Source organism: Bombina bombina, chromosome 12 (genome assembly GCF_027579735.1).
Source record: "Bombina bombina isolate aBomBom1 chromosome 12, aBomBom1.pri, whole genome shotgun sequence".
In the NCBI taxonomy this organism is placed as follows: Eukaryota; Metazoa; Chordata; class Amphibia; order Anura; family Bombinatoridae; genus Bombina; species Bombina bombina.
In genome coordinates this window covers 39184274-39760989 of record NC_069510.1, presented here as the reverse complement: position 1 = coordinate 39760989, position 576716 = coordinate 39184274, and the positions used below count along the sequence as shown (strand labels likewise).

Here is a 576716-nt window from a genome sequence, read left to right as displayed (position 1 = left end):
ATTTAGGCTCTGTCTTCCTTGCTTCATTCTGCTTGACACGGATCGTCTCCAGACAGCTTAAGGGACTTCAAAAGTCCTTTTGAGGGAGGTAATCAGTCACAGCAGACCTGTGACAGTGGTTTTGACTGTATTTAATAAACGTTTTTTTTGCATATAAAAACCGTTTGGATTGTAGGGGGTTAATCATCCATTTGCAAGTGGGTGCAATGCTCTGCTAACTTAATACATTTACTGTAAAAATGTAATTGCCATAACTGATTTGGTTCATTGTTATTTCAACTGTGACAGTTTTCTGTGCTTCTTAAAGGCACAGTGTCGTTTTTTCTTTATTACTTGTAAAATTATTTACAGTATTTTCCAACTCTGCTAGTCTTATTGCTAGTCTGTTTAAACATGTCTGACACAGATGAACCTGTTTGTTCACTATGTTTAAAGGCCAATGTGGAGCCCCACAGAAATTTGTGTACCAAATGTATTGATTTCACTTTAAATAATAAAGGTCAGTCTTTATTTATAAAGGAGTTATCACCAGACAACGAGGGGGAAGTTATGCCGACTAACTCTCCTCACGTGTCAGTACCTTCGCCTCCCGCTCAGGAGGCGCGTGATATTGTGGCGCCAAGTGCATCAGGGACGGCCATACAAATCACATTACAAGACATGGCTAATATTATGAATAATACCCTGACAGAAGTATTATCTAAATTGCCAGAATTAAGAGGCAAGCGCGACCGCTCTGGGGTAAGAGTAGAGCGCGCTGGTGTTTCGAGAGCCATGTCCGATACTGCGTCACAGTTTGCAGAACATGAGGACGGAGAGCTTAATTCTGTAGGTGACGGATCTGATCCAGGGAAACCGGATTCAGAGATCTCTAATTTTAAATTTAAGCTTGAGAACCTCCGTGTATTGCTAGGAGAGGTTTTAGCGGCTCTGAATGACTGTAACACAGTTGCGATTCCAGAGAAATTATGTAGGCTGGATAGATACTATGCAGTACCGGTGTGTACCAACGTTTTTCCTATTCCTAAAAGGCTTACAGAAATTATTAGCAAGGAGTGGGATAGACCTGGTGTGCCCTTTTCCCCTCCTCCTATATTTAGAAAAATGTTTCCAATAGACGCCACTACACGGGACTTATGGCAGACGGTCCCTAAGGTGGAGGGAGCAGTTTCTACTTTAGCTAAGCGTACCACTATCCCGGTGGAAGATAGTTGTGCTTTTTCGGATCCAATGGATAAAAAATTGGAGGGTTACCTTAAGAAAATGTTTGTTCAACAAGGTTTTATCTTACAGCCCCTTGCATGCATTGCGCCTGTCACTGCTGCTGCGGCTTTTTGGTTTGAGTCTCTAGAAGAGGCCATTCACTCAGCCCCATTGGATGAAATTATGGACAAGCTTAAAGCACTTAAGCTAGCAAATGCATTTGTTTCTGATGCTATTGTACATCTAACTAAACTAACGGCTAAGAATTCCGGTTTTGCCATTCAAGCGCACAGAGCGTTATGGCTTAAATCCTGGTCAGCTGATGTGACTTCTAAATCTAAATTACTTAACATTCCTTTCAAGGGGCAAACCTTATTCGGGCCTGGCTTGAAAGAAATTATCGCTGACATTACGGGAGGTAAGGGTCATACCCTTCCTCAGGACAAGGCCAAATCGAAGGCCAAACAGTCTAATTTTCGTGCCTTTCGAAACTTCAAGGCAGGAGCAACGTCAACTTCCTCCGCCCCAAAACAGGAAGGAACCGTTGCTCGCTACAGACAAGCCTGGAAAACTAACCAGGCCTGGAACAAGGGCAAGCAGGCCAGAAAACCTGCTACTGCCCCTAAGACAGCATGAAGGGAGGGCCCCCTATCCGGAAACGGATCTAGTGGGGGGCAGACTTTCTCTCTTCGCCCAGGCGTGGGCAAGAGATGTCCAGGATCCCTGGGCGTTGGAGATCATATCTCAGGGATATCTTCTGGACTTCAAGGCTTCTCCTCCTCTAGGGAGATTTCATCTTTCAAGGTTATCAGAAAACCAAATAAAGAAAGAGGCATTCCTATTTTGCGTACAAGACCTCCTAGTAATGGGAGTGATCCACCCAGTTCCGCGGACGGAACAAGGACAGGGATTTTACTCAAATCTATTCGTGGTTCCCAAGAAAGAGGGTACCTTCAGGCCAATATTGGACCTAAAGATTTTAAACAAATTCCTAAGAGTTCCATCATTCAAAATGGAAACTATTCGGACTATTCTTCCCATGATCCAAGAGGGTCAGTACATGACCACGGTGGATTTAAAGGATGCCTATCTTCACATACCGATTCACAAAGATCATCATCGGTTCCTAAGATTTGCCTTCCTAGACAGGCATTACCAGTTTGTAGCTCTTCCCTTCGGGTTGGCTACGGCCCCGAGAATCTTTACAAAGGTGCTGGGCTCTCTTTTGGCGGTTTTAAGACCGCGAGGCATAGCGGTGGCTCCGTATCTGGAAGACATCCTGATACAGGCGCCAAGCTTACAAATTGCCAAGTCTCATACAGAGATAGTTCTGGCATTTCTAAGGTCGCATGGGTGGAAGGTGAACGTGGAAAAGAGTTCTCTATCACCACTCACAAGAGTCTCCTTCCTAGGGACTCTGATAGATTCTGTAAAAATGAAAATTTACCTGACGGAGGCCAGGTTATCAAAACTCTTAAATGCTTGCCGGGTCCTTCATTCCATTCCACGCCCGTCAGTGGCTTAATGCATGGAAGTAATCGGCTTAATGGTAGCGGCAATGGACATAGTGCCATTTGCGCGCCTGCATCTCAGACCGCTGCAATTGTGCATGCTAAGTCAGTGGAATGGGGATTACTCAGATTTGTCCCCTCTACTAAATCTGGATCAAGAGACCAGAGATTCTCTTCTCTGGTGGTTATCTCGGGTCAACCTGTCAAGGGGCATGACCTTTCGCAGGCCAGATTGGACAATTGTAACAACAGATGCCAGTCTCCTAGGCTGGGGCGCAGTCTGGAATTCCCTGAAGGCTCAGGGATCCTGGACTCAGGAGGAGAAACTCCTCCCAATAAATATCCTGGAGCTAAGGGCAATATTCAATGCTCTTCTAGCTTGGCCTCAGCTAGCAACACTGAGGTTCATCAGATTTTAGTCGGACAACATCACGACTGTGGCTTACATCAACCATCAAGGGGGAACCAGGAGCTCCCTAGCGATGTTGGAAGTCTCAAAGATAATTCGCTGGGCAGAGTCTCACTCTTGCCACTTGTCAGCGATCCACATCCCAGGAGTGGAGAACTGGGAGGCGGACTTTCTAAGTCGTCAGACTTTTCATCCGGGGGAGTGGGAACTCCATCCGGAGGTATTTGCTCAACTGGTTCATCGTTGGGGCAAACCAGATCTGGATCTCATGGCGTCTCGCCAGAATGCCAAACTTCCTCTTTACGGTTCGAGGTCCAGGGACCCGGGAGCGAAGCTGATAGATGCTCTAGCAGCTCCTTGGTTTTTCAACATGGCTTATGTGTTTCCACCGTTTCCTCTGCTCCCTCGATTGATTGCCAAGATCAAACAGGAGAGAGCATCGGTGATTCTGATAGCGCCTGCGTGGCCACGCAGGACCTGGTATGCAGACCTAGTGGTCATGTCGTCCTGTCCTCCATGGACTCTACCTTTGAGGAAGGACCTTCTAATACAAGGTCCTTTCAATCATCCAAATCTAATTTCTCTGAGACTGACTGCGTGGAGATTGAACGCTTGATCCTATCAAAGCGTGGCTTCTCCGAGTCGGTTATTGATACTTTGATACAGGCACGAAAGCCTGTTACCAGAAAAATCTACCATAAGATATGGCGTAAATACCTGTATTGGTGCGAATCCAAGAGTTACTCATGGAGTAAGGTTAGGATTCCAAGGATATTGTCTTTTCTCCAAGAGGGCTTGGAAAAAGGCTTGTCAGCTAGTTCTTTAAGGGACAGATTTCTGCTCTGTCTATTCTTTTGCACAAGCGTCTGGCAGAAGTTCCAGACGTCCAGGCCTTTTGTCAAGCTTTAACAAGGATTAAGCCTATATTTAAAGCTGTTGCTCCTCCGTGGAGCTTAAACTTGGTTCTTAAAGTTCTTCAAGGAGTTCCGTTTGAACCGCTTCATTCCGTTGATATTAAACTTTTATCTTGGAAAGTTCTATTTTTGATGGCTATTTCCTCGGCTCGAAGAGTCTCGGAATTGTCTGCCTTACACTGTGATTCTCCTTATCTGATTTTCCATTCAGACAAGGTAGTTCTGCGTACTAAACCTGGGTTTTTACCTAAGGTAGTCTCTAACAGGAATATCAATCAGGAGATTGTTGTCCCGTCATTATGTCCTAATCCTTCTTCAAGGAAGGAACGACTTTTGCATAATCTGGATGTAGTCCGTGCCCTGAAATTCTATTTACAGGCATCTAAAGATTTTCGTCAAACTTCTTCCCTGTTTGTCGTTTACTCTGGACAGAGGAGAGGTCAAAAGGCTTCGGCAACCTCTCTCTCCTTTTGGCTTCGTAGCATAATACGTTTAGCCTATGAGACTGCTGGACAGCAGCCCCCTGAAAGAATTACAGCTCATTCCACTAGAGCTGTGGCTTCCACCTGGGCCTTTAAGAATGAGGCCTCTGTTGAACAGATTTGCAAGGCTGCGACTTGGTCTTCGCTTCACACTTTTTTGAAATATTACAAATTTGACACTTTTGCTTCTTCGGAGGCTGTTTTTGGGAGAAAGGTTCTACAGGTAGTGGTTCCTTCCGTTTAAGTGCCTGCCTTGTCCCTCCCATCATCCGTGTACTTGGCTTTGGTATTGGTATCCCATAAGTAATGGATGATCCGTGGACTGAACACACTTAACAAGAGAAAACATAATTTATGCTTACCTGATAAATTTATTTCTCTTGTAGTGTGTTCAGTCCACGGCCCGCCCTGTCTTTTTAAGGCAGATCTAAATTTTAATTAAAACTTCAGTCACCACTGCACCCTATGGTTCCTCCTTTCTCGTCTTGTTTTGGTCGAATGACTGAATATGACATGTGAGGGGAGGAGCTATGTAGCAGCTCTGCTGGGTGATCCTCTTGCAATTTCCTGTTAGGGAGAGAATATATTCCATAAGTAATGGATGATCCGTGGACTGAACACACTACAAGAGAAATAAATTTATCAGGTAAGCATAAATTATGTTTTTAAATGGCACCGGAGTGTGCTGTTTGTTCTCAGGCAGTATTTGGAAGAAGAATCTGCCTGCGTTTTCTATGATCTTAGCAGAAGTAACTAAGATCCACTGGCTGTTCTCGCACATTCTGAGGAGTGGGGTAACTTTCAGAAAGGGAATAGCGTGCGGGGTACCCTGCAAACAAGGTATGTGCAGTAAATTATTTTTCTAAGGAATGGAATTGACTAAGAAAATACTGCTGATACCGATGTAATGTAAGTAAAGCCTTTAATACAGTGAGAGCGACTGTTAGCAGGCTGATTTAATTATATACAGTAAAAGTAATTTTCTAAGGAATGGAATCTGACTGAGAAAATGCTATTAATACTGAAGTGATGTTATAAGCCTTAAATGCAGTAGGAAGTCTGGTATCAGGCTTATCAATAAAGATACATATTCCTTAAAAAAAGGATGTTTAAAACGATTTTGCTGGCATGTTTAATCGTTTTGTGAGGTACATTGGTGATAAAACTTATTGGGGCATACATTTTTTCCACATGGCTGACCGGTATTTCTGCATAGAAACAGTTAACTGAAACTCCCAATGTTGTAATATTGAGTAGGAGGGGCCTATTTTAGCGCTTTTTTGACGCAGTAAAAATTCAGGCTCTGTCTTCCTGCTTCTTCCTGCATGACCCAGGTCGTCTCCAGAGAGCTTAAGGGACTTCAAAAGTCATTTTGAGGGAGGTAATCAGTCACAGCAGACCTGTGACAGTGGTTTTGACTGTATTAAAAAACGTTTTTTTCTTTACTGCTTATAAAAAAACGTTTTGGGTATTAAGGGGTTAATCATCCATTTGCAAGTGGGTGCAATGCTCTGCTAACTTATTACATACACTATGAAAATGTGGTTGCTATAACTGATTTGGTTCATTGTTATTTCAACTGTGACAGTTTGTTGTGCTTCTTAAAGGCACAGTAGCGTTTTTCTATATTGCTTGTAAAATTATTTACAGTGTTTTCCAAGTCTGCTAGTCTGTTTAAACATGTCTGACACAGATGAATCTGTTTGTTCACTATGGCCTAGATTTAGAGTTTGGCGGTAGCCGTGAAAACCAGCGTTAGAGGCTCCTAACGCTGGTTTTAGGCTACCGCCGGTATTTGGAGTAACTCAAAAAAGGGTCTAACGCTCACTTTCCAGCCGCGACTTTTCCATACCGCAGATCCCCTTACGTCAATTGCGTATCCTATCTTTTCAATGGGATCTTTCTAACGCCGGTATTTAGAGTCGTTGCTGGAGTGAGATTTAGAGCTCTTACGACAAAACTCCAGCCGCAGAAAAAAACCAGGAGTTAAGAGCTTTTTGGGCTAACGTCGGTTCATAAAGCTCTTAACTACTGTGCCCTAAAGTACACTAACACCCATAAACTACCTATGTACCCCTAAACCGAGGTCCCCCCACATCGCCGCCACTCGATTAATTTTTTTTAACCCCTAATCTGCCGACCGCCACCTACGTTATACTTATGTACCCCTAATCTGCTGCCCCTAACACCGCCGACCCCTATATTATATTTATTAACCCCTAACCTGCCCCCCACAACGTCGCCGCCAGATACCTACAATAATTAACCCCTAATCTGCCGACCGCAAAGCGCCGCCACCTACATTATAGCTATGTACCCCTAATCTGCTGCCCCTAACACCGCCGACCCCTATATTATATTTATTAACCCCTAATCTGCCCCCCACAACGTCGCCTCCACCTGCCTACACTTATTAACCCCTAATCTGCCGAGCGGACCGCACCGCTACTATAATAAAGTTATTAACCCCTAATCCGCCTCACTAACCCTATAATAAATAGTATTAACCCCTAATCTGCCCTTCCTAACATCGCCGACACCTAACTTCAATTATTAACCCCTAATCTGCCGACCGGAGCTCACCGCTATTCTAATAAATGTATTAACCCCTAAAGCTAAGTCTAACCCTAACACTAACACCCCCCTAAGTTAAATATAATTTAAATCTAACGAAATTAATTAACTCTTATTAAATAAATTATTCCTATTTAAAGCTAAATACTTACCTGTAAAATAAATCCTAATATAGCTACAATATAAATTATAATTACATTGTAGCTATTTTAGGATTAATATTTATTTTACAGGCAACTTTGTAATTATTTTAACCAGGTACAATAGCTATTAAATAGTTACCTAGTTAAAATACTTACAAAATTACCTGTAAAATAAATCCTAACCTAAGTTACAATTAAACCTAACACTATACTATCATTAAATTAATTAAATAAAATACCTACAATTACCTACAATTAAACCTAACACTACACTATCAATACATTAATTAAATACAATATCTACAAATAACTACAATGAAATAAACTAACTAAAGTACAAAAAATAAAAAAGAACTAAGTTACAAAAAATAAAAAAATATTTACAAACATAAGAAAAATATTACAACAATTTTAAACTAATTACACCTACTCTAAGCCCCCTAATAAAATAACAAAGACCCCCAAAATAAAAAATGCCCTACCCTATTCTAAATTACTAAAGTTAAAAGCTCTTTCTCCTGTTAAGTGTAGTCAGTCCACGGGTCATCCATTACTTATGGAATATTTCCCTTCCTAACAGGAAACTGCAAGAGAATTACCCAGCAGAGCTTGCTATATAGCTCCTCCCCTCACCTATCATACTCAGTCATTCTCTTGCAGCCTAACTAGGAAGCTGTGAGAGATCTGTGGTGGTTTTTTTTTTTAACTTAGTTTATTTCTACAATCAAAAGTTTGTTATTTTTAAATGGCACCGGAGTGTGCTGTTTATTCTCAGGCAGCATTAGAAGAAGAATCTGCCTGGGTTTCTTTCTATGGTCTTAGCAGACGTAACTAAGATCCACTGGCTGTTTCTCATCTGAGGCGTGAGGTAACTTCAGAGAAGGGGAATAGCATGCAGGGCTCCCCTGCAACAAATGAGGTATGCGCAGTAATTTATTTTCTGAGGAATGGAATTGACTGAGAAAATACTGCTGATACCATTGTAAAGTAAGTTCAGCCTTAAATGCAGCGATAGCGACTGGTATCAGGCTGATGTGTGTGTGTGTGCACTGAATGTATTTTCTAAGGAATGGAATTGACTCTGAAAATACTGTAAATACTGAAATAATGTATGAGCCTTAACTGCAGTAAAAGCAACTGGTAGCAGGCTTGTAAATAATAATACATAACTTTTAAATGTATGTTTAAAACGTTTTACTGGCTTGTTAATCGTTTTTGTGAGGTACTTGGTGATAAAACTTATTAGGGCATGATTTTTACCACATGGCCATTTTTGTTTTCTGCATAGAAACAGTTTCTGAGCTTCCCCACTGTTGTAATATGAGTGGGAGGGGCCTATTTTAGCGCTTTTTTACACAGTAAAAATTCAGTCACAATCTGTCTACTTCATCCTCCATGATCCAGATCGTCTCTAGAGAGCTCAGGGGTCTTCAAAATCCATTTTGAGGGAGGTAATCAGTCACAGTAGTCCTGTGACAGTGTATTTGACTGTGAGAAAAACGTTAATTATATAATTGTTATCCGTTTTTGGGTACTAAGGGGTTAATCATCCATTTGCTGGTGGGTGCAATCCTTTGCTAACTTAATACATTTACTGTGAAAATTTGGTTGCTATAACTATTTTTGATCATTGTTATTTCAACTGTGTTAGTTTTTCTGTGCTTCTTAAAGGCACAGTAACGTTTTTTTTATATTGCTTGTAAATTAATTTTTAAAAGTATTTCCAAGTTTGCTAGTCTCATTGCTAGTTTGTTTAAACATGTCTGACTCAGATGAAAATTTACCTGACAGAGGCCAGGTTATTAAAACTTCTAAATGCTTGCTGTGTCCTTCACTCCATTCCACACCCGTCAGTAGCTCAGTGCATGGAAGTAATCGGCTTAATGGTAGCGGCAATGGACATAGTACCATTTGCGCGCCTGCATCTCAGACCTCTGCAATTGTGCATGCTAAGTCAGTGGAACGGGGATTACTCAGATTTGTTCCCCCTACTAAATCTGGATCAAAAGACCAGAGATTCTCTTCTATGGTGGCTCTCTCGGCCACATCTGTCCAAGGGGATGACCTTTCGCAGGCCAGATTGGACGATTGTAACAACAGACGCCAGCCTTCTAGGCTGGGGAGCAGTCTGGAATTCCCTGAAAGCTCAGGGATTATGGACTCAGGAGGAGAAACTCCTCCCAATAAATATTCTGGAGTTAAGAGCAATATTCAATGCTCTCCTAGCTTGGCCTCAGTTAGCAACTCTGAGGTTCATCAGATTTCAGTCGGACAACATCACGACTGTGGCTTACATCAACCATCAAGGGGGAACCAGAAGTTCCCTAGCGATGTTGGAAGTCTCAAAGATGATTCGCTGGGCAGAGTCTCACTCTTGCCACCTGTCAGCGATCTACATCCCAGGCGTGGAGAACTGGGAGGCGGATTTCCTAAGTCGCCAGACTTTTCATCCGGGAGAGTGGGAGCTCCATCCGGAGGTCTTTGCTCAACTGATTCGTCGTTGGGGCAAACCAGATCTGGATCTCATGGCGTCTCGTCAGAACGCCAAGCTTCCTTGTTACGGATCCAGGTCCAGGGACCCGGGAGCGGTGCTGATAGATGCTCTGACAGCCCCTTGGGTCTTCAACATGGCTTATGTGTTTCCACCATTCCCAATGCTTCCTCGTTTGATTGCCAAGATCAAACAGGAGAGAGCTTCGGTGATTCTGATAGCGCCTGCGTGGCCACGCAGGACCTGGTATGCAGACCTAGTGGACATGTCGTCCTGTCCACCGTGGTCTCTGCCTCTGAGACAGGACCTTCTAATTCAGGGTCCTTTCAAACATCCAAATCTAATTTCTCTGAGGCTGACTGCATGGAGATTGAACGCTTAATTCTATCAAAGCGTGGTTTCTCGGAGTCGGTTATTGATACCTTAATACAGGCTAGGAAGCCTGTTACCAGAAAAATTTACCATAAAATATGGCGTAAATATTTACGTTGGTGCGAATCCAAGAGTTACTCATGGAGTAAGGTTAGGATTCCTAGGATATTGTCCTTTCTACAAGAGGGTTTAGAAAAGGGCTTATCTACTAGTTCGTTAAAGGGACAGATTTCTGCTCTGTCTATTCTTCTACACAAACGTCTGGCTGAAGTTCCAGACGTTCAGGCTTTCTGTCAGGCTTTGACTAGGATTAAGCCTGTGTTTAAGTCTGTTGCTCCGCCGTGGAGCTTAAACTTAGTTCTTAATGTTCTTCAAGGCGTTCCATTTGAACCCCTTCATTCCATTGATATCAAGTTGTTATCTTGGAAAGTTCTGTTTTTGATGGCTATTTCCTCGGCTCGAAGATTCTCTGAGTTATCTGCCTTACATTGTGATTCTCCTTATCTGATTTTTCATTCAGACAAGGTAGTCCTGCGTACTAAACCTGGGTTCTTACCTAAGGTAGTTACTAACAGGAATATCAATCAAGAGATTGTTGTTCCATCTCTGTGTCCTAACCCTTCTTCAAAGAAGGAACGACTTTTGCATAATCTGGACGTAGTCCGTGCCCTGAAATTCTATTTGCAGGCAACTAAGGATTTTCGTCAAACTTCTTCCCTGTTTGTCGTTTACTCTGGACAGAGGAGAGGTCAAAAGGCTTCGGCTACCTCTCTCTCTTTTTGGCTTCGTAGCATAATACGCTTAGCCTATGAGACTGCTGGACAGCAGCCTCCTGAAAGGATTACAGCTCATTCTACTAGAGCTGTGGCTTCCACCTGGGCCTTTAAAAATGAGGCCTCTGTTGAACAGATTTGCAAGGCTGCGACTTGGTCTTCGCTTCACACTTTTTCAAAATTTTACAAATTTGACACTTTTGCTTCGTCGGAGGCTATTTTTGGGAGAAAGGTACTTCAGGCAGTGGTTCCTTCTGTTTAATGTTCCTGCCTTGTCCCTCCCTTCATCCGTGTACTTTAGCTTTGGTATTGGTATTCCATAAGTAATGGATGACCCGTGGACTGACTACACTTAACAGGAGAAAACATAATTTATGCTTACCTGATAAATTCCTTTCTCCTGTAGTGTAGTCAGTCCACGGCCCGCCCTGTTTTTACGGCAGGTCTGAATTTTAATTAAACTCCAGTCACCACTGTACCCTATGGTTCCTCCTTTCTCGTCTGCTTTGGTCGAATGACTGAGTATGATAGGTGAGGGGAGGAGCTATATAGCAAGCTCTGCTGGGTAATTCTCTTGCAGTTTCCTGTTAGGAAGGGAAATATTCCATAAGTAATGGATGACCCGTGGACTGACTACACTACAGGAGAAAGGAATTTATCAGGTAAGCATAAATTATGTTTTTACCTTACCAGCCCTGAACAGGGCCCTTTGCGGGGCATGCCCCAAGAATTTCAGCTCTTTTGCCTGTAAAAAAAAACATACAATACCCCCCCCCAACATTACAACCCACCACCCACATACCCCTAATCTAACCCAAACCCCCCTTAAATAAACCTAACACTAAGCCCCTGAAGATCTTCCTACCTTGTCTTCACCTCACCAGGTATCACCGATCCGTCCTGGCTCCAAAATCTTCATCCAACCCAAGCGGGGGCTGGCGATCCATCATCCGGTGGCTGAAGAGGTCCAGAAGAGGCTCCAAAGTCTTCATCCTATCCGGGAAGAAGAGGCGATCCGGACCGGCAACCATCTTGATCCAAGCGGCATCTTCTATCTTCATCCGATGACGACCGGCTCCATCCTGAAGACCTCCACCGCGGACCCATCTTCCTCCGGCGACGTCCAACTTAAGAATGACGGTTCCTTTAAGGGACGTCATCCAAGATGGCGTCCCTCGAATTCCGATTGGCTGATAGGATTCTATCAGCCAATCGGAATTAAGGTAGGAATATTCTGATTGGCTGATGGAATCAGCCAATCAGAATCAAGTTCAATCCGATTGGCTGATTCGATCAGCCAATCAGATTGAGCTTGCATTCTAATGGCTGTTCCGATCAGCCAATAGAATGCGAGCTCAATCTGATTGGCTGATTGGCCAGTATCCAGTTTAGTAAAAAAAGTTTTTTTTTTTTTATTTAATTGCCCTTTTCTGTAGTGTAGCTTCCCCCCCCCCCCCAGATCAACCCCCCACCCCTTCCAGATCCCTTAGATTGTTTATTTATTTATTTATTTAAATGTGTTTTTATTTTTATTTTATTACCATTAATTTTTCTGCAGTGTAGCGGTTCCCTCCCACTCCGTGCATGCGCGCGCTCCCGCGCGCTCCCGCCGATCCCGCCCCCCTCCACTTCATCCGGCACACCAATGGCCGCCAACCCGCCTCCCAGACTTGCTCCCACCCACCAACGATACCGGCCACCGATGTCCGGTGCAGAGAGGACCACAGAGTGGCTCTCTCTGCATCGGATGGCCAAGGGGGGTTATTGCAGGATGCCTCGATATCGAGGCATCCTGCAATAACCGGAAAGCAGCTGGAAGCGAGTAGGATCGCTTCCAGCTGCTTTACAGACCAAGGACGTACGCCACACGTCCTCGGTCATTAACTGTATTTTTTTTGAGGACGTGTGGCGTACGTCCTTGGTCCTTAAGGGGTTAATAAACATTTTATCTTGGAGGTGTTTCCTAGTCTGTGTATACCCAGTGCTGGAAATAATGAAGTATACACCATTAATTTTTTTGTTCTACAATATGATTAACAGCTTCTCTTTAGGCTACATATTACCAACATGTCATTATAAATCTCCTTGTAGCTATAAGTCTCTTAAATGAGACTTCTTCATATTAAATTACACAATGTTAACCCTTTATTTTAGTTAGAAGATAAAAACACTGAAGTGATGCTCTGCACAAATATACACTATATTTCTATATGTTATTGTTTCACATGCCCCTGTATTGTAATCACATAGGCAGCTCTACCCTATGTGTACAGGACACTGCCTTGTCAAGTGAGACAAGGACACCTCTGCTGAGCTGTTGTGCTAAAACATATTTATTTTAATTTCCGCAGCTCAGCCTCAGCAACACTGGTACATTGTGTGAACTAGATAATTACTGCCAAACCACAAGCGAAGCCCACTCTCACGCACCACAGCCTCAGTCAGTCAAAGCAGCACCTCCTCCCACCCGGTCACCCTTAGTGCACCAAGTTCAACTTGCTCAGAGTCAGTACTGACACTCACACACTTCCTGATTGCCAGCAGTGCCTTCTGCCTCAGATACAATGATAAACAGAACAGTTCATGACCACTAGGACCCTGTGTTATTCGTGAGCCACCGGCCAGAGCACCTTGACCGGCACTGCCTGAGCTTCCTTCCTCTGAGTCCCTACTTGCTGCCTTCCCTTACATAACAACATAAACAAGACATCACCCGGCCGTCGCAGCCTTTTTTATGGATGGCTGCTGGAGGCCGCCACCCCCCCCATACACTAGATCAGCTTCAGATCACATAGTCACTTACTGACTGACTCCACTGAGAGATGAACAAAGGATTCCATTTCCTCCCGCGTCCTCACTCACACTCTGTCAGAGTTGGAAAATTGACCTATTTCAGGTTTGCTTGGAGGACAAAAGGGGTTGATTTTATGTTTGACATCCAAAATTTTAAAAATTATTAGCCGAATAATTGCTGCTGAAGTGTACACTTTAAAGGGACACTGAACCCAAAATTTTTCTTTCGTGATTCAGATAGGGCATGCAATTTTAAGCAACTTTCTAATTTACTCCTATTATCAATGTTTCTTCGTTCTCTTGCTATCTTAATATAAAAAGAAGGCATCTAAGCTTTTTTCTTGATTCAGCACTCTGGACAGCAGTTTATGATTGGTGGATGAATTTATCCACCAATCAGCAAGGACAACCTAGGTTGTTCACCAAAATTAACACATTTAAAGGGATACTGTACCCAAATTTTTTCTTTCGTGATTCAGATTGAGCATGCAATTTTAAGCAACTTTCTAATTTACTCCTATTATCAATGTTTCTTCGTTCTCTTGCTATCTTAATATAAAAAGAAGGCATCTAAGCTTTTTTCTTGATTCAGCACTCTGGACAGCAGTTTATGATTGGTGGATGAATTTATCCACCAATCAGCAAGGACAACCTAGGTTGTTCACCAAAATTAACACATTTAAAGGGATACTGTACCCAAATTTTTTATTTCGTGATTCAGATTGAGCATGCAATTTTAAGCAACTTTCTAATTTACTCCTATTATCAATGTTTCTTCGTTCTCTTGCTATCTTAATATAAAAAGAAGGCATCTAAGCTTTTTTCTTGATTCAGCATTCTGGACAGCAGTTTATGATTGGTGGATGAATTTATCCACCAATCAGCAAGGACAACCTAGGTTGTTCACCAAAAATGGGCCGTTATCTAAACTTACATTCTTGCATTTCAAATAAAGATACCAAGAGAATAAGGAACATTTGATAATAGGAGTAAATTACAAAGTTGCTTAAAATTTCAAGCTCTATCTGAATCACAAAAGAAAACATTTGGGTTCAGTGTCCCTTTAATGTCTATTGTTTATGGGCACAAAAACAATACACCATTTCAGATAAATGCCCTTATTAGTATCCTGTGGCAGCCCTGTTCAAAGTGATTACAACCCAAAACTAACACATTTAAAGGGATACCGTACCCACATTTTTTCTTTCGTGATTCAGATTGAGCATGAAATTTTAAGCAACTTTCTAATTTACTCCTATGATCACATTTTCTTCATTCTCTTGGTATCTTTATTTGAAATGCACGAATGTAAGTTTAGATGCCGGCCCATTTTTGGTGAACAACCTGGGTTGTCCTTGCTGATTGGTGGATAAATCCATCCACCAATAAAAAAGTGCTGTCCAGAGTACTGAAACCAAAAAAGGCTTAGATGCCTTCTTTTTCAAATAAAGATAGCAAGAGAATGAAGAAAAATTGATAATAGGAGCAAATTAGAAAGTTGCTTAAAATTGCATGCTCTTTCTGAATTACAAAAGAAAAAATTTGGTTTCAGTGTCCCTTTAAGGGCTGAAAACAGCTAAAAGTAGTTGATAAAATCCCAAACTGGTCATTTTGGCTTTTTTTTTTTATTGTATTTTTTTATTATTGTATTGAGTATCCCAATACATTTTTTAATGGACCATTGGTTTTGAGGATATTTAGTTGTGCCTACCATCTAATGCATAGCATAATGATATTACTAAAGGGAAATGGAAGTCAAAATGACCAAAATGATTTGGGGTAACTTAGGGGGTGTTAGGTTAAGGGGTTAAGATTTTAGTGGGTTACTTCTGTGCGTGTAAGCAATTGTCTGTGTGTGAGAGAGTGTATATGTGTTTGTGTAGGAGACTGTGGGGCATATTTATCAAGCTCCATATGGAAGGCTCACTGGAAACAGAAGTTATGAAGAAGTTATGAAGCAGTGGTCTAAAGACCGCTGCTCCATAACTTGACGGTCTGCTCTGAGGTGGCGGACAAAAATCTACCCGATCGAATACAATCGGGTTGATTGACACCCCCTTCTAACGGCCGATTAGCTGCAAATCTGCAGGGGGCAGCATTGCACTGCTGGTGCAATGATAAATGCTGACAGCGTATGCTGTCGGCATTTATCGATTTGCCGCGATGTGCAGCGGACATGATACGCTACTTTGTATCATGTCCGCTCGCATATTGGTAAATATACCCCGTGCCTGTGTGTGTATCAAAATCTTTTTATTTTGGGGGGGGGGGGCTTCATAGATTCTTGCACCGGCACCCTGAGGTTTCTAGTTACGCCTCTGATTGTAGCCTTAGATGCTATTCCGTTAGCTAGCTTCCATATGAGCCCTCTTCCGTTTTGTATCTGTTACAAGATAGAAACCTTCAAATATATGAAGGGACATATTAAAGTGGCAGCTGAAAGCATTTTCCATAAAAAAAAGAAATGCCAAAACAAGAGGTCACAATCTTATGTTAGAGGGTAGCAGATTTAGGAGAAATGTGAGGAAGCATTTTTTTTTTTACAGAAAGGGTAGTGTATTCATGAAATAAACTTCCAATACAGGTGCTAAGCACAAAGGGGTAGATTTATTAAAGGTCAAACAGACAATGCTGCACCCTGCTCACTGGCGGTCAATCGTCCACTAGCAGGGGGTGTCAATCATCCCGATTGGATCGGAATGATTTCAGTCTGCCACCTAAAAGGTGGCGGAGAAGTTAAGGAGCAGCGGTCTTTCGATGTTGGCATTTATCATTGCACAATGCTTGTGCAATGCTGCCCTCACTGGCGGCCAATTGGATGAGCCTGAAATGATGGGCGTAGAAAGCAGCAACCGCTACTTAATAAATCTACCCCATAGACTGTAAAAGAATAAAAAAATTGCCTGGGACATGCATAAGGCTATCCTAAGAAAAAAGGATCATGTAATATGGGTAGACTTGATGCCTTGGTGCCTTTTTGGTTCTTTTTTGTCGTCAAATTCTATGTTTCTTTGTATCTTTTTGCCAATGATGCAGGGATTATACTGAGTTGTTTCTGAGGACTGTTTCTGTCTTGGGGTTAGATTTATCAAGCAGCGGATGTTCCAATCTACTCCCGTAGTTTCAGGTTCCCCTGAGACATAAGTTAAGAAGCAGCAGTCTTAAGATTGGATACAATCCGGATGATTGACACCCCCTGCTAGCGGCTGCTAGCGAATGTGCAGGGGGAAATATTGCACAAGCATTTCACACAAAATGCTTGTGCAATGATAAATGCTGACAGCGTATGCCCGACACATGATAAATCGGCCGCTTTGTGTCTGACTATTAGCTCTGAATGCAGGGGGCTTCTTTTGTTCATACTTCTTGGCCTGTAATCTTTATAGATGCAAGTTTTTTCAGGATTGGGGGCTATCTGAGGGTCTCAGAAGGAATAAGGAGTTTGGTCTCCTCAGGAGGCAAAAAGTACCTATTAATGTTTTAGAACCCTGTGCAATATTCAGGACGCTTCAAGGTTGGAGGCTATTGACAATGTAGCTTATGTCTTTCATCAGGGGAAAACTTACAAGTTCCCTAGTTATGAAGATAGTATACATTAGTACATAAGGTTTGCTGAATTTAATTATTTTCACTAATAATCCCATCACTTGTATGGTATATTGATTTATAAAACAAAACAAAACGTATATACTTGTTTAACATTAGGCTTGTTTTGGACTATATTATAAATAGAGTTTGCATAAATATTTCCAATGTAAAAAAATGTCTTAGGTGTAAAGATTATGTAAGATGTACTGTTTAATAACATATCAGCCAAGTCTAAACATTTTAAAAACAAATTAACATTCGGCTAGATTACAAGTGTTGCGGTATGGCTACTACCGCTGAAAAATTGGCCATTGCACTGCAATGGGCGGGAACGCATATTCCAAGTCGCAGCGGTATAGCTATACCGTAAGCATTTTAGCCTGTAACGAAACGTCCATTCTGCACTCAAGAAATGAAGTTTGAGTGCGGAGTTTTCCATCGTGCCATATTACAGGTTGTGCGGTCCGGCTAAAATGCTTGCGTTACAGCCTATACTGACGAGCCATTCCGCCATCTGAGACCGGTAGTTATGGATTTTGCACAAAACTCATAATTAAAATGTTACAAACTACAATAACACCCATAAACTACATATTAACCCCTAAAACGCCACACTCCTGCATCGCAAACACTATATTAAACGTATTAACCTCTAATCTGCTGACCACCCACATTGCGACTATTAAATAAACCTATTAACCCCTAATCCGCCACCACCGACATCGCTGACACTAAATAAACCTATGAACCCCCTAAACCACCGGCCCCCCACATCGCCAACACTATAATAAAGTATTAAGCCCTAAACCTCCAGCCCCCCACATTGTAACTAATAAACTACCAATTAAAAAAACCTAAATTAAAATAAAAAAAAATAAAAAAATAATGAAAAAATTGAAAACCTAAATTTCAAAAATTTTAAAAATCTAAGATTACAAAAATTAATAAACACTAAAATTACGAAAAATAAAAAACTCTAAGATTGCAAAAAATAATAAACACTAAAATTACGAAAAATAAAAAACTCTAAGATTACAAAAAATAATAAACTAAATTATCAAAAATAAAAACAAAAATAAAACAATTATACCTAATCTGATAGCCCTATAAAAATAAAAAAGCCCCCCCACCGAAAATAAAGGTCATTTTGTAGGGCATTGCCCTAAGTTAAACAGCTCTTTTACCTAGAAAAAAATCGAAAGTCCCCCCAGCAGTAAAACCCACCACCCAACCAACCCACCAAAATAAAAAACCTAAGTCTAAAAAAAACTAAGCTACCTATTGCCCCTAAAGGGGCATTTGTATTGGCATTGCCCTTAAAAGGGCATTCAGCTCTTTTACTGCCCTTAAAAGAGCATTCAGCTCTTTTACTGTCCTTGTAAGGGCATTCAGGTTTTTTTTTATTTGTAATTTACGTTTTTTTAATTGGTATTTTATTTTATTAGAATAGTAATGTTAGGTTAATTTATAGTTTCATTTTATTTATTTTTTTATTTCACAGGTTAGTTTTTATTTATTAAAAGATAGTTATATTGTAATTTTAATTTAAAGTTAGGGAGTGTTAGGTTTAGGGGTTAATAGTTTAATTTAGTGTTTTGCGATGTGGGGGGGGGCAGCGGTTTAGGGGTTAATATGTTTCGTTTATTAGTTACAATGTCGGGGGGCTGTCAGTTTAGGGGTTAATAGGTTTATTTAGTGTCAGCAATGTCGGGGAGTGGCGGATTAGGGGTTAATATGTTTATTTAGCATTGGCAATGTCAGGAAACGACGGATAAGGGGTTAATAATTGTATTTATTGTCGGCGATGTCGGGGAACGGCGGATTAGGGGTTAATATGTTTATTTAGCGTCTGCGATGTCGGGGTGGAGGATTAGGGGTGTTTAGACTTGGGGTTTATATTAGGGTGTTAGATTTTAATGTAACTTTTTTTTCCCCATAGACATCAATGAGGTTGCTTTACAGCGATCTCCATTCCGCGATCGTAGGTGTTAGTTTTTTCTAAGACTTTCTCCCCATTGGTGTCTATGGGGGGAAAACGTGCACGAGCACATAAACTCAGCCCTTGGCTTTTGTGCGGTATGGAGCTTATCGCACCATATTGCACAGCACAAGGAGGTTTTTGTGTAACTTGTAATGGCAGCGCTATGGAGAGTGCAATAACGCAAAATTTTTGCCGTTATTTTTGCACCATGTTTAGCGCAAAACTCGTAATCTAGGTGATTGCTTGCTGCAATTGTTTTTCTATAGCCAAACTCCACCCACCACTTGGCTTAATTGGAGAAGCCACTTTGGGTTTGAGTTTGCAGGAAACAAGGCATTGTTTTGTTGTTATCTGCTAAAGCCCATTAGGGACAGATATGTAGCAAGGTTAACTTTGAGGAATCTGCAGTGTGTATTTTTTGCAGTTCTGAGAATAAAAAAACAGAATTTATGCTTACCTGATAAATTTCTTTCTCTTACAGGTGTATTCAGTACACGGCTTCATCCTTACTTGTGAGATATATTCTCAATCCCTACAGGAAGTGGCAAAGAGAGCACACAGCAAAGCTGTCCATATAGCTCCCCTCAGGCTCCGCCCCCCCAGTCATTCGACCGACGGTTAGGAGAAAAAGGAGAACCATAGGGTGCAGTGGTGACTGTAGTTATTGTAAATTAAATTTGAACCTGACTTAAATATCAGGGCGGACCGTGGACTGAATACACCTGTAAGAGAAAGAAATTTATCAGGTAAGCATAAATTCTGTTTTCTCTTACTTGGTGTATTCAGTCCACGGCTTCATCCTTACTTGTGGGATACCAATACCAAAGCAATAGGACACGGATGAAGGGAGGGAACAAGTCAGGTAACCTAAACGGAAGGCACCACTGCTTGCAAAACCTTTCTCCCAAAAATAGCCTCCGAAGAAGCAAAAGTATCGAATTTGTAAAATTTGGCGAATGTATGCAGTGAAGACCAAGTCGCTGCCTTGCAAATCTGTTCAACAGAAGCCTCATTCTTGAAAGCCCATGTGGAAGCCACAGCTCTGGTAGAATGAGCTGTAATTCGTTCAGGAGGCTGCTTACCAGCAGTCTCATAAGCCAATCGGATGATGCTTTTCAGCCAGAATGAAAGAGAGGTAGCAGTCGCTTTCTGACCTCTCCTCTTACCAGAATACACAACAAACAAGGATGATGTTTGTCTGAAATCTTTAGTTGCTTTTAAATAGAACTTTAAAGCACGAACCACATCAAGATTGTGCAACAGTCGTTCCGTCTTAGAAACTGGATTAGGGCACAGAGAAGGAACAATGATTTCCTGGTTAATATTCTTATTAGAAACCACCTTCGGAAGGAAACCAGGTTTAGTACACAAAACAACCTTATCTGCATGGAACACCAGATAGGGTGAATCACACTGTAAAGCAGATAATTCTGAAACTCTTCGAGCAGAAGAAATAGCTACTAAAAACAAAACTTTCCAAGATAATAACTTAATATCTATGGAATGCAAAGGTTCAAACGGAACCCCTTGAAGAACTGAAAGAACTAAATTTAGACTCCATGGAGGAGCCACAGGTCTGTAGACAGGCTTGATTCTAACTAAGGCCTGTGCAAATGCTTGAACGTCTGGTACAGCTGCCAGACGCTTGTGTAACAGAATAGACAGAGCAGATATCTGTCCCTTTAAGGAACTAGCTGACAGACCTTTCTCCAAACCTTCTTGGAGAAAAGACAATATCCTTGGAATCCGAACTTTACTCCATGAGTAACCCTTGGATTCACACCAACTAAGATATTTCCGCCATATCTTATGGTAAATTTTCCTGGTGACAGGCTTTCTGGCCTGTATCAGAGTATCTATAACTGATTCAGAGAACCCCTGCTTAGCTAGGATTAAGCGTTCAATCTCCAAGCAGTCAGTTGCAGAGAAACTAGATTTGGATGCTTGAAAGGACCTTGAATTAGAAGATCCTGCCTCAATGGCAGTTTCCATGGTGGGACCGATGACATGTCCACTAGGTCTGCATACCAAGTCCTGCGTGGCCACGCAGGCACTATCAGAATTACCGAAGCCTTCTCCTGTTTGATTCTGGCTATTAGCCGAGGGAGAAGAGGAAATGGTGGAAAGACATAAGCTAGACTGAATGACCAAGGCGCTATTAATGCATCTATCAATGCCGCCTTGGGATCCCTGGATCTGGATCCGTAAAGGGGAAGTTTGGTGTTCTGACGGGACGCCATCAGATCCAACTGTGGAATGCCCCAAAGCTGGGTCAGCTGAGCAAAAACCTCCGGGTGGAGTTCCCACTCCCCCGGATGGAAAGTCTGACGACTTAGAAAATCCGCCTCCCAGTTGTCTACCCCTGGGATGTGAATTGCAGAAAGATGGCAGGAGTGATCCTCCGCCCATTTGATAATCTTGGATACTTCCTTCATCGCTAGGGAACTCTTTGTTCCCCCCTGATGATTGATGTACGCTACAGTCGTGATGTTGTCCGACTGAAATCTGATGAATTTGGCCTCTGCTAGTTGAGGCCACGCCTGGAGCGTGTTGAAAATCGCTCTCAGCTCCAAAATGTTTATCGGGAGAAGAGATTCTTCCCGAGACCATAGTCCCTGAGCCTTCAGGGAGTTCCAGACCGCACCCCAGCCTACCAGACTGGCATCGGTCATGACAATGGTCCACTCCGGTCTGCGGAAACTCATTCCCTGAGACAGGTGAACTTGAGACAACCACCAGAGAAGAGAGTCTCTGGTTTTTTGGTCCATTTGAATTTGAGGAGATAAATCTGCGTAATCTCCATTCCACTGTTTGAGCATGCACAGTTGCAGTCGTCTGAGATGGATTCGGGCGAAAGGGACTACGTCCATCGCTGCAACCATTAAACCAATTACTTCTATGCACTGAGCCACGGAAGGCCGAGGAATGGAATGAAGAACTCGGCAGATATTCAACAGTTTTAACTTTCTGACCTCTGTCAGAAAGATTTTCATTTCTACCGAGTCTATTAATGTTCCCAGAAAGGGAACCCTTGTGAGCGGGGACAGAGAACTCTTTTCTACGTTCACCTTCCACCCGTGAGACCTTAGAAAGGCCAGAACGATGTCCGTATGAGCCTTGGCTCTGTGAAAAGACGACGCCTGTATTAATATGTCGTCTAGGTAAGGTGCTACTGCAATGCCCCGCGGTCTTAGTACTGCCAGAAGGGACCCTAGCACCTTTGTGAAAATTCTGGGAGCGGTGGCCAACCCGAAAGGAAGGGCCACGAACTGGTAATGTTTGTCCAGAAAGGCGAACCTTAGGAACTGATGGTGATCTTTGTGGATAGGTATATGTAGGTACGCATCCTTGAGATCCACAGTAGTCATATATTGACCTTCCTGGATCATCGGCAAGATTGTCCGAATGGTTTCCATCTTGAAAGACGGAACTCTGAGGATTTATTTAGAATTTTTAGATCCAGGATTGGCCTGAAAGTTCCTTCCTTCTTGGGAACTACGAACAGGTTTGAGTAAAAGCCCAGTCCCTGTTCTGCAATTGGAACTGGGTGTATCACTCCCATTTTTAGTAGATCTTCTACACAGCGTAAGAACGCCTGTTTCTTTGTTTGGTCTGAAGACAAACGAGAAATGTGGAACCTTCCCCTTCGGGGAGAGTCCTTGAATTCTAGAAGATACCCCTGAACAACTATTTCTAATGCCCAGGGATCCGGAACATCTCTTGCCCAAGCCTGAGCAAAGAAAGAAAAACTGCCCCCTACCAGATCCTATCCCGGATCGGGGGCTACCTCTTCATGCTGTCTTGGTAGTAGGAGCAGGCTTCTTGGCCTGTTTACCCTTATTCCAGCCCTGCAAGGGTCTCCAGGTTGCCTTGGGCTGGGAAGCGTTATCTTGCTTTGCGGCAGCAGAGGTTGCGGCAGGTCCGCTCCTGAAGTTGCGAAAGGAGCGAAAATTAGCCTTGTTTTTGGCCTTAAACGGCCTATCTTGTGGAAGGGCATGGCCCTTGCCTCCAGTGATAGCTGAAATAATTTCTTTCAGCTCTGGGCCGAAAAGGGTTTTCCCCTTGAAGGGAATATTTAACAGTTTTGTTTTGGACGACACATCCGCCGACCACGATTTGAGCCAAAGCGCTCGTCGCGCCACGATGGCAAAAACATAATTTATGCTTACCTGATAAATTTATTTCTCTTGTAGTGTATTCAGTCCACGGGTCATCCATTACTTATGGGATATATTCTCTTCCCAACAGGAAGTTGCAAGAGGATCACCCAAGCAGAGCTGCTATATAGCTCCTCCCCTCACATGTCATATCCAGTCATTCGACCGAAACAAGACGAGAAAGGAGAAACCATAGGGTGCAGTGGTGACTGGAGTTTTAATTAAAATTTAGATCTGCCTTAAAAAAGACAGGGCGGGCCATGGACTGAATACACTACAAGAGAAATAAATTTATCAGGTAAGCATAAATTATGTTTTCTCTTGTTAAGTGTATTCAGTCCACGGGTCATCCATTACTTATGGGATACCAATACCAAAGCTAAAGTACACGGATGATGGGAGGGACAAGGCAGGAACTTAAACGGAAGGAACCACTGCCTGTAGAACCTTTCTCCCAAAAACAGCCTCCGAAGAAGCAAAAGTGTCAAATTTGTAAAATTTTGAAAAGGTGTGAAGCGAAGACCAAGTCGCAGCCTTGCAAATCTGTTCAATAGAGGCCTCATTCTTAAAGGCCCAGGTGGAAGCCACAGCTCTAGTGGAATGAGCTGTAATTCTTTCAGGGGGCTGCTGTCCAGCAGTCTCATAGGCTAAACGTATTATGCTACGAAGCCAAAAGGAGAGAGAGGTTGCCGAAGCTTTCTGACCTCTCCTCTGTCCAGAGTAAACGACAAACAGGGAAGAAGTTTGACGAAAATCTTTAGTTGCCTGTAAATAGAATTTTAGGACACGGACTACGTCCAGATTATGCAAAAGTCGTTCCTTCTTTGAAGAAGGATTAGGACATAATGATGGAGCAAGAATCTCCTGATTGATATTCCTGTTAGAGACTACCTTAGGTAAAAACCCAGGTTTAGTACGCAGAACTACCTTGTCTGAATGGAAAATCAGATAAGGAGAATCACAATGTAAGGCGGATAACTCCGAGACTCTTCGAGCCGAGGAGATAGCCATCAAAAACAGAACTTTCCAAGATAAAAGTTTAATATCAATGGAATGAAGGGGTTCAAACGGAACTCCTTGAAGAACTTTCAGAACCAAGTTTAAGCTCCACGGAGGAGCAACAGTTTTAAACACAGGCTTAATCCTAACCAAAGCCTGACAAAAAGCCTGGACGTCTGGAACTTCTGCCAGACGCTTGTGCAAAAGGATAGACAGAGCAGAGATCTGTCCCTTTAAAGAACTAGCTGATAAGCCTTTTTCCAAACCCTCTTGGAGAAAGGACAATATCCTAGGAATCCTAACCTTACTCCATGAGTAACTCTTGGATTCGCACCAATACATGTATTTACGCCATATCTTATGGTAGATTTTCCTGGTAACAGGCTTTCGTGCCTGTATTAAGGTATCAATAACTGACTCGGAGAAACCACGCTTTGATAGAATCAAGCGTTCAATCTCCATGCAGTCAGTCTCAGAGAAATTAGATTTGGATGATTGAAAGGACCTTGTATTAGAAGGTCTTGCCTCAAAGGTAGAGTCCATGGTGGACAGGACGACATGTCCACTAGGTCTGCATACCAGGTCCTGCGTGGCCACGCAGGCGCTATCAGAATCAATGATGCTCTCTCCTGTTTGATCTTGGCAATCAGTCGAGGGAGCAGAGGAAACGGTGGAAACACATAAGCCAGGTTGAAGAACCAAGGAGCTGCTAGAGCATCTATCAGCGTCGCTCCCGGGTCCCTGGACCTGGATCCGTAACGAGGAAGCTTGGCGTTCTGGCGAGACGCCATGAGATCCAGTTCTGGTTTGCCCCAACGATGGACCAGTTGAGCAAACACCTCCGGATGGAGTTCCCACTCCCCCGGATGAAAAGTCTGACGACTTAGAAAATCCGCCTCCCAGTTCTCCACGCCTGGGATGTGGATCGCTGACAAGTGGCAAGAGTGAGACTCTGCCCAGCGAATTATCTTTGAGACTTCTAACATCGCTAGGGAACTCCTGGTTCCCCCTTGATGGTTGATGTAAGCCACAGTCGTGATGTTGTCCGACTGAAATCTGATGAACCTCAGTGTTGCTAACTGAGGCCAAGCTAGAAGAGCATTGAATATTGCTCTTAACTCCAGAATATTTATTGGGAGGAGTTTCTCCTCCTGAGTCCACGATCCCTGAGCCTTCAGGGAGTTCCAGACTGCGCCCCAGCCTAGAAGGCTGGCATCTGTTGTTACAATCGTCCAATCTGGCCTGCGAAAGGTCATACCCTTTGACAGATGGACCCGAGATAGCCACCAGAGAAGAGAATCCCTGGTCTCTTGATCCAGATTTAGTAGGGGGGACAAATCTGAGAAATCCCCATTCCACTGACCCAGCATGCACAATTGCACCGGTCTGAGATGCAGGCGCGCAAATGGCACTATGTCCATTGCCGCTACCATTAAGCCGATTACTTCCATGCACTGAGCCACTGACGGGCGTGGAATGGAATGAAGGACACGGCAAGTATTTAGAAGTTTTGATAACCTGGCCTCCGTCAGGTAAATTTTCATCTCTACAGAATCTATCAGAGTCCCTAGGAAGGAGACTCTTGTGAGTGGTGATAGAGAACTCTTTTCCTCGTTCACCTTCCACCCATGCGACCTTAGAAAGGTCAGGACTATCTCTGTATGAGACGTGGCAATTTGAAAGCTTGACGCCTGTATCAGGATGTCGTCTAGATACGGAGCCACCGCTATGCCTCACGGTCTTAGAACCGCCAGAAGAGAGCCCAGAACCTTTGTAAAGATTCTCGGGGCCGTAGCCAATCCGAAGGGAAAAGCTACAAATTGGTAATGCCTGTCTAGAAAGGCAAATCTTAGGAACCGATCATGATCTTTGTGAATCGGTATGTGAAGGTAGGCATCCTTTAAGTCCACTGTGGTCATGTACTGACCCTCTTGGATCATGGGTAGGATGGTCCGAATAGTTTCCACTTTGAAAGATGGAACTCTGAGGAATTTGTTTAAGATCTTTAGATCCAAGATTGGTCTGAAGGTTCCCTATTTCTTGGGAACCACGAACAGATTTGAATAAAATCCCTGTCCTTGTTCCGTCCGCGGAACTGGATGGATCGCTCCCATTACTAGGAGGTCTTGTACGCAGCGTAGGAATGCCTCTTTCTTTATCTGGTTTTCTGATAACCTTGAAAGATGAAATCTCCCTTGAGGAGGAGAAGCCTTGAAGTCCAGAAGATATCCCTGAGATATGATCTCCAACGCCCAGGAATCCTGGACATCTCTTGCCCACGCCTGGGCGAAGAGAGAAAGTCTGCCCCCCACTAGATCCGTTTCCGGATAGGGGGCCATCCCTTCATGCTGTCTTAGGGGCAGTAGCAGGTTTTCTGGCCTGCTTGCCCTTGTTCCAGGACTGGTTAGTTTTCCAGGCCTGTCTGTAACGAGCAACAGTTCCTTCCTGTTTTGGAGCGGAGGAAGTTGACGTTGCTCCTGCCTTGAAGTTTCGAAAGGCACGAAAATTAGACTGTTTGGCCTTTGATTTGGCCCTGTCCTGAGGAAGAGTATGACCCTTACCTCCAGTAATGTCAGCGATAATTTCTTTCAAGCCGGGCCCGAATAAGGTTTGCCCCTTGAAAGGAATATTCAGCAATTTAGATTTAGAAGTCACGTCAGCTGACCAGGATTTAAGCCATAGCGCTCTGCGCGCCTGGATGGCGAATCCGGAGTTCTTAGCCGTTAGTTTGGTTAAATGTACAATGGCATCAGAAACAAATGCATTAGCTAGCTTAAGTGCTTTAAGCTTGCCCATAATTTCATCCAATGGAGCTGAGTGAATGGCCTCTTCTAGAGACTCAAACCAGAATGCCGCAGCAGCAGTGACAGGCGCAATGCATGCAAGGGGCTGTAAGATAAAACCTTGTTGAACAAACATTTTCTTAAGGTAACCTTCTAATTTTTTATCCATTGGATCCGAAAAAGCACAACTATCCTCCACCGGGATAGTGGTACGCTTAGTTAAAGTAGAAACTGCTCCCTCCACCTTAGGGACCGTCTGCCATAAGTCCCGTGTAGTGGCGTCTATTGGAAACATTTTCCTAAATATAGGAGGTGGGGAAAAGGGCACACCGGGTCTATCCCACTCCTTGCTAATAATTTCTGTAAGCCTTTTAGGTATAGGAAAAACGTCAGTACACACCGGTACTGCATAGTATCTATCCAGCCTACATAATTTCTCTGGAATTGCAACTGTGTTACAGTCATTCAGAGCCGCTAAAACCTCCCCTAGCATTACACGGAGGTTCTCAAGCTTAAATTTAAAATTAGAGATTTCTGAATCCGGTTTCCCTGGATCAGATCCGTCACCCACAGAATGAAGCTCTCCGTCCTCATGTTCTGCAAACTGTGACGCAGTATCGGACATGGCTCTCATAGCACCAGCGCGCTCTGTTCTTATCCCCGAGCAATCGCGCTTGCCTCTTAATTCTGGCAATTTAGATAATACTTCTGTCAGGGTATTATTCATAATAGTAGCCATGTCTTGTAAAGTGATTTGTATGGGCCTCTCTGATGCACTTGGCGCCACAATATCACGCGCCTCCTGAGCGGGAGGCGAAGGTACTGACACGTGAGGAGAGTTAGTCGGCATAACTTCCCCCTCGTTGTCTGGTGATAATTCCTTTAAAGATAAAGACTGACCTTTATTATTTAAAGTGAAATCAATACATTTAGTACACATATTTCTATGGGGCTCCACATTGGCCTTCAAACATAGTGAACAAACAGATTCATCTGTGTCAGACATGTTTAAACAGACTAGCAATAAGACTAGCAGACTTGGAAAACACTGTAAATAATTTTACAAGCAATATAGAAAAACGCTACTGTGCCTTTAAGAAGCACAACAAACTGTCACAGTTGAAATAACAATGAACCAAATCAGTTATAGCAACCAAATTTTCACAGTGTATGTAATAAGTTAGCAGAGCATTGCACCCACTTGCAAATGGATGATTAACCCCTTAAGACCCAAAACGGTTCTTTATAAGCAGTAAAGAAAAAAACGTTTTTTAATACAGTCAAAACCACTGTCACAGGTCTGCTGTGACTGATTACCTCCCTCAAAATGACTTTTGAAGTCCCTTAAGCTCTCTGGAGACGACCTGGGTCATGCAGGAAGAAGCAGGAAGACTGAGCCTGAATTTTTACTGCGTCAAAAAAGCGCTAAAATAGGCCCCTCCTACTCAATATTACAACATTGGGAGTTTCAGTTAACTGTTTCTATGCAGAAATACCGGTCAGCCATGTGGAAAAAATTTATGCCCCAATAAGTTTTATCACCAATGTACCTCACAAAACGATTAAACATGCCAGCAAAATCGTTTTAAACATCCTTTTTTTAAGGAATATGTATCTTTATTGATAAGCCTGATACCAGACTTCCTACTGCATTTAAGGCTTATAACATCACTTCAGTATTAATAGCATTTTCTCAGTCAGATTCCATTCCTTAGAAAATTACTTTTACTGTATATAATTAAATCAGCCTGCTAACAGTCGCTCTCACTGTATTAAAGGCTTTACTTACATTACATCGGTATCAGCAGTATTTTCTTAGTCAATTCCATTCCTTAGAAAAATAATTTACTGCACATACCTTGTTTGTAGGGTACCCCGCACGCTATTCCCTTTCTGAAAGTTACCCCACTCCTCAGAATGTGCGAGAACAGCCAGTGGATCTTAGTTACTTCTGCTAAGATCATAGAAAACGCAGGCAGATTCTTCTTCCAAATACTGCCTGAGAACAAACAGCACACTCCGGTGCCATTTAAAATAACAAACTTTTGATTGAAGAAATAAACTAAGTATAAAAACACCACAGACCTCTCACAACCTCATATCTAGTTGAGTTGCAAGAGAATGACTGGATATGACATGTGAGGGGAGGAGCTATATAGCAGCTCTCTGCTTGGGTGATCCTCTTGCAACTTCCTGTTGGGAAGGGAATATATCCCATAAGTAATGGATGACCCGTGGACTGAATACACTTAACAAGAGAAACCTGAGTTTTTCGCCGCTAGCTTAGCCAATTGGAAAGCGGCATCAGTGATAAAAGAATTAGCCAGCTTTAAAGCGTGAATTCTATCTATGACCTCATTGTATGAAGTCTCCCTCTGGAGCGACTCCTCCAGGGCCTCGAACCAAAAAGCCGCTGCAGTAGTTACTGGGATAATGCAGGCAATTGGTTGAAGCAGAAAACCTTGCTGAACAAAAATTTTCTTCAGCAATCCTTCCAATTTTTTATCCATAGGATCTTTGAAAGCACAACTGTCCTCTATTGGTATAGTTGTACGCTTAGCCAGTGTTGAAACAGCCCCCTCTACCTTAGGGACCGTCTGCCACTCGTCCCACCTAGGGTCGTTTATGGGGAACATTTTCTTAAAGATAGGTGGGGGAGCAAAGGGTACACAGGGTCTCTCCCACTCCCTAGTCACAATATCCGCCACCCTCTTTGGGATCGGAAATGCCTCAGTGTATACAGGGACCTCTAAATATCTGTCCATTTTACACAATTTTTCAGGGACCACCATGGGGTCACAATCATCCAGCGTAGCTAAAACCTCCTTAAGCAGGACGCGGAGGTGTTCCAGCCTAAATTTAAACGCTAAGGAATCTGAATCTGCCTGCTGAGAAACTTTTCCTGTGTCAGAAATTTCTCCCTCAGACAGCCCTTCCCTCACTGCTACCTCTGAGTTTTGTGAGGGTACTACAGATAAATTATCCAAAGCTTCAGATTGCTCATCCTCTGTATTTAAAACTGAGCTATCGTGCTTTCTTGGAAAAACTGGCAGTTTGGATAAAAATGCTGCAAGTGAATTATCCATTACTGCTGCTAATTGCTGTAAAGTAATAGGGGCCAATGCGCTAGAGGTACTAGGCATCGCTTGCGCCGGCGTAACTGGTGTAGACACATGGGGGGAGGAAGGAGGACTATCCTCATTACCCTCCGTTAAGGAATAATCTTGGGCAGCATTTTTAATTGTCACTGGATGATCCTTAAAATGCTTAGATGTTTTTGCACACTTTAAACATAAATGCAATGGGGGTACTGCCATGGCTTTTGAACCTAAAGAACAAGGTCTATCTGAAGGCTCAGACATGTTTGACAGACTCAGACAACAGTAAAATATTGAAAAAAATACTTTTTGAAAAAACGTTACTGTCTCTTTAAATATTAAAAAGGCACACACTTTTTTACCAAATCATCAAAAAACATCCGATCTTAATGAAATTTTCACCACATGATCCTAATGCCTTGAAATGATTGCACACAAGTTTTCAAATCGTTTAACCCCTTAATGCCCAAACCGGAGCAAAATGAAGTTAATACCCGGTTTAACCCACTACAGTACTATGCCACAGTCTTTGCTGTGGCTTTACCTTCCTTTAGGGTTAATTGCAGGTGTAAATTAAGCCTCCCTGAAGTCCTCCTGTACTCTAAAGCAGGACACTGCTCTAAAGGCTCTGCACATGAAGCTGCGTGTAGCTGTGTTTAGGGTTGCCACCTCAGCCATGTTTTCCTGTACATTTATGAGTTACACATGCTGCAGGGTGTGCAGGTAAGAACATGTATTGTGTTTCTGGACAGCACTATTCATATTCCTACCTGCACACCCTGCAGCATGTGTAACTCATAAGTGTTCTGTATTTTAAGGGACGGGTGGCAACCCTAGCTGTGTTGCAAATCAACTGCGCAATTGAGGCGCGAAAGTGAGGCCCCCTCCTTCCTTCTCCAGAGTTATGGGGCCTTCCTGAGTCAGATTAGCTGTCTTATAATATGCCAGGTGTAAAAAAGTCCCCAAAAAGTGTTTTCAATCGTTTAAAAACGCTTAAAAAATAACAGAATTGATATCTTACCTGATAAATTCCTTTCTCCTACGGTGTGTCCGGTCCACGGCTTCATCCTTACTTGTGGGAATATTCTCTTCCCTAACAGGAAATGGTAAAGAGGCACACAGCAAAAGCTGTCCATATAGCCCCTCCTCTGGCCCCGCCCCCCAGTCATTCGACCGACGGTTAGGAGAAAAAGGAGAAACTATAGGGTGCCGTGGTGACTATAGTGTATAGAGATAAAAATTTATTAAGCCTGACAAAAAAATCAGGGCGGGCCGTGGACCGGACACACCGTAGGAGAAAGGAATTTATCAGGTAAGATATAAATTCTGTTTTCTCCTACATAGGTGTGTCCGGTCCACGGCTTCATCCTTACTTGTGGGAACCAATACCAAAGCTTTAGGACACGGATGAAGGGAGGGAACAAGTCAGGCAACCTAAACGGAAGGCACCACGGCTTGCAAAACCTTTCTCCCAAAAACAGCCTCCGAAGAAGCAAAAGTATCGAATTTGTAAAATTTTGTAAAGGTGTGCAGTGAAGACCAAGTCGCTGCCTTACAGATCTGATCAACAGAAGCCTCGTTCTTGAAGGCCCACGTGGAAGCCACAGCCCTAGTAGAGTGAGCTGTAATTCGTTCAGGAGGCTGCCGTCCGGCAGTCTCATAAGCCAATCGGATGATGCTTTTCAGCCAAAAGGAAAGAGAGGTAGCAGTAGCTTTCTGCCCTCTCCTCTTACCAGAATAGACGACAAACAAGGATGAAGTCTGTCTGAAATCCTTAGTTGCATCCAAGTAGAATTTTAGAGCACAAACCACATCTAGGTTGTGTAACAAACGTTCCTTCTTTGAAACTGGATTCGGGCACAGGGAAGGAACAACTATCTCCTGGTTAATATTCCTGTTGGAAACCACTTTTGGAAGAAAACCAGGTTTGGTACGTAAAACTACCTTATCTGTATGGAACACCAGATAGGGAGAAGAACACTGCAAAGCAGACAATTCAGAAACTCTTCTAGCAGAAGAAATAGCAACCAAAAACAAAACTTTCCAAGATAGTAACTTAATATCTATGGAATGTAAGGGTTCAAACGGAACCCCTTGAAGAACTGAAAGAACTAAGTTTAGACTCCATGGAGGAGTCATAGGTCTGTAGACAGGCTTGATTCTAACTAACGCCTGTACAAACGCCTGTACATCTGGCACGGCTGCCAGACGTTTGTGCAACAAGACAGACAGAGCAGATATCTGTCCTTTTAGAGAACTAGCTGACAAGCCTTTATCCAAACCTTCTTGGAGAAAGGAGAGTATCCTAGGAATCCTAATTTTACTCCATGAATAATCTTTGGTTTCGCACCAACAGATATATTTTTTCCATATTTTATGGTAAATTTTCCTAGTCACCGGTTTTCTGGCCTGAACCAGAGTATCTATAACAGATTTCGAAAACCCACGCTTAGATAGAATCAAGCGTTCAATTTCCAAGCAGTCAGTTGCAGAGAAACTAGATTTGGATGTTTAAATGGACCTTGTACTAGAAGGTCCTGCCTCAAAGGTAGCTTCCATGGTGGAGCCGATGACATATTCACCAGGTCTGCATACCAAGTCCTGCGTGGCCATGCAGGAGCTATTAGAATCACCGAAGCCTTCTCCTGTTTGATCCTGGCTACTAGCCTGGGAAGGAGAGGGAATGGTGGAAACACATAAGCTAGATTGAACGACCAAGGCGCCACCAATGCATCCACTAGTGTCGCCTTGGGATCCCTGGATCTGGACCCGTACCGAGGAACCTTGGAGTTCTGACGGGACGCCATCAGATCCACATCTGGAATGCCCCACAGTTGAGTTAACTGGGCAAAGACCTCCGGGTGAAGTTCCCACTCCCCCGGATGGAAGGTCTGACGACTCAGAAAATCCGCCTCCCAGTTGTCTACTCCTGGGATGTGAATTGCAGATAGATGGCAGGAGTGATCCTCCGCCCATTTGATGATCTTGGATACCTCTCTCATCGCCAAGGAACTCTTTGTTCCCCCCTGATGATTGATGTACGCTACAGTCATCATGTTGTCCGACTGAAATCTTATGAACCTGGCCTTCGCTAGTTGAGGCCAAGCTAGGAGCGCATTGAATATCGCTCTCAGTTCTAAAATGTTTATCGGGAGAAGTGACTCTTCCCGAGACCATAGACCCTGAGCTTTCAGAGAGTCCCAGACCGCGCCCCAGCCCAAGAGGCTGGCATCGGTCGTGACAATGACCCACTCCGGTCTGCGGAAACTCATTCCTTGAGACAGGTGATCTTGAGTCAACCACCAGAGAAGTGAGTCTCTGGTTACCTGGTCTACTTGAATTTGGGGAGACAAGTCTGCATAATCCCCATTCCACTGTTTGAGCATGCACAGCTGCAATAGTCTTAAATGAATTCGAGCAAAAGGAACCACGTCCATTGCTGCAACCATTAGTCCTATAACTTCCATGCACTGAGCTATGGAAGGCTGAGGAATAGAATGAAGAACTCGACAAGCTTTTAGAAGTTTTAACTTTCTGACCTCTGTCAGAAAAAACATAATTTATGCTTACCTGATAAATTTATTTCTCTTGTAGTGTAGTCAGTCCACGGGTCATCCATTACTTATGGGATTATATCTCTTCCCCAACAGGAAGTTGCAAGAGGATCACCCAAGCAGAGCTGCTATATAGCTCCTCCCCTCACATGTCATATCCAGTCATTCGACCGAAACAAGACGAGAAAGGAGAAACCATAGGGTGCAGTGGTGACTGGAGTTTAATTAAAATTTAGATCTGCCGTAAAAGACAGGGCGGGCCGTGGACTGACTACACTACAAGAGAAATACATTTATCAGGTAAGCATAAATTATGTTTTCTCTTGTTAAGTGTAGTCAGTCCACGGGTCATCCATTACTTATGGGATACCAATACCAAAGCTAAAAGTACACGGATGATGGGAGGGACAAGGCAGGAACTTTAAACGGAAGGAACCACTGCCTGTAGAACCTTTCTCCCAAAAACAGCCTCCGAAGAAGCAAAAGTGTCAAATTTGTAAAATTTTGAAAAAGTGTGAAGTGAAGACCAAGTTGCAGCCTTGCAAATCTGTTCAACAGAGGCCTCATTTTTAAAGGCCCAGGTGGAAGCCACAGCTCTAGTAGAATGAGCTGTAATCCTTTCAGGAGGCTGCTGTCCAGCAGTCTCATAGGCTAAACGTATTATGCTACGAAGCCAAAAAGAGAGAGAGGTAGCCGAAGCCTTTTGACCTCTCCTCTGTCCAGAGTAAACGACAAACAGGGAAGAAGTTTGACGAAAATCTTTAGTTGCCTGCAAATAGAACTTCAGGGCACGGACAACGTCCAGATTATGCAAAAGTCGTTCCTTCTTTGAAGAAGGGTTAGGACACAATGATGGAACAACAATTTCTTGATTGATATTCCTGTTAGAAACTACCTTAGGTAAGAACCCAGGTTTAGTACGCAGAACTACCTTGTCTGAATGAAAAATCAGATAAGGAGAATCCCAATGTAAGGCAGATAACTCAGAGACTCTTCGAGCCGAGGAAATAGCCATCAAAAACAGAACTTTCCAAGATAACGGCTTGATATCAATGGAATGAAGGGGTTCAAACGGAACGCCTTGCAGAACGTTAAGAACTAAGTTTAAGCTCCACGGCGGAGCAACAGTCTTAAACACAGGCTTAATCCTAGCCAAAGCCTGACAAAAAGGCTGAACGTCTGGAACTTCTGCCAGACGTTTGTGCAGAAGAATAGACAGAGCCGAAATCTGTCCCTTTAACGAACTAGCAGATAAACCCTTTTCTAAACCCTCTTGTAGAAAAGACAATATCCTAGGAATCCTAACCTTACTCCATGAGTAACTCTTGGATTCGCACCAATATAAATATTTACGCCATATCTTATGGTAAATTCTTCTGGTAACAGGTTTCCTAGCCTGTATTAAGGTATCAATAACCGACTCCGAGAAGCCACGCTTTGATAGAATCAAGCGTTCAATCTCCATGCAGTCAGCCTCAGAGAAATTAGATTTGGATGGTTGAAAGGACCCTGAATTAGAAGGTCCTGCCTCAGAGGCAGAGACCATGGTGGACAGGACGACATGTCCACTAGGTCTGCATACCAGGTCCTGCGTGGCCACGCAGGCGCTATCAGAATCACCGATGCTCTCTCCTGTTTGATCTTGGCAATCAATCGAGGAAGCATCGGAAATGGTGGAAACACATAAGCCATGTTGAAGACCCAATGTGCTGTCAGAGCATCTATCAGCACCGCTCCCGGGTCCCTGGACCTGGATCCGTAACAAGGAAGCTTGGCGTTCTGGCGAGACGCCATGAGATCCAGATCTGGTTTGCCCCAACGATGAATCAGTTGAGCAAAGACCTCTGGATGAAGTTCCCACTCCCCCGGATGAAAAGTCTGGCGACTTAGAAAATCCGCCTCCCAGTTCTCCACGCCTGGGATGTAGATCGCTGACAGGTGGCAAGAGTGAGACTCTGCCCAGCGAATTATCTTTGAAACTTCCAACATCGCTAGGGAACTCCTGGTTCCCCCTTGATGGTTGATGTAAGCCACAGTCGTGATGTTGTCCGACTGAAATCTGATGAACCTCAGAGTTGCTAACTGAGGCCAAGCTAGAAGAGCATTGAATATTGCTCTTAACTCCAGAATATTTATTGGGAGGAGTTTCTCCTCCTGAGTCCATGATCCCTGAGCCTTCAGGGAATTCCAGACTGCGCCCCAACCTAGAAGGCTGGCGTCTGTTGTTACAATCGTCCAATTTGGCCTGCGAAAGGACATCCCCTTGGACAGATGTGGCCGAGAAAGCCACCATAGAAGAGAATCTCTGGTCTCTTGATCCAGATTTAGCAGAGGGGACAAATCTGAGTAATCCCCATTCCACTGACTTAGCATGCACAATTGCAGCGGTCTGAGATGCAGGCGCGCAAATGGTACTATGTCCATTGCCGCTACCATTAAGCCGATTACCTCCATACACTGAGCTACTGACGGGTGTGGAATGGAATGAAGGGCACGGCAAGCATTTAGACGTTTCGATAACCTGGCCTCCGTCAGGTAAATTCTCATCTCTACAGAATCTATAAGAGTTCCTAGGAAGGGAACCCTTGTAAGTGGCAATAGAGAACTCTTTTCCACGTTCACCTTCCACCCATGCGACCTCAGAAATGCCAGAACTATCTCTGTATGAGACTTGGCAGTTTGAAAACTTGACGCTTGTATCAGAATGTCGTCTAGGTACGGAGCCACCGCTATGCCTCGCGGTCTTAGTACCGCCAGAAGTGAGCCCAGAACCTTTGTAAAGATTCTTGGAGCCGTAGCCAATCCGAAGGGAAGAGCTACAAACTGGTAATGCCTGTCTAGGAAGGCAAATCTTAGATACCGGTAATGATCCTTGTGAATCGGTATGTGAAGGTAGGCATCCTTTAAGTCCACTGTGGTCATGTACTGACCCTCTTGGATCATGGGTAGGATGGTTCGAATAGTTTCCATTTTGAATGATGGAACTCTTAGGAATTTGTTTAGGATCTTTAAGTCCAAGATTGGTCTGAAGGTTCCCTCTTTTTTGGGAACCACAAATAGATTTGAATAGAATCCTTGCCCGTGTTCCGTCCTCGGAACTGGGTGGATCACCCCCATTAGTAAGAGGTCTTGTACACAGCGTAGAAACGGCTCTTTCTTTATTTGGTTTGCTGATAACCTTGAAAGATGAAATCTCCCTTGTGGAGGAGAAGCTTTGAAGTCCAGAAGATATCCCTGAGATATGATCTCCAACGCCCAGGGATCCTGGACATCTCTTGCCCAAGCCTGGGCAAAGAGAGAAAGTCTGCCCCCCACTAGATCCATTTCCGGATAGGGGGCCCTCACTTTATGCTGTCTTAGGGGCAGCAGCAGGTTTTCTGGCCTGCTTGACCTTGTTCCAGGACTGGTTAGCTTTCCAGCCCTGTCTGTAGCGAGCAACAGCTCCTTCCTGTTTTGGAGCGGAGGAAGTTGATGCTGCTCCTGCCTTGAGGTTACGAAAGGCACGAAAATTAGACTGTTTAGCCTTTGATTTGGCCCTGTCCTGAGGCAGAGCATGGCCCTTACCTCCCGTAATGTCAGCGATAATTTCTTTCAAGCCGGGCCCGAATAAGGTCTGCCCTTTGAAAGGAATATTAAGCAATTTAGATTTAGAAGTCACATCAGCTGACCAGGATTTAAGCCACAGGGCTCTGCGCGCTTGGATGGCGAATCCGGAGTTCTTAGCCGTAAGTTTGGTTAAATGCACGACGGCATCAGAAACAAATGCGTTAGCTAGCTTAAGTGCTTTAAGCTTGTTCATAATTTCATCCAATGGAGCTGTGCGAATGGCCTCCTCCAGAGACTCAAACCAGAATTCCGCCGCAGCAGTGACAGGTGCAATGCATGCAAGGGGCTGTAAGATAAAACCTTGTTGAACAAACATTTTCTTAAGGTAACCTTCTAATTTTTTATCCATTGGATCTGAAAAGGCACAACTATCCTCTACCGGGATAGTGGTACGCTTAGCCAAAGTAGAAACCGCTCCCTCCACCTTAGGGACCGTCTGCCATAAGTCCCGTGTGGTGGCGTCTATTGGAAACATTTTCCTAAATATAGGAGGGGGGGAAAAGGGCACACCGGGCCTATCCCACTCCTTGCTAATAATCTCTGTAAGCCTCTTAGGTATAGGAAAAACGTCAGTACACACCGGTACCGCATAGTATTTATCCAGCCTACATAATTTCTCTGGAATTGCAACCGTGTTACAATCATTCAGAGCCGCTAATACCTCCCCTAGCAATATGCGGAGGTTCTCAAGCTTAAATTTAAAATTAGAAATCTCTGAATCCAGTCTGCCTGGATCAGATCCGTCACCCACAGAATGAAGCTCTCCGTCCTCATGTTCTGCAAATTGTGACGCAGTATCGGACATGGCTCTCCCATTATCAGCGCGCTCTGTCCTTAACCCAGAGCAATCGCGCTTGCCTCTTAATTCTGGCAATTTAGATAATACCTCTGTCATAACAGTAGCCATGTCTTGCAAAGTGATTTGTATGGGCCTCTCTGATGTACTTGGCGCCACAATATCACGCACCTCCTGAGCGGGAGGCGAAGGTACTGACACGTGAGGAGAGTTAGTCGGCATAACTTCCCCCTCGTTGTCTGGTGATAATTTCTTTACATGTAAAGATTGACTTTTATTTAAAGTGACATCAATGCATTGAGTACACAAATTTCTATTGGGCTCCACATAGGCCTTTAAACATAGTGAACAAAAAGATTCATCTGTGTCAGACATGTTTAAACAAACTAGCAATGTGACTAGCAAGCTTGGAAAATACTTTCAAATAAATTTACAAGCAATATAAAAAACGCTACTGCGCCTTTAAGAGGCACAAAAAGCTGTCACAGTTGAAATAACAATGAACCAAATTAGTTATAGCAACCACATTTTCACATTAAGTGTATTAAGCTAGCAAAGGATTGCACCCACCAGCAAAAGGATGATTAACCCCTTAATACCCAAAAAACGGATAACAATTATATAATTAACGTTTTTATCACAGTCAAACACACTGTCACAGGTCTGCTGTGACTGATTACCTCCCTCAAAACGAATTTTGAAGACCCCTGAGCTCTGTAGAGACGTCCTGGATCATGGAGGATGAAATAGGAAGATTGTGACTGAATTTTTACTGCGCAGAAAAGCGCTAAAATAGGCCCCTCCCACCCATATTACAACAGTGGGGAAGCTCAGTAAACTGTTTCTATGCAGAAAACAAAGATAGCCATGTGGTAAAAATCATGCCCAATAAGTTTTATCACCAAGTACCTCACAAAAAACGATTAACATGCTAGTAAACGTTTTGTTTTAAAAACTATGAAGTGTTATTAGAAGCCTGCTACCAGTCGCTTTTACTGCAGTGAAGGCTCATACATTACTTCAGTATTAACAGTATTTTCTGAGTAAAATTCCATTCCCTAGAAAAATACTTCAGTGTACACACACTCATCAGCCTAATACCAGTCGCTACCACTGCATTTAAGGCTGAACTTACATTACATTGGTATTAGCAGTATTTTCTCAGTCAATTCCATTCCTTAGAAAAATAATTTACTGCACATACCTCCTTTGCAGGGGGGCCCTGCATGCTATTCCCCTGTTCTGAAGTTACCTCACTCCTCAGATTGTATGAGAACAGCCAGTGGATCTTAGTTACGTCTGCTAAGATCATAGAAAACGCAGGCAGATTCTTCTTCTAATGCTGCCTGAGAACAAACAGCACACTCCGGTGCCATTTAAAATAACAAACTTTTGATTGAAGAAATAAACTAAGTTTAAAAACACCACAGACCTCTCACAACGACCTATCTTTAGTTAGGTTGCAAGAGAATGACTGGGTATGACATGTGAGGGGAGGAGCTATATAGCAGCTCTGCTTGGGTGATCCTCTTGCAACTTCCTGTTGGGGAAGAGATATAATCCCATAAGTAATGGATGACCCGTGGACTGACTACACTTAACAAGAGAAATCTTCATTTCCACAGAATCTAATATTGTTCCCAGAAAGGGAACCCTTGTGGACGGGGACAGTGAACTCTTTCCTATGTTCACCTTCCACCCGTGAGATCTTAGAAAGGCTAACACAATGTCTGTATGAGCCCTTGCTTTGGAAAGGGACGACGCTTGGATTAGAATGTCGTCTAGGTAAGGTGCTACAGCAATGCCCCTCGGTCTTAGAACCGCTAGAAGGGACCCAAGTACCTTTGTGAAAATTCTGGGAGCAGTGGCTAAACCGAATGGAAGAGCCACGAACTGGTAATGTTTGTCCAAAAAGGTGAACCTTAGGAACTGATGGTGATCTTTGTGGAAAGGAATATGCAGGTACGCATCCTTTAAGTCCACGGTAGTCATATATTGACCCTCCTGGATTGTTGGTAAGATCGTCCGAATGGTTTCCATCTTGAACGATGGAACTCTGAGGAATTAGTTTAGTATTTTTAAATCCAGAATTGGCCTGAAAGTTCCCTCTTTTTTGGGAACTACAAACAGGTTTGAGTAAAAACCCAGACCTTGTTCCGCTGTTGGAACTGGGTATATCACTCCCATCTTTAATAGGTCTCCTACACAATGTACGAATGCCTTTCTCTTTATCTGGTCTAAAGATAAGCGAGACACGTGGAACCTTCCCCTTGGAGGAAGTTCCTTGAACTCTAGAAGATATCCTTGGGAGACTATTTCTAGTGCCCAGGGATCCGGAACATCTCTTGCCCAAGCCTGAGCAAAGAGAGATAATCTGCCCCCTACTAGATCCGGTCCCGGATCGGGGGCTACCCCTTCATGCTGTCTTGGTAGCAGCAGCAGGCTTCTTGTTCTGTTTACCCTTGTTCCAGACTTGCACGGGTTTCCACGCAGGTTTGGGCTGGGCAGCATTGCCCTCTTGTCTAGGGACTGCAGAGTTAGAAGCTGGTCCGTTCCTGAAATTGCGAAAGGAACGAAAATTAGACTTATTCTTAGCCTTGAAAGGTCTATCTTGTGGGAGGGCATGGCCCTTTCCCCCAGTGATGTCTGAAATAATCTCCAATTCCGGCCCAAAAAGGGTCTTACCTTTGAAGGGAATATTAAGTAATTTAGTCTTGGACGACACATCTGCCGACCATGATTTTAGCCAAAGCGCCCTGCGCGCCACTATAGCAAAACCTGAGTTTTTCGCCGCTAATTTCGTTATTTGAAAAGCGGCATCCAATATAAAGGAATTAGCTAACTTAAGTGCGTGAACCCTGTCCATGACTTCATCATATGAAGTCTCCTTCTGGAGCGAGCTTTCTAATTCCTCGAACCAAAAAGACGCCGCTGAGGTGACAGTAATAATGCACGCAATTGGTTGAAGAAGGAAACCTTGCTGAACAAAAATCTTTTTAAGCAATCCTTCCAATTTTTTATCCATAGGATCTTTGAAAGCGCAACTGTCCTCTATAGGAATAGTTGTGCGCTTAGCTAACGTTGAAACCGCCCCCTCTACCTTAGGGACCGTCTGCCAGGCGTCCCTTCTGGGGTCTACAATGGGGAACATTTTCTTAAATATAGGAGGTGGGGCAAACGGTATACCCGGCTTCTCCCACTCCTTATTCACTATGTCCGCTACCCTCTTGGGTATCGGAAAGGCATCGGCGTGCACAGGGACCTCTAAGAATTTGTCCAATTTGCACAACTTCTCTGGAATTACCGAAGAATCACAATCATCCAGAGTAGCCAGTACCTCCTTAAGCAGGGCGCGGAGATGTTCTAGCCTAAATTTAAATGCTACAATATCATGATCTGCCTGTTGAGAAATTTTTCCTGAGTCAGAAATTTCTCCCTCAGACAGCCCCTCCCTCACAGGCCAATTCCGATTGATGTGAGGGTAAAATAGATAAGGTATCGTCAGCGTCTACTTGTTCATCCTTTTCTGTATTTAAAACTGAACAATCACGCTTTCTCTGAAATGCTGGCAATTTGGATAAAAGATTTGCTATAGAATTATCCACTACTGCTGTTAATTGCTGCATAGTAACAAGCATTGGCGTGCTAGATGTACTAGGTATCGCCTGCGCGGGCATAACTGGTGTAGACACAGAAGGAGAGGATGTAGAACTATCCCCACTACCTTCATTAGAAGAATCATCTTGGGCAATTTTATTAAATGTGACAGAATTGTCCTTAATTTGTTTGGACGCAATGGCACAATTATCACATACACTTAAAGGGGGGACCACCTTGGTCTCTATACACACAGAACATAAGCTATCTGATGGCACAGACATGTTAGGCAGATTTAGGCAGGCTATTAATACAATAAAACGATTTTAAACAAAAACCGTTACTGTCTCTTTAAATAATAAAATGACACACTTTATTTCTGAATGTTCAAAAAACTATGAAGGCAATATCCGATCTTTATGAAATTTTCACCCCAGTGTCTTAATGCTTTGAAAGTAAAGCAATCCTTCCAATTTTTTATCCATAGGATCTTTGAAAGCGCAACTGTCCTCTATAGGAATAGTTGTGCGCTTAGCTAACGTTGAAACCGCCCCCTCTACCTTAGGGACCGTCTGCCAGGCGTCCCTTCTGGGGTCTACAATGGGGAATATTTTCTTAAATATAGGAGGTGGGGCAAACGGTATACCCGGCTTCTCCCACTCCTTATTCACTATGTCCGCTACCCTCTTGGGTATCGGAAAGGCATCGGCGTGCACAGGGACCTCTAAGAATTTGTCCAATTTGCACAACTTCTCTGGAATTACCGAAGAATCACAATCATCCAGAGTAGCCAGTACCTCCTTAAGCAGGGCGCGGAGATGTTCTAGCCTAAATTTAAATGCTACAATATCATGATCTGCCTGTTGAGAAATTTTTCCTGAGTCAGAAATTTCTCCCTCAGACAGCCCCTCCCTCACGGCCAATTCCGATTGATGTGAGGGTAAAATAGATAAGGTATCGTCAGCGTCTACTTGTTCATCCTTTTCTGTATTTAAAACTGAACAATCACGCTTTCTCTGAAATGCTGGCAATTTGGATAAAAGATTTGCTATAGAATTATCCACTACTGCTGTTAATTGCTGCATAGTAACAAGCATTGGCGTGCTAGATGTACTAGGTATCGCCTGCGCGGGCATAACTGGTGTAGACACAGAAGGAGAGGATGTAGAACTATCCCCACTACCTTCATTAGAAGAATCATCTTGGGCAATTTTATTAAATGTGACAGAATTGTCCTTAATTTGTTTGGACGCAATGGCACAATTATCACATACACTTAAAGGGGGGACCACCTTGGTCTCTATACACACAGAACATAAGCTATCTGATGGCACAGACATGTTAGGCAGATTTAGGCAGGCTATTAATACAATAAAACGATTTTAAACAAAAACCGTTACTGTCTCTTTAAATAATAAAATGACACACTTTATTTCTGAATGTTCAAAAAACTATGAAGGCAATATCCGATCTTTATGAAATTTTCACCCCAGTGTCTTAATGCTTTGAAAGTATTGCACACAAAAAATGCAGTCTCTAGACCCTTAAATGAGCAAACCGGAGCTAATTGTTCTATTTAACCGGTTTTACACACTACAGCCCCTGCTACAGCCTTTGCTGTAGCTTTTACCTTCCTTAGGGGTTATTCTCCTCAGAAATAAGCCTTCCGGAGTCTGTCTGTTATCCACAGGACCCTCTCACATGAAGCTGCATGCACTGCCTTAGATATTAACTGCGCAACTGAGGCGCGAAAATGGGGCCTCCTCCCTCTGCATACTAGAGTGAAGGGGCCTTCCTGAATAGATTAGGCGTCTAAACCATGCCAGGCATAATTAAAACGTTCCCCAAAGTGTATATATGTTCACAAAACATTTGAAAAGCCATAAAAATGTGATATAAGTGAATCGATTTGGCCCACAACAGTGTCTACCAGTACAAAAGCCCAACAAAATAAGCCTTGTAATCTGTTACTCAGTCTAAGAAAATGGCTTACCGGTCCCCTGAGGGAAAAAACTGACAGTCTTCTAGCATTATCAGGTGTTGTTAGAAAAGAGACTGGTCATACCTGGAGCAGATGAGTCTGCAAACTGTTACCCCCAACTGAAGTTCTCTGGCTCAACAGTCCTGTGTGGTAACAGCAATGGATTCTAGTTACTTGTGCTAAAATCATAATCCTCTTTAACAGAAATCTTCATCACTTTCTGTTGTAGAGTAAATAGTACAAACCGGCACTATTTTAAAATAACAAACTCTTGATAGAAGAATAAAAAACTACAACTAAACACCACAAACTCTCCACCATCCCTGTGGAGATGCTACTTGTTCAGAGCGGCAAAGAGAATGACTGGGGGGGCGGGGCCAGAGGAGGGGCTATATGGACAGCTTTTGCTGTGTGCCTCTTTGCCATTTCCTGTTAGGGAAGAGAATATTCCCACAAGTAAGGATGAAGCCGTGGACCGGACACACCTATGTAGGAGAAATAAGATTACCTTAATAAAGTAATCGATTTAGCCCATCACAGTGTCTGCCAGTATTAAAGCCCTTAACTAAAGCCATCATTCTATACTGTGTCTCAGAAAATGGCTTACCTTCCCTCATTGGATATCTGTCAGTCTTCTAGCACTACCAGGTCTTGTTAGAAAAAATGACTGAACATACCTTAAGCAGTATAAGCCTGCAAACTGTTCCCCCCAACTGAAGTTCTCCTGTACTCAACAGTCCTGTGTGGGAACAGCCATGGATTTTAGTTACAACATGCTAAAATCTTTTTCCTCTCAGCAGAAATCTTCATCACTTTCTGCCTCAGAGTAACTAGTACAAACCGGCACTATTTTAAAATAACAAACTTTTGATTGAAGAAATAAAAACTACAAATCTAACACCACATACTCTTTACCCTCTCGTGGAGATGCTACTTGTTAGAGCGGCAAAGAGAATGACTGGGGGGGGCGGAGCCTGAGGGGAGCTATATGGACAGCTTTGCTGTGTGCTCTCTTTGCCACTTCCTGTAGGGATTGAGAATATCCCACAAGTAAGGATGAAGCCGTGGACTGAATACACCAAGTAAGAGAAAGTCACAATTTCCAGAGCTTAACTACACGAAATTGGGGCAAAATAAATAACAAAGTGTTCAGCAAAGTTGTTTATGTAAACATTTATATTAAAATCACAAGGTGTCTACTGTCCCTTTAAGCTATATTTGGTAATGTGCCCCTAATGCCCTTGTGCCTTCATCACCTGTTGTATTTGATCTTGTATCCTCTTGCTCTGTTACTCAAATACACTTTTTCTACCACAGGTGACTCGTTATTTAAGTGGCACAATAACATGGCATTTACCACTAAAGACAAGGACAATGACGAATCTTCAAACTACAATTGTGCAGTGGGATTTAAAGGTGGTTGGTGGTACAGTTCATGTCATGGTTCCAACCTGAATGGGCTGTATCTGAAAGGCGAGAACAACCGAAAGGGAGAGGGCATCAACTGGGCATCTCTCAAACCAACCAATTACTCATTGAAGGTGTCTGAAATGAAGTTCCGACCACAAACCTAGTAATACAGAGTGAATTCCCATCATGAGGAGACGTTTCAGTACATAACCTTACTGCTGAAATAACTTTATGCAAAACAATGTAACTAAACTCTCTGTATCCTGCTATATTACACTCTTTTACTATTTTACTATTTAAATCCTTAACTAAAAGCCCTTAAAAAGACATTAAAGTGACGTGAAACCCAAAATATTTCTTTCATGATTCAGGAGGAGCGTGTATTTCTAAGCAACTTTTCAATGCACTTCTTTTATCAATTTAGTTTCATTCTCTTGGTATCCTTTATTAAAGGAGTGGTATAGGTATGATCTAGGGAGCGCCTCAAAATGGGCAGGGATATTAGAATAACACTAAACTAATATGGATAGTATAATACAAATTTAATAAAAAATGTTAAAACAAAATTTTTTTTTTTTTACTGTGTTAAAATTACTCAACACAACAATATATCAATTCTCATAAATTAAAAATCACAAAAATGTTCATGGATCCATGATTTACAGTACAGAATTAAAATACAAATACAATAGAATAAAACCGTCATTTAGCAGACTATTTTAACCATTTAGGACTGCACGTTTTGCTACTATGGTTATACGGTTTTATTCTATTGTATTTGTATTTTAATTCTGTACTGTAAATCATGGATCCATGAACATTTTTGTGTATTTTTGTGATTTTTAATTTATGAGAATTGATATATTGTTGTGTTGAGTAATTTTAACACAGTAAAAAAAAATTTTTTTAACATTTTTTATTAAATTTGTATTATACCATCCATATTAGTTTAGTGTTATTCTAATATCCCTGCCCATTTTGAGGCGCTCCCTAGATCATACCTATACCATTTCTGAGAATCTGAAGACAAACTAGGTGTCTTGTTTTTTCTGGGGAGCCAGTAGGATATAGGAGAGGCGCTGTGAGAAACCTATCAATTTCAAGTTCTTTATTAAAGGAGCAGCAATGTACTACTGGGAGATGGCTGAACACAATAATTAAGTCAATGAGAACAGACATATATTTAAAGCCACCAATCAGCAGCTAGCCCCCAGCTCTTGAGACTAAGGCTAACACAAAACTCGTAATCTTGCCATTAGTTTTCTGTCCTTAAAGCCAGCATTCCACCCAGTTTTCAATTTTTGAATCTAGACCAAGGAGATACAGTTTGTGAATTAGTTTATTGTGTGGGACGGTGTCAAATGCTTTGCTGAAATCTAGATATGCGACATCAACTGCTCCACCCTTGTCTAATACTTTTGTTACATAATCAAAGAAGTCAATTAGATTAGTCTGACATGATCTCCCTGAAGTAAAACCATGCTTTCTTAATAAAAAAATAGGTCAACTATTTTGAAAGTTGCTATTCCAAGGTTGACATAAACAGAGTACATTTTAACACCAGGGGATATTTCAGCATTTGTATAAGAAAAAAAAACATGTGATCTTACAGCAGTATACAATTCTATAATATAATGATGTTTCTCGTTAAAGAGATATGAAACACAATTTTTTTTATTTCAAGATTCAGATAGATCAGTGATTTGCAACCTTTTTTTTTGCCGTGGCACACTATTTTACATTAAAAAATCCTGTGGCACACCACCATCCCAAAATTTTACAAAATCACACATTGTAGCCTAATACAGGATATATATATACACACACACTGTACTGTGCATGCCTCCTACAAACTATACGTGACTTATTGACATTCATTCACAAACAATCATAATGATTGTCCTGTGAATGAATGTCATGGTTGTAAATAATGCCTGATGAGCCTGTCACATACCTCCCAATATTTCAAAATTTGAAAGAGGGACACCCCCTCACTGTTGTCAGTCTGCCGTGGCACACCTGAGGATCTCTCACGGCACACTAGTGTGCCACGGCACACTGGTTGAAAAACACTGAGATAGATCATGCAATTTTAAGCAACTTTCTAATTTACTCCTATTATCAATTAGCCACCAATTAGCACGTGCTACCCAGGTGCTGAACCAAAAATGGTCTGGCTCCTAAGCTTACTTTCCTGCTTTTTTTCAAATAAAATTAGAAAGTTGCTTAAAATTGCAGGCTATGGAGACGATTTATGAAAGTGCGATCTGACATGTCCGCCGCACATCGATAAATGCCGACAACATACGCTGTCGGCATTTATCATTGCACAAGCATTTCACCAAAAATGTTTGTGCAATGCTGCCCCCTGCAGATTTGCGGCCAATCGGTCGCTAGCAGGGGGTGTCAATCAACCCGATTGCATGCGATCGGGCGGATTACTGTCCGCCACCTCAGAGGTGGCAGACGGGTTAAGGAGCAGCAATCTTAAGACCGCTGCTTATTAACTCCTGTTTTCAGGCGGAAACAGATGCATCAAGCTCCATACGGCCCCCCTATCTGAATCATGAAAGAAAAAAATTGGGTTTCATATCCCTTTTAATCTGTATTGTCTCAAAATTATTTGAAAATTATTAATGTTATATATGTGCATTGTGCATCTCATTTAAAGATCTTCTAATATTTTTAGGTTAAGTTTGTTTAGTAACCAGACTCACCGTTCTCCCCTTTTTTGCCACGAGATTCTGTTCTTTCACCATATTCTTTAACAGTCCCCAACTGCTTTGAGTCACCAAATACTTCAACCTTAACACCTATTGTTAGAGAATGCCAAAAACAGTGGAATTAAAAACAAAACAAATAACAAACAAATGAATAGCAGGTTAAATTAACTTATCTGGGAAATAGCATTTATGTTACATTTACATAAATTTCATTGAGACCTTTGTGTATGTTTTGCTTTGGTGAATGGTCTCTGTTCTCTCCAACTGACAATGTGTAGATTATGTAATGAGGAAATCCAGTAACTGGTTGGTTAGTGTAGATAATGCTCTATATGGATATTTAATAAAAGTTTTAGTCTTTCTATCTGTGCTATATTCAAACACTTGTAAGGGAAATAGATATGACTGTACAGGCTGTTCATGGTTCCAGCAGTGTGGATAGAGTTGATTCAGAGGGGGATACTCAGGGAAGTAGGTGGGTCATAGTTAGAAGGGGAGGTAGACGTAAAGGGAAGAGGCAGGCCAGTTCTGAGCTGGTACACCCCATTAGATTTGTCAGATTGAGTGCAGATGTTGGGTATATTGATTCATCTGTGTTGGTGTCAGAGAGAGCCGCTCTGCCCAACAATCCAGTGAGCAGTCCTCAAGTAACAGAAGAGGGTAAACAAGTCTGGGCTCAGGGACAGATGTTGGTCATAGGAGACTCTATTATAAGAAAGGTAGATAGGGAAAGTTTGTCATCCAGATCCCTTAAAATAAACAGTTTGGCTGTCTTCCAGGCACCTGACTTAATTGTTAAAGGGATCTTGGCCTAATCCAGCAGTTATGGTTCATATTGGCCCTAATGACAGAGTTAGAAGGAGATGACCTAAAATGACTTCAGGGAGTTAGGAAACAAGCTTAAAGCAAGGACATCCAGGGTAGTATTTGCTGAGATATTTCCAGTGCCATGTCCTAACCCAGTAAGGCAGAAAGAGCTAAGTGCAGTTAATTCCTGGTTAAAAAGTGTGGTGTAAAAAATAAGGGTTTTGACTTTTTAGAGCACTGGCTTGATTTTTCACTTAGGTACAATCTGTTCAACAAACGATACCAAAAGAAAGACTCAAATTAATTTTAAGTAAATAATAATGTTGCTTAAAATTGCATGCTTTATCTGAATCATGACAGTTTAATTTTGAAAGTACTACCCTTTAAGAGAAAGAGGGAAATTTGAAAACAGTATTAAATTGTTTTGTTTGGAAGGCAATAATCTGTTTGAATTTTTAAAGATTCATTTGGACTTCCTTGTCCCTTTAAGGGTTATGTATTGGCTCAAACATGTTTTGTTTGTTTTTCCCTTTGAGATTTCAGACACTTAAAATAAAACATTTGAACGCTAACAAAACAAATTAGGTTCTCTTGACTGCCTTCAAGCTTCAGAATTCTAAGCTCTCATTTTTCCCTAATTCAATGGAAAAGTAATTAAAATCTATACTGTGCTTCTCTGCATATTAGTCACCTACTTCAGCATGTTTCCTATTATGCGCTACATATAAGTCACTTACCTTGCCATGGTTTCTGTGCATTCACCAGTGTGGTCAGTAGCCAGAGCACTATAAGCACTGATGTGCACATGGTGGTGTAGTTTATTCTGACTCTATTCTCTGACTTTTTTGCTGTTTGAGTCATGATGTGTTTGAGCTTTTATAATTAACATCAGTAACTCCTTCCTGTCTATGGACCTCCCAGTAATTATCTTATATGGGATCTCTATTATATATCTTATGTATTCAGCTGTGGCCACTGAGAGAAATACATACACAACTAAACCAATATAAACAAAGCATAAAAATATATGCTCAAATATAACAGTAAGTAGTTCTATTAAAAGGCACATACACACTCAGTTTATAAACTTGTTCCTTGTTATAATGAAAACTCACATATTGTAAAGCCCTAGAGCTATATATGTGACAGCAATGCCTATATTAAATCAATAACACACAGAGCAGAGAGCCAACACCAAACTGCAAGCAACATTAAATCACACAGCAAAAAACATCCCTCCGTGTTCTTTGCTCCATACGTCTGCTTGCTGGATATTCAATGTGCACACTGCACAGACAGCTTCATTCGTAAAGGGGTATATCACGGCTACTAGCTGTGGTTAACTGTTTTGCAAGTCAAAAAAGTTTTACATAACACATTAAAAATACAATGTACAGTACAGTAACAATAAGAAAATAGAGAGATGCACTCAGCTGAGACAGAACAAAAGCTAGATTAACTTCCATGCCTGTTCATTTTCAGTGCCACTCAGGGTGCATACTCTATTAGCACACTATGGGGTAGATTTATTAAAAGTTGAGTGGACATGATTCGCTTGAGGTGAGCCTGAAACGATGGGGCTCCGAAGCAGCATCCCCGGCTTAATAAATGAAGCCCTATACCTTTTCACAGAGAAAAAATATCCTGTAGCATATCAGTCTGACCCTGCCCAATGGCAGTCCAGCGCTGAAATACCAGGCAATTCTTCTCTGAACAAGAGAAACAACAAACCCCAGACATACATTTATCTGTTAAAGGCATAGTGTGCTATAAGAGACTGCACCCTGAGTGGCACTAGCTTGTGAACAAGCACGGAAGTTTTTCTTGCTTTTGTTCTGTCTCAGTTGAGTGCGTCTCTATTTTCTTCTTTACAGTACAGTAACACTCATATCAACACTGTCTGATAATTATTATTTTTTTAAAAATATTGCACGAATAAGTTATAAGTACTCAAAGTTATTACATCTATGTAAGGTGGTAGAAAAAAAGGGGCTGCAAAGTACTTTTACATAGAGATCAATTGACCACCATTTATTAAATTTTTTAATAAATATATGTATCTTAATATATGACCCTAGTGTCACGACGCGCCGCTCTAGCCGTTGCTAGTGGCACGGCGTCCCCTTCCTGCTCGTTGCCAAGGGCAGTGTCGGCTCAGGCGTCTCCTTCCTGCTCGTTGCCAGGGGCAGTGTCGGCTCAGGATGCGTGCAGTGCTGACGTCCTCGGCCGCACGCTCCTGATGCCGGTGGGAGCTCACTGGCACGACCCTATGCACCTATTTAAATCCTGCACTAATGATCTGTCACTGCACAAGTATAGTGTTACTTTACCTGCCTTAACCCTTAAACTGCTGGACTGATCTTTGTTGCTGAACCTGCCCGTTTTCTGACTACTTTACCTGCCTTAACCCTTAAACTGCTGGACTGATCACTGTTGCTGAACCTGCCTGTCTGCTGACTACTCTACCTGTCTTAACCCTTGATCTGCTGGATTATTTACTGCTGCCAATCCCTGCCTGCCTGACCATTCTAGTGCTGTATCCCTGGACCATTCTGCTGTTGCTGCTGGGAACTGTCCTACCTGTGGTAAGTGCTATCTTCCTCATCTCATTGACTTTCTCTGCTCTGGATATTCCCTATCATTCCGCTTGACGCCGGGATAACAAGACTACTGGCCGAGTTTGGTCTGATAGAGGAGTATCCCACGAGCATTACACCTAGTCCACTGTTACCGAAGAAAAACAATGGCTAAAAATGGCAAAAACAGGCTGCTTCAGATGCACAGGATATACTACGTGCAGTGGAATGATCCCCTGTAAAACCTTCAGACATCCGCACACCACCCTGAAATTCACGATCAAACATTCTATTACATGCACAACAAGCCATGTAATATATCTACTAAGCTGTTGCTGTGGCCAATTCTGTGTTGGCAAAACCACTGATAATGCCCGACTACGGATGGCAAACCACAGATTGGCAATACGGACTGCACTTGACAAAGGCACATCTGATAAACCGGTTGCAACTCAAGACATTTTTTTAACAGCCAAACATAGGACAACGGATCTAAGGTTTGTCTTTATTAACCATGTCCCTCCCCTCAAACAAGGGGGTGATAGGGACAAAGCTCTTCTGAAACTTGAATCACGTTGGATCTACAAGCTTGGTACCCTCATGACCTGAATATGTCTAACGACTGGCATTGCATCTCTGATACCTGATACAACCCCACACATATAGGGAGTGCCACTAACTAGTTTAGATGCTACGAAGCCTTATGCTCGCTCAATGCCATAATGGGGCTTGCTTTGGTTTGGACATTGATATCAATGTGAGTAGACTAACTGACTGCTGATACTCGGACTGCCTATATGGGACATGTTATGACCCTTGTGGCCAAAAGTAAGTGGTGGAGGATTGTCCTTATACTGAGCTTAACCAGGATCACAATAATGAATATCGATTATGTTTAGAGCTGTGCTTTGTAATTTTACATTACCTTGATTGCCATTTTTCTAATACTTGACCAATGAATTTTCTAATGAGGTCTGGTATTTGGTCCCTGGCACAAGGTACCCTATATATGCTATATGTATCTCTTGTATTTTTATGTTCTTTAGACAAGAGCTATGCTTTGAAATAATACACCACCTTGATTGCCACTTGTCCAATACTTGACCAATGAATTTACTAATGAGGTCAGATATTGGGTCCCTAGTGTTTTAATAGAATCACTGTATCTTTTCTATCACTGTTATACCCTTGGGGCGCGATCCGATAAAGATCGTAGTTTGCGGCGCAAGCGAGGAACCCCCCGCCGCCCGCAGTTTCAGCTCGCAACTCGAGCTATCCTATATACGGCGCCGTCAGAGGCTAAAGTGCCGTAAGTCTCACAAACCAGCGATGTCCAGAAATCTGCGTAAGCACAAATTTCTGGAGTCGCCAGTGACTTACGGCACTTTAGAAACTGCCGGCGCCTACAAAACCTGACTAAAGTTATAAAATCACCCGTACTGTCTAACACGCCTCCCTAACATAGCCCGACACGTCTAACCCTCTATCCGCTATCCCCCCTCACTATCCTAACAATAAAATATGTATTAACCCCTAAATCGCCGCTCACGGACCCCGCCGCCACCTAATAAAGTTATTAACCCCTAAACCGCAGCTCCCGGACCCCGCCGCCAGTTATATTAAATCTATAACCTCCTAATGTGAGCCCCTACCCCGCCGCCATCTATCTTACCTACCCCCTAAACTGAGCCCCTTACACCGCCGCCATCTATTTTAAAAATATTAACCCCTAATTTAATCTCCCTACACCGCCGCCAGCTATATTAACTATATTAACCCTAATTATATTAGGGTTAATATAGTTAATATAGTTATTATATTATATATATTAACTATATCAACCCTAATTAATATTAGGGTTAATATAGTTAATATCGTTATTATAATATATATATATTAAGTATAATAACCCTATCTAACTCTAACATCCCTAACTAAATTCTTATTAAAATAGATCTAATTAATATTATATTATTAATTAAAAATATTCCTATTTAAATCTAAATTCTTACCTATAAAATAAACCCTAAGATAGCTACAATGTAATTAATAATTACATTGTAGCTATTTTAGGGTTTATATTTATTTTACAGGTAACTTGGTATTTATTTTAACTAGGTACAATAGCTATTAAATAGTTAATAACTATTTAATAGCTACCTAATTAAAATAATTACCAATTTACCTGTAAAATAAATCCTAACCTAAGTTACAAATACACCTACACTATCAATAAATTAAATAAACTACAAATATCTAAACTAAAATACAATAAAAATAATCTAAACAAATTACAAAAAAAAAAAAAAAAACTAAATTACAAAAAATAAAAAAAATATTACAAGATTTTTAAGCTAATTACACCTATTCTAAGCCCCCTAATAAAATAATAAAGCCCCCCAAATAAAAAAAATTCCCTGCCCTATTCTAAATTAAAAAAGTTCAAAGCTCTTTTACCTTACTAGCCTTAAAAGGGCCTTTTGCGGGGCATGCCCCAAAGAAAACAGCTCTTTTGCCTGTAAAGAAAAAACACAATACCACCCCCCAACAGTACAACCCACCACCCACATACCCCTATTCTAAACCCACCCAAACCCCCCTTAAAAAATCCTAACACTACCCCTTAAGATCTCCCTACCTTGTCTTCACCCAGCCGGGCCGAACTCTTCATCCGATCCGGGCGATGTCCAATCAAGTGGCAGTGAAGTCTTCTTCATCCGGGCGATGTCTTCAATCAAGCGGCAGTGAAGTCTTCTTCCATCCCGCAATGTCTTCAATCAAGCGGCAGTGAAGTCTTCTTCCATCCGGCGATGTCCTTCTTCGCATCCGGCAAATGTCTTCAAGCAAAGCGGCATCTTCAATCTTCTTTCTTCGCTCCTCCGCCGCGGAGCATCCATCCGGGCACGACGACTTCCCGACGAATGAGGTACCTTTAAATGACGTCATCCAAGATGGCGTCCGTCGAATTCCGATTGGCTGATAGGATTCTATCAGCCAATCGGAATTAAGGTAGAAAAATCTGATTGGCTGAATTGAATCAGCCAATCAGATTCAAGTTCAATCCGATTGGCTCAACCAATCAGCCAATCGATTTTAGGTTCCTTCAAGATTTATCCACAGTACTACACCCTATCACAGAGTTGCTAAAGAAAGATGTTGCCTTGGTCTGGGGACCTTCACAAGAGAATCTTTTATGCAGGCCAAGTCCCTGCTGGGGTCTGCCCCAGTGCTGGGGTTCTACGACCCTTCCAAAAAGACTGTGGTTAGTGCTCATGCGAGCAGTTATGGGTTAGGGGCCGCCCTCCTGCAGTTAAATGAAAATAAACTACAGCCCATCGCCTACTGTTCCCACACACTGACGGCTGCTGAGTACAAAATACGCTCAAATGAGAGAGTGCCTGGCTGCAGTTTGGGCCTGTGAGCGCTTTCAGCATTACCTAGTGGGTTTAGAGAAATTTAGTCTGGAGACTGACCATAAACCTCTAGTCCCTCTAATCAACTCCTACGATATCGACAAAACACCCTTAAGATGCCAGAGACTTCTAATGAGGCTGCTCAGGTTCAATGTTCAGGCAGTGCATGTGCCGGGAAACAACTGGTTGTGGCAGATACACTATCCAGGCTCCTGCTGGCTACTGCTGAAGCCGTCTTCAACTGAATCGGATGTGAAAGTGTATGTTGATTCAGTTCTGGCCTCAAAGTCCATTTCCTCAAGGAAACTGGAAGAAATAAAGAAAGAGACATATTTAGATACAGACCTTCAAGAAGTTATAAAGTACATAAAAGAAGGTTGGCCAGAGAGTCGGGCAGCCTGGATGTCTTTAAGTTCTTACCTGTCAGAGAGGTCGCAGCTCACAGAGCTGGAGGGGTTGGTGCTGTTCCAGGACCGCATCGTTATTCCTGTCAGTATGAGGCAGGAGATGTTAAACAGGATTCACGATGGCCACAGGCATTAAAAAGTGCAGAGAAAGGGCAGCTACGGCTTTATGGTGGCCTGGGATCAGCTCCGACATTGCAAGTCATGTGTCTAAATGTGCCTTTTGCCAGGTACGCAGGTCTACTCAGAGAAGGGAGCCCTTGATTTCTACTCCGCTGCCTGCAGGCCCGTGGCAGAAAATAGCTGCTGATTTGTGCGAGCTGCACGGGAAAAAGTTCCTAGTTGTGATCGACTACTATTCCAGGTATTTGGAAATTGCACCTTTGAATGAAATCACAAGTCAAGCCGTTATCATTCGTCTTAAGAGCTTGTTCGCCCGGTGGGGCATTCCAATGGAGCTGGTGAGTGATAATGGAATGCAGTTCGCTTCTACAGAGTTCTGTGCTTTCAGCAGGGAATATGATTTTATACATTCCACGTCAAGTCCACATTACCCGCAGACCAACGGAATGGCTGAAAGGGCTGTTCAAACAACAAAATTAATTTTAAAGCAATCTGAGCCGTACCTAGCCCTCTTGTCCTATAGGGCAACACCCATTCAAGCCACGGGGTTTAGCCCGGCACAGCTTGTTGCTAGGACGCCAGATTCGCACCACCTTACCCTCCGTGGGTGTCTTCCAGCCGACTGGCTCTATTCCTCGGGACGAAGTCCTTAGGAGGGATGAAGAGGCAAAAAGGGGCTATCGTTTCTTCTACGACAGCAGACATTCTGTGAGGCCCTTGCAGGAGCTGAATGCGGGGCAAAGTTTCAAAATTAAATTGGATGATGAGAAGAATGGAAGACGCCTGCTACGGTAATTGGACGCTCTCCAGAACCAAGGTCTTATGTAGTCCTTACTGATGGAGGGACGGTTACACGCCGTAACCAAAAACATCTTCAGCCTGTACCTGAGAGTTTGGAACTGGATGCCTCAGTACCACCGCCCGTGGGATCCCCTGTTTTAAAATGGGGTGCCTTCCCCTCAGCAAGATCACAGTGGGGATATGTCTTTGCCTCCAGCGGACTCTCAATCACCTTCTTCTGTATCAGAGGACAGTTCATGTAGAGTTACATCAAGCAGAAGAGTGGTGAAATTTCTGGCCCGATATCGGGATTAACTTTAGTTAGAACAGTGATCAGAAGAGTGGGCAGAATAATCCGATGGTCACTGTGGACTAGAGTAGTCTACCCCAATGTTCAAGTAAGGATGTAATTCATGTTTGTAACTTGTTTGTTATATACTTTACAAAATTGTTGTTGTATACTCTGTATACCTTGTTATTTGTTATTTTCAAATGTATGCTTTGTCCTTTTAAAAAAGGGGAAGATGTGATGAGAGCAGGAAGTGATGTCACTAGATTGGGGGCGGGGCTTAGGTCCGGTTGTCTGTGTCGCAGTTAGTTAGTGAGATCAACCATACCAGATGTATAATTCCATGCTCTGTAATAAAATAGAGTTGTACCATTCTTGCTGTGTCCCTGCATATGTCCTGCATCTCATGACAATTTAGCATTTCCAATCGACACGCTCACGCTGCAATAGATGCTAATTAGCTATGTGTCTAAACACTCAGAGAGGCGTGTCATAACGGCACACATGCTGAGCTAGCCACGCATCAGTGATTCAACGGCAAACCTATCCCACAGACAAGAGATCCGTTGCTTAGCATTTGACACTACCGTAATGGACACAGGCTGCTATGGCAGACAGGTTACTTGGTCTGATACGTTAATACCCACATGGGGTAAGTACACTATGTCAACTACTCTGACATTAGCCAAATGTGTTCTGATACAATTAGGAATACATCTACTTAGGATGTTTTATAGTCGGTTATTATCCTGACTCTTGATTTAGCCATAGGTGTTTATACACTATACAATGTACATGCCCAATCAGATTAATACAAAACCTTTTTTTTTTTACTCTAATACGGATATAATAATTAAAGCTTGTTGACATTTTGGTTTATACTCTGAACGCACACTAATACTATATTACCGTGATCTGACTTTGCTACAGACACAATTATGAAATCGTTTTGACGTTTAAACCCCTAACACATACAAATGATCTATGATGACCGCAATGGTTAAAACAACTGGGGAGTTTTACTCTGTGGTTTTAAACATTTACACTGTTAAAAGATGGGACACGCTGGTGATCTTAACCAATATACATCACAGACACTTGTGATATGATAAATCCTGATACCTATTTGTTGAAATTAATTTTAATATTGAGCACTACATGTTTAGGAATACAGTACTCAATCTTGTTTTGCTATGTACACTGGTTACCAGGCAACTACTGTTAGGTTGCCATGGTGATATGTTTTGGCACAATTTTAGAATTGATTGGGGGTGGGGCCTAGCATATTTAAACAACACTGTTTTCACTATTTCACTGTCTGGTCTGAGGAAGGGGTCTGCATACCCCGAAACGTCACCATACAATAAATAATACCTTTTTTTTAATCTAAATCCAGCGAGTGCAGTCCCTACTTGAACTCATATATGTATGAGTACTAGCTACTTGATGACTGTTGCGCTCTGCTTGTTTGGCAATAACAGCGGGTGATCCAACGAGACAGCTGTTGTTTGTTTTGCCAGCTGATCAACGCAATGACGCAATTGGCGCCGCCCCTGTGACACACGCTGGTTGTGGTTTTCGACGGGAACGCAGCAGTCAAGCTTCAAGGTGCTAAATAGACTTATTTCAGTATTTTATCTTCACTTATAAGACGTAGTATATACTTGAATGTCGATCATATGATTAGCCCTCCTGTTTGTGAGTGTGAATGTGCGGATCGTAATGGTAACACTACAGTGTCTACACATTTGTACATAGTAATGTGTGGGATGTGGCGTATTTGCTTCATTTCAGTGAATCTGTATCCATGTTGTTAAAAGCATGATTGTTCTGTCAAGGTACTGCTAAAACATAGTAACGTTTTCCTTGCTAATTTGCAGTTTGTAAAATCTGTTTACATTTGATTTTATGAGAACTGTTGTGGTCCTGATGTCACGTGTTATGTCTTGCCTGCCTATTGGGTGAGCTGTGTGTGTGTGTAGTTTGTTTAGAGAGGTTGCTATGACAACCTTTGGCGTTTTTTTCACCTAGGGGGTGGGGATTTATGTTTCATTGGTTGGTTGTTTGATATAAAGGAATGCATTTCACTTGTATTCTCTGTCTGAGGAAGGGGATACGGTCCCCGAAACGTCACAAATAAAAGTAGATATGTAAAAGGACCAGTGAGTGCTAGCCATCTGTTTATTTGATATTCATTTTCTGCATGCACCCTGGCAAGTTGACCTAAGAAATGCGAGTGCTCTCCAGTTGTCTAAATTTGAATTGTTTTTGTTGAAGCACCCACCACAAAGAAACACCTCTTCCCTGGAAACCGATTACTCTGAATATTTCACTCATTTTCACATTCACGGTGTATATCTAGTTCTCACTGTGTCACTTTTCTGGACTACAACTGCTCTAATCCCTCTACAATGGATACTGATATTGAGGATACTGAAGTGTTAACCTTCACAGAGGTGGATGCTGCTAGGATTTTATTCTCTGCAGAAGAGGATACCACAGGTGCAGAAACAGCCAGCTCTATCTTTCTGGCCCTTCTGAAACTAAAGAAAAAAGAGATTAATTTAAAGCTACACGGGCTTTATTTATCTGACTATCACAGGAGAAAACGTATCCCGAGAGGGTTCCGTATTAGAAATTTACCTACCATTGGACGGACAAACATTGAATTTTGCAGAAAATGGTGCGCCATTCTAAATAAATGTAGTCTGGATTTAATCCTTCTTGTCACTGAAGAAGTGAGAACACTCTTGGATAAAATCAAGGGTGAGGTCAAGGACCTTGAAGATAAAATTCTTGAGGTGATGACAACTGATAACACTGAACCCTGGCTGGACAAACTGACCACGCAGCTAAAATAGTACAAGGATGAACTAATCCAGTTTAAGAATCGGAAGCTCACAATGGTATGTGATGACCACAAAAAAAAGAGGGTTTACCGTTGGCTCACTGGTGGTGACAATAGGGGAAACTACGGACCAAGGAGACAGAGACGTCAACGTCAATACACCAAGAGATCACTGCAGACTGTAGAAAGCAGTTCTGGATCTGATTCTGACACTCCACAAGCTACCGAAGGTGCCATTGGACATTTGGCAGGGGACCAACATTTTTTTCATGGGGTAACCACTCACTCAGGACAACTAATACGAGGAAGAGGCCACATCCACGGAGGGGCGGCTGGCACAGCAAAACCACCAATGCCACCAAGGTGATAACAACTGGAGTTGAGAATACAGGACTGGTTTTGAACACCAGTAACAGTGCTCTATCTGAACCGGAGCTCAAACTTCTCAACAAAGGCTTGAATTTTGTCCCTACACGTAGGTCTGACCCCTTTGATAATCTATATTGACTGTCAAAAATTCCAGAGACTGTTACGCTTAAAACATCACTTTAGAGATCAAGAGGCTTCTAATATGCCAAATTTGTTCAAAAAACAGAGCACCTTTGACCCTACCAGTTCTAACCCTAGTATCAAAACATATATGCGGTTGGTAACCCAAGAATTGAATGATTGCTCCTTGGCCAGGTTCCGCCATAATCTGTCTCAGGATGAAAGAGAGGCGATTATATCCCTTGCTAATGACCCTATGATCATCATTAGGACAGCGGACAAAGGCAGGGCCGTGTTGGTCCAAAATTATAGTGATTACAAACACGAGATTATGACACAGCTACAGGACACTAACACTTATACTCAGCTTACTGGTGATCCAACTTTGAGATTTCAGACCTTGATCTTCACCTCAATCGACCGAGGACACACCAATGGATGGATAGACACTGACACTGTTGCCTTTTTGAAGGTGTTACATCCGGTCTGCCCCATTCTGTATACATTACCGAAAATACACAAAGACATTGACCACCCTCCAAGATGACCGATAGTTTCCGCCAGGGGCTCCTGTATGTCCAAACTGGCCATCTACGTTGATTACTATCTCCAACCATGTTTGAGGCAAATGCCATCCTTTTTGAGGGATTCATCCCAACTACTGGACCTATTACAACCAATTGAGATTGAAGAACACTGGTTGCTTGTCATGGCAGATGTTACAAGCCTCTACACAATCATTCCACATGAGGATGGTAAGAAATGTGTCCGCAACATTCTACTGCAATATCCGTATGTTGGCCCACCAGTCGACTATTTAATGGAGTTACTAGATCTGAGCCTTACCTTGAATTACTTCCGCTTTGAGAAATCCTTTTACCAACAAGTCACTGGCACGGCCATGGGCTCTAATGTGGCCCCGTCCTTAGCCAACCTTTATATGGAACATTTTGAACGCACAATAATGAATGTATATCAGAAGATGGAGGTAGCATTCGATAAAAGGTACATAGACGACCTGTACATCATTTGGACAGGTTCTGAGCAGGACCTTAATGAATTGTTTACAACTTTGAACCAATTGGATACTCCTGTAAAGCTTAAGATCACATACAACACCCAATCGGTGGATTTTTTGGATCTACGGATCTATAAAGCAGGTAACAAACTTGGCAACATGCTATACCAAAAACCAACTGACAGAAATGCCCTGCTTCACGCCACCAGCTGTCATCCCACGGCACTATTACAAGCTATACCTTAAGCCCAAATGACAAGAGTCATTAGGAACAACAGCGAAGATTTCAATCAATCTCTACAACTTGAGGCAATGAGTAACAAATTCCTTGATAGGGGTTACCATCCGAGATGCATCAAACAAGCAAAAGAAAAATGCATAGTGGCCAGCTTGGTGCATCTGAAGAAGGATGAGGCTATCAGTCCACGGATGACTTTTGTCACCAAATATACACCCGACTTAAGATCTACTGGATGAGTCTTTGACAACATTGGCATATTGTGCAAGGTGAACCTAACCTACCACTGTCCAATTGGGCACCACCAAGGGTCGGCTATAAAAGGAACACTAGCTTGAGGGATCTTCTCATGAAGACAGATCCCAGCCACTGCTATCAACAACATACCTGGCTCCAACCAAAAAAGTTGGGATGCTATCGGTGCATAGGTGCACTACTTGTAATTCTATGCTCCCAGGGGCAACATTCAGTCACCCCCATAAGAAGAAAAAGTTTACGATAAGACATCGATTAACATGTACAACGAAGTTTGTCATTTACCTATTGAGCTGTAGTTGTGCCATGTTCTATGTAGGAAAAACATCAGATGATGCCCGTACAAGGATGGCGAATCATCGATCGGCCATCAGAGCGGCGATTAAGAACCAAAAGAGTGACCAACCGGTCGCAAGACATTTCCTAGAGGCTGGACATAACCCCACGGACCTTCGCTTTGTCCTCATTGACCATGTCCCACCTCTGAAAAGGGGTGGTGATAGGAATAGAATTCTCCTTCAAATTGAAGCTAGATGGACATATCGATTAAACACTATACAACCACATGGACTAAATTCAATGCTCGATTGGCATTGTTTCCTTTAATGAGTTTGTCCAGGGATCCTGTTTTCTGAGAGTCCATGAGCCATTTAGTTCTGTGTGTTCATAATTTTAATACGCAGATTGTGTATAAGAATAATGTTTTTCTAATCTTTTGATTATGGTGTACAGCAACTTGTCATCTGTTGGCTATGAATATTTATGGTGTATGTTTACCCATGAGCCATTGGGTACTAATTTTCCATGTACCCCACTATAATTTAGTTTGCTGGTTAAATCCAGGCTACCACCTCTGGTCTGTGGGTGTCTCATTCTTTAATTTCTGTCTTTCTCCCTGTGGGTGACACATGCATCATCTCTGATCCTCTACCCACATATACATTTTTGATATACTTTTTCTGACATATTTCTATATTCATTGTTATTTTTATATTTCTCTATATTTTTCATATTGTTTCATATTTTTTCATATTTTTAGATGCTCCACATTTTACATATTTTTTCATATTTTTTCATACGTTCTATAGTCTTTATATATGCCATAATCCCCAGATTGTGCACATCGTGTATATTTTTTATGTAGTTGTGTACATTGAAGTGGTTTAGCTAACAGGGGTGCACACTCTATCTCTGCTTATTTTCGTACCTATGTATATACCGGGTATATCATGCAGAATTTATGCCCCTGTGGAATTATTATTTTATCATGTGCTGCAAGTATTTCTAGCTGACTAGTTGGAGATTTAAAATATGTGTGTATATTTCTGTCCTTTCATGGTACTAGCTACATGATGACTGCTGCGCTCTGCTTGTATGGCAATAACAGCGGGTGATCTAATGAGACAGCTGCTGTTTGTTTTGCCAGCTGATCAACGCAATGACGCAATTGGCGCCGCCCCTGTGACACACGCTGGCATTGCGGTTTTCGACGGGAACGCAGCAGTCAAGCTTCAAGGTGCTAAATAGACTTATTTCAGTATTTTATCTTCACTTATAAGACGTAGTATATACTTGAATGTCGATCATATGATTAGCCCTCCTGTTTGTGAGTGTGAATGCGCGGATCGTAATGGTGACACTACATAGTACATAGTAATGTGTGGGATGTGGCGTATTTGCTTCATTTCAGTGAATCTGTATCCATGTTGTTAAAAGCATGATTGTTCTGTTAAGGTACTGCTAAAACATAGTAACGTTTTCCTTGCTAATTTGCAGTTTGTAAATTTGCAGTTTGGATCAGCCAATCGGATTGAACTTCAATCTGATTGGCTGATTCAATCAGCCAATCAGATTTTTCCTACCTTAATTCCGATTTGCTGATAGAATCCTATCAGCCAATCGGAATTGAAGGGACGCCATCTTGGATGACGTCCCTTAAAGGAGCCTTCATTCGTCGGTAGTCCGTCGGGAAAGAAGGATGTTCCGCGTCGGCGGGATGAAGATCGATCCTGAAGAAAGAAGATTGAAGACCCCGCTTGGAAGATGACATCGCCCGGATTAGAAGACTTCTTCAGCGCCGCTTGGAAGATGACATCGCCTGGATGGAAGACTTCTTCAGCGCCGCCTGGAGGATCACTTTCATCGGATGGAAGATTTCTTCAGCGCCCCTTGGAGGATCACTTCTGCCGCTCCGGATCTCCTCTTCAGTTCCATCGGTGGCTCGGCTGAGTGAAGACAACTCAAGGTAGGATGATCTTCAGGGGATTAGTGTTATGTTTTTGTAAGGGGGGTTTGGGTTAAATTAGGGGTATGTGGGTGGTGGGGTTTTAATGTTGGGGGGGGTTGTATTTTTCTTTTACAGGCAAAAGAGCAGTTTTCTTTGGGGCATGCCCCACAAAAGGCCCTTTTAGGGCTGGTAAGGTAAAAGAGCTTTGAACTTTTTTTAATGTAGAATAGGGTAGGGAATTTTTTTATTTTGGGGGGCTTTGTTATTTTATTAGGGGGCTTAGATTAGGTTTAATTAGCTTAACATTGTTGTAATATTTGTTAAATGTTTGTAACTTATTTTTTTATTTTTTGTAACTTAGCTTTTTTTATTTTTTTGTACTTTAGTTAGTTTATGTAATTGTATTTAATTGTAGTTATTTGTAGTTAATTTATTTAATTAATGTAATGATAGTGTAGTGTTAGGTTTAATTGTAACTTAGGTTAGGATTTATTTTACAGGTAATTTTGTATTTCTTTTAGCTAGGTAGTTATTAAATAGTTAATAACTATTTAATAACTATTCTAACTAGCTAAAATAAATACAAAGTTACCTGTAAAATAAATATAAATCCTAAAATAGCTACAATGTAATTATTAATTACATTGTAGCTATCTTAGGGTTTATTTTACAGGTAAGTATTTAGTTTAAATAGAAATAATTTATTAAAAGTATAGTGTAGTGTTAGGTGTAATTGTAACTTAGGTTAGGATTTATTTTACAGGTAAATTTCAGTTTATTTTAGCTAGTTAGCTATTAAATAGTTAATAACTATTTAATAGCTATTGTACCTAGTTTAAAATAAAATTGAAAGGTACCTGTAAAATAAAAATAAATCCTAAGATAGCTACAATATAATTATTATTTATATTGTAGCTATATTAGGGTTTATTTTAAAGGTAAGTATTTATTTTAAATAGGATTAATTTAGTTAATAATAGAAATATTATTTAGATTTATTTAATTAATATTTAAGTTAGGGGGTGTTAGGGGTTAGTGTTAGACTTAGGTTTAGGGGTTAATAAATTTATTACAGTGGCGGCGGTGTAGTGGGGGGCAGGATAGGAGTTAATACATTTATTATAGGTGGTGACGGTGTAGGGGGCAGATTAGGGGTTAATAAATTTAATATAGGTTGCTGCAGGGTCCGGGAGCGGCGGTTTAGGGGTTAAACTATTTAGTTGCGGCGAGGTGCGGGATCGGCAGGATAGGGGTTAATAACTTTATTATAGGTGGCGACGGTATAGGGGGGGCAGGATAGGGGTTACTAGGTATAATGTAGGTTGCGGCGGTGTCCGGGAGCGGCGGTTTAGGGGTTAATACATTTATAAGAGTTGCGGCGGGGTCTAGGAGCGGCGGTTTAGGGGTTAGTAACTTTATTGAGTTGCGGGGGGCTCCGGGGGCGCCGGTATAGGGGGTAGAACAGTGTAGTTTAGTGTGGGTGCTTAGTGACAGGCTAGCAATAAAGCTGTGAAAAAGCCGAAGAGCAGCGAGATCGGATGAGTGATAACTCTCACAGTCCGCTGCTCATCGCCCCGTACTTGGTGCGCAGCTTTTTGACAGATTTATTGATAACTTAGGTGAATTTTTTCAGGTCTGCGGCGGCGAAGGTAGGCGAGCTTAGGCGGGCGTATTGGGCCGGCGAAGGCAGGAAAGTTGACACGTTGATAACTACCCCCCTTTATATTACACGCGAATTAAAGATACATTGGAATTAAAAGGACATTATTTCTTTTACAACATATGCCGAGTCCACGAGTTTCATCCATTACTTGTGGGATATTATCCTCCTGCTAACAGGAAGAGGCAAAGAGCACCACAGCAGAGCTGTTATATAGCTCCTCCCTTAACTCCTCCCCCCCAGTCATTCTCTTTGCCTATGCTAGTAATAGGAAGGGTAAAGTAATAGTGGTGACAAAATGATAGTTTTAAATTTCTCCAATCAAAGTAGTTTTTTATTTTAAATGGTACCGGTGAGTACTATTTTGATCAGGGAGGATATGGAAGAAGATTTCTCCCTGAAATTGATGATCTTAGCAGCAGTTACTAAGGTCAATTATGGTTCCCACTAATCTGAAGGTAATATGATGGAAACTCTTCAGTGTGAGGACGGGTCTCATGCAGTAAATAGCATTTGAGGTATGTGTCAGCCTATTTTTCTCTGAGGAAACTTGGTATATCAGAATTGGCTGTATTTGGTTCCTTACAAGGGGAACACGGTAAGCAGCAGTCCTAAACCAAGAGGGGAGTTACTGTCATACTGGTGTTTTATTCTTACATCATTGCAGCACATTTCATAAGCAGCATATTAATTGACACTGGGACTTTTATTTTCACAAGTTTTATTATAAAAGACATCAGTAAAAGAGGTTTTATTTGATAAATAGTCGTTTGGGGACCACATGGACTGTTTTTAACCGCTTCCCATGCGGTAGTTGAATTTCTTAGTGCGACGTCCAATGGGGCGGGGCCTATTTTTGCGCCTCAGATGCGCAGTTTACTCTGAAGGAGACAGCAGAACATTAGCTCCGGTTGGGCCCTATCTGTGTTTTACACTATCCGGATTGGGTGTCGATTCGTTTGACAGTTTATCTAGGTGCAGGGGTCATTATTTAGGAAATTGTATTATTTTTTGAAAGTAATGTTCCTGTAAAGAGTAAATTCAATCCTTGCATGTAGATGCAATAAATTTTGCCAAATTTATATGTCTATATCTACTTTTTAAACGTTTCATAGACGTTTTTTAAGCGTGCTTGAGAAAAAATTGGTGTGTTTTTTTTCTTAAAGGCACAGTACTCGTTCTCTTTTTTTGCAAAATTGTTTTTGTCAATAAATAAAGTATTTACCAACTGTTGTGGTTATTACTACTTTCTTTTAACATGTCTGACATTGAGGAATCTCATTGCTCTATGTGTTTAGAAGCCATTGTGGAACCCCCTCTTACATTGTGTACCTTTTGTACTGATATAGCCTTACACTGTAAAGAGCATATTTTAGGAAATGAACATATGTCTAAGGATGTTTCTCAGTCTGAAGAGAATCAGGATATGCCATCTAATTCTCCTCAAGTGTCCCAACCTTTAACACCCACACAAGTGACACCTTGTACATCTAGTGCGTCTAATTTACTCTGCAAGATATGGCGACAGTTATGTCGACTAACCTCACTGCGGGTATTATCTAAACTGCCAGGTTTGCCAGGGTAAACGCAGTAGGCCAGGTATTAACGTAAATACTGAGACCCTCTGATGCTTTAGTAGCCATTTCTGATGTTACCCTCACAATGCTCTGAATTGGGGGGTCAGGGAATTATTGTCTGAGGGGGAACTTCAGATTCAGGGAATGTGTTACCTCAGACAGATACGACTTAGCGTCCTTTAAATTTAAACTTGAACACCTTGGCCTGTTACTCAGGGAGGTCCTAGCGACTCTGGATGATTGTGAACCTATTACAATTCCTCCAGAAAAAATTGTGTAAGATGGATAAATATCTAGAAGTTCCTACTTACACTGATGTTTTTCTGGTTCCCAAAAGAATTTCGGAAATTGTTAGAAAGAATGGGATAGGACCAGGCATAACCGTTCTCATCCCCCTCCTAATTTTAAGAAAATGTTTCCCATATCAGACACCATTAAGGACTCTTGGCAACGGTCCCTAAGGTGGAGGGAGCAATATCTACTCTAGCTAAGCGTACAACGTATACCTATTGAGGACAGTTTGTGCTTTCAAAGACCCGATGGATAAAAAATTAGAGGGTCTTCTAAAGAAATTATTTATTCACCAGGGTTTCTTGTTACAACCCTGCTGCCTGCATTGTTCCAGTAACTACGGCGGCGGGCTTTCTGGTTGAACCGCCCTTGAGGAGTCTCTGAAAGTAGAGACGCCCTAGACGACATTTTGGACAGAATTAAAGCTCTCAAACTAGCTAATTCTTTTATCACAGATGCTGTTTTTCAGATTACTAATTAGCAGCAAAAAATGCAGGCTTTGCCATATTGGTGCGCAGAGTGCTATGGTTAAAATCGTGGTCTGCTGAGTATCATCAAAGTCTAAACTGTTAACTATTCCCTTTCAAGGGGTAAGACCCTGTTCGGCCCTGGATTGAAGGAAATCATTGCTGACCATTACTGGAGGTAAAAGGCCACGCCCTACCTCAAGACAGAACCTCTTAGGATGAGGGGTAAACAAAATAATTTGCGTTCCTTTTCGAAATTTCAGTGGAGAACCTTCTGCTTCCCCCTTCCGCCAATAAGGCAGGAAGGAAATTTTGCTCAATCCAAGTCTGTCTGGAGACCTAATCAGACCTGGAATAAGGGTAAACAAGCCAAAAAGCCCACTGCTGCTACCAAGACAGCATGAAGGGGCAGCCCCCGATCTGGACGCGGATCTAGTAGGGGGCATGACTTTCTCTCTTTGCTCAGGCCTGGGCAAGGGATGTTAAGGATCCCTGGGCAGGCACTAGAAATTGTGACTCCAGGGGTATCAACTGGAATTAAAACATTTTCCTCCAAAAGGGAGATTTCATCTTTCAAGGTCTGTCTGTAGACCAGACAAAAAGAGAGGCGGTTCTTACACTGTGTAAAAAGACCTCTATTCCATGGGAGTAATTTGTCCTGTTCCAAAACGTGGAACAGGGACAGGGGTTTTACTCAAACCTTTTCGTGGTTCCCAAAAAAGAGGGAACTTTCAGACCTATTTTAGATTTAAAATTTTTAAACAAATTTCTCAGGATCCCATCATTCAAGATGGAGACTATACGAACAATCTTACCTATGATCCAGGAGGGTCAATACATGACCACCGTGGACCTAAAGGAGGCATACCTTCACATTCCTATCCACAAGGATTCATCTCAGTTTCTAAGGTTCGCCTTTCTGGACAAGCATTATCATTTCGTGGCCCTTCCCTTCGGGTTGGCCACAACTCCCAGAATTTTCACAAAAGTGCTAGGGTCCCTTCTAGCGGTTTCTCAGACCGGCGGGGCATAGCAAGGGATGCCCTATCTGGACAGTATCTTGATACAGGCGTCTAACTTATCATCTGACCAAATCTCACACGGACATTGGTTGACCTTTCTAAGAACTCACGGTTGGAAAGTGAATATAGAGTCATTCTTGGGAACTCTGATAGAGTCGGTAGAGATGAGAATATTTCTGACGGAGGTCAGAAAATCAAAACTTCTAAATACTTGCCGAGCAATTCACTCCATTCTTCGGCCATCAGTGCGCAGTATATAGAGGTCATTGGATTAATGGTAGCAGCGATGGACATCGTCCCGTTTGCTCGCTTTCATCTCAGGCCACTGCAGCTATACATGCTCAGACAGTGAAATGGGGATTATGCAAATTTATCTCCTCAGATAATCTGGATCAAGAGACCAGAGACTCTCTTCTTTGGTGGTTGTCACAGGATCATCTGTCCCAGGGAATGTGCTTCCGCAGACCATCTTGGGTTATAGTGACGGACGCCAGCCTCTTGGGCTGGGGTGCAATCTGGAATTCCCTGAAGGCTCAGGGAACTTGGACTCCGACGGAGTCTCAATTGCCAATCAATATTATGGAACTGAGAGCAATATTCAATGCGCTTCAGGCATGCCTCAGTTGGCACTGACCAAATTCCATAAGATTCCAATTGGACAATGTCACGACTGTAGCATATACCAATCATCAGGGGGGAACAAGAAGTTCTCTTGCGATGATTGAGTTATCAAATATAATCCGATGGGCAAGATTCACTCTTGCCATCTATCAGCAATCTATATCCCAGGAGTAGAGAACTGGGAAGCAGATTTTCTAAGTCGCAGACTTTTCATCCAGGGGAGTGGGAACTCCATCCGGAGGTGTTTGCATCTTTGACTCAACAATGGGGCTCACAGGAATTGGATCTAACGGCATCTTGACAGAATGCCAAACTTCCACGTTACGGGGTCCAGGTCAAAGGATCCCCAGGCTGTACTGATAGATGCTCTAGCAGTACCTTGGTCGTTCAACCTGGCCTATGTGTTTCCACCTTTTCCTCTCCTGCCTCGTGTGATTGCAAGAATCAAACAGGAGAGAGCTTCGGTAATTCTAATAGCGCCTGCATGGCCTCGCAGGACTTGGTATGCGGATCTAGGTGGACATGTCGTCTCTACCTCTGTGGAAATACCATTGAGACAAGGACCTTCTCATTCAAGGTCCGTTCCAACATCCAAATCTAACTTCTCTGCAGCTGACTGCCTGGAGATTGAACGCTTGATTTTATCAAAGCGGGGATTCTCCCGAGTCGGTCATTGATACTCTGATTCAGGCTTGCAAGCCTGTCACTAGAAAGATTTTACCATAAGATATGGCGTAAATATCTTTATTGGTGTGAATCCAAGGGTTACTCATGGAGTAAGATTAGGATTTCTAGGATCTTGTCCTTTCTCCAAGAAGGATTGGAGAAGGGATTATCTGCTAGTTCCTTAAAAGGACAAATTTCTGCTTTGTCAATTTTATTACACAAGAGTCTGGCGGATGTCCCAGACGTTCAGGTCTTTTTAATCAGGCCTTAATGCAGAATCAAGCCTGTTTTTAAACCTGTTGCTCCACCATGGGAGTCTGAAATTTATTCTTAATGTTCTTCAAGGGGGTTCTGTTTTGAACCCATGGGGCATTCCATAGATATTAAGCTATTATCTTGGAAGGTTTTGTTTTTAGTTGCTATCTCTTCTGCTAGAAGGAATTTCTGTAGCTTTCTGCTTTACAATGTGATTCGCCTTATCTTATATTCCATTCTTGATAAGGTGGTTTTGCGTACTAAACCTGGATCCTTCCTGACGGGTTGTTTTAAATAAGAATATTAATCAGGAAATTGTTGTTCCTTCCTTATGTCCTAATCCTTCTTCTAAGAAGGAACGTCTGATTACATAACTTGGATGTGGTCCGTGACTTTGAAGATTTACTTACAAGTGACCAAGGATTTCAGACAAACATCCTCTCTCTTTGTTTTTATTCTAGAAAGCGTAGGGAGTCAAAAAGCTACGGCTACCTCTCTCTCTTTTGGCTGAAAAGCATCATCCGCCTGGCATACGAGACTGCTGGACAGCAGCCTCCTGAAAAAATTACGGCTCATTCCACTAGAGCTGTGGCTTCCACATGGGCTTTTAAAAATGATGCTTCTGTTGAAACAGATTTGTAAGGCTGCGACTTGGTCCTCCCTTCATACTTTTTCCAAATTTTACTAATTTGATACTTTTGCTTCTTCTGAGGCTATTTTTGGGAGAAAGGTCTTCAAGCAGTGGTGCCTTCCGTTTAGGGTTCCTCTCTTGGTCCCTCCCCTTTCATCCGTGTACTAAAGCTTTGGTATTGGTATCCCACAAGTAATGGATGAAACCTGTGGATTCAGCATATCTTGTAAAAGAAAAGGAAATTTATGCTTAACTGATAAATTGATTTATTTTACGATATGCCGAGTCCACGGCCCGCCCTGTCTTTTAAGACAGGATTTATTTTATTTTTCAAACTTCAGTCACCTCTGCACCTTTTAGCTTTTCCTTTCTCTTCCTATACCTTCGGTCGAATGACTGGGGGGGAGGAGTTAAGGGAGGAGCTATATAACAGCTCTGCTGTTGGTGCTCTTTGCCACTTCATGTTAGCAGGAGGATAATATCCCACAAGTAAATGGATGAAACCCGTGGACTTGGCATATCGTAAAAGAAATCAATTTATCAGGTAAGCATAAATTTCATTTTTGATAACATTGGAAGTTGTCACTCGTGGTTTTTTATGTTTTAAGTTCATTTATATTATACATGCTTAGTATAGCTAGTTAGAAATGAGGTTTTACATCCATAGTATACATACCAGAGCTTTAAGAATAATAATTATTTTCTAATTCATGTCAATGTTGAGAGGTGTCCTGGAACTTAACTCATTAAATTCTCACTGACGTACATGTATATAGATAGTAGTATAGGGGAGTGTTTGGTTAAGTTATTTACTATACACCCTGAATGCACAATAGCAAGAGATAACACATAATACTTATATAATGTACGTCTCACTGACGTAATTATATAAGTAGATAGTATAGGGAGGTGGTTTGGTTAAGTTATTTACTATACACCCTGAATGCACAATAGCGAGAGATAACACATAATACTTGTTTTTTATAAGTGCTTAACACTTTGAGTCTCTTAGGATATTCCCTATTGTCCTATCAGCGCCGGGATTTAATACCCTTAGGATGACATGGAAGTGTCCGGAACTTTTGCAGTGTCCTGCTCCCTCCTTGTTTGAGATCTGGAGAAACCAACTGGAGCCAGGAGCCAGTCAGTCAGTCAGCCCTTGGAGTCACGTAATCGCAGTGACGATCACGCAACTTCCTTTTTCCCCTGCTGTTTATGTTCGGAACTTGGATCCAAACTTGCACAATACCACCATCCTGAAGGGGTTAATGCAAAATTCATACTTTGGATTGCATACAAGCACAATCACTTGTCAATGACTTGTAATATGAGCGCAATGAGTGCAATTTAAAAAGCAGTACAAAATAAACACTTAAATAAATTTAACAATTCAAAAACAAAGCTGATAAGAGGTCAGCACATATAAAGCAGAGAGAGAAGGTTCCCCATTATAAAGAATAGCAAAATATTCATTTCTGTGTCTTTTAATAAAATCTAAAGAATTATATCACATAGTTGGCTAATCCAAACCATTCTACATTTAATAAAAAAGAATATTAAATTCAAAGTGATAAGTTAATTATTGGCAAATATTAGAGTAAGAAAGGTAAAAGAGAATACTCAAGATTCAGTTGAATAAAGAGAGGAAGTGTACATAAGAAAAACAGAATTGTTATTCTACACAGTCTTGTTCCTGGGAAAGATTATGAGTTAATATAACAAATATGATAACATACTGCTAAAAAAATGAAAATATATTATTAGTGGTCTTACAGGTGAGATAATGATTTTTAATTGTTAATACAAAATACAACATATGAGTATATACTAATAAACAAAGTAACAATTAGCGCTCTACTTGTAATCTGACCCTTTATAAGAGTTATTAAAAAAATACAAGAGGATAAAATAATTAAGAAGCTAAACTGAGCTGTTGTGAACCACTTTTACATGCTACTACCCAAAATGCTTAGGCTACCTTGGACTACTGTATGATAAGAATAAGTACTGTTGTAGGGTTAGATAGCAATATTGTAAGATCAACTGTTCACATCTCTTAAGTGAACATTTATAAGTGAGGCACAACAAATTATACAAGAATTGAACAAGAATTGGACAAGGGATAAGGCAAGTTCTGTTTTTATACTGAGTTTTATACACTGTCTATTTTGTAAAAAATGCACAATATCTTAATATCCCTTTTTGCCACATTTTATCTGTTCAACAAACTTTTTTACTCAATTACTCCTTACCCCTCAACACCTGATTACTCATTAGCCCATCTCTCTTAACCTCACCTTACTTTTGTATTCATGAACTTCACACATTCCTAAAGACTCTCTCCCCCCTTGCAACTCATCACCAAAACAGTCTCACTTCTGCAAATCCGCATCTCATCTCATGTCACTCTCCCTCTTGCTCCTACTAGCTGCTGGCGACATCTCCCTTAATCCTGGTCCCCCACAACTTCCCTGCCCTGCACACCCATGTGTGCCCTTCAATAGACTTCAAAAACAAAACTGTGGTAACCTTAATCTTATTCCTCTTGCATCTAAAGCTATCACCCCCTTCACTTGTGCACTATGGAACTCTCGCTCTGTTTGCAACAAACTCACTTCTATCCATGACCTCTTTATCTCCCACTCTCTCAGATCTTCTGGCTCTCACAGAAACCTGGCTCTCTCCTTCAGACACTGCTTCCTCTGCTGCACTGTCACACGGGGGTCTCCACTTCAGCCACACTCCTAGGTCTGACAATAGACAAGGAGGTGGTGTTGGTATTTTACTTTCCTCTCATTGCACCTTTCAACAAATACAGCTCTTCTCTTCCCTCACATTTTCTTCATTCGAAACATACATGATTCGCTTATTCTCTCCCCTCTCCATACGCGTTGCAGTCATATACCGACCCCCTGGCTCTGCAACTCTATTTCTAGATCACTTTGCCGCCTGGCTACCTTACTTCCTTTCCTCAGATACCCCCTGCCCTCATTCTCGGTGACTTCAACCTCCCTGTTGATAATCCCTCTGCCTCCTCTGCAAAACAACTTCTGCAACTCACTTTCTCTCTCGGCCTGTCACAATGGGACTGACTCTCCCACTCACAAAGATGGTCACTCCCTCGATCTGATTTACAGTTATCGATGCACTATCTCAAACTTCACAAACTCACCTTTTCCTCTTTCTGACCACCACCTCCTCACTTGTACCATCACCTCCCTCCCTACAACTCTCCCTCCTTCTACGCCTCATACTAAGCTTCACAGAAGAATCAAGTCATCAGCAACAGCTCGCTAGCTCTCTTGAACCTCTTCCATCCCCTCCTTTTCTTGTCCTGATGAATCCATCTGCCACTATAACTCCACCCTTACATCGGTCCTTGATAGCCTGCCCACCTACCATAGCTTGGAAAACATACACTCATCCTCAGCCCTGGCATACTCCTCTGACACTGTACCTACGCAGATGATTCCGTACTGCTGAGCAACACTGGAGGAAATCTTGGAGTTCTGCTGACTTTCTTCACTATAAGTTCATCTTAAACTCCTACTATTCTGCCCTTATCTATATAAGCAATATTACTTCTCTACTCATCTCTACTCTTTCTTCAAACCCAAAACATCTGTTCTCCACTTTCAATCCTCTTCTCCGCCCACCCCCACCTCTAAATTTCAAAAGAGTTTCAAAATTATTTTTGTTTCTGCTCTCCCTGTATCATGTGACAGCCATCAGCCAATCACAAAAAAAGTATATACTGTGAACTCTTGCACTTGCTCAGTAGCAGCTGGTTCCTCAGAAAGTGGGCTTATTAAAAAACTGAGCTCATTTTCATAATGGAAGTAAATTGGAAAGTTGTTTAAAATCTGCATGCTTTATCTGAACCATGAAAGTGTAATTTTAAAATTAACATCATATATATATATATATATATATATATATATATATATACTATACACAGAGAAGTGCACTCACAGGAACGAACAACTGGCTCAATACAATTGTTAGCCTTTCTATGGCGATTTACCACCTGGGTGCAGCTTTTTAGCCCAGTAATGCTTTTCACAGAGAAGAACTTTCCTGTAGTATATTAGTCTGATCCCGCCTATTACGGTCAGTCCAGCGCCAAAATACCAGGCAATTTCTCTCTGAACAAGGAACACAGCAACCCCAGACGATCGTTTCGGCCTATATATTATTTTTATGACATGACAATACAAGTAACCTTAATTTAGTGTTTTTTTTCACAGCAAATCACAATAACAACCACTGCAGCACTGACTGGGGGTTGCCAGTAGTTCTCCACAAAAATACTGGACAATCTGTCAGTAACTGTGCACAATGATAGGTGTGGGGGTTACACAATGCCCTTCCTGAAAGCTCTACTTTCGCCTCCACTCTTGATCCCACAATATGGCATCTATCTATCAAGCTGTCAACTTACCTGCATTCAACGGCACCAATACGCTCGCCTAACATCGCTGCCGCAGACCTGAATACGTTCTCCAAAATTACCAAAAATCTGTCAAAAAGCCGCGCACCAAGTACGGGGCGATGAGCAGCGAACTGTTGTTAACTAACAGTCATCGATCTCGCTGCTCTTCGGCTTTTTCCCCAGCTTTATTGGTATACTGTCATTAAACACCCACACTATACTACACTGTTTTTACCCCCTAAACCGCCGCATCCGGAGCCCACCGCAACTAAATAAAGTGTTTAACCCCTAAACCGCCGCTCCTGGAGCCCCACCCCGCCACCTACATTATATTTATTAACCCCTAATCTGCCCCCCGTACACCGACCCCACTATATTAAACTTATTAACCCCTAATCTGCCCCCCCTACACTGACCCCACTATATTAAATTTATTAACCCCTAAACCTAAGTCTAACCCTAACACCCCCTAACTTAAATATAATTTAAATAAATATAAATAAATATTCCTAGCATTAAATAAATTATTCCTATTTAAAACTAAATACTTACCTATAAAATAAACCCTAAGCTAGCTACAATGTAACTATTAGTTATATTGTAGCTAGCTTAGGGTTTATTTTTATTTTACAGGCAAGTTTGCATTTATTTTAACTAGGTAGAATAGTTATTAAATAGTTATTAACTATTTAATAACTACTTAGTTAAAATAAATACAAAAGTACCTGTAAAATAAAACCTTACCTAAATTACAATTACACCTAACACTACACTATAAATAAATAAATTACCTAAATGAACTACAATTAAATAAAATGAGTTGGTCATTGATACTCTGATTCAGGCTCGCAAGCCTGTCACTAGAAAGATTTACCATAAGATATGGCGTAATATCTTTATTGGTGTGAATCCAAGGGTTACTCATGGAGTAAGATTAGGATTCCTAGGATCTTGTCCTTTCTCCAAGAAGGATTGGAGAAGGATTATCTGCTATTTCCTTAAAAGGACATATAAGGCAGAGAGAGAAGGTTCCCCATTATAAAGAATAGCAAAATATTCATTTATGTGTCTTTAATAAAATCTAAAGAATTATATCACATAGTTGGCTAATCCAAACCATTCTACATTTAATTAAAAAAGTATTAAATTCAAAGTGATAAGTTAATTATTGGCAAATATTAGTGTAAGAAAGGTAAAAGAGAATACACAAGATTCAGTTGAATAAAGGGAGGAAGTGTACATAAGAAAAACAGAATTGTTATTCTACACAGTCTTGTTCCTGGGAAAAGATTATGAGTTAATATAACAAATATGATAACATACTGCTAAAAAATTAAAATATATTATTAGTGGTCTTACAGGTGAGATAAAGATTTTTAATTGTTAATACAAAATACAACATATGAGTATATACTAATAAACAAAGTAACAATTAGTGCTCCACTTGTAATCTGACCCTTTTAAGAGTTATTAAAAAAATACAAGAGGATAAAAAAATTAAGAAGCTAAACTGAGCTGTTGTGAACCACTTTTACATGCTACTACCCAAAATGCTTAGCTACCTTGGACTACTGTATGATAAGAATAAGTACTGTTGTAGGTTAGATAGCAATATTGTAAGATCAACTGTTCACATCTCTTAAGTGAACATTTATAAGTGAGGCACAACAAATTATACAAGAATTGAACAAGGATTGGACAAGGGATAAGGCAAGTTCTGTTTTTATACTGAGTTTTATACACTGTCTATTTTGTAAGAAAAGCACAATATCTTAATATCCCTTTTTGCCACCTTTCGTCTGTTCAACAAACTTTTTTACTCAATTGCTCCTTACCCCTCACCACCTGCATTGCTCATTAGTCCATCTCTCTTAACCTCACCTTACTTTTGTATTCATGAACTTCACACATTCCTAAAGACTCTCTCCCCCCCTTGCAACTCATCACCAAAACAGTCTCACTTCTGCAAATCTGCATCTCATCTCATGTCACTCTCCCTCTTGCTCCTACTAGCTGCTGGCGACATCTCCCTTAATCCTGGTCCCCCACAACTTCCCTGCCCTGCACACCCATGTGTGCCCTTCAATAGACTTCAAAAACAAAACTCTGGTAACCTTAATCTTATTCCTCTTGCATCTAAAGCTATCACCCCCTTCACTTGTGCACTATGGAACTCTCGCTCTGTTTGCAACAAACTCACTTCTATCCATGACCTCTTTATCTCCCACTCTCTCAATCTTCTGGCTCTCACAGAAACCTGGCTCTCTCCTTCAGACACTGCTTCCTCTGCTGCACTGTCACACGGGGGTCTCCACTTCAGCCACACTCCTAGGTCTGACAATAGACAAGGAGGTGGTGTTGGTATTTTACTTTCCTCTCATTGCACCTTTCAACAAATACAGCTCTTCTCTTCCCTCACATTTTCTTCATTCGAAACATACATGATTTGCTTATTCTCTCCCCTCTCCATACGCGTTGCAGTCATATACCGACCCCCTGGCTCTGCAACTCTATTTCTAGATCACTTTGCCGCCTGGCTACCTTACTTCCTTTCCTCAGATACCCCTGCCCTCATTCTCGGTGACTTCAACCTCCCTGTTGATAATCCCTCTGCCTCCTCTGCAAAACAACTTCTGCAACTCACTTTCTCTCTCGGCCTGTCACAATGGACTGACTCTCCCACTCACAAAGATGGTCACTCCCTTGATCTGATTTACAGTTATCGATGCACTATCTCAAACTCACCTTTTCCTCTTTCTGACCACCACCTCCTCACTTGTACCATCACCTCCCTCCCTACAACTCTCCCTCCTTCTACCCCTCATACTAAGCTTCACAGAAGAATCAAGTCATCAGCAACAGCTCGCTAGCTCTCTTGAACCTCTTCCATCCCCTCCTTTTCCTGTCCTGATGAATCCATCTGCCACTATAACTCCACCCTTACATCGGTCCTTGATAGCCTGGCCCACCTACCATAGCTTGGAAAACATACACTCATCCTCAGCCCTGGCATACTCCTCTGACACTGTACCTACGCAGATGTTCCCGTACTGCTGAGCAACACTGGAGGAAATCTCGGAGTTCTGCTGACTTTCTTCACTATAAGTTCATCTTAAACTCCTACTATTCTGCCCTTAATCTATATAAGCAATATTACTTCTCTACTCATCTCTACTCTTTCTTCAAACCCAAAACATCTGTTCTCCACTTTCAATCCTCTTCTCCGCCCACCCCCACCTCTAAATTTCAAAAGAGTTTCAAAATTATTTTTGTTTCTGCTCTCCCTGTATCATGTGACAGCCATCAGCCAATCACAAAAAAGTATATACTGTGAACTCTTGCACTTGCTCAGTAGCAGCTGGTGCCTCAGAAAGTTGGCATATTAAAAAACTGAGCTCATTTTCATAATGGAAGTAAATTGGAAAGTGGTTTAAATCTGCATGCTTTATCTGAACCATGAATATATATATTATTTTTATGACATGACAAAACAAGTAACCTTAATTTAGTGGTGTTTTTTTTTTTTTACAGCAAATCACAATAACAACCACTGCAGCACTGACTGGGGTTGCCAGTAGTTCTCCACAAAAATACTGGACAATCTGTCAGTAACTGTGCACAATGATAGGTGGGGGTTACACAATGCCCTTCCTGAAAGCTCTACCTTCGCCTCCACTCTTGATCCCACACTATGGCATCTATCTATCAAGCTGTCAACTTACCTGCATTCAACGGCACCAATACGCTCGCCTAAGTTCGCCTAACATCGCTGCCGCAGACCTGAATACGTTCTCCAAAATTACCAAAAAAGCTGTCAAAAAGCCACGCACCAAGTACAGAGCGATGAGCAGTCATCGATCTCGCTGCTCTTCGGCTTTTTCCCAGCTTCATTGGTATACTGTCACTAAACACCCACACTTTACTACACTGTTTTACCCCCTAAACCGCTGCTCCCGGAGCCCACCGCAACTAAATAAAGTGTTTAACCCCTAAACCGCCGCACCCGGAGCCCACCGCCACCTACATTATATTTATTATTCCCTAATCTGCCCCCCCTACACCGCTGTCACCTACATTATATTTATTAACCCCTAATCTGCCCCCTACACTGACCCCACTATATTAAACTTATTAACCCCTAATCTGCCCCCCCTACACTGACCCCACTATATTAAATGTATTAACCCCTAAACCTAAGTCTAACCCTAACACCCCCTAACTTAAATATAATTTAAATAAATATAAATAAATATTCCTAGCATTAAATAAATTATTCCTATTTAAAACTAAATACTTACCTATAAAATAAACCCTAAGCTAGCTACAATATAACTAATACTTACATTGTATCTAGCTTAGGGTTTATTTTTATCTTACAGGCAAGTTTGTATTTATTTTAACTAGGTAGAATAGTTATTAAATAGTTATTAACTATTTAATAACTACCTAGTTAAAATAAATACAAAAGTACCTGTAAAATAAAACCTAACCTAAGTTACAATTACACCTAACACTACACTATAATTAAATAAATTACCTAAATTAACTACAATTTAATAAAATTAAATAAAATTATCTAAAGTACAAAAAAAAACAAACACTAAATTTACAGAAAATAATAAAAAAATACAAGCTTTTTAAACTAATTACACCTAATCTAGTCCCCCTAACAAAATAAAAAAGCCCCCCCAAAATAAAAAAGCCCTACCCTAAACTAAATTACAAATAGCCCTTAAAGGGCCTTTTGCGGGGCATTGGCCCCAAAGTAATCAGCTCTTTTACCTGTAAAAAAAATTTACAAACCCCCCAACATTAAAATCCACCACCCACACAACCAACCCTACTCTAAAACCCACCCAATCCCCCCTTAAAAAAACCTAACACTAACCCCTTGAAGATCACCCTACCGTGAGAAGTCTTTACCCAACCTGGCCGAAGTCCTCAACGAAGCCGGCAGAAGTGGTCCTCCAGACGGGCAGAAGTGGTCCTCCAGACGGGCAGAAGTCTTCATCCAGACGGCATCTTCTATCTCCATCCATCCGGCGCGGAGCAGGTCCATCTTCAAGACATCCGATGCGGAGCATCCTTCTAGGCCGACGACTACCCGACGAATGAAGGTTCCTTTAAATGACGTCATCCAAGATGGCGTCCCTTCAATTCCGATTGGCTGATAGAATTCTATCAGCCAAATGGAATTAAGGTAGGAAAAATCCTATTGGCTGATGCAATCAGCCAATAGGATTTAAGTTCAATCCTATTGGCTGATCCAATCAGCCAATAGGATTGAGCTTGCATTCTATTGGCTGTTCCAATCGGAATTGAAGGGACACCATCTTGGATAACGTCATTTAAAGGAACCTTCATTCGTCGGGTAGTCGTCGGCCAAGAAGGATGCTCCGCGTCGGATGTCTTGAAGATGGACCCGCTCTGCGCCGGATGGATGAAGATAGAAGATGCCGTCTGGATGAAGACTTCTGCCTGTCTGGAGGGCCACTTTTGCCCGATTGGATGAAGACTTCTGGTGGCTTCGATGGGTACTTCGGCCCGGTTGGGTGAAGACTTCTCACAGTAGGGTGATTTTCAAGGGGTTAGTGTTAGTTTTTTTTAAGGGGAGATTGGGTGGGTTTTAGAGTAGGGTTGGTTGTGTGGGTGGTGGATTTTAATGTTGGGGGGGTTTGTAATTTTTTTTACAGGTAAAAGAGCTGATTACTTTGGGGCAATGCCCTGCAAAAGGCCCTTTAAGGGCTATTTGTAATTTAGTGTAGGGTAGGGCTTTTTTTATTTTGGGGGGCTTTTTTATTTTGTTAGGGGTATTAGATTAGGTGTAATTAGTTTCAAAAACTTGTAATTGTTTAATTATTTTCTGTAATTTAGTGGGTTTTTTTGTACTTTAGATAATTTTATTTAATTTAGCTAATTGTATGTAATTTAGTTAATGTATTTAATTATAGTGTAGTGTTAGGTGTAATTGTAACTTAGGTTAGGTTTTATTTTACAGATACTTTTGTATTTATTTTAGCTAGGTAGTTATTAAATAGTTAAAAACTATTTAATAACTATTCTACCTAGTTAAAATAAATACAAACTTGCCTGTAAAATAAAAATAACCCCTAAACTAGCTACAATGTAAGTATTAGTTAAATTGTAGCTAGCTTAGGGTTTATTTTATAGGTAAGTATTTAGTTTTAAATAGGAATAATTTGGTTAATTATAGGAATATTTATTTATATTTATTTAAATTATATTTAAGTTAGGGGGTGTTAGGGTTAGACTTAGGTTTAGGGGATAATACATTTAATATAGTGGCGGCAGTGTGGGGGGGGGCAGATTAGGGGTTAATAAATATAACGTAGGTGGCGGTGGGCTCTGGGAGCGGCGGATTAGGGGTTAAACACTTTAGTTTTAGCGGGGTCCGTGAGCGGCGGTTTAGAGGTTATTAAGTATAATGTAGGTGGTGGTGGTGTAGGAGGGGGCAGATTAGGGGTGTTTAGACTCGGGGTACATGTTAGGGTGTTTTGTGTAAACATTACCATAGGAATCAATGGGGTATCGGGCAGCAGCGAACATAAGCTTTCGCTGCTTTCAGACTCCCATTGATTCTTATGGCATCCGCCGCCTCCAGGGTGGCGGATTGAAAACCAGGTACGCTGGGCCGGAATAGTGCCGAGCGTACCTGACAGTTATTTGATAACTAGCAAAAGTAGTCAGATTGTGCCGAACTTGCAATCGGAACATCTGTAATGACGTAAGCATCGATCTGTGTCGGACTGAGTCTGGCGGATCGTATGTTACGTCACTAAATTCTACTTTTTCCGGTCTGTAGGGTTTGATAACTAAGGGGAATCAGGCTCGCCACAAATACGCTGCGGAATTCCAGCGTATTTGCGTTTGACGGCTTGATAAGTAGATGCCAATATATTTTCCACAACTGTGCAGTACTTTTACCACTTGGCTGCCACTATCATGTGTAAACAGAAGTAATTTGATCCTTTTGACTGCCCCTAACTACTCTCTGCTCCATATTTGTAAACCATTAAGGCATAATATGCCTTTTATATCTAGCTAACCTTCAGGGTCTTTAAATAACTGGACATTTATGTGTCCAGTATTTTGGTGAAGATTTTACTGGACAGCTTGATAAAATACTGGACTGTCCGGTTGAATTCTGGACACCTGGCAACCCTACTGACAGCAGACACAAAAAAGTGGAAAATAACAAAATTACACATTACAATTTATGTGTATTCTTTTTTTTAGCAGCAATACATAATTAAGAGACTTTGGGGGGTAGTTATCAACGCGTCTACTTTACCTGCCTTCGCCGGCCCAATACGCCCGCCTAAGCTCGCCTCACATCGCCGCCGCAGACCTGCAAAATTTCGCCTAAGTTATCAAAACAAGCTGTCAAAAAGCCGCGCACCAAGTACGGGGCGATGAGCAGCGGATTGTGAGAGTTATCACTCATCCGATCTCGCTGCTCTTCGGCTTTTTCACAGCTTTCTTGCTAGCCTGTCACTAAGCACCCACACTAACTACACTGTTCTACCCCCTATACCGGCGCCCCCCACAACTAAATAAAGTTATTAACTCCTAAACCGCCACTCCTAGACCCCGCCGCAACTCTTATAAATGTATTAACCCCTAAACTGCCGCTCCCGGACACCGCCGCCACCTACATTTTACCTATTAACCCTTATCCTGCCCCCCCTATACCGTCGCCCTCTATAATAAAGTTATTAACCCCTATCCTGCCGATCCCGGACCTCGCCGCAACTAAATAAATAATTTAACCCCTAAACCGCCGCTCCCGGACCCCGCCGCAACCTATATTAAACTTATTAACCCCTATCCTGCCCCCCCCTACACCGTCTCCACCTATAATAAATTTATTAACCCCTATCCTGCCCCCCCTACACCGCCGCCACTGTAATAAAATTATTAACCCCTAAACCTAAGTCTAACACTAACCCTAACACCCCCCTAACTTAAATATTAATTAAATAAATCTAAATAATATTTCTATTATTAACTAAATTAATCCTATTTAAAACTAAATACTTACCGTTAAAATAAACCCTAATGGGGGTTTCCGGTGAGAAGGCGGAGCGCTAAGACAGGTGCTCCTGCTCGGCGTCTTGGCCGATGGTAGCTATCACTGCCTTCACTATTTGCCCATTGTACCTACCAGGACTCGGGCGCACTGCTTGACACCACATCGCAAGCAGAAGGGAAACCTCAGACGCTGTCTATGCTGCGGTAAACCCGCATCTACGTAGAAAAAAAATAAATATATATCTGGAAAGGATTATTGGATCCCCCCAAGGAGTATGAACTAACCTGCCTACCTCTTTCTGTGGTGAAGTGAACCGCCGGACCAGCGGCTCCCCTTTGGGTCCTGTGGAGCTGGAGGTGAGAGAAGGCGGAGTGGGGCTCCTGAGTGACAGGTGTATCGGCCCTGTCTAGCATCAGTCCCGGCGGGGTATCCCTGAAGGGTTCGTCCCGACTCAGAGGAAGTTGTGCTGGGCGTGGAGGCGGGCTCTCTGCCAGTCGCGGCTGCACTGCTCGGGGGCGAGCGGAGGTCCCAGGAGTTTGTCCCGTCACAGGGCAGTTGAATTGGGGACGCAGCTAGTGGCGGTTTTGCACCCGCTGCTATTATTTGGACGTCAGAGACAAGGCACCGGGGTTCTCCAAATCAAGCTTCCTGCTTCTCATTTTGCAGTGCTCCTCCGGGTAGGAGCGCCCCCGGCCAGATGCCAGCTTTTTCAGGATCAGCTCAGCCCCTATTCCACCCCACAGGTAACGAAGGGTTCAGACTCTTTCATGGTATCTAGTCTCGGGCTCTGTGATGTAAGGAGTACAGAGGTGACTGTGTAAAGATCTTGCATTCTCGCTATTTGCCTTCTCAAAACCTGTCCAGATTTGAAGCTATAAGTCTAGCTGTGAAGGGTCTAAGGCCTTGAATTTCAGAAGGCTCTCAGAACTTTTGAGGATCCAGCTTGGGGCTCAATTTATATGGGGACTTCTGCCCAGAGATTTGTTTCATATTAACATTACACACTTTCTCTTTTTCTGGAAGGTTTTGCAGGACAATAATGCTATATATATTTGTTTACTTAGCCATTTACATAAAAATATAACTGGTTGTCTAGGATTTTGTCCCCAAAATTTCTATCTTGTGTTGGTTGTTTAAGTTATAAAACTGCAGGCATTTGTCACAGGGCTCTAACCCTTGTCACTTCACATATACAGAATATTTAATCACTGTACTTTGTATTAGGCTCAATATTGCATAGCTTATTTCTTATGCTTTTTTTGGTTTGATTTTTTGTATCACATTAGCTCACGCACACTGATCTAAGTGTTCACTTAAGGGAAGAAAGGAGGGAGGAAAGGAAAAGAAACACATAAGACATAATTATTTTCTGTTTGCTTGGTTTTGACTTCACTGATTTTGATTTCACTGTTTGTTTTCTTCTGTTAAGTGTGATCAGTCCACGGGTCATCATTACTTCTGGGATATTAACTCCTCCCCAACAGGAAGTGCAAGAGGATTCACCCAGCAGAGCTGCATATAGCTCCTCCCCTCTACGTCACTCCCAGTCATTCTCTTGCACCCAACGACTAGATAGGAGGTGTGAGAGGGCTATGGTGATTATACTTAGTTTTATATCTTCAATCAAAAGTTTGTTATTTTAAAATAGCACCGGAGTGTGTTATTACCTCTCTGGCAGAGTTTGACGAAGAATCTACCAGAGTTTTTGCTATGATTTTAGCCGGAGTAGTTAAGATCATATTGCTGTTTCTCGGCCATCTGAGGAGAGGTAAACTTCAGATCAGGGGACAGCGGGCAGATGAATCTGCATAGAGGTATGTAGCAGCTTTTATTTTCTGACAATGGAATTGATGAGAAAATCCTGCCATACCGATATAATGTCATGTATGTATACTTTACACTTCAGTATTCTGGGGAATGGTACTTCACTAGAATTACACTGTAAGAAGTACATTAAGCTGTTTAATAACTAGAAATTATGTTTAACGTTTTTGCTGGAATGTAAAATCGTTTTCATTTGCTGAGGTACTGAGTGAATAAATGTTTGGGCACCATTTTCCCACTTGGCAGTTGCTTAATCTTTTTCTGACAGTTTCTGTTCTCTCTCACTGCTGTGTGTGAGGGGGAAGGGCCGTTTTTTGGCGCCTTTTCTATGCATCAGTTATTTCAGTCAGCAGCTCATTGTATTTCCTGCATGATCCGGTTCATCTCTACAGAACTCAGGGGTCTTCAAACTTATTTTGAGGGAGGTAATTTCTCTCAGCAGAGCTGTGAGAATTATAGTTGACTGTGATAAAAAACGTTTATTCTGTAATTGTTTCCTGCTTTCAGAATTTGTTATCTTTGCTATTGGGATTAAACCTTTGCTAAAGTTGTGTTGTTTACAAGGATTGAGGCTATAACTGTTTCAATTTATTAATTTTCAACTGTCATAGATTTTCTGTGCTTCTTAAAGGCACAGTACGTTTTTAATATTATTCTAATTGAATTGTATTCTAAGTTGCAAGTTTATTTGCTAGTGTGTTAAACATGTCTGATTCAGAGGAAGATACCTGTGTCATTTGTTGCAATGCCAAAGTGGAGCCCAATAGAAATTTATGTACTAACTGTATTGATGCTACTTTAAATAAAAGTCAATCTGTACAAATTGAACAAATTTCACCAAACAACGAGGGGAGAGTTATGCCGACTAACTCGCCTCACGTGCCAGTACCTGCATCTCCCGCTCGGGAGGTGCGTGATATTGTAGCGCCGAGTACATCTGGCCGGCCATTACAAATCACATTACAGGATATGGCTTCTGTTATGACTGAAGTTTTGGCTAAATTACCAGAACTAAGAGGTAAGCGTGATCACTCTGGGGTGAGAACAGAGTGCGCTGATAATATTAGGGCCATGTCAGATACTGCGTCACAGGTTGCAGAACATGAGGACGGAGAACTTCATTCTGTGGGTGACGGTTCTGATCCAAACAGACTGGATTCAGATATTTCAAATTTTAAATTTAAACTGGAAAACCTCCGTGTATTACTAGGGGAGGTGTTAGCGGCTCTGAATGATTGTAACACAGTTGCAATACCAGAGAAAATGTGTAGGTTGGATAAATATTTTGCGGTACCGACGAGTACTGAGGTTTTTCCTATACCTAAGAGAATTACTGAAATTGTTTCTAAGGAGTGGGATAGACCCGGTGTGCCGTTCTCACCCCCTCCGATATTTAGAAAAATGTTTCCAATAGACGCCACCACATGGGACTTATGGCAAGCGGTCCCTAAGGTAGAGGGAGCAGTTTCTACTTTAGCTAAGCGTACCACTATCCCGGTGGAGGATAGCTGTGCTTTTTCAGATCCAATGGATAAAAAATTAGAGGGTTACCTTAAGAAAATGTTTGTTCAACAAGGTTTTATATTGCAACCCCTTGCATGCATTGCGCCGATCACGGCTGCAGCGGCGTTCTGGATTGAGTCTCTGGAAGAGAACATTAGTTCAGCTACTCTGGACGACATTACGGACAGGCTTAGAGTCCTTAAACTAGCTAATTCATTCATTTCGGAGGCCGTAGTACATCTAACTAAACTTACGGCGAAGAATTCAGGATTCGCCATTCAGGCACGCAGGGCGCTGTGGCTAAAATCCTGGTCAGCTGATGTTACTTCTAAGTCTAAATTGCTTAATATACCTTTCAAAGGGCAGACCTTATTCGGGCCCGGGTTGAAAGAGATTATCGCTGACATTACAGGAGGTAAAGGCCATGCCCTGCCTCAGGACAAAGCCAAAACTAAGACTAGACAGTCTAATTTTCGTTCCTTTCGTAATTTCAAAGCAGGAGCAGCATCAACTTCCTCTGCACCAAAACAGGAAGGAGCTGTTGCTCGCTACAGACAAGGCTGGAAACCTAACCAGTCCTGGAACAAGGGCAAGCAGACCAGGAAACCTACTGCTGCCCCTAAAACGGCATGAATTGAGGGCCCCCGATCCGGGATCGGATCTAGTGGGGGGCAGGCTTTCTCTCTTCGCCCAGGCTTGGGCAAGAGATGTCCAGGATCCCTGGGCGCTAGAAATAATATCTCAGGGATACCTTCTGGACTTCAAATACTCTCCTCCAAGAGAGAGATTTCATCTGTCAAGGTTGTCAACAATCCAGACAAAGAAAGAGGCGTTTCTACGCTGCGTACAAGAGCTCTTGTTAATGGGAGTAATCCACCCAGTTCCACGATCGGAACAGGGACAGGGGTTTTACTCAAATCTGTTTGTGGTTCCCAAAAAAGAGGGAACTTTCAGACCAATCCTGGACTTAAAGATCCTAAACAAGTTCCTAAGAGTTCCATCGTTCAAGATGGAGACTATTCGGACAATTTTACCTATGATCCAAGAGGGTCAGTACATACCGGTACCTAAGGTTTGCCTTCCTAGACAGGCATTACCAGTTTGTAGCTCTTCCATTCGGATTGGCTACAGCTCCAAGAATCTTCACAAAGGTTCTGGGTGCTCTTCTGGCGTTACTAAGACCGCGGGGAATCTCGGTAGCTCCATACCTAGACGACATTCTGATTCAAGCTTCAAGCTTTCAAACTGCCAAGTCTCATACAGAGTTAGTACTGGCATTTCTAAGGTCACATGGATGGAAGGTGAACGAAAAGAAAAGTTCACTCGTTCCACTCACAAGAGTTCCCTTCCTGGGGACTCTTATAGATTCTGTAAAAATGAAGATTTACCTGACAGAGGACAGGTTAACAAGACTTCAAAGTGCTTGCCGCACCCTTCATTCCATTCAACACCCGTCAGTGGCTCAATGCATGGAGGTAATCGGCTTAATGGTAGCGGCAATGGACATAGTACCCTTTGCACGCCTACACCTCAGACCACTGCAACTGTGCATGCTAAGTCAGTGGAATGGGGATTACTCAGACTTATCCCCTTCTCTGAATCTGGATCAAGAGACCAGAAATTCTCTTCTTTGGTGGCTTTCTCGGCCACATCTGTCCAGGGGGATGCCATTCAGCAGACCAGACTGGACAATTGTAACAACAGACGCCAGCCTTCTAGGTTGGGGTGCCGTCTGGAATTCTCTGAAGGCTCAGGGACAATGGAGTCAGGAGGAGAGTCTCCTGCCAATAAACATTCTGGAATTGAGAGCAGTTCTCAATGCCCTCCTGGCTTGGCCCCAGTTGACAACGCGGAGTTTCATCAGGTTTCAGTCGGACAACATCACGACTGTAGCTTACATCAACCATCAGGGAGGGACACGAAGCTCCCTAGCTATGATGGAAGTATCAAAGATAATTCGCTGGGCAGAGTCTCACTCTTGCCACCTGTCAGCAATCCACATCCCGGGAGTGGAGAACTGGGAGGCGGATTTCTTAAGTCGTCAGACTTTTCATCCGGGGGAGTGGGAACCTCATCCGGAGGTCTTTGCCCAAATACTTCGACGTTGGGGCAAACCAGAGATAGATCTCATGGCGTCTCGACAGAACGCCAAGCTTCCTCGTTATGGGTCCAGATCCAGGGATCCAGAAGCAGTCCTGATAGATGCCCTGACAGCACCTTAGGATTTCAGGATGGCTTACGTGTTTCCACCCTTCCCGATGCTTCCTCGATTGATTGCCAGAATCAAACAAGAGAGAGCATCAGTGATTCTAATAGCACCTGCGTGGCCACGCAGGACTTGGTATGCAGATCTGGTGGACATGTCATCCTGTCCACCTTGGTCTCTACCCCTGAAACAGGACCTTCTGATACAGGGTCCCTTCAAACATCAAAGTCTAACTTCTCTGAAGCTGACTGCTTGGAAATTGAACGCTTGATTTTATCAAGACGTGGGTTTTCTGAGTCAGTTATTGATACCTTAATACAGGCTAGGAAACCTGTTACCAGAAAGATTTACCATAAGATATGGCGTAAATACCTATATTGGTGTGAATCCAAAGGTTACTCTTGGAGTAAGGTTAGGATTCCTAGGATATTGTCTTTTCTACAAGAAGGTTTAGAAAAGGGTTTATCCGCTAGTTCATTAAAGGGACAGATCTCAGCTCTGTCCATTCTGTTACACAAACGTCTGTCAGAAGTTCCTGACGTCCAGGCTTTTTGTCAGGCTTTGGCCAGGATTAAGCCTGTGTTTAAAACGGTTGCTCCACCATGGAGTTTAAACCTTGTTCTTAATGTTTTACATGGCGTTCCGTTTGAACCCCTTCATTCCATTGATATAAAGTTGTTATCTTGGAAAGTTCTATTTTTAATGGCTATTTCCTCGGCTCGAAGAGTCTCTGAGTTATCAGCCTTACATTGTGATTCTCCTTATTTGATTTTTCATTCGGATAAGGTAGTTCTGCGTACTAAACCTGGGTTCTTACCTAAGGTAGTTACTAACAGGAATATCAATCAAGAGATTGTTGTTCCTTCTTTATGCCCAAATCCTTCTTCGAAGAAGGAACGTCTACTGCACAACCTGGATGTAGTCCGTGCTCTAAAATTTTACTTACAGGCAACTAAGGAATTTCGACAAACGTCTTCTCTGTTTGTCGTTTACTCTGGGCAGAGGAGAGGTCAAAAAGCTTCTGCTACCTCTCTTTCTTTTTGGCTTCGTAGCATAATTCGTTTAGCTTATGAGACTGCTGGACAGCAGCCTCCTGAAAGGATTACAGCTCATTCCACTAGAGCTGTGGCTTCTACTTGGGCCTTTAAGAATGAGGCCTCTGTTGAACAGATTTGCAAGGCTGCAACTTGGTCTTCGCTTCATACTTTTTCCAAATTTTACAAATTTGACACTTTTGCTTCATCGGAGGCTATTTTTGGGAGAAAGGTTCTTCAGGCAGTGGTTCCTTCTGTATAAAGAGCCTGCCTATCCCTCCCGTCATCAGTGTACTTTTGCTTTGGTATTGGTATCCCAGAAGTAATGATGACCCGTGGACTGATCACACTTAACAGAAGAAAACATAATTTATGCTTACCTGATAAATTCCTTTCTTCTGTAGTGTGATCAGTCCACGGCCCGCCCTGTTTTAAGGCAGGTAAATATTTTTTAATTTATACTCCAGTCACCACTTCACCCTTGGCTTTTCCTTTCTCGTTGGTCCTTGGTCGAATGACTGGGAGTGACGTAGAGGGGAGGAGCTATATGCAGCTCTGCTGGGTGAATCCTCTTGCACTTCCTGTTGGGGAGGAGTTAATATCCCAGAAGTAATGATGACCCGTGGACTGATCACACTACAGAAGAAAGGAATTTATCAGGTAAGCATAAATTATGTTTTTTTCCAGCCCCACACAGGGGACTGGTATTTTGTGTATCGCACACAGTGCTTGTTTTTGTTTTCTTGTTGCTATTCTCTGCTTGTCACTATTGATGGAAAAATTTATAACTCACGGTAACAACATTTCACCCAAAATGCCTGCTAAACCCAGGGATAAAAAAAATACCAAATGTGCCGACACAAGTACTGATATATCTTCTGAAAGTGTATCTACAGTAATAGATACCCAGGTCCTGATCGCTCAAATTACAGCTATCTTTGCTCCCCAGTTGGAGGGTATTAAAAAAGATCTGGGAGGTATCTCTTCTGAGTTAGCCACACTTTCAGCAGAAGTTAAGCAGTTTTCTCAGAGAATTGGGGAAGCGGAAAATAGAATTTCTGCTGCCGAAGACAGGTTGACATCCCAAGAGGCTGTCATTCAGGCCCAAGAAGTTAAACTTAACAGTATGCAGTTGCGCCTGGAGGATCTTGAAGATCGCTCCAGGCGCAACAACATCAGGATTATAGGCCTACCTGAATCTTTGGAATTTGAGGATCTTGTTAAGTTTACCTCCTCTACTCTTCCCCTAGCTATTGGTTTTACACCTCAGTCCCTTCCTCTAGCAATCGAGAGGGCCCACAGAGTGGGTCCCAGAAGGGAGTCAGCTAGTGGTACGGGCAAACCTAGGATGTGTATTTTCAAGCTCTTAAAGTTTCAGGACAAGCTTGAGATCTTGAAGCTAGCGAAGAAAGCTGGTACATTAGAATTCGGGAACAGCAAGATTTTGCTGTTCCAGGACTTCTCGGCGGAAACTTCCGCTCGTAGAAGACTTATGGCTCCGTTTTGTTCACAGTTGATCTCCAGGGGTATTAAAGCTAGTTTATTTTATCCTGCTAAAATTGTAGTGGAAAATAAGGGAGCCAAATTTATTTTCAACTAAGTTTCTGAGGTTAAAGATTTTCTGAAAACCCTAGAGTCCTAGGCTCAGGTTCTCTATTGAGTTAGGTTTTTTTGGGATTCTTAGTCAGGTTTACAGAATCTCCTTGGAAAGTTTGATTTTTTCTTGTCTTGGTTTATTTCTTGATTTTTAGTAGTCGTTTTAATTTGTTCGTAATGCATATTGTTGGTATCCTGTTACTGTGTGAGAATTATGTATCTGCTAAGCTTGTTTACTTTTGTGTGGGTTTTTTTTTTTTTTTTTCCCATCCTGCCCTTGTCCCCCCCCGCCCCGGTTGCTATCGCCAGTTGAGACAGAATGGAAAATAGTGATGGGCTGTAAAATTCTCTCGTGGAATGTGGGGGGTATATCTTCCCCCGCTAAGCGCAAACTGGTCATTAAAACATTGGCCGTTGAAAAACCTGATGTGGTTTGTTTACAGGAGACCCACTTAGATGCAATAGAAGCGGCAAAGCTTAAAATGAAATGGGTTGGCGAGGTGATCGCTTCATCTTCTCCTGCTAAAAAGCGTGGAGTTGCGGTCCTATTCCATAAAGAATTGGACTATCAAATTATTAAAGTTGACTATGATCCTTCTGCCCGCTATATGTTATTACAAGTGTTGATAAAATCTGTCAAATATATATTCTGTAATATTTATGCCCCCAACAAATTTTCATTAATTTTTTGGGACCGGATTCAAAATATAATTTTCCCCTTTTAACGGGAGAATTTAATTATTTGTGGGGATTTTAATATCACTATGTGTCCAGAGTTAGATCGGCTCTCAAGTAAGAATTACGCTAAATATAAATATCACGCCAAATAATTTAAAAAATGTTGTAGTAAATTGACTTTGACTGATATTTGGCGCATGCAAAATCCTTTAACTAGAGCTTTCACGTGCGAGTCCAAGTCGCATAGGACTTTCTCGAGGATTGACTTCTTTTTAATTTCTGAATCATTGACAGTTCTTCATTCTAAAACGGGAATTGGGGAGTTTCTGGTATCGGATCATGCTATAATATCTCTATCTATTCTTAATACGCACGAGGCACGACCACTAACACAGGTCTTTGGCGTCCCTCGTTTCTTATATACCAACCCGTCCTTTCTATCTTGGATTAAGAGTATCTGGTGTGAGTACGTATCATTTAATTCGAATTACAGTCATAAGACGGAGATTTATTGGGAGGCTGCCAAAGCAGTGATTCGGGGTAAAATTATAGCCTATTTGAGTTTTCGCTCGAAAAAAAATCAAAGAACAGGGGAGCTCCCTTGTTGCTAGAACCAGAGCGGCTTACAGGGATATCCTGGCAGATCACTCTTCAACGAATTGGGCAGTATATCTTGAGGCCAGAAAGGAAAGAGAGATTTTTTTAAAGCAGAAATCTATGGAGGAAGAAGCAAGACTGAATCTTAAATATAGGAGCTTCCACGGGTGCTCGGCGAAACACCTGTCTCGCCTTGTCAAGAATAGAAAGAAGAGAAATTACATTGCAGTGATAAAGAAGGGCGAGGACAGGTTTTTTAAGTCAGCCGAGATTTCCCAGGAATTTTTAAAGTATTATCAGGCATTATATTCGTCTGTTTGTTCCGATCATGATAGCCAAGAGTCTTTTTGGTCCGCTATAAATATCCCAAAGATAGAAGCAGAAGAGTTGGCTTTGTTAAATCAGCCGATAACGCAAGAGGAGATTGGTATTGCTATTGATAATCTCAAGCTCAATAAGGCGGCTGGCCCCAAAGGGCTCCCGCCCGAATTTTACAAATTATTAAAGGAAGAACTGTTGTCACCTTTAGAGGCCATTTTCAATAATTATTATCTCTCTGAAAATGGGATTTCAGAATACTTCGCAGCGGCTAATATTTCTCTTATTGCAAAAAAAAAAAAAAAACCCCAGAGGATATGGCCTCATATAGGCCAATATCAGTACTCAATACTGATTATAAGCTACTGGCTGGTATCATTGCCACCAGATTGAACCGTTGTCTGCAGAATTTGATTCATCAGGACCAGACTGGTTTTATGACCTCTAGGAACTCGTCGAGGAATATACGCAAGGTTATTACGTTCTTGGATTATATGTGGAATTTGGAACCAGAGCCATGTAATGACACAATCTATGACTCAGCAATATTAACCTTGGACGCAATTAAGGCCTTTGACTCCATTGTCTGGGAGCATCTATTTCGCTCACTACAGAATTTCGGTTTCACTGGGAATTTCAATCGCTTTATCCATAAGATTTATTGTAAACCCATTTCCTTTCTTCTGGTTAATGGGATCCGTTCAGAGGAGATTGTCTTACATCATGGCACTAGGCAGGGGTGTCCATTATCTCCTCTCTTGTTCAATGTGGCACTAGAACCTTTAGCGGTAAGATTCCGCGATGTCTTGACAGGAATCTCTCTGGGCTCTTACCGCTTAAAAACTCTTCTTTATGCAGATGATTTGTTGATGTTTGTAGATAAGCCCTCTCAGTCGATCCCTGTTATTCTCCAACTTCTTGCCCAGTTTAGTTCCTTTTCCGGTTATTTGGTGAATCTGGAAAAGAGTGAACTCATGTATATGGGTAATAGTTCGCCCTGCCTGGAAAAATTTCCGTTTAAAGTGGTTAATGCAATTAATTATTTGGGGCTTAAGCTACATAAAAATCCGAAACTATGGTACGCTGCGAATTTTGTCCCACTGTTTAAGAAAATTAAAATTGATCTTCAGCTGTGGGCTTCATATCCGTTGTCAATGTCGGTGAAAGTAAACTTATTAAAAACGATTCTGTTCCCTCGTCTCCTGTATGTGTTACAGAACCTTCCTTTCTTTATTTCCAGCTCAGACATATATATATATATAGTTATTTCTCCAAATTCATTTGGAAAGATAAGAGGCCTAGGATTGCATTGGCCAAGCTAATGCAGAAATCAGACCGTGTCGGTCTGGCGTTGCCCGATATCAGGTTATATAATACGGCGGCCCTGGTGAAATTTGCTATGGATTGGGTGGCGGAAACCAACCGGTTAGCGGTTAGTCAAGAAGAAGCTTTTTATACTCGGCCATTCGCGCTCAGAGCTCTTTTACATTGTAACACTAGACAGCTTCCTTCTAACATCAGTAGAATGTTATCTTTTAAAAACGTTGTTATTGCGTGGCAGAGGTTCGGTATCTGTCTAGGCTTAGACCCCTCTGTTTCAGAATACCTTCCTATTCAGGGGAATCCCAATTTCATCCCCGGTATATATCACAAGGTATTTAAATCATGGGGAAATAAGGGGCTGATGTTTGTCAAGCAATTGTTGGGGGTTGACAATTTGATCCAGACAGCAGATTTTCTTTTTCAAACTTATGATCTTCCCAGGTCTGATTTATTTGCCTATTTCCAGATCCGCCACTTTATGCGCAAGCAAAATTGGGAGAATAGCTTATCGTCAGAATGGTCTGTTATCAGAACTTTAGTCAGGAAATTTAGTATTGGAAGATCCTCCATTTCCTTAATGTATGATATTATGCTTTCTAAACAAAGTGATAAGTATCTGCATAGTATAAGTAATTGGTTGCTTCCGGTTATTCCTGACATTTCCGAGGAGATGATAATACAGAGCTGCAATATGATACATAAGTGTAGGGTCTCTATGTCTTGGAAGGAATCGCACGTGAAGCTCTTGAATAATTTTTATTTGCATCCGCTTAAACTACAAAAGTTCTGTCACTGGACCAAATAATTGCCCTAGGTGTTCGAACCCTAGGGCTGATCTATTTCATATGTTTTGGTTCTGTCCCAAAATCAAGCAGTTGTGGCATAAATTGTGTTATTGGTTTAATACATTATATGGTGTAAACTTTGTTTTATCACTTCAGGATGTGATTTTATTAAGGACTGAAGTACATAGAAACTCTGCGCCAATGGTTTGTATTTTGAATACGATTATATTAGCAGTGCGTCACCTTGTCCTGTTAAATTGGAAAGCAAAGGCAGCACCGAGCCTTGAGAGGACTTTTAAAGAAATCCAAGGTCAAATTATATTCGAGTCATATCATCTCTTGGATGCCTCTGAGAAGAGAACCAATGAGTTTATGCAGGGTTGGCTACCTATTATTTTGTCATATCCGCCTCGGCTACAAAGGCAGATCCTTGCCCCGGTTCGATCTTCGGCTAGCTTTGCTGAATCAGTTTTGCTAGGGAAATTCCCTGCATCCTGGATAAACTCGGTGTTATAATAGGGCGAGATTTGAACCAGGGTGTTGGACGGGGAGTTGATACTAAGTAGATGTAGGGGCGGAGGGGTGCGTGGGGGGGGGGGGAATTCAGGGTTCCCTTATTTGTTTTTTTTTTTTTGTTTTTTTTTCCCCCACTACTTTATTCTATATTAAGTGTTTAAATCAAGATATAGACTTATTGAAGATTTGTGTTTGTACATAAGAAGGTTTCTCAAAGAAGGTAGAGAAAAGAAGGAACAGAATTTAAGACCATCTGTCAACCGCTATCCTGATCTAACCCTACTAGGCAAATTAGGATTGTTTTATTAGAAAAAGATCAGGTAGGGATGCTGTTACATTGGTTTCTTGGCATTATTAGGTTGACAGGTATATATAGATGATTTAAAATAAGATTGTATTAGGACTATAGAATGTAGTCCGGCTCAAGAACTACTGTATAATCAATTCAGGGGTATTTTATTTTATTTTTCTTCCTTCTTTTCTGTTTTTTTTTTAATTATATTATTTGAAAATTTCAGCAATGTGACGTTAAGAGTATAACGAAACGCCTGTTTAGTGTCATTGGCAAATCTGAAGGCATGTACATAGAAATTGTATTATTTATTTATTTTTTACTTTTTTGTTTATGATTCTATTGTCATTTTGTTTGGTAAGGCGTTGATTTTGTATGACTCATTGCTGTTCCTAAAATAAAGATTTAAAAAAATAAAAAATAAACCCTAATATAGCTACAATATAAATTATAATTATATTGTAGCTATCTTAGGATTTATTTTTATTTTACAGGTAACTTTCAATTTATTTTAACTAGGTACAATAGCTATTAAATATTTATTAACTATTTAATAGCTACCTAGCTAAAATAAAGAGAAATTTACCTGTAAAATAAATCCTAACCTAAGTTACAATTACACCTAACACTACACTATCATTAAATAAATTATTCCTATTTAAAACTAAATACTTACCTGTAAAATAAACCCTAAGATAGCTACAATGTAATTAATAATTACATTGTAGCTATTTTATGATTTATATTTATTTTACAGGTAACTTTGTATTTATTTTAGCTAGTTAGAATAGTTATTAAATAGTTATTAACTATTTAATAACTACCTAGCTAAAAGAAATACAAAATTACCTGTAAAATAAATCCTAACCTAAGTTACATTTAAACCTAACACTACACTAGCATTAAATTAATTAAATAAATTAACTACAAATAACTACAATTAAATACAATTACATAAACTAACTAAAGTACAAAAAATAAAAAAAGCTAAGTTACAAAAAATAAAAAAAATAAGTTACAAACATTTAAAAAATATTACAACAATTTTAAGCTAATTACACCTAATCTAAGCCCCCTAATAAAATAACAAAGCCCCCTAAAATAAAAAAAATGCCCTACCTTATTCTAAATTAAAAAAGTTCAAAGTTCTTTTACCTTACCAGCCCTTAAAAGGGCCTTTTGCGGGGCATGCCCCAAAAGAAAACTGCATTAGAATGTGAGCTCAATCTGATTGGCTGATTCAATCAGCCAATCAGATTTTTCCTACCTTAATTCCGATTGGCTGATAGAATCCTATCAGCCAATCAGAATTGAAGGGACGCCATCTTGGATGACGTCCCTTAAAGGAGCCTTCATTCGTCGTTAGTCCGTCGGGGAAGAAGGATGTTCCGCGTCGGCGGGATGAAGATGGATCCTGAAGAAAGAAGATTGAAGACCCCGCTTGGAAGATGACATCGCCCGGATGGAAGACTTCTTCAGCGCCGCTTGGAAGATGACATCACCCGGATGGAAGACTTCTTCAAGGCCGCCTGGATGATGACTTCATCGGATGGAAGACTTCTCCTCTTCGGTTCCATCGGTGGGTCGGCTGGCTGAAGACAACTCAAGGTAGGATGATCTTCAGGGGGGTAGTGTTAGGTTTATTTAAGGGGGGTTTGGGTTAGATTAGGGGTATGTGGGTGGTGGGTTTTAATGTTGGGGGGGTTGTATTTTTCTTTTACAGGCAAAAGAGCAGTTTTCTTTGGGGCATGCCCCGCAAAAGGCCCTTTTAAGGGCTGGTAAGGTAAAAGAGCTTTGAACTTTTTTAATTTAGAATAGGGTAGGGCATTTTTTTTATTTTGGGGGGCTTTGTTATTTTATTAGGGGGCTTAGATTTGGTGTAATTAGCTTAAAATTGTTGTAATATTTTTTAAATGGTTGTAACTTATTTTTTTTATTTTTTGTAACAGCTTTTTTATTTTTTGTACTTTAGTTAGTTTATGTAATTGTATTTAATTGTAGTTATTTGTATTTAATTTATTTAATTAATTTAATGATAGTGTAGTGTTAGGTTTAATTGTAACTTAGGTTAGGATTTATTTTACAGGTAATTTTGTATTTCTTTTAGCTAGGTAGTTATTAAATAGTTAATACCTATTTAATAACTATTCTACCTAGCTAAAATAAATACAAAGATGCCTGTAAAATAAATATAAATCCTAAAATAGCTACACTGTATTTATTAATTACATTGTAGCTATCTTAGGGTTTATTTTACAGGTAAGTATTTAGTTTTAAATAGGAATAATTTATTTAATGATAGTGTAGTGTTAGGTGTAATTGTAACTTAGGTTAGTTTTTATTTTACAGGTAAAGTTCTCTTTATTTTAGCTAGGTAGCTATTAAATAGTTAATAACTATTTAATAGCTATTGTACCTAGGTAAAATAAATTGAAAGTTACCTGTAAAATAAATATCAATCCTAAGATAGCTACAATATAATTATAATTTATATTGTAGCTATATTAGGGTTTATTTTAAAGGTAAGTATTTATTTTTAAATAGGATTAATTTAGTTAATAATAGAAATATTATTTAGATGTATTTAATTAATATTTAAGTTAGGGGGTGTTAGGGTTAGTGTTAGACTTAGGTTTAGGGGTTAATAATTTTATTACGGTGGCGGCGGTGTAGGGGGGGGCAGGATAGGGGTTAATAAATGTATTATAGGTGGCGACGGTGTAGGGGGGGCAGATTAGGGGTTAATAAATTTAATATAGGTTGCGGCGGGGTCCGGGAGCGGTGGTTTAGGGGTTAAATTATTTATTTAGTTGCGGCGAGGTCCGGGATCGGAAGGATAGGGGTTAATAACTTTTTATAGAGGGCGGCAGTATAGGGGGGGCAGGATAGGGGTTAATAGGTATCATGTAGGTGGCGGCGGGGTCTGGGAGTGGCGGTTTAGGGGTTAATACATATATTATAGTTGCGGCGGGGTCAGGGAGCGGCGGTTTAGGGGTTAACTTGTTTATTATAGTGGCGGTGGGCTCCGGGAGCAGCGGTTTAGAGGGTAATAAATGTATTTAGTTGCGGCAGTGTAGGGGGGACAGATTAGGGGTGTTTAGACTTGGGGTACATGTTAGGGTGTTAGGTGTAGACAGCTCCCATAGGAATCAATGGGATGTCTGACAGCAGCGAACATGAACTTTCGCTATGGTCAGACTCCCATTGATTCCTATGGGATCCGCCACCTCCAGGGCGGCGGTTTGAAAACCAGGTACGCTGGGACGGAAAAGTGCCGAGCGTACCTGCTAGTTTTTTGATAACTAGCAAAAGTAGTCAGATTGTGCCGCACTTGTGTGCGGAACATCTGGAGTGACGTAAGAATCGATCTGTGTCGGACTGAGTCCGGCGGATCGAAGCTTACGTCACAAAATTCTAGAAAAGAAGTTTAAAAAACATAAGCGCTTCCTAAATGACTGGCTCACTTACTTAAATATGTAAATTCAGAAAAATATGCCAGAATAGTTTAATAAGTATAGATATACACACATATAAAAAGTGCAATGCAATATGCAGTAAGCAAAAAAGCAAACAATGTTAGTATTAGTATAACTCAGAGCATGGTAATTCGATTAGTTTCAATGTTCAGCTGAGATGTGGAGTCCACAGTGATCCGTGCACTGTGTAACAAAGCACAAAGACAACTTGCTCCCAATGTATGATAGTACCTGACCTTTGTATGTTTGAAAAGGTCCCAAGTAGAAGCGTTTTTTTCAAAAGATGATAGAAACAGAGCTGATGTGCCCGTTAGACGCTGTACCCGCAATCTCAGCGGGATAGACTGAAGAGCCTTCGCTGCTGCGGTGTATTGATAGAAGTGCTGCTCCGTGTGAAAAAGGGTCTCCGGTGACACCTTTATGTAGGAAAACTGTGAAATACAAAAGGAACAAGAGCGCACAGCCCAATCTAAGAGTAAAAGTCTATACTAAAAGATAAAAGCGCATAGATAATAATAAACGTACAGGATAAAAAACAATTAGATGCAGTGTGTGATTATATCACCGTAAAGAGACTCCCCCACAGTTAAGGTATATGCAGAGCTGCCGGAAACACTGGGATCTTTAGTCAGTCAGTCCGCTATTCCTCAAGCCAAATGCATAAAATCCATTCGTGTTGCAGCCGGTCAGCTGTTCTGAAAGTCTTAACGGGGGTGAGTACAGATGCCTCAACGCGTTTCCTCTGGTCTCCACCAGACTTTTTCAAGAGGTTAGTTTTTGCCGGTATCTAGGGCTTGATAACTAAGGGGAATCAGCCTCGCCACAAATACGCTGCAGAATTCTAGCGTATTTGAGGTTGACGGCTTGATAACTACCCCCCTTTATATAACACGCAAATTAAAGATACATTGGAATTAAAAGGACATTATTTTGATAACATTTGGAAGCTGTCACTCGTGTTTTTTATGTTTTAAGTTAATTTATATTATACATGCTTATGTAGCTAGTAGAAATAAGGTTTTACATCCATAGTATACATACCAGCGTTTTAAGAATAATAATTATTTTCTAATTCATGTCAATTTTGAGAGGTGTCTGGAACATAACTCTTTAAATTCTCACTGACGTACATTATATAAGTAGTAGTATAGGGGAGTGTTTGGTTAAGTTATTTACTATACACCCTGAATGCACAATAGCAAGAGATAACACATAATACTTGTTTTTTAAACGTGCTTAACACTTTGACTCTCTTAGGATGTTCCCTACTGTCCTATCAGCGCCGGGATTTAATACCCTTAGGATGACATGGAATGTCCTAACTTTTGCAGTGTCCTGCTCCCCTCCTTGTTCGAGATCTGGAAGAACCAACTGGAGCCAGGAGCCAGTCAGTGCTCTTGGAGTCACGTAATTGCAGTCACGATCACGCAACTTCCTTTTTTCCCTGCTGTTTATATTCGGAACTTGGATCCAAACTTGCACAGATACCACCATCCTGAAGGGGTTAATGCAAAAGTCATACTTTGGATTGCACACAAGCACATTACTTTGTCAATGACTTGTAATATGAGCGGAATGGGTGCAATTTAAAAAGCAGTACAAAATAAACACTTAAATAAATTTAACAATTCAAAACAAAGCTGATAAGAGGTCAGCACATATAAGGCAGAGAAAATTACATCACATAGTTGGCTAATCCAAACCATTCTACGTTTAATTAAAAAAGAATATTAAATTCAAAGTGATAAGTTAATTATTGGCAAATATTAGAGTAAGAAAGGTAAAAGAGAATACTCAAGATTCAGTTGAATAAAGAGAGGAAGTGTACATAAGAAAAACAGAATTGTTATTCTACACAGTCTTGTTCCTGGGAAAGGATTATGAGTTAATATAACAAATATGATAACATACTGCTAAAAAATGAAAATATATTATTAGTGGTCTTACAGGTGAGATAAAGATTTTTAATTGTTAATACAAAATACAACATATGAGTATATACTAATAAACAAAGTAACAATTAGCGCTCCACTTGTAATCTGACCCTTTATAAGAGTTATTAAAGAAATACAAGAGGATAAAATGATTAAGAAGCTAAACTGAGCTGTTGTGAACCACTTTTACATGCTACTACCCAAAATGCTTAGCTACCTTGGACTACTGTATGATAAGAATAAGTACTGCTGTAGGTTAGATAGCAATATTGTAAGATCAACTGTTCATATCTCTTAAGTGAACATTTATAAGTGAGGCACAACAAATTATACAAGAATTGAACAAGGATTGGACAAGGGATAAGGCAAGTTCTGTTTTTATACTGAGTTTTATACACTGTCTATTTTGTAAAAAAATGCACAATATTTTAATATCCCTTTTTGCCACCTTTGGTCTGTTCAACAAACTTTTTACTCACTTACTCCTTACCCCTCAACACCTGCATTGCTCATTAGCCCATCTCTCTTAACCTCACCTTACTTTTGTATTCATGAACTTCACACATTCCTAAAGACTCTCTACCCCCCTTGCAACTCATCACCAAAACAGTCTCACTACTGCAAATCCGCATCTCATCTCATGTCACTCTCCCTCTTGCTCATACTAGCTGCTGGCGACATCTCCCCTAATCCTCGTCCCCCACAACTTGCCTGCCTGCACACCCATGTGTGCCCTTTCAATAGACTTCAAAAACAAAAATCTGGTAACCTTAATCTTATTCCTCTTGCATCTAAAGCCACCACCCCCTTCACTAGTGCACTATGGAACTCTCACTTTGTTTGCAACAAACTCACTTTTATCCATGACCTCTTTATCTCCCACTCTCTCAATCTTCTGGCTCTCACAGAAACCTGGCTCTCTCCTTCAGACACTGCTTCCTCTGCTGCACTGTCACACGGGGGTCTCCACTTCAGCCACACTCCTAGGTCTGACAATAGACCAGGAGGTGGTGTTGGTATTTTACATTTCTCTCGTTGCACCTTTCAACAAATACAGCCCTTCTCTTCCTTCACATTTTCTTCATTCGAAACACACATGATAAGCTTATTCTCTGCCCTCTCTATATGCGTTGCAGTTATATACTGCCCCCTGGCTCCGCAACTCTATTTCTAGATCACTTTGCCGCTTGGCTACCTTACTTCCTTTCCAAGGATACCCCTGCCTTCATTCTCTGTGACTTTAACCTCCCTGTTGATAATCCCTCTGCCTCCTCTGCAAAACAACTTCTGCAACTCACTTTCTCTCTCGGCCTGTCACAATGGACTGACTCTCCCACTCACAAAGATGGTCACTCCCTTGATCTGATTTACAGTTATCGATGCACTATCTCAAATTTCACAAACTCACCTTTTCCTCTTTCTGACCACCACCTCGAATAGTTCCCGGCGAACATAGCATGTTCGCGTTCGCAGCGGCGGGCAAACATATGCGATGTTTGATCCGCCCCCTATTCGTCATCATTGAGTAAACTTTGACCCTGTATCTCACAGTCTGCAGACACATTAAAGCCAATCAGCAGCAGACACTCCCTCCCAGACCCTCCCAGCTCCTGGACAGCAGCCATTTTAGAATCATTCGGAAGCTGCATTGTTAGTGAGAGAGGAGGGACAGTGTAGCTGCTGCTGATTTCATAGGGAAATTGATAGCTAGGCTAGTGTATTCAGTGTCCACTACAGTCCTGAAGGACACATCTGATCTCTGCTGTAAGGACAGTACCCCAAAAAGCCCTTTTTAGGGCTAGAACATCAGTTTTTTTTTTGCCTGTGTAATTTTGACTGTGAAACATCAGTCTGCTAGTGTAATCTAATTGCAGTTGCCTGCCTGCAGTGCCACCACTCATATCTGTTGTAACAGTAGTGTAAATATTTTAAAAAAAAACTTTTTTGACTGTGAAACATCAGTCTGCTAGTGTAATCTAATTGCAGTTGCCTGCCTGCCAGCGTGTGTGCCAAGCCCACTTGCCAACTAGTGCCACCACTCATATCTGTTGTAACAGTAGTGTACATTTTTTTAAAAAAAATACTTTTTGACTGTGAAACATCAGTCTGCTAGTGTAATCTAATTACAGTTGCCTGCCTGCCAGCGTGTGTGCCAGGCCCACTTGCCAACTAGTGCCACCACTCATATCTGTTGTAACAGTAGTGTAAATTTAAAAAAAAAAAACTTTTTTGACTGTGAAACATCAGACTACTAGTGTAATCTAATTGCAGTTGCCTGCCTGCCAGCGTGTGTGCCAGGCCCACTTGCCATCTAGTGCCACCACTCATATCTGTTGTAACAGTAGTGTAAATTTTTTTTAAAAAAAAACTTTTTTGACTGTGAAACATCAGTCTGCTAGTGTTATCTAATTGCAGTTGCCTGCCTGCCAGCGTGTGTGCCAGGCCCACTTGCCAACTAGTGCCACCACTCATATCTGTTGTAACAGTAGTGTAAATTTAAAAGAAAAAACTTTTTTGACTGTGAAACATCATTCTGCTTGTGTAATCTAATTGCAGTTGCCTGCCTGCCAACGTGTGTGCCAGGCCCACTTGCCAACTAGTGCCACCACTCATATCTGTTGTAACAGTAGTGTAAATTTTTTTAAAAAAAAACTTTTTTGACTGTGAAACATCAGTCTGCTAGTGTAATCTAATTGCAGTTGCCTGCCTGCCAGCGTGTGTGCCAGGCCCACTTGCCAACTAGTGCCACCACTCATATCTGTTGTAACAGTAGTGTAAATTTTTTTTTAAAAAAACTTTTTTGACTGTGAATCATCAGTCTGCTAGTGTAATCTAATTGCAGTTGCCTGCCTGCCTGCCTGCCTGCCAGCGTGTGTGCCAGGCCCACTTGCTAACTAGTGCCACCACTCATATCTGTTGTAACAGTAGTGTAAATTTAAAAAAATAATAATTTTTTGACTGTGAAACATCAGTCTTCTAGTGTAATCTAATTGCAGTTGCCTGTCTGCCAGCGTGTGTGCCAGGCCCACTTGCCAACTAGTGCCACCACTCATATCTGTTGCAACAGTAGTGTAAATTTAAAAAAAAAAATCTTTTTTGACTGTGAAACATCAGTCTGCTAGTGTAATCTAATTGCAGTTGCCTGCCTGCCAGTGTGTGTGCCAAGCCCACTTGCCAACTAGTGCCACCACTCATATCTGTTGTAACAGTAGTGTAAATTTAAAAAAAAAATCTTTTTTGACTGTGAAACATCAGTCTGCTAGTGTAATCTAATTGCAGTTGCCTGCCTGCCTGCCAGCGTGTGTGCCAGGCCCACTTGCCAACTAGTGCCACCACTTATATCTGTTGTAACAGTAGTGTAAATTTAAAAAAAAAAAAATTTGACTGTGAAACATCAGACTGCTAGTGTAATCTAATTGCAGTTGCCTGCCTGCCAGCGTGTGTGCCAGGCCCACTTGCCAACTAGTGCCACCACTCATATCTGTTGTAACAGTAGTGTAAATTTTTTTTTAAAAAAACTTTTTTGACTGTGAAACATCAGTCTTCTAGTGTAATCTAATTGCAGTTGCCTGCCTGCCAGCCAGCATGTGTGTCAGGCCCACTTGCCAACTAGTGCCACCACTCATATCTGTTGTAACAGTAGTGTAAATTTTAAAAAACAAAACTTTTTTGACTGTGAAACATCAGTCTGCTTGTGTAATCTAATTGCAGTTGCCTGCCTGCCAGCGTGTGTGCCAGGCCCACTTGCCAACTAGTGCCACCACTCATATCTGTTGTAACAGTAGTGTAAATATTTAAAAAAAAAACTTTTTTGACTGTGAAACATCAGTCTGCTAGTGTAATCTAATTGCAGATGCCTGCCTGCCTGCCAGCGTGTGTGCCAAGCCCACTTGCCAACTAGTGCCACTACTCATATCTGTTGTAACAGTAGTGTAAATTTTTTTTAAAAAAACTTTTTTGACTGTGAAACATCAGTCTGCTAGTGTAATCTAATTGCAGTTGCCTGCCTGCCTGCCAGCGTGTGTGCCAGGCCCACTTGCCAACTAGTGCCACCACTCATCTGTTGTAACAGTAGTGTAAATTTAAAAAAATAATAATTTTTTGACTGTGAAACATTAGTCTTCTAGTGTAATCTAATTGCAGTTGCCTGCCTGCCAGCGTGTGTGCCAGGCCCACTTGCCAACTAGTGCCACCACTCATATCTGTTGTAACAGTAGTGTAAATTTAAAAGAAAAAAACTTTTTTGACTGTGAAACATCATTCTGCTTGTGTAATCTAATTGCAGTTGCCTGCCTGCCAACGTGTGTGCCCGGCCCAGTTGCCAACTAGTGCCACCACTCATATCTGTTGTAACAGTAGTGTAAATTTTTTTTAAAAAAAACTTTTTTGACTGTGAAACATCAGTCTGCTAGTGTAATCTAATTGCAGTTGCCTGCCTGCCAGCGTGTGTGCCAGGCCCACTTGCCAACTAGTGCCACCACTCATATCTGTTGTAACAGTAGTGTAAATTTTTTTTAAAAAAAACTTTTTTGACTGTGAATCATCAGTCTGCTAGTGTAATCTAATTGCAGTTGCCTGCCTGCCTGCCTGCCAGCGTGTGTGCCAGGCCCACTTGCTAACTAGTGCCACCACTCATATCTGTTGTAACAGTAGTGTAAATTTAAAAAATTAATAATTTTTTGACTGTGAAACATCAGTCTTCTAGTGTAATCTAATTGCAGTTGCCTGCCTGCCAGCCAGCATGTGTGTCAGGCCCACTTGACAACTAGTGCCACCACTCATATCTGTTGTAACAGTAGTGTAAATTTAAAAAAAAAACTTTTTTGACTGTGAAACATCAGTCTGCTTGTGTAATCTAATTGCAGTTGCCTGCCTGCCAGCGTGTGTGCCAGGCCCACTTGCCAACTAGTGCCACCACTCATCTGTTGTAACAGTAGTGTAAATATTTAAAAAAAAAACTTTTTTGACTGTGAAACATCAGTCTGCTAGTGTAATCTAATTGCAGTTGCCTGCCTGCCTGCCAGCGTGTGTGCCAAGCCCACTTGCCAACTAGTGCCACCACTCATATCTGTTGTAACAGTAGTGTAAATTTTTTTTAAAAAAACTTTTTTGACTGTGAAACATCAGTCTGCTAGTGTAATCTAATTGCAGTTGCCTGCCTGCCTGCCAGCGTGTGTGCCAGGCCCACTTGCCAACTAGTGCCACCACTCATCTGTTGTAACAGTAGTGTAAATTTAAAAAAATAATAATTTTTTGACTGTGAAACATTAGTCTTCTAGTGTAATCTAATTGCAGTTGCCTGCCTGCCAGCGTGTGTGCCAGGCCCACTTGCCAACTAGTGCCACCACTCATATCTGTTGTAACAGTAGTGTAAATTTAAAAGAAAAAAACTTTTTTGACTGTGAAACATCATTCTGCTTGTGTAATCTAATTGCAGTTGCCTGCCTGCCAACGTGTGTGCCCGGCCCAGTTGCCAACTAGTGCCACCACTCATATCTGTTGTAACAGTAGTGTAAATTTTAAAAAAAAAACTTTTTTGACTGTGAAACATCAGACTGCTAGTGTAATCTAATTGCAGTTGCCTGCCTGCCAGCGTGTGTGCCAGGCCCACTTGCCAACTAGTGCCACCACTCATATCTGTTGTAACAGTAGTGTAATTTTTATAAAAAAAAACTTTTTTGACTGTGAAACATCAGTCTTCTAGTGTAATCTAATTGCAGTTGCCTGCCTGCCAGCATGTGTGTCAGGCCCACTTGCCAACTAGTGCCACCACTCATATCTGTTGTAACAGTAGTGTAAATTTAAAAAAAAAATTTTTTTGACTGTGAAACATCAGTCTGCTTGTGTAATCTAATTGCAGTTGCCTGCCTGCCAGCGTGTGTGCCAGGCCCACTTGCCAACTAGTGCCACCACTCATATCTGTTGTAACAGTAGTGTAAATATTTAAAAAAAAAACTTTTTTGACTGTGAAACATCAGTCTTCTAGTGTAATCTAATTGTGTTGCCTGCCTGACAGCGTGTGTGCCAGGCCCACTTGCCAACTAGTGCCACCACTCATATCTGTTGTAACAGTAGTGTAAATTTAAAAGAAAAAAACTTTTTTGACTGTGAAACATCAGTCTTCTAGTGTAATCTAATTGTGTTGCCTGCCTGCCAGCGTGTGTGCCAGGCCCACTTGCCAACTAGTGCCACCACTCATATCTGTTGTAACAGTAGTGTAAATTTAAAAGAAAAAAACTTTTTTGACTGTGAAACATCATTCTGCTTGTGTAATCTAATTGCAGTTGCCTGCCTGCCAACGTGTGTGCCAGGCCCACTTGCCAACTAGTGCCACCACTCATATCTGTTGTAACAGTAGTGTAAATTTTTTTTAAAAAAAACTTTTTTGACTGTGAAACATCAGTCTGCTAGTGTAATCTAATTGCAGTTGCCTGCCTGCCTGCCAGCGTGTGTGCCAGGCCCACTTGCTAACTAGTGCCACCACTCATATCTGTTGTAACAGTAGTGTAAAAAAATTTTTAAAAAAACTTTTTTGACTGTGAAACATCAGTCTGCTAGTGTAATCTAATTGCAGTTGCCTGCCTGCCTGCCAGCGTGTGTGCCAGGCCCACTTGCTAACTAGTGCCACCACTCATATCTGTTGTAACAGTAGTGTAAATTTAAAAAAATAATAATTTTTTGACTGTGAAACATCAGTCTTCTAGTGTAATCTAATTGCAGTTGCCTGCCTGCCTGCCAGCGTGTGTGCCAAGCCCACTTGCCAACTAGTGCCACCACTCATATCTGTTGTAACAGTAGTGTAAATTTAAAAGAAAAAAACATTTTTGACTGTGAAACATCATTCTGCTTGTGTAATCTAATTGCAGTTGCCTGCCTGCCAACGTGTGTGCCAGGCCCACTTGCCAACTAGTGCCACCACTCATATCTGTTGTAACAGTAGTGTAAATTTAAAAAAAAAACTTTTTTGACTGTGAAACATCAGTCTGCTAGTGTAATCTAATTGCAGTTGCCTGCCTGCCAGCGTGTGTACCAGGCCCACTTGCTAACTAGTGCCACCACTCTTATCTGTTGTAACAGTAGTGTAAATTTTTTTTTAAAAAAACTTTTTTGACTGTGAAACATCAGTGGGCCAGGCACTTGCCAACTAGTGCCACCACTCATATCTGTTGTAACAGTAGTGTAAATTTAAAAAAAAAACTTTTTTGACTGTGAAACATCAGTCTGCTAGTGTAATCTAATTGCAGTTGCCTGCCTGCCAGCGTGTGTACCAGGCCCACTTGCTAACTAGTGCCACCACTCTTATCTGTTGTAACAGTAGTGTAAATTTTTTTTTAAAAAAACTTTTTTGACTGTGAAACATCAGTCTGCTAGTGTAATCTAATTGCAGTTGCCTGCCTGCCTGCCAGCGTGTGTGCCAGGCCCACTTGCTAACTAGTGCCACCACTCATATCTGTTGTAACAGTAGTGTAAATTTAAAAAAATAATAATTTTTTGACTGTGAAACATCAGTCTTCTAGTGTAATCTAATTGCAGTTGCCTGCCTGCCAGCGTGTGTGCCAGGCCCACTTGCCAACTAGTGCCACCACTCATATCTGTTGTAACAGTAGTGTAAATTTAAAAGAAAAAAACTTTTTTGACTGTGAAACATCATTCTGCTTGTGTAATCTAATTGCAGTTGCCTGCCTGCCAACGTGTGTGCCAGGCCCACTTGCCAACTAGTGCCACCACTCATATCTGTTGTAACAGTAGTGTAAATTTAAAAAAAAAAACTTTTTTGACTGTGAAACATCAGACTGCTAGTGTAATCTAATTGCAGTTGCCTGCCTGCCAGCGTGTGTGCCAGGCCCACTTGCCAACTAGTGCCACCACTTATATCTGTTGTAACAGTAGTGTAAATTTTAAAAAAAACTTTTTTGACTGTGAAACATCAGTCTTCTAGTGTAATCTAATTGCAGTTGCCTGCCTGCCAGCATGTGTGTCAGGCCCACTTGCCAACTAGTGCCACCACTCATATCTGTTGTAACAGTAGTGTAAATTTAAAAAAAAAACTTTTTTGACTGTGAAACATCAGTCTGCTTGTGTAATCTAATTGCAGTTGCCTGCCTGCCAGCCTGTGTGCCAGGCCCACTTGCCAACTAGTGCCACCACTCATATCTGTTGTAACAGTAGTGTAAATTTAAAAAAAAAAAAATTTTGGCTGTGAAAAATCATTCTGCTTGTGTAATCTAATTGCAGTTGCCTGCCTGCCAACGTGTGTGCCAGGCCCACTTGCCAACTAGTGCCACCATTCATATCTGTTGTAACAGTAGTGTAAATTTTTTTAAAAAAAACTTTTTTGACTGTGAAACATCATTCTGCTAGTGTAATCTAATTGCAGTTGCCTGCCTGCCAGCGTGTGTGCCAGGCCCACTTGCCAACTAGTGCCACCACTCATAACTGTTGTAACAGTAGTGTAAATTTAAAAAAAAAACTTTTTTGATTGTGAAACATAAGTCTGCTAGTGTAATCTAATTGCAGTTGCCTGCCTGCCAGCGTGTGTGCCAGGCCCACTTGCTAACTAGTGCCACCACTCATATCTGTTGTAACAGTAGTGTAAATTTAAAAAAATAATAATTTTTTGACTGTGAAACATCAGTCTTCTAGTGTAATCTAATTGCAGTTGCCTGCCTGCCAGTGTGTGTGCCAGGCCCACTTGCCAACTAGTGCCACCATTCATATCTGTTGTAACAGTAGTGTAAATTTTTTAAAAAAAAACTTTTTTGACTGTGAAACATCAGTCTTCTAGTGTAATCTAATTGTGTTGCCTGCCTGCCAGCGTGTGTGCCAGGCCCACTTGCCAACTAGTGCCACCACTCATATCTGTTGTAACAGTAGTGTAAATTTAAAAAAATAATAATTTTTTGACTGTGAAACATCAGTCTTCTAGTGTAATCTAATTGCAGTTGCCTGCCTGCCTGCCAGCGTGTGTGCCAAGCCCACTTGCCAACTAGTGCCACCACTCATATCTGTTGTAACAGTAGTGTAAATTTAAAAGAAAAAAACTTTTTTGACTGTGAAACATCATTCTGCTTGTGTAATCTAATTGCAGTTGCCTGCCTGCCAACGTGTGTGCCAGGCCCACTTGCCAACTAGTGCCACCACTCATATCTGTTGTAACAGTAGTGTAAATTTAAAAAAAAAAACTTTTTTGACTGTGAAACATCAGACTGCTAGTGTAATCTAATTGCAGTTGCCTGCCTGCCAGCGTGTGTGCCAGGCCCACTTGCCAACTAGTGCCACCACTTATATCTGTTGTAACAGTAGTGTAAATTTTAAAAAAAACTTTTTTGACTGTGAAACATCAGTCTTCTAGTGTAATCTAATTGCAGTTGCCTGCCTGCCAGCATGTGTGTTAGGCCCACTTGCCAACTAGTGCCACCACTCAGATCTGTTGTAACAGTAGTGTAAATTTTAAAAAAAAACTTTTTTGACTGTGAAACATCAGTCTGCTTGTGTAATCTAATTGCAGTTGCCTGCCTGCCAGCCTGTGTGCCAGGCCCACTTGCCAACTAGTGCCACCACTCATATCTGTTGTAACAGTAGTGTAAATTTAAAAAAAAAAAAATTTTGACTGTGAAAAATCATTCTGCTTGTGTAATCTAATTGCAGTTGCCTGCCTGCCAACGTGTGTGCCAGGCCCACTTGCCAACTAGTGCCACCATTCATATCTGTTGTAACAGTAGTGTAAATTTTTTAAAAAAAAACTTTTTTGACTGTGAAACATCATTCTGCTAGTGTAATCTAATTGCAGTTGCCTGCCTGCCAGCGTGTGTGCCAGGCCCACTTGCCAACTAGTGCCACCACTCATAACTGTTGTAACAGTAGTGTAAATTTAAAAAAAAAAAAAAAAATTTGACTGTGAAACATCATTCTGCTTGTGTAATCTAATTGCAGTTGCCTGCCTGCCAACGTGTGTGCCAGGCCCACTTGCCAACTAGTGCCACCATTCATATCTGTTGTAACAGTAGTGTAAATTTTTTTAAAAAAAACTTTTTTGACTGTGAAACATCATTCTGCTAGTGTAATCTAATTGCAGTTGCCTGCCTGCCAGCGTGTGTGCCAGGCCCACTTGCTAACTAGTGCCACCACTCATATCTGTTGTAACAGTAGTGTAAATTTAAAAAAATAATAATTTTTTGACTGTGAAACATCAGTCTTCTAGTGTAATCTAATTGCAGTTGCCTGCCTGCCAGTGTGTGTGCCAGGCCCACTTGCCAACTAGTGCCACCATTCATATCTGTTGTAACAGTAGTGTACATTTTTTTTTAAAAAAACTTTTTGACTGTGAAACATCAGTCTTCTAGTGTAATAAGTCCCAGGCCCACTTGCCAACTAGTGCCACCACTCATATCTGTTGTAACAGTAGTGTAAATTTAAAAGAAAAAAACTTTTTTGACTGTGAAACATCAGTCTGCTTGTGTAATCTAATTGCAGTTGCCTGCCTGCCAACGTGTGTGCCAGGCCCACTTCCCAACTAGTGCCACCACTTATATCTGTTGTAACAGTAGTGTAAATTAAAAAAAACAAACATTTTTGACTGTGAAACATCAGTCTGCTAGTGTAATCTAATTGCAGTTGCCTGCCTGCCAGAGTGTGTGCCAGGCCCACTTGCCAACTAGTGCCACCACTCATATCTGTTGTAACAGTAGTGTAAATTTAAAAAAAAAACTTTTTTGACTGTGAAACATCAGACTGCTAGTGTAATCTAATTGCAGTTGCCTGCCTGCCAGCGTGTGTGCCAGACCCATTTGCCAACTAGTGCCACCACTCATATCTGTTGTTACAGTAGTGTAAATTTTAAAAAAAAACTTTTTTGACTGTGAATCATCAGTATGCTAGTTTAATCTAATTGCAGTTGCCTGCCTGCCAGCGTGTGTGCCAGGCCCACTTGCCAACTAGTGCCACCACTCATATCTGTTGCAACAGTAGTGTAAATTTAAAAAAAAAAACCTTTTTTGACTGTGAAACATCAGACTGCTAGTGTAATCTAATTGCAGTTGCCTGCCTGCCAGCGTGTGTGCCAGGCCCACTTGCCAACTAGTGCCACCACTCATATCTGTTGCAACAGTAGTGTAAATTAAAAAAAAAAACTTTTTTGACTGTGAAACATCAGTCTGCTAGTGTAATCTAATTGCAGTTGCCTGCCTGCCAGTGTGTGTGCCAGGCCCACTTGCCAACTAGTGCCACCACTCATATCTGTTGTAACAGTAGTGTAAATTTAAAAAAAAAAAAATTTTGACTGTGAAACATCAGTCTGCTTGTGTAATCTAATTGCAGTTGCCTGCCTGCCAGCCTGTGTGCCAGGCCCACTTGCCAACTAGTGCCACCACTCATATCTGTTGTAACAGTAGTGTAAATTTAAAAAAAAAAAAATTTTGACTGTGAAAAATCATTCTGCTTGTGTAATCTAATTGCAGTTGCCTGCCTGCCAACGTGTGTGCCAGGCCCACTTGCCAACTAGTGCCACCATTCATATCTGTTGTAACAGTAGTGTAAATTTTTAAAAAAAAAACTTTTTTGACTGTGAAACATCATTCTGCTAGTGTAATCTAATTGCAGTTGCCTGCCTGCCAGCGTGTGTGCCAGGCCCACTTGCCAACTAGTGCCACCACTCATAACTGTTGTAACAGTAGTGTAAATTTAAAAAAAAAACTTTTTTGATTGTGAAACATAAGTCTGCTAGTGTAATCTAATTGCAGTTGCCTGCCTGCCAGCGTGTGTGCCAGGCCCACTTGCTAACTAGTGCCACCACTCATATCTGTTGTAACAGTAGTGTAAATTTAAAAAAATAATAATTTTTTGACTGTGAAACATCAGTCTTCTAGTGTAATCTAATTGCAGTTGCCTGCCTGCCAGTGTGTGTGCCAGGCCCACTTGCCAACTAGTGCCACCATTCATATCTGTTGTAACAGTAGTGTAAATTTTTTAAAAAAAAACTTTTTTGACTGTGAAACATCATTCTGCTAGTGTAATCTAATTGCAGTTGCCTGCCTGCCAACGTGTGTGCCAGGCCCACTTGCCAACTAGTGCCACCATTCATATCTGTTGTAACAGTAGTGTAAATTTAAAAAAAAAAAAAAAAATTTGACTGTGAAACATCATTCTGCTTGTGTAATCTAATTGCAGTTGCCTGCCTGCCAACGTGTGTGCCAGGCCCACTTGCCAACTAGTGCCACCATTCATATCTGTTGTAACAGTAGTGTAAATTTTTTTAAAAAAAACTTTTTTGACTGTGAAACATCATTCTGCTAGTGTAATCTAATTGCAGTTGCCTGCCTGCCAGCGTGTGTGCCAGGCCCACTTGCTAACTAGTGCCACCACTCATATCTGTTGTAACAGTAGTGTAAATTTAAAAAAATAATAATTTTTTGACTGTGAAACATCAGTCTTCTAGTGTAATCTAATTGCAGTTGCCTGCCTGCCAGTGTGTGTGCCAGGCCCACTTGCCAACTAGTGCCACCATTCATATCTGTTGTAACAGTAGTGTAATTTTTTTTAAAAAAACTTTTTTGACTGTGAAACATCAGTCTGCTAGTGTAATCTAATTGCAGTTGCCTGCCTGCCAGCGTGTGTGCCAAGCCCACTTGCCAACTAGTGCCACCACTCATATCTGTTGTAACAGTAGTGTACATTTTTTTTAAAAAAAACTTTTTGACTGTGAAACATCAGTCTTCTAGTGTAATAAGTCCCAGGCCCACTTGCCAACTAGTGCCACCACTCATATCTGTTGTAACAGTAGTGTAAATTTAAAAGAAAAAAACTTTTTTGACTGTGAAACATCAGTCTGCTTGTGTAATCTAATTGCAGTTGCCTGCCTGCCAACGTGTGTGCCAGGCCCACTTCCCAACTAGTGCCACCACTTATATCTGTTGTAACAGTAGTGTAAATTAAAAAAAACAAACATTTTTGACTGTGAAACATCAGTCTGCTAGTGTAATCTAATTGCAGTTGCCTGCCTGCCAGAGTGTGTGCCAGGCCCACTTGCCAACTAGTGCCACCACTCATATCTGTTGTAACAGTAGTGTAAATTTAAAAAAAAAAACTTTTTTGACTGTGAAACATCAGACTGCTAGTGTAATCTAATTGCAGTTGCCTGCCTGCCAGCGTGTGTGCCAGACCCATTTGCCAACTAGTGCTACCACTCATATCTGTTGTAACAGTAGTGTAAATTTTAAAAAAAAACTTTTTTGACTGTGAATCATCAGTATGCTAGTTTAATCTAATTGCAGTTGCCTGCCTGCCAGCGTGTGTGCCAGGCCCACTTGCCAACTAGTTCCACCACTCATATCTGTTGCAACAGTAGTGTAAATTTTAAAAAAAAAACTTTTTTGACTGTGAAACATCAGACTGCTAGTGTAATCTAATTGCAGTTGCCTGCCTGCCAGCGTGTGTGCCAGGCCCACTTGCCAACTAGTGCCACCACTCATATCTGTTGCAACAGTAGTGTAAATTAAAAAAAAAAATCTTTTTTGACTGTGAAACATCAGTCTGCTAGTGTAATCTAATTGCAGTTACCTGCCTGCCAGTGTGTGTGCCAGGCCCACTTGCCAACTAGTGCCACCACTCATATCTGTTGTAACAGTAGTGTAAATTTAAAAAAAAAAAAAACTTTTTTGACTGTGAAACATCAGTCTGCTAGTGTAATCTAATTGCAGTTGCCTGCCTGCCTGCCAGCGTGTGTGCCAGACCCACTTGCCAACTAGTGCCACCATTCATATCTGTTGTAACAGTAGTGTAAATTAAAAAAAAAAAACTTTTTTGACTGTGAAACATCAGTCTGCTAGTGTAATCTAATTGCAGTTGCCTGCCTGCCAGCGTGTGTGCCAGGCCCACTTGCTAACTAGTGCCACCACTCATATCTGTTGTAACAGTAGTGTAAATTTAAAAAAAAAGAAAATTTGACTGTGAAACATCAGTCTTCTAGTGTAATCTAATTGCATTGCCTGCCTGCCAGCGTGTGTGCCAGGCCCACTTGCCAACTAGTGCCACCACTCATATCTGTTGTAACAGTAGTGTAAATTTAAAAGAAAAAAACTTTTTTGACTGTGAAACATCATTCTGCTTGTGTAATCTAATTGCAGTTGCCTGCCTGCCAACGTGTGTGCCAGGCCCACTTGCCAACTAGTGCCACCACTCATATCTGTTGTAACAGTAGTGTAAATTTTTTTAAAAAAAACTTTTTTGACTGTGAAACATCATTCTGCTAGTGTAATCTAATTGCAGTTGCCTGCCTGCCAGCGTGTGTGCCAGGCCCACTTGCCAACTAGTGCCACCACTCATATCTGTTGTAACAGTAGTGTAAATTTAAAAAAAAAAAACTTTTTTGACTGTGAAACATCAGTCTTCTAATGTAATCTAATTGCAGTTGCCTGCCTGCCAGCGTGTGTGCCAGGCCCACTTGCCAACTAGTGCCACCACTCATATCTGTTGTAACAGTAGTGTAAATTTAAAAGAAAAAAACTTTTTTGACTGTGAAACATCATTCTGCTAGTGTAATCTAATTGCAGTTGCCTGCCTGCCAACATGTGTGCCAGGCCCACTTGCCAACTAGTGCCACCACTCATATCTGTTGTAACAGTAGTGTAAATATTTAAAAAAAAAACTTTTTTGACTGTGAAACATCAGTCTGCTAGTGTAATCTAATTGCAGTTGGCTGCCTGCCAGCATGTGTGTCAGGCCCACTTGCCAACTAGTGCCACCACTCATATCTGTTGTAACAGTAGTGTAAATTTAAAAGAAAAAAACTTTTTTGACTGTGAAACATCATTCTGCTAGTGTAATCTAATTGCAGTTGCCTGCCTGCCAACATGTGTGCCAGGCCCACTTGCCAACTAGTGCCACCACTCATATCTGTTGTAACAGTAGTGTAAATTTTTCTAAAAAAAATATTTTTTGACTGAAACATCAGTCTGCTAGTGTAATCTAATTGCAGTTGCCTGCCTGCCAGCGTGTGTGCCAGGCCCACTTGCCAACTAGTGCCACCACTCATATCTGTTGTAACAGTAGTGTAAATATTTAAAAAAAAAAACTTTTTTGACTGTGAAACATCAGTCTTCTAGTGTAATCTAATTGCAGTTGCCTGCCTGCCAGCATGTGTGCCAGGCCCACTTGCCAACTAGTGCCACCACTCATATCTGTTATAACAGTAGTGTAAATTTTTTTAAAAAAAAACTTTTTTGACTGTGAAACATCAGTCTGCTAGTGTAATCTAATTGCAGTTGCCTGCCTGCCTGCCAGCGTGTGTGCCAGGCCCACTTGCCAACTAGTGCCACCACTCATATCTGTTGTAACAGTAGTGTAAATATTTAAAAAAAAAACTTTTTTGACTGTGAAACATCAGTCTGCTAGTGTAATCTAATTGCAGTTGCCTGCCTGCCAGCATGTGTGCCAGGCCCACTTGCCAACTAGTGCCACCACTCATATCTGTTGTAACAGTAGTGTAATTTTTTTTAAAAAAAAACTTTTTTGACTGTGAAACATCAGTCTGCTAGTGTAATCTAATTGCAGTTGCCTGCCTGCCAGCGTGTGTGCCAGGCCCACTTGCCAACTAGTGCCACCACTCATATCTGTTGTAACAGTAGTGTAAATATTTTAAAAAAAAACTTTTTTGACTGTGAAACATCAGTCTGCTAGTGTAATCTAATTGCAGTTGCCTGCCTGCCAGCGTGTGTGCCAGGCCCACTTGCTAACTAGTGCCACCACTCATATCTGTTGTAACAGTAGTGTAAATTTAAAAAAAAAGAAAATTTGACTGTGAAACATCAGTCTTCTAGTGTAATCTAATTGCATTGCCTGCCTGCCAGCGTGTGTGCCAGGCCCACTTGCCAACTAGTGCCACCACTCATATCTGTTGTAACAGTAGTGTAAATTTAAAAGAAAAAAACTTTTTTGACTGTGAAACATCATTCTGCTTGTGTAATCTAATTGCAGTTGCCTGCCTGCCAACGTGTGTGCCAGGCCCACTTGCCAACTAGTGCCACCACTCATATCTGTTGTAACAGTAGTGTAAATTTTTAAAAAAAAAACTTTTTTGACTGTGAAACATCATTCTGCTAGTGTAATCTAATTGCAGTTGCCTGCCTGCCAGCGTGTGTGCCAGGCCCACTTGCCAACTAGTGCCACCACTCATATCTGTTGTAACAGTAGTGTAAATTTTTTAAAAAAAAACTTTTTTGACTGTGAAACATCAGTCTTCTAATGTAATCTAATTGCAGTTGCCTGCCTGCCAGCGTGTGTGCCAGGCCCACTTGCCAACTAGTGCCACCACTCATATCTGTTGTAACAGTAGTGTAAATTTAAAAGAAAAAAACTTTTTTGACTGTGAAACATCATTCTGCTAGTGTAATCTAATTGCAGTTGCCTGCCTGCCAACATGTGTGCCAGGCCCACTTGCCAACTAGTGCCACCACTCATATCTGTTGTAACAGTAGTGTAAATATTTAAAAAAAAAACTTTTTTGACTGTGAAACATCAGTCTGCTAGTGTAATCTAATTGCAGTTGGCTGCCTGCCAGCATGTGTGTCAGGCCCACTTGCCAACTAGTGCCACCACTCATATCTGTTGTAACAGTAGTGTAAATTTAAAAGAAAAAAACTTTTTTGACTGTGAAACATCATTCTGCTAGTGTAATCTAATTGCAGTTGCCTGCCTGCCAACATGTGTGCCAGGCCCACTTGCCAACTAGTGCCACCACTCATATCTGTTGTAACAGTAGTGTAAATTTTTCTAAAAAAAATATTTTTTGACTGTGAAACATCAGTCTGCTAGTGTAATCTAATTGCAGTTGCCTGCCTGCCAGCGTGTGTGCCAGGCCCACTTGCCAACTAGTGCCACCACTCATATCTGTTGTAACAGTAGTGTAAATATTTAAAAAAAAAACTTTTTTGACTGTGAAACATCAGTCTGCTAGTGTAATCTAATTGCAGTTGCCTGTCTGCCAGCGTGTGTGCCAGGCCCACTTGCCAACTAGTGCCACCACTCATATCTGTTATAACAGTAGTGTAAATTTTTTTAAAAAAAAACTTTTTTGACTGTGAAACATCAGTCTGCTAGTGTAATCTAATTGCAGTTGCCTGCCTGCCAGCGTGTGTGCCAGGCCCACTTGCCAACTAGTGCCACCACTCATATCTGTTGTAACAGTAGTGTAAATATTTAAAAAAAAAACTTTTTTGACTGTGAAACATCAGTCTGCTAGTGTAATCTAATTGCAGTTGCCTGCCTGCCAGCATGTGTGCCAGGCCCACTTGCCAACTAGTGCCACCACTCATATCTGTTGTAACAGTAGTGTAAATATTTAAAAAAAAAACTTTTTTGACTGTGAAACATCAGTCTGCTAGTGTAATCTAATTGCAGTTGCCTGCCTGCCAGCATGTGTGCCAGGCCCACTTGCCAACTAGTGCCACCACTCATATCTGTTGTAACAGTAGTGTAAATTTAAAAAAAAAAAACTTTTTTGACTGTGAAACATCAGTCTGCTAGTGTAATCTAATTGCAGTTGCCTGCCTGCCAGCGTGTGTGCCAGGCCCACTTGCCAACTAGTGCCACCACTCATATCTGTTGTAACAGTAGTGTAAATTTAAAAAAAAAAAAAACTTTTTAGACTGTGAAACATCAGTCTTCTAGTGTAATCTAATTGCAGTTGCCTGCCTGCCAGCGTGTGTGCCAGGCCCACTTGCCAACTAGTGCCACCACTCATATCTGTTGCAACAGTAGTGTAAATTTAAAAAAAAAAAACTTTTTTGACTGTGAAACATCAGTCTGCTAGTGTAATCTAATTGCAGTTGCCTGCCTGCCAGCATGTGTGTCAGGCCCACTTGCCAACTAGTGCCACCACTTATATCTGTTGTAACAGTAGTGTAAATTTAAAAAAAAAAAAAAAAATTTGACTGTGAAACATCAGTCTGCTAGTGTAATCTAATTGCAGTTGGCTGCCTGCCAGCATGTGTGTCAGGCCCACTTGCCAACTAGTGCTACCACTCATATCTGTTGTAACAGTAGTGTAAATTTAAAAAAAAAAAAAAAATTTGACTGTGAAACATCAGTCTTCTAGTGTAATCTAATTGCAGTTGCCTGCCTGCCAGCGTGTGTGCCAGGCCCACTTGCCAACTAGTGCCACCACTCATATCTGTTGTAACAGTAGTGTAAATTTAAAAAAAAAACTTTTTTGACTGTGAAACATCAGTCTGCTAGTGTAATCTAATTGCAGTTGCCTGCCTGCCAGCGTGTGTGCCAGGCCCACTTGCCAACTAGTGCCACCACTCATATCTGTTGTAACAGTAGTGTAAATTTAAAAGAAAAAAACTTTTTTGACTGTGAAACATCAGTCTGCTAGTGTAATCTAATTGCAGTTGCCTGCCTGCCAGCATGTGTGTCAGGCCCACTTGCCAACTAGTGCCACCACTTATATCTGTTGTAACAGTAGTGTAAATTTAAAAAATAAATAAAAAATTTGACTGTGAAACATCAGTCTGCTAGTGTAATCTAATTGCAGTTGCCTGCCTGCCAGCGTGTGTGCCAGGCCCACTTGCTAACTAGTGCCACCACTCATATCTGTTGTAACAGTAGTGTAAATTTAAAAAAAAAAAAAAATTTTGACTGTGAAACATCAGTCTTCTAGTGTAATCTAATTGCAGTTGCCTGCCTGCCAGCGTGTGTGCCAGGCCCACTTGCCAACTAGTGCCACCACTCATATCTGTTATAACAGAAGTGTAAATTTTTTAAAAAAAAACTTTTTTGACTGTGAAACATCAGTCTGCTAGTGTAATCTAATTGCAGTTGCCTGCCTGCCAGCGTGTGTGCCAGGCCCACTTGCCAACTAGTGCCACCACTCATATCTGTTGTAACAGTAGTGTAATTTTTAAAAAAAAAAACTTTGACTGTGAAACATCAGTCTGCTAGTGTAATCTAATTGCAGTTGCCTGCCTGCCAGCGTGTGTGCCAGGCCCACTTGCCAACTAGTGCCACCACTCATATCTGTTATAACAGTAGTGTAAATTTTTTTTAAAAAAACTTTTTTGACTGTGAAACATCAGTCTGCTAGTGTAATCTAATTGCAGTTGCCTGCCTGCCAGCGTGTGTGCCAGGCCCACTTGCCAACTAGTGCCACCACTCATATCTGTTGTAACAGTAGTGTAAATTTAAAAGAAAAAAACTTTTTTGACTGTGAATCATCATTCTGCTAGTGTAATCTAATTGCAGTTGCCTGCCTGCCAACATGTGTGCCAGGCCCACTTGCCAACTAGTGCCACCACTCATATCTGTTGTAACAGTAGTGTAAATTTTTCTAAAAAAAATCTTTTTTGACTGTGAAACATCAGTCTGCTAGTGTAATCTAATTGCAGTTGCCTGCCTGCCTGCCAGCGTGTGTGCCAGGCCCACTTGCCAACTAGTGCCACCACTCATATCTGTTGTAACAGTAGTGTAAATATTTAAAAAAAAACCTTTTTCTTCTGTTAAGTGTGATCAGTCCACGGGTCATCATTACTTGTGGGATATTAACTGCTCCCCTACAGGAAGTGCAAGAGGATTCACCCAGCAGAGTTGCTATATAGCTCCTCCCCTCTACGTCACCCCCAGTCATTCTCTTGCACCCAACGACTAGATAGGATGTGTGAGAGGACTATGGTGATATATTTAGTTTTTATATCTTCAATCAAAAGTTTGTTATTTTATAATAGCACCGGAGTGTGTTATTCCTTCTCTGGTAGAATTTGAAGAAGAATCTACCTGAGTTTTTCTATGATTTTAGCCGGAGTAGTTAAGATCATATTGCTGTTTCTCGGCCATCTGAGGAGAGGTAAACTTCAGATCAGGGGACAGCAGGCAGATTAATCTGCAAAGAGGTATGTAGCAGTTTATTATTTTCTGACATGGAATTGATGAGAAAATCCTGCCATACCGTTATAATGTAAACTCAGCCTTGAATGCAGTAGATGTAGCTGATATCAGGCTGTCATGTATGTATATTTTACACTTCATTTTTCTGGGAAATGGTACTTCTCTGGTTTTTAAACTGTATACATAGACTTAACCTATTTTGCAGGGACTTGCAATAGGTTTTAAATGACAATTAATTATTGAGGTAAAACGTTTTTTTGCTGGCATGTAAAAACGTTTTTTTCTCTGAGGTACTGGGTGAAAAAATGTTTTGGGCACTATTTTTCCACTTGGCAATAGTTTTGATTTAAATTAGAGCAGTTCACTGATCCCTCTCACTGTTATGTGTGTGGGGGAGGGGCCATTTTTGGCGCTTTTACTATGCATCAGAAAAACTCAGTCAGAGGTTCATTTTCTTCCTGCATGATCCGGTTCATCTCTACAGAGTTCAGGGATCTCCAAAGCCTTTTTTGAGGGAAGTAATCATTACAGCAGAGCTGTGCTGATTGTATTGACTGTGATATAAAAAACGTTTATTTGTGTATTTTTTTCTGCTGCCTGGGTTAGTTATCATTTGCTGAGGGGAACAATCCTTTGCTAAAACTGTATATTCTGACAAAGATTGATGCTATAACTTAATTATTTTAACTGTTATAATATTTTTCTGTGCTTCTTAAAGGCAAAGTTCGTTTTCATATTATTTGTAAATTACTTTGAAAAGTATTTCCAAGTTGCTGTTTATTTGCTAGTGTGTTAAACATGTCTGATTCAGAGGAATATCTCTGTGCTATATGTGTTAATGCCAAAGTGGAGCCCAATAGAAATTTATGTACTAAATGTATTGATGCTACTTTAAAAAACAGTCAATCTGTACAAATTGATCATATTTCACCAAACAACGAGGGGAGAGTTATGCCGACTAACTCGCCTCACGTGTCAGTACCTGCATCTCCCGCTCAGGAGGTGCGTGATATTGTAGCGCCGAGTGCATCTGGGCGGCCATTACAAATCACATTACAAGATATGGCTACTGTTATGACTGAAGTTTTGGCTAAACTACCAGAACTAAGAGGTAAACGTGATCACTCTGGGATGAGAACAGAGTGCGCTGATAATGCAAGGGCCATGTCTGATACTGCGTCACAGTTTGCAGAACGTGAAGACGGAGAGCTTCATTCTGTGGGTGACGGTTCTGATCCAAATAAACTGGACTCAGACATTTCAAATTTTAAATTTAAGCTTGAGAACCTCCGTGTGTTACTAGGGGAGGTATTAGCGGCTCTGAATGATTGTAACACAGTTGCAATCCCAGAAAAAATGTGTAGGTTGGATAAATATTTTGCGGTACCGACGAGTACTGACGTTTTTCCTATACCTAAGAGACTTACTGACATTGTTACTAAGGAGTGGGATAGACCCGGTGTGCCTTTCTCACCCCCTCCTATATTCAGAAAAATGTTTCCAATAGACGCCGCCACACGGGACTTATGGCAAATGGTCCCTAAGGTGGAGGGAGCAGTTTCTACTTTAGCTAAGCGTACCACTATCCCGGTGGAGGATAGCTGTGCTTTTTCAGATCCAATGGATAAAAAATTAGAGGGTTACCTTAAGAAAATGTTTGTTCAACAAGGGTTTATATTGCAACCTCTTGCATGTATTGCGCCTGTCACGGCTGCAGCAGCATTTTGGTTTGAGTCTCTGGAAGAGACACTTCAATCATCCACACTAGATGACATCACACACAAACTTAAATTCCTTAAGTTAGCTAATTCATTTAGTTCAGATGCCGTAGTACATTTAACTAAACTTGCGGCTAAAAATTCAGGATTCGCCATTCAGGCACGCAGAGCTCTGTGGCTGAAATCCTGGTCAGCTGATGTTACGTCTAAATCTAAATTGCTTAATATTCCTTTCAAAGGGCAGACCTTATTCGGGCCCGGCTTGAAAGAGATTATTGCTGACATTACAGGAGGTAAAGGTCATGCCCTGCCTCAGGACAAGGCCAAAGCCAAGGCTAGACAGTCCAATTTTCGTTCCTTTCGTAATTTCAAAGCAGGAGCAGCATCAACTTCCTCTGCACCAAAACAGGAAGGAGCTGTTGCTCGCTACAGACAAGGCTGGAAACCTAACCAGTCCTGGAACAGGGGCAAACAGGCCAGAAAACCTGCTGCTGCCCCTAAGACAGCATGAATTGAGGGCCCCCGATCCGGGACCGGATCTAGTGGGGGGCAGACTTTCCCTCTTCGCCCAGGCTTGGGCAAGAGATGTTCAGGATCCCTGGGCGTTAGAGATCATATCTCAGGGATACCTTCTGGACTTCAAATCCTCTCCCCCAAGAGGGAGATTTCATCTGTCAAGGTTGTCAACAAACCTAACAAAGAAGGAAGCGTTTCTACGCTGCGTACAAGATCTTTTATTAATGGGAGTGATCCATCCAGTTCCGCGGTTGGAACAAGGACAAGGGTTTTACTCAAATCTGTTTGTAGTTCCCAAAAAAGAGGGAACCTTCAGGCCAATCTTGGATTTAAAGATCCTAAACAAATTCCTAAGAGTTCCATCGTTCAAGATGGAAACTATTCGAACAATTTTGCCCATGATCCAAGAGGGTCAGTACATGACCACAGTGGATTTAAAGGATGCTTACCTTCACATACCGATTCACAGAAGTCATTACCGGTATCTAAGGTTTGCCTTTTTAGACAGGCATTACCAGTTTGTAGCTCTTCCATTCGGACTGGCTACGGCTCCAAGAATCTTCACAAAGGTTCTGGGCACTCTTCTGGCGGTACTAAGACCGCGAGGAATTTCAGTAGCTCCGTACTTAGACGACATACTGATACAAGCTTCAAGCTTTCAAACTGCCAAATCTCATACAGAGATAGTACGGGCATTTCTAAGGTCGCATGGATGGAAAGTGAACGAAGAGAAAAGTTCTCTCTTTCCACTCACAAGAGTTCCCTTCCTGGGGACTCTGATAGATTCTGTAGAAATGAAGATTTACCTGACAGAGGACAGGTTAACAAAACTTCAAAATGCATGCCGTGTCCTTCATTCCATTCAACACCCGTCAGTAGCTCAATGCATGGAGGTAATCGGACTAATGGTAGCAGCAATGGACATAGTTCCTTTTGCACGCCTACATCTCAGACCACTGCAACTGTGCATGCTAAGTCAGTGGAATGGGGATTACTCAGATTTGTCCCCCACTCTAAATCTGAATCAAGAGACCAGAAATTCTCTTCTATGGTGGCTTTATCGGCCACATCTGTCCAGGGGAATGCCATTCAGCAGGCCAGACTGGTCAATTGTAACAACAGACGCCAGCCTACTAGGTTGGGGCGCTGTCTGGAATTCTCTGAAGGCTCAGGGACTATGGAATCAGGAGGAGAGTCTTCTTCCAATAAACATTCTGGAATTGAGAGCAGTCCTCAATGCTCTTCTGGCTTGGCCCCAGTTAACAACTCGGGGGTTCATCAGGTTCCAGTCGGACAACATCACGACTGTAGCTTATATCAACCATCAGGGAGGGACAAGAAGCTCCCTAGCAATGATGGAAGTATCGAAGATAATTCGCTGGGCAGAGTCTCACTCTTGCCACCTGTCTGCAATCCACATCCCGGGAGTGGAGAACTGGGAGGCGGATTTCTTAAGTCGTCAGACTTTTCATCCGGGGGAGTGGGAACTTCATCCAGAGGTCTTTGCCCAAATACTCCGACGTTGGGGCAAACCAGAGATAGATCTCATGGCGTCTCGACAGAACGCCAAGCTTCCGCGCTACGGGTCCAGATCCAGGGATCCGGGAGCGGTCCTGATAGATGCCTTGACAGCATCATGGACCTTCAGGATGGCTTATGTGTTTCCACCTTTCCCGATGCTTCCTCGATTGATTGCCAGAATCAAACAGGAGAAAGCATCAGTGATTCTAATAGCGCCTGCATGGCCACGCAGGACTTGGTATGCAGATCTGGTGGACATGTTATTCTGTCCACCTTGGTCGTTACCTCTGAAACAGGACCTTCTGATTCAGGGTCCTTTCAAACATTAAAATCTAACTTCTCTGAAGCTGACTGCTTGGAAATTGAACGCTTGATCTTATCAAAGCGTGGTTTTTCTGAGTCAGTTATTGATACCTTAATACAGGCTAGGAAGCCTGTTACCAGAAAGATTTACCATAAAATATGGCGTAAATACCTATATTGGTGCGAATCCAAAGGTTACTCTTGGAGTAAGGTTAGGATTCCTAGGATATTGTCTTTTCTACAAGAAGGTTTAGAAAAGGGGTTATCCGCTAGTTCCTTAAAGGGACAGATCTCAGCTCTGTCCATTCTGTTACACAAGCGTCTGTCAGAAGTTCCAGACGTTCAGGCTTTTTGTCAGGCTTTGGCCAGGATTAAACCTGTGTTTAAAGCTGTGGCTCCACCATGGAGTTTAAACCTTGTTCTTAACGTTTTACAGGGTGTTCCGTTTGAACCCCTTCATTCCATTGATATAAAGTTGTTATCTTGGAAAGTTCTATTTTTAATGGCTATTTCCTCGGCTCGAAGAGTCTCTGAGTTATCAGCCTTACATTGTGATTCTCCTTATTTGATTTTTCACTCGGATAAGGTAGTTCTGCGTACTAAACCTGGGTTTTTACCTAAGGTAGTCACTAACAGGAATATCAATCAGGAGATTGTTGTTCCATCCTTGTGCCCAAATCCTTCTTCGAGGAAGGAACGTCTTTTGCACAATCTGGATGTAGTTCGTGCCCTTAAATTTTATTTACAGGCAACTAAAGATTTTCGACAAACGTCTTCCCTGTTTGTCGTTTACTCTGGTCAGAGGAGAGGTCAAAAAGCTTCTGCTACCTCTCTCTCTTTTTGGCTTCGTAGCATAATTCGTTTAGCTTATGAGACTGCTGGACAGCAGCCTCCTGAAAGAATTACAGCTCATTCCACTAGAGCTGTGGCTTCCACTTGGGCCTTTAAGAATGAGGCCTCTGTTGAACAGATTTGCAAGGCTGCAACTTGGTCTTCGCTTCATACTTTTTCCAAATTTTACAAATTTGACACTTTTGCTTCCTCGGAGGCTATTTTTGGGAGAAAGGTTCTTCAGGCAGTGGTTCCTTCTGTATAAAGAGCCTGCCTATCCCTCCCGTCATCCGTGTACTTTTGCTTTGGTATTGGTATCCCACAAGTAATGATGACCCGTGGACTGATCACACTTAACAGAAGAAAACATAATTTATGCTTACCTGATAAATTCCTTTCTTCTGTAGTGTGATCAGTCCACGGCCCGCCCTGTTTTTTAAGGCAGGTAAATATTTTTTAAATTATACTCCAGTCACCACTACACCCTTGGCTTCTCCTTTCTCGTTGGTCCTTGGTCGAATGACTGGAGGTGACGTAGAGGGGAGGAGCTATATAGCAACTCTGCTGGGTGAATCCTCTTGCACTTCCTGTAGGGGAGCAGTTAATATCCCACAAGTAATGATGACCCGTGGACTGATCACACTACAGAAGAAAGGAATTTATCAGGTAAGCATAAATTATGTTTTTGACTGTGAAACATCAGTCTGCTAGTGTAATCTAATTGCAGTTGGCTGCCTGCCAGCATGTGTGTCAGGCCCACTTGCCAACTAGTGCCACCACTCATATCTGTTGTAACAGTAGTGTAAATTTAAAAAAAAACTTTTTTGACTGTGAAACATCAGTCTGCTAGTGTAATCTAATTGCAGTTGCCTGCCTGCCAGCGTGTGTGCCAGGCCCACTTGCTAACTAGTGCCACCACTCATATCTGTTGTAACAGTAGTGTAAATTTAAAAAAAAAAAAAATTTTGACTGTGAAACATCAGTTTGCAAGTGTAATCTAATTGCAGTTGCCTGCCAGCGTATATTTACCTAGATTAAAATCCAACACTGCAGTGCCTGCCACAAATCAAGACTGCAGAAAATGAAACTCCTGGCTTTTTATGTGTAGCTCAATTAAACTATCTTGGAACACACCTGAGCAGGGTGGTGTGCTTAAACCAATAGAGAGATTTGGTCAGTCTCTCAAGAAATTTATGAGTAAAAAAGGGGGATTGGTTTAGCACACCTAACAAAAATCATTTTATATAATGGTACACATACTGTGGAAGTGCTGCCAAAAGACCAAAAATAAATTTATGTATGTATAAGTTTAAAATATGAAGCAGGCAATAAAACTTTTTAAAAAGTTTGCAGCAATTATAAATATGTTTGAAATACGTGAATTTATTAAATATATGTGGTCTTGTATGTTTAGAAGTGAGCCAATACTTGTTTTTATTTATTTACTTTTTTGGTCTTTTGGCAGCACTTCCACAGTATGTGTACCATTATATAAAATGATTTTTGTTAGGTGTGCTAAACCAAACCCCCTTTTTTACTTTTAAAAAAAAACTTTTTTGACTGTGAAACATCAGTCTGCTAGTGTAATCTAATTGCAGTTGCCTGCCTGCCAGCGTGTGTGCCAGGCCCACTTGCCAACTAGTGCCACCACTCATATCTGTTATAACAGTAGTGTAAATTTTTTTTAAAAAAACTTTTTTGACTGTGAAACATCAGTCTGCTAGTGTAATCTAATTGCAGTTGCCTGCCTGCCAGCGTGTGTGCCAGGCCCACTTGCCAACTAGTGCCACCACTCATATCTGTTGTAACAGTAGTGTAAATATTTAAAAAAAAAAACTTTTTTGACTGTGAAACATCAGTCTGCTAGTGTAATCTAATTGCAGTTGCCTGCCTGCCAGCGTGTGTGCCAGGCCCACTTGCCAACTAGTGCCACCACTCATATCTGTTGTAACAGTAGTGTATTTTTTTTTTAAAAAAACTTTTTTGACTGTGAAACATCAGTCTGCTAGTGTAATCTAATTGCAGTTGCCTGCCTGCCAGCGTGTGTGCCAGGCCCACTTGCCAACTAGTGCCACCACTCATATCTGTTGTAACAGTAGTGTAAATTTAAAAAAAAATACTTTTTTGACTGTGAAACATCAGTTTGCAAGTGTAATCTAATTGCAGTTGCCTGCCTGCCAGCGTGTGTGCCAGGCCCACTTGCCAACTAGTGCCACCACTCATATCTGTTGTAACAGTAGTGTAAATATTTAAAAAAAAAACTTTTTTGACTGTGAAACATCAGTCTGCTAGTGTAATCTAATTGCAGTTGCCTGCCTGCCAGCGTGTGTGCCAGGCCCACTTGCTAACTAGTGCCACCACTCATATCTGTTGTAACAGTAGTGTAAATTAAAAAAAAAAAAAACTTTTTTGACTGTGAAACATCAGTCTGCTAGTGTAATCTAATTGCAGTTGCCTGCCTGCCAGCGTGTGCCAGGCCCACTTGCCAACTAGTGCCACCACTCATATCTGTTGTAACAGTAGTGTAAATATTTTAAAAAAAAACTTTTTTGACTGTGAAACATCAGTCTGCTAGTGTAATCTAATTGCAGTTGCCTGCCTGCCAGCGTGTGTGCCAGGCCCACTTGCTAACTAGTGCCACCACTCATATCTGTTGTAACAGTAGTGTAAATTTAAAAAAAAATACTTTTTTGACTGTGAAACATCAGTTTGCAAGTGTAATCTAATTGCAGTTGCCTGCCTGCCAGCGTGTGTGCCAGGCCCACTTGCCAACTAGTGCCACCACTCATATCTGTTGTAACAGTAGTGTAAATTTAAAAAAAAAATACTTTTTTGACTGCGAAACATCATTCTGCTAGTGTAATCTAATTGCAGTTGCCTGCCTGCCAACATGTGTGCCAGGCCCACTTGCCAACTAGTGCCACCACTCATATCTGTTGTAACAATAGTGTAAATTTTTTAAAAAAAAACTTTTTTGACTGTGAAACATCAGTCTGCTAGTGTAATCTAATTGCAGTTGCCTGCCTGCCAGCGTGTGCCAGGCCCACTTGCCAACTAGTGCCACCACTCATATCTGTTGTAACAGTAGTGTATTTTTTTTTAAAAAAAACTTTTTTGACTGTGAAACATCAGTCTGCTAGTGTAATCTAATTGCAGTTGCCTGCCTGCCAGCGTGTGTGCCAGGCCCACTTGCCAACTAGTGCCACCACTCATATCTGTTGTAACAGTAGTGTAAATTTAAAAAAAAATACTTTTTTGACTGTGAAACATCAGTTTGCAAGTGTAATCTAATTGCAGTTGCCTGCCTGCCAGCGTGTGTGCCAGGCCCACTTGCCAACTAGTGCCACCACTCATATCTGTTGTAACAGTAGTGTAAATTTAAAAAAAAAATACTTTTTTGACTGCGAAACATCATTCTGCTAGTGTAATCTAATTGCAGTTGCCTGCCTGCCAACATGTGTGCCAGGCCCACTTGCCAACTAGTGCCACCACTCATATCTGTTGTAACAATAGTGTAAATTTTTTTTAAAAAAACTTTTTTGACTGTGAAACATCAGTCTGCTAGTGTAATCTAATTGCAGTTGCCTGCCTGCCAGCGTGTGCCAGGCCCACTTGCCAACTAGTGCCACCACTCATATCTGTTGTAACAGTAGTGTAAATATTTTAAAAAAAACTTTTTTGACTGTGAAACATCAGTCTGCTAGTGTAATCTAATTGCAGTTGCCTGCCTGCCAGCGTGTGTGCCAGGCCCACTTGCTAACTAGTGCCACCACTCATATCTGTTGTAACAGTAGTGTAAATTAAAAAAAAAAAAAACTTTTTTGACTGTGAAACATCAGTCTTCTAGTGTAATCTAATTGCAGTTGCCTGCCAGCGTATATTTACCTAGATTAAAATCCAACACTGCAGTGCCTGCCACAAATCAAGACTGCAGAAAATGAAACTCCTGGCTTTTTATGTGTAGCTCAATTAAACTATCTTGGAACACACCTGAGCAGGGTGGTGTGCTTAAACCAATAGAGAGATTTGGTCAGTCTCTCAAGAAATTTATGAGTAAAAAAGGGGGATTGGTTTAGCACACCTAACAAAAATCATTTTATATAATGGTACACATACTGTGGAAGTGCTGCCAAAAGACCAAAAATAAATTTAAGAATGTATAAGTTTAAAATATGAAGCAGGCAATAAAACTTTTTAAAAAGTTTGCAGCAATTATAAATATGTTTAAAATACGTGAATTTATTAAATATATGTGGTCTTGTATGTTTAGAAGTGAGCCAATACTTGTTTTTATTTATTTACTTTTTTGGTCTTTTGGCAGCACTTCCACAGTATGTATACCATTATATAAAATGATTTTTGTTAGGTGTGCTAAACCAAACCCCCTTTTTTACTCATAAATTTCTTGAGAGACTGACCAAATCTCTCTATTGGTTTAAGCACACCACCCTGCTCAGGTGTGTTCCAAGATAGTTTAATTGAGCTACAGATAAAAAGCCAGGAGTTTCATTTTCTGCAGTCTTGATTTGTGGCAGGCACTGCAGTGTTGGATTTTAATCTAGGTAAATATATGTTTAATGATTCAATCCAGTAAGGCATAGTTTTATAGTGTTAGGACCAGTCTGATTTTGGGACACCTTGAAAGTGGTGACTGGCTGAGCAGAATATGGCCATATTGTGTGACTAAGATCCCAATCTTATTTATGAATTTATAAGTTTAAAATATGAAGCAGGCAATAAAACTTTTTAAAAAGTTTGCAGCAATTATAAATATGTTTAAAATGTGTGAATTTATTAAATATATGTGGTCTTGTGTGTTTAGAAGTGATCCAATACTTGTTTTTATTTATTTACTTTTTTGGTCTTTTGGCAGCACTTCCACAGTATGTGTACCATTATATAAAATGATTTTTGTTAGGTGTGCTAAACCAAACCCCCTTTTTTACTCATACTTTGTTATTACTTTTTGTTATTTAGTGTTTGTTTTTTTGTAATATAGTTTAGTTTATTTAATTGTATTTTATGTTAGATAATTGTAGTTAATTTATTTAATTAATTTATTGATAGTGTAGTTTTAGGTGTATTTGTAACTTAGGTTAGGATTTATTTTACAGATAATTTTGTAATTATTTTAACTAGGTAGCTAATAAATAGTTATTAACTATTTAATAGCTATTGTACCTAGTTAAAATAAATACAAAGTTGCCTGTAAAATAAAAATAAACCCTAAGATGGCTATAATGTAACTATTAGTTATATTGTAGCTATATTAGGGTTTATTTTACAGGTAAGTATTTAGTTTTAAATAGGATTAATTTATTTAATTATAGTAATTTTATTTAGATTTATTTAAGTTATATTTAACTTGGGGGTGTTAGGGTTAGACTTAGGTTTAGGGGTTAATAACTTTATTATAGTAGCGGCGACATTGGGGGCGGGAGATTAGGGGTTAATAATTGTAGGTAGGTGGCTGCGATGTTAGGGACGGCAGATTAGGGGTTAATACAATTTATTATAGTGTTTGCGAGGTGGGAGTGCGGCGGTTTAGGGGTTAATACATTTATTATAGTGGTGGCGATGTCCGGTCGGCAGATTAGGGGTTAATAAGTGTAGGTAGGTGGCGGCGACATTGGGGGGCAGATTAGGGGTTAATAAATATAATGTAGGTGTCGGCGATGTTAGGGGCAGCAGATTAGGGGTTCATAGGTATAATGTAAGTGGCGGCAATGTCCGGTCGGCAGATTAGGGGTTAAATCATTTTATTATAGTGTTTGCGTTGTGGGGGGCCTCGGTTTAGGGGTTAATAGGTAGTTTATGGGTGTTAGTGTACTTTATAGCACTGTAGTTAAGAGATTTATGTTCCGGCGTTAGCCCATAAAACTCTTAAATACTGACTTTTATATGCGGTAGGAGTCTTGGAGGTAGAGGCTGTACTGCTCACTTCTTCCAAGACTTGTAATACCAGCGTTAGCCAAATCCCATTAAAAAGATAGGATACGCAATTGACGTAAGGGGATTTGCGGTATGGTAAAGTTGCTGAGAAAAAGTGAGCGGTACACCTGTACCTGCCATACTCGTAATACCAGCGGGCATTAAAAGCAGCATTAGGACCCCTTAACGCTGCTTTTTAAAGCTAACGCAGAACTTGTAATCTAGGTGAGTGTTTTTTATTTTTTGTAATTTTAGATTTAAGTGTAAGGCAGCTTAGGTTTTATTTCACAGGTAATCTTGTATTTATTTTAACTAGGTAGTTAATAAATAGTTAATAACTATTTAATAACTAGTCTACCTAGTTAAAATAAATACAAACTTACCTGTGAAATAAAAATAAAACCTAAGCTAGCTACAATATAACTATTTCATAATTAAAAATGGGTAAAAACCAAAATAAAAACAGTGAACACTAGGGGGGGTAGTTATCAAGCCGTCTACTTTTCTGCCTTCGCCGGCCCAATACGCCCGTCTAAGCTCGCCTACCTTTGCCGCCGCGGACCTTGAATACGTTCGCCTAAGTTATCAAATAAAGCTGTCAAAAAACCGCGGGGCGATGAGCAGCGGACTGTGAGAGTTATCACTCATCCGATCTCGCTGCTCTTCGGCTTTTTCCCAGCTTTATTGCTAGCCTGTCACTAAGCACTCACACTAAACTACACTGTTCTATCCCTATACCGGCACCCCCAGGAGCCTCCCGCAACTCAATAAAGTTACTAACCCCTAAACCGCCGCTCCTAGACCCTGCCGCAACTCTGATAAATGTATTAACCCCTAAACCGCCGCTCCCGGACACCGCTGCCACCTACAGTATACCTAGTAACCCCTATCCTGCCCCCCCTATACCGTCGCCCTCTATAATAAAACTATTAACCCCTATCCTGCTGATCCCGCAACTAAATAAATAGTTTAACCCCTAAACCGCCGCTCCCTGAACCCGCCGCAACCTATATTAAACCTATTAACCCCTATCCTGCCCCCCCTACACCGTCGTCACCTATAATAAATAAATATAATAATTGTGAGGGCATATCAGATACGGCTACTAAAGCGTCAGACTGCTCAGCATTTTTCCTTAACCCAGAGCTGTCCCGCTTTCCTTAAAAACCAGGTAGTCAGGATAAAACCTCTGAGGATTGTATTCATAACTGTGGCCATGTCTTGTAAAATAAATGAATTTGACGCACTAGAGGTACTTGGCGTCACTTGTGCGGGCATTACTGGTTGTGACACTTGGGGAGAGCTAGATGCTAAACCCTCATTTACTTCTGAGAATCATCTATTGCTCTATTTTTAAGTGCTAATATATGTTCTTTATAGTTTATAGACATATTAGTACAATTGGGACACATTCTAAGAGGGGGTAGCACAATGGCTTCCAAACATATTGAACAAGGATTTTCCTTGGTGTCAGACATGTTAAACAGGCTAGTAATGTAACAAGCAAGCTTGGAAAACACTGTAATCAAAATAAATAACACTTAGAAATAAAACGGTACTGTGCCTTTAAGAGAAAAAAAGCTGCACAAATTCTGCAAAACAGTGTAAAAAAGCAGTAAACATAACAACATTTTTACAGTAGCATCATATAGCCTTAGTAACTTTGCACAGCTATGCAAATAAATAATTAACCCCTTAATGGCAAAACCGGATTGAAAAAAACATCAAAACCAGTAAAAAAGACTTTCAGCACTTTGCCACAGTTCTGCTGTGGCTCCTACCTGCCCTTCAGAACAATTTGTGGGGGGAAAAAAACTTTTACAGCCCTCAAACAAGGCAGGAACCTCTGGAGAAGCAGTTAGAAGTCTCAGAGGAAAAGAAACTGCACAACTGAGGCACGAAAATAGGCCCCTCCCACCTCACTCAATGTTTTGAGGCCTAACAGACAAACACTAGAGTGTCTCTAAATTAACCATGTGGGTTAGAAAACTCAAAAAAAAGCCACAATGACCTTTAGTCCCTTCAAAAAACATTATTATTGCATCATTCACTGAATAAACAAAAACGTTTTTACCAAACAGTGTCACCAGTAACTAATGAGCCCTTCATGCAAGCTGAAATTCCTATCCAAGTGTCTGAATACAGCTTACCCTTCCCTCATGGGGATATTGCCAGCCTTTTCTAGAAATAACAGTCTGTCTAGAAAAAAATAGACTGAACATACCTTAATGCAGTTTAGCCTGCAAACTGTTCCCCCAATTGAAGTTTTCCTGTACTCTTCAGCCCTTGTGAGAACATCAGTGGATCTTAGTTACAAAATGCTAAGCTCATCCTCCTTGCAGAAATCTTCATCCCTTTTCTGCCAGAAAGTAAATAGTACACCCCGGTACCATTTAAAAATAAACTTGCTTGAGAAAATAAAAACCTAACATTTTTGTCACCACACTCCTCTTTGCCCTTCCTAGCAGTTAAGCAGGCAGAGAGAATGACAGGGGGTGGAGCTAAGGGGGGAGCTATATAGGCAGCTCTGCTGTGGGTGCTCTCTGCCACTTTCTATAGGGGAGAATATCCCACAAGTAAGGATGAATCCGTGGACTCTATACATCTTACAAGAGAAATATAACAAATAGACTTGAAGTCTTCCTGAAATCTTAGTTTCAATATAATATTTCAAAGCTCTCACCACATCCAAAGAATGTAAGGATCTTTCCAAATAATTTAGGATTAGGACACAAAGAAGGGACAACAATATCTCTATTAATGTTAGAATTCACAACCTTAGGAAAAAAATTTAGAAGTCTGCAAAACCACCTTCTCCTGATGAAATATCAGAAAAGGAGATTCATAAGAAAGCGCATATAACTCAGAAACTCTTCTAGTAGAAGAGATGGCCAAAAGGAACAACACTATCCAAGAAAGTAGTTTAATGTCCTGCATAGGCTCAAACGGAAGAGCCTGAAAAGCCTTCAAAACCAAATTAAAACTCAGGAGAGATTGATTTAATGACAGGCTTGATATGAACCAAAACCTGTACAAAACAATGAATATCAGGAAGCTTAGCAATCTTTCTGTGAAATAAAACAGAAAGAGCAGAGATTTGTCCCTTCAAGGAACTTGCAGACACAATCTTATCCAAACCATCCTGAAGAAACTGTAAAATTCTAGGAATTCTAAAAGAATGCCAAGAAAATTTATGAGAAGAGCACCATGAAATGTAAGTCTTCCAAACTTGATAACAAATCTTTCTAGAGACAGATTTACAAGCTTGTAACAAAGTAATCACTGAGTCAGAGAAACCTCTATGACTTAGCACTAGGCGTTCAATTTCCACACCTTCAAATTTAAAGATTTGAGATCCTGATGGAAAAACAGACCTTGAGACAGTAAGTCCGGCCTTAATGGAAGTGGCCAAGGTTGGCAACTGGACATCCGAACAAGATCTGCATACCAAAACCTGTGAGGCCATGCAGGAGCCACCAGCAACACAAACGATTGTTCCATGATGATTTTGGAGATCACTCTTGGGAGAACTAGAAGCGGGAAAATATAAGCAGGTTGATAACACCAAGGAAGTGTCAATGCATCCACCTGAAAATCCCTGGACAGGTATCTGGGAAGTCTCTTGTTTAGATGAGAGGCCATCAGATCTATCTCTGGAAGACCCCACATCTGGACAAGCTGAGACAACACATCTGGATGGAAAGACCACTCCCCCGGATGTAAAGTGAGGGCTGAGATAATCCGCCTCACAATTGTCTACACCTGGGATATGAACTGCAGAAATTAGACAGGAGCTGGATTCCACCCAAGCAAGTATCCGAGATACTTCTTTCATAGCTTGGGGACTGAGAGTCCCACCCTGATGATTGACATATGCCACAGTTGTGATATTGTCTGTCTGAAAACAAATGAACAGTTCTTTCTTCAACAGAGGCCAGAACTGAAGAACTCTGAAACTGCACGGAGTTCTAAAATATTATTGATTGATAATCGCCTCTTGTGCTGTCAGAGATCCCCAAACAGCTCCCCAACCTGAAGACTTGCATCTGTTGTGATCACAGTCCAGGTTGGACAAACAAAAGAAGCCCCTTGAACTAAACGCTGGTGATTTAACCACCAAGTCAGAGTATCAAACATTGGGATTTAAGGATATTAATTGTGATATATTTGCATAATCCCTGCACCATTGTTTCAGCATACAAAGCTGGGGAGGTCTCATGTGAAAACGAGCAAAGGAAATCGCGTCCAATGCTGCAGTCATGAGACCTAAAACTTCCATGCACATAACCACTGAATGGAATGACTAAGACTGAAGGTTCTGACAGGCTGCAACCTGATTTTGTAGTGTCCACATGTACACCATTGAGTGTTTCCGATTCTTTCATTTTCGGTAGGGGTTCCAATTTCAGATGATGTCTCTGTATCTTGAGTAGAATTATCTTCTGTTGATGGCCTAATTGGATCCCAACTATGTGACATATTACCCATAAAAGTAGCATGCCTGTTTCGCCTCCTTTCATTCATCTCTTCTCTCTTTCACAAAAATATAGTTTTAAATAAACTTTATTAAAAGGACTATTATAATATCAAATAAGAAAAAATATATTAAGATGTACATCCAAATTAATTTTAGTAGATAGGAAAAGAAGGTAATAGAAAATACATTAACAAGTAATAGATTGGAAAATTTAATCTATACGCATTTATGAATGTTTTGCGGACATGAAAATCATTATTGTATTACTACTGATCTTAAAAATACAAAGAAAAAAAAAATAATTTATATAATTAAAATTGGTAAATGTAAATGACATTTCTAAAATTAAAACATGAATGATGTCTGTTAAAATTATTGACAATATATATACTTTTTAGGACTCTTTTACAAATATTAAAAAAAAAAAAAAATTAGATAGAATTAAATGGGTATAAGAAATATAGTAATTTTTACTTACCATCCTTTCTACTTCTTGGATATCTAAGTCATACAACATACGCCGTTGATTAGATTCCTGGCTAGCCATTGTACTTGATAGATTAAAGTTAAAAAAATAAAAATTATATTACATTGAAAAATTTTATATTAAAATTTAATTTTTAAATATTTGAAAAGAACAAGAACTTTATAGTGAATGTGTAATAAACGTATTCTCAATTTTCTTAAAGGGACAGTCTAGGCCCAAAAAATTGATCTCTGATGATTATGATAGAGCATGTAATTTAAGAAAATTATATATTTTATTTTTAGCAACAATTTTGCTTTGTTCTCTTGTTATTCTTTTTTTAAAATCTTAACCTAGGTGCTTCATATGCTAATTTATTAAACCTTGAAGGCCACCTCTTTTCAGGATGAATTTTAAAAAGTTTTTCCCCACTAGCGGGTGTTATTTCATGTGTTTCATATAGATAAGAGAGAATGGGAGATAAAGAGGCCATGGATAGAAGTGAGCTTGTTTCAAACAGAGCGAGAGTTCCAAAGTGCGCAAATGAAGGGGGGTGGTGGCTTTAGATGCAAGAGGAATGAGATTAGGGTTACCAGAGTTTTGTTTTTGAAGTCTATTGAAGGGTACACATGGGTGTGCAGGAAAAGGAAAATCTGGGGGACCAGGAGTAGGGGAGATGTCGCAAGCAGCTAGTATGAGCCATAGAGAGAATGACATTAGATGAGATGTGGATTTGCAGTAGTGAGACTGTTTTTGTGATGAGTTGCAAGGGGGAGAGAGAGTCTTTAGGAATGTGTGAAGTTCATGAATACAAAAGTAAGGCGAGGTTAAAGGGACAGTCTAGTCCGAAACAAACTTTCATGATTCAGATAGGGAATGTAGTTTTAAACATTTTTCAAATTTACTTTTATCACCAATTTTGCTTTGTTCTCTTGATATTCTTATTTGAAAGCTTAACCTAGGAGGTTCATATGTCAGTTTTTCAACACTAGAGGGTGTTAGTTTGTGTGTTTCATATAGATAAAACTGTGCTTGTGCACGTGAATTTATGTTGGAACAGGCACTGATTGGCTACAATGAAATTATGTCAAATGCACTGCAATACAGGTGCAGTTTGCAGAGGCTAATGATAAAATATAATCAGAGAGGTTAAAGGGACACTATAGTCCAAAATAATCTTTAAAGATTCAGATAGGGAATGTCATTGTAAAAAATTTTGAAATATACTTTTATTAGCAATTTTGCTTTGTTCTCTTGGTATTCTTATTTGAAAGCTGAACCTAGGAAGTTCATATGCTAATTTCTTAGCCCTTGAAGGCTGTCTCTTATCTGAATGCAATTTTTTTTTCAATTCACCACTAGAAGACATTAGTTCATGTGTGACATATAGATAACATTGTGCTCATGTCGGTAGAGTTGCACATAAGTCAGCACTGATTGGCTACAATGCAATTCTGTCAAAAGAACTGAAATAAACTGGCATTTTTCAGAGGCTCAGATACAAGATAATCACAGAGGTTAAAAGTATTTTCATTTAAATGTGTTATTTATGTAAAATTGGGGAATGGGTAATAAAGGGATTACCTATCTTTTAAAACACTAAGGCCTAGATTTGGAGTTTTGTCGGTAACGACCCGAAAAACTAACGCCGGCTTTTTTCTGGCCGCACCATAAAAATAACTCTGGTATCGAGAGTCCACATAAAGGCTGCGTTAGGCTCCAAAAAAGGAGCGTAGAGCATTTTTAACGCAGCTTCAACTCTCGATACCAGAGTTGCTTACGGACGCGGCCAGCCTCAAAAACGTGCTCATGCACGATTCCCCCATAGGAAACAATGGGGCTGTTTGAGCTGAAAAAAAACAAACACCTGCAAAAAAGCCGCGTTCAGCTCCTAACGCAGCCCCATTGTTTGCTATGCGGTAACCCTTCCTACGTCTGCACTTAACACTCTAACATGTACCCCGAGTCTAAACACCCCTAACCTTACACTTATTAACCCCTGATCTGCCGCCCCCGCTATCGCTGACCCCTGCATATTATTATTAACCCCTAATCTGCCGCTCCGTAAACCGCCGCTACTTACATTATCCCTATGTACCCCTAATCTGCTGCCCCTAACACCGCCGACCCCTATATTATATTTATTAACCCCTAATCTGCCCCCCACAACGTCGCCTCCACCTGCCTACACTTATTAACCCCTAATCTGCCGACCGGACCTGAGCGCTACTATAATAAAGTTATTAACCCCTAATCCGCCTCACTAACCCTATCATAAATAGTATTAACCCCTAATCTGCCCTCCCTAACATCGCCGACACCTAACTTCAATTATTAACCCCTAATCTGCCGACCAAATCTCGCCGCTATTCTAATAAATGTATTAACCCCTAAAGCTAAGTCTAACCCTAATACTAACACCCCCTAAATTAAATATAATTTAAATCTAACGAAATTAATTAACTCTTATTAAATAAATTATTCCAATTTAAAGCTAAATACTTACCTGTAAAATAAATCCTAATATAGCTACAATATAAATTATAACTATATTATAGCTATTTTAGGATTTATATTTATTTTACAGGTAACTTTGTATTTATTTTAACCAGGTACAATAGCTATTAAATAGTTAAGAACTATTTAATAGCTAAAATAGTTAAAATAATTACAAATTTACCTGTAAAAGAAATCCTAACCTAAGTTACAAATAAACCTAACACTAGACTATCAATAAATTAATTAAATAAACTACCTACAATTACCTACAATTAACCTAACACTACACTATCAATAAATTAATTAAATACAATTGCTACAAATAAATACAATTAAATAAACTAGCTAAAGTACAAAAAATAAAAAAGAACTAAGTTACAAAAAATAAAAAAATATTTACAAACATAAGAAAAATATTACAACAATTTTAAACTAATTACACCTACTCTAAGCCCCCTAATAAAATAACAAAGACCCCCAAAATAAAAAAATGCCCTACCCTATTCTAAATTACTAAAGTTCAAAGCTCTTTTACCTTACCAGCCCTGAACAGGGCCCTTTGCGGGGCATGCCTCAAGAAATTCAGCGCTTTTGCCTGTAAAAAAAAAACATACAATACCCCCCCCCCAACATTACAACCCACCACCCACATACCCCTAATCTAACCCAAACCCCCCTTAAATAAACCTAACACTAAGCCCCTGAAGATCATCCTACCTTGTCTTCACCATACCAGGTTCACCGATCGGTCCAGAAGAGCTCCTCCGATGTCCTGATCCAAGCCCAAGCGGGGGGCTGAAGAGGTCCATGATCCGGCTGAAGTCTTCATCCAAGCGGGCCAGAAGAGGTCTTCCATCCGATTGAAGTCTTCATCCAAGCGGCATCCATCCGGAGCGAAGCGGCAGCATCCTGAAGACCTCCACCGCGGAACATCCATCCTGGCCGACGACTGAACGACGAATGACGGTTCCTTTAAATGACGTCATCCAAGATGGCGTCCCTCGAATTCCGATTGGCTAATAGGATTCTATCAGCCAATCGTAATTAAGGTAGGAATATTCTGATTGGCTGATGGAATCAGCCAATCAGAATCAAGTTCAATACGATTGGCTGATCCAATCAGCCAATCAGATTGAGCTTGCATTCTATTGGCTGATCGGAACAGTCCCTTTAAAAAATATAATTTCAGATGTGGAATGCACATTTAAAGGGACATTCAACAACAAAATTGTAATGGTTTAAATCGATAGATATTAGATTTAGTACCTATTTAATAGTTTTGCATTACCAACACAGTTATATCAATACACATTTTACATTTGTGTTTAACTTGTATATAAGACTATGCAAACTGAGCAGTTATTTCATTTCTTTTAACAAACATATATTTTAAATTACCATAGCTTGATACCTTGATCTACACGTGCGTGAGCAAACTGTTATCTATATGACACACATGAAATAACACTGTCTAGTGGTGAAAAAGTGTCAAAATGCACTGATAGAATAGGCGCACTTCAAGGGCTTAGATATTCTGATATGAACCTCATAGGTTTAGCTTTCACATAAGCATACAAAGAGAACAAAGCAACATTTTTTATAAGAGAGATTTGGAAAATAGTTTAAAATTATATTACATTTCAGAATCATAAAAGTTTTTTTGGGGGTAGAGTATAACTTTAAGTGGTATCAAAGCTTGTGCAAACTACACCCTTATTTCATTTATTTTAACTGACATACCTGTTAGAACATCATAACTGGCACACCAGAAATACACGTTCATTAGCTTTGTGTTATCTATGATTGTCCAAAGGTAACAATAATATTAACAATATGACCCTACAAAACATATATAAATAAATTAAAATGAGTTTAAACAGAGACACACATTGAGATGTTATAAGAGCAATATTTTAAAACTTTTGGATTATAAATAGCATACTAATCATCTAACAATAAATTATTAGATAGATATGACATCTTGATATTAGATTGATAGCGATATGCCTTTAATGACAATTGTGAGCGATGCTTATTAGTGCAAAAAACATAAGTTGCGCTGATATCAATTTTGAAATAAATAATAAAGACCCATTGCCAAAAAAAACTATTTTTATTTTTGAAATAGTGAATAGAAGATAGAAATAACAAGAGAAAGTGTAAGTAAACTCTATACTTACAATAGATATAGCTTGTACTGTAAAAATACATATAAATGTGCAAATTTACATGAAATTTTGGTTCCGTTTTTTTAGTTCCGAAATGGGTGCGCATGCGCGAATCGATGAAAGCGCGATAATGTTTTTCCATCTGGGATCTATTTTGTATTGGATGGTTTCAATAGAGAGGCTGGATGATGTAATAGTAGGAGGAGCATGGCGGCCATTTCCAACGAAGATAAAGTGAGTTTGGTATATGAATAACTCCGTTGGTGAATCGCTATTGTAACTGAAGTGGGGTGAGTTAGAACTATCAGCACTAGATAGAAAGTATAAGCGACGGTTATTACGGGTGTAGACTGTCCCTTTAAGGGCAATGCCCATACAAATGCCCTTTTCAGGGCAATGGGTAGCTTAGGTGTTTTAGATAGTTTTTTTTATTTTGTGGGTTTGGGGGGGGTGGGGGTTTGTAATGTTAGTGGGTCTTTGTATTTTTTTTATTTATTTTTTCTGAAAAAGAGCTGATATCTTTAGGGCAATGCCCTACAAAAGGCTCTTTTAAGGGCCATTGGTAGTTTATTCTAGATTAGGTTTTTTATTTTGGGGTGTTTTTTTTAAAATGGTATTAGAATAGGAATATTTTTTATTATTTTTGATAATTTGTTTGTTATGGCAGGAAAAAGAGCTAAATGCCCTTTTAAGGGCAATGCCCATACAAATGCCTTTTCAGGGCAATGGGTAGATTAGGTTTTACTTTATTTTTATTTTGTGGGTTTGGGGGATGGGGGTTTGTATACTGTTAGGGGGTGTTTGTTTGTTTTTGTAGCAAAAGAGCTGTTAACTTTAGGGCAATGCCCTACAAAATGCCCTCTCTCTTGTAAGGTGTATCCAGTCCACGGATTCATCCATTACTTGTGGGATATTCTCCTTCCCAACAGGAAGCTGCAAGAGGATCACCCGCAGCAGAGCTGTCTATATAGCTCCTCCCCTAACTGCCACCCACCTCCAGTGATTCTCTTGCAGCTCTCGACAAGGGAAGTAGCTAGAGAGATGTGGTGAATTAGTGTAGTTTATCTTCAATCAAAAGTTTGTTATTTTTAAACGGTGCTGGCGTTGTACTGTTTTTTTTTTACCTCAGGCAGAAATTAGAAGGGAACTCCATCCGGAGGTGTTTGCACAGTTGATTCAACTTTGGGCCAAACCAGAACTGGATCTCATGGCGTCTCGTCAGAACGGCAAGCTCCCTTGTTACGGATCCAGGTCCAGGGATCCCAAGGCAGCGCTGATAGATGCTCTAGCAGCGCCTTGGTCTTTCAACCTGGCTTATGTGTTTCCACCGTTTCCTCTGCTCCCTCGTCTGATTGCCAAGATCAAGCAGGAGAGAGCTTTGGTGATTTTCTCAGAGTCGGTCATTGATACCTTAATTCAGGCTCGAAATCCTGTCACCAGGAAAATCTATCATAAGATATGGTGTAAATATCTTCATTGGTTTGACTCCAAGGGTTACTCATGGAGTAAAGTCAGGATTCCCAGGATATTATTTTTTCTCCAAGATGGATTGGAGAAGGCATTGTCAGCTAGTTCCTTAAAGGGACAGATTTCTGCTCTGTCTATTCTTTTGTACAAGCATCTGGCGGATGTTCCAGACGTTCAGGTGTTTTGTCAGGCTTTAGTTAGAATCAAGCCTGTGTTTAAACCTGTTGCTCCGCCTTGGAGTTTAAATTTAGTTCTTAAAGTTCTTCAAGGGGTTCCGTTTGAACCTCTGCATTCCATAGATATCAAGCTTTTATCTTGGAAAGTTCTGTTTCTGGTAGCTATCTCTTCGGCTCGAAGAGTTTCAGAGTTATCTGCCTTGTAGTGTGATTCCCCTTATCTGATCTTCCATGCAGATAAGGTAGTTTTGCGTACCAAACCTGGGTTTCTTCCTAAGGTGGTATCTAATAAGAATATCAATCAGGAGATTGTTGTTCCGTCACTGTGTCCTAATCCTTCTTCAAAGAAAGAACGTCTTTTACACAATCTTGACGTGGTTCGTGCTTTAAAGTTTTATTTACAAGCTACTAAAGATTTTCGTCAAACATCTGCATTGTTTGTTGTCTACTCTGGACAGAGGAAAGGCCAAAAGGCTTCAGCAACTTTTAGTTTCTTTTTTTTCTTTTTGGTTAAGAAGTATAATCCGCTTAGCTTATGAGACTGCTGGCCTGAAAGAATTACAGCTCATTCCACTAGAGCGGTGACTTCCACATGGGCTTTTAAAAATGAGGCTTCTGTTGAACAGATTTGTAAGGCGGCGACTTGGTCTTCGCTTCATACTTTTTCTAAATTCTACAAATTTGGTACTTTTGCTTCTTTGGAGGCTATTTTTGGGAGAAAGGTCTTACAGGCAGTGGTGCCTTCCGTTTAAGCGCCTGCCTTGTCCCTCCCTTCATCCGTGTCCTATAGCTTTGGTATGGTATCCCACAAGTAATGGATGAATCTGTGGACTGGATACACCTTACAAGAGAAAACTAAATTTATGCTTACCTGATAAATTTATTTCTCTTGTGGTGTATCCAGTCCATTGCCCGCCCTGTCATTTTAAGGCAGGTGTTTTTTATTTTTAAACTACAGTCACCACTGCACCCTATAGTTTCTCCTTTCTCTTGCTTGTCTTCGGTCGAATGACTGGAGGTGGAAGTTAGGGGAGGAGCTATATAGACAGCTCTGCTGTGGGTGATCCTCTTGCAGCTTCCTGTTGGGAAGGAGAATATCCCACAAGTAATGGATGAATCCGTGGACTGGATACACCACAAGAGAAATAAATTTATCAGGTAAGCATAAATTTTGTTTTAAGGGCCCCTGGTAGTTTGGGGGTGGGGGGTTGTATACTGTTAGGGGGTGTTTGTTTTTTGTAGCAAAAGAGCTGTTAACTTTAGGGCAATGCCCTACAAAAGACCCTTTTAAGGGCCCCCAAAAGGCCATTTTAAGGGCCCTTCGTAGTTTATTCTAGATTAGGCATTTTTATTTTGGGGTGTTTTTTTTTTTTTTTAAAGGGTTTTAGAATAGGAATAATTTATATTTTTTGTAATGGTAGTTATTTTATTTTTTGTAATTTTAGTCGGCTAGATTACAAGTTTTGTCGATAAAAACTTGCGGAGCTAACGCTCCTTTTTTTTCCAGCGCTCACTTTAAAGTGATGGTAAACTCTCCTCTTTATAAAATCAGATCTGGAATGTAAGCGCTATTTTAGATGAAGTTTAATTCATTAGCTGTAATCAAGATGCAGTATAACTTAGTTATTAATATAGATATGAAATTCAAATACTGCATGCTCCTCCACCCACTTCAAAAGAAAACTTTTCTGTGATTGAATTGTTGTCCAATCAGCGCTCTCCCCATATGGCACTTTTGTTGTAGCTAGAGCATTGATTGGAGTGTAATTCAATCATTTAGCTTACAGGAAAATTGACTTTTGAAGTGGGTGGTGTAACGTGGGGTATTTGAATTTCATATCTATATTAATAACTAAGTTATAGCGCATCTTCATTGCACATGATGAATAAAACCCCATCTAAAATAGTGCTTACATTCCAGATCTGATTTTATAAAGAGGAGAGTTTACCATCACTTTAAACAACGCTGGTATTACAAGTTTTCTGAATGGCTGCGTTAGCCTCAGAAAAGTGAGAGTTGAGCAAAATTTAGCTCCACTTCTACCTGTAATACCAGCGTTGTTTACGGTAGCGGTAAGCTGGAAAAACGTGCTCGTGCACGATTTCCCCATAGGATACAATGGGGCTGAGCTGGCTGAAAAAAAACTAACACCTGCAAAAAAGCAGCGATCAGCTCTTAATACAGCCCCATTGTTTCCTATGGGGAAACACTTTCTAAGTCTACACCTAACACCCTAACATGAACCCAGAGTCTAAACACCCCTAACCTTACACTTATTAACCTCTAATCTGCCGCTCCCAACATCGTCGCCACCTGCATTATACTATTAACCCCTAATCTGCCGCTCCGGACACCGCCTTCACCTACATTATCCCTATGAACCCCTAATCTGCTGCCCCTAACATCGCTGACACCTATATTATATTAATTAACCCCTAATCTGCCACCCCCAACGTCGCCGCCACCTACCTACAATTATTAACCCTTAATCTGCCGACCGGACATTGTCGCCGCTATAATAAATGTATTAACCCCTAAACCGCCGCACTCCCATGTCGCAAACACTATAATACATTTTATTAACCCCTAATCTGCCCTCCCTAACATCGCTGCCACCTACCTACAAATATTAACCCCTAATCTGCCGCCCCCAACGTCGCCGCTACTATAATAAAGTTATTAACCCCTAAACCTAAGTCTAACCCCCCTAAATTAAATATAATTTAAATAAATATAAATAAAATTACTGTAATTAAATAAATTAATCCTATTTAAAACTAAATACTTACCTATAAAATAAACCCTAATATAGCTACAATATAACTAATAGTTACATTGTAGCTATTTTAGGATTTATATTTATTTTACAGGCAACTTTGTATTTATTTTAACTAGGTACAATAGCTATTAAATAGTTAATAACTATTTAATAGCTACCTAGTTAAAATAATTACAAATTTACCTGTAAAATAAATCCTAACCTAAGTTACAAATACACCTAACACTACACTATCAATAAATTAATTAAATAAATTAACTACAATTATCTAACATAAAATACAATTAAGTAAACTAAACTATATTACAAAAAAAACAAAAACTAAATTACAACAAATAAAAAAATATTACAAGAATTTTAATCTAATTACACCTAATCTAAGCCCCCTAATAAAATAAAAAAGCCCCCCAAAATAATAAAATTCCCTATCCTAAACTAAATTACAAAGTAATCAGCTCTTTTACCAGCCCTTAAAAGGGCTTTTTGCGGGGCATTGCCCCAAAGTAATCAGCTCTTTTACCTGTAAAAAAAACAAATACAATACCCCCCCAACATTACAACCCACCACCCACACACCCCTACTCTAAAACCCACCCTATCCCCCCTTAAAAAAAAAAACCTTACACTACCCCATTGAAGATCACCCTACCTTGAGCCATCTTCAGCCAGCCGGGCACCAATGGGGCAAAAGAGGACATCCGGGCCGGCACAAGTCTTCATCTGATCCGGCCAGAAGTCTTCATCCGATCGGGGCAGAAGAGGTCCTCCATCCAGCAGAAGTCTTCATCCAAGCGGCATCTTCTATCTTCAATCAATCGGAGCGGGTCCATCTTCTATCCAGCCGACGTGGAGCCATGCTCTTCTTCCGATGTCCTAACGAAGAATGACGGTTCCTTTAAATGACGTCATCCAAGATGGCGTCCCTCGAATTCCGATTGGCTGATAGGATTCTATCAGCCAATCGGAATAAAGGTAGGAAAATTCCGATTGGTTGATTTAATCAGCCAATCGGATTGAAGTTCAATCCGATTGGCTGATTGGATCAGCCAATAGAATTGACCTTGCATTCTATTGGCTGATCCAATCAGCCAATTGGATTTAAGGTAGGAAAATTCCAATTGGTTGATTTAATCAGCCAATCGGATTGAAGGTCAATCCGATTGGCTGATTGGATCAGCCAATAAAATTGACCTCGCATTCTATTGGCTGATCCAATCGGATTGAACTTCAATCCGATTGGCTGATTAAATCAACCAATCAGAATTTTCCTACCTTAATTCTGATTGGCTGATAGAATCCTATCAACCAATCAGAATTCGAGGGACGCCATCTTGGATGATGTCATTTAAAGGAACCGTCATTCTTCGTTAGGACATCGGAAGAAGAGGATGGCTCCACGTCGGCTGGATAGAAGATGGACCCGCTCCGCTCCGATTGATTGAAGATAGAAGATGCCGCTTGGATGAAGACTTCTGCTGGATGGAGGACCTCTTCTGCTCCGATCAGATGAAGACTTCTGGCCGGATCGGATGAAGACTTGTGCCGGTCCGGATGTCCTCTTCTGCCCCATCGGTGCCCGGCTGGCTGAAGACGGCTCAAGGTAGGGTGATCTTCAATGGGGTAGTGTTAGGTTTTTTTAAAGGGGGGATCGGGTGGGTTTTAGAGTAGGGGCGTGTGGGTGGTGGGTTGTAATGTTGGGGGGGTATTGTATTTGTTTTTTTACAGGTAAAAGAGCTGATTACTTTGTTATTACTTTTTGTTATTTAGTATTTGTTTTTTTTGTAATATAGTTTAGTTTATTTAATTGTATTTTATGTTAGATAATTGTAGTTAATTTATTTAATTTATTTATTGATAGTGTAGTGTTTGGTGTATTTGTAACTTAGGTTAGGATTTATTTTACAGGTAATTTTGTAATTATTTAACTAGGTAGCTAATAAATAGTTATTAACTGTTTAATAGTTATTGTACCTAGTTAAAATAAATACAAAGTTGCCTGTAAAATAAAAATAAACCCTAAGATGGCTATAATGTAACTATTAGTTATATTGTAGCTATATTAGGGTTTATTTTACAGGTAAGTATTTAGTTTTAAATAGGATTAATTTATTTAATTATAGTAATTTTATTTAGATTTATTTAAGTTATATTTAACTTGGGGGTGTTAGGGTTAGGGTTAGACTTAGGTTTAGGGGTAAGTAACTTTATTATAGTAGCGGCGAAAATTGGGGGTGGGAGATTAGGGGTTAATAATTGTAGGTAGGTGGCTGCGATGTTAGGGACGGGAGATTAGGGGTTAATACAATTTATTATAGTGTTTGCGAGGTGGGAGTGCGGCGGTTTAGGGGTTAATACATTTATTATAGTGGTGGCGATGTCCGGTCGGCAGATTAGGGGTTAATAAGTGTAGGTAGGTAGCGGCGACGTTGGGGGGCAGATTAGGGGTTAATAAATATAATGTAGGTGTCGGCGATGTTAGGGGCAGCAGATTAGGGGTTCATAGGTATAATGTAAGTGGCGGCGATGTCCGGTCGGCAGATTAGGGGTTAAATCATTTTATTATAGTGTTTGCGATGTGGGGGGCCTTGGTTTAGGGGTTTATAGGTAGTTTATGGGTGTTAGTGTACTTTTGTAGCACTGTAGTTAAGAGCTTTATTCCGGCGTTAGCCCATAAAACTCTTAAATACTGACTTTTATATGCGGTAGGAGTCTTGGAGGTAGAGGATGTACCGTTCACTTCTTCCAAGACTTGTAATACCAGCGTTAGCCAAATCCCATTAAAAAGATAGGATACGCAATTGACGTAAGGGGATTTGCGGTATGGAAAAGTCGCGGAGAAAAAGTGAGCGGTACACCTGTACCTGCCATACTCGTAATTCCAGCGGGCATTAAAAAGCAGCATTAGGACCCCTTAACGCTGCTTTTTAAAGCTAACGCAGAACTCGTAATCTAGGTGAGTGTTTTTCATTTTTTGTAATTTTAGATTTAAGTGTAAGGCAGCTTAGGTTTTATTTCACAGGTAATCTTGTATTTATTTTAACTAGGTAGTTAATAAATAGTTAATAACTATTTAATAACTAGTCTACCTAGTTAAAATAAATACAAACTTACTTAATTTTGAAATACTTATAATGGCTGCGCTGTAGGGGGTTAAATAACGCAACTTTTTTGCGTTCGTTAATTTCCCTATAGCGCGCATAACTCGTAATCTAGCTATTAGTGAATAAATACATAAATAATCAAGCACATAAAAAAATTTGATGGTAGTTTTTTTATTTTTTTATTGTTTACTAGTACTAAAGCCTGTGTACACGGGTCATTTTTTGCAGTACAGCAGTCCCACCCCTTGCTCTCTTCCCCCCCCCTTTTTGGGCTATCTCCCCTCCCCCACCCCCTTTTGGGCTATCTTCCCCCCCCTTTTTGGGCTATCTCCCCCCCCCCTTTTTGGGCTATCTCCCCCCCCCCTTTTTGGGCTATCTCCCCCCCCCCTTTTTGGGCTATCTCTTCCCCCCCCTTTTTGGGCTATCTCTTCCCCCCCCTTTTTGGGCTATCTCTTCCCCCCCTTTTTGGGCTATCTCTTCCCCCCCCTTTTTGGGCTATCTCTTCCCCCCCTTTTTGGGCTATCTCTTCCCCCCCCTTTTTGGGCTATCCCCCCCTTTTTGGGCTATCTCCCTTCCCCCTTTAAGGGCTATCTCCCTTCCCCCTTTAAGGGCTATCTCCCTTCCCCCTTTAAGGGCTATCTCCCTTCCCCCTTTAAGGGCTATCTCCCTTCCCCCTTTAAGGGCTATCTCCCTTCCCCCTTTAAGGGCTATCTCCCTTCCCCCTTTAAGGGCTATCTCCCTTCCCCCTTTAAGGGCTATCTCCCTTCCCCCTTTTTGGGCTATCTCCCTTCCCCCTTTTTGGGCTATCTCCCTTCCCCCTTTTTGGGCTATCTCCCTTCCCCCTTTTTGGGCTATCTCCCTTCCCCCTTTTTGGGCTATCTCCCTTCCCCCTTTTTGGGCTATCTCCCTTCCCCCTTTTTGGGCTATCTCCCTTCCCCCTTTTTGGGCTATCTCCCTTCCCCCTTTTTGGGCTATCTCCCTTCCCCCTTTTTGGGCTATCTCCCTTCCCCCTTTTTGGGCTATCTCCCTTCCCCCTTTTTGGGCTCTCTCCCCTCCCCCTTTTTGGGCTATCTCCCCTCCCCCTTTTTGGGCTATCTCCCTTCCCCCTTTTTGGGCTATCTCCCTTCCCCCTTTTTGGGCTATCTCCCTTCCCCCTTTTTGGGCTATCTCCCTTCCCCCTTTTTGGGCTATCTCCCTTCCCCCTTTTTGGGCTATCTCCCCTCCCCCTTTTTGGGCTCTCTCCCCTCCCCCTTTTTGGGCTCTCTCCCCTCCCCCTTTTTGGGCTCTCTCCCCTCCCCCTTTTTGGGCTCTCTCCCCTCCCCCTTTTTGGGCTCTCTCCCCTCCCCCTTTTTGGGCTCTCTCCCCTCCCCCTTTTTGGGCTCTCTCCCCTCCCCCTTTTTGGGCTATCTCCCCTCCCCCTTTTTGGGCTATCTCCCCTCCCCCTTTTTGGGCTATCTCCCCTCCCCCTTTTTGGGCTATCTCCCCTCCCCCTTTTTGGGCTATCTCCCCTCCCCCTTTTTGGGCTATCTCCCCTCCCCCTTTTTGGGCTATCTCCCCTCCCCCTTTTTGGGCTCTCTCCCCTCCCCCTTTTTGGGCTCTCTCCCCTCCCCCTTTTTGGGCTCTCTCCCCTCCCCCTTTTTGGGCTCTCTCCCCTCCCCCTTTTTGGGCTCTCTCCCCTCCCCCTTTTTGGGCTCTCTCCCCTGTCCCCCCTCCTTTGGCTCTGTCCCCCCCCCCTTTGGCTCTGTCCCCCCCCCCCTTTGGCTCTGTCCCCCCCCCCTTTGGCTCTGTCCCCCCCCCCCTTTGGCTCTGTCCCCCCCCCCCTTTGGCTCTGTCCCCCCCCCTTTGGCTCTGTCCCCCCCCCCCCTTTGGCTCTGTCCCCCCCCCCCCTTTGGCTATCTCCCCCCCCCCCTTTGGCTATCTCCCCCCCCCCCTTTGGCTATCTTCCCTCCCCCCCTTTGGCTATCTCCCCCCCCCCTTTGGCTATCTCCCCCCCCCCCTTTGGCTATCTCCCCCCCCCCCCTTTGGCTATCTCCCCCCCCCTTTGGCTATCTCCCCCCCCCTTTGGCTATCTTTAAAGCTTTGGTGTGTTCTTATAGCTTTAGTTTTTCTTAAAGCCAAGGATGTTTAAATGCTTCATTCGGGGTCATGCGAAGAGTAGGATCCCACGTTAAGCATTTTTTCAGAAAGTCCAAAAACAGGGCATCTTCGCAGCCTTTTAAAGCCTGCACCCAATCTTTGCTTCCAGGGGAGCCTCTGAATTGTCCTCGTCTGGTATAACCACCCTGGAATTGCATAGAACCATCTTGCAAGGTTGTAACTTTGCAATACAGAGGATACCCCTTGATGTCAAAATAATTATTGGTTCGTTTTGAAGAATTCAGAAGGTTTTGGGATGGCATTCCCAATAGCTCAATCATGCATGCGAGTAGATCATAATTATTATCATCGCTGCAAAAGAGTATCTCTCCAGTTAGGAGCTCGGCTAAGATACATCCGAAGCTCCACATATCTACTGGAGTTCCACAGTTGCCTCCAAGAAGGACCTCTGGTGCTCGGTAGTATACAGTCTGTAAAGGGTATTGATGCTGGTGTTCATATTGGCTGCAGCCAAAGTCAATAACCCTAATGTCAAGTCCGGTATTTTGTTGTCTCAATAAAATATTTTCAGGCTTTAGGTCACAGTGCATAATGCCATGTCTTTTCAAAGCATATAAGCACTGTAGGATTTCTAGAGCAAACATCTTTACCAATGTCAGACTAAAGCCCTTAAATTCCTTTCTCTTCATTAGTTCATAAAGTTCCATGTCCAGCAGTTCAAATGACATACACACATGATTACGGAAGGTGAATGTATCCATCATGTGCACTACATTAAATGTGTTGTCTTTGTCCAGTTTCCGTAACTGTTGTGATATGTTTATTTCCTCTTCAGCTTGGAGGCGAAAAGCTTCTTCATTTCTGATCATTTTTAAAGCCACATGTTGTTTCAGTTTGTGGTCAAAGGCCTTGATGACTTCTCCATAGCCTCCTTTACCAAGTACCTTTTCAATTTGATATCTGTAGGCAATGTGGTCATTTGGTGTCTGCTTGTAGAAGCCCAGTTGGTTATCATATCCATTGTTTCTGCCTCCAATTACACCATGAAGTTTATCTGCATTCTGGCCCCAATAATATATTTCCGTGTAACTGACAATTTCTTGGTGTTCCATGGTTGTCAGCTCACTCCTGTGGAGCCTCATTACCTGTCCTGGAGTTAAGTTTGAAGCAATGAGAGCATCATCTTTTAATGATTGTATGGAAGTGCCCTCTTTGCAGTCGTTAAGATCAGAGACTGAATCTACTACATTTGCTTCATCAGCGTTCTTCTGTGTATCATCTTCAGTCAGATTGACGATGTTTCCAGCTTGCTCCTGTTGATCTCTCACATTCTTTTTACGATGGTAATGTTTGTAGATCCACCAACACCCAGCAAGGGCAAGGACTCCAGGTACAGCAAATTTGATCAATTTTTTTAAGGGTGGTGTCATTTTACAAGTTTTTTTTATGGAGCACTGGGTCAGAAATGACTGAATAGGGTGAATCTTGCTCTCTGACTCCTGAGTGATTGCAAATGGAATTATGACATCACAGATATTCACTTTGAAAAATATTTCTTTAGCAATATGTATTTGCATATTGTGATGTCACAGAGTGCTGTCAAAGAAAAAATCACCAGTTTTGACTGGTTATAGGAAGTTGAGAAAGGATTTACTCAAGTTAAAGGGACAGTCTACTCCAGAAATGTTGTTGTTTAAAAAGATAGATAATCCCTTTATTACCCAATCCCCAGTTGTGCATAACCAGCACAGTTATATTAAAGGCACACTAAACCCAAATGTTTTCTTTCGTGATTCAGATAGAGCATGCAATTTTAAGCAAATTTCTAATTTAATCCTATTATCAATTTTTCTTCGTTCTCTTGCTATCTTTATTTGAAAATTATAAATGCAGCCAGCCCATTTTAGGTTCATCACATTCCTGTTGCTTAAAATTGCATGCTCTATCTGAATCATAAAATAAAACATTTGGGTTTAGTATCCCTTTAAGTTGTTAAGTAATTATTTTACATTATTAATAAAATAAACTTTCCAACAGCCTGCATTTAAAGGGGCATGAAGATTAATAGTAAAATGAGCTTCCTGGTTTTAGTTGGGTTTTTTTACCAATTTTTACACCCAAGGGATTCCTCTGTGTGTCTATCAATCAGATCTATATTTGGGCATAGGTTTCATGAATGAGTATTACCTTTACTCAAGGGCCTGAGAGTATCAGTATATATATTTATAGATTTGTGTGCATGCTAGTTCATGTAAATCTATCTGTGTACATATATAAAACATATGACTCTTAAGTGGAAGCCATGTAATCTACTGTCCTAAACTTCTTGACAGAAACTAATATGAATCTTTTTTAAATCTTATAGAAAAAAGAAACATACAGTAGGTTATAAGATTGCGTTAAAAATAGCACACCTGAATAGATAAGCATAATGATCAAATAATATGAATGGAAGTCTGTATAGTTCCTCTGTTGATACAGGCTTTTATAAAGCCTTAGGCCAAGTTTACAGTGGTGTAATCATTTTGGTTGGCCAATAACTATTAATGTAACCACCCTAAAAGCACTTTATCTTCCTATGCGAGCTAAAAATAAGTCTATGGGGTCAATAATTTATGATAGTGCGGAAGGAAATGTCCGCCACGCATCGATAAATGCTCACAGCATACGCTGTTGGCATTTATCATTGCACCAGCAGTTCTTGTGAACTGCTGGTGCAATGCCGCCCCCTGCAGATTTGCGGCCATTCGGCCGCTAGCATGGGGTGTCAATCAAACCAATTGAATTTGATTGGGTTAATTTCTATCCGCTGCCAAAGTACACTTACACTCATACAAACACTCGACAATATTTAGTTTTTATATTCAAATTTTTCATGTCAAAATATAACGGATCAAAGTTACGAGATCTCGGGTGTCTGAAAAAAAATGCACACAAACCCATTTTACATTGACTTACATAGACATACGGGAACATACACTCATATAGCTACATCTAACAACAAATATTATCACATACATACAGAATTAGATACATACAAACAATATACAGCACATTACCTACACAAAACATATTTTTATTATGAAATTAACACGATTTAGCTACTTTTTCACAGAAGAACATGACGTCACTCACTTTACGCTCAACACAAGTGTTGGTTTTTATTTCTCTTAAAAATTTTCTCCTCCATTGACTTCTATGGGGAATACGTGCTCGTGTACGCGACCGACAAATTTACCTAACGCACGAAAAAAAAATTGACTTTAAAACTCGTAATACCAGCGTTAGAATTGTGGCACTAATTCATTAATTCTTGTGTTACTATTTCCCTATGGAGTTATGGCTTTTACTTGTGTGAACATCACTACAACATCACATTCTTAAAGGAAATTACATTACATCAACTAGAAATCACCATTAATTCTATCATTAACAATATGAAACCGTTTTAAAAAAATTAAATCATATTTAAACGGACAGAAAATAATTTTTTACATTTCATTATTCACATTGTAAACACGTCTCATTTACGTCTATTATAGCATTTCATTTATTAAAATCATATGCTTGTATGAACAGCATATCTAGATAGGCTCACCAGATGACGATTGATGGATGCACATACATGCCTTTTGCCATTGACTCATACATGTGCATTGATATTCTGGCAAAAAAACCCACATAAAACAATGAATACATCATACAACTACATTGGAAGGTTGGGTAACATTGGATTCTCTCTCAGAATCATGAAAGATCAATTATGGATTTAGTGTCCCTTTAACATCACAATTTACTCATAATATACCATTAGGAATTACGTTTAATAATAACATATCATTCAAAAATATTTGAGTTGTCGCTTTTTTGGAAGGAACAACAAAGCTATACTGCTTTATATAAATCAGCATATGTGGGAGAGAATCACAATTCATACGTATATGTACATAACACATCACACAACAGCAAAACACACATTTATCTTTTTAATAAGCACACAATAAGAATGTTGCAAAATACAACACAACGGAGATTTGCAAACTAGACAGGCATGTTGCTAATATGATGACATCATTCTAAGCTTCAACCATACAGATTACAGCATTCGGACTGTACCGCCCCTTTCAGCAGTTTCTAACTCAATACTACAATATTACATATACGTAAACGAGAGTTTGGAAGATATTCTTTATTATTGCGATATCAATGGGACACGTAAAATATTGACATCTCGCAAATCACTTATATATAGAATATTACAGATGTCAGCCGGAAGATCTTCATTATTATTGCGATATCAATGGGACACGTAAAATATTGACATCTCGCCAATCACTTATATATAGAATATTATAGATGTCACCCGTTACTTTCTCGTTTCTCAACAATATTGCAGCAACATTGATCGATCAGATTCTATGCCGTGTCTATGCACACATTATACACAAGTATGCACTTTCATTCATGTTAGCGTGGACGTGTGCTTTTTACTATAACATTGCGTTTAATAAGTATTTGTTACGCATATGAACAAACATCATGAATATGCACTGTATATGTTACATTTTACACTTTCACATTACAATTCATTGGGGGGAAATAAATTTAATCAAACACAAGAAAATCTGCCCACTTTGAAAGCATTCGCGCCGCTCAGATACAATAAAGTGTATACAATCAGGAATCATTACGAACACACTACCATTGGACATATTGCACTATAAATCCCCAAACAACATGGCCAAAGCGTGAGCGTCCCTTGTGGTTGACATTGTATCAAATTGCTTCTGTGTGTTTGCATACCTTTATACTCCTTGTGTGTTTGCTCTGCTGTTTAGGTTTGTGCTGTTTGGCTTTGCAAATATGGATGAGCCGTAGTTAGTTGGTGCTGGTGCTGTTGCACGAGTTGTGTACAACAGAATCAGGCGTGCTCGGCATCTCCAAGAGAGACGTAGGGCTCGCCTGATTAAAGGTTCTCGTGTTTAAAGGGTGAGGCCCACCTTGGATAACATAAGCGACTTTGAGGTTTATGACAAGTATAGGCTCAATCGCGAACAGCTCATTAGCCTTTACGAAGTACTTAAACCTCATATGGAGCCACGTAAACGTATGCGGACTGCAATCCCTGGCATGACCAGGATGCTAAGTTGCATACACGTCCTGGCCTCCGGAAGTTTTCAATCTGGAGAGGGGTACATGCATGGGCTGTCTCAGGGTACCTTCTCTGTGGTTTTTTTTTTTTTTTTTAAATAATTTTTATTGAGGTTTAAATACAGTACAACCAACAAATGATAGTCATTAAAAACAAAATAAAAGAGTTACAATAATCGCCACATCTTCATATAAAGTACAGTTTGCTGCAAATCGAAAATAGTAAATACAGATGAAAAAGATACCTCAAATTTTCTATTTTTTGTTACTAATTAACTTGAACATTATCAAATATTATTATGAGTGAAAATAATTGGAATGATATGAACTCATAGAATACGGTGCATAGTTAACATCAATATTGCTTCTGAAACAAATGTGTATATTGTGCGATTCGCCTACAGTCATATCATACTGCACACCTCACATATCTCTCATAATAAATTCTCCGTTTAACATTTGAGTGAAGACTAGTGGAATAGACATATGAACTTGTAACGAGTATTATACAAGCCAAGGTTAACCACAATGCATATTTTGTAGTCTGTTTTGTGTTAAAACTTAAGAGTATAAAGTAAATTGCTAATAAATGCGGTCATTTTCAAGGGAAACCGCGAAGACTTATAAACTAGTAAAGAGTATTGTGCAAACCAAGATTGATCACAGTGCATAGTCTGCATTCTGATTTGTATTAAAATTTAAGAATATAGTATGTTATTAATAAATGCGGTTATTTTCGAGGGAAACCGCGAAATAAGTGTCTGGTCTAAATCATAACGACCAGAGCACTATATAGAGATAGGGGGGGGAAACCAACCACTATATACAACATAACCACTCTAGTAGATTCATGAACAAAAAGGGAACTGGCGAGATTATAATAGTATATCTTGCTAGACACTAGTACACACAAAACAATGGTTAAACAGGAGGTGATCTCTGAGATTAGTATACAGCTAAGATGGCTTCCAAATCTAGGGTGATTATCATTAAATATACCATCTCAAGGTAAAAGTTTAAGTGTAAATCCTGCCCTCCGAGTGCGGGCCCTACACTAAGCGACAGGAAGACGTTGTATAAGTGTAATCTTATAGATGGCATCTACCCAGAGATTCAAATGTATAATAACCATATGCATCCCAACATTCTAGGAAATAGGTGGCTTAGTTATAGTTTTTCCCTTTTCATTTTAACTGAGACAGAAGTCAGGGGCCTAAGAATCGCTATGTGTCATATTATACAGATAGAGGCCCAAGTAAACATTTTAATAAGGGGGGGGGGTGGTGGTAGTATGAAGATGGTAAGCAAGATATATGAAGAGAGCACTAGGTCTATGTGAAGAGTTTCTAGGGCGCATGAGTTGTTAGGAGATTGCTAGAAACAGGTTAATTGTATGGTGGGTCAATGTTATGCTCCACACAAGGAAGCTTAGGTGTCTTTATGAGATTAGGTTTTATATAGAGATTATCCGTGAGGCTAAGCTTTGAGACTGCAACTGCAACCAGGCTGTATAATTTAATAACAATCTCTTATCCCTTATCTGGGGACCCTGGGAACCTAAACTTACTAAACAGCACATGAACCAACGTTGGTTACCCCAAAGCACTTAACTATCTACAAGAGGTTCTATATTAAGATGACAATTTTAAAGCTAATAATAACAAGGAGACATAAACTGTTATTGTCTATTAAGGACCCATTAGTCTATATTGTGAGGGACTGAATGCATTTACAGAAGGGAAAGCTAGCTTTAGGGAGAGTAAATTAACTAATACTAGGGCTAAATTAAAATCATTCTAACCTTTACAGGAGTTGGGTAAGTGTGTGACAACTAAGGAAACTGAGAGACCCATTGTGTTCTTGTTAAATAGGAACTATGCAGATATATCAGTGTATAGGAGAGTAGTGCGACGCTGGAGAGGGTGTTGCCAAAATAAAACCAGTTATTATACAGCTATACATTGAAATATACAATTATACTATAAGATAACTAGTTAATCCCCCCGATAGTAGGCAATAGAGCAGGTAATCATGCCTTCGCCGTCTCGGCCGCAGACAGCTCAGCATTGGTGGTGTGAAGCATAGGGGTGGGAAATACATATAAAGCATTAATGCAAGACCAGGAGGTCTAATAACATGAAGTATGCTGACTGGTCTCTATTTTTCTCAGGCGGGAAATCCCGCAGTAAAAAAGGGGGCATTAGAGCATCATATGGTTGTCTGGCGTCTACACTACATATAAAAATCAATTAGTACACAAGCTGCAAGCATGAAAAAGGCAAAGTTATACACATGGTCCTCAGATTAGAATCAAATACAAACAGTAGCGCCCAATCACATATCGTCTCCCAAATCTCAGGCTCAGTGCTGCCATAAGGGTTCTGTGTGTTTAGGCTGGAGCATGTATAGCAAGCACAACTACAGAATAAAGTTCCCCCAATCGGGATAGCAGTAAGAGAAAATCCGCTGCCATGGTTGTCCGTATGTGACTCGAGATATATTAGTGCAAAGCTGCTTTCTCACTGTCACCAATATCTCTGTCACTTGTATGGTAGCTACGTTAGTCCTCAGCCAATTTCCAGTCTAACATACATATCCCCAATAATCCGCTCTTTACAGGGAAGTAGTGTTTCTGGCAAATTATCCAATTCCACGCTTTTGAAGCAAATTGGAAGCCGTATGCCCGGGTATCATTGCGCTAGGACAGGTGAAGTTTGCTTTACTAGGCAAAAGCAATATGTCAGCTTGTGATGGAGTCAGTGGTTGTTGTTCTGAGGCGTGGAGGGAAGTGTATGGAGCAATACGGGCTATGTCTAGAATTGCGCTGCTTAGTTTCTGGGACCCGCTATTATGTCCATGAGCCAGGCCTGAATTGGGAGCTGCAGGAGGGGTTGTACTGGTGTGAGGGAAGACGTCCGCAGCTGCGGTATTGCTTACTGCCCCATTGGCCGCCGGAATAACAGGATGATCTGTCTCTTTTTCCTTCATTGTTGTGCTGCAGTCAGGGGGAAAGCTCCGGGCCCCCGCAGCGTCACCCCCATCTCGCACACTAAAGGTAGGCTCAGCAAGGTTATGCTGCCGAGATCGACAGCCGCCATCTTTTTGAGGAGCAGCGTGCAGTTTGTCAACTAGACTAGCGTGGTGGTTTTCAAGCAGGTATCTCAACTCCTCCACAAAGTAGTACAAAGTCATCATAGTGCAGGATATGTCGGCACCCTTGATAGATAGGAGGTGTACAGCAGCCTGTGAGTAGAGTAGAGTAGAGAGCTAGGGGTCAGCAAGATGGCGGTTCCCTCTCCCAGCTCTATAGTGAATAGCTGTGGTGACAGGCCGGTGCAGTCTCTCCGGACCCCTAAAAGTTCCCAGGAATACGTTGTCAGTTCTTAGGTCTATTCATATAAGTTCTGGAGTTATGAAGATCACTTTAAAATGTGGAAAGACCTCTAAATTAAGATCTTGGGCCCGGGAGCTGCACTAGAACACGTCTTATCAGCACTGCAGTTGGCTCCGCCCTTCTCTGTGGTTTTTGACAATTTTCTCGACACCATGGTACGAGTTTGTAAGCTTTATATAGGATTTCCTCAAAATGATGGTGATTGGAGGAGCCTAAAGAGGGAATTCTATGCAATAGCTGAAATGCCCAATGTCTTGGGAGCAATAGATTGCACCCACATTGCGCTGCATGCTCCAGCAGATGAACAGCCCTTCCGAAATCGCAAAGACTTTCATAGTCTCAATGTGCAGTTCATTTGCGACGCACGGATGCGGATTATGAATGTGTGCGAATTTCGGCGGGGCTTGTCATGATGCCTGTATCCTCAGGCAGTCGTCCCTGTGGCGGCAGTTTGAGGGCAGACAGTTTCCCCATGGGTAGCTCGTTGGTGAGTACTTGTGCACAACATCGTTAATTAGTTAGACAATTGCCACTGTAATCTTCAAAAACAGTTGTGTTTGTGTAATGTGCAAAATGTGCAGCTATAGGATGCGCTTTAACCATTTAATTGTCTCTTTCAGCAAATGTCTAGTTTTAGCTCCAAAAAGATATGTAGCATGTCCTAGCTTAAATGTGCAGCTATAGGATGCTATTTAACCATTTATTTCTCTTTTAGCAAATGTCTGGTTTTAGCTCCAAACGCATATGTAGCATGTCCTAGTCTAAATGTGCATCTATAGGATGCAATTTAACCATTTATTTCTTTTAGCAAATGTCTAGTTTATGCGAAAAACACATATGTAGCATGTCCTACCTTAAATGTGCAGCTATAGGATGCGATTTAACCATTTTGTTGTCTTTCTGCAAATGTCTAGTTTTAGCTACAAACAGATATGTAGCATTTCCTAGCTTAAATGTGCAGCTCTAGGATGCGCTTTAACCATTTAATTGTCTCTTTCAGCAAAAGTCTAGTTTTAGCTCCAAATCAGGAGGCAAAGTCATTACAGGAGCCAATGCCAGAATCATCTGATGTATAAATTACCTATGATAATAAAAAGATAAAATTAGATTTTGATCTAATCATTTGTTGAACAATCCTAACATGTTTGCACAATTCTCTACTTCTCATTTCCCTAAACTTCACACATATTCGCAATGCTCCTAACTTCTAGTATTTACCGTCTGAAGTGGCGGTTGATGATGTTTGCTCTGACATTGAGCCCCTCGTCCCGGAATGGCCCCTCTAGAACAGGGTCGTCTTCCTCAACTTGGAGGAGGTCTCGGGGCACCTGGACGGCCTGCAGCATCCCAGCCCGCTGAGCTATGTTATGCAGGACGCTGCAGACTATAACGATCTTTGCCACCTTACTAGGGCTGTATTGGAGAGCTCCTCCAGACCTGTCCAAACATCTTAAGCGCATTTTGAGGAGCCCAAACATCCTCTCCACTACAGCCCTAGTCCGCATGTGCGACCGATTGTAGCTGTTTAAAAATCTTAGATAAAAAAACCTCCTGGCATCTGGAAATTATAGCGATACGGAATTTGGCGGCGCTATACAAATAAATGATAATAAATGGGCAGTAAACTGAAACAATAAAACAAACAAACCATATTTGCCGAAAGGGCACCTACCATTTGTGTAATGAGGAAGAAACATTTCTGCATGGTTTTTAAATATAAAATTTCTACAGCATTGTAAAATAATCATAAATACACTACTGCATATTGCTAAATAAATGTTTTTATTGAACCCTGGCCACCATACTACTACCATACTGTTCATATATGAAATTGCACAAAGAAATAAAAAACATTTACTAAGTCCTACCTCCTCTGCAAAAGAAAGTGATCTGCCGTCTGACTCAGGCACACACTGTACTGAAGTGCCAAGCCTGTCTCACTATGCATAGTGGTTTAGTGCACACTTAGAAATCCTCTCAAATGTTAATGCTTTACTCCTTGTAATGACATTTCCCACACTCAATAGCACTCTGATGTAGCGCCCTCTGGTGGCTGCCAAAATGTAAAGAAAATAGTTGAGCTTGCATCAACTGGGCCCCTGACAGGAGTCACCCCTTTCACCCCCTGATTAAAGGACTGGGAATAGCTGAAATGTTTAGCTCATGGATAAATAACTTGATAAAAGAGGGGGAGCAACGAGTAGTAGTGAATGGATCATACTCAGATTGGACAAATGTAATTAGTGGAGCCCCCCAGGTATCAGTACTGGGCCCTGTTATTTTTAATATTTTTATTAATGGCTTGGAGCAAGGATTAAATAGCAACATCTCTATTTTTGCAGATACTAAGTTGTGTAAGGTCATTAGATCAGAGAGCAGGATGAACATTGGTTACAAGGGGATCTGCAAAAATTAGAAGTATGGGCAGGTAAATGAAAAAAGATTTAATACAGGAACATGAAAGGTTCTACATTTTGGAAGTAAACATAAACAGGCACTGTATTTAAATGGGACAAGAGAGGAAAGGGATTTGGGAATAGTAATAGATAAGCTAAAGATGGGTGCACAATACAGGGCAGCAGCTTGTAAGGCTAATAAGATTAGGGCTCAAGTCCTACAAAAAAGTTTGGGAACTCACCAAGACTTTCACAGCCCCTCACAATTAATATTGTTTTTTTACACACACTATATATGTATATAATCTATACACTTCTGTAAATTAGATTACCTTCTTTGCTGTGGCCAATTAGGAACAGGTATAAATAGGTCACTAGAGTGTGCAGCCAATGATTGTGTTGAATATAACAGTGTTAAGCACTTCCATTTCTAACAGGAAATGAAAAGCTCACAATTACAGAATGGAATTACAGGAAAATGGGACAAAATAATGAAAGTATATTGCAGATTTCTTCTGTTATGTGTGATCAGTCCACGGGTCATCATTACCTCTGGGATATAACTCCTCCCCAACAGGAAATGCAAGAGGATTCACCCAGCAGAGCTGCATATAGCTCCTCCCCTCTACGTCACTCCCAGTCATTCTCTTGCACCCAACGACTAGATAGGATGTGTGAGAGGACTATGGTGATTATACTTAGTTTTTATAACTTCAATCAAAAGTTTGTTATTTTACAATAGCACCGGAGCGTGTTATTGCCTCTCTGGCAGAGTTTGAGGAAGAATCTACCAGAGTTTTTACTATGATTTTAACCGGAGTAGTTAAGATCATATTGCTGTTTCTCGGCCATCTGAGGGAGGTAAAAGCTTCAGATCAGGGGACAGCGGGCAGATGAATCTGCATTGAGGTATGTAGCAGTTTTTATTTTCTGAATGGAATTGATGAGAAAATCCTGCCATACCGTTATAATGACATGTATGTATACTCTACACTTCAGTATTCTGGGGATGGTATTTCACTGGAATTACTCTGTTAAAAGTACATTAAACCTTTTAATAGGTATTTATTATGTTAAACGTTTTTGCTGGAATGTAGAATCGTTTGCATTTTCTGAGGTACTGAGTGAATAAATGTTTGGGCATTATTTTTCCACTTGGCAGTTGCTTGTTTTAATTGTGACAGTTTCGTTTCTCTCTCACTGCTGTGTGTGAGGGGGAGGGGCCGTTTTTGGCGCTCTTTGCTACGCATCAAAAATTTCCAGTCAGTTACTCTTGTATTTCCTGCATGATCCGGTTCATCTCTAACAGAACTCAGGGGTCTTCAAACTTCTTTGGAGGGAGGTAGATTCTCTCAGCAGAGCTGTGAGACTTATATATTGACTGTGATTAAAATCGTTGCTCTGTAATTTTTATGTTTCAAATTTAATTATTGTTACTTTACTAATGGGAACAAACCTTTGCTAAAAGTTGTGTTGTTTTTAAGAATTGATGCTATAACTGTTTTTCAGTTCATTATTTCAACTGTCATTTAATCGTTTAGTGCTTCTTTGAGGCACAGTACGTTTTTGTTAAATAAGATTGTAACCAAGTTGCAAGTTTATTGCTAGTGTGTTAAACATGTCTGATTCAGAGGAAGATACCTGTGTCATTTGTTCCAATGCCAAGGTGGAGCCCAATAGAAATTTATGTACTAACTGTATTGATGCTACTTTAAATAAAAGCCAATCTGTACAAATTGAACAAATTTCACCAAACAGCGAGGGGAGAGTTATGCCGACTAACTCGCCTCACGTGTCAGTACCTGCATCTCCCGCCCGGGAGGTGCGTGATATTGTGGCGCCTAGTACATCTGGGCGGCCATTACAGATAACATTACAAGATATGGCTACTGTTATGACTGAAGTTTTGGCTAAATTACCAGAACTAAGAGGCAAGCGTGATCACTCTGGGGTGAGAACAGAGTGCGCTGATAATACTAGGGCCATGTCTGATACTGCGTCACAGCTTGCAGAGCATGAGGACGGAGAGCTTCATTCTGTGGGTGACGGTTCTGATCCAAACAGATTGGATTCAGATATTTCAAATTTTAAATTTAAATTGGAGAACCTCCGTGTATTACTAGGGGAGGTTTTAGCGGCTCTTAATGATTGTAACACTGTTGCAATACCAGAGAAATTGTGTAGGTTGGATAAATACTTTGCGGTACCGGCGAGTACTGACGTTTTTCCTATACCTAAGAGACTAACTGAAATTGTTACTAAGGAGTGGGATAGACCCGGTGTGCCGTTCTCACCCCCTCCAATATTTAGAAAGATGTTTCCAATAGACGCCACCACACGGGACTTATGGCAAACGGTCCCTAAGGTGGAGGGAGCAGTTTCTACTTTAGCTAAGCGTACCACTATCCCGGTGGAGGATAGCTGTGCTTTTTCAGATCCAATGGATAAAAAATTAGAGGGTTACCTTAAGAAAATGTTTGTTCAACAAGGTTTTATATTGCAACCCCTTGCATGCATCGCGCCGATTACGGCTGCGGCAGCATTTTGGATTGAGTCTCTGGAAGAGAACCTTAGTTCAGCTACGCTGGACGACATTACGGACAGGCTTAGAGTCCTTAAACTAGCTAATTCATTCATTTCGGAGGCCGTAGTACATTTAACCAAACTTACGGCTAAGAACTCAGGATTCGCCATTCAGGCACGTAGGGCGCTGTGGCTAAAATCCTGGTCAGCTGATGTAACTTCTAAGTCCAAATTACTTAATATACCTTTCAAGGGGCAAACTTTATTTGGGCCCGGTTTGAAAGAAATTATCGCTGACATTACAGGAGGTAAGGGCCACGCCCTGCCTCAAGACAAAGCCAAAGCTAAGGCTAGACAGTCTAATTTTCGTCCCTTTCGGAATTTCAAAGCAGGAGCAGCACCAACTTCCACTGCACCAAAACAGGAAGGAGCTGTTGCTCGTTACAGACAAGGCTGGAAACCTAACCAGTCCTGGAACAAGGGCAAGCAGGCCAGGAAACCTGCTGCTGCCCCAAAGACAGCATGAACCGAGGGCCCCCGATCCGGGACCGGATCTAGTGGGGGGCAGACTCTCTCTCTTCGCCCAGGCTTGGGCAAGAGATGTTCAGGATCCCTGGGCGCTAGAGATCATATCTCAGGGATACCTTCTAGACTTCAAATTCTCTCCCCCAAGAGGGAGATTTCATCTGTCAAGGTTGTCAACAAACCAGATAAAGAAAGAAGCGTTTCTACGCTGTGTACAAGATCTGTTATTAATGGGAGTGATCCATCCGGTTCCGCGGTCGGAACAAGGACAAGGGTTTTACTCAAACCTGTTTGTGGTTCCCAAAAAAGAGGGAACTTTCAGGCCAATCTTGGATTTAAAGATCCTAAACAAATTCCTAAGAGTTCCATCGTTCAAAATGGAAACTATTCGGACAATCTTACCCATGATCCAAAAGGGTCAGTACATGACCACAGTGGATTTAAAGGATGCTTACCTTCACATACCGATTCACAAAGATCATTACCGGTATCTAAGGTTTGCCTTCTTAGACAGGCATTACCAGTTTGTAGCTCTTCCATTCGGATTGGCTACGGCTCCAAGAATCTTCACAAAGGTTCTGGGTGCCCTTCTGGCGGTACTAAGACCGCGAGGAATTTCGGTAGCTCCGTACCTAGACGACATTCTGATACAAGCTTCAAGCTTTCAAACTGCCAAGTCTCATACAGAGTTAGTTCTGGCATTTCTAAGGTCGCATGGATGGAAAGTGAACGAAAAGAAGAGTTCTCTCTTTCCTCTCACAAGAGTTCCATTCTTGGGGACTCTTATAGATTCTGTAGAAATGAAGATTTATCTGACAGAAGACAGATTAACAAAGCTTCTAAATGCATGCCGTGTCCTTCATTCCATTCAACTCCCGTCAGTAGCTCAATGCATGGAGGTGATCGGCTTAATGGTAGCAGCAATGGACATAGTACCCTTTGCACGTCTACATCTCAGACCGCTGCAATTGTGCATGCTGAGTCAGTGGAATGGGGATTACTCAGACTTGTCCCCTACTCTGAATCTGGATCAAGAGACCAGAAACTCTCTTCTATGGTGGCTTTCTCGGCCACATCTGTCCAGGGGGATGCCATTCAGCAGGCCGGACTGGACAATTGTAACAACAGACGCCAGCCTACTAGGTTGGGGCGCTGTCTGGAATTCTCTGAAGGCTCAGGGACAATGGAATCAGGAGGAAAGTCTCCTGCCAATAAACATTCTGGAATTGAGAGCAGTTCTCAATGCCCTTCTGGCTTGGCCCCAGTTAAAAACTCGGGGGTTCATCAGGTTTCAGTCGGACAACATCACGACTGTAGCTTACATCAACCATCAAGGAGGGACAAGAAGCTCCCTAGCAATGATGGAAGTATCAAAGATAATTCGCTGGGCAGAGTCTCACTCTTGCCACCTGTCAGCAATCCACATCCCGGGAGTGGAGAACTGGGAGGCGGATTTCTTGAGTCGCCAGACTTTTCATCCGGGGGAGTGGGAACTTCATCCGGAGGTCTTTGCCCAAATACTTCGACGTTGGGGCAAACCAGAGATAGATCTCATGGTGTCTCGCCAGAACGCCAAACTTCCTCGCTACGGGTCCAGATCCAGGGATCCGGGAGCGGTTCTGATAGATGCTTTGACAGCACCTTGGAACTTCGGGATGGCTTATGTGTTTCCATCCTTCCCGCTGCTTCCTCGATTGATTGCCAAAATCAAACAGGAGAGAGCATCAGTGATTCTAATAGCGCCTGCATGGCCACGCAGGACTTGGTATGCAGATCTAGTGGACATGTCATCCTGTCCGCCTTGGTCTCTACCTCTAAGACAGGACCTTCTGATACAGGGTCCATTCAAACATCAAAATCTAACTTCTCTGAAGCTGACTGCTTGGAAATTGAACGCTTGATTTTATCAAAACGTGGTTTTTCTGAGTCGGTTATTGATACCCTGATACAGGCTAGGAAGCCTGTTACCAGAAGGATTTACCATAAGATATGGCGTAAATACCTATACTGGTGCGAATCCAAAGGTTACTCCTGGAGTAAGATTAGGATTCCTAGGATATTGTCCTTTCTACAAGAAGGTTTAGAAAAGGGTTTATCGGCTAGCTCATTAAAGGGACAGATCTCAGCTCTGTCCATCTGGTTACACAGGCGTCTGTCAGAAAATCCAGACGTCCAGGCCTTTTGTCAGGCTTTAGCTAGGATCAAGCCTGTGTTTAAAACTGTTGCTCCGCCATGGAGTTTAAACCTTGTTCTTAACGTTCTACAGGGAGTTCCGTTTGAACCCCTTCATTCCATTGATATAAAGTGGTTATCTTGGAAGGTGTTATTTTTAATGGCTATTTCTTCGTCTCGGAGAGTCTCTGAGTTATCAGCTTTACATTGTGATTCTCCTTATTTGATTTTTCATTCAGATAAGGTAGTTCTGCGTACAAAACCTGGGTTCTTACCTAAGGTAGTCACTAACAGGAACATCAATCAAGAGATCGTGGTGCCTTCCCTGTGCCCGAATCCTTCTTCAAAGAAGGAACGTCTTCTACACAATCTGGATGTAGTTCGTGCCCTCAAGTTCTACTTGCAGGCAACTAAGGATTTTCGACAAACGTCTTCCCTGTTTGTCGTGTACTCTGGTCAGAGGAGAGGTCATAAGGCTTCGGCTACCTCTCTCTCCTTCTGGCTTCGTAGCATAATTCGTTTAGCCTATGAGACTGCTGGACAGCAGCCTCCTGAAAGAATTACAGCTCATTCTACTAGAGCTGTGGCTTCCACTTGGGCCTTTAAGAATGAGGCCTCTGTTGAACAGATTTGCAAGGCTGCAACTTGGTCTTCGCTTCATACTTTTTCCAAATTTTACAAATTTGACACTTTTGCTTCTTCGGAGGCTATTTTTGGGAGAAAGGTTCTTCAGGCAGTGGTTCCTTCTGTATAATGAGCCTGCCTATCCCTCCCGTCATCCGTGTACTTTTGCTTTGGTATTGGTATCCCAGAGGTAATGATGACCCGTGGACTGATCACACATAACAGAAGAAAACATAATTTATGCTTACCTGATAAATTCCTTTCTTCTGTTGTGTGATCAGTCCACGGCTCGCCCTGTTTTTTAAGGCAGGTAAATATCTTTTAAATTATACTCCAGTCACCACTTCACCCTTGGTTTCTCCTTTCTCGTTGATTCTTGGTCGAATGACTGGGAGTGACGTAGAGGGGAGGAGCTATATGCAGCTCTGCTGGGTGAATCCTCTTGCATTTCCTGTTGGGGAGGAGTTATATCCCAGAGGTAATGATGACCCGTGGACTGATCACACAACAGAAGAAAGGAATTTATCAGGTAAGCTTAAATTATGTTTTTTTTTATATATACGATCATTTTATATCACCATCTTAAAGTGTATAATGTCCTTATGATCAGCAGCCATCTTCTTTATGTTAGTTTTCTCAGTTAGTTCAGTTAGTGTTGCTTACATCTGAGCTGAATAAAGACTCTGTACCTACTATCAAGTAGTGCTTATTCCTACTGCTAAATACCCACAAGAAACATGACATGGTGTCAGAAGTGCTGAAAAAGTCACTTGTCTGAGTAAAGAGATTGTAACAAGGACTTTATTCAGTTTCTCTAGCATCAGCATGGAGATGTTCAAAGCACCAGACCCTCTGCAATTCACAGGAAATGTAAGTGAAAACCGGAGAAGATGGGAGCAAACATTTTTAATTTATGCTGAGGCAGTTGAACTTTATAAAAAAGAGCAAAAAACTCAGATTGCCATAGCCCTGCATGTTTTGGGTGGGGAAGGCCAAGAGATTTACAACACATTGGAAACAGCCCCGCCTGCTGAAAGAACCTTAGACTCAGTGATGACTGTTCAGGGAGCATTGTACTCCAAAGAAAAATGTGTTTGAGCGACATCAGTTTTGGTCACATTCATATTATGAGTGGCAGGGCATTGAAAGGTATATGACAGAACTCAGACTAAAAGCCAGAGATTGTGAGTTTGGTGCAATACTTGAGGACATGTTAAGAGACAAATTAGTATTCAGTGTTACAGATACCAGACTTAAAGAACGTTTTCTCAGAGAGGCTGACCTTACACTACAAAAGGCAGTGGAGATATGTCAGACTGCTGAAGCTACTAAATCCCAGGTTCAGGTTATGGCTGCAAACACACCAGCAAGTTCCTACCAGACTATTCCTACCAGTACAAACCCACACTCACTAGCCAAGCAGAGTCTACTAGAGGCAGCAAGAACAAACCTCTCTAGTGCAAGGTCTGAGCAAAAAAGGAATGTGTGCCCTAGGTGTGATGGGTTACATCCACCTCAGATGCCCTGCATTTGGGTGTGTTTGTTACACTTGTCACAAAAGGAATCATTTTGCAAAATGCTGTAAATCACAGGGCCAGGAGTGTGACAGAGTAAAAACAGTTGAGACTTTATTTATAGGAGCAATATTGAAAGATGTAAAACAAGAACTAAAACATTCTGCATGGTTCTCTGAAGTGCAAATCATTGGTGCACCCATTAACTTTAATCTGGATACTGGTGCTGAGGCAAATGTGCTTCCTATCACTCTCTTAAAAAAGATCCCTGCAGAGTTCTGCATCAGAAATACTAACACTATGTTAATTGCTTATGGGGGTTCCAAAATCAGTCCAGAAGTTATGGTGCATCTCACTGCAGCCACCCCCACACATACAGTAGAGCTGGAATTCAATTCTTTATTATGTGATGCTCCTCACTTCCATTATTAGGAAAAGCAGCATGCCAGGAACTGGATTTACTTCGCAAAGTTAACACAATATCTACACAAAAACTCTATACAAAAGATGATCTGGTAACTTACCACATCTATTTGGACCCAAGTGTTGCTCCAGTCATACATGGCTGCAGGAAAATCCCATTCACAATACTGGGCAAGCTTAAAGATACTCTAATGCAGTTAGAAAAGGATCAGATCATTGCTAAAGTACACACTCCCACTGATTGGGTGAATAGCCTTGTTGTAACAGAAAAGAAAAATAGTACTCTGAGGGTATGTTTGGACCCCCGTGATCTTAACAAGGCTATAAAGCGTCATCACTTCAATATCCCTACTGCAGAGGATGTACAGAGTCAACTGGCTGGGAAAACCATATTCACCATCCTTAATGAAAAGGATGGTTACTGGCAAGTTAAATTAGACAAAGAGTCCTCAGAACTATGCACTTTCAACTCCCCATGGGGGCGCTTTAGATTTTGCAGGATGCCATTTGGGATAAAGTCAGCCAGAGAAGTATTTCAACAGAAAAATATGGAGATTTTTGGGGACATCCCAGGTGTGCATATCATAGCTGATATGATTATTATTGCTGCATCATCAGATCCTGAGCCAGGTGATGAACAGGGCATTAGAAAATTAAGTTCAATTCAGATAAAATCCAATTCAAAGTATCAGAAGTCCGGTATATGGGACATGTCATCACCCCTGCAGGAGTTCAACCTGATGTAGAGAAAGTCCAAGCAATTAGCAAAGTGCCTGACCCAGAGGACAAAAAAGGGCTGCAAAGATTTTTGGGCATGGTCCGGTATCTGTCACAATATATACCAGGGGAGGCAGAGATTACTGCTCCTTTGAGGAAGTTACTTTGTAAGGATATTGTTTGGCAGTGGGGTCCAGAGCATACTAAAGCAGTACATTCTTTAAAGCAGGCACTGATTGAGGCTCAGGTATTAAGATTTTTTGACCCAGCAAAAACAGTGCTGATTTAGGCAGATGCATCTAAATCAGGCCTTGGAGCTTGCTTACTTCAAGACAATTGCCCTATAGAATATACAGGGAGTGCAGAATTATTAGGCAAATGAGTATTTTGACCACATCATCCTCTTTATGCATGTTGTCTTACTCCAAGCTGTATAGGCTCGAAAGCCTACTACCAATTAAGCATATTAGGTGATGTGCATCTCTGTAATGAGAAGGGATGTGGTCTAATGACATCAACACCCTATATCAGGTGTGCATAATTATTAGGCAACTTCCTTTCCTTTGGCAAAATGGGTCAAAAGAAGGACTTGACAGGCTCAGAAAAGTCAAAAATAGTGAGATATCTTGCAGAGGGATTCAGCACTCTTAAAATTGCAAAACTTCTGAAGCGTGATCATCGAACAATCAAGCGTTTCATTCAAAATAGTCAACAGGGTCGCAAGAAGCGTGTGGAAAAACCAAGGCGCAAAATAACTGCCCATGAACTGAGAAAAGTCAAGCGTGCAGCTGCCAAGATGCTACTTGCCACTAGTTTGGCCATTTTTCAGAGCTGCAACATCACTGGAGTGCCCAAAAGCACAAGGTGTGCAATACTCAGAGACATGGCCAAGGTAAGAAAGGCTGAAAGACGACCACCACTGAACAAGACACACAAGCTGAAACGTCAAGACTGGGCCAAGAAATATCTCAAGACTGATTTTTCTAAGGTTTTATGGACTGATGAAATGAGAGTGAGTCTTGATGGGCCAGATGGATGGGCCCGTGGCTGGATTGGTAAAGGGCAGAGAGCTCCAGTCCGACTCAGACGCCAGCAAGGTGGAGGTGGAGTACTGGTTTGGGCTGGTATCATCAAAGATGAGCTTGTGGGGCCTTTTCGGGTTGAGGATGGAGTCAAGCTCAACCCCCAGTCCTACTGCCAGTTTCTGGAAGACACCTTCTTCAAGCAGTGGTACAGGAAGAAGTCTGCATCCTTCAAGAAAAACATGATTTTCATGCAGGACAATGCTCCATCACACGCGTCCAAGTACTCCACAGCGTGGCTGGCAAGAAAGGGTATAAAAGAAGAAAATCTATTTACATGGCATCCTTGTTCACCTGATCTGAACCCCATTGAGAACCTGTGGTCCATCATCAAATGTGAGATTTACAAGGAGGGAAAACAGTACACCTCTCTGAACAGTGTCTGGGAGGCTGTGGTTGCTGCTGCACGCAATGTTGATGGTGAACAGATCAAAACACTGACAGAATCCATGGATGGCAGGCTTTTGAGTGTCCTTGCAAAGAAAGGTGGCTATATTGGTCACTGATTTGTTTTTGTTTTGTTTTTGAATGTCAGAAATGTATATTTGTGAATGTTGAGATGTTATATTGGTTTCACTGGTAAAAATAAATAATTGAAATGGGTATATATTTGTTTTTTGTTAAGTTGCCTAATAATTATGCACAGTAATAGTCACCTGCACACACAGATATCCCCCTAAAATAGCTATAACTAAAAACAAACTAAAAACTACTTCCAAAACTATTCAGCTTTGATATTAATGAGTTTTTTTGGGTTCATTGAGAACATGGTTGTTGTTCAATAATAAAATGAATCCTCAAAAATACAACTTGCCTAATAATTCTGCACTCCCTGTACATTGAGAGCAATGACTGCCACAGAGCAAAATTATGCCCAGATATAGAAAGAACTATTGGCTATTGTATATGCTACAAAAAAGTTTCACCAGTTTATATTCGGCAGAGCAGTTAGTGCATTCGGACCACAAGCCTCTTGAATCAATACTCACTAAGCCATTAAGCAAAGCACCAGCAAGACTCCAAAGAACACTTACAATTGCAACAATACAACCTAAACATCATTTATACTCCTGGGCATGATATGTTTATTTCTGATACTCTTTCCAGGGCCCCTGTTGATCCACCAAGTCCAGAAGAGGACAGTTTATCAGAAGAAAGGGTCATCTATACACTCATCAGAATCTATTGGGACTGAGATGTTATCTTATTTACAAATTTCCACAGCAGAAAATGCAGACTTAAACTTCTGTCTGAAGGTTGGCCACAAAGAAAAAGGCAACTCCATCCAAGTCATTTTGCAATTTAAGCACTTGCTGCACATGGAATATGGTCTCTTATTGCTGGATGAAAAGATTGTAGTTCCTCGGAATGCTCGCAGGAAAATTCTAGAATGTCTGCATGAGTGCCATCAAGGTATACAGAGAACCAATATGCGGGCTCAGATGATCTTGTTCTGGCCCAGCATGTCCAAGGACATACAACAGATGGTAGAGACCTGCAAGATTTGTGCTAGTCACCTACCAGCAAAACAAAAGGAACCATTACTCTCACAAAATTCCTCACCTGCCTTGACAAAAACTGGCAGTGGACATTGAGTGGAAGGGATCGTCATTTCTTGTAATAGACTATTTTTCCAAGTTTCCTGAAGTACTAAAGTTGTTTGATAAAACTGCAACAGTAATTGCAAAGCTGAGAGCAACATTTAGTAGACATGGCATCCTAATAGAAGTTATCAGTGACCATGTACCATTTGACAGTGCTGAGATGAAGGCATTTGCTGCACAATGGGGTATTAGGTTTACTCATTCTAGTCCTGGTTACCCCCAATCAAATGGACTGGCAGAAAACTAAAAACAATTAAACTCATGCTCCAAAAAACATGAGAATCGGGGGTAGATCCTCATATTGCGCAATACTCCAATTTCTGGAATGGCCTATTCCCCAGCACAACTTTTAATGGGTCGGACACTGAGAACCAAGTTACCGGTTGCAGCTCATGCATTAAAGCCCCAGATCCCTAAGAATGCACACCAAAAATTGAGGGAGCTACAGCATAGGCAGAAATTATATTATGATCATGGTGCTAAGTCACTACAAGCCTTCCAAAAAGGGGACGCAGTGCATATGGAGACATCAGCGGGTTGGCAGCCTGCACAGATATCATCTGTTGGTCCTGAGCCAAGATCATATGTAATTAAAACACCTGATGGCAGACAGTACAGGAGAAACTGGCGTCTTCTCCGGCTGGATTACACATATGAACAAGATCATTCAGAGCCACAGGTACTCGTACCTGATAAAGGAGGAGAGTCATCAATTACTCACAATACTGACTCAGACTGAAGTGCCAGGTTCAGATGCAAACCAAGGAGAATTTGTCCCTATACAGTCTGCAGAAGCTGGACACAACATCACGAGCTGGAAGGGCAATACACCCTCCGGAGAGACTAAAAGATTATGATGTAAGATAAAGTTTATTGAGCTATTGGAGCACATTTGTATTGTTTTTGTTAAGATGTGTTAAATGTTAAGAGGGGATTTGGAAGTAGTTGGGGAGATGTGGTATACTGTTTAAGAAAAGACTGGAACTGGGAAGGAACTATGATTAGCAGCCATCTTCTTTGTTAGTTTTCTTAGTTCAGTTAGTGTTGTTGCTTCCATCTGAGCTGAATAAAGACTGTGTGCCTACTATCAAGTAGTGCTTATTCATACTGCTAAATACCCACACAAGAAACATGACAAGAGGTACTATCTACCAGGGAAAAAGTAAGACATTAAAGGGACAGTCTACCATAGAATTGTTATTGTTTTAAAAGATAGATAATCCCTTTATAACCCATTCCCCAGTTTTGCACAACCAACAGTTATATTAATACACTTTTTACCTCATTACCTTGCATCTAGGAACCTTCTTCCAGCCCCCTGATCACATGACTGACTGTTTATTATCTATTGCCTTAAATTTAGCATTGTTTTGTGCTAAATCTTAAATAACCCCTTGTGCCTGAACAGTGTTATCTATATGGCCCACATGTATTTCTGTCTGTGTTGAAGAGATTTAAAAAGCACGTGTAAGAGGCAACCCTCAAAGGCTTAGAAATTAGCATATGAGCCTACCTATGTTTAGTTTAAACTAATACCAAGAGAAAAAAAGAAATGGCCCCATTAACCCTTTCCAGTAATATGTCGGAATGTATCCGACAAAGGGTTTTACCGCTTGCGGTACAATGTCAGATACATTCCGACATAACTCTCCCAACACGGCAGCCACTGCGTATAGGCACAGAAAAAGGTGGAACCTCCAATCATCAGACATCAGAGACACGCCCACACTTACGCCACACTAGTCCGCCTTAACCCCATTGACACTAACTCCTCCCACAGAAACCACAGCGATGCAATCTCCCCACTTACACCACACTCGCACCCATGTCATCCCACACAACCCCCCCCCCCTCCTCACAGTGATGCGAAATCTCCTCACACCATCTATAGCGATGCTATATATGTATGTGTGCGCAGTGGGGGATCACATCTGTAAAGGGTGATGTGTGTGCAGAAGGGGATAACATTTATATATGGTGCCGAGTACAAGGGGAGATACGTTAAATAATTAAAGACCTGCTGGCGCACTATGTCAAAATTAATAGGACCAGAAAGGGTTACATTAAGGGATAAATAGTCCTAAGAATACAAAGACAGGTAAGGTGATGAAAAAAATTTGCAGAAGGATAAAGCATTACCTGACAGACCATTCCCTGGAAACTTAGTGAAATGGAATTAAACCTCAGGGGAATAAACCACAAATTAGTAAATAAAAGCTAAGCATAAAGAAAAAACCCTGAACCTTAAAGGAAATCAGCTTCTAAAGAAACATCAGAAGTAAAAAGTAAATTCTTAACTGATCTTTTATGTTAACATTAAATCTGCAGAGCTGCCAGCGAATTTCATAAAAATTTGAGCACCAACTACAAAATGTGCCAAAATGAGTGCATAGGCACATAGAAGCCAACAAATACATTTGCATTTGAAGGGGCAACAAATAGAGATAAAAGCATGCCCCCCTATAAGATATGAGAAAACACTTCAAGAAAGCTTTTCAAAATAAAAAGTAATATCTGCTCCAAAGCATAAACATATTCCCAAATATAAGGCTACTAGAATGTGGAAAAAATAAACCACTTACCAACAACTCTTGCTAGAATAGAAACACCAACAGGGAACAAGCCCAGTACGGAAAACCTCAGCAAAGGACATGAGTAATCTGTAGACCACCCAGCAGAAAGAGGCAAAAGTCCCTGTGACATTCGTGAGAGGTCAGTGACTAAAACTCATGTAAAAGAAAAGAGCCAATCACTGTACTCTGAGGGGAAGTTGTTTAAAATCAATCTAAGACCCCTCAAATTCATCTGCACATTTTCACTTCACCTTCCTCCACCCTATATAGAGCACTTGGGGGGGGGTTATATAGAACACTTGGGGATTGGGAAGCTTTGCCTCCTAGTGGCAGGAGAGTATATTCCCAGGAGTAATGGATTGTGGACTCTTACCACCTTTACGTATATTAGCAGCAAAAATACTGCTCACCAGATTGTAAACAATTCCACACCGTCTTGAAGACTAGCGCCACTCCTCAAGCATAAAAAAGTTATAATGCTGTTTTTACATTTACAGCATTAAGTGGTTACATATATTTGTCTCACTTTATTGGCTCACCCTTGTGCACTGCTGCTGCCTCAACAAAGGATACCAAGAGAATGAAGCCATATAAATCAAAGTAAATCGGAAAGTTTATAATTGTATTTTCTATGTGAATCATTAAAAAAAAAATATGGGTTTTAAGTCCCTTTCAAATGACAGAAATTGATAATCAGAAGGCAAAAAATCTAAGACAGACATAAGTATATTAAAATGCGGGGAGGGTAGCATGATTAACAGTGACAGGGAGAAGGATGAGATACTAAACCCGTTTCATTATACACGAGGGGAACCATTGGATGAGACTTTGGAACAAAATAGAACATGACAGCCCATACCATTAACTGGGTTATGTATAGAGGATAAATTGGATAATATTAAGGTAAATAAAACTCCAGGCCCAGATGGAATACACCCAAGGGTGTTAAGGGAATTTAGCACTGTTATAGACAAACTTCTACTCTTAATTTTTCAAGACTCATTATCCTCAGGCATGGTACCCAAGGATTGGCATAAAGCTGATGTGGTGCCACTCTTCAAAAAGGGAAGTAGGGATGATCCAGGAAGCTATAGACCAGTTAGTCTGACATCAATAGTGGGGAAGATATTTGAAGGGATTATAAGGGATTATATTGATGAGCATATTCGTGTAAACAAGATTATGAGTTCTAATCAGCATGGTTTTATGAGAAATAGATAATGTCAAACTAATCTAATTAGATTCTATGAGGAAGTAAAAATATAGATAAAGGGGAATCAGTTGATGTGATATACTTAGATTTTGCACAGGCATTTGATACAGTGCCACATGAGATTAATGCACAAAATTAAGGGACTGGGAATAGCTGAAAATGTTATTTTATGGATAAATAACTGGATAAAAGATAGGGAGCAATGAGTAGTAGTAAATGGATCATACTCAGATTGGACAAAAATAATCAATGGAGTTCCCCGGGGATCAGTTCTGGGCCCTATTCTTTTTAATGTTTTTATAATTGACTTGGAGCTAGGATTAAATAGTGACATCTCTATTTTTGCAGATGATACTAAGTTAAGTAAGGTCCTTAAGTCAGCACAGGATGAACTTTCGTTACAAAGGGACCTGCAAAAATTAGAAGTATGGGCAGGTAAATGGAAAATGAGAATAGGGGAAAATTCAAGGTTCTACATTTAGCAAGCTAAAGATGGGTGCACAATGCAGGGCAGCAGCTTCAAAGGCTGATAAGATACTAGCATGTATTAAGAGGCATTGACTCAAGGGAGGAAAGCATAATTCTGTCACTATATAAAGCCCTGGTAAGACCTCATCTTGAGTATGGAGTGCAGTTCTGGGGACCAATCGCAAAAAAAGATATTGCAGAACTAGAAAAAGTTCAGAGAAGGGCCACAAAGCTAATAAGGGGATTGGAGAATTTAACCTATGAGGAGAGGCTAGCCAAACGGTCTGTTTTCTTAAAAAAAAAGTGCTTAAGAGGTGACATGATTACTTTATATAAATATGTTCAAGGCCCATATACAGAGATGGCAGAAGCTCTGTTTATTCCAAGAAAATTGTTTGTGACCAGAGGTCACAATTTAAGGTTGGAGGAAAGGAGATTTAATCTCCTGCAACGGAAACGTTTTTCACTGTAAGAGCAATAAAATTGTGTAACTCATTACCAAAGGAGGTAATGAATGCCAATACCCTAGATACACTTAAAAATTATTTGGATACATTTCTGTCTATAAACAAAATTCATGGATATGATTGCTAGTATTAAATGGGTCACCTTTTAGTTGGATTTTTTAAGCTTAACTGGAGCTTTTTGTATATATTTTAGATTTGTATAGGTTGAACTCGATGTACTTCAGTCTTTTTTCAACCTCATCTACTATGTTACTATACCATTCAGTCAGGTTCAAAAATGATAAAATCTCTTTTGGGTGTCCCCTGGACACTTCGTATACGGCAACAAACAAACTCCCTGTGGGGGTTGGAGTTATTGCATTTTTTTATTTGCAATTTGAAATAGCATTCTTGCAATATACTAGCCTGAAAATATATGCTTGTAATAAGTTATTACTGGTTTTCTGCTGCATATGTAGGGATCAAGTCAAGTGAGAACACAGGAATGTAGTTTTCACTATTTTTACAACAGGAACTAATTTCCCTCTGGACAGAACAGAAATACTTCAGTAAACACTGCTGCTGGTGGGAGGAGCTGGTGCACAGTTTGGTTAGAGGGATAGTAAGATCCTCTAGTAATGGGCAGTAACACTACTTTTTCCTGGATGTTTTTCAGTCATCTAAGGATATTGAGACTTTTCTATGTTATTTGAAAACTTTCTACAATACACTAAATGCAAGCTTGTCAGTGGTCCTGCAGTATTTTCACCCCACGTTATAAGGGGTTATTTAGCTCCCCTCAGCAGAATTAGGACTATTGCACTTTAAGTGGGTGAGACTGACAGAATTCTCACACCCAAAGGCAGCTATTCAACCCTTCATTGGATTTTATTTGCTTTCATTAACCAAAGAGTATAGATAATATACATTTACCCATTTGATCCCTATACATTTTCCTTATATACCATCTATGTTTATAGCGCTGCAGAATCTGCTGGCACTCTACAGATAAAAGTAAATTACAGTGTATATAAAAAAATAATTGTGAGGGGAAGTCTTGGTGAGATCCCATACTTTTGTAGGACTTGACCCCTGAGCATATGCACATATGTTGTAAGGGCCTGTGCACCAGCATTCAGACAGTACACCTCAGTCAGGAATAGTTTGTATGCCACAAATTATGTCTTCAGAAGCAATACCTACCACAGCCATCTCCCTGATCATGCATAGTGTGAATATTAATGCGTGGGCCCTCACATGATACAGTAAAACCTTTTACGGGATAAGACGAGGCCTTTGAATTAAGAGAGATATGATTAGGTCTGATCTCCATACAAGTTCAGTCCATTCAAACAGACAAACTTGAGAATAGATTGAAACTTGAATGCCCAAAAATATCCATTTCATATGGATAAAGAATAAAGGAGCATTTTCCTGTAAATGTATTCATCTCCAGCTAGTATAACAAGTCACTAGGAACACTAACCGGTTTTACAGTACAACACAGGATAATCTAGATGGTTTTGAAAATACTTGTGCCTATAAGCTATGCATAACCATGAACCTCCCTTTAAATATACACGTGAGCAGGAGCTAACTAGAGCTTGCATAAACTTAATATTGAGTAAAAAAGATGCATGGGGCATTTGCCATCCTACATTAGACATTCCTTAATGATAAACAATATCAGTATGCAACTAACTTGTGTCACCATCCTGCATGCTAAAGAGGTTTATGTAACATTTATTTAGCCACTAATAGAGACATTTGTCGGCTGATACCACAGAGCACTGCAAGGTACAAAAGTGAAGCTCAGGTGTAAAGGCAGAGAGTAAATTGTACTTACTAAACCCCACCTCTATTAAATGCAGATAGACCAGGCTTCACAATCACCAACCAAGAAATACACTGGGATAAGTAATCTCATGTAATCTTACAAAACCTGGAATGATGTTTACAAAAACAGCTTATTTCAAATATATTTTTTTCACTTGAAACTTCTAATAATTCTGACATCCATAAAACCATTAACAGATATTATATGACCTTAATGCATATAACTATGTATGGCTAATACATAGCCATAATGTAACACTACATTGCAAAATATCTATACAAAAAGCATTTTAACCATATTTAAAGAAATAAGCCCAAAATGTATTCTCATGAATAAGGAGCATTTTAAAAAAACTCATTTATTTCTCAGTTTCTTTGTTCTGTTGGTTTCTTTTGTTAAAAGCAGACAAGCTTAAGAGCCGGCCCATTTTTGAGCACTGTAAAGGCAATAGTTTTGCACTAATGTTTTCCAATTGCAAAAGCACTGCGGGTGGCCTGCCTCTGCCTGTCATTTTTTTTTAAATGGACACTAACAATACTATTACAACAATTGAGTGGTGGCACTGTGAAAGTGGGCACAGTATACGCTGTGAGACTGACAACAACAAAAAAGACAGATGTTTTCAAAATCATAAATTGTTAATTTTTTAAAATATTACAAGTACTGTGACAACAAATATGATTGTTTGGCACTAGTTGGCAAATGGGCCTGTCTGGCACACACGCTGGGAGAAAGGAAACTGCAATTCAATGGCACTAGGAGACTGAAGAATCACAGTCAAAACAGTTATGATTAACAAAAATTCAAATCCTGTTACAATAAATATGATTGGTGGCACTAATTGGCTAGTTGGGACTGGCACACAGGCAGGCAGGCAGGAGGAAAATGCAATTCAAGGGCACTAGTAGACTGCAGATTGACAGTCAAAACAGTGATGATTGACACATTTTGCAATACTGTTAAAATAAATATGATTGCTGGCACTAATTGGATAGTTGGGCCTGGCACACAGGCTGGCAGGCAGTAGAAAAGTGCAATTCAATGGCACGAGCAAACTGAGGACTAAGATCAACAATCAAATTTTTTTTAATTTTAATTAGTAACTATACTGTGACAACAATTAGGATTGGTGTAAATAGTTGGCAACACGGCCTGGCACAAAAGGCTGGCAGGCAGGAGGTAAATGCAATTCAAGGACACTAGGAGACTGAATACTGACAGTCAAAACAGTGATGATTGACAATTTTTTAAATACTGTTAAAAGAAATATGATTTCTAGCAATAATTGGCTAGGTGGGCCTGGCACAGAGCAGGCTGCAAGGCAGGAGGAAAGTGCAATTCACTGGCACCAGCAAACTGAGGATTCGCCACAAATATTACCCAAAATTTTAATTTTTAATTACTAAGAATACTGTGACAACAAATATGATTGGTGTAAATATTTTTCAAGTAGGCCTGGCACACAGGCTTGGAAGGCAGTAGAAAAGTGCAATTCTAGGGCACGAGCAAACTGAGGATTAAGATCAACAATCAAGAATTTTTAAATTTTAATTAGTAACTATACGGTAACAACAATTAGGATTGGTGTAATTAGTTGGCAAGACGGCCTGGCACAAAAGGCTGGCAGGCAAGAGGTAAATGCAATTCAAGGACACTAGGAGACTGCAGATTCACAGTCAAAACAGTGATGATTGACAATTTTTTCAATACTGTTAAAAGAAATAGGATTGCTGGCAATAATTGGCTAGGTGGGCCTGGCACACAGCAGGCTGCAAGGCAGGAGGAAAGTGCAATTCACTGGCACCAGCAAACTGAGGATTCGCCACAAATATTACCAAAAATTTTAATTTTTAATTACTAACAATACTGTGACAACAAATATGATTGGTGTAAATATTTTTCAAGTAGGCCTGGCACACAGGCTTGGAAGGCAGTAGAAAAGTGCAATTCTAGGGCACGAGCAAACTGAGGATTAAGATCAACAATCAATAATTTTTTAATTATAATTAGTAACTATACTGTGACAACAATTAGGATTGGTTTAAATAGTTGGCAAGACGGCCTGGCACAAAAGGCTGGCAGGCAAGAGGTAGATGCAATTTGAATCAAGGACACTAGGAGACTGATTACTGACAGTCAAAACAGTGATGATTGACAATTTTTGCAATACTGTTAAAAAAAATAGGATTGCTGGCAATAATTGGCTAGGTGGGACTGGCACACAGCAGGCTGCAAGGCAGGAGGAAAGTGCAATTCACTGGCACCAGCAAACTGAGGATTCACAACAAATATTACCAAAAATTTTAATTACTAAGAATACTGTGACAACAAATATGATTGGTGTAAATATTTTTCAAGTAGGCCTGGCACACAGGCTTGGAAGCCAGTAGAAAAGTGCAATTCTAGGGCACGAGCAAACTGAGGATTAAGATCAACAATCAAATATTTTTTAATTTTAATTAGTAACTATACTGTCTGTGACAACAATTATGATTGGTGTAAATAGTTGGCTAGACGGCCTGGCACAAAAGGCTGGCAAGCAGGAGGTAAATGCAATTCAATGGCACTAGGAGACTGAATATTTGCAGTCCAAAAAATTATGATTTTTATTTTTTTATATACTGTTACAAGAATTATGATTGGTGCCACTAATTGGCTAGTTGGGCCTGGCACACAGGCTGGCAGATATGAGTCGTGGATGGTAGGTAGGGCAGCAATTTAACACAGTATGCTGTGTAAGTGACAAAAACACAGGCCTGATAGAAAATTAAGTTAGATTACACTAGCAAAATATTTTAACATTTTAGATTTTAATATTAAAATTATGTTAAGAAGTGCAATGCACATATGAGTGGTCGCACTGGCTGGCTGCTACGTAGGGCAGCAATTAACAGCAGTATGCTGTGTAAGTCAGATAGACAGTTAGACACAGGCCTGATAGAAAATAAAATTAGATTACACTAGCATAATGATTTAAAGACTTTTTGGGGGGAATTTAAAGAAAAAGGTTAAGCACATAAATATGAGTCGTGGCTGTCTAGCCTTGGAAGGGCAGCTATTAAAAACAGTAGGCTCTGTAAGTCAGATACACACACGCCTGATAGAAAATACTATTAGATTACACTAGAAAAATGATTAAAATTATTTTTTTGGAGGGGGAATTAAAAAAAGGTTAAACACATATGAGTCGTGGCTCATAGACTAGGGAGAGCAGCAAGTAAACACAGTAGGCTCTGTATGTCAGCAAAACACACAGGCCTGATAGAAAATTATATTAGATTACACTATCAAACAAATTTAAACATTTATTTTTTTATATTTAAATTAAGGTGAAGAAGATATGAGTGCTGGGTGGATGCCTGGCACAGACCAATTAACCAAAAGACTGAAAAAAAATGAGGTATATTAATGCTGAGTGAGCCTGACAGACACAGGCCTGATAGTAAATGTAATTAGAGCAAAATATTTTTTTTTTTTAATTTAAAATAATGTTATAAACGGATATTAACACTGGTGGCTGGCACAGAGCAATGAACCAGAGTATATGCTGTGTGACACAGGCCTGATAGAAAATGAAAAAAAATTACACTAGCAAAATAATTAAATTTTTTGGTTAGTTACATTTAAACTAATGTTGTTAGGGAGATATCAGTGGTGGCAGTAATCACAGCAGCATATGCTGTGAGCCTTAAACACACAGCCTGAAAGCCAGGCAAATGCTAATAAAAGGGCTTTTTGGGGTGCTGTGCTTGCAGCAGAGATGAGTGGAGTCCTTCTGGACTGTAAATACACTAGCCTAGCTATGTTTTTCCTATTAATGTCAGGAGCAAAAACACAACACGTCCTCTCATTAAGAAAGCAAGGTCGTTATGAGTCTAAAATGGCGGATTCCGAGTAGCTGGGAGGGTCTGTGAGGGAGTGTCTGATGTTGATTGGCTCTAATGTGTCAGACGGCTGTGACATAAAGGGTCAAAGTTTCCTCAATGATGACACATAGGGGCGGATCGAACATCGCCATGTGTTCGCCCACAAACGCGGGCGAACAGTTCGGGACATCACTATATAGGAGCGACGGATCTACCTGGATTCCTCCAAGGCCTCTTTAAGGAACTTTTGGACACCCTACAGGATCAGGATCCTCTTCGGCCCAGAAACTCAACTTCTGATCTTCCTAGGGATGTAATAATCAAATTGTACTGTTATACATTCAAAGAAAAGCTCCTAAGAGCATCCTTCCAGATCTATCCTCATACACTCTGGCCAAGAAACGCTCCTTTATGCCAATAACCCAATGTTTACTTAAGCACAATGTGAAATACCATTGGGGATTCCCAGTCAAACTATTTTTCCAGCATGAAAATCAGACTTATATTGTTTTTGCACTAGATCAAGGACTAAAGCTAATGGACTCTCTACACCTACGCCATCACCCCGATCCTCCCAATGAATCTACCACCGATTCCAGAGGCTTAAGAGCGCAAGCTCCGGAGTGGCAGCCTCTTCCCAGGAGATCAGACGTCTAAGAGGAAAGATCCACCTATCCCGAAAGATGGTTCCTGAACTGTTCTTACATACTGTAAATGAATATATCTATTGTTTAGATATTATCCTGTAGTTTATGGTTACTAATCCGCTATTAGAACGTAAGCCCAACAGGCTGTATACTTAGGAGGATAAATAATACCACTTTGTACACATGTCAGTACTATAGTACTAGACATTTTAAATCTGGTTCGATATAGCCATGTGCCTTATTATATAGCCCTAGGAGACTTATAGCACACTGAACCCCTAACTGATTCTTATGGTTACATCTTTAGCTTAAAACTATATCACTCACCAGGCCCACAAGAAGGTTCATATTTTTGTTATCATGCAATGTGTTTAGGTTATTTCCATGTTAGGTTATTATCCTGTTTGCTTGCTATGTTTTAATTGTTGTTGATAGATTTCCCGAGAAGACCTAGCCTTCCTAGAATAGATGATTAGCAGTATACCTTATCTACCCCAAGACCTCTGTTAGTAGCTTCACTGTTTGGTTTAAGGGGCCCAGATAGATCCCCATGCCCATCCCCCACTTTTTTCTCTCACTATTCTTAGTACCTGACTTATTGAATGACTTCCTCAACCATAATGGACATTATATCCCTCCTCTGTTTATATAGCCTGGTCTTTTATATCACTCCCCTTCCAGCACACTCAATAAAACTTGTGGGAGGGGCCTCCACTTCCCCCATCTCCCCTTATCCACTTAAATTTTCCATTCTTTAGTAAGTCCTCTCTCCCCAGTACAGCCTCCTCACTGCTCCGAGAATTGTTCTGAGTTTCTAAATAGTACAGTATATATACCCAATCCCCAATTACCTTTCTGGCTCCTCATCCCATGGACTCATACTCTAGTTTACACTCACATTTACTAAATCTATGAGATATTTAACTCCCCCCCCCACAGCCAAATCTTAGTTTAATCTACAAATTTACTCATAGGGGGCTGATTTTTCAAGCTCTGTATGGAGCTTGAAGCCCCTGTTTCTGTGCGAGCCTTCAGGCTCGCCGAAAACAGCAGTTATGAAGCAGCGGTCTGGAGACCGCTGCTCCATAACTGGTCCGCCTGCTTTGAGGCTGATCCTATATGATCAGGCTGAGTGACATCCCTGCTAGCGGCCGATTGGCCGTGAATCTGCAGGGGCGTCATGTGTTATGTTATTTTTGATCTAATATCTCAATAAAAGATTATTTAAAAAAAAAAGTTAAACATGAGACATTGTCAACCTCTTTTACATGTTACTACCCAGAATACTTAGCTACCCTAGAAGCACTGAGTACTTAGAAAACATACTGTACAATAGATATCTTAAAAATTCTGTGTAAATCATGACCAAAACCCCACCATTTTTCTTTCATGGTTCACATGGAGCATACAAAAACAGAAATATATATATATTTATAAGATGCTGCCTGTGTTTGCCCGTGTATAGGACTGTATTCCTGGGTGTGCTACTTCCATTCCTGCTTCTGCTGTTCTCTGTGTATAACCCCTGCCTGTTTCTGATTTTGTTCTGTTGTTGCCCGCAAGAGTCTGACCTTTTGCCTGGAAATTGTTTACCCCTTTGGATCCCAATTTGGCACTGTATTTAGGTTCCACAGTATTGACATTGGGCCTGAACTTACCTTGATTTTGTCTTGTCATCTGGATTTGTCATATCCTGGGTCTAACCCTCCATGCTGGGGCAGCGTGTCTCATTGTCACTGTGTCATTGTGCCTCCCTAACAGGTCAAGTTTTCAGGATTACTTTGGATGAGAGCAGGTTAATAACCATTGTCATGAATACCTCATAATTTAGATGCTAAGGGGTTAATATTCTTTAGCCTGTGTGCTAAAAACATTTATTTTTTAAGAAGAAATGTGTTACTGTGTTTATGTGCTGTGTGTGTGTTTTTCCTTTGATAAACCAGACCCCCCTAATAAATAGTTTCTAAGGTCCCCTTCACCAAATGTTATTGTGTATGCATTGTTCCATAAAGCAAGCAAGCTTGTCAGCTATAGAGCCACAAAGCAGTGCCTCTCCCCAGAGCAGATAAGGTCAATAAGAGGACAATAGTACAATTTAACCCCTTAATGACCGAGGACGTGCAGGGTACGTCCTCAAAAAAAAGGCAGTTAACGCCTGAGGACGTACCCTGCACGTCCTCGGTGTGGAAAGCAGCTGGAAGCGATCCTGCTCGCTTCCAGCTGCTTTCCGGTTATTGCAGTGATGCCTCGATATGGAGGCATCCTGCAATAACCATACATGGCCATCCGATGCAGAGAGAGCCACTCTGTGGCCCTCTCTGCACCGGACATCGATGGCCGGTATCGTTGGTGGGTGGGAGCCGAATTGGGAGGCGGGTGGGCGGCCATCGGTGTTGCGCGTGACGTCACGGGGATCGGGATCGGGACCGTCGGGGGCGCGCACGGGCGCGCGCACGGGCGCGCGCGCGTGCACGGGGGGTGGCGGGCGGGCGCGTGCACGGGGCGGGAGCGGGTGGGAACCGCTACACTACAGAAAAGTAGAAAAGGAAAAGTAAAAAAAAAATGAAATAAACTTTTTTCAAAACCATCTAAGGGATCTGGAAGGGGTGGGGGGTTGGTCTTGGGGGGGGGGGAAAGCTACACTACAGAAAAGGGACATATTTTATAAAAAAAAAAGCATTTTTTTTCACTAAACTGGGTACTGGCAGACAGCTGCCAGTACCCAAGATGGCGCACATTAAGTCAGAGGGGGAGGGTTAGAGAGCTGTTTAGTGGGGGATCAGTGAGGTTGGGGGCTAAGGGGGATCCCTACACAGAAGCATATGTAAATATGCTAACAAAAAATGCACAAAAAAGCCCAAATATACCTTTTATTTTAGTACTGGCAGAGTTTCTGCCAGTACTTAAGATGGCGGGGACATTTGTGGGGTAGGGGAGGGAAGAGAGATGTTTGGGAGGGATCAGGGGGTCTGATGTTTCAGGTGGGAGGCTGATCTTTACACTAAAGCTAAAATTAACCCTGCAAGCTCCCTACAAGCTACCTAATTAACCCCTTCACTGCTAGCCATAATACACGTGTGATGCGCAGCGCCATTTAGCAGCATTCTAATTACCAAAAAGCAACTCCAAAGTCATATATGTCTGCTATTTCTGAACAAAGGGGATCCCAGAGAAGCATTTACAACCATTTGTGCCATAATTGCACAAGCTGTTTGTAAATTATTTCAGTGAGAAACCTAAAATTGTGAAAAATGTTACATTTTTTTTAATTTGATCGCATTTGGCGGTGAAATGGTGGCATGAAATATACCAAAATGGGCCTAGATCAATACTTGGGGTTGTCTACTACACTACACTAAAGCTAAAATTACCCCAAAAAGCTCCTTACATGCTCCCTAATTAACCCCTTCACTGCTGGGCATAATACACGTGTGGTGCGCAGTGGCATTTAGCGGCCTTCTAATTACCAAAAAGCAATGCCAAAGCCATATATGTCTGCTATTTCTGAACAAAGGGGATCCCAGAGAAGAATTTACAACCATTTATGCCATAATTGCACAAGCAGTATGTAAATAATTTCAGTGAGAAACTGAAAGTTTGTGAAAAAATTTGTGAAAAAGTGAACAATTTTTTGTATTTGATCGCATTTGGCGGTGAAATGGTGGCATGAAATATACCAAAATGGGCCTAGATCAATAATTTGGGATGTCTTCTAAAAAAAAATATATACATGTCAATGGATATTCAGGGATTCCTGAAAGATATTAGTGTTCTAATGTAACTAGTGTTAATTTTGAAAAAAAATGGTTTGAAAATAGCAAAGTGCTACTTGTATTTATGGCCCTATAAGTTACAAAAAAAGCAAAGAAGATGTAAACATTGGGTATTTCTAAACTCAGGACAAAATTTAGAAACAATTTAGCATGGGTGTTTTTTGGTGGTTGTAGATATGTAACAGATTTTGGGGTTCAAAGTTAGAAAAAGTGTGTTTTTTTCCATTTTTCCTCATATTTTATAATTTTTTTTATAGTAAATGATAAGATATGATGAAAATAATGGTATTTTTAGAAAGTCCATTTAATGGCGAGAAAAACGGTATATAATATGTGTGGGTACAGTAAATGAGTAAGAGGAAAATTTCAGCTAAACACAAACACCGCAGAAATGTAAAAATAGCCTTGGTCCCAAACGGACAGAAAATGGAAAAGTGCTCTGGTCACTAAGGGGTTAAGATACACTTTTAAACCTGTTATGACACTAGATGATGGGGATATGACAACCATGTCATATTTGGTACCAAACTAATTCTCATCATGTCCCTGGGAAGTTGCTTATATAGGTGAATGTGCTGAATTTGCCTATCAGAAGTTGTAATGTGTTCTATGATTTCAGCCAAAGGTGCTGAGCTTTATGACCGTTCGTAAAAGAGAGGGGTGGATATTTCCCTAGCCCCCCTGCAAGAAGGTTGGCTCAAGCAATCTGATATCATGGAAAGAGGTATACATTTTTGTGTTTTAACATTTAAAAATGTTCATTCTTACATGGGAGGCTGTATACCAACAGTGAGAGACAATCTTTTCCTGCCACTCTCCCTGGCACAGATACCAAGACTAGTAAAGTATAAGGGTTTCTGTAATTTCTCTTTTTTATTTTAAAACTGTTTGCTTGTGTAATTCTATTTGTTAACATCTTTTTATTAATAATGCATTGTGCTAATTTTTCGCATAATAAATAATTCAGTTATTAAGTTTTTGCCTTTGTCTAATATTTGAACCACGTTACTGAAAGAGACTGGTAGTATTAAGACTGTGTATTTAAGATTATATTTCTCCTAAATTGTACTCTGTTAAATTGTAAGTCTGGGTTTTCTTAGGATTTCCCATATAATATTAATTCTAAGTGGTGGCAGCAGCTTAGAGCTAGTTGTAGTTTAATGTGGGTGGCATTAAAGGGGAGTTTGGGGCATTTCTTTTATGTCTAGTACAGACTAGAGAGTGTTGTTAACACTTGCACCCACTGAACTAAGTCACAGACTTGCCTGGAGTGGCTAGACGGTGAGAGATTAGTGACAGTAGAAGGGGTCTAATAACCCTATCTGTGCCAAACAAGTGACTGGCGCAGGGTTGGTTAACTCTGGTCGTCACAAATTGGTGGGCAGAGGTGTAGATCATTTTTTTATTAGATTTTAGTGCTTTGTGGACTTGCTAGTGTGAAAATCCCAGTGTTAAAAGAAATTGTGACTCTCACAATTTCCAAAGGCTAAAACTCAGTGCATTATATAGTTACACATTGCAAACAGTCCCCTTCCCTATTATCTGTTTTTCTTTTCTATTTTATTTTTTACTATGGAGGTATACCAGCAGCAGACCAAGGAAATGATGGCACTGGTATGCCAGAAGAGAAAGATTTTCTCCTGTGGAAAGACCAAAGATGGATTAGTACAAGTTCTTACAGAATATGATAGCAGCCAGGCTGCACAAGCTGAAGCCTCAGGAGAGGTGCCTGCAGCTGTGGGCAGTGATTCATCAAGAGCTGGAGATCCATTGGACTGTTATTTGCAGACTGTTCTGAAACATATGGGCTCAGTGGATGCAAGTTTGTGCATGGAGCTGATTGCAAAGTGTCATGAGAGACAGGCTGCTAGGGAAGCAGCTGAGAGGGAGGCTGCAGAGAGACAGGCTGCTAGGGAAGCAGCTGAGAGGGAGGCCACAGAGAGACAGGCAAAGAGACAGGGTGCTGAGGCCAAGCTTTGAGAGAGAGAGAGAGAGAGAGAGAGAGGCTGCTAAACGACAGGCTGAGAGAGAGCATCAATTACAGCTTGCATGTTTGGAGAGAGAGACTGTCTCACCTGTTGTTAGTGAACCAAGAGACTTCTCTGTTCCCAGAGTGCATGCAGAGAATTTTCCTACTCTGGAGAAAAATGGCGATGTGGATGTATTCCTGTGTAGCTTTAAAAAAGTTTGCAGACAGTTCCAGCTGCCAAGGGAGCAGTGGGCCAAGTACCTTACCCCTGGTCTGAAAGGTCCTGCACTGGAAGCTTTGCTGAACTTGCCCCAGAGTTTGATCAGGACTATGATGCAATTAAAGCTGCACTGCAGAGGAGGTATAATCTCACTCCTGAGGTATGCAGAAATAAATTCCGTACTCTGCAGAGGAGTATATCAGAGAGCTATACTGCAGTTGTTGGAAACCTGATGACAGCCTTTAAACAGTGGATCAGAGAGCAAAAGATTGCCACTATGGAGGAGCTGGAAGATTTAATGGTGAAGGAGCAATTCATGGCCCCATCTTCCAAAACTCTTTTGGTTTATCTCCTGACTGCAATGAAGCTAGTCATAGCAAGAGAATGGAAGAGGGTTTCACCCTGGCTCCATACCAAATACAGCCTTTTATGAAATACATTAAAAATATGAAAATTTATCCCTACCAAATACGAGATAAGCTTGACCTGTATCATGAGATATGGGCCCCTTCTTATCAAGCCGTCAACTTTCTTGCATTCGCCGGCACCAATACGCTCGCCTAAGATCGCCTAACATCGCCGCCACGGACCTGAATACGTTCGCCAAAATTATCAACAAAGCTGTCAAAAAGCCGCGCACCAAGTACGGTGCGATGAGCAGCGGACTGTTGTTAACTAACAGTCATCGATCTCGCTGTTCTTCGGCTTTTTAACAGCTTTCTTGCTACCCTGTCACTAAGCACCCACACTATACTATACAGTTTTACCCCCTATATCGCCGCTCCCAGAGCCCCCCGCACCTAAATAAAGATATTAACCCCTAAACCGCCGCTCCCAGAGCCCACCGCAACTCTAATAAATGTATTAACCCCTAAACCACCACTCCCGGACCCCGGCGCAACTCTAATAAATGTATTAACCCCTAAACCGCCACTCCCGGACCCCGTCGCTACCTACATTATACCTATTAACCCCTAATCTGCTGCCCTCTATACCGCCGCCACCTACATAAAGTTATTAACCCCTATCCTGCTGATCCCGGACCCCGCTGCAACTAAATAAATTGTTTAACCCCTAAACCGCCGCTCCCGGAGCCCACCACCACCTACATTATATTTATTAACTCCGAATCTGCCCCCCCTACACCGCCGCCACTATAATAAACATATTAAACCCTAAACCTAAGTCTAACCCTAACACCCCCTAACTTAAATATAATTTAAATAACTAAATAAAATTACTATAATTAACTAAATTATTCCTATTTAAAACTAAATAATTACCTATAAAATAAACCCTAAGCTAGCTACAATTTAACTAATAGTTACATTGTATCTAGCTTAGGGTTTATATTTATTTTACAGGCAAGTTTGTATTTATTTTAACTAGGTACAATAGTTATTAAATAGTTATTAACTATTTAATAACTTCCTAGTTAAAATAAATACAAATATACCTGTAAAATAAATCCTAACCTAAGTTACAATTACACCTAACACTACACTATAATTAAAATAATTAAATAAATTAACTACATTACCTACAATTAAATACAATTAAATTAAATAAACTAAAGTACAAAAAAAAAACCACACTAAATTACAGAAAATAAAAAAATAATTACAAGAATGTTATACTAATTACACCTAATCTAATTCCCCTAATAAAATAAAAAAGCCCCCAAAATAATAAAATTCCCTACCCTATACTAAATTACAAATAGCCCTTAAAAGGGCCTTTTGCGGGGCATTGCCCCAAAGTAATCAGCTCTTTTACCTGTAAAAAAAGAAATACAACCCCCCCAACATTAAAACCACACACCCACACACCCAACCCTACTCTAAAACCCACCCAAACCCCCCTTAAAAAAACCTAACACTACCCCCTTGAAGATCACCCTACCTTGAGCCGTCTTCACCCAGCCGGGCACAAGTGGTCCTCCAGAGGGGCAGAAGTCTTCATCTGATCCGGGCAGAAGAGGACCTCCAGACGGGCAGAAGACTTCATCCAGACGGCATCTTCTATCTTCATTCATCTGGAGCGGGTCCATCTTCAAGACATCCGACGCAGAGCATCCATCTCGGCCGATGACTAATGACGAATGAATGTTCCTTTAAATGACGTCATCCAAGATGGCTTCCCTTCAATTCCGATTGGCTGAAGGCGTTAGTGTTAGGTTTTTTTAAGGGGGGTTTGGGTGGGTTTTAGAGTAGGGTTGGGTGTGTGGGTGGTGGGTTTTAATGTTGGGGGGGTTGTATTTCTCTTTTTACAGGTAATAGAGCTGATTACTTTGGGGCAATGCCCCGCAAAAGGCCCTTTTAAGGGCTATTTGTAATTTAGTATAGGGTAGGGAATTTTATTATTTCGGGAGGCTTTTTTATTTTATTAGGGGGATTAGATTAGGTGTAATTAGTTTAAAAAACTTGTAATTATTTTATTAATTTCTGTAATTTAGTGTTTTTTATTTTTTTGTACTTTAGATAATTTTATTTAATTTTATTTAATTGTAGGTAATTGTAGTTAATTAATTTAATTTATTTAATTATAGTGTAGTGTTAGGTGTTAGTGTAACTTAGGTTAGGTTTTATTTTACAGGTAATTTTGTAAGTATTTTAGCTAGGTAGTTATTAAATAGTTGATAACTATTTAATAACTCTTCTACCTAGTTAAAATAAATACAAAGTTGCCTGTAAAATAAAAATAAATCCTAAGATAGCTACAATGTAACTATTAATTATATTGTAGCTATCTTAGGGTTTATTTTATAGGTAAGTATTTAGTTTTAAATAATTTAGTTAATTATAGGAATATTTATTTAGATTTATTTAAATTATATTTAAGTTAGGGGGTGTTAGGGTTAGACTTAGGTTTAGGAGTTAATATATTTATTATAGTGGCGGCGGTGTAGGGGGGGCAGATTAGGGGTTAATAAATATAATGTAGGTGGTGGTGGGGTCCGGGAGCGGCGGTTCAGGGGTTAAACATTTTATTTTGTTGCGGGGGGGGGTCCGTGAGCGGCGGTTTAGGGGTTAATAAGTTTATTTAGTTGTGGCGGGGTCCGGGAGCAGTAGTTTAGGGGTTAATAAGTTTATTTAGTTGCGGCGGGGTTCGGGAGTGGCGGTTTAGGGGTTAATAAATTTATTAGAGTTGCGGCGGGGTCCGGGAGAGGCGGTTTAGGGGTTAATAAATTTATTAGAGTTGCGGCGGGGTCCGGGAGCGGCAGTTTAGGGGTTAATATGTATAATGTAGTTGGCAGAGGTGTAGGGGGGCAGATTAGGGGTGTTTAGACTCGGGGTACATGTTAGGGTGTTAGGTGTAGACGTTCCCATAGGAACCAATGGGATATCGGGCAGCAGCGAACATGAGCTTTCGCTGCTGTCAGACTCCCATTGATTCCTATGGCATCCGCCGCCTCCAGGGCGGCGGATTGAAAACCAGGTATGCTGGGCCGGAATAGTGGTGAGCGTACCTGGTAGACTTTTGATAACTTCCAAAAGTAGTCAGATTGTGCCGAACTTGCGTTCGGAACATCTGGTGTGACGTAACCATCGATCTGTGTCGGACTGAGTCCGCCGGATCGTTTGTTACGTCACTATATTCTACTTTTGCCGGTCTGTAGTGTTTGATAACTACAGCGAATCAGGCTCGCCACAAATACGCTTCGGAATTCTAGTGTATTTGCGGTTGACAGCTTGATAAATAGAGGCCATGGACACCATAAATGGCGATTCATCCTAACTGAGCTTCGCCGATGAGGTCCAACTGTCCAGAGATCGAGAAATGTATTAATTTACATATTCTATTTGAATTATCATTATTTATTTTATTTAATTTTTTCTTATTTTCCCTCTGCCTCTCCCCTCTTTACCCTCCCCCCCCCACAATCTGTTCTCTTATACCGTTGACACTAGAAAAAAATGGTTACCCTAATCGCATTGTTATTTCCTCTCACACCATTTCGGTTACTGGACTTACCATGCTCAACAATATTAACCCATGCACCTTAAAGGGCATGTAAATTCAAGCAACTTGCTCATTCGCATAGTGTATAATTCCCCCCCAAAAAGTGACTAAGTCATCATTTTTTCTCAATCGCATCTGAAAAAAATATATATATATTTATTTAACTCCGATTGTTATAGTCGATTCTTCCGCCCGCCATTATGTCCCTCATTTCTGCTGTGATTAACAGTTCTTAACAAATCTGGTTTTCCCCCCCGGGGTGTTTAGCCCCTTTTTTGAAATGTCACACAACGTTAATGTGCATGCGTGAAGTACTGGATGATGTAGCAGACTTAATGCGCGTCCACAAACCGCGCATGCTTGCAACGAAGGAGCAATCATTTTGGAAACAATTGGAGCGAGTTGCAAGTAAGTATCGCTGCTCCACAAATCAAAGCTATTTCATTTTTAATGAAAAACGAATGAATATTAAGAATATAAAAATTATATATATAAATTTACATAAGATTGGAACTTTGAAAATTTTACATATTATTTAAAATATTGAGCTCTACTATAGTATTGTACACAGCGAATCATTATCAACAAAGACAGACGAAATTCTATACTTTATTTTAATTGCAATTTATATATTTTTATTTGCATTATCTCAGTCGGATTGTGGAGACTGTCCCCGGACAAATAATGTCCCCGGAAATGTCCCCGGGATGCAGGGCCGCCATCAGGGGGTGAAATGGGTGATTCCTTTCAGGGGCCCACTGGGAGAGAGCCTGGCCCCTGACTGGGTGTTGGCAAGTAGTTTGGGACCTTTACAAGGCCCCCCGTCTGACCGCCACTCCAGAAATTTAGTCAGGTGCTTTTGGGCCTAGTCTCTGAACTGAAGGGCCGGAACTACATGTTCCAGAAAGCATTGGAGCAAGGACCAGCAAATCAGAGTGTGAGGGAGGGGCTCCCGCCCTCCCGCCCGAGTGGAGGGTTCAGTCAGTGCAGAGCAGCAGTCTTCTAATGCTGGGGAGGAAAGGACTAACAGAGCTGGCTATAAAAGAGGTAGGCACTGGCAGTACAGTGTATTTAGTGCCTGCATTTAGGAGACCTGCATGCACATATTGTGTCAGTCAGATAATCTGACTGCTCCTGAGAAAACTGAAGTTTCTATGTGTGGTTTATTATAGCCAAATGTTGGGATTGTGTACACTATACATTGTATACTGGGTGTGATTGACTGTATGCATGTCTGGGTGTGTGTGAGAGATTGACTGTATGCATGTCTGTGTGTGTGTGATTGACTGTGTATGCATATCTGGGTGTGTGTGTGTGTGATTGACTGTGTATGCATGTCTGGGTGTGATTGAATGTGTGTGCATGTCTGTGTGTGTGTGTGATTGACTGTGTATGCATGTCTGGGTATGTGTTTGTGTGATTGACTGTGTATGCATGTCTGGGTGTGATTGACTGTATGCATGTCTGGGTGTGTGTGTGTGATTGACTGTGTATGCATGTCTGGGTGTGATTGACTGTATGCATGTCTGGGTGTGTGTGTGTGTGATTGACTGTGTATGCATGTCTGTGTGGGTGTGATTGACCGTGTATGCATGTCTATGTGTGGGTGTGATTGACTGTGTATGCATGTCTATGTGTGTGTGTTTGACTGTGTATGCATGTCTGGGTGCATGTCTGTGCATGTCTGTGTGTGTGTGATTGACTGTGTATGCATGGTGGGGGTGGGGAGCGCTCAAAGAAGAGCTGTGAGTTGGACTGTGATTCTTAACTATTCCTTAAAATCCTTCAAATCTTCTCACAAAAAATCCTAAATTAAAGTGTTAATAAATTAATCACTATACTATGTGGTAGTAGACGTTTCTACAAAGAGTGTACTTTGTGTTAAAACTTATTTCCCCTAATCGGCAATTTTGTAACAATATATATTGTTTGAAACTTAGTTTAAAGTGCAGTGCGGTATTTATCCTATTTCTTAATACTTCTATCCGTAGTGTGTAAGCACAATGTTGTGAATACAATATACTTATACTTATAAGTGAATGAAATTTTTTTTTACAGTGGTTTAGAAAAAAAATATTTACTTAAAACATGTTAAAATACAAATACAAATACAAATACTGTTGCTGAAGACAATTCATATGATGTTCCGTATCTTTATAATTAAAGCATATATTAGAGCATATCCATATCCTATGAAAAAATGTAATTGTTTAAAAATAATGTTTTTCGGTGAGTTCAGATATTGTGATTCTTTAGTAATGTATCTGATAAGGTATTCTTAAGTTATTCTTAAGTTGTGGCCACAACTAGTCCATAGATTAAAAAGTCCCAAAGGTAAAAACAAATTGGCTCAACTCCCCCTAACCGGACCTCCGATATCCCTTACCTCCGTGATATTAATCGTGGTGCCGTGGGTTCTGGGAAGAGTGCTTCTGTGTACAAGCCGAGTTTGTTGTGTCTCCCGTCGGCGTGCCGCCGTTTGGGTCGCTTCCGCAACTACTTCCTACCCAGGTGTGTTTGATGTCCGTCTGACGTGGTGCACGGAGGACCTATCGGGTAGCCGGATCGTGGGGGGAGTGTTTCCTGTGATCCTTCTGCTGGAGCTAATAGTATCCACACTCGATGTCGTTTTCTACGCGTTTCAGCGCTGTACCTTGCGCCTTTATCAAGACTGTATACTCTAGTGTGTTCCTTAAGCTCCTTTATAGTCTTTAGAAATTCGGATACTCCCCCTAATCAATTAGAGGTTGTGCTCTTAATATGCTGACGGTTTATTGGATGTTGTTATTTTGTCTTATATATATATTATTCTAATAACAATATTAGCAAAAATAGGTTAACAAAAAGAGATTAACAAAATGAGATGAAATACAATCACTAAATAGAAATAAACAGTATATGGCGATTTATGCTAAGTGGGGAGATATATAATAGCTGTATAGAGTATGTGTTCCTCGAATTACAAAGTCTAAAGATATTCTGATATACATTATGTATTACATAGGTAAAGTGGCTGATTCCATATATATTGCCTGTATATTTGGCATAGGATACATATAGGAGAAGTGTTTACAAATTCAAACATTCCTTTAGTTGTTTATATAACCAATATTTTATATATAATACCTATAGGATTGGAGTGTGTTGGTATTCTAATGTAAGTTTCCTTTATTATATAAATGGATTTAGGTTGAGTTCTGCATTCAGGCCATTAGGAGTAAGTGTATTAAACTTAAATATTAATTCAGCTTCCTTTAATAACAACATTTTTTCCATGTTACCTCCTCTGTCATTATGTACTTTTTTTATGCCCCAATATATAAATCCTACCGGTTTTTTATGGTGTTGTTCTTTAAAGTGTTTGGAAAGTAAATGTTTACAGTTGCCTCTTTTAATATTGGAAAGGTGTTCTCTGATCCTATCCAGGCAACTGTAAACATTTACTTTCCAAACACTTTAAAGAACAACACCATAAAAAACCGGTAGGATTTATATATTGGGGCATAAAAAAAGTACATAATGACAGAGGAGGTAACATGGAAAAAATGTTGTTATTAAAGGAAGCTGAATTAATATTTAAGTTTAATACACTTACTCCTAATGGCCTGAATGCAGAACTCAACCTAAATCCATTTATATAATAAAGGAAACTTACATTAGAATACCAACACACTCCAATCCTATAGGTATTATATATAAAATATTGTTTATATAAACAACTAAAGGAATGTTTGAATTTGTAAACACTTCTCCTATATGTATCCTATGCCAAATATACAGGCAATATATATGGAATCAGCCACTTTACCTATGTAATACATAATGTATATCAGAATATCTTTAGACTTTGTAATTCGAGGAACACATACTCTATACAGCTATTATATATCTCCCCACTTAGCATAAATCGCCATATACTGTTTATTTCTATTTAGTGATTGTATTTCATCTCATTTTGTTAATCTCTTTTTGTTAACCTATTTTTGCTAATATTGTTATTAGAATAATATATATATAAGACAAAATAACAACATCCAATAAACCGTCAGCATATTAAGAGCACAACCTCTAATTGATTAGGGGGAGTATCCGAATTTCTAAAGACTATAAAGGAGCTTAAGGAACACACTAGAGTATACAGTCTTGATAAAGGCGCAAGGTACAGCGCTGAAACGCGTAGAAAACGACATCGAGTGTGGATACTATTAGCTCCAGCAGAAGGATCACAGGAAACACTCCCCCCACGATCCGGCTACCCGATAGGTCCTCCGTGCACCACGTCAGACGGACATCAAACACACCTGGGTAGGAAGTAGTTGCGGAAGCGACCCAAACGGCGGCACGCCGACGGGAGACACAACAAACTCGGCTTGTACACAGAAGCACTCTTCCCAGAACCCACGGCACCACGATTAATATCACGGAGGTAAGGGATATCGGAGGTCCGGTTAGGGGGAGTTGAGCCAATTTGTTTTTACCTTTGGGACTTTTTAATCTATGGACTAGTTGTGGCCACAACTTAAGAATAACTTAAGAATACTTTATCAGATACATTACTAAAGAATCACAATATCTGAACTCACCGAAAAACATTATTTTTAAACAATTACATTTTTTCATAGGATATGGATATGCTCTAATATATGCTTTAATTATAAAGATACGGAACATCATATGAATTGTCTTCAGCAACAGTATTTGTATTTGTATTTGTATTTTAACATGTTTTAAGTAAATATTTTTTTTCTAAACCACTGTAAAAAAAAATTTCATTCACTTATAAGTATAAGTATATTGTATTCACAACATTGTGCTTACACACTACGGATAGAAGTATTAAGAAATAGGATAAATACCGCACTGCACTTTAAACTAAGTTTCAAACAATATATATTGTTACAAAATTGCCGATTAGGGGAAATAAGTTTTAACACAAAGTACACTCTTTGTAGAAACGTCTACTACCACATAGTATAGTGATTAATTTATTAACACTTTAATTTAGGATTTTTTGTGAGAAGATTTGAAGGATTTTAAGGAATAGTTAAGAATCACAGTCCAACTCACAGCTCTTCTTTGAGCGCTCCCCACCCCCACCTTGCACACTTTCACACATCTGATATTGGGAGCATATCAGACTTGGGGAAGCAAGCTGAGTCTGATCTAATCTTCACTCCTCACCCCCTCTGACTGTGTATGCATGTCTTGGTGTGTGTGATTGACTGTGTATGCATGTCTGGGTGTGATTGACTGTGTATGCATGTCTGTGTGTGTGTGTGATTGACTGTGTATGCATGTCTGGGTATGTGTGTGTGTGTGATTGACTGTGTATGCATGTCTGGGTGTGATTGACTGTATGCATGTCTGGTTGTGTGTGTGTGTGTGTGTGTGTGATTGACTGTGTATGCATGTCTGTGTGGGTGTGATTGACTGTGTATGCATGTCTATGTGTTTGTGATTGACTGTGTATGCATGTCTGTGTGTTTGTGTTTGACTGTGTATGCATGTCTGGGTGTGATTGACTGTGTATGCATGTCTGGGTGTGTGTGTGTGATTGACTGTGTATGCATGTCTGTGTGTGTGTGTGTGTGTGTGTTCCAGAAAGCATTGGAGCAAGGACCAGCAAATCAGAGTGTGAGGGAGGGGCTCCCGCCCGAGTGGAGGGTTCAGTCAGTGCAGAGCAGCAGTCTTCTAATGCTGGGGAGGAAAGGACTAACAGAGCTGGCTATAAAAGAGGTAGGCACTGGCAGTACAGTGTATTTAGTGCCTGTATTTAGGAGACCTGCATGCACATATTGTGTCAGTCAGATAATCTGACTGCTCCTGAGAAAACTGAAGTTTCTATGTGTGGTTTATTATAGCCAAATGTTGGGATTGTGTACACTATACATTGTATACTGGGTGTGATTGACTGTATGCATGTCTGGGTGTGTGTGAGAGATTGACTGTATGCATGTCTCTGTGTGTGTGATTGACTGTGTATGCATGTCTGGGTGTGTGTGAGAGATTGACTGTATGCATGTCTGTGTGTGTGTGATTGACTGTGTATGCATATCTGGGTGTGTGTGTGTGTGATTGACTGTGTATGCATGTCTGGGTGTGATTGAATGTGTGTGCATGTCTGTGTGTGTGTGTGTGTGTGTGTGTGTGATTGACTGTGTATGCATGTCTGGGTATGTGTTTGTGTGATTGACTGTGTATGCATGTCTGGGTGTGATTGACTGTATGCATGTCTGGGTGTGTGTGTGTGATTGACTGTGTATGCATGTCTGCGTGGGTGTGATTGACCGTGTATGCATGTCTATGTGTGGGTGTGATTGACTGTGTATGCATGTCTGTGTGTGTGTGTTTGACTGTGTATGCATGTCTGGGTGCATGTCTGTGCATGTCTGTGTGTGTGTGATTGACTGTGTATGCATGTCTTGGTGTGTGTGATTGACTGTGTATGCATGTCTGGGTGTGATTGACTGTGTATGCATGTCTGTGTGTGTATGTGATTGACTGTGTATGCATGTCTGGGTATGTGTGTGTGTGTGATTGACTGTGTATGCATGTCTGGGTGTGATTGACTGTATGCATGTCTGGTTGTGTGTGTGTGTGTGTGATTGACTGTGTATGCATGTCTGTGTGGGTGTGATTGACTGTGTATGCATGTCTATGTGTTTGTGATTGACTGTGTATGCATGTCTGTGTGTGTGTGTTTGTGTTTGTGTATGCATGTCTGGGTGTGATAGACTGTGTATGCATGTCTGGGTGTGTGTGTGTGATTGACTGTGTATGCATGTCTGTGTGTGTGTGTGTGTGTGATTGACTGTGTATGCATGTCTGGGTGTGTGTGTGTGATTGACTGTGTATGCATGTCTGGGTGTGATTGACTATGTATGCATGTCTGGGTGTGTGAGAGAGATTGACTGTATGCATGTCTGTATGTGTGTGTGTAATTGACTGTGTATGCATGTCTGTGAGTGTGGGGGTGTGTGCATGGTTTTGTGTGTTCTGTGGTAAGAAAAAAATACAGAATATGCATTGAAACATTTTTTTCTCTATCTTATCTTCTTAACATTTGGTAGTCATGACCCAAAAAATTCTAAGAAGTATTTTTTTTTTTTAATCTCATGGACAAAATGTGAGAAATAACGTATATATCATACAATCACTGCATAAACACATACCAAATACACTGCAAATATAATTTGAGGAAAATATGCTAATAAAATACGGCTAGATTACAAGTTGTGCGTTAGGGTTAAAAAGCAGCGTTCAGAGGTCCCAAAGCTGCTTTTTAACGCCCGCTGGTATTACGAGTCTTGAAATGACAGGCTCACCGCTCACTTAGCGTATTTTTAGACTCGAAAATACTGCAAATCCACTTACGTCAATTGCATATCCTATATTTTCAATGGGACTTGCATAACGCCGGTATTACGAGTCTTCCAAAAAGTGAGCAGTACAGCCTCTCCTGTCAAGACTGATACCGCATTTAAAAGTCAGTAGTTAAGAGTTTTATGGGCTAACGCCGTAGCATAAAACTCTTAACTAAAGTGCTAAAAAGTACACTAACACCCATAAACTACCTATTAACCCCTAAACCGAGGCCCCCCCCCCCCACATCGCAAAAACTAAATACAATTTTTTTAACCCCTAATCTGCCGAACCGGACATCGCCGCCACTATAAAAAATATATCAACCCCTAAACCGCCGCCCTCCCGCATCGCAAACACTAGTTAAAATTTATTAACCCCTAATCTGCCGTCCCTAACATCGTCGACACCTACCTACATTTATTAACCCTAATCTGCCGCCCCCAACGTCGCCGCAACTATATTAAATGTATTAACCCCTAACTCTAAGTCTAACCCTAACCCTAACACCCCCTAACTTAAATATAATTGAAATAAATCTAAATAAAATTACTACAATTCACTAAATTATTCCTATTTCAAACTAAATACTTACCTATAAAATAAACCATAAGCTAGCTACAATATAACTAATAGTTACATTGTATCTAGCTTAGGGTTTATTTTTATTTTACAGGCAACTTTGTATTTATTTTAACTAGGTACAATAGTTATTAAATAGTTATTAACTATTTAATAGCTACCTAGTTAAAATAAATTCAAATTTACCTGTAAAATAAATCCTAACCTAAGTTACAATTACACCTAACACTACACTATAATTAAATTAATTACCTAAACTAAATACAATTAATTACAATTTAAAAAAATTATCTAAAGTACGGAAAAAAAAAACTAAATTACAGAAAATAATAAAATAATTACATGTTTTTTAAACTAATTACACCTAATCTAATCCCCCTAATAAAATAAAAAAGCCCCCAAAATAATAATAATAAAAAGCCCTACCCTATACTAAATTACAACTAGCTCTTAAAAGGGCCTTTTGCGGGGCATTGCCCCAAAGTAATCAGCTCTTTTACCTGTAAAAAAAAGTACAATACCCTCCCAACATTAAAACCCACCACCCACACACCCAACCCTACTCTAAAACCCACCCAATACCCCCTTAATAAAACCTAACACTAACCCCTTGAAGATCACCCTACCTTGAGAAGTCTTCACCCAACCGGGCCGAAGTCCTCAACGAAGCCGGCAGAAGTGGTCTTCCAGACGGGCAGTTGTCCTCATCCAAGCCGGGAAGAAGAGGTCCTCCAGATGGGCAGAAGTCTTCATCCAGGCGGCATCTTCTATCTTCATCCATCCGGCGTGGAGCGGCTCCATCTTCAAGACATCCAACGTGGAGCATCCTCTTCAAACGAAGTCCAACTGAAGAATGAAGGTTCCTTTAAATTACGTCATCCAAGATGCAATCAGCCAATAGGATTAAGCTCGCATTCTATTGGCTGATTGGATCAGTCAATAGAATGCAAGCTCAATCCTATTGGCTGATTGCATCAGAATTCTATCAGCTAATCGGAATTCAAGGGACGCCATTTTGGATGACGTCATTTAAAGGAACCTTCATTCTTCAGTTGGACTTCGTTTGCAGAGAATGCTCCGCGTCGGATGTCTTGAAGATGGAGCCGCTCCGCACCGGATGGATGAAGATAGAAGATGCCGCCTGGATGAAGACTTCTGCCCGTCTGGAGGACCTCTTCTTCCCGGCTTGGATGAAGACTTCTGCCCGTCTGGAGGACCACTACCTACTAACCCCTAAACTACCTATTAACCCCACATCGCAAACACTGTAATAAAAATTGTTAACCCCTAATCTGCCGACCAGACATCGCCGCCACCTACATTATACCTATGAACCCCTAATCTGCTGCCCCTAACATCGCCGACACCTACATTATATTTATTAACCCCTAATCTGCCGCCCCTAACGTTGCCGCCACCTACCTACATTTATTAACCCCTAATCTGCCGACCGGACATCGCCGCCACTTTAATAAATGTATTAACCCCTAAACCGCCGCACTCCCACCTGGCAAACACTAGTTACATTTTATTAACCCCTAATCTGCCTTCCCTAACATCGCCGACACCTACTTACATTTATTAACCCCTAATCTGCCACCCCCAACGTCGCCGCTACTATATTAAAGTTATTAACCCCTAAACCTAAGTCTAAACCTAACCCTAACCCCCCTAATTTAAATATAATTTAAATTAAACGAAATACATTTAACATAATTAAATACATAGAAACATAGATATTGACGGCAGATAAGAGCCATAGGCCCAGCAAGTCTGCCCGACCTTACCTAACAGTATAAACTTATCTAGTTCGTAGGATAGCCCTATGCTTGTCCCATGCATTTTTAAAGTCCCCCACAGTGTTTGTTGCTACTACCTCTTGAGGAAGTTTATTCCATAAATCAATCACTCTTTCTGTAAAGAAGTGCTTCCTCAAATTACTCCTGAATCTACTATCCTTTAGCTTGAGCTCATGACCCCTTGTTCTTGAATTTTCCATTTTATGTAAAATACCCACAGCCTCAGTTTTACTAAACCCTTTAATGTACTTGAAAGTTGCTATCATATCACCTCTTTCCCTTCTCTCCTCTAAGCTATACATATTTAGGTCATTGAGCCTATCCTGGTAAGTTTTATTTTTTAGACCATGTACCATTTTGTTAGCCCTCCTTTGCACAGATTCAAGTTTGTTAATATCCTTCTGAAGATATGGCCTCCAGAACTGCACACAATACTCAAGATGAGGCCTAACTAATGATCTATAAAGTGGCATAAGAACCTTACTATTTCTGCTGCAAATACCTCTACCAATACATCCAAGCATTCTGCTAGCCTTACTTACTGCATTACTACATTGTTTACTAAGTTTTAAATCATCTGAAATAATTATTCCTATTTAAAACTAAATACTTACCTATAAAATAAACCCTAAGCTAGCTACAATATAACTAATAGTTACATTGTAGCTAGCTTAGGATTTATATTTATTTTACAGGCAACTTTGTATTTATTTTAACTAGGTACAATAGTTATTAACTATTTAATAACTACCTAGCTAAAATAAGTACAAAATTACCTGTAAAATAAATCCTAACCTAAGTTACAATTACGCCTAACACTACACTATCATTAAATAAATTACCTAAACTACCTACAATTAATTACAATTAAATTCAATAAACTAAATTAAGACAAAACAAACACTAAATTACAGAAAATAAAAAAAGAATTACAAGAATTTTAAACTAATTACACCTAATCTAATCCCCCTAATAAAATAAAAAAGCCCCCCAAAATAATAAAATTTTCCTACCCTATACTAAATTACAAATAGCCCTTAAAAGGGCCTTTTACGGGGCATTGCCCCAAAGTAATCAGCTCTTTTACCTGTAAAAGAAAAATACAATACCCCCCCAACATTAAAACCCACCACCCACACACCCCTACTCTAAAACCCACCCAATCCCCCCTTAAAAAAACCTAACTCTAACCCCCTGAAGATCTCCCTACCTTGAGCTGTCTTCACCCAGCTGGGCAGAAGTGGTCCTCCATACGGCAGAAGTCTTCATCCGATCGGGGCAGAAGAGGTCCTCCAGACGGCAGAAGGCTTCATCCAGACGGCATCTTCTATCTTCATCCTTCCGGAGCGGAGCGGAGCCATCTTCTATCCAGCCGATGTGGAGCCATCCTCTTCAAACAATGTCCTAACGAAGAATGAAGGTTCCTTTAAATGACATCATCCAAGATGGTGTCCCTTGAATTCCGATTGGCTGATAGGATTCTATCAGCCAATCGGAATTAAGGTAGGAAAAATCCTATTGGATGCAATCAGCCAATAGGATTGAGGTCGCATTCTATTGGCTGATTGGAACAGCCAATAGATTGCGAGCTCAATCCTATTGGCTGATTGGATCAGCCAATAGGATTGAACTTCAATCCTATTGGCTGATTGCATCAGCCAATAGGATCTTTCCTACCTTTATTCCGATTGGCTGTTAGAATTCCATCAGCCAATCAGAATTCAAGGGATGCCATCTTGGATGATGTCATTTAAAGGAATATTCATTCGTCGGGTAGTCGTCAGTCTGGATGGATGCTCCGTGTCGGATGTCTTCAAGATGGAGCCACTCCTCGCCGGATGGATGAAGATCAAAGAGGCCGCCTGGATGAAGACTTCTGCCCGTCTGGAGGTCCTCTTCTGCCTGAATCGGATGAAGACTTCTGCCCCTCTGGAGGACCACTTGTGCCCGGCTGGGTGAAGAAATCTCAAGGGTGATCTTCAAGGGGGTAGTGTTAGGTTTTATTAAGGGGGTATTGGGTGGGTTTTAGAGTAGGGTTGGGTGTGTGGCTGGTGGGTTGTAATGTTGGGGGGGTATTGTATTTTTTTTTTACAGGTAATAGAGCTGATTACTTTGGGGCAATGCCCCGCAAAAGGCCCTTTTAAGGGCTATTTGTAATTTAGTATAGGGTAGGGATTTTTTTTTTTTTTTTTTTTTTATTAGGGGGATTAGATTAGGTGTAATTAGTTTAAAATTCTTGTAATTATTTTATTATTTTCTGTAATTTAGTTTTTTTTTTGTACTTTAGTTAATTTTATTTAATTGTAATTAATTTAATTTATTTTAATTTAGGTAATTAATTTAATGATAGTGTAGTGTTAGGTGTAATTGTAACTTAGGTTAGGGTTTATTTTACAGGTAAATTTGTCTTTATTTTAGCTAGGTAGTTATTAAATAGTTAATAACTATTTAATAACTATTGTACCTAGTTAAAATAAATACAAAGTTGCCTGTAAAATTAAAATAAACCCTAAGCTAGATACAATGTAACTATTAGTTATATTGTAGCTATCTTAGGGTTTATTTTATAGGTAAGTATTTAGTTTTAAATAGGAATAATTTATTTCATGATAGGAATATTTATTTAGATTAATTTAAATTATCTTTAAGTTAGGGGGTGTTAGGGTTAGGGTTAGACTTAGGTTTAGGGGTTACTAAATTTAATATAGTGGCAGCGACGTTGGGGGCGGGAGATTAGGGGTTAATACATTTAATGTAGGTGGCGCAGTGTAGGGGGGTCAGATTAGGGGTTAATAAATTTAATGTAGGTGGCGGCGGGGTCCGTGAGCGGCGGTTTAGGGGTAAACATTTTATTTCATTGCGGAGGGGTCCGGGAGCGGCGGTTTAGGGGTTAATACATATAATGTAGGTGGCGGTGGGCTCCGGGAGCGGCAGTTTAGGGGTTAATACATATAATGTAGGTGGCGGTGGGCTCCGGGAGCGGCGGTTTAGGGGTTAATACATATAATGTAGGTGGCGGTGGGCTCCGGGAGCGGCGGTTTAGGGGTTAAACACTTTATTAGAGTTGTGGTGGGCTCCGGGAGCGGCAGTTTAGGGGTTAAACACTTTATTAGAGTTGCGGTGGGCTCCAGGAGCGTCGGTTTAGGGGTTAAACACTTTATTTAGGTGTGGTGGGCTCCAGGAGCGGCGTTATAGGGGGTAAAACAGTTTAGTATAGTGTGGGTGCTTAGTGACAGGGTAGCAAGAAAGCTGCGAATAAGCCGATGAGCAGCGAGATCGATGACTGTTAGTTAACAACAGTCCGCTGCTCATCGCACCATACTTGGTGCGCGGCTTTTTGACAGCTTTCTTGATAATTTTGCCGAACGTATTTAGGTCTGCGGCAACAATGTTAGGCGATCTTAGGCGAGCGTATTGGTGCCGTCGAATGCAAGAAAGTTGACGGCTTGATAACTAGAGGCCAAAGTGTAAATGTAATAAAACTCATATCATGCAGCGCTATATTGTACTGGGCTTGTCTCTCCTTCACATACAGAAATGCTGAGAACACCCTTTAGACAAGTGTAGCACAATGTGCATGTATGGAAGCTTGTGAAAGATTTCGCAGTGCTGGAGGGTTCCACCCTTTTTCTTTTAGAATTCAGTGAGTTTAGACCCTGTAAAGTCTGCACTACAATTTCTCTCCAAGCAGGAGAATCTTTTATCATCAGGGCTTTAGTCAGGGATATGTTTGATCATAGTTGTCCAATATCAGGTACAGAGCTATGCCACATAAGAGGGAGGGGTGTTCAGAGAGTGAATAGACGTCTTTTAGCTGCTATATACTTCCAATTTTACTAGGATGTCAATTTAAGACAATAGGGCCGATTTATCAAAGAGTCAATTGGCCCCAATGCATCTGTTTCCGCATGAGCCTTCAGGCTTGCCAGAAACAGGAGTTAAGAGGCAGCGGTCTTAAGACCGCTGCTACTTGACTCATACACCTCCTCTGAGGCTGCGGACATCAATCCGCCCGATCGTGTGCGATTGGGTTGATTGACATCCCCTGCTAGCAGCCAGAACTGCTTGTGCAATGTTAAATTCAGCTATCTTTGGCGGACATGATCCACTAGAGCGGATGATGTCCGCCAGACATTGATAAATCAGCCCCAATGTCTGAAAGATTTACAAGTGCATTCATTTTTTTAAGGCCTAGAGCTGAGTTTTTATTAAGGTATTCTTTATGTCCCTTAAGTAGGGATGGGCGAATGTTTCGCAACATTCGAAAAATGAAACAAATTTTAACACATTCGTTGGTTCGAATCGAATTTCGAATGTTTACATAACATTCTAACATTCGATTTTCGAATGTTCGGTTTCAAATTTTATGATTACATTCGAAAATATTAGTTTCGAAAAATTTGAATTTATATATTTGTAATAATATTTCTAATGCTTTCTTTCAAAGTAATATTCAAATTATGCAATATTCGATTGAAATAGAAACATTCGAATTGATAATATTTTTTATCTATTATGTATCAATTTACTAAATTCCCTACCACATGAACTATTGAACTTCTGAATAGTATTTGTTAAATAGAATGTTAAATTAGAAATTTCGAATGTGGACATTTGATCTAATTATAAACATTCAAATTCGAAAGTGACATTCGAAAACTGTAAATAGCATTCGATTATAGAATTTTTAAGAATATTTGTTCATATCAACATTCAGATTTGTAATTCGAATTTTGGTAATAACATTCAAATTCAGAAATTTACACATTCGCCCATCCCTACACTTAAGGTATCTTTTGTCTCTTAAAGGGACAATCTACACTAGACTTGTTATTGTTTTAAAAGATAGATAAGCCCTTTATTACCCAGTTTTGCATAACCAACACAGTTATATTAATACTCTTTTTACCTCTGTGATTATCTTGTATCTAAGCCTCTGCAAACTGACCCTTTATTTCAGTTCTTTTGACAGACTTGCAGTTTAGCCAATCAGTGCTAGCTCCCAGATAACTTCACGTGCATGAGTACAGAGTTATCTATATGAAAAACATGAACTAACATCCTCTATTGGTGAAAAACTGTTAAAATGCATTCTGAAAAGAGGTGGCCTTCAAGGTCTAAGAAATTAGCATATGAACCTCCTAGGTTAAACTTTCAACTAAGAATACCAAGAGAACAAAGCAAAATTGGTGATAAAAGTAAATTGGAAAATTGTTTAAAATTACATTCTCGTTCTGAATCATGAAAGTTTATTTTGGACTAGACTGTCCCTTTAAGATATCCTTTAAGTAAATTTCCCGTTATTGTTCAAAAGCCATTTTTCATGCATAATATAAAAACAAGTTTTAGGCCATCAGATACACAACTGATAAAAGGAACTGGTCAAAACAGGTGGAAGAGGTAGCACATTGGGTGGCCTAGGGCTGCATAAAATCTACAAATGTATCTCATAAGATCTATAGTTTTTCTTTGTTCAGGAGAACCTCTTCCTGCTGTGTTTAACGTAAATAATAACCTGAACTCAAGTCAATAAATAAACAGCTGGGTTATGTAATGATTTTATTAACACAGAAACAGATAGTGCTACAAGAAGAGGTCCATGATGGAATCAAGCATGGTAGATATTTCACTTGTAATTTACGTTTATTTTCAGATGCACATCAATGTTTCTCCTGTTAAGTGTAGTCAGTCCACGGGTCATCATTACTTCTGGGATATTAACTGCTCCCCAACAGGAAGTGCAAGAGGATCACCCAAGCAGAGCTGCTATATAGCTCCTCCCTTCTACGTCACACCCAGTCATTCTCTTGCACCCAACTAATAGAAACCAAATAAAGAAAGAGGCGTTTCTACGCTGTGTACAAGATCTTTTACTAATGGGAGTGATCCACCCGGTTCCGCGGTCGGAACACGGACAAGGGTTTTACTCAAATCTGTTTGTGGTTCCCAAGAAAGAAGGAACCTTCAGACCAATCTTGGATTTAAAGATCCTAAACAAATTCCTAAGAATTCCATCGTTCAAAATGGAAACTATTCGGACAATCTTACCCATGATCCAAAAGGGTCAGTATATGACCACAGTGGATTTAAAGGATGCTTACCTTCACATACCGATTCACAAAGATCATTACCGGTATCTAAGGTTTGCCTTCCTAGACAGGCATTACCAGTTTGTAGCTCTTCCATTCGGATTGGCTACGGCTCCAAGAATCTTCACAAAGGTTCTGGGATCTCTTCTGGCGGTACTAAGACCGCGAGGAATTTCGGTGGCTCCGTACCTAGACGACATTCTGATACAAGCGTCAAGCTTTCAAACTGCCAAGTCTCATACAGAGTTAGTACTGGCATTTCTAAGGTCGCATGGGTGGAAGGTGAACGAAGAGAAGAGTTCTCTCTTTCCACTCACAAGAGTTCCCTTCTTGGGGACTCTTATAGATTCTGTAGAAATGAAGATTTACCTGACAGAAGACAGGTTAACAAAGCTTCAAAATGCTTGCCGTGTCCTTCATTCCATTCAACACCCGTCAGTGGCTCAATGCATGGAGGTAATCGGCTTAATGGTAGCGGCAATGGACATAGTACCCTTTGCACGCCTACATCTCAGTGGAATGGGGATTACTCAGATTTGTCCCCTACTCTGAATCTGGATCAAGAGACCAGAAATTCTCTTCTATGGTGGCTTTCTCGGCCACATCTGTCCAGGGGGATGCCCTTCAGCAGGCCAGATTGGACAATTGTAACAACAGACGCCAGCCTACTAGGTTGGGGCGCTGTCTGGAATTCCCTGAAGGCTCAGGGATCATGGACTCAGGAGGAGAGTCTCCTTCCAATAAACATTCTGGAATTGAGAGCAGTTCTCAATGCCCTTCTGGCTTGGCCTAGGTTAACAACTCGGAGGTTCATCAGGTTTAAGTCGGACAACATCACGACTGTAGCTTACATCAACCATCAAGGAGGGACAAGAAGCTCCCTAGCGATGATGGAAGTATCAAAGATAATTCGCTGGGCAGAGTCTCACTCTTGCCACCTGTCAGCGATCCACATTCCGGGAGTGGAGAACTGGGAGGCGGATTTCCTAAGTCGTCAGACTTTTCATCCGGGGGAGTGGGAACTTCATCCGGAGGTCTTTGCCCAAATACTTCGACGATGGGGCAAACCAGAGATAGATCTCATGGCGTCTCGCCAGAACGCCAAGCTTCCTTGTTACGGGTCCAGGTCCAAGGACCCGGGAGCGGTCCTGGTAGATGCTTTGACAGCACCTTGGACCTTCGGGATGGCTTATGTGTTTCCACCCTTCCCGATGCTTCCTCGATTGATTGCCAGGATCAAACAGGAGAGAGCATCGGTGATTCTAATAGCGCCTGCGTGGCCACGCAGGACCTGGTATGCAGATCTAGTGGACATGTCATCCTGTCCACCTTGGTCTCTGCCTCTGGGACAGGACCTTCTGATTCAGGGTCCTTTCAAACATCAAAATCTAATTTCTCTGAAGCTGACTGCTTGGAAATTGAACGCTTGATTTTATCAAAGCGTGGATTTTCGGAGTCAGTAATTGATACCTTAATACAGGCTAGGAAACCTGTTACCAGAAAGATTTACCATAAAATATGGCGTAAATACTTATATTGGTGCGAATCCAAGAGTTACTCATGGAGTAAGGTTAGGATTCCTAGGATATTGTCTTTTCTACAAGAAGGTTTAGAAAAGGGTTTATCTGCTAGTTCCTTAAAGGGACAGATCTCAGCTCTGTCCATTCTTTTACACAAACGTCTGTCAGAAGTTCCAGACGTTCAGGCTTTTTGTCAGGCTTTGGCCAGAATTAAGCCTGTGTTTAAAACTGTTGCTCCACCATGGAGCTTAAATTTAGTTCTTAACGTTTTACAGGGTGTTCCGTTTGAACCCCTTCATTCCATTGATATAAAATTGTTATCTTGGAAAGTTCTGTTTTTAATGGCTATTTCCTCGGCTCGAAGAGTCTCTGAGTTATCGGCCTTACATTGTGATTCTCCTTATCTGATTTTTCATTCAGACAAGGTAGTTCTGCGTACTAAACCTGGGTTCTTACCTAAGGTAGTCACTAATAGGAATATCAATCAAGAGATTGTTGTTCCATCATTGTGTCCTAACCCTTCTTTAAAGAAGGAACGACTTCTACACAATCTGGATGTAGTCCGTGCCCTGAAATTTTATTTACAGGCAACTAAAGATTTTCGCCAAACTTCTTCCCTGTTTGTCGTTTATTCTGGACAGAGGAGAGGTCCAAAAGCTTCTGCTACCTCTCTCTCCTTTTGGCTTCGTAGCATAATACGTTTAGCCTATGAGACTGCTGGACAGCAGCCTCCTGAAAGAATTACAGCTCATTCTACTAGAGCTGTGGCTTCCACTTGGGCCTTTAAGAATGAGGCCTCTGTTGAACAGATTTGCAAGGCTGCAACTTGGTCTTCTCTTCATACTTTTTCCAAATTTTACAAATTTGACACTTTTGCTTCTTCGGAGGCTGTTTTTGGGAGAAAGGTTCTTCAGGCAGTGGTTCCTTCCATATAAAGATCCTGCCTGTCCCTCCCGTCATCCGTGTACTTTAGCTTTGGTATTGGTATCCCAGAAGTAATGATGACCCGTGGACTGACTACACTTAACAGGAGAAAACATAATTTATGCTTACCTGATAAATTCCTTTCTCCTGTAGTGTAGTCAGTCCACGGCCCGCCCTGTTTTTTATGGCAGGTCTAAATTTTTAAATTATACTCCAGTCACCACTGCACCCTATAGTTTCTCCTTTCTCGTTTGGTTCTCGGTCGAATGACTGGGTGTGACGTAGAAGGGAGGAGCTATATAGCAGCTCTGCTTGGGTGATCCTCTTGCACTTCCTGTTGGGGAGGAGTTAATATCCCAGAAGTAATGATGACCCGTGGACTGACTACACTACAGGAGAAAGGAATTTATCAGGTAAGCATAAATTATGTTTTTCTACACGGGTCTAATTAGCATTAAAGCACGTTTGTAGGAATAACTATGTCCTTTCCCAGAGTTCCAATTGATGCCAGTTGAGGGGTTGTTGTGCTTCCCCTGCAGATACAATGAATTCAGGTTTGATAAGCTGCACGCCCCATACCACCAGGCTCCATGGCGATCCTTGGCGCAATTGGTTGTACTTTTATCGTTGTCCTGGTCCAATGTGCTGAACTGTGTGTTGTTGTTATATGACATGGAATCCCCTGTGAAAGTATACAAGGAATACAGTATGGAAAATGTGAGAACATTAAGGGCCAGATTACAAGGGGAGCAGTATTTAACACTTCCGCTTGAGTGTTAACTGCCCTAGAAGTAAGTTTTTGCGTGCATCGGGTTGTGCTTGTGTTACAAGTTGAAAGTAAACTGTTTTTGCTTGCCCGTTAATCTGATGTGTGCCGAACTTAGAATGTCGCGCTCACAATATAACGTATTTCCCCATAGAAGCACCCCATTGCACACCCTACTCGTGTGCAAACATGATCGCATATTCTCAAGTGCGCTAACCCAACGTGAAAATATTAATATTTCACATTCCAATGTTATTCACATAGCAAAATCTGTTTTATTTATTCATAAATACATATCTCTATATATATATCTGATGTTTTTTTAGTACAATATATATTTATACCTATATATATATATATATATATATATATGTGTGTGCTTAGAGGAATATGGCTACACCTCACTGACGAGGCCCAATGAAGGCCGAAACGATCGTCTGGGGTTGCTGTGTTCCTTGTTCAGAGAGGAATTGCCTGGTATTTCGGCGCTGAACTGACTGTAATAGGCAGGATCAGACTGATATACTACAGGAAATTTCTTCTCTGTGAAAAGCATTACTGGGCTAAAAAGTTGCACCCAGGTGGTAAATCGCCATAGAACAGGCTAACAATGGTATTGAGCCAGCTGTTCGTTCCTGTGAGTGCACTTCTCTCTGTATGTATTTAGTCTCCCTATGGGAAAAAGGGGCAACCAGACGTGGACTCCTTGCTCAGTGTGCTTAGAGGAATATAGCTACACCTCACTGACGAGGCCAATGAAGGCCGAAACGATCGTTTGGGGTTGCTGTGTTCCTTGTTCAGAGAGGAATTGCCTGGTATTTCCGCGCTGAACTGACTGTAATAGGCAGGATCAGACTGATATACTACAGGAAATTTCTTCTCTGTGAAAAGCATTACTGGGCTAAAACGTTGCACCCAGGTGGTAAATCGCCATAGAACAGGCTAACAATGGTATTGAGCCAGTTGTTCGTTCCTGTGAGTGCACTTCTCTCTGTATATATATACAACAATTATATATAGGTATATATATATATATATATATATATATATATATATATATATATATATATATATATATATATATATATATATAGTAAGAACATATGATGCTATGTGCAGAACATTGGAATGTGACATAGTTACAGTAAATACACAGTATAACACTCCATTAAGTATAAATATTGCATAAATATGTTTTTACATGTTTTCATCTACTTAACTGCAAAGGTCTCCAATGCACTTATATATAGGTCTATATATGTGCACATATGTATTTATGTATTTATATCTGTATATATGTCTGTAAATACATATATACACATATAAATACATAAATACATGTACACACATATAAACACACACAAATATATATATATATGTATATATGAAATATATATATATATATATATATATATATATATATACAAAACCATACATATCCATCTTTATGTATGTCTATGTTAAAGCCCTTTTCCTGACTTATTTTTTTCTAATACCTGAGACCTCATATGTTTGAGCCTTATAACTTTTTTGTAAAATTTTTTTTAGTTAATAATTTATTATTTATTTATCATTTATTATGAGTGTAACGTGTACATTGTAATGTATTTTTGAAGTTATGTGAGACTTTTTTTGTTTCAAGAAACAGTTAAACAGAGCTCTGAGATTGCCCTAAGCGGAAGCATATTAACTTAAATTGTGTTCAAGTATTCGCGTTTACTTTCAACTTGTAATACGAGCAAAAAAACCAGGCGCGCACAAACAGCCGCAATAAACCCCTTATCGCTTGTGCGTAACTATTAGTGCTCCACTAGTAATCTAGTTTAATATCATAATCTATACAAGTTATCCAAAAATACATTTACAAAAGAAACCTATACATGTTTGGTTATTTTATGGAACCCATTCATTAAAAAATATATATATTTTTCAAGTAATAAGGAATGTGCTCCTCAGAACATCCCAGGAATCCCAGAGGGTCTGTCTGTAAGTCTAGGTCAAAGATATTGATACAAAATATCTGAAGTACAATCATTATACTGTAATTCACATGAGAACCTAAAGACTTGGGGGTAGATTTAACAAATGCTGGGCGGACATGTTTGCCTGTAGCAAAAAGAAGGTAAAAACATACGCTGTCGGCATTTAGCATTGCACAAACATTTCTTGTGAAATGCTTGTGCAATGCCGCCCCTGTACATTCGCGGCCAATCAGCATGATTGCTGTCCATCACCTAAAATGTGGCGGAGAAGTTAAGGAGCAGCTTCTTAACTTAAGTTTCAAGCGGATCTAAAACTTCAGGCATAGAAAGAAGCATCCGCTGCTTGTTAAATCTATCCCTTAAGGATGAGATGAATATAGAACGTTTATTATAAATGTGTGGTTCTTCATTCTGAAACAAAGAATATGTGCTATAATGTTTATATAACTGTTCCTAGCTTACCACCACAAAGGCAAAGCTATGCTACAGAGGGCACAAGCATGACACCTCCAGAGCAGGACACAGATAGGCAATACATGCAACTGCCGAGGCTACTTTGTTAAAAGGCAGTTTTCTGCTCTAGAGCTGCAATGCTTCTGGTTCCTGAGTGAAACCTTCATAGGTATTTAATCATATTGCAGGGTTAAATACATAGGGTCCATTTAGCAAGAGTTGGACAGAGAGGGGCAAACATCTCCGCCACTGTCTACCCAGTACTGCAGCTAGTGGGCAGCAATGCTCTGTACTCATTTACAATTGCACAATCCATAGCCAATTGTGCACATGCAGGGGTTCAGGAGTGGAGTTACAGGGGGTGCAGATTTCGCAGCTGCAACCGGGCCCCCAAGGGGGACGAGCTTAAAAAAGAAAATATATATTTTTTCAATAAAAAACGTTGATCTGCCACTGCCTGCTCTGATATCATGTGAGTGTGACGTGATGCTTCACTAGTGTCTCTGTCTGACTACAGGGATTCTGTTTTACCCATTGGTGTTTATAAGTGTATGTATGTGACTGTGTGTGTATTTACGCATGTATGTGTGTGTGTGTGTTTGTGGAACCAGCAAATTACAGACCTTGTTACTACAGCATGGGTGGTGGGGGGTAAACAGTGTTACTATACAGTACCACTATATACAGTACAGGGGGGCTGGACCATGTCACAGACTACTGTAGTCACTTTATAAAGTACTGCGGCAGGTATCAGGACAGCCATCTCATCGGCAGATTAGACTGTCACTGACTCACTATATACAGTACTGGTGGGTTAAACAGTGTCACTATATACAGTAATAGGGGGTCAGACAATCTCACAGACTTTGGGCACAGGGTACCTCCTTTTGCAGACCTAATCTGATTAACATTTTTTTTCTGTGTTAAATGTTAAAAAAAAAAAAAATGATATGTATCAAATTCACCTTTTTTTGGGTGGCGGGTGGGTGGGGGCCCTTCTTAGATTCTTGCACCTGGGCCCTGTGGTTTTTAGTTACACCTCTGCAGGGGTTGTCAATCTCCTAGGTAGGAGAAGTCCAGGGAGCTTGAGAAACACCACTTTACAGTTGGTGTAGCTGGTTAAGAAGTCTTAAATGGAGCCCATAGTTAGTTAGGCTCAGTGATGAAAAAAATTACTTGATTCTGTATATTATGAATCTATTAAGACTTGTAATGCTTTCACAGCCTCTTGGGTAATGTCTGTTTTAGCCGAGATGTCTTACTTTACACGTAACATATATATTGATATTTATATATATATATATTTAAAAAAATCTCCAACTCCAACCTGAAAGTAAATATAGATAACCTTGCGTGGTGGGAATTGTATTGATAGACTTGGCTTATTCATCTCATTTGCAGTGTTTCCTGTATTTAGATCCCATCTCTTACCTGCATTACCATCGTTATAGGCCCCCAGCAGTAATCGGTACTTCTCATCCTCTCCTAGAATTCTGAAGGACGCGTATTTAGCAAAGTGATTTGTGTTTTGATAGTCAAACAAGTCAACATGCAGTTCCCATGTACCTGTAAGGGAAAATATAATCTTCCTTTCAGTCAGGCTGATACAAAATCCAACAATGACTAAATCAATTGGCAACTCATTTCATTGAGCAGTCATTTTGTCAAACTAGGAACAGGGCATTTGTATTTAATTTCACATACATGTGCCTGAATTGGCTATAATATTTATAAAAACTAATTCCCATAAGAGGCAAACACATTACAAAAGTAATGTACCACCAGTCACTGAGTCACAAGGGCCCATTTATAAAGCTCCGAACGGAGCTTGTGGGCCCGTGTTTCTGGCGAGTCTTCAGACTCGCCAGAAACACTAGTTATGAAGCAGCGGTCTAAAGATAACCCTGTCCGCTTGCTCTGATGAGGCGGACAGGAATCGCCGGAAATCAACCCGATCGAGTACGATCGGGTTGATTGACACCTCCCTTCTGGCGGCCGCGAGTCAGCAGGGGGCGGCGTTGTACCAGCAGCTCTTGTCAGCTGCTGGTGCAATGTTAAATGCGGAGAGCGTATTGCTCTCCGCATTCAGTGAGGTCTTACGGACCTGATCCACACTGTCGGATTAGGTCCGCAAGACCTTTAATAAATAGGCCCCACAGTGTTAAGCTATAGTAATGTAGGTTCATCTGGTGTTCTTAGTATTGCCAAATCTGCATTATATCCACGGATCTCCTTTATTTGCCCAAACTGATTTTAAGGCCTCAATTTATCAAAGCGTCAATCTTGGTGCATTCGCTGGAATCAATACGTTCGCCAGACATCGCTGACGCGGATCTGAATACGATAACCTTATTTATCAAAAAGGCCGTCAAAAACACGAGCGTCAAGTACGGTGCAAAGAGCATCGGACTGTTAACTAGCAGTCATCGATGTCACGGATATTCGGGTTTTAAACAACTTTATACCATTTCATTACTGTCCATGAACAAGCACATTTCTCTAAAGCTAATCTTTTATTTTTCAACTGTTAATGTCCAAGAAATAGCTACATTTATACCTCAACAAACAATATCACATAGAAAGTTATTTTTATATTTATTTGTTATACAACAAAATTTGTTATATGACACTTTCACATAAATTAATGTGTATTTGTATTCCTAGAAGTCATGAGATGCTTTTAGCTCATATTGTGTGATGTCAGAAATCTTTTGCAAACATATTTACATATCCCTGAGTTCCTTTTTTTGTTCTAAACAATGTTGTCTTTCATATCTCTGTGTTTATTCATACCACTATATGTATATAGTGTAAATTTATTATTTTTCTGATCAGGAATAATTACAAATATAACATGTAATCAGGGTATCGTATGTATTTATTTGCAATCAATGGATATTTTAAGAGCTTGGCCAGTTTTCTCTCTGTACCTGTGTAACCCCTCCTGATTGCAATCTAGTTTTAAAAACCACCCCTTCACAGGTGTTATAAAATGGGCTGGCATATAAGATTACATTTCTTACTGAAGAGAAGGAATAAATAAACTGAAAATAGCTTGACAGTAAAGAGGTGATTTTAATTTCTGCTGTATCTGATTCATGACAGTTTAATGTTAGGTGGGCAATCCCTTTGAGCTGTCAGCTTAAAGGGATATGAAACCCAAATTATTTCTCTTGTAAGGTGTATCCAGTCCACGGATCATCCATTACTTGTGGGATATTCTCATTCCCAACAGGAAGTTGCAAGAGGACACCCACATCAGAGCTGTCTATATAGCTCCTCCCCTCACTACCATATCAAGTCATTCTCTTGCAACTCTCAACAAGCATGGAGGTAGTAAGAGATAAGTGGTGAAATGTAGCTGTTATTTTGCTTCAATCAAGAGTTTATTATTTTTAAATAGTACCGGAGTTGTGCTATTTTGTTCCAGGCAGGAAAAAAGAAGAATCTGCCTGGGATTTCTATGATTTTAGCAGGTTGTAACTAAGATCCATTGCTGTTCTCACACATGTCTGAAGAGAGAGATAACTTCAGCGGGGAAATGGCGTGCAGGTTATCCTGCTATGAGGTATGTGCAGTTAATATTTTTCTAGAAGATGAAATGAAGGCTAGAAAATGCTGCTGATACCAAATTTATGTAAGGTAAGCCTGAATACAGTGATTTAATAGCGACTGGTATCATGCTTACTTTCTGAGGTAAAACTCTTTTATATTTACAATATAAAAAGTTTGCTGGCATGTTTAAACGTTTTTATATATACTTTGGTGATAAAACTTTATTGGGGCCTAGTTTTTTTCCACATGGCTGGCTTAAATTTGCCTAGAAACAGTTCCCTGAGGCTTTCCACTGTGTTACTATGAGTGGGAGGGGCCTAGTTTAGTGCTTTTTTTGTGCATTAACTATTACAGACTGAGACATCCAGGAGTTCCCTGAATGCTACAGGACATCTCTAAAGGGCTTTTAGGCTTCCAAAATCGTTTGTTGGGGAAGGTAAGCCCACAGCAAGGCTGTGGCAGTTTGGTGTGACTGTTAAAAAACGTCTATATCGTTTTTTTGATCCGGTTTTTGAACTAAGGGGTTAATCATCCATTTGCAAGTGGGTGCAATGCTCTGTTAGCTTATTATACACACTGTAAAAATTTCGTTTGATTTACTGCCTTTTTTCACTGTTTTTCAAATTCTGACAAAATTTGTTTCTCTTAAAGGCACAGTACCATTTTTTATATTTGCTTGTTAACTTGATTTAAAGTGTTTTCCAAGCTTGCTAGTCTCATTGCTAGTCTGTATAAGCATGTCTGACATAGAGGAAACTCCTTGTTCATTATGTTTAAAAGCCATGGTGGAACCCCCTCTTAGAATGTGTACCAAATGTACTGATTTCACTTTAAGCAATAAAGATCATATTCTGTCTTTAAAAAATTTATCACCAGAGGAATCTGTCGAGGGGGAAGTTATGCCGACTAACTCTCCCCACGTGTCAGATCCTTTGACTCCCGCTCAAGGGACTCACACTCAAATGGCGCCAAGTACATCCAGGGCGCCCATAGCGTTTACTTTACAAGACATGGCGGCAGTCATGGATAATACACTGTCAGCGGTATTAGCCAGACTACCTGTATTTAGAGGAAAGCGAGATAGCTCTGGAGTTAGACGAAATACAGAGCATACTGACGCTTTAAGAACTATGTCTGATACTGCCTCACAATATGCAGAAGCTGAAGAAGGAGAGCTTCTTTCTGTGGGTGATATTTCTGACTCAGGGAAGATGATGCAACCTGATTCTGATATTTCTACATTTAAATTTAAGCTTGAACACCTCCGCGTGTTACTCAGGGAGGTTTTAGCTGCTCTGAATGACTGTGATACAATTGCAGTGCCAGAGAAATTGTGTAGACTGGATAAATACTATGCAGTGCCGGTGTGTACTGATGTTTTTCCAATACCTAAAAGGTTTACAGAAATTATTACTAAGGAATGGGATAGACCAGGTGTGCCGTTCTCTCCTACTCCTGTTTTTAGAAAAATGTTTCCAATAGACGCCACTACATGGGACTTATGGCAGACAGTTCCTAAGGTGGAGGGAACAGTTTCTACTCTAGCAAAGCGTACTACTATCCCTGTCGAGGACAGTTGTGCTTTCTTAGATCCAATGGTTAAAAAGTTAGAGGGTTACCTTAAGAAAATGTTTATTCAACAAGGTTTTATCCTACAGCCCCTTGCATGCATTGCGCCTGTTACTGCTGCTGCAGCGTTCTGGTTTGAGTCTCTGGAAGAGGCTTTACAGGTAGCGACTCCATTGGATGAAATACTTGACAAGCTTAGAGCACTTAAGCTAGCCAATTCTTTTGTTTCTGATGTCATTGTTCATTTGACTAAACTAACGGCTAAGAATTCTGGTTTTGCTAAGCTGCTTAACATTCCCTTCAAGGGGCAGACCCTATTCGGGCCTGGTTTGAAGGAGATTATTGCTGATATCACTGGAGGAAAGGGTCATGCCCTTCCTCAGGATAGGTCCAAACCAAGTGCCAAACAGTCTAATTTTCGTTCCTTTCGAAACTTCAAGGCAAGTGCGGCATCAACTTCCTCTAATGCAAAACAAGAGGGAACTTTTGCTCAGTCCAAGACGGTCTGGAGACCTAACCAGACCTGGAACAAGGGTAAGCAGGCCAAAAAACCTGCTGCTGCCTCTAAGACAGCATGAAGGAACGGCCCCCTATCCGGTAACTGATCTAGTAGGGGGCAGACTTCCGCTCTTCGCCCAGGCGTGGGCAAGAGATGTCCAGGATCCCTGGGCGTTGGAAATTATATCCCAGGGATATCTTCTGGACTTCAAGGCTTCCCCCCCAAAAGGGAGATTTCACCTTTCACAATTATCTGCAAACCAGATAAAGAGAGAGGCATTCTTACACTGTGTACAAGACCTCCTAGTTATGGGAGTGATCCATCCAGTCCCAAAGGAGGAACAGGGACAGGGATTTTACTCAAATCTGTTTGTGGTTCCCAAAAAAGAGGGAACCTTCAGACCAATTTTGGATCTAAAGATCTTAAATAAATTCCTCAGAGTTCCATCATTCAAGATGGAGACTATTCGTACCATCCTACCTATGATCCAGGAGGGTCAATACATGGCGGTCCTAAGGCCACGGGGCATAGCAGTGGCCCCTTATTTAGACGACATCCTGATTCAGGCGTCAAACTTCCAAATTGCCAAGTCTCAAATGGACATAGTGTTGGCATTTCTGAGGTCGCATGAGTGGAAGGTGAACGAGAAAAAGAGTTCTCTATCCCCCCTCACAAGAGTTTCCTTCCTAGGGACTCTGATAGATTCTGTAGAAATGAAAATTTACCTGACGGAGTCCAGGTTATCAAAACTTCTAAATTCCTGCCGTGTTCTTTATTCCATTCCTCGCCCTTCGGTGGCTCTGTGCATGGAAGTAATAGGCTTAATGGTAGCGGCAATGGACATAGTGCCGTTTGCACGCCTACATCTCAAACCGCTGCAACTATGCATGCTCAGTCAGTGGAATGGGGATTACACAGATTTGTCCCCTTTACTGAATCTGGGCCAAGAGACCAGGGATTCTCTTCTCTGGTGGCTATCTCGGGTCCATCTGTCCAAAGGTATGACCTTTCGCAGGCCAGATTGGACAATTGTAACGACAGATGCCAGCCTTCTAGGTTGGGGTGCAGTCTGGAACTCCCTGAAGGCTCAGGGATTGTGGACTCAGGAGGAGTCACTCCTTCCAATAAACATTCTGGAACTAAGAGCGATATTCAATGCTCTTCAGGCTTGGCCTCATCTAGCGACGATGAGGTTCATCAGATTTCAGTCGGACAACATCACGACTGTGGCTTACATCAACCATCAAGGGGGAACAAGGAGTTCCCTAGCGATGTTAGAAGTCTCAAAGATAATTCGCTGGGCAGAGATTCACTCTTGCCACCTATCAGCTATCCATATCCCAGGTGTAGAGAACTGGGAGGCGGATTTTCTAAGTCGTCAGACTTTTCATCCGGGGGAGTGGGAACTCCATCCGGAGGTGTTTGCACAATTGGTTCTTCGTTGGGGCGAACCAGAACTGGATCTCATGGCGTCTCGCCAGAACGCCAAGCTTCCTTGTTACGGATCCAGGCCAGGGACCCCAAGGCAACGCTAATAGATGCTCTAACAGCACCTTGGTCCTTCAACCTGGCTTATGTGTTTCCACCGTTTCCTCTGCTCCCTCGTGTGATTGCCAAAGTCAAGCAGGAGAGAGCATCAGTGATCTTGATAGCGCCTGCGTGGCCACGCAGGACTTGGTATGCAGATCTGGTGGACATGTCATCCTTTCCACTATGGACTCTACCACTGAGACAGGACCTTCTACTTCAAGGTCCTTTCAACCATCCAAATCTAATTTCTCTGAGGCTGACTGCCTGGAGGTTGAACGCTTGATTTTATCAAAGCGTGGTTTCTCCGAGTCAGTCATTGATACCTTGATTCAGGCATGGAAGCCTGTCACCAGGAAAATCTATCATAAAACATGGCGTAAATATCTTTATTGGTGTGAATCTAAGGGCTACTCGTGGAGTAAGGTCAGGATTCCCAGGATATTATCTTTTCTCCAAGAAGGATTGGAGAAAGGATTGTCAGCTAGTTCCTTAAAGGGACAGATTTCTGCGCTATCTATTCTTTTGCACAAGCGTCTGGCGGATGCCCCAGATGTTCAGGCATTTTGTCAGGCTTTAGTTAGAATCAAGCCTGTGTTTAAACCTGTTGCTCCAACTTGGAGCTTAAATTTGGTTCTTAAAGTTCTTCAGGGGGTTCCGTTTGAACCTTTTCATTCCATAGATATCAAACTTTTATCTTGGAAAGTTCTTTTTTGGTAGCTATTTCCTCGGCTCGTAGAGTTTCTGAGTTATCTGCCTTACAATGTGATTCTCCTTATCTGATCTTCCATGCAGATAAGGTAGTTCTGCGTACCAAACCTGGGTTTTTTACCTAAGGTGGTATCTAATAAGAATAACAATCAAGAGATTTTTGTTCCGTCTTTGTGTCCTAATCCTTCTTCAAAGAAGGAGCGTCTATTACACAATCTGGACGGGGTTCGTGCTTTAAAGTTTTACTTACAAGCTACTAAAGATTTTCGTCAAACATCTGCTTTGTTTGTTGTCTACTTTGGACAGAGGAGAGGTCAAAAGGCTTCGGCAACCTCTCTTTCTTTTGGCTAAGAAGCATAATCCGCTTAGCCTATGAGACTGCTGGCCAGCAGCCTCCAGAAAGGATTACAGCTCATTCTACTAGAGCTGTGGCTTCCACATGGGCCTTTAAAAATGAGGCTTCTGTTGAACAGATTTGCAAGGCGGCGACTTGGTCTTCGCTTCATACTTTTTCAAAATTCTACAAATTTGATACTTTTGCTTCTTCGGAGGCTATTTTTGGGAGAAAGGTTTTACAGGCAGTGGTACCTTCCGTTTAAGTACCTGCCTTGTCCCTCCCTTCATCCATGTACTTTAGCTTTGGTATTGGTATCCCACAAGTAATGGATGATCCGTGGACTGGATACACCTTACAAGAAAAAACATAATTTATGCTTACCTGATAAATTTATTTCTCTTGTGGTGTATCCAGTCCACGGCCCGCCCTGTCATTTTAAGGCAGGTATTTTTTAATTTTAAACTACAGTCACCACTGCACCCTATGGTTTCTCCTTTGCTTGTTTTCGGTCGAATGAATGGATATGGTAGTGAGGGGAGGAGCTATATAGACAGCTCTGCTGTGGGTGTCCTCTTGCAACTTCCTGTTGGGAATGAGAATATCCCACAAGTAATGGATGATCCGTGGACTGGATACACCACAAGAGAAATAAATGTATCAGGTAAGCATAAATTATGTTTTTTTTCATGATTCAGATAGAACATGCAATTTTAAGCAATTTACTAATTTACTCCTGTTATCAATTTTTTTTGGTTCTCTTGGTATGCTTTGTTGAATGAGCAGCAACACACTACTGATTGCTGACTGAACACATGGATGAGCCAATGATAATCAGTATATATATATATATGCAGCAACCAATCAGCAGCTAGAACCTAGGTTCTTTGCTGCTCCTGAGCTTTCCTAGATAAACCTTTTAGCAAAGGATAGCAAGAGAAGGAAGCAAATTAAATAATTGAAGTAAATTGGAAAGTTGTTTAAAATTGTATTCTCTATCTGAATCATGAAAGAGAATTTTTGGGTTTCATGTCCCTTTAAGATTATATTGAAACAAACATCAATTTGAATTTTAAAATCCTTGTCTAAAATATTACACTGTTTGTCCTAATGTCAGACTCAATGTTTATCTTTAATTCTAAATTCACAATGTAACAAATGGCATTTACAAGTTCTGATGAGTGATCAATAACCCAAGTATCAACCATTTTGACTTGTTAGTGATAGTTTAAAATGTTAATTTGAATCAGCTTGGCTGATGTCATAAATCATGGGATTATGCATACTCCAGTCAAAAGTGGTTGAATAATTCACTAGTGTGTGGGTTGGTTAGGAGTTTGCGACATAATTGGTGCGAAAAGTGTTGCTTCAAAATTGGTGCGAAAGTGGAGAGTGGGACTTGTATTAAATGGCTTAAACATGGTGCACATAGATTTTTCACAAAAAAATAAAAAGGAAGTTAGCTATCTTATGTTGTATATTTATTTAATTTTTATCTCTATATCTATTAGTGCAACAAGTTTGGGACAAAACTTTTCAAAAAATTTGCAGAAATAATATTGTCTCCTTGCTTTGTAATGAGAGACAGATTTGTAGCATAATCCATAAGTAGTAATGTATTTTTCATTTTTATTCCTATATCTATTCGTGCACCAAATGTGTAGCAATACTATTGTTTGATTTAGAAAGGGAATACAAATTTAATAGAGTTTCTAATTTACTTTTATTATGTAATATATGGCATTCTCTTGTAGCATCGAACATAAGCTTTCTGTGTTTTCAGACTCCCATTGAGTCCTATGGCATCCTCGACCTCAAGGGTGGTGGATTGAAAACTAGGTACGCTGCGTCGGAATAGATGCAAGCGTACCTGTTGAATGTTTGATAAATTGGGAAAAGTGTCAAATAGAATCGAATCTGAATTTGAAACATCTGTAATGTCGCAAGCATTGATCTGCGTCGGATTGAGATCACGGGATCATATTTTTCATCACAAATTTCAACATTTGACAATCTTGACGCTTTGTTAACTACGGCAAATTAATCTTGTGTCAAATTCAATGCGGGATTCAAGCGTATTATCAGTTGACGCTTTGATAAATCAAGGCCCAAGTCTTCTAGGCTCCCAAAACACTTTTTGCCTTATTTTTTTAGAACATGTAAAATATTAATTTCAAACATATAACATTGTACTATTGTACTCTTATTTAGTTAATAATTTTTATGTATTTGACCATTTAATGTCTTTATTCCACCTGTGCCTTAAATGAAAAATAGAAGTCACGGATTTGCAGAAAGTTGATGAATATGTATGAAGAATATTGATGTAACAAACTGTGTTTTTTTTCAGTAACTACTGTACAATTTGTCAATTTCCTACGTGAAATCTGTCGATTATTTAGTTTCCCTTATTTCCTTCAAAAGAAGATGGTAACCCCAGGTGATCTGCGCAGAAAGAATCAGAGCCATGATACCACCAATCTGTACATTAAGTAACTGTTACATTACCCGTGTGTTTACATGTGTGAATGTCATGTTCACTAGTTCCACTAATGCCTGACTAGTAGGAAATATATTAGATGAGTAATCAAGAGGTTGGTAACAATCTTGCACTTGTCTTCAGGAGATGATGGTTTCTGAACTTCAAGACAGTATTTTTAGTGATCGCAATCTCAAAATGCTCCTGAAGTTAATGCCCTTTAATTTAGCTAGTCAGAGGGTTTTTGTGCACATCGGGTAGCATGCGCATTACATGTTGAAAGTAAAATGTTTTGGCACATTAAACCAGCCCTCACAAAAAGCAGAAGTTCGAATAACATGAAAACGGTAACGTAGGTATTCCCCCATAGACTTCAATGGAGCACAAAAATGGGTGGGGACTAACACCCTTACTCACGTGCAAACTGTGTTTTTTCAAGTGTGCTAACCCGACATATAATATTAATATTTCACATTCCTATATAATAATATATGATTATCTATAGGTGTATGTGTGTATATATATATATATATATATATATATATATATATATATATATATGTATATATATATATATATATATGAATATCTATCTATAAATCCTTAGAACATATTCCCATATGTGAAGACATCTTTAGACATGTATATGTATGCATCTCTATGGAGCTTGATGCCCCTGTTTCCGTGCGAGCCTTCAGGCTTGCCGGAAACAGCAGTTATGAAGCAGCGGTCTAAAGACCGCTACATTGTATCATGTCCGTCCACACTTTAATATATTGTCCACTTTGTCTGTCTTTTTTTTCTAACACCTGAGACCTCATATCTTTGAGCCCTTATAGCTTTTTTATGGAATATTGTTTTACATTTTTTATCAGTGTTATTTTGAGTTTAACTGTACTGTTAAATGTATTATTGATATGTTTTTTTCCACTAGTCAAGCGTAAAAGTTAATCAGAGCTCTGAAGTTGTGCTACCCTGACACATTTTAAATTCAATTTTGTTCAAGTGAACACATTTACTTTCATCTTGTACAATGTATCCTACTACTGACAAAGGGCCACAATTAACTACTTTTGGCTTGGGGGCAACAGTTAGCGCAGCCACTCAACCACTTTGTTGTTAATCTCATGGTTTTTGTTATTAAAAAACAAATGCACACAATTAACCTTAAAAAAGTGACCATTATGCAGGTACGATTGAATACGATCGGGTTGATTGACACCCCCTGCTAGCTGCAGGGGACGGCATTGCACCAGCAGTTCACAAGAACTGCTGGTGCAATGATAAATGCAGACAGCGTATGCTGTGTGTATATCTTTATTTGGTCGGGGGCATTATTAGTATAGTGGGCATGTGTTTTTGCTAGGTTATTATTTTTAAACTTTAATTAATCAACCAAGAAGGGTTTGTATCTGGTAATGTTAATTCCTTATGTTATCCAATATGGCGGCAGATAATTTCAGTTTATTTGACCATATGCAAAACCAATATCACATTTGAAAATTTGGGTACTCAGTAACAAGTTTTCAAGTACTTTTAGCTATCAAATTTTATAAGTAAAAATGGCCTCATAATTGTGTTAAGTATTGAGAATTTCTATTATTTTTAGAAAAACAGGAATATGTTAAGTGTAGGGCAATTATTCTCAGGAAATAAAATTAAAATAAGGTGCTGCAGATAAAAAAAATAGGAATTTCTGATTTTGATCATGATCAACACTAAAAACACTAAACACTAAAAAAATGATAAATTGAAATTAACCCCATATTTAGTTTTTTTTTCTCTGTATTTAACACTATGTGCCCGATGATCTAAAGGTCTCTGGGCTGGCGAGATTATTACAGAATACTAGCCAAGATTTTTATTTCCCTGGTAGAATTATCTAAAGCCACATTTTACCCTTAAAACAGGGTGTCTCGCTAAGGGGCGTATACTGCATTTTGGTATGGGAAGGAGAAGTACAAAAGTGCACAATAAAAATTATGCGAAACTATTAATTGATCCATTCACACAAAAATGCAGAAGAAAAAAAATGTATTGTTAAAGTGCATCAAAAATCACAACAAACTTGTTCGCCAAAAATTGTATTTTATCAAAAATGTAGAATTTGGGCGTAAATTACACAGGAATAGATTGTATTAAATATGTACAGTGTAAATCGTAATTTAAGTACACTGGATGCACACAAAAATTTGTACTTATAAATAAAAAGTACAATGCATAATTGTTGGTTTTTCGTAAAATGGGCTGAGCATGGGCTTTCCATGGATGTGTGTGAAATTGTCTCTCAAGCGTAATTCTGTAAACAATTGTTTTAATAAAAAAAACTGTTAAAATGAATCTTTAAGATATCGATGTGACTTAAAATTACTCCTTATTGATAAAAGGCAAGAAAATGCAATAATATTCAATACATTTGATACATAAATTTATATATATATATATATATATATATATATATATAATGTGGAAATGGACTGCACTCAAACTGGACTGGGTACACATCCTATGACACTGCAAAAAACTCTCAGACTTGGGTACTCACAGACAGATGTACAGCTTTCAGTGACTCAGGCAGTTAACCCCAGGCAAGCTTGAATGCAAAGCCCATTGGGAAAATGTCAAAACAAATGAATCAACACAACACACAGAAAGTCTGGCACTCTCTTGCAAGCACACAGCTAGATAAAAAGCAAAAATGGAAGAGTTAGTTATAGAATTTGTCCAAATGTTTTAACCCCAGGACCACGTCAAGGTCTCTTCCTCCCTGGGTCCCTAACCTACAGCCCACAAAGCTGAGATACAAACAAGGGTGCAAGGCTTTATGTAATTTCCTTAGGCACATATAAAACTGGCCTGGGTACTATATATAATAGTAGTTTTTTTTATATATATTTTTCTCCAATACCTTCTCTTAGTGTCAATATATTGTATCATCTTAGTTGTGGAGCATGAAAGAAAACCATAACAACACCATACTTATACCCCTTCCATAATATTTTGGCCACTCTTGCTTGTTGTCCCCCAAAAAATGTACGGTCTAGAATCACTGCCCTATACTGAATTTCTTAAGGGCAGCTGTACAATTTATGAGCAAAAAGGAGATTGATAAGATGCAAAATGCTATTAAATGTAAAAGAGTGCAAGTTGTGAGACTATGCAGACTGACTTCCTTATGCATTAGTGCAATGGTTTTGATTGAAAATGACTAACTATTTAGCTGTATACAGTAATTTTCTGTTTAAATAAAAACTGATAGAATTGCCGTTTTGGGTGATGTGAGGCTAACAAGTATATTGACTTTTTGCAAGTTTTTTATTTTTATTTATGTTTTCATAACTTGGCCTCTCGTTTGCGCATGAGCAATAACGTGTTTTTTCGCAGGTGTTTGCGCTCATCGGGCTTAACTCTCATATTACGAATTGAAAGTAAATGCAATCGCTTGAGCACAATCATGATTTATGCTAGAAAGATTACTGCTTCCTCAGAGCTCTGGTTAACTGTTACTGTTGCCTTTCTATCATCTCGAACAAGTCTGCCCCTTCTCCTCTGACCTCTGAAATGAGCAAGGCATTGTCATCTACACAACTGCCGCTCACTGGATATTTTCTCTTTCGGACCATTCTCTGTAAACCCTAGAGATGGTTGTGCGTGAAAATCCCAGTAGATCAGCAGTTTTTTAAATGCTCAGATCAGCCCGTCTGGCACCAACAACCATGCCACGTTCAAAGTCATTTAAATCCCCTTTTTTTCCCCATTCTAATGCTCGGTTTAAACTTCAGCAAGTCACCTTCACCACGTCTAGATGCCTAAATACATTGAGTTGCTGCCATGTGATTGGCTGATTAGAAATTTGTGTTACCAAGCATTTGAACAGATGTACCCAATAAAGTGGCCGGTGAGTGTGTGTGTGTATATATATATATATATATATATATATATATATATATATACAGTATATATATGTATCTATTGATATGTGTAAATATAAATAAACACATTAATACATATGTACATATATATATACTGTATATACACAGATATATAAGTGATTCTTGTAGATTTTTATTCTAGCCAATTGGTTAAGCTGCAGATAAAAGCAGAAAAGGCCCCAAAAACATTAAGAATTAAAATGAAGAAACAAATCTAAAGAAAACTTTACCATTAGATGTTAAAATATGAATGTTATCATTTCCTAGCCAGAATTCATTCAGCTGGTTGCCAAATCCCTTTCTGTATGAGTCCCAGTCCCGATTGAAATCAACAGATCCATCCCACCGTCTCTGGATAACCTACAATATAGAGAACAAACATTCTTATACAGTAAAGTCATAGGGGCCTATTCTATAAAATTTACCAGTATAAAGATGGTTTTCCATGCTGACACTCACAGTGGTAGCTATCATGGAATATTATATAAAAATGGGGCTGTTCCTGCAAGTGGTGAGATGCCTCCCATATAAATAATGAGAGCTCTCTGTTACATAAAAATTCGTAATGGAGGGCGAAGTAAAGAGGAAGACCCCGACATATGTTTAGACTTTAACCTTTTCCCAACATTAGGACGGCATGAAACATCCTAACCGTTTTGCTGTACCAATGGCGCTTCCAGAATGGAATCTGGACCTGGTGGGCATGCCTAGCATTGTAAGCTCGCCCCCCTGACATGATCCCATCATTGAAATCTCGCGATCGCATACACAATCGTAAAATTTAAATTTGTTTACATCGGAACTTTTTTCCGATGTAGACAAATCAAATCTGTCATGAAAGAGTTAAAGGGACACTGTACCCAAATTTTTTCTTTTGTAATTCAGAAAGAGCATGCAATTTTAAGCAACTTTCTAATTTACTCCTATTATCAATTTTTCTTCATTCTCTTGCTATCATTATTTGAAAAAGAAGGCATCTAAGCATTTTTTTGGTTTCAGTACTCTGGACAGCACTTTTTTATTGGTGGATGAATTTATCTACCAAGCAGCAAGGACAACACAGGTTGTTCACCAAAAATGGGCCGGCATCTAAACTTACATTCTTGCATTTCAAATAAAGATACCAAGAGAATGAAGAACATTTGATAATAGGAGTAAATTAGAAAGTTGCTTAAAATTTCATGCTCAATCTGAACCACAAAAGAAAAATTTTGGGTACAGTGTCCCTTTAATATTATGCCTAATATAAATCAAATTAAGCTGTTTTCAGGGTATTGTACCTTAAATTTGCTTTTATTTTTATATACACAAGTTTTTCTTTCAGAGTAATTAGTGTTTAGAGTATTTTGGTAAAAGCTTGCCACCTTTTAAGTTGTGAGAAAAAACTGTGAGATCTGTAGGGTGAAAAAGTTTACAGAAATACGCTGGGATTTGGGAAACAAATTCATACACGCACATAGAACGCCCATGTTCAGCCCAAATACACTTTGTAGTTTGCACTTTTAAGTATGAATTTATTTTTTGCACATCCAGTGTACTTAAATTACGATTTACGCTGTGCATAGTTAATACAATTTATTCCTGTGTGACCTACCTACAAATTTAACGTTTTTTGATAAAATACGATTTTTGGTGAACAATTTTGTTACGATTTTTGATGCACCTTAGCAATACAATTTTTCCTAAGTATTTGTGTGTGATTGGTTTTGTATGATTTTTAAATTATGATTTTCATTGTGCACTGTTGTAATGTATATATCTCCTCCAATATGAAAATGCAGTGTACTCCCCTTAGCATAACACCCTGTTTTTAGTGTAAAAAGTGGATTTATGGAATTCCACATGGAAAATAGAAGGACTGGCGAGCATTCTTGTAGAATCTCACCAGGGAAATAGTAGTACTGGCAGCATTCTTATAGAATCACACCAGGGAAATAGTAGTACTGGCAGCATTCTTATAGAATCTCACCAGGGAAATAGTAGTACTGGCAACATTCTTATAGAATCTCACCAGGGAAATAGTAGTACTAGCAGCATTCTTAAAGAATCTCACCAGGGAAATAGTAGTACTGGCAGCATTCTTATAGAATCTCACCAGGGAAATAGTAGTACTGGCAGCATTCTTATAGAATCTCACCAGGCAAATAGTAGTACTGGTAGCATTCTTATATAATCTCACCAGGGAAATAGTAGTACTGGCAGCATTCTTATAGAATCTCACCAGGGAAATAGTAGTACTGGTAGCATTCTTATAGAATCTCACCAGGGAAATAGTAGTACTGGCAGCATTCTTATAGAATCTCACCAGGGAAATAGTAGTACTTGCAGCATTCTTATAGAATCTCACCAGGGAAATAGTAGTACTAGCAGCATTCTTATAGAATCTCACCAGGGAAATAGTAGTACTAGCAGCATTCTTATAGAATCTCACCAGGGAAATAGTAGTACTGGTAGCATTCTTATATAATCTCACCAGGGAAATAGAAGGGCTGGCAGCCTTCTTATAGAATCTCACCAGGGAAATAGTAGTACTGGTAGCATTCTTATATAATCTCACCAGGGAAATAGAAGTACTGGCAGCATTCTTATAGAATCTCACCAGGGAAATAGTAGTACTAGCAGCATTCTTATAGAATCACACCATGGAAATAGTAGTACTGGCAGCATTCTTATAGAATCTCACCAGAGAAATAGTAGTACTAGCAGCATTTTTATAGAATCTCACCAGGGAAATAGTAGTACTGGCAGCATTCTTATAGAATCTCACGAAGGAAATAGTAGTACTGGCAGCATTTGTATAGAATCTCACCAGGGAAATAGAAGTACTGGCAGCATTCTTATAGAATCTCACCAGGGATGTAGTAGTACTGGCAGCATTCTCATATAATCTCACCAAGGAAATAGTAGTACTGACAGCATTTGTATAGAATCTCACCAGGGAAATAGAAGTACTGGCAGCATTCTTATAGAATCTCACCAAGGAAATAGTAGTACTGGCAGCATTTGTATAGAATCTCACCAGGGAAATAGTAGTACTGGCAGCATTCTTATAGAATCTCACCAGGGATGTAGTAGTACTGGCAGCATTCTTATATAATCTCACCAAGGAAATAGTAGTACTGACAGCATTTGTATAGAATCTCACCAGGGAAATAGAAGTTCTGGCAGCATTCTTATAGAATCTCACCAGGGAAATAGTAGTACTAGCAGCATTCTTATAGAATCTCACCAGGGAAATAGTAGTACTGGCAGCATTCTTATAGAATCTCACCAGGGAAATAGTAGTACTGGCAGCATTCTTATAGAATCTCACCAGGCAAATAGTAGTACTGGTAGCATTCTTATATAATCTCACCAGGGAAATAGTAGTACTGGCAGCATTCTTATAGAATCTCACCAGGGAAATAGTAGTACTGGTAGCATTCTTATAGAATCTCACCAGGGAAATAGTAGTACTGGCAGCATTCTTATAGAATCTCACCAGGGAAATAGTAGTACTTGCAGCATTCTTATAGAATCTCACCAGGGAAATAGTAGTACTAGCAGCATTCTTATAGAATCTCACCAGGGAAATAGTAGTACTAGCAGCATTCTTATAGAATCTCACCAGGGAAATAGTAGTACTGGTAGCATTCTTATATAATCTCACCAGGGAAATAGAAGGGCTGGCAGCCTTCTTATAGAATCTCACCAGGGAAATAGTAGTACTGGTAGCATTCTTATATAATCTCACCAGGGAAATAGAAGTACTGGCAGCATTCTTATAGAATCTCACCAGGGAAATAGTAGTACTAGCAGCATTCTTATAGAATCACACCATGGAAATAGTAGTACTGGCAGCATTCTTATAGAATCTCACCAGAGAAATAGTAGTACTAGCAGCATTTTTATAGAATCTCACCAGGGAAATAGTAGTACTGGCAGCATTCTTATAGAATCTCACGAAGGAAATAGTAGTACTGGCAGCATTTGTATAGAATCTCACCAGGGAAATAGAAGTACTGGCAGCATTCTTATAGAATCTCACCAGGGATGTAGTAGTACTGGCAGCATTCTCATATAATCTCACCAAGGAAATAGTAGTACTGACAGCATTTGTATAGAATCTCACCAGGGAAATAGAAGTACTGGCAGCATTCTTATAGAATCTCACCAAGGAAATAGTAGTACTGGCAGCATTTGTATAGAATCTCACCAGGGAAATAGTAGTACTGGCAGCATTCTTATAGAATCTCACCAGGGATGTAGTAGTACTGGCAGCATTCTTATATAATCTCACCAAGGAAATAGTAGTACTGACAGCATTTGTATAGAATCTCACCAGGGAAATAGAAGTTCTGGCAGCATTCTTATAGAATCTCACCAGGGAAATAGTAGTACTAGCAGCATTCTTATAGAATCTCACCAGGGAAATAGTAGTACTGGCAGCATTCTTATAGAATCTCACCTGAGAAATAGTAGTACTAGTAGCATTTTCTTCTGTTAAGTGTGATCAGTCCACGGGTCATCATTACTTCTGGGATATTACTCCTCCCCAACAGGAAGTGCAAGAGGATTCACCCAGCAGAGCTGCATATAGCTCCTCCCCTCTACGTCACTCCCAGTCATTCTCTTGCACCCAACGACTAGATAGGATGTGTGAGAGGACTATGGTGATTATACTTAGTTTTATACCTTCAATCAAAAGTTTGTTATTTTATAATAGCACCGGAGTGTGTTATTCCTTCTCTGGTAGAGTTTGAAGAAGAATCTACCAGAGTTTTTACTATGATTTTAGCCGGAGTAGTTAAGATCATATTGCTGTTTCTCGGCCATCTGAGGAGAGGTAAACTTCAGATCAGGGGACAGCGGGCAGATTAATCTGCAAAGAGGTATGTAGCAGCTTTTATTTTCTGACAATGGAATTGATGAGAAAATCCTGCCATACCGATATAATGTCATGTATGTATATTTTACACTTCAGTATTCTGGGGAATGGTACTTCACTGGAATTACACTGTGTACATAAGACTTTAGCCTATTTTGCAGGGACTAGCAACAGGCTTTTTAATAACTCTTAATTTATGTTAAACGTTTTTGCTGGAATGTAAAATCGTTTTCATTTTCTGAGGTACTGGGTGAATAAAATGTTTGGGCACTATTTTTCCACTTGGCAGTTGCTTGATCTAGTTTCTGACAGTTTCTGATCTCTCTCACTGTTGTGTGTGAGGGGGAGGGGCCATTTTTTGGCGCTTTTGCTACGCATCAAAAAATTCAGTCAGCAGCTCATTGTATTTCCTGCATGATCCGGTTCATCTCTACAGAACTCCGGGGTCTTCAAAACTTGTTTTGAGGGAGGTAATCATTCACAGCAGAGCTGTGAGATTGTAGTTGACTGTGATAAAAAACGTTTATTCTGTAATTTTTTTTCTGCTATCAGGGTTAGTTGTCTTTTGCTAATGGGAACAAACCTTTGCTAAAGTTGTGTTGTTTACAAAGATTGATGCTATAACTTTTTCAGTTTATTAATTTTCAACTGTCATAAATCTTCTGTGCTTCTTATAGGCACAGTACGTTTTCATAGTATTTTACTTGAATAGTATTCCAAGTTGCAAGTTTATTTGCTAGTGTGTTAAACATGTCTGATTCAGAGGAAGATACCTGTGCTATTTGTGCTAATGCCAAAGTGGAGCCCAATAGAAATTTATGTACTAACTGTATTGATGCTACTTTAAATAAAAGTCAATCTGTACAAATTGAACAAATTTCACCAAACAGCGAGGGGAGAGTTATGCCGACTAACTCGCCTCACGTGTCAGTACCTGCATCTCCCGCTCGGGAGGTGCGCGATATTGTGGCGCCCAGTACATCTGGGCGGCCATTACAAATAACATTACAAGATGTGGCTACTGTTATGACTGAAGTTTTGGCTAAATTACCAGAATTAAGAGGCAAGCGTGATCACTCTGGGGTGAGAACAGAGTGCGCTGATAATACTAGGGCCATGTCAGATACTGCGTCACAGCTTGCAGAACATGAGGACGGAGAGCTTCTGTCTGCGGCTGACGGTTCTGATCCAAACAGATTGGATTCAGATATTTCAAATTTTAAATTTAAGCTGGAGAACCTCCGTGTATTACTAGGGGAGGTGTTAGCGGCTCTGAATGATTGTAACACAGTTGCAATACCAGAGAAAATGTGTAGGTTGGATAAATATTTTGCGGTACCAACGAGTACCGACGTTTTTCCTATACCTAAGAGACTTACTGAAATTATTACTAAGGAGTGGGATAGACCCGGTGTGCCGTTCTCACCCCCTCCGATATTTAGAAAGATGTTTCCAATAGACACCACCACACGGGACTTATGGCAAACGGTCCCTAAGGTGGAGGGAGCAGTTTCTACTTTAGCTAAGCGTACCACTATCCCGGTGGAGGATAGCTGTGCCTTTTCAGATCCAATGGATAAAAAGTTAGAGGGTTACCTTAAGAAAATGTTTGTTCAACAAGGTTTTATATTGCAACCCCTTGCATGCATTGCGCCGGTCACGGCTGCGGCGGCATTCTGGTTTGAGTCGCTGGAAGAGACCATTAGTTCAGCTACTCTGGATGACATTACGGACAAGCTTAGAGTCCTTAAGCTAGCTAATTCATTAATTTCGGAGGCCGTAGTACATTTAACTAAACTTACGGCTAAGAATTCAGGATTCGCCATTCAGGCACGCAGAGCACTGTTGCTAAAATCCTGGTCAGCTGATGTTACTTCTAAGTCTAAATTACTTAATATACCTTTCAAAGGGCAGACCTTATTTGGGCCTGGTTTGAAAGAAATTATCGCTGACATTACAGGAGGTAAAGGCCACGCCCTGCCTCAAGACAGGGCCAAACCTAAGGCCAGACAGTCTAATTTTCGTTCCTTTCGGAATTTCAAAGCAGGAACAGCATCAACTTCCTCTGCTCCAAAACAAGAAGGATCTGTTGCTCGCTACAGACAAGGCTGGAGACCTAACCAGTCTTGGAACAAGGGCAAGCAGGCCAGGAAACCTGCTGCTGCCCCTAAAACAGCATGAATTGAGGGCCCCCGATCCGGGATCGGATCTAGTGGGGGGCAGACTTTCTCTCTTCGCCCAGGCTTGGGCAAGAGATGTCCAGGATCCCTGGGCGCTAGAGATAATATCTCAGGGATACCTTCTGGACTTCAAATACTCTCCTCCAAGAGAGAGATTTCATCTGTCAAGGTTGTCAACAAACCAAACAAAGAAAGAGGCGTTTCTACGCTGCGTACAAGAGCTTTTGTTAATGGGAGTAATCCATCCAGTTCCACGGTCGGAACAGGGACAAGGGTTTTACTCAAATCTGTTTGTGGTTCCCAAAAAAGAGGGAACTTTCAGACCAATCCTGGACTTAAAAATCCTAAACAAATTCCTAAGAGTTCCATCGTTCAAGATGGAGACTATTCGGACAATTTTACCCATGATCCAAAAGGGTCAGTACATGACCACAGTGGATTTAAAGGATGCTTACCTTCACATACCGATTCACAAAGATCATTACCGGTACCTAAGGTTTGCCTTCCTAGACAGGCATTACCAGTTTGTAGCTCTTCCATTCGGATTGGCTATAGCTCCAAGAATCTTCACAAAGGTTCTGGGTGCTCTTCTGGTGGTACTAAGACCGCGGGGAATCTCGGTAGCTCCGTACCTAGACGACATTCTGATACAAGCTTCAAGCTTTCAAACTGCCAAGTCTCATATAGAGTTAGTACTGGCATTTCTAAGGTCACATGGATGGAAGGTGAACGAAAAGAAAAGTTCACTCGTTCCACTCACAAGAGTTCCCTTCCTGGGGACTCTTATAGATTCTGTAGAAATGAAGATTTACCTGACAGAAGACAGGTTAACAAGACTTCAAAGTGCTTGCCACACCCTTCATTCCATTCAACGCCCGTCAGTGGCTCAATGCATGGAGGTAATCGGCTTAATGGTAGCGGCAATGGACATAGTACCCTTTGCATGCTTACACCTCAGACCACTGCAACTGTGCATGCTAAGTCAGTGGAATGGGGATTACTCAGACTTGTCCCCTTCTCTGAATCTGGATCAAGAGACCAGAAATTCTCTTCTATGGTGGCTTTCTCGGCCACATCTGTCCAGGGGGATGCCATTCAGCAGGCCAGACTGGACAATTGTAACAACAGACGCCAGCCTTCTAGGTTGGGGTGCCGTCTGGAATTCTCTGAAGGCTCAGGGACAATGGAGTCAGGAGGAGAGTCTCCTACCAATAAACATTCTGGAATTGAGAGCAGTTCTCAATGCCCTCCTGGCTTGGCCCCAGTTGACAACTCGGGGGTTCATCAGGTTTCAGTCGGACAACATCACGACTGTAGCTTACATCAACCATCAGGGAGGGACAAGAAGCTCCCTAGCAATGATGGAAGTATCAAAGATAATTCGCTGGGCAGAGTCTCACTCTTGCCACCTGTCAGCAATCCACATCCCGGGAGTGGAGAACTGGGAGGCGGATTTCTTAAGTCGTCAGACTTTTCATCCGGGGGAGTGGGAACTTCATCCGGAGGTCTTTGCTCAAATACTTCGTCATTGGGGCAAACCAGAGATAGATCTCATGGCGTCTCGACAGAACGCCAAGCTTCCTCGTTACGGGTCCAGATCCAGGGATCCAGGAGCAGTCCTGATAGATGCCCTAACAGCACCTTGGGACTTCAGGATGGCTTACGTGTTTCCACCCTTCCCGATGCTTCCTCGATTGATTGCCAGAATCAAACAGGAGAGAGCATCAGTTATTCTAATAGCACCTGCATGGCCACGCAGGACTTGGTATGCAGACCTGGTGGACATGTCATCCTGTCCACCTTGGTCTCTACCTCTGAAACAGGACCTTCTGATACAGGGTCCTTTCAAACATCAAAATCTAACTTCTCTGAAGCTGACTGCTTGGAAATTGAACGCTTGATTTTATCAAAACGTGGGTTTTCTGAGTCAGTTATTGATACCTTAATACAGGCTAGGAAGCCTGTTACCAGAAGGATTTACCATAAGATATGGCGTAAATACATATATTGGTGCGAATCCAAAGGTTACTCTTGGAGTAAGGTTAGGATTCCTAGGATATTGTCTTTTCTACAAGAAGGTTTAGAAAAGGGTTTATCTGCTAGTTCATTAAAGGGACAGATCTCAGCTCTGTCCATTCTGTTGCACAAACGTCTGTCAGAAGTTCCAGACGTTCAGGCTTTTTGTCAGGCTTTGGCCAGGATTAAGCCTGTGTTTAAAACTGTTGCTCCGCCATGGAGTTTAAACCTTGTTCTTAACGTTTTACAGGGCGTTCCGTTTGAACCCCTTCATTCCATTGATATAAAGTTGTTATCTTGGAAAGTTCTATTTTTAATGGCTATTTCCTCGGCTCGAAGAGTCTCTGAGTTATCAGCCTTACATTGTGATTCTCCTTATTTGATTTTTCATTCGGATAAGGTAGTTCTGCGTACTAAACCTGGGTTCTTACCTAAGGTAGTCACTAACAGGAATATCAATCAAGAGATTGTTGTTCCTTCTTTGTGTCCAAATCCTTCTTCGAAGAAGGAACGTCTTCTGCACAATCTGGATGTAGTTCGTGCCCTAAAATTTTACTTACAGGCAACTAAGGAATTTCGACAAACGTCTTCCCTGTTTGTCGTTTACTCTGGTCAGAGGAGAGGTCAAAAGGCTTCTGCTACCTCTCTTTCTTTTTGGCTTCGTAGCATAATTCGTTTAGCTTATGAGACTGCTGGACAGCAGCCTCCTGAAAGAATTACAGCTCATTCTACTAGAGCTGTGGCTTCCACTTGGGCCTTTAAGAATGAGGCCTCTGTTGAACAGATTTGCAAGGCTGCAACTTGGTCTTCGCTTCATACTTTTTCCAAATTTTACAAATTTGACACTTTTGCTTCCTCAGAGGCTATTTTTGGGAGAAAGGTTCTTCAGGCAGTGGTTCCTTCTGTATAAAGAGCCTGCCTATCCCTCCCGTCATCCGTGTACTTTTGCTTTGGTATTGGTATCCCAGAAGTAATGATGACCCGTGGACTGATCACACTTAACAGAAGAAAACATAATTTATGCTTACCTGATAAATTCCTTTCTTCTGTAGTGTGATCAGTCCACGGCCCGCCCTGTTTTTTAAGGCAGGTAAATATTTTTTAAATTATACTCCAGTCACCACTACACCCTTGGCTTCTCCTTTCTCGTTGGTCCTTGGTCGAATGACTGGGAGTGACGTAGAGGGGAGGAGCTATATGCAGCTCTGCTGGGTGAATCCTCTTGCACTTCCTGTTGGGGAGGAGTAATATCCCAGAAGTAATGATGACCCGTGGACTGATCACACTACAGAAGAAAGGAATTTATCAGGTAAGCATAAATTATGTTTTTATAGAATCTCGCCAGGGAAATAGTAGTACTGGCAGCATTCTTATAGAATGTAACGTTCTGTTCTGCCCCTTTAAGGAATACCTTTGGAAGTCTATATAAGGCCCCTCCTTATCCTGTTTCACTGCTAAGTATTTTGACTCCATAGGTTAATATACCCTAATCAGAAGTACTCTGCTTAGCCCATTATTGTGAATGTTATTTGGGGAATCTCTTTATCTCTCTTACAAGTTAAACCCCACTCTGCTACATTGATCATAATACGCCCAAGCAACATAGTTGCAAATCTATCCTGACTCTCATTATCAACTCCGCAGCTCACGCTGCCTTCTCGCTGTCAAGGCGTCTCACTGCTGGAAAAAACCTCCCCTCTGACTGATTGGACAACGCTGTACACGGAACACAGTCTCTCACCCTGCAGCTCTTCAGAATTCAACCACGCTGTATGCTCACACGCTGCGTCTGCAGCACGCCTTACTGAAAGACAGTGTCACCGCTTAACAACGCCAGTGTTTGTCAGCTCACTTGGGAACAGCCAAATCTGATTGCAGCCAAACGCAAGTAACTATTTACGTTCTCAGCCACATTAAGAACATTACCCAGTTATCTAAGTTCATATTAACAGTGTAAAAGAACGCTCTTACAACAAGGGAGTGGTTTACATGAGAAGCTTGAACTGTTTACTCCAAATCACGCTTGGATTTAGACACTCTAATTACAACTGCCTAAAAGATAAATATCAGGTCTCTAGTGAACTCAGCTAGAGCAACTTAGGTGTTCTACTTATCTCTTCTGCAAAGTAAAAGCATAACTGTTACTTATATAATCTCTGACACCTCTTACCATATAGATATTAACTATTTACCTACCTATTGCTATTTCTTTGTTTATTTATCACTGGGAGCCTCACCTCTACAATATTGCTCATTACTTTATACATAGCATATTCACATATTCTGACTACTCTTAGTCCCCTCACGTCTATGAGCAAGAACTAGACTCTATATTTTCATAGAGTCTAAGGTTTGGTGTGAGACTGAGCGGGTCACATAGGTTGCATTCATTACTACTCATCAGCAAACCTTACATAATACTTAGCCTTTAAAAAAGAATTGCATACCAGCCTATTGTGTACTATAATGGATCTAAGTGAGCTAACATCCAGGGTGGGCACCCTGTCTCAGAATATGGATCTCATGCTTCAAGAATTGCGTGAGATCAAGTCTGAAAATGAACAACTCCGCAAATTTATCAATGAACAAATGTTATCAAAGGGAGCAACAAACGAACTGCCTGAACCACAAATATGTCCCCCTGAAAAATTCTCTGGGGATAGGTCACGCTTCAGGGATTTCCAGAATTCCTGTAACTTGTATTTCCAACTAAAACCCAAAACGTACCCAAATGATAGTATAAGTGTACTCACTGTTATTTCCTATCTCTCTGGTGAGGCAAGAACCTGGGCAAACATGTTCTATGAGTCCAATGACCCTATCCTCAACTCATTAGACTCGTTTTTCTCTGCAATGTCTCTCCTATACCAGGATCATGATAAACAATGCACAGCTGAAACAGCTATACGAGGTCTACGACAAGGTAGGCGCCCAGTCAAGGACTATATTGCTGAATACAAAGGATGGGCCCCAGATACCCTTTGGAATGAGCATGCGCTCAAAAATCAGTTCAGATTGGGTCTCAGTGAGACTATCAAGGACGAGCTGACACGTATCACCATGCCCACTAGTCTCGAGTGTCTGATATCTCTATGCATCTCAATAGACAGACGTCTTCAGGAAAGGAAATCCGAAAGAGTCACCACTGAATACCATACCAGGAAGTATGTATCAACAGTTGCACCGTCTAGGGCAACAGAAGAACCCATGGATATTGCTTTCGTTAAGGGTCCCCTTAAGGCTGAAGAGAAAGCTCAACGTAAACAGTTTAACCTCTGCATGTACTGTGCCAGTACAGAACACACAGTAAAGGATTGCCCTAACCTCTCCAGACAAAGGAAGGGTAAGTCCCATACTGACTCAGTGTGTCATGTTACTAATAACAAGTCAACTTCTCCCCTATGCTTCTCTGTTTCCCTACAGTGGGCGCAACAACAAGTACTTACGCAAGCCGTGATTGACTCCGGAGCAACAGGAGACTTCATAGATTATGATTATGTCCGCTCACATAAAATACCACTAATAAAAAAACTTAACTCACTACCGATTAGACTTGTCGATGGTTCTTCTATTAAGTCAGGTCCCATTACCCACCAGACGGTTACCCTAAAAGTAACATTTACTTCGGGGCACTCCGAATACATAGTTTTTGAAGTAATACTAACTCCTTTGTTCCCAATAATTCTAGGTCTTAACTGGCTGAAACTTCCTAACCCCACTATTCATTGGGGTACCGGGGATCTACAGTTTCTCTCTCAGACATGCAGGGAGAACTGTGTTATCCAGGGCCCACATATCCTTTTGCAGATCTCTGATGTCAAGGTACCACATTGTTATAAAGAATTTGCGGATGTCTTCGATAAAAAAGAGGCTCAAGCTTTACCACCTCACAAGCCATATGACTGCCCGATAGAATTGTTGCCCAATGTAACAGTTCCGTACGGTCGAGTCTTTCCATTATCAGAACCTGAACTCAAACACCTTAAGGAGTACCTTGACGAAAACCTACGGAAGGGATTCATTAGACCCTCCACATCCTCGGCAGGCGCCGTAATTTTCTTCATCAGAAACAAGGATAAAAGTCTTTGACCAATAATAGACTATAGAGAACTAAATGCACGAACAAAGAAGAACAGGTACCCCTTACCACTTATACCGGAATTGATTGAACGTTTACAGGGGGCTAAGGTGTACACAAAATTAGATCTACGCGGTGCCTACAACTTGGTCCGGATCAGGAAGGGCGATGAATGGCTGACCGCTTTTCGAACAAGGTATGGCCTGTTCGAGTACACGGTCATGCCATTCGGCCTGTGTAATGCCCCCGCTACCTTCCAGCACTTTATGAATGATCTATTCCGGGATCTATTAGATATAATCATGGTTATCTACCTTGACGATATTTTGATCTACTCTGATACTCTAACAAATCATATCTCTCATGTCAAGACAGTTTTAACTCATTTGAGGGCACATTCACTCTACGTTAAGGTAGAGAAATGCATCTTCAACTCCACTTCTATATCCTTCCTTGGCTATCAAATATCACCCTCAGGTATCAAGATGGAAGATAACAAAGTTGAGGCTATCACCAATTGGCCAACCCCTTCATCCAAAAAAGAAGTACAGAAATTCCTGGGCTTCTCAAACTTCTACCGAAAGTTTATTCAAGGATTCTCAGGTATAATTAAATCCTTAACCACTCTAACTAAGAAGGTTCACCGATTCCAATGGAACGAACAAGCCGATGCCGCTTTTCGACTCCTTAAACAGAAGTTCATTACAGCACCCATTCTCCAATTCCCTGATCTATCACTTCCTTACACTCTAGAAGTTGACACTTCGGACCATGCAATCGGAGCAGTTCTATCACAAAGACGTTCACCAACACAACTATTGCATCCAGTATCCTACTACTCTAGGCTCATGAACAACGCAGAGCTCAACTATGCTATAGGAGAAAAGGAACTTCTAGCAATAAAGGCCAGCTTAGAATTCTGGAGGCATTTACTTGAAGGTACCTCCATACCTATTGTTATCTATACAGACCATAGAAACCTACAGTTCCTGAAGACCAATAAAACCCTTAGTGCCCGCCAGGTTCGCTGGAGTCATTTCTTCAGCAGATTCAATTTTGTGATAACCTACAGACCAGGAACAAAAAACAGAAAAGCGGACGCCTTATCCAGAAGAGACCCAAGACCTATATCCTACACCGAGTCAGACACCATCATTCCTCAAGACCGAATAATCGGTCTCACCACTACCAACAACTCAGATCTGATCAAACATCAAAGTCAGGATACCTCGACAAGTGCTCTCCCTCTTCATAAGGCTGCTAATGGACTGCTGTACATGGGAAAACAAATGTATGTTCCCATCTCCTTGAGGTAAACAGTTCTCAGATCCGCCCATGACTCAACTAGCTGGTCATCCAGGACTACACAAGATGCTCCATTTAATACGAAGAGTATATTGGTGGCCACAGATGGCTGATACTGTGAAAGAGTATATTAAAACTTGCACTACTTGTTCACAGAACAAACACCTGAGACAACATCCCTATGGTTGTCTTCTCTCCCTACCCATACCAGAAAGACCCTGGAAGTCGATCGCCATGGATTTTATAGTGGACCTTACTGCATCAGGAAACCATAACACTATACTTGTTGTCGTTGATCGTTTCTCAAAGATGACACACTTTCTTCCGGCGATTGGCTTACCAACAGCTAAAAAGACCGCTCAACTGTTTCTCAATCACATCGTCCGTTTATATGGACTACCTGACTCTATAACCAGATAGGGGAACCCAGTTCCCCTCCCGGTTTTGGTCACATCTCTGCGAAACATTCAAGATTGAAAAGCGGATGTCTACCGCCTTTCATCCCCAAACCAATGGCCTATGCGAGCGAACAAATCAAACACTGGAGCAGTTTTTACGATGTTACTGTTCTTCTCAACAGGATAACTGGCTAAGTCTCCTACCTTCAGCTGAGTTTGCCTTCAACAACACTATCAACAGTTTCACAAAGAACACACCGTTTTACATCAACTACGGATTCCATCCCACCTATCATCTGAACAACCGATCTGAAACTGAATCTCCTGTCGTTAATGAACTTGTCAATTCCATTGCTCAGGGCTTTGATTCCCTAAAACTCATCATGCAGGATGCACAACAAATGCAAAAACGCTATTATGACTTAAGGAGATCTGCTGCACCCCCCTACAAACCAGGGGAGGAAGTCTGGCTTTCTACTAGGCATCTAAAGTTGCCAGTTCCAGCAAGAAAACTAGCACCTCTCTTCATAGGTCCTTTCCCTATAGAGAATGTATTGAACCAGAATTCAGTCAGACTGATCCTACCTCCCAGTTACCGAATCCACCCGGTATTTCACGTCGCTCTCCTCAAGCCTTATCACCCAGTCAGACCTGACTCCGGTCTCCGTCCTCCTCCTTCTCAGATTGACGCAGGGGATGAATATGAAGTGCAAACCATCCTGGACTCACGTTATCGTCGTAGGTGTCTGCAGTATCTCATCAGGTGGAGAAGTTTTGGTCCAGATGAGGATTCTTGGGAGCCTTCATCTAATGTTTCTGCTCCTCGTCTCGCAACCACCCAGACAGGCCTGGTCCCTGATCCGCGGAGCGGCTCCTTGGATGGGGTGTTGTGTAACGTTGTGTTCTGCCCCTTTAAGGAATACCTTTGGAAGTCTATATAAGGCCCCTCCTTATCCTGTTTCACTGCTAAGTATTTTGACTCCATAGGTTAATATACCCTAATCAGAAGTACTCTGCTTAGCCCATTATTGTGAATGTTATTTGGGGAATCTCTTTATCTCTCTTACAAGTTAAACCCCACTCTGCTACATTGATCATAATACGCTCAAGCAACATAGTTGCAAATCTATCCTGACTCTCATTATCAACTCCGCAGCTCACGCTGCCTTCTCGCTGTCAAGGCGTTTCACTGCTGGAACAAACCTCCCCTCTGACTGATTGGACAACGCTGTACACGGAACACAGTCTCTCACCCTGCAGCTCTTCAGAATTCAACCACGCTGTATGCTCACACACTGCGTCTGCAGCACGCCTCACTGAAAGACAGTGTCACCGCTTAACAACGCCAGTGTTTTTCAGCTCACTTGGGAACAGCCAACTCTGATTGCAGCCAAACGCAAGTATCCATTTACGTTCTCAGCCACATTAAGAACATTACCCAGTTATCTAAGTTCATATTAACAGTATAAAAGAACGCTCTTACAACAAGGGAGTGGTTTACCTGAGAAGCTTGAACTGTTTACTCCAAATCACGCTTGGATTTAGACACTCTAATTACAACTGCCTAAAAGATAAATATCAGGTCTCTAGTGAACTCAGCTAGAACAACTTAGTTGCTCTACTTATCTCTTCTGCAAAGTAAAAGCATAACTGTTACTTATATAATCTCTGACACCTCTTACCATATAGATATTAACTACTTACCTACCTATTGCTATTTCTTTGTTTATTTATCACTGGGAGCCTCACCTCTACAATATTGCTCATTACTTTATACATAGCATATTCACATATTCTGACTACTCTTAGTCCCCTCACGTCTATGAGCAAGAACTAGACTCTATATTTGCATAGAGTCTAAGGTTTGGTGTGAGACTGAGCGGGTCACATAGGTTGCATGCATTACTACTCATCAGCAAACCTTACATAGAATCTCACCAGGGATGTAGTAGTACTGGCAGCATTCTTATATAATCTCACCAAGGAAATAGTAGTACTGGCAGCATTTGTATAGAATCTCACCAGGGAAATAGAAGGGTTGGCGAGCATTCTTATAGACTCTTACCAGGGAAATAGTAGTACTGGCAGCATTCTTATAGAATCACACCAGGGAAATAGAAGGGCTGGCGAGCATTCTTATAGAATCACACCAGGGAAATAGAAGGGCTGGCAGCATTCTTATAGAATCACACCAGGGAAATAGAAGTACTGGCGAGCATTCTTATAGAATCTCACCAGGGAAATAGTAGTACTGGCAGCATTCTTATAGAATGTCACCAGGGAAATAGTAGTACTGGCAGCATTCTTATAGAATGTCACCAGGGAAATAGTAGTACTGGCAGCATTCTTATAGAATGTCACCAGGGAAATAGTAGTACTGGCAGCATTCTTATAGAATGTCACCAGGGAAATAGAAGGGCTGGCGACCATTCTTATAGAATCACACCAGGGAAATAGAAGTACTGGCGAGCATTCTTATAGAATCTCACCAGGGAAATAGTAGTACTGGCAGCATTCTTATAGAATGTCACCAGGGAAATAGTAGTACTGGCAGCATTCTTATAGAATCACACCAGGGAAATAGAAGTACTGGCGAGCATTCTTATAGAATCTCACCAGGGAAATAGAAGTACTGGCAGCATTCTTATAGAATCACACCAGGGAAATAGAAGTACTGGCAGCATTCTTATAGACTCTCACCAGGGAAATAGAAGTACTGGCAGCATTCTTATAGACTCTCACCAGGGAAATAGAAGTACTGGCGAGCATTCTTATAGATTCTCACCAGGGAAATAGAAGCGCTGGTGAGCATTCTTATAGAATCTCACCAGTGAAATAGAAGGGCTGGCGAGCATTCTTATAGTATATCACCAGGGAAATAGAAGTACTGGCAGCATTCTTATAGAATCTCACCAGGAAAATAGAAGCGCTGGCGAGCATTCTTATAGAATTTCACCAGGAAAATAGAAGCGCTGGCGAGCATTCTTATAGACTCTCACCAGGGAAATAGAAGCGCTGGCAAGCATTCTTATAGAATCTCACCAGGGAAATAGAAGGGCTGGCGACCATTCTTATAGAATCTCACCAGGGAAATAGAAGGGCTGGCGACCATTCTTATAGAATCACACCAGGGAAATAGAAGTACTGGCGAGCATTCTTATAGAATCTCACCAGGGAAATAGTAGTACTGGCAGCATTCTTATAGAATGTCACCAGGGAAATAGTAGTACTGGCAGCATTCTTATAGAATCACACCAGGGAAATAGAAGTACTGGCGAGCATTCTTATAGAATCTCACCAGGAAAATAGTAGTACTGGCAGCATTCTTATAGAATCACACCAGGGAAATAGACGTACTGGCAGCATTCTTATAGAATCTCACCAGGGAAATAGAAGGGCTGGTGAGCATTCTTATATAATCTCACCAGGGAAAAAGAAGGGCTGGTAAGCATTCTTATAGAATCTCACTAGGGAAATAGAAGTACTGGCAGCATTCTTATAGACTCTCACCAGGGAAATAGAAGGGCTGGCAAGCATTCTTATAGATTCTCACCAGGGAAATAGTAGTACTATCAGCATTCTTATAGAATCTCACCAGGGAAATAGAAGGGCCAGCAGCATTCTTATAGACTCTCACCAGGGAAATAGAATTACTGGCAGCATTCTTATAGACTCTCACCAGGGATATAGAAGGGCTGGCGAGCATTCTTATAGATTCTCACCAGGGAAATAGAAGCGCTGGCGAGCATTCTTATAGAATCTCACCAGGGAAATAGAAGGGCTGGCGAGCATTCTTATAGTATATCACCAGGGAAATAGAAGTACTGGCAGCATTCTTATAGAATCTCACCAGGGAAATAGTAGTACTGGCAGCATTCTTATAGAATCTCACCAGGGAAATAGAAGCGCTGGCGATCATTCTTATAGAATCTCACCAGGGAAATAGAAGCGCTGGCAAGCATTCTTATAGAATCTCACCAGGGAAATAGAAGGGCTGGGGAGCATTCTTATAGAATCTCACCAGGGAAATAGAAGGGCTGGCGAGCATTCTTATAGAATCTCACCAGGGAAATATAAGGGCTGGCGAGCATTCTTATAGAATCTCACCAGTGAAATAGAAGGGCTGGTGAGCATTCTTATAGAATCTCGCCAGGGAAATAGAAGGGCTGGCGAGCATTCTTATAGACTCTCACCAGTGAAATAGAAGGGCTGGCGAGCATTCTTATAGATTCTCACCAGGGAAATAGATGGGCTGGCGAATATTTTTATAGATTCTCACCAGTGAAATAGAAGGGCTGGCAAGCATTCTTATAGACTCTCACCAGGGAAATAGATGGGCTGGCGAGTATTTTTATAGATTCTCACCAGGGTAATAGAAGGGCTGGCAAGCATTCTTATAGATTCTCACCAGGGAAATAGAAGGGCTGGCGAGCATTCTTATAGAATCTCACCAGGGAAATAGAAGGGCTGGCAGCATTTGTATAGAATGTCACCAGGGACATAGAAGGGCTGGCGAGCATTCTTATAGAATCTCACCAGGGAAATAGAAAGGCTGCCGAGCATTCTTATAGAATCTCACCAGGGAAATAGAAGGGCTGGCGAGCATTCTTATAGACTCTAACCAGGGAAATAGAAGGGCTGGCGAGCATTCTTTTAGAATCTCACCAGGGAAATAGAAGGGCTGGCGAGCATTCTTATAGACTCTCACCAGGGAAATAGAAGGGCTGGCAAGCATTCTTATAGACTCTAACCAGGGAAATAGAAGGGCTGGCGAGCATTCTTATAGAATCTCACCAGGGAAATAGAAGGGCTGGTGAGCATTCTTATAGAAACTCACAATGGAAATAGAAGCGCTGGCGAGCATTCTTATAGAATCTCACCAGGGAAATAGAAGGGCTGGCGAGCATTCTTATAGAATCTCACAAGGGAAATAGAAGCGCTGGCGAGCATTCTTATAGAATCTCACAAGGGAAATAGAAGCGCTGGCGAGCATTCTTATAGAATCTCACCAGGGAAATAGAAGCGCTGGCGAGCATTCTTATAGAATCTCACCAGGGAAATAGAAGGGCTGGCGAGCATTCTTATAGAATATCACCAGCCCAGAGACCTTTTTAGAATTGGGCCCATAGTGAGGGAAGGAATTACGCGAAAACAGTTGATTTTCCTAAAAAAAAAAAAAAAAAAAACGTTGCAAATGATCAGGCAAACAACTTTAAAGAAAGAATGTTATATATATAAAACAGATGCAATTCACTTACTATCCATCCTCCTCCGTCGGTGTGAAAATCACACAGCACCAACATGGGATCAATGCCATCTGGGTAGACAATATACCAGCCACCTAGAACAGATCCCTGATCCTGCAGTTCCTTACAGTTCCTCACAACTAAGAAATACAAATAAGAAGCATGAAAACTACAGATGAATGATTATCAAATGACTCAGTAATTAAAGTTTACGATTTGTCATATGATACTTTAGTAAAAGGACCATTAATAACTGGAAAATGACATATGTGTATGTATATGTATATATATATATATATATATATATATATATCATATGTAGTCAGCATTTACTGGTATTTTAAGTAGAATGCAATATTATTTATTTAATATTTAGATTTTAAGCTAACAGTTTTTCTTTAGATAAATAAATCAATGTCGCAATATTCATACACGCCAAACACCAAAAAAAGTGCACAAAATATACAGTATATATATATATAAGTGTACTAGAAACTTACTGCGGCCTCGACCATTCATGCATACAAAGAAATCAAACAACTAGATACACAGACTTCACAGGTTACAAACTGTGGTAACACTATTTATAGCAATGAGTAAGGAAACATTGCAGTAAAAATATATAGAAACATAAAGGAAAGAAAATAGTATGAAAGATGTACAATAGAACAAAACACATTATTATACATCTTATTAAAGTTAATAGCAGCAGTAGCCTTGGCATACATAATAGCTCTAATGAGTTAAAATCCTTATCAAGAGTTAAACCTCAATTGTAGGTGATCATATTAAAATGTGTGGTGGCCAATTATAGGTGCAAACCCAGCCTATCTCTTTAAGAAAATTTATGAGACATTTTGGTGAAAGGCAACTTTATATCTAGTTACCAGAGAACAATATGGCTAACTAACAGAAGACTGGCTGACCTGAAACGGAATTTAAGAATCAGTGGTCGTAAGACCGCTGCTCCTTAACTTCTCCGCCACCTTTTAGGTGGCAGAATGAACTCATTCCGATCTGATAGGGATGGTTGATGATCCCTTTTAGCGCCCGATTGGTCACCAGTGAGCAGGGGGCGGATTTGCATAAGCATATAAATGCCCCTCGACCTTTGTTAAATCTACTCCTAAAAAAAAAAATCAGGATTTTCACAGAGTTTATTGTGCTTCACTTTCACAAGATAAAATTTGGCTCCAAAAAGATTAGAAAATCACAAAAGTCCACCTACTTCCTCATTCGCATTGAACAAAACTACAGAATGCTTAAGTCTAGTACTGGCTGTACCATATAGGAAAAAATGATATATATATACACATATTTGTTCGCTGGAACTATATCAATTTAATAAATAACATTATGATACATATATTTTTATTGGATTTATCTAAAATTGTGTTTTGTAGCCCAATATTTGTAAAATTGTAGGGAGTTGGCACCATTACATACAAGTGACACTCAGTTTCACTGTTTCCCATATGTGCTCCAGCAGCTCTATATCAACAAACTGGGTGTATTATCCCCATTTGGGTATTGTGTTAAGGGGTTATTGGGCTACAGTTTCAACTGATATTACAACTTAAAATAAGGAGTTTACTAGCTCATTAGACCTATTCTTTTTTTGCCAAGAAAGACCAAGCTTTAATGCTACTATAACTTTTAATTAGATGTAAAATAATGTGTTGTGTTTGTACTATTGCACATCTATGATATTTTTATTATTTTATGTCACCTTACTTTCTTGACACTGTAGTTCCATATGTTTAAATAAATAGCATTTGCATGAAATGAGAATTCATTTTTATATCAATGCATTTTTATCTCACATTATAAGTTTTAGGATTATTATCTGGTCTGTAATATCAAGGTATATCACTCACCATTCATTGGCTGAAAGTCGCAATATTCTATCTTCTCTCCTATTACCCAAGAACAAATTGGTTAGTGAGTTCTAGCGAGTTACGCAGATCACAGTGTAAATTATGTCTTTAGATTATTCCATCATAGACTTCATAGCACTGACAAATGTCATTTTAGATCATCTAAGGAGGATAGGTGAGAATTGGCGCTTATATCAACCCTAATGCCAAGTATAGAAGGGTCTCTCTCTAAGAACCCTGAGGAGGATAGTAGAATAATTTAAGCGGAAATACTGGCGCTGAAAGCAGGGTAGTACACAAATACAATATACGGGTAACCTAAAAGGGTCTACCTTAGCTTGGCTATTACCATTTATTAACTTTTATAACGATTATATTTCTGCTAAGGTAGACCCTTTTAGGTTACCCGTATATTGTATTTGTGTACTACCCTGCTCTCAGCGCCAGTATTTCCGCTTAAATTATTTTAGATCATCTAGCCTGAGCGCCATTGTGAGAAAGAGCTGTTACAAATCTTTAAAAGAACATGATACCAACATATTGAAGCACTTGAAAGTGATGCAGCATAGATCTAAAAAGCTGACTAGACAATATCACTTGAGCATCTCTATGTAAAAAAGGAATATGTTTTACCTCAAAATTTCCTAAGTATTCATACCTCACCGTAAAGAAACTTTAAGCAGCCAATCAGGGTACTAGTCCCAGGACTTGCAAGGGAGTGTGCATCTGGTACGTGTAAGCACAGTCATGTTACTTTCATATTCAGTTTAAGGAAGTTTACTATGAAATCTCTCAATATTTCAGTGAAATCTCATGGGATCCCAGTAAGCACAACATGACCTCAGCACTGCTAAAGCTCATTGGCTATTAATTATTCTTGGTTTTGTTTTTCCAACTTGCAGCTAGACAGCAGCTTAAGTATAACTGTTTACACAGTACTTACTCTGGTGAGCTGAAAAAATTGTGAGGTAAAATATCTTCCTTTTATAGATCATCTGCATACAAAGTATAGGGAGTGTTATTGAGGCACAAATACTCATAGAACACCAAGAGTAGGTTATGGCAGGGTCCACTAATGGATAGAAAAGGTTATGATTTTGCAAACCCTGCCAGGCATTTCACAAAGGGATTATGACTAATTGGAAAAGAGCTATTGGGCTAGGGCCGGGGATGGGGATGTATGGAATGGTGAGATAAATATCTAAAGCAAGTGCTCAGTAAAATAAGTATTTTAAAAGTGTATTTAATGTACGCTGTAAAAAAACAGATTTCTTCTGTTAAGTGTGATCAGTCCACGGGTCATCATTACTTCTGGGATATTTCTCCTCCCCAACAGGAAGTGCAAGAGGATTCACCCAGCAGAGCTGCATATAGCTCCTCCCCTCTACGTCACCCCCAGTCATTCTCTTGCACCCAACGACTAGATAGGATGTGTGAGAGGACTATGGTGATTTTATTTAGTTTTATTTCTTCAATCAAAAGTTTGTTATTTTTTAATAGCACCGGAGTGTGTTATTCCTTCTCTGGTAGAGTTTGAAGAAGAATCTACCAGAGTTTTTACTATGATTTTAGCCGGAGTTGTTAAGATCATATTGCTGTTTCTCGGCCATATGAGGAGAGGTAAACTTCAGATCAGGGGACAGCGGGCAGTTTAATCTGCAAAGAGGTATGTAGCAGTTTTTATTTTCTGACAATGGAATTGATGAGAAAATCCTGCCATACCGACATAATATCATGTATGTATATTTTACATTTGAGTATTCTGGGGAATGGTACTTCACTGGAATTACACTGTGTATATAAGACTTTAGCCTAATTGCAAAGCAACAGGCTTTTTAATAACTCTTAATTTATGTTAAACGTTTTTGCTGGAATGTAAAATCGTTTTCATTTTCTGAGGTACTGGGTGAATAAAATGTTTGGGCACTATTTTTCCACTTGGCAGTTGCTTGGTCTAATTATGACAGTTTTCTGATCTCTCTCACTGTTGTGTGTGAGGGGGAGGGACCTTTTTTTGGCGCTTTTGCTACGCATCAAAAATTTCAGTCAGAAGCTCATTCTTTTTTCCTGCATGTTCCGGTTTATCTCTACAGAACTCAGGGGTCTTCAAAGCTTGTTTGAGGGAAGTAATCTAACAGAGCTGTGAGATTGTAGTTGACTGTGATTAAAAACGTTTATTCTTTAACTTTTTTATGCCATCAGGGTTAGTTATTCTTTGCTAATGGGAACAAGCCTTTGCTAAATTGTGTTTTGTTTTACAAAGTTTATTGATTTCAACTGTTATATATCTTTCAGTGCTTCTTAAGCACAGTACGTTTTTTCATTGTATTTTACTTGAATAATATTTCCAAGTTGCAAGTTTATTTGCTAGTGTGTTAAACATGTCTGATTCAGAGGATGAGACCTGTACTATTTGTGCTAACGCCAAAGTGGAGCCCAATAGAAATTTATGTACTAACTGTATTGATGCTACTTTAAATAAAAGTCAATCTGTACAAATTGAACAAATTTCACCAAACAACGAGGGGAGAGTTATGCCGACTAACTCGCCTCACGTGACAGTACCTGCATCTCCCGCTCGGGAGGTGCGCGATATGGTGGCGCCCAGTACATCTGGGCGGCCATTACAAATAACATTACAAGATATGGCTACTGTTATGACTGAGGTTTTGGCTACATTACCAGAACTAAGAGGCAAGCGTGATCACTCTGGGGTGAGAACAGAGTGCGCTGATAATGCTAGGGCCATGTCAGATACTGCATCACAACTTGCAGAACATGAGGACGGAGAGCTTCATTCTGCGGCTGACGGTTCTGATCCAAACAGATTGGATTCAGATATTTCAAATTTTAAATTTAAGCTGGAAAACCTCCGTGTATTACTAGGGGAGGTGTTAGCGGCCCTGAATGATTGTAACACAGTTGCAATACCACAGAAAATGTGTAGGTTGGATAAATATTTTGCTGTACCAACAAGTACTGACGTTTTTCCTATACCTAAGAGACTAACTGAAATTATTACTAAGGAGTGGGATAGACCCGGTGTGCCGTTCTCACCCCCTCCGATATTTAGAAAGATGTTTCCAATAGACACCACCACACGGGACTTATGGCAAACGGTCCCTAAGGTGGAGGGAGCAGTTTCTACTTTAGCTAAGCGTACCACTATCCCGGTAGAGGATAGCTGTGCCTTTTCAAATCCAATGGATAAAAAGTTAGAGGGTTACCTTAAGAAAATGTTTGTTCAACAAGGTTTTATATTGCAACCCCTTGCATGCATTGCGCCGGTCACGGCTGCAGCGGCATTCTGGATTGAGTCTCTAGAAGAGAACCTTAGTTCAGCTACGCTGGACGACATTTCGGACAGGCTTAGAATTCTTAAGCTAGCTAATTCATTCATTTCGGAAGCCGTAGTACATTTAACTAAACTTATGGCTAAGAATTCCGGATTCGCCATTCAGGCGCGCAGAGCACTGTGGCTAAAATCCTGGTCAGCTGATGTAACTTCTAAGTCCAAATTACTTAATATACCTTTCAAGGGGCAGTCCTTATTTGGGCCCGGTTTGAAAGAAATTATCGCTGACATTACAGGAGGTAAGGGCCACGCCCTGCCTCAAGACAAAGCCAAACCTAAAGCTAGACAGTCTAATTTTCGTTCCTTTCGGAATTTCAAAGCAGGAGCAGCATCAACTTCCACTGCTCCAAAACAAGAAGGATCTGGTGCTCGCTACAGACAAGGCTGGAGACCTAACCAGTCCTGGAACAAGGGCAAGCAGGCCAGGAAACCTGCTGCTGCCACTAAAACAGCATGAATTGAGGGCCCCCGATCCGGGATCGGATCTAGTGGGGGGCAGACTTTCTCTCTTCGCCCAGGCTTGGGCAAGAGATGTCCAGGATCCCTGGGCGCTAGAGATAATATCTCAGGGATACCTTCTGGACTTCAAATACTCTCCTCCAAGAGAGAGATTTCATCTGTCAAGGTTGTCAACAAACCAAACGAAGAAAGAAGCGTTTCTACGCTGCATACAAGAACTTTTGTTAATGGGAGTAATCCATCCAGTTCCACGGTCGGAACAGGGACAAGGGTTTTACTCAAATCTGTTTGTGGTTCCCAAAAAAGAGGGAACTTTCAGACCAATCCTGGATTTAAAGATCCTAAACAAATTCCTAAGAGTTCCATCATTCAAAATGGAGACTATTCGGACAATTTTACCCATGATCCAAGAAGGTCAGTACATGACCACAGTGGATTTAAAGGATGCTTACCTTCACATACCGATTCACAAAGATCATTACCGGTATCTAAGGTTTGCTTTTCTAGACAGGCATTACCAGTTTGTAGCTCTTCCATTCGGATTGGCTACAGCTCCAAGAATCTTCACAAAGGTTCTAGGTGCTCTTCTGGCGGTACTAAGACCGCGGGGAATTTCGGTAGCTCCGTACCTAGACGACATTCTGATACAAGCTTCAAGCTTTCAAACTGCCAAGTCTCATACAGAGTTAGTACTGGCTTTTCTAAGGTTACATGGATGGAAGGTGAACGAAAAGAAAAGTTCACTCGTTCCACTCACAAGAGTTCCCTTCCTGGGGACTCTTATAGATTCTGTAGAAATGAAGATTTACCTGACAGAGGACAGGTTAACAAGACTTCAAAGTGCTTGCTGCACCCTTCATTCCATTCAACACCCGTCAGTGGCTCAATGCATGGAGGTAATCGGCTTAATGGTAGCGGCAATGGACATAGTGCCATTTGCTCGCTTACACCTCAGACCACTGCAACTATGCATGCTAAGTCAGTGGAATGGGGATTACTCAGACTTGTCCCCTTCTCTGAATCTGGATCAAGAGACCAGAAATTCTCTTCTATGGTGGCTTTCTCGGCCACATCTGTCCAGGGGGATGCCATTCAGCAGACCAGACTGGACAATTGTAACAACAGACGCCAGCCTTCTAGGTTGGGGTGCCGTCTGGAATTCTCTGAAGGCTCAGGGACAATGGAGTCAGGAGGAGAGTCTCCTGCCAATAAACATTCTGGAATTGAGAGCAGTTCTCAATGCCCTCCTGGCTTGGCCCCAGTTGTCAACTCGGGGGTTCATCAGGTTTCAGTCGGACAACATCACGACTGTAGCTTACATCAACCATCAGGGAGGGACAAGAAGCTCCCTAGCAATGATGGAAGTATCAAAGATAATTCGCTGGGCAGAGTCTCACTCTTGCCACCTGTCAGCAATCCACATCCCGGGAGTGGAGAACTGGGAGGCGGATTTCTTAAGTCGTCAGACTTTTCATCCGGGGGAGTGGGAACTTCATCCGGAGGTCTTTGCCCAAATACTTCGACATTGGGGCAAACCAGAGATAGATCTCATGGCGTCTCGACAGAACGCCAAGCTTCCTCGTTACGGGTCCAGATCCAGGGATCCAGGAGCAGTCATAATAGATGCCCTGACAGCACCTTGGGACTTCAGGATGGCTTATGTGTTTCCACCCTTCCCGATGCTTCCTCGATTGATTGCCAGAATCAAACAGGAGAGAGCATCAGTGATTCTAATAGCACCTGCATGGCCACGCATGACTTGGTATGCAGACCTGGTGGACATGTCATCCTGTCCACCTTGGTCTCTACCTCTGAAACAGGACCTCCTGATACAGGGTCCTTTCAAACGTCAAAATCTAACTTCTCTGAAGCTGACTGCTTGGAAATTGAACGTTTGATTTTATTAAGACGTGGGTTTTCTGAGTCAGTTATTGACACCTTAATACAGGCTAGGAAGCCTGTTACCAGAAAGATTTACCATAAGATATGGCGTAAATACCTATATTGGTGTGAATCCAAAGGTTACTCTTGGAGTAAGGTTAGGATTCCTAGGATATTGTCTTTTCTACAAGAAGGCTTAGAAAAGGGTTTATCTGCTAGTTCATTAAAGGGACAGATCTCAGCTCTGTCTATTCTGTTACACAAACGTCTGTCAGAAGTGCCAGACGTTCAGGCTTTTTGTCAGGCTTTGGCCAGGATTAAGCCTGTGTTTAAAACTGTTGCTCCGCCATGGAGTTTAAACCTTGTTCTTAACGTTTTACAGGGCGTTCCGTTTGAACCCCTCCATTCCATTGATATAAAGTTGTTATCTTGGAAAGTTCTATTTTTAATGGCTATTTCCTCGGCTCGAAGAGTCTCTGAGTTATCAGCCTTACATTGTGATTCTCCTTATTTGATTTTTCATTCGGATAAGGTAGTTCTGCGTACTAAACCTGGGTTCTTACCTAAGGTAGTCACTAGCAGGAATATCAATCAAGAGATTGTTGTTCCTTCTTTGTGTCCAAATCCTTCTTCAAAGAAGGAACGTCTACTACACAATCTGGACGTAGTTCGTGCCCTAAAATTTTACTTACAGGCAACTAAGGAATTTCGACAAACGTCTTCTCTGTTTGTCATGTACTCTGGTCAGAGGAGAGGTCAAAAGGATTCTGCTACCTCTCTTTCCTTTTGGCTTCGTAGTATAATACGTTTAGCTTATGAGACTGCTGGACAGCAGCCTCCTGAAAGAATTACAGCTCATTCTACTAGAGCTGTGGCTTCCACTTGGGCCTTCAAGAATGAGGCCTCTGTTGAACAGATTTGCAAGGCTGCAACTTGGTCTTCGCTTCATACTTTTTCCAAATTTTCCAAATTTGACACTTTTGCTTCCTCGGAGGCTATTTTTGGGAGAAAGGTTCTTCAGGCAGTGGTTCCTTCTGTATAAAGAGCCTGCCTATCCCTCCCGTCATCCGTGTACTTTTGCTTTGGTATTGGTATCCCAGAAATAATGATGACCCGTGGACTGATCACACTTAACAGAAGAAAACATAATTTATGCTTACCTGATAAATTCCTTTCTTCTGTAGTGTGATCAGTCCACGGCCCGCCCTGTTTTTAAGGCAGGTAATTATTTTTTTGAATTATACTCCAGTCACCACTACACCCTTGGTTTCTCCTTTCTCGTTGGTCCTTGGTCGAATGACTGGGGGTGACGTAGAGGGGAGGAGCTATATGCAGCTCTGCTGGGTGAATCCTCTTGCACTTCCTGTTGGGGAGGAGAAATATCCCAGAAGTAATGATGACCCGTGGACTGATCACACTACAGAAGAAAGGAATTTATCAGGTAAGCATAAATTATGTTTTATATTATGCATAAAAAATTGTATAAATAATAGACATCCAATGTTAAAAATCTGCTGAAAATGGCAAATTTACACTAATCTATATAAAGTTTTTAAATTATGCAGAAAAACAACATTCCTGGTTCATCCCCTTGTCTTAGATCATTCCATAAGGTCTGCATATGAGGGTCGGTGTGATATTTCCCCCTATACTTATGATGACTTTTAGATCATGGTGCCCAATGACTTCAGCTTCATTATAATCAACAGAGCTGCATTTTTCTGTCAAATGTTAAAGAGACAGTAAACCCCTTGTAATTGCAAAACATTTCTGTTGTATTGCTTAAGAATAATGTATCACTCTAGTCCACTGGTTTTCAAACCTGTCCTCAGACCTCCATAACAGGCCAGATTTTCAGGATTACCTTGGATGAGAGCAGGTAAAATAACAATATTTAATAATCAGCTGATTACTTCCTCTAGTTCTGATATCCTTGAAATCTGGCCTGTTAGGGAGGTCTGGGGACAGGTTTGAAAACCAGTGCCCTAGTCTTAGAGGTTTTAAAACAAATTAGCATCCTTTTTACTGGTTAGTTTTCTATAGCCAAACTCCAACCACCATTTGCCTTATTTGGAGGAGCCAATCTGGGCTTTAGTCTGCAGACAACAAGGCTAGACACAGTCATAAAGTTACATAAAGTGAATTACTTTGTAGTTGTTATCTGATAAAGACAACTAGGGACAGATACAGTATGTAGCAGGGTTATAGCCTTGAGAAATCAGCAGGTGCATTTCATGTTCTGAGAATTAGAAATTGTTCAATTTTCAGAGCCAAATTACATGAAAAGGGGCAAAATAAATAATGAAAATATATTGCAAATGTGTTTCATTGTACATAACTAAACATTTTAAATAAAAAATATCAAGGTGTTTACTGTCCCTTTAATCTTTCAATGCATAGGACAAGTTTCACTGTGAAGGACAATTTTCAGTTATGTCTATTTCCACTCCCCCTGTACCATGTGACAACCATCAGCCAATCACAAATGCATATACTTATATTCTGTGAATTCCTGCACATGCTCAGTAGGAAATGGTGACTCAAAAAGTGTAAATATAAAAAGACTGAGCATATTTTGTTAATGGAAATAATTAAAAAGTTGTTTAAAAATGCTGCTCTATCTGAATCATGAAAGTTTAATTTTCACATGAGTGTCCCTTTACCGTTTTTTGCACAATACAATGGGGGATATTTATCAAAGGTCTGTCGGACCTGATCCAACAGTGCGGATCAGGTCCGCCAGACCTTGCTGAATGCGGAGAGCAATACGCTCTCCGTATTCAGCATTGCACCAGCAGCTCTTGTGAGCTGCTGGTGCAACGCCGCCCCCTGCAGATTCGCGGCCAATCGGCCACCAGCAGGGGAGTGTCAATCAACCCGATCGTACTCGATCGGGTTGAATTTTGTCGATTTCTGTCCGCCTGCTCAGAGCAGGAGGACAGGTTATGGAGCAGCGGTCTTTAGACCGCTGCTCCATAACTTGCGTTTCTGGTGAGTCTGAAGACTTGCCAGAAACACGGGCTGTCAAGCTCCATTCTGAGCCTGATAGATATGCCCCCATGTGCAGGAGTTCATCTGACTAAAGTAACTGGTGCCGTCCAACTGACCAACTAATCACAGACCACCTAATCAATAATGAGATTCGTTGACAACTATTTCTATGATTAATCTTACCAATTAGTTGTTGCAACCCTAAAAAATACCTGGAGATCACTGCTCAATATGCGTGGTAGCTTTTTACAAGATGTTTAATTTTATATTCTGGGCACCAAAATGTTCCTTAGCAACAATGAATCTAAAATGTAATTTATGGAGTGCAACCTGAAAATATCAACCCAATGATGAATAGATAAACAAAGCTTCACCAACTCCACATACATCTACAACCAACACTTGAATTCTTTTTTTTATTTTGTGACTATTTAGATGATAACTCACCTGTTTCATTATGCGTTACGATGGTACAGCGTTGACCTTTGAAAATAAAAACAACAGATTAAATACAGTCCGGTTAAGCATGAATTTTCTTTCTAACCTTAGTTTTCTTCAAAGAAATGTTTGGGTTTTCATTGCATATATCCCAAAACCATTAAAGAAGTTGACAATTTAAATGTTCCATATTATATGAACCTCAGGATCAAACTAATATACTTGGAATTTCTGGATCACTATTAATAGAGGATCTAAATCATGTTATATATTAATGACAAGGCCACTGGCACAAACTTTACCCCTTGTTTCATGTATTGCTCTCTTTGGTTGTAGTCACCAGAGTCAGGCTTAGGTTCCTGTGAAGGTAGCGTGCTTTCTACGAGTGTGATGGAGGTAGATATATCCTGTATGCATGCATGAGTTGCCCCAGGGCTATAGATGCATTAAAACCATCTTGGCATTGGCGCGTTTATTAGAAAAGACACAAATCTTCTTGTCAGATGAATAATAAGAACTTACTCGTTAATTGACTGACTGTTACATGTCAGGAGACTCCAGTTAGTTATTCTCCCAGATCTATTTATTTATCTATCAACTTTGCTACTGTTGTAAACATCTGTTTGGTAACTTGAACCATCCTTGGTTTATTTCTTGGACTCCACTTGGCTGTTTTTCCCCTTTGGTTGTAAAGATTTTTCTGTCTATCTGATACCGACCTTAATCTGAAGCCTGAGGGGTATATTTATAATGCAGTTGTTTCTGTGCAAACCTTAAAGGGACATGAAACCCATTTTTTTTTCTTTCTTGATTCAAACAGAGAATGCAATTTTAAACAACTTTCTAATTTACTTCTATTATCTAATTTGTTTCATCCTCTTGGTATCATTTGTTGAAGGAGCAGCAATGCACTAATAGTTTCTAACTGAACACATGGGTGAGCCAATGACAATCGGTATATATATATATGCAGCAACCAATCAACAGCTAGAACCTAGGTTCTCTGCTGCTCTTGAGCTTGCCTAGATAAACCATTCAGCGAAGGATAACAAGAGAAGGAAGAAAATTAAATAATAGAAGTTGTTTAAAATTGCAAAATCTATCTTAACCATGTAAGAAAAATTTTGGGTTTCATATCCCTTTAACAAAAGTTAAGAAGCAGTGGTCATAAGGCCGCTGATCCTTAACTCATCCACCACATCTGAGGTGGCGGACTGCAATCATCCCGATCGGATACGATCGGGATGATTGACACCCCCTGCTAGCGGCTGATTGGCCGCTAATATGCAGGGGGTGGCATTGCACAAGCATTTCACCATAAATGCTTGTGCAATGTTAAATGCCAACAGCGGATTATGTCCATCTGATATATAATAAATCTACCCCTGACTCTCTGTTTGTCCATCCATTACTTATTGCTTACAATTTAATACCACCAGTTCAAGTCAGTTAAATATAAACCCACATAATGGGGCCTATGTATCAAAGGTCTTGCAGACCTGATCCGACAGTGCGGATCAGGTCCGCAAGACCTCGCTGAATGCAGAGAGCAATACGCTCTCCGTATTCAGCATTACACCAGCAGCTCATAAGAGCTGCTGGTGCAATGCTGCCCCCTGCAGACTCGCCAGCAGGGAGGTGTCAATCAACCCGATCTTACTCGATCGGGTTGAATTGTGGCGATTCCTGTCGGCCTGCTCAGAGCAGGCAGACAGGGTTATGGAGCAACAGTCTTTAGACCGCTGCTTCATAACTGCTGTTTCTGGCGAGTCTGAAGACTCGCCAGAAACACGGGCCCACAAGCCCCATACGAAGCTTGATAAATGGGCCTCAATGTGTGTGCGATATATGCAGTGAATTTCGTCACTAACCTGTTTGCCCTAGTGACCCAGCTCGGCTTCCATTTTGCACCGACCCAAAATTCACTAAAAAGGGTACACAAAAACAATCGACACTTTAGTAATGCTTAGCTTCATAAAAATGTTATGTTTCTACTCAGCCTCGTTATATTCATTTATTTAGGGCGAGGTTCACTTTCAGTCCAGTAAAAGTTTTCATCAGGCCAAGAGTTGTTAAAATGGATTCCAAAGATTATAACGTTTTACTGTTTAGAAAAAAATGTTTGATTATCTCTTTGTGGTAACTTTATTTACGTTTTCTGAGAATCACTTTTGGCATTAACTGAAGTCAATGGAAGCTGGTAAATGTTAAAGGATAGGAACGTCAAAATTAAACTTGCACTATTCAAATAGAGCCTTAAGGCACTTTTATATTCACTTTTATTTTCATATGTGCTTTGTTCTCTTGGTATCCCTTGTTAAAAAAAAAAGAATATGCACATATCCTACACTAGTGGGAGTTAGCTGCTGATTGGTGCCTGCAAACATTTGTCTCGTGATGGGCTAACTAGGTGTATTCATCTAGCTCTCAGTAGTGCAATGTTGTTCCTTCAGTAAAGGATAAAAAGAGAATGAAGCACATTTGATAAAATAAGTAAATTGAAAAGTTTTTTTTTTTTTAAATTGTATGTTCTATCCAAATATTGAAAGACAATTTTTGGGTTTCTTGTCCCTTTAAGTTTCTTACAGTTCACACTGCAGTCATTAACAACTTTAGTCTTGCTAAATGCCAATATTACAAGGGCAGTAAAGTCAAAATGAAATCTTCATGATTCAAAGAGAGCATGCAATTTTAAACAGTTTTACAATTTAATTGTATTATCAAATTTGCTTTGTTCTTTTGGGATCCTTTTTGAAGAGTTTACCTGGGAAGGGACAGGAGCAGAACTACAGTGCTGGGAGCGAGCTGGTGATCATTGGTTGCACATATATGCCTCTTCTAGCATTCAGCTAGTTCCCAACAGTACTTTCTTGCACTACTCCTCAACAGTGGATACCAAGAGAACAAAGCAAATGTAATAATAAATGTAAATTGGAAAATTGTTTAAAATTGTATGCTTAGTTTGAATCATGAAAATTTAATTTTGACTTTTCTTTCCCTTTAATCTATGTACATGCACCTCTACTAGGTGCAAAGGAGTGAATGTCCTTTACAACTAGTATTAAAACATGAGAAATACTTTTAAAACATATAAAACACATGCATATTCCAAAAACATAATATGAATATTTAAGTATAATTTTCAATATAAAATTGATATAACTATAAAACATTTTAAATAACAAATGAAGAAGCCATACTTATATATAACACACTGTATAATATAATGAAGAAAAAAAATATCAACTAAACATAGGAGTCTGATATAAATATCAATTAAATAGTTTTAAATTGTTTCACAGGTAAAGGTTGTATGCCCAAAACAAGTCTTTTATACCATCAAGCGCGAGTTGCTAAGCGACAGATTCTGAGCTGCTAATATTCTAATAAAAAAATACCACGTTGTTGAATATTAAATGAAAACGCTGCCTCGCTTAAAGGGACAGTCTACACGCATTTGCAAGCACCTTGTTTGGGATTGTTGTGCTGCGGGCACCCCACTCTGTCCTGTGCCAACTCATGCACTAGGGCAGACATATTGCACATGCGCAAAACTACAACGCGCGTCATGAATTTTACAAGTGAGAGCCTGATTATTAGATGCTGCTTCACAATAGACACGCCCACGGATTCTCTGGGAAGAGTTTGCTGCCATCCTATAACGGCCAAATTTGGAAAGTATTTTTTAAAATACTTTTTTTCTTTTGCCCTGCATGAGGTGGCACAGGACGGAGTGGGGTGCCCGCAGCACAACGATCCCAAACAAGGTGCTTGCAAACGCATGTAGACTGTCCCTTTAAAGTCTTTACAAAATGTTTATATACTTTTAAAATGGATTGAGGAAGTGAGAAAACTGAAATAGTTACAACTGTAGATTGTTGTAAATAAGAATACACATTATAGCTATAAGAGTGCTATAATGTGTATTCTTATTTACAACAATCTCCAGTTGTAATTATTTCAGTTTCTGTTCATACACAGTAGACATGTGCAGCCGCAAAAAATTTGGTTCGGTTCGATTCGGACCGATTCGAATTTCGGTTCGGATCGATTCGAATTCGGAAGAAATCGAATTAATTCGTTTCGGATTCATTCGGATTCTTTCGGATTCGATAAAATTTGGTTTGCATTTGTTTCGGTTCGGTTCGATTCAAATCGATTCGGATTTTCGGAAATTCAGTCACTTTAAAGTGGGATGTGCTGTGTATTACACTAGTATACTAGTGTAATACACAGCCATCCGAATCCATCCGAATCTACCGAATAAATTCGAATCGATTCGGATTTATTTGGTAGATTCGGAACTACTGCAATTCAGAAATTCGAATCGATCCGAATCTCCGAATTCGAACAAATTCATCCGAATTTCGATTCGGGCCGAACCGAATCGCACATGTCTAATACACAGCACCTATGGGCTTTCTTTAAACTGTAAGGCCAATCGAATATTATTACAAGCCCTTCCCCATTACTCATTTTCAGTAGTGCCATCTCTTTTTTGTATTTTAGTAGAAGTGAGAAAACCAGCAGTAATAAAGAGACCATAGATACTTTACGCCAGCTGATTTCAAAAACTTCTATAAGCTCCATTTTAACATTCAGTATGTAAATTCACCCTTAGGGGTAGATTTACTAAATGTCAGGCGGACGTGATTCGATATTATGAATCATGTCCGCTCAACATCAGCCCCCTGCTCACTGGCCACTAGCAGGGGTTGTCAACCATCCTGATCGTATTGGATTGGGATGATTTCAATCCACCGGACATGTTAAGGAGCAGCGATTTGATGACCGCTGCTTCCTAACTTCCGTTTCAGACGAGCCTGAAAAATGTGACTCCAAAGCAGCATACGCTGCTTCTTAAATGGAGCCCTTAGTGTCTAATTGATTGATTTTTCACTCAGATTTCCCAGAATGCATCTCTGTAGACTGTAGATTGAAATATAAACCACATGTGTATTTCCATGGAGAATTAAATGATTCTACAGGTCTAGACTAAGTTAAATACTCACCTGCTCTTCCAGGTTGTCCTTTCTCATTGTTTGTTGCTTGAATCCAAGGCCATCCATTGAGGACAGTCACCTTGTCTGAATCAGTAGCTCCTACAACCTTCACTTCTGCAAGCAGAAAGGGAAGAGTCTTTAAAATAGGAGTTGTGGTCGTAAACGGTGATAATAGACACTAGTGTCAATAGTACACCATATTTACAGATCTAACCAAAGCATTGTCAGCTGTCTACAGTTTATTAACCTCCTTAAGATTCTAAATCATTAACCTCCTAAAGACTGTTACAGGGACAGTTCACCCAAAAAATGTCTCCCCTTTAAATTATTCCCAGTGATCTATTTTACCTGCTAGAGTGTATTAAATTGTTTACAAGTAGCTCCTTTACTCCTATTCTAGCATTTGAAATAGCTGATTTAGCCTGTTGTATAGCCACCTATACTGAAAGTTTCTATACTGGAGTATATGCGATTGAATAGCCTACGTAAGCACAGCCAGCAGAAGAAGTTACACTCTCAGTGGGCTGCAGGATAATTAAGTAATAAAATGATCATTTTCCAATGTTCTCTCTATGGGGGGTAGTTATCAAGCCGTCAACCTCAAATACGCTGCGTATTCCGCAGCGTATTTGTGGCGAGGCTGATACGCCTTAGTTATCAAAGGCTCGAGACCGGCAAAAGTAGAATTTTGTGACGTAAGCTTCGATCCGCCGGACTCAGTCCGACACAAATCGATTCTTACGTCACTCCAGATGTTCCGCACACAAGTGCGGCACATTCTCACTACTTTTGCTAGCTATCAAAAAACTAGCAGGTACGCTCGGCACTTTTACGGCCCAGCGTACCTGGTTTTCAAAGCGCCAGCCTGGAGGCGGCGGATCCCATAGGAATCAATGGGAGTCTGACCATAGCGAAAGTACAAGTTCGCTGCTGACAGACATCCCATTGATTCCTATGGGAGCTGTCTACACCTAACACCCTAACATGTACCCCGAGTCTAAACACCCCTAATCTGACCCCCCCTACACCGCCGCAACTACATAAAGTTATTACCCCCTAAACCGCCGCTCCCGGAGCCCACCGCAAACTACTCTATACATATTAACCCCTAAACCGCCGCTCCCGGAGCCCACCGCAACTATAATAAATGTATTAACCCCTAAACCGCCGCTCCCTGAACCCGCCGCAACCTATATTAAATGTATTAACCCCTATCCTGCCCCCCACTACGCCGCCGCCACTGTAATAAAATTATTAACCCCTAAACCTAACCCTAACCCTAACGCCCCCTAACTTAAATATTAATTAAATAAATCTAAATAAATTAACTCTTATTAACTAAATGAATCCTATTTAAAACTAAATACTTACCTTTAAAATAAACCCTAATATAGCTACAATATAAATAATAATTATATTCTAGCTATCTTAGGATTTATTTTTATTTTACAGGTACCTTTCAATTTATTTTAACCATGTACAATAGCTATTAAATAGTTATTAACTATTTAATAGCTTACCTAGCTAAAATAAACTGAAATTTACCTGTGAAATAAATCCTAACCTAAGTTACAATTACACCTAACACTACACTATACTTTAATAAATTATTCCTATTTAAAAATAAATACTTACCTGTAAAATAAACCCTAAGATAGCTACAATGTAATTAATAATTATATTATAGCTATCTTAGGATTTATATTTATTTTACAGGTAACTTTGTATTTATTTTAGCTAGTTAGAATAGTTATTAAATAGTTATTAACTATTTAATAACTACCTAGCTAAAAGAAATACAAAATTACCTGTAAAATAAATCCTAACTTAAGTTACAATTAAACCTAATACTACACTATCATTAAATTAACTAAATAAACTACCTACAAAGAACTACAATGAAATACAATTACATAAACTAACTAAAGTACAAAAAATAAAAAAAGCTAAGTTACAAAAAATAAAAAATTAAGTTACAAACATGTTAAAAATATTACAACAATTTTAAGCTACTTACACCTAATCTAAGCCCCCTAATAAAATAACAAACCCCCCAAAATAAAAAAAATCCCTACCCTATTCTAAATTACATAAATTTCAAAGCTCTTTTACCTTACCAGCCCTTAAAAGGGCCATTTGTGGGGGCATGCCCCAAAAAGTTAAGCTCTTTTGCCTGTAAAAGAAAAATACAACCCCCCCCCAACATTAAAACCCACCACCCACATACCCCTAATCTAACCCAAACCCCCCTTACAAAAACCTAACACTAATCCCCTGAAGATCATCCTACCTTGAGTCGTCTTCACTCAACCGAGCCACCGATGGAACTGAAGAGGACATCCGGAGCGGAAGAAGTTAATCCTCCAAGCGGCGCTGAAGAAATCTTCCATCCGATGAAGTCATCATCCAGGCGGCGCTGAAGAAGTCTTCGATCCGGCCGATTTCATCTTCAAAGAGGCGCTGAAGAGGTCTTCTATCCGGGCGAAGTCATCTTCCAAGCCGGGTCTTGAATCTTCCTTCCGCCGACGCGGAACCACCTTCTTCACCGACGGACTACGACGAATGACGGCTCCTTTAAGGGACGTCATCCAAGATGGCGTCCCCTCAATTCCGATTGGCTGATAGGATTCTATCAGCCAATCGGAATTAAGGTAGGAAAATCTGATTGGCTGATGGAATCAGCCAATCAGATTGAGCTCGCATTCTATTGGCTGTTCCGATCAGCCAATAGAATGCGAGCTCAATCTGATTGGCTGATTGGATCAGCCAATCGGATTGAACTTGAATCTGATTGGCTGATTCCATCAGCCAATCAGATTTTCCTACCTTAATTCCGATTGGCTGATAGAATCCTATCAGCCAATCGGAATTGAGGGGACGCCATCTTGGATGACGTCCCTTAAAGGAGCCGTCATTCGTCGTAGTCCGTCGGTGAAGAAGGTGGTTCCGCGTCGGCGGAAGGAAGATTCAAGACCCGGCTTGGAAGATGACTTCGCCCGGATAGAAGACCTCTTCAGCGCCTCTTTGAAGATGACATCGGCCGGATCGAAGACTTCTTCAGCGCCGCCTGGATGATGACTTCATCGGATGGAAGATTTCTTCAGCGCCGCTTGGAGGATTAACTTCTTCCGCTCCGGATGTCCTCTTCAGTTCCATCGGTGGCTCGGTTGAGTGAAGACGACTCAAGGTAGGATGATCTTCAGGGGATTAGTGTTAGGTTTTTGTAAGGGGGGTTTGGGTTAGATTAGGGGTATGTGGGTGGTGGGTTTTAATGTTGGGGGGGGGTTGTATTTTTCTTTTACAGGCAAAAGAGCTGAACTTTTTGGGGCATGCCCCCACAAATGGCCCTTTTAAGGGCTGGTAAGGTAAAAGAGCTTTGAAATTTATGTAATTTAGAATAGGGTAGGGATTTTTTTTATTTTGGGGGGGTTTGTTATTTTATTAGGGGGCTTAGATTAGGTGTAAGTAGCTTAAAATTGTTGTAATATTTTTAACATGTTTGTAACTTAATTTTTTATTTTTTGTAACTTAGCTTTTTTTATTTTTTGTACTTTAGTTAGTTTATGTAATTGCATTTCATTGTAGTTCTTTGTAGGTAGTTTATTTAATTAATTTAATGATAGTGTAGTGTTAGGTTTAATTGTAACTTAGGTTAGGATTTATTTTACAGGTAATTTTGTATTTATTTTAGCTAGGTAGTTATTAAATAGTTAATAACTATTTAATAACTATTCTAACTAGCTAAAATAAATACAAAGTTACCTGTAAAATAAATATAAATCCTAAGATAGCTATAATATAATTATTAATTACATTGTAGCTATCTTAGGGTTTATTTTACAGGTAAGTATTTATTTTTAAATAGGAATAATTTATTAAAGTATAGTGTAGTGTTAGGTGTAATTGTAACTTAGGTTAGGATTTATTTCACAGGTACATTTCTCTTTATTTTAGCTAGGTAAGCTATTAAATAGTTAATAACTATTTAATAGTTATTGTACATGGTTAAAATAAATTGAAAGGTACCTGTAAAATAAAAATAAATCCTAAGATAGCTAGAATATAATTATTATTTATATTGTAGCTATATTAGGGTTTATTTTAAAGGTAAGTATTTAGTTTTAAATAGGATTCATTTAGTTAATAAGAGTTAATTTATTTAGATTTATTTAATTAATATTTAAGTTAGGGGGGCGTTATGGTTAGGGTTAGACTTAGGTTTAGGGGTTAATCATTTTATTACAGTGGCGGCGGCGTAGTGGGGGGCAGGATAGGGGTTAATAAATTTATTATAGGTTGCGGCGGGTTCATGGAGCGGCGGTTTAGGGGTTAAACTATTTATTTAGTTGCGGAGAGGTGCGGGATCAGCAGGATAGGGGTTAATAATTTTATAATAGAGGGCGACGGTATAGGGGGGGCAGGATAGGGGTTACTAGGTATAATGTAGGTGGCAGCGGTGTCCGGGAGCGGTGGTTTTGGGGTTAATACATTTATAAGAGTTGCGGCAGGGTCTAGGAGCGGCGGTTTAGGGGTTAATACATTTATAAGAGTTGCGGCAGGGTCTAGGAGCGGCGGTTTAGGGGTTAATACATTTATAAGAGTTGCGGCGGGGTCTAGGAGCGGCGGTTTAGGGGTTAGTAACTTTATTTAGTTGCGGGGGGCTCCGGGGGCGCCGGTATAGGGGGTAGAACAGTGCAGTTTAGTGTGAGTGCTTAGTGACAGGCTAGCAATAAAGCTGGGAAAAAGCCGAAGGGCAGCGAGATCGGATGAGTGATAACTATCACAGTCCGCTGCTCATCGCCCCGCGGCTTTTTGACAGCTTTATTTGATAACTTAGGCGAACGTATTCAAGGTCCGCGGCGGCGAAGGTAGGCGAGCTTAGGCGGACGTATTGGGCCGGCGAAGCCAGAAAAGTAGACGGCTTGATAACTAGCCCCCTATGTATTCAGGTTTGGTGCTCCAGACAAATATAAGATAAGGAAGCAAGTCTGTTTACACAATAATAATAATAATACTATTAAATAAAAACAAGGGCACTTTAATTCATCAAAATTGACATTTCAAGCGTTTTCTTCAAAACCTTACCTTTTAATCCTGAAAGCTGCTCCATCGATTCCCCTGGCCGTCGGAAGCCTCTGCTTCCGTCAGAAGTGATGAATCCAGCTTCCTCCAATCACGGCGTTCCCCCCGGGGGGATCATGGCCTGAGGGAAGGCCGTGATTGGATGAAGCAGGATTCGTCATTTTGGACCCGGGCTTGTGACAGGCGGAGGAAGTGCTGCATCGGCTCTCAGGATTAAAAGGTAAGTTTTTGAAGAAAACGCTTGATATGTCAATTTTGATTAATTAAAATGCCCTTGTTTTTAATAGGATTATTAAAAACCAGGCACTAATTGGCCAAAATTGACCTTCAATTTAAGTTCAACCCATTGTAATAGGCTGTGGTTTCAAAGCACAAAACCAGCTACTTCATAAAAACAAATAATCCTGAAAATGCAATTTCTCAAATATTTTATACTCTGCAGCTGGTTTAACAAGTCATTGACAATACATTCATATAAAAACAATTTTACAGTGTACTGTCCCTTTAAGTGCACAGTCCATATACTAACACTCTACTGTAAAATCTATATGAACACGTCCTTTAAAGGGGCAAACACCTCTTGCAAATTGTGTCTTGTCCCAGCACAAAAAGCAAAATCGCCAACCTAGATTTTCAAAATGCTGCAAATTACCTAAACCAGCTATTTCACGTGAAGCATTTGCTGGTTGCTAAATTTCTGTTTTTATCTATCTATCTATCTATCTATCTATCTATCTATCTATACATACACACATTTAAACATTCATAAATATGTATCTCTATATTACAGTCCTTACACCTCATATCTTTGAGCCCTTATAATTTTTTATTGCATTTTCAATCATTTTTATCAGACAGTGTTATTATGAGTATCTGTACTTTTAAATGTATTTTTGATGTTTGTTGTGCTACTTTTTATTTGACAGTAAGGGGCCAATTTATCATGTGTCTGGCGGACATAATCCGCTGTAGCGATCATGTCTGCCAGACATCGATAAATGCAGACTGCACACGCTGTCACATTTATTATTGCACAAGCAGTTCTAGTGAACTGCTTGTGCAATGCCGCCCCCTGCAGATTCGTGGCCAATCGGCCGCTAGCAGGGATTTCAGTCAACCCGATCGTATACGATCGTGCGGATTGCTGTCCGCCACCTCAGAGCAGGTGGATGAGTTAAGGAGCAGCGGTCTTAAGACCGCTACTTCTTAACTCCTGTTTCCGGCGAGCCTGAAGGCTTGCGTGGAAACAGGGGTATACGGCCCCATTCGGGCCATGATAAATTGGCCCGAATGGGGCCGTAAACCCCTGTTTCTGCGCGAAACTTCAGGCTGTGACAAATTGGCCCCTAAGAGTTAACCACAGCTCTGAAGTCACGCAAACCTTATGCACATTGAATTCAATTGCACTTGAGCAAATGTGTTTACTTTCAACTTGTAATACGCGTGCTGTTTCCGATAGGTGTAATAAGGCGCAATAAACCCAATATCGTTTACATGCAACTATTAGTGCGCCACTCGTAATCTGGCCCTGTATAAGGAGGGTGGGTTAAGGTGACAGTTGCTTTCATGCATATGAAAGAACTACTGAACATGTATTGTCATGAAAAAGTTTAAGTGAAACTTAGAGACAAATTGTTCACTGGCCAATAAATAAATTCATTCAGCTCTATTGGTGGATAATGAACAAGCTCGATGAGTAGAAATACAAAAAAGTTTGTTTTTTTATTCCAACCGTATTTTCAATAAAAATGTAATACATTTTAGAAATGCTGTTTAAAAGCAGCTGAAATAATATTTGGGCTACAGAATCCAAATTTAACTCACCGTAAATTGATTCTATTTTGCCAGGTTCTCCTTTTTGTCCTGTTGACCAAAACAAAATATTTTATTTATAAGTTGCTGGTATTACATTTATTAGTTGACATTTCTAGCCACAATCGCTTCTAGATTTTATTTTATTTTTTAAATAGCCAACATTTTACCTTAAAAAGAACACAGAGATTTCAAAACTAGTCAATATTTTCCGGCTCAGTTTTTAAAAATAAGCTTTAAAGGGACACTGAACCCAATTTTTTTCTTTTATGATTCAGATAGAGCATGCATTATTAAGCAATGTTCTAATTTACACCTATTATCAATTTTTCTTCGTTCTCTTGCTTTCTTTATTTGAAAAAGAAGGCATCTAAGCTATTTTTTAAACAACATAGTAACATAGTAGATAAGGTTGAAAAAAGACTGAAGTCCATCGAGTTCAACCTATACAAATCTAAAATACTTACAAAAAGCTCCAGTTAAGCTTAAATAACCCCATTAAAATGTGACCCATTTAATACTAGCAATCATATCCATGAATTTTGTTTATATACAGAAATTTATCCAGACTATTTTTAAATGTATCTATGGTATTGGCATTCACTACCTCCTTTGGTAATGAGTTCCACAATTTTATTGTTCCGAACCATGGAAAGCACTTGTTTATTGGTGGGTGAATTTATCCACCAATCAGCAAGAACAACCCAGTTTGTTCACCAAAAATGGGCCGGCATTTAAACTTACATTCTTGCATTTCAAATAAAGATATCAATAGAATGAAGACAATTTGATAATATGAGTCAATTAGAAAGTTGCTTAAAATTGCATGCTCTATCTGAATCACAAAAGAAAAAAATTTGGGTTCAGTGTCCCTTTAATAGATATTAATTTTGCTATAATTAGAAATGAAAAGCATCATGGCAGCCTTTGTCATGTGACATCCTACTTTCTATAACAGCTGTATTTAGGGTTGCTACCTTTCTTGAAAAATACTAACAATACTAATTAGCAGAAATGTTATTAAATAATTATACAGCATAATATACTGTTTATAAGGACACTTAGGAGAAGTTTATCCATAAAAGGGCATTTAATTCTATATTTATTTTTATTGACTACATTGCTCTGAACCTTATTAACGCTGGCCGGGTTGATAAAATGCTGGCTGTATGGCAACTCTAGCTGTATTACAGTAATAATAATTACTAACATTTGTAGCTTTCCCCACTGTGCTGGGGACTGACTATACATAAAGATATACGAAACCCAAACCATTTTTTTAAAAAGTTTCCAATTTACTTCTATTATCAAATTAGCTTTGTGTCCATGATATTCTGTGTTGAAGAGATACCTAGGTAGTCATCTGGAGCACTACATGACAGGAAATTGTGCTGCCATATAGTGCTCTTGCAACTGGATGACATTCTTGCAAAAAAGCTGCCCTATAGTGCTCTAGAAATGGGCCGGCTCCCTAAACATACGTATTTGCTGTTTTACAAAAGATACCAAGAGAACAATGAAAATGTATAATAGAAGTTAAATAGAAAGTTGTTTAAAATGACATGCTTTATCTGAATCATGAAAGAAAAAATTTGGGGTTTCATATCCCTTTAATGTCATCTAACTTACTGACGTCTGAACCCATCTGCAAACATTGCTACTTCATAAATTGTGATATAGCATTTAAAATGACACAATTTAAATGCTAATATTCTAAACGTCCCCTGTTTACCACTTACTGCTCTCTCTGGCACCCATGGGGTCAACTAAACTACACCTTTCACAAAACATTATATTAAAAAGTGACATAACAACAAAATCAATATAGCTGGGGGAAAAGTTAAAACAAAATGTTTTATATTTTTTTAAACCCTTTGACATGCAACTAATGTAACAGCGTCTCTGATTGGTTCAGGGGCACTGGGATAGAATCTGCCAGTGTAAAAAAAACTTTTACTGTTTAATATATTATTTAAGTCAGTATATATATATATATATATATATATATATATATATATACAGTATATATAGAAAAGAGCACTCTCACCCAATCCACAACTGCCAGGATGCCAGCGGGTCAAATACACAGGATATAAGAAGGCACTCACTGTGCCTTCTTATATCCTGTATATATATATATATATATATATATATATAACATGTATGTATAATATATATAACTGCTGAACTAATCATGCCAAGTATTTAAAACACAGTTGTGTCTTTTTTATCATTGACAAAATTAAAGTGCATTAAATATTTTGGTTGATCAAAAGTGAAATATACCCCTATTTAGATTTGTTAAGTAATCATTTGAATATTACATTTGCATACAGATGGATCTACAGGAGATGTATCTTTTATCATAACTAAACCTCTAAAAAAAAAATCATTTTTATATTTAAACCTAATGGTGGCCATATTTGTTAAGGGAAGTCAATCAGCCTGTCATTACTATGGGCAGATTCATTAATAGATAAATGCCCCTATTGGTTGCAGGCTTGCTAATTAGAGACTGGCGGGAATGCCCTCTATACAGAAAGATTATTGTGTGTATAGATCTATAAGGTCTAGAGATAAATTAAAATTTAAGAAAAATAAATTTAAAAACACAAGACAGGGGGGCGGAGCCAGCAGGGGACCAGAACGGTCGCACTTCATTTCAGCTCTGCTGATATCATTCATAACTTCATTCAAATTGACCGTCAGCCCAACGCAAATAAGTTCAAAGATACCCTTAGTTTCAGAGAGGAGGAGGAGAACCCATGGGACACTAAATAAAAGCTGTAAAGAGGAGAAAACAACTAGATTTTGGGCTACCCAACGATCAGGCCTTCCAGGGATCACTGCCTTCTCTCCCAGGTGGAGGATATGGAGCATGGCTTCTAATTGGGAGATAAGTGTGAAGGAGCTGCTGCATACCCACTTTCAGAGGTTGGAGCATGAATTAACCCTGGCATTTTCTTCTGTCAGTAGTAAGCTGCCTTCTGAGAAGAATCAACCACGTTTATTGGTACCCAAACTATCGCAAAATGAATTCACTGAGCCTCAGGTTACCGCAAGCGGACCACTCCATCAGCCGCAGGTATTTAAAGTTCAAGACCGACCTAACACAGGTGATCGCAATTATATTATGGACCCCAAAACCTCACATGATGTTCTGGCCCTCCGTAAGGCGGCATGGAAGGGAGCCCAACAACCACATGCATGGTCTGGCTGCAGCGTAGGGGATAAAACATATTGTTGCTTACCGGACGACGACGTGGAGTTAGAAGTACATGCAGACTTACTGATACTTGAGCAGAGAGACACATCCCAGTCTATTCCCCCACATAGCCGGAGTGAGGACATAGTTAACACTACCGCTGAACCCTTTTACATGAAGCAGCTGTCGGCAGAATGGATATGTGGATCAGCGGACTTTCAAAATATCTTTGCCCAGCCTACGGACTTGCCTGTGTCTGGCAAGGGAGAAATTCCCTTAGGGAGGATCCTTTGCAAACTGCTTGCAGTCTCTTCTTCTTGGTGCCTCAAGCTATCTAACCTAGAACAGGACAGCCGGCTTCGACAACAAAAAAGTCAGCGTGAGAGACTGGCAGGGTGCATCTCAGTGAACTTAACTTACTATGAGAAGGGTTAGCAGCAGAACCTTTGTCGAACCTTTGAGACATAAAACCAGCATTGGTGTTGGAGGGTGATGTTTTTGCTATAGTTTCCCATACGTTTGTATGTTGGTTGAGCCTGTTATTTGTTTTTGCATTTTTCTCAGCTTGACAACACTAATTAAAGTTTATGGTTCATTATTCTTGCCATAGCATGGGGAGTCTGACACAGCAGCATAATTTCATAGCGTTATTTACTAGATTTTATAGGATACACCTACAGTATATAGATAGACATTTATAGATTTTGGTAGGATCTTCAGTACTCCAGTAATCAAATCTTGAACCCAGTACATATTTTAGCTCCAGTAGGGATAACCCAGGCACACTTCCTATACTATGCTTACCTTGAAAAATTATGTCATTAAGTGTGTGCTAAACTTTCTGTTTGACTTCTGTGTCTAATACTGCAGGGCATAGGGCCCATGCCCTGTGGTAGACTTATTTTCTATTTGTCTATTCATGTAATCAAGGCTTAAAACTGCTGGGTATTGGTTTGCTTACATGTCTCTTTTATGAAAATCCTACATATGTGTCATGACGTTTGAATTGATACTGATCCCTGGGGTGAACTATTATTGTGATAGCCAAATACATAGGAGTTTATAAGTTGACCTGATGTTTCATTCACCCTAGTAATTAAAATGTCCAGTACATTCATGGGAAACAAGCTTTTACCTCCACATGATGTATATCTTGCTCACACTATTTGGCTTGTTTAGGAAGAATATCATTCTTACCCCCCCCCCCCCCATATATAAACATAAAGTCACTGTAGTACGGTATTTGTGCTCAGAGTGTTATGGCATGGCTCTCCCTTAACATATCATTTTTTTTTGTAATTATATATATTCATTCTTAAATATTGTATTTCCCCCTCCACGGCTCGCTTGCTGCGACCTAGGAAATGTTACTGTGTTAAACCTCTCCTATAAAACATCATTACCAGATGGATAGTTTTCTTCCTCCCTCCTATGTTCCAATTAGCACATTTTGACATATTATATTTTTATCAATAGGTTATATTTAAATTTGCTATAATTAATGATTAATAAATATCTTGATCAATAGGTGCTTATGGAGATAGTCGGTGGATTACAACCCAAATTCCAAAAAAGTTGGAACAGTATGGAGAATTTAAAAATAAAAAATAAAAGTTTAAAAAAAATTAATTCACCCAATACATTGAAAACACATTATTAACACATTATTTGATATTTTACTTTGTGAATTTAATGTATTTTTGAAAATCTGATAACTGCAACACACAAAAGTTGGGACAGTCGACTGTTTACCACTGTGTAACATCACCTTTTCCTTGAATAATACTTATTAAGCGTTTGGGCACTGAAGACACCATTTGGATAAGTTTAGCAAGCAGAATTTTCCCCCATTCATCCATTATGCATGTCTTCAGCTGCGCAACTGTACGAGGCCTTTGTTGCCTTATTTTGTGCTTCATAATGCACCAAACATTTTCAAAAGGAGACAGGTCTTGACTGCAGGTAGCCCATGCTAGCACCCACACTCTCTGCTTATGAAACCATGCGCTTGTAATCTGGACAGAATGTGGTTTGGAGTTGTCCTTCTTGAAAATGCAGGGACGTCCCTGGAAAAGATGACGTCTGGATGGCAGCATATGTTGCTCCAAAATATATACATATCTTTCTGCATTAATGGTGCCCTCACAGTTGTGCAAGTTACCCATGCCATGGGCACTGACACACCCCCATACCATGACAGAGACTGGCTTTTGGACCTGACAGCTTGGATGGTTCTTTTCCTATTTGGCCCGGAGAACACTTTAGATGTTTTTTCCAAAAACTGTTTGAGATGTTGACTCATCGGACCACAAAACACGTGCTACTGTTGCTCTCCGATGAGACTGAGCTCAGAGAAGTCGGTCGCGCTTCTGGACAGTGTTGATTTATGTCTTTTACTTTGCATAGTAAAGCCTTAACTTGCATCTGTGGATGCAGCAGCAAATGGCGTTGACTGACAAAGGTTTGCCAAAGTATTCCCAAGCACATGTCAGGATATCAATTACAGACTCATGACGGGTTTTGACAGTGACGTCTGAGTGATTGGAGATCACACACACTCAGAAGTGGTTTTCGGCCTTTCCCTTTACGCACCGAAATATGACCGGATTCCTTGAAACTTTTAATTATATTGTGCACTGTAGAAGGTAAAATACCCAAAATTTTGTACTTTCATGTACAAATTTCTGTGCTTGTTTTGCATATCAAGTGTACTTAAATTGTGATTTACACTGTGCATATTTAATAAAAAAAATTTCCTGTGTTATTCCCATACAAATTTAAAATTTTTGATCAAATACAATTTTTGATGCACCTTAACAATACGTTTTTTTTCCAGTGTATTTTTATGTGAATGGTTCTATTATTTGTTTTGTATGATTTTTACATTACAAATTGAATTGTGCACTTCAGTAGTGTAAGCATCTCCTTCCCATACGAAAATTTTGTATAGCCCCTTAAAGGGACACTGAACCCAAAATTTTTATTTTATGATTCAGGTAGAGCATGCAATTTTAAGCAGCTTTCTAATTTACTCCTATTATCAATTTTTCTTCATTCTCTTGCTATCTTTATTTGAAAAGCAAGAATGTAAGTTTAGAAGCCGCCCATTTTTGGTTCACAACCTGGGTTGTCCTTGCTGTGTGCTGTCCAGTGTACTAAACCAAAAATTGGCTGGCTCCTTAGCTTAGATGCCTTCTTTTTCAAATAAAGATAGCAAGAGAATGAAGAAAATTTGATAATAGGAGTAAATTAGAAAGTTGCATAAAATTGCATGCTCTATCTGAATCATGAAAGAAAACATTTGGGTTTAGTATCCCTTTAAAGAAACACCCTGTTTTTTAGAGGACCTTAGAATAACTAGAAATAAGATAAGTTACTAACACAGTATACACAAGAAAGACAATAGCTACCTTGCATTAACTATTAAGCATGGCATATATGATAACTGTTAAGAATTCAACTATAACCTGTTTATAATATCTATATTAGTCCATAGGACAAAGTCATCCATATCATCATTCTCATATGTAGAATTTATACCGTGGAGTCATAACTTCTAATCTGCTTTCACGGAGGTCCAGGGCAATGAACAAGTTGAAAAGAGCTTGAACTTTGAGAGTTCGTTTTAGCTGCCATTTCAGAGATATTGTTATCCAATGTGTTGTTCTCTTGCATGGATGGTATATTCTGGGAATTATTATTATACAGGACAGACTTTGTAGTTCCAGCAAAGACCGTAAAAAGTAGGTTAGCAGCACCAACAATGTTCCCAGGTAAAAAAGCGCAAACACAGTTCCCAGTATAAAAACGTATCATCATAGAAGCGTATAAGTATGTGTCCATGTTAGGATCCACTAAAAGAAACTCTACAGATGTAACCGCAGGGGCCCAACCATGTATCTGCTGCGGTGCACTCAATGCAACCAATGCATCATGTTTAGATGTTTCCCACCCATGTGAGCTCCAACTATCAGTCAAAAAAATGGAGAGGATATCCCCTCGCTCCCTTGCGGCGTGACTGGCTCCTAATGTCTATCTGTGGTATACCGCTGTTAGGGGTTAATGTGAACCTGACTAGCGCCATCTTGTTTTTGGGCGCCATCTTGTTCCTCGCAGCCATCTTGTGATGATTAGCATCCATTTTGTAATGATTAGACTTTATTATACTGGGTTATTATGTAGTGGGAACTATGTGCTTGTTATGGTAGTTTCCTTAGCTGTTCGGCCTTGTAGAAGCTTCCTGGCTGAACGCCCAGAAGAATATAATGTCAATAAGATGGTCCAGAGACCTTGTTGTCTCTGCAGATGTTAGCTTATTATGACTATCGATTATTGTTATGATCTAGTGAATTTCCAGAATCACACTGTGCTTTACTCTGTAGAACTGTGTAAGATGACGCGGTCCTAACGTGTCATCCCCTTAACCCTGTATGCTGTTACTGAAGTCTATAAGATAGGCTTGCACTGTTCAATAAACATGATTGGCTTTAGATCATATTGCTGCGTGTTCTGAGTCATTCTAAGGGATCCTTATCAGATAATCTACATCTGCCTCAGGTGGTACAGTGGGCCTGTGGCTTCGGCCTGACTTGACACTTACCCCCCTGGGGAAACACCTAACAACCGCTGAGTTTTGGACAGCCTTGGAACTATAGCTACCAGTAAATGCTCCATAGCGGTAAACTGGTCCTCTAGTGTCCAGAGTAACATCTCCGCCCACATGGCCGCCATTATTAGTGTTTCTGCTGTGTTGTTATTGTCAATATCAGAGTTAGTTGAAATATAGAACAATGAGCTCTAGTGGCTTTACCCAGTTGACTGGGGTGGGACCGGCAGCCTAGACCTCGAAGTTCTCAGTGTCTAATCAGATATCTGCAGTAGCCTAGTTAGTGGCTTATGAAACTAGCAGCCTCGTGGGCCTTGCCAAAGAGCATATATTAGGATATAATCAGCAAACAAGGTCCAAAGTTTCTCCAAGGTAATGTTAGACAGGGTGTTACCATTAGGATCATAAAAGTTCAGATATCACCAAAACCTGCAGTATCTTTCTATAGCTGCTGAAAAACCCCGGAGCTCCTAAATTGTGCATCCTATCGGATCGGCAGTCAGCTCCGCACCCCCAACACAACTTTATTGATCCAGCAGGTTCTATATTTATTTCTATAGGTTGAAAAGGGAAAGGGTCCCACAAAAATGTTAGTGATTTAGGTTTAAGCCACAGATGTTGTAGGATCTGAATATGTATATGTGCTTTGTGTTGGCTATGTTTAAAGCACTGGTTTTCAAACCTGTCCTCAGGCCTCCCCAACAGGTCAGGTTTTCAGGATTACCTTGGATGAGAGCAGGTAAAATAACCATTGGCTAGATTACGAGTTTTGTGTTATGAGGGGTGCGGTGCTAACTTGCACGTTATTGTCACCACTCACTTACCTACAGCGATGGTATTACAGGTTTTTATAAACCCGGCGTTAAAAGGCAAGAAGTGATTGTAGAATAAACTTGTGCTCCATACCTCACTCCAATACCAGCACTGCTTAAGTCAGTGGTGAACTGGTTGTACGTGCTTGTGCACGATTTCCCCATAGACATCAATGGGGAGAGCCGGCTGAAAAAAAGCAGAACACCTGCAAAAAAGCAGCGTAAAGCTCCGTAACGCAGCCCCATTGATTCCTATGGGGAAACAAATTTTATGTTTACACCTAACACCCTAACTCATAACTACTGACTTTAAAATGCTTTACGAATCTTGTGGGATAGGCTGTACCGCTCACTTTTTGGCCTAAAAAAAAAGCTTGTAATACCGGCGCTATGGAAGTCCCATTGAAAAAAGACTTTACGCAAATTGCTTAAGTTAATTTGCGGTACGGCTAAAAAAGTGTGCGGTACAGCTGTACCTACAAGACTCGTAATAGCAGCGGTAGTGAAAAAGCAGCGTTATGAGCCTCAACGCTGCTTTTTTACTCATACAGCAAAACTCGTAATCTAGCCGCATGTTTACTAATCAGCTGATTGTTTCACATGTGCTACAGTTCAGATATCCTCAAAATCTGACCTGTTAGGGATGCCTGAGGACAGGTTTGAAAACCAGTGTATTAAAGGAACAGAATAGTGCAATAATTAAATGTTTATATTTGTTACAGTATTCATTTAATGCACTATTGGTTGCATATTACTTTATGTTTAACCTCTGCAAAAGAGATAAGCACATAGTTAAAACAATGTTAAAATTTTTCTGCTTTTGTACAATTGTGCTTGTGTCACACTCCCTAGAAGGCAAAAAAAACAAACCCTGTAACCTGCAAATGCTTCAAATCAAATAGCTGGTTTAGGCATTTTGAAGCATTTTGAAACTCTAGGTCACAGATTTTGCTTTTTGGTTGCTCTAGGGAGCGTGGCACAAAGCACAATTTTTAGACAAAAAGCAGGAGTGTGTTTAATGTTCCTAAGTCAGCACGGAAGAAGCAACGTCCTACTGTTAGGGTTGCTACCTCAGCCATGTTTTCCTGGACACATATGAGTTATACATGTTTCAGGGTGTGCAGGGAGGAGCATGAATAGTGCTGTCCAGGATCATTATCCGTGTGATGTCCAGCGACGCAATGCATGTTCCCTTCTGCGCACCCTGCAACATGTATAACTCATAACTGTCCAGGAAAACATGGTGGCATCCCTACCTACTGGTCCCTTATTGAACACAGCCTGTGAGACCATCATGAGATGCATATGCGCACAGACACCAGTCACATGTATGGTTGCCACCTTGGCTATGTTTTCCTGGACACTTATGAGTTATACATGCTGCAGGGTGCACAGAAGAGAACATGCATTGTGCCCCTGGACAGCACTATTCATGTTCCTCTCTGCACACCCTGCAGCATGTGTAACTCATAAGTGTCCAGGAAAACATGTCACAAACCATGCTCAGCTATGTATAGGGTTGCCACCTCGGCCATGTTTTCCCGGACATTTATGAGTTACACATGCTGCAGGGTGTGCAGGGAGGAACATGAATAGTGCTGTTCATCAGTACTTTTCATTGGATGTCCAGAGTCTTAATACATGTTCCACCCTGCTTACCCTGCAGCATGTATAATTTATAAGAACATGGCCGAGGTGGCAACCCTAGCTATGTAGCAGAAGTTTATGACATTGCAGGGGTTATACGTAGTTATAGACAAGCAGCAGCGCAGTAACAAAATACACTAACACATCTGATTATTTTCGTATGCCTATGTAATCACAATCAATACTGAGCATATAAAAATATCCAGATCCTACCACATCCGTGGCTTAAATTAGGACATTCTTTACTCCAGTTCATGAGTCATGACAATCGCAATTAGGGTCTCTAGAGGACTGGAAATGTTAAACCAAAATGTTTAGGTTTTATTGTCACATAACCATAGATCTGACTGATATAGGTACAGTATATGCATAGCTGATCTGGAAACAATCCATGTGTGTTGTATGCATTTTATATAGACTGGAAACAACCTGGAGTTGAGTAAAAGGGAATGAAACCCACAATTTTTCTTTCATGATTCAGATAGAACATGCAGTTTGAAGCAACTTTAAAATTCCCTTCTATTATCTCATTTGCTTTGTTCTCTTTATACCCTTTTTCAAAATCATACCTCGGTAGGCTCAAAAGCAGCAATGCGATACTGGGGAACTAGCTGACTGCACATACATGCCTCTTGTCATTGGCTCACTGGAGGTTTTCAGCTAGCTCCCTGTAATGCATTGTGGCTCCTTCAACAAAGGATACCAAGAGAATGAAGCAAATTTGATAGCAGATGTAAATTGGAGAGTTGTTTATAATTGTATTCTCTATCTAAATCATGAAAGAACAATTTTAGGTTTTCTGTCCCTTTAAGTAAATCAGATGTAGATGAATAGTAATTGTTTGTTTGCCCGAACTATACACGGATTTAATATAATCTGGGTGTTTTTCCCACATTACCCCTAGATACAGCCAGATTATCGTGGGAATTTAGTGTCAATGTGAATGTGTGTTTATAAAATAAGCAAGTTTTTTGTTTTAACTCCAAGCTCTGAATGCAAACCATAATTAAACAAATCTCTCTGCTTATTTTATATCCCACCAATCATTATGTTTTAATCTGTGCAGTTCACATCATTAAATAAATCTATTAATATTGTTGATATATATAAATGCTTTACTAGGGTGACCAATAACCAGGCATTAAAGGGTTAATTTTCCTAATTACATGAAGCTGCAGTGAGTTTCAACCCCTCCCTCCCCTCATTTACATAATGTGAGCTATACTGAACTATATAGAAGACTAAAGGCAGCTCTTATGTAATATCATTCACAGCCAGGGTTGCCTGCCCTCTGTTATTTTATTACAAATTCCTCCTAATAAAAAGATTCTAAAAAATAATAATGATAATACCACTTCCTCCTTAGTCACTCTTACTCATGCAGAGAAGAGCTGATTCATTAGCTTTGTATTTCTCCTATTTTGCTTCTCCTGAGCCTGTACCCCGAATCCCCATCCAATATCACATTCTTATTGCAATTCTTTGTCTGCCCCCAGCTAAATCCAAAGACTGAAGGGAAAAGTATCATGTGCATCTAGTGTGAGGTTAAAAAAAGGCACATATACCTGCCTGGGATTTAGTTGTTTATATATAAGCATTATCACTTTTCAGTTAGTTTTTTAAGTAATGAATTACTATTGTATAGTTATGTGCACAGTACTTGTGGAACAAGCAACTGTCTCCTGCTACTACACAGGTTGCCAGTAGCTTAGAGCATTTTAGTTTTTTATTTTGTAACCAGAAAAAGTTCTGAGTGTTCATGGAAATTATGTTTACATACTAAAGCAAAAAAAAATTATAATTTTTTTTTAAATTCATTTATTTAGCACTGAGGCTGAATTGTGGCCTGTAGGCTATAGTTCAACTTTAGGTATGTCTGGGGTAGTCAGATTTCTCCAACTAGGATGATATTAGTCTTAAAAGAATCAAAAACCTCATAAGTTGAGCATTGTAAACTCTGTGAAAGTATAGAAGCCCCAAAGCCCTTTCTGCTAAAGTTATTAGTGTTATATGGTATAATTACACTTAATTAAACAGAGCTTTTTGTGAGGTCTAATGCCCAGTGGATACATAGCTTTATATTAAACAATAATAGGACAAAGTCACATTTTTTTATATACTTGGAGAGATTTATTAGCCAGCTACATTTTCAAGGTTTATTACTATATATACTGTATATATTCTGGGAGATCCACACCATAGGCACAGCAATATTGTTTTTCACAATAAATCTTTAAAGGGACACAGACATCCTGTAACAGGGCTTCTAACAATATACAGGTTTAAATCTCCAATTTCGGAATTCCAAAATCCAGAATAATTCTGAAGTCAAGACTTTTTCATTAATATATTTTTTAAATAAAATAACGAAAATTACCATTTCTGTCCCCCTCCCCCGCAAGTAAGTTATAAAATTCTCTGCCGGCGTCCACCATGGTTTGTTTTCTGTGTTCTACAATGCACATGCTAGCCTGTATTTATTTAAAATAACTATTACTTTTCTGACTACATTACTGTACTAGGTTTTCTGTTGTTACTACTATGTATTCAAAATATTAAGCCATGATATAAACCTACCATTAGGTTGCATGTATAAGCTGGATAAAGGGTTTTGTATCTATGTAGGATGAGTGTGAAAGCTTTCTTAATACATTAACACCTTGCTTTCTTTTTCAAAGTCCCAAATTCTACCACTGATTTCCATATTCAGAGAATCCAATCAGGAGTAGGCAGTTAACAAAACTTCCATTGTTTTGCAGTATTTTATCTTATTCCCTTCCTTCAGCCAATTAGTGACAAATGTTAACATGTATAATAATTTATTATGGTGAGCAATGTTTACCTATTTTGTCTCTACTCTCTAATCATATTTTATAAGCAAAGAAGGATCAGCATATAAAGTTTTCCAGTAATCTTACCTTTCCTACCCTCCTTTCCTTGGGCTCCAGTTACACCATATTCTCCTGTTGAAAAAATAAAAATAATGTTAAAATTGATAGGTGTTAAAGGAAATGTGCCTCAATTCCATTCCTCAGGGCACACTAACAGGCCATATTATCAGGATATCTGAACTACAGCACAGGTGAAATAACCAGCAGACCATTAACCCCCTAGATGCTCTTCGGATTTTCCATTCTGTCCTAAAAACACCTTTGGGACGACAATGAATGTCCAAACTTTTGCAGTGTCCTGCTCCCTTCTGTGTACAAATACCAATTGATCTGACTGAGGAACGTTTCTAGCAACACAGGCACGTCCCCCAGGAGATATTCAGTGTCATTTTTTAAGCACATGATCACAGTGACAATCAACTGCTTCCTTTTTCATTTTTAATTTACCATCCGAACTTGGACGGATGCACCCATCCTGAAAATATGACCTGTTAGTGTGCCCTGGAATCGAGAAACACTTGTCTAGGGTTATTCTTTTTGGGCTAGTACATCTATATAAAAAAATGTCAAACTTTATACTGCTCTACTTATAAATTCAGACCATGGTACATGAATGGACCAGTTGCCCATGTGTGTTGCAAATGATAAATGCTTGAGGAGTGAGAGCAGGTAGAAAGCAGTAAAGAGACTCCTTTGTTTTTTACAACTGGATGAAATATAGAAACAACTTTGAAATATAAAACACGGTTCGTAGATAGTTTCCTATTAGTTTGTGGTTTCTCTTATATTTTACCTTTATCTCCCTTTGTTCCTGCAGTTCCAGCTTCACCATGTTCTCCTAAAGAACAGACATAGTTAAAGGGACAGTTTACTCAAAAATGTTATCCCCTTTAATTTGTTCCCAATGATCCACTTTACCACTTTTTAAATTGTTTACAAGTATTTCCATTACCCTTATATTGGCATTTGAATTAGTTTATTTAGCCTGTGGTATCCCCACCCATCCTGAAAGTTAGAAGAAATGTCACTCCCAGTGGGGTATAGAAGAGATTGGGTAATAAAATGTTAATTTTCCATTGTTCTCTCCAAGTATTAGTGATTGGTTTACGGACAGATATAAGATAAAGAAGGATGTATAAGTACACAATGTGATAAAGTAATGAGATCTGATTATACCTACAACCTCAACCCATTTTATTAGGTTGTGGCTTCGAAACACAAAATCAGCTAATTCATATACACAAATAAGCCGTAAAAAAGCAAATCTCATACATTTTATACTCTGCAGCTGGTAAAAAAGTAATTGGAAACACATTAAGGGAAAAACAATTTTATAGTATACTGTCCCTTTAAAGGGACAAACTTTAATGATTTTGATAGAACATGCAATTTCAAAATATTTCCAAATTACTTATTTTGTTAAAATGTGGACAATGCTTTAATATGCAAAATTCCTGAAGCACCAACTCCTATTGAGCATGTGCAAGAGTTCACAGTATATGCATTAGTGATTGGTTATTGCTTGTCACATGATACAAGGGGCAGGGGAAATGAAAGTGTCTTTGAAATTTGTCAGAAAAAAATGACTACTCACTTGAAATTCAGGGCCTGATCATGTAAAGCTCTTTGGTACTCATCAGTATTTTAACCTATTCTATCCTCTTGAAAACTAATTTTGACCTCTTTTGAAAGGCATATATCTTAGCTGTTGGTCTTTATTTTTCCTTGTTAAAGTGATGGTAAATTTCAGACTATAAGAATGTTGCAATGAACAATATATTAGTTTGCATGTAAAACCACATATTTTTTAAGTGTATATATATTTTATAATAAAAAGTTTATAATCCTAATTGGTATTGTCTGTTCCTCCGCTCCCCTTCATTTCCTCTTTTGCTGGGCTTTGTAGTTGTTTTGTGTATACCCAAATAGGGTGTAAGAGAAATGTGAAGCATCCCATACAAAAGGAAGCAGGAAACGGAAAACTACATTTATTTTTTTGCCAACTCTTATGTATTGGTATAGGGACTATTGACTGAAAGTAGATTTTTCCCATTCACAGTACCTGTAGATTACTGATTAGTTTAATAAAATATTAATCTTAACATTACATTCCTAAAAAAATGTTTAATAAGCATAGTTGAAAAAATCAGTTCTATGTGGATATTGCTTATCTTTCCTGTAATTCACCTATTCAAAGTCTGCTTAAAGAGAAGCTGGAGTGCACCCTGCATTCTTTAAAGTGACAGTAAGCAATAATGTATGGAAGTATTGCATATGAATCTATGCAGTATTCAGATATTGCATGTGAATGTATTTTGTAAAACAATTATCTCAAAGTGCACTTATTTTAGAAGGGAATTACTTCCTTCTTCCATTTATCTGGCTGCCTCCTTTAAAAAAAAAAAGATATATATTTTTTTGATTAAGTGACTGCTCCGCTATTATAATATTAGGTCTTGCATCAGTTACCATGGTGCAGTGATGGAATAATTATTGTCCATAATGGGGTAGTAGATTAATATATTTCTATACATATGATCTCATTTCAATAGGAAACCCCTCTTCACAAAAAAAAAAAAAAAAAAAAGGAGTGAAGAGCATACAAGTGACATGTTACTGTGGTTGAAACTGGGTTTCCATATGTGTAAAATCTTTTTAAAACCTTTTTAGAAATCTAGTGTGAAAAAAGAAAAAATGTGAAATGTTTTTTTTTCTGATAGATTGCAGTGTAATGAGTGTCAGTGAAAAGTTCACACAGTGTGAAGTCATTATAAAACTTTTTTGTATTAGTTTATTTTTTTATTTACTTTATTAATTTATAAAATTGAAAACAATTAAATAAAACATTTTCAGAATCATACACTTTTTTTATACGAAAAACAAACATTTTTTAGATTTATTTTATAGTTCTCTGAAGTTCTTACCTTTTGGACCAATTACACCTTCAACACCAGGGTGACCAACATCACCTGTTGAAAAATATAACTAGTTAATTCGCTATATCTTTATGACTTTGCAATATACAAAAAGAAATAATATATATACACACGTACATGTATATATGTATATGTACAGTATACATATGTATGTATTTTACTGTAAATCTACTGTACATACATACAGTAAAATACGTACTGTACATATATACAGTAAAATATTTCACTTACAGGATAATGTCCTTTTCTTTCTTAAGACATGGTGAGTTCACGGATCATCAATTACTGTTGGGAATATAACTCCTGGCCAGCAGGAGGAGGCATAGAGCACCACAGCAAAGCTGTTAAGTATCACTTTCCTTCCCACAACCCCCAGTCATTCTCTTTGCCTTCAGTGCAAGGAGGAGGTGAAGTTATAGGTGTCTATATAAGATTCTTCTATCAAGATTTTTTTTATTTTGAAGCCAGGGCAGGAGTGCTCTGATCTTCCATCACAATATGGGTCTAGCTGTACTCCATGTTAGTCTCTTCAGCAGGGCTGTGGTAGCTTTAAAGCAGTTAAGAACTTGTGGGGTGGGCCTCATTGTATTTTCCTAACACGTTGCTGCCCTCTCTCAGAATGCCAGAGTAGGCTTACTCTGTTCATTTCTTTTATCCTAGGTCTCTGTGAGAAGTAGCTTCCTCTCATACCAGAGGACAGCCTATAATACAGGTAAGTGCCAATTCTTTTCCTTGGAGTATCAGGGGACACTGGCACTTTAAGTAGCTTATAATGTATGCTGCAATATAAAGAAAAAAATGGGATGTTATAGATTGATCCTAGTAGGTATCTGTATTGGGCAGATTAGCAGGCACTAGTGAAGTGAGAAGATAGTGTATTCTTGGGCACTACAGGGTTAATACCCGGCTCTTTGGTGGCTCAGTTTATTTCTCCTGGCTCCGGTGTAACTAACTGTATAACCGACCATGCGCTTATGAATTTAGGCAAGAAATGTTTGCCATTTAAAATTTTAAAAATGGCTTCGGAGACCACTTCTGTCTTCACTAAGAGATGTGGTCTTTTCTTTTTTTTTTGCTGTTCGAGCACGCGCTTTCTAGCGCAAATTACAGTAGACTCCGGAGTGGTGACTCATCAAGTTAGCAGCTCCAGCATCGGATATATCTGACTTCGCTTTCTCTTGGCTCTAGGGGGATCCAGTTCGGTGATGATCCCTTTCTACCCCGTTTTAGGCAGAATCCTGGTCATCTGGGGCAGGTAGGCACCTCAGCAGTTAGGTGTAGGTGTTGATATAATTTTTGAAAAATTCTTATGCCCTTAAGAGACAGTGTCGAATTTCAAATTTTTTATTTTTTTTGAGTGTGCTTTTCTACACTTTTGTTATTTGCAAATGGAACAAGAGGCCTTGCCATCTGTTGAAGGCAAGCTTTGTTTTAGCAACCATGTAGAACCCCCTCTTCCTTTTTCTTCTTCCGTATTGAAAGAACTTTATTTTACAAGGATAGACTTTTTGATTCTGATCCACCATTCTCTAAGGCTGACGCTGTTCAGGTTTCTCCTGTATCAGAAATGCTGCAGCTTTCTCTTCAAGCATCCCAATCTTTGTCATCTTCACATGCAGTGTCCTGAGGTTCCTCTCATGCTCCTGGAGGAGTTTACTTGCAGGCAGAAATTGCTGCCCACGTATCCTCTGCGGTATCTGCTGCATTAGCTGCAAGAGGAAGTTTAAAGATTCAGTGAGTACGGCTTCTGATCCAGTTTTGGCTAACCAGTTGCTCTTTCTCAGAAGTGTGATGAGGAAGACACGTCGGTAGCCTCTGATTCTGACAATGTAATTCCTTCTCCTGATGCTGAAGTTGTATCCTTCAGATTTAAGCTGGAACACCTCAGTGTGTTGTTAAAGGAGGTTTTGGCTACTCTGGACGACTCCGATATGACTGTCGTAGTCAACCCCAAAAAATCTAGCAAGCTAAATAAGTACTTTGATGTTCCCTCAGCGGTGGAGGCATTTTCTGTACCGGACCGTGCTTCAGAGAATATTGCACGGGAGTGGGAGAAGCTGGAATCCCTTTCTCTCCATCTCCAATTTTCAAGAAGATGTTTTCCGGTGGCTGACTTTATCAAGGAGTCGTGGCAGACGGTTCCCAAGGTGGAAGGAGTGATCTCTACTTTGGCTAAGAGAACCACTATTCCCATAAAGGATAGCTGTTCGTTTAAAGACAAAAAGCTGGAGGCCTTACTAAAAAGGATGTATGTTCATCAGGGTCTCCAATGGCAACCTGCAGTGTGTATTGCCACTGTGACCAGTGCGGCAGCCTACTAGTTTGATGCATTGTCTGACTCTTTTCAAGCAGAAACTCCCTTGGTGGAGATTCAGGACAGGATAAGGCTCTTAAATTAGCCAATTCCTTTATCAATGATGCCTCCTTACAAATAATTAAATTGGGAGCAAAAATATCTGGTTTTGCTGTTCTAGCTCGCAGAGCCTTATGGTTAAAATACTGGTCTGCGGATGTTTCGTCTAAGTCCAAGTTTTGGCGATCTCTTACAAGGGAAAGACCTTGTTTGGACCTGGCCTGGCAGAAATAATTTCAGATATCGCAGGCGGTAAAGGTTCTTCCAGCTGCAAGATAAGAGGAACAGACAGAAAGGTGTTTCCCTTCCTCTTCCAAGCAGGAACAGTCCAAACCTTCTTGGAAACCCAATCAGTTTTGGAATAAGGGGAAGCAATCAAAGAAAGCAGCAGCTGATTCCAAGTCAGCATGAAGAGTTTGCCCCTGATCCGGGGCAGACTTTATCAATTCGCTCAAGCATGGATACGGGATGTTCCAGATCCCTAGGCGGTGGACATCGTATCCCTGGGTTACAAGTTATAATTCAATACTTTTGCTCCCAAGGGCAGGTTCCTCCTCTCCAGATTATCTGTAAACCAGATAAAAAGATAGGCGGCGTTCTTAAAATGCTTACAGGATCTTTCCGACCTGGGAGTGATAATTCCAGTTCCGATTCAGGAACAGGGTCTAGGATTTTATTAAAATGTGTTTGTAGTTCCCAAGAAAGAGGGAACCTTCTGACCAATTCTAGACTTAAAGTGTTTAAACAAGTTTCTCAGAGTTCCATTCTTCCCTTGGTCCAAAAGGGTAAGTTCATGACGACGATAGACCTGCAGGATGCGTACCTTAATGTTCCCATTTACTGAGATCATCACAAATTTTTGAGATTTGCCTTTCTGGACAATCACTTTCAGTTTGTAGCTCTTCCATTTGGCCTTGCCACAGCTCCCAAAATCTTCTTAAAGGTTCTGGGGGCTCTATTGGCAGTGATCCGGTCTCGGGGAATTGCAGTGGCGCCTTATCTGGATGACATTCTGGTTCAGGCGCCGGCTTTTCAACAAGCAAACTCTCATATGGAGATCTTGTTGTCTTTCTTCGTTCCCACAGATGGAAGGTGAATCTGGGAAAGAGTTCCCTTGTTCTAGCTACAAGGGTAGTATTCTTAGGGACCATAATAGATTCCCTATGGATGAAGATGTTTCTGACAGAGTTCAGAAAGTCCAAGATTTTTTATTCTTGCCTTGCCCTTCAGTCCTCTCTTTGGCCGTCAGTAGCTCAATGTAAGGAACACCTCTCTCAGGGAACTTGCTTTCACAGACCTTCATGGGTGATTGTGACCATGGATGCAAGTCTGCTGGGCTGGGGAGCAGTCAGGGACTCATTAAAGGCTCAGAGTCTCTGGTCTCAGGAAGAGTCAGCTCTTCCCATAAACATCCTAGAGCTAATCTTCAATGCTCTTCCGGCTTGGCCCCAGCTACCTTTAGCCCTGTTTATCAGGTTCCAGTCAGACAACATAACCTCAGTGGCTTACATCAACCACCAGGGAGGAACTCAGAGTTCCTTGAACATGAAAGAGGTAGCTCGAATGTTTCTGTGGGCAGAGACCCACAACTGCTGTCTATCTGTGATCCACATTCCAGGAGTGGACAATTGGAAAGTGGATTTTCTCAACAGACAGACTTTTCATCCCGGGGAGTGGGAACTTCATCCAGGGGTGTTTTCAAACTTGACCTTCAAGTGGGGGCTATCGGAATTGGATCTGATGGCATCTTGTCAGAACACCAAGCTCCCAAACTATGGTTCAAGGTCGAGAGATCCTCAAGCCTTTCTGATAGATGCTCTAGCAGTTCCTTTGAACTTCAGGTTGGCATATCTTTTTCTCTGTTTGCTCTCCTTCCGCGAGTCATCGCTCAGACCAAGCAGGAGAAAGCATCAGTGATTCTAAGCAGTATCTGTTATGCAGATCTAGTAGCTTCTGCTTCAGGGGCCCTTCCATCACCCTAATCTCGTTTCTCTGAAGCTGACTGCTTGGAGATTGCTTTTAGCTAAGCGTGGATTTTCTGAATCGGTCATTGAGACCATGATTCAGGCTCGTAAGCCTGTCACTAGTAAGATTTACCATAAGATATGGTATAAATATCTTTATTGGTGTGAGTCTATAGGATATTCTTGGAGTAAAGTCAGGATCCCAAGGATCTTATCTTTTCTCCAGGAAGGCCTTGAGAAGGGGTTATCTGTCAGTACCCTCAAGGGTCAGATTTCTGCTCTATCCATTCTGCTACACAAGTGCCTGGCGGACATGCCAGATGTACAATCCTTTTGTCAGGCCCTGGTCAGAATCAGGCCTGTGTTTAAGTCAGTTGCTCCACCTTGGAGCCTTAACCTTGTTCTTAAAGTTTTACAACAAGCTCCGTTTGAGCCTATGCATTCCATAGATATTAAGTTGTTATCTTGGAAGGTTTTGTTACTTACTGCTATTTCTTCTGCTCAGAGAGTTTCGGAACTCTCAGCTTTGCAGTCTGATCTCCTTATCTCTTATTTCATGCAGATAAGGCAGTTCTCCATACCAAGTTTGGTTTTCTCCCTAAGGTTGTTTCGGACAGAAATATTAATCAGGAAATTGTTGTTCCTTCTCTCTGTCCTAATCCTTCTTCTTATTAAGGACGTTTGTTACACAACTTAGACGCTGTGCGGGCTCTTAAATTCTATCTGCAGGCTAAGAAGGACTTTTGTCAGTCTTCTGCATTGTTTGTTTGCCTTTCTGGAAAACGTAAAGGCCAGAAAGCTTCTGCCACTTCTCTTTTCCTCTGGTTGAGAAGTGTTATTCGTATGGCTTATGAGACTGCTGGACAGCAGCATCCTGAGAGAATTACAGCTTACTCCACCAGGGTGGTGTCCTCTTCTTAGGCTTTCAAGAATGAGGCCTTTGTAGAACAGATTTTGTAAGGCGGCGACATGGTCTTCTTTGCACACTTTTTCTAAATTCTATAAATTTGATACTTTTGCCTTGGCTGAGGCTTCTTTTGGGAGAAAGGTTCTGCAAACAGTAGTGCCTTCTGTTTAGGTCACCTGTCTTGCCTTCCCTTATCATCTGTGTCCTCTAGCTTGGGTATTGATTCCCAAAAGTAATTGATGATCCGTGGACTCACTGTGTCTTAAGAAAGAAAACAAAATGTATGCTTACCTGATAAGTTTATTTCTTTCTTGACATGTTGAGTCCACAGCCCTCCCTGTTTTCAGACAGTTTTTTTTATATAAACCTCAGGCATCTCTGCACCTTGTGTTATTTCCTTCCTCTCTTTTTCTTTCGGTCGAATGACTGGGGGTTGTGGGAAGGGAAGTGATACTTAGCAGCTTTCCTGTGGTGCTCTTTGCCTCATCCTGCTGGCCAGGAGTGATATTCCCAACAGTAATTGATGATTCGTGGACTCACCGTTTCAAGAAATAAATAAATTTATCAGGTAAGCATAAATTTTTTTTTTATTGTAAATATATATATATATATATATATATATATAAATATATCCATACCTGTATATATTTTCCTATATAGTTAAACATCTTAGTTTTTTCAGCAAAATGAACACAGCAACACATTAGGAATTGAACTTTTCACAGCCCAGGGTATCAAAAATCTTCTGTAAATGTATAATTTTATTAGCTCTCACCTTTTTCACCTAGTTCCCCTTTACCACCAGGTTTACCTATTGAAAACAATAAATACGCAATGGTAAGATTAAATCACTTATCAGATAACTACATCTCTTTCAAATTTGACTCTCAACATGACGAAAGAAAATCATGATATATGGTACATTATTTATTATTCATTCCAGTACAATAAAGTATAGCCAGTCACAATGCAACATGATGCTTTGTCACTTACCCATTGGTCCTTCTGATCCAGTTTGGCCTGTCTTGCCCACTTGCCCTGCTGGCCCTGAAAAGGGATAAGCAACATGTATACAGGAAATACTATTTAAATGTGCAAATTAGGTTCATTTTGTTTTCATTTTGTTGGGGTATCTAAATACATTTTTTTGAATTTTGTTTTTAACCTACTTCATGTTTTAAAAAAAAAAAAACTATAATAAGTTATTGGCTCTATCTATCTATCTATCAATCTATCTATCTATCTATCTATCTATCTATCTATCTATCTATCTGTCTATGGAGAAGAAAAGAAGTCACACAAACAAAAAGCCAAATTTCCAACTATGGGGTTATTTCTAATTTTGTTGATCTTGTTTATTGGCTATTTTTTTAACTCTTAATACCCTTTTTTCAATATGGGAGGGATAACAGTGTAAAGGATAACACAATTTTCGTATTAGGAAAATACCAAATCGATATTGGAAATGTCACCCATACAATGCACCCAACCACAAGTTATCAACTAAATATTGACAACAAATTAGACACATCCAATTCAACAGCCAAAGGCATTTTATAAATGATCAACATCCATTGTTCAAAATCACACATCAGGCACAATCTAAGCATGCTCAAAGCGGAAAAACACAATGGTGCTGCCCATGGCAACAATGTTGATGGCACTTTTTGATGATTATTGAATCTCACCAATTAAAATATACTGAATACCCAACCACAAGTTATGAACTAAATACAAGTTAGACACATCCAATTCAACAGCCAAAGGCATTTTATAAATGATCAACATCTATTGTTCGATATCACACATCAGGCACAAACTATGGGGGGTAGTTATCAAGCCGTCTACTTTTCTGGCTTCGCCGGCCCAATACGCCCGCCTAAGCTCGCCTACCTTCGCCGCCGCGGACCTTGAATACGTTCGCCTAAGTTATCAAATAAAGCTGTCAAAAAGCCGCGGGGCGATGAGCAGCGGACTGTGACAGTTATCACTCATCCGATCTCGCTGCCCTTCGGCTTTTTCCCAGCTTTATTGCTAGCCTGTCACTAAGCACTCACACTAAACTGCACTGTTCTACCCCCTATACCGGCGCCCCCGGAGCCCCCCGCAACTAAATAAAGTTACTAACCCCTAAACCGCCGCTCCTAGACCCCGCCGCAACTCTTATAAATGTATTAACCCCTAAACCGCCGCTCCTAGACCCTGCCGCAACTCTTATAAATGTATTAACCCCTAAACCGCCGCTCCCGGACACCGCTGCCACCTACAGTATACCTAGTAACCCCTATCCTGCCCCCCCTACACCGTCGCCCTCTATTATAAAATTATTAACCCCTATCCTGCTGATCCCGCACCTCTCCGCAACTAAATAAATAGTTTAACCCCTAAACCGCCGCTCCATGAACCCGCCGCAACCTATATTAAACCTATTAACCCCTATCCTGCCCCCCCTACACCGTCGCCACCTATAATAAATTTATTAACCCCTATCCTGCCCCCCACTACGCCGCCGCCACTGTAATAAAAGTATTAACCCCTAAACCTAAGTCTAACCCTAACGCCCCCCTAACTTAAATATTAAATAAATCTAAATAAATTAACTCTTATTAACTAAATGAATCCTATTTAAAACTAAATACTTACCTTTAAAATAAACCCTAATATAGCTACAATATAAATAAGAATTATATTCTAGCTATCTTAGGATTTATATTTATTTGACAGGTAACTTTCAATTTATTTTAACCATGTACAATAACTATTAAATAGTTATTAACTATTTAATAGCTTACCTAGCTAAAATAAAGAGAAATGTACCTGTGAAATAAATCCTAACCTAAGTTACAATTACACCTAACACTACACTATACTTTAATAAATTATTACTATTTAAAAATAAATACTTACCTGTAAAATAAACCCTAAGATAGCTACAATATAATTAATAATTATATTATAGCTATCTTAGGATTTATATTTATTTTACAGGTAACTTTGTATTTATTTTAGCTAGTTAGAATAGTTATTAAATAGTTATTAACTATGTAATAACTACCTATCTAAAAGAAATACAAAATTACCTGTAAAATAAATCCTAACCTAAGTTACAATTAAACCTAATACTACACTATCATTAAATTAACTAAATAAACTACCTACAAATAACTACAATTAAATACAATTACATAAACTAACTAAAGTACAAAAAATAAAAAAAGCTAAGTTACAAAAAATAAAAAAATAAGTTACAAACACGTTAAAAATATTACAACAATTTTAAGCTACTTACACCTAATCTAAGCCCCCTAATAAAATAACAAACCCCCCAAAATAAGAAAAATCCCTACCCTATTCTAAATTAAATAAATTTCAAAGCTCTTTTACCTTACCAGCCCTTAAAAGGGCCATTTGTGGGGGCATGCCCCAAAAAGTTCAGCTCTTTTGCCTGTAAAAGAAAAATACAACCCCCCCAACATTAAAACCCACCACCCACATACCCCTAATCTAACCCAAACCCCCCTTACAAAAACCTAACACTAATCCCCTGAAGATCATCCTACCTTGAGTCGTCTTCACTCAGCCGAGCCACCAATGGAACTGAAGAGGACATCCGGAGCGGAAGAAGTTAATCCTCCAAGCGGCGCTGAAGAAATCTTCCATCCGATGAAGTCATCATCCAGGCGGCGCTGAAGAAGTCTTTGATCCGGCCGATGTCATCTTCCAAGAGGCGCTGAAGATGTCTTCTATCCGGGTGAAGTCATCTTCCAAGCCGGGTCTTGAATCTTCCTTCCGCCGACGCGGAACCACCTTCTTCACCGACGGACTACGACGAATGACGGCTCCTTTAAGGGACGTCATCCAAGATGGCGTCCCCTCAATTCCGATTGGCTGATAGGATTCTATCAGCCAATCGGAATTAAGGTAGGAAAAATCTGATTGGCTGATGGAATCAGCCAATCAGATTGAGCTCGCATTCTATTGGCTGTTCCGATCAGCCAATAGAATGCGAGCTCAATCTGATTGGCTGATTGGATCAGCCAATCGGATTGAACTTGAATCTGATTGGCTGATTCCATTTTCCTACCTTAATTCCGATTGGCTGATAGAATCCTATCAGCCAATCGGAATTGAGGGGACGCCATCTTGGATGACGTCCCTTAAAGGAGCCGTCATTCGTCGTAGTCCGTCGGTGAAGAAGGTGGTTCCGCGTCGGCGGAAGGAAGATTCAAGACCCGGCTTGGAAGATGACTTCACCCGGATAGAAGACATCTTCAGCGCCTCTTGAAAGATGACATCGGCCGGATCAAAGACTTCTTCAGCGCCGCCTGGATGATGACTTCATCGGATGGAAGATTTCTTCAGCGCCGCTTGGAGGATTAACTTCTTCCGCTCCGGATGTCCTCTTCAGTTCCATCGGTGGCTCGGCTGAGTGAAGACGACTCAAGGTAGTATGATCTTCAGGGGATTAGTGTTAGGTTTTTGTAAGGGGGGTTTGGGTTAGATTAGGGGTATGTGGGTGGTGGGTTTTAATGTTGGGGGGGTTGTATTTTTCTTTTACAGGCAAAAGAGCTGAACTTTTTGGGGCATGCCCCCACAAATGGCCCTTTTAAGGGCTGGTAAGGTAAAAGAGCTTTGAAATTTATTTAATTTAGAATAGGGTAGGGATTTTTCTTATTTTGGGGGGTTTGTTATTTTATTAGGGGGCTTAGATTAGGTGTAAGTAGCTTAAAATTGTTGTAATATTTTTAACGTGTTTGTAACTTATTTTTTTATTTTTTGTAACTTAGATTTTTTTATTTTTTGTACTTTAGTTAGTTTATGTAATTGTATTTAATTGTAGTTATTTGTAGGTAGTTTATTTAGTTAATTTAATGATAGTGTAGTATTAGGTTTAATTGTAACTTAGGTTAGGATTTATTTTACAGGTAATTTTGTATTTCTTTTAGCTAGGTAGTTATTAAATAGTTAATAACTATTTAATAACTATTCTAACTAGCTAAAATAAATACAAAGTTACCTGTAAAATAAATATAAATCCTAAGATAGCTATAATATAATTATTAATTATATTGTAGCTATATTAGGGTTTATTTTAAAGGTAAGTATTTAGTTTTAAATAGGATTCATTTAGTTAATAAGAGTTAATTTATTTAGATTTATTTAATTAATTATTTAAGTTAGGGGGGCGTTAGGGTTAGGGTTAGACTTAGGTTTAGGGGTTAATAATTTTATTACAGTGGCGGCGGCGTAGTGGGGGGCAGGATAGGGGTTAATAAATTTATTATAGGTGGCGACGGTGTAGGGGGGGGCAGGATAGGGGTTAATACGTTTAATATAGGTTGCGGCGGGTTCAGGGAGCGGCGGTTTAGGGGTTAATACATTTATTATAGTTGTGGTGGGCTCCGGGAGCGGCGGTTTAGGGGGTAATAACTTTATTTAGTTGCGGCGGTGTAGGGGGGGTCAGATTAGCGGTGTTTAGACTCGGGGTACATGTTAGGGTGTTAGGTGTAGACAGCTCCCATAGGAATCAATGGGATGTCTGTCAGCAGCGAACTTGTACTTTCGCTATGGTCAGACTCCCATTGATTCCTATGGGATCCGCCGCCTCCAGGCTGGCGCTTTGAAAACCAGGTACGCTGGGCCGTAAAAGTGCCGAGCGTACCTGCTAGTTTTTTGATAACTAGCAAAAGTAGTGAGATTGTGCCGCACTTGTGTGTGGAACATCTGGAGTGACGTAAGAATCGATCGGTGTCGGACTGAGTCCGGCGGATCGAAGTTTACGTCACAAAATTCTACTTTTGCCGGTCTCGAGCCTTTGATAACTAAGGCGAATCAGCCTCGACACAAATACGCTGCGGAATTCCAGCGTATTTGAGGTTGACGGCTTGATAACTAGGCCCCTATGTATGCTCAAAACAGAAAAACACAATGGTGCTGCCCATGGCAACAATGTCGATGGCACTTTTTGATGATTATTGAATCTCACCAATTAAAATATACTGAATACGCCATCATCAACATCAATTAAATGTAAAAACAGATATACAATATATATCTACTATATTTGAAGAGTCATGGATTCAATACAGATATCTATGCCAATTTAAACCTACCAGTAAACTACATAAAAAATATTTTTTTATAAAAACATCACCCTATCCAATTGCTATACATATGGGTGACATTAATCCCATTTCAGTTTTCTGTGATCATCAGCCATTATTAGCAATTAACTATGCCATTTTGGGTAAATGGAGATCAAATATCATTGTAGTTATCAACCTCAGCTGTTTTTGACTAAGAAATATTGCTATCATTTTGCCAAAAAAAAAAAAAAAAAAAAACTGATCACTTTCTATCCCATTTTTCTCATAGCACATGAGAATTTTCGGAATGTTTGGAGTATACCCCTGTATGTTCTGAACATATTCAAATAAAGCTAGAAAAATTCCCAATTTCATGGGTCAGACGATGCAGAAGCCTAAATATAAATAGTTCTGTCTGTATCATCCTACAGTTAAATGCAGCATTATATGTAATTTTAAGTAAAATTGTATATTTGCATTGCTGATATTTATTTTGGAGGTTAAAGATGAAAATGAGCATCTTCAATCACTATTGAATAGCTCTGTTTTGATTGGCTACAGGACAGTTTTGAAAAACTTACCATGACTACCAGATTACAAGATATCTTTGACTTTTACCTCTATCCAGATTCCCTTTCACCAATAACCTTTGAAACCATTATCCTGCCTTATTCAGAAGATTAGGGAATGCCCCCAGTCTTGACACATTCCAATATTTTATACTTTAAATGTCTGAACAATGCTCACTAAATGTTTCAGTTGATGATAATCTATCTTTGAGGACTCTCTCTGTTCTTTTATGTGGAACACATTCATTACTTTATAAAATGTAATGAATGTCACATGATATTGAGTAGCCCACAATTCTTCAGCACATTGGTCAAAATTAGGATAAAGTGTTCCACGCCTTAGTATCTAAACAAGCCAGAGTTGAAGAGTGTAATGGCTATCACAATGGAAACAAAGATACCTTTTACTACTCATATGTATCAAAGGGGCTGAGAACATTGATATATAATAATAATATGTGAATGTGCTAGGGTATGGCATGACTAAAGCTCCCATACTACATTGCCCTTGCTGATTGAAGAGTATATGTTGGGACTTACACCAAGAGCTTTTTTTTTATTTTTTAAGAAAGCAGACCAATAGCAAGTAGTGTAGGCCATTTGATTGTATCCAGTGTAGAGATTACAGAATGGCTGTCACATGGCGTTTAACAGACCAGTTAGCAGTCTTGCTGTAGCATTTTGTATTAAGAAGTGAGAATATCCTTTTGCCTTTAACCCAGTTTCTTACTTATATATAAGCTTATATAAGTATCTGGGGTCAACACAGAGTGTGACTATATCAGACCAATCTGTGAGACCTAAAGAATCAAACAAAAAGGTAACATCCAATTATCAGGATGTGCAACCCAGTACTAATAGGGTAAATGTTGAATTTGGGGACACTGACAGGTCTGATATCTCTCAGGTTTTTTCCAAGCCCCAAAAAGGATACAAAGGGGGGGGGGGGGGGAGGTATTTTATAGGAAGTAAAACATCCACCCAGGAGGGGGAGGTCAGGGACAAAGTACAACTGAATACTGTAATTAACCTATCAAACTATCCATTGAGTGATCTGGAAATCAGAGTACTTAGTTATGGGCTAAATTTTGTCTCAAATAATAATTTCAATCTTTTCCAGACACTCTTGGATGTAAATAGGTTAATTAGAAATTTGACTTTGAAGAAATATTTTAAGAATGACACAAGAATTGACTATGCTAGCAGTACTGACACCACGAGTTTGAAGGAGGATGGTTTTGGATTTAACCTTTCAGGAGGTTTGTGACCTAGAAGCTTTTTTTAATCCTTATATGCCGAAAATATTAGGGATGAGATCACAACTTTGGATGAGAGTAAGGTTAGTTCTGGTCCCAGTTTTAATCTAGTGTCAAATTTCTACCCTATTCAATCTAGAGGAGGGATATTGGAAAAATTCCAAAGCAGGGTGGAGAGTGATCTGAACACCCTAGTCTATACTCAAAGAAGGAATCAGGGTAAAAATTTGAGCATTGAAGAAAAGGAAACGCTGGAAAAACTGGGCAATAATTTGTTCATAGTAATTCGGGGGGCAGACAAAGGAGGGTCTATTGTTGTCATGGATAGGCAATTTTTTGTACATGAAGCAACCCGTCAGTTGTCAGATCTAGCTCAATATGAAAAGTTGAGAGCGAGCCCTGTGAACAGATTTAAGATGGAACTCAAACATCTAATAGATGATGGAAAGGAGGCAGGTCATTTGGATGATAAAACTAGTAATTTTTTATTTGTTGATAACCCGATTGTTCCTATATTTAATTTTCTCCCTAAGGTCCACAAGTCTTTATCCAATGTTAAGGGGAGGCCGATCATAAGTGGAATTGGTTCTCTTTTTGAACCTCTTTCCGAGTGGTTGGATGCCATCCTTCAGCCCCTTGTGAAAAACCTTAGGAGTTATTTGAGGGATACAAAGCAACTACTGATTGAGCTTGAGTCCCAGACATGGCAGGAAGACTACAACTGGTTGACTATAGACGTGGTTGCTTTGTATTCCTCAATACCCCATGAAGAGGGATTGAGGGCGATTGACTTTTTCTTGGAAAGGTTTACGAATTATGATTTACAATTTAGACAATTTATTCTAAAGGTAACCAGAATGTTGTTAACACACAATCATTTTGTGTTTGAGGGAATTCACTACCTCCAGAGATGTGGGACAGCTATGGGGCCAAATTTGCCCCCTCCTATGCCAACCTGTTCATGGGTTGGTGGGAGCTGTCCCACATCTTTGGATGTAGTGAATCAATTAAGAATAAAGTCATCTATTATAGGAAGTTTATAGACGACCCGATTGTTATTTGGCAAGAAAATGAAAATGAAGCAGTCACTTTTGTTGAGGAGTTAAATCTTAATGATGTTGGGATTCAGTTCACCTTTGAATTTGGTGGTGACTGTATTAACTATTTGGATGTATATTTACGAGGAACTATAGCAAATAAAATCGTTTCTGAGGTGTATAGGAAACCCATATGTGGGAATACACTGCTCCACGGTAAAAGCAATCATCCAAAAAGAGTATTCAAATCGGTCTTGAATGGACAATTTATAAGGCCACGTAGGAATTGCTCAAATAACACTTTATATGAGAAACATGGAAATGATTTGGTAGAGCGTTTCTATAAATGAGGATATAAGAGGAAAGATGTAGTTGCCTCAAAGATTAAGGTTGCGAATAGAGATATGAGAGACTTCCTCAAAAAAGGGAAAATCTGAGAAAATGGAATTACCCAATACAGTAGTGATTATCACCAAGTGTGCAATATTATCTGAAAACACTTTGATATCTTGAAAGCGGATGATGGTCTAATTGATGTAGTCAGCAAAGGCTGCAGGTATGCCTTTAAGAAGGGCTTATCAATTGGGAATATAGTGGCACCAACACAGTTGAGGTCCCCAAGTATTGGTGGTTCCTCTTGCTTGCAACACAAGGGGATGTTTAGGTGTAGTCATATAGGGTGTTCTATATGTAACCATCTACAGGCAGGACAGGGGTTTAAGAGTACATCAACTGGAAAAACCTATGATCACCTCTCATGTCTTAACTGTCGAGCTATATATGCTGTCTACTTACGTGCAGGAAAAACTTACAACTCCCCTGGTGCAACATTGCTGGAAGGTGCATGCAAAGAGTACTGAAACATTATGATGGACAATAATTGAGACAGTGAAGTGTCCAGTTAGAGGGGGTGACAGGGACAGGTTGCTTAGAAAGAGGGAGGTCTTCTGGATACACAAATTAAAGACAAGGATACCAGATGGCCTTAATTCAAGTTATGATCTGATAAATTACTGGGAGTAACAAAGTTATTTTGTAATGATTTCCTTGAATGTGTGTCGTGAGGACCTCCCTCTCTGGGTAATTTGTCTGTTTGTTTACAATGTGTCTGCATATGGTTGCAGTCAGCAGGTATTCATGTGCAACTAGAGAGATAGTTAGGATCCATATTGTTGGGATATTCACTTGAACCCTTTAAAGCTGTATTGCATTCTATCAGGAATAAGATATTTGAAATGATACACATATTTCTCTAAGTAAAAGCAGGATTTAAAGGTTGATTAATTAAAAAAAAAAATGCATATATTATATATATGCGTTTTTTTTACATGTTGTCAATATCTATGTGCAGTCAGCAGGCATTCATGTTCAACTAGAGAGATAGTTAGGATCCATTAAGAAGCATTGTTTGGGCACACTTGCAGGTCATATTACCATGAAAAGGTAGGTGGTGGAGTACGTTATGTGTGAGAAAAATTCAATAATTCAATGATAAAACATAACATTTATTAATCATGTTATTTGTTATATTATTTCTCGGCGGCAGTACTATAAACAAATAGAGGCAGAATCAAGTCTGCTCACAATAGCCACACAACTCCCTCGTCAGGGAGTATAGAACGTATAATAATATAGTTATAGGATGTTACAATGTTACCCAATACAAGTGCCTATGTCAGGTTACATAAATTGTGTGTATACCTTTAAATTCTGACTGACCTATCATGCATTCACACCCCCTTTTAAAACACCTGGAAAACTGTCATTCCTTGCTTAGTAATTTGTTAGAACTGCCTCGGTAGTACAACTTATCCTGAGCTCTCGGATAACCTATATACACTCATTTCAACTGGATTCTGGATCCTGTATTTGTTCAGAACTTTTCTCTTTAAGATACCGCAACTAATTACGCTGCTTGCTATTAATTTCTAACAGTGCTTGTGCAAGTCTCTTTTTCAGCCGTCTTTCTACCAACAACTACATTTGATTCTCTTCTTGGATTTAAATAATCTCTCAAATACTTCAACAAAGGATTCTCCTCAGAGGATGGTAAAGATACTTTTACTTTGCAACATTAAATCATAACGCTTAACATTTACAGATTTGGATTCTTACATTCGGCTACCTGCCGCAACTCGTGCTCTGACGTCAGACGCCATTCTCAGAGCAGACCGGATCACAGTAACTCTCTGCAACCGCAAGTTATTTCAGCAGCCGCAAGTCTCCGGTAAAAAGGCGATCCTGACTTTAAGGTACAGCTTCATCTATCCGAGTGACTATAGCCTTATTACCTAGAACTATGTGGTAATCATATCAAACAATCTTTCTCTCTGTTGTCCGCTATTAACTCTTGCTTGCTATTGTATCAACGGCTGTTTCCTCCTATTTGCTTAACAAATGCAATACCTAATCTGAAGGTTATACAAAGATTATCTTGAAAGCAACTCCTCACATTATACTTAGGATACCTTTCAAAAACAACTATATGTTCTGCATTATCTGATAAGAAAATTAATTGACTACCATTGACTTTTACTTTCATAATCCTTTTACTCTTGTCTTATGAAGTTAATAAGATAAGTTGTCATACTGATATAGTGATTTTTTTCCATCAACCACACCTGAAACATATGTTAATACTTCTACATAGTATTAATAAATATTAGGTGTAACACATATTATATTTAATTCCTGTACTACATAAGAGAAATCATATTAAACCAGTTACATATTACTAAGCCATAAAAAATTATATCAATGGAACAACCAGACCTCCCACAGGTTGTATACGATATGTCCCAAAAATGGACCAGATGGGAAAAGCCATCATAGATTTACAAACTGAGAACAAAGTATTGAGGGGCCTTATAAAAGATTCCAAAGAACAATATTCCAGCTCTCTGGAACCTCAAGTTTGTCTACCAGAAATATTTTCAGGAAATAGGAGGTCATATAGACAGTTCAAAAATGCATGTGCACTCCTATATAGCTTAAAACCTAGAACATACCCCAATGACAGGGTGAAAGTCTTAACCACCATATCCTATCTAAGGGCTGAACCTAGGTGTTGGGCAGACCAACTGTGTGAAGCTAACTCTCCTCTTTTGAATTCTGTAAGTGACTTCTTTCAGGCCATGGATGAACTTTACTGTGACACCGATATTCAGCTTTCTGCAGAGTTGAAAATGAGACACTTAAAACAAGGTAAAAGGCCCGTAGAGGACTATATTACGGAATTTAAGTTATATGCTACAGACTCATCTTGGAGTCGAATTTCGCTCAGAAATCAATTCAGACTTGGTCTTTCGGAAACCTTGAAGGATGAGCTTGCACGCACTGAAATGCCTGAGTCTCTTGAAGCCTTAATGAGATTGGCTACACAAATAGATCGCCGAATTCGAGAGCGTAAAGCAGAACGCTATCATACTGATTCCCAGTATAAAGTTCAAACCACAGTTCATCCAAAAGTACCCGGAACTTCAACAGAAAAGATCACCCCCATGGAGATTGGCATGTTGAGAGGACCCCTAACTACAGATGAAAAATTACGTCGTAGGGCACAGCGCCTATGTATGTATTGTGCCGACCCTACCCACACAGTCGCTGACTGTCCAACTCTAAGCAAGAATAAGAAGAGTAAGTTTACATTTATGCATAAAACTGATTCTCATAACAGTTCCCAAACTTATTGTGACTTATCTCTTTTAATACAGTGGGACCATAAGAGGTTGAACGCCAAAGCAATAATAGACTCCGGAGCTTCAGGCAATTTTATGGATATCAATTTTGTTCACCTCAATAAAATACCTGTTGTTGAAAAGAAATCACCTGTATTCCTCAGAGTTATTGATGGGTCCACTCTCACAACAGGACCTATCACTCAACACACTATACCTCTTTTAACTTCTACTGATTCAGGGCATACAGAATTTCTCCAACATAGGTGTGTCCGGTCCACGGCGTCATCCTTACTTGTGGGATATTCTCTTCCCCAACAGGAAATGGCAAAGAGCCCAGCAAAGCTGGTCACATGATCCCTCCTAGGCTCCGCCTACCCCAGTCATTCTCTTTGCCGTTGTACAGGCAACATCTCCACGGAGATGGCTTAGAGTTTTTTAGTGTTTAACTTCAAAGTTCCTTGCTACGGGTCCAGATCCAGGGATCCCAAGGCGGCTCTAGTGGATGCACTAGTAGCACCTTGGACCTTCAAACTAGCTTATGTGTTCCCGCCGTTTCCTCTCATCCCCAGGCTGGTAGCCAGGATCAATCAGGAGAGGGCGTCGGTGATCTTGATAGCTCCTGCGTGGCCACACAGGACTTGGTATGCAGATCTGGTGAATATGTCATCGGCTCCTCCTTGGAAGCTACCTTTGAGACGAGACCTTCTTGTTCAGGGTCCGTTCGAACATCCGAATCTGGTTTCACTCCAGCTGACTGCTTGGAGATTGAACGCTTGATCTTATCGAAGCAAGGATTCTCAGATTCTGTTATCGATACTCTTGTTCAGGCCAGAAAGCCTGTAACTAGAAAGATTTACCACAAAATTTGGAAAAAATATATCTGTTGGTGTGAATCTAAAGGATTCCCTTGGGACAAGGTTAAGATTCCTAGGATTCTATCCTTCCTTCAAGAAGGATTGGAAAAAGGATTATCTGCAAGTTCCCTGAAGGGACAGATTTCTGCCTTGTCTGTGTTACTTCACAAAAAGCTGGCCGCTGTGCCAGATGTTCAAGCCTTTGTTCAGGCTCTGGTTAGAATTAAGCCGGTTTACAAACCTTTGACTCCTCCTTGGAGTCTCAATTTAGTTCTTTCAGTTCTTCAGGGGGTTCCGTTTGAACCCTTGCATTCCGTTGATATTAAGTTATTATCTTGGAAAGTTTTGTTTTTAGTTGCAATTTCTTCTGCTAGAAGAGTTTCAGAATTATCTGCTCTGCAGTGTTCTCCTCCTTATCTGGTGTTCCATGCAGATAAGGTGGTTTTACGTACTAAACCTGGTTTTCTTCCAAAAGTTGTTTCTAACAAAAACATTAACCAGGAGATTATCGTACCTTCTCTGTGTCCGAAACCAGTTTCAAAGAAGGAACGTTTGTTGCACAATTTGGATGTTGTTCGCGCTCTAAAATTCTATTTAGATGCTACAAAGGATTTTAGACAAACATCTTCCTTGTTTGTTGTTTATTCCGGTAAAAGGAGAGGTCAAAAAGCAACTTCTACCTCTCTCTCTTTTTGGATTAAAAGCATCATCAGATTGGCTTACGAGACTGCCGGACGGCAGCCTCCCGAAAGAATCACAGCTCATTCCACTAGGGCTGTGGCTTCCACATGGGCCTTCAAGAACGAGGCTTCTGTTGATCAGATATGTAGGGCAGCGACTTGGTCTTCACTGCACACTTTTACCAAATTTTACAAGTTTGATACTTTTGCTTCTTCTGAGGCTATTTTTGGGAGAAAGGTTTTGCAAGCCGTGGTGCCTTCCATTTAGGTGACTTGATTTGCTCCCTCCCTTCATCCGTGTCCTAAAGCTTTGGTATTGGTTCCCACAAGTAAGGATGACGCCGTGGACCGGACACACCTATGTTGGAGAAAACAGAATTTATGTTTACCTGATAAATTACTTTCTCCAACGGTGTGTCCGGTCCACGGCCCGCCCTGGTTTTTTTAATCAGGTCTGATAATTTATTTTCTTTAACTACAGTCACCACGGTACCATATGGTTTCTCCTATGCAAATATTCCTCCTTAACGTCGGTCGAATGACTGGGGTAGGCGGAGCCTAGGAGGGATCATGTGACCAGCTTTGCTGGGCTCTTTGCCATTTCCTGTTGGGGAAGAGAATATCCCACAAGTAAGGATGACGCCGTGGACCGGACACACCGTTGGAGAAAGTAATTTATCAGGTAAACATAAATTCTGTTTTATTGTTTTTGATATCATTCCATCACCTCATTTCCCTCTTGTTTTAGGTCTAACATGGCTACAGTTACACAATCCTCTTATTAACTGGCAAACTCTACAAGTAAGCTTTTCCTCACCGTATTGCAAAAATACATGTTATCCTCAACAAGACATATTACTCACAGACTCCAATACTCCACCATTACCATCATTCTACACAGATTTCTCCGATGTATTTAGTAAGGTAGAAGCGGAGACTCTACCTCCACATCGGATATACGATTGTCCGATAGAGTTAATTCCTGGTTCTACTCTCCCTGTAGGTCATCTATATCCATTAAGCCAACCTGAACTCAACCACTTAAAAGAGTACCTCTCTGAAAATTTACGCAAGGGTTTCATAAGACCTTCTACATCTCCTACAGCATCCGGAATGTTCTTTGTCACAAATAAAGACAAAACTCTAGGACCGATAATTGATTACCGGGAACTAAACAAATGCACAGTAAAGAACCGCTACCCGTTACCTTTAATTCCGGAGTTAATTGAAAGATTAACTGATGCAACAATTTTTTCTAAGCTTGATCTTAGAGGTGCGTATAATCTCATTCGTATACGCCAAGGGGACGAATGGCTCACAGCGTTCAGGACCAGATGCGGTCTTTTTGAGTACTTAGTGATGCCATTCGGTCTCTGTAACGCCCCTGCCACGTTCCAGCATTTCATTAACGACATCTTTAGAGATTTGCTGGACGTGTGCATGGTGGTATATCTGGATGATATTTTAATTTATTCAAGAAATGAAGAGGAACATATCAAACACGTTCGATGGGTGTTGGCTAGGCTCAGAATTCATAAACTTTATGCCAAACCCGAGAAATGTTCATTCCATGACACCACCATATCGTTTTTGGGTTACACCATCTCACCCTCTGGTATACAAATGCAGACTGAAAAAGTCGAAGCTGTAAAAGATTGGCCCACACCTATGAATAAAAAGGAGTTGCAGAGATTCCTGGGTTTCTCGAATTATTATCGAAAATTTATTAAGGGTTTCTCAGAGATTGTCAAACCACTCACACAATTGACAGGAACAAGTCTACCTTTCAAATGGACTCCAAACCATACTAAAGTTTTTGAACAACTAAAGACATCCTTCACGACTGCTCCTATTTTGAGGTTTCCTGATGTTAACCTACCTTATATTCTTGAGGTTGACTCCTCTGATCATTCTATTGGTGCAGTACTCTCACAACAAAAAACTAATACTGAACCATTACACCCTGTTTCATTTTTTTCTAAAGCAATTAATCCAGCCGAGAGGAATTATGCAATAGGTGATAAGGAGTTACTAGCCATCCGTAAGTCATTGGAGTTTTGGAGACATCTCTTAGAAGGGGCTTTACATCCTATCATAATTTTCACTGATCACAAAAATCTACAATATTTACAAAATAATAAAACACTTTCATCTAGACAAGTACGTTGGTCTCTTTACTTTTCTAGATTTGATTTCCAAATAATCTACCGTCCTGCCTTTAAGAATGGTAAAGCCGATGCTCTTTCACGGCAGGAATCAGATCTACCTGAGGTAACAAACCCAACAAGTATCATTCCTACAGACCGATTTCTAGGTTTCACTACAACCTTTCTTAAGGAGGTTAAAAGGTTTTCTACTCAACCACCAACAATTAAGAACACTCACATATCCCAGAAGGATGGTATCTATTATTTTAAAGGGAAGATGTATATTCCTATCGAACTGAGGCATCAACTTTTACAACAACATCATGATTCTCCTCTAGCCGGACATCCTGGCGTTTCACGCACTATGGACTTACTATCCAGAAAATATTGGTGGCCTAACATGTTTTCCTCAGTCCTTGAATTTGTTAAATCTTGTGTGGTTTGTCAAGTTTCGAAAACAGAAAGAAAATCTCCTTATGGTCTATTAATGCCTATTTCCATCGCAGAAGGTCCATGGCAACAAATTAGTATGGACTTTATTGTTGAATTACCACCATCAAATAACTATACGACTATACTAGTTGTCATTGACACCTTCACTAAAATGGCACACTTCCTGCCATTTCACAAATTACCATCATCATCTGAAACAGCTACATTGTTCATCGATAACATCATCAAATTACATGGTATCCCAAAAACAATAATATCTGACAGAGGTTCTCAATTTACCTCACGCTTTTGGAGAAACTTGTGTCTTTCCCTGAAAATAGATCACCATTATACTACTTCTTTCCATCCTCAAGCTAATGGACAAGCAGAAAGATTAAATCAGTGGTTGGACGAATATCTAAGATGTTTCTGTTCATATCAACAAAATGATTGGCATAAGTTTTTGGCACTCGCAGAATTCGCTTACAACAACTTAACCAATTCCTCAACAAAACTTACACCATTCTTTGCCAACTATGCTTATCATCCAAATTTTGATTCACTCTCAGTTACTCCATCCGTATCTCCGACTGTAGACGAGTTGAATAATACCATTCTTGATAACTTCAGGTTCCTCAAGGACAATATTGCCAAAGCACAAGCAACACAAAAATACTTTTATGACTTACGTCACAGGAAGCCTCCTGTGTATAAAATTGGTGATATGGTTTGGTTATCCACAAAAAACCTTCGCATACAGGTACCTAGCAGAAAACTAACCCAAAAGTTTTGTGGTCCTTTTCCTATTTCAAAAATTGTTAATGAGAATGCAGTCACGCTAACTCTGCCTGATACTTTGAAAGTTCACCCAACTTTTCATGTATCATTGCTTAAGCCTTATCTTCCCACTAGATCAACTCTTCCACTTCTCCCATCCAACTTGAATTCGGAGGATTCAGGGGTTTATGAAGTTCAAACATTGCTCGATTCCAGATTCTATAAAGGAGTGTTACAGTATTTAGTTCGTTGGAAAAATTTTACCGAAGAAGAAGACAGCTGGGAACCATCCTCAAATCTTCAAGCTCCTCGTCTGGTGGCTCAGTTTCACCAACGTTTTCCTGATCGTCCACGGCCTCAAGCTGTGGGACAGCTTGCCTGAGGAGGGGGTCCTGTCAGGTTACATAAATTGTGTGTATACCTTTAAATTCTGACTGACCTATCATGCATTCACACCCCCTTTTAAAACACCTGGAAAACTGTCATTCCTTGCTTAGTAATTTGTTAGAACTGCCTCGGTAGTACAACTTATCCTGAGCTCTCGGATAACCTATATACACTCATTTCAACTGGATTCTGGATCCTGTATTTGTTCAGAACTTTTCTCTTTAAGATACCACAACTAATTACGCTGCTTGCTATTAATTTCTAACAGTGCTTGTGCAAGTCTCTTTTTCAGCCGTCTTTCTACCAACAACTACATTTGATTCTCTTCTTGGATTTAAATAATCTCTCAAATACTTCAACAAAGGATTCTCCTCAGAGGATGGTAAAGATACTTTTACTTTGCAACATTAAATCATAACGCTTACCATTTACAGATTTGGATTCTTACATTCGGCTACCTGACGCAACTCGTGCTCTGACGTCAGATGCCATTCTCAGAGCAGACCGGATCACAGTAACTCTCTGCAACCGCAAGTTATTTCAGCAGCCGCAAGTCTCCGGTAAAAAGGCGATCCTGACTTTAAGGTACAGCTTCATCTATCCGAGTGACTATAGCCTTATTACCTAGAACTGTGTGGTAATCATATCAAACAATCTTTCTCTCTGTTGTCCGCTATTAACTCTTGCTTGCTATTGTATCAACGGCTGTTTCCTCCTATTTGCTTAACAAATGCAATACCTAATCTGAAGGTTATACAAAGATTATCTTGAAAGCAACTCCTCACATTATACTTAGGATACCTTTCAAAAACAACTATATGTTCTGCATTATCTGATAAGAAAATTAATTGACTACCATTGACTTTTACTTTCATAATCCTTTTACTCTTGTCTTATGAAGTTAATAAGATAAGTTGTCATACTGATATAGTGATTTTTTCCATCAACCACACCTGAAACATATGTTAATACTTCTACATAGTATTAATAAATATTAGGTGTAACACATATTATATTTAATTCCTGTACTACATAAGAGAAATCATATTAAACCAGTTACAGCCTATTAGAAATGGTATTCAGTTGCTGTGGCAAATATAAAGTAATAGAGGGGGGAGTGGAACGTTACTGCTCCACTATATCCTCATAGTCAGATAGTAAATGCCACAGATTCCCTCTAAGGGATAGAGCTTAATGCTCATAGCTAGTATAGATCAATTAAAGATACTAGGTTTTTTATAAAAAATTATTTGCTAATGAAGTCTGACAGGTAGGCGTGTCCACACACGCAATACGGTATACACGCCCTCTTTGGCACAAGAATCACACACCCACTGCTCTTAGCCAATCGCAGAATGAATGGTGCGATTGGACTACACGTTATTGATGTAACTAAATGGATTGATCTGATTGGCCGGCGGGCCTTTTTAAGAAAGCCCAGGTGGAGTTGCGGGCTGCCTTTGACAAAGCAGATGCAAAAAGCGCGTCAGGCGTTCGCACTGCTTTTTTCCTTGTTGTTTAACTTGTGAATTACCGAATAGATCGTAGTGGTCAATGTTGGCCTTTATTGGCATATAGCATAAAAAACTTAAACTTTGGTACGTTCACATTAGTTACGAGCATTAAGCTCTATCCCCTATAGGGGCTTAGTGTTATTAATTGTTTAAAATGGAATAGTACTGGAGTGGTTGATCTAGCTTACGCTGGCCTTCATTAGCAAATAATTTTTTATAAAAAACCTAGTATCTTTAATTGATCTATACTAGCTACGAGCATTAAGCTCTATCCCTTAGAGGGAATCTGTGGCATTTACTATCTGACTATGAGGATATAGTGGAGCAGTAACGTTCCACTCCCCCCTCTATTACTATATATTTGCCACAGCAACTGAATACCATTTCTAATAGGCACTAGTATTGGGTAACATTGTAACATCCTATAACTATATTATTATACGTTCTATACTCCCTGACGAGGGAGTTGTGTGGCTTAATTAATAAAATAGCTATTGTGAGCAGACTTGATTCTGCCTCTATTTGTTTATAGTACTGCCGCCGAGAAATAATATAACAAATAACCCATTTGTATGCACAATACACAACCTATCCAATTGTGTTTAAATATTTTACCATCTACGATCTAAAATATCATAATATTATTGACCTCCAGGCTTTTGCCGGACTTAGGAGAAACAGCAGTGCTTTCTATATGGAACCTTGTTTTTAATACACGAAAACACATTTTTCCTATACTTGCTTTTAATAGTGGCATGGTCCACAGTTTTATTTTTACATGATTAATAAATGTTATGTTTTATCATTGAATTATTGAATTTTTCTCACACATACCGTACTCCACCACCTACATTTTCATGGTAATATGACCTGCAAGTGTGCCCAAACAATGCTTCTTATTCTTTACCTTCTATAATAATTACTTAATCCTGGCATTAGGCAAAACCTCCTGTTACATATAGGATTGTACTAGGGGGTTTAGGTTGATATACCCTCCTTCCCACCTTCCCAAAGGGTTATTAGTGATTTCTTTTCCATAGTTAGGATCCATATTGTTGGGATATTCACTTAAGGCTGTATTGCATTCTATCAGGAATAAGAGATTTGAAATGATACACATATCTATCTAAGTACAAGCAGGATTTAAAGGTTGATTAATTCTTTAAATAAATGCATATATTATATATAAGTGTCTTTATATATGTTGTCAATATCTATGTGCGTTGAAATCATGGTTATTTAGATCCCTTAAGATTCAACCTCCCAGGCGATATTCGACGTGGGGATTTAATCCCAAAAGTATAGTGTATATTTCTCCAACATTGGTGTGTCCGGTCCACGGCGTCATCCTTACTTGTGGGAATATCTCCTCCCCAACAGGAAATGGCAAAGAGTCCCAGCAAAGCTGGCCATATAGTCCCTCCTAGGCTCCGCCCACCCCAGTCATTCTCTTTGCCGTTGCACAGGCAACATCTCCACGGAGATGGTTAAGAGTATGTGGTGTTTAGTTGTAGTTTTTTTATTCTACTATCAAGAGTTTGTTATTTTAAAATAGTGCTGGTATGTACTATTTACTCTGAAACAGAAAAAGATGAAGAATTCTGTTTGTGAGAGGAAGATGATTTTAGCAGACAGTAACTAAAATCGATTGCTGTTTCCACATAGGACTGTTGAGATGAAGTAACTTCAGTTGGGGGAAACAGTTAGCAGACTTTTCTGCTTAAGGTATGACTAGCCATATTTCTAACAAGACTGGGTAATGCTGGAAGGCTGTCATATTCCCTCATGGGGACCGGTAAGCCATTTTTCTTAGTCTCAAACAGAATAAAGGGCTTAATATGGGCTATAAAACTGGTAGACACTTTTATGGGCAAAATTGATTGCTGTATTTGGGCATTTTATACATGTTTATGCTGGTAATTCACACTTATAAACTTGGGGAACGTTTTTTAACGTCAGGCACTATGTTAGACACCTCTTCCAGTCAGGAAGGGCCTTCCCAGTTGTAGGCTGAGCCTCATTTTCGCGCCATTACTGCGCAGTTGTTTTTGAGAGCTAGACATGCAGATGCATGTGTGAGGACCTGGAAGTAGTTGGAAAAGTTTCTAGAAGGCGTCATTTGGTATCGTATTCCCCTCTGGGCTTGGTAAAATCGCAGCAAAGGCTGTAGCTGGGACTGTATAGGGGTTAAATCTGTAACCGGCTCCGGTTTCGTTATTTTAAGGGTTAAAGCTCTGAAAATTGGTGTGCAATACTTTTAATGCTTTATGACACTGTGGTGAAATTTTGGTAAATTTTGAACAATTCCTTCATATTTTTTCACATATTCAGTAATAAAGTGTGCTCTGTTTAAAATTTTAAAGAAACAGTAACAGTTTTGTTTTAAAACGGTTTTTGTGTTTTATTGACAAGTTTAAGCCTGTCTAACATGTCTGTGCCTTCAGATAAGCTATGTTCTATATGTATGAAACTCAATGTGTCTCCCCCTTCAAAATTGTGTGATAATTGTGCCATAGCGTCCAAACAATGTAAGGACAGTACTGTCACAGATAATGAAGTTGCCCAAGATGATTCATCAGATGAAGGGAGTAGACATGGTTCTACATCATCTCCTTCTGTGTCTATACCAGTTTTGCCCACGCAGGAGGCCCCTAGTACTTCTAGCGCGCCAATGCTTATTACCATGCAACAATTGACGGCTGTAATGGATAACACCATAGCAAATATTTTATCCAAAATGCCTACATATCAGAGAAAGCGCGATTGCTCTGTTTTAAACACTGAAGAGCAGGAGGGCGCTGATGATAATTGCTCTGTCATACCCTCAAACCAATCTGAAGGGGCCATGAGGGAGGTTTTGTCAGATGGGGAAATTTCAGATTCAGGAAAAATTTCTCAACAGGCTGAACCTGATGTTGTGACATTTAAATTTAAATTAGAACATCTCCGCGCACTGCTTAAGGAGGTGTTATCTACTCTGGATGATTGTGACAACCTGGTCATTCCAGAGAAATTATGCAAGATGGACAAGTTCCTAGAGGTTCCGGTGCACCCCGACGCTTTTCCTATACCCAAGCGGGTGGCGGACATAGTGAATAAGGAGTGGGAGAAGCCCGGCATACCTTTTGTTCCCCCTCCTATATTTAAGAAATTGTTTCCTATGGTAGACCCTAGAAAGGACTTATGGCAGACAGTCCCTAAGGTCGAGGGGGCAGTTTCTACTCTAAACAAGCGCACTACTATTCCTATCGAGGATAATTGTGCTTTCAAAGATCCTATGGATAAAAAATTGGAGGGTTTGCTTAAAAAGATTTTTGTACAGCAAGGTTACCTTCTACAACCCATTTCGTGCATTGTTCCTGTCACTACAGCAGCGTGGTTCTGGTTCGAGGAACTAGAAAAGTCGCTCAGTAGAGAGACTCCATATGAGGAGGTTATGGACAGAGTTCACGCACTTAAGTTGGCTAACTCTTTTATTTTAGATGCCGCTTTGCAATTAGCTAGATTAGCGGCGAAAAATTCAGGGTTTGCAATTGTGGCGCGCAGAGCGCTTTGGCTAAAGTCTTGGTCAGCGGATGTATCATCCAAGACAAAATTACTTAATATCCCCTTCAAGGGTAAAACTCTCTTTGGACCAGAATTGAAAGAGATTATCTCAGACATCACTGGGGGAAAGGGCCACGCCCTTCCACAAGATAGGCCTTTCAAAGCCAAGAATAAGTCTAACTTTCGTTCCTTTCGTAATTTCAGGAACGGACCGGCCTCTAATTCTGCATCCTCTAAGCAAGAGGGTAACGCCTCACAGTCCAAACCAGCCTGGAAACCGATGCAGGGCTGGAACAAGGGTAAGCAGGCCAAGAAGCCTGCTGCTGCTAACAAAACAGCATGAAGGAGTAGCCCCCGATCCGGGACCGGATCTAGTGGGGGACAGACTCTCTCTCTTTGCTCAGGCTTGGGCAAGAGATGTTCAGGATCCCTGGACGCTAGAAATAGTTTCTCAGGGTTATCTTCTGGAATTCAAGGAACTACCCCCAAGGGGAAGGTGTCTCACTTATCCTCAAACCAAATAAAGAGACAGGCGTTCTTACATTGTGTAGAAGACCTGCTAAAATGGGAGTGATACACCCAGTTCCAATGACGGAACAAGGTATGGGATTTTACTCAAATCTGTTCGTAGTTCCCAAAAAAGAGGGAACCTTCAGACCAATTCTAGATTTAAAGATCCTAAACAAATTTCTCAGGGTACCATCGTTCAAAATGGAAACCATTCGAACGATTCTACCTACTATCCAGGAAGGTCAATTTATGACTACCGTGGATCTAAAGGATGCGTACCTACATATTCCTATCCACAAAGAACATCATCAGTTCCTAAGGTTCGCCTTTCTGGACAAACATTACCAGTTTGTGGCCCTCCCATTCGGATTGGCCACTGCTCCAAGGATTTTCACAAAGGTACTCGGGTCCCTTCTAGCGGTTCTGAGACCGAGGGGCATTGCAGTAGTACCATACTTGGACGACATTCTAATACAAGCTTCGTCCCTTTCAAAAGCAAAGGCTCATACAGACATCGTTCTGGCCTTTCTCAGATCTCACGGATGGAAGGTGAACATAGAAAAAAGTTCTCTGTCTCCATCGACGAGAGTTCCCTTCTTGGGAACAATAATAGATTCCTTAGAGATGAGAATTTTTCTGACAGATATCAGAAAGTCAAAACTTCTAAGCGCTTGTCAAGTTCTTCATTCTGTTCCACGTCCTTCCATAGCTCAGTGCATGGAAGTAGTAGGGTTGATGGTTGCAGCAATGGGCATAGTTCCTTTTGCGAGAATTCACCTAAGACCATTACAACTGTGCATGCTGAAACAGTGGAATGGGGACTATACAGACTTGTCGCCAGTGATTCAAGTAGGTCAGAAGACCAGAGATTCACTCAGTTGGTGGCTAACCCTGGACCACCTATCCCAGGGAATGAGCTTCCGCAGACCAGAATGGGTCATCGTCACGACCGACGCCAGTCTAGTGGGCTGGGGCGTGGTCTGTGAATCCCTGAAAGCTCAGGGACTATGGTCTCGGGAAGAGTCTCTTCTCCCGATAAACATTCTGGAACTAAGAGCGATATTCAATGCTCTCAGGGCTTGGCCTCAGCTTGCAAGGGCCAGATTCATAAGATTCCAATCAGACAACATGACGACTGTGGCGTATGTCAATCATCAGGGGGGAACAAGGAGTTCCCTGGCGATGAAAGAAGTGACCAAAATAATACAATGGGCGGAGACTCACTCCTGCCACCTATCTGCGATCCACATCCCTGGTGTGGAAAACTGGGAAGCGGATTATCTGAGTCGTCAGACATTTCATCCGGGGGAGTGGGAACTCCACCCGGAGATCTTTGTCCAGTTGACTCAATTATGGGGCATTCCAGACATGGATCTGATGGCGTCTCGTCAGAACTTCAAGGTTCCTTGCTACGGGTCCAGATCCAGGGATCCCAAGGCGACTCTAGTAGATGCAATAGTAGCGCCTTGGACCTTCAACCTAGCTTATGTGTTTCCACCGTTTCCTCTCATTCCCAGGCTGGTAGCCAGGATCAAACAGGAGAGGGCCTCGGTGATATTGATAGCTCCTGCGTGGCCACGCAGGACTTGGTATGCAGACCTGGTGAATATGTCATTGGTTCCACCATGGAAGCTACCTTTGAGACAGGACCTTCTTGTTCAGGGTCCATTCGAACATCCAAATCTGGTCTCCCTCCAGCTGACGGCTTGGAGATTGAACGCTTGATTCTATCAAAGCGTGGGTTTTCAGATTCTGTGATAGATACTCTGGTTCAAGCCAGAAAACCAGTAACTAGAAAGATTTACCATAAATATGGAAAAGATATATCTGCTGGTGTGAATCCAAGGGATTCCTATGGAATAAGATAAAGATTCCTAAGATTCTTTCCTTTCTACAAGAGGGTTTGGATAAAGGATTATCTGCGAGTTCTCTAAAGGGACAGATTTCTGCTTTATCTGTCTTACTACACAAACGACTGGCTGCTGTGCCAGATGTACAAGCATTTGTTCAGGCTTTGGTTAGGATCAAGCCTGTTTACAGACCTTTGACTCCTCCCTGGAGTTTAAATCTAGTTCTTTCAGTTCTTCAAGGGGTTCTGTTTGAACCGTTACATTCCATAGATATTAAGTTGTTATCTTGGAAAGTTTTGTTTTTGGTTGCTATTTCTTCTGCTAGAAGAGTTTCTGAGTTATCTGCTCTGCAGTGTACTCCGCCCTATCTGGTATTCCATTCAGATAAGGTTGTTTTGCGTACTAAGCCTGGTTTTCTACCAAAGGTTGTTTCCAACAAAAATATTAATCAGGAGATAGTTGTACCTTCTTTGTGTCCAAATCCAGTTTCAAAGAAGGAACGTTTGCTACACAATTTAGATGTAGTCCGTGCTCTAAAATTCTACTTAGAAGCTACAAAAGAGTTCAGACAAACTTCTTCTCTGTTTGTCGTCTATTCTGGTAAAAGGAGAGGTCAAAAAGCGACTTCTACCTCTCTTTCCTTTTGGCTTAAAAGCATCATCCGATTGGCTTATGAGACTGCCGGACAGCAGCCTCCTGAAAGAATCACAGCTCACTCCACTAGGGCTGTAGCTTCCACATCGGCCTTCAAAAACGAGGCTTCTGTTGATCAGATATGTAAGGCAGCGACTTGGTCTTCACTGCACACTTTTGCCAAATTTTACAAATTTGATACTTTTGCTTCTTCGGAGGCTATTTTTGGGAGAAAGGTTTTGCAAGCCGTGGTGCCTTCCGCTTAGGTAACCTGATTTGCTCCCTCCCTTCATCCGTGTCCTAAAGCTTTGGTATTGGTTCCCACAAGTAAGGATGACGCCGTGGACCGGACACACCAATGTTGGAGAAAACAGAATTTATGCTTACCTGATAAATTTCTTTCTCCAACGGTGTGTCCGGTCCACGGCCCGCCCTGGTTTTTTAATCAGGTTTGAAAAATGTCTTTCTCTATACACTACAGTCACCACGGCACCCTATAGTTTCTCCTTTTTTTCTCCTAACCGTCGGTCGAATGACTGGGGGGCGGAGCCTGAGGAGGGGCTATATGGGCAGCTTTTGCTGTGCTCTTTGCCATTTCCTGTTGGGGAAGAGAATATTCCCACAAGTAAGGATGACGCCGTGGACCGGACACACCGTTGGAGAAAGAAATTTATCAGGTAAGCATAAATTTTGTTTTTAAAGTAATATGTACTCAATCATGTAACATACACTGAAAATTGCTGTCTACAAAGAGGGAATATGTTAAAGGGCCACTGTAAGTAAATATTTTCTATGCCTGTTACTAACTAACTAGCCCAAATACGCTTTTTATCAATAGCATTTCATTAACATATCTCTACCGTATATCAGAAATCTTGTCTGCAAATTTAATTGTTTTCCAAACCCACTCCGTGGGTATCCTTTGCTCTGTACCAATCCGTTTACAATACCTAGGTTCCAAAATGGCGCTTTAAACACAAAGTTATTGGTTTAAGTATTTTGAACATGCAGTGCTGAAAATAGTGGGCAGGATAATGTGACATCATCGGCGAATAAAAGATATAACTTTTAGAACGTTATGAAACTTTGTTTTGGAGAAAATATAGGTCAGTAGGTTTTAATTAATGTTTATTAACTTTAATATGTTAGCTGTTTAGCTTAAAAATTATAACAGAAAGTAATCCTTTAACCAATATGTGTACCTGGAAATAAACAGGTGAAATTAAGGTGTAATGTGTACACACCTGATGGAGAGGTGGAGTTAGAGGACTCACTCCTCTATTTATTTTTTTGGTTTTAACCAATGAGATGGTAGTAACCTCCTTTAAAAGGCTGTCTTGGACATAATACTGCAGCTACGATTACGGCTACACAAGCCTAAACGCGTCAGCAGCAGTACTGAGGAGTGAGTTCCTCTCTCCATTTCCACTGACAAGGTGGGGAATTGTTCTGATCCATTGAACATTTTTATTTATGTTTGAAATAAAGGACTTGTTTTTATCCTACTTTGTGGCGGTGCTCCTTCTCTTCTTGTTGTGGATCAAGGTGTTTAACCTTACCTGCTATCTGAAACCTGTGTATGACCACCTGCTGCCTCATCAGTATATGATACTTGTGTGCTTAACATTTTGAAGAAGATAACTTTAATGTTTTATATATTATGCCACAATTTGAAGACTCACACATTATTTAATATAATTTGTTAAAACCTTTAAGTGAGGTGATTTGATTGAAGGTTACTAAATATTATGTAATTAGCGAGGAGGTGATCAATAACAGTTTACACTTAGAAGTATCCAGACCAAAGTATTAATATCAGCTTTGTCTTTCCCTAGACGTTTATGTATAAGGGCATTTCTTTTTAAATATAGAACATTATTAACGCAGCTGTGTAGTTTATCTAGAATATTGCAAAATTCAGGTTGCTGTACCTCTTAGACCTGGCAATCCTCTGGTACCAACGTCACCTGTTAAAAGAAAAGTAGAAAAATGTTTACACTGATACAGCATCAAACAAGTGCAGTAAGAAAGTCTGTGAAACACTAAGGGGTCTATTTATGAAGCAGCGAATGTTGCTTCCGACCCACTCCGCTTCAGTCCCGACTGAAGTGGAAGTTAAGAAGCAGCTGTCCTAAGACCGCTGTTCCTTAACTCGTCCTCCACCTCTGAGGTGGCGGACAGCAATCAGCCCGATTGAATACGATCGGGTTGATTGACACCCCCTGCTAGCGGCCGATTGGCCGCAAATCTGCAGGGGGCGACGTTGCACCAGCAGTTCACAAGAACTGTTGGTTCAATGATAAATGCCGAGAGCATTTGCTGTCGGCATTTATTGATGTGCAGCGGACATCATCCACAATATCGGATCATGTCCACTCGCACTTTCTTAAATAGGCCCCTACATGTCAACTTCAATAAAGACAGCTGATAATATATGGTGAATTATCTTAGAGCACAGAAAGTAAAACATCAGTGCTGTTGCATAAAAAAGACATCTTTGGAAACATTAGAATACAAGCTATGGGTGTTTTCGGACAACTCTATTTATGATGAATTTGATATGCATAAAATAAAATAAAAACATATCATTTCTTCAGATGCCAAAGGATTGTGATGCTTTTAAAGCCTGACCCTGGAAAAATGTAACTGATCAGACACAAACAAAAATTGCTGCACTCCAAAAGGCTTATTAAAGTATAACATACCTTAAGGGTTTATTCCTTAGTTTACTAAGATATTGGATCCGTTTTCAGATACAAGTAAAAAGAGTGGACTTAAATCTTTTAGGCTACATTTTATTTTTTATTGACCATTAAACATACTTTTTAGAAGATCGCTGAAATTGTAAAATAATAACTTTGTTATTTTTTTTTTTCTTTTAACAAATGACTTATAATGTACTATAGCTTTAGTGAAGCAACTATAATTATCTTATGACTAATCATATTGAATAGATGGATAGTTGTAGAATGGATCATTAAATGTTCTTCTGAAGGATAATATATTGTAATCTCACCTTTTTCACCATGTATTCCTGGGGCACCTGATTCACCTGTTAAAAATAAAAGTGACACAAAAGGAAAGATATCAAAATGTTTTAAAGTAACTTGAACAACGCTAGAATAGTCATCAGCACCGCAATGTAAAAGACATCAGCAGACAAGCTGCAATTCAAGCTGAATAAAATAAAATATAGACTGATTCCCTAAAGGGTTATGAAACCTCATTTTTTTCTTCCATGATTCAGATAGAGCATACAATTTTTCTTAAGAATGTTTATACATTTGCAATAGCACAAGATGGTAGCAGTATTTTCTGCCATTTAGTGCTGCAGACATGTGCAAGCTACCTACCTAGATATGCTCTTCAAAAAAGTATACCATGAGAATAAAGCAAGTTAAAAAAAAGAAGTCAATGGGAGAGTTGTTTAAAATTCTATGCTTTGTCTGAATCAGAAAAAATAAATTTTGGTTTCTTGCCCCTTTAAATCTTATTGAGTCTGGGAGCTACAAACCACTTCACTTATAATATTATGCTTTTTGTATGCAGTAAAAATAGGTGTAGGCAATGAAAACCTGTAGTGTCCCCAGAAATTTCTTATTTGGGAATCAGTTCCAGGAAGCCCACTTGTGATTTGTGGACAGGACCTCCGCGGGAGGGCGAGAGTGGGTGTTTTGCAGGTGGGGCCAGGCATGTCATATTGATCTGTGGATACCTTACCTTTTATACCTTGTATTCCTGCAGGACCACTTTCACCTGTTGATAAAATTAAAAATGTCTGATCTATGTCGGCATACAAATTTTACAGTATAAGGGGTCAATTTATTAAAGTCTGGCGGACATGATACGCTGTAGCATATCATGTCCGCCAGACATCGCTGAATGCGGACAGCATACGCTGTCCGTATTCAGCATTGCACAAGCAGTTCTAGCGAACTGCTTGTGCAATACCGCCCCCTGCAGATTCACGGATAATAGGATCGGGCAGATTGCTGTACGCAGCCTCAGAGGTGGCGTATGAGTTAAGGAGCAGCGGTCTATAGACTGCTGCTTCTTAACTCCTGTTTCCGGTGAGCCTAAATAATAAATTGACCCCTAAGAGTCTAAATATCTCTATCACAAGTCTCACTCCAATGTTCTCCATCAGCTCTTTTAGAATTTCGAAATATTTTTTCAAAGGAGCATGACAAATTATTTTTTATTTCATGTGAAGTTAAATAGCCTTAGTATACAAAGGATTGACTACTTTTCCCTTTGGGGAGACAAAACTGTCCTGGAATCCTCAACATTAAACTTCTCCTGATACAGTTTATGTTCTATGTCTTTTAAGAACATATTCTAAAGAGATAAAGAGAATGTTGGCTTGAGTCAATATAGGCCAACAGCAATGGCAAACAATACTGAATAAGGGAAGATGGAAAAATGGCATAAACAAAAACGTTTGCCCCAGTTATATTGCTGGTATATATCTGAAAGTTGCTATCTCATGTTTTTTTATACCCTTAGGGGCCTATTTAAGAAGGTGCGAGTGGACATGATCCGATATTGCGTATCATGTCCGCTGCACATGGATAAATGCCGGCAGCCTATGCTCTCTGCATTTATCATTGCACCAGCAGTTCTGGTGAACTGCTGGTGCAATACCGCCCCCTGCAGATTTGCAGGGGGTGTCAATCAACCCGATCGTATTCTTTCGGGTTTATTTCTGGTGATGTCTGTCCGCCTCCTCAGAGTAGGCGGACAGGTTATGGAGCAGTGGTCTTTAGACCGCTGCTTCATAACTTGTGTTTCCAGTGAGCCTGAAGGCTCGCCAGAAACACGAGGCATCAAATTCCATTCGAAGCTTGATAATTCGGCCCTTATGAGTTCTGTAAGTGCGTTATTTGCCCGCTCTCTATTCTATTAACATAAATAGTGGATCATGGCATGAGTATAAAAAGCATGGGTATCATATATATTCTCAGAATTGTCAACTGGCTTGATATGAAAAACCTTTGGAACCTGCTCTGATTTGATTACTATTCTTGCACTGATTGTGAGCATTATTTTATCTTATGGAAAATGGAAAAACTCATTGAAATTATTATTTAAAAAAAAACAAAAACAAAACACTGTTCACAGGATTTAGGGAAGTTGTGGTGGCAAATTCATTTGATAACCTAACAAATGGCTTCAGTACAACCACATTTAGGTAAACATGATTTGCATAAGTGAAATAGAGTATTATCTATCCACATTTAAATACATTTTTCTTTATTATATATTTTTATAATACAATTCTATGAAGACTTCACCCTATGGGGCTGATTTACTAATGTGCGGGCAGATATGATTCGCTGTAGCGGATCATGTCCGCCGTACATCGATAAATGCCGACAGAAATGCATGTGCAGTCCGCGGACCTGAAGCGGAGTGGGTCGGAAGCAGCGTCCGCTGCTTCATAAATCGACCAGTATACATCTTGTATTCCAGGAACCCTCGTTATCCCTGATAAAAAAAATTAAACATAGGGTAGATTATTGCTGATTGTTTTCAGATATGTTGTTGTGGTTTAATTATTTTTTCATTTTTTAATTCTGAGATATCACACTCATTAAAGGGACATTATACACTAGATTTTTCTTTGCATAAATGTTTTGTAGATGATCCATTTATATAGCCCATCTAAGAGTGTTCTTGTAACAATGTATAGTTTTTTAACATTGTGCTGATTTTCAGACACCTAATCAATCAGTTTCAGATGTATACTGTCTACAGACTCCCGCTGGTTCCTGTTTACGTTATCTGTCTTTTCATATGCAGGGAAAGGGGGAGTGTCTGCTCAAACTCAAATTCAATCCGTAAGTCGTATATTCTGTTAGCATTGGAAGATAGGTTATTTTAAATGTTTGCATTCGTTTATATAACATTTTTGTTAAAACTAGTTGTATATAGTTGCTGTTCCATTGGAAATAAAGGTAATGAAACCTAATCGAATATTTGTATGAAACAAATGCCTACATTAACAAACGGTGGCCAAACTAAACTTTTTGGAAAAAGATAAACAAATCTTCAGACTAAACAATATTTTTGCCCTTGTCCATGTCTACACACCCTAACACCTATGACTATAATCACTTCCATATAAGAAAATGAGATATATATAAGGGGCTATATGCTTCTAAAGATATGCTAGCGGGGAAGCATGAATTATTGCCGGGTTTATGATATTCTACATTAGACCTCACCTTTTTCACCTTGTATTCCTTGAAATCCAAATTCACCTATTGGAAAAACATTGTGAGAGACATCAGAATGAGAGAGCATCATCTGAGTTTTGAGACATCAGATTATTTAGCACTAAAGACCTTGAATATTAATAGAACGTATAGGCTAAAGAGACATAAAAGTCAAAATTAAACTTTTATTATTCAGATAGTGCAGATATTTTTTTTTAAACTTTCCAATGTACTTCTGTTTTTAAATTTACGCATTTCTCTTTCCTTGAGAACATACTGAGATAGGAGCATACAATTGTGTTGAGCACTATATGGCAGCAGTGTTTGTTGTAACAATGTTATATACATTTAATGATTAAGACACCTGTGCACTCTTGAGGCTACCTTGGTATGCTGTCATGCAAAGGAAAGCTAAGTTTTAAAAAAAGATGCAAAGAGAAAGAAGTAAATTGAAACTATTTTTGTATCCTGTATTTGATTCATGAATGCTTAATTATTTATTCCATGTGTAAAGAAAAGTAAAACACACAGACACACACACACACACACACACATATATATATATATCATAGTCGACGTTTCGGCTCCTTTGTGAGCCTTCTTCAGGACAAATTTTATCTTTAGTCGGCTGTGAAGCCGTACTCCCAAACAATAATAATTACTTTATTATAGAGCATTTGATTTGGTTGATCTTTGAAAAACTCACCCTTTTCACCTTGTATTCCCTGCATTCCAGTTTCACCTGTTTTAAAAATAACAGATCTCAAGGGACATGATAAACACTCAAAGGGGATTAAAATGCATTCTGTGACAATACTAGCTAAGACATAATAATAAGTGATGGAAGAGTCCTAGCATAGCTAGAACTAGAGATACTTTAAATTATGAATGACAAATTATGCACACTATAAATACATCAGAATACATGCAATGATAGAGTCTGGATGTTAGTAGCAGGAAAACAAAGCAAGAAGAAAATGTCCCAGGAAGGCCAAGATATTACATTATCAGAAAGACTATTTAAAAATCCCTGCAAATTCTTCTGTTGATTTCTGGAGACCTCACCTTTTTCACCTTGTATTCCTGGAAGTCCAGGTTCACCTGTGAAGACATGACCACAGCAGCAGACCTTAGACTACATACTGCAGAACTATCAAAACGTGCATTAAAAGGTCCTAGAAACAGTGGACAACAGCACTTCTAATAGATTGAAATACCATAGAAAAGGAGCCAAAAACTCTAAATGAATACAGCACCAAACTGTAATGGATTGGAATGAAGACAAAGTGTTTTTGGTCATTTTTATTGTTTCTTTACATAATTATATATTTACTCTGTGAACCCCCGTAAGAGGCTTTGGGCTCGTTTTGGTGCAGGGGTAATTTCGCTGCGTCTAACATGTCTGCAGCCTCAGATGTTGCGATTGTCAGAGAACCTGGACTATTTTGTTATTTTAAATTCCGGCAGATAATGCTGTTTTGGATGTCACTAATAAATGCAGATATGTCCTCTCTATGAGATCCGTGTCTACACGCAGAATAACAAATGTCTTAAAACCTTACTTATGCCACCTGGTAACCCCGCAGGGCCAGTTTCACCTGATAAAAAATAAGAAAATTGAATCATTTTAAAATATATAACAGGAAGATTGGAATGTTAGGAGAATTTCCAAACATTTGAAGAGTCTTCAGCAGAGTTCTGTGAAACATCCTGGACACATTTAGAACAGACAGCAGGATAGATGCTGATAGTATATGAGAGTATATAAGGTGGGAGAAACCAGATATACTCAAACATTTATCAGAACGCAAATAGTATGACAGCCTGGATAACACTAGGGCTCTGATGATCAAAAGCTCGCCGGCATGGAGAGAAATCATGCAAAATCTTTTCTTAGAACTTATATTGTAATGTAGGTGTCTCTTCTTTACATCAAGAATCTTGCATAGTGAGATTAATATCTTTCATACTAAAATTTCTGATTCTAACATTTTTTTAGGAACCTCTCCATACTGACATCACACCTGAACAAAGAACTTTAGCTCAACAGGTCCTAGGAGAGATATCTGGATACATACTTTTAAAAACTGTGTGAAACACTAGCTGACAACAATACATGAAATGAGATACCATGGACATTATGAGAAATTACTTCAAGGAAAAATATGCTGTTACCAGGGTCCAAGCTTTGAGAAAAGTATCTGAAATAAATTTAAGATGAATAATTATATCTCACCCTTTTCACCTGGTATTCCTGGTGCACCTGTTTCACCTATTAGGGAAAAAATGCAAAAATCTCTAGAAAGCTATAAAAGAAAATAGTATAACAGAGATTTTAGTTTAAAATTATTTCTATTTAACTTAATATTTTAAACACATTTCAAGGAACTAATAAGGTTGAAGGTTTTTGGTCAAGGACACCAATACAAAATGCCTAAAGGAAAAATGTTTCTTTATCATCAGGTGGTAAATCGCCATAGAACAGGCTAGCAATGGTATTGAGCTGGTTGTTCCTTCTTGTGAGTGTGCTTCTCTGTATGTATTTAATCTCCCTAAGGGAAAAAGGGGGCAACCAGACGTGGACTCCTTGCTCAAGTGTGCTTAGAAGAATATGGTTACATCTCACTGATGAGGCCCAATGAAGGACAAAACGATTGTCTGGGGTTGCTGTGTTCCTGGTTCAGAAAGGATTTGCCTGGTATTTCAGCGCTGGACTGATAATAGGCGGGATCAGACTGATATACTACAGGAAAGTTCTACTCTGTGAAAAGCATTACTGGGCTAAAAAGAAGCCGCACCCAGGTGGTAAATCGCCATAGAACAGGCTAACAATGGTATTGAGCTGGTTGTTCATTCCTGTGAGTGCACTTCTCTCTGGATGTATTCTTTATCATGAAGACTGGTGGAAAAATGTAATTATTATGGATTAAAGAATATTTGGAGATAGCATTTTAAATAATAAGATATTGTTTGAGGCTATATCCATCCATTGCAGCATTTAATTTTATGAAAGTCTTTCCAGGCTGGACAAAAACTATTGTTTTTCCAACAAGGGAACTTCTGACAGTTAAAATGTATCTGGGGGAGTGGAGAGATCTGCTGGAAGAGCTAAGACCTAAACTGTTACCAACAGAGACCATATACATGTGCAGTACCTTAAAGTCACTTTATAATTATTATTATTATCATTATTACTGTATTATTATCAGTTATTTGTAGATTCTGCAGCACTAAAGACATGGGACTAATATGCAAAGTGATGGGAGATAAAGGCACAGAGGGCCAAGAGTTTCACTGTTTTTAACAACTATGTTTTGTCAACGCTATTGTTGTCACATTTTTTGTTTTATCTTATTTCTCTTCAACTTTGTAAAGCTTTTTTTGTGCATGGGTTAAAGTTGACTGTTTTATAAATGGTGTTGGGTTTTTTCTCAATTGTATTTATTTGTTTTTGAACATTTTTTTGATGTTGGTATCCTTGCCAGTGGAAATTGTTCAATGTGGCAGTAAGGTATTGCAAGATAGACGTGGACCCCTTGATCTCAATAGAGCTAATCGCACCACTGGCTGCTCTAAGGTTTTGCACACCTTCAGTATATACCATTTGCTATTTTTGCTTTTAGCAAAGAGCAATAAAATTGCTTGCTGTTAAACAATTATTTTATAAAACACTCACTGCATTTAAGCATCATTTTTAGTTACAATACGCTTTATTATATAGAAAGGTTAGGGGATGACACTAACAGATGGATAAATTACTATGGGTGCTAGTACAAGTGATTGATTAATATCATTATCTATAGCTCAGCATCCACAGAGGGTAAAGACAAATAATATTCATACCAATTGTGTGAATTGCAAAAGAGAAGAAGGTTGCACCTCACGGAAAAAAACGTCTTTTCCCCTGGTTAAATCACTGTGTTAGTGTTATTGCCATTCATGCTAAGTTTATTTCAACTTTAATTTATCTAATTTCTATCAAACCGACACACATACTGAGTTAAAATCACTGGTTAAACTGGAAGGAATAATATGGGAATATCCCAGAGGCTGGAAATAAAGCTATGTGTGACCTGAGCGGCTAAACTCCTATAGCTGGAGTTGTATTATTTTTACCTTGCCCTGTTATAAATATATTTTCTGACAATGCAGAGGTTAAAATTAACCAAACAAAATATTTTAGGGTAAGTAAATCCCTTTTAAAGGGACACTGAACCCAAATATTTTCTTTCATGATTCAGATAGAGCATGCAATTTTAAGCAACTTTCTAATTTACTTCTATTAGCAATTTTTCTTTGTTCTCTTGCTATCTTTATTTGAAATAGAAGGCTAAGAAGCCAGCAAATTGTTGGTTCAGAACCATAGACAGCACTTGTTTATTGGTGCTGTCCAATCAGCAAGGACAACCCAGGTTGTTCACCAAAAAAGGGCCGGCATCTAAACTTACATTCTTGCTTTTCAAATAAACATACCAAGAAAATGAAGAAAATTTGATAATAGGAGTAAATTAGAAAGTTTCTTAAAATTGCAAGCTCTATCTGAATTATGAAAGAAAAAAAATTGGGTTCAGTGTCCCTTTAATACAGAAGGTATGCGCTGCTGTCAACTAGATAAGCTGATAGCCCCTAATCCAGAATATAATTTTTAACTGTTATCAACAAGCTCATTTAAAATTGATAGACACAGCTCTCCACAAAAACCCCTGATGCGGGTTTCACATAACGCTTCTTTAGAGGGGGTGCGTGACAGTTTAGAATACTTGGATTTATAGGTCTGCAAATCCCTCCTGTTTTTGATTGGCTATTAGATCGTTCAATCAAATAAAGATATCCATTGTCTGATCTTTGACGTCATAAAGTCAGGCAGATCGCATGTCACACCAATCTGATTTAACATCCACTTCCTGCTATAATCTTATTGGCTGATCATTGTTTACCTGTCATCATACAATACTTTATTGCAATACCGTTCCTTATATTTAATAAGTATCATCTGACTGTGACATTTTATACTTTCTGTAACAATTAGTTTAATAAAGAATGTAAAGTATATGTATCAGGATGCGGTTTGCGTGTAATATACTGATTTATCTTGTGGATCATACTGGATTGTGTGATGTTATTTATGTTGGATATCTTATCCAAGTTGAACATGCACCTATCTTGTTTTTGTTAGAATTATTTATTATGTACTTTGGTGAAGCTCACAAATATGGCTAAGCTTGTTGGGCATATTATTTTGGCAGATTGTTTTTATTATACCACTATTATGCTTGTTCTTATTAGATTTGAATGCACTTAGACTTCTGCTTGTTTAATACTAGATTATGTCAGTAGACATTTTATATGTGGGAGTTAAATAATGTGTAAAAGGCTGATAACCCTGAATGTGAGGTGAATGAAAGTGCTTAGCTTAAGTTTTGGAGAAAAAGTAGGGATAATAAATGGTGCTGAAACATAAATGTATTAATTTTAAATAAGTGACTTAGAGCTGATAATTTATATATACTGTATGTATCTAATACAATAGTGACAAGACTTCTCTTGTTTTGTCAGTGAGAATTTCTTATAAATAATGCAAATGAAAAAGCATATTATATAAAGGTGAAGGAATTAAATAAGTGACTAAAAAATGTGATGTGATTTGTTCTATTATAGTGCGAGCGGACATGATACAATGTAGCGTATCATGTCCGCTGCACATTGATAAATGCCGACAGCATTTGAACTGCTGGTGCAATACCACCCCCTGCAGATTTGTGGCCAATCGGCCGCTAGCAGGGGGTGTCAATCAACCCGATCGTATTCGATCGGGTTGATTTCTGTCCGCTTCCTCAGAGCAGGCGGACAGGTTATGGAGCAGCGGTCTTTAGGCTCGCCGGAAACACAGGGCATCCTGCTCCATACGGAGCTTGATAAATATGCCCCTAAGTGTAATTTTTACAGATATACGGAATAGTTGTTTGACTGCATTTAGTAGGTATATCCACTTGCATTCTGCTTGGAGAAGTAATTTTTCAATGTTGCCACCTCTTATGCCCACATGCACTTTTTGGATTACTAAATATGTTAAAGGGAGAGTCTACACCAGAATTTTTATTGTTTTAAAAGATAGATAATCCCTTTATTACCCATTTCCCAGTTTTGCATAACCAACACAGTTATATTAATATACATTTAACCTCTGTGATTATCTTGTATCTAAGCCTCTGCAAACTGCCCCTTTTTTCAGTTCTTTTGACAGACTTGCCGTCTAGCCAATCAGTGCCTGCTCCCAGATTACTTCACGTGCACGAGCACAGTGTTATCTATATGAAATATGTGAACTAACACCCTCTAGAGGTGAAAAACTGTTAAAATGCAATCTGAAAGAGGTGGGCTTCAAGGTCTAAGAAATTAGCATATGAACCTCCTAGGTTAAGCTTTCAACTAAGAATACCAAGAGAACAAAGCAAAATTGGTGATAAAAGTAAATGGTAAAATTGTTTAAAATTACATGCTCTATCTGAATCATGAAAGTTTATTTTGGCCTAGACTGTCCCTTTAAATATTTAGGTGAGCTATGATGATGTTGTTGGGAATGCTTAGATACAGTGGTAATTGTTTTACCATTTCTTTCATCTTTATCTACATTTCTGATGTTATTGGCATGTTTTAAAATTTGTGTTTGTGCTTCCCTTTTCGTGATTCCTACATAGACTCCGGGACAAGTGCATTTCAATGTATATATAACCCCTGAAGATCTGCATGTATAGTGTTGGTTAAGTTTGTGTATTTTACCTGTTTTGTCAGCAATTTCTTTTAATTTTATTTACATATTGACAGGAAAAACAGGTGCCGCATGAATACATTCCTGGGTCTGCTTTTTTAGGGATGTGGACATAATGGTTCTGTACTAAATAATTATTCTGTTTTCTAGGTCTTTTATATCCTACTGCCATTTTTGTACCGATCTGTTTGGCAAGGATTGGGTCACTTTGTAAAATGGGCCAATTTTCATTAATTATCCTTCTTATCTGATACAGTTGGGTGTTATAAGTTGTTATCAGTCTTGGGTATTGTTCTTCTGTCTCTTTAAATTTGGGCTGCAACAATGTGTCTTTATTTAGTTGTAATGCTTTCATGTTGGCTCTTTTGATCATCCTTTTACTGTAGCCCCTTTGTACAAGTATGTCAGGTTAGGAAATGTACAGAAGAAGACCCAAATGCTAGGGCGAACTTAAACAACACCCTAGCACTCTGAGTTTAATCCAGGACATGACCCCATGACAACTTCTAAAAAACAAGGTACTCACAATATGGAGCAGTGTTGGTCTGAGTCTACAGGAAGAGAAAAGGAATGCTAGATATCAACCGGATAGACTTCTTTATAAGGAGCTGTATTCAGGTAGTTCAGGAATAGTCCTTTACAGATCCAGGAATGCAGGGGTAGAGAACTTATACTCAGACAGAAGAAGGGTTAAACACAGCGTAGACACTACTTGCAGAATTTGGCAACAAGTTATCAAGCAGTTTGTGGGTTCACACAGAGTAGTCAGTACTTGCAGAGTTTGGCAACAGGTAATCAGGCAGTTTGAGGGTTAACACAGAGTAGTCAGTACTTGCAGAGTTTGGCAACAGGTAATCAGGCAGTTTGAGGGTTAACACATAGTAGTCAGTACTTGCAGAGTTTGGCGACAGGTAATCAGGCAGTTTGAGGGTTAACACATAGTAGTCAGTACTTGCAGAGTTTGGCAACAGGTAATCAGGCAGTTTGAGGGTTAACACAGAGTAGTCAGTACTTGCAGAAGTTTGGCAACAGGTAATCAGGCAGTTTGAGGGTTAACACAGAGTAGTCAGTACTTGCAGAGTTTGGCAACATGTAATCCGGCAGCTTGAGGATCAATACAGAACACTTCACACAGGAGCCACGAAGGAAACAAACAAACGGGCACCACAGAATTCGGAAGCCCGGGCTATGAAGCCAAATTGTGACGTCAGCTGAAGGAACAGCAAAGCCAAGCTAGACGTCGCCATGGAGACAAAAGCACGCAAGGAGGACCACCGGAGCTCCCCGGCGGTCGAGCGTGACAAAGTCTTTCTGTTAGTGCATGGCTTTCCTGTAAATAAATTTGTTTACTGGAATAATTTCATTGCAATCTTGAAAATTCTCCATGTGGTATGGCTCTTGTACTTTGAGGATGGGCACTTGTGCTATGTAGCAGTGTGTTAGTCGCTGTTGGTTTGCAATACATATTGGTACTAATCATACCTGTCTGATCTTTGGTAATGGTAAATCCAGAAAATAAATTGTTGTTAAGTTCACGTGATATGTTAATCTGATGTTTTTAGCCTTGGTATTCAGCTCAGAAATGAAGTTATCTAATTTTTCTCTTCTGCCTTCCCATATGAACAGGACATCATCAATGTACCTGACCCACAATGGTATTAGATCAGTAAATATTTCCATATCAGATGTAAATAAATGTTTAGCTTCCCATAATCCAAGGAACAAATTGGCATATGTTGGGGCACACGCTGTGTCCATTGCTGTTTTTTGGATTTGCAGGTAGTATTGGTCTTTGAAGGTGAAAATATTGTGAGTCAATACAAATCTTAACAGTTGGATAATGAAGGAATTATGTTCTTGGTTGTTACTTGAGTTAGTGGATAGATAGTACTGTACCGCTTCAATACCATCAGAATCTCAAATGCTGGTGTACAGTGACTCTACATCCATGGTTACCAACCAGGTGTTGTCTGATATTTGTAGATTCCTGAGTACTTGTAAGATTTCCATGGTGTCACAAATATAAGATTGTAGGCTAGTTAGATATTCTCTCAGTCTGAGATCTACAGTTGCAAGAAAAAGTATGTGAACCCTTTGGAATAATATGGATTTCTGCACAAATTGGTCATAAAATGTGATCTGATCATCATCTAAGTCACAACAATAGACAATCACAGTCTGCTTGAACTAATAACACACAAAGAATGAAATGTTGCCATGTTTTTATTGAACACACCATGTAAACATTCACAGTGCAGGTGGAAAAAGTATGTGAACCCCTAGACTAATGACATCTCCAAGAGCTATTTGGAGTGAGATGTCAGCCAACTGGAGTCCAACCAATGAGATGAGATTGGAGGTGTTGGTTACAGCTGCCCTGCCCTATAAAAAACACACACCAGTTCTGGGTTTGCTTTTCACCAGAAGCATTGCCTGATGTGAATGATGCCTTGCACAAAAGAGCTCTCAGAAGACCTACGATTAAGAATTGTTGACTTGCATAAAGCTGGAAAGGGTTATAAAAGTATCTCCAAAAGCCTTGCTGTTCATCAGTCCACGGTAAGACAAATTGTCTATAAATGGAGAAAGTTCAGCACTGCTGCTACTCTCCCTAGAAGTGGCCATCCTGTAAAGATGACTGCAAGAGCACAGCACAGACTGCTCAATGAGGTGAAGAAGGATCCTAGAGTGTCAGCTAAAGACTTACAAAAGTCACTGGCAAATGCTAACATTCCTGTTAGCGAATCTACAATACGTAAAACACTAAACAAGAATGGATTTCATGGGAGGATACCACAGAGGAAGCCACTGCTGTCCAAACAAAACATTGCTGTAGGTTTACAGTTTGCACAAGAGCACCTGGATGTTCCACAGCAGTACTGGCAAAATATTCTGTGGACAGATGAAACCAAAGTTGATTTGTTTGGAAGAAACACACAACACTATATGTGGCGAAAAAGAGGCACAGCACACCTACATCAATCACCAACATCAACCTCATCCCAACTGCGAAGTATGATGGTGGGGGCATCATGGTTTGGGGCTGCTTTGCTGCGTCAGGGCCTGGACGGATTGCTATCATCAAAGGAAAAATTAATTCCCAAGTCTATCAAGACATTTTGCAAGAGAACTTAAGGCCATCTGTCTACTAGCTGAAGCTCAACAGAAGATGGGTGTTGCAACAGGACAATGACCCAAAGCATAGAAGTAAATCAACAACAGAATTGCTTAAACAGAAGAAAATACGCCTTCTGAAGTGGCCCAGTCAGAGTCCTGACCTCAACCCGATTGAGATGCTGTGGCATGACCTCAAGAAAGCGATTCACACCAGACATCCCAAGAATATTGCTGAACTGAAACAGTTCTGTAAAGAGGAATGGTCAAGAATTACTCCTGACCATTGTGCACATCTGATCTGCAACTACAGGAAACATTTGGTTGAAGTTATTGCTGCCAAAGGAGGTTCAACCAGTTATTAAATCCAAGGGTTCACATACTTATTCCACCTGCACTGTGAATGTTTACATGGTGTGTTCAATAAAAACATGGCAACATTTCATTCTTTGTGTGTTATTAGTTTAAACAGACTGTGATTGTCTATTGTTGTGACTTAGATGATGATCAGATCACATTTTATGACCAATTTGTGCAGAAATCCATATCATTCCAAAGGGTTCACATACTTTTTCTTGCAACTGTATATATTTGCTTGCTGCCTTAGTGAGATTTTCATTGCCGGAGACTATGGAAATGGATGTTAAATCGTCATCGATCAGACGATGGATATCTTTATTTGATTGAATGATCTGACAACCAATCACCTACCAAAAAAACGCCAATAAAAAACAGGAGGAGGGATTTGCAGACCTTTAAATCCAAGGATTCTAAACCGTTGCACACCCTCTGAAGAAGCTTTATGTGAAACGCGCGTCAGGGGTCTTTGTGGAGAGCTGTGTCTATCCATTTTTAATGAGCTTGTTGATAACAGTTAAAATTTATATTCTGGATTAGAGGCTATCCCCTTATCTAGTTGACAGCAGCGCATACCTTCTGTATTATGAGGGATTTACTTACCCTAAAATATTTTGTTTGGTTAATTTTAACCTTTGCATTGTCAGAAAATATATTTATAACAGGGCAAAAATAATACAACTCCCGCTATAGAAGGAGTTTAGCCGCTCAGGTCACAGATAGCTTTATTTCCAGCCTTGGGGATATTCCCCTATTATTCCTTCCAGTTTAACTGTTCAACTTAAGTGATTTTAACTCAGTATGTGTGTCATTCTGATAGAAATTAGATATATTAAAGTTGAAATGAATGTAGCATGAACGGCAATAACAGTAACACAGTGATTTAACCAGGGGAAAATAATTTTTTTTCTGTGAGTTGCAACCTCCTCTTTTGCAACTCACAAAATTGGTAGTTACAATATGTACCTTAAATGTTCAATAACTAAAAATAAATTAGAGACATTAAATATACAACTTTCGATAATTCTATTGGATAATATATTAAGTAGAATATTATCATCTGGATGGACTGAAAAGTAACTGCTATAAAAAAATAACTTTCTACAGGTTTATTTTATGATGTAATTGTCTAAAAATACTTCACCTTTTTCACCTTGTATTCCTATGACTCCAGTATCACCTGTTCAACAAATAAAAATGTACAAAACTCAGTTGTCTTTAAGAGCTAATTCGGATTATCCAACAGTTATTACCTCTTAAAAGAAAAATAAATGTTTGCTCTGATCCCATTTCCATATCAATAAGCAAGTTTGTTTCCTGGATTAAAAATATATATTATATTACACTTTTAAACTATGGATCTTGTAAACTAAAATACAAGAAATCCACCCCCTGGATTAACTTTATGTTGTGAATCTCTGGGTCTCACCTTTTTCACCTTGTTTTCCTTTGGCACCAGTTTCACCTTAAAATAAATAATGATCAATAACAGGTAATCTCATTGTTATTTATAGGTGAATACATGCTCACAAATCAGAGTTGTGCTTTTAGATAGTTTGGAATACCTGGCAAAGACATCATGGTAGTTAATTCCATATGGAATCTATTGTTATATACATGAGTGACAGCCTCTAGTTTACTATCTAAGACTGAAATAATAAATAACATACACAGAGGCATCAGGATACATGCAGTGAAAGTGTAATTACAACATTATCAGAGACATCAGAGTAAATGCAGTGAAAGTGTCTGGGCAAAAGTATTGGAGACATCAGGATACACATAGTAAGACAGTTTAAATAATACTAAAACACTATCAGAGACATCAAGATACATGCAATGTGTTTCCCAAAACAATACTATGAGCAACATCATTCAACATGCATGCATCAGTGCACATGCAATGAGACCTTCTGGACAATAGTTTCAGAGACATTAATATAAATGCAGTGATCATGCCTGCACGACACTGCCAGAGGTATTGAGATACTTGCAGTGAGAGTACCAGGCATACAGTAACAGAGACACTGGTATACTTGCAGTAAGAGTGCTGTGATTGTTCCTGCACCACACTAGCAAAGGCATCACGATACAAGCAATGAGTGCACCTGGACTACATTAGCAAAGACATCAGGATGCATGCAGTGAGATGGTCTGGACTACACTAGTAGAGACAACAAAATAAATGCTTTAATAGCGCCTGGAATACACTAGCAGATATATCAGGATACATGCAGTGAGGTGGTCTGGACTACACTTACATTAACATCAGAATACATGCTGTGATAGCTCCTGGACTATACTAACAGAGGCATTAGGATACATGCAGTGAGAACACCTGGATAACACTAGCAGAGGCATCAGGATACATGCAGTGAGATCACCTGGACTACACTAGCAGAGACAACAAGTTACATGCAGTGAGAATGCATGGACTACACTAGCAGAGACAACAAGATACATGCAGTGAGAGCTCATGAACTAAACTAGCAGAGGCAACAAGATACATACACTTAGAGCGTGTGGACTACACTAGCAGAGACAACAAGATACATGCAGAGGGAGTGTGTGGACTAAACTAACAGAGACAACAAGATACATGCACTGAGAATGCCTGGACTACACTAGCAGAGACTATGAGATACATGCAGTGAGAGCACGTGGACTACACTAGCAGATACATCAAGATACATGCAGGGAGAATGCCTGGACTACACTAGCAGAGACAACAAGATACATGCAGTGAGAGCACCTGGACTATACTAGCAGAGACAACAAGATACATGCACTGAGAACACCTGGACTACACTAGCAGACACAACTAGTGCAGGGACTACAATAGCAGAAACAAGATACATGCAGTAAAAGTGCATGGACAACACTATCAGAGACTTCAAGATACATGCAGTGAGAGCACCTTGACTACACTAGCAGAGACAACAAGATACATGCAGTGAGAGGATCTGGACAACAGTATCAGAGACAACAATATACATGCAGTAAGAGCACCTGGACTACACTAGCAGAGGCAACAAGATACATGTAGCGAGAGTGTGTGGACTACTCTAGTAGGGACAACAAGATATATGCATTTAGAATGCCTGGACTATACTAGCAGAGACAACAAGATACATGCAGTGAGAGCGCGTGGACTACACTAGCAGAGACAACAAGATACATGCACTAAGAAGGCCTTGACTACACTAGCAGCGACAACAACATACATGCAGTGAGAGCATGTGGACTACACTAGCAGAGACAAGAAAATACATGCAGTGAGAGCACATGGACTACACTAGCAGAGACAACAAGATACATGCTCTGAGATGCCTGGACTCTACTAGCAGACACAACAAGATATATGCAATGAGAGCATGTGGACTACACTAGCAGAGACAAGATACATGCAGTGAGAGTGATTGGACTACACTAGCAGAGATAACAAGATACATGCAGTGAGAGCACGTGGACTGCACTAGCAGAGATATCAAGATACATGCAGTGAGAATGCCTGGACTACACTAGCAGAGACAACAAGTTACATGCAGGGAGAATGCATGGACTACACTAGCAGAGACAACAATATACATGCAGTGAGAGCTCATGAACTAAACTAGCAGAGGCAACAAGATACATACACTTAGAGCATGTGGACTACACTAGCAGAGACAACAAGATACATGCAGAGGGAGTGTGTGGACTAAACTAACAGAGAAAACAAGATACATGCAGTGAGAATGCCTGGACTACACTAGCAGAGACTATGAGATACATGCAGTGAGAGCACATGGACTACACTAGCAGATACATCAAGATACATGCAGTGAGAATGCCTGAACTACACTAGCAGAGACAACAAGATACATGCAGTGAGAGCACCTGGACTATACTAGCAGAGACAACAAGATACATGCACTGAGAACACCTGGACTACACTAGCAGACACAACTAGTGCAGGGACTACAATAGCAGAAACAAGATACATGCAGTAAAAGTGCATGGACAACACTATCAGAGACTTCAAGATACATGCAGTGAGAGCCCCTTGACTACACTAGCAGAGACAACAAGATACATGCAGTGAGAGGATCTGGACAACACTATCAGAGACAACAATATACATGCAGTAAGAGCACCTGGACTACACTAGCAGAGGCAACAAGATACATGCAGCGAGAGTGTGTGGACTACATTAGTAGGGACAACAAGATACATGCATTTAGAATGCCTGGACTACACTAGCAGAGACAACAAGATAAATGCAGTGAGAGCGCATGGACTACACTAGCAGAGACAACAATATACATGCACTAAGAAGGCTTTGACTACACTAGCAGCGACAACAACATACATGCAGTGAGAGCACATGGACTACACTAGCAGAGACAAGAAAATACATGCAGTGAGAGCACATGGACTACACTAGCAGAGACAACAAGATACATGCTCTGAGATGCCAGGACTCTACTAGCAGACACAACAAGATACATGCAATGAGAGCATGTGGACTACACTAGCAGAGACAAGATACATGCAGTGAGAGTGAGTGGACTACACTAGCAGAGACAACAAGATACATGCAGTGAGAGCACGTGGACTGCACTAGCAGAGACATCAAGATACATGCAGTGAGAATGCCTGGACTACACTAGCAGAGACAACAAGTTACATGCAGTGAGAATGCATGGACTAAACTAGCAGAGACAACAAGATACATGCAGTGAGAGCTCATGAACCAAACTAGCAGAGGCAACAAGATACATACACTTAGAGCGTGTGGACTACACTAGCAGAGACAACAAGATACATGCAGAGGGAGTGTGTGGACTAAACTAACAGAGACAACAAGATACATGCACTGAGAATGCCTGGACTACACTAGCAGAGAATATAAGATACATGCAGTGAGAGCATGTGGACTACACTAGCAGAGACATCAAGATACATGCAGTGAGAATGCCTGGACTACACTAGCAGAGACAACAAGATACATGCAGTGGGAATGCCTGGACTACACTAGCAGAGACAACAAGATACATGCAGTGAGAGCGAATAGACTACACTAGCAGAGACAACAAGATACATGCAGTGAGAGCGAATGGACTACACTAGCAAAGGCAACAAGATACACTTAGAGCATGTGGACTACACTAGCAGAGACAACAAGATACATGCAGAGGGAGTGTGTAGACTACACTAGCACAGACAACAAGATACATGCAATGAGAACATCTGGACTACACTAGCAGAGACTATGAGATACATGCAGTGAGAGCTTGTGGACTGCACTAGCAGAGACATCAAGATACATGCAGTGAGAATGCCTGGACTACACTGGCAGAGAAATCAAGATACATGCAGTGAGAATGTCTGGACTACACTAGCAGAGGCAACAAGATACATGCAGCAAGAACATGTGGACTACACTAACAGAGGCAACAAGCTACATGCAGTGAGAGCCTGTGGACTACACTAGTAGAGACAATAGAATATGTGCTCTGAGAGAACAACACAAATTATCATTGATTAAGTATGACTTTGCCAATCCATCTCCCAAAAATTCTGAGATTAATTTATTTCATAAATCTCTGTATATCTCACCTTTTTCACCTTGGTTTCCTCTAGCACCAGGTTCCCCTGTCATAAAAAAAAAAAAAGTAAGCAATATGATTATATTACATCTACAGACTTGGTGAACACGTGAAGACATATCAGATTATATTAATTGCAATAGAAATAATTAACTGACAACAGCCTCATCATGGGATGATATTTGAAAGAGTATTGACTATAAATTGGGAGACATCAGTGTGTGTGTGTCTAGTTTGTTTTCTCATCCAGTGACAGAGATATACAAGCAAAGACTTCAGGTTACACATAGTGAAAGAGATATACAAGCAAAGACTTTAGGTTACACATAGTGACAGAGATGTACTAGCAGAGACATCAGGTTACACATAGTGACAGAGATATACTAGCAGAGACATCAGGTTACACAGAGTGACAGAGATATACTAGCAGAGACATCAGGTTACACCCAGTGACAGATATATACAAGCAGAGATATCAGGTTACACATAGTGGCAGAGATATACTAGCAGATACATCAGGTTACACAGAGTGACAGAGATATACAAGCAGAGACATCAGGTTATACCTAGTGACAGAGATATACTAGCAGAGACATCAGGTTTCACCCAGTGACAGAGATATACTAGCAGAGACATCAGGTTACACCCAGTGGCAGAGATATACTAGCAGAGACATCAGGTTACACACAGTGGCAGAGATATACTAGCAGAGACATCAGGTTACACACAGTGAAAGAGATATACTAGCAGATACATCCGGTTACATACAGTGACAGAGATATACTAGCAGAGACATCAGGTTACATACAGTAACATAGATATACTAGCAGAGACATCAGGTTACATACAGTAACATAGATATACTAGCAGAGACATCAGGTTACATACAGTGACAGAGATATACTAGCAGAGACATCAGGTTACACCCAGTGACAGAGATATACTAGTAGAGACATCAGGTTACACCCAGTGACAGAGATATACTAGCAGAGACATCAAGTTACACCCAGTGACAGAGATATACTAACAGAGACATTAGGTTACACACTGTGAAAGAGACATACTTGCATAGACATCAGGTTACATACAGTGACAAAGATATCAGGTTACACACACTGACAGAGATATACTAGCAAAGACATCAGGTTACACACATTGACAGATATATACCAGCAGAGATATCAGGTTACACACAGTGACAGAGATATACTAGCAAAGACATCAGATTACACATAGTGACAGAGATATACTAGCAGAGACATCAGGTTACACCCAGTGACAGATATATACTAGCAGAGACATCAGGTTACACATAATAACAGAGATATACTAGCAGAGACATCAGGTTACACAGAGTGGCAGAGATATACTAGCAGATATATCAGGTTACACATAGAAACAGAGATATACTAGCAGAGACATCAGGTTACACATAGTAACAGAGAGAGATATACTAGCAGAGCCATCAGGTTACACACAGTGACAGAGATATACTAGCAGAGACATCAGGTTACACATAGTAACAGAGATAGAAGCAGAACATAATGCAACAGTAGCAGAGACACATGCAGAGATATCAAGCTACACAAATTAGCAGAGACAAGCTATGGCAGCATATAAAGCAATAACCAATCCAGCCAAAAGAAACTTTCTCTAAGGTTAGTTTTATGTTGCAATATCTGAATATCTCACCTTTATCACCTTGTTTTTCTGGGGCACCGGTGTAATCTGTTAAAAAAATAATAATAATCAAACAAAGTTAATTGGTCAGAATATATGTAATTTATGGGTTTGATGAATGACTGCAGGCATGAAAAGTGTATTTATTGAGAAAATTTAGAAAAACAGGAAAAACAAGGAACACCTCTGTCTAGCACAAGGAACACCTCTGTCTAGCACAAGGAACACCACTGTCTAGCACAAGGAACACCCCTGTCTAGCACAAGGAACACCCCTGTCTAGCACAAGGAACACCCCTGTCTAGCACAAGGAACACACTAGGAACATTCAGGTGCAATTACCTTCCCTGCAAAGCCTGTGAAAGGGTGACGGTAGGAGAAACATTTAGATCCCTGGTCACAGGTGAAACCTTCCAAAAGAGCCTATGTTTAAACTGTCGGTCAAATTTCGTGGTATATCTAATATCTTGCACGCATTGTGCCCTCCAATATGTAGGTCTAACGACCAGGGAGGCAAGAGTTAGAATAAAAGAACACCTAGCAGACATAAAAGCAGGGATATTAACAACACCCCTGATTAACCACTTCTCAGTTCTACATCAAAAGGACACAAGGTTCTTTACATGGACCATAATTGAGAGGGTCCCCATACAAAACAGAGGAGAAGATAGCACCCGTAAAATGGGAGAGAGAGAGGTCTTCTGGATTTTCCGGCTAAAAACCAGGATTCCAGAAGGTCTGAACTCAGAATTTGACCTCATTAACTTTTGGTAATTCAACATATAGTAATTTCCATCGTTCCATTAATTACTTAATGCTTATAAAAGTTTTTATGATACTCCATCACCCACTATAATGAATACATCAATGGAATTATCATATCCCTATAGATCTGTATACCCAACACCACAATAAATTAGGTTACAGGCCAAATATGAGAATGCAATATAAATAGAACCCTTAAAAGAGTTCATGTTGTAATTACAGCTTATAAAAGTCTTTAAGGTTTTGAAATATTCTATCACTCAATAATACGAAGACATTAATGTAATTATCACATCCCTATAGATTCGTATATCCAATAGTACACTGAATTAAGTCATAGGCTAACACGAGAATATAAGATAAACAGAACCCCTAACAAGTTTACGTTATAATTACAAAGTTACAGCCATGCCAAAATGGTTTGTTATTGAGTACACAAGTCAGGACCAAGCATAGGTAATATATATTTTCAGTCAGCAATACATCACACAGTGATGAGGTAATAAGAGGTTAATATAGATATGTAATGCACAGAGATGATAAAAAACATATCATGTTCTGATCATCCTAATACCTGCAGATTAATATCTGTTGCTGACCAAAATTGCGGGCTATAGTGTATTAGCAAATTGCAGAGCAAATAAGTGGGTCTGGCAGGCAGTGTATTTGTAATCCTTAAAGGCAGCCTAGTGATCATGCAATAATAAGTCAATTCAGAATAGTAATGTGATGTACTGATAAGATTAAGCCCGTATCCAGTTTTGTATACCTTAATCTCAAAATGTTTGAATTTCTTTATAGAGCAGGCAGGTGTGGCAACAAGTGAATAAGCACTCGTAATATAAGCTAGAATAACTAGCAATGCGTCTCAGTAAAACATATACACATGACAGGAATACCTGACACCCCCCCTCCTCCCCCTTCACGTCACACAGCACATATCCCAATGATCCGTGAGAGCAACGAATTCTCCATTGGTCGAGAAGGAGGAGGGAGTGGTCTAGGTTCTGCTGTCAGGCATGTAAACAAGCCTTTACGAGACAGTTCGGCAGTGTCCCTGAGGAATAAAAAAAAAAAAACTCCAAATAGAGATATCTACAGCCTGGCCAGAGCCAGAGAGGCAGGGTGAAACTTTGTGAGTTGTAGCAGCTGTAGACACGGCACCATTTAGCCCCATTAATTGATCATTTTCTGATCACTCGTAACAAGTATCCTGTTCACTAAAAACTAGAGAGGCAGTAATTATGATGAAATTGATACAAGCAGAGAACAGACACAGCGATCTTTAGCACCAAAAAAAAAAAAAATGCTGTTTACTTAAAACTAGAGAGGCAGCAATTGTGAAGAAATTGATACAAGCAGAGAACAGACACAGCGATCTTTAGTAACATAAAAATGCACATTATAATACAGAATTTGGTGTAAAGGTCTTTTTATTTTATTTTTTACACAGCAGAGCGTTTAGTGCCTATACTTTTTCACTGTGCAATCAGAAGTATACACGTTAGCTTTCTAGTTGTCTAGGGAACTAAGGTGTTTACTCTAATCTACAATGACCATAGAAAGTTATCATTGGTGAAACAAGACATGGGTGTGTACACCCTAACCAATTGAATCACAGAGGTGGGTTTTTAAACTTGAATCTCACATACAATTTTTAAGCAGGCTAGGATTAAGGCAGACGCCGAAACCGGTCAGCCTTTTTGTTTTCTGTGTTTCTAAGGTTATTTTCACTCTTACCCTGGGGGTTAGTTAACCCTTTTTGTTTTGTTTTATTCACAAAAATAATAAAGCAAGTCTTTTCAATTTACTTTTGGTGCTCCTGACAACATTTTTTCATTGGATAGCACAAGGAACACCCTTGTCTAGCACAAGGAACACCTCTGTCTAGCACAAGGAACACCCCTGTCTAGCACAAGGAACACACTGTCTAGCACAAGGAACACCCCTGTCTAGCACAAGGAACACCTCTGTCTAGCACAAGGAACACCCCTGTCTAGCACAAGGAACACCCCTGTCTAGCACAAGGAACACACTGTCTAGCACAAGGAACACCTCTGTCTAGCACAAGGAACACCTCTGTCTAGCACAAGGAACACCCCTGTCTAGCACAAGGAACACACTGTCTAGCACAAGGAACATCCCTGTCTAGCACAAGGAACACCTCTGTCTATCACAAGGAACACCTCTGTCTAGCACAAGGAACACCTCTGTCTATCACAAGGAACACCTCTGTCTAGCACAAGGAACACCTCTGTCTAGCACAAGGAACACCTCTGTCTAGCGCAAGGAACACCTCCGTCTAGCACAAGGAACACCCCTGTCTAACACAAGGAACACCTCTGTCTAGCACAAGGAACACCCCTGTCTAGCACAAGGAACACCTTTGTCTAGCACAAGGAACACCTCTGTCTAGCAGAAGGAACACCTCTGTCTAGCACAAGGAACACCTCTGTCTAGCACAAGGAACCCCTCTGTCTAGCACAAGGAACACCTCTGTCTAGCACAAGGAATACCCCTGTGTAGCACAAGGAACACCTCTGTCTAGCACAGGGAACACCTCTGTCTAGCACAAGGAACACCTCTGTCTAGCACAAGGAACACCTCTGTCTCTGTCTAGCACAAGGAACGCCTCAGTCTAGTACAAGGAACACCTCAGTCTAGCACAAGGAACGCCTCTGTCTAGCACAAGGAACGCCTCTGTCTAGCACAAGGAACACCTCTGTCTAGCACAAGGAACGCCTCTGTCTAGCACAAGGAACACCTCTGTCTAGCACAAGGAACACCTCTGTCTAGCACAAGGAACACCTCTGTCTCTGTCTAGCACAAGGAACGCCTCAGTCTAGTACAAGGAACACCTCTGTCTAGCACAAGGAACACCTCTATCTAGCACAAGGAACGCCTCTGTCTAGCACAAGGAAGACACTGTCTAGCACAAGGAACACACTGTCTAGCACATGGAACACCTCTGTCTAGCACAAGGAACGCCTGTCTGGCACAAGGAACACCTCTGTCTAGCACAAGGAAAACCTGTCTGGCACAAGGAACGCCTCTGTCGAGCACAAGGAACACCTCTATCTAGCACAAGGAACAGCTCTGTCTAGCACAAGGAACACCTCTGTCTAGCACAAGGAACAGCTCTGTCTAGCACAAGGAACACCTCTGTCTAGCACAAGGAACACCTCTGTCTAACACAAGGAACTTCCTAGCATAAGGAATGCCACTGTCTAAAATAAAAAGCCCCTCAGTCTAGCACCAGTAGCTCCATTTGTCTAGCTCAACAAACTCCCTTGTCTAGCTCAATGAACTCCCTTGTCTAGCTCAATGAACTCCCTTGTCTAGCACAATGTATTCCCCTGTCTAGCACAATGTATTCCCCTGTCTAGCACAATGTATTCCCCTGTCTAGCACAATGTATTCCCCTGTCTAGCACAATGTATTCCCCTGTTTAGCACAATGTATTCCCCTGTCTAGCTCACAGAACTCCCCTGTCTTTATGGTATATAAGTTGCGTGGTGGTATAAGGTACTGGATTGCAATCCCACTCTATTTATTGATGAAGCATGATTTTGTTGAATATATGAAAATGTATGGAAAGGAACATATTGCCCACAAGTCTGGGTAAAAGCAAATGCAGTTTCTGGTCTGTTGAGCAAATTGTACACTGTAGTGTAAAAAGGAAGCTACATTCCCAGTGAAGAGGCTTTTATTTTATTCCGCATAATAACTGTGCCAGGTTGGTCTTGTCATATATGCCTATAACAGCTGTGTTTGCATTGTGATCGCTGGTACTAAACGAATAATTCTATCATAGCTAAGGACAACTCCATATTTCTGTTGTATCCTTTATGGTGGGATTTAGACTTGGTTTATGAGGACATAAAGCTAGCAAGTCTGGGTAAAAAACCTGGAAAAACCCAGTAAAGTGGCTTTCATCCCACATCCCGTTTATGGAATATTGTTTCTAAGTTATGTTATAGGCTAGTGAAGATATTTATTTATCCCACTATTCTGTACTGTGGGTTGGTTTATAGAATAAGAGGTAAAGGATTTTTTCTGATTATTAGTAGAAGGGGAAAAAAACGAAGGAATTGTTGTTTTTTACATGTATTGTTCTCTGTATTTTTCTCTCCACTTTTCTGCTCTAATATTCATTGCTGACTGTGAGCTGCTCTGATTTACATATGATATTATAGTTGAGAAAAGGGGAACATAAGCACACGCACATTAAAATAATTTAGAACAGAAAGCAGACATGTGCACAGACCTGAAGTTTGTTTCAGACAAATTATTCGTCATGCCCCCCCCCCCAAAAAAAAAAAAAAAAGTTTTGTCTGATATTCATTATGGAGGACTTTCAGAATTAGTTTAATGAAAATCTATTCTTCTGTTTATTTTCTATTTGAAACATCTTCAAGGCAGCAGAGGAGCACAAACTTAAATGAAGATTTAGTAGCAGCTAGTGCAAGTGCTACAAGCCAGCAACAGCACAAAAAAAGGTTTTTGTTTTTTATGGGATCAGGACTTGCCAAAAACAAGTAAAGCTTATATACTTATTAAGTGACACAGCAATCCTCTCCTATATTTAGAGTAACGGTTTTGAAAATACAAATCAATTTACTTATTTTTTCTTTGAATGCTTTTTGTTAGATTACAGATGTGCATTAGTTTTCACCTGAAAAACGATAAACATCCCTTTTACAAAAATCACAGTTTATATATAATATACCTTAAAGGATAAAATCTTAAGTAATATAACATATATATTTAAATGCAATTGGAATACATTTAGTGACTGACACACCACTAGCAGAGACATCAGGATACATTTAGTGACTGAGACTTCACTAGCAGATACATCAGAATACATTTAGTGACTAAGACACCACTAGCAGAGACATCAGGATACCTTTAGTGACTGAGACATCACTAGCAGAGACATCAGGATACATTTAATGACTGAGACATTACTAGCAGAGACATCAGGATACATTTAGTGACTGAGACACCACTAGCAGAGACATCAGGATACATTTAGTGACTGAGACACCCCTAGCAGAGACATCAGGATACATTTAGTGACTAAGACACCACTAGCAGAGACATCAGGTTACATTTAGTAACTGAGACACCACTAGCAGAGACATCAGGATACATTTAGTGACTGAAACACCACTAGCAGAGACATCAGGTTACATTTAGTAACTGAGAACCCACTAGCAGAGACATCAGGATACATTTAGTGACTGAGACACCACTGGCAGAGACATCAGGATACATTTAGTGACTGAGACATCACTAGCAGAGACATCAGGATACATTTAGTGACTGAGTCACCCCTAGCAGAGACATCAGGATATATTTGGTGACTGAGACACCACTAGCAGACTAATCAGGTTACATTTAGTAACTGAGACACCACTAGCAGAGACATCAGGTTACATTTAGTAACTGAGACACCACTAGCATAGACATCAGGATACATTTAGTGACTAAAACACCCCTAGCAGAGACACCAGGATACATTTAGTGACTGAGACATCACTAGCAGAGACATCAGGATACATTTAGTGACTGAGACACCACTAGCAGAGACATCAGGATATATTTAGTGACTGAAACATCACTAGCAGAGACATCAGGATACCTTTAGTGACTGAGACACCACTAGCAGAAACATCAGGATATATTAGTGACTGAAACATCACTAGCAGAGACATCAGGATACATTTAGTGACTGAGACATCCCTAGCAGAGACATCAGGATACATTTAGTGACTAAGACACCACTATCAGAGACATCAGGATACATTTAGTGACTAAGACACCACTATCAGAGACATCAGGATGCATTTAGTGACTAAGACACCCCTATCAGAGACATCAGGATACATTTAGTGACTAAGACACCACTAGCAGAGACATCAGGATACATTTAGTGACTGAGACATCACCAGCAGAGACATCAGGATACATTTAGTGACTGAGACACCACTAGCAGAGACATCAGGATACATTTAGTGACTGAGACACCTAGCAGAAACATCAGGATACATTTAGTGACTGAGACACCTCTAGCAGAGACATCAGTATACGTTTAGTGACCGAGACACCACTAGGAGAGACATCAGTATATATTTAGTGACTGAGACATCACTAGCAGAGACATCAGGATACATTTAGTGACTGAGACACCACTAGCAGAGACATCAGCATATATTTAGTGACTGAGACACCACTAGCAGAGACGTCAGGGACGTCAGGATACATTTAGTGACTGAGACACCACTAGCAGAGACATCAGGAAATGTGCTTTGATAGAACATAGAGAATACAAGACATGAGATGTACCCAACCCAGCTTCAATAAATAATTTTATGATTTGAATCACTGAATATCTTACATGTTTCTTCAAAGACATCAGTTTCCCCTGTTAAAAAAAATATATGTATCATAAAAATTCTCAGTAAAATAATGCCATCATGGTATGTACTTCAAGATAATAACTATGTACTTCACAAAGGGAGACACTAATGACAGTATCTAGTTTAATAAAATAACATCAATGAAAAACAGATTCATTAGGAATGGATACATGCAGTGAGATAGAAAATACATTAGGATATATGCAGTGAGATAGAAGAGACATCAGGATACATGCAGTGAGATATAAGAGACATTATGATACATGCGGTGAAATAGAAGAGACATCAGGATACATACAGTACATATACATGACATCACTAGCAGAGACTTTAGGATACATGCAGTGAGATAGACATGACATCACTAGCAGAGACATCAGAATGCATGCAGTGAGATAGACATGACATCACTAGCAGAGACATCAGGATATATGCAGTGAGATAGACATGACATCACTAGCAGATACATCAAGATACATGCAGTGAGGTAGACATGACATCACTAGCAGATATGTCAGGATACATGCAGTGAGGTAGACATGACATCACTAGCAGAGACATCAGGATACATGCAGTGAGATAGACATGAGATCACTAGCAGATACATCAGAATACATACAGTGAGATAGACATGACATCACTAGCAGAGACATCAGAATACATGCAGTGAGATAGACATGACATCACTAGCAGAGGCATCAGGATGCATGCAGTAGATAGACATGACATCACTAGCAGATACATCAGGATACATGCAGTGAAATAGACATGACCTCACTAGCAGAAACATCAGGATACATGCAGTGAGATAGACATGACCTCACTAGCAGATACATCAGGATACATGCAGTGAAATAGACATGACCTCACTAGCAGATACATCAGGATACATGCAGTGAAATAGACATGACCTCACTAGCAGAGACATCAGGATACATGCAGTGAGATAGACATAACCTCACTAGCAGATACATCAGGATACATGCAGTGAGATAGACATGACCTCACTAGCAGATACATCAGGATACATGCAGTGAGATAGACATGGCATCACTAGCAGAGACATCAGGATACATGCAATAAGATAGACATGGCATCACTAGCAGAGACATCAGGATACATGCAGTGAGATAGACATGACATCACTAGCAGAGACATCAGGATACATGCAGTAGGTAGACATGACATCACTAGCAGAGACATCAGGATACATGCAGTGAGATAGACATGACATCACTAGCAGATACATCAGGATACAGACAGTGAAATAGACATGACCTCACTATCAGAGACATTAGGATACATGCAGTAGATAGACATGACATCACTAGCAGAGACATCAGGATACATGCAGTAGATAGACACAACATCACTAGCAGAGACATCAGGATACATGCAGTAGATAGGCATGACCTCACTAGCAGATACATCAGGATACATGCAGTAGATAGACACAACATCACTAGCAGAGACATCAGGATACATGCAGTAGATAGGCATGACCTCACTAGCAGATACATCAGGATGCATGCAGTAGATATACATGACATCACTAGCAGAGACATCAGGATGCATGCAGTAGATAGACATGACATCACTAGCAGATACATCAGGATACATGTAGTAGATAGACATGACCTCACTACCAGATACATCAGGATACATGCAGTGAGATAGACATAACATAACTAGCAGAGACATCAGTATATATGCAGTAGATAGACATGACATCACTAGCAGATACATCAGGATACATGCAGTAGATAGACACAACATCACTAGCAGAGACATCAGGATACATGCAGTAGATAGGCATGACCTCACTAGCAGATACATCAGGATGCATGCAGTAGATATACATGACATCACTAGCAGAGACATCAGGATGCATGCAGTAGATAGACATGACATCACTAGCAGATACATCAGGATACATGTAGTAAATAGACATGACCTCACTACCAGATACATCAGGATACATGCAGTGAGATAGACATAACATAACTAGCAGAGACATCAGTATATATGCAGTAGATAGACATGACATCACTAGCAGATACATCAGGATACATGCAGTAGATAGACATGACCTCACTAGCAGATACACCAGGATACATGCAGTGAGATAGACATGGCATCACTAGCAGAGACATCAGGATACATGCAGTGAGATAGACATGACATCACTAGCAGAGACATCAGGATACATGCAGTAGGTAGACATGACATCACTAGCGGAGACATCAGGATACATGCAGTAGATAGACATGACATCACTAGCAGATACATCAGGATACATTCAGTGAGATAGACATGACCTCACTAGCAGATACATCAGGATATATGCAGTGAGATAGACATGACATAACTAGCAGAGACATCAGGATACATGCAGTAGATAGACATGACATTACTAGCAGATACATCAGGTTACAAGCAGTGAGATAGACATGACATCACTAACAGATACATCAGGATGCATGCAGTAGGTAGACATGACATCACTAGCAGAGACATCAGGATACATGTAGTGAGGTAGACATGACATCACTAGCAGAGACATCAGGATACATGCTGTAGATAGACATGACATTACTAGCAGATACATCAGGTTACAAGCAGTGAGATAGACATGACATCACTAGCAGATACATCAGGATGCATGCAGTAGGTAGACATGACATCACTAGCATAGATCAGGATACATTCAGTGAGATAGATATGACATCATTAGAATGTCCCTTAAATTTATATTGTGAATCTCTGGATTTCTTACCATTTTCTATTCTTGATGAACCAATTTCACCTGTTAAAGAATTGGAAAAAAAATCATTAGAGGAGAAACACATAGATAAAACCATAGATAAATATGTTTTTAAAATGTATGGCAAAGAAATCAGAGGATATAAACATGTGAGATTTTGTATTGTTTTTTTTTTACAATTAATGGAATTCGATTCATTTTTAAATATTACCTTGTGTAAGTAATAATAAAAATTAACCTTTAGATTAAGCTAATTTATTTTTCAGTGAGTAAGATAGAAAACAATAGTGCACCATTCTCCTCAGGTGTCTCTACCATGAGGCCTCAAGTCTTAGAGCTCTATATGTCGTAGCAACTGGACAGGTCTGCCAGTTAGAAAATATGTCTACTCAAGTTTGCGACAAGAGATCAGTTATTGCACAAGCATATACTTGTGTAGCTATGCCCCTGCTCTTGCACAACCCCGGATGAATTAATTTGTGATGATTTAACTCTGTTTACATACTAGAAGAGACTATGGGGCCAATTTAACAAGCCCTGGATGCTGCTTCTAACCCCGATCGTTTCTGGTCCGCCAGAAATGGAAGTTAATAAGCAGCAGTCGTAAGACCGATGCTCCTTAACTTAAAAGGTTGCGGACTGAAATCATCCCGATCCAATGCGATCGGGATAATTGACACCCCGATTGGCTGTGAGTGTGCAGGGGGCAGCATTCCACAAGCATTTTACAAGAAATTTTGTGCAATGTTGAATGCCGACAGCGTATGCTGTCGGCATTTAGCGAGGTCGAGTGGACATGGTTCGCTACAGTGAATTATGTCTGCTCAACCCTACATAAATCCACCCCTCTTTGTTATGCTAAGAGGCTTTGAACACAAAGAATCATCTTGGGTTAAAAAGTGAGTAATGACTGTCACGAAAACCTCAGGATTTAGCTAAGAAGGGGTTAATTCTGTGTAGCTTGAACTCAAAACAGTTATTTGTTTTTCAAGAAGAATGGTGACTTGTGTTTTCTTTGAAGTGCCAGGAGCCTCCTAAATAGCTCCACCAAATGTTATTGTGTATGCATTTAGTCATAAAGCCACTCAAGCTCTTAGTCCCAGAGATACACAGGAAAGGGTTTATGGCTTAGGCTGTCAGTAGAATGCATGATGCAAAACAGGACCTCAGTCACAAAAAAACTGACCAGGTCACTGAAAGGACATTGGTATATTATGTACATATGTGTGTGAAACTGTAATGACATTAAATGAAGGGAAATCTGTCATATCTGGTATTCAATTGATTCTCCCAATGAAACTAGGAGATTCCTGATAGGTATATATGAAAGCGGAGTTACCTAGCAGAAATTATAATGGATTGTATAGTTTCAGGCACAAAATTAGTCTATTGAATGTCATAAAGACAGGGGGGTTTCTTAGCCCGCCCAGGAGGGTGTGGTCAGGCAACCTGATATATGGGAAATCAGTATAAGAATCTTATTTCTTAACAATAAGATTGTCATTCTTACAAGGGGAGCTGTTTTACAGAAGTAAGGAGCCATCATTTTCATGCCAGCCCCTGGCGCAGATCTTGAAAACTAGGAAAGTATTCAATTCAGTTTTTTTCCTTTTTATTTTAAAACACTGTTTGCGTGTGTAATTTTATTTGTAACAACTTTTTATTAATAATGCATTGTGCATAATATTTTTGGCATAATAAATAATTCCTTTATTAAGTTTGGCATTTGTCTAATAATTGAACCAGTTTACTGAAAGAGACTGAAATATTAGAACTGTATCATTTAGGTTATTTTCTGCTAAATTGTATTTAGAGAGTTAATGTGTAAAGTCTGTTTTTTTTCTTAGGATTTTCCCTTTAATAAATTTTAAGTTGTGGCAGTATTGGAGCTATAGGATTGCTGGTTTAGTGTGGGTGGCATTAAAAGGGAGTTTTGGGCATTTCTCTTACGTCTAGTACAGACTAGGGAGTGTGGTTAACCCTTGCACCCACTAAACTGAATCACAAGCTTGCCTGGTGTGGCTAGATTGTGACCTATTGGTGACAGTTAAAGGGGGCTGATAACCCTTTCTGTGCCAAATAAGTGACTGGCGCAGGGTTGGATAACCTTGGTTCGTCACAATGACCATTACCTACTAAGCAGCAAAAAAGATATTGCTCTAAAATCCGGTATAATTTAGGCAGATAGCTGACATGGGGCGGGGGCTGAAGAGCTCTAATCACAGTCATAATTTGTCCATATAGTTGATATAAAGGGTGCTATGGAGCCATGCACTATGTTCAGGTAGAATATGGGCTGCTGAGCCACACACTGATCTTAGTATTAATTTGGGCATAAATCTGATATGGAGTGGGCTGCAGAATCCTGACATGCACTATTATCAGAGTCATGAGCCATGCACTGTTCTTAGCTATAACCTAAATGTATTGCAGACATGCTTGGGGCTGTAAGGGCATGCACTACTCTCAGAGTCATGAGCCATGCACTGTTCTTAGCTATAACCTAAATGTATTGCAGACATGCTTGGGGCTGTAAGGGCATGCACTATTCTCAGGTATATTTTGGCCATTTAGCTAACATGAAGGGGATGCAAACCAATGAGCCATACACTATTCTCAGAGCCATGAGCCTTACACTATTCTCAGATCTAAGAGCTATGCACTATTCTCAGGTATATTTTGGCCATTTAGCTGACATGAAGGGGATGCAAACCAATGAGCCATACACTATTCTCAGAGCCATAAGCCTTACACTATTCTCAGATCTAAGAGCCATGCACTATTCTCGGGTATAATTTGGGTGTACAGCAGACTTGGTGTGGATTTCAGAGCCATGTGCTATGCCCAGGTATAATTTGGGTCTATACCAGACACAAGTGGGGGTTGGGGGGTTGCAGGGCCATGCACTAAACTGGGAATTTATCTAGATATAGAAGAGGCTATTAACCATGCACCTGATCTGGGGCTATACGCAGGAGAATGATGCATGGGACATGTATCTGACATGATGTTACATTTGTGGATGCAATTTTAAGAATGATGGACCAGGGACATGCATTTGATCTAAGTTTTGCTCTAGGCATATTTCTGGTTACGGGTGGTGCATGGTTCATGCATTTCATTTGATGTTTCTTCGGCTTATAGCTGTCAAAAGATGTGATCAGTGACATAATAAGCTATGTTATTGGGTCTTCACCTAGCACAGAATGGGTAGGAAGAGAATGTATCTGTTTGAGTTATTTAATTCTCCCTATGGCAGAAGGAATATGCATCTGATCTGAGATCTCAATCGGGCATATCATTTTCATAAGGGGGGCTTTAAAAGTGTGGCCCATAGTTAACAAGGTCTATTGGACCTGATCCGACACTGCGGTTCAGGTTCGCCAGACCTTGCTGAATACGGAGAGCAATACGCTCGCCGTATTCAGCATTGCACCAGCAGCTCACAAGAGCTGCTGGTGCAATGCCACCCCCTGCAGACTCGCAGGCCAATCAGCCGCCAGCAGGGGGGTGTCAATCAACCCAATCGTACTCGATCGGGTTGATTTCCGGCGATGTCTGTTTGCCTGCTCAGAGCAGGCGGACAGGTTATGGAGCAGCGGTCTTTGTGACCGCTGCTTCATAACTGCTGTTTCTGGCGAGCCTGCAAGCTATCCCCTATGTGTCTGTTAAGCATAAAGAGTGCTGCAGGGCTATGTGTGTTATCTGAACATTTACTTGTGCATAGAGTTGGCAAGATGCCACCATTTTGGTGATTAATTAAAAACAATTTAATTTATTTTTATGCTAGTAAGTTTTTTAATATAAAGCTATTATAAATATCTACTGTAGGTTTATTTATGCTGTATTTATGTACCTTGTTTGCCATATGTATCTGGGATGACAATTTTACCTGTTAAAAAAGTGAAAAGTTAGCCATAAAGCTAATCCCCCCTTGCCCCAATTTTCTATGAAATAGTTAACCTTATGTATATTATCTACTGCATTGTGGGGACCATTTTTATTCTGCATATAATACAAAATCGAGGTTTCATTATACCCTATACAAAATCCTTACGTACATACTATTTCAATTTACTCCAGACTATTCCTTCCACTTTCTAGTTCCATATTGTTGTTTGCTATATTCTTTTTCAGATAGGTGGAATGGTTAAATTATACGACTGTGCCATAGGCACAGTGTTTACATTGTTTCAAAGATTTTCAGAATGTATGCCCGGGAATTTATATTGCTCTGCTTTTTCATTATACCTACAGTATACGTTAAGAATGTATGTCTTATCGCAATTTTATCTTTGTTTATTGGTGATTCTCTTATGTAATATTGTATACAACCTTAATTAAAAAAATTATATATAAAAAAAAAGTGAAAAGTTATTCAATCAACAGAGATATCAGTATACAATGTGTAGAATTATAGGGCAACATGAAAAGAGACAAATGAAAAACTCCCTCCTGGAAAAAATTCCTAGAGTCTAGATGATGGACAATAAATGTACTCAGAAGTGGTATCTCTGCTCAACAATGAGTTGTGATTAAAGTCAGTCATCTTTTCTAAACAAAACAACTTTATAGGGACAGTATACTGTTACGGTTACCCTTAGTCTCGCTGAGAGATGGACCGCTTAGTAGCCTGGATCCCTATTGCTAAAGAGGGGAGAAGCTGCTTTCCATAGTATTCTATATGAGTCTCGCAAATATAGAATAATCTCCCTTAGCTGCAGTACAGCTAGGATACCCTTCTGCCCACAAAAACGAGTCAACGCTGCGATTGAGGGTCAAACAAGAACTCAGGACTGGGATGCCCAGCCTGCTTTTTATTAAGGTTACATGCACACAGGGCACTCCCAGGGGGAGAGGGGGGGAAGCACAAAATCCCCCATCACACATTTAGATAGAGAGCACTGTCCTTTGACAGGCCACAATAGGATTACAGTACTTAAGATAACAAGTTTACAAGTTCATCTTATCAATTAGCAGTCTGGCTCCAGAGGTGATTAGACAATGGGATTTGTTATCACTAAACTTAGAGCTGAGGCCAGCAAACGTGTAATTAGACAATAGTTTCTAAAAGCTGAAAAAAAAGAGTTAACTCTTTATGAAATGATACTTGTTACGGTTATCTTGGAGCCCTTCTTAGGCGCTGGCTTGCTGGTTCAGGCATTGCTGCTGGGAAATAAGCTCTTCACAACAAAATAACTAATGCTTCTGTAACAGTGCTCCCTTTCTGTGGAACACTCTGGCAGACACGGTCTGACCCCTTTTCGGGGCAGACTAAGGCTGTCCAGACCGCTGGTTATGCGGGGCTGAGGTCGGTTTGTCTGGACAACCCGTCGGCGTTGCCATTCTGTTTCCCAGGTCTGTAAGTAATGGTGAAATTGAAGGGTTGCAACGATAAGCTCCAACGTAATAGCCTGCCGTTATCTCCAGAGACCCGGTTCAGCCACACCAACGGGTTATGGTCGGTGACCAGAGTGAACTCCTGACCATATAAATAGGGAGTCAATTTCTTTAATGCCCACACCAAAGCCAAACACTCCTTTTCGACCGCTGCATAGCTGACTTCGCGGGGCAGGAGCTTCCGGCTGATGTAGGCAACTGGATGCTCCCCTCCATCTTCGCCTACTTGGCTGAGGACGGCTCCCAGCCCGAACATGGAAGCATCTGTATGGACGATAAAACGTTTGTTAAGGCTGGGGCCGCCAAGACAGGAGCGTTAATTAGAGCATTTTTGAGAGCCTGGAAAGCCGTTTCACAGTGGGGAGACCACAGGACCTGTCGAGGTAAGTTCTTCTTGGTCAAGTCAGTCAGGGGTTTGGCAAGTGTGCTGTAGTCTGGTACGAACCGTCTATAGTACCCTGCCGTGCCCAGGAAGGCTTGGACCTGAGTCTTAGTGATGGGGGTGGGCCAATTGGCGACAGCTTCTATTTTGGCCGGCTCTGGTCGCTGCTTTCCACACCCCACCCGGTGACCCAGGTACTGTACCTCGGCCATCCCAAAGTGGCATTTTTCTGGCTTCAGAGTCAGGCCAGCAGCCCGGATCTGATCCAGCACCATTCCCACATGAGCTAAGTGGTCCTCCCAGGACTCACTGTGGATCGCTATGTCGTCCAGGTAGGCGCAAGCAAAACTCTGGAAGCCATCCAGGAGCCTATCCACCAAGCGCTGGAATGTAGCTGGGGCATTCTTCATCCCAAACGGCATTACCCTAAACTGATATAAGCCGAATGGGGTGACGAATGCCGACTTGGGGATAGCCTCCGGGGCCAGGGGAATCTGCCAGTAACCTTTGCAGAGGTCAATAGTGGTCAGGTAATTTCCCCTGGCTATACGATTGAGTAGCTCGTCTACCCTGGGCATAGGGTAAGCGTCCGTCACGGTATTTTCATTGAGCCTCCGATAGTCTACGCAGAACCGGGTGGTCCCATCTTTCTTGGGCACCAAGACAACTGGGGAGGCCCAGGGACTATCGGAGGGCTCAATTACCCTGAGCTGGAGCATCTCATCGATCTCCTTCTTCATTCCTGTCCTAACTGCTTCGGGGATTCGGTACGGAGCCTGGCGCAAGGGAGCTTGTCCCGGAGTATCTACCTGGTGGGTGGTTAAAGTAGTGTACCCTGGCTTCGGGGAGAAGGTGAGGTGTTTGGACTGGAGGAGTTGGTTGAGCTGCTCCCTTTCAGTGGGGCTAAGTCGGTCCCCTATCTGAACCTGCGCCACTATACCTGTGGGGAGGCTCTTTTCTAATAGGTCTGGAATGGGTAAACTGTCGGGGTCTTCCTGAGGGGAACAACATACGGCCGTCACGTTCTCTGGTCGCTCAAAATATTCCTTGAGCATGTTTACATGGAATGTCTTTCTAAGATTGTTGTCGTGGCAGCTAGCTATCACATAAGTGGTGTCTCCCCTTTTCTCTACGATCTGGTAGGGACCCTGCCAGGACGCCTGCAATTTGTCTGTCTTCACCGGCTTAAGTACTAACACCTTTTGTCCTATGGTGAAGATTCTCTTTCGGGCCCCCCGATCGTACCATACTTTCTGTCTTCTCTGGGCCAACTGGAGATTAGCCCGCACGGATTTGGCTGATTGCTCCATTCGGTCCCTGAGTTCCAGCACGTATGGCACAATGGGGACACCGTCAGCCTCCATCTCTCCCTCCCAGTGCTCCCGGATCAGGTTTAGGGGTCCCCATACCTTTCTTCCGTAGAGCAACTCGAAGGGAGAGAACCCTGTCATTTCCTGGGGCACCTCCCGATAAGCAAATAGGAGGTGCGGCAGGAAGCGTTCCCAGTCTCGGTATTCCTGAGTGAACGTCTTGAGCATTTGCTTGAGGGTCCCATTGAACCTCTCACACAGCCCGTTCGTCTGGGGGTGGTATGGGGAGCTCAGGAGGGACTTAATTTTGCAAACCTGCCAGAGTTGTTGGGTCAATTCAGCCGTAAATTGGGTGCCTCTGTCGGATAGGATTTCTTTTGGAAATCCTACCCGGGAGAACACCTGTACTAGTGCATTCGCTACCGTATCCGCTTGTATGTTGGATAGGGCGACAGCCTCTGGGTACCTGGTAGCGTAGTCCACTACGGTAAGAATGTATCGCTTACCGGAGGGACTAGGGGTAGCCAGTGGTCCCACTAGGTCAATAGCAACCCGGCTGAAGGGTTCCTCTACAATGGGCATATTTACTAGCTGGGCTTTAGGGTGATCGCCTCGCCTTCCTACTCGTTGACACACATCGCAGGTGTTACAGTAAGTTCTAACGTCAGCGTGCACCCCTGGCCAAAAGAACGTGTGAGTAATGCGGTGTAGGGTACGGGTAACGGCTAGGTGGCCTGCTAAGGGGATGTCGTGGCCTATTTTGAGGATTTCTTGACGGTATTTGTGGGGCACTACCAGCTGTCGCCTACGCTGTCCCCTTTTCTCTGTCCAGCGGTATAGTTTCCCTTTTTCCCATAAGAATGTTTCGTTATCTGCCCCGCCCCCTCCGATCTCTGCTCATTCCCGGTACTTTTGTAAGGTCGGGTCAGTCTTAGACTCTGCCTCGAAAGCATCTGGGGTGTCCCAGGGTATGGGGCCTAACCTGTCAGGCAAGGTCGGGGTAGGTCTTACCTGTGTCTCCCGCACTGGTGAGAGCTCTCGCTCCGTCCGGGCTTGGGCCCGTGTAGTCACTGGGTCCGCCTCGTTGTTGCATACTGGAGCATAGGCAGAAGTCATGGGGCCCAAATCGTTGCCCAGTAGTACTTCGGCAGGTAAATTATCCATTAGGCCCACGTTCACAGCCCCCTTTCCCGCTCCCCAATCAAGATGCACTTTAGCTGTTGGAATTTTGTACACATCCCCCCCGCCACTCTAACGGCCACAGTCTGTCCGGATCGCTTGTGCTCTGGCACCAAATGACTCTGTACCAGCGTGATAGTAGCCCCTGTGTCTCGCAATCTCTCGGTAGATCGCCCCTCGAGCCATACCCTCTGCCGATGGTGCTGGCGGTTATCTGAGGCAGCATATACAGGGTCTGCCTCGTGAAGCGGCCCCACATATCCCTCCATAGGGGCCTCTTGGTTAACACAGAGGGCCCGGGCCGGACGATAGGACCCAGAGGGGTAATTGTAATTCCTGGGTGTCTGGTGCGTATTAAGGGGGCAGCTAGCCATGAAATGCCCTGGTTGCTTGCATCGGTGGCAAGTCGGTCTGGGACGCTCAGAGCTGTTATTGGGTGGTCCTGAGTGTCGGACGGGCCCTGTGGGCACCGGGGCTCGGAATTCAGCACGAGGGGGTGCACGGTAAACCTCTCTGGGTTCGACCCGTGCTGGAGCTCGGTAGTTCATGGGTTCGTGAAGACGGGAGTCATAATGTTCATCGGCCAATTTGGCTGCTTCTTCTAAGGTAGAAGGCCGCCTGTCTCGCAGCCATTCCTTCCCTTGCTGTTCCATGCCATTATAAAAATGTTCTAAGAGAAACAATTGTAAAATTTCCTCCCCAGTCACCGCTTTACTTCCGCTCAGCCAGTGATTTTCCGCTCTCCGCATTCGGTGCGCCCATTCCATATGGGTATCGTTAGGCTTCTTTTCCGTGCCCCGTAACTGTCGGCGATACGTGTCCGGAGTTACAGCGTACCGTCGCAACAGTGTCTCCTTAACTAGCTCATACTGTGTCACTTCCTCAGCACCCAGAGTACGAAAGGCTTCCAGGGCTCGCCCGGATAGTTTCCCAGACAATATCGTGGGCCACTCTCTGTTGGGAATCTGGTGCAGGGCACATTGCCTTTCGAAGTCCGCCAAATATTCATCAATCCCTGTCTCGCTCTCTAGGAAGGGTCGAAATGCCGCATAGGGTATCTTGGGCCTCCCAGCATTTTCGACAGGGATGATTACCTGCGGGGCTTCAGCATTGCGGTGTGCGTTCGCTAGGTTGAGTTCGTGGGCTCGAGTCTCTCGTATATCCTCGTCCGCCTCCGCCATCAACTGCTGTACCAATTCCATGGAGGGGTTCGGCCCGTATAATGAGAGCCTTTCCCGAACAATCCTGGTTTTTTCGTCACTAATCGTGGTCGGTGTTTCCGCCATTGTGAAGCTCTGATCCAGTTCGGTCAATTCTGCGATCAGCTCTCTCCTCGGCCGGTTGCTGGCGTACCCCCCTCTGCTTTCAAGTAAATCCTTTAGGGTTGTACGCTTCAATTTTTCGTAAGCGCTCTCCATCCGTTCTGTACCTCTCCTAGGAAATCCAGGAAAGTCCCGCCGCTGCCGCCAAATGTTACGGTTACCCTTAGTCTCGCTGAGAGATGGACCGCTTAGTAGCCTGGATCCCTATTGCTAAAGAGGGGAGAAGCTGCTTTCCATAGTATTCTATATGAGTCTCGCAAATATAGAATAATCTCCCTTAGCTGCAGTACAGCTAGGATACCCTTCTGCCCACAAAAACGAGTCAACGCTGCGATTGAGGGTCAAACAAGAACTCAGGACTGGGATGCCCAGCCTGCTTTTTATTAAGGTTACATGCACACAGGGCACTCCCAGGGGGAGAGGGGGGAAGCACAAAATCCCCCATCACACATTTAGATAGAGAGCACTGTCCTTTGACAGGCCACAATAGGATTACAGTACTTAAGATAACAAGTTTACAAGTTCATCTTATCAATTAGCAGTCTGGCTCCAGAGGTGATTAGACAATGGGATTTGTTATCACTAAACTTAGAGCTGAGGCCAGCAAACGTGTAATTAGACAATAGTTTCTAAAAGCTGAAAAAAAAGAGTTAACTCTTTATGAAATGATACTTGTTACGGTTATCTTGGAGCCCTTCTTAGGCGCTGGCTTGCTGGTTCAGGCATTGCTGCTGGGAAATAAGCTCTTCACAACAAAATAACTAATGCTTCTGTAACATATACTATAAAATAGTTTTTACCTTAATGTGTTTCCAATTACTTTTTTTTTTACCAGCTGCAGAGTATAAAATGTATAAGATTTGCTTATTTGTGTATGTAAAAAGAGCTGATTTTGCGTTTTGAAGCCACAACCTAATAAAGTGGGTTGAGCTTGTAGGTATAATCGGATCTCATTACTGTATTATATTGTGTTCATATACCTGCTTCTTTATCTTATATCTGTAGGTATAATCAGATCTCATTACTTTATCACATTGTGTACATATACCTGCTTCTTTATCTTATATCTGTAGGTATAATCAGATCTCATTACTATATCACACTGTGTACATATACATGTGTCTTTATCTTATATCTGTAGGTATAATCAGATCTCATTACTGTATCACACTGTGTACATATACATGTGTCTTTATCTTATATCTGTAGGTATAATCAGATCTCATTAGTTTATCACATTGTGTACATATACATGTGTCTGTAGCTTATATCTGTAGGTATAATCAGATCTCATTACTTTATCACATTGTGTACATATACCTGCTTCGTTATCTTATATCTGTAGGTATAATCAGATCTCATTACTGTATCACATTGTGTACATATACCTGCTTCTTTATCTTATATCTGTACATAAAACAATCACCAATACTTGGAGAGAACAATAGTTTATCTCTTCTATACCCCATTGGGAGTGTAATTTCTTCTGCTGGCTGTGTTTACACAGCATGGCTTTAAGGCCAAAACTTTCAGGATGGGTGGGGATACCACAGGCAAATTAAATATACGCCAGCAGGTAAAGTAGATCATTGGGAACAAATTAAAGGGGAGAACATTTTTTAGTAGACTGTCCCTTTATTGGCAGCCTATTTTACTAAGTTCCCTATTGATCTTGACGGAGCACAGAATGATCCAATACCCTTGCTCAAGCATAATGTATGTTGCCACCTCTGTGATTTTTATGGTGGCAATGGCAAGATCAGCTCTTTTATATAAACAATTTATTAAAAGTTTTATAGAAGTGGTTGCTTTGGGTACTTGCATTTACTACCGTTCTGCACATTCTGAGCCTCCAATGGCTTCTATTTCTGGTCTTGAGAGCTTCACTCAGAATTTTCAAGAACATTCATCACTTTCTGTCCTGGAAACTGAACTAGATCATGTAAACACCTGCTTCTAATTAGAACTTGCACCCTGCTTTGAACTAGGTGACCCCTGGGTTCATTCTCCAGCCCCCTTAGATGAGTAAATGTCTGTTTCCTGTATCATATAACTATTAATAATTGAGTCCAAAAATGCATTAGCCCCAGTATTTGTTATTGGTAATTAAATGATGTTGCTTTAAAGCTAAAGTAAATAAGCTATTGAGGCATATTTAAGAAATGTCTTGTGGACCTGATCCGACAGTGCGGATCAGGTCCGCAAGACATCGCTGAATGCGGAGAGCAATACGCTCTCCATATTCAGCATTGCACCAGCAGCTCACAAAAGCTGCTGGTGCAACGCCGCCCCCCCTGCAGACTCGCGGCCAATGGGCCGCCAGCAGGGAGCTTTCAATTAACCTGATCATACTCGATTGGGCTGAATTGTTGCGATTCCTGTCCACCTGCTCAGAGCAGGCGGACAGGGTTATGGAGCAGCGGTCTTTGTGTCCGCTGCTTCATAACTGCTGTTTCTGGCGAGACACGAGCCGTCAAGCTCCTTTCGGAGCTTGATAGATAGGCCCCATTGTCTTTTACCCTGAAGATACCAAGGTCCTGTACCTTGTAAAAGGAATACTCATATCCATGCAGTTCCAATATTCTGTCCTATGATAGACAAAATTCAGTGATCTGAAGTAATTTAAATTAGGTAGCCTTACAGGGAGTGCAGAATTATTAGGCAAATGAGTATTTTGACCACATCATCCTCTTTATGCATGTTGTCTTACTCCAAGCTGTATAGGCTCGAAAGCCTACTACCAATTAAGCATATTAGGTGATGTGTATCTCTGTAATGAGAAGGGGTGTGGTCTAATGACATCAACACCCTATATCAGGTGTGCATAATTATTAGGCAACTTCCTTTCCTTTGGCAAAATGGGTCAAAAGAAGGACTTGACAGGCTCAGAAAAATCAAAAATAGTGAGATATCTTGCAGAGGGATGCAGCACTCTTAAAATTGCAAAGCTTCTGAAGCGTGATCATCGAACAATCAAGCGTTTCATTCAAAATAGTCAACAGGGTCACAAGAAGCGTGTGGAAAAACCAAGGCTCAAAATAACTGCCCATGAACTGAGAAAAGTCAAGCGTGCAGCTGCCAAGATGCCACTTGCCACCAGTTTGGCCATATTTCAGAGTTGCAACATTTTTGGAGTGCCCAAAAGCACAAGGTGTGCAATACTCAGAGACATGGCCAAGGTAAGAAAGGCTGAAAGACGACCACCACTGAACAAGACACACAAGCTGAAACGTCAAGACTGGGCCAAGAAATATCTCAAGACTGATTTTTCTAAGGTTTTATGGACTGATGAAATGAGAGTGAGTCTTGATGGGCCAGATGGATGGGCCCGTGGCTGGATTGGTAAAGGGCAGAGAGCTCCAGTCCGACTCAGACGCCAGCAAGGTGGAGGTGGAGTACTGGTTTGGGCTGGTATCATCAAAGATGAGCTTGTGGGGCCTTTTCAGGTTGAGGATGGAGTCAAGCTCAACTCCCAGTCCTACTGCCAGTTTCCAGAAGACACCTTCTTCAAGCAGTGGTACAGGAAGAAGTCTGCATCCTTCAAGAAAAACATGATTTTCATGCAGGACAATGCTCCATCACACGCGTCCAAGTACTCCACAGCGTGGCTGGCAAGAAAGGATATAAAAGAAGAAAATCTAATGACATGGCCTCCTTGTTCACCTGATCTGAACCCCATTGAGAACCTGTGGTCCATCATCAAATGTGAGATTTACAAGGAGGGAAAACAGTACACCTCTCTGAACAGTGTCTGGGAGGCTGTGGTTGCTGCTGCACGCAATGTTGATGGTTAACAGATCAAAACACTGACAGAATCCATGGATGGCAGGCTTTTGAGTGTCCTTGCAAAGAAAGGTGGCTATATTGGTCACTGATTTGTTTTTGTTTTGATTTTGAATGTCAGAAATGTATATTTGTGAATGTTGCGATGTTATATTGGTTTCACTGGTAAAAATAAATAATTGAAATGGGTATATATTTGTTTTTTGTTAAGTTGCCTAATAATTATGCACAGTAATAGTCACCTGCACACACAGATATCCCCCTAAAATAGCTATAACTAAAAACAAACTAAAAACTACTTCCAAAACTATTCAGCTTTGATATTAATGAGTTTTTTGGGTTCATTGAGAACATGGTTGTTGTTCAATAATAAAATTAATCCTCAAAAATATAACTTGCCTAATAATTCTGCACTCCCTGTATATTTGTAAGTAGCTATTGACCTAAATGCTCAAAAATGTGTTTCTGGAGTGAGATCTAAATACTGCTGGACCCAATACAGAGTTGCAACAATCTTGTTTTAACAATGTCACAAGAATATAAAATAATTTGTGCAAGCACAATAATAATTATGTTATGTCTAATATATCAATTAGATGGAGTGTTATTGCCTGTGTGGAATTATTTTACTCTGTAGTTACATGTAAAGATACCTCTCCTTTGCTTGTCTTTAGTGCCTGCTGTCCCTATTAAAAAAGAAAAAAGCAGCAGATGATCAGTGAATCACCTTGTGTGTTGGCAATATGTGAAAGAGAATGTAAAAGTTCTAAAAATTCCAGTTGTCCTCAGAGCTGCACTGGGAATTAAAAGAAGCCCTTGGAACATTGAAGACCAGCCCTATTTTCAGTTGAGTCCAAATAATGCACAGGCCCAATTTTTTCAAATGGGGGTTACTGAGATACTGCTTCCTCCATTTTTTTTCAGAATTAAATTATATTAGTTTTTTATAAAATCCAATTCCATAAATTAATCCTTTTAACAGTGTGAAAATTATAATCCATATAGTGATCTAGAAAAGCCATAAAAAACAGTGTGTCACTCTGTCTCACAGTGTGACTTGACTAGACACCAGAAACCATTCAAAGGTGGGCTACTAAATGGTACATGATCTAGGAAATTAAACTTTCAGGGAAATACATTGTGACCTTAATATGTATAGCTCAGAGGAGAAAAGAAGAGAGGTGATATAGCAGCATCACTTCTTAAATTGTAGCTAACCAGCCCAAGTTGCTGTGTCCCACCGCAAAATGTCCTGGTATCCTGATATATTTCCCTCATCGCTGAAACATGCACTGGTCACACCTATCCTCAAAAAACCTTCCCTTGATCCTACCTCCCCATCCAGCTACCGCCCTATTTCCCTCCTCCCTCTTGCATCAAAGCTTCTCGAAAAACTAGTTTATGCACGCCTATCCCATTTCCTTACAATAAACTCCCTCCTTGACCCACTGCAATCTGGATTTCGTCCCTATCACTCCACAGAAATAGCAATTGTTAAGGTTACCAATGACCTACTTACAGCAAAATCAAAAGGCCACTTCTCTCTGCTTATCCTCCTTGATCTGTCCGCAGCCTTTGACACTGTTGACCACCCTCTTTTGCTCTAAACCCTCCAATCCTTCGGCATCTGTGACACAGCCCTCTCGTGGCTCTCTTCCTACCTGTCAAACCATACCTTTAGACTTCTCTGGGGCCTCCTCTGCCCCGTCACCACTTTCTGTCGGAGTACCGCAAGGCTCTGTCCTCTGTCCCCTTCTCTTCTCAATCTACACGTCATCACTAGGTTCCCACGGTTTACAATATTATTTGTATGCCGACGACACCCAAATCTACTTCTCTGCACCAGACCTATTTCCTTCCTTGCTAACCTGTGTCACTAACTGTCTTTCTCACATTTCTAACTGGATGTCCTCTCACTACCTCAAGCTAAATCTCTCCAAAACTGAACTCCTTATTTTCCCCCCTTCTTCAAAACTCTCCACCCCCAATCTCTCTATAACTGTCGACAACTGTCGACAACTCCATCATTACCCCTACCCCGCATGCCCGATGTCTCGGGTCACATTTGACTCAGATCTTTCTTTCACTCCTCACATTTAGTCCTTGGCTAAAGCCTGCCGCTTCCACCTTAAAAACATCTCTAAAATTAGACTCTTCCTTACACAAGACACAATCCACTCTCTCATTCTTTCCCGCCTTGATTACTGCAACTCTGTCCTCTCTGGTCTCCCCATCTGCCACCTAGCTCCTTTACAATCCATAATGAATGCCTCTGCCAGACTCATCTTCCTTACACGTCGCTCTTTATCTGCTGCACCTCTCTGCCAATCCCATCACTGGCTTCCTCTTGCCTCTAGGATCAAACACAAAATTCTCATTCTTACATACAAAGCCCTCAACTGCACTGCTCCCCCCTATATCTCAGACCTTGTCTCCAGATACTCTCCCTCCCGTCCCCTCTGCTCTGCTATCCCCTGAACCCCCTTAGCATGTAAGCCTAAGAGTCCAGCTGTTTGTAGATCACCTTCTTAAGAGCTGACTACAACAGTGCAACTCTTGGCAGGTCCCTCTACCCATTTGATCCCTATAATGGTTTTGTTGTACTCCCCCTCTGTTTATAGCGATGCGGAATCTGTTGGCGCTCTACAAATAACCGATAATAATAATAGGCCAATCTGGCCTTGATTGTCCTCATTTTAGAACTATTACATTAATACAGAAAAAGAAGCGCTCCACCAAGAATGAACAATGGCTCAGTAGCTTGTTCTTCGGTGGGTCACCTCCAAGGAGCAGCCTTTTTTAGTCCAATTGTGAGAGAGGAACTTTGCTAAAGTATATCAGTCTAATCTCACCTATAAATGATGGTACATCCCAGAAACATGGTAACCTTCAAACAATAATTTCAGCCTTACGTATGTAATGCTCGTGGGATACCCCTCTATCAGACAAAACTCGGCCAGAAGTCTTGTTATCCCGGCGTTGAGCCGGAATGATAGGGAATATCCCAGAGCAGAGAAAGTTAGTAAGATGAGGAGGGCGGCACTCACCACAGGCAAGACAGTCCCCAGTGGCAACGGCAGAACAGGGCAAGGCAAATCACTGGATTGGTCAGGCAGGCAGGGTTTGGCAACTGTAAAGCAGTCCAAGTGCACACCACTAGAATGGTCAGGCAGGCAGGGTTTGGCAAGAAAGAGGCAATCCAGAATAACAGGGGTTAAGAAGAAATTTAGGGGTTAAACAGGTAGAGTAGTCAGAGAGTTAAGCAGAAGCGTATTGATCCAGCAGTTCAGGGGTATAGCAGGCAGAGTAGTCAGACAGGCAGGGTTCATACACAGCAAGGCAATACAAAAATCTATCTATCACTCCCAGGAGTACACGAAGTAACACCTATATTTGGGCAGTGATAAATCGCGAGGAAGGATTTTAAATAGGCGCAGGAGAGGAGCATGCGGCGATGATGTCAGCGCTGCACGCCTCCAGACCCGACACCTAGCAATGGCGCGGCGTGACAACATGGGTCTTGTCAGTGATAGGAGAGAGAGAAAGAAAGACCACTGAATACTTCTCTTTCTGTATGAACTATCATATCAGAAAAGAAGTAAGGATTTTGGAATCAATTTGTGTTCTTGGTTCTAAATTCATATTGAGTGAATGTTTATCTATATAGAGGCCAACATCCAGACTCAGGTGGCCAATTTCCCTTAAAAAAATGGTGTCTGGTGTCTTGGTTAGCCAAAGATTAAAACCACCTATTCAGATTATATTGATGTTGTCAGTGTTTGGATAACCCACCTGTTCTTCTTTGTGTTCCTGAAGTGCCATTTTCACCTATTGAAAACAAAGACAGCATGGCAAGGTTAATTCAAATGTGGCATTAATTCACTAACACTTAAGGAGAACAGTAATAGTGAAATTTAGGAAACTTCTAGGTAATATCCATTGATGACATTTTCTTTTTGGAATATACATTTACTGTGTGTTCTCTCCATGTTAAAGTTGAATAGCCATAAAGAATATTTTGTGCAATGCTGTAGGTCAATTATTTGATGAAATCTCATCTTAAATAAAAAGTGAAAAACAAAGCAAAACAATCAATACAAAATGTAAGGATATATATGATCTGTGGGATTTTCTTCAATATTGGTGATTCAAGTGATTTCTTGCCTCAAATAAAAAAAATATATATATAGTGCAATAAATTTTAGACAAATGGTGATTTCACACAGATGATCCCGCCAAGGGGTTACTCACACTTTTCAGAGCCACCCAGGCTCTGAAATAGACGCACACCTGGTTTTATACTGCCATGTACCCAGTATGAAACCAATCGCAGGCCGCTGCTTTACGTAAATAACATTTTATTTTAAAAAACATATAAAAAGTATAAAAAAGCCACAAATGAACCCTCTTACATAAAGTCACTTGGGTATCTGTCCACATGCAATGTAAAGTGGAAGTGAGATCACAACACCCTTCTCAGATGGAGGCGGATGCCGTGCCGAATGGCTATGCTCACAATCGCCGGGTTAGTGATACACTCAATACCTGTCCTAGTGACTGATCTTAAGGGCATGGCTGTGATGATCCGACATACGTTTCGCTGTAACCATACAACTTTTTCAAGGAAAAGTGTGATTAACCCCTTGGCAGGATAACCTGTGTGAAATCACCATTTGTCTAAAATTTATTACACTATATTTTCTTGTTTGTGTTTTATTTGAGGCAAGAAATCACTTGAATCCCCAATATTGAAAAAAATCCCACGGATCATATATATCCTTACATTTTGTATTGATTGTTTTGCTTTGTTTTGCTGTTTATTTTTTAGTGGAGCAAACAGCCTGCAAATAGCATTTTCTGTAGTCTGTAGTTTGTGGCTTTTACTGTCAAATGGAGATAAAAGTTAAAATAATTTGAAATGTACCTATATAAAATTGGTAGTAACTGTCTGTGCTAAGAATCATATTTTTTAATTTTACTTTATTATTATAATTGTTTGGCTTTTGCAAAAAAGCAAAAAGAAAATATTAACCTTAAGAGAGAATAAAATAAATAGATATAAAAAAAACATATTAATATGTCACGTATGTGAATTTTGAGCTTTAATGTTTGCAATTTGCTCAGTATTATTAGACACGGAAGGTCACTTGAGAGCTCACACTAGATATGAAACTTCTGGAAAATTAATAAGAATGAATTGGACCTCTCTGAATCGGTGACAGTTATATTATGGAATAAGAAGACAAAAAAAAACAAGGAAATGGAAGGAATAGAATAGGGAGATGTGGTGGGGCAGAAAGATAGATAGATAGAGAGAAAGACAGATAGATATATGATAGATAGATAGATAGATATATAGATGGAGTGATGGCTAGATAGATAGATGGATGGATAGATAGATGTTAGATAGATAGATAGATAGATAGATAGATAGATGGATGACTAGATAGATGGATGGCTAGATAGATAGATAGATAGATAGATAGATAGATAGATAGATGGATAGATGGATGGATGGATAGATAGATAGATAGATAGATAGATAGATAGATAGATAGATAGATAGATCGATAGATAGATAGATAGATAGATCAATAGAGCCACCAAATTCACCTGTTACTCTAAGGAATATGAGTTCTCCAGTTGTGGATGTTCCTGGAATCCCCGGACATCCGGCAAGAATGGCCATCCAATCTTGATCCCCAAGTTCTACAATTTGTACTTCTGTAGGGTGAAGCAAACCTTAAAACAAAAAGGAAAGGTCTATATCAACAAGGAATAGTTCTATATTAAAAGGAAATAAACTGCATCCAAGTGAAGCCCATTTACACAGGACACCAAACTCATATTATTGATCAAGCTTCTCTCCACTCTATGATTTGCCAAAACATCAATATGGTAAATCGTTTAACATAATCTACAATACAGATAATACTTCTCTGTGTTTGTCTAAATCATTGAAAGTCGGCCACATTCTTTAGTCTAAAAGGACATTGAAATGTTTGGCCAGCTTTCTAACATTTGTAATTTATACATCTCATAAAATTGTAATATAATCTGTGGTAATTATTTGAAAGGACAAAATATATCATCAAATGTTGATTCTCAAATGTACACTGAAATGTAATTTGTTGAAAAATATTCTAAGTAGCAAAAAGTAAGATATGATACCTTGCAAAACATGTGAAGCAATAAAGCAAACATTCGTTTAAGGGATATGAAACCCATTTTTTTTTTCATGATTCAGAGAGAACCTGCGTTTTTAAACAACTTTATCATTTTCTTCATTCGCTTGATATCTCTTGTTTAAAAGCAGGGATGTAAACTTAGGAGCATGTCTGGAGCACTATAGGGCAGCAGTTTTGCAAGAATGTTATCAATTTGTAAGAGTACTAGAGGGCAGCAAGTGCTCAAGATACCTACCTATGTATCTCTTTAACACAAAATATCATGGGAACAAAGCACATTTTATAATAGAAGTAAATTTAAAAAAATATATATATATATATAAATGGTATGTTCTGTCTGAATCACAAAATATATTTTTTTGCTTTTATATCCCTTTAAAGACTTTCAGGAAACATTTGATGGGACATTTTTTTATAATATTTTTCCATCCTTATTCCACAGCGTATTTTGATGTAACAAATAGATTAACTGCCACCTTGTGGTCACTAGTGAACTGTACACCAAATGATAAATATAGCTCAACACACAAACGCAAATTATTGTTTAAAGTTACTGTATTTATGATTCTGAGAGCCCTATTTATCAAAGGTCTGTCGGACCTGATCCGACAGTGCGGATCAGGTCCGACAGACCTCACTGAATGCGGTTCAGCATTCAGCATTGCACCAGCAGCTCTTATGAGCTGCTGGTGCAACGCCGCCCCCTGCAGATTCGCAGGGGGGTGTCAATCAAGCCGAATGTACTCGATCGGGTTGAATTGTGGCGATCTCTGTCCGCCTGCTCAGAGCAGGCACACAGGTTATGGAGCAGCGGTCTTTAGATCGCTGCTTCATAACTGCGGTTTCTGGCGAGCCTGCAGGAGCCATTAGGAGCTTGATAAATGGGCCTCTGAATTCTGAAAACACACTTTGAAACCCACTGGCACAATCACAAAATGTGATAACAGGAACATTGCTATGAGAGCTACTATGGGTTTTACTGGCACACAGGCATATTATGTATTTGTATGGACAGTTATGTTATTAAACATTCTCTGATAACTGGCTATAAATGTGATTTTATATTTAGTTACATTATATATAACTGTTGGATTATTATTAGTTAACTTTATGGGTGGTGTCTGTGAATAAGTGAGGTAGAAGCTGATGATGGTAGAATAACTTGTAGTGGCTGCTAAGTTTTAACTTGGGCTCTGTGAGAGATACATAGAGAGAAATAGAGAGGAAAGACAGAGAGCGACAGATATATTTGTATGAGTAAATGTCTGTTTTTTGAGTGCAGTCCCCTTCCTTGTTTTGTATATGTCTAGGGTGATTACATAAGTCTGTGAACCTTTGACTTGTTCCCAGTTTGTTTGATTGAGAGCTTGCATTTGTATGGCTGTATTAGGCACCCAGGTTTTGGAAGAGACCTCGACGTGGTACCTGGGCTTGTCCCATTTGGCCAGATGCGTTAACTAACTCTTCCAGCTTTGCTTTTAATCTTAGCTGAGAGCTTGTGAGCGAGTGCTGGACTTTCTCTGTGTGTTGTATATATATATATATATATATATATACAGTATCTCACAAAAGTGAGTACACCCATCACATTTTTGTAAATATTTTATTATATCTTTTCATGTGACAACACTGAAGAAATGACACTGCTGCAATGTAAAGTAGTGAGTGTACAGCCTGTATAACAGTGTAAATTTGCTGTACCCTCAAAATAACTCAACACACAGCCATTAATATCTAAACCGTTGGCAACAAAAGTGAGTACACCCCTAAGTGGAAATGTCCAAATTGTGCCCAAAGTGTCAATATTTTGTATGGACATCATTATTTTCCAGCACTGCCTTAATCCTCTTGGGCATGGAGTTCACCAGAGCTGCACGAGTTGCCACTGGAGTCCTCTTCCACTCCTCCATGACGACATCACAGATCTGGTGGATGTTAGAGACCTTGCGCTCCCCCATCTTCTGTTTGAGGATGCTTCACAGGTGATCAATAGGGTTTTGGTCTGGAGACATGCTTGGCCAGTCCATCACCTTTACCCTCAGCTTCTTTAGCAAGGCAGTGGTCATCTTGGAGGTGTGTTTTGGGTCGTTATCATGTTGGAATACTGCCCTGCGGCCCAGTCTCCGAAGGGAGGGGATAATGCATACTGCTTCAGTATGTCACAGTACATGCTGGCATTCATGGTTCCCTCAATGAATTGTAGCTCCCCAGTGCCGGCAGCACTTATGCAGGCCCAGACCATGACACTCTCATCACCATGCTTGACTGTAGGCAAGACACACTTGTGTTTGTACGCCTCACCTGGTTGCCGCCACACACGCTTGACACCATCTGAACCAAATAAGTTTATCTTGGTCTCCTCTGACCACAGGACATGTCTTCAACAAACTTTTCGCAGGCTTTCTTGTTCATCATCTTTAGAAGAGGCTTCCTTCTGGGATGACTGCCATGCAGACCAATTTGATGCAGTGTGCGTCTTATGGTCTGAGCACTGACAGGCTGACCCCCCACCCCTTCAATTTCTGCAGCAATGCTAGCAGCACTCATACGTCTATTTCCCAACCTTTGGATATGATGCTGAGTATGTGCACTCAACTTCTTTGGTCAACCATGGTGAGGCCTGTTCTGAGTGGAACCTGTCCTGTGAAACCACTGTATGGTCTTGCCCACCGTTCTGCAGCTCAGTTTCAGGGTCTTGTCAATCTTCTTATAGCCTAGGCCATCTTTATGTAGAGCAACATTCTTTTTCTCTTGCAAGGTGTATCCAGTCCACGGACTCATCCTTTACTTGTGGGATATTCTCATTCCCTACAGGAAGTAGCAAAGAGAGCACACAGCAAAGCTGTCCATATAGCTCCCCCTCTAGCTCCACCCCCCAGTCATTCTCTTTGCTGGCTCTAAGCACTAGGGTCTCTCTCGGGAGTGTAAAGTGAATGTGGTGTTAGAATTGTAGTTTTATTATCTTCAATCAAAAGTTTGTTATTTTAAATGGTACCGGTTTGTACTATTTACTCTCTAGCAGAAAAGTGATGAAGATTTCTGCTGAGAGGAAAATGATTTTAGCATGTTGTAACTAAAATCCACTGCTGTTCCCACACAGGACTGAGGAGTACCAGAAAACTTCAGTTGGGGGGGAACAGTTTGCAGGGTGATCTGCAATAAGGTATGTTCAGTCAATTATTTCTAGACAAGACTGAGATAATGCTAGAAGACTGACAAGATCCCCATGTGGGGAGGGTAAGCTATGATCACAGACTTAGTAAGTAATTGAATGCTTACATAATAGGGCTAATATACTGGTTGACACTTATTCAGGGCAATCGATTGTTTGGCTAAGGAAAAATCATTTTGCAAGACACTTTGAAAGCCCTTTTGGGTTTTTTCTGGGGTTATTACCACATGGCTGTTTTTTAGTCACTTAGGAGTGATTTACTAGGCCTCAGATGCGCACTTAGAATTGCAGATAAGTTCATGCTGTTTCACATGGAGGGTCCTGCTGATGTTTGAGGGCCTAAAAGAAGCTATATTCCCCCAAATCTGATCCCTAAGGGAAGGTAGGGCCACAGCAAGGCTGTGGCAAGGTGCTGTAGTGATTTAACCAGGTGTTGGCTTTAGGCTGCTCCGGTTTGGGCATTAAGGGGTTAATCGTTTTGAAACTTGGGGTGCAATCTTATTAAGGCTTTAGCTACATACTGTGAAAATTTCAGAAAGATTGGTGCATTTTTCACCGTTTTGTAAAATTGTGTGCTCTTTTTATCTCTTAAAGGCACAGTAACGTTTTTTTCAAATTGTGTTTTTTATTTGATTAAAGTGATTCCAAGCCTGTTTGTGTACTCTACTAGTCTGTTAAACATGTCTGACACTAAGGAAAATCCTTGTTCAATGTGTTTAGAAGCCATGGTGGAACCCCCTCTCAGAATGTGTCCCACTTGTACTGATATGTCTATACACTTTAAAGATCATATTGTTGCACTTAAGAATGTGGCCCAAGATGATTATCAGACTGAAGGTAACGAGGGTAGCCCGTCTGCCTCTCCCCAAGTGTCACAACCAGTTACGCTCGCGCAAGCGACGCCTAGTACCTCTAGTGCGTCTAACCCTTTTACATTACAAGACTTAGCGGCAGTCATGGATAATTCTCTTACAGCCTTCTTATCTAAACTGCCCGTGTTACCTGCAAAGCGTGATAGCTCCGTTTTAAGAACAGATTATGAGCATTCTGACGCTTTGGTAGCCGTATCCGATATACCCTCTTGTTTGTGTTTTATTTGAGGCAAGAAATCACTTGAATCCCCAATATTGAAAAAAATCCCACGGATCATATATATCCTTACATTTTGTATTGATTGTTTTGCTTTGTTTTGCTGTTTATTTTTTAGTGGAGCAAACAGCCTGCAAATAGCATTTTCTGTAGTCTGTAGTTTGTGGCTTTTACTGTCAAATGGAGATAAAAGTTAAAATAATTTGAAATGTACCTATATAAAATTGGTAGTAACTGTCTGTGCTAAGAATCATATTTTTTAATTTTACTTTATTATTATAATTGTTTGGCTTTTGCAAAAAAGCAAAAAGAAAATATTAACCTTAAGAGAGAATAAAATAAATAGATATAAAAAAAACATATTAATATGTCACGTATGTGAATTTTGAGCTTTAATGTTTGCAATTTGCTCAGTATTATTAGACACGGAAGGTCACTTGAGAGCTCACACTAGATATGAAACTTCTGGAAAATTAATAAGAATGAATTGGACCTCTCTGAATCGGTGACAGTTATATTATGGAATAAGAAGACAAAAAAAAACAAGGAAATGGAAGGAATAGAATAGGGAGATGTGGTGGGGCAGAAAGATAGATAGATAGAGAGAAAGACAGATAGATATATGATAGATAGATAGATAGATATATAGATGGAGTGATGGCTAGATAGATAGATGGATGGATAGATAGATGTTAGATAGATAGATAGATAGATAGATAGATAGATGGATGACTAGATAGATGGATGGCTAGATAGATAGATAGATAGATAGATAGATGGATAGATGGATGGATGGATAGATAGATAGATAGATAGATAGATAGATAGATAGATAGATAGATAGATAGATAGATAGATAGATAGATAGATAGATAGATAGATAGATAGATAGATAGATAGATCGATAGATAGATAGATAGATAGATCAATAGAGCCACCAAATTCACCTGTTACTCTAAGGAATATGAGTTCTCCAGTTGTGGATGTTCCTGGAATCCCCGGACATCCGGCAAGAATGGCCATCCAATCTTGATCCCCAAGTTCTACAATTTGTACTTCTGTAGGGTGAAGCAAACCTTAAAACAAAAAGGAAAGGTCTATATCAACAAGGAATAGTTCTATATTAAAAGGAAATAAACTGCATCCAAGTGAAGCCCATTTACACAGGACACCAAACTCATATTATTGATCAAGCTTCTCTCCACTCTATGATTTGCCAAAACATCAATATGGTAAATCGTTTAACATAATCTACAATACAGATAATACTTCTCTGTGTTTGTCTAAATCATTGAAAGTCGGCCACATTCTTTAGTCTAAAAGGACATTGAAATGTTTGGCCAGCTTTCTAACATTTGTAATTTATACATCTCATAAAATTGTAATATAATCTGTGGTAATTATTTGAAAGGACAAAATATATCATCAAATGTTGATTCTCAAATGTACACTGAAATGTAATTTGTTGAAAAATATTCTAAGTAGCAAAAAGTAAGATATGATACCTTGCAAAACATGTGAAGCAATAAAGCAAACATTCGTTTAAGGGATATGAAACCCATTTTTTTTTTCATGATTCAGAGAGAACCTGCGTTTTTAAACAACTTTATCATTTTCTTCATTCGCTTGATATCTCTTGTTTAAAAGCAGGGATGTAAACTTAGGAGCATGTCTGGAGCACTATAGGGCAGCAGTTTTGCAAGAATGTTATCAATTTGTAAGAGTACTAGAGGGCAGCAAGTGCTCAAGATACCTACCTATGTATCTCTTTAACACAAAATATCATGGGAACAAAGCACATTTTATAATAGAAGTAAATTTAAAAAAATATATATATATATATAAATGGTATGTTCTGTCTGAATCACAAAATATATTTTTTTGCTTTTATATCCCTTTAAAGACTTTCAGGAAACATTTGATGGGACATTTTTTTATAATATTTTTCCATCCTTATTCCACAGCGTATTTTGATGTAACAAATAGATTAACTGCCACCTTGTGGTCACTAGTGAACTGTACACCAAATGATAAATATAGCTCAACACACAAACGCAAATTATTGTTTAAAGTTACTGTATTTATGATTCTGAGAGCCCTATTTATCAAAGGTCTGTCGGACCTGATCCGACAGTGCGGATCAGGTCCGACAGACCTCACTGAATGCGGTTCAGCATTCAGCATTGCACCAGCAGCTCTTATGAGCTGCTGGTGCAACGCCGCCCCCTGCAGATTCGCAGGGGGGTGTCAATCAAGCCGAATGTACTCGATCGGGTTGAATTGTGGCGATCTCTGTCCGCCTGCTCAGAGCAGGCACACAGGTTATGGAGCAGCGGTCTTTAGATCGCTGCTTCATAACTGCGGTTTCTGGCGAGCCTGCAGGAGCCATTAGGAGCTTGATAAATGGGCCTCTGAATTCTGAAAACACACTTTGAAACCCACTGGCACAATCACAAAATGTGATAACAGGAACATTGCTATGAGAGCTACTATGGGTTTTACTGGCACACAGGCATATTATGTATTTGTATGGACAGTTATGTTATTAAACATTCTCTGATAACTGGCTATAAATGTGATTTTATATTTAGTTACATTATATATAACTGTTGGATTATTATTAGTTAACTTTATGGGTGGTGTCTGTGAATAAGTGAGGTAGAAGCTGATGATGGTAGAATAACTTGTAGTGGCTGCTAAGTTTTAACTTGGGCTCTGTGAGAGATACATAGAGAGAAATAGAGAGGAAAGACAGAGAGCGACAGATATATTTGTATGAGTAAATGTCTGTTTTTTGAGTGCAGTCCCCTTCCTTGTTTTGTATATGTCTAGGGTGATTACATAAGTCTGTGAACCTTTGACTTGTTCCCAGTTTGTTTGATTGAGAGCTTGCATTTGTATGGCTGTATTAGGCACCCAGGTTTTGGAAGAGACCTCGACGTGGTACCTGGGCTTGTCCCATTTGGCCAGATGCGTTAACTAACTCTTCCAGCTTTGCTTTTAATCTTAGCTGAGAGCTTGTGAGCGAGTGCTGGACTTTCTCTGTGTGTTGTATATATATATATATATATATATATACAGTATCTCACAAAAGTGAGTACACCCATCACATTTTTGTAAATATTTTATTATATCTTTTCATGTGACAACACTGAAGAAATGACACTGCTGCAATGTAAAGTAGTGAGTGTACAGCCTGTATAACAGTGTAAATTTGCTGTACCCTCAAAATAACTCAACACACAGCCATTAATATCTAAACCGTTGGCAACAAAAGTGAGTACACCCCTAAGTGGAAATGTCCAAATTGTGCCCAAAGTGTCAATATTTTGTATGGACATCATTATTTTCCAGCACTGCCTTAATCCTCTTGGGCATGGAGTTCACCAGAGCTGCACGAGTTGCCACTGGAGTCCTCTTCCACTCCTCCATGACGACATCACAGATCTGGTGGATGTTAGAGACCTTGCGCTCCCCCATCTTCTGTTTGAGGATGCTTCACAGGTGATCAATAGGGTTTTGGTCTGGAGACATGCTTGGCCAGTCCATCACCTTTACCCTCAGCTTCTTTAGCAAGGCAGTGGTCATCTTGGAGGTGTGTTTTGGGTCGTTATCATGTTGGAATACTGCCCTGCGGCCCAGTCTCCGAAGGGAGGGGATAATGCATACTGCTTCAGTATGTCACAGTACATGCTGGCATTCATGGTTCCCTCAATGAATTGTAGCTCCCCAGTGCCGGCAGCACTTATGCAGGCCCAGACCATGACACTCTCATCACCATGCTTGACTGTAGGCAAGACACACTTGTGTTTGTACGCCTCACCTGGTTGCCGCCACACACGCTTGACACCATCTGAACCAAATAAGTTTATCTTGGTCTCCTCTGACCACAGGACATGTCTTCAACAAACTTTTCGCAGGCTTTCTTGTTCATCATCTTTAGAAGAGGCTTCCTTCTGGGATGACTGCCATGCAGACCAATTTGATGCAGTGTGCGTCTTATGGTCTGAGCACTGACAGGCTGACCCCCCACCCCTTCAATTTCTGCAGCAATGCTAGCAGCACTCATACGTCTATTTCCCAACCTTTGGATATGATGCTGAGTATGTGCACTCAACTTCTTTGGTCAACCATGGTGAGGCCTGTTCTGAGTGGAACCTGTCCTGTGAAACCACTGTATGGTCTTGCCCACCGTTCTGCAGCTCAGTTTCAGGGTCTTGTCAATCTTCTTATAGCCTAGGCCATCTTTATGTAGAGCAACATTCTTTTTCTCTTGCAAGGTGTATCCAGTCCACGGACTCATCCTTTACTTGTGGGATATTCTCATTCCCTACAGGAAGTAGCAAAGAGAGCACACAGCAAAGCTGTCCATATAGCTCCCCCTCTAGCTCCACCCCCCAGTCATTCTCTTTGCTGGCTCTAAGCACTAGGGTCTCTCTCGGGAGTGTAAAGTGAATGTGGTGTTAGAATTGTAGTTTTATTATCTTCAATCAAAAGTTTGTTATTTTAAATGGTACCGGTTTGTACTATTTACTCTCTAGCAGAAAAGTGATGAAGATTTCTGCTGAGAGGAAAATGATTTTAGCATGTTGTAACTAAAATCCACTGCTGTTCCCACACAGGACTGAGGAGTACCAGAAAACTTCAGTTGGGGGGGAACAGTTTGCAGGGTGATCTGCAATAAGGTATGTTCAGTCAATTATTTCTAGACAAGACTGAGATAATGCTAGAAGACTGACAAGATCCCCATGTGGGGAGGGTAAGCTATGATCACAGACTTAGTAAGTAATTGAATGCTTACATAATAGGGCTAATATACTGGTTGACACTTATTCAGGGCAATCGATTGTTTGGCTAAGGAAAAATCATTTTGCAAGACACTTTGAAAGCCCTTTTGGGTTTTTTCTGGGGTTATTACCACATGGCTGTTTTTTAGTCACTTAGGAGTGATTTACTAGGCCTCAGATGCGCACTTAGAATTGCAGATAAGTTCATGCTGTTTCACATGGAGGGTCCTGCTGATGTTTGAGGGCCTAAAAGAAGCTATATTCCCCCAAATCTGATCCCTAAGGGAAGGTAGGGCCACAGCAAGGCTGTGGCAAGGTGCTGTAGTGATTTAACCAGGTGTTGGCTTTAGGCTGCTCCGGTTTGGGCATTAAGGGGTTAATCGTTTTGAAACTTGGGGTGCAATCTTATTAAGGCTTTAGCTACATACTGTGAAAATTTCAGAAAGATTGGTGCATTTTTCACCGTTTTGTAAAATTGTGTGCTCTTTTTATCTCTTAAAGGCACAGTAACGTTTTTTTCAAATTGTGTTTTTTATTTGATTAAAGTGATTCCAAGCCTGTTTGTGTACTCTACTAGTCTGTTAAACATGTCTGACACTAAGGAAAATCCTTGTTCAATGTGTTTAGAAGCCATGGTGGAACCCCCTCTCAGAATGTGTCCCACTTGTACTGATATGTCTATACACTTTAAAGATCATATTGTTGCACTTAAGAATGTGGCCCAAGATGATTATCAGACTGAAGGTAACGAGGGTAGCCCGTCTGCCTCTCCCCAAGTGTCACAACCAGTTACGCTCGCGCAAGCGACGCCTAGTACCTCTAGTGCGTCTAACCCTTTTACATTACAAGACTTAGCGGCAGTCATGGATAATTCTCTTACAGCCTTCTTATCTAAACTGCCCGTGTTACCTGCAAAGCGTGATAGCTCCGTTTTAAGAACAGATTATGAGCATTCTGACGCTTTGGTAGCCGTATCCGATATACCCTCACAACGCTCTGAAGTGGGAGCGAGGGATTTGATGTCTGAGGGAGAAGTCTCTGATTCAGGAAGGGTTCCACCCCAGACAGATTCAGATGCATTGGCTTTTAAATTTAAACTAGAACACCTCCGTGTTTTACTTAGGGAGGTATTAGCTACTCTGGATGACTGTGACCCTTTGGTGATCCCAGAGAAATTGTGTAAAATGGACAAGTACCTAGAGGTCCCTGTTTACACGGATGCGTTTCCGGTCCCTAAAAGGATTGCGGATATCGTTACTAGGGAGTGGGATAGGCCAGTGTCCCTTTTGTCCCCCCTCCTGTTTTTAAGAAAATGTTCCCCATATCTGACCCCATGCGGGACTCGTGGCAGACGGTCCCTAAGGTGGAGGGGGCTGTTTCTACACTAGCTAAACGCACAACCATACCAATTGAAGACAGTTGTGCTTTTAAAGACCCTATGGATAAAATATTAGAGGGTTTACTTAAGAAAATTTTTGTTCAACAAGGTTTTCTTCTCCAACCTATTGCCTGCATTATTCCTGTAACTACTGCAGTTGCTTTCTGGTTTGAGGCGCTGGAAGATTCGCTCCAGACGGAGACCTCATATGAGGAAATTATGGATAGAATTAAGGCTCTAAAGCTAGCTAATTCTTTTATCACTGACGCCGCTTTCCAAATAGCTAAGTTAGCGGCGAAAAATTCAGGTTTCGCCATTTTGGCGCGCAGGGCGCTATGGCTAAAGTCCTGGTCGGCCGATGTGTCGTCTAAATCCAAGCTTTTGAACATTCCTTTCAAAGGGAAGACCCTATTCGGGCCTGAATTGAAAGAGATTATTTCAGATATCACTGGGGGAAAAGGCCATGCTCTCCCTCAGGACAAAGCCTTTAAAACAAAGAACAAAGCTAATTTTCGTTCCTTTCGCAATTTCAGGAACGGCCCTGCTTCATCCTCTCCGGCTGCAAAGCAAGAGGGTAACGCTTCACAGCCCAAGGCAAACTGGAAACCTTACCAGGGCTGGAATAAGGGTAAACAGGCCAAAAAGCCTGCAGCTGCCACCAAGACAGCATGAAGGGGTAGCCCCCGATCCGGGACCGGATCTAGTAGGGGGCAGACTCTCTCTCTTCGCTCAGGCCTGGGCAAGAGATGTACACGATCCTTGGGCATTAGAGATTGTAGCCCAGGGATACCTTCTAGAATTCAAGGACTCTCCTCCAAGGGGAAGGTTCCACATTTCTCGTCTGTCTACAGATCAGACAAAGAAAGAGGCGTTTTTTCGCTGTGTAGAAGATCTACATACAATGGGAGTGATCCACCCAGTTCCAATTGCAGAACAAGGACTGGGGTTTTACTCAAACCTGTTTGTGGTTCCCAAAAAAGAAGGAACTTTCAGACCAATCCTGGATCTCAAAATTCTAAACAAATTCCTCAGAGTCCCATCATTCAAGATGGAGACCATTCGGACAATCTTACCAATCATCCAGGAGGGTCAATATATGACTACCGTGGATCTAAAGGATGCGTATCTGCACATTCCTATCCACAAAGATCATCACCAGTTTCTCAGGTTCGTCTTTCTGGACAAGCATTTTCAGTTTGTGACTCTTCCTTTCGGGTTGGCCACTGCTCCCAGAATTTTCACAAAGGTGCTAGGGTCCCTCCTGGCGGTTCTAAGACTGTGGGGCATAGCAGTGGCGCCTTACCTAGACGACATCTTAATTCAGGCGTCAACTTTCCAAAGAACCAAGTATCACACAGAGATTGTATTGGCCTTTCTGAGGTCTCTCGGGTGGAAGGTGAACATCAAAAAGAGTTCTCTCTCCCCCCTCACAAGAGTTCCATTCCTAGGAACCCTGATAGACTCGGTAGAAATGAAAATATTTCTGACGGAGGTCAGAAAGCTAAAACTCTTAACTACTTGCCGAGCTCTTTATTCCATTCCTCGGCCATCTGTGGCTCAGTGCATGGAGACAATCGGACTAATGGTTGCGGCAATGGACATAGTCCCTTTTGCTCGGATAAACCTCAGACCACTGCAACTATGCATGCTCAAACAGTGGAATGGGGATTATTCAGATTTGTCTCCTCAAATTCAGTTGGACCAGGAGACCAGAGATTCTCTTCTCTGGTGGTTGTCTCAGGATCACCTGTCTCAAGGAATATGTTTCCTCAGGCCAGATTGGATCATCGTAACGACCGACGCCAGTCTGTTAGGCTGGGGTGCGGTCTGGGACTCCCTGAAAGCTCAGGGCTTATGGTCTCGGGAAGAAACTCTTCTCCCGATAAACATTCTGGAACTGAGGGCGATATTCAATGCTCTTCAGGCATGGCCTCAACTAGCGGCGGCCAAATTCATCAGATTTCAGTCGGACAACATCACGACTGTAGCTTACGTCAATCATCAGGGGGGAACAAAGAGTTCCCTAGCAATGACGGAAGTAACCAAAATAATCAGGTGGGCGGAGGATCACTCCTGCCATCTCTCAGCAATTCACATCCCAGGAGTAGACAACTGCGAGGCGGATTTTCTAAGTCGTCAGACTTTTCACCCGGGGGAGTGGGAACTCCACCAGGAGGTATTTACCCAGCTGACTCAGCTATGGGGCACCCCAGAGTTGGATCTGATGGCGTCCCGTCAGAACACATAACTTCCTCTCTACGTGTCCAGGTCCCGGGATCCCAAGGCAGTATTGATAGATGCTCTAGCAGCGCCTTGGTCCTTCAATCTGGCTTATGTTTTTCCACCGTTTCCTCTCCTCCCGCGTCTGGTTGCCAGAATCAAGCAGGAGAAGGCTTCGGTGATTCTGATAGCGCCTGCGTGGCGACGCAGGACTTGGTATGCAGACCTAGTGGACATGTCATCTGTCCCACCATGGTCACTGCCAATGAGGCAGGATCTTCTAATACAGGGTCCGTTCAAGCATCCAAATTTAGTTTCTCTATGTCTGACTGCTTGGAGATTGGACGCTTAATTCTATCAAAGCGTGGGTTCTCTGAGTCAGTTATAGATACTCTGATTCAGGCTAGAAAGCCTGTCACCAGGAAAATCTACCATAAGATATGGCGGAAATACCTTGTTGGTGTGAATCCAAGGGTTACTCATGGAGTAAGATTAGGATTCCCAGGATATTGTCCTTTCTCCAAGATGGACTGGAGAAAGGATTGTCAGCTAGTTCCTTAAAAGGACAAATATCTGCTTTGTCTATCCTGTTACACAAGCGTCTGGCAGAGGTACCAGACGTTCAAGCGTTTGCTCAGGCTTTAGTCAGAATCAAGCCTGTCTATAAACCTGTGGCTCCGCCATGGAGTTTGAATCTAGTTCTTTCAGTTCTTCAAGGGGTTCCGTTTGAACCTTTACATTCCATAGACATTAAGTTGTTATTTTGGAAAGTTTGTTTTTGATAGCTATCTCTTCTGCTTGAAGAGTTTCAGAATTATCTGCCTTACAGTGTGATTCACCTTACCTGGTGTTCCACGCAGATAAGGTAGTTTTGCGTACCAAGCCTGGTTTTCTTCCTAAAGTTGTTTCTAACAAGAATATTAACCAGGAAATAGTTGTTCCTTCTCTGTGTCCTAATCCATCTTCGAAGAAGGAACGTCTATTAAACAATCTTGATGTAGTTCGTGCTTTAAAGTTCTATTTACAAGCAACTAAGGATTTCAGACAAACATCTTCCTTGTTTGTTATCTATTCTGGTAAGAGGAGAGGTCAGAAAGCGACTGCTACCTCTCTTTCCTTTTGGCTGAAAAGCTTCATCCGTTTGGCCTATGAGACTGCTGGCCAGCAGCCTCCTGAAAGAATTACTGCTCATTCTACCAGAGCAGTGGCTTCCACATGGGCTTTCAAAAATGAGGCTTCTGTTGAACAGATTTGTAAGGCAGCGACTTGGTCTTCACTGCATACTTTTGCCAAATTTTACAAATTTGATACTTTTGCTTCTTCTGAGGTTATTTTTGGGAGAAAGGTTTTGCAAGCCTTCCGTTTAAGGTACCTGTCTTGTTCCCACCCTTCATCCATGTCCTAAAGCTTTGGTATTGGTATCCCACAAGTAAAGGATGAATCCGTGGACTGGATACACCTTGCAAGAGAAAACAGAATTTATGCTTACCTGATAAATTACTTTCTCTTGCGGTGTATCCAGTCCACGGCCCGCCCTGGCATTTAAGTCAGGTAAAAAATGTTTTGTTTAAACTACAGTCACCACTGCACCCTATGGTTTCTCCTTTTTCTTCCTAACCTTTGGTCGAATGACTGGGGGGTGGGCTAGAGGGGGAGCTATATGGACAGCTTTGCTGTGTGCTCTCTTTGCTACTTCCTGTAGGGAATGAGAATATCCCACAAGTAAAGGATGAATCCGTGGACTGGATACACCGCAAGAGAAAGTAATTTATCAGGTAAGCATAAATTCTGTTTTTTCAGATCCTCAGTGAGTTCTTTGCCATTAGGTGCCATGTTGAACTTCTAGTGACCAGTAGGAGAGAGTGTGAGAGCGATAACACCAAATGTAACACACCTGCTCCCCATTCACACCTGAGACCTTGTAACACTAACGAGTGACATGGCATTGGGGAGGGAAAATGGCTAATTGGGCACAATTTGAACATTTCCACTTAGGGGTGTACTCACTTTTGTTGCCAACGGTTTAGACATTAATGGCTGTGTGTTGAGTTATTTTGAGGGGACAGCAAATTTTCACTGTTATACAGGCTGTACACTCACTACTTTATATTATAGCAAAGTGTCATTTCTTCAGTGTTGTCACATGAATAGATATAATGAAATATTTACAAAAATGTGAGATACTGTATATATATATATATATATATATATACAGTAGTACACACAGATAAAGTCCAGCACTCGCTTACAAGCTCTTAGCTAAGACTAAAAGCAAAACTGGAAGAGTTAGTTACCGCATCTGGCCAAATGGGACAAGCCCAGGTACCACGTCAAGGTCTCTTCCAAAACCTGGGTGCCTAATACAGCCATACAAATGCAAGCTCTCAATCAAACAAACTGGGAACAAGTCAAGGTTCACAGACTTATGTAATCACCCTAGACATATACAAAACACGGAAGGGGACTGCACTCTCAGACTGGACTTGGTACACATCCCATGACCCTGCAACATGCTCAGCCCTGGGTGCTATAGCACTCTCAGGAAGCTGTGCTATCTCCAGAGTCACAGGCAGTTAACCCCAGATAAGTCTGGGTGCAAGGCCCCTAGAGAAAATTACAAAATAAATTAATACAACACACAGAGAAAGTCCAGCACTCGCTCACAAGCTCTCAGCTAAGATTAAAATCAAAACTGGAAGAGTTAGTTACCGCATCTGGCCAAAAGGGACAAGCCCAGGTACCACGTCGAGGTCTCTTCCAAAACCTGGGTGCCTAATACAGCCATACAAATGCAAGCTCTCAATCAAACAAACTGGGAACAAGTCAAAGGTTCACAGACTTATGTAATCACCCTAGACATATACAAAACAAGGAAGGGGACTGCACTCTCAGACTGGACTGGGTACATATGGGGTACACTCCAATAATAAATAGCAAACACACTCACGCTGGGTAAAAAGACTGGAGAGTGCCTTACAGGTGTGGGAAAATATCACTATAGTTTACTAGCCAGTGGTCAAAAGCTACTAGCCCAAGGGGAAAATGTTACTAGTCAAATATTTGACTCATCCACTGCAATTCCTTACTTTTCTGAGACTAGTGGAAATTTCAAGATATATATATATATATAACAAAATCACAGTTTTATAAAGAGAGGATTTATATTTAGTTCCTTTAATTTATTTAGAAATTATTACACTCTCCATGTCCAATGTTATTCTATACAGTTAAACCACCTGTTTAGATAATCTAATTTATTTCCCATCTACCTTATGGAAAAAAAAAACATAGCATAATTCAGTTTTCTGCAGTTTACTAGACCTTGAAACATGTTACATAGTGATTGTGTAGGAGCGTGCACGTGACAGAGCAATATATGGCTGCGGTTTAATAACAATATGATACATTTGCAAGAACAGTAGGTGGCAGCAGTGTCTCCTGTCATGTAGTGCTCCAGACATTTGATAATTGAAGTTCATTTTTTTTTTTCACATTGAAGTAAATTGACTAACAGGCTTTTGGTCCTATCCAACTAGTCACTTACCTGGGCAGGTCTCATCTGTATAAGTCAGGGAGGTCACCAGCCAGAGCACTGTAAGAGCTAACACCCACATGATGCTTTATAATTGTGATATCTTATTTCCCTTAGTCCTCTGATTTTGTCATTTAAGAAGAGAATAGATGAACTTTAGTAAGAAACATAACTCCACCTTTTTAAGCACCTCCCAATAATTTATTTTGTAGGATGGTTTTTGTACACTAAGCGTGTTCTTTCCTTTTACTGTTAAACTGGGATTTTTTTCCATCAATTAACTTGCTACCAAAGTAACATACTCTCAGACTATCTATCTATCTATCTATCTATCTATCTATCTTTCTATCTATCTATCTATCTATCTATCTATCTATCCATATATCTATATATTTATCTGAGTTACAATTCTGCCTTTATTATCCAATTTAGAGCCAGATTACGAGTTGAGTGCAAAATATCACTTACACGAAAGCGGTTTGCGCTTAACTGAGTAATACCAGTGCACGCAAATGTGCGCTGATATTACAAGTGAGGTGCAATGCGAACGTGAGGTCGCGTTCGCATTGCACAAAAGCATTGCACTCACAATAGGCTCCAATGAGAGCCTCAATCTCAGGCCGTCAGCCACGGCATGAGAACTAGCGCAGCAAAGGGTGTAAGATGCGCAGCGAAGGGCAGCAATTTTAAATATATATGTACATGAATATATATATATATATATATACAGTATATGTATATATTCATGTACATATATATTTAAAATATGTGTGTGTGTGTGTTAATAAGTGTATATACACATATTAAAACGTTTATATTCATATACATATATATTTACAGGGAACCCTCAGTTCCCATAGACCGCTATGTAAAGGCACTTTTCAGTGCCACTTTTTTCTCTCTAAAACCCACTTTTAGTCCCTTATAACTGCTTTTTACAGTTACTTTATTAAAAAATTAAGATGCTACCATTTGGGGTACTTTTAGAAAATTAACCAGAGATCTAGGGGCATATCTATCAAGCTCCGGATAGAGCTTGAGGCCCTGTGTTTCTGGCGAGCCTACAGGCTCGCCAGAAACACCAGTTATGAAGCAGCGGTCTAAAGACCGCTGCTCCATAACCTGTCCGCCTGCTCTGAGCAGGCGGACAGACATTGCCGCAATTCACACACCCCTGCTGGCGGCCGATTGGCCGCGATTCTGCAGGGGGTGGCGTTGCACCAGCAGCTCTTGTTAGCTGCTGGTGCAATGCTGAATACGGAGAGCCTATTGCTCTCCGTATTCAGCGAGGTCTGGCGGACCTGATCCACACTGTCGGATCAGGTCCGCCAGACTTTGATAAATAGAGGCCCTAATCTCTGGTTAATTTTTTTTAACACTAATTGCTACCGTGAGCTTGTGGTAGCAATAACCAGCCACTTGTTATCGTGCACATGCAAAATGGCAAATTTGCCCCTTTACGGGCGCACAATAAATTAGCGCCCCACTTGTAATCTAGCCCTTAATTTACTATTTTGAGACTATAATAAGGATTTGGTTCTGTACCTGAATCATGTCTTTGCATTCAGCATAACAAAAAAACAAGTATATTTAGAATATAGTTAAAATAGGTGTAAATGTACCTGTACTAAAAAAATCTAAAAAAAAAAAAAAAGGAACAATGTAAAATGTTTAAAAATTTTCTATTTTTGTGAAAGTATTTGAAACATAAAATGTGGAACATAATAAAGCATAATATTTGAACATCATCAGCTTATATTAGCCTCTGTTTTTGATAATAGGGGAGATAGCTAGTAAAAACAAATTTGCTTCTGTCGGTTTGCATTCATCTAACAGCCAAAGATTTATATCTTACTTAAAAGTACCAGTAAGTCTTATTGTTCAAGTACATTGTAACCTCACTATAGGATGCACAGCTGGAGGCAAAAACTACAAACCAGTACATATTTCCTTAATCATAAAGCATAAACCTAATTATCTAGCCAGATAACGAAGGTATATTGATGACATTCTGGCCTGGGCTGATAGCAACTGGCCAGCTAAATTTGCTTACAATTTTTGTATAATGACTAAATTGTTCTTGGCAATTGCATTTGTGCATTATGTAGACATTTTGGATTTTTTTTAAATATTAATTTGAAATGTAAGCATTTATATTACTTTAAAGTTGCACAGAGTTTGGTATTCATATATGAATGATGATAATTAACTGATGTTTATATATTTAAAATGCATATAATAATAGACAGACTTTTAAATTCTAAATATGTAATTATATTTCTAGTAATACACCACATGTGAAAGTATAGTTATTTATAACTAATTTCAAGCAATTTCACTACAAATACATGAAATAAATATGTATGCACTACAAATAAAGACATGGACATGCATTCATATTCATCTATATGCAACTTGTTTACAGTTTTGAGAGTTATGATTTGTGTTTTGATTTAATAATTAAGGCACTATATAGTATTTAAAGTTATTCATAAGATAGAATAAGTTGGGATTCACTTAAACTATGCTTCACTCAAAGCCATTATGGAGCCAGATTACAAGTGGCATGCTAATTTTTTTTCCTAGCTTGTGTGTTGTGCTCCTAGTAAAAAGTTACTCTGGCCGCATTAGCAGTGCACGCATTTTAAAGAGTAAAAAGTTAGTGTGAGAGCGAGAGACCAAGACGCGATAACCTCAAGACTTTGTATATCTCAATTGCGCTAATGCATTCTCCCTGTACACTTCTATGGGTCACACTGAAAAAAACAACTATAAGTTATATCTGAAGGTGTTAGGAATACTTTACATTCCTATGTTCTTCACTTTGAAGATTTTTTTTTTAAAAATATATAATTATATATATATATATATATATACACTCACCAACCACTTTATTAGGTACACCTTGCTAGTACCGGGTTGGACCCCCTTTTGCCTTCAGAACTGCCTTAATTCTTTATGGCATAGATTCAACAAGGTGTTGGAAACATTCCTCAGAGATTTTGTTCCATATTGACATAATAGCAACACGCAGTTGCTGCAGATTTGTCGACTGCAGATCCATGATGCAAATCTCCCATTCCACCACATCCCAAAGGTGCTCTATTGGATTGAGATCTAGTGACTGTGGAGGCCATTGGAGTACAGTGAACTCATTGTCATGTTCAAGAAACCAGTTTTAGATGTATTGAGCTTTGTGACATGGTGCATTATCCTGCTGGAAGTAGCTATCAGAAGATGGGTATACTGTAGTCATAAAGGGATGGACATGGTCAGCAACAATACTCAGGTAGGTTGTGGCATTTAAACAATGCTCAAATGGTACTAAGGGGCCCAAAGTGTGCCAAGAAAATATCCCCCACACCATTGCACCACCACCACCAGCCTGAACCATTTATACAAGGCCGGATGGATCCATGCTTTCATGTTGTTTAAGCCAAATTCTGACCCTACCATCTGAATGTTGCAGCTGAAATCGAGACTCATTAGACCAGGCAATTTTTTTCCAATCTTCTATTGTCCAATTTTGGTGAGCCTGTGTGAATTGTAGCCTCAGTTTCCTGTTCTTAGCTGAAGGATTGGCACTTTGTGTGGTCATCTGCTGCTGTAGCTCATCTGCTTCAACGTTTGACGTATTGTGCTTAAAGGGATAGTATTCTGCATACATTGGTTGTAATGAGTTGTTATTCTGAGTTACTGTTGCCTTTCTATCATCTAGAAACCAGTCTGCCCATTCTCCTCTGACCTCTGACATCAACAAGGCATTGTCGTCCACACAACTGCCGCTCACTGGATATTTTCTCTTTTTTGGACCATTCTCTGTAAACCCTAGAGATGGGTGAAAATCCTAGTAGATCAGCAGTTTTTGAAATACTCAGACAAGTCCGTCTGGCACCAACAACCATGCCACGTTCAAAGTCACTTAAATCCCCTTTCTTCCCCATTCTGATGCTCAGTTTGAACTTCAGCAAATCATCTTTACCACGTCTAGATGCCTAAATGCATTGAGTTGCTGCCATCTGATTGGCTGATTAGCAATTTGTGGTACCTAATTGTACCTAATAAAGTGGCCAGTGAGTGTATATATATATATATATTTTTTCTTTGTGTGTTGTATTAATTTGTTTTGTAATTTTCCCTATGGTTCTTGCACCCAGACCTGTCTGGGGTTAACTGCCTGTGACTCTGGGGACAGCACAGCTTCCTGTGAGTGCCAGTGGCACCCAGGGCTGAGCATGTTGCAGGGTCATGGGATGTGTACCCGGTCCGGTATGAGAGTTCAGTTCCCTTCCATGTTTTGTATATGTCTAGGGTGATTACATATGCCTGTGCACCCTTTTGGCCAGATGCGGTAACTAACCTTTCCATTTTTGCTTTTAAATCTTAGCTGAGAGCTTGTAAGTGAGTGCTGGGTTTTCTCTGTGTGTTGTATTAATTTGTTTTGTAATTTTCCCTATGGTTCTTGCACCCAGACCTGTCTGGGGTTAATTGCCTGTGACTCTGGGAACAGCACAGCTTCCTGTGAGTGCCAGTGGCACCCAGGGCTGAGCATGTTGCAGGGTCATTGGATGTGTGCCCGGTCCGGTATGAGAGTGCAGTTCCCTTCCGTGTTTTGTATATGTCTAGGGTGATTGCATATGCCTGTGCACCCTTCCCTTGTTCCCAGTTTGTTTGGATTTGAAAGCTTGCATTGTGTGGCTGTTTTAGGGTCCCAGGTATTGGAAAGGACCTTGACGAGGTACCTGGGCTTGTCCCATTTGGCCAGATGCGGTAACTAACCTTTCCATTTTTGCTTTTAAATCTTAGCTGAGAGCTTGTAAGTGAGTGCTGGGTTTTCTCTGTGTGTTGTATTAATTTGTTTTGTAATTTTCCCTATGGTTCTTGCACCCAGACCTGTCTGGGGTTAACTGCCTGTGACTCTGGGGACAGCACAGCTTCCTGTGAGTGCCAGTGGCACCCAGGACTGAGCATGTTGCAGGGTCATGGGATGTGTACCCGGTCCGGTATGAGAGTGCAGTTCCCTTCCGTGCCTTGTATATGTCTAGGGTGATTACATATGCCTGTGCACCCTTCCCTTGTTCCCAGTTTGTTTAGATTTGAAAGCTTGCATTGTGTGGCTGTTTTAGGGTCCCAGGTATTGGAAAGGACCTTGACGAGGTACCTGGGCTTGTCCCATTTGGCCAGATGCGGTAACTAACCTTTCCATTTTTGCTTTTAAATCTTAGCTGAGAGCTTGTAAGTGAGTGCTGGGTTTTCTCTGTGTGTTGTATTAATTTGTTTTGTAATTTTACCTATGGTTCTTGCACCCAGACCTGTCTGGGGTTAACTGCCTGTGACTCTGGGGACAGCACAGCTTCCTGTGAGTGCCAGTGGCACCCAGGGCTGAGCATGTAGCAGGGTCATAGGATGTGTACCCGGTCCGGTATGAGAGTGCAGTTCCCTTCCGTGTTTTGTATATGTCTAGGGTGATTACATATGCCTGTGCACCCTTCCCTTGTTCCCAGTTTGTTTGGATTTAAAAGCTTGCATTGTGTGGCTGTTTTAGGGTCCCAGGTATTGGAAAGGACCTTGACGAGGTACCTGGGCTTGTCCCATTTGGCCAGATGCGGTAACTAACCTTTCCATTTTTGCTTTTAAATCTTAGCTGAGAGCTTGTAAGTGAGTGCTGGGTTTTCTCTGTGTGTTGTATTAATTTGTTTTGTAATTTTCCCTATGGTTCTTGCACCCAGACCTGTCTGGGGTTAACTGCCTGTGACTCTGGGGACAGCACAGCTTCCTGTGAGTGCCAGTGGCACCCAGGACTGAGCATGTTGCAGGGTCATGGGATGTGTACCCGGTCCGGTATGAGAGTGCAGTTCCCTTCCGTGCCTTGTATATGTCTAGGGTGATTACATATGCCTGTGCACCCTTCCCTTGTTCCCAGTTTGTTTAGATTTGAAAGCTTGCATTGTGTGGCTGTTTTAGGGTCCCAGGTATTGGAAAGGACCTTGACGAGGTACCTGGGCTTGTCCCATTTGGCCAGATGCGGTAACTAACCTTTCCATTTTTGCTTTTAAATCTTAGCTGAGAGCTTGTAAGTGAGTGCTGGGTTTTCTCTGTGTGTTGTATTAATTTGTTTTGTAATTTTACCTATGGTTCTTGCACCCAGACCTGTCTGGGGTTAACTGCCTGTGACTCTGGGGACAGCACAGCTTCCTGTGAGTGCCAGTGGCACCCAGGGCTGAGCATGTAGCAGGGTCATAGGATGTGTACCCGGTCCGGTATGAGAGTGCAGTTCCCTTCCGTGTTTTGTATATGTCTAGGGTGATTACATATGCCTGTGCACCCTTCCCTTGTTCCCAGTTTGTTTGGATTTAAAAGCTTGCATTGTGTGGCTGTTTTAGGGTCCCAGGTATTGGAAAGGACCTTGACGAGGTACCTGGGCTTGTCCCATTTGGCCAGATGCGGTAACTAACCTTTCCATTTTTGCTTTTAAATCTTAGCTGAGAGCTTGTAAGTGAGTGCTGGGTTTTCTCTGTGTGTTGTATTAATTTGTTTTGTAATTTTCCCTATGGTTCTTGCACCCAGACCTGTCTGGGGTTAACTGCCTGTGACTCTGGGGACAGCACAGCTTCCTGTGAGTGCCAGCTGAGCATGTTGCAGATTCATGGGATGTGTCCCCGGTCCGGTAAATTACTTTTTTGTTAAATATATATATATATATATACCTATATATCTGTATTTATATATAACTTTCAACTTGTTAAACCAGCTCAAGTAATCATGGTTGCGATATCTATTGAAATTATAGGTTACCTTAGAGCAATGTCAGACTTGCTAACCCTTCTCTGTTAAATGCACTTTACAATGTAATATCAAGTTTCACACTAATGTTAGCACAGTCCAGTGATATAGCGTATTGTGTCCCAAGTTATCATTAGCTCGCCATTTGTAATCTGTAACAAACCATGGTTTGTTGTTCAAAATGTTTGGATAATCATTTTGTATGTATTTGTATTGAGGCACACTCAATCATTCTGTTTGTATTTTTACTGAGGCACACTCAATCATTTTGTTTTTATTTTGATTAGGGACACCCAATAATTCTGTATTTATTTAGGTTGGGGATGCCCAATCACTTGAGAAAAAATGGTAGAGAGAAAAAAGGGTCTTAAGGCACATTCAACCTAAAATGTAATATTTCATGGATTCTGAAAAAAAATATTAAAAGAAGAGAACATAATCACTTAGGGCTATGGGGCCGATTTATTATATAGCGGACGGACATGATCTGCAGTAGCGAATCATGTCCGCCCGACATCGATAAATGCAGACAGCATGCGCTGTCGGCATTTATCATTGCACAAGCATTTTTTGTGAAATGCTTGTGCAATGCCGCCCCCTGCACATTCGCGGCCAATTGACCGCTAGCAGGGGGTGTCAATCATCCCAATCATATCTGATCGGGATGGTTGCAGTAAGTTAAGGAGCAGCGGTCTTACGACTGCTGTTTTTTAACTCCTTATTCCGGCGAGCCGGAAGGCTCGCGCAGAATATGCAGCGTACGCTGTTTAATAAATCAGCCCCAATATGTCCTCTCTTAAAGATGCTGCCTAGCTCCGCTTAGAGCAAGGTTAGAGAAAGATCCAAAAAAACACCCTATTTTCCCCAAACATTTAGAAGGTAAAAAGATATGGAGCTTTTCAAGCCAAAAAAGAAGATTTTTGGCCTTCAAAAAGGCATATATATATGACTGAAAGATGCGGAAACTTTAAATATTATCTTTTGTTTTTTGGAGGTTTCGGAGGACTGCTATGTTGAGGCTCCAACCTGATGCTGGTGTTTCCAGGTATCACGCAGGAAATCAGTGGGGTTTTGCCATATACAGTTTGCATCTTTAGCCATATATTTTTACCTACTTTGGTTTTAGGGGAATTAGGGTAATTTTTGAGCCTTTCTCTAACCTTACTCTGAGCGAGCTAGGCTGCACCTATGAGATAGGATCACTTAATGTGCTCTTTTTTTGAATAAAGTGTATTGGGTGTGTAATATAATATTTGTTATTAGCCTGCTTTGGGCTACTCTTGCTACTCTTCTATGAAACTCCATACAGAGAACCCACATGACATAAATTGTAGCAGAAACAAAACTTGGTTTTGCCTAATTTCTCAATTTTTCTTCATTTTCTGTTGTCTTTTATCCAGCCTGCTAGTGATGCAGTTTGGTGTGAGTCACAATAACCAGTTACATATATTTCTCTTATATAGCAATATTTCTAGTATATAAGCTGTCTCACATAGCGAGAGCTCACTTTTCTTCTGTCTGTCTGTAAGTAAAGTCCTGCTAGCAGTAGTAAAAGATCAGCCCCTAAAGGGCTTAACCTTTCTTTGTATATTTTGATTAGATATGTGCATGGCGAAAAAATTTGGTTCGGATCGATTCGGATTTTTTAGAATTTCGGTTCGGATCGATTTGAATTCGGAAAAATTTGAATCAATTCGGTTCGGATTAATTTCGGATTCATTCGGATTCGAATAAATTCAGCTGGATTCGGTTCGGAAATTCGGAATTCGGTGGGATGTCCTGTGTATTAGACTAGTATTATGTACTGTATATTAGGTGTAACCCATAGCAAAGTGATATAACCTAATATACTGTACAATACTAGTGTAATCCATGGCCATCTGAATCTACCGAATAAATCCGAATAAATCCAAACTAATTCGGATTTATTCGGTAAATTCAGCACTATTTTAATTCGTAAATCCAAATCGATCTGAATCCCGAATTTTACGGATTCGGCTGAATTTCCGTATAGATCCGAAACAAATCGCACATGTCTAATTTTGATCTGGTCTTCATTAATTCTCTACCTGGCACAAACCTATCTGGTCAAAATTTCCACATCAGGTGTCATTAATACAATAATAGCTTTTTTTTTGGCTTAGAGTGTGGGGACTATAATTACATTTCAAGTAAACATACAGTGAATATTTATATAAACAGATGTAGATATTTGTGAACAGACTGTACATCCATAATATCAGGGTACAATGATCACAGTACTGGCAGGAAACCTAAAGTAATAAAGATTAAAAGGAGCTTATGTTCCGAAGGTTATATCAAGATTACAGAATCAAAGCTAAAATAAAAATCATCACATAATTCAAATAATTTTATTTGTATTAAAATATTACAAGATGAAAAGAACCAAGATTAAAGGAGCACGTGTAATACAGTGTCAATGAATATACACATAGAAAAACATCAGCTGATAAAATGCTACAATATACAATGCTAGATTTTCTGGGGCCTATCTATCAAGCTTCAAAAGGAGCTTGACGGCCCGTGTTTCTGGCGAGTCTGAAGACTCGCCAGAAAGAGCAATTATGAAGCAGCGGTCACAAAGACCATTGCTCCATAACCTGTCCGCCTGCTCTGAGCAGGTGGAAAAGAATCGCAACAATTCAACCCAATCGAGTACGATCGGGTTGATTGACACCCCCCTGCTGGCAGCCGATTGGCCGCGAGGTCTGCAGGGGGTGGCTCTCCGCATTCAGCGATGTCTTGCATGCCTGATCCGCACTGTCGGATCAGGTCCGCAAGACATTTCTTAAATATGCCTCACTGACTATCCAGTCTCCGCAACGTCCAAAGTTATTTACCCATTTACAAAAGAACTATCAATTTATTATTCATAAGCTAGAATTAGTTAGGCTTCACTTAAACAGTAGTTTGTTGTTTAAAAAGTTTGGATTTAACTTTTTTTTATTTATTTACTCGTTTCTTTATTTTGCTTCTTTGTCTAACGGCTAGATTTGGAGTTTGGTGGTAGATGGGTTGTTAACGCTACGCGTGGTTTATGACTAACGCACGGCATTGTTTGACTATTTAGAGTTAAAAAAAGACCATCTAACGATGCTCCTAACGCGTGTATGTCACACGCGGAATCCTGCCCGCGTTAGACAGTCTCCCATAGAGATCAATGGAAAAGCAAAAAAATTGCTTTTTTCACCTAACACTCGATCTCGCGAGAAATACGCACGGCTCGGTCATATGACGCATACCACATCATGCACAACAATAACACGCCGCAAATGTCACAACAACAATCAATCAACAAAGCACACAAGCATTACACATTCACAAACGGGGGGATTTTTAATAAAATTTAATACGGGGAATACGCATATACTTTAAGATGCGGAAATTCGCAAAATAACAACAAGGAATAAAAAATATATACATACACTAGAAAAATAATCGCATTCAATATCACTATATATTAGGACAAACATACATATACAACACTTCACTAATAACACACCATCGCAAATTCACATTTAAAAAGAATACTATTGGACAATGTTAGAGAAAACGACCACTATGACATCATCGCATTCTACACATTCCACAAATACTAACTCAAAATGAGCATGCGCAAATTCACACACCTAATACACATTGCACAAATACGAATTGCTAATAATGCACACCTGAACACAATTTACAACGCAAATAGGTACATCATTAAACATTTACACAGGGTATATAAGCACCACACAAGCATGGCTTCTTTGACTGTGTTGCTGGTGGGTCTTTGGAGATTGGAGGTTTAAGATTAGAGAGTTGGTGCATTATTGTGAGTGAGTTAGTGTTAGCGTGAGAGAGTCAGTTGGTAGTGTTATCGTGAGTGAGTTAGTGGGAATTAGTGGGAGTGGGAGAGAGTCTGTTAGTGGGAGCGTGAGTGAGTTAGTGGGAGTGGGAGTTGTTAGTGAGAGTTGTTAGTGGGAGCGTGAGTTAGTGGTAGTTAGTGAGAGTTAGTGGGAGTGTTTGTTAGTGAGAATTAGTAGTAGTGTGAGTTAGCGAGCGAGTGATTTTTCTGTACACGTAACACATTTACACGCAAACACATTCAATACATACATACACTTATCAATAACACTACATACACTCCATACCCCATACCCCCTCATACTACACTCCATACCCCATTCCCTGTAGTCCCATTCCCTTTCATCCCATTTACTCTTATCCCATACCCCATACCCATCCCATACCCATCCCCTAGTTACATTTAGTTTACATATCCTCCTTTTAGTCTTCTTCTTCTTTTGGTTTCTTTAAATACTTCTTCCCCTCTTTGTTTTTTTACATCCCTCTCACACTTTCAGCACTTTTTTTGTCTTTTTAGTTCTTTATTTTGACCCCCTTTCATTTCATCACACTCACTTTTTGTTTGATTATTTGGGGTTTAGTTTAGGGAACAGATGGAGGCCAGGCAGGGGAGAGGTAGAGGGGGGAGGAGAGGGAGGGGGGGAGGAACAGGGCAGGAAGGGGGGCAGGAAGCGGGGCAGGAAGCGGGGGTGGAAGCGGTGGGTGGACCCAGCCACTTGGTTCAAGATGAACAAGTGGCTGGGCCCAGTGGCGGACAGAGAAGGGCTTCACAGTCCGGGAAACAGAGGGCATCGTCACAGGGGAAGGCCAAGGCGACTAGGGAGGCGAGGTTTTCGATGGAGGAGAAGGAGGCCCTCGTCGAGGCCTATATGGCCAGGTATAGGAGGCTGCAGCACCAGAAGACTACCCCGACTGACAAGAGGAGGCTCTGGAATGAGATAAGAAATGCAGTCAATGCAGTGGGTGGCCGGAACAGAGATATGGACTCTATAAAACATCGATACCGGGACTGCAAAATGGATCTCAAGAAAAAGTTAAGCCTGGAGGCCCGACATGCCGCAGGAACCGGTGGCGGACCTGCCCTGGAAATAGAGTACTGCCGATGGGAGGAAATGTTGCGGCCCAGCATCTCCGAGGTGGATATAGTCGGTATCGGAGGAATTGATACCGGGAACCTGCCACTCTCATCTGACGGTAAGCTCATTTAAGAATAAATTCACATACGAATGTATTTCAAGAGACACTATACGCAAACCTTTACTTTCATGATTCAGGTAGCGAATACAATTTGACAAAACATTCAAATGTACTTATATTACCTAATTTGAATCATTCTTGAGATATATTTTAATGAAGAAATAGACATGCACACGGTGAAACAATCACAGGAGGCAGCTATATTCAGCTACCAATCAGCATCTTCTAAGCATATCTAGATATGCTTTTCAGCAAAGAATATCCAGAGAATGAAGCTAATTAGATAAGAAAAGGACATTAGAAAGTTGATTATAAATGTATGCTTCTAAATCATGAAAGATAAAACATTGGGTATAATGTCCCTTTAAGGATCAGATTAATGCTATTACGCTGTTTACACGCATTCACAATTACTTTGCGGTTACATCAGTATCTAGGCTATAGGTTAGGTGTGCATTTAAACAGACTGAAAACAAACGCTAAAACATTCAGATTGACCACAGATATCACAAACACGGTTTAGAAAATGCGGAAATCGTATTGATTGTTAGATTTCAAAGTGGATTAATGATTCTGCTTTTGTAATTGTATCGTAAGCTAAGTCATTTAAAGCTTGATTTGGAAATATGCTAATATATACATTTTTTATTTGTTCAAATATACAGAGTCCGGGGAGGAGGCAGCACAACAAATACAGCCTCCTCCATCTCCCCGGGATGAGAGTGGTGGGGAGGAATTTCCACTTCGGAGGGAAGAGGCCCCCCGTGACGAAGAGCGCACGGAAGCTGATGAAGAGGCCCCGGAAGCAGAGGAGGAGCCCGCGGAACCAGAGGACCCTCAAAGACCCGCACCCCGACATGCACGGGCACCCCGCCGTGCACGGGTACCCCGCCAAGCACAAGAGGAAATAGCGGAGGTGCGGGTTCTACTAGACTACATAGACCAGATGCGTAACTCCCGGATACAAAATATAGAAGGCCGAACTAGAATTCTTGAAGGACAAAACAAAATGATTGAAGGACAAAACCAAATTATTGAAGGACAAAACCAAATAATAAACATACTTAATAGAATAGAAGAAGGGCAAAACACAATTATTAATCTACACCAAGAGATGTTTAATTTTTTCCGGGAGGCGCATGCTGGTCTGCCTCCTGGTCCGCCTCCTGCTGCTGGGCCTCCTGCTGCTGGGCCATCTTCTCCTCCTCAGCCATCTTCTCCTCCTCAGCCATCTTCTCCTCCTCAGCCATCTTCTCCTCCTCAGCCATCTTCTCCTCCTCACCTTGGTCGTCCCAGTACTCTTCCTTCCACTCTTCCCACAACATCTCCAAGGAGAACTCGTCAGAGTCGGCAGTTGCCCCTCCCAGAGCCTCAGCCCCGTGGGAAGAGGGGAAGGAAGAGGAAGTAAGTATTTGTTTTCATGTTTAATGTTTTTTTTATTTAATGTGTAATGGATAGGTATGTGATGATGTGGTTTTCATACACTTGTGGACCACACTCTGTATATAATCTACTTCTATGGGACCGGGTCCATGGAGGCAGATTGTTTGCAGAGTGTGGGTTATAAGTGTGTGAAAACCACATCATCACATACCTATCCTTGTTCATGATATTGATTGGTTTCTGTGATGTGATGTCCAAACTGTTTCCCGAATCGCAAACAAAATTACCATTACAATTATCCATGATGGCATATTACTGTTTGAATGCCAATAACACAGCTTAAAGGGACAGTCAGAAAATTATTGATTACAAAGAAAACACTGTATTACGCATTATCAAGTTGGAAACAACAAAACATGGAGAAATACGTGTGATTTATGTGCTTACCCTTGTATCTATGACTATGAAAAATGAACACTTATTTGTTGTTCTGACCTAACAACATTTTAGATATCAATGATCAATACATGGTCAATAATATGCTGTATGAGCACAAGGTTTAACATATACAAATGCTATCCAAATGCCCTCTAGCGGTCAAATTGTATAATGATTACATGCACTCTTCAAGCTCGAAGAAATCAGCACACGAACCTCATAGGTTTAGCTAGCAAATTAAAATAAACACAGACAAATGATTAATTGGTGAGAAAACTTTGATATCATTGATATTACAAAATTGACTTTTAGAATAATGCAAAACATTATTTGTTTTCTAAACTGTCCCTTTAACAAAATTACATATCCTAACATATATTTGAAGATTGTTGGTATATCTACATGTACTTGTTCAAACAATAAATATTGAAATCAGATTTATATTGACGTGTTAAATAAAGTCTATTTTCTTAAAGAGACATTATTGTGTTCATTTATTTTCAGAAAGACATTTGTTTTAACAATGAATATGGTTTAAAGTCCTTTAAGGAGTGGGGGGGGGGGTGAAAATATGCTAACAATAATATATTTGGAGATTAACCAATGTGGAACTCATACATGATACAAAAATAAACATTTGCATTAAAAGGACAGTATACTATATTTTTAACAGAACTGTATGTAATAGACACTACTACAAACAACAAGATTAACATATACTGATATCAATATTACAAAGCTTCAACACTTTCAAAGAAAATCGGGTTAGCTCTATTGAAAATATAGATGAACCCCCATTACAACCATAAAACAAGACAATACACCATCATACACAAAACAGGAGAAAGCTGGAGATGGTACTCACATGAAACTTAGAGGCTTGGCGAGGAGTCTGATAATTAATTACATTTTATTTGAACAGAAGCAAAATGAAACGTGTATTTGTTAAACAATGGACTATCTAACTAGAGACCAAATTAAAAGATTTCATTTATAATGTGAGTGTCTAATGAACCTTTAATAAAATATACAACGAAATTACATTTAGAAGAAGTTGGCATCATATATTTAGCATATGATAAAGATAAATGCATATTGATTACTTTATTCTAACACAATAGCGCATATTTATTAATTAGATATCTTTAACATTAAACACAACAGTCATTTTTCTGAAAAAGGAACATATTGTTGACAAACATATTAAACAACATGGACTATAGAGATTTGCACTTGCCTCGAAATATCATATGCATGAAAACATTTTGCTTTCGTTCGTTTATTCAACCAGACATCCAGCAAAAGAGAATTTGGTGGTCTTTATCAGCTACGGGTCAACAATGTAACATGATGCAAATAATACATATTCGCAAGGTTTTTAAAATTGGCTGCAGTCACAAACGTGTTTAACGTGCACAAACAAATATTGCGGGACTACGTAATACAATCAGACGATTTTTTTACCTTTGCATGTGACGTCTTAACATGGCGCTTCCTTGATCACGTAAGAACGCCATCCAATAAAAGGCACATTCTTGATCACGTAAGAACGCCCCAAAAAAAAGGCGCATCCTTGATCGCGTCAAAACGCCATCCAATAAAAGGCACATTCTTGATCACGTAAGAATGTCAGTCAATACAAGGAATCATTGGACAGCCTGGCAGGTGACGTCTTAATCAACATGGCGCATCCGAGATCGCTGAAAAACCGCAGCCAATACAAGGACTCAGTTGACAGCTTGGCATATCACTAAGAAACGTATTTATATTTTAGGAACTAGTATGTGTCTAGATTGCTATCTAGGAATGTCACAAAATCATGAATCATCTTTTCGGACTTGACTGTCCCTTGAACTATAGCTATGGTGTATATCTTTAACATTTAAAAGATACACATGAGAAATACATATGCCATTGATGTTTTAATATATGTTTTGATTGTTTGGGAATAACAATAATTATACATGGATTGATTAAACGTGTCATTTATTCAAGTTTAAATATGGTCAGCCTACCTATAGCCATATATGGGAGGAGAAGTATTTTGTTAACATATTTGTTAAAAAATATTCATCATCTAAAATATGCGCATTACACACAGAGATTTATTTGGTTACACTTTTACAATAAGATAGAATTGAAAATGAAATACATGTGCTGTCAACATTACAATAAGATTGTTTATTAATAAGATTATATGTCCTTGTTCGTGTAAAAAGGACAAAAACGCTTTAGAAATGGAAATACATTCATTAACAATTGTGCTCACCATCACTTAAAGGGACATGATTTTTTCTTAAAAAAGAGGATACACATAGACAATACTTTTTCAATAAAATGAACACTTTACAGGGATTATATCATTGTATCAATCCTCAGATCATTTGTTAAAGGTGCATCAATTCATGCAGAGTTTCTAAATACACACATGGATGTGAAAATTTAAATATACATATATACACAAATAACAATCTATATATACATATATAAAACAATTACTATGCTAATCATAATCATGCAATGATAAAGCTAAGAGAAAAATATATAAAGACAAATAATAAGATTACATTGGAGATGTTAATCTTAAAGTCATTTACAATTGTCTTACATATATGATTTTTGTTAAAAAATTATTTTTGGTAGGTCCCTTTAAGGATCAACAAGATAAACTAGAGCTTTCAAAAAATAACATGAAGAATGAGGACAAAGAATCGTGCAATGACATGTCTTTTATTAGTATGTAAGAAAACATCAACAACGTTTAGAAATAATCTTGTAAAAATAAGGAATATTTGAGCCATATGACAAGGTAACAGAGTGCATCACAGTCCATGAAGAGAGTTGCCAAGGGCCACCATAGCCCCATTGGAGACATATGACAAGGTAAAAGAGTGCATCACAGTCCATGAAGAGAGTTGCCAAGGGCCACCATAGCCCCATTGGAGACATATGACAAGGTAACAGAGTGCATCACAGTCCATGAAGAGAGTTGCCAAGGGCCACCATAGCCCCATTGGAGACATATGACAAGGTAACAGAGTGAATCACAGTCCATGAAGAGAGTTGCCAAGGGCCACCATAGCCCCATTGGAGACATATGACAAGGTAAAAGAGTACATCACAGTCCATGAAGAGAGTTGCCAAGGGCCACCATAGCCCCATTGGAGACATATGACAAGGTAAAAGAGTGCATCACAGTCCATGAAGAGAGTTGCCAAGGGCCACCATAGCCCCATTGGAGACATATGACAAGGTAAAAGAGTGCATCACAGTCCATGAAGAGAATTGCCAAGGGCCACCATAGCCCCATTGGAGACATATGACAAGGTAACAGAGTGCATCACAGTCCATGAAGAGAGTTGCCAAGGGCCACCATAGCCCCATTGGAGACATATGACAAGGTAACAGAGTGCATCACAGTCCATGAAGAGAGTTGCTAAGGGCCACCATAGCCCCATTGGAGACATATGACAAGGTAAAAGAGTGCATCACAGTCCATGAAGAGAGTTGCCAAGGGCCATCATAGCCCCATTGGAGACATATGACAAGGTAAAAGAGTGCATCACAGTCCATGAAGAGAGTTGCCAAGGGCCACCATAGCCCCATTGGAGACATATGACAAGGTAAAAGAGTGCATCACAGTCCATGAAGAGAGTTGCCAAGGGCCACCATAGCCCCATTGGAGACATATGACAAGGTAAAAGAGTGCATCACGGTCCATGAAGAGAGTTGCCAAGGGCCACCATAGCCCCATTGGAGACATATGACAAGGTAAAAGAGTGCATCACAGTCCATGAAGAGAGTTGCCAAGGGCCACCATAGCCCCATTGGAGACATATGACAAGGTAACAGAGTGCATCACAGTCCATGAAGAGAGTTGCCAAGGGCCACCATAGCCCCATTGGAGACATATGACAAGGTAACAGAGTGCATCACAGTCCATGAAGAGAGTTGCCAAGGGCCACCATAGCCCCATTGGAGACATATGACAAGGTAAAAGAGTGCATCACAGTCCATGAAGAGAGTTGCCAAGGGCCACCATAGCCCCATTGGAGACATATGACAAGGTAACAGAGTGCATCACAGTCCATGAAGAGAGTTGCCAAGGGCCACCATAGCCCCATTGGAGACATATGACAAGATAAAAGAGTGCATCACAGTCCATGAAGAGAGTTGCCAAGGGCCACCATAGCCCCATTGGAGACATATGACAAGGTAACAGAGTGCATCACAGTCCATGAAGAGAGTTGCCAAGGGCCACCATAGCCCATTTGGAGACATATGACAAGGTAAAAGAGTGCATCACAGTCCATGAAGAGAGTTGCCAAGGGCCACCATAGCCCCATTGGAGACATATGACAAGGTAAAAGAGTGCATCACAGTCCATGAAGAGAGTTGCCAAGGGCCACCATAGCCCCATTGGAGACATATGACAAGGTAACAGAGTGCATCACAGTCCATGAAGAGAGTTGCCAAGGGCCACCATAGCCCCATTGGAGACATATGACAAGGTAACAGAGTGCATCACAGTCCATGAAGAGAGTTGCCAAGGGCCCCCATAGCCCCATTGGAGACATATGACAAGGTAAAAGAGTGCATCACAGTCCATGAAGAGAGTTGCCAAGGGCCACCATAGCCCCATTGGAGACATATGACAAGGTAAAAGAGTGCATCACAGTCCATGAAGAGAGTTGCCAAGGGCCACCATAGCCCCATTGGAGACATATGACAAGGTAAAAGAGTGCATCACAGTCCATGAAGAGAGTTGCCAAGGGCCACCATAGCCCCATTGGAGACATATGACAAGGTAACAGAGTGCATCACAGTCCATGAAGAGAGTTGCCAAGGGCCACCATAGCCCCATTGGAGACATATGACAAGGTAACAGAGTGCATCACAGTCCATGAAGAGAGTTGCCAAGGGCCACCATAGCCCCATTGGAGACATATGACAAGGTAAAAGAGTGCATCACAGTCCATGAAGAGAGTTGCCAAGGGCCACCATAGCCCCATTGGAGAGATATGACAAGGTAACAGAGTGCATCACAGTCCATGAAGAGAGTTGCCAAGGGCCACCATAGCCCCATTGGAGACATATGACAAGGTAAAAGAGTGCATCACAGTCCATGAAGAGAGTTGCCAAGGGCCACCATAGCCCCATTGGAGAGATATGACAAGGTAACAGAGTGCATCACAGTCCATGAAGAGAGTTGCCAAGGGCCACCATAGCCCCATTGGAGACATATGACAAGGTAAAAGAGTGCATCACAGTCCATGAAGAGAGTTGCCAAGGGCCACCATAGCCCCATTGGAGACATATGACAAGGTAACAGAGTGCATCACAGTCCATGAAGAGAGTTGCCAAGGGCCACCATAGCCCCATTGGAGACATATGACAAGGTAAAAGAGTGCATCACAGTCCATAAAGAGAGTTGCCAAGGGCCACCATAGCCCCATTGGAGACATATGACAAGGTAAAAGAGTGCATCACAGTCCATGAAGAGAGTTGCCAAGGGCCACCATAGCCCCATTGGAGACATATGACAAGGTAAAAGAGTGCATCACAGTCCATGAAGAGAGTTGCCAAGGGCCACCATAGCCCCATTGGAGACATATGACAAGGTAAAAGAGTGCATCACAGTCCATGAAGAGAGTTGCCAAGGGCCACCATAGCCCCATTGGAGACATATGACAAGGTAACAGAGTGCATCACAGTCCATGAAGAGAGTTGCCAAGGGCCACCATAGCCCCATTGGAGACATATGACAAGGTAACAGAGTGCATCACAGTCCATGAAGAGAGTTGCCAAGGGCCACCATAGCCCCATTGGAGACATATGACAAGGTAAAAGAGTGCATCACAGTCCATGAAGAGAGTTGCCAAGGGCCACCATAGCCCCATTGGAGACATATGACAAGGTAAAAGAGTGCATCACAGTCCATGAAGAGAGTTGCCAAGGGCCACCATAGCCCCATTGGAGACATATGACAAGGTAAAAGAGTGCATCACAGTCCATGAAGAGAGTTGCCAAGGGCCACCATAGCCCCATTGGAGACATATGACAAGGTAACAGAGTTCACAGTCCATGAAGAGAGTTGCCAAGGGCCACCATAGCCCCATTGGACACATATGACAAGGTAACAGAGTGCATCACAGTCCATGAAGAGAGTTGCCAAGGGCCACCATAGCCCCATTGGAGACATATGACAAGGTAACAGAGTGCATCACAGTCCATGAAGAGAGTTGCCAAGGGCCACCATAGCCCCATTGGAGACATATGACAAGGTAAAAGAGTGCATCACAGTCCATGAAGAGAGTTGCCAAGGGCCACCATAGCCCCATTGGAGACATATGACAAGGTAACAGAGTGCATCACAGTCCATGAAGAGAGTTGCCAAGGGCCACCATAGCCCCATTGGAGACATATGACAAGGTAAAAGAGTGCATCACAGTCCATGAAGAGAGTTGCCAAGGGCCACCATAGCCCCATTGGAGACATATGACAAGGTAACAGAGTGCATCACAGTCCATGAAGAGAGTTGCCAAGGGCCACCATAGCCCCATTGGAGACATATGACAAGGTAAAAGAGTGCAACAGGCACAACAATAAACTTTGAAAAAGGCCAAATGGCAACAATAAAAAAAAACATCAACATGTGGACGGAGGATTCTTTTCTGCGACCTTGGAGCATCTCCAGATCCTCCACTTACTGGTCATCCTCTTCATTGTCCTGTGCATGTCCAGCTCCAGATTCAGGCCTTGAAGTTAATCGCATGATTTCACGCAGAGTCAAGTCCTGAACCCGGAGCTGGGCCTGCATGGTGTCGTTCATCCCTCTCAGGCCAGCTGCGTTCCTCAGCACGGCCTGCTCTACTCGTGCTAGACCTTCTAGCATGAGCCATGCTGAGTCACAGCCTAAAATAAAGAATAAATTAAATATTAAGGATAATTACACAACAGACGAAAAAATAAGCAAAGATACATTGTCATCATAAAGACAAATCATTCTTTACATCAATTAGTTTTAATGGATTCTTTACACATGAAATATGTTATTCAGACAGACCGAAATCATTAAAGGGACAGTTTACTCAAACATGTTGTCCCCTTTAATTGGTTTTAGATGATCCACTTATACAGCTTGAGTGTATAAAATCTTGTTAAAGGATTTACTTTGTACTTACATTAGCAATTTAAATATTTTAATTATACTGTGGTAGGCACACCTATCCTTAAACATTTTGGCGTTGAGGACAAGCTGTGTAAACATAGCAACCTGAAGAAATTACATTCCCACTGGGTTAGACAAGAGATAATGTATCAACATTTGTACATAAATTGTTGGATCCAAGTAGTGGTGATTGGTATATGTAGTGATATCAAATTAAAGGGATACTGAACCTAAATATTTAATTGACTGATTCAGATAGAGCATGACATTACAAATATGAAAAAATTACACATATTCTTTAAATGTTAGAATTCTCTAGCTAGATTTTGAATGCAAGAATGTCGGTTTTTAGGGCAGGCCATATTTGTTTATCAACTTTGTTTGTCCCTGCTGGTTGATGGATACATTCATCCAACAATAAAGAAATGATGTCCACAATTATTTTCTATTTAAAAATAATTCTAGGCATTTCTTTGTTTCAATAAAGATAGCAAGAGAATGAAGAATAATTCATAAGAGTAGTAAATTATAAATTTGATTAACATTGCATGCTCTATTTGAATCACAATAGAAAATATTTACCTTCAGTGTACCTTTAAGCATCTTATAATGTTGATTTTGAATGATACTTACAGCTGTGCCTGGGAAGGACAATCCGACACCCAGGACAATGAAGGTTGAGACAGGGGGGAGGGATGGGATTGGGTTGGGGAGGGATGGGATTGGGTTGGGGAGGGATGGGATTGGCTTGGGGAGGGATGGGATTGGCTTGGGGAGGGATGAGCTGCTGTTCCGGGGTAGGCCGTACAGCTGGGGAGTGGTGAGTTTGGGTCTGGGCAGCTGTACGGCCCATAATACGGGGAGAGCGGCGAAGGGGGGTGTAGGGGCGTGTTTTGGGAGGGACAGGAAATGACAAATGGGAAGGGCCGGCAGGGGTCTGGGCATGGTCAGGAGTCTGGGCCTGGGCAGGGGCAGGGGTCTGGGCATGGTCAGGGGACTGGGCAGGGGCGGAAACCAGATGACCAGAAGTGGCGGATCCATCTGAAAAAAAAAAAAATATATATTAACATCTCATACATCATGAAATCAAATCAACTCATTTCAAATTGATTATGTTTTCAATATACTTCGAAGTGTGTTTGAATTTGTAAACAATTATGAAATGAGGATATGGTATGCATATAGGCACTCAGATGAATATCAATTACTGTCTGTACAATTATAACATTATTATTGTGTTTTGGCCTGGAATATGCATGTGACATAATGATGGCATGAATTATACATTTAAAAAAAAAAAAAAAAATTTTTCATGCTGCCTGATATAGAAAGGGGGCAGTAGTGTATTTGAACAGACAAATAATATTCCTTTTTAAAGTGCAAAAGCTGTAGACTTTGAATGTCTTCAATAAAATGATTTCAAATAAAGCAACATGTTGGAAACATGATAGATATATTTCACATACCATCAGACTCCAAGGCAGCCTCTTCCTCCTCCGTCACACATGTTAAATCAATCTCTGTAAAACATAACATGTTGTGTACACGTTAAGATCAGATATTATAACATATGTTACTGTTGTTCAAAGACACACATCAATGTTGCATTAAAGATATACACACCCAAAGTTATGATTTACATCATTTTGATGGAGCATACAAATTACATTAGATTTGTTATTCTCAATGATTCAGATTTTCGATGTATTGTTTGTATTAATTTCAAAATCATAAAAGCATAGAACATTTAAGATTTCTCATGTGTGTATCACTTGATGACTGTTGTCAAAAATGAACATGGAAACAAACATATGCTATACATCTTCTGAATAACAAATGTGTAGACTAATAAAGTTGTAATTATTAATCTTTCAATATTCAAAGAAAATTAATATATAATCAGAAGAGAAAATTATATGTTTGTTTCAAATGTTATGCTTCATCAGAATCATGCTCATAATATTGATTACCAATACACCTTCAATGACATATAAATGAGTCAATGGACTTACCAGGGGACCGCAAAGGCGGCTCTGTGTCACTGCTGGATTCCTGTGGGCTCCCCACACCAACTCTCTCTATGAATGATATAGATATATATTAGTAAACACATTTGGGATATCACTAAATCACATCTGTATCGAATTTTAAGATTAATCAACTTGAAAATGTGAAGAATAGAGCAGTCATTAAACAAAAAAATGCTTGATTGAATCAAGGGGATTCTGTTAAAAATGATGTATTGAACATATGTTTAATTTCTGACTATATTAGACATCAAACTCATCTCATACGATGCTATTGCATATCTAAATATACCCATTGATCAATGTTCTTCAAAGAATACACACAAACAACATTTTGAAGAACAGCTGTTGACAAATATAAACAAAGACATGTGGCACATCGAGCCATTTGTGCAATGTACAGTAATCTTGTTTAGGACACAACACATATTGATCACAATACAAAACAAAATTGATTAGTACAAATATGTAATCATGGTGCTGTTAGAGTATGCTGATATCTATAAAGTAACTCCAACAGTGAATATGTGAATTATATATCAATATTGTTTAATCCAAAGAATGTAAAGATGAATGAATCTATTGTTTATTAAAGGGACACTGACATGATTTATTTAAATCATTGATTTCACTGTTCAAACTGTTCAAAATGATTTAACATTGACTCCTATTATAATTTTAATGTTGCTACATTTTAATCTTAAAGGCAGATAAGCAATATTGGATTCAATAAATATTGTTTGTTGAAGGTATCCACCAATCATCAATCAAAACCCAGGTTGGTCAACCAAAATTGAGCTGCAGATAAACGTACATTCTTGATTTTAAAATACATTTAGCAATATAATATTTCACATATGATTATAGTATTATATTTAAATGTTTATTAATATTGCATACTCTATCTGAATGACAACATTAATAATTTTAGCTCAGTATCCCTTTAATATAAAATTATATTGATTTGACAATGTTGGTGTTAATGAATTCTCTACTCCATATGTTGATGTAATGAATGGGATTGAGCATGCAATTCAAATCTAATATGTTATTTAAGGATATCCGAAGAATTATTTAATTTTCATCTATTAAAGGGACATTACATATAAATATTGAACAATGTGGATTTAGTATGTAATGTTCTGTCCATGTTTCTAAGACAAATGTCAATTAAAATGAGACATACCATACTGTGACAAGCCCTGCCTTAAGGATCCAGCAGCAACATCCATATCTGTAATATATTAAATGAGGATTGCATATCATTAATACAAATCATGCCATGTTTAAAATCTTTACATTATTAGCAAATCAATTTAAAACTATTAATCCTTTGGTAGTCCTATGAGTTAATTGTTTCCTCAATTAAATTCATGATAAATATATCCTGTACTCTTATTTTCAATCAGTTGTGTTGTTTACTGTAGCTTTAATTATTTTTTGGTGTTATTTCATTCTCATCAATTGATGTGCATATGTTATAATTTATTTGGATTCTTCTTTTTTTATTATGTATAATATTGAAAATAAGAATACTGTATTCTTCACATATATAATAATTCACATTTCATTTTGACCAACATGTGTAAAGCAATGCCACTTACAGCAAACCCATGTTAACGTGTATGCGAAATTCCATTTTCGCGATCATTGCGCAATGATTCAAAGCGGAATTACGCATCCGTCATTTGACCAACATGTGTAAAGCAATGCCACTTACAGCAAACCCATGTTAACGTGTATGCGCAATTCCATTTTCGCGATCATTGCGCAATGATTCAAAGCGGAATTACGCATCCGTCATTTGACCAACATGTGTAAAGCAATGCCACTTACAGCAAACCCATGTTAACGTGTATGCGTAATTCCATTTTCGCGATCATTGCGCAATGATTCAAAGCGGAATTACGCATCCGTCATTTGACCAACATGTGTAAAGCAATGCCACTTACAGCAAACCCATGTTAACGTGTATGCGCAATTCCATTTTCGCGATCATTGCGCAATGATTCAAAGCGGAATTACGCATCCGTCATTTGACCAACATGTGTAAAGCAATGCCACTTACAGCAAACCCATGTTAACGTGTATGCGCAATTCCATTTTCGCGATCATTTCGCAATGATTCAAAGCGGAATTATGCATCCGTCATTTGACCAACAAACGGTCTCCACAGGGACGACAGAGAGAGGATGCGGGCATCATGACTAGCCCCTCCAAAATTCGCACACACATGCATAATCCTCATCTGTGCGTCACAAACATACTGCACGTTGAGGCTATGAAATGTTTGCGATTTCTGAAGGGCGAGTCATCAATTGGAGCACGCAGAGCAATGTGGGTACAATCAATGGCTCCCAAGACATTGGGCAATTGAGCAATATCAAAGAATTCCCGCTTCAGGCGCCTCCAATCACCATCATTCTGTGGGAATCCTATGTATTGCTTACTGATACGTACCATGGCGTCCAGAAAGTTATCAAACACCACAGAGAATGTACCTTGAGCCAGGCCATGCATGTACAGTTCTCCGGATTGAAAACTCCCGGAGGCCAGGACGTATAGACAGCTTAGCATCTTACTCATGGCGGGAACAGCAGTCCTTATTCTTATACGTGGCTCCAAATGAGGTTTAAGAAGATCGTAAAGGCCAATGAGCTGTTCGCGATTGAGCCGATACTTATCATAAACCTCAAAGTCGCTCATGTTTTCCAAGGTGGGTCTCACCCTGTAGACAGGAGGACCTCGAACCAGATGACCCCTTCGTCTCAGTCTGAGCCGCCGAGGCTGCCTGATTCGATCAACAGCTAGTTCGCCAATAGCAGCACCAGCAGTGTCTACCATGTCATCGTCATCCATCTTTCAAAACAGCGTAACAAGGTATGCACTTGATCTGATGTGGATCACAAGTGATGCTTTGGCCATGTTGTTTGGGTGATTTATAGTACAATTAGTCCAATGGTAGTGAGTTTGTAATGATTGCTGATTGTATTCACTTGTTTGTATGTGAGCGGCGCGAATGCTTTCAAAGTGGGCGTTTTTTTGTTGTTTGCTGAAATGTTATTTTGCAACAATGAATCTCAATGTGAAAGTGTCAAATATCACACATACAGTGCATGTTTGTAATGTTTGTTCATATGCGTAATCAATATTTCTTAAACGCGATCTTATAGTAACAAGCACACGTCCAGGCTAACATGAATGAAAGTGCATAGTTGTGTATAATGTGCATCGAATGTGATCGATCAATGTTGCTGCAACATTGTTTGTAAACGATAAAGTAACATCTGCCATCTGTAGTATTGTATATATATAAGTGATTGCCGAGCTGTCAATATTGTATGCGTCCCTTTTAAATCGCAATAATAATTGCGAACTTCCCGTCTGCCATCTGTAGTATTGTATATATAAGTGATTGCCGAGATATCAATATTGTATGCGTCCCTTTCAAATCGCAATAATAATTGCGAACTTCCCGTCTGCCATCTGTAGTATTGTATATATAAGTGATTGCCGAGATGTCAATATTGTATGCGTCCCATTCAAATGGCACTAATACTGAATAACTTCCGGCTGTCATCTGTAGTATTGTGTATATAAGTGATTGCCGAGCTGTCAATATTGTATGCGTCCCTTTCAAATCGCAATAATAATTGCGAACTTCCCGTCTGCCATCTGTAGTATTGTATATATAAGTGATTGCTGAGATGTCAATATTGTATGCGTCCCTTTCAAATCGCAATAATAATTGCGAACTTCCCGTCTGCCATCTGTAGTATTGTATATATAAGTGATTGCCGAGATGTCAATATTGTATGCGTCCCTTTCAAATGGCACTAATGCTGAATAACTTCCGGCTGTCATCTGTAGTATTGTATATATAAGTGATTTGCGATCTGACAATATTTATTAATTGTCCCATTGAAATCTCCCTAATAATGCTGTTCCAAAGTGTTGTTTACGTATATGTTGTATTGTAGTATTGAGTGTTAAAGTTCCGAAAGGGGCGGTACAGTGGTGAATCTGTGATGTGTATGGTTGAATCTTCTAATGACGTCATGATATTATTAACCTGCCTATGTAGTTCTGAAATCCTCATTGTGTTGTTGTATTGTGCTACATTGTTATTGTGTGCTGAATAAAATCTAAATGTGTGCTTTGTGGTTGCGTGATGGGTGATGCGTGTTATGTACATGTACGTATATATTGTGATTGTGTCCCACATATGCTGACTTCTATATAGCGGTCTGGCATGGTTGTTCCTTCCCATAAAGTGACATCTGTAATCTGGTGTAATGATGTTCTTGTTGTACGTAATTCCTAATGGTTTATTGTGATGGAATCATGATGTTAAAATTACAGTAAAATCCATATGTTGTGTTTTGTGATTCCTCGAGAGAATGTAATGTGTTTTTCCCCCATCATTTGAATGCACATGTATGAGTGAATGTTAAAAGTAATGTATGTGCATCCATGACTGATCATGTGTTAAGCCTATGTAGCAGTGATGTGCGGTGACTTCAGAGGCTGGTGAGGCAGTGTCTAGGAATCGGATACGCCTTCATTCTTTAGATATCCTTTGTTGAAGAAATAGCAATTGCACATGGGCGAGCCAATATCTATATGCAGCCACCATTCAGTATCTACTGAGCATATTTAGATATGATTTTCAACAAAGGATATCTGATTTTCTTCATTCTTTTGATATCCTTTGTTGAAAAGCATATCTAAATATGCTTAGTAGCTACTGAGCATATTTAGATATGAATTACAACAAAGGATATCAAAAGAATGAAGAAAACCAGATATCCTTTGTTGAAAATCATATCTAAATATGCTCAGTAGCTACTGAGCATATTTAGATATGCTTTTCAACAAAGGATATCAAAAGAATGAAGAAAACCAGATATCCTTTGTTGAAAATCATATCTAAATATGCTCACTAGCTACTGAGCATATTTAGATATGCTTTTCAACAAAGGATATCAAAAGAATGAAGAAAAACAGATATCCTTTGTTGAAATTCATATCTAAATAAGCTCAGTAGCTTCTAAGCATATTTAGATATGCTTTTCATCAAAGGATATCAAAAGAATGAAAAAAATTCAGATATTAGATGTAAATTTGAAAGTTATTTAAAATTGCATGCTCTTTCTAAATCATGAAAGAAAACATATGGGTTTCATCTCCCTTTCAATGGTGTCTTTGAAAACTGGTCAACTTAGTAAACATCTGTTTTTAGTCTAAAGGATTGTAACAGAAACTCTTGCCAGATAACAAAATGCTTGCTCTGATAGAAATCCAGGCCCATTAAAATATGTTTCAAACATACTTTTTTACTTCAATGCTGCAAATTATGCTTATAGATTCCTTCATTATTCAGTAAATATAAAAATGTTGTGAACCAGTGGCAGCTGGTGAACAGGTATAGGCACAGACAAAGGCTGTGGTGGACATTTTACAAAGTAAAGACCGTAGTGAAGGACAACAAGGTCACTATTTATACAAATGAAAAAATAAGAGTGCATGGTCTTACCTTCTCAGAGACAGCAATTTCTCCACTTTCTATGATGATAATGAATTTTTTCTGCAAGTCCCTTTGAAATTAAAATGTAAAATTAGGCATTTAAACTAAAGCATTGTTTCTCAACTGAAGTCCTCAAGTACCCTAAAAGACCAGGCTTTCATTATAGCCGAACCAGTGCTGCATTGGTGAAATAATCAGCTGATGGTTGATAGCAGGTTAGAAAACAATCCATCCATGGTATTACTGCTGCTAAGCTGAGCACTTCAATTGTGCACTGGTTCATCTATAATGAAAACCTGGTCTGTTGAGGCTACTTGAGGGCCACGGTTAAGAAACGTTGCACTAAAGCACCAGTTCAACTGCAATCTGTTGACCTTGAGAATAAAGCATTTTTTTAAAGTTTGATCATATATTGCAATACCAGAATATGGTATTGCAAATTAACTTTAAAGAAAAGAAAAAAACATTTTGCTATGTTTAAAATAGGTCTTTAATAACTTATATTAAAAAAATATAACAAATATTAACATATTAACAATCAAAACTTTTTTTACTGTGACTGGTCTTGTTCATTTCCCTCATTTGTAGACAAGGTCAATCCTTCTATCTTTTTTAACAAAGTTTTCAATCACTTTATTAAGAAAATCTTCACAGTTTTTTTCATGCAACTGTACCAGTCTTTCTCTCTCAATAGCTAAAACAGCCAAAGAGGAAAGTCGTCCTTGACTGGTCCGATTCCTGCTATGAGTTTTAATGCGCTTTAAAGCAGAGAAGGACCTCTCAACAGAGGCCGTTGTAGCTGGTATTGTGAGAACCAGCTTCAGTAATTTCACTGCCTCTGGAACAGTCTTCATGAGATCGTTGTTGGCCAAAAAGTTTAGTAGATCTGTAGGTGATTTGCAATCATTTCTCACCATTTCTGAACTATAACATCCAATTAGATCAGATTTTAATCGAATTAAGTCAAAGTATTTGCCATATCTTGCTAGGCTCTGCAGTTTTTGGTCATCAATATGTTTGGACATCTCAAGCAATTTAGTGCAATCGACCAAACAAAGGAATTCTAGCTCAGCAAAATGGTCAAACCGAGCTTTCATTTGAACGTTTACATTGTCCATAATGTTGTAAAACAACCTTCTCCTCACATCTTTTATTGGCTGTTTACTCCTTACATTGTCTGTCAGCCCCATTCTGATGCAATCCGCCTCAAATGTACCATACAAATTGTCAAACTCTTGTCTGTGATTTTCAAGAAATTTCATGGTATCAGCAATTCTCCGACAGCAGAATCCAACATCCATCACTTTACTCTGCAGCAATCGAAAGAGTGCGTCAGTTTGTATGAAAATGGCCTCATATGTCATAAGCAAGAAGCAGGTTGATGCTTTATTCAGAAAGAAGTAATATCCTTCAGACATCATCAAGGTCTCATGATCCCAACCATCTGGATTTTCTCTGAGAAACAGGAACATAGCACGTATATCACTTTGATACATGTTGACCGTCTGCACTAGTCTGGAATTTGAACTCCATCTGGTGGGTGCTGCTCTCGGTAAACGTCTCTTCACCATATCGTCCAGTAGGTGGGTGCGCTTTGTCGATTTACTGAAAAACGTGGCCATTCCCTCAAGTGTAGAAAAAAATACTTTACACTCTTCTATAGATTTTGCTGAATTAGAGAGCACCAGGTTTAACTTGTGTGCATAACAATGAATAAAAGTTGCTTCAGGTACTTTTTCTTTAATCTTTGCTTGCACCCCATTAATAGCTGATGCCATCACAGAGGCTCCGTCGTAAGTCTGAGCTACCAGCTTTTCAAGACAATTATATTTCTCCAACACTCCCAATACATAGTCTGCAATAGCTGGTGCTCGTCTGTCAACCACTTCATCAAATCCTAAGAACGCCTCCTTCACAATTATCTCACTGTTCAGCTCACTTTTAGCCACATAACGCAAAATTACAGAGATTTGTGTTATGTTTGTAACATCGGTTGTCTCGTCTACTTCCACAGCAACAAAGGGGGCTGCATTAATCTCCTTTCTTATATCATCTCTCACTATATCAGCTACTGCTTCGATTAAGTCATTCTGGATTCTATTTGAACATCCAGAAAACACAGTGGATGTTTGCAAATGTCTTGCAAAAGTTGCATCTTTCCATGCAAACATATGCAATAGCTCCACATAGTTGCCACGATTAGAGGACTTTGCACCCTCCTCGTTACCACGGAATGCTATTTCCTGTTTGCCTAGATAGAAGGTTGCTTGAATAAGGTTTCTCCAACATAGGTGTGTCCGGTCCACGGCGTCATCCTTACTTGTGGGATATTCTCTTCCCCAACAGGAAATGGCAAAGAGCCCAGCAAAGCTGGTCACATGATCCCTCCTAGGCTCCGCCTTCCCCAGTCATTCTCTTTGCCGTTGCACAGGCAACATCTCCACGGAGATGGTTAAGAGTTTTTTGGTGTTTAAATGTAGTTTTATTCTTCAATCAAGAGTTTGTTATTTTAAAATAGTGCTGGTATGTACTATTTACTCTGAAACAGAAAATAGATGAAGATTTCTGTTTGTAAGAGGAAGATGATTTTAGCAACCGTTACTAAAATCGATGGCTGTTTCCACACAGGACTGTTGAGATGAAGTAACTTCAGTTGGGGGAAACAGTGTGCAGACTTTGCTGCTGGAAGTATGACACATTTCTAACAAGACTTGGTAATGCTGGAAGCTGTCATTTTCCCTATGGGATCCGGTAAGCCATTTTATTAATAAGAATAAAGGGCTTCACAAGGGCTTTAAAGACTGGTAGACATTTTTCTGGGCTAAAACGATTATTTTATAAGCATTGTTAATAGTTTATAGCTTTGAGGAGTTATTTTAATCTTGGGAATTATGTTAAAAAAACGGCAGGCACTGTATTGGACACCTTTTTCACTGGGGGCCTTCTCTAATCATAGGCAGAGCCTCATTTTCGCGCCACTAATGCGCAGTTGTTTTTGGGAAGCAAGGCATGCAGATGCATGTGTGAGGAGCTCAGATACACAGAAAAAGCTTACTGAAGGCGTCATTTGGTATCGTATTCCCCTCTGGGCTTGGTTGGGTCTCAGCAAAGCAGATACCAGGGACTGTATAGGGGTTAAATATAAAAACGGCTCCGGTTCCGTTATTTTAAGAGTTAAAGCTTTCAAATTTGGTGTGCAATACTTTTAAGGATTTAAGACACTGTGGTGAAATTTTGGTGAATTTTGAACAATTCCTTCATACTTTTTCGCATATTCAGTAATAAAGTGTGTTCAGTTTAAAATTTAAAGTGACAGTAACGGTTTTATTTTAAAACGTTTTTTGTACTTTGTTATCAAGTTTATGCCTGTTTAACATGTCTGAACTATCAGATAGACTATGTTCTGTATGTGAGGAAGCCAAGGTTCCTTCTCATTTAAATAGATGTGATGCATGTGACAAACAATTTAGAGAAAATGATGCCCAAGATGATTCCTCAAGTGAGGGGAGTAAGCATGGTACTGCATCATCCCCTCCTGTGTCTACACCAGTCTTGCCCACACAGGAGGCCCCTAGTACATCTAGTGCGCCAATACTTCTTACTATGTAACAATTAACGGCTGTAATGGATAATTCTATTAAAAACATTTTAGCCAAAATGCCCACTTATCAGCGAAAGCGCGACTGCTCTGTTTTAGATACTGAAGAGCATGAGGACGCTGATGATAATGGTTCTGACATGCCCTTACACCAGTCTGAAGGGGCCAGGGAGGTTTTGTCTGAGGGAGAAATTTCAGATTCAGGAAAAATTTCTCAACAAGCTGAACCTGATGTTATTACATTCAAATTTAAATTGGAACATCTCCGCGCTCTGCTTAAGGAGGTGTTATCTACTCTGGATGATTGTGACAATTTGGTCATTCCAGAGAAATTATGTAAGATGGACAAGTTCCTAGAGGTCCCGGTGCCCCCCGAAGCTTTTCCTATACCCAAGCGTGTGGCGGACATTGTAAACAAAGAATGGGAAAGGCCCGGCATACCTTTTGTCCCTCCCCCTATATTTAAGAAATTGTTTCCTATGGTCGACCCCAGAAAGGACTTATGGCAGACAGTCCCTAAGGTCGAGGGGGTGGTCTCTACTCTAAACAAACGCACTACTATCCCTATAGAAGATAGTTGTGCTTTCAAAGATCCTATGGATAAAAAGTTAGAAGGTTTGCTTAAAAAGATGTTTGTTCAGCAAGGTTACCTTCTACAGCCAATTTCATGCATTGTTCCTGTCACTACAGCAGCGTGTTTCTGGTTCGATGAACTAGAAAAGTCGCTAGATAAAGAATCTTCTTATGAGGAGATTATGGACAGAATTCACGCTCTTAAATTGGCTAACTCTTTTACTTTAGACGCCACTTTGCAATTAGCTAGATTAGCGGCAAAAAATTCAGGGTTTGCTATTGTGGCGCGCAGAGCGCTTTGGCTAAAGTCTTGGTCAGCGGATGCGTCCTCCAAGAACAAATTGCTTAACATACCTTTCAAGGGGAAAACGCTATTTGGCCCTGACTTGAAAGAGATTATTTCAGATATCACTGGGGGAAAGGGCCACGCCCTTCCTCAGGATAGGTCTTTTAAGGCTAAAAATAAACCTAATTTTCGTCCCTTTCGCAGAAATGGACCAGCCTCAAGTTCTACATCCTCTAAGCAAGAGGGTAATACTTCTCAAACCAAGCCAGCCTGGAGGCCAATGCAAGGCTGGAACAAAGGTAAGCAGGCCAAGAAACCTGCCACTGCTACCAAGACAGCATGAGATGTTGGCCCCCGATCCGGGACCGGATCTGGTGGGGGGCAGACTTTCTCTCTTCGCTCAGGCTTGGGCAAGAGATGTTCTGGATCCTTGGGCGCTAGAAATAGTCTCCCAAGGTTATCTTCTGGAATTCAAGGAGCTACCCCCAAGGGGAAGGTTCCACAGGTCTCAATTGTCTTCAGACCACATAAAAAGACAGGCATTCTTACATTGTGTAGAAGACCTGTTAAAAATGGGAGTGATTCATCCTGTTCCATTAAGAGAACAAGGGATGGGATTCTACTCCAATCTGTTCATAGTTCCCAAAAAAGAGGGAACATTCAGACCAATCTTAGATCTCAAGATCCTAAACAAATTTCTCAGGGTTCCATCGTTCAAAATGGAAACCATTTGGACAATTCTTCCTACCATCCAGGAAGGTCAATTCATGACCACGGTGGATTTAAAGGATGCGTATCTACATATTCCTATCCACAAGGAACATCATCGGTTCCTAAGGTTCGCCTTTCTGGACAAACATTACCAGTTCGTGGCACTTCCATTCGGATTAGCCACTGCCCCAAGAATTTTCACAAAGGTACTAGGGTCCCTTCTAGCGGTGCTAAGACCAAGGGGCATTGCAGTAGTACCTTACTTGGACGACATTCTGATTCAAGCGTTGTCTCTGCCACAAGCAAAGGCTCATACGGACATTGTCCTAGCCTTTCTCAGATCTCACGGGTGGAAAGTGAACGTAGAGAAAAGTTCTCTATCTCCGTCAACAAGAGTTCCCTTCTTGGGAACAATAATAGACTCCTTAGAAATGAAGATTTTTCTGACAGAGGCCAGAAAATCAAAACTTCTAAGCTCTTGTCAAGTACTTCATTCTGTTCTTCTTCCTTCCATAGCGCAGTGCATGGAAGTAATAGGTTTGATGGTTGCGGCAATGGTCATAGTTCCTTTTGCGCAAATTCATCTAAGACCATTACAACTGTGCATGCTCAGACAGTGGAATGGGGATTATACAGACTTGTCTCCAACGATACAAGTAGATCAGAGGACCAGAGATTCACTCCGTTGGTGGCTGACCCTGGACAACCTGTCACAAGGGATGAGCTTCCGCAGACCAGAGTGGGTCATTGTCACGACCGACGCCAGTCTGGTGGGCTGGGGCGCGGTCTAGGAACCCCTGAAAGCTCAGGGTCTTTGGTCTCGGGAAGAATCTCTTCTACCGATAAACATTCTGGAACTGAGAGCGATATTCAATGCTCTCAAGGCTTGGCCTCAGCTAGCAAAGGCCAAATTCATAAGGTTTCAATCAGACAACATGACGACTGTTGCGTATATCAACCATCAGGGGGGAACAAGGAGTTTCCTGGCGATGGAAGAAGTGACCAAAATAATTCAATGGGCGGAGAATCACTCCTGCCACTTGTCTGCAATCCACATCCCAGGAGTGGAAAATTGGGAAGCGGATTTTCTGAGTCGTCAGACATTTCATCCGGGGGAGTGGGAACTCCATCCGGAAATCTTTGCCCAAATAATTCAATTGTGGGGCATTCCAGACATGGATCTGATGGCGTCTCGTCAGAACTTCAAGGTTCCTTGCTACGGGTCCAGATCCAGGGATCCCAAGGCGACTCTAGTGGATGCACTAGTAGCACCTTGGACCTTCAACCTAGCTTATGTGTTCCCACCGTTTCCTCTCATTCCCAGGCTGGTAGCCAGGATCAAACAGGAGAGGGTATCGGTGATCTTGATAGCTCCTGCGTGGCCACGCAGGACTTGGTATGCAGACCTGGTGAATATGTCATCGGCTCCACCATGGAAGCTACCTCTGAGACAGGACCTTCTTGTTCAAGGTCCGTTCGAACATCCGAATCTGGCCTCACTCCAACTGACTGCTTGGAGATTGAACGCTTGATTTTATCAAAGCGAGGGTTCTCAGATTCTGTCATTGATACTCTTGTTCAGGCTAGAAAGCCTGTAACTAGAAAAATCTACCATAAAATATGGAAAAAATATATCTGTTGGTGTGAATCTAAAGGATTCCCATGGAACAAGATAAAAATTCCTACGATTCTATCCTTTCTTCAAGAGGGTTTGGAGAAAGGATTATCTGCAAGTTCTTTGAAGGGACAGATTTCTGCTTTATCCGTTTTACTTCACAAAAAGCTGGCGGCTTGTTTACAAACCTTTGACTCCTCCTTGGAGTCTCAATTTAGTTCTTTCAGTTCTTCAGGGGGTTCCGTTTGAACCCCTACATTCCGTTGATATCAAGTTATTATCTTGGAAAGTTTTGTTTTTGGTTGCAATTTCTTCTGCAAGAAGAGTTTCAGAGTTATCTGCTCTGCAGTGTTCTCCCCCATATCTGGTGTTCCATGCAGATAAGGTGGTTTTGCGTACTAAACCTGGTTTTCTTCCGAAAGTTGTTTCTAACAAAAATATTAACCAGGAGATAGTCGTGCCTTCTTTGTGTCCAAATCCAGTTTCAAAGAAGGAACGTTTGTTGCACAATTTGGATGTAGTTCGTGCTCTAAAATTCTACTTAGAAGCTACAAAGGATTTCAGACAAACATCTTCTTTGTTTGTTGTTTATTCTGGTAAAAGGAGAGGTCAAAAAGCAACTTCTACCTCTCTCTCTTTTTGGCTTAAAAGCATCATCCGATTGGCTTATGAGACTGCCGGACGGCAGCCTCCTGAAAGAATCACAGCTCACTCCACTAGGGCTGTGGCTTCCACATGGGCCTTCAAGAACGAGGCTTCTGTTGATCAGATATGTAAGGCAGCGACTTGGTCTTCACTGCACACTTTTACCAAATTTTACAAATTTGATACTTTTGCTTCTTCTGAGGCTATTTTTGGGAGAAAGGTTTTGCAAGCCGTGGTGCCTTCCATCTAGGTGACCTGATTTGCTCCCTCCCATCATCCGTGTCCTAAAGCTTTGGTATTGGTTCCCACAAGTAAGGATGACGCCGTGGACCGGACACACCTATGTTGGAGAAAACAGAATTTATGCTTACCTGATAAATTACTTTATCCAACGGTGTGTCCGGTCCACGGCCCGCCCTGGTTTTTTAATCAGGTCTGATGAATTATTTTCTCTAACTACAGTCACCACGGTATCATATGATTTCTCCTATGCATATTCCTCCTTTACGTCGGTCAAATGACTGGGGAAGGCGGAGCCTAGGAGGGATCATGTGACCAGCTTTGCTGGGCTCTTTGCCATTTCCTGTTGGGGAAGAGAATATCCCACAAGTAAGGATGACGCCGTGGACCGGACACACCGTTGGAGAAAGTAATTTATCAGGTAAGCATAAATTCTGTTTTTTTAAAATCTCACGGTTTTCAGTCACTTTTGCATTGTGGTTGATGATATCTAATCTCCGCTGTTCATTTAAAGCAGTATCTATCCTTCTCGCTAATCCAAAGGTTTTCCAAGCAAACTGGTTTTGAATGTGACTGGTCGATTTCTCATGTTTGTTAGTGCCCCTTGATAGATTTTTTAAATCTCCAAATCCAGCATTTGTCCAAACATTATCTGTAGTGGAGAATAAAATACACGGAAAGCAGTATAGGCGATTCTTTGTAGCACAGCCACACAGCCATTCTTTCCTTTGATACCATTCAATTTGGAATGTACGTGTCATAGTTTTGTCTTTTTGAAGTAAGTCCTTCAGCTCAGGCATTGGTCTTCCTTTATTTATTACTTCTTTTTTTGCGGGAAAGTCCAATCTTGAGAAATTTCTAAGGCTGGATATAGTGTTTTCCATTCTGCAAAAATTTGAATACTGAACAGAACACCTGGCAACAGAGAAAAAAAAAAAAAAAAAGAGAAATCAGAAGGAGAGAACTAGAGTTAATAAAAGTAAATCTAAAAATAAACATATTGTGTAAAAAACAAGAAACAACTTACTTGGTTTTTTGCATAAAGAACATATAGAAATGCTCTGTGTAGTGTAGCCCTGTCCTTATTGCGATATGGGAGCTGATATCTTTTAAACGGCAGTCAGATTCTGAATAGCTATCTACGCATGCGCAACAACACGAGGTCAAGGTCAAAAGGAATTTGAATACACCACAGTAAAAAACACTAAGATGGATAAACATATGTAGACTGTCACATAAGATAGCAGATGACATTGGTTAGTGGGAACTTACAGGTTTCAGTAGATATATTTTCACTAACGTCAAAACCGCCCAATTTTTTATTTTTTTTATTTTTTTAAAATAACCTTATTATGGGGTAAAGAAAAGCACACAAATCTAGCTTTCTATCCTCAAAACTTTATTAATACCGAAGAAGGTATCTGCCTTTAAAGGGAACAGTAAACAACTTGTTATTACACAACATTTCTCTTTTGTTGCTAAACAATAACATCAGTCTAGTCTTAAAAAGACACAAAACACAGTCATGTATGCTCATGATTCAGACTGAGCAGCAATGCTTACTTCACAATTTATTTGATAACATTTGCTTCATTCTGTTAGTATCCTTTGTTGAAGGAACAGAAATGCACTACTAGGAGCTAGCAGAACACATCAGGTGAGCCAAGAGGTAACGGACTTAAGAGTAAAGTTTTGATTATGTGTTTAACCTCTCTGCGCGGTTTAATAGCAAATCAGCAAAACAAATACAATTTTTTAAAAGATTTGTACCTCAAGTACAAAAACAAACATCAAAAAGAATACAATCTACACCAATTCTCCAAAAATGACAGCAGCAGCCAAGATAAAAGAAAACATTTTTTACACAGTATAATTATATACAGACAAGACAATACATGACTCACATACAGTCTGGTATTAAGTTTAAAGGGACATTTCATCCCAATATTGTATCCAACTGATGATCAGTTTGCATAATTATAGCATGTTTCTGAATCTGAATTGTGCAAACTTATCAGTCCTATTTTTATTTGCTACATCTTTCATCTTTGCCATTGCACTCTCATTAGACCTGATCTACCAGACCAGTTCATCTTTCATCTTTGCCATTGCACTCTCAGACCTGACCTACCACTACCAGTTCACTTCAACAGTACATTTTGAAGTTCAGGTTAGTGACTGTACTCAGAATCAGATTATGTGCACTGGTGATATGTAGACTATTTTCTGCTGAGTACCTTTTATTTATTCACCTGATGATACACTCGTGTAGCTGCTGCTGTATCATCAGGTGAATAAAAGGTACTTAGCAGAAAATAGTATACATATTATATGATATGATATCAACAGTGCACATAATCTGATTCTGAGTACAGTCACTAACCTGAACTTCTAAACGTACTGTTGAAATGAACTGGTCACTGTCGGAATACACATATGGTGACATCGAATTACAGCGGGCAACTGTGCATATTACTAAAACGTGATACAGATTAGGCAAAACAATGCACTATTTACAGTTTTACAAAGAATATTATTTACAGAAAAGCATAATCTAGCAGTCATATCCATTCCATATCAGTAATAAACAACAGTATGACATGAATCTGACCTTTTAAAAAACTGTTACAGCATGTCATTTTTATATTCACATTACAGAATTCCAATCAAACTCTAAATTGCCAGGCGTGACAGAAAAACCAACAAACCAGAAAATCTCATAGTGATAGCTAACCACACAGGGTTTTTAGAATTCTATAAATACTGTAGAGTAGATAGACACTGACACATAAACCATATAACTGTCACCTGTTGCAGCATTTATATGTGATTGATTTCATGGTATCTCATTCTCTTGTAAGCAAGAAAAACAAAAAATAAAAAAACAAAAAATAAAACCAAAACACATTTCTTTTGAAAATGTCAATGATTAGGAAGAAAGTTAGAATACAAGGCAGTAGGCCAAACACAAAGCAATGGTTTGTTGGTTTGCAATGCTAATTTAGTTAATATTCCCATTAGCAAAATAATACAAACATGAAGCTCTTCAGAATTGAATGCAACCGGTTGGGCTCAGTAAACACGTGATGGAACAGAACAGAGAATTTAATGCCTTAAAGGGTCATGATACCCATTTTTTTTTCTTAAATGATTTAGAAAGAGCATGTCATTTTAAACAACTTTCTAATTTACTTCTATTATCTAATTTGCTTCATTCTCTTGATATCACTTGCTGAAAAGCATATCTAGATTTACTCAGTAGCTGCTGATTAGTTGCTGCACATCAAGGCCTTGTGTGATTGGCTCACACATGTGCATTGCTATTTCTTCAACAAAGGATATCTAAAGAATTGAGCAAATTAGATAATAGAAGTAAATTGGAAAGTTGTTTAAAATTGCATGCCCTATCTGAATCATGAAAGTTTAATTTTGACTAGACTGTCCCTTTACCTAAGTTTCTACCTAGCTGGAGTCTGGAGTGATGCTACACTTGTGATTATGTAATTTTTACATCAAAGCTGCTTGGTAACCATATGGGCATCTATGGATTCGATCTAGACTATTGTGAGTTATGTATCTGTCACATGACACTCCATTTGCATAGTCCAGGTACCTTACTTGGCACTCTAGGAGTTACATTGAAGGAGAACTGCTCAACTCCACCTACCCAAATATTTAATAAAATAACTCATATTCTAGTCTTTAGAACAGCACAGAACTCACACATTATTTTAAAAAGGTGTGAGTTCTGTCTTCTGTGCTGTTCTAAAGACTAGAATATGAGTTATTTTATTAAATATTTGGGTAGGTGGAGTTGAGCAGTTCTCCTTTAATGTAACTCCTAGAGTGCCAAGTACCTGGACTATGCAAATGGAGTGTCGTGTGACAGATACATACACAAGTGTCACTATACGATTGACAAACCACAGGGCTAGGGTGCATAAACAACAACACACAGTAACACTACTCTCACTGGGTCTGGAGGACTCTGCCTCTCTGTTACTGTACTGTTAGCCACCCCACCCACCACTCACTGGCACTGACCGACGGTCTGACCTGTCACCACCTCCTGAGTCCTGACCAGCCACTAGAGTCAACAGTCAAGCAAGCTAGCAATTTCACTGCTGCATTGATTTGAATTGATTCAGCTCAGCCCTCAGCTCACCTACCTGGCTAGTAGCTATGCTCCGGCTGGGCTCCTAGTCCTCCTGACGTCCAACTCCGGCTGACACCTGACACGACTGACTCCTGCTCCACACGACTCCACAACAGAACACAGACAGTCCACTCCGACTCCTCCTGACCGTCACCGACTCCTCCTGACCGTCACCGACTCACTCCTCACACAACTGGGCTGGCCTAGGTCACGCTGAGAGGGAGAACTGCATATTAAAAGTTATGTTTTACATTATTTTTCCCCACTTTCATACAGTGTTAATAAGGTCACCTTGTTCCCACACACATATTCAAGCCATATTAAGAATATGTATGTGGGAACAAGGTGACATTATTAACACTATATGAAAGAGGAAAAAAAAATGTAAAACATTACTTTTCATATGCAGATATTATCTGCATATTATTAAAAGTTATGTTTTAATTTATTTTCCCCCATTTCATAGTGTTAATAAGGTCACCTTGTTGTTCCCACACACACATTCAAGCAGGTATATTTTGCAATTTTGATGACATGAGTCTCTGATGATTCCGATCACAGGCTGAGCATATGTGTCTTAATGCAATGTAAAGCCCAAAAGTAAAAACAGATGATTTAAATTGAACTCACTGATATGTATGCCGTTATATCCAGAATGTCCAACTTCAGCCTATGAGACCTCTTTTAATATAACTCCTACTACCCAATTCTGCACTTCTTCAAGAGAGACAGATTTGATTCACTAACAGCCTATCCAAAGTTTCCAGTCTCATCATCTTCCATGTTATTGCATGGAGACCATTCATTAAAGGGACATAACAAGGTTGATAGCATGCCAGACAAGGCTGTTTAGATCTACATGCAGGGCATCAGAGGAGCAGATCTAAGTACAAATACACAGAGTAAGTATTCTCTGCGCACTGTGTACACACAGGCTTTGTCTATGCATTGACCAATAAAGCTTTTTTTGCTTTACAGCAGTACAGCCCTGGCAAACTATTGATGTTCAACTTACTTAGTCATTTTAAAGCTCATGCCCTTACCATTAGTTAGCGTCAGGATCACACTGTGTCTAGAGGAGATTAGAAGAATTGAGAGACTGTGAGACAGACAGCGCACACACAGTCACAGTGTCAGTGAAAGAGAGACTAAGGGAATAAGCTTTAGTTTAGACTCTGGACACAGAGACAGGTAGGTTATGGTATTATTGTATTATTTAAAAATAATAGTTTATACTGACAGAGACAGGCAGCAGCCTCATCCTCTAATACATGACTCACTCATAGGAATACTTTACTAGGTTCTTTATTATAAAAGTAATTTTATAAAATCACACAAAAAGTGACAGTCCACTTCCATGATGTTCCAACAGTTCCATCCATCATTAGGTAATGATTCCTTCCTTCTATTCAATATATTTAGTCTGTTGCACAATTTTTTTATTCTCCTTTAAAAACTTGGCATAAAAATAAAAAAGGTATTTTTATGCCAATTTCCATCCCTTATTACAAGAATTAAATTCTAAAATGAAAAATTGGTTGGATTTAATGTTGTCCCTTTCAGGACAGGTCCAAATGTTTATTGTACTGAAAATGACCTATATCATACAGGCCTTACCTAGTTAGATTACTAAGAGAGACTTAGACAAGTTCAATCAAATGCTTAGAAGCTTTATCTGGAGAGGTAAGAAATCTAAGTTGCAATTATCTAAATGTCTTCTAAAATAAAAGGGGGTTTAGGCACTTCAAATTTACAATTATATAATCTAGCATCACTAATACAATTTTCCTCAGACTAGCTGTCTAATTCACTCCTTATTATTAGGCATTGTGCTTTAGCATATGTTCCTCATTGCTTTAATAGAGAGATTGAGAAAAATATACGTGGGCATCCATATATATATATATATACAGATATGTTTTGCTGGCTTGGAGGATTGCAAAAAGGAGACTCAACTGACATTACAGTTTCACTAAATTGCTACCATTAAGGGGAATCCCCAATTTCAATTAGGGTTTTATATAGGATATTTGAGATGTGGAAAAATAAACAAATCTTAAATACTGGTCATTTATTTAAAAAACTGCGGCTGTGCTGCCTGGTCAATTACCGCAATTGTGGGCTCTGACTCAGCTTTCCATCCATTCCAGCTTCCTTGGAAGTTTATTTACTTGAACTTCAAGAACTTCTCTCCTCCAATACCTCCATAATATCACCTACTTCAAGGCTCTTCCACTCCATTCCTTTTCCTCATCACTTGTCTTCCAAGTTTGATGAGGAAAAGGAAGGGAGTGGAAGAGCCTGAATTATGATATTATGGAGGTATTGGAGGAGAGAAGTTCTTTAAGTTCTCGAGACTCAAGTAAATAAACTTCAAAGGAAGCTGTGTGAGGCGAGCCTGTGATCATCGGAAAGAATCATCAGAGACACTAAGAAGTGCGCAACGCCGCCATGACTGTCACAGTGACAGTCATGGCGGCGTTGCGCACTTAGTAAAAGTTAACTGAAAAAACTAAGCAGCTTAAAAAGCTCTGTCTTAACACTCCAGTCCAGTCCTCGTGAGCGGTGAGTGAGACAACAACAGTAAAACACACTAACACAGTCTCACTGGGTCTGGACTGGAGGACTCTGCCTCTCTGTTACTGTGTGGCTGGTCAGGACTCAGGACTCAGGAGGAGGTGAGGGTGACAGGTCAGACGACCGTCGGTCAGTGCCAGTGAGTGGTGGGTCGGGTGGCTAATAACAGGAGTGTACTACTCCTGTTATTAGCCACCCGACCCACCACTCACTGGCACTGACCGACGGTCGTCTGAACTGTCACCCTCACACCTCCTGAGTCCTCCTGACCAGCCAGGCAGCCACAAGAGCAACAGCAATTTCACTGACTGCTGCATTGAGCTCAGCCGACAGCCCTCACCGACACCTGACCACATACATTGTTGTAAGTTTGTGAAAGCCATTTGAGTAACGTATTATGTGGCCATGGATCATTTGTAAATGATTAACTGCCCCTCTCTCGGGCAGATTTACTGGGGGCAGCTGCCAGCTGGGTATGATAGATTGGCTGCTGGTTTAGAGATTCCTGCCCATGTGGCTTTTAGACTGCGAGTTAGGAAGTGAGTGTTGCGCACCTGGGCAGTGAGCTTCGGTGACTTCACTGTGAGTGAGCTGATACTTTTCTTATAGTTGAGGTCTGCGGTGATTTGACATTTGGGATTTGAGTCTGAGCTGGAATGATCCGAATTCCAGATCTTTATTTTACTTTTATTTGAGAGTTTAGATTCCCATGTACTTTGAGTTTGTGTATTTCTTTTGTCTATGTTAAATGTCTAGGATCTGGGGGTGGGGGGATTTTTTTTTCACCCAAACTGTGTTTAAAACTTGTGTGGCTGATAAGGCGTTGCTGGCCTCTGGCAATGTAAAGGTTAAACTGTAGCATGTTTGGAACCTTGGGCAGCGTTTTTTTTTTTATGTCTGAACTGGGGATTGAAACTGATCTGCAAGGTAAAAATCCTCTTCCCTGTTCTGATCTGTTAGGGCCCAATATATGGTCTTGACCTCACCTACCTGGTAGTAGCTACGCTCCGGCTGGGCTCCGACCTAGTCCTCCACCTCCAGTCCTCCGGCTGACAGTGACACCTGACTCCAACACAGAACACTCCTGAGCTCCTGACCGTCACCGACCGACTCACTCCTGAGACTCCTCCAGGCTCCAAACAACAACTGGGTCACGCTCTGAGACAGAGACTTCACTGGGAGAACTGCAGCAGCACGTCCGGTCCGTCGTCTTCAATCTCTGCTCTGACGCCGGTCGCACGTGACACTGACTGCACATCAACCTGACCACCAATGCGGCTGCGCAACAATTTCCCGCCCGGCAACTCAGCCTAGAGACTCAGACATACTGATGCCTGATTGGCTGAGCGGCCGGGCAGGCAGGGCTCAGGGCTCCCGAGGCTAGCCTCCGGTGGGAGCAGTTATGGGCTGCATTAGAGACTGCTGCATTAGTTATTATTCCCCACTGGGTGGCAGTCTTTAAAGCAGCCCATAACATAATTACATTCATATTGCGCAATGGAAGGACAGCTGGCCTCATACCTTCTTGCGCAATATGAATGCAATGTAGTAAGTAAAGTTAAATTACGGAGGAAACGGAAACAATAAAATTGCATTGCAATAAGAAGCATAATTTGGTGGAGGGGTGGGGGGGTAGGGGGGGTCACCTTTCATATGTAAAAAATTTAATTAAAAAATAGATGTAATTCCCACATTGGCCAGGGGAGGCGCGTCACTGCTATGTAGATATGCAGTTGCTGCAAGCATATGAGTTGAATAACTGAAATGCAATAATAAAGGTAAATGAGAATTGTTTCCCATTGTGTAGTGTTTGTGAATCCTGAAAAGTTGACATTATTTTTGTGTCCGTTTAAATGTAATATTTTTTAAACTAAAATGTTGTTACTAGTGATGTTGATTTGTAGTTGATGTAATTTAAAAGTCTGAAACAATTTAATGGTGTTGTGAATATTCAAACAGTAAAATCCATAAATCCACCATAGGGAAATAGTCATTTCTTGATCTATTTATCATCGCTAGGTCTAACGCATAAAATCATGTCTTTTCTAGCGCTGGTATTTGGAGTTTTTCTGTCTACGCTATTTGCGTGCGTTAGGGAAATGAGGGTTTCGCGTGCACGAGCACGTCTTCCCAATAGAAGTCAATGGAGGCTCTAAAATTTGTTCAATTTTTTTTTCTAAGACTGGTTTTCCTCGTAAAGTGAGTGACGTCATGAGCTTGTGTGAAAAAGTAACTAAATCGTGTTCTTTTTGTAATAAATAAATATTTTGTGTATGTCATGTGGTGTATATTGTTTGTATGCATCGATGAGTGTATGTTTGTGATAATCTTATTAGTTAGATGTAGCTATATGAGGGTCTTTTGCCATGTGTCAATGTAAGTTAATGGAAAAATGGATTTGTGTAGTTTTTTTTCTAACACCCGAGATCTCGCAACTTTAATCCTTTGTATTTTGATGAAAAATTATTAAATCATAAAAATAAATATAGTGTAGTGTTTGTATGAGTGTAAGTGTAGTTTGTGTAATATTTGTTTTGTGATTCGTGGATGTTTTTTTGTCGGTATATGTTTACTACTGGTTCTGAGGTGTCGGTAGAAATTTGAGCGTTAGGTGTTTTTTGAGTGTCGGTAAATGAACTCTAAATACCGGAGTCCGTAAGAAACCCGCGTTAGGAGCCTCTAACGCTGGTTTTCACGGCTAACGCCAAACTCCAAATCTAGGCCTAAGTCTTTTCAATCCATTAGAAGTGTTGCAACTTGAATTAGTTAAAGGATCACACAAAATTAAGCTTTCATGATTCAAATGGAACACACAATTTTGAACAACTTTGCAATTTTCTTCCATTATCAAAATCTGCTCATTATTTTTTTATGCAAATTTTCTGAGGCACCAGATCCTACTAGGCATGTGCAATGGTTCACAGTATACAGGCATACAGGTTTTATTATTGGCTGATGACTATCATATGATGCAGGGGGCGGAGAGAACAGAAGTAACTTTGGTATTTATCAGGAAAAAAAAAATCTACTACTCATTTGAAATTCAAACACAGGGGGGTCAATTTATCAAGCTCCGTACGGAGCTTGATGCCCCGTGTTTCCGGCGAGCCTTCAGAAGACAGAAGTTATAAAGCAGCGGTCTAAAGACCGCTGCTCCATAACCTGTCCGCCTGCTCTGAGGCGGCAGACAGAAATCAACCTGATCGAATACGATCGGGTTGATTAAAACCCCCTGCTGTCGGCATTTATCGATGTGCAGCGGACATGATATGCTACATCGTATCATATCCGCTCGCACATTAATAAATTGACCCCAGGGTCCCATGTACTAAGAGATGAGTAAACAAGGTTCCCAAATTGGGAACCTGTACTTTTGACTTTGCAGCCATTTGGCAGCGGACATTGTGGTTTGCTGCTCGCATGTAGTTAAGTGCAAAGATTGCTTTCTACAACACCTCCCTCTTGCTCTTGCACAACCTGTGAATCACCCAGAACAAATGTGTGCGGGGTGATTAATCTCTGCCTCCGTATGACTGCTGCAAAGGCTCCAAAGCAGTATTATCCGCTGCTCAATACATGGAGCCCTAAGTGTTATAGCATTGTCTTATTATTATGCATTTTTCGATTAAGCAATTCTACTGTACCAAATTATCTATAATGTACAATGGGAAACATGATTGACATATTGCATAAATGCATAAAAACAACATAAGAGCGAGGATTTTCTCATAGTTTTTGAAGAGTAACAATTTGTGTTGTTGGTGTTTTCACATACCTGCACTGAAGTTAAATATATTGCAATTGCAAAAGAAAAACATCTCAGTTTCTTGATTTAATATAGTTAATAACTGGTTATTTAATTTAACTAATAATATGAATCTATAACATATGCTCAATTAATAATGTTGTGTCATTTTGATTTTATATTTAACATTTTTAAAACATATGGTCATCTAATTATAATCATACGCCTAGATTTGGAGTTTTGCGTTAGCCGTCAAAACCAGCGTTAGAGGCTCCTAACGCTGGTTTTGGGCTACCACTGGTATTTAGAGTCAGTCAGGAAAGGGTCTAACGCTCACTTTCCAGCCGCGACTTTTCCATACCGCAGATCCCCCTACGCCATTTGCGTATCCTATCTTTTCAATGAGATCTTTCTAACGCCGGTATTTAGAGTCTTGGCTGAAGTGAGCGTTAGAAATCTAACGACAAAACTCCAGCCGCAGAAAAAAGTCAGGAGTTAAGAGCTTTCTGGGCTAACGCCGGTTTATAAAGCTCTTAACTCCTGTGCTCTAAAGTACACTAACACCCATAAACTACCTATGTACCCCTAAACCGAGGTCCCCCCACATCGCCGCCACTCTATTAAAAATTTTTAACCCCTAATCTGCCGACCGCACACCGCCGCCACCTACGTTATCCCTATGAACCTCTAATCTGCTGCCCCTAACACCGCCGACCCCTATATTATATTTATTAACCCCTAATCTGCCGCCCCCAACGTCGCCTCCACCTACCTACAATTATTAACCCCTAATCTGCCGACCGGACCTCACCGCTACTATAATAATAAATGTATTAACCCCTAATCCGCCTCACTCCTGCCTCACTAACCCTATAATAAATAGTATTAACCCCTAATCTGCCCTCCCTAACATCGCCGACACCTACCTACAATTATTAACCCCTAATCTGCCGACCGGACCTCACCGCTCCTATAATAAAGTTATTAACCCCTAATCCGCCTCACTCCCGCCTCAATGGAATCAGCCAATCAGATTCAAGTTCAATCCGATTGGCTGATCCAATCAGCCAATCAGATTGAGCTTGCATTCTATTGGCTGATCGGAACAGCCAATAGAATGCGAGCTCAATCTGATTGGCTGATTCCATCAGCCAATCAGAATTTTCCTACCTTAATTCCGATTGGCTGATAGAATCCTATCAGCCAATCAGAATTCGAGGGACGCCATCTTGGATGACGTCCCTTAAAGGAACCGTCATTCGTCGGGAAGTCGTCGGTGAAGATGGATGTTCCGCGTCGGCGGGATGAACATGGATCCGGAAGAAAGAAGATTGAAGATGCCGCTTGATAGAAGACTTCAGCCGGATCATGGACCTCTTCAGCTCCCGCTTGGATGAAGACTTCAGCCGGATCATGGACCTCTTCAGCTCCCGCTTGGATCAAGACTTCAGCCGGATCATGGACATCTTCAGCCCCCGCTTGGGCTTGGATGAAGACGTCGGAGCCAGGACGGATCGGTGAACCCGGTGTGGTGAATACAAGGTAGGGAGATCTTCAGGGGCTTAGTGTTAGGTTTATTTAAGGGGGGTTTGGGTTAGATTAGGGGTATGTGGGTGGTGGGTTTTAATGTTGGGGGGGTTGTATTTTTTTTTACAGGCAAAAGAGCAGTTTTCTTTGGGGCATGCCCCGCTAAAGGCCCTTTTAAGGGCTGGTAAGGTAAAAGAGCTTTGAACTTTTTTAATTTAGAATAGGGTAGGGCATTTTTTTTATTTTGGGGGTCTTTGTTATTTTATTAGGGGACTTAGAGTAGGTGTAATTAGCTTAAAATTGTTATAATATTTTTCTAATGTCTGTAAATATTTTTTTTATTTTTTGTAACTTAGTTCTTTTTTATTTTTTGTACTTTAGTTAGTTTATTTAATTGTATTTATTTGTAGGTATTGTATTGAATTTATTTATTGATAGTGTAGTGTTAGGTTTAATTGTAACTTAGGTTAGGATTTATTTTACAGGTAATTTTGTAATTATTTTAACTAGGTAGCTATTAAATATTAAATAACTATTTAATAGCTATTGTACCTAGTTAAAATAAATACAAAGTTGCCTGTAAAATAAATATAAATCCTAAAATAGCTACAATATAATTATCCGTTATATTGTAGCTATATTAGGGTTCATTTTACAGGTAAGTATTTAGCTTTAAATAGGAATAATTTATTTAATAAGAATTTATTTATTTCGTTAGATTTAAATTATATTTAACTTAGGGGGGTGTTAGTGTCAGGGTTAGACTTAGCTTTAGGGGTTAATACATTTATTAGAGTAGCGGTGAGGTCCGGTCGGCAGATTAGGGGTTAATACTTGAAGTTAGGTGTCGGTGATGTTAGGGAGGGCAGATTAGGGGTTAATACTATTTATTATAGTGTTATTGAGGCGGGAGTGAGGCGGATTAGGGGTTAATAACTTTATTATAGTAGCGGTGAGGTCCGGTCGGCAGATTAGGGGTTAATAATTGTAGGTAGGTGGCGGCGACGTTGGGGGCGGCAGATTAGGGGTTAATAAATATAATATAGGGGTTGGCGGTGTTAGGGGCAGCAGATTAGGGGTTCATAGGGATAACGTAGGTTGCGGCGGTGTACGGAGCGGCAGATTAGGGGTTAAAAAAAATATGCAGGTGTCAGCGATAGCGGGGTCGGCAGATTAGGGGTTAATAAGTGTAAGGTTAGGGGTGTTTAGACTCGGGGTACATGTTAGGGTGTTAGGTGCAGACTTAGGAAGTGTTTCCCCATAGGAAACAATGGGGCTGCGTTAGGAGCTGAATGCTGCTTTTTTGCAGGTGTTAGGTTTTTTTTCAGCTCAAAATGCCCCATTGTTTTCTATGGGGGAATCGTGCACGAGCACGTTTTTGAAGCTGGCCGCGTCCGTAAGCACCGCTGGTATTGAGAGTTGCAGTGGCGGTAAATATGCTATACGCTCCCTTTTTGGAGCCTAACGCAGCCCTTCTGTGAACTCTAAATACCAGTGGTATTTAAAAGGTGCGGGAGAAAAAAAGCATGCGTAGCTAACGCACCCCTTTGGCCGCAGAACTCTAAATCTAGCCGATAAACTTTCCAGGGATTTATATAGTGACAGAATTATGCTTTCCTCCCTTGCACCAATGCCTCTTTTAATACATGCTAGTATCTTATTAGCCTTAGATGCCACTGCCCCGCATTATGCACCCATCTTTAGCTTGTTATTTATTACTACTCCCAAATCCCTTTTCTCCTCTGTTTTGCTAAATCTAGTCCATTTAAATAATATGTTGCCTCCTTGTTTTTACTTCCAAGATGTAGAACCTTGCATATTTTCAGTATTAAATCTCATTTTCCATTTACCTGCCCATTCTTCTAATTTTTGTAGATCCCCTTGTAAAGCAATTTCATACTGCACTGACCTAATGATCTTATACAACTTTATATTGTCTGCAAAAATAGAGATGGTGCTATTTAATCCTTGCTCTGAGTCATTAATAAAATTATTAAAAGGAACAGGGCCCAGTATTGATCACTGGGGGACTCCACTGATGACCTTTGTCCAATCTGAGTATGATCCGTTTACTACTCTACATATTGCTCCCTGCCTTTTATCCAGTTATTTATCCATGAGTTAACATTTTCAGTTATTCCCAGTCCTTTATTTTTGTAGATAAAACTCTCATGTAGTACTGTATCAAACGACTTTGCAAAATCCATGTATATCACATCGACTGATTACCCTTTATCTATATTTTTACTTACTTCCTCGTAGAATCTAATTAGATTACTTTGACATGATCTATTTCTCATAAAACCACGCTGGTTTAAATTCCTAATCTTGTTTACACAAATATACTCATCAATATAATCCCTTATAATCCCTTCAAGTCTCTTCCCCTCCGCGGCACCCTCATCTACAGACCTCCAGGACTTCGTCTTGCCTTCTGTGGCTCCATCACCGACCACCTTACACCCCATGCCCTCGCCTCAAAGGACTACATCCTTCTCGGCAACCTTAACTTCCATCTAGACAACCCCAAGGACCACAACACCACTAACCTCCTGGAAAACCTAGGAACCATCGGACTGAAGCAACTTGTAAACGCCCCAACCCACATAGCCGGACACACCCTCAACCTGATCTTCTCCACAGGCAACCACATCTCAGTCAACCACATAACCAAACTCCACTGGACTACCCACCACTGTATACACTTCTCCTTCAACAAACCCACCACGCACCTCCGGCACCACCACCCTCCTCACAGAAACTGTAACAACATCACCCAAGACCAACTGCACTCCACCCTGATCAAGTCCCCCCAGTGACCTTCACTGATGCCAATTCCTCCGCCCCCCACCTCCACAGCTGGGTCATAGACTGTTCCAACACCCTCGCCACCCTTTCAAGAAACCATCCAGCTTCCAGCCCACTAACAAGGCCAGCTGGTTCACTCCCACCCTCCAGAACTCCAAACACCACTGCAGACGATTGGAGAGAACATGGAGAGCCAGCAAGTCCCCCTCAGACAATACAGCTTATAAAGAAGCCATCACCACCCACCACCATCTTATCAAAATCACCAAGAAAACCGCCATCCTAGAGAGAATCCATGCCAACGCCCACAACAGCAAGGAGCTGTTCACAGCCATCAAGGAATTCTCCAAACCCAACAGCGATACCAATGACATCCCACCCTCCCAGGACCTCTGCGACAACCTCGCTACATGCTTCCAATACAAGATCATCAACATCTATGACAGCATTGAGCTCCAGAACTCTCCCTTCACCACCAATCCACCTACCCCCACCGACACCTCATCCACATCCACCACCCCCCACAGACTACCTGGATCCCCCTCACCACGGATGACACCCTCAGAATCATGAAATCAATCCACTCCGGAAGACCCTCAGACCCATGCCCGCACCACATATTCAACAAAGCGGGTATCACCTTCGCCCGCGAACTCCGCCACACTATCAACTTCTCCATCATAACTGGCTCTTTCTCAGAAGACTAGAAGCATGCAGAACTCAAACCCCTGCTGAAGAAACCCACGGCAGGTCCCAACGATATAAAAAAACTACCACCCCATCTCTCTACTCAACCTTTCCAGCCAAAGTAATCTAGAAGGCCATCAACGCACAACTTACTGACCACATCGAGACCAACCACATCTTGCAATCACAACACCGATACCGCCCTCCTCTCCACCACAGACGACATCCCAGCCCTGCTCAACCAAGGAGAGACCGCCAGCCTCATCCTCCTAGACCTCTCAGCTGCATTCAACACTGTAGCCCAGAGCACCCTCCTCACCCACCTACATGTCGCCGGCATCCACAACAAGGCCCTGGAATGTATCACCCCCTTCCTCACCAGTAGAATCCAGAAAGTCAGTCTCCCTCCCTTCTCCTCCAAACCCACAGACGACATCCGAGCCCTGCTTGACCAAGGAGAGACTGCCACCCTCATCCTCCTAGACCTCTCAGCTGCATTTGACACTGTAGCCCACAGCACCCTCCTCACACACCTACAAGACGCTAGCATCCACAACAAGGCCCTGGAATGGATCACCTCCTTCCTCACTGGCAGAACCCAAAAAGTCAGTGTCCCTCCCTTCTCCTCCAAACCCACTGCAATCAGCTGTGGGATACCCCAAGGCTCTTCACTCAGCCCCACCCTCTTCAACATCTACATGGCCCCTCTCGCCACCATCATCCGACAACACAACCTCAACATCGTCTCCTATGCTGATGACACCCAGTTAATCATCTCAATCACCCGAGACCCCGCCACCACCAAGAAAAACGTCCATGAAGGACTGATAGCAATCGCCTCCTGGATGAATGACAACCGTCTCAAACTCAACACAGACAAGACTGAAATCCTCCTCGGACCCACTAAATCCGCATGGGATGACTCCTGGTGGCCCTCAACCCTCGGACACCCTCCAACCCCAACATACCACGCACAAAATCTAAGCGTAATCCTTGACTCATCACTCTCCATTGACCGCCAAATTAATGCCATCTCCTTGACTTGTTTCAACATACTCCACCTACTGCGAAAAATCTTCAAGTGGATCCCTACCGAAACAAGAAAAACATAAGCCTAACCCTGCAACATATCTGTCCATAACTGGTCTCAGGAGAGGAGGATGAAATAGGTTACTGCAAAACAATGCAACGCTTACTACTAAAGTTGTGCCTGATTGTTCACAGATCCTCGTTGGTAGATTGGTATATTGGTGGATAGTGGCAATCATACTGCTGGTTCATGTGACTACCACTGCCAATTGGGCAAGCAGTTGTTTTTGCTTGGGACCAGCTGTTCTTTTAGGCTCCCAGGCAGTACTTTTACTATGTGTATAACCCTTTTGTGGGGGTTGAATGCATAGAATTGCAGAGTGGCTAAAGCTAAAATGATCTCTAACAAATAAAATGTAATTTTGCACTACAATGGGTCTTTAAATGAACCTTAATGCATTTTTAATATGACCTTGCTTCAACAAGGGAAAACCTTGACAGCCAAATGAGTGCTGAATTGGGTTTAGCCCATTCTTTTCAGCTGTCCTTACAACTGGTGCTGAAATAATCCCACTAGTTTCAAATGACCCACCAAGTTCCAGTATTAGTTTAAACAGCTATAACTTATCCCTTTTTAATTTTATTTTCTTTAATATAATGTCTCTGTAAGGGAGCAAATTATTGAACTGTCTATGTTAAAAAATGAAGGAACAATGTAAAAACATGAAGTGGTTCCAGGTAATAAGAGTTCATTGAAACAGCTGCTTTAAACAGTAATGCAATTAAATAATGTCAGTAGTTGGAAAAGAAATTCAGGCTAAGCTTCTAGTGGAATTGTGATTCATTCCTTGACAAAGCAAAGCAGTTATTGGTGAAACGTACGTCGGAGAATGAGGTGATGTCACCAAAAGAGCAGAGACTTAGCTTCTGAGCCAAACATACTGCAAATTAAGAGACATTATTTTTATTAACGGTCCATATTAGCGGGGGTTCTTGCTATGGTATAGTCTCTTATGTAAGCCTGGTGATATAACTTTTTATTAATAAAATTGTTTTAATACGCTCCATTCGAGTTCCACTTCTGTGTCTCCATTTGGAGACCCAAGAGCCTTTGGGGCCGATTTACCATGCTGTGAATGCAGCAGTTTCCGTACGAGCCTTCAGGCTCGCCAAAAACAAAAGTTAACAAACAGCGATCGTAAGACTGTTGCTTATTAACTCATCCGCCCCCTTCCTAGGTGGCGGATAGCAATCATCCTGATCGGATACAATCGGGAGGATTGACACTCCCTGTTAGCGCCACTTATCGATGTGGGGCGGACATTGATAAATCGGCCCCTTTATATCTAGAGTTTGATATTAAGCTCTTGAGTATGTGAGTACATCAACCAATTATTCCTTACACCATAGTGTATTGCCGGACTTCACTATTTGCAGCTTTCTTTTTTTTGGAGGTACCATCATTTGAATCTGCAAGCAACTCCTTTTGGGATTTATTTACCCAGTATTTTTATGATATATCCTTTTGTGCACCAGCACATTGTTTTCTGATATATATATATATACAGTTGTATGCAAAAGTTTAGGCACCCCAGACAATTTCCATGATTTTCATTTATAAATAATTGGGTGTTTTGAATTAGCAATTTCATTTTGATCTATCAAATAACTGAAGGACACAGTAATATTTCAGTAGTTAAATGAGGTTTATTGGATTAACAGAAAATGTGCAATATGCATCAAAACGAAATTAGACAGGTGCATAAATTTGGGCACCCCAACAGAAATATTGCATCAATATTTAGTAGAGCCTCCTTTAGCAGAAATAACAGCCTCTAGACGCTTCCTATAGCCTCTAATGAGTGTCTGGAATCTGGATGAAGGTCTTTTGGACCATTCCTCCTTGCAAAACATCTCCAGTTCAGCTAGGTTTTATGGTTGCCGAGCATGGACAGCCCGCTTCAAATCACCCCACAGATTGTCAATGATATTCAGGTCAGTTCAGAACATTGTACTTGTTCCTCTGCATAAATGCCAGAGTAGATTTTGAGCAGTGTTTTGGGTCGTTGTCTTGTTGAAATATCCAGCTCCGGCGCAACTTCAACTTTGTGACTGATTCCTCAACATTATTCTCAAGTATCTGCTGATATTGAGTGGAATCCATGCGACCCTTAACTTTAACAAGATTCCCAGTACAGGCACTGGCCCCACAGCATGATGGAACATCCACTAAATTTTACTGTGGGTAGCAAGTGTTTGTCTTGGAACGCTGTGTTCTTTTGCCGCCATGCATAACACCCCTTGTTATAACCAAATAACTCAATCTTTGTTTCATCAGTCCACAGCACCTTCTTCCAAAATGAAGCTGACTTGTCCAAATGTGCGTTTGCATACCTCAAGCGACTCTGTCTGTGGCGTGTGTGTAGAAAAGGCTTCTTCTGCATCACTCTCCCATACAGCTTCTTCTTGTGCAAAGTGTGCTGAATTGTTGAACGATGCACAGTGACACCATCTGCAGCAAAATTATGTTGTAGGTCTTTGGAGGTGGTCTGTGGGCTGTTTTTGACCATTCTCACCATCCTTTGCCTTTGCCTCTCCGATATTTTACTTGGCCTGCCACTTCTGGCCTTAACAAGAACTTTCCTCACTATGTTCCTCACAGTGGACACTGACAGCTTAAATCTCTGCAATAGCTTTTTGTAGTCTTCCCCTAAACCATAATGTTGAACAATCTTTGTTTTCAGGTCATTTGAGAGTTGTTTTGAGGCCCCCATGTTGCCACTCTTCAGAGGAGAGTCAAAGAGAACAACAACTTGCAATTGGCCACCTTAAATACCTTTTCTCATGATTGGATGCACCTGTCTATGAAGTTCAAGGCTCACCAAACCAATTGTGTGTACCAATGCTAGGTAGTTGCAGGTATTCAAATCAAAAAAATGACAAGGGTTCCCAAATTTATGCACCTGTCTAATTTCGTTTTGATGCATATTGCACATTTTCTGTTAATTCAATAAATCTCATTTCACTACTAAAATATTACTGTGTCTTTCAGTTATTTGATAGATCAAAATGAAATTTCTTATCCAAACACCCAATTATTTATAAATGAAAATCATGGAAATTGCCAGGGGTGCCTAAACTTTTGCATGCAACTGTGTATATATATATATATATATATATATATATATATATATACATATAAACACATATATACACATTTATACACACATACATATTTATTTAAACATAGAAAAATATTTTTATTCAATTTTAATATTTAATAATGTGTTTTACTGTTTTTTTTACTGTAAATATTTTACATTCCATGTTCTTCACATAGGGAGAAATGTTCTTTGTATTTTTTAATTAGTTATTCATATATATATATATATATATATATATAAATATGTATATCTTTATAAGTGTATATATTTATATCGATAAATAGGTATAGATATATATTTCACACAAAAAAATATCATAATATATAGAAATATCTGTTTAAAAATAAAAAATAATGTGAAGAATATTGGAATGTAAAATACATATAACGCATGTCAAGTTGAGCGCACTCGGTCAAACGTGGTCAGGTTAGAGTGTGAGTGATATGTTAGGTTTTTTTCTTTTAATAACGTGCTCCATTGCAGTCTATGGGGAAAATAAATTATCTGAAGTCCTAAACTGTGCGCGTTAAAAGTTTACTTCTGGCGGTGTTTGGGCTCGAGCACAAGTGCTTACTAGCGTGCCACTTGTAATTTGGCCCATCATTGGTTCTTTTTCATAAACATATTCCTAATTTGTCCTCTAACATTTTTGATAATATTTTCGAAGTGAATGAATTAATGTACTTTCCTTAAATCCCTATACTGAATACTCCAGGGATGGGATAAGCACACATTTTATCTTTATTTTATGTATTTTTTCGCCAATAATTTTACCACAACATGGCTGAGAAATGCCTGATTTAGTTCATGATTAACATAACATCAAAAACATTTGGATCTTTAATTATAGATGCCTTTACATATTTACCCAGATAACTAAGCATAGAACAACTTAGAACTTTGCCACCTTTTTACATTTTGCCAATATTTAAGAGAAATTTACATTATAAAGCATTGCCTGTAAATACATATTAATTCACCTGTCCTATAATCTGATACAGGATAAAAGCTGAAAACAGTGATTGGCAGTTGAATTTAAAGGGATAGTAAACGTTCAGACTAATGTTATATAATTCTGCACACTGTGCAGAATTATATAACATTATTTTCGCAGTAACTTCAAAAATTTAAAGTATTTGCAGATTTTTTAGTCTAAAGTTGGTATTCTTTGTTGAAAGCTAATCCTAGGTAGGCTCATATGCTAATTTTTAAGGCCTTGAAAGCCACCTTTTATCTCTGTGCATTTTGACAGTTTTTCACAGATAGGAAGTGCTAGTTCATGTGTGCCATATAGAAAACATTGTGCTCACTCCCGTGGAGTTATTTATTTGTCAGCGCTGATTGGCTAAAATGCAAGTCTGTCAAAATCACTGAAATAAGAGGGCTGTCTGCAGAGGCTTGGATACAAGGTAATCACAGCAGTAAAAAGTGTATTAATATAACGTTGTGAGTTATGCAGAAACTGGAGAATGGGTAAAAAAGGGATTATCTATCTTTTTAAACAATAACAATTCTGGAGTAGACTGTCCCTTTAAGAATGATTGATTTGTAGTAATACATTTATCTGCAAAAAAGTATTTCTAAAATAGATGTAAACATTTTTATAACTGTTCAAAACTTTTTTTTCCAAAATAAAAGAACTATGAAGACCACGCTGTAAGTTTTCATGTGCTTATACTTTAATCAGAGAATGAGGGCATGTGACTTTCATAATTTAATGAGTAGAGATTTGATGTCCCTGGAACATTTAGGAGTAATCACTGATTCTTTATATTGGAATTCTAAACCATGTTCAACACAGGCCGAATTTTCATTTCACTGTGTTTGAAGGAATATGAAGGTCCCTTTGCAGAATTCCAGTTGATGTTGAATGAAGAAACACTTTGATCACCCAACCGGTATGGGGAATTTAAGTTTGATTCGCCACAAGCTGAGTACCACCAACCTCCGGATCGTTCTTTGGCGCACTCTCTGTCTGCACTTTCGTCGTTGTCTTGGTCAAAGGTACTGAACATCATATTGTTGCTAGAATTCATCGAGTCTCCTGAATAATTATACAATGGATACAATATTGGGAACATTTCTTAAACGTACATAGAAGTCCAAATTAAACTTTCATGATTCAGAGAAAGCATGCAATTTTAAGTGACACTCAAGTCAAAATTAAATTGTTATTATTCAGATAGAGTACACAAAGTTAAACAACATTTCAATTCACTTTCATTATCTAAATGTGCACAATCTTTTTATATGCACAGTTTCTGAGGAACCAGCAACTACTGAGCATGTGCAAGAATTCACAGAATATACGTAAATACATTTTGTGATTGGCTGATGGTTGTCACATGATGCAGTGGGAGGAAAAATAGAACTAAAAAAAGTGCTGTTGCATTGTCTTTTTATTATTAATTTGCTGATTATACAATTATTCTGTGTTTAGTTTAGTTTCTATTATCAGATTTCCTTCTCTGTATACTTTGATAAAACTTAGAACTTTATCATAGGAGCATACTGAAGTAGGTTCAGTAGTGTGCACTTGTTTTGAACAGTGTAGCAGCAGTGTTTGCAACAATGTTGGTAACAATGTTGTACAAATAGTGCTCTATACACAATATTTTCTTCCAAAAAAAGCTACCAGTCGTATTATGTTCTCATGAAAAGTCACTAATTTTAAACAAAGATCATTAAGAAAATGAGGCGCATTTGATATCAGAAGTAAAATGAGTGATGTTTTTATTAAAAGACTACTAAATACAGTAGAATTACATAATTAAGAAGTGCATAATAAAAAGACAATGCAATAGAACTTACTCAGAATTTTTAATAAGTAGTAGATTTTTTTCTGCAAAATTTATTTTTCCCCCATTTCCCAGCACCCTGTATCATGTGACAGACATCAGCCAATCACAGAGTAGTATACGTATACCCTGTAAACTTGTGCACATGCTCAGTAGGAGATGTTATAAACTTTTTGAATATGTAACATTTTAAGCAACAGGCCCTTCAGATAGAGCATACACTTTTAAACAACTTTCCAATATACTGATATTATCAAATGTTCTTCATTTTCTTGTTATCCTTTGTTGAAAAGCAAACAATTTAGCTCAGGAGCATGCATGTAGTGTCTGCAGCACTATTTGTTGTCATGTAGTGCTCCAAACATGTGCACTCTACCTATCTAGATATCTCTTCAACAAATAAAAACATGAGAACAAAGCAAATTTAAATTTGAATTAAATACGTTTTTTTTTTCATTGTATTCTCTATCTGAATAACGAAAGAAAATTTTGGATTTCACGTCCCTTTAATTATGTTTAAAAGTTTGTTACCTGAGGTTTCTTTTAGGTATAACAAGTATTTTTAAGAAATACTTTGCTAATAGGTTTGCCCAAATATTTGTATTTTTTTAATGTATATCTTGCTTGATATGATGCCCGCTGCTATTTACCTGCCCTACCGCTCTTAAACGCCCCAAGCAGTAACTTGTACTTCTCAATCTCGCCCAAAACGTGAAAGGATTCATAAACTGCAGTGTATTTTATATTCTCAAAATCTTGTAGTTCAACACACAGCTCCCATTTACCTACAAAGAGAAAGTTGAATAAGCGTTACACTTTGTTTTATACTAAACATTTATGTTCAAGCACACACTAAAAAATGTATAGGGGCCCATTTATCAAGCTCCGTACGGAGCTTGAGGGCCCGTGTTTCTGGCAAGCCTGCAGACTCGCCAGGAACACCAGTTATGAAGCAGCGGTCTAAAGACCGCTGCTCCACAACCTGTCCGCCTGCTCTGAGCAGGCGGACAGACATCGCTGCAATTCAACCCAATCGAGTACGATCGGGTTGGTTGACACCTCCCTGCTAGCAGCCGACTGGCCGCGAATCTGCAGGGGGCGGCGTTGCACCAGCAGCTCACAAGAGCTGCTGGTGCAATGCTGAATACGGAGAGCGTATTGCTCTCCGCATTCAGCGAGATCTGTCGGACCTAATCCGCACTGTCGGATCAGGTCCGACAGACCTTTGTTAAATAGGCCCCATAGAGTAATTTAATTTTATCATATTCCACTTTGATTTAAAAAAATTGCTTCTGTAGCATAAGATTGATTTAAAGGAGCATGAAACCCCAAATATTTATTTCATGATTCAGATAGAGTTTACAATTTACTTCTAATACCAAATTTCCTTTGTTCTCTTGTTATTCTTTGTTGAAGAGATATCTATATAGGTAGTGTGCACATGTCTGTAGAAATACATGACAGGAAATAGCGCTGACATCTAGAGCTCTTGATAATTTATAACATTGTTGCAAAACTGTTACCATATAGTATGGCAGACACGTGCACATTCACCTCATTGCTTAAGGATAACAAGAAAACAAAGAAAATTTGCTAATAGAAGTAAACTGGAAAGTTGTTTAAAAATGTATGTTCTACCTGAATCATAAAATAAAAATTTTAGGTTTTACGTCCCTTTAATTTTTATAAATCATGGTGTTTCTTATGACAAGGCACTATCTAATTGGTTGTGCTACCTGTCCCTCACGGACACACGGACCAATCAGATAATGCAAAAATGGCCGATGGCAGTTACGATCCAGAGTGCTCTGTTCTAATCAGAGCCTCGGGCGTCGCAACCGCCTCTGAGAACCTAACCATAGGTCCCATCCCCCACTACTGTGCTTTTGCAGGTTCTCAGACAGAATGTTGGTAAAAGCACATCGTGGGGGGGGTGGGACCCATGGTTAGGTTCCCTGAGGCAGTTACCGCGCCCGAGGCTCTTATTAGAACAGAGCACTCTGGAGAGTATCTGCCCTCGACCATTTTTGCATTATCTGATTGGTCTGTGTCCATGAGGGACAGGAAGCACAACCAGTCGGAAAATGTTGCAAGTGTGTTGCTAGCGCCTAGTTTCTTATGACACAAATCCCAGTAACTACATCCAGCTATCAGGATATCATCTGATTTATGAGTTGATACATTTTTGCCTTTATTATTCCAAAATGTTTATAATGAGTGAGAATCTGAAGATACAGATATTTTTTACCAACTGATGTTAGATTGTAAAGATTATCATTCCCCAGCCAGAAGTCTTCCATGCGATTACCAAAACCCATCTTGTAGGAATACCAAGTACGGTTAAAGTCAACGATGCCATCATAACGCCTCTGGAAAACCTGCAAGAACAGAAAGTTTTCCAGTGATTAGGGCTTTTTCAGCCGGTATAGAGAAAGCAAGTTTCATGTGCTAAATCATTCTTGCAATCTGCTTTTATTTAGTGAAAACTAGCATTGTGCAATATACTTACGTTTTTATTGTGCGTTCATTAAAGGGACATGAAACCCAACATATTTCTTTCACAATTCAGATACAGGGGCTGATTTATTAAGATGCAAACTGACATGATTCGCTGTAGCGGATCATGTCCATCCGACATTGCTAAATGCCGACAGCACACGCTGACGGCCTTTAACATTGCACAAGCATTTCTAGTGAAATGCTTGTGCAATGCCGCCCCCTGCACATTTGGCCGCTAGCAGAAGGTATCAATCATCCCGATCGTATCTTCTTAACTTATGTTTCCGATGAGCCTCACGTCTCCCGCGGAAACTGCTGCATTCGCAGCATGTTAAATCGGCCCCACAGTGTACAATTAAAAAAATCCAATTTACTTCTGTTATCAGATTTAAATTAAATTAACAGATTCACTACATTCTCTTGGTATCCTTTGTTAAAAAGTAGGTAGGTAGGCTGAGGAGCATGCTTTTGTCTGAAGCACTATATGGCAACAGTTTTGCAAGAAAGCCATTTAACAATGTTCAACATTGTGCAAACTGCTGCTATCTAGTGCTCAAAGGCATTCTTGAAAATTGCTGTTAAATAGTTGTGCAAACATATGCTAGTATGCTACATATTGAGGTATGATCTTTAAAAATAATATCATAAAAATGAAGTGAGTTTGATAATAGAAATAAATTAGAGCATACAATTTAAAAAAAATAATAATAAAGTTTCCATTTGAATCATGAAAGAAACACGTTGGGTTTAATACCCCTTTAATTTCATAAAATGTATACCTAATGTTGCAGCTAAAGGGACACTGCTCAAAAATATTATATCACAGATACGAAAGAACTGCATTAAAATATAATAATAGAAGGAAAACCTGTCTCTGATGACTTCACCAACATTGTAACTCTCGCTGTAGAGCCGCATCCTTCGTCAGGAAGGTCATGGAGCGCGCATTGTGCGCATGCATAGTGCATTAATTCAAGGCTTCTCTACTCCCGACGAGGGTGTGGGGGCATGTAGTAGCAAAATGGCCCTAGCCAACCAGCGTTGGCGGGTGACAGCGGGGCAGTGAAGGGGTTCTGGGGCCTGTCTTCAAACATTTAAACTTAAAGTGAAAGTAAATCCTAGTGTTTTACAAACGCTAGGATTGACTTTTGAAACAAATAAAGAAGACTTTCATTCATGAAGTATAAGATACTTCATGTAGAAAGCTCCTTTATTTGTTTTAACCGATCGCCTTTTTTATCTGCTACAGCAACCCACGGCTAAAATAATTTTTTGCTAAGAGGTGACGTTTTCACCTCTTAGCCAATAGCCGTGCAGTAAATCTGGCTTGGCGCCCATGGGAGCCGGATTTTCCGCACGGCTATTGGCTAAGAGGTGAAAACGTCAACTCTTAGCAAAAAAATTTAAGCCGTGGGCTGCTGTAGCAGCTAAAAACGGCGATTGGTTAAAACAAATAAAGGAGCTTTCTACATGAAGTATCTTATACTTCATGAATGAAAATCCCCTTTATTTGTTTCAAATGTCCATGGATTTACTTTCACTTTAAGGTTGTCAGGGTTTTTTCCCTGTTGTGTTTGCCATGTGCTGCTGGCAGCCATTTTACTCACCTCTATTCCTGACTATGGTGCATTGTGGAGGATGCTGCTCAATTCCTGCACTTCCTTTTAAGGCCAGACTGGTGTGCATCATCCATGTGAGACAGGATGCAGTCTCAGAATTGTGATGTCATCACTTATTATTTAAAGGGCCTCTGTTCAGTATGCTTTGCCTTTGTGTTGTCTCAGACCTGTTTGTGAGAGTTCCTGTGTATTACCTGGCTGCCTGACGTCCTTCCTGGTTTCTGATCCCTGGCTTGTTCCTGACTCTGCTGTTTTCCTTGTTCCTGATTCCGGCTCGTCTGACTATTCGCTTTGGCTCCTGACTCGGCTCGTCTGACTACCAGCTCTGGTTTTGATTCCTGGCTTGTTATTTGACTTGTGGACTTTTTATTATTTTTTGCTATTAATAAAGGTGTGATTATTTCTGCACGTCTCGTCTCAGTCTGATTCCTGGCACCCTGACAAAGGTTGGGCATAAGGCACCCAGAAGACTGTAAGGCATGTTGCATCAACTCTAAAAAGGTTTGATATGATTTCTAAATCGAAAAAAAATATCTAAAAATAGAGTGGTCTTTCTTACAACTAAAAGTGCCCCAACTATGAAGCCAATACAGAGAATAAAACACCTTTTAACTATACCCTTTTGCATGTTTTGTGCATGCTCCTTTATTCGGGTAATTGTGGTGGTTTGTGATAGTAAAAATTTAGCAAGAGTTGGCACCTTTTTTTTTTCACAACATTGGTGTCTTTTTAAGCCTTTCCTCATAGGCAGTCATTCTCCACTTATTCATCAAAAGAGTTTTAAATCTAATATACTCTAATTTATCTGTATATTATAAAAGAATTGCCGGAGTAATATAGATAGCTGGGGAACTGCAAACTATTCCAGAAGTCCTTTGTTGACATGTGCTAAAGTGAGTGAGATTCTTCTCTCTGTTTAAGATTTTAAACATTGCTTAAAGGGACAGTAAAGTCAAAACTAAACGTTCATGATTCAGATAGGCCATGCAATTTTAAACAACTTTCCTATTTACTTTTATCATCAAATTTGCTTTGTTCCCTTGGTGGTATTTTTGAAAAGCTAAACCTAGCTAGGCTCAAACTGATTTCTAAACAGTTGAAAACCGCCTCCTAGCTCAGAGCATTTTGAAAGTTTTTCACAGTTAGACTTTGCTAGTTCACATGTGTCATATAGATAACATTGTGCTCACTCCCGTGAAGTTATTTAGGAGTCTTCACTGATTGACTACACAGCATGTCTGTCAAAGGCACTTAGAAAAGGAGGGTGTCTGCAAAGACTTAGATACAAGGTAATCACAGAGGTAAAAATATTAATATATCTGTGTTGGTTATGCAAAAACAGGGAATGGGTAATAAAGGGATTATCTATCTTTTTAAATAAGAAAAAAATTGGTGTAGACTGTCCCTTTAAACTTCACAATTTGGGAGCCTTGGGGGCCGATTCATGCAGCGAATCATGTCCGCCCGACAACGCTAAATGCCGAAAGCATACGTTGTTGGCATTTATCATTGCACAAGCCTTTCTGGTGAAATGCTTATGCAATGCTGCCTCTTGCAGATTCACGGTCAATCGGCCCCTAGGTGTCAATAACCTCTGCTTCTTAATTTCAGTTTCGGGCGAGCCGGAAACTTCAGGGGTAGATTGCAGCATCCGCTGCTTAATAAATCTACCTCGTCTTCTTTAGTCTTATTGTCATGAAGCCAATACCCGTATCTTAAAGCTACATCTCCAGATGGTGGAATTAATAGTGCGTAGGAACGAAAATAAAGAAGATATGATAACAAAGGAAGGGGTTAAAAGCAGATGGAGCGAATAAAGTGCACAGATTAATTAAAACAAAGTATATATTTAATCGCATATCCTGATGAACAGACAGTAAAATTACATTTAGGTCTAATCCTTATTAATATAGATAGACATTTCTTTCTTTGGTTTATATGAGGAGATAAGTGAATAATCAGTTACAATTTAAACGGTTGAAAATAGAACTAATATTGTTTTGAAATATCTAAAAGTGTAGGTACCAAGTTCAGCAGAAATATTATAATATAATATAATATTATGCAGAAATTGAGGTCTTATTTTCTTGGAGTATTTGAGTAACTCCCCAGTACTCACAATCCAGCCTCCTCCCTCAGTGTGCATATCACACAGCACCTTCAGGGGTTGCTCGCCATCTGGGTATATTGTGTACCAGTCACTTAGGACCTCTCCCTGATCCAACAGCTCCTTACAGTTCTTCCAAACTACAAGAAAAAATAATATGCATAAAACCTGTTTATGGTTAAGAATGACATTCTCAGCTGTAGAGTAAGTCTTGTGATTATATTGGTCTGCTACATATCAGCACACATGTAGTTATATAATAATATCAGCCATTAAATTCCATCTGATATATTTTCTGTGATGGCATCAGTAGGAAAATCATTTGTCAGAACTTGGCTTTTGAGAGTTAAAGGTCATTATGGTCAAAAAATCTCATGCTTTAATTCAGTGCAATTTCAAGACTAGCTAACCTGCGCCTAAATATATTGGGAGCAGAAACCGCCGCTGATCCTATCAGCTGCTCTAGTTGTCCGACCCAGCTGGGTAATTAGCTCTGCTAACTAGATCAGCAGCAGTTTCTGCTCAGGACCCAACAGTGCTGTTTTGGTCCTGAGCAATATTTCTTTTTATGTATTATATCACGGGGAGGTAAGGATTGCTAGTCTTAACATTAAAAACCATTAAAGGGACATGAAACACAAAAAAAATAATTTCATGATTCAGACAGAGTTTACAATTTTAAACAAAATATAAACATGGAAAGGTAGAATTTGACGATAGATAAGAACCAAAATGGCCCATCAAGTCTACCCTAATTACATGGGGGGTTTTTTAGAATATTTTTATTTATTTTACAGTACTTGTGTTTACCACCTCTGTTGGAAGTTTATTCCATGAATCAACCACCCTTTCTGTAAAAAAAAGATCTACCTCTGCAGCTTTTTTTTTTTTGGAAAAAGATTTTAGCTTCCACTTAATTAAGTCCCTTCATATATTTGAAGGTTTCTATGATGTCACCTCTTTCCCTTCTCTCCTCTAAACTATACATATTTAAATCATAGAGTCTTTCATTGTATGTTTATATTTTAGACCATTTTAGTAGCCCTCCATTGGACAGTGTCTAGTTTATTAATATAAACTTTCCAATTTAGTTCTATTATCCAATTTGCTTTGTTCTCTTTGATAAGCATACCTAGGTTGGCTCAGGAACTGGGAGCTAGCTGCTGATTTGTGGCTGCACATATTTACCTTACTGATGTGTTCAGTTAACTCCCAGTAATGCAATGCTGCTCCTTCAAAGAAAAAGATACCAAGAGAATGATGCAAAGTTGATTATAGAAGTAAAATAGGAAGTTGTGTAAGCCCTTAAAGGGACAGTCTACACCAGAATTTTTATTGTTTTAAAAGATAGATAATCCCTTTATTACCCATTTCCCAGTTTTGCATAACCAACACAGTTATAATAATACACTTTTAACCTCTGTGATTATCTTGTATCTAAGCCTCTGCAAACTGCCCCTTTTTTCAGTTCTTTTGACAGACTTGCAGTCTAGCCAATCAGTGCCTGCTCCCAGATAACTTCTCGTGCACGAACACAGTGTTATCTATATGAAATACGTGAACTAACACCCTCTAGTGGTGAAAAACTGTTAAAATGCAACCTGAAAGAGGTGGGCTTCAAGGTCTAAGAAATTAGCATATGAACCTCCTAGGTTAAGCTTTCAACTAAGAATACCAAGAGAACAAAGCAAAATTGGTGATAAAAGTAAATTGGAAAATTGTTTAAAATTACATGCTCTATCTGAATCATGAAAGTTTATTTTGGCCTAGACTGTCCCTTTAAGACTGTGAATTTCAGAAAAAACTTGACCAAAAGACCAGAGAATTTTTAGCTTTTTTGCTATCACTCCATTTAAACTGAAATAGATTTATTTATTTATCAAAGCTATATATATATTTTTTTTGTAGACAAGCAAGATATTGATCTCGGCCCATTTTGGTATATTTCATGCCATTGTTTCATACCGAATGCGATCATATTAAAAAAAATTGTTAACTCTTTCCACAAACTTTAGGTTTCTCGCTGAAATTATTTACATACCACTTGTGCAATCATAATACAAATGATTGTTAACCCTTTAAGGACACAGATTTCAGTTTGCTCAATTGTTTTATGACGGAAAAATTCCGTCATATGTCCTTAAGAGGTTAAAGCATCTCTGTTTATATGTTTATTTGTATGTTTGTTTTTTCAAAAAATTTTCTGTAGTGTAGAGAATGACCCTCACCCTCCCACCCAACCGATTATCATTGGGGCCCCCATCTCCTTTCTGTAGTGTAGCAGCCCATCCCTCCCCACAAATGTTGTAGTGTTACTATCCCTCACCCCTCCTGCGATGCCCCCAGCTTGCCTTCTTCTTTCCATCCCACATCATCCACGGCCGCACTGCAAGCTGATGCAAACAGTGACACAGAGGGGCATATTTATCAAGCTCCGAATGGAGCTTGATGCCCCGTGTTTCTGGCCAGTCATCAGACTCGCCAGAAACAGCAGTTATGAAGCAGCGGTCACAAAGACCGCTGCTCCATAACCTGTCCGCCTGCTCTGAGCAGGCGGACACACATCGCCGTAAATCAACCCGATCGAGTACGATCGGGTTGATTGACACCCCCCCTGCTGGTGGCCTATTGGCCGCGAGTCTGCAGGGGGCGGCGTTGCACCAGCAGCTCTTGTGAGCTGCTGGTGCAATGCTGAATACGGCGAGCGTTTTGCTCGCCGTATTCAGCGAAGTCTGGCGGACCTGATCCGCACTGTCGGATCAGGTCCGCCAGACTTTCATAACTTGGGGCCAGAGTGTCAGTGTTTGCATCAGCAATCTGCCTTCATATGGCAATGGAAGCACGATCACTGCTTCCTTACCATGTGAAGACAGATGCTTTCTGCCTCTGGCTTAGCTTTCATAGTGGACAGCCGGGACTGCAGCATGAGGCAGGAGGTTACACGTAGCTACTATGTGAACATGGTGGGCTAGGCAAAGTACTTTGTGATGTAGTAGTTATGTCTAATAGGCTTAAGCGGTTAATATTGTATGCTCTATCTTACAAGCTTCAATATATGGGGTGTAGTACCAGATTGAGGTCTGTCACCCACCTTTGATTGGCTGAGAGATGAACACGTCTCCTTTCTCCCCTGTTGAGTAAACAAAAATGAATTTGTGAGTAAAATTATATAGTTTGCTATAAAACTAATATATGAAGGAGTATTGTCCTTAGTGTATTTTAAGAGAATCGCCTTTCAGTTTATTGGTCTATTGTGCTTTAACTGTTTAGATGACAACATCTAGTGGTATGTACAGGGGCGTATTAAGGCATAGGCCAACGAGGCCGGTGCCTAGTGCAGCAGATTTTTAAGGGGCAGCAGAATTTTGAGTGCCTAGGGCAGCACAAAACCTAAATACGCCCCTGGGTATGTTAGGAGTCTATCACAAGCATTCTGAGTCATTAGCAACAGATTGACTTCATATTCTTTCTAACAAAAGGTAACTTTAAGGGCAATATCCTTGCATGGAATCAATGTGCTAAATTATATATTTTTTTTTCTTAATGTCACCTTTTTCTCCTCGTATTCCAGTAGCACCAGGTTTTCCGTTTTCACCTGTTGGAAAAAAAAAAAAAAAATTGCCAAAATAAATCCCCTTAAACCTTAATGGCATTTGAATATGCATTGCTGAAAGGCATATCTAGATATGCTCATGCATTTGCATGTGTCTTGAGCACTTTATGGCAACTGTGTTTACAACAATGTATAACAAACATTGTTTTAAACACATCACAAATATAGTGCATACTCTTGAGCCTATCTAGGTAAGCTCTTTAACAAAGGATACCAAGATAATGAGGTAAATTGGATTATGGTTTTTTTTCAATCTCTTTATTTGATATATTAAATAAGTTTACAGGCATAGATATGCATCTTTAAAATATAATACATTTAGTACAGTACCTGTCTGGTTTGTGTGTAACAGAGAAATATTTATAAACAAAAAGATAAATAATATAATAATAAACAATATAATAATTGGCTTGTCCTCATATTTTTTTTTAATTACATGTTTATCTAAATCCTAAACGTTTGATTTTGACTTTTATGTGTCCTTATTATCATGTATACAATGCTGTACATGTTGATATGCTCAAAATATTTCATGGCTACAGCCCCAATGTCCTAAACACATTCTAGTACTTAGTGTTACTTTGTTACCAACCTTTAGGCCCTGGTGGCCCATTCACTCCAGGATCGCCTACACATCCCTTCATTTCTGTAAAAAGAGCAAAATACAGATTATAGTAGTTTGAAGGGGCTATCATGCCTGATACAACCTTTAAAATGGCACGCTCTTTCCCTCCCTTATTAAAGGGACACGGAACCCAAATCTTTTCTTTCGTGATTCAGATAGAGCATGACATTTTAAGCAACTTTCTAATTTACTCCTATTATCAAATTTTCTTTATTCTCTTGGTATCTTTATTTGAAATGCAAGAATGTAAGTTTAGATGCCGGCCCATTTTTGGTGAACAACCTAGGTTGTCCTTGCTGATTGGTGGATAAATTCATTTACCAATCAAAAATGCTGTCCAGAGTACTGAACAAAGAAAAAAACATAGATGCCTTCTTTTTCAAATAAAGATAGCAAGAGAACGAAGAAAATTTGATAATAGGAGTAAATTAGAAAGTTGCTTAAAATTGCAAGCTCTATCTGAATCACAAAAGAAAAAAATTTGGGTTCAGTGTCCCTTTAACCCCTTGAGTGCTAATGACGGCTCTGAGCCGTCACAGAGTTTCCCACTCTGGTGCTAATGACGGCTCAGAGCCGTCACTAGCACTCTCCCAACTTGAGGGAGATCTGGGGGCTCCCACCCGCTCCTACCCCGGTGATCGGTGCTGCATAATGAAAGGCATCGCCGGGGCTTCCGTTTTGCATGGTGACGTCACGCGCAATAAACGTGATGACGTCACCGCGCAACTTTATTTAACATTAACAATGTTAAATATAGGAGCAGGGGGCATGCTACTTAGAAGCCTGTATCTCAGGCACCTAAGCAGCTACAGACCCCCAAGACCCACTGTTGGAAAGGTAATCGCCTAACCTTTCCAACGGTGTAAGTCTTGGGAATCTGAAACAAATTTAAAAAAAAAGTTAAAAAAAAATATTTTTAAAAATATTAAATAAAAGCCCCTTTAAGAAAACCTTAGCACCCAGGTGGGAAAGTGCTTAGCACTCAAAGGGTTAATTCCCTTTTTTTGTTTTTTGCTCTCTCCCCCACATGATTTTTATTACATTACAATTTGACAACCGTCCGCTAATCTTCTGCGTCACAATTATTTATTTATTTAAAAAAAATACTGATCTGTAACTTTTACAGAGTTAGACACAAAATAATCTTTATTGTTATAAAAAATGTTATTTTCCAGATTAACGCTACACTCTTTTCTCACTTGGGAATGTTAAAGACTTTGATGTCATTATCATTAGACTCCATAACCAATAACCATGTATCACTTCCACTTGTGCGGATGGGGATTGTATTATCTCATTGTTTATATCTATTTGTGTCTTTAATAAAAAAAAGAATTAAAAAAATAAATATTGCAGGCTCTATCTGAGTCATGAATTTTTAATTGTGATGTTACTGTCCCTTTTAGGTAAAAAATGCCACAGTGCATATATTTAGGGCATAAAAAAACATTTGAATTGTTCTCTTGGTATTCATTTTTTAAAAACATACTTATGTAGGCTGAGGATGTGATCAGCTAGCTCCCAGCAGTGCATTGTTGATTTTTTAAAAGAATACCAAGAGAATGAAACAAATTTGATTATAGAAATAACTTAGAAAGTTGCTTAAAATAGAAGGCTTTATCTGAATCATGAAAGAACATTTTTGGGTTTCATTTCTCTCACCTGCCCCTCCTGGTGATCCAGGTGCCCCTTTCTGCCCAGAAGTCCCTGGGAGTCCTGGACATCCTCTGAGGATGGTCAGCTTTTTCGCATCTCCAACTTCAACAACCTTCAGTTCTGGAAGCATAAAACTGCAGTTAAAGAAAGATGTAATAACATTTGTGCCATGATTTTTATACTTCTCTTTCAGAAATACAGCAATATGAAGCTATTATTTCCTTACAGGAGCTGATGATTAATTAATAAATTATAAAGTGACTGATCATCAATTTATGTTTGGATAAAGGATTAACCAATCGGTGTTTAGAAAGTGTACAATCATTTTCATGACAAAGTATTTAAAAATGATTCGATATAAACATGTAATAAACATTTCCTTTTTATTTAACAGTGTGGAAGCCTGGTTTTCATTGCTAATGTGACTTAAAGACTTATATTTCATATCAGCTGTTGATTGTGTGAGAGAATGAATACACAACCCTGTAGACAATTATTATTATTATTATCGGTTATTTGTAGAGCGCCAACGGATTCCGCAGCGCTATATCCAGTGCCTTATAAAATTTTTGTGCAATTAAAAATAAACTAAAAAAAATATTAGATGGTGTTATTATGAATGTAACTTTTTATTGTATTTTCTGACACTTTTTAGTTTTGCAAAACAGTTAACCAGAGCTCTTTGAGGACGTGGTAATCATTCTAGCATAAATCGCAATTGCACTCGTTCACATTTAATTTCAAATTGTAATATGATCGTTACATCCGACACACAGCTGTGATAAACCCGTTATTGTTCGGGCACAACTGTTAGTGCACTACTCATAATCTGGCCCTCTATTTAGTAGACACTGGTGATAGATAGATAGATAGATAGATAGATAGATAGATAGATAGATAGTTATCAGAAATGCTTTGGAGTTGTTTTCTATGTTTACCAAGCACACCCTCTGTCTTTATCTTACACATTTGTTGGTAAAGTTCTTGTTAAACGTGTATATATTATATTGTAAAGCAATAAGATATTTGGAGTTAAGCTGTCAATACGTATAAAAAATTGTTTGCTATAAAACATTAAAAACACAGAAAAAGATCATCAACAAATACATTAATTTATTGTTTGCTACTTTGTTAATTTAATCTATTGTCTTGTCCCTTTGCCAAAAAGTATTTTTTCCATCATACAGGGTTTCACACTGACTCAATAATACCTTATTTAATAGGGATGTGCATTCTAATCTTTCATTAGAATCCGAATACGGTAGAAGGCAGCTTTATGGCTTTAATATTAGAGGTTAATAACATAAAATGAAAGATTCCTTGTTTCAGAAATAACAAGTACATTTTAAAATGTAATAACATAAAACACTGTCTGAATCTGAGTAATAGTAACCCTAAACCCTGCACCTGTGTATTTTTGGCCACCTACCTGGACAGCTGTTTTCAGCTTTAGTAAGTGTGGTCACTATCCAGAGCACTGTGAGTCCTGAAGCCCACATAGCCTTGTAGTTTATTCGGTCCCTCAGTCACTTATTTAAAGTATCAGTATTGGTTGAACATTTATAATAAATATCAGTAACTCCTCCCTGTATTAAAATCACCCAATTATTTTCTTGCACATGATCTCTACTGCACAGTCCCTATACTAAGAATGTTCTGTACTTTTTATAGTAATATTTTAGGAAAAGCAATAATTACAAATACAACACTTCGGAAACTAGTTTTGAAAATGGGTTATTATGTAAATGTCCATATTGTAAAATATATGCATATTAGTTTTGTTAGTGTCAAGTAATCTCACTGGATAGAGCAGGAAGCTTCTAAGTAACCATGGAGATGTTAACAAGCAGCTGGTAGAGGGGATTCTGGGACACGTGGTGCTTCTTGATCAATAATGTAGAATTTGTAAAGGCTCTTTTGCTACTGTATCTTGTCTTATGGTCAAATATCGCTATTTCAAAACTGATGAGGTTATCTTGGTTTTGTTTGTTTTTTTGTTTTTATCTTTTTACTGTTTTCTTTTGTGCATTTTGCAGTTGATTGTTTTACAGAGGGTGTTTTCCCCATTTGTTTGTTTAGCAAATTGTTCAAGGTATTTTTTTTTGGTGCTGGAATACTTGGAAGAGGAACTTGTTCTATTCAGTGAGAAATTAGCAGTTGTGAGATGCATGCAGCTCCATTAATTATACCCCAGCCAATCTCACGACTCATGGCTGTAAAGAGAACCAGTTACAAATCTATTTGAATTCCGCAATTTTTACAAATGAGTTTCATTGGCTCCTCCAGGCCTAAGTGTTATTCATTGTTAAGAGAAAACTTAAAGGGACATTAAACACCAAATACATTCTAGAAGCATAGTGCTGAGGTTATTCCCAGCCTCCCTCTAGTCATGGGTGCGGCCATGTTGAAACCTAGCTTTCACTACATTCCAGTGCTGATGTGTTTGCACATGTGCAGCAACTCTTCTTCAGATACCTGCTGTGTAACCTAGGGTCCAAAGTGGTGGCGCCCATAATTAGAGGAAGATGCAAAAATTGCATTTCGCTTTTAATGTCCCTTTAAAAAGAGTATACTTGGTCTACAGCAACAGTTTTAAAGCAGGCACTCTCATGTTTACAATATATAAAAATATATCTTTAAAATAATTGTTCTCAGTTATCTATCGTTTATATCAGCAATTGAATCTTTAATAGCTAAAGGCCTACATAAATAATTAAATATACATGTTATAAAATCATTTGCAAAACTTCTTAAAATAACTCTTTATGTTTATCTTACTTCCCTTAAAGGGACACTGAACAACAAATTTTATCTTTCGTGATTCAGATAGAGCATGCAATTTTAAGCAACTTTCTAATTTACTCCTATTATCAATTTTTCTTTATTCTCTTGCTATCTTTATTTGAAAAGGAAGGCATCTAAGCTTTTTGTTTGGTTCAGGACTCTGGACAGCAATTTTTAATTGGTGGATGAATTTATCCACCAATCAGCAAGAACAACCCAGGTTGTTCACCAAAAATGGACCGGCATCTAAACGTAAATGCTTGCTTTTCAAATAAAGATACCAAGAGAATGAAGAAAATTTGAGAATAGGAGTAAATTAGAAAGTTGCTTAAAATGTCATGCTCTATCTGAATCACAAAAGAAAAAAATTGGTTTCAGTGTCCCTTTAATTGTGTCCAGTTATGGCTAGCTCTATCTGTGCACAGCTCTACGCATTGACTGTGTAATATGTAGATAGTTTAGGCAATATGCAGTATTTAGAAAGAAACCTAGAATACAGAATTTGCCTTTTTTACCCACAAGGGAGCATGGAATAAGCATAATGTATTTAACAGCAACAAAACAGCAAACTAAATCAGGACTTTATATTGCATTCTGTATTTACTACACACAATTTAATATTTTAAGTTATTAGCTCAAAGGGTTTAATATCCCTTTAAAGGTCATTCTAGTCAAAATTTAAATACACATAGATGAATTACATTTTGGATTAGAAACATATTTGCAATGTAAATGTATTGGCAAATATGCTTCTAGTAAAGGTTATCACTGTTTTTAGTGGTAACATTTTTCTCTGCATGTGCATGTGAAGCATAGCTAGATATTCTCAGTGCATCAGCATTTTAAATATTACAGCTGCTCAGAGCACCAGTAGGGGCTTGTGTTATGCCAGCAATTAACAAACTGCGTCATTACCAGATGATACAAGAACCTTAGGGTCCCTGAGCAACTGCTGTGTTTCAAATGCTGGTGCACGGTGCTTAAATATACTTTTGAAACAGCTGTAGCTTTTATAAGAAGCATTGTCAATACATTTATATTAAAAAAATGCTTCTAATCAAAACTGAAATGCACCCATATGGATTCCGATTTTGAATGTCCCTTTAATTATTCCAAACAAAGAAATCCTTAGTATAAAGATAATCTGGCGCTACTCCAAAGAGACCTGGGAAAAAATAAAGATCAAAAAGTAAAAGGCGCACGAGATTGTATCAAAATATTCATCAAACATAAATTACCAATAAGGACATACTGTAAATATTTATTCTTTATCGCATTATTAAAGGGACATAAAAGCCACATTTTTCTTTCATGATTCAGATAGAGCATACATTTTGTACACAACTTTTTATTTTAATTCTATTGCTTCACAAGAACTGCTGATGCAATGATAAATGCGTATGCTGTCGGCATTTATCGATGTGCAGCGGACATGATACGCTACATTGTATCATGTCCACTCGCACATTAATAAATTGACCTCATTTCTTAGCAGTGAATCTGATTTGTTTTGCAACATTAATATTACTTCATTACAACATTGGGCTCCATGTATGAAGTACCATAAGCTGTTCCAGAGCCCTTGCGGGGCAGATTCACACATGCGAACCTGCTTCCCGCAATATAAGAAGCACCGGTCATCAGACTGCTGCATCTTTCCTTCTTTGCCACCTCTGAGGTGACGGAGAAAAATCACCCCGATCTCGTTCATTCAAGGTGATTGATAAGTCCTTCTCTCACGTGATTGGTCGCACAAAAGAAGGGGACGGCTTTACCCTCCCACCTGAGCGTGTAATGATACATATAGGCAGCGGACGAACAGCTGCCCGTATGCCACAAAGGCGAGCGGACAACTTCCCAAGTTGAGAAAATTGTCCGCTCGCTTTTTATTGCATGTGGGCCATTAAGTTAGATTCTGTTCTACTTTGAAAATGTAACAATTCTTTCTTCAGAGATCTTTATTAAAGGGATATAAAATGCTTTTTTGCTTTGGTGTAGAAATTGTGCTTTGTCACATGCTCTGTAAAGGGGCCAAAAAGCTAATTTTGTAACCTGCCAAAACCAGCTATTTGATTTGCAGCATTTGCAGATTACAGAATTTGCTTTTTGGCCTCTCTGCAGAGCAAGAGAGAGAGGCAAAGGGGTCAATTTATCAAGCTCTGTATGGACCGCTGCTCCATAACCTGTCCGCCCGATCGAATATAAGGGACTAAAACATATTTTCCAAACCATATCACAATCATACCTAAAAAATTTTTGGAAGAGGTTAGATTTGGGCCCCTATTTATGAAAGGCCTGTCGGACATGATCTGACATTGCGGATCATGTCAGACAGACCTTGCTGAATGCGGAGAGCAATACGCTCTCCGCATTCAGCATTGCACCAGCAGCTCTTGTGAATTGCTGGTGCAATTCCGCCCCCTGCAGATTCGCGGCCAATCAGCTGCTAGCAGGGGGTGTCAATCAACCCAATCGTATTCGATCGGGTTGAATTGCGTTGATGTCTGTCATTCTGAGAAGTCTCGCCAGAAACATGGGCCTTCAAGCTCCATACTTGATAGATATGCTCCATAGAGAAACTGGATACCAAAAAAATTGTTCATCCAGTAATTCCTTCTCCCAACAGTATCCAAAATATAATAGCAATTAATTAAACCATAGAAAACTTTTCAATTACAAGACTTCTCTGTAGTCATAAACACCAACCAAGCATGAAAATGTTCTAAATACATTAAAGGGATAGTCTAGTCAAAAATAAACTTTCATGATTCAGATAGAGCATACAATTTTAAGAAACTTTCTAATTTATTCCTATTATTAATTTTTCTTCGTTCTCTTGCTATCTTTATTTGAAAAAGCAAGAATGTAAGCTTAGGAGCCAGCCCATTTTTGGTTCAGCACCTAAGAGAACTATGAAAATGTGATAATAAGGGGCCAATTTATCATTTGTCTGATGACATGATCCTCTGTAGAGGATAATGTCCGCCCGACATTGATAAATGGTGACAGCATACGCTGTCGGCATTTATCATTGCAGCAGCAGTTCTTGGGAACTGCTGGTGCAATGCCACCCCCTGCAGATTGGCCGCTAGCAGGGGGTGTCAATCAACCCGATCGTATCTGATGAGGATGATTGCTGCCTCAGAGGTGGCGGACGAGTTAAGGAGCAGCAGTCTTATGATTCCAGCGAGCCTGTAAGGTTCGTGCAGAAACTGCTGCATTCGCAGCATAGTAAATTGGCCCCTAAGAGTAAATTAGAAAGTTGCTTAAAATGTCATGCTCTATCTGAATCATGAAAGTTTAATTTTGACTAGACTATCCCTTTAACCGTTTGTTTGTGGCAATTGAGAAGCAAATAAAGTGTTACTGGAGTAGAAAAGGCTTAGCACTGTCATTTTATAAGTACAGGTACAAATCCCCATATCTGGAATTCCAAAATGCAAAATTATTCTAAAATCTACACTTTTTCATTAACATTTAAAAAAAGAAAAATATTAAAAATTGACATTTTTTCTTTCCGAAGATACGGTGAGTCCACGGAATCATCAATTACTGTTGGGAATATCACTCCTGGCCAGCAGGAGGAGGCAAAGAGCAGCACAGCAAAGCTGTTAAGTATCACTTCCCTTCCAACAACCCCCAGTCATTCTCTTTGCAAGGAGGAGGTAACATTTTTGGTGTCTGATGAAGACTGGATTTATTTCTCTTCAAGCAAGATTTTATTATTTTGAAAGCCAGAGAGCCAGAGTAGGTTTACTCTGATCTTTCCTCTCAAGATTGGGTCTAGCTGTACTCCATGTTAGTCTCTTCAGTAAGGCAGTGGTTGCTTTAAAGCAGTTAGGAACTTGTAAGGTGGGTCTTGCTACGTTTTCCTAACATATTTGCTGCCCAGAGTATAGAAAGTCTGAGTAGGTTTTCTCTGTTCTTTCTCTATTTACAGGCCTCTGTGCACCCACTCACGCCAGGTAGACTATCCTCCTGCCGGACAGCTAGATGCAGGTAAGTGCCTTTTTGTCTTCTAGTAGGGAGATGGGCACTTAAGAAGTCTGCATTGTTAAGGGACATATATATTCTGTATCAGGATATTTCAAGGCAGGGAGCAGGCACTTCTAATGTGACTGGAGACTGGGGTTATTACCTTTCTAGGGATGGAGGTATATACTCTTTACTTATTGTGGGCAGCATAGCAAGCTTATGTTTGAGTCACGGCATGTTTATGGTATTATATGCTACAAAATAATATTTAGCCATTTTGCTCAGTGTATGTTTAACAGCAAGTCAGACTTCAGTTTCCTTTACTGTGAATGCGCTGTTCGTTTTTGCGAACAGTTTATTTCTATATATACGGTTTGTCACTTTATGCTTTGATGGATAATTAATTTTTTTTGTCGGGGGCGGCAGCAAAAATGTATTGAGAGAATCCTATGCAGCGCAACGGTCCTCCGCCATTACACATTTCTGTGGCGGGAAGGACTCTGCAGTATGCAGACTAAGTGAATCATGGGCTTGCATAACTGTCCGGAATCTAGTTGGTGAGCCACATGTCCCGCTTTCCGCTTTGATCAGGTGGAGCGGCATCTTCCTTACGGCCATTTATTCAGAATGATGTTGCGGCAGCAGAACTTTGCTGTGTTTCCAGGGAATTTTTTTTTAGATATAGTTTAGACACCTCAGTCAGGCTGGGGTGTAGGATGGCTCTATTTTTCTACGTTGTGCTTGCATTTACTAGCTTTTCAGTACTTAAAGTGACAGTGTCATTATATAATTAAATAAATAATATTTCCATCTAAAGGGGAGAAGAGTCCACGGCTTCATTCATTACTGTTGGGAATTATGAACCTTGCCACCAGGAAGAGGCAAAGACATCCCAGACAAAGGCTTAAATACCTCCCCCACTCCCCTCATCCCTCGTCACAGGAGGACGGTAGAGAAGTGCCGAAGATCGGGGTAGTCTCTTATGGAGGGTAGTACTCTTCGCATTGGGACTGGAGTTTTAAGTAGTCCTGTCAGCCTCTCAGTGAGAGCCTGGGCAAAAGTTAGAGTCCGGAGATGCGGGGAGAATCTTTCTGCAAAACCATCCTGACTCATATTAACAGCTCCACAAGCAATCAGCATTGACGAGTTTCGCTGCCTGCTTTTTCACTCAAGCCCATGTCAGGAGTGAGGCTACTAACCTGTCACACTTGAAGGGCCGTGTTCCTTTCCACGGCGTAGATTCTGGTAAGATGATTTAATTTTTTATTACATAAATGATAACATGGAAGACAGGGTCACAGGGCCTTTATCTTAAAGAATCAAGGGTTAATATTCCTGGAAAGGGGATTATTGAACAGGGGGGATTTATACATGATATTGTTTATTGTGTCATTTCTGCATTATGTGCGAGATGAGGCTCTGGCAATGTGTGGAATTTTCAGGTGACATATGGGAGTATTGCGCGTCCATTTTTTTGCGCGTATTCTCCTTAGGCAGGGGTGGTCTTGTCAGGCATTCCATGTGACCGGGTATGGCTATCTCTCTTTCTCTGTTGATCAGCGGCGCAGGAGATGGAAAGGTTTCTGCAGTACGGGTCATAGGAGGTGGTGAGTGCACCGGCCATTGGAGGTATAACGGTGCCTAATTGTTAATTTAATCTAGTCCGTAATAACAGCGCAAGCTATGGAGGACTCTGACGCTTTGGAGGTTTCTCCCTCTTTAACAAGGTCTCATTCCTGTGTTTATTGTGAGGAGGTTCTGGTAGATCAGCCTGCTCAACTATGTTCCACATGCCTTAATAAAGTTACGATATCTAAAACGGATGTCTAGTACTACTGAGCCGTCCACCTCTGAGGGTTCCCCATTCCGTGAGGTGCGTTCCCTGCATCCATCTCCAATTGCACGTGCAGCACCCCAGGGTCCAACCTGCGGGAGAGATTTATTGGCCGTCAGATTTTGCGGATCAACTGCAAACGGCGGTATCGAAAGTGATCCATGCCTTACCAAGTTCTGCTAAGCGCAAGCGAAGGGTGTAACATTCGAGCCCGCCCAGGGGTTGTCTATGCCTGTGGAAATATCAGAGGCATTATATGATGAAGAGGCCCTCTCCGACTCTTCGGAGGAGGCCCCTTCTGGGTTGGAGTCCATGTCATCTAAACCTCTGGCTGCAGAGGAGCCTGACTTTAGATTTAGGATGGAAAATTTGTGCTTTTGGCTGCAATAAGTGCTTGCTACTCTGGAAGTTCCGGAACCAAAATTTCCAGAAGAACCTGCGATTCCTAAGCTTTATAAGGTATTTGAGGACAGGGTGGGGCCTCAGGCCTTCCCGGTTCCTGTTAAGATGGAGAATATTATTAAGAATGAATGGGAGCGATTAGGTTCTTCCTTTTCCCCTTCTTCCTTTAAGAAACTGTTCCCTGTTCCGGACTCTCAGCTTGAGCTGTGGGGTACTGTCCCTAAGGTGGATAGTGCTATCTCCACGCTTGCGAAGCGGACAACCTCTCGAGAATAGTTCGTCGTTTAAAGAGCATATGAATAAAAGTTTGTTTTTCATCCGGCAGCGGCCGTAGCCGCGGTCGCCTGAGCTGCAACATATTGGTGTGAATCCTGTGTGAAATGGTCGAGGGGGAGACTTCCATCGATGAGATATAGGATAAAATTAAGGCGCTGAAGATTGCCAATTCTTTCATATGTGATGCCAATATGCAAATTATTCGCCTGAACGCTAAGGTGTCAGGTTTTTCTGTTTTTAGTTCGAAGGGCTCTGTGGCTAAAGTCTTGGTCTGTGGACATGACCTCTAAGTCAAGGCTGTTGTCCCTGCCTTTTCAAGGAAAGATTCTGTTTGGTCCAGGATTGGATTCAATCATATCCACGGTTACGGAAGGCAAGGGAGCTTTTCTACCGCCGGATAAGAAGGCTAAGCCTAAAGGATCTACTTTTCGTCCCTTTTGTGTGGAAAGGGAACTTGGAAACTGGCTCATTCTTGGAACAAGTCTAAGCAGAGCAAGAAGCCCGCAGAGACAAAATCGGCATGAAGGGGCGGCCCCCGACCGGTCTCCGGACCAAGTAGGGGGCAGATTATCTCTCTTCTCAGAAGCCTGATTGCAGGACATTCAGGGTCCTTGGGTTCTGGACGTTGTCGGCCAGGGTTACAGGATAGGGTTCAGATCCCATCCACCCAGGGGCAGATTCCTCCTGTCAAACCTGTCTTCAAGACCGGAAAAGAGAGAAGCCTTCTAGAATGTGTGAGGGATCTCTACTCTCTAGGTGTTATCGTACCAGTACCCCAAGCAGAAAGGGGTCTAGGGTGCTATTAAAATCTTTTTGTGGTTCCAAAGAAGGAGTTCACGTTCTGCCTGATTCTGGACCTAAAGTTTCTGAGTGTTCCATCATTCAAAATGGAAACGATCAGATCTATTCTGCCCCTAGTTCAAGAGGGACAGTTCATGACAACTATAGACTTGAAGGACGCTTACCTTCATGTGCCAATTCATACCAGTTCCTATGATATGCGTTTCTGGACCAACACTTCCAGTTTGTGGCCCTTCCCTTTGGTCTGGCGATGGCCCCAAGAGTCTTCACGAAGGATCTGGGCGCGCTACTTGCAGTGGCCAGATCCAGAGGCATTGCTGTGGCGCCCTATCTAGACGACATCCTAGTCCAGACGCCGTCGCTCAGTCTCACAGAGGATCATTCGAGGGCGCTTCTTCTTTTGCTCCAATCTCACAGTTGGAAGATCAACTCATCAACTCAGAAAAGAGTTCCCTGGTTCCCAGCAACAGGGTGGAGTTCCTGGGCACGATAATAGACTCTATGTCCATGAAGATATTTCTCACAGACCATCGATGCCGGAAGATTGCGTCCTCTAGTCTTACCCTTCGGTCCTCCTCAAGACCCTCGGTGGCTCAGTGTATGGAGGTGATTGGACTCATGGTCTCCAGCATAGACGTAATTCCATTCACCAGGTTCCATCTCAGACCTCTTCAATTGTGCATGTTGAGACAGTGGAACAGCGATCATTCAGATCTATCACAGCAGATATCAATGGATGCTCGGACTCGAATTTCCCTCTCTTGGTGGATCCATCCGGAGAAACTGTCCATGGGGACATCCTTCTTGAGACCTTCCTGGGAGATTGCGACAATGGACGTGAGTCTGGCAGGATGGGGAGCTGTTTGGGGTGCCAGGATGGCACAAGGAATGGTCCCGGGAGGAGTCTCACCTCCCGATAAATATTCTGGAACTCCGAGCAATCTACAATGCTCTGAAGGCATGGTCTCCTCTGGGGCGATCAGCTTCATCAGATTCCAGACCGACAACATAACCAGTGGCTTACATCAACCATCAGGGGGGTACGAGGAGCTCCCTAGCTATGAGGGAGGTGTCTTGGATATTGGAGTGGGCGGAGTCCCACAGCTGCTTGCTCTCAGCAATTCACATTCCAGGTGTGGATAACTGGTAAGCAGACTTTCTCAGCAGGCAATCCTTTCATCCGCAGGAATGGTCTCTTCACCTTGAAGTGTTTGCGGAGATTTGTCTCAGGTGGTGAATGCCGGAGATAGATCTAATGGCATCCAGACTCAATTGCAAGCTACCTCGTTACAGGTCGAGGTCCAGGGATCCCCAGGCGGAGCCTTGGGGATTCAGTCTTGCTTACATTTTTCCACCATTACCACTTCTACCTTGTGTAGTGGCACGCATCAAACAGGAGCGTGCTTCGGCCATTCTGATTGCTCCATCATGGCCGCAGAGGACATGGTTTGCGGATTTGGTGGGAATGTCATCCTCTCCGCCGTGGAGGTTACCCTGTCGCAGGGATCTGCTGGAACATGGCCCTTTTCAACATCAAAATCTTGATTCTCTGAGGCTGACTGCGTGGAGATTGAACGCCTAGTCTTGGCCAAGAGAGGCTTTTCTGAAAGTGTGATTGATACTCTAATTCAGGCAAGGAAGCCAATCACTCGTTGCATCTACCATAAGGTGTGGAGGACTTACTTATCCTGGTGTGAGAAGCATGGATATCCTTGGCATAAGGTGAAGGTATCCAGGATTCTGTCTTTTCCCCAAGATGGTTTGGAGAAGGGTCTTGCCGCCAGTTCCTTAAAGAGACAGATTTCTGCATTATCAGTCTTGTTGCATAGGAGGCTCGCTGAGCTCCATAACATCCAATCTTTTGTTCAGGCTTTGGCTAGAATCAGGTCTGTCTTTAGACAGTCTGCTCCCACATGGAGCTTAAACTTGGTCCTTAAGGTATTGCAGAAGGTTTCATTTGAGCCTATGCATTCCATTGACATTAAGATTCTGTCCTGGAATGTTCTCTTACTGTTGGCCATTGGATCAGCACGTAGATTATTTGAACTGGCTGCCTTGCAATGTGAGCCTCCTTATCTGGTTTTTCATGCGGATAAGGCTGTGCTGCGCACTGGTTTGGGGTTTCTTCCCAAGGTGGTTAACCGTAACATCAATCAGGAAATAGTGGTTCCTTCTTTGTGTCCTAACCCTTCTTCTTCTAAAGGAGAGGTTGCTTCATAATCTGGATGTGGTTCATGCCCTGAAGTTTTATCTTCAGGCTACAAAGGATTTTAGACAGTCTACATCTCTTTTTTTGGTGTATTCAGGTAAGCACAAGGGGCAGAAAGCCTCTTCTACTTCTTTGTCCTTTTGGTTGAGGAGCTTGATTCACTTGGCCTATGAAACAGCGGGACATAAGCTTCTTCAGAGGATCACGGCTCATTCAACTAGAGCTGTGGTTTCATCTTGGGCCTTCAAGAATGAGGCCTCTATGAAGCAAATGTGTAAGGCGGCTACCTGGTCCTCCTTACACACTTTTACAAAGTTTTACAAATTTGATGTTTTTGCTCCTGCAGAAGCTGTTTTTGGGAGAAAGGTTTTGTAGGCTGTGGTGCCCTTAGATTAGGGTCCACCTTTTCCCTCCCGGTTTCATTCAGTGTCCTCTAGAGCTTGGGTATATGTTCCCAACAGTAATGAATTTAGCCATGGACTCTCCTCCCCTTTAGATGGAAAACATAAATTATGCTTACCTGATAATTTCATTTCCTCTAAGGGAGGAGAGTCCACGGCTCCCATCCATATCTCCAATGGGCGGGGCTAAATTTAATTTATCTTCTGGCACTATTTATACCCTGATATTTCTCCTACTGTTCCTTGTTCCCTCGGCAGAATGATTAGGGAATGAGGGGAGTGGGAGAGGTAATTAAGCCTTTGGCTGGGGTGTCTTTGCCTCCTCCTGGTGGCCAGGTTCATAATCCCCAACAGTAATGAACAGTTCCTTTCAATCTCCTAGAGGAGTTATTTGCCTGCAGAAATTACTGCCCAGGTATCTTCTGTGGTTCCTGTGGCATTATCTGCTTTTCCTATAATAAGGGATATCGCAAGAGGAAAATTAGAGATTCAGATAGTAGTGTTTCTATCCGCTTGCTGCTACACAGGTTGTCTTTCCTCATAGGTATGCCACTGAGGGTGAAATCTCAGATTCGGATAGTGTAATTCCTTTATCTGATGCTGAAGTGGTATTCTTCAGATTTAAGCTTGATCACCTTTGTGTATTGTTAAAGGAGGTTTTGGCTTCTACGGGCGACTTCGATACACCTATCATCAACCCCATGGAATTTTGTCAACTTCATAGTTGCTTGATGTTTTTTCTCTGTGGAAGTGTTTCCTGTTCCAGTTCGTGCTAGGAGTTTTTAATCAGGAATGGGAGAAGTCAGGGTTTTCTTTTGCCCTGTCACCTTAAAGAAGATTTTTCCTGTCACTGTCTCCATTAAATATAATGGCGCACGGTGCCTTAAGTAGAAGGGGCCTTTTCTACTCTGGCTAGAGAATTTCAATCCCCATAGAGGATAGCTGCTCTTTTTAGGATCAATGGACTCAGCTAAGGACTTATATGGAGGTTTGTATTGCATCTGTGTCAAGTGCAGCATCTTTTGGTGCAACGCTTTGTCTGATTCCATTTGGGTAGAGTCCTATTTGGAAGAGAACCAGAACAGAATTAAGGCTCCTAAGCCAATGCTTTTGTTTCTGATGTTACCATGCTAGTCATTAAGCCAGGGGCTAAGTTACTGGGTTTGCTGTGCTAGCCCGCAGGGCGTTGTGTAGCAAGTCAGTTTCATAATCTGAAGGTCGTGAGTTAGGCCTCACACAAGGCACTTTCTCTTTCAAAATACTCTTAGATTTTTCTTCTGAGTCCAGATTTCTGGTGCTTCCTTACAAGGGTAAGACCTTGTTTGATCCTGATCTAAGAGGTATATGTCTAATATTTGGGTGGAAAAGGGTTGTTTTCTACCACAGAAGGACGTCAGAGTAGAAACCTGCAGCTTAGTCTAACTTAGCATGTAGGGTTTGCCTCCAATACAGGAATTTTGGGGGGCTCTCTGTTTTTCTTCAAACAGGGTACGAGATGTTGCGGATAGACTGCGGACTTAGTGCCTCAGGGTTTCTAAATAGAATAAAACCCTTACTCCCAGATGCAGATTCCAGCTCTCTGTTTTATCTGCGGACCCTGGGAGGGATAGTCCAGTTGCGTGTAAGGCAACAGGGTCTAGGATTCTGTTCATCCTGTTTGTGGTTCACGGAAAAGTGCGTCCTAGTTTAGACCTTAAGTGTCTCAACTAGTTTTTCTCAGAGTACCATCCTTCAAAATAGAATCCTTTGGTTCGATTCTAAGTTTGGTCTAAGAGGGTCAGTTTATAATGATCATGGAGGACGCGTATCTTCAAGCTCCTGATATTTGTCCTTCTGTCAAACACTTTCAGTTTGGCGCCCTTCATTGACAACATATTGGTTCAGGCGCAATCCTTCAACAAGCAAACTCTCATTCAGGGATCTTGTTGTCTTTTCTTTGTTTCCATGGATGGGATGTGAATATGAAGATGAGTTCCCTTGTTCCAACTACAGGGGTAGTTTTTCTTAGGGACCATAATAGTTTCCCTATCTCTGAACTTTTTCTGACAAAAGGTCAGAAAATCAAGGATTTTCCATCTTGCCTCTTTCTACATTTCTATTAGGCCTTCAGTGGCTTAATGTATGGAGGTAATTGGTCTGATGGTCACTTTGTTGGACATCGTCCCTTTGCCCGTTTCCATCCAAGAGTGCTGCTGTTATGCATGCTTGGTAGTAGTATGGGGTTCAGGTGAATCTGTCTTGTTAGACAGATTTTCTCAGGAGAATCAGGGTACTTACTTCTGGAGACCTTCCTGGGTGATAGTGCCCACGGTCGCCAGCCTGTTGGGCTAGGGACTATGGACTCAGGAGGAGTCTGTTTTCCCTATTTCCATCTTGGAGTTGAGATCAATCTGCAATGCTCTGTTGACTTGGCCTCAGTTGCCCTTAGCCCGGTTTATCAGGTACTAGTTAGGCAATTTCACCTCAGTGGTTTTCATCAACCACCTGGAAGGAACCTGGAGTTCTTTAGCCATGATTGGGGTGGCGTGATCAGTGGGCGGATGCTCACAGTTGCTGTTTACCTTCTATTCATTCCAGGAGTGAATACTGGGAGCGGACTTCTTGAGAAGTCCGATTTTTTATCCGTGCGCTCTTTCTGGAGGTCTCTCCAGATTAACCCTTGACTACGGGGGTGCTGGAGTCAGATCAGTTGGCAGTACGCCTAGCTTCCTAGGTACGTTTAGAGTTCTGGAGATCAGCAGGTTGTCCTGATATGCAGCCTTTGGGCAGATGTTATCTCTTCCACCTTGGATGTTGTTTCTGAGGAAGGACATTCCGATGAGGGTCCTTCCTTCATCCAAACTTGCTTTCTCTAAAGCTCTCTGTTTGGTGTTTTGAACGCTTAGTTTTGTCTATGTGTGGTTTTTCTGCAGTGGTCATTATGACCTTGATTCAGGCTCACAAGCCTGTTACTGGTAATTTTTACCATAAGGTATGGCGTGAATACCTTTATTGGTGAGAATCCTAGGGTTACTCTTGGAAGTAGGGTCAGGATTCCAAGGTTTTTCTATTTTCTCCAGGTAGTTCTGGAGAATGGTTTTTAATGTCTGGCAGAGTCAGATTTCTGCATTTCTACTCGTTACACGTGTCTGGCGGATTTTCCAGATGTGTATTTTTTTTGTCAGGTCCTGGTTAGTTTCAGGCCTGTATTTTAGTCTGTTGCTCCTATTGGAGCCTTACCCTTGTTTTTTTAAGTTTTGCAGCAGGCTCAGGTTGAGGCGTTGCATTCCATAGATATTTAGTTTTTATCTTGGAAGGATTTCTTTCTTTTCGCTATCTATTCTGCTCGGAGAGTTTCGAACTCTCTGCTTGCAGTGTGATTTGTCTTAGTTTCTTTCAGATAAGGCGGTTCTCCGCCCTAAGTGGTTCAAATATCTTTATATTCGGAATCTTGTTGTTCATTCTCTATGTTTTCTTCCTTATTCTTATAAGGAATGTTTGTACACTTGGATGCTGGTCGTACTTTTAATAGTTTTCTACTGGCAACTAGGATTCCCCAGTGTTCTGCTCTGTTTGTTTTTCTGGAAAGTGAGAAGCTACTGCTTCTTCTCTTTTTCTCTGGTGAAGAAGTTTGATTGTTTGTTTTTTCAGACTACTGGTCTGCAGTCCTCAGAGAGAGTTATGGCTCATTCCACGAGGGCTATCTTTTCGTCTTGGGTTTTCAAAAATAAAGCTTATGAACAGCTTTGCAAGGCTACTATTGGTCTTCTTTGCATACTTTTTCCAATCGGTGGTGCCTTCTGTTTAGGTTACCTGTCTTGTCCCTCCCTAATCATCTGTGTCCTCTAGCTTGGGTATTGATTCCCAACAGTAATTAATGATCCATGGACTCACCGTGTCTTAAGAAAGAAAACAAAATTTATGCTTACCTGATACATTTCTTTCTTTCTTGACATGGTGAGTCCACGGCCTGCCCTTATTTTCAGACAGTTTTCTTATATAAACCTCAGGCACCTCTGCACCCTGTGTTATTTCCTTTCTCTCCTTTTCCTTCGGTCGAATGACTGGGGATTGTGGGAAGGGAAGTGATACTTAACAGCTTTGCTGTGGTGCTCTTTGCCTCCTCCTGCTGGCCAGGTGTGATATTCCCAACAGTAATTGATGATTCTGTGGACTCACCGTGTCAAGAAAGTAAAGTCACAATCTTCTGTGTCTGCCTCTTTGGTTTGATTTTGTTTTTTTGTATTCTAAAATGCAAATACTAGTTTACATTTATTTAAAACAAGTTACATTTCTGATTACCGTACTGTACTACATTGTGATGGTACTATATATATATGAATATTAAAATGATATAAAACTACCTTTAGGTTGTATGAATAAGCTGTATTATGACAACTAAATTGTGTAATCAACATCAGATATTGTGGTTCACATTTGGCCCCATTGCTTCTCCCATCTGTCCCATTTTACAGATACAAATATACGACTATTCTGAAATCCATACCTTTTCCGGTCCCAAGCAGTTTGGATAAAGGCTTTTCTATTTGTATTCACAATTTAAAAGGATAGGAAAGTCAAAATTAAACGTGCATGATTCAGATAGAGCAGGTAATTTTAAGACACTTTTAAATTCACTTCTGTTTTAAAATGTGCTTCATTCTTTTGGTATCCTTTGTTGAAAAAGAATATGCACATATCCTACACTAGTGGGAGCTAGCTGCTGATTGGTGTCTGCACACATTTGTCTCTTGTGATTGGCTAACTAGATGTGTCCATCTAGCTGCCAGTAGTACAATGTTGCTTCTTCAGGAAAGGATAACAAGAGAATGAAGCAAATTGGATAATAGAAGTAAATTGGAAAGATGTTGAAAATTGTATGTTCTATCCGAATAATGAAATTATATTTTTGTTTCCAGCAAAAAAATATGTGCACAAGTACAGCTTCTACGTATTTAAAGAACTAGTAGAATTTTACAAATATAATATAAAGCTCCCTTGCAGTGGAAAAATAATGATCAGAAAGAACAGGGGCGCGATCCGATATACGGTACAGGTTTCGGCGCAAGCGTGAAAACCTGCGCCGCCTGTAGTTTCAGCTCGCAACTCGAGCTATCTCATATACGGCGCCGTCAGATGCTAAAGTGCAAAGTAACTTTTAAGTGGTTTTAATAAAACAGAACTTTTTACAACTCTTCCTTGCTCTGGTTAAATGGTTTGTTACCCATAGCAGTCTGTGGATTATATGTGCACAGCATAGCTGATCACCTCAGCTTATCACGGAGGTTATCACGGAGAATCGGACCCCTGCATTCACTACCTGGCGTGTCAGCGCCGCTTGGCAGAGTCGCCATTGAGGAGTCAGCCGAACGGCTCTAAAGTTTCGGTTCACCCACTATTGCACTGCATGTGCATATTTGTTTGTGAGTATATCGTCTATTTCACAAACTTCTGGTTGTTGTGCTGATTGGAACTTGCTGCACCAAGAGCGCCTCTTTTTTCTTTTTGTCTTTTAGGACATTCATTACCTCCTAAATAGACCTAATGCTGGCCCCAGGCGGACACAGGATTGCTCAATTGAAATAGCAGGATTGTTGCTTTCAAATAAGGGGTCTCAAGTTTTTTTTATGAATTGTGGGGGGCAACATAGGGGATACCCCACCCACCTGATGTTGGTTAATCTGTTTATGGGTTTGTCTGGAGAACACTGTTAACATAGTGATTAGAAGATAGGCACCTGCTACTTTAAAAGTGTCCTTTTTCAAAAGTGGTGGTTCATGTGACCCATTTTAATAATTACCTTGGGGTGAAAGGGTACATAAAAAGGCACAAAGACGGGAAAGGAAGACCTCTCTTTAACAACCATTTGCTACCTAAAGGGTTATGAGATGCCTCATTTCAAAATGGGTAATCACCTTTTTCATGTGAGGGGTACTGTGTTCTATGCTGTCTTTAGGGGATTAGGCCTCCTTTGGGGCCAATGTCCCATAATTTAAGTGCTTAAGGTTGGTGATTGATATTTGAATTCCAATCACCTACTACTGGCAGGGGTACGAGATCTCAGACTGGAAAACCCCTCTGTGTTTTATGAGGGAAACGGGGGGCTCTAAATGTGGCCCTCCCTCTCAAAGCTGCACGATTATATATTTGGGGTGGGCAATAACCTGAAAACATAAGGGGTCTCATACTTAAATCAGTGGGGAGATAGGGGGGTCTGTAGTAACCCCTTTCACCACAACTATATTTATATTGTATAATCTTTTAAAGGGGACATTAAATATATATTGCTTTTTGTGTAAAAAATGGGCATTGTCCTAAAAAGCAATATCTTAAATCTAGGCTTTCAAAATGCTGCAAATTACCTAAAACATCTACCTGATTTTCAGCTTTGCAATTATTGCAAGTTATAGAATTTGGCACAGTTTAAGGAATCGATTTATCAAGCTCCGTATGGTGCTTGATGCCCCTTGTAGCTCTGAGGTGGTGGACAGAAATCAACCTGATCGAATACGATCGGGTTGATTGACACCCCCTGCTAGCAGCCGATTGGCCGCGAATCTGCAGGGGGCGGCATTGCACCAGCAGTTCACAAGACCTGCTGGTGCAATGATAAATGCAGACGGCGTATGCAGTCAGCATTTATCGATGTGCGGTGGACATGATACGCTACATTGTATCATGTCCGCTCGCACATTAATAAATATGCCTTCATGTGTAGAATTAAGTGGTTGTTAGTATTATATGCCGTTTATATCCACTGCCTTCCTGGCTGGAATATACTAATGACTGATTGCTTCAGCTATAAATATACAGTTCTTTATTATCAATATCATCTGCCGCCATTAAAATTATGGTGAGTAAAAAAACATTTGGGGAAAAAAAAACTCCTCCACTGTTAATTAGAAATGACTCAATAGGTCAGTGCATAGCCCATCTGTACAACCGCCACAGCAACCTGTTTGTGTACAGGAGCAGAGGAATCTGGGAACGGATGTACGCTTACGACTCCACCTGTCCTGTCAGCAATTTTATGTAAAGATGGTTTACAGCTTACAGTGACTCACGGGCCCAATACCCTTATGATTTATGTAGTTGTCTTTTGATTATTGCACTCCAATAAATGTATACATATAATTTATGTATATGTCTTCTGTTTTATTTGTGTACCCTATAACTGTATACTTAAAGGGACAGTAAACCTTAAAAATAATGTTATATAATTCTGCACATAGTGCAGAATTATATAACATTATTTAGGTGCTATAGCCATAAAAGCATTTTTTACTGTTTAATTTACTAAAATATGGCGCTTTAACAGACCCGCTCTCTGCTCTCTGCTGAGCAGGTCTGTTATTTTTAGTCAGCGCATCGGGCCAGCTGTATAGTCACAGCCCGGCCCGACCGCGCCATAAGACTAAGTGCAGCTCGCTCCTGTCACAGGAGCGAGCTGCACTTAGTGCTATGGCGCGGTCGGGCTGAATAGGTCACAGGTAGTTCTGGTTTTCTATATGGGGATGTAGCGATGAGCTATTCAATGACCTATTGAGCAACATCATCTGCAAATATGTGTTCTGTGTTATAAAAAATATAATCAAACACTTTACTTTTAAATACATTTATTAAACCAGCATTTAGATAACGTCACAATGACTGCAATGTTTAGCATGTTACAGCGATCAAAATGCCTGAATTAGTAACAAACAACCATAAAGAACAGATTTCACTAAAATAACATGTAAGTTTTTAACAAAAAAATGTGTTAATAACCTTATCTTAAAATTATTTGTTTAACTTTCCCTTCCCTTAAAGGTAAATCACAGATAAATTGTATATAGATGAGTTAATAGGACAGTCAACACCAGAATTTGTGTTGTTTTAAAAGATAGATAATCCCTTTATTACCCATTCCCCAGTTTTGCATAACCAACACTTTTATATTAATATACTTTTTACCTCTGGGATTAACTTGTATCTAAGCATATTCTGACAGCCCCCTGATCACATGACATTTTATTTATTATCTATTGACTTGTATTTTAGCCAATTAGTGCAGTGTCTGCTACAAGTCACAGGCGTTATCACAATGTTATCTATATGGCTGACATGAACTAGCTCTCCCCTGTTGTGAAAAGCAAATCAAACAGCATGTGATAAGAGGCGGCCTTCAAGGGTTTAGAAATTATCGTATGAGCCTTCCTAGGTTTAATTTTCAACTAAGAATACCAAGAGAACAAAGCTAAATTGGTGATAAAAGAAAATTGGAAATTTGTTTAAAATTACATGCCCTATTTACATAGTAACATAGTAGATGAGGATGCAAAAAAGACCGAAGTCCATCGAGTTCAGCCTATACAAATCTAAAATACTTACAAAAAGCTCCAGTTAATCTTAAATAATCCCACTAAAAGGTGACCCATTTAATACTAGCAATCATATCTATGAATTTTGTTTATAGACAAACATGAAAGTTATTTTTTTTACTTGACTGTCCCTTTAAGAGTAAACATGTCACATTTCGGGTGATAATTTGCATTCTCTACAAAGTTCTTATTTTTATTTCACAGTAAGAATAGGAATAATAAGGTCCATTTGCTGTGTTCCAGTTGATACCAATTGAGGGCGTGCTGTGATTTCCCTTCAGATACAGCGAATTTAGATTTGAATCACCACATGCCTCATACCACCAGCCTCCGAAGCGCTCTTGGGCACAGTTTTTTTCTAAGTGCCCGTCATTGTCCTGCTCAAGGGTGCTGAACTGAGAGTTATTGTTCAATTTCATGGAGTCTCCTGAGAAATGACACAATGAATAAAAATGGTTACAGTGTAGATTGGAATAAGAGGAGGTTTATTAACGACACAGTGTTCTCTGATGAACGTTTAAATATAGAGACACAACCGTTAGATTATGAGTTTATATTATGTGACTGTACTTTAACACATATATACATATATATATATATATATATATATATATATATATATATATAACACGTTTTTCTGAAATACACCAAAAATTATGAACATCTGAATGAAAATGATGTTAACATCATTACTCGTTACTAATCCAAAAGGTCTATTTAAATTTTTTAAGGTGCATGCAGTATTTATTATTTAATACATTTTGTTGTCATAAAATCAGGCTATGCTTCAGTGAACTGAAACCGAGTGCCTCCAATTTAATTACATCAAACATATAGGGGCCTATCTATCAAGCTCCGAATGGAGCTTGTTGCCCCGTGTTTCTGGTGAGCCTGCAGGCTTGCCAGAAACAGCAGTTATGAAGCAGCGGTCACAAAGACCGCTGCTCCATAACCTGTCCGCCTGCTCTGAGCAGGCAGACAGACATCGCCGGAATTCAGCCCGATCGAGTACGATCGGGTTGATTGACACCCCCCTGCTGGTGGCTGATTGGCCGCGAATCTGCAGGGGGCGGCGTTGCACCAGCAGCTCTTGTGAGCTGCTGGTGCAATGCTGAATACGGAGTGCGTATTGCTCTCCATATTCAGCGAAGTCTGGTGGACCTGATCCGCACTGTCGGATCAGGTCCGCCAGACTTTGGTAAATAGGGGCCATAAGCTCTTAAGCCCAAACAACAAAACAAATGTACAGATGCCCACATATGGTCATATACAGTATATATAAACAAATAGATAGATAGATAGATAGATAGATAGATAGATAGATAGATAGATAGATAGATAGAGATATAAAGGTAGATAGGTGTCCAGTATTCAGTCGGTCATTCCAGTATTTTCGAAGGCTAACAAAGAGGTTGCGTTCGCATTGCACCAAACTGGTAATACCAGGGCACATTAGCATGTGCTGGTATTACATAATGGAGTGCAAATATCGCTTTCTAGAAAGCGATATTTAGCGCTCCACTTGTAATCTGGCCCTTAATAAGCTTGATGATGTATTGGACAATACAAGTGGAAGAGTTAAGGATAATAATAAAATAATAGTAAAGCAGATAATAGGCATCTATGCCTTGCACTACCCTAAAAGTAATTATATTTATTTGTAGCAATCAATTTTATTTAATAGCAAACATTTTAAAAATAAATAATAAATACACACATACATACAAAAATTGTAATTTGAAATAAAATGTCTCATTACAAAAAGTCAACAGATTGCTATAGTAATATGTTTCCTTCATTATACAGTGCTGCACAACATCTTACCTATATTACTCTTGATGAAGTCTCCAAGCACTAATTTATATTTTTCAGTCTCACCAAGAACTTTAAAGGATGAATATGTAGCTACATATTCAAAGTTATCCAAATCACGTAGTTCAATCCGCAGTTCCCACGTGCCTGTGAAGAATATGATAATGATTCATATTTGTTTTAAAATCTACATTTTAAGTAGGCTAAGCAGATAGTAGGCTAAGCATCTTAACTTTTTAGATAGTAACCATTTAAGAAATTCAGAGTAAGAGCTCTTTGGCATATTCATAAAATAGTTTAGTGGTATCTCTACCCATGACATGTTTGTACCGATTAAGGGCTAGATAACAAGCATGAGTGCTACTGTTTGTGCACAAGCAATATCGTCTTTTTTTAGCTTTTGGCGCACATCGGAAATAGCGTGCGTTGAAAGTAAACGCATTCGCTTGAGTGAAACCGCAATTTATGGTCGTCTGGTTTAGAACTTGTGTAAAGGGTAAGGAAAGAAAAAATGTTGCATTAAACACATAATAAATACACTTTAAAGTACCATTACACTCATATAAACACTGTCAGATAAAAATGATTGTTTATATAAGTTATAAGGGCACAAAGCAATATGGTATAAGGTTTTTGACAAAAAAGGGCTGCAAAGGGCTTTAACATATACCTGTATATGCATACATACACATGGGTACATATGTGTATGTATGTATGATATATATATATATCTCTGATGAAGCGCATTGCACATGCGCGAAACGCGTCAGATCAATAACACCTTAGCTTGTACACCACTGAGTGTTCTATCACCTATGCCTGAATAAACCCACTTGGTTGCAAACGATCCAGCTAGTCCTCGTCTTTTTGTTGTTCCTATATATATATATATATATATATATATATATATATATATATATATGTGTGTGTGTGTGTGTGTGCATATTTATTTATGCATTTCTGTGTATGTTTACTGTTCAATTTTACATTCCAATGTTTTTCACTTATCACTTACAGGATAATGCACATTGCATTATAAAAAGATATATAGATATATGTAGATATATATATATTATTAAAAAATTACTATACATACTGTAAAAATGATAGATATATTCTATGGATTATTCAGAATGTTTTACAGTATGTATAATTGTTTTTAATAATTATTAATATTTTTTAATATGTTATATTTAATATTTCAATAAAGAGCATTGAAGTTAGCAATTCTTTATGGGCGCTGAACCATCACCCACCACTTTAGAACTAAATTGCGAACCCCGATGCGTGTTATGCATATTTTCCATTCCTTTGTTTTTCACATAGATTTTTTTTCCAATTTTATTATTAAATATATATATATAATATATATATATATATATATATATATATATATATATATATATATATATATATAATAATGTAAAATAGATATCTCTACCTGTATATCTATAGGAATACATATACAGGTATAGGTAAATATAGATAAGTATATATAGAAATATATATTTACGATAATAATTCAATTTTTCTGCATGTGAAGAACATTGGTATGTGAATTATTCATAACAGGTGTTATGTTTATTTTATCTACACTGTCTATTGACTTCTATGGGGAGAATACATTTGAGTATTTTCAGAGCCAGGTTTTTTCTTGTGTGCAAATCCAGATCTTAGTTTGTTGCACTTTCTCAAGAAGAAATCTGTTTTCAAAAATAGCTGAATTCCGCTGACGGTCGCCATCTTCCCCATTCGTTTGCTGCTGAATCGACCAATTGCATATGCCTAATGTACATTACAATATAATGCTAAAAGATGTGTGATTTCTCCCCATGCCAGTGAGTTTTTGACCATCTTCTAAAATTCTTTGAGAGACTTCATAATAATCACCCAACTTCTTAGATGATAAAGACAGACATTTTAAAGTCCAAAACAGAAATTGCAGACCTACCAGATCTCACATTAGCAATTTGTTTTAAACATGAGCTTAAATGAACATTATCCATAGGTAGCATATATGTCATATCACAATTCTTAAAAAATACTTAGGGGAATATTTATTAATGTGCGAGCTGACATGATACGATGTAGCGTATCATGTCCGCCGCACATCGATAAATGCCTATAGCATACGCTGTCGGCATTTATCATTGCACCAGCAGTTCTTGTGAAACGCTGGTGCAATGCTATCCCCTGCAGATTCACGGCCAATCGGCCGCTAGCAGGGGGTGTCAATCAACCCGATCGTATTCGATCGGGTTGATTTCTGTCCACGGCCTCAGAGAAGGCGGACCAGTTAAAGAGCAGAAACTTCATAACTTCTGTTTCCGGCGAGCCTGAAGGCTCACGCATAAACAGGGGCATCAAGCTCCGTATGGACCCTTAGAAATAATAAATTATAAAAGCCTTAAAGGGACATGAGAGTCACAATTAAACTGGCATGGTTCATATAGTGCATGTCATTTTAAGATACTATTTAGTTTACGTCTACTACCAACATTACTTCATTCTCTTGGTATCCTTTGTTGAAAAGCACAACTAGGTAGGCTCAGAAATATCTGTGTACTACTAGGAACTAGGTGGTGATTGGTATCTACATCCTTGTCTCTTGTCATTAGTTTACTAGACCTGTTCAGCTAGGTTCCAATAGTGCATTGCTTCTCTGGAGCTGACTTTAACTATGTTTTTAATCCATTTGCAGGGGTTAAACACATATTTATATGCAAGGTACAGTGCAATAACACACATCTTGTATATCCCTTTAATTCCTTTACGCATTGATAAATAGTTTAGTGAACTTGAATGTGAAGCTGTTATTTACCATTAGATGTTAACTTGTATAGATTTTCATTCCCCAGCCAGAATTCCCCTAGATGACTTCCAAATCCCATCTTGTAAGACGTCCAGTTACGGTTGAAATCAACGGCACCATCCAAACGTCTTTGGAACACCTGGAATAGGAGGAAAGACAAGTGCAGAAGTCATTTGGGATTTTTTTTTTCTCTCCAACACAACAGAAAAACACTACCAATAATTACAACTATTTTAAATGATTGAAGGTCTAGTAGATACATAGGGGCCGATTTAACAAGGTCCGTATTGACCCCAATGCTTCTGTTTCTGCGCGATCCTTCAGGCTTGCCAGAAACAGGGGTTAAGAAGCAGCAGTCTTAAGACCGCTGCTCCTTAACTGGTCCGGCGCCTCTGAGGGGTTGATTGACACCCCCTGCTAGCGACCTTTGGCCGCGAATCTGCTGGGGGCGACATTGCACAAGCAGTTCACCAGAACTGTTTGTGCATTGTTAAATGCCGACAGCGTATGCTGTAGCGTATCATGTCCGCCAGACATTGATAAATCGGCCCCATAGAAACAGATTCAAGTGAATTAACTGTGGATAATAACAGGTGAATAGTACAAGAATGCCGTAGGTATGGCCTATGCTTATCCTGGGGGTTAACACCCAATAATGACCGAGACTACTAGTGGAGGTCAATGCCTACAATGTGAAAAGTGCAAATGCATTTATAAAGTCACAATATTTTTACCACTAGAACCCATATCACAAGTCAGAAGTGAAAAAGAAATATAGCGACCTTGCTTGCTTAAGCTCACGGGGAATAACGCTTCCTATATTTTCTATGATGAGTGCAAAGTCAAACTCACATTTGATATGCCTGATGAAACGGTTCTAACCGAGAAACGCGTTGCATTTGAGGGGTGCCACTGTATACCCTTTTATCCACACATTTGTGTTACAAGTCCATGGTTAACCCTTGGGGGCCGAATTATCAAGCTCCGAATTATCAAGCGCCTTTAGGCTCATCAGAAACAACAGTTATGAAGCAGTGGTCTAAAAACCGCTGCTCCATAACTGATCCGCTGCCTCTGAGGCTGTGGTCTGCAATCCGTCCGATCCTATATGATCGGGCTGATTGACAACAGCTGCTAGCGGCCGATTGCAAATTTGCAGGGTGCGGCATTGCACAAGTGTATGCTGTCAGCATTCAGCGATGTTTGTCGGACATGATCCCCTACAGCGTATCATGTCGGACAGACATTGATAAATCGGCCCCTTGAATATTAATGTTGGAAATATTAACCTGTTAAAGTCATTGTAACTGTTCATACAGGACTCCATAAACCACAAAACTAGCCTAGGTTTTATTTTCACACTCTTTCAAGACCTTTTTACAAAGAACATTTTATACATAGACAAAACACACTAATGGCATTTTTAGCTGTACTTAAAGGGATATTGTACTGTATCATTGGTTTCCCTTGGTGTGTTTACAATGACCAATTACTCCAGCTGCAGAATTTAAAATCTATGTTAAATTGCACCTTTATTTATATTTTTTGTATATGAAATATCTGCTAATTTAAAGCACAACCCAATCAAATGGACTGAGCTTACAGAAAGCACATACCTTATTAGCTAATCCCTATATTTATATAAAATTCTTATTATCTTTTTTTTTTTTACTGAAAAGTAAGACCAGTATTATAAGAGGATAGTGGGAAAAAGTTATTACTGCTCTAAACCCCCTGATCGGATCGGCCAATCGGATTGAACTTGATTCTGATTGGCTGATTCCATCAGCCAATCAGAATTTTTCCTACCTTAATTCTGATTGGCTGATAGAATCCTATCAGCCAATCGGAATTCGAGGGACGCCATCTTGGATGGCGTCCCTTAAAGGAGCCTTCATTCGTCGGTAGTCCGTCGGGCCAGCAGGATGTTCCGCGTCTCCAAGATGGATCCGGAAGAAAGAAGATTGAAGATGCCGTTGATAGAAGACTTCAGCCGGATCATGGCCCTCTTCAGCTCCCGCTTGGATGATGACTTCAGCCGGATCATGGACCTCTTCAGCTCCCGCTTGGATGATGACTTCAGCCGGATCATGGACATCTTCAGCCCCCTGCTTGGGCTTGGATCAGGACATCGGAGGAGCTCTTCTGGATCGATCGGTGAACCTGGTATGGTGAAGATAAGGTAGGAAGATCTTCAGGGGCTTAGTGTTAGGTTTATTTAAGGGGGGTTTGGGTTAGATTAGGGGTATGTGGGTGGTGGGTTATAATTTTTGGGGGGGTATTGTATGTGTTTTTTTACAGGAAAAAGAGCTGAATTTCTTGGGGCATGCCCCGCAAAGGGCCCTGTTCAGGGCTGGTAAGGTAAAAGAGCTTTGAACTTTTGTAATTTAGAATAGGGTAGGGCATTTTTTATTTTGGGGGGCTTTGTTATTTTATTAGGGGGCTTAGAGTAGGTGTAATTAGTTTAAAATTGTTGTAATATTTTTCTTATGTTTGTAAATATTTTTTTATTTTTTTGTAACTTAGTTCTTTTTTTTTTTGTACTTTAGTTAGTTTATTTCATTGTATTTATTTGTAGATATTGTATTTAATTAATTTATTGATAATGTAGTGTTAGGTGTAATTGTAGGTAATTGTAGGTATTTTATTTAATTAATTTATTGATAGTGTAGTGTTAGGTTTAATTGTAACTTAGGTTAGGATTTATTTTACAGGTAATTTTGTAATTATTTTAACTATTTTAGCTATTAAATAGTTCTTAACTATTTAATAGCTATTGTACCTGGTTAAAATAAATACAAAGTTACCTGTAAAATAAATATAAATCCTAAAATAGCTATAATATAATTAGGATTTATTTTACAGGTAAGTATTTAGCTTTAAATAGGAATAATTTATTTAATAAGAGTTAATTAATTTTGTTAGATTTAAATTATATTTAACTTAGGGGGGTGTTAGTGTTAGGGTTAGACTTAGCTTTAGGGGTTAATACATTTATTAGAATAGCGGTGAGCTCCAGTCGGCAGATTAGGGGTTAATGTTTGAAGTTAAGTGTCGGTGATGTTAGGGAGGGCAGATTAGGGGTTAATACTATTTATTATAGGGTTAGTGAGGCGGATTAGGGGTTAATAACTTTATTATAGTAGCGGTGCGGTCCGCTCGGCAGATTAGGGGTTAATAAGTGTAGGCAGGTGGAGGCGACGTTGAGGGGGGCAGATTAGGGGTTAATAAATATAATATAGGGGTCGGCGGTGTTAGGGGCAGCAGATTAGGGGTACATAAGTATAACGTAGGTGGCGGTCGGCAGATTAGGGGTTAATTATTGTAGGTAGCTGGCGGCGACGTTGTGGGGGGCAGGTTAGGGGTTTATAAATATAATATAGGGGTCGGCGGTGTTAGGGGCAGCAGATTAGGGGTACATAAGGATAACGTAGGTGGCGGTCGGCAGATTAGGGGTTAAAAAAATGTAATCGAGTGTCGGCGATGTGGGGGGGCCTCGGTTTAGGGGTACATAGGTAGTTTATGGGTGTTAGTGTACTTTAGGGCACAGTAGTTAAGAGCTTTATGAACCGGCGTTAGCCCAGAAAGCTCTTAACTACTGACTTTTTTCTGCGGCTGGAGTCTTGTCGTTAGAATTCTAACGCTCACTTCAGCCACGACTCTAAATACCGGAGTTAGAAAGATCCCATTGAAAAGATAGGATACGCAATTGACGTAAGGGGATCTGCGGTATGGAAAAGCCGCGGCTGAAAAGTGAGCGTTAGACCCTTTTTTGAATGACTCCAAATACCGGCGGTAGCCTAAAACCAGCGTTAGGAGCCTCTAACGCTGGTTTTCACGGCTACCGCCAAACTCCAAATCTAGGCCATAGAATCTAGCATGATTGTTCACTTCCCCTCAGAGAAGTTTATATGGAATATTTACTTTCCACTAACAGTGGGTAGACCTCATGCAAGGAAAAATTTGATATACAGTGAGAAAAGATTTTCAAAAGACAAGCAAATAGGAAAATATATAGATAGACAGACAGATAGATAGATAGAAAGTCAGCCAGAAGATAGATAGATAGATAGATAGATAGATTATAGTAAAATATTTGTAGCCTAATGTTTAATAGACCTCTTTACTTAATTTATTATCTATCTGTCTATTTATCATCTATCTATCTATCTATCTATCTATCTGATAGATGATAGATAGATAGATAGATAGATAGATAGAAATATGATAATAAAATATTTGTAGCCTAATGTTTAATAGACCTCTTCACTTAATTTACTATATATCTGTCTATTTATCATCTATCTATCTATCATTTATCTGACCATTTTGTATAATCACTGAAAACTGTCAAACTGGCACCAAGGCACTGTAAATTTAGGATTACAGAAATAGCGGGATTACCCTATAAATGGCAATGAAATTAGTTTTATAGCAAGGTAAGTTTTATCTATTGCAAAATGCATATTACTTACTATCCATCCTCCTTGTAAAGTGTGCATATCGCACAGCACCTTCAGAGGTTTGTCACCATCTGGGTATATTGTGTACCAGTCTGTTAGAATTTCACCATTATCAAACAGTTCCTTACAGTTCTTCGAAGCTATTGACAGATAGATAACAATTATGAAATGTTCATCACCAGACATGAAGAATAGCAGGCAAGAAGCTATAGTATGTGCTACATACACTAAAGTATATATGTATATATATTTGTGTGCATGTGTCTGTACATATATATATATATATATATGTGTGTGTATGTGTGTGTCTGTTTGTATATATATATATATATATATATGTGTGTGTATATATATATATAGTATATATGTGTATATATATATATATATATATATATATATATATATGTATATGTGTGTGTATATATATATGTGTGTGTGTTTATGTAAAATCACTTTACCCCAGCAGAAAAGGTCAATGGCTTTTGACTCCATGTTTGAGTTTTCCATTTAGGACAACACACCATTAATTAAAGTGATTTTCTTCTGTTAAGTGTGATCAGTCCACGGGTCATCATTACTTGTGGGATATTAACTGCTCCCCTACAGGAAGTGCAAGAGGATTCACCCAGCAGAGTTGCTATATAGCTCCTCCCCTCTACGTCACCTCCAGTCATTCTCTTGCACCCAACGACTAGATAGGATGTGTGAGAGGACTATGGTGATATATTTAGTTTTTATATCTTCAATCAAAAGTTTGTTATTTTATAATAGCACCGGAGTGTGTTATTCCTTCTCTGGTAGAATTTGAAGAAGAATCTACCTGAGTTTTTCTATGATTTTAGCCGGAGTAGTTAAGATCATATTGCTGTTTCTTGGCCATCTGAGGAGAGGTAAACTTCAGATCAGGGGACAGCAGGCAGATTAATCTGCAAAGAGGTATGTAGCAGTTTATTATTTTCTGACATGGAATTGATGAGAAAATCCTGCCATACCGTTATAATGTAAACTCAGCCTTGAATGCAGTAGATGTAGCTGATATCAGGCTGTCATGTATGTATATTTTACACTTCAGTTTTCTGGGAAATGGTACTTCTCTGGCTTTTAAACCGTATACATAGACTTAACCTATTTTGCAGGGACTTGCAATAGGTTTTAAATGACAATTAATTATTGAGGTAAAATGTTTTTTTGCTGGCATGTAAAAACGTTTTTTTCTCTGAGGTACTGGGTGAAAAAATGTTTTGGGCACTTTTTTTCCACTTGGCAATAGTTTTGATTTAAATTAGAGCAGTTCACTGATCCCTCTCACTGTTATGTGTGTGGGGGAGGGGCCATTTTTGGCGCTTTTACTATGCATCAGAAAAACTCAGTCAGAGGTTCATTTTCTTCCTGCATGTTCCGGTTCATCTCTACAGAGTTCAGGGATCTCAAGAGTCTTTTTTGAGGGAAGTAATCATTACAGCAGAGCTGTGCTGATTGTATTGACTGTGATATAAAAAACGTTTATTTGTGTATTTTTTTCTGCTGCCTGGGTTAGTTATCATTTGCTGAGGGGAACAATCCTTTGCTAAAACTGTATATTCTGACAAAGATTGATGCTATAACTTAATTATTTTATCTGTTATAATATTTTTCTGTGCTTCTTAAAGGCACAGTTCGTTTTCATATTATTTGTAAATTACTTTGAAAAGTATTTCCAAGTTGCTGTTTATTTGCTAGTGTGTTAAACATGTCTGATTCAGAGGAATATCTCTGTGCTATATGTGTTAATGCCAAAGTGGAGCCCAATAGAAATTTATGTACTAAATGTATTGATGCTACTTTAAAAAATAGTCAATCTGTACAAATTGAACATATTTCACCAAACAACGAGGGGAGAGTTATGCCGACTAACTCGCCTCACGTGTCAGTACCTGCATCTCCCGCTCAGGAGGTGCGTGATATTGTAGCGCCGAGTGCATCTGGGCGGCCATTACAAATCACATTACAAGATATGGCTACTGTTATGACTGAAGTTTTGGCTAAACTACCAGAACTAAGAGGTAAACGTGATCACTCTGGGATGAGAACAGAGTGCGCTGATAATGCAAGGGCCATGTCTGATACTGCGTCACAGTTTGCAGAACATGAAGACGGAGAGCTTCATTCTGTGGGTGACGGTTCTGATCCAAATAAACTGGACTCAGACATTTCAAATTTTAAATTTAAGCTTGAGAACCTCCGTGTGTTACTAGGGGAGGTATTAGCGGCTCTGAATGATTGTAACACAGTTGCAATCCCAGAAAAAATGTGTAGGTTGGATAAATATTTTGCGGTACCGACGAGTACTGACGTTTTTCCTATACCTAAGAGACTTACTGACATTGTTACTAAGGAGTGGGATAGACCCGGTGTGCCTTTCTCACCCCCTCCTATATTCAGAAAAATGTTTCCAATAGACGCCGCCACACGGGACTTATGGCAAATGGTCCCTAAGGTGGAGGGAGCAGTTTCTACTTTAGCTAAGCGTACCACTATCCCAGTGGAGGATAGCTGTGCTTTTTCAGATCCAATGGATAAAAAATTAGAGGGTTACCTTAAGAAAATGTTTGTTCAACAAGGGTTTATATTGCAACCTCTTGCATGTATTGCGCCTGTCACGGCTGCAGCAGCATTTTGGTTTGAGTCTCTGGAAGAGACACTTCAATCATCCACACTAGATGACATCACACACAAACTTAAATTCCTTAAGTTAGCTAATTCATTTATTTCAGATGCCGTAGTACATTTAACTAAACTTGCGGCTAAAAATTCAGGCACGCAGAGCTCTGTGGCTAAAATCCTGGTCAGCTGATGTTACGTCTAAATCTAAATTGCTTAATATTCCTTTCAAAGGGCAGACCTTATTCGGGCCCGGCTTGAAAGAGATTATTGATGACATTACAGGAGGTAAAGGTCATGCCCTGCCTCAGGACAAGGCCAAAGCCAAGGCTAGACAGTCCAATTTTCGTTCCTTTCGTAATTTCAAAGCAGGAGCAGCATCAACTTCCTCTGCACCAAAACAGGAAGGAGCTGTTGCTCGCTACAGACAAGGCTGGAAACCTAACCAGTCCTGGAACAGGGGCAAACAGGCCAGAAAACCTGCTGCTGCCCCTAAGACAGCATGAATTGAGGGCCCCCGATCCGGGACCGGATCTAGTGGGGGGCAGACTTTCCCTCTTCGCCCAGGCTTGGGCAAGAGATGTTCAGGATCCCTGGGCGTTAGAGATCATATCTCAGGGATACCTTCTGGACTTCAAATCCTCTCCCCCAAGAGGGAGATTTCATCTGTCAAGGTTGTCAACAAACCTAACAAAGAAGGAAGCGTTTCTACGCTGCGTACAAGATCTTTTATTAATGGGAGTGATCCATCCAGTTCCGCGGTTGGAACAAGGACAAGGGTTTTACTCAAATCTGTTTGTAGTTCCCAAAAAAGAGGGAACCTTCAGGCCAATCTTGGATTTAAAGATCCTAAACAAATTCCTAAGAGTTCCATCGTTCAAGATGGAAACTATTCGAACAATTTTGCCCATGATCCAAGAGGGTCAGTACTTGACCACAGTGGATTTAAAGGATGCTTACCTTCACATACCGATTCACAGAAGTCATTACCGGTATCTAAGGTTTGCCTTTTTAGACAGGCATTACCAGTTTGTAGCTCTTCCATTCGGACTGGCTACGGCTCCAAGAATCTTCACAAAGGTTCTGGGCACTCTTCTGGCGGTACTAAGACCGCAAGGAATTTCAGTAGCTCCGTACTTAGACGACATACTGATACAAGCTTCAAGCTTTCAAACTGCCAAATCTCATACAGAGATAGTACTGGCATTTCTAAGGTCGCATGGATGGAAAGTGAACGAAGAGAAAAGTTCTCTCTTTCCACTCACAAGAGTTCCCTTCCTGGGGACTCTGATAGATTCTGTAGAAATGAAGATTTACCTGACAGAGGACAGGTTAACAAAACTTCAAAATGCATGCCGTGTCCTTCATTCCATTCAAGAGACCAGAAATTCTCTTCTATGGTGGCTTTATCGGCCACATCTGTCCAGGGGAATGCCATTCAGCAGGCCAGACTGGTCAATTGTAACAACAGACGCCAGCCTACTAGGTTGGGGCGCTGTCTGGAATTCTCTGAAGGCTCAGGGACTATGGAATCAGGAGGAGAGTCTTCTTCCAATAAACATTCTGGAATTGAGAGCAGTCCTCAATGCTCTTCTGGCTTGGCCCCAGTTAGCAACTCGGGGGTTCATCAGGTTCCAGTCGGACAACATCACGACTGTAGCTTATATCAACCATCAGGGAGGGACAAGAAGCTCCCTAGCAATGATGGAAGTATCGAAGATAATTCGCTGGGCAGAGTCTCACTCTTGCCACCTGTCTGCAATCCACATCCCGGGAGGGGAGAACTGGGAGGCGGATTTCTTAAGTCGTCAGACTTTTCATCCGGGGGAGTGGGAACTTCATCCAGAGGTCTTTGCCCAAATACTTCGACGTTGGGGCAAACCAGAGATAGATCTCATGGCGTCTCGACAGAACGCCAAGCTTCCGCGCTACGGGTCCAGATCCAGGGATCCGGGAGCGGTCCTGATAGATGCCTTGATAGCACCATGGACCTTCAGGATGGCTCATGTGTTTCCACCTTTCCCGATGCTTCCTCGATTGATTGCCAGAATCAAACAGGAGAAAGCATCAGTGATTCTAATAGCGCCTGCATGGCCACGCAGGACTTGGTATACAGATCTGGTGGACATGTCATTCTGTCCACCTTGGTCGTTACCTCTGAAACAGGACCTTCTGATTCAGGGTCCTTTCAAACATCAAAATCTAACTTCTCTGAAGCTGACTGCTTGGAAATTGAACGCTTGATCTTATCAAAGCGTGGTTTTTCTGAGTCAGTTATTGATACCTTAATACAGGCTAGGAAGCCTGTTACCAGAAAGATTTACCATAAAATATGGCGTAAATACCTATATTGGTGCGAATCCAAAGGTTACTCTTGGAGTAAGGTTAGGATTCCTAGGATATTGTCTTTTCTACAAGAAGGTTTAGAAAAGGGGTTATCCGCTAGTTCCTTAAAGGGACAGATCTCAGCTCTGTCCATTCTGTTACACAAGCGTCTGTCAGAAGTTCCAGACGTTCAGGCTTTTTGTCAGGCTTTGGCCAGGATTAAACCTGTGTTTAAAGCTGTGGCTCCACCATGGAGTTTAAACCTTGTTCTTAACATTTTACAGGGTGTTCCGTTTGAACCCCTTCATTCCATTGATATAAAGTTGTTATCTTGGAAAGTTCTATTTTTAATGGCTATTTCCTCGGCTCGAAGAGTCTCTGAGTTATCAGCCTTACATTGTGATTCTCCTTATTTGATTTTTCACTCGGATAAGGTAGTTCTGCGTACTAAGCCTGGGTTCTTACCTAAGGTAGTCACTAACAGGAATATCAATCAGGAGATTGTTGTTCCATCCTTGTGCCCAAATCCTTCTTCGAGGAAGGAACGTCTTTTGCACAATCTGGATGTAGTTCATGCCCTTAAATTTTATTTACAGGCAACTAAAGATTTTCGACAAACGTCTTCCCTGTTTGTCGTTTACTCTGGTCAGAGGAGAGGTCAAAAAGCTTCTGCTACCTCTCTCTCTTTTTGGCTTCGTAGCATAATTCGTTTAGCTTATGTGACTGCTGGACAGCAGCCTCCTGAAAGAATTACAGCTCATTCCACTAGAGCTGTGGCTTCCACTTGGGCCTTTAAGAATGAGGCCTCTGTTGAACAGATTTGCAAGGCTGCAACTTGGTCTTCGCTTCATACTTTTTCCAAATTTTACAAATTTGACACTTTTGCTTCCTCGGAGGCTATTTTTGGGAGAAAGGTTCTTCAGGCAGTGGTTCCTTCTGTATAAAGAGCCTGCCTATCCCTCCCGTCATCCGTGTACTTTTGCTTTGGTATTGGTATCCCACAAGTAATGATGACCCGTGGACTGATCACACTTAACAGAAGAAAACATAATTTATGCTTACCTGATAAATTCCTTTCTTCTGTAGTGTGATCAGTCCACGGCCCGCCCTGTTTTTTAAGGCAGGTAAATATTTTTTAAATTATACTCCAGTCACCACTACACCCTTGGCTTCTCCTTTCTCGTTGGTCCTTGGTCGAATGACTGGAGGTGACGTAGAGGGGAGGAGCTATATAGCAACTCTGCTGGGTGAATCCTCTTGCACTTCCTGTAGGGGAGCAGTTAATATCCCACAAGTAATGATGACCCGTGGACTGATCACACTACAGAAGAAAGGAATTTATCAGGTAAGCATAAATTATGTTTTTCCACTGACGTTACAGGACAATAGGTTATATCGATGCCTTGTGTATCTTATGCAACAGGACTCAGGGATGGTGTCTGGAATGTAGAATTGTAATGAATTACTTACTGTATCTCTCAGGCGGTTTTGTGTCTCCTTTCTGTCCTGTTAGATGGAAAACATTGGTCTTTTAATTGAAATCTCACACTTTTAGCCCAATGCAAAATCAAGTTATGACCGAATTCCATCTGATTAAATGCAACAATCAACTATTCAAATTGTCCCCTTATCCAAAAACAGAGAAGAGAAAGACAACTTAACTCATCTCCACCCCTTGATATGAAAGTAAGTTCTGATAGGTGTCCTGTTCTGTTTTTTTTTTTATTTTTTGTTTGTTTGTTTTGTATTCTGTGTGCAACATCTATTCAAAGACCACAAATACTCTTAAAACATTTGTTGGATCATGCACCCCTTTTTAAAACAACATTGAAGTCAACTTATTCATTGCTTCATCTAAAATACCTTCTGTTTTTGTTTTTAGGGTTTTTTTTATTTGTTTTTTTAAACTCATAGCTGTCCTGAATAAAACAGTGTTTTCTAGGCGCACGTGCAGTGTTTTCTTGGCGCACGTGTACAAGCATTTCTGTCTCCACCAGTAAAGCAGAGACAAAACCAAGACTAAAGTCTAGTGTCAATTTAAATTTAAAGGGACATGACACCCAATATTTTCTTTCATGATTCATATAGAGAATACAATTTTAAACAACTTTCCAATTTACTTCTATTATCTAATTTGCTTTATTCTTTGATATCTTTTGTTGAGGAAGCAGCAGTGCACTACTTGGAACTAGTTAACACACTAGGGCCTAGATTTGGAGTTCGGCGGTAAAAGGGCTGTTAACGCTCCGCGGGCTTTTTTCTGGCCGCACCATATATTTAACTCTGGTATCGAGAGTTTAATCAAATGCTGCGTTAGGCTCCAAAAAAGGAGCGTAGAGCATTTTTACCGCAAATGCAACTCTCGATACCAGAGTTGCTTACGGACGCGGCCGGCCTCAAAAACGTGCTCGTGCACGATTCTCCCATAGGAAACAATGGGGCTGTTTGAGGTGAAAAAAAACCTAACACCTGCAAAAAAGCAGCGTTCAGCTCCTAACGCAGCCCCATTGTTTCCTATGGGGAAACACTTCCTACGTCTGCACCTAACACCCTAACATGTACCCCGAGTCTAAACACCCCTACCCTTACACGTATTAACCCCTAATCTGCCGCCCCCGCTATCGCTGACCCCTGCATATTTTTTTTAACCCCTAATCTGCCGCTCCGTAAACCGCCGCAACCTACGTTATCCCTATGTACCCCTAATCTGCTGCCCTAACATCGCCGACCCCTATATTATATTTATTAACCCCTAATCTGCCCCCCTCAACGTCGCCGACACCTGCCTACACTTATTAACCCCTAATCTGCCGAGCGGACCTGAGCGCTACTATAATAAAGTTATTAACCCCTAATCCGCCTCACTAACCCTATCATAAATAGTATTAACCCCTAATCTGCCCTCCCTAACATCGCCGACACCTACCTTCAATTATTAACCCCTAATCTGCCGAGCGGACCTCACCGCTACTATAATAAATGTATTAACCCCTAAAGCTAAGTCTAACCCTAATACTAACACCCCCCTAATTTAAATATAATTTACATCTAACGAAATAAATTAACTCTTATTAAATAACTTATTCCTATTTAAAGCTAAATACTTACCTGTAAAATAAATCCTAATATAGCTACAATATAAATTATAATTATATTATAGCTATTTTAGGATTAATATTTATTTTACAGGCAACTTTGTAATTATTTTAACCAGGTACAATAGCTATTAAATAGTTAAGAACTATTTAATAGTTACCTAGTTAAAATAATAACAAATTTACCTGTAAAATAAATCCTAACCTAAGATATAATTAAACCTAACACTACCCTATCAATAAAATAATTAAATAAACTACCTACAATTACCTACAATTAACCTAACACTACACTATCAATAAATTAATTAAACACAATTGCTACAAATAAATACAATTAAATAAACTAGCTAAAGTACAAAAAATAAAAAAGAACTAAGTTACAAAAAATAATAAAATATTTACAAACATAAGAAAAATATTACAACAATTTTAAACTAATTACACCTACTCTAAGCCCCCTAATAAAATAACAAAGCCCCCCAAAATAAAAAATTCCCTACCCTATTCTAAATTAAAAAAGTTACAAGCTCTTTTATCTTACCAGCCCTGAACAGGGCCCTTTGCGGGGCATGCCCCAAGGATTTCAGCTCTTTTGCCTGTAAAAAAAAACATACCATACCCCCCCCCAACATTACAACCCACCACCCACATACCCCTAATCTAACCCAAACCCCCCTTAAATAAACCTAACACTAAGCCCCTGAAGATCTTCCTACCTTGTCTTCACCATACCAGGTTCACCGATCCGTCCTGGCTCCAACATCTTCATCCAACCCAAGCGGGGGTTGGCGATCCATCATCCGGTGCTGAAGAGGTCCAGAAGAGGCTCCAAAGTCTTCCTCCTATCCGGCAAGAAGAGGACATCCGGACCGGCAAACATCTTCTCCAAGCGGCATCTTCAATCTTCTTCCATCCGGTGCGGAGCGGGTCCATCTTGAAGCAGGCGACGCGGATCCATCCTCTTCTTCCGTTGTCTCCCGACGAATGACGGTTCCTTTAAGGGACGTCATCCAAGATGGCGTCCCTCGAATTCCGATTGGCTGATAGGATTCTATCAGCCAATCGGAATTAAGGTAGGAATTTTCTGATTGGCTGATGGAATCAGCCAATCAGAATCAAGTTCAATCCGATTGGCTGATCCAATCAGCCAATCAGATTGAGCTCGCATTCTATTGGCTGTTCCGATCAGCCAATAGAATGCGAGCTCAATCTGATTGGCTGATTGGATCAGCCAATCGGATTAAACTTGATTCTGATTGGCTGATTCCATCAGCCAATCAGAAAATTCCTACCTTAATTCCGATTGGCTGATAGAATCCTATCAGCCAATCGGAATTCGAGGGACGCCATCTTGGATGACGTCCCTTAAAGGAACCGTCATTCGTCGGGAGACAACGGAAGAAGAGGATGGATCCGCGTCGCCTGCTTCAAGATGGACCCGCTCCGCACCGGATGGAAGAAGATTGAAGATGCCGCTTGGAGAAGATGTTTGCCGGTCCGGATGTCCTCTTCTTGCCGGATAGGAGGAAGACTTTGGAGCCTCTTCTGGACCTCTTCAGCACCGGATGATGGATCACCAACCCCCGCTTGGGTTGGATGAAGATGTTGGAGCCAGGACGGATCGGTGAACCTGGTATGGTGAAGACAAGGTAGGAAGATCTTCAGGGGCTTAGTGTTAGGTTTATTTAAGGGGGGTTTGGGTTAGATTAGGGGTATGTGGGTGGTGGGTTGTAATGTTGGGGGGGGTATGGTATGTTTTTTTTTACAGGCAAAAGAGCTGAAATCCTTGGGGCATGCCCCGCAAAGGGCCCTGTTCAGGGCTGGTAAGGTAAAAGAGCTTGTAACTTTTTTAATTTAGAATAGGGTAGGGAATTTTTTATTTTGGGGGGCTTTGTTATTTTATTAGGGGGCTTAGAGTAGGTGTAATTAGTTTAAAATTGTTGTAATATTTTTCTTATGTTTGTAAATATTTTATTATTTTTTGTAACTTAGTTCTTTTTTATTTTTTGTACTTTAGCTAGTTTATTTAATTGTATTTATTTGTAGCAATTGTGTTTAATTAATTTATTGATAGTGTAGTGTTAGGTTAATTGTAGGTAATTGTAGGTAGTTTATTTAATTATTTTATTGATAGGGTAGTGTTAGGTTTAATTATATCTTAGGTTAGGATTTATTTTACAGGTAAATTTGTTATTATTTTAACTAGGTAACTATTAAATAGTTCTTAACTATTTAATAGCTATTGTACCTGGTTAAAATAATTACAAAGTTGCCTGTAAAATAAATATTAATCCTAAAATAGCTATAATATAATTATAATTTATATTGTAGCTATATTAGGATTTATTTTACAGGTAAGTATTTAGCTTTAAATAGGAATATGTTATTTAATAAGAGTTAATTTATTTCGTTAGATGTAAATTATATTTAAATTAGGGGGGTGTTAGTATTAGGGTTAGACTTAGCTTTAGGGGTTAATACATTTATTATAGTAGCGGTGAGGTCCGCTCGGCAGATTAGGGGTTAATAATTGAAGGTAGGTGTCGGCGATGTTAGGGAGGGCAGATTAGGGGTTAATACTATTTATGATAGGGTTAGTGAGGCGGATTAGGGGTTAATAACTTTATTATAGTAGCGCTCAGGTCCGCTCGGCAGATTAGGGGTTAATAAGTGTAGGCAGGTGTCGGCGACGTTGAGGGGGGCAGATTAGGGGTTAATAAATATAATATAGGGGTCGGCGGTGTTAGGGGTAGCAGATTAGGGGTACATAGGGATAACGTAGGTGGCGGCGCTTTGCGGTCGGAATATTAGGGGTTAATTATTTTAAGTAGCTGGCGGCGACGTTGTGGGGGGCAGGTTAGGGGTTAATAAATGTAATACAGGGGTCGGCGGGGTTAGGGGCAGCAGATTAGGGGTACATAAGTATAACGTAGGTGGCGGTCGGCAGATTAGGGGTTAAAAATTTTAATCGAGTGGCGGCGGTGTGGGGGGACCTCGGTTTAGGGGTACATAGGTAGTTTATGGGTGTTAGTGTACTTTAGGGTACAGTAGTTAAGAGCTTTATGAACCGGCGTTAGCCAGAAAGCTCTTAACTCCTGCTATTTTCAGGCGGCTGGAATCTTGTCGTTAGAGCTCTAACGCTCACTTCAGAAACGACTCTAAATACCAGCGTTAGAAAGATCCCATTGAAAAGATAGGCTACGCAAATGGCGTAGGGGGATCTGCGGTATGGAAAAGTCGCGGCTGAAAAGTGAGCGTTAGACCCTTTAATCACTGACTCCAAATACCAGCGGGCGGCCAAAACCAGCGTTAGGAGCCTCTAACGCTGGTTTTGACGGCTACCGCCGAACTCCAAATCTAGGCCTATGTGAGCCAAAATCATGAAGCATATATGTGCAGCCACCAATCAGCAGCTCCTTTGCCTACCTATTTATCATTTTCAACAAAGGATACCAAGAGAACAAAGCAAATTAGATAATAAACGTAAACTGGAAAGTTGATTAAAATCACATGCTCTATCTGAATCTTGAAAGAAAAGAAAAAAATGGATTCATGTCCCTTTAAACAGCTTTAGAGGGACAGTAACCACCTTGTCATTGCAAGATTTTCTGCAGTCTCCAAATAGATTAAAGTGATGGTAAACTCTCCACTTTTTAAAATCAGATCCGGAATGTTCAAAACTCAATTTTGTGAGCTAAAGATCTGGATTGTTGTCCAATCAGTGCTCTCCCCTTATGGCATTTTTGTTGTAGCTAGAGCACTGATTGGACAACAATTCAAACCTTTAGCTCACAGAAAAAATTACATTTTAAGTGGGCGGCGGAGCGCAGGGAATTTGAATTTAATATCTATATTAAAAAGCTATAGTGCAACTTCATTACATCTGATGAATTAAACTCCATCTAAAATATCATTTTTATTCAAAATCTGCTTTTATAAAGAGGAGAGTTTACCATCACTTTAACTTATCAGTCAGAATGTTATAAGAACAGATTAACACCTTGGGCTCCATGTTCGAAGCAGCGAAAGCTGCTCCGAAGCCCTTGCGGGGCAGTTTCGCATATGCAAGCCTGCTTCCCGCAATGTAAGAAGCAGCAGTCATTAGACCGCTGCTGCTTACACCCTACGCCACCTCTGAGGTGGCGAGGGAAAATCACAGAGAGCTAGCTCGCTCTCAGTGTTTGACAGCCGCTTCAGTCGCGCGAATTAAGGGGCGGGCATTACCAGTGGCGTCACTAGGGTTGGTGTCACCCGGTGCGGTAAGTCATGGTGTCACCCCCCCCCCCCCCAGAAAGCAGACACACACAAAAACACAGGCAAACACACATACAAACACTCAGACACACTTAAAAACATACTCAGATGCACACACAAACACTCGGAAACACACTCAGACACACACAAAAACACTGAGACACACACAAACTCAGACACACACATACAAAATATGTAAACTGCACTGCATTAATTATAAAGCTCATGCCTAGAGCTGCTCCCTGGCTCAGCAGAACATCAAATGAAAGATAAACAGAGCACTCTAAAATAAATCACTGAAGAAAAGGTTTAGGCGCACAAACTATGAAAATTCTGCTCTCTGACTCTGTTCCAAGTCTGTCAGTGCACAGCCCTGGGCCGCATGTCACTGAGCAGTGAGCACAGATAGGCAGGCAGGTTTAGGCTAGCAGCGCAACTTTGCAAGCCCCACAGCACGCCGACAACATTCATAGTGAAATTGGGCAGGGGAGGAGCAAAGTACAAACAAGCAAAAGCAGCCGGGAAAACTATTTGTTGAAATTGCAGCACTGGCTCAAGGGGCAAAAAAATTGTGTGTCTACAACTTCCCCAGTCCCACTAATGTTCACAAATGCCAGCCTCTAATAAAATAATCTATGCATCTCAACATTGTATTTCTTTGAATTTCAATAAAATTAAAAAAAAAATATATATATTTTTTTTTTTTGGTGTCACCCCCTGGAGGGTGTCACCCGGGTGCGGCCCGCCCCCCCCCCCCGCCCCCCCTAGTGACGCCACTGGGCATTACACACTCTGATGAGTGTGTAATTATACATATGAGCAAGAGGATTAACAGATTCGCTGCCCGTGTGTAGCAAAGACGGCAGACAGCTTCACGAGTTGAGAAGCTATCCGCCCGCCGCTTAGTACATGGAGCCCTCTCACCACTTTCCTTATTTGGAGGAACCAATCTGAGCTTGATATTGGTTCCTTTTGTAAATTGACGAAATATATGAAAGCTTGGCTACATCCTTATATGTAATTTAGATCTCACACCAAACAAGCGCCATGTCAGGAAAACAAATTATTTTTATTTCAAAGGACCCACTGCAGTTGTTTACTGTAGATCAGTTTTCTGTTGTGGCTCTAGAGAGACCTCACCTTTTTCACCTGCAATTCCTGCAAAACCATTTGCGCCTCTGTCACCTGTTGAAAATAAAATAAAGGACCATTAAATATAGTAGATTTGCATTATTAAAAATGCATAATAAAAAGACAAAAAAATAGTGCGATAACACTTACTCTGAATTTCAAATAAGCAGTATTTTTTTCCCCATTTGCCAGACCCTTGTTTCATGTGACAGCTATTAGCCAATCTCAGACTAGTTTATACTGTGAACTTGTGCACATGCTCAGTAGAAGAAGGGCCTAAGAAAGTGACTAGGTGCTAGCTTGGTTGTGCATCCAGTGCATCACAGACACACAGACCAATCAGATAATGCAATAACGGCCCAAGTGGGGGGTGGGACCCATGGTTAGGTTCCCAGAGGCGGTTGCGTCACCCGAAGCTCTGATTAGAACAGAGCTCTCTGGAGCATGCCTGCCCTCGGCCGTTATTGCATTATCTGATTGGTCTGTGTGTCCATGAGGGACAGGATGCACAACCAATCAGATAATGTTGCCAGTGTGCTGCTAGCGCCTTGTAGAAAGTGTGCATATAAATAGACTGTGCAAACGATGATGGAAGTAAATTGGAAAATCTTTTTAAATTGCTTCTCTATCTGAATCATGAAAGTTTAATTTTAACTTTAGGGTCCCTTTAATAAATATAAAGAAGCTGATATATTAGAGCGTCAGCACTTTACTGTGATGTGGGTTAGAATATGGGTATGGGAAATCTGACCCACTATTTAGAAATTGAGAATTTTATTGATTATTAATCATAATTGACTCATGTGGAATATGAAACGTAATATTCTCTGCATACATTTATTTCCTTATGGTACAGATTTCAATCCATCTGACTGGCATAATGAGCTATGTTTTCAGCTCAATAATTCACTAAAAATGAGACTAGTACATCCAATTCCTTTCATTACTCTTCAAACCAATATATACCATCAATCAACCCCACTTAACTACCTCTTCGCCTCTCCCATCATCCCTTGCATTAACACCTTTAAAATAAAGTCCAAATTAAACTTTCATGATTCATATATAACATGTAACTTTAAACAACTATCCAATTTATTTGTATTATCAAATTTGCTTTGTTGCTATACTTTAGAAAGCATACCTAGGTTGTCTCAGGAGCAGTAATGCGCCACTGAGTGCTAGCTGCTGATTGGTAGCTGTACATATATGCCTCTTATCATTGGCTCACTCGATTTGTTAGGTTTAGATGAGCGATAAGGTGTTAATTTAGCTAAATATTTTAGAGCAATGTTAAATAAAATAACGTTCATGCTTCGTTATCTTTGGATGTAGAAAATGTAGATATTCTGAGAGATATTGGTGTCTTTCACAAGCTCTAACAAGATTAATGAATACAAAATATATGCTGAAGAAGGATCCTAGACAGGCCACTACCACAATACCTATTTATCAGAATTTAGCTGTCTTAATCAAAAAGTGAGACCTATGGTGCATACCCTAATAATAAATAAAAATGTTCAAAAAAAGAGAAGAGTAGATACGTAAATAACTGTATCACAACAAGAAAGGGACTGCAGCACTCTTTTAAGTAAGTATGGGAATCAAACACATCATGTGATAAACCCCTCTAGCACCTTCAAAATGGTAACAAACCCACCAAAGTGTTAACATAGTGCATAAAAACCAATGTACACCAAGCTTACTAAGCATGTAAGTTAATAAAGTGACCGGTCACTGACAATCATGGCATCATAGTGAGAAATGAGCCGGAAGGCTGAAATAGCAGCTAAATAGGGACTAAGAATCACCCCTTCCGAACCCTGAACCCCTTGAAAATACAGAGGAGTTATCACCAGGACAGAAACCAATGGGGATCTAAGGTTCAGATATTATGTCCACAATTCATTAGTATTACAATGTTTTAAAGTAACAGCAGGATTTAGTGAGAGACGAGCCGCATGCCCTACACCCCTGCTAACCTGAAGACCCCTAGGGATAACCCATAGGAGCTATGCCCCTGGGTAGTGTATATGCTGGGGATCTAAGAGCTGCAGTAATTTCTCTTAATAAGAGCAGATAAGTGCAGATCATGCAAACACATACATAAGCAGCAGTATAATTGTGCATACAAAAGCTAAGAGGCCGAATGATCAAATGTCTGTCGGACCTGATCCGACAGTTGATCCGACAGTGCGGATCAGGTCCGAAAGACATCGCTGAATGCGGAGAGCAATACGCTTTTCCCCGTATTCAGCATTGCACCAGCAGCTCACAAGAGCTGCTGGTGCAACGCCGCCCCCTGCAGACTCGCGGCCAATCAGCTGCCAGCAGGGGGTGTCAATCAACCCGATCGTACTTGATCGGGTTGAATTCCTGCGATGTGTGTCCGCCTGCTCAAAGCAGGCGGACAGGGTTATGGAGCAGTGGTCTTTAGACCGCTGCTTCATAACTGGTGTTTCTGGCGAGCCTGCAGGCTCGCCAGAAACACGGGGCCTCAAGCTCCATTCGGAGCTTAAGTGTCAACAATGTTTGATATACATCATATACAGCGGGTGAAGTTCCTGAAGCGAGTAGAAAGCCTCTTGTCATGTGCTCTACAAGGATTTGATATATGTCCTCTGACAAATTGTCTCAGGAAGGTATTATGCTTGCACAGATCACCACTATACCGTATCCGCCGTGTTGTCTGCGTATGTAACAAGCTCAATAGCTTGCAACCATGGAAAAGCACCTTCTCATCCGGTGTCCTGCTCAGCGATCCATACGCTGTTAGAGTAAGTGAGTCAGGTTGTAATCCTGTAGTTTCAAAAGCACACTTACATGCTTAGTAAGCTTGGTGTACATTGGTTTTTATGCACTATGTTAACACTTTGGTGGGTTTGTTACCATTTTGAAGGTGCTAGAGTGGTTTATCACATGATGTGTTTTATGGGCTCCTATTGATTCCCATACTTACTCATTAATAAATTACTTAAAAGAGTGCTGTAGTCCCGGTCTTGTTGTGATGATACGGTTATTTACGTATCTACTCCTCTTTTTTTGAACAAGATTATTGAATGGTGTAATGAGGAACTGGGACGCTGGGTACATTTATCAGTTAAATTTGCTGAGTTTGAAAAATGATAAGCTGTGTTCATCTGTATTATTACAATAGATTCTATATAACACTATAAGTTTAATACCAACCTTTCGCCCCTGGTGGCCCAACCTTTCCTGGGTCCCCTTTAGATCCCTTTATTTCTGCAAAACAGTGAAGTACACACATAAGGTTAAACACATGTATACAGACATATATGCAGAGATGGTAGGCATGAAAGAACGATAGATATAATTGTTTGTTACAAGTTATTTCACATAATACATATGTGCATAGGTTATAAAACTGACTCAAAACACTTAGGGCTAGATTAAAAGTGGAATACAAAAATATTATCACTAGAATGCTGAAGTTAAATCATTATCACTTTTATTTTTGCTCTCGTATTACAAGTGGAAAGTATTTTTTATTGCTTGAGTGATAGGCTAGGGTGCGCTAATATCTGGATGGCGCAGGTTCGCTAAATCCCACACATAATAGACTTCAGTGGGGGTACATTGTAAAACTCATGTTGGCTATCACTCAAAATCTGAGCCGTCTGTGCACTAACCGTCCACTGGAGTTGTGGGGCCTATTTATCAAAGGTCTTGCGGACCTGATCCGACAGTGCGGATCAGGTCCGCAAGACCTCGCTGAATGCGGAGAGCAATACGCTCTCCGTATTCAGCATTGCACCAGCAGCTCACAAGAGCTGCTGGTGAAACGCCGCCCTCTGCAGACTCGTGGCCAATCGGCCGCCAGCAGGGGGGTGTCAATCAACCCGATCGTACTCGATCGGGTTGATTTCCGGCGATTCCTGTCCGCCTCAACAGAGCAGGCGGACAAGTTTATGGAGCAGCGGTCTTTGTGACCGCTGCTTCATAACTGCTGTTTCTGGCGAGTCTGAAGACTCGCCAGAAACGCGGGCCCACAAGCTCCACACACACACATATATATATTATATATATATATATATATATATATATATATATATATATATATATATATATATATATACACACACACAAACATATATCACTCCACATAGAAATACACAAATACATATTCACCTTTTGAACCGTTATTGATTGAGCTCCACTTTTAGTCTAAGCTTTAGTTGATTAAAGGGACATAAAACCCCAAATTTTTCTTTCATGATTTAGGTAGAACATACAATTTTAAACAACTTTCCAGTTTACTTCTATTATAATTTGTTTCGTTCTCTTGGTATCATTTGTTGAAGGAGCAGCAATGCGCTACTGGTTTCTAACTGAACACATGGGTGAGCCAATGACAATCAATGTATATATGCAGCCACCAATCAGCAGCTAGAACCTAAGTTCTTTACTGCTCCTGAGCTTACCTAGATAAACCTTTCAGCAAAGGATAACAAGAGAAGGAAGCAAATGAAATAATAGAAGTAAATTGGAAAGTTGCTTAAAATGTTATGTTCTTTCTAAATCATGAATGTCTAATTATGACTTTACTGTCCCTTTAAGGTACTTTTAATCATTGTATTTAGGATCCCCACTCACCTGATATGGAAGGTTCACCTTTTTGTCCAGGTGTTCCAGGGATACCAGGACATCCTCTGAGAACAGTGAGTTTGTCAATTCCTCCCATACCCAAAATCTTCACATCTGTGGACAGAACGGCCATGGATTTTTTGGAAATTAGAAACTTGAGAATAGCTAAATCATCATAAACTAATTTGTCCTGGGTGATGGAAAAGCCTTACAGTAGGGGAAGGAGAAGTACAACCCTTTGTGCCTTCTTATATGTTGGTTGCCGTCTCGCTATTCACAATGCGGGCAAACAATTCCCTGGCTGAATACCTTGGTGTCCACTATCTTGTGGCCATCTTTCTTAGTGGACTACATTTTTATGGTCTAGAACTCTTTCTATGAGCATGCGGTAGTGCTGGTCTAGACATGTCTTGAGCACTATGTGTACAATATTGTTACAAACATTATAGCATATATATATATATAACTTTCATATTCCTTTAATAGATTTGCATATACAATAAGAATCAAGCATTTACCTTTATATGGATGCAGATGGCATTACATTTTTGTAATATACATTATATTTTACTGTTATACACTGACTCTCAAATATTTTAATGTTTTTAGGCTCATAAAAAAGAATGCATTTATTGCTCCATATATAAAAAATGTATTACCAAAAAATAAATGTAACATTTTAATCTTTTTTTGATAATTTAAGGTCAACCAAAAAAATAAACATTTTATCAGTTACTTACGTGGACAAGTGTCCTCAGTATTAGTGTATGTGATCCCTACCCAGAACAATATGAGGGCTGAAGACCACATATTTATTGGATCCCTTGTAGCTTTCAGTTCTCTAATTAATAGGTGGTTTGAGTACAGAATAGCTGAGTCTTTATAAGAGATGTCATAAACTCCTCCCTTTTCTTAGTAACTCCCAATTATTTTTAGGCTGCAAATTATTTCAGAAAGTTCTTTTCATTTTTATTATATATAATACAATTGTGTCCTTCTATTAATTACAACTTAAGTTTCATCATACAATGATAAAAATAAAATAATTATATATAATGGTTTAGTAAAAGTTAAACAGCAGCATTTAACTGGTGTTGGCTACAATTTAATTTAAAGACCACAATGAAGAAATAGTAGTTATTATAACACATAGGAAATAATATTAGATAATGGATTATTTATATAAGTTTTGTGTGTATCTATCTATGTATCTATCTGTCTGTTTTCAGAGCTATTTTACATGAAAAGGCAGCAAAATAAATAATGAAAATATAATGCAAAGTTCTTTCATTATAAATAAATAAACATATTATATAAAAATGTCAAGGCTTTGAACCACTTTCCAGTTTATTTCTAGTATCCTTTATTGAAAAGCATACCCTAGGTATGCTCAGGAGCAGCAATGACTACTGGGAGCTAGATGGTTATTGGTGGCTACATATGTATATTTATGCTTCTTGTCATTAGATAACCCAATGTATTCAACTATCTTCCAGTAGTGCATTGTGTCTTCTTCACTAAAGGATACCAAGAGAATAAAGTACTTTTGATAATAGTACTAAACTGGAAAGTGTTTGAAAATTGTATTTTCTGTCTGGATTATGAAAGGAAAAATTGTGTGTTTCATGCCCCTTTAATATACTTTTACGTTGACATCAATTCACACCATGAACTTGTTGGTTAAATGATGAATCTAGTTTTTGGTGAGTTTTAAGAAACGTATTTTTGTGTTACCCCCTATTTTTAGCATATGTACATGATTGGAATAGCGCAGGAGGGTGATGTTACATAGAATATCTGCATAAGGTAAATCAGGGTCTGTCGTCAGTTATCTGACTTTCTAATTTTGCCCAGGGCTATAGTTCAATTAACATTTAGATATAAGGGCACCGCTTGTACTTTATTAAAGTCAACATAATTCCAACTTCAAGAAGAATGGAGTATAAGTAAAGATCTAAAGGAACTTTAGATTTCCACTTCAAAGGCACAAACTTATCAAGATATAATGTTCATGATGCAGAAAAAAATATTATAAATTGCACTAAGAAAGCAATCAACAGAACCAAGAACGAGCAAACCTGTTTATTATACAATATAAAAGTAACATTTTAATATATATGTAGCATTTTTTTTTAAAATGTACATTTATTTGAAATGTGGTTTTATTTTCTTTCATATAAGTCTATAGGAATCAATGTATTTGGATAGTGCATTTGTTATTGGAATGTTAGCACAATACTAGCCAGACTTTTAAAAATGGATAAAGGTGAACAGGCAGGGTTGCCCCATACACTATCTCTTAATCATCTGTCTTAGATCCATGCTGTTACCAACTAAAATCCGTTTTATCACGTTATTTTATTGAAATGCCATCATTAAAAAATATTGAACATATTAATATATAGGGCAATAAGTTTATCTGAGACTAATGAACTCAAGGGGGGCGATTTATTATGTTCGGGCGGACATAATCCGCTGTAGCGGATCATGTCTGCCCAACATCGACAAATGTCGACAGCATATGCACAAGCATTTCTAGTGAAATGCTTGTGCAATGCAGCCACCTGCACATTCGCGGCCAATCGGCAGCTAGCAGGGGGTGTCAATCGCAGGGGGTGTCAATGATTGCTGTCCGCCGCCTCAGAGATGGCGGATGAGATAAGGAGCAGCGGTCTTAAGGTCGCTGTTTCTTAACTTATGTTTCGCACAGAAACTGCTGCATTCCTAGCATTATAAATCCTCCCCATGGTATCAAGATGCAGCTTTGCGCCCCAGCAGTGAAGGTGCATGCAAGTGAGCCTACAATGCTAGCTTACAGGCAATGGTCTTAACACCACTGCTACTTACAGTAAAGGTACATGAAACCCAAAATATTTATTTCATGATTCAAATAGAGAATATAATTTTAAACAACATTCCAATTTACTTCTGTTATCAAATTTGCTTAATTCTTTATTTATTTATTTATTCTTTGTTGAAGAAATAGCAATGCACATGAGCAAATCACACAAGGCATCTATGTGCAGCCACCAATCAGCAGCTACTGGGCTTATTTAAATATGCTTTTCAACATACAATATCAAGAGAATAAAGCAAATTAGATAATAGGAGTAAATAGGAAAGTGGTTTAAAATTGCATGCTCTTTGTAAATCATGAAATAAATCATTTGGGTTTCATGTCTTTTTTTAAATCATCCTAATCAGATCTGACTGGAATGATTGACAAACTATGCACTTGCGCAATTGGTTGCAAAAGAGCAGGAGGCGTGTCAGCACACGCCATTGCTTGTGCAATAGTAAATATGAGTAATAGATGCCAGATGGAAACCTTATCTGCCCACAATATGATAAATGGCCCTAATGTCTCTTTTCAAAATACAAAATAAAAAATGTCCTAATATTATTGTGTGGCTAGATTTAGCCTTAGAAACTGTTAAAAGAAGCAGGCATATAAAAGTTGTTATTCACTCGAAGGGCCAAAAAACATGAAACTTCAATAGGCAAGGTTTTAGCAAATATTTACTTACGTTGGCACCAGTGCCATTAACCCATTGTACCAACCAATAAATTGTAACCCACTTAGGAGAACAGGAAATGGCCTGTTTCACATAATAAATTAACTTCATTTGCTATCTACATGGATGAACCATATAGATGATATTATGGGCTCTATGTACAAAGCAGTGAAAGCTGCTCTGGAGCCCTTTGCAGGACAGGTTCGCACATGCAAGCCTGCTCCTGCAATGTAAGAAACAGCTATCATTAGACCGCTGCTTCTTACACTCTTCGCCACCATTGGAGTGTTTAATGCTGCAAACGGGCCAGATCCACTACCCGTATATGGCGAAGGCCTGTGGACAGCTACTCAAGTATAGAAGCTGTCCACACGCCTTTTGATACATGGGGCCCTATGTGTGTTGCGAATGGGGTAAGGTAAGACATTTTTAAAAATATGTTCACATTAAGAATTTGAGGCCCATTTATCAAGCTCCGTATGGAGCTTGTCAGCCCATGTTTCTGGTTAGTCTTCAGACTTGCCAGAAACAGCAGTTATGAAGCAGTGGTCTAAAGACCGCTGCTCCATAACCCTGACTGCCTGCTCTGAGCAGACGGACAGTAATCGCCGCAATTCATCCCGATCGAGTACGATCGGGTTGATTGACACCCCCTTGCTGGCGGCCAATTGGCCGCGAGTCTGCAGGGGGCGGCGTTGCACCAGCAGCTCTTGTGAGCTGCTGGTGCAATACTGAATAAGGAGAGCATATTGCTCGCCGTATTCAGCGAGGTCTGACAGATATTTGATAAATATGCCTCTAAGTCTAGCTTTTAGTAAAATGCCTGTTATGGTTCAAGCTTAAATATTACATCATCTTGAAAAGTATGGGGCAGAGAAAAAGCACAGCAGCGCCACATTGTGGTTTTCAGTCTTTAATCAGGATAGCCCTACATCAAATCTTACTTTATAAATTAAATCTGTTCTTTATAGTTCTTTATAATTATTCTTGTTACATTTTATAATATACCAAAAACAGTTTATAGTTTTTTACATTCTGTTCTGATCTTAAACTAATAATTAATTATGTAATTTTGATATAAGCTACAGTACATTTGTTCTTTTTCATCTTCCTTTGTGCCAGTAATTGTTAGTTTTATCTTGATATGTTACAAGTAAAAAAAAATTACCATCACATGATGTGCATAGATAGTTATTGGCTTCGTATATGCCTTGCTACAGTTTAAACACCTTTTTCTAATTTATTTCATTGACCCTTTTTCAAGAAGGGTTCTGAGAAAAAAAAGCACATGCAAAACTAGTTGCTTGATAAATTGTTATAAACAAAGAGTTAAGATCATATCAAGAAATAATTTCATTGGGAAAAGGAGCATTTAAAGGCAAAGTTTACATACTTGTTAAAGTATGTTAAACGTCATCTTTTTCACTACTGACCATAGTTAACTATGGGCTAAATTGCAAGTGGCTCGCTATCGTCAGTGTGAATCACAATACCAATATTGCGACTGCGCTAACTTTAACACATTTATTACAGGTGAAAAGTAAGCATGACCGCTCAAACGCAAACTTAGGCGCTCGATTCCATTGAGTCGTAATTAGGTTTGCGTGAGGTCCGGCTGCCAACATTTTTTTTATGTCATATAGAAAGTATTGGAAGCCGTTATACTTATACCAGGTTTCCAATGATAGCGCAAACCATTAACACTCTGACTGAGGCTGTTGATACATTGGGAAAAATTACACCCAACTCAACTAGGTATAAAAAAGGAAAAGTTAGCTATTTGATGCCTCGCTCCCATTGAAATTGTAAAACTTGCAAATAATGCAAGTGTTTCAATGTAGACAAAATTGTAATATGCTGCATTTATTATTGTCCCATGTATAGGAATAGTTGCACTTATGTTCTTATGGAAATATGTATTTATTTATATTTGCAAACACATATCTACAAAATTCAAAGTAGACCTATTAACTAGGGCAGAAATAAATATTACATATACTGTATTAATAAAGTAGAAAATGTAATTATAATAAAAAATAGTATTTGCTTATAGCTATAAAATATGTATTATAAATAAGTGTTTCTTTGTTTTTGTTTCTTTTTAGAGGTGATCACAGGTAAGGAGTGCAGACATTAAAGGGGCAGTAAACCTAGAAAATAATGTTAATATAATATTACTCAATGTAGCTCGCGCCCGCTGTCACACAGAGCAGGAGCGAGCTACATTGAGTGTAATGGCGCGATCGGGCTGGACTGTGACTAGACAGCTGCCCAGATGCGCTCAGAGTGAAAACCAGACCCGCTCAGTAGAGCACAGAGGGCGGGTCTGAAAAACCCTCTTTTTTTAATAAAAATTCCAGCTGCAATACAATATTATGTTATATAAAGCTAGCACTAATATAATGTTATATAATTCTGCACTATGTGCAGAATTATATAACATTATTTTCTATTTTTACTGCCCCTTTAAATGTAAATTTTATTGTGTATGGTCGGGTTTCCATAGCAACAAACTAGCTATGTCATGATTTTTAAGAAATCTGACTATGGCTCCATTTTTGATGGCTAAGTGGCGTTTGAATGGAAAAGGCTATATATATATATATATATATATATATATATATATATATATATATATATATATACACACATATATATATATATATATATATATATATATATACACATTATATGTGTGTTTATGTAATACATGTGTATTTACGTGTTTATTTGTGTATATATGTATACACTAAATTGTGCTTGTCAGGTTAGCACAATTGAAAACCTGGCATAAATGGAAAGGGGTTAAAAAATGTGCACCAAACACAATATAAATACATTAAAATAAACTTTTACACTCATATATATATACACTATTTGATAAAAATTGTTCATATAAATATTAATCAAAAAATGTTGTAAGGGTTCAAAAGTATATAGCATATGACAAGGTTTTTTAATGGAAAGGGCTATAATATATATATCTATATACGTACATGCATACATAAATATGTGTATGCATGTAGAAACATATGTGTGTGTGTGTGTAAACATGTGTATTTATGTGTTTATATGTGATATAAATATATATATATATATACTGTATATATATATGGCAAAAAAACGTGTATGAGAAAGAGTAAAAACCCTTCCTTCAAAACACTGAACTGCGCTCTAAAATAAACCTCTTAATAACAAAAAAATTTTTTTTAAAATATTGAAATACTACACTGTGTATGCTTAATATATCTACAATATTGGAATAAAGCCAAAGTTTAAAAATTCAAAATTTCATAAAAGCATGCAATGAAATATTACAATTTTATAAAAACAAGCAACAAGATATCCCAATGTATCTGGCAAGATTAAATATTTATATAAAAAAGGATAAGTTTAATTTGATCCCACGTAATAGTGCAGATCGATTGTAGGTGTTGGCTGCTGTATCTTAATAATCCTCCGGAATCTCACGGAGTAAGGTAGAAATCTAAAAGCAAAAAAGAAAAAGAAAGCGCACAAAGGCACCTACATAGTGCAAATCAATTTAATAATACAATGAAACAATTATATGTTAAAACAGTTCCCCCGTAGGGTGTCTACTCACAAGAGTCAACCTCAAACTTGTGAGGTATGTATAAACATGTAGATTGAAGTATCACTCAGGACAGCTTGCTCTATGTGTTTGGTCCAAGGAGTAAGGACAGTGAATCTCACTACCGGGTGTCACTATTGTTCCAAGAAATCTTGACAGCTCTTTCCCCGGTTTTGTTAAGTTACTCACGTCCACTCTGGCAAAAAATGTCTTTGCTCAGTGCAATTCTCGCAAACAAATTGTCCGTAGAGTTCACCAACAGCTGATCGCTGTTTAGCTGTTCCGCAACGACAGACGCAAGGTGGGCGTGGCCTTGCGCGTTTCGCGGTTACGTCACCGCTTCGTCAGAGGAATATCCACGCCCACTGGAAAGTTCCCTTAAATGCGTTCACGTTCAGTATAGACCGCCCACCTTAGCGTGTCATTGAAACCTGGTAATGAATGTTAATAATCCTGTTGATAATGCGTGTTCATGATCATATTACGTTATATGCTGATCATATCTGACTTGTTAGCGAACAAACTGCTAACAAGTCAGATATGATATTTAGTGATAAAAAAAAAACTTTATTAACTTCATCAATATATGTTATAGTTTACACGAGCTGTTTCCTCTATTTAGTGATAAAAAAACTTTATTAACTTCATCAATATATGTTATAGTTTACACTAGCTGTTTCCTCTATTTAGTGATAAATAAAACTTTATTAACTTCATCAATATGTTTTATAGTTTACACTAGCTGTTTCCTCTATTTAGTGATAAATAAAACTTTATTAACTTCATCAATATATGTTATAGTTTACACTAGCTGTTTCCTCTATTTAGTGATAAATAAAACTTTATTAACTTCATCAATATATGTTATAGTTTACACTAGCTGTTTCCTTTATTTAGTGATAAAAAAACTTTATTAACTTCATCAATATATGTTATAGTTTACACTAGCTGTTTCCTCTATTTAGTGATAAATAAAACTTTATTAACTTCATCAATATATGTTATAGTTTACACTAGCTGTTTCCTTTATTTAGTGATAAAAAAACTTTATTAACTTCATCAATATATGTTATAGTTTACACTAGCTGTTTCCTCTATTTAGTGATAAATAAAACTTTATTAACTTCATCAATATATGTTATAGTTTACACTAGCTGTTTCCTTTATTTAGTGATAAAAAAACTTTATTAACTTCATCAATATATGTTATAGTTTACACTAGCTGTTTCCTCTATTTAGTGATAAATAAAACTTTATTAACTTCATCAATATGTTTTATAGTTTACACTAGCTGTTTCCTCTATTTAGTGATAAATAAAACTTTATTAACTTCATCAATATGTTTTATAGTTTACACTAGCTGTTTCCTCTATTTAGTGATAAATAAAACTTTATTAACTTCATCAATATATGTTATAGTTTACACTAGCTGTTTCCTCTATTTAGTGATAAATAAAACTTTATTAACTTCATCAATATATGTTATAGTTTACACTAGCTGTTTCCTCTATTTAGTGATAAATAAAACTTTATTAACTTCATCAATATATGTTATAGTTTACACTAGCTGTTTCCTCTATTTAGTGATAAAAAAAACTTTATTAACTTCATCAATATATGTTATAGTTTACACGAGCTGTTTCCTCTATTTAGTGATAAATAAAACTTTATTAACTTCATCAATATGTTTTATAGTTTACACTAGCTGTTTCCTCTATTTAGTGATAAATAAAACTTTATTAACTTCATCAATATGTTTTATAGTTTACACTAGCTGTTTCCTCTATTTAGTGATAAATAAAACTTTATTAACTTCATCAATATATGTTATAGTTTACACGAGCTGTTTCCTCTATTTAGTGATAAATAAAACTTTATTAACTTCATCAATATATGTTATAGTTTACACTAGCTGTTTCCTCTATTTAGTGATAAATAAAACTTTATTAACTTCATCAATATATGTTATAGTTTACACGAGCTGTTTCCTCTATTTAGTGATAAATAAAACTTTATTAACTTCATCAATATGTTTTATAGTTTACACGAGCTGTTTCCTCTATTTAGTGATAAATAAATATCAATAACATTAGAAAAATCAGTAGGTAACAATAAAGATGTCATTATAGGTGCATTTGTAATTTAATTAACTCTTGTTGTATTGACTCCCTTACTGCACTATATAGAATTTTCTTATCTAACAGATCCGACTCAAAATTGGTCACAAAATTTCTCCAGAAAAATGAACATTATTTTTTTTAAATATTTTTTTAATCAAACAAAAAAAAGAACAATACAGGAAGAGGCACAGAACAATAAAAGCTAATAAGTGGGAGAGCTTTAGACGGGGCGGAGTTACTGACATCAATTATAAAATCTCAAACAACCTCTATATTAATATTCAATAAGTTAGAGAGTCAAAATAACCTGTACAGCGATGTGGCAGTCAGCACTTACATTAATCTGGTTAGTGACTACTCTTGCTAATGCAAATGAACATTGCAAAGGTAAGTGGTTAAGATATAAAGGGGCAGTTTATTTTGTTTTTTTAATCATTTTTCCATTGAACTGAGTTTACAGTTCTGGAACTCGAATCATGTACCAAAAGAAATGTTTTTATATGAAATTATTAACAAAATGTGGGAAATCTTTAAAATAATAGGAGGGTAAAATTAAAACAAATAAATATGCTAAATCAGAGCTCGACAAACCCAGGAGCCAGGAAGAACACTGGCTCCTAGAATTTTAAATCTGGCTCCTAACTTTTTGATTTATTTTTCATAAATGTATAAATTCAAATATTACTGTCTTGGTCCTAAACGTAAGTCTGGCTCCTTAATATTCTTACTGGTTCCTAAATATAGATTTTTTAACCCCTGTGCTAAATGTTAAAGTGGTTTAAGGTACATATGGGGGCATTTTTGTCTACAACATGCTTTTGAAACTAGTTAACTCTATTTTTTTCTAATTCTGAAACCACAACTCACTTATTATAGCAAAATATGTTGTTAGACTGTTATTGTGTGACTTATATATGGTTATGAGTGTCTGACACAGCCAATGTCTAAATTTCAGGAGGGAAACTTTCATAATCATAATATGCCTAAAGAGATATTAAAAAAAAGACCATAAAGTAACTGTTAGGGTAAATAGGTCATGAGATAACCCTCTACCTCTAAAATTATATGTTCTATACACTTGAATGTGGCATTGTACAGGGGAATGGGAAATAAATGGGCTCAATGTAATTCAAGTCTTGGGTGTGATCTTGAAAATAATAAATATATCTGATTGTGACTATGGGATCAATTTATTAATGTGCGGGCAGACATGATACAATGTAGCGTATCATGTCCGCTGCACATTGATAAATACCGACAGCATACGCTGTCAACATTTATCATTGTACCAGTAGTTCTTGTGAACTGCTGGTACAATGCCGCCCCCTGCAGATTCGCGGCCAATCGACCCCTAGCAGGGGGTATCAGTCAACTTGATCGGGTTGATTTCTGTTTGCCGCCTCAGAGCAGGCGGACAGGTTATGAAGCAGCCCTATACCTAAACACGTTGTTTCCTGCAGTTGTTTTTAAAGGGCTAAACTCCTCCAGCTACTTGCCATATTTGAAGAAGCCAATTCAGATTTGCTGCTGGTGTAATCAAGACTTGTCACTGTCATTTTACCTAGTTTTCTTCTTACGACCGCTGCTTCTTAACTCATGCTTCCGGAGCGCAGAAACAGCAGCATACGCTGCATGATAAATCTACCCATGAGTGTTATTGCATTGTCTTTTATCATGTATTTGTAGATTATGCAAATCTACTGTATGTGCTGGTCCTTTAACAGGCCCAGACTGTCTTAGTAGTGTGTGTCACTTTTTAAACATGTTCTATGTTAGTTTATTATAACATAAATTAAACTTATGAAATCTTAAAGGGACACTCAAGTTAAAATTAAACTTTCATGATTCAGATAGAGCAGCAATTATAAACAAATTTCCTATTTACTTTCATTAACAAAACGTGCACAGTCTTTTTATATTTACACTTTTTGAGTCACCAGCTCCTACTGAGCATGTGCAAGAAGTCACAGAATATACGTTTATGCATTTGTGATTGGCTGATGGCTGTCACATGATACAGGAGGAGTGGAAATAGATATAACTTTAAAATTTGTCAGAAAAATAATCTACTACTTCTTTGAATTTCAGACTATGGGGCTGATTTATCATGTGTCTGGCGGACATGCTATGCTGTAGCGATCATGTCCACCAGACATCGAGAAATGCTGACAGCATACACTGTCGGCATTTATCATTGCACAAGCAGTTCTCGTGAACTGCCTGTGCAATGCCGCCCCCTGCAGATTCGTGGCCAATCGGCTCAATCAACCGATCGTATGCGATTGGCGGATTGCTGTCCACCACCTCACAGGTGGCAGACGAGTTAAGGAGCAGCGGTCTTAAGACCGCTGCTTCTTAACTCCTGTTTCCGGCGAGCCTGAAGGGCCATGATACATCAGCCCCAAGTGCTGTTGCATTGTCTTTTTATCATGTATTTATTATTATGCAAATCTACTGTATTTACTGGTCCTTTAAGACAGCTTGACCATCCTCAGAGGACGGCTTTGGCGATTTGACTATAAGGGTTAACTTATACATGAAGAACCCAATATGATTTGTTAAACACTTCTTTGTGTACCAACAAGTAAACCACACACACTGCTAAGCAGACAGGCTCTGTGTAAGTGGTCTGACTATACCAGTGCAAGTCAGAGACTATTGATCTATTGAGATATAGTTCGTATTACAAATTCACGGTAAATAAGCAGGACTGATGCTTCTAAACTGAATCGTTCACTGTATTTTTTACAGGGCAAAAGGGAGATCTTGGTGACCCAGGAATAGCTGGACCTGCAGGGCAGAAAGGTTGGTGACAAACTTATTTTTTTATGTATTTATTATTTAACGGTAGGATCTATTCCAGTCATGTGAAGTGTTTATATTGGATTTTCATGAGATATTCAAATTTTTACCAATCTCTAACAAACTCAAACTAAAGGGATATTAAACAGTCTGTTTCATTATTGTAATAAAAATAGCACTAAGCAGGGTCTTATACTTAAAAGAAAACATTACAAAATGTCGCCTACATTACAAATTTTGGGGTAAGGTGAAAAAGCTGCGTTAACAGGTCCTAACGCTGCTTTTTTATGCCCGCTGCTATTACAAGTCTTGCAGGTATAGGTGTACCGCACACTTTTTTGGCCTTACCGCAAACCTATTTACGTAAATTTCGTAAAGCCTTTTTTCTATGGGACCATAGCGCTGGTATTACGAGTTTGTCCTGGGAGGCCAAAAAGTGAGCTGTACAGCCTCTAACGTCAAGATTCCTAACGCATTTTAAAGTCAGTAGTTATGAGTTTTACACTACAAAGCTGTAGCATAAAACTCATAACTAAAGTGCTAAAAAGTACACTAACACCCATAAACTACCTATTAACCCCTAAACCAGGCCCTCCCGCATTGCAAACACTATAATAAAATTTTTAACCCCTAATCTGCCGCTCCGGACATTGTCGCCACTATAATAAACATATTAACCCCTAAACCACCGCACTCCCGCCTCACAAATACTAGTTAAATATTATTAACCCCTAATCTGCTGCCCCCAACATTGCCGCCACCTACATTATACTTATTAACCCCTAATCTTTTGCTCTGCGCCACCTACATTATATTTATTAACCACTAATCTGCTGCCCCCAGCATCGACGACACCTACATTATATTTATTAATCCCTAATGGTGACATGATTACTTTATATAAATATATTCAAGGCCCATATACAGAGATGGCAGAAGCTCTGTTTATTCCAAGAAAATTGTTTCTGACAAGAGGTCATAATTTAAGGTTGGAGGAAAGGAGATTTAATCTCCTGCAACGGAAACGTTTTTTCACTGTAAGAGCAATAAAAGTGTGGAACTCATTACCAAAGGAGGTAGTGAATGCCAATACCATAGATACATTTAAAAATACAGGGAGTGCAGAATTATTAGGCAAATGAGTATTTTGACCACATCATCCTCTTTATGCATGTTGTCTTACTCCAAGCTGTATAGGCTCGAAAGCCTACTACCAATTAAGCATATTAGGTGATGTGCATCTCTGTAATGAGAAGGGGTGTGGTCTAATGACATCAACACCCTATATCAGGTGTGCATAATTATTAGGCAACTTCCTTTCCTTTGGCAAAATGGGTCAAAAGAAGGATTTGACAGGCTCAGAAAAGTCAAAAATAGTGAGATATCTTGCAGAGGGATGCAGCACTCTTAAAATTGCAAAGCTTCTGAAGCGTGATCATCGAACAATCAAGCGTTTCATTCAAAATAGTCAACAGGGTCGCAAGAAGCATGTGGAAAAACTAAGGTGCAAAATAACTGCCCATGAACTGAGAAAAGTCAAGCATGCAGCTGCCAAGATGCCACTTGCCACCAGTTTGGCCATATTTCAGAGCTGCAACATCACTGGAGTGCCCAAAAGCACAAGGTGTGCAATACTCAGAGACATGGCCAAGGTAAGAAAGGCTGAAAGACGAACACCACTGAACAAGACACACAAGCTGAAACGTCAAGACTGGGCCAAGAAATATCTCAAGACTGATTTTTCTAAGGTTTTATGGACTGATGAAATGAGAGTGAGTCTTGATGGGCCAGATGGATGGGCCCGTGGCTGGATTGGTAAAGGGCAGAGAGCTCCAGTCCGACTCAGACGCCAGCAAGGTGGAGGTGGAGTACTGGTTTGGGCTGGTATCATCAAAGATGAGCTTGTGGGGCCTTTTCGGGTTGAGGATGGAGTCAAGCTCAACTCCCAGTCCTACTGCCAGTTTCTGGAAGACACCTTCTTCAAGCAGTGGTACAGGAAGAAGTCTGCATCCTTCAAGAAAAACATGATTTTCATGCAGGACAATGCTCCATCACACGCTTTTAAGTACTCCACAGCGTGGCTGGCAAGAAAGGGTATAAAAGAAGAAAATCTAATGACATGGCCTCCTTGTTCACCTGATCTGAACCCCATTGAGAACCTGTGGTCCATCATCAAATGTGAGATTTACAAGGAGGGAAAACAGTACACCTCTCTGAACAGTGTCTGGGAGGCTGTGGTTGCTGCTGCACGCAATGTTGATGGTGAACAGATCAAAACACTGACAGAATCCATGGATGGCAGGCTTTTGAGTGTCCTTGCAAAGAAAGGTGGCTATATTGGTCACTGATTTGTTTTTGTTTTGTTTTTGAATGTCAGAAATGTATATTTGTGAATGTTGAGATGTTATATTGCTTTCACTGGTAAAAATAAATAATTGAAATGGGTATATATTTGTTTTTTGTTAAGTTGCCTAATAATTATGCACAGTAATAGTCACCTGCACACACAGATATCCCCCTAAAATAGCTATAACTAAAAACAAACTAAAAACTACTTCCAAAACTATTCAGCTTTGATAGTAATGAGTTTTTTGGGTTCATTGAGAACATAGTTGTTGTTCAATAATAAAATTAATCCTCAAAAATACAACTTGCCTAATAATTCTGCACTCCCTGTAGTCTGGATACATTTCTGTATATAAACAAAATTAATGGATATGATTGCTAGTATTAACTGGGTCACATTTTAATGGGGTTATTTAAGCTTAACTGGAGCTTTTTGTAAGTATTTTAGATTTGTATAGGTTGAACTCGATGGACTTAAAGGGCCACTGTAAGTAAATATTTTCTATGCCTGTTACTAACTAACTACCCCAAATACGCTTTTTATGAATAGCATTTCATTAACATATCTCTACCGTATATCAGAAATCTTGTCTGCAAATTTAATTGTTTTCCAAACCCACTCCGTGGGTATCCTTTGCTCTGTACCAATCCGTTTACAATACCTAGGTTTCAAAATGGCGCTTTAAACACCAAGTTATTGGTTTAAGTATTTTGAACATGCAGTGCTGAAAATAGTGGGCAGGATAACGTGACATCATCAGCGAATAAAAGATATAACTTTTAGAACGTTATGAAACTTCGTTTTGGAGAAAATATAGGTCAGTAGGTTTTAATTAATGTTTATTAACTTTAATATGTTAGTTGTTTAGCTTAAAAATTATAACAGAAAGTAATCCTTTAAGTCTTTTTTCAACCTTATCTACTATGTTACTATGTAGGGAATTTATTTAATTGTAGTGTAGTGTTAGGTGTTATTGTAACTTAGGTTAGGTTTTATTTTACAGGTAAATTTGTATTTATTTTAGCTAGGTAGTTAGTAAATAGTTAATAACTATTTAGTAACTATTCTACTTAGTTAAAATAAATACAAACTTGCCTGTAAAATAAAAATAAACCCTAAGCTAGATACAAAGTAACTATTAGTTATATTGTAGCTATCTTAGGGTTTATTTTATAGGTAAGTATTTAGTTTTAAATAGGAATAATTTGGGGAATGATAGTAATTTGTATTTAGATTTATTCAAATTATATTTAAATTAGGGGGGGTTAGGGTTAGACTTAGGTTTAGGGGTTAATAAATTTAGAATAGTGGCAGCGACTTTGGGGACGGCAGATTAGGGGTTAATAATGTAGGTGGTGGCGATGTCCAAAGCGGCAGATTAGGGGTTAATAAGTATAATGCAGGTGTCGGCAATGTCGGGGGCGGCAGATTAGGGGTTAATAAGTGTAAGATTAGGGGTGTTTAGACTCAGGGTTCATGTTAGGGTGTTAGGTGTAAACATAAAATGTGTTTCCCCATATTAATCAATGGGGCTGCGTTACTGAGATCTACTCTGCTTTTTTTCAGGTGTTAGACTTCTTCTCAGCCGGCTCTCCCCATTGATGTCTATGGGGAAATCGTGCACGAGCACGTACAACCAGCTCACCGCTGACTTAAGCAGCGCTGGTATTGGAGTGCGGTACGGAACACAATTTTGCTCTACGCTCACTTCTTGCCTGTTAACGCCGGGTTTGTAAAAACCCGTAATACCAGCACTGCAGGTAGGTTAGCGGTGAGAAAAAACTGCACGTTAGCACCACACCCCTCATAACGCAAAACTCTTAATCTACCCGTGTATTATTTATCTTTTTAAAAATATTGTAACTTTTCTTTCTTTTTTTTAAATTTAATTTGTTAAGAGTTAATTACTTCCTGTCACAGCACCACAAGGGTGCTGGGTCTCTACAGGAATGCACATATAGCTTAATGTCATCAATCTTTTAGGGAAACATGAGCTGGCTTATAGTTCTGTGACTGTTAGAGAAACAGGAAGTCAGTTTGTTGCAAATGCTTAGAAGAGGCAGAAAACAAATTAAATTTTCAGCATGTCAGATTCCTTACACTGAGAATTGCTCATTTTGGAAGAAACCAACACAACCTGATTCTTTTTATGTTTACTTTGATTTAACATATATTTTTTTTTTACTAAAGTAATAGTGTTTCATATCTCTTTACTAGGCTAACAGAAGGAAATCTTTCTTACCTCATTATTATGGAAAATAGACAGTTTAGCACCCGATATATATATACAGTATAAATATATATATATATATATATATATATATATATATATATATATATATATATATATATGGTTCAGGAGATTAATTTAAATTAAATGGAAATAAACCATATGCTCACTAGATGTGTACTTTATATCCCAAGCTTGGTAAAGTGATTAAAAACCTTTTTTTATTTTTATTTCCATAAAGAGATAATTATAATGCATTTTGCCTTTATAAATGTACAGGGGATTTAATTATCTCTTTTTTTCATTTGTTAATTTAACAAACAGGTGAACCTGGTATCCCAGGACCAAATGGGCCAAAAGGTGAGAAATCCTTACTATACACTTAAAGGAACATTAAACCATTCTTGCTTTGGTGTTATTATTGTACTAATATTCTCTAAAGAGGCCAAAAAGCAAAAATCATAATCCAGGTTTTCCAAATGCTGCAACTAGCTATTTGATTTGCAGAAGGTTACAGATTTTGATATTTGGAGGCCTTTTTAACAAAGGTCTTGCGGACCTGATCCGACAGTGCAGATCAGATCCGCAAGACCTTGCTGAATGCGGTGAGCAGTACTCTCTCCATATTCTGCATTACACTGGTGCAATGCCGCCCCCTGCAGATTTGCGGCCAATGGGCCGCCAGCAGGGGGGTGTCAATCAACCCGATCGTACTCGATCGGGTTGAATTGTGTCGATTCCTGTCCACCTGCTCAGAGCAGGCAGACAGGGTTATGGAGCAGTGGTCTTTGTAACCGCTGCTTCATAACTGCTGTTTCTGGCGAGCTTGATAAATGGGCCTCTTGGTCTTTTTGGGGAGTGTGGGACAAAGCACAATTGTTACATAAAAGCAAATAAAAAAGACAATGTAATAGGACTCTAAATTTACAGTCACAGGTACAGCTTAGGTTCTTTACAACTAACACAAAGACTTGTATTTTCATTCCAACAGGGCAGAAGGGAGATTCGGGCATCTTGCACGGTGAGTGTATAGCATTTAGAAGTACCGTTTTCAAAAATGCCATTACTATTTTGAATTCTATGGGACTTATCTGGCAACAGATGATTAAATATAATTAAAGGCGGTTATTTACGCTACTAATGCATTGTATAAGGTTCAGTGCTTGGATTTTTAGTGATTTCACTACCTCCCTCATAGGGGTATATTTACTCGCCGGAAATATAAGTTAAGAAGAAGCGGTCTTAAGAACGCTGCTCCTTAACTCGTCTGCCACCTCTGAGGTTGCGGACAGCAATCATCCCGGTCAGATACAATCGGGATGAATGACCCCCCCATTTCACTAGTGTTCTTGGAGGTCAGTATTTCATCCTTCTTATATTTATCTATTAACAGTGAGGAGCTGTAAGGAGCTGTTGGATCAGGGAGAGGTCCTAAGTGACTGGTACACAATATACCCAGATGGCGAGCGACCCCTGAAGGTGCTGTGTGATATGCACACCGAGGGAGGAGGCTGGATTGTGAGTTCAAAGCTTAAAAGCCTTTAATAAAATGATATTGCAATTAAAGATAACTTACTGTGCACTTAAATTGATCATAAAGTCACATTCTACATTTTTTTTTTAATATCTGCATAATTCTATATTCTAAAGATATTCTTAAAGGGGCACTCAAGTCAAAATGAACTTTTATGATTCAGATAGAGCAGCTGTTTTAAGACACTCTCCAATTTACTTGCATTATCAAATGTTGCACAGTCTTTTTATATTCACACTTTTTGGGAAACAAGATCCTACTGAGCATGTGCACAATCTCACAGGGTATACGCATATTAGTCTGTGATTGGCTGATGTCTGTCACATGGCACAGAAGGCCGGAAAATGGGAGAAAACATAAATTTGTCAGAAAAAAATCTACTGCGTATTTGAAATTCAGAGTAGGGGGTAGATTTATCATAGTGCGAGCGGACATGATCTGATATAGCGTATCATGTCCGCTGCACATCGATAAATGCCAACAGCATATGCTGTCAGCATTTATCATTGCACAAGCAGTTCTTGTGAACTGCTGGTGCAATGCCGCCCCCTGCAGATTCACAGCCAATCGGTCGCTAGCAGGGGGTGTCAATCAACCTGATCGTATTCGATCGGGTCGATTTCTGTCTGCCGCCTCAGAGCAGGAGGACAAGTTATGGAGCAGCGGTCTTTAGACCCCTGCTTCATAACTTCTGTTTCCAGCGAGCTTGAAGGCTCGCGCAGAAACAGGGGATAAATCGTCCCCTATGTGTTAAATAATTGTCTCTTTACCATGCACTTTTTAATTATGTAATTCAACTGCATTGAGTGGTCCTTTAACTCTACAAAATGATATCTAAATATTGTTTACCTTGTCTGCTTGATGTCACCATCTTTAATTTACTATAGCGCTTTTATTTATTCTTATTCTTGAATTGCCCATGATAAATTATACCTCATCCTTATTCTGTAAACCAGGAACCAGGAAGATTCTTAGAGTTCGGAGATTAAAAACTCTAAAATTATGCAAAATCTTTAGAGGGATATGAAACCCAAATTTTTTCTCTCATGATTCTGACAGAACGTGCAGTTTTAAGCAACTTTCTAATTGACTTATTTTCTATTTTACTTTATTCTCTTAGTATTTTTTGTTGAAGAAACAAAAATGCACATGGGTGAACCATTAACATGGGGCATACATGTGCAGCCACCAATCAGCAGCTCTGAGCATATCTAGATATGCTTTTTGACAAAGGATACCAAGATAACGAGACAAATTAGATAATACAAATAAATTGGAAATTTCTTTAAAATTGTATGTGTTCCCTGAATCATGAAAAAAAAAGGGTTTTGTGTCCCTTTAAATTAACTTTTGCCAGACCCACTGGGAAATCTTCTGGTATTCTAGTAGGCCAATTCACCCTCGCTAAACATCTTATATTATTCTATAGCAACAGAAATGTCTAATAATGACATCAGTTAAGTCTAAACGTTTTTAAGACAAGTTAACATTTTGTTTGCTGCAGTTGTTTTTCAATACCCCAGCTCCTCCCATCTCCTGCCTTATTTGGAGGAGCCAATCTGTGCTTGTTTCTAGAGCAGACAAGGCTAGCCATGGTTATTATATTGATATTGACTGCTTTTGTTATCTGCTGAAGCCATGTATTGAAAGATATGGTATGGTTAACCTCGATAAATCTGCAGTCTTTTTCCAGGTTTTGTAAATAAACATTAAAATTATTTATGAAAATTGGCAAAATAAATATTGAAATTATACTGCAAAGTTGTTTTAGTATGCATGACTTAACATTTAATATTAAATGATTTTATTATTTTACATTAAAATCTTATTTCTAGTTAAATCTCTTTGGGGTCACACTTGATTCAGATCTTTCCTTCACTCCTCACATCCAGTCCTTGGCTAAAGCCTGCCGCTTCCACCTTAAAAACTTCGCTAAAATTAGACATTTTCTTACACAAGATACAACCAAGATTTTAATCCACTCTCTCATCCTTTCCCGCCTCGACTACTGCAACTCCGTCCTCTCTGGTCTACCTAGCTGCCGCATAGCTCCTTTACAATCCATTATGAATGCCACTGCCAGACTCATCTTCCTTACTCGTCGCTCTTCATCTGCTGCACCTCTCTGCCAATCCCTTCACTGGCTTCCTCTGGCCTCTAGGATTAAACATAAAATCCTCACCCTGACATATAAAGCTGTCAACTGCACTGCTCCCCCTACATCTCAGAAATTGTCTCTAGATACTCTCCCTCCCGTCCCCTTCGATCAGCTCAGGATCTCCTCCTCTCCTCTCTTGTTACTTCCTCACGTTCCTGTTTACAGGACTTGTCCAGACTGGCCCCCATCTTGTGGAATTCCCTGCCTTGCTCCATAAGACTCTCCCCTAGTTTTAACAGCTTCAAGCACTCCCTAAAAACTCTACTCTTCAGGGATGCATACAACCTACGCTAACCTTTCCTACCTCCATTACTTTCCCCTTGAACCCCTTAGAATGTGAGCCTATGGGCCCAGCTGTTTACAGATCGCTTCATAAGAGCCGACTACAACAGTGAAACTCTTGGCAGGGCCCTCTACCCACCTGACCCCTACAAAAGCTATCCTGTACACCGACTATGTTTACAGCGCTGCAGAATCTGTTGGCGCTCTACAAATACCTGATAATAATAATAATAATAATTGTTCATAAAATAACAACAAACGTTTCAAGACCACCCCTTTTTCATCACCTATTAGACACGGAAAAAGGACAATTACTGTAGACTACCCCCTTCTTGTCCACTCTGATTTTTTAATCATAAGATTTCTTCTGCTTTATAGTGCTGCGGAATCTGTTGGCGCTCTACAAATAACCAATAAAAATAATAATAATGCTCCTTGTAGGTTTTCCAGAGACGCTGGGATGGCTCAGTGGATTTCAACCGTAAATGGAAGGACTACAAGATGGGTTTTGGCAGCCATCTCAATGAGTTCTGGTTGGGGAATGATAATCTTTGCAATATAACGTCATCTGGTAAACAGTCTTTTTATTTTCATTTTTATGCTTTCTCATTTATCAAAACAACTGTATATTAGGTGTAACCCATCTGAATCAACATAAGTACCAACCTCACAGGTACCAGCTACACAATATGCACAGAGCTAGCAGAGGTATATAACCTAATATACAGTACATAATACTAGTGTAATACACAGCACATCCCACCTAAGTACCAACCTCACAGGTACCAGCTACACAATATGCTCAGAGCTAGTAGAGGTATATAACCTAATATACAGTACATAATACTAGTGTAATACACAGCACATCCCACCTAAGTACCAACCTCACAGGTACCAGCTACATAATGTGCCCTGCACAGAGCTAGCAGAGGTATATAACCTAATATACAGTACATAATACTAGTGTAATACACAGCACATCCCACCTAAGTACCAACCTCACAGGTACCAGCTACACAATATGCACAGAGCTAGCAGAGGTATATAACCTAATATACAGTACATAATACTAGTGTAATACACAGCACATCCCACCTAAGTACCAACCTCACAGGTACCAGCTACATAATGTGCCCTGCACAGAGCTAGCAGAGGTATATAACCTAATATACAGTACATAATACTAGTGTAATACACAGCACATCCCACCTAAGTACCAACCTCACAGTACCAGTTACATAATGTGCCCTGCACAGAGCTAGCAGAGGTATATAACCTAATATACAGTACATAATACTAGTGTAATACACAGCACATCCCACCTAAGTACCAACCTCACAGTACCAGTTACATAATGTGCCCTGCACAGAGCTAGCAGAGTGATACAACCTAATATACTGTACAATACTAGTGTAATTGTGATTAGTCCATGGCCATTCAAATGTAACAAATAAATACAAACTAATTCGGATTTATTTGTTACAAATGCATTTGTATTAGTTTATTTTCCTGGTGTTTGAAAACTAAAAAAACACATGTCAGGCTTCACAAGCCTAACCTTGCCACATATGTGTTCCTAATTTGCAGTTTGTTATCTTATTATTTCTACTAAGAAAAAAGATATTTTGTTACAACAGGGGTGAGCTCTGTCCTCTTCAGACACAATTCTGTATTGGCTTCCTTAAATAATGAAATTGGTATGTACAGGTTGATCATTAAAAAATAATTGCAGCACACAAAGTGTTAATCCAATAATGTTCGCACTTATAATTGGTAGAGATGTGCATTTCTTGTACAAATGCGCATTTGTGACGATTTTTGTTTTCATTTGCACAAAGAAAAAGAAAAAAAAAATGAAAAACATACTGATGAAAATTGCCAGTATTTATTTGTTTCCTTTAATTGTTTATAAGGGGTCGACTCCCTGGACCCTGGACAAGAGCATTAAGCGAGGTGTTAGCATGGCCAGGGCTCTGGCAAGAAGATCAGAGCAGATTAAAGGGATAGGAAAGTCAAAATTAAACGTGCATGATTCAGATAGAGCAGGTCATTTTAAGACACTTTTAAATTCACTTCTATTTTCAAATGTGCTTTGTTCTCTTGGTTTCCCTTGTTGAAAAAAGAATACGTACATATCATACACTAGTGGGAGCTAGCTGCTTATTGTTGCCTGCACACATTTGTCTCTTGTGATTGGCTAACTAGATGTGTTCAGCTAGCTGCTTGTAGTACAATCATGTTCCTTCAGCAAAGGTTACCAAGAGAATGAAGCATATTCGATAATACAAGTTCTATACAAACCATGAAAGAAAATTCTGGGGTTTCCTGTCCCTTTTAACCTTTTCACTACCTGGACTTCCAGACAAAAACTTGCCCAAAATACCAGAGGATTTTTAACATGTTTGCTGTCACTCCATTTAAACAGAAATAGAGGCTTGTTTTCTTTTATTCACCTATAAAATCTGTATATTTTTAAGTAGATAAGCCAAGGTATTGATCTAGGCCCATTTTGGTATATTTCATGCAACCATTTCACCGCCAAATGCCATAAAATAAAAAAAAATTGTTTTTTGGTAATTAGAAGGCTGCTAATTGCAGCTGTGCACCACACTTCTATTATTTCCGGCAGTGAAGAGGTTAATTAGGTATCTTAAAAGATTAATATTAGCTTTAGTGTAGAGATTAGCCTCCTATCTGACACTCCCCACCCCCTGATACCTACCTAATCCCTCCCAAACAGCTCTCTTCCCTCCCCCATACCCCACTGGTTACCCCCATCTTAAGTACTGGCAGACAGTCTGCCAATAAAAAAATAAAACCTTTTTCTGCAGTGTAGGATTGCCCTAACCCTCAAACCTCCCTGATCCCCCCCTAAAACAGCTATCTAAACCTTCCCTGTCCTAACTATTGCCGCCATCTTAGGTACTGGTAGCTATCTGCCCATATCTGAAAAACGTTTTGTTTTTTTTTAAATAATATTTTTTATTTATTTATTTATTTTGTAACTTTTCTGTAGCGCAGTGTCCCCCCCCCCACCCACAATCTTTATTTTAGGGTTCCCCAAACCCCCTTTTCTGTAGTGTAGCTGCCCCATTCCTCCCTGTCCCTTTAAAAATAAAATCAGTAGCGTAGGGCCCCTCCCACTTCCTCCCACTCCCTTCCGCCTCCACTGCTGGCCCAACCACCCGCTTCCTGCCCACACCTCCCGCCGGCTCCTGCAGAAGATAGAAGAAGAATAACCAAAGTACCACACAACGTATAGATACGTCGTTTTGGGTGAAGGGGTTAATGTAAGTATTGTAGATATAGGTGAACTTTTCACCTGTAGCTTTGAAACATTTACATTAGTTTTAACAAAATCATATTTAAATATTTAACTAAAATTCAACACCAAATAGAGCAGCCAAAGATTATTCAGGGAAACCAATTTCCCTAAATATTCAGAACGAAACTTTTGTCCGAAACAAAAATTCTTGGCTGCACATCTCTAATAATTGGTTGTTCTGTTAGAAGACTAGAAAATATTGCAAATACAAGGTTTTTATTGTCCCTTTAAACTTCTTAGCTATAGATCACATGGCCATTTCAGGACTTACCACTTTCTTCTGATGGTATTTGAATTCATATTGAAGTGAAATGCTCATATTGTGTTGTCATTGGTATATTTTGTTTATATCTATAATCTTCACAGGGATTTGGGAACTCCGTATAGATCTCAAGGACTTTGAAAACACAAATAACTATGCCAAATATTCGTCCTTCCAAATACTGTGTGAGAACGAAAGATACAAGTTGTTGCTTGGAACAATGAAGGAGGGAAATGCAGGTGAGAGATGACCTAGAATTGATTAGAGGCGATAAGGTAGGGATGCGAGTGTTACTAATAAAGGGCCTTGTCCTGTATTTCTTTAAAAATAGATAAATAAATAAATAGATTAGACAAATAATGAATTGTGTTTTAATATTATCTAGATTTACTTTTGAGGCAATTAAGCCAGTGTTTATTATTCTCTTTAATGTGAAGGTTTATTGTCATCTAAATAACGGAAGAATTATGTTTCAAGGTTATTTGAAGTGCAAATTAACACTTTTTGCTTGAGTGTTAATTGCGCTAGACGTAAGTTTTTGCGCTTGTCCGGTTGCGCTTGTATTATGAGTTGAAAGTAAACTGTTGTGGTAACCCAACAAGCGCTAAAATCCAAAGTTAGAATATCATAGGGGAAATATGTGAACGCTCACTTGATATTCTAACTTCGGATTTTTGCATTCACTTATCCCCTCATAGATGTTAATGGAGAAAAAAACTGGGGGAAAAAAACAACCTAACACCCCACCCTCGCACAAACCCAATCACATATTCTCATGTGCACTAACCTGACATTAAACTATGAATAATTAACATTCTAATGTTCTTCACATACAAGAAAATGTTCTTCTTCTATTTCTATATACTGTATATCTGATTGTGTTTTTTTGGTACAATATATATATGTACCTATATCTATACATAGGTGTATATATATAATATACAGATATATATAGGAATAATAATTTATAAATACATAGAATATATTCTGCTATATGCAGAACATTGGAATGTGAAATATTTACAATAAATAGATAGTTAAAACCTTTATTAAAAATGAATATTGTTTTTTTATGTTTTCATATACTTAACTGCAAAGGGCTCCAACGCACACACACATATATATATATATATATATATATATATCTATACAATGTTTTCAGTTTGGTGAGCACGGCTGGATGCCGATATGAGATGTTATTTGTCTTGAGGAAGGCTTCTGTGAAAGCCGAAACGTCGACTATGAACAAGTGTTGATATTAAGAATAAAAAAAAATTCTGTTGTTACGCAATTATCACAAATCCTGAGAGCGCCCTTCATTCTAAAAACCAGTTCTATATATATATATATATATCTGTAAATACATACATACGACATAAATATATGACATAAATATATATATTACACACACTGTATTTATATTATATAATCTATACACTTTGGTTAATGAAAGCAAATTGAATCCAATGAAGGGTTGAATGGTTTGCCTTTGGGCCTGAGGATCCTCCTCTATCACAGAGTCTCACCCACTTAAGGTGCAATAGTTCTATTTCTGCTGAGGGGAGCTCAGAGCAAGCCACACAGAAATGTAAGCACCATGTGTTACACACAGTGGGGGGTGATCTCACTGCAGGACTGCGTTACTGTGTTCATCTACACTCAGTCTTACCTGCTTCTTGCTTTGTGGTTTTGCAGCATTTGAAATAAAGGGACACTAAACCGAATTTTTTTTTCTTTCATGATTCAGATAGAGCAGTAATTTTAAGCTACTTTCTAATTTACTTCTATTATCAATTTTTCTTTGTTCTCTTGGTAGCTTATGATCCGGCCCATTTTTGGTTCAGCACCTGGGAAGCGCTTGCTGATTGGTGGCTACATGTAGCCACCAATCAGCAAGCGCTACCCAGGTGCTGAACCAAAAATGGGCCGGCTACTATGCTTACATTCCTGCTTTTTCTAATAAAGATACCAAGAGAACAAAGAAAATTTGATAATAGGAGTAAATTAGAAAGTTGCTTAAAATTGCTGCTCTATCTGAATCATTAAAAGAAAAAACTTGGGTTCAGTGTCCCTTTAAGCATTGTGTCTAATCATTACCAGTACCCTAGTACCCATTAATAGACTTTGTATCTTCCTGTGTGCTGTCACATGACCAAGAGCAAACCAGATTCTTTAGCACCATTCTTTAACACTCTCCTGACCCCACCTCTAACATGACACCCTTGTCATTGGCTCACCAGGTGTGTTCAAATAGCTCTCAGTAGTGCATTTCTACTCAAGAGCTCACTTTAACTATGTGTTTAACCTATCTGCAGGAGTTGAACACAAAGCTATATGCAAGCAATTGTACAATAATAAAATGCTTTATCTTTTTAAACCTTTAAATTAACCAGCTATGGAGGCAGATAGGCTAAAATGAATCTTAATGATATACTTTTATAGTATTATAGGACCAAACTGAGCAATACTGAGAATTTCAGTGAACACCACTGTTGTATAGAAGGTCAGACATGTCCCTAATATAGTATATTTTTGTGTCATATTGTTTAGGAGATTCCTTGGGCTATAGCAATGGCTTGTTGTTCAGCACCTATGATCAAGACAACGATGCTAGTTGGTCAAGAAACTGTGCTATGGAACGTTTTGGAGCCTGGTGGTACGGTGAATGCAGCGAATCCAATCTGAATTCATTGTATCTCAAGGGGTTTCATGAAGACTTCTCTATTGGCATCAACTGGGACTCCGGCAGAGGATATCAATACTCTTATGAACACTGCGAAATGAAGATTAGACCTGTGTAGCCTGTGTAGCGAAGTCAACATTCTATCAGAAAGAATTGTTAAATGGAAATGAAACCTAACATGCTTCTTTCATGATTCATATGGAACATACAATTTTGACCAATTTTCCAATTTACTTCTATTTGCTTCATTCTTTTCGACTCCTTTGTTGAAGAAGCAGCAATGCGCTACTGGGAGCTAGCTAAGCGCATTGGGTGAGCCAATAATATGAGGCATATATGTGCAGCCAGCCATCAGCTGCTCCTGAGTCTACTTAAGTATCCTTTTCAACAAAGAATACAAAGAGAACAAAACAAATTAGATAATATAAGTAAATTGTTTCATATCACGTGCTCAACCTGAATTGTGAAAAAAAAACTGGGTTTCATGTCCCTTTAAAGGGACATGAAACTCAAAATATTTATTTCCTGATTCAGACAGAGCATGTAATTTCAAACAACTTTCAGATTTGCATTTATCTAATTTGCTTCGTTATTTTAACATCTTTTGTTGAAAAGCATACCAAGGTAGGCTCAGGAGCAGCAAAGCACTACTGGGAGCTAGCTGGTGATTGGTGCCTTCTCACATATATACCTCTTGTGCTCAAGTTAAGTATTCGGCTAGCTCCCAGTAGTGGATTTCTGATCCTTCAACAAAAGATACTAAAAGAATGAAGCAAATTTGATAATAGATGTAAATTGAAAAAAAAATAATCTTATGCTCTAACTGAATCATGAAAGAAAACATGTGGGTTTCGTGTCCCTTTAATGCTCTTATACTATAGGAACTTAATGTGAAAAACAGCACTATCAGTTTGCCTTATCAAATTTCAAATATTAAATGCACGTTGTTTTAATTAAAAAAATCATGAAATCAATTTAGTGTTTTTTTATAGATCTGATAAGTAGAACAATTGCTAATAATAATGGAAATAACTTAAAGGGACAGTCAACACCAGAATTTTTGTTGTTTTAAAAGATAGATAATCCCTTTATTACCCATTCCCCAGTTTTGCACAACCAACACATTTATAATTATACATTTTATACCTCTGTGATTACCTTGTATCTAAGCCTCTGCAGAGACTGCCCCCTTATCTCAGTTTTTTGACAGACTTGCATTTTAGCCAATCAGTGCTCACTCCTCGGTAAATTCACGTTAATATGACACATATTAACTAACGCCCTCTAGTGGGGAAAAACTTTCAAAATGCATTCAGATTAGAGGCAGCCTTCAAAGTCTAAGAAATTAGCATATGAGCCTACCTAGGTTTAGCTTTCAACTAAGAATACCAAGAGACAAACTCAAAATTGATGATAAAAGTAAATTGGTAAAAAAGTAAAAGTTGTTTAAAATTGCATGCCCTATTTGAATCATGAAAGTTTATTTTGGACTTGACTGTCCCTTTAAAAACACTTCCATCCAGTAATTTTCAGTATCATTTTTGAAATACACCATTGTTTTAGAGACCTCAGCTAAAGGGATTTGGCATAAACGTTAATGGATATGTCTATGATTGTTGGTAAGAGAGCCTTTAGGGGGAAAAAAATAATTAAAATTAGTATAAAACAAATAAATTAGATAATGACATAAAAAATGCACAATAAGAAATGTCAGTTTAATCACATTAAAAATCGTTACAAAATTGTTCTGAAAAGATTGTATTTTATGAGAAAAAAAATTGAATTAAAATTTTGCATTTAAAAATGATTTAAGGTGCACAGTAGAAATCGTAATAAAACTACTTTCCCACAAGCAAAAGAATGCTGTGAAATGTGTATGTATAATAAGAAATTTAAAGTGTATTCTTTTCCTTATGTAAAATTAGTTTCCCTGCCTCTACTAGTGGGATATAAAGTGAGGTGTTCCATGGGTGTAGCAGAAATTTGCCATGTTCTCCACCAGTCTTTCACATTGCTGTTGGGTGACTTTTTGCCTCTCCTAGCCCAAAAATTCAAGCAGCTCAGCTTTGTTTGATGGCTTGTGACCATCCATTTTCACATTCCAGAGGTTTTCAATGGGGTTCAGGTCGGAAGATTGTGCTGGCCTTGCCAGGGTGGTCCTTCACCCACTGATTGATTGATCTGACTTTGTAGCATTGAGTATTGTCCTGCTGGATAAAAACAATCCTCAGAGTTAGAGAACATTGTCAGAGCAGAAGGAAGTAAGGGCTAGATTTATCAAGCTGAGGTGGACTGGGGCGCATTTACGTGCCCCTGCCCACCGCAGCTCACCTCTGGCAGGGCGAATCTCCCCGGAGGAATTTACCATTGTACATGAGCTCTATTTTACACTTGCGTGCAATCCCGCCCCCTGCCCGCGCACAGCCAATCACGTGCGGGCAGGAGCTGTCAATTTCCCCGGTCGGATTACACCGCGGAGATTGATTTTCGCCACCTTAGAGGTGGCGAAGAAGTTAGGAAAGCAGCGGTCTGATGACCGCTGCTTGTTAAATACGGCGAGCCGGTTCTCTTGTGAGAACCTGCATCCGTAGGGGCACAAAGGCTGGTGAAAACCTTTGATAAATTGACCCCTAAGTTTTCTTCCAGGACAACCTTGTGTGACTTGATTCAAGCATCTATCACAAAGATTAGTCTGTCTGATTCTAGGTCATCTTCTCTGATAAGTTCAGTTTTAAGTTTTGCCGAACACCTAGTCATCAAATGAGAAAATGGAGACCTGGAGAGGTCTCTCAAACACTGGGAAATTTGGTGGAGGATCGGTGATGGGGGTCAATTTATTAAATGCCGGACAGACATGATTTACTTTTACCACCAATTTTGCTTTGTTCTATTGGTATTCTTAGTTGAAAGCTAAACCTAGGAGGTTTATATGCTAATTTCCTAGACCTCTAATCTAAATGCATTTTGACAGTTTTTCACCACTAAAGGGCATTAGTTCATGTGTTTCATATAGAGAACATTGAGCTAATGCACATGAATTTACCAAGGAGTGAGCACTGATTGGTTAAAATGCAAGTCTGAAAAACTGAGGAATGGGTAATAAAGGTATTATGTATCTTTTAAAAACAACAAAAGTTCTGGTGCTGACTGTCCCATTAAATTCTGTTTCCAGTGAGCCGGAAACTACGGGTGTAGATAGGAGCATCCACTGCTTATTAAAGGGACAGTCTAGGCCAAAATAAACGTTCATGGTTCAGATAGAGCATGTAATTTTAAACAATTTTCCAATTTACTTTTATCACCAATTTTGCTTTGTTCTTTTGGTATTCTTAGTTGAAAGCTTAACCTAGGAGGTTAATATGCTAATTTCTTAGACCTTGAATCCCACCTCTTTCAGATTGCATTTTAACAGTTTTTCACCACTAGAGGGTGTTAGTTCACATATTTCATATAAATAACACTGTGCTCGTGCACGTGAAGTAATCTGGGAGCAGGCACTGATTGGCTAGACTGCAAGTCTGTCAAAACAACTGAAATAAGGGGCAGTTTGCAGAGGCTTAGATATAAGATAATCACAGAGGTTAAAAGTATATTATTATAACTGTGTTGGTTATGCAAAACTGGGAAATGGGTAATAAAGGGATTATCTATCTTTTAAAACAATAAAAATTCTGGTGTAGACTATCCCTTTAACTCTACCCCATGATCTGAAGGTGCTTCAGCATCAGCAAGGCTGGAATTAGCCAAATTGTATCTTTGTGAAAGACTCATGAATCAAACCCCGTACAAGGTTATCCTGGAAGAAAACGTGCTTCATTCTGCTCTGACAATGTTCCCCAACTCTGAGGATTGGTTTTCCTGCTGTGGCCTACCGGGAAATCTTCTGGTATCCTGTTACGCCAATCCAGCCTTGTTTATGTATCTCAAACATTTGTAAAGTAAATCTATGAGAATCACTATTTATATATTATATTTTATGCATTGCTTCTACATTAATTCATTTGTTCATATGTTATGCATTAGATCAAGTTAAAATTAAGTATCGTATGAAAATTAATTTGAAGGAAGAAATTGTTATTCTAAGGTTGATTCTCATAAATGCACAATATTTTTTTTTTTTAAATAAGTTATTACTTGTAAGGTGAAAAAGTTCCTTACATAATATATAGCTGGTTGTGACTCTTAAAGGCACATATCTGTTTCAGTAAGTTAATAGTTAAAAAAGATAGCATTTTTATAAGTTAAATTATTTGTAAGGTGAAAAGTTCCTTACATAATATATAGCGGCTAGCAGCTAGCGGCTGCTGGTGGACTGGTTGTGTCTCTTAAAGGGACTTTAAATAAGTTATATTACTGTAAAGTGAAAAAGTTTCCCAGTGCATATAAAAGTTTTATATTTACAATATACCGTAGCCTATTAAGGGGCTAGATTATGATTGGCATGGTAAATCTTTTTTTTTGCAATCGCGAAAACACCGCTAGCGTTAACTTGAGTTTTCACGCGCGCATGCATTTATTCCCTCATCGAAATCAATTGAGACAAAGAAGTAAAAAAAAAACTATCACCCTAGAATGCGCAAACGCATACAAGTCAATGCAGAACTAAAAATTGTTGAAAAAAACCCTAAAAACCATCGTGCAAACAACATAGCATATTCGCATTAGCAAATCTGAAATATTTACAGTAAATACTTCAAATATTTATTAAATATGAATATATACGTTGATTGGAGTAGCCGTGTTAGACCAGAGATTTAGATATCAAAATAACAAGAGTATTGCATTGAGCAACTATACTTTTTATTGGACTAACTATACATTTATAAGATGGCAAGCTTTAAGAAGAATGTCTTCCTTTTTCAGTCTGAAGCAATACACCAGACTTGAAAAAGGAAGACATTCTTCAGAAAGCTATATATATAGGTGTACATATATATTAATGTTTTTATTTGTGTATATATATGACTGTAGATACATATATACACATATAAATACATTAATATATATGTACACACACACAAATATATATATATATATATATATATATATATATATATACACAAATAAAAATACATATTTAGCCATGTAATATGTTTGTGTCTTTTTTTTTAACACCCAAAGTCTCCTATTTTTAAACCCTTATAATTTTTGTGTGCAATAGTTTTTTAAATATTTTTTTATTAGATGGTGTTAATAGGAGTGTACCACAATTCACAGGGGAAGCACCTCATTCAAAGTCTTTGAGGCACAGGAAAAGGGTTAGCCAAACCCCAATGACACTTAATCAAAAAGATTTCCAGCCTCCAAAATAATATTGTTTTAAAAACCTTTATACACGCAGGGTCCATAATACAACAACGTTTCAAACCAGAAATTGGTTCTTAGTCATATCAATAAGTAATTGCACAGGTGTGCCTTTTATACCTATCAAGCAATCATCAAATTGAACTATACTGCCATCTTGTGGATTTTTTCCAGTATGCATGTGAACAAATATATCATTAAGTTAACATATATTTATAATAATTGTTCACATGAATACTGTTCCATAAATTTATAATTAAAACCATATTAAAATCAAGCAAAACCTATACAAACAAGAAAATTCAGAATCATGCACCAATCTATTTTTAGGTAAAATTAGATGAACAAAGACCAGTCAAAATCCTTATTAAGCCCTTTTGGTTGTAGGGAGTCCAATTTTCTAATCCAAAACATTTCCCTTTTCTTCAATATTGATTCCCTGTCACCTCCCCTCCTAGGATTGGCCACATGTTCTATAATTTGGAAACGTAATTGACTAATATTGTGGCCCATGGAGAGGAAGTGACAGGAAAGGGGGGCATTCATATTATTAGTCCTAATGTTGGACTTATGTTCAGTTAGTCTCTCTCTGACCTCCCTGCACGTTTCACCAACGTAAATTCTCGCACATGGACACTTGATAATGAATATTACATATGTACTCCTACATGTTAGAAACTCTTTTATTTTATATTTTGTTCCATTTATAGGATGGTAGAAGGTATCCCCATTGGCCGTTTAATACCAAAGGACAGTAATATATTGGATGGTATATCGTGTACACAGGGTGACCAGCTTTTTAATGATGCAATAATATTGGATGATCTTGGGAATTTATGCACCTTAAAAAAATACGGATTTTATTGATATGATTGACACTTGCACTTTAAATGCGAACATAGCATGTAATATGAACATATTGGTTGATTCTATAGATAGCACTTTAGATAATATGTATGTTTTCAATATTGTGAACACTTCGACTTTGGATAATATTGATATATACAATATTGTGAACACTGGCACTTTGGATAATATGGATGTATGTAATGTTAGGAACACTTGCACTTTACAAAATAATAATGATTTATTTAATACACAGAGCACTAATTTGCACATATTAAATGAAGACACAAATATGCATTTTAAAGAAAAATGCATTGATAATAATTTAGTGCATAATATTTCTAATTGCACATTATCAGAAAATGAGTATAGAATTCTGAACAAGGGTTTGTGTTTCTGTTTACCCAGTGGTAGTGATGATTTTGTTATCCAACAGGACCTACAAAGGTTCTACAGAAAATTAAAACTTAAAGTTCACTTTGCTATGTTAGTAGGTGTTTTATATCCTGTTGGATTGCAGAATAAACAAGAAAGACATGGTAATGTTAAATTTAATGATCCAAAAGAATTTGGTATTAAGGACAAAAGCAAATTTAATCAATCAGCTCCTCATAGTGTTGCTACCTATGCCAAATTAGTCCAGAAGGAGGTGGACAGTCTGCTAAGAAGACAAAAAAATAAGAGATTGATACAAGCAGGAACAAAATGAGAGACAAGCAATTAATCAGTTGAAAAATAATAAGGAAGTGGTAATTAAGGAGGCGGACAAGGGTGGCGCTGTTGTGTTGTTGAATAAAGCTGATTATGTGCAGGAAATAGAAAGACAGCTTAGTGATACTCATGTATATAAGGCTCTAATAGGAGACCACACTATTGCAATTAATAAATAGTTAGAATACATTACAAGTCAGGCAGTGAAAATAGGGATTATATCAGAAAAATTCAAGGAATCTCTAATTTAGAAGAATCCAATAAGACCTGTCTTATACTGTATATATTACCAAAAATTCACAAAGATGAACAACATCCACCAGGTCGCCCAATTGTTGCAGGGGTCAATTCAGTGTTCTCTAAAACTTCCATTTTTTTGGATACGGTGTTGCAACCATATCTTTCTAAATCCTCCTCATATTTAAAGGACACAAATGATTTTTTAAGTAAACTCAAAGATATAAGGTATATTGGTAACAAATGTATTCTATATATGTTAGATCTAACAAGATTGTACACCTCAATAAAACACACTAGTGGTATCTCTGCAGTAGCTAATACACTTAAAATGAGTAATTAATATAGTGAGGAAGAAATCCAATTTTTGGGGAATTTATTATCTCTAGTCCTTTTTCCAAATTATTTTTTGTTCCAAGGTCAATTCTACTTACAGTTGCAAGGAACGGCAATGGGCTCCAACGTCGCTCCAACCTATGCCAATATTTATATGTCAAATATTGAAGAAAAGTTTGTATATCCACACCAACTATTCTTGTGGTATGGTACCGCCTGGTGGAGATTCATCGATGATATTTTTGGCATATGGTTGGGCGACGTTGGTAGCCTATTGGAATTTGTTAGTGACCTTAACTAAGCAGTATCTGGCCTTAAATTTACATTAAACATGAGTAAAATGGGGTCCAAATTTTGGACACCTTTGTATATGTTGATGAAGGTTTCCCAAAAACTGACTTATTTACAAAATTGACAGATAAAAATAAGGTATTAGAATATAATAGCTTCCACCCACCTAATACAATAGAGGCCATACCAAAGAGCCAATCTATGCGGTCAAGAGAATTGTCACAAATGAAGTGAGGTGTAACTTGAGGTTGGGGGAAATGGCTAACAAATTTAGGGCAAGAGTATATCCTGAGAGACTGATCAGGGACCAACTTGATTCAATTAGTAAAGTTGGAGATAAACAAACTAAAAGGATGGAGAGTAAAAAGAGAGAAAGAATTATATTTGTCACTCAATATAACCAATTAGGATAAAAAATTACACATATTTTGAATAAATATTGGTATATTTTTAAGGAATGCAATCCTCAAATTGAGAGTTTTCAAGAGAGACCAATGACAGCATATAGGAGAAACAGGAGCCTTAAATATATTTTAGTCCATGCAGATATAGGCAGTAAAAAAACTAATATTCAAACCTATATAGGATCTAAAAAGACAGGGTGTTATCCCTGTTTACACTGCAGTCATTGCAGTTCAATTATAAAAGGGGATACCTTCTACCATCCTATTAATGGAACAAAATATAAAATAAAAGAGTTTCTAACATGTAGGAGTACATATGTAATATACATTATCAAGTGTCCATGTGCGAGAATTTACGTTGGTGAAACGTGCAGGGAGGTCAGAGAGAGACTAACTGAACATAAGTCCAACATTAGGACTAATAATATGAATGCCCCCCTTTCCTGTCATTTCCTCTCCATGGGCCACAATATTAGTCAATTACGTTTCCAAATTATAGAACATGTGGCCAATCCTAGGAGGGGAGGTAACAGGGAATTAATATTGAAGAAAAGGGAAATGTTTTGGATTAGAAAATTGGACTCCCTGCAACCAAAAGGGCTTAAAGGGACAGTCTAGGCCAAAATAAACTTTCATGATTCAGATAGAGCATGTAATTTTAAACAATTTTCCAATTTACTTTTATCACCAATTTTGCTTTGTTCTCTTGGTATTCTTAGTTGAAAGCTTAACCTAGGAGGTTCATATGCTAATTTCTTAGACCTTGAAGCCCACCTCTTTTTGGATTGCATTTTAACAGCTTTTCACCACTAGAGGGTGTTAGTTCACGTATTTCATATAGATAACACTGTGCTCGTGCACGTGAAGTTATCTGGGAGCAGGCACTGATTGGCTAGACTGCAAGTCTGTCAAAAGAGCTGAAAAAGGGGCAGTTTGCAGAGGCTTAGATACAAGATAATCACAGAGGTTAAAAGTATATTATTATAACTGTGTTGGTTATGCAAAACTGGGGAATGGGTAATAAAGGGATTATCTATCTTTTAAAACAATAAAAATTCTGGTGTAGACTGTCCCTTTAATAAGGATTTTGACTGGTCTTTGTTCTTCTAATTTTACCTAAAAATAGATTGGTGCATGATTCAGAATTTTCTTGTTTGTATAGGTTTTGCTTGATTTTAATATGGTTTTAATTATAAATTTATGGAACAGTATTCATGTGAACAATTATTATAAATATATGTTAACTTAATGATATATTTGTTCACATGCATACTGGAAAAATCCACAAGATGGCAGTATAGTTCAATTTGATGACTGCTTAATAGGTATAAAAGGCACACCTGTGCAGTTACTTATTGACATGACTAAGAATCAATTGCTGGTTTGAAACGTTGTTGTATTATGGACCCTGTGTGAATAAAGGTTTTTAAAACAATATTATTTTGGAGGCTGGAAATCTTTTTGGTTAATAGGGGTGTAACTGTACTTTGTAATATATTTTTGAAGTGTTTTGTGCAACATTTTTTTTTTCCGTAAAACAGTTAACTACAGCTTTGAGATTGCGGTATGGATTGAAGCGTAAAGGGCTATATCAGCAGAATAAAAATGTCATGTAGAAACGCTATTACGCTAGCCAAAAACGCTTGCGCCTAATTTGTAATCTAGCACTTAGTGTGCCATAGTATTACGTCTAAAAAAAATGTACATACCATAATTTATAAAAAAAAAAAACTGCATTGCTAAAAAAATGCTAACCATTATCTGACCTTCATTGAGTCATAATCTTTATGCTGCTGGTGTGCATACATAGGTGTGTATGTGTGAATTTGTGTGCATTTATGTGTATATATGTTGGAAAATGGCGCAGATACTAGACTTGCTTGACACAGGGTTGCCGCAAACCTTCAATTTGTAAAAAGAGCAATATCTGCGCAACGCAGTAAAGTGATTTATGCCTGCGTGTGTGTGTGTGTGTATATATATATATATATATATATATATATATATTATATATATATGTGTGTGTGTGTATATATATATATATATATATATATAATGTATGTATATATGTGTGTATATATATATATATATATATATATAATGTATGTATATATGTGTGTGTGTGTGTGTGTATATATATATATAATGTATGTATATATGTGTGTATATATATATATATATATATATATATATATAATGTATGTATATATGTGTGTGTGTGTGTGTGTATATATATATATATATATATATATATATATATTATATATGTGTGTATGTATATATATATATATATATATATATAAAATGTATGTATATATGTGTATGTGTGTGTATATATATATATATATATATATATATAATGTATGTATATATGTGTGTGTATATATATATATATATATATATATATATATATATATAATGTATGTATATATGTGTGTGTGTGTGTGTATATATATATATATAATGTATGTATATATGTGTGTGTGTGTATATATATATATATATATAATGTATGTATATGTGTGTGTGTATATATATATATATATATATATATATAATGTATGTATATATGTGTGTATATATATATATATATAATGTATGTATATATGTCTGTGTGTGTGTGTGTATATATATATATATATATATATATATATATATATATATATATATATATATATATATATAATGTATGTATATATGTGTGTGTGTATATATATATATATATATATATAATGTATGTATATATATATATATATATTATATATAAACATAAACACTTTGACTTAATTAATAAAAAGGGTAACATGATCCTAAGATCCTGGATCATCTAGTTCTATATATCCTATATATTTAATCTATAAATGAATTATTAAAATACTTGCTTTTTAATAAAAAAACAAAAAAAAATTATTAAAATAATCTCCCTCTAACACAAAATAATAAATATTATAGTAAGTTTCCGTTCCGTCACATTACAAGATATGCAAAATAGCTCTTAAAGGGACAATCCAGCCAAAATTGGAATTTACGTGGATGCATTTACGTTTTGAACAGAAGCATTTTTGTAATAAACATTTATTAGCAAAACTGCTTCTAATAAAAGCTATAGCGGTTTCAAACATGTATTTAAGTATGCACCGTGCACTAGCATTTTAAACACAGCACTTGCTCAGAGAGCCTAAGGTGCTTCTACCATCTGGTGATAACTCAATTTGTTAATTGTTGACATAACACAAGCCCCACTGTCACTCTGAGCTGCTGCAGTATTTAAAATGTTGGTGCACTGAGAATATCTAGCTATGCTTCACATGCACGTGCAGAGAAAAATGTTAACACTAAAACAGTAATAAGTTTTATTAGAAGCATTTTTGCCAGTACAAGAACATTACAAATATGTTTCTATTCAAAGATGTAATTCACCTGTGTGCCTTTAAATTTTGACAGGAAAGTCCCTTTAAATGAATTATTAAATCACTTGCAACTAGTCAGGTCTGGGAATGTATTAAAAGATACAACAAATTCAGTCATAAAGATGATGCTGCAACAGTTTCTTTTGATAATGTTGCAAGCAGTTACATTTAAAGTCTGATGTATTTTATGTTTATAAAAGTTACAATTTTAGTAAACTGAGGCCGTAATTTTAGCTTTATAGACTTTAAAAAGTTATGGTTTATCAGTCAGTCGCTACAATCCATTAAATGAATTCCTTATTAATACAAGAGCAACAGGAAGTATTATGTGCGGCTCGCCTCAGTTTTATTATCTGTAATTTGCCTCAATGGTTACCTCAGCATATTGCCCCTCATTGCTAGGATTCCCTATCATTAAAAATCCTATTAAAATGTGTAATTTTAATTAATGATATAGAATATTGCACATATATTCTCTTTGTCGTGTTCATTTTTATTTTTGAGGTAAAAAGAACGCTTTAGCGATATTTAGACCCTATTTGGTTATCAGACAAGAACTGTCATTCAAATTCCCGCCAGAATCATCACTTGTAGCTAGGCAGATGATGTCACGCGATCCCTCTCGAGATGAAGTTTGCAACTTTAGGCGGGAAAATACAGCGTTTCTATTGGTTGAAAATAATATTTTTGGGCCAGTCAGGTGTTAGCTATGCTATAAAAAGGGCTGCTTGAGGTAAATTGCGTTATTATTGGGTAGTGAGGGCAGATGTGGAGAAGAACGTGGCGGAATGTGAAGAATGTATCCAGCGCCTGGCGCAAGCTTGATACATCACAGCTGATATACTTCACACATTAGCTATGGCGCCCGTTATATATCAATTAATACAGCCATGATGATGATTACAAATGAATTACAAAAGTGCAGCACTCAGCTCATACAGTCACAAAGACCAGCTAGCAAGTTAAGCCCTGCACCTAGAGACTTGCACTTTGTTTTTCAGTCACGTCAGGACAAGGGTGTGACATAAGCACAGGTACCGGCATCCTCAACATACGGACATGGTAATATCTCATGAGCATGTTACAGAATACACTAGCTCCTCACACGCTCCGCACCCAGGGCCAGACTCTGTATTAACAATAAATGCCCTCAGGCTTCACTACCCTGGCAACATATACTGTATCACTGGGCTCAGTCAGCTGTAACTCCGCACATACAGACTCACTCAAGGCTCCGCACATACAGACTCACTCAAGGCTCCGCACCCAGCACTGTATCACTGAGCGCAGCCATTACTGAGCGCACCTGGCACTGTATCACTGAGCAGCCATTACTGAGCGCACCTGGCACTGTATCACTGAGCAGCCATTACTGAGCGCACCTGGCACTGTATCACTGAGCAGCCATTACTGAGCGCACCTGACACTGTATCACTGAGCAGCCATTACTGAGCGCACCTGGCACTGTATCACTGAGCAGCCATTACTGAGCGCACCTGACACTGTATCACCAATGTATCATTTAGCGCACAGATACACTATAAGAACTATAGAACACAATCTATCAGCGCACAGATACAGTATAAGAACTATAGAACACTGTATCACTGAGCGCACCTATCAGGCTCTGAGCATTAGAACACTGTCTATTACTGAGAGCACAGATACAGTATAAGAACATTAGAACACTGTGTATCACTGAGCGCACCGATCAGGCTACGAGCATAGAACACTGTGTATCACTGAGCGCACCTGGCACTGTATCACTAGATAGAACACTGTGTATCACTGAGCGCACCTGGCACTATATCACTAGATAGAACACTGTGTATCACTGAGCGCACCTGGCACTGTATCACTAGATAGAACACTGTGTATCACTGAGCGCACCTGGCACTGTATCACTAGATAGAACACTGTGTATCACTGAGCGCACCTGGCACTGTATCACTAGATAGAACACTGTGTATCACTGAGCGCACCTGGCACTGTATCACTAGATAGAACACTGTGTATCACTGAGCGCACCTGGCACTGTATCACTAGATAGAACACTGTGTATCACTGAGCGCACCTGGCACTGTATCACTAGATAGAACACTGTGTATCACTGAGAGCACAGATACAGTATAAGAACATTAGAACACTGTGTATCACTGAGAGCACAGATACAGTATAAGAACATTAGAACACAGTGTATCACTGAGCGCACAGATACAGTATAAGAACATTAGAACACAGTGTATCACTGAGCGCACAGATACAGTATAAGAACATTAGAACACAGTGTATCACTGAGCGCACAGATACAGTATAAGAACATTAGAACACAGTGTATCACTGAGCGCACAGATACAGTATAAGAACATTAGAACACAGTGTATCACTGAGCGCACAGATACAGTATAAGAACATTAGAACACAGTGTATCACTGAGCGCACAGATACAGTATAAGAACATTAGAACACAGTGTATCACTGAGCGCACAGATACAGTATAAGAACATTAGAACACAGTGTATCACTGAGAGCACAGATACAGTATAAGAACATTAGAACACAGTGTATCACTGAGCGCACAGATACAGTATAAGAACATTAGAACACAGTGTATCACTGAGCGCACAGATACAGTATAAGAACATTAGAACACAGTGTATCACTGAGCGCACAGATACAGTATAAGAACATTAGAACACAGTGTATCACTGAGAGCACAGATACAGTATAAGAACATTAGAACACAGTGTATCACTGAGCGCACAGATACAGTATAAGAACATTAGAACACTGTGTATCACTGAGAGCACAGATACAGTATAAGAACATTAGAACACAGTGTATCACTGAGCGCACAGATACAGTATAAGAACATTAGAACACAGTGTATCACTGAGCGCACAGATACAGTATAAGAACATTAGAACACAGTGTATCACTGAGCGCACAGATACAGTATAAGAACATTAGAACACAGTGTATCACTGAGCGCACCGATCAGGCTCTGAGCATTAGAACACAGTGTATCACTGAGCGCACCTGGCACTTTATCACTAGATCAGGCTCTGAGCATTAGAACACAGTGTATCACTGAGCACACACAGATCACCGGATCAAGGCTGCAGCATCCGGACTCATGAAGCATCCCTGACCCCTCGCGTTCCTGTAAGGTGCTCCGGTAAAGGTACAGTGAGGTTTTATGTTACATTTCCTATGCGCATTGTGGTTCTGCTGTGTAATTGTGCTGCTCAGGTTAATATGGATCATTGTGTGGGTCACCCTCATGGAATTGTAATTGTATATCTGTATTATCAGGTCACTTTCACAATTAATTTGCTGGTTTGGTTTTGTTTTTGAATCGCATTGTGTATTTGCCAATTATGCTCTGCAAACTGGGCAGTGTTTCATATTCCCATCTTGCAAAATGCTTAAATGTTGCTGTCATATTGTAAATGAAATGTAATCACCTCCATTCATGCTAAGATGTTGTGTTTCAGTTAGTTAATGTGTGCTGCTGAAATTGCCAAGCCCCCCTTCAATAATTTCAATGTTTTTATTACATGAGGTCCTAATTTTGGTTCTTATGGTTCCAGTTTTAATTGTTCTGCCTTTTTGCACGTTAGAGATAGGGTTACCTATAGGTTTAATAACAAGTTTTTACAAATACAATTTCTGGATTTTACCATGCGTTATATATGATATTCTAAATATTTTCTGTGCATTTGCTATATGATTTATTGGTCCACTATTGAGAAATAACCAGCGAAAAATGATATGCCAGTGGTGTAATATGTGTTTAAATAAATGTATGTTTCATTATAAGGGTATCTGCAGAAAACAAGTATTAAATGTTTATGGGTTGTCTGCTTATATATTGTTTATTACAAACACATTTATCTATGCATTTCATAAAGGTATTATAGTTGTCTAATTTCAGGTAATTGATAACAGTTATAAATGTGTTTGCAAGTTAGTAATAACAGTTTTGCTCTATCAAACTGTCATGCTGCATGGTTACAAATATATATATTCCAATATGTTTATTGCAAGTTCATTCATATTCATGTATGATGTTATTAATATATTTCAACATATATTTCTGAATCAAAACTAGCAATTACATTAATGGTATTCAAAGGGGTAACTGCAATGTATTTATGAATCAAATGATTATGGGTATGCAGAGAGTTAACTGCAATAAATTTCAGCATAATCTAGGTAAATGTTTAACATAATTGTGCCAATTTGTTTTTAGCAAGTTATACTTTGGTATATAAATAAGCATAATGGTTAACAGCAAATAGCTCTATTTAATTGTGTTCTGCGAGAATTATATTATAATGTTTGGGGATTTTTTTTTTCTTATATTTTTTTTTTTACAATTTCACCCATGCTGCATATACTAATGGCTTCTATTACGGTTATTTTTTCCTTTATCCCTTTCAGTTTTATTGATAAGGGTATATTTTTAGCTGTGTGATAAAACATTATTTTATAGTATAACTATTCAGCCATCTGCATCGCAAATAAATGTCAAATGTAATCCAAAGGCATTACACAATTACTAATATGTATACTAACACCAATACTAATACTGCTAACATTGTTAACTATACTTGTTATTGTTTGATACAATAACAAACTTAATAAAAAATCTATCCGATGTGGAAGTGCAAGAATAATTCCAGTGAGATCCATAACATCAACTGCAGGAGACGAAAAACAATGAGATTGTGAAAAACAGGTATGAGTTAAAAACCAGAGGGGTACTTGTACTGTATATTTGATTGAGTTGCTATTTTTGTATTAATATGGTGCCTTTGCTAGATCAGGAGCAGATTCAGAGACTCAGTACAGGAACAGGGGAAACTTTTACAGAACACATTAGCAGCAGCAATGCAGCCTGTCTACACAAACAGTGAAACTCCTTACTTGTGAGTGTGATTCATACATTTTTCACAGTTCTGTAGAAAATAATAGCCCAATAATTCAAACATGATCTTACTTAATACCCTACTGTATTTCCCTTTAACAAAATAATTGTACAATTATATTGGTTTGTAATGGTCCATTACCATTATATATCTATTTGAGATCGAAACATCTACACACATATATTCCCAGTAGATAAAAAAAAAAAAAAAAAGAATAAAACTCAGTAAACTGAGTATTTCATTTCTTTTTTGTATTTTGTTTTCATTGCAATGTATATAGGAATATTAAATTACATATAATGGCCACAATGTGAATGTTTTATTTGCAACTCAGTGAATAAAACATAAGTTGTTTTAGATCTAAATTTTACTGTATTTTATGGAATTAGATTAGTGTCAAAAATGCAAAAGAAAAAATGTCTGGCAACCCCTGCACATCATCTCAGTAAAACTTTTTAACAATTATTATGTAACATACAACATGGCATAAAGGGACAGGAAACTCATTTTTTTTCTTTCATGATTCAGATTAAGAATACAATTTTAAACAACATTCCAATTTACTTCAATTATTTAATTTGCTTCATTCTTCATATATCCTTTGTTGAAGAAATAGCAATGCACATGGGTGAGCCAATCACATGTGGCATCTATGCACAGTCACCGATCAGCAGCTACTGAGCCTATTTAGATATGCTTTTCAACAAAGGATATCAATAGAATGAAGCAAATTCATTATTAGAAATAAATTGAAAAGTTGTTTAAAATTGCATGTTTGTTCAAAACAATGAGAGACTAAAATTGGGTTTCATGTCCCTTTAACTTGCCAAAGGTGATTATTCTGCATTGCTATATACAATAATGTACTAAGGCAGAAATAGTTAATATAAAAATGGATTAAATTATCAAAATCAATAGATATTGATAATTTAATCAGTTTTTATATTAGCAGCTTTTCTGCCCTTTGCCTAATTTAGCAGGTTTTCTTTCATACTAAGCTTCTATATTTAGTGAGATCATTATTAAATTCCTTATAAATTAAAATAAAACTATAATTTATTTTGCTGTCAAAAATATACAGAAATATTGATTGTGATGTTTTAATTACAATTTTCACGGTAGCAGCTTTTCTACATATTTTAGCATATGTTATTTTAGAATACACATACTTTGTTATCATGTAACATACAACATACTTTAAAACATCAAAATCAATATTCATTACTGTAATGTATGATGCAAGGCAGAAAAAAGTATTTTGGGTATGTTAAAGTTTTTATAGTAGCTTTTTTGGCATATTCTGTAAAATACTTTGCCTATGCTGTAAAATTGTGCTGGAGTTCAGATTCTGTAGTACATAATACACAGTGATTGCTCAGAGCAATGCACGTGCTAATTTACAGTCAATCTTAATAGCTACAATCAAATACATTAAAAATCTCTAGCTGGTTCAAATAATTACTAATATGAAAACTGTTATTACATCATCAAAAGCAATATTCCTTAGTGCATTAATGTATAAAAAAAGGCAGAATAAGCACTTTAGGCATGGTGTATGGTAAATGACAACATTAAAAAAACTTATATTCTGAAAGAAGACCACATGCTACAGTGACTTTTCCTGCTGCTATGAAAACTTTAATTAAAACGTGTTATGCCACATGGTAAATGCTAAAAAGTTTGCCTGAGATGCTGATGCCACAACAGTAATTTCAGCAGTTTGCCTAGAAACTTGCTGAAACTGGTTGACAAACCCAGCACAAGTCCTTTAGCAGAATGGGAACTAGCATCAATTTTTGACTGTGTTTTCACATAGTGCACAAATGTACTTCCAAAAGAAAACAATTGTATTGTATTTCCAAAAATTGTCACAATTTATAAAGAATCAGACGTGCCTTTTTGACAGCAATCTTATTCCATAGTATTTGACATGCCTTAAAACCCAAATTTGATGTTAACATAAGCAAGCTATATATTTCATGCATAAATATATATTGTAGAAATAGGATTATGATTTTTTTTTTTTGTATTATTGCAGGATGTTACTTTGGCACACTGGGAAGTAACTGGAATATTTTCATATTAATATATGACTAATCCATTAAGGCAGATAAGGTAAACTTAAATGTATCACTAAAGCTGTGAACATGGAGTGCAGGGGTTAAAAATGTATGGGAAACTTAGGAGTCAGAGATAATTTTTCTAAGAAATTAAATATAAGTACACTAGGAGGGGGCATAAAATGGGTTTCCATGACCCAGCAGCTGTACACGAGCCTCATGTCAATATGTGCAAGGCCAAGTGTTAGCTGTAGTGGTGTGAAGCACTGAACTACTGGAGCAGTGGAAACATGTTCTCTGTAGGGACGAATCATGGTTCACTATATGGCAGTCTGATGGAAGAATCTTAGTGTGGCAGTTGCTAGTAGAATGCTACCCACAAGAAAGTATGGTGCCAACTGTAATGTTTGGTGATGGAGGGATAATGGTCTGGGGCTGCTTTTCATGGTTTGGGATAGGCCCCTTAGCTCCAGTAAAGGGTAATCTTAATGCTACAGGATACAAAGACAGTTTAGATAACTGGGTGCTTCTAACTGTGTTGCAACAATTTAGGGAAGGTCCTTTCCTGTTCCAGCATGACTGTGCCTTTATACACAAAGTAAAGTCCATGAAGAAATGGTTTGATGAGTTGGTGTGGAGGACCTCAAGTGGCCTGCACATATTCCTGACCTTAACCCCACTAAACACCTTTGGGATGACCTGGAACACTGATTGTAAGCAAAACCTGATCTTCCAGAATTCAGTGACCTCACAAATGCTCTTGTGGCTGAATGGGCACAATTTCTCACAGACACACTGCAAAATGTTGTGGAAAACCTTCCCAGAAGAGTGCAGCTGTTATAGCCACAAAGGGTGAGGAAGGGGTCAGCTCGTTATCATTGGCTATCGTTCTGGAATGGGATGTCCAACAAGCTTATATAGGTGGTGATGCTCAGCTGTCCAAATAGTTTCCTCTATATAGTGTATATTTACAGCCTTCTGGTTCTGTTTGAATTCCTAGAACATCATACATTATAGACCATGTATTTTATTTTTTGTTATCTTCTATTAATATGCCCATGTAGTCCTTCTGTTGATATACTGTGTAATATCCTGTATTACATAATAACACCATAAACATAAATAAAATGCCCAACAAATACAACCTACTCAGATTCCCTGCATCCTTTCCATTTTAATGACAGATATGTCAAAATAAATTAAATCATTTTCAATTATTAGTCGTCTTAAACCATGTGTTATAAACATTTTGCCACATTTCAGTTAATTCATTACTGACAAATATATTGAATATATCCCAATATGAATTCATGAGGAACACCACAAATCATTTAACTTCAGCTCATCAACTTTTTGTTCCCAATTTTAATTCAGTTGATTATCAGTTACAGACTCAACCTCTTGATACATCTACCCTTAATATATTTATATGCATACTGTCCAGTGTCTACTAACCTAAATAATTGAATGGCATAAAGCAGCATTATATACCCCTGTATTTCTAAAATATTAAAAAATAATATAACGTACCACTTAAACTTGCAAGTCAGTAAGTGGTTTGTTAACATATGCAAAGGGAAGTGCATGTGCTTTTGTTTAACAGACTTATTCACTCTCTATCTCGGGCTTTGTTAAAGACATCATACATTACATCACCAGTGATCTTACTGCTTGCGGAACATTCTAGATTACATCACTGAACTCACAAATAAGTAATGGTGTTTTCCTGTCTGTAACATGAGGTTTGCTGTGTTGCAGAGCTGGTTTTATGGTACAGTAAGATTCCTGAAATGCTTTTGGTGCAGGTTGTTGAAGTACATTTGATGCAGGGCAGTATTTTTGGTGTAGTCAATGAAATGTTGTTTTAAAGTTTTATATGCTTTTGTAGTGGAGACAAGCAATGGTATTTCAGAAATTTGTAGTGTTAATGAAGCACGGTATTTACTGTTTTTTATGTTTTTCCCTGATAGTAGGCAAAGGCTTTGGTTTTCATTTTGGAGTGTAGTCAAATTTGTGATGTCTGTGATGTTAAGATTTGGAATGCTTATGCAATATATATTATTATTATTTCAGTGAAGCCCGGGAATTGAGAAGATGAATTAAGTTAATAAAATATAGCCCTGTATTCCTTGCATTGTAATACCAGCACTATATATTTATATACCCATACTTACCATTTACAGATGCAACCCAGAAAGCCAGATAATATACAAAATATGCCAACGTATAACATCTACTGATGTAATATACAGCACGGTATGTCATGTTTTAATATACGCATGTATGCCATCTACTGATGTCATATACAGAACTGTATGCCACATATTAATATGATCATGTATGCCATCAACTAATGTCATATAAAGCCCAATGTGTCATTTATTAATACACCTATGTGGACCATCTACTGATGCAATATACTGCAGCAGGCAATGTATTACTAAGTATAAGATAAAGCTACTGAATGTTTTGTAGCAAATAAGGGGTAAATAATGCACTTAGCTCATAAAATTGAGCTTTAATCATAAGCAAACTTTTTTTTCCCAAAAATAAAAAAAAAAATGTTAAAAGCTAAAATTATGCCATGTTTTATGCCAATGTATACCATCTATTGATGTGATATACAGCTCAGTATGCCATGTATTAATATTCTCACGTATACCGTCTACTGATGTGATATACAGCTCAGTATGCCATGTATTTATATGCTCATGTATACCATCTACTGATGTGATATACAGCTCAGTATGCCATGTATTAATATGCTCATGTATACCATCTACTGATGTGATATACAGCCCAGTATACCGTCTACTGATGTGATATGCAGCCTAGTATGCCATGTATTAATATGCCCATGTATACCATCTACTGATGTGATATACAGCCCAGTATGCCATGTATTAATATGCTCATGTATACCGTCTACTGATGTGATATACAGCCCAGTATGCCATGTATTAATATGCTCATGTATACCATCTACTGATGTGATATACAGCCCAGTATGCCATGTATTAATATGCTCATGTATACCATCTACTGATGTGATATACAGCCCAGTATGCCATGTATTAATATGCTCATGTATACCATTTACTGATGTGATATACAGCCCAGTATGCCATGTATTAATATGCTCATGTATACCGTCTACTGATGTGATGTACAGCCCAGTATGCCATGTATTAATATGCCCATGTATGCTGCCTACTGATGTGATATACAGCCTAGTATGCCATGTATTAATATGCCCATGTATACCATTTACTGGTGCAATATATGACAAGCGCACCATGTAATGCCATGATTAGTTTGTGATCTTCCTACTTAAAGCCTTAATTCTGTGTGACATACCCAGCCTATAACGTTTCTGTCCCATGCACCACAGTAATCTACATAACAAGGGCATATATATATATATATATATATATATATATATATATATATATTTACTTAGTATTTAACTAAGTACACAATTTGTGTGCAGGATATCAATATGCCCATATATACCATCTACTTATGCAATATACAACCCTGTATGACACATATTCATGTCTGTGTATACAATTTACTGATACAATACACAGCTTGGCATGTCATGTATTAATATGCCTGAATGTACACTATATGATTCCATTGTGACATTTGCACAACAGGACAGAGATCTTTCTCTTTTCCCACAGGATATTCTGATACACACTAGGACATTGGGTAAGGCATATCAATCTCTTGCACCACAGTAGGTTAGGGACATGGAGCAATCTGGTGGCAAAAGAGCTGTTAACTTCAACCAGGGCACTGCCCCGACAAATGCCCTTTTAAGGGCAAAGAAGAAGCAGAATCCAGAGAGCTCCAGAAATCTACAAGAGCTAAAACACTTATACACTTAAACAGTCTCTGTCCACCCTCTGTAAGTAGAGGAACATGATAGATACACCAGAATAAATAGCAAGGTATTGGGAGCAAGGATTACAATTAAGGTGCAGTTCTTTTGTGGTGGGAATATTTTATTGATAAATGGCACCCAGAGGAAAGTATAATACATTGAGGTTATATATCAAACATTATATTTTTTAAATTAGATTATCAGTTTCAGCATACAGTATATACATACATTTTATACAGTCCCTTTATGTTAATGTTCAGCTGTAATTCTTAACCACGGTGTCAAATACCCAGACGTATTACATCCCTTAGTAAAGGGTTGTCACACAGAATTGGGACAGAGGGTGAAAAGATCCCAAATTGCTAATTGTAGCTGGTTAATATGCCAGTGTTTGCCATCTATTGATATAACATTCAAATTAGTATACTTTGTTTGGATGCAATATATTACACAGTATAGCATGTATGGTTATGGCCATATAACTTCCAATGATGTCAATCCCACAAACCAGTATAGCATGTGTTTATGTCTGTGTAAACCATCTACTGATGGGATTTACAGAGTAATATGCAGTTTGTCAAAATGCCAGGGAATGCCATCTACTGAATAGATGCAACATACCATCCAGTATTCTTTTCATGCTTAGTGTGCTATCTACCGATGCAGTAAAATTCATATATATATTATATTTGCCCATAAATACTATGTAGGTGTCTTGGCACCACCAATCTCTATTCCACATGTAACCATAGTTTTATCTCTTATGGTTATTATTACAGTGTATGCACTAAAACCTTTGTATACATTATGGAGTATTCTAGCTCTTTTTAAGCATTCAGAATTCTGATGCAATATATAGTCATTTGATATAGTCCCAATAGATCCTATAGAATATTATTGGATACTAATCTCTGATTCAGTATAACCTGTTTTTCCTCGTATCTATAAACTCAGTTACAGTATAACATATACTGATGCAATAAATAGTCAAACTAATCTATATTTCTATATCGAGGGCATATTTCCATAATGGCAATTTTTAAAATGCCTGTATATGCCATCTGCTAGTTACCCTATATACATAAAAGTATGTGGACTCCTGACCATCACACCTTTGAGATTGTTGGACATCCAATTCCAGAGCCATAGCCATTAATACGGATTCCCCCTCCCCTCCTATGCGGCTATAACAGCTTTCCACAAGATTTTGGAGGGTGCCTGTGGAAATTTGCTCCCATTCATCCAAAAGAGCATTTGTGAGGTCAGGCACTGATTTTGGACGAGAAGGTCTGGGTTGCACTTAGCATTCCTATTCATCCCAAAGATGTTCAATGGGGTGGATGCCAGGACTGTGTGCAGGCCTCTTGAGTTCCTGCACACCAGACTTGTCAAACTCTGTCTTCATGGACCTCGCTTTGTTGCACAGGGGCACTTTCATGCTGGAACAGTAAAGGACCTTCCCCAAGCTGTTGCCACAAAGTTGTAAGCTCCCATTTTTTATTAAATTACTTTGTATCCTGTATCATTATGAGGACCCTTCACTGGAACAAGGAGCTTAGCCCAAATCCTGAAAACACCCCAGACCATTATCCCTCCTCTACCAATTTCTTCAGTTGGTACTAAGCCTTCTGGTAAGTAGCGTTCTCCTGACATCTGCCACACACGGATTCTTCAGTCAGACTGCCTGATAGTGAATCATGATAAATCACTCCAGAGAACACATTTCCACTGCTTCAGAATCCAGTGTTTTACATCACTCTAGCTGACACTTTGCATTGTGCGTGCTGATGTGAGGCACGTGTGCAGCTGCTCCAACATGGAAACCTATCCATTTGTAATGCAATATTTAGCATGTGTGGGTCACATGGTGCATCTGATCTCACCATTCATTTGTCACCCTTAGTATTGTTTGTCATCTATAAGGTTTTAGTAATTCCCTTGCAGTGTTTGTCCCTTTCTCGTGTATTATCTATATGTATTTTTAGCATTTGCTTTGTAATTGCTGTTTTCCTAATGCATGTTTTCTTCATCTTTTAAAATAACCATGGTAAATACAACTACACAACACAATACCAATTTTGGGAGCTACCCAGAACAGAGACGACGACCCTGCAACTTCATAATTTTGCCAGCAGTGCATCATATTCAGACCTGAGTAACCAGTAAGAGCAGTTTTATATTTCTTCTTTCCTATACATGTCTTCCCAACACAATCTTCAGTACATGTATCAACAGTTATAATTTAGCATCACAGAGCAGGAGAGAAAGGGGACACAATAGACTGTGTCATGGAAAGAAGTAGTACCAATACCATAAAAATAACACAGTAGATCATTTAGGAGTAATAAATATAGTATATAGTCTAGCATGAAGAGCATTAATATTTCTATGCATACCACCTACTGATTTAATATTCACGTCTTGCAACTGAAATGGGCAAATTAAAAGGAAGAAGTGGAGGTACCTTTATTACACATATAATGGTAGATTTATCAATCTACCCTGTATGCTTTTTTTGAGCTCAGTGTCTTTCAGGCATATAAAGAGGTAGAAGAGTATTGTTTAAGCTTACCTGTAAAATGGAGATAGGTGACAAAGTTTTAGTATAAAACTATTTCCTAAAGAGCTAATACCACATAATCACCAACAGTAACCATATTTATGTAAATCAAATGTTTCTACAATAAAGTATTCCATGAAAATAGGTATGTTTACTGAGGCACATGTAGTAGTATTCATGAAGATAATCGTAATGATGACTCCCAATCTCATAGTGATTTATTTGCTTTTGTGTGACTAAAAGTAAACAAATCAGAATAACAAGTGGTCATGATCTCAAGCTAAAGGGTAGTGATTCAAGAGTAATTTGTGGAGGAACTTCTTAACAAAAAGGGTGGTTGATTCATGGAATAAGCTGTATTATGTTATATGTTAAAGGTACATATAATACAAAGGGTTAAACACATAATTAATGTCAGCTCTAGCAGCAATGCGCTACTGGGAGCTAGCTGAACACCTCTGGAAAACTAAAGACAAGAGTCTTATTTGTGCAGCCACCAATCAGCAGTTAGCTTCCAGTAGTGGATTATTTCTGCTCCCAGTTTATTTAGATATTATTTTCAATAATGGATTCCAAGAGAAGAGAGCCAATTTGATAATAGAATACAATTGAAACGTCTCTTAGAATAACAAGCTTTATCTGACCCATGAAAGTTTAGTTTTACTTTCATATCCCTTTAGTCAGACTTATTACATTATCAATATTGTAGGCATCAAGCACAAGCTTTATTTAGTTGAGCATAAAAACAACTTTTCAGTGCTCTTTCTCACATGGTATTAGGAGCAGAAATATACATTGAGACATTAAAAGTAAATTAATTCATCACCCTTTTGGGAAACCTAATTTCTTTCCAATGGCATGGAGAGTCCACAAATCCATTCTTATTAATAGTGGGAATTCAACTCCTGGCCACCAGGAGGAGGCAAAGAACACCCCAACAAAGCTTCAAATATCCCTCCTACTTCCCACAATCCCCCAGTTATTCTTTGCCTTTGTGGATATTTGGCTGCTAGGAGGAGTCAACATCTCCTAGCACGGCAGGCAAACGGGAGAGCTTAAAACTTTTCAGCGGAGATTGGAGTGAAAGTTTTAACCGCTTCAGCTTTCTCTTATATCCATGAGGAATCTGATAAGCACTTTCTCTAAATCAGTGAGTTTGCCTGTGCGGTGAGACCGGAGGGGTGAGTCCACTCTAGTAAAGCTGGGTTCATAACTGTGCCTTCTCTGCAAGCTTTTCTTTTATTAAGGAAGAATCTGCAGGATAATATTTTTTTTTTTGTCTAAGAATTTAAGGTTTTATTATTAGCTGGGCCAATACTTAGGATAATGGAATCTGATCAGAATCTGTCTATCCATTTTGAAAAAATGTTTATACTGTTTAGAGGATCAGGTTTCCTCCTGTGCAGTTTTGCTCCTCATGTGTATCAAAAATGTTGTTTTCAAAAAATATAGAATCCTCTTTTTCAAAGAAATTAACCCTCTCAGAGCCATCTGTCTCTCAGGATATTGCTGTCACTGTCATGCCTCAACTTTCTCTGTCTCGACAGTTTAACAAGCAGTGCCCTGCGGTTCCTCTCAGTCAGTACCTGGTGGAGTATTTTTACCAGGTGATTTTGCAGCGCAGCTTACCTCTGCGGTATTGAGAACTTTTTTGTAGTGACTCTATTTCTTTCTAATGACACAATGAGTCCACGGATCATCTAATTACTATTGGGAATATCACTCCAGCCCAGCAGGAGGCGGCAAAGAGCACCACAGCAAATCTGTTAAATATCACCTCCCTTCCCTCTAATTCTAGTCATTCTCTTTGTCTACGTTAGAGCAAGGAAGTGGTAAAGTTAGGTGTTAGTAATAGATTCTTCAAACAAGATTTTATTATTTTTTATGTAGTACAAGATTGTGCTGCTTTGTTCTGGGGTGTAGCCGTAGTCCATATCAGTCTCTTCAGTAGAGCAGTGGTGGCTTTAGAGCAATTGGAACTTTTGGTACATAATTCTCACTGCACCTCCCATGTAATTTATGCTGCCCTAATCCTGATAGCCTGAGTAAGATTACTCAGTCTTTGGGGCCAATTTATCAAAGGTCTTGCGGACCTGATCCAACAGTGCGGATCAGGTCTGCAAGACCTTGCTGAATGCGGAGAGCAATACGCTCTCCATATTCAGCATTGCACCAACAGCTCACAAGAGCTGCTGGTGCAACGCCGCCCCCTGCAGACTCGCGGCCAATGGGCCGCCAGCAGGGAGGTGTCAATCAACCCGATCGTACTCGATTGGGTTGGATTGTGGTGATTCCTGTCCGCCTAAATCTCCTGAGATTGGGATAACGCATTGCCTCTAAACCCAATGTCTCCCAGGATGATGCTGTGTAGGTAATTCCACAGTTTTTCGCCTTACATGTTCCAAACCTTTATGGCGTCACCTGCTGTGCCCTGCGGTTCCTCATTATCTCCTGAAGGAGCTATTTGCTGCAGAATCTGCTGCTCGGGTATCTTTTGGATATCTTTAGCATTTTCTGTTTTTCCTTTTTTCAGGGGAAAAATTGCAGGAGGAATATTAGATATTCAGATAGTAAGGTTTCTGTACCGCCTGCTGCTACACTGTTTGCCTTCCTCGTAGGTCTGATGAGGAGGATATGTCAGTAGCCTCTGAGGATAATATCTCAGATGTGGACAGTTTAATTCCTTTATCTGTTGCTGAAGTTGTAACCTTCAGAATTCAGCCAGAACACCTTCATGTGTTATTAAAGGAGGTTTTTGGCTGCTTTGGAGTGACTCCGATACGTCTGTCGTTTTCAATCCCTAAAGAATCTAGTGAATTTTATAGATACTAGGATTCTTCTGTGGCAAATCGTGCTCACAGGAATGGGAGTGCTACTGTTGGAGTTTTTCTCTGTCTCCTGTCCTTAAGAGGACGTTTCCTCTCTTTGTCTCATTAAATGTAGGTTTACTTGGAAATTTGGTTTTGTCACTGTGTCAAGTGCTGCATCTTATTGGTGCGACGCCTTATTTGTTCCAATTGGTAGGGACTCCTTTAAGGAGGAGATCCTGAACTGAATTAAGGCTCTTGAACTAGCCAATTTCTTTATTTCTGATGCTACCATGCTAGTCTTTAAGCAGGGAGCCAAGATATCTAACTTCGCCGAGCTAGCCTGCGGGGCTTTGTGGCCATATCATGGTCAGTGGATTTTTCAAAGCTTCTGGCATTTCCTTACAAGGGTAAGACCTTGTTTGGTCCGGATCTGACAGGAATATTTCTGATAGTTCAAGTATACTAGGATTACGGCGTTGGACTTAAGATCCAATGAACATATGTCCGTGTGGGTTTGCACCGCACTAATGGTACCAGTTTAAAGATTTTCTATCACAAGACGAGAAAGTGGTGAATCTCTGTCTTCAATCATGGATATGAGATGTCCCAGACAGGCTGTTGGCATAGTATCTCATGGTTACTACATGATAGTCATTCTTTCTTTTCCTGAGCCAGGTTCCTCTTCTCAGGTTTATCGGCACCAGATAACAGTGAGGCAATTTGTAGTGCGTTTGGAATTTATATTCCCTGTGAGGGATTGTTCCAGTTCTTGTATGAGAGCAGGATCTAGGAATTTTTATCATATAGTGGACCATAAGTGCCTCAACAAGTTGTGTCCCAAGGATCAACTCTGGGCACTGGTGTAACAAGCTCTCCTTTCTAAATCCGCTCATGGTGATCATAGTCCTGGAGGATTCTGAGCTTGACTTTTATGTCAATCTCGTTCAGTTGATTAGTCCCTCTGGTATAGCTTAGTAGCTAGCACACCTAGCTGGGAAGCCAAGGGTCGAGAGTTTGAATCCAACCACAGGTGCTAGTTCTTTGTGTTGTGACTTATTCGGCTGCCCTTGGAATGTAGAGAGCTTTTGGTTATCTAAAGCTCCTGGTTCTAAAGACTTTTCCCTTTGGCCTTGCCATGGCTCTCAGAGGGGGCTATATTGCAGGTTTCATGGAATTGCTGTGATGCCCTTCCTGATCATAATGGTTCAGGCGCCATTTTTTCAACAAGTAAACTCTCATACTGAGACCGTGTTGTTTTTTTCGTTCCACGGATGGAAGTAAATCTGAAATTGAGTTCCCTTATTCCAGCTACAGGGGTTGTTTTCTTAGGGACCTTATTAGTTTATTTCTAATGACATGGTGAGTCCACGGATCATCATCAATTACTGTTGGGAATATCACTCCTGGCCAGCAAAGCTGTTAAATATCACTTCCCTACCCACAATCCCCCAGTCATTCTCTTTGCCTGCAGTGCAAGGAGATGTTGTTAATAGGTGTCTATATAAGATTCTTCTATCAAGATTACTAACTTAAGCAGAGCAGGTTTACTCTGATCTTCTATCACAAGCTGGGTTTATCAGTACTCCACGTTAGTCTCTTCAGTAGGGCTGTGGTAGCTTTTAAGCAGTTAGGAACTTGCAAAGGGTACTTTACTGCGTATTCCTAACACAGTTGCTGCCCATGGTATAGAAAGCTTGAGTAAGTTTACTCTGTCTTTCTTTTTTTTACAGATCTCTGTGAGGACTGGCATCCTTTCATATAAAGTAGGCAGTCCTCCTGCCGGACGGCTAGACTGCAGGTAAGTGCCTTTTCGTCTTCTGAGTGGGAGACTGGCACTAAAAGGTTTTAGAAGCCTCTTCTGCAATTTTATGTGGGACAGATATATCGTTAGAGCAGAGCTTTCCAAACTTTTCATGTTGGTGACGCACTTTTTAGACCTACATCATTTCGCGACACAGTAATTAATTCAGTTGTACTAGCAAAAAGGAGGTTAAAAAAGATACGGTTACAGACACATACATAAATTATATAATAACAAAATGTATTTACAAGTAACAGTAAGTATGTGAAAGAATTAAAAAAAAGTTTAATAACACAATAACTACTTACTATTTTAATGGGATGTATGAGATTGATGGAATGAACACATTTTCTGAATATTTGGTGGAATATTAGATAAAGACACTCGCATTTCATCTTCAAGCATTTTTAAGCTTCCACTTCCTATCTATATGTCAACAACAGGAGCAGCAATACACTACTGGGAGCTAGCTGCAAAAAAAACAAAAAAAAAACACTTTGACTTCTGACTTCAGCTCAGCATTTAAGCAGCTGCCCTCAGCGCTCTGCGAGTCCGACTGACTACTGCCTGTGCTGCAAACACACTGCTGTCCCACTCACTGACTACACATGCAGTCACAAGCCAATTAAAGAGACTACACGTGCAGTCACAAGCCAATTAAGGAGACTACACGTGCAGTCAGGAGCCAATGTGCTGCCAAAGCCGCCAATGGCAATAATTTCAGTTCCCACTGAGCGGTGCCAATAGGTTAAGATGATCTGTGACCCACTAGGTATTAATCACGTGTCAACCATGTGATATGCATAGCAGGCGGAAAGTCAGAAACCAAAAAAAAAAAATTACATTTAAAAAAAAATTGTGCTGAAGCAGGGACACACCTACACACTGCTGCCGACACACTAGTGTGTCCCGACACACAGTTTGGAAAGCACTGCGTTAGAGGATATTTCTTCTGTTAAGTGTGATCAGTCCACGGGTCATCATTACTTCTGGGATATTACTCCTCCCCAACAGGAAGTGCAAGAGGATTCACCCAGCAGAGCTGCATATAGCTCCTCCCCTCTACGTCACTCCCAGTCATTCTCTTGCACCCAACGACTAGATAGGATGTGTGAGAGGACTATGGTGATTATACTTAGTTTTATATCTTCAATCAAAAGTTTGTTATTTTAAAATAGCACCGGAGTGTGTTATTATCTCTCTGGCAGAGTTTGAAGAAGAATCTACCAGAGTTTTTGTTATGATTTTAGCCGGAGTAGTTAAGATCATATTGCTGTTTCTCGGCCATCTGAGGAGAGGTAAACTTCAGATCAGGGGACAGCGGGCAGATGAATCTGCATAGAGGTATGTAGCAGTTTTTATTTTCTGACAATGGAATTGATGAGAAAATCCTGCCATACCGATATAATGTCATGTATGTATACTTTACACTTCAGTATTCTGGGGAATGGTACTTCACTAGAATTACACTGTAAGAAATACATAAAGCTGTTTAATAACTAGAGATTATGTTTAACGTTTTTGCTGGAATGTAAAATCGTTTTCATTTACTGAGGTACTGAGTGAATAAATGTTTGGGCACTATTTTTCCACTTGGCAGTTGCTTAATCTGTTTTCTGACAGTTTCTGTTCTCCCTCACTGCTGTGTGTGAGGGGGAGGGGCCGTTTTTTGGCGCTTTTACTACGCATCAAATATTTCAGTCAGCAACTCATTGTATTCCCTGCATGATCCGGTTCATCTCTACAGAGCTCAGGGGTCTTCAAAACTTATTTTGAGGGAGGTAATTTCTCTCAGCAGAGCTGTGAGAATTATAGTTTGACTGAGATAAAAAACGTTTATTCTGTAATTTGTTTCCTGCTTTCAGAATTTGTTATCTTTGCTAATGGGATTAAACCTTTGCTAAAGTTGTGTTATTTACAAGGATTGAGGCTATAACTGTTTCAATTTATTAATTTTCAACTGTCATAGATCTTCTGTGCTTCTTAAAGGCACAGTACGTTTTAATATTATTCTAATTGAATTGTATTTCCAAGTTACAAGTTTATTTGCTAGTGTGTTAAACATGTCTGATTCAGAGGATGATACCTGTGTCATTTGTTGCAATGCCAAAGTGGAGCCCAATAGAAATTTATGTACTAACTGTATTGATGCTACTTTAAATAAAAGTCAATCTGTACAAATTGAACAAATTTCACCAAACAACGAGGGGAGAGTTATGCCGACTAACTCGTCTCACGTGTCAGTACCTACATCTCCCGCTCAGAGGGAGGTGCGTGATATTGTAGCGCCGAGTACATCTGGGCGGCCATTACAAATCACATTACAGGATATGGCTACTGTTATGACTGAGGTTTTGGCTAAATTACCAGAGCTAAGAGGTAAGCGTGATCACTCTGGGGTGAGAACAGAGTGCGCTGATAATATTAGGGCCATGTCAGACACTGCGTCACAGGTGGCAGAACATGAGGACGGAGAGCTTCATTCTGTGGGTGACGGTTCTGATCCAAACAGACTGGATTCAGATATTTCAAATTTTAAATTTAAACTGGAAAACCTCCGTGTATTACTAGGGGAGGTATTAGCGGCTCTGAATGATTGTAACACAGTTGCAATACCAGAGAAAATGTGTAGGTTGGATAAATATTTTGCGGTACCGACGAGTACTGAGGTTTTTCCTATACCTAAGAGACTTACTGAAATTGTTACTAAGGAGTGGGATAGACCCGGTGTGCCGTTCTCACCCCCTCCGATATTTAGAAAAATGTTTCCAATAGACGCCACCACAAGGGACTTATGGCAAACGGTCCCTAAGGTGGAGGGAGCAGTTTCTACCTTAGCTAAGCGTACCACTATCCCGGTGGAGGATAGCTGTGCTTTTTCAGATCCAATGGATAAAAAATTAGAGGGTTACCTTAAGAAAATGTTTGTTCAACAAGGTTTTATATTGCAACCCCTTGCATGCATTGCGCCGATCACGGCTGCAGCGGCATTCTGGATTGAGTCTCTGGAAGAGAACATTGGTTCAGCTACTCTGGACGACATTACGGACAGGCTTAGAGTCCTTAAACTAGCTAATTCATTCATTTCGGAGGCCGTAGTACATCTTACTAAACTTACGGCGAAGAATTCAGGATTCGCCATTCAGGCACGCAGGGCGCTGTGGCTAAAATCCTGGTCAGCTGATGTTACTTCTAAGTCTAAATTGCTTAATATACCTTTCAAAGGGCAGACCTTATTCGGGCCCGGGTTGAAAGAGATTATTGCTGACATTACAGGAGGTAAAGGCCATGCCCTGCCTCAGGACAAAGCCAAAGCCAAGACTAGACAGTCTAATTTTCGTTCCTTTCGTAATTTCAAAGCAGGAGCAGCATCAACTTCCTCTGCACCAAAACAGGAAGGAGCTGTTGCTCGCTACAGACAAGGCTGGAAACCTAACCAGTCCTGGAACAAGGGCAAGCAGACTAGGAAACCTGCTGCTGCCCCTAAAACAGCATGAATTGAGGGCCCCCGATCCGGGATCGGATCTAGTGGGGGGCAGACTTTCTCTCTTCGCCCAGGCTTGGGCAAGAGATGTTCAGGATCCCTGGGCGCTAGAGATAATATCTCAGGGATACCTTCTGGACTTCAAATACTCTCCTCCAAGAGAGAGATTTCATCTGTCAAGATTGTCAACAATCCAGACAAAGAAAGAGGCGTTTCTACGCTGCGTACAAGAGCTCTTGTTAATGGGAGTAATCCATCCAGTTCCACGATCGGAACAGGGACAGGGGTTTTACTCAAATCTGTTTGTGGTTCCCAAGAAAGAGGGAACTTTCAGACCAATCCTGGACTTAAAGATCCTAAACAAATTCCTAAGAGTTCCATCGTTCAAGATGGAGACTATTCGGACAATTTTACCTATGATCCAAGAGGGTCAGTACATGACCACTGTAGATTTAAAAGATGCTTACCTTCACATACCGATTCACAAAGATCATTATCGGTACCTAAGGTTTGCCTTCCTAGACAGGCATTACCAGTTTGTGGCTCTTCCATTCGGATTGGCTACAGCTCCAAGAATCTTCACAAAGGTTCTGGGTGCTCTTCTGGCGGTACTAAGACCGCGGGGAATCTCGGTAGCTCCATACCTAGACGACATTCTGATACAAGCTTCAAGCTTTCAAACTGCCAAGTCTCATACAGAGTTAGTGCTGGCATTTCTAAGGTCACATGGATGGAAGGTGAACGAAAAGAAAAGTTCACTCGTTCCACTCACAAGAGTTCCCTTCCTGGGGACTCTTATAGATTCTGTAGAAATGAAGATTTACCTGACAGAGGACAGGCTAACAAGACTTCAAAGTGCTTGCCGCACCCTTCATTCCATTCAACACCCGTCAGTGGCTCAATGCATGGAGGTAATCGGCTTAATGGTAGCGGCAATGGACATAGTACCCTTTGCACGCTTACACCTCAGACCACTGCAACTGTGCATGCTAAGTCAGTGGAATGGGGATTACTCAGACTTATCCCCTTCTCTGAATCTGGATCAAGAGACCAGAAATTCTCTTCTATGGTGGCTTTCTCGGCCACATCTGTCCAGGGGGATGCCATTCAGCAGACCAGACTGGACAATTGTAACAACAGACGCCAGCCTTCTAGGTTGGGGTGCCGTCTGGAATTCTCTGAAGGCTCAGGGACAATGGAGTCAGGAGGAGAGTCTCCTGCCAATAAACATTCTGGAATTGAGAGCAGTTCTCAATGCCCTCCTGGCTTGGCCCCAGTTGACAACTCGGGGGTTCATCAGGTTTCAGTCGGACAACATCACGACTGTAGCTTACATCAACCATCAGGGAGGGACAAGAAGCTCCCTAGCTATGATGGAAGTATCAAAGATAATTCGCTGGGCAGAGTCTCACTCTTGCCACCTGTCAGCAATCCACATCCCGGGAGTGGAGAACTGGGAGGCGGATTTCTTAAGTCGTCAGACTTTTCATCCGGGGGAGTGGGAACTTCATCCGGAGGTCTTTGCCCAAATACTTCGACGTTGGGGCAAACCAGAGATAGATCTCATGGCGTCTCGACAGAACGCCAAGCTTCCTCGTTACGGGTCCAGATCCAGGGATCCAGGAGCAGTCCTGATAGATGCTCTGACAGCACCTTGGGACTTCAGGATGGCTTACGTGTTTCCACCCTTCCCGTTATTTCCTCGATTGATTGCCAGAATCAAACAAGAGAGAGCATCAGTGATTCTAATAGCACCTGCGTGGCCACGCAGGACTTGGTATGCAGACCTGGTGGACATGTCATCCTGTCCACCTTGGTCTCTACCTCTGAAACAGGACCTTCTGATACAGGGTCCCTTCAAACATCAAAATCTAACTTCTCTGAAGCTGACTGCTTGGAAATTGAATGCTTGATTTTATCAAGACGTGGGTTTTCTGAGTCAGTTATTGATACCTTAATACAGGCTAGGAAACCTGTTACCAGAAAGATTTACCATAAGATATGGCGTAAATACCTATATTGGTGTGAATCCAAAGGTTACTCTTGGAGTAAGGTTAGGATTCCTAGGATATTGTCTTTTCTACAAGAAGGTTTAGAAAAGGGTTTATCTGCTAGTTCATTAAAGGGACAGATCTCAGCTCTGTCCATTCTGTTACACAAACGTCTGTCAGAAGTTCCTGACGTCCAGGCTTTTTGTCAGGCTTTGGCCAGGATTAAGCCTGTGTTTAAAACTGTTGCTCCACCATGGAGTTTAAACCTTGTTCTTAATGTTTTACAGGGCGTTCCGTTTGAACCCCTTCATTCCATTGATATAAAGTTGTTATCTTGGAAAGTTCTATTTTTAATGGCTATTTCCTCGGCTCGAAGAGTCTCTGAATTATCAGCCTTACATTGTGATTCTCCTTATTTGATTTTTCATTCGGATAAGGTAGTCCTGCGTACTAAACCTGGGTTCTTACCTAAGGTAGTTACTAACAGGAATATCAATCAAGAGATTGTTGTTCCTTCTTTATGCCCAAATCCTTCTTCAAAGAAGGAACGTCTACTGCACAACCTGGATGTAGTCCGTGCTCTAAAATTTTACTTACAGGCAACTAAGGAATTTCGACAAACGTCTTCTCTGTTTGTCATTTACTCTGGGCAGAGGAGAGGTCAAAAAGCTTCCGCTACCTCTCTTTCTTTTTGGCTTCGTAGCATAATTCGTTTAGCTTATGAGACTGCTGGACAGCAGCCTCCTGAAAGAATTACAGCTCATTCTACTAGAGCTGTGGCTTCCACTTGGGCCTTCAAGAATGAGGCCTCTGTTGAACAGATTTGCAAGGCTGCAACTTGGTCTTCGCTTCATACTTTTTCCAAATTTTACAAATTTGACACTTTTGCTTCATCGGAGGCTATTTTTGGGAGAAAGGTTCTTCAGGCAGTGGTTCCTTCTGTATAAAGAGCCTGCCTATCCCTCCCGTCATCCGTGTACTTTTGCTTTGGTATTGGTATCCCAGAAGTAATGATGACCCGTGGACTGATCACACTTAACAGAAGAAAACATAATTTATGCTTACCTGATAAATTCCTTTCTTCTGTAGTGTGATCAGTCCACGGCCCGCCCTGTTTTTAAGGCAGGTAAATATTTTTTAATTTATACTCCAGTCACCACTTCACCCTTGGCTTTTCCTTTCTCGTTGGTCCTTGGTCGAATGACTGGGAGTGACGTAGAGGGGAGGAGCTATATGCAGCTCTGCTGGGTGAATCCTCTTGCACTTCCTGTTGGGGAGGAGTAATATCCCAGAAGTAATGATGACCCGTGGACTGATCACACTACAGAAGAAAGGAATTTATCAGGTAAGCATAAATTATGTTTTTAGGCAGGATGCGGGCACTTATGGTGACTGGAGTCTAGGGGTTAATATGTGATCCCTTGATTATCTGGGTTCATGTGTGAGTTACCTAAGGGGGTTAATGTCACCTCTAAAGTATTTTTATTATGTGTCCTGGTATTTTTAGCTTCATAGCTTTTTATATATCAGCGTTAGCTCTCAGTATCAGTACTTTTTATGTGGTACACTATGTATTCAGCTGCGCAGTTAATGCCGGTTTTCTAGCGTATTTTTATTAAAGAGGAGTTACCGCCACACTGCTTTGTGAAAGGAGCAGCCTTAAGGTTCAGCGATTCGTACTTGCTATAGCACAGGTTCAAGCAGACCTTTTTAGTGGCTTCTTCCTACTTCACTGAGATGGAGCTGCGGCGTCATTTTGTTTTTTTGACGAGTCTGGTGACGTGAACTCACCTCTGTGTCTGGCTGAGAACGGAGCTTATATGCTTTTTAACAGCGCAATACTGAAGTTAAAATTTTATGTATTGCAACCTATATTTTGAATGTTCTTTATAATGATACGGAGAACGTTTATTTGGATAGTTTTTTATTGTGTGTGTCACTCATCACTAATTATTTTGTACCTGCTACACCGTTATTTAAATTATCTGTTTAAAGTGACAGGCTTGTGTTTAATATATTAAAGGTCTCCAGTGGCTCAGGAAAGGTCCCTGGATCATCTTCAGACATTACAATGCTCTTTCGGTATACAACATTTTAGACACTATATTGTTTGTTCTTTTTAAAGTACAATTTTGTGTGTTTAAAATTGCTGGATATTTTGAGATAGAGATCTTGTGTTGCTTTTGAACCCAATGTCTCCCAGGATGATGCTGTGTAGGCATTACAACAGTTTCTCCTTACACGTTCCAAGCCTCTGGCGTCACCGGAGGTGCCCTGAGTTTCCTCATAATCTCCTGGAGGAGTTATTTGCCTGCAGAATGCTGCTCAGGTATCTTTTGGGTATCTGTGGCATCATCTGGTTTTCCTCATTTTAGTGGATGATCGCAGGAGGAACATTATTGTTTCAGATAGTAAGGTTTCTGTTCCGTCTGATGCTACTCTGTCTTCCTCGTAGGTTGGGGAGGATACGTCAGTAGCTTCTGGGGGTTAAATCTCAGATTTGGACAGTATAATTCCTCTACCTGATTCTGAAGTTGTATTCTTCAGATTTCAGTCTGTACACCTTTGTGTGTGTTTAAAGAAGGTTTTGGCTGCATTGGAGTGACTCCAATTCGTCTGTTCATTGTCAATCCTTAAGGAATTAGTGATCTTTAATGATAATATTGATTTTGTGACAGTTTTTTTCCTATACCAAACCGTGCTGGACAGGAATGGGAGGGCTACTGTTGGAGTTTCCCTGTCCACTATCTTTTAAAGGATGTTTTCTGTCATTGTCTCCATTGAATATCATACGCTCGGTGCCATTAGTAGTAGGACATTCCTACTCTGGCTAAGAGAACTACAATTTCTAGAGAGAACGGCTGTTCTTTAGGATTAATGGACTAAGCTGGATATGTGTTTTTTTCACTGTGTCAAGTGTGGCATCTTATTGGTGCGACGCCTAGGTTGTTCCACCAGTCTTGGAATAAGGGACGGCAAGCTCTAGTGGTCTGGTATATCGCTTAGTCACCTAGCAACCAGAGGGTTGGTAGTTTGAATCCAAATGCAGCTGATGTTCCCTTCACTTTGCTTGACAATTTTAGAAACAGTCTAAGAAGCCCGCAGCTGACTCCAAGTCAACTCCAAGGGTCGGCCCCTGATCCGGGGGCAGGCTTTCCTTTTTCTCCCAAGCCTGGGTACGAAATGTCCCGGATCCCTGGGTGGGGACATTGTACCCCAGGGGTACAAAATAGATTTTAAGACCTTCCCTCCCAGAAGAAGGTTTCTTTTTTCCAGATTATCTGTAGACCAGAGTAAGAGGCGTTCTTACATTGTGTCAAGGATCTTGCCACTCTGGGAGTTAGAGTTCCTGTTCCTCTACAGAAACAAGGTCTGGGATTTTGCTCAAATCTGTTTGTAGTTCCCAAAAAGGAGGGAACGTTCAGGCCATTCTTAGACCTAAAGTGCTTAAACAAGTTCCTCAGGGTTCCATCCTTCAAGATGGAGTCTATTTGCTCCATTCTTCCTTTGGTTCAAAAAAGTCAATTCATGACAGCCATAGAGCTAAAGGATACGTACCTTCATGTTCCCATACACAGGGATCATCACAAGTTTCTGAGGTTCGCCTTCTTGGACAATCACTTTCAGTTTGTATCTCTTCCATTTGGCCTTGCTACAGCCCCCAGAATTTCTCGTGGCTGTAATCAGATCTTGGGGCATCGCAGTGGTGCCTTATCTGGATTAGAATTCTGGTTCATGCACCGTCTTTTCAATAAGCAAAAACTCTTACGGAGATCTTGTCGTCTTTTCTTCACTCCCACGGTTGGAAAGTGAATCTAGAAAAGAGTACAGCTACAAGAGTACAGTTTTTAGGGACCATAATATACTCTCTTCTAATGAAGATTTTTCTGACAGAGGTCAGAAAATTAAAAATCCTCAAGTCCTGTCTAGCCCTTCAGGACTCTCCACGGCCGTCAGTGGCCCAATGTATGGAGGTGATTGGCCTGACGGTAGCCTCTATGGGCTTCATTCCATTTGCTCGGTTCCATCTCAGAACTCTGTAGTTATGCATACTAAGACAGTGGAACGGGGATTATGCAGATCTGTCTCCGTGAATAGATCTGGATCAGGCGACAAGAGACTCTCTTCCGTGGTGGTTGTCCCAGGATTATCTCTCCCAGGGAACTTGCTTTCACAGGCCTTCCTGGGTGATTGTAACAATGGATGCCAGCCTTCTGGTTTGGGGAGCAGTCTGGAGCTCGTTGAAGGCACAGGGCCTATGGACTCGGGAGGAGTTGGCTCTCCCCATAAACATTCTGGAGCTGAGAGCGATCTTCAATGCTCTACTGGCCTGGCCTCAGTTAGTTTCAGGCCAGTTTATCAGGTTCCAGTCGGACAATATATCCTCAGTGGTGTACATCAACCACCAGGGGGGAACTCAGAGTTCCTTGACCATGACAAAGGTGGCCCAAATTATTTAGTGGGCGGAGTCCCACAATTGCTGTCTATCTGCGATCCACATCCCTAGAGTGGACAATTGGGAAGCAGATTTTCTGAGCAGACAGACTTTTCACCCCGAGGAGTGGGAACTTCTTCCGGAAGTATTTATCAGTTTGACTCTCAAATGGGGGCAGCCAGAAGTGGATCTCATGGCTTCTCGGCAGAATGCCAAGCTTCCGAGGTTCGGCTCAAATTCAAGGGATCCACAGGCAGTTCTGATAGATGCTTTGGCGGTTCCTTGGAACTTCAGTCTAGCTTACCTGTTTCCTCCGTTCGCTCTCCTTCCAAGAGTTATTGCACGGATCAAGCAGGAGAGAGCGTCTGTAATTCTCATGGCTCCGGTGTGGCCTCGCAGGATCTGGTATGCAGACCTAGTAGAAATGTCATCCTTTCCACCTTGGAGACTCCCTCTGAGGAAGGACCTATTTCAGGGCCCCTTTCTTCATCCAAATCTCATTTCTCTGAAGCTGACTGCTTGGAGATTGAACGCTTAATTTTATCTAAGCGTGGATTTTCTGAGCCGGTCATTGTGACCTTGATTCAGGCTCGTAAGTCTGTGACTCGTAGGATCTATCACAAGATTTGGCGTAAATACTTGTCTTGGTGTGAATCCAAAAGATACTCTTGGAGTAGAGTCAGGATTCCTAGGATATTGTCATTTCTCCAGGACGGTCTGGAGAAGGGTATATCAGCAAGTACTCTGAAGGGTCAGATTTCGGCATTGTCTATTTTGTTGCATAAGTGTTTGGCGGATGTGCCAGATGTGCAGTCGTTTTGTCAGGCCTTGGTCAGGATCCAGCCTGTGTTTAAATCGATTACTCCTCCTTGGAGTCTTAATATTGTTTTTAAATATCTATGCATTCTTAGATATTAAGTTGTTATCTTGGAAAGTTTTGTTTCTTGTTGCTATCTCTTCTGTTCGATGATTTTCTGAACTATCAGCACTTCAGTGCGATTCTTCTTATCTTATTTGTCATTCTGATAAGGTGGTTTTGCGTACTAAGTTTGGTTTCCTGCCCAAGGTTGTCTCGGTCAAGAATATTAATCAGGAAATAGTTGTTCCTTCCTTGTGTCCTAACCCTTTTTCTCATAAGGAACGTTTGTTGCATAACCTAGATGTTGTGCGAGCTCTAAAATTCTATCTTCAGGCGACTAAGGACTTTTGTCAGTCTTCTGCATTTTGTTTGCTTTTCTGGGAAACGCAGGGGTCAGAAAGCTACGGTTACTTTGCTTTCCTTTTGGCTGAAGAGTGTTATTCGCTTGGCATATGAGACTTCTGTACAGCAACCTCCTGAGAAAATCACAGCTTATTCCACGAGAGCTGTCTCTTCTTCCTGGTCCTTTAAAAATGAAGCTTCTGTGGAACAGATTTGCAAGGCTGCTACTTGGTCATCTTTGCACACTTTTTCCAAGTTATAAATTGGATACTTTTGCTTTGGCTGAGGATTCTTTTGGGAGAAAGTTTCTTCAGGCAGTGGTGCCTTCTGTTTAGATTCCCTGTCTTGTCCCTCCCTTATCA

The 576716-nt window shown here is 40.0% G+C and overlaps 3 protein-coding genes and 2 long non-coding RNA genes across 5 annotated transcripts; 1 reads left to right on the top strand and 4 right to left on the bottom strand.

The window, feature by feature from the left end:
- Nucleotides 1–151099: 151099 nt before the first annotated feature.
- LOC128642650 (dual specificity tyrosine-phosphorylation-regulated kinase 2-like) lies at nucleotides 151100–152665 on the bottom strand. The gene has a single exon (XM_053695433.1). The coding sequence runs from the start codon at nucleotides 152663–152665 to the stop codon at nucleotides 151100–151102; it is 1566 nt and encodes a 521-aa protein (XP_053551408.1).
- A 46883-nt stretch (nucleotides 152666–199548) lies between these two features.
- Nucleotides 199549–536624, top strand: LOC128642649 (ryncolin-2). The gene is made up of 9 exons (XM_053695432.1): nucleotides 199549–199555; nucleotides 199790–199924; nucleotides 520779–520832; nucleotides 525731–525766; nucleotides 526398–526427; nucleotides 526800–526924; nucleotides 529822–529951; nucleotides 533072–533206; nucleotides 535518–536624. The coding sequence occupies exons 1-9, from the start codon at nucleotides 199549–199551 to the stop codon at nucleotides 535766–535768; spliced, it is 903 nt and encodes a 300-aa protein (XP_053551407.1). The 3' UTR covers nucleotides 535769–536624.
- LOC128642821 (ficolin-1-like) lies at nucleotides 212899–275017 on the bottom strand. Its single transcript, XM_053695655.1, has 8 exons — nucleotides 274999–275017; nucleotides 266375–266479; nucleotides 263234–263287; nucleotides 261372–261407; nucleotides 250374–250501; nucleotides 230502–230631; nucleotides 217097–217231; nucleotides 212899–213146 (listed from the first exon to the last, which is right to left on the bottom strand). The coding sequence occupies exons 1-8, from the start codon at nucleotides 275015–275017 to the stop codon at nucleotides 212899–212901; spliced, it is 855 nt and encodes a 284-aa protein (XP_053551630.1).
- LOC128642998 (uncharacterized) lies at nucleotides 287213–295607 on the bottom strand. The gene is made up of 4 exons (XR_008399749.1): nucleotides 295574–295607; nucleotides 295356–295391; nucleotides 289345–289389; nucleotides 287213–287258 (listed from the first exon to the last, which is right to left on the bottom strand). It is a non-coding gene; the product is annotated as an uncharacterized LOC128642998 (long non-coding RNA).
- LOC128642999 (uncharacterized) lies at nucleotides 338426–344309 on the bottom strand. Its single transcript, XR_008399750.1, has 3 exons — nucleotides 344280–344309; nucleotides 342598–342633; nucleotides 338426–338461 (listed from the first exon to the last, which is right to left on the bottom strand). It is a non-coding gene; the product is annotated as an uncharacterized LOC128642999 (long non-coding RNA).
- Nucleotides 536625–576716: the final 40092 nt, after the last annotated feature.

Excerpts from the sequence above, each read along its gene's own strand:
- LOC128642649 (XM_053695432.1), top strand. Across the intron at positions 525,767-526,397 it reads AGGACCAAATGGGCCAAAAG|GGCAGAAGGGAGATTCGGGC; the intron begins GTGAGAAATCCT and ends TCATTCCAACAG. Across the intron at positions 529,952-533,071 it reads TTGCAATATAACGTCATCTG|GGATTTGGGAACTCCGTATA; the intron begins GTAAACAGTCTT and ends TAATCTTCACAG.
- LOC128642650 (XM_053695433.1), bottom strand. The coding sequence starts at position 152,665 with ATGCAAATACATATTGCTAAAGAAATATTTTTCAAAGTGAATATCTGT.
- LOC128642821 (XM_053695655.1), bottom strand. Across the intron at positions 261,408-263,233 it reads TGGGTCACTAGGGCAAACAG|GTCAACGCTGTACCATCGTA; the intron begins GTTAGTGACGAA and ends TTATTTTCAAAG. Across the intron at positions 217,232-230,501 it reads TCATATTTTAACATCTAATG|GTACATGGGAACTGCATGTT; the intron begins GTAAAGTTTTCT and ends TTTCCCTTACAG.